General features: G+C 54.9%; 171 protein-coding genes across 171 annotated transcripts in view; 88 read left to right on the top strand and 83 right to left on the bottom strand.

Moving 5' to 3' along the window:
• E0L32_001640 (uncharacterized protein) overlaps positions 1-956 on the bottom strand; it is a gene marked incomplete at both ends in the record, with an annotated part of 2,040 nt that extends 1,084 nt beyond the window's left edge. The window contains 5 exons of the mRNA XM_031135741.1: positions 1-429; positions 485-586; positions 649-764; positions 823-855; positions 915-956. The exon at positions 1-429 is cut by the window's left edge and continues 1,084 nt beyond it. Coding sequence (XP_030990891.1) covers positions 1-429; positions 485-586; positions 649-764; positions 823-855; positions 915-956 — 722 coding nt within the window. The remainder of the gene's footprint in view (positions 430-484; positions 587-648; positions 765-822; positions 856-914) is intronic.
• A 1,115-nt stretch (positions 957-2,071) lies between these two features.
• On the top strand, positions 2,072-8,797 carry E0L32_001639 (uncharacterized protein; the record flags this gene model as incomplete). The annotated part of the gene is made up of 15 exons (XM_031135740.1): positions 2,072-2,341; positions 2,412-2,566; positions 2,623-2,816; positions 2,877-2,984; positions 3,042-3,348; positions 3,412-3,491; positions 3,550-3,749; positions 4,200-4,366; positions 4,731-5,008; positions 5,070-5,678; positions 5,755-5,905; positions 5,972-6,211; positions 6,302-6,595; positions 6,832-7,132; positions 7,193-8,797. The coding sequence occupies 15 exons, from the start codon at positions 2,072-2,074 to the stop codon at positions 8,795-8,797; spliced, it is 4,959 nt and encodes a 1,652-aa protein (XP_030990890.1).
• Positions 8,798-10,272: 1,475 nt separating this feature from the next.
• Positions 10,273-11,793, top strand: E0L32_001638 (uncharacterized protein; the record flags this gene model as incomplete). The annotated part of the gene is made up of 1 exon (XM_031135739.1): positions 10,273-11,793. One exon carries the CDS (start codon positions 10,273-10,275, stop codon positions 11,791-11,793), a length of 1,521 nt encoding a protein of 506 aa, XP_030990889.1.
• Positions 11,794-13,684: 1,891 nt separating this feature from the next.
• E0L32_001637 (uncharacterized protein) lies at positions 13,685-15,637 on the top strand (the record flags this gene model as incomplete). The annotated part of the gene is made up of 1 exon (XM_031135738.1): positions 13,685-15,637. The coding sequence occupies one exon, from the start codon at positions 13,685-13,687 to the stop codon at positions 15,635-15,637; it is 1,953 nt and encodes a 650-aa protein (XP_030990888.1).
• A 1,103-nt stretch (positions 15,638-16,740) lies between these two features.
• On the bottom strand, positions 16,741-17,116 carry E0L32_001636 (uncharacterized protein; the record flags this gene model as incomplete). The annotated part of the gene is made up of 2 exons (XM_031135737.1): positions 16,741-16,947; positions 17,030-17,116. The coding sequence occupies 2 exons, from the start codon at positions 17,114-17,116 to the stop codon at positions 16,741-16,743; spliced, it is 294 nt and encodes a 97-aa protein (XP_030990887.1).
• Positions 17,117-17,961: 845 nt separating this feature from the next.
• E0L32_001635 (uncharacterized protein) lies at positions 17,962-18,700 on the top strand (the record flags this gene model as incomplete). Its single annotated transcript, XM_031135736.1, has 2 exons — positions 17,962-18,129; positions 18,182-18,700. The coding sequence occupies 2 exons, from the start codon at positions 17,962-17,964 to the stop codon at positions 18,698-18,700; spliced, it is 687 nt and encodes a 228-aa protein (XP_030990886.1).
• A 1,213-nt stretch (positions 18,701-19,913) lies between these two features.
• Positions 19,914-21,603, top strand: E0L32_001634 (uncharacterized protein; the record flags this gene model as incomplete). The annotated part of the gene is made up of 2 exons (XM_031135735.1): positions 19,914-21,404; positions 21,466-21,603. 2 exons carry the CDS (start codon positions 19,914-19,916, stop codon positions 21,601-21,603), a joined length of 1,629 nt encoding a protein of 542 aa, XP_030990885.1.
• Positions 21,604-22,723: 1,120 nt separating this feature from the next.
• E0L32_001633 (uncharacterized protein) lies at positions 22,724-24,798 on the top strand (the record flags this gene model as incomplete). The annotated part of the gene is made up of 5 exons (XM_031135734.1): positions 22,724-22,951; positions 23,042-23,328; positions 23,397-23,926; positions 23,988-24,170; positions 24,233-24,798. The coding sequence occupies 5 exons, from the start codon at positions 22,724-22,726 to the stop codon at positions 24,796-24,798; spliced, it is 1,794 nt and encodes a 597-aa protein (XP_030990884.1).
• A 1,740-nt stretch (positions 24,799-26,538) lies between these two features.
• E0L32_001632 (uncharacterized protein) lies at positions 26,539-28,769 on the top strand (the record flags this gene model as incomplete). Its single annotated transcript, XM_031135732.1, has 5 exons — positions 26,539-26,591; positions 26,875-27,414; positions 27,469-27,657; positions 27,721-27,995; positions 28,057-28,769. 5 exons carry the CDS (start codon positions 26,539-26,541, stop codon positions 28,767-28,769), a joined length of 1,770 nt encoding a protein of 589 aa, XP_030990883.1.
• A 533-nt stretch (positions 28,770-29,302) lies between these two features.
• Positions 29,303-30,982, bottom strand: E0L32_001631 (uncharacterized protein; the record flags this gene model as incomplete). Its single annotated transcript, XM_031135731.1, has 2 exons — positions 29,303-29,436; positions 29,548-30,982. 2 exons carry the CDS (start codon positions 30,980-30,982, stop codon positions 29,303-29,305), a joined length of 1,569 nt encoding a protein of 522 aa, XP_030990882.1.
• Positions 30,983-32,053: 1,071 nt separating this feature from the next.
• On the top strand, positions 32,054-32,872 carry E0L32_001630 (uncharacterized protein; the record flags this gene model as incomplete). Its single annotated transcript, XM_031135730.1, has 2 exons — positions 32,054-32,647; positions 32,858-32,872. 2 exons carry the CDS (start codon positions 32,054-32,056, stop codon positions 32,870-32,872), a joined length of 609 nt encoding a protein of 202 aa, XP_030990881.1.
• Positions 32,873-33,410: 538 nt separating this feature from the next.
• Positions 33,411-34,757, bottom strand: E0L32_001629 (uncharacterized protein; the record flags this gene model as incomplete). Its single annotated transcript, XM_031135729.1, has 2 exons — positions 33,411-34,413; positions 34,465-34,757. The coding sequence occupies 2 exons, from the start codon at positions 34,755-34,757 to the stop codon at positions 33,411-33,413; spliced, it is 1,296 nt and encodes a 431-aa protein (XP_030990880.1).
• A 782-nt stretch (positions 34,758-35,539) lies between these two features.
• E0L32_001628 (uncharacterized protein) lies at positions 35,540-36,265 on the top strand (the record flags this gene model as incomplete). Its single annotated transcript, XM_031135728.1, has 1 exon — positions 35,540-36,265. One exon carries the CDS (start codon positions 35,540-35,542, stop codon positions 36,263-36,265), a length of 726 nt encoding a protein of 241 aa, XP_030990879.1.
• A 338-nt stretch (positions 36,266-36,603) lies between these two features.
• Positions 36,604-37,992, bottom strand: E0L32_001627 (uncharacterized protein; the record flags this gene model as incomplete). Its single annotated transcript, XM_031135727.1, has 3 exons — positions 36,604-37,099; positions 37,156-37,564; positions 37,632-37,992. The coding sequence occupies 3 exons, from the start codon at positions 37,990-37,992 to the stop codon at positions 36,604-36,606; spliced, it is 1,266 nt and encodes a 421-aa protein (XP_030990878.1).
• A 679-nt stretch (positions 37,993-38,671) lies between these two features.
• On the bottom strand, positions 38,672-40,286 carry E0L32_001626 (uncharacterized protein; the record flags this gene model as incomplete). Its single annotated transcript, XM_031135726.1, has 3 exons — positions 38,672-38,911; positions 38,969-40,047; positions 40,094-40,286. The coding sequence occupies 3 exons, from the start codon at positions 40,284-40,286 to the stop codon at positions 38,672-38,674; spliced, it is 1,512 nt and encodes a 503-aa protein (XP_030990877.1).
• Positions 40,287-41,400: 1,114 nt separating this feature from the next.
• E0L32_001625 (uncharacterized protein) lies at positions 41,401-43,399 on the top strand (the record flags this gene model as incomplete). The annotated part of the gene is made up of 9 exons (XM_031135725.1): positions 41,401-41,477; positions 41,545-41,749; positions 41,810-41,879; positions 41,940-42,095; positions 42,162-42,423; positions 42,475-43,012; positions 43,072-43,117; positions 43,173-43,255; positions 43,313-43,399. 9 exons carry the CDS (start codon positions 41,401-41,403, stop codon positions 43,397-43,399), a joined length of 1,524 nt encoding a protein of 507 aa, XP_030990876.1.
• Positions 43,400-44,020: 621 nt separating this feature from the next.
• E0L32_001624 (uncharacterized protein) lies at positions 44,021-45,705 on the bottom strand (the record flags this gene model as incomplete). Its single annotated transcript, XM_031135724.1, has 3 exons — positions 44,021-44,827; positions 44,891-45,356; positions 45,404-45,705. The coding sequence occupies 3 exons, from the start codon at positions 45,703-45,705 to the stop codon at positions 44,021-44,023; spliced, it is 1,575 nt and encodes a 524-aa protein (XP_030990875.1).
• A 963-nt stretch (positions 45,706-46,668) lies between these two features.
• Positions 46,669-51,059, top strand: E0L32_001623 (uncharacterized protein; the record flags this gene model as incomplete). Its single annotated transcript, XM_031135723.1, has 5 exons — positions 46,669-47,245; positions 47,311-47,342; positions 47,426-48,719; positions 48,814-48,916; positions 49,655-51,059. The coding sequence occupies 5 exons, from the start codon at positions 46,669-46,671 to the stop codon at positions 51,057-51,059; spliced, it is 3,411 nt and encodes a 1,136-aa protein (XP_030990874.1).
• A 454-nt stretch (positions 51,060-51,513) lies between these two features.
• E0L32_001622 (uncharacterized protein) lies at positions 51,514-53,216 on the top strand (the record flags this gene model as incomplete). The annotated part of the gene is made up of 2 exons (XM_031135721.1): positions 51,514-52,614; positions 52,734-53,216. The coding sequence occupies 2 exons, from the start codon at positions 51,514-51,516 to the stop codon at positions 53,214-53,216; spliced, it is 1,584 nt and encodes a 527-aa protein (XP_030990873.1).
• A 135-nt stretch (positions 53,217-53,351) lies between these two features.
• On the bottom strand, positions 53,352-67,622 carry E0L32_001621 (uncharacterized protein; the record flags this gene model as incomplete). Its single annotated transcript, XM_031135720.1, has 2 exons — positions 53,352-67,232; positions 67,293-67,622. 2 exons carry the CDS (start codon positions 67,620-67,622, stop codon positions 53,352-53,354), a joined length of 14,211 nt encoding a protein of 4,736 aa, XP_030990872.1.
• A 1,188-nt stretch (positions 67,623-68,810) lies between these two features.
• On the bottom strand, positions 68,811-70,091 carry E0L32_001620 (uncharacterized protein; the record flags this gene model as incomplete). Its single annotated transcript, XM_031135719.1, has 1 exon — positions 68,811-70,091. One exon carries the CDS (start codon positions 70,089-70,091, stop codon positions 68,811-68,813), a length of 1,281 nt encoding a protein of 426 aa, XP_030990871.1.
• Positions 70,092-71,567: 1,476 nt separating this feature from the next.
• E0L32_001619 (uncharacterized protein) lies at positions 71,568-75,855 on the top strand (the record flags this gene model as incomplete). Its single annotated transcript, XM_031135718.1, has 2 exons — positions 71,568-75,132; positions 75,197-75,855. The coding sequence occupies 2 exons, from the start codon at positions 71,568-71,570 to the stop codon at positions 75,853-75,855; spliced, it is 4,224 nt and encodes a 1,407-aa protein (XP_030990870.1).
• A 1,580-nt stretch (positions 75,856-77,435) lies between these two features.
• E0L32_001618 (uncharacterized protein) lies at positions 77,436-79,412 on the top strand (the record flags this gene model as incomplete). The annotated part of the gene is made up of 1 exon (XM_031135717.1): positions 77,436-79,412. The coding sequence occupies one exon, from the start codon at positions 77,436-77,438 to the stop codon at positions 79,410-79,412; it is 1,977 nt and encodes a 658-aa protein (XP_030990869.1).
• A 559-nt stretch (positions 79,413-79,971) lies between these two features.
• On the top strand, positions 79,972-82,449 carry E0L32_001617 (uncharacterized protein; the record flags this gene model as incomplete). The annotated part of the gene is made up of 4 exons (XM_031135716.1): positions 79,972-80,393; positions 80,946-81,130; positions 81,183-81,417; positions 81,471-82,449. 4 exons carry the CDS (start codon positions 79,972-79,974, stop codon positions 82,447-82,449), a joined length of 1,821 nt encoding a protein of 606 aa, XP_030990868.1.
• Positions 82,450-82,908: 459 nt separating this feature from the next.
• Positions 82,909-83,711, bottom strand: E0L32_001616 (uncharacterized protein; the record flags this gene model as incomplete). The annotated part of the gene is made up of 4 exons (XM_031135715.1): positions 82,909-83,120; positions 83,171-83,262; positions 83,312-83,453; positions 83,525-83,711. The coding sequence occupies 4 exons, from the start codon at positions 83,709-83,711 to the stop codon at positions 82,909-82,911; spliced, it is 633 nt and encodes a 210-aa protein (XP_030990867.1).
• A 1,004-nt stretch (positions 83,712-84,715) lies between these two features.
• Positions 84,716-88,501, top strand: E0L32_001615 (uncharacterized protein; the record flags this gene model as incomplete). The annotated part of the gene is made up of 4 exons (XM_031135714.1): positions 84,716-85,309; positions 85,367-85,663; positions 85,717-85,903; positions 85,953-88,501. The coding sequence occupies 4 exons, from the start codon at positions 84,716-84,718 to the stop codon at positions 88,499-88,501; spliced, it is 3,627 nt and encodes a 1,208-aa protein (XP_030990866.1).
• A 596-nt stretch (positions 88,502-89,097) lies between these two features.
• Positions 89,098-90,819, bottom strand: E0L32_001614 (uncharacterized protein; the record flags this gene model as incomplete). The annotated part of the gene is made up of 2 exons (XM_031135713.1): positions 89,098-90,363; positions 90,421-90,819. 2 exons carry the CDS (start codon positions 90,817-90,819, stop codon positions 89,098-89,100), a joined length of 1,665 nt encoding a protein of 554 aa, XP_030990865.1.
• Positions 90,820-92,090: 1,271 nt separating this feature from the next.
• Positions 92,091-93,453, top strand: E0L32_001613 (uncharacterized protein; the record flags this gene model as incomplete). The annotated part of the gene is made up of 5 exons (XM_031135712.1): positions 92,091-92,237; positions 92,301-92,670; positions 92,720-92,837; positions 92,892-93,032; positions 93,084-93,453. The coding sequence occupies 5 exons, from the start codon at positions 92,091-92,093 to the stop codon at positions 93,451-93,453; spliced, it is 1,146 nt and encodes a 381-aa protein (XP_030990864.1).
• Positions 93,454-94,924: 1,471 nt separating this feature from the next.
• On the bottom strand, positions 94,925-98,696 carry E0L32_001612 (uncharacterized protein; the record flags this gene model as incomplete). The annotated part of the gene is made up of 2 exons (XM_031135710.1): positions 94,925-97,937; positions 98,521-98,696. The coding sequence occupies 2 exons, from the start codon at positions 98,694-98,696 to the stop codon at positions 94,925-94,927; spliced, it is 3,189 nt and encodes a 1,062-aa protein (XP_030990863.1).
• Positions 98,697-101,967: 3,271 nt separating this feature from the next.
• On the bottom strand, positions 101,968-102,741 carry E0L32_001611 (uncharacterized protein; the record flags this gene model as incomplete). Its single annotated transcript, XM_031135709.1, has 1 exon — positions 101,968-102,741. One exon carries the CDS (start codon positions 102,739-102,741, stop codon positions 101,968-101,970), a length of 774 nt encoding a protein of 257 aa, XP_030990862.1.
• Positions 102,742-105,384: 2,643 nt separating this feature from the next.
• Positions 105,385-106,320, top strand: E0L32_001610 (uncharacterized protein; the record flags this gene model as incomplete). Its single annotated transcript, XM_031135708.1, has 2 exons — positions 105,385-106,023; positions 106,111-106,320. The coding sequence occupies 2 exons, from the start codon at positions 105,385-105,387 to the stop codon at positions 106,318-106,320; spliced, it is 849 nt and encodes a 282-aa protein (XP_030990861.1).
• A 352-nt stretch (positions 106,321-106,672) lies between these two features.
• E0L32_001609 (uncharacterized protein) lies at positions 106,673-109,307 on the bottom strand (the record flags this gene model as incomplete). The annotated part of the gene is made up of 3 exons (XM_031135707.1): positions 106,673-108,732; positions 108,802-109,218; positions 109,274-109,307. 3 exons carry the CDS (start codon positions 109,305-109,307, stop codon positions 106,673-106,675), a joined length of 2,511 nt encoding a protein of 836 aa, XP_030990860.1.
• A 3,076-nt stretch (positions 109,308-112,383) lies between these two features.
• Positions 112,384-113,160, top strand: E0L32_001608 (uncharacterized protein; the record flags this gene model as incomplete). Its single annotated transcript, XM_031135706.1, has 3 exons — positions 112,384-112,615; positions 112,671-112,792; positions 113,035-113,160. The coding sequence occupies 3 exons, from the start codon at positions 112,384-112,386 to the stop codon at positions 113,158-113,160; spliced, it is 480 nt and encodes a 159-aa protein (XP_030990859.1).
• Positions 113,161-113,682: 522 nt separating this feature from the next.
• E0L32_001607 (uncharacterized protein) lies at positions 113,683-114,619 on the bottom strand (the record flags this gene model as incomplete). Its single annotated transcript, XM_031135705.1, has 2 exons — positions 113,683-113,872; positions 113,961-114,619. The coding sequence occupies 2 exons, from the start codon at positions 114,617-114,619 to the stop codon at positions 113,683-113,685; spliced, it is 849 nt and encodes a 282-aa protein (XP_030990858.1).
• A 630-nt stretch (positions 114,620-115,249) lies between these two features.
• E0L32_001606 (uncharacterized protein) lies at positions 115,250-115,687 on the bottom strand (the record flags this gene model as incomplete). Its single annotated transcript, XM_031135704.1, has 1 exon — positions 115,250-115,687. The coding sequence occupies one exon, from the start codon at positions 115,685-115,687 to the stop codon at positions 115,250-115,252; it is 438 nt and encodes a 145-aa protein (XP_030990857.1).
• Positions 115,688-117,430: 1,743 nt separating this feature from the next.
• On the top strand, positions 117,431-119,160 carry E0L32_001605 (uncharacterized protein; the record flags this gene model as incomplete). The annotated part of the gene is made up of 5 exons (XM_031135703.1): positions 117,431-117,517; positions 117,595-117,669; positions 117,720-117,781; positions 117,932-118,772; positions 118,852-119,160. The coding sequence occupies 5 exons, from the start codon at positions 117,431-117,433 to the stop codon at positions 119,158-119,160; spliced, it is 1,374 nt and encodes a 457-aa protein (XP_030990856.1).
• A 970-nt stretch (positions 119,161-120,130) lies between these two features.
• E0L32_001604 (uncharacterized protein) lies at positions 120,131-120,685 on the bottom strand (the record flags this gene model as incomplete). Its single annotated transcript, XM_031135702.1, has 1 exon — positions 120,131-120,685. The coding sequence occupies one exon, from the start codon at positions 120,683-120,685 to the stop codon at positions 120,131-120,133; it is 555 nt and encodes a 184-aa protein (XP_030990855.1).
• A 776-nt stretch (positions 120,686-121,461) lies between these two features.
• Positions 121,462-121,905, top strand: E0L32_001603 (uncharacterized protein; the record flags this gene model as incomplete). The annotated part of the gene is made up of 1 exon (XM_031135701.1): positions 121,462-121,905. One exon carries the CDS (start codon positions 121,462-121,464, stop codon positions 121,903-121,905), a length of 444 nt encoding a protein of 147 aa, XP_030990854.1.
• Positions 121,906-123,448: 1,543 nt separating this feature from the next.
• On the bottom strand, positions 123,449-130,022 carry E0L32_001602 (uncharacterized protein; the record flags this gene model as incomplete). Its single annotated transcript, XM_031135699.1, has 9 exons — positions 123,449-125,587; positions 125,656-127,015; positions 127,350-127,487; positions 127,557-128,424; positions 128,462-128,634; positions 128,685-128,865; positions 128,930-129,100; positions 129,150-129,351; positions 129,408-130,022. 9 exons carry the CDS (start codon positions 130,020-130,022, stop codon positions 123,449-123,451), a joined length of 5,847 nt encoding a protein of 1,948 aa, XP_030990853.1.
• Positions 130,023-130,757: 735 nt separating this feature from the next.
• On the top strand, positions 130,758-134,660 carry E0L32_001601 (uncharacterized protein; the record flags this gene model as incomplete). Its single annotated transcript, XM_031135698.1, has 6 exons — positions 130,758-132,864; positions 132,936-133,178; positions 133,238-133,297; positions 133,356-133,403; positions 133,465-133,620; positions 133,675-134,660. The coding sequence occupies 6 exons, from the start codon at positions 130,758-130,760 to the stop codon at positions 134,658-134,660; spliced, it is 3,600 nt and encodes a 1,199-aa protein (XP_030990852.1).
• Positions 134,661-135,012: 352 nt separating this feature from the next.
• E0L32_001600 (uncharacterized protein) lies at positions 135,013-136,792 on the bottom strand (the record flags this gene model as incomplete). Its single annotated transcript, XM_031135697.1, has 5 exons — positions 135,013-135,270; positions 135,321-135,409; positions 135,519-136,145; positions 136,202-136,512; positions 136,578-136,792. The coding sequence occupies 5 exons, from the start codon at positions 136,790-136,792 to the stop codon at positions 135,013-135,015; spliced, it is 1,500 nt and encodes a 499-aa protein (XP_030990851.1).
• Positions 136,793-137,611: 819 nt separating this feature from the next.
• Positions 137,612-139,612, top strand: E0L32_001599 (uncharacterized protein; the record flags this gene model as incomplete). The annotated part of the gene is made up of 1 exon (XM_031135696.1): positions 137,612-139,612. One exon carries the CDS (start codon positions 137,612-137,614, stop codon positions 139,610-139,612), a length of 2,001 nt encoding a protein of 666 aa, XP_030990850.1.
• Positions 139,613-144,490: 4,878 nt separating this feature from the next.
• Positions 144,491-146,491, bottom strand: E0L32_001598 (uncharacterized protein; the record flags this gene model as incomplete). The annotated part of the gene is made up of 1 exon (XM_031135695.1): positions 144,491-146,491. One exon carries the CDS (start codon positions 146,489-146,491, stop codon positions 144,491-144,493), a length of 2,001 nt encoding a protein of 666 aa, XP_030990849.1.
• Positions 146,492-147,310: 819 nt separating this feature from the next.
• Positions 147,311-149,090, top strand: E0L32_001597 (uncharacterized protein; the record flags this gene model as incomplete). Its single annotated transcript, XM_031135694.1, has 5 exons — positions 147,311-147,525; positions 147,591-147,901; positions 147,958-148,584; positions 148,694-148,782; positions 148,833-149,090. 5 exons carry the CDS (start codon positions 147,311-147,313, stop codon positions 149,088-149,090), a joined length of 1,500 nt encoding a protein of 499 aa, XP_030990848.1.
• Positions 149,091-149,442: 352 nt separating this feature from the next.
• E0L32_001596 (uncharacterized protein) lies at positions 149,443-153,345 on the bottom strand (the record flags this gene model as incomplete). The annotated part of the gene is made up of 6 exons (XM_031135693.1): positions 149,443-150,428; positions 150,483-150,638; positions 150,700-150,747; positions 150,806-150,865; positions 150,925-151,167; positions 151,239-153,345. 6 exons carry the CDS (start codon positions 153,343-153,345, stop codon positions 149,443-149,445), a joined length of 3,600 nt encoding a protein of 1,199 aa, XP_030990847.1.
• A 735-nt stretch (positions 153,346-154,080) lies between these two features.
• On the top strand, positions 154,081-160,654 carry E0L32_001595 (uncharacterized protein; the record flags this gene model as incomplete). Its single annotated transcript, XM_031135692.1, has 9 exons — positions 154,081-154,695; positions 154,752-154,953; positions 155,003-155,173; positions 155,238-155,418; positions 155,469-155,641; positions 155,679-156,546; positions 156,616-156,753; positions 157,088-158,447; positions 158,516-160,654. 9 exons carry the CDS (start codon positions 154,081-154,083, stop codon positions 160,652-160,654), a joined length of 5,847 nt encoding a protein of 1,948 aa, XP_030990846.1.
• A 1,615-nt stretch (positions 160,655-162,269) lies between these two features.
• On the top strand, positions 162,270-162,881 carry E0L32_001594 (uncharacterized protein; the record flags this gene model as incomplete). The annotated part of the gene is made up of 2 exons (XM_031135691.1): positions 162,270-162,290; positions 162,417-162,881. 2 exons carry the CDS (start codon positions 162,270-162,272, stop codon positions 162,879-162,881), a joined length of 486 nt encoding a protein of 161 aa, XP_030990845.1.
• Positions 162,882-163,417: 536 nt separating this feature from the next.
• On the top strand, positions 163,418-163,972 carry E0L32_001593 (uncharacterized protein; the record flags this gene model as incomplete). Its single annotated transcript, XM_031135690.1, has 1 exon — positions 163,418-163,972. One exon carries the CDS (start codon positions 163,418-163,420, stop codon positions 163,970-163,972), a length of 555 nt encoding a protein of 184 aa, XP_030990844.1.
• Positions 163,973-164,942: 970 nt separating this feature from the next.
• E0L32_001592 (uncharacterized protein) lies at positions 164,943-166,672 on the bottom strand (the record flags this gene model as incomplete). Its single annotated transcript, XM_031135687.1, has 5 exons — positions 164,943-165,251; positions 165,331-166,171; positions 166,322-166,383; positions 166,434-166,508; positions 166,586-166,672. 5 exons carry the CDS (start codon positions 166,670-166,672, stop codon positions 164,943-164,945), a joined length of 1,374 nt encoding a protein of 457 aa, XP_030990843.1.
• A 1,743-nt stretch (positions 166,673-168,415) lies between these two features.
• E0L32_001591 (uncharacterized protein) lies at positions 168,416-168,853 on the top strand (the record flags this gene model as incomplete). The annotated part of the gene is made up of 1 exon (XM_031135686.1): positions 168,416-168,853. The coding sequence occupies one exon, from the start codon at positions 168,416-168,418 to the stop codon at positions 168,851-168,853; it is 438 nt and encodes a 145-aa protein (XP_030990842.1).
• Positions 168,854-169,483: 630 nt separating this feature from the next.
• On the top strand, positions 169,484-170,420 carry E0L32_001590 (uncharacterized protein; the record flags this gene model as incomplete). The annotated part of the gene is made up of 2 exons (XM_031135685.1): positions 169,484-170,142; positions 170,231-170,420. The coding sequence occupies 2 exons, from the start codon at positions 169,484-169,486 to the stop codon at positions 170,418-170,420; spliced, it is 849 nt and encodes a 282-aa protein (XP_030990841.1).
• Positions 170,421-170,942: 522 nt separating this feature from the next.
• On the bottom strand, positions 170,943-171,719 carry E0L32_001589 (uncharacterized protein; the record flags this gene model as incomplete). Its single annotated transcript, XM_031135684.1, has 3 exons — positions 170,943-171,068; positions 171,311-171,432; positions 171,488-171,719. 3 exons carry the CDS (start codon positions 171,717-171,719, stop codon positions 170,943-170,945), a joined length of 480 nt encoding a protein of 159 aa, XP_030990840.1.
• Positions 171,720-174,937: 3,218 nt separating this feature from the next.
• E0L32_001588 (uncharacterized protein) lies at positions 174,938-177,430 on the top strand (the record flags this gene model as incomplete). The annotated part of the gene is made up of 2 exons (XM_031135683.1): positions 174,938-175,301; positions 175,371-177,430. The coding sequence occupies 2 exons, from the start codon at positions 174,938-174,940 to the stop codon at positions 177,428-177,430; spliced, it is 2,424 nt and encodes an 807-aa protein (XP_030990839.1).
• A 352-nt stretch (positions 177,431-177,782) lies between these two features.
• Positions 177,783-178,718, bottom strand: E0L32_001587 (uncharacterized protein; the record flags this gene model as incomplete). The annotated part of the gene is made up of 2 exons (XM_031135682.1): positions 177,783-177,992; positions 178,080-178,718. The coding sequence occupies 2 exons, from the start codon at positions 178,716-178,718 to the stop codon at positions 177,783-177,785; spliced, it is 849 nt and encodes a 282-aa protein (XP_030990838.1).
• Positions 178,719-181,361: 2,643 nt separating this feature from the next.
• Positions 181,362-182,135, top strand: E0L32_001586 (uncharacterized protein; the record flags this gene model as incomplete). The annotated part of the gene is made up of 1 exon (XM_031135681.1): positions 181,362-182,135. The coding sequence occupies one exon, from the start codon at positions 181,362-181,364 to the stop codon at positions 182,133-182,135; it is 774 nt and encodes a 257-aa protein (XP_030990837.1).
• A 3,271-nt stretch (positions 182,136-185,406) lies between these two features.
• E0L32_001585 (uncharacterized protein) lies at positions 185,407-189,178 on the top strand (the record flags this gene model as incomplete). The annotated part of the gene is made up of 2 exons (XM_031135680.1): positions 185,407-185,582; positions 186,166-189,178. The coding sequence occupies 2 exons, from the start codon at positions 185,407-185,409 to the stop codon at positions 189,176-189,178; spliced, it is 3,189 nt and encodes a 1,062-aa protein (XP_030990836.1).
• A 1,471-nt stretch (positions 189,179-190,649) lies between these two features.
• On the bottom strand, positions 190,650-192,012 carry E0L32_001584 (uncharacterized protein; the record flags this gene model as incomplete). Its single annotated transcript, XM_031135679.1, has 5 exons — positions 190,650-191,019; positions 191,071-191,211; positions 191,266-191,383; positions 191,433-191,802; positions 191,866-192,012. The coding sequence occupies 5 exons, from the start codon at positions 192,010-192,012 to the stop codon at positions 190,650-190,652; spliced, it is 1,146 nt and encodes a 381-aa protein (XP_030990835.1).
• Positions 192,013-193,283: 1,271 nt separating this feature from the next.
• E0L32_001583 (uncharacterized protein) lies at positions 193,284-195,005 on the top strand (the record flags this gene model as incomplete). The annotated part of the gene is made up of 2 exons (XM_031135678.1): positions 193,284-193,682; positions 193,740-195,005. 2 exons carry the CDS (start codon positions 193,284-193,286, stop codon positions 195,003-195,005), a joined length of 1,665 nt encoding a protein of 554 aa, XP_030990834.1.
• Positions 195,006-195,601: 596 nt separating this feature from the next.
• E0L32_001582 (uncharacterized protein) lies at positions 195,602-199,387 on the bottom strand (the record flags this gene model as incomplete). Its single annotated transcript, XM_031135676.1, has 4 exons — positions 195,602-198,150; positions 198,200-198,386; positions 198,440-198,736; positions 198,794-199,387. The coding sequence occupies 4 exons, from the start codon at positions 199,385-199,387 to the stop codon at positions 195,602-195,604; spliced, it is 3,627 nt and encodes a 1,208-aa protein (XP_030990833.1).
• A 1,004-nt stretch (positions 199,388-200,391) lies between these two features.
• E0L32_001581 (uncharacterized protein) lies at positions 200,392-201,194 on the top strand (the record flags this gene model as incomplete). Its single annotated transcript, XM_031135675.1, has 4 exons — positions 200,392-200,578; positions 200,650-200,791; positions 200,841-200,932; positions 200,983-201,194. 4 exons carry the CDS (start codon positions 200,392-200,394, stop codon positions 201,192-201,194), a joined length of 633 nt encoding a protein of 210 aa, XP_030990832.1.
• A 459-nt stretch (positions 201,195-201,653) lies between these two features.
• E0L32_001580 (uncharacterized protein) lies at positions 201,654-204,131 on the bottom strand (the record flags this gene model as incomplete). The annotated part of the gene is made up of 4 exons (XM_031135674.1): positions 201,654-202,632; positions 202,686-202,920; positions 202,973-203,157; positions 203,710-204,131. The coding sequence occupies 4 exons, from the start codon at positions 204,129-204,131 to the stop codon at positions 201,654-201,656; spliced, it is 1,821 nt and encodes a 606-aa protein (XP_030990831.1).
• Positions 204,132-204,690: 559 nt separating this feature from the next.
• On the bottom strand, positions 204,691-206,667 carry E0L32_001579 (uncharacterized protein; the record flags this gene model as incomplete). The annotated part of the gene is made up of 1 exon (XM_031135673.1): positions 204,691-206,667. The coding sequence occupies one exon, from the start codon at positions 206,665-206,667 to the stop codon at positions 204,691-204,693; it is 1,977 nt and encodes a 658-aa protein (XP_030990830.1).
• Positions 206,668-208,247: 1,580 nt separating this feature from the next.
• On the bottom strand, positions 208,248-212,535 carry E0L32_001578 (uncharacterized protein; the record flags this gene model as incomplete). The annotated part of the gene is made up of 2 exons (XM_031135672.1): positions 208,248-208,906; positions 208,971-212,535. The coding sequence occupies 2 exons, from the start codon at positions 212,533-212,535 to the stop codon at positions 208,248-208,250; spliced, it is 4,224 nt and encodes a 1,407-aa protein (XP_030990829.1).
• Positions 212,536-214,011: 1,476 nt separating this feature from the next.
• Positions 214,012-215,292, top strand: E0L32_001577 (uncharacterized protein; the record flags this gene model as incomplete). Its single annotated transcript, XM_031135671.1, has 1 exon — positions 214,012-215,292. One exon carries the CDS (start codon positions 214,012-214,014, stop codon positions 215,290-215,292), a length of 1,281 nt encoding a protein of 426 aa, XP_030990828.1.
• A 1,188-nt stretch (positions 215,293-216,480) lies between these two features.
• On the top strand, positions 216,481-230,751 carry E0L32_001576 (uncharacterized protein; the record flags this gene model as incomplete). The annotated part of the gene is made up of 2 exons (XM_031135670.1): positions 216,481-216,810; positions 216,871-230,751. 2 exons carry the CDS (start codon positions 216,481-216,483, stop codon positions 230,749-230,751), a joined length of 14,211 nt encoding a protein of 4,736 aa, XP_030990827.1.
• Positions 230,752-230,886: 135 nt separating this feature from the next.
• On the bottom strand, positions 230,887-232,589 carry E0L32_001575 (uncharacterized protein; the record flags this gene model as incomplete). The annotated part of the gene is made up of 2 exons (XM_031135669.1): positions 230,887-231,369; positions 231,489-232,589. 2 exons carry the CDS (start codon positions 232,587-232,589, stop codon positions 230,887-230,889), a joined length of 1,584 nt encoding a protein of 527 aa, XP_030990826.1.
• A 454-nt stretch (positions 232,590-233,043) lies between these two features.
• E0L32_001574 (uncharacterized protein) lies at positions 233,044-237,434 on the bottom strand (the record flags this gene model as incomplete). The annotated part of the gene is made up of 5 exons (XM_031135668.1): positions 233,044-234,448; positions 235,187-235,289; positions 235,384-236,677; positions 236,761-236,792; positions 236,858-237,434. The coding sequence occupies 5 exons, from the start codon at positions 237,432-237,434 to the stop codon at positions 233,044-233,046; spliced, it is 3,411 nt and encodes a 1,136-aa protein (XP_030990825.1).
• Positions 237,435-238,397: 963 nt separating this feature from the next.
• E0L32_001573 (uncharacterized protein) lies at positions 238,398-240,082 on the top strand (the record flags this gene model as incomplete). Its single annotated transcript, XM_031135667.1, has 3 exons — positions 238,398-238,699; positions 238,747-239,212; positions 239,276-240,082. 3 exons carry the CDS (start codon positions 238,398-238,400, stop codon positions 240,080-240,082), a joined length of 1,575 nt encoding a protein of 524 aa, XP_030990824.1.
• A 621-nt stretch (positions 240,083-240,703) lies between these two features.
• E0L32_001572 (uncharacterized protein) lies at positions 240,704-242,702 on the bottom strand (the record flags this gene model as incomplete). The annotated part of the gene is made up of 9 exons (XM_031135665.1): positions 240,704-240,790; positions 240,848-240,930; positions 240,986-241,031; positions 241,091-241,628; positions 241,680-241,941; positions 242,008-242,163; positions 242,224-242,293; positions 242,354-242,558; positions 242,626-242,702. 9 exons carry the CDS (start codon positions 242,700-242,702, stop codon positions 240,704-240,706), a joined length of 1,524 nt encoding a protein of 507 aa, XP_030990823.1.
• Positions 242,703-243,816: 1,114 nt separating this feature from the next.
• E0L32_001571 (uncharacterized protein) lies at positions 243,817-245,431 on the top strand (the record flags this gene model as incomplete). Its single annotated transcript, XM_031135664.1, has 3 exons — positions 243,817-244,009; positions 244,056-245,134; positions 245,192-245,431. 3 exons carry the CDS (start codon positions 243,817-243,819, stop codon positions 245,429-245,431), a joined length of 1,512 nt encoding a protein of 503 aa, XP_030990822.1.
• A 679-nt stretch (positions 245,432-246,110) lies between these two features.
• E0L32_001570 (uncharacterized protein) lies at positions 246,111-247,499 on the top strand (the record flags this gene model as incomplete). The annotated part of the gene is made up of 3 exons (XM_031135663.1): positions 246,111-246,471; positions 246,539-246,947; positions 247,004-247,499. The coding sequence occupies 3 exons, from the start codon at positions 246,111-246,113 to the stop codon at positions 247,497-247,499; spliced, it is 1,266 nt and encodes a 421-aa protein (XP_030990821.1).
• A 338-nt stretch (positions 247,500-247,837) lies between these two features.
• E0L32_001569 (uncharacterized protein) lies at positions 247,838-248,563 on the bottom strand (the record flags this gene model as incomplete). Its single annotated transcript, XM_031135662.1, has 1 exon — positions 247,838-248,563. The coding sequence occupies one exon, from the start codon at positions 248,561-248,563 to the stop codon at positions 247,838-247,840; it is 726 nt and encodes a 241-aa protein (XP_030990820.1).
• A 782-nt stretch (positions 248,564-249,345) lies between these two features.
• On the top strand, positions 249,346-250,692 carry E0L32_001568 (uncharacterized protein; the record flags this gene model as incomplete). The annotated part of the gene is made up of 2 exons (XM_031135661.1): positions 249,346-249,638; positions 249,690-250,692. The coding sequence occupies 2 exons, from the start codon at positions 249,346-249,348 to the stop codon at positions 250,690-250,692; spliced, it is 1,296 nt and encodes a 431-aa protein (XP_030990819.1).
• A 155-nt stretch (positions 250,693-250,847) lies between these two features.
• On the bottom strand, positions 250,848-252,049 carry E0L32_001567 (uncharacterized protein; the record flags this gene model as incomplete). Its single annotated transcript, XM_031135660.1, has 2 exons — positions 250,848-250,889; positions 251,456-252,049. The coding sequence occupies 2 exons, from the start codon at positions 252,047-252,049 to the stop codon at positions 250,848-250,850; spliced, it is 636 nt and encodes a 211-aa protein (XP_030990818.1).
• Positions 252,050-253,120: 1,071 nt separating this feature from the next.
• Positions 253,121-254,800, top strand: E0L32_001566 (uncharacterized protein; the record flags this gene model as incomplete). The annotated part of the gene is made up of 2 exons (XM_031135659.1): positions 253,121-254,555; positions 254,667-254,800. The coding sequence occupies 2 exons, from the start codon at positions 253,121-253,123 to the stop codon at positions 254,798-254,800; spliced, it is 1,569 nt and encodes a 522-aa protein (XP_030990817.1).
• A 533-nt stretch (positions 254,801-255,333) lies between these two features.
• E0L32_001565 (uncharacterized protein) lies at positions 255,334-257,564 on the bottom strand (the record flags this gene model as incomplete). The annotated part of the gene is made up of 5 exons (XM_031135658.1): positions 255,334-256,046; positions 256,108-256,382; positions 256,446-256,634; positions 256,689-257,228; positions 257,512-257,564. 5 exons carry the CDS (start codon positions 257,562-257,564, stop codon positions 255,334-255,336), a joined length of 1,770 nt encoding a protein of 589 aa, XP_030990816.1.
• A 1,740-nt stretch (positions 257,565-259,304) lies between these two features.
• Positions 259,305-261,379, bottom strand: E0L32_001564 (uncharacterized protein; the record flags this gene model as incomplete). Its single annotated transcript, XM_031135657.1, has 5 exons — positions 259,305-259,870; positions 259,933-260,115; positions 260,177-260,706; positions 260,775-261,061; positions 261,152-261,379. The coding sequence occupies 5 exons, from the start codon at positions 261,377-261,379 to the stop codon at positions 259,305-259,307; spliced, it is 1,794 nt and encodes a 597-aa protein (XP_030990815.1).
• Positions 261,380-262,499: 1,120 nt separating this feature from the next.
• On the bottom strand, positions 262,500-264,189 carry E0L32_001563 (uncharacterized protein; the record flags this gene model as incomplete). Its single annotated transcript, XM_031135656.1, has 2 exons — positions 262,500-262,637; positions 262,699-264,189. The coding sequence occupies 2 exons, from the start codon at positions 264,187-264,189 to the stop codon at positions 262,500-262,502; spliced, it is 1,629 nt and encodes a 542-aa protein (XP_030990814.1).
• A 1,213-nt stretch (positions 264,190-265,402) lies between these two features.
• Positions 265,403-266,141, bottom strand: E0L32_001562 (uncharacterized protein; the record flags this gene model as incomplete). Its single annotated transcript, XM_031135654.1, has 2 exons — positions 265,403-265,921; positions 265,974-266,141. 2 exons carry the CDS (start codon positions 266,139-266,141, stop codon positions 265,403-265,405), a joined length of 687 nt encoding a protein of 228 aa, XP_030990813.1.
• An 845-nt stretch (positions 266,142-266,986) lies between these two features.
• On the top strand, positions 266,987-267,362 carry E0L32_001561 (uncharacterized protein; the record flags this gene model as incomplete). Its single annotated transcript, XM_031135653.1, has 2 exons — positions 266,987-267,073; positions 267,156-267,362. 2 exons carry the CDS (start codon positions 266,987-266,989, stop codon positions 267,360-267,362), a joined length of 294 nt encoding a protein of 97 aa, XP_030990812.1.
• A 1,103-nt stretch (positions 267,363-268,465) lies between these two features.
• On the bottom strand, positions 268,466-270,418 carry E0L32_001560 (uncharacterized protein; the record flags this gene model as incomplete). Its single annotated transcript, XM_031135652.1, has 1 exon — positions 268,466-270,418. The coding sequence occupies one exon, from the start codon at positions 270,416-270,418 to the stop codon at positions 268,466-268,468; it is 1,953 nt and encodes a 650-aa protein (XP_030990811.1).
• A 1,891-nt stretch (positions 270,419-272,309) lies between these two features.
• On the bottom strand, positions 272,310-273,830 carry E0L32_001559 (uncharacterized protein; the record flags this gene model as incomplete). Its single annotated transcript, XM_031135651.1, has 1 exon — positions 272,310-273,830. One exon carries the CDS (start codon positions 273,828-273,830, stop codon positions 272,310-272,312), a length of 1,521 nt encoding a protein of 506 aa, XP_030990810.1.
• A 1,475-nt stretch (positions 273,831-275,305) lies between these two features.
• Positions 275,306-282,031, bottom strand: E0L32_001558 (uncharacterized protein; the record flags this gene model as incomplete). Its single annotated transcript, XM_031135650.1, has 15 exons — positions 275,306-276,910; positions 276,971-277,271; positions 277,508-277,801; positions 277,892-278,131; positions 278,198-278,348; positions 278,425-279,033; positions 279,095-279,372; positions 279,737-279,903; positions 280,354-280,553; positions 280,612-280,691; positions 280,755-281,061; positions 281,119-281,226; positions 281,287-281,480; positions 281,537-281,691; positions 281,762-282,031. The coding sequence occupies 15 exons, from the start codon at positions 282,029-282,031 to the stop codon at positions 275,306-275,308; spliced, it is 4,959 nt and encodes a 1,652-aa protein (XP_030990809.1).
• Positions 282,032-283,146: 1,115 nt separating this feature from the next.
• Positions 283,147-285,186, top strand: E0L32_001557 (uncharacterized protein; the record flags this gene model as incomplete). Its single annotated transcript, XM_031135649.1, has 5 exons — positions 283,147-283,188; positions 283,248-283,280; positions 283,339-283,454; positions 283,517-283,618; positions 283,674-285,186. The coding sequence occupies 5 exons, from the start codon at positions 283,147-283,149 to the stop codon at positions 285,184-285,186; spliced, it is 1,806 nt and encodes a 601-aa protein (XP_030990808.1).
• Positions 285,187-285,410: 224 nt separating this feature from the next.
• Positions 285,411-286,422, top strand: E0L32_001556 (uncharacterized protein; the record flags this gene model as incomplete). The annotated part of the gene is made up of 2 exons (XM_031135648.1): positions 285,411-285,497; positions 285,847-286,422. 2 exons carry the CDS (start codon positions 285,411-285,413, stop codon positions 286,420-286,422), a joined length of 663 nt encoding a protein of 220 aa, XP_030990807.1.
• A 578-nt stretch (positions 286,423-287,000) lies between these two features.
• Positions 287,001-288,057, bottom strand: E0L32_001555 (uncharacterized protein; the record flags this gene model as incomplete). Its single annotated transcript, XM_031135647.1, has 2 exons — positions 287,001-287,369; positions 287,437-288,057. 2 exons carry the CDS (start codon positions 288,055-288,057, stop codon positions 287,001-287,003), a joined length of 990 nt encoding a protein of 329 aa, XP_030990806.1.
• Positions 288,058-290,080: 2,023 nt separating this feature from the next.
• E0L32_001554 (uncharacterized protein) lies at positions 290,081-291,504 on the top strand (the record flags this gene model as incomplete). The annotated part of the gene is made up of 4 exons (XM_031135646.1): positions 290,081-290,658; positions 290,735-290,812; positions 290,887-291,019; positions 291,136-291,504. 4 exons carry the CDS (start codon positions 290,081-290,083, stop codon positions 291,502-291,504), a joined length of 1,158 nt encoding a protein of 385 aa, XP_030990805.1.
• A 1,268-nt stretch (positions 291,505-292,772) lies between these two features.
• E0L32_001553 (uncharacterized protein) lies at positions 292,773-297,557 on the top strand (the record flags this gene model as incomplete). Its single annotated transcript, XM_031135645.1, has 12 exons — positions 292,773-292,878; positions 292,935-293,205; positions 293,287-293,714; positions 294,190-294,323; positions 294,485-294,562; positions 294,698-294,790; positions 294,854-295,147; positions 295,201-295,231; positions 296,713-296,828; positions 296,873-296,983; positions 297,042-297,137; positions 297,198-297,557. 12 exons carry the CDS (start codon positions 292,773-292,775, stop codon positions 297,555-297,557), a joined length of 2,118 nt encoding a protein of 705 aa, XP_030990804.1.
• Positions 297,558-297,793: 236 nt separating this feature from the next.
• Positions 297,794-301,113, bottom strand: E0L32_001552 (uncharacterized protein; the record flags this gene model as incomplete). The annotated part of the gene is made up of 6 exons (XM_031135643.1): positions 297,794-298,750; positions 298,839-299,220; positions 300,264-300,554; positions 300,633-300,751; positions 300,853-300,911; positions 300,969-301,113. 6 exons carry the CDS (start codon positions 301,111-301,113, stop codon positions 297,794-297,796), a joined length of 1,953 nt encoding a protein of 650 aa, XP_030990803.1.
• Positions 301,114-302,750: 1,637 nt separating this feature from the next.
• On the top strand, positions 302,751-305,615 carry E0L32_001551 (uncharacterized protein; the record flags this gene model as incomplete). The annotated part of the gene is made up of 4 exons (XM_031135642.1): positions 302,751-302,884; positions 302,946-302,973; positions 303,091-305,332; positions 305,401-305,615. 4 exons carry the CDS (start codon positions 302,751-302,753, stop codon positions 305,613-305,615), a joined length of 2,619 nt encoding a protein of 872 aa, XP_030990802.1.
• Positions 305,616-306,402: 787 nt separating this feature from the next.
• On the bottom strand, positions 306,403-307,881 carry E0L32_001550 (uncharacterized protein; the record flags this gene model as incomplete). Its single annotated transcript, XM_031135641.1, has 1 exon — positions 306,403-307,881. The coding sequence occupies one exon, from the start codon at positions 307,879-307,881 to the stop codon at positions 306,403-306,405; it is 1,479 nt and encodes a 492-aa protein (XP_030990801.1).
• Positions 307,882-311,704: 3,823 nt separating this feature from the next.
• On the bottom strand, positions 311,705-312,766 carry E0L32_001549 (uncharacterized protein; the record flags this gene model as incomplete). Its single annotated transcript, XM_031135640.1, has 2 exons — positions 311,705-312,538; positions 312,605-312,766. The coding sequence occupies 2 exons, from the start codon at positions 312,764-312,766 to the stop codon at positions 311,705-311,707; spliced, it is 996 nt and encodes a 331-aa protein (XP_030990800.1).
• A 1,233-nt stretch (positions 312,767-313,999) lies between these two features.
• Positions 314,000-315,234, top strand: E0L32_001548 (uncharacterized protein; the record flags this gene model as incomplete). The annotated part of the gene is made up of 2 exons (XM_031135639.1): positions 314,000-314,301; positions 314,358-315,234. The coding sequence occupies 2 exons, from the start codon at positions 314,000-314,002 to the stop codon at positions 315,232-315,234; spliced, it is 1,179 nt and encodes a 392-aa protein (XP_030990799.1).
• A 246-nt stretch (positions 315,235-315,480) lies between these two features.
• E0L32_001547 (uncharacterized protein) lies at positions 315,481-315,885 on the bottom strand (the record flags this gene model as incomplete). Its single annotated transcript, XM_031135638.1, has 1 exon — positions 315,481-315,885. One exon carries the CDS (start codon positions 315,883-315,885, stop codon positions 315,481-315,483), a length of 405 nt encoding a protein of 134 aa, XP_030990798.1.
• A 1,216-nt stretch (positions 315,886-317,101) lies between these two features.
• E0L32_001546 (uncharacterized protein) lies at positions 317,102-317,839 on the bottom strand (the record flags this gene model as incomplete). Its single annotated transcript, XM_031135637.1, has 1 exon — positions 317,102-317,839. The coding sequence occupies one exon, from the start codon at positions 317,837-317,839 to the stop codon at positions 317,102-317,104; it is 738 nt and encodes a 245-aa protein (XP_030990797.1).
• Positions 317,840-318,548: 709 nt separating this feature from the next.
• E0L32_001545 (uncharacterized protein) lies at positions 318,549-319,457 on the top strand (the record flags this gene model as incomplete). Its single annotated transcript, XM_031135636.1, has 3 exons — positions 318,549-318,843; positions 318,901-319,151; positions 319,221-319,457. The coding sequence occupies 3 exons, from the start codon at positions 318,549-318,551 to the stop codon at positions 319,455-319,457; spliced, it is 783 nt and encodes a 260-aa protein (XP_030990796.1).
• A 115-nt stretch (positions 319,458-319,572) lies between these two features.
• E0L32_001544 (uncharacterized protein) lies at positions 319,573-320,253 on the bottom strand (the record flags this gene model as incomplete). The annotated part of the gene is made up of 1 exon (XM_031135635.1): positions 319,573-320,253. The coding sequence occupies one exon, from the start codon at positions 320,251-320,253 to the stop codon at positions 319,573-319,575; it is 681 nt and encodes a 226-aa protein (XP_030990795.1).
• A 1,143-nt stretch (positions 320,254-321,396) lies between these two features.
• Positions 321,397-324,466, bottom strand: E0L32_001543 (uncharacterized protein; the record flags this gene model as incomplete). Its single annotated transcript, XM_031135634.1, has 2 exons — positions 321,397-322,891; positions 324,036-324,466. 2 exons carry the CDS (start codon positions 324,464-324,466, stop codon positions 321,397-321,399), a joined length of 1,926 nt encoding a protein of 641 aa, XP_030990794.1.
• A 907-nt stretch (positions 324,467-325,373) lies between these two features.
• E0L32_001542 (uncharacterized protein) lies at positions 325,374-326,936 on the top strand (the record flags this gene model as incomplete). Its single annotated transcript, XM_031135632.1, has 3 exons — positions 325,374-325,955; positions 326,017-326,141; positions 326,195-326,936. The coding sequence occupies 3 exons, from the start codon at positions 325,374-325,376 to the stop codon at positions 326,934-326,936; spliced, it is 1,449 nt and encodes a 482-aa protein (XP_030990793.1).
• Positions 326,937-327,197: 261 nt separating this feature from the next.
• On the bottom strand, positions 327,198-330,307 carry E0L32_001541 (uncharacterized protein; the record flags this gene model as incomplete). Its single annotated transcript, XM_031135631.1, has 2 exons — positions 327,198-329,463; positions 329,697-330,307. The coding sequence occupies 2 exons, from the start codon at positions 330,305-330,307 to the stop codon at positions 327,198-327,200; spliced, it is 2,877 nt and encodes a 958-aa protein (XP_030990792.1).
• Positions 330,308-330,865: 558 nt separating this feature from the next.
• On the top strand, positions 330,866-334,676 carry E0L32_001540 (uncharacterized protein; the record flags this gene model as incomplete). Its single annotated transcript, XM_031135630.1, has 5 exons — positions 330,866-330,921; positions 330,988-331,291; positions 331,353-332,498; positions 332,970-332,980; positions 333,149-334,676. 5 exons carry the CDS (start codon positions 330,866-330,868, stop codon positions 334,674-334,676), a joined length of 3,045 nt encoding a protein of 1,014 aa, XP_030990791.1.
• Positions 334,677-334,918: 242 nt separating this feature from the next.
• E0L32_001539 (uncharacterized protein) lies at positions 334,919-336,067 on the bottom strand (the record flags this gene model as incomplete). The annotated part of the gene is made up of 1 exon (XM_031135629.1): positions 334,919-336,067. The coding sequence occupies one exon, from the start codon at positions 336,065-336,067 to the stop codon at positions 334,919-334,921; it is 1,149 nt and encodes a 382-aa protein (XP_030990790.1).
• A 404-nt stretch (positions 336,068-336,471) lies between these two features.
• Positions 336,472-338,073, top strand: E0L32_001538 (uncharacterized protein; the record flags this gene model as incomplete). The annotated part of the gene is made up of 3 exons (XM_031135628.1): positions 336,472-336,876; positions 336,946-337,830; positions 337,960-338,073. The coding sequence occupies 3 exons, from the start codon at positions 336,472-336,474 to the stop codon at positions 338,071-338,073; spliced, it is 1,404 nt and encodes a 467-aa protein (XP_030990789.1).
• A 2,235-nt stretch (positions 338,074-340,308) lies between these two features.
• On the top strand, positions 340,309-341,059 carry E0L32_001537 (uncharacterized protein; the record flags this gene model as incomplete). Its single annotated transcript, XM_031135627.1, has 3 exons — positions 340,309-340,395; positions 340,444-340,538; positions 340,606-341,059. The coding sequence occupies 3 exons, from the start codon at positions 340,309-340,311 to the stop codon at positions 341,057-341,059; spliced, it is 636 nt and encodes a 211-aa protein (XP_030990788.1).
• Positions 341,060-341,764: 705 nt separating this feature from the next.
• Positions 341,765-343,316, bottom strand: E0L32_001536 (uncharacterized protein; the record flags this gene model as incomplete). Its single annotated transcript, XM_031135626.1, has 2 exons — positions 341,765-342,896; positions 343,048-343,316. 2 exons carry the CDS (start codon positions 343,314-343,316, stop codon positions 341,765-341,767), a joined length of 1,401 nt encoding a protein of 466 aa, XP_030990787.1.
• Positions 343,317-346,781: 3,465 nt separating this feature from the next.
• Positions 346,782-349,237, top strand: E0L32_001535 (uncharacterized protein; the record flags this gene model as incomplete). Its single annotated transcript, XM_031135625.1, has 4 exons — positions 346,782-346,928; positions 346,983-348,161; positions 348,218-348,269; positions 348,327-349,237. The coding sequence occupies 4 exons, from the start codon at positions 346,782-346,784 to the stop codon at positions 349,235-349,237; spliced, it is 2,289 nt and encodes a 762-aa protein (XP_030990786.1).
• A 786-nt stretch (positions 349,238-350,023) lies between these two features.
• Positions 350,024-351,142, bottom strand: E0L32_001534 (uncharacterized protein; the record flags this gene model as incomplete). Its single annotated transcript, XM_031135624.1, has 3 exons — positions 350,024-350,537; positions 350,600-350,623; positions 350,682-351,142. The coding sequence occupies 3 exons, from the start codon at positions 351,140-351,142 to the stop codon at positions 350,024-350,026; spliced, it is 999 nt and encodes a 332-aa protein (XP_030990785.1).
• A 1,061-nt stretch (positions 351,143-352,203) lies between these two features.
• E0L32_001533 (uncharacterized protein) lies at positions 352,204-353,187 on the top strand (the record flags this gene model as incomplete). The annotated part of the gene is made up of 1 exon (XM_031135623.1): positions 352,204-353,187. The coding sequence occupies one exon, from the start codon at positions 352,204-352,206 to the stop codon at positions 353,185-353,187; it is 984 nt and encodes a 327-aa protein (XP_030990784.1).
• Positions 353,188-356,845: 3,658 nt separating this feature from the next.
• Positions 356,846-360,430, top strand: E0L32_001532 (uncharacterized protein; the record flags this gene model as incomplete). The annotated part of the gene is made up of 1 exon (XM_031135621.1): positions 356,846-360,430. One exon carries the CDS (start codon positions 356,846-356,848, stop codon positions 360,428-360,430), a length of 3,585 nt encoding a protein of 1,194 aa, XP_030990783.1.
• Positions 360,431-361,437: 1,007 nt separating this feature from the next.
• E0L32_001531 (uncharacterized protein) lies at positions 361,438-364,023 on the bottom strand (the record flags this gene model as incomplete). Its single annotated transcript, XM_031135620.1, has 1 exon — positions 361,438-364,023. The coding sequence occupies one exon, from the start codon at positions 364,021-364,023 to the stop codon at positions 361,438-361,440; it is 2,586 nt and encodes an 861-aa protein (XP_030990782.1).
• Positions 364,024-364,963: 940 nt separating this feature from the next.
• E0L32_001530 (uncharacterized protein) lies at positions 364,964-366,517 on the top strand (the record flags this gene model as incomplete). The annotated part of the gene is made up of 2 exons (XM_031135619.1): positions 364,964-364,997; positions 365,049-366,517. The coding sequence occupies 2 exons, from the start codon at positions 364,964-364,966 to the stop codon at positions 366,515-366,517; spliced, it is 1,503 nt and encodes a 500-aa protein (XP_030990781.1).
• A 2,243-nt stretch (positions 366,518-368,760) lies between these two features.
• Positions 368,761-369,249, bottom strand: E0L32_001529 (uncharacterized protein; the record flags this gene model as incomplete). The annotated part of the gene is made up of 1 exon (XM_031135618.1): positions 368,761-369,249. One exon carries the CDS (start codon positions 369,247-369,249, stop codon positions 368,761-368,763), a length of 489 nt encoding a protein of 162 aa, XP_030990780.1.
• A 1,139-nt stretch (positions 369,250-370,388) lies between these two features.
• On the top strand, positions 370,389-372,109 carry E0L32_001528 (uncharacterized protein; the record flags this gene model as incomplete). Its single annotated transcript, XM_031135617.1, has 2 exons — positions 370,389-371,978; positions 372,077-372,109. 2 exons carry the CDS (start codon positions 370,389-370,391, stop codon positions 372,107-372,109), a joined length of 1,623 nt encoding a protein of 540 aa, XP_030990779.1.
• Positions 372,110-374,157: 2,048 nt separating this feature from the next.
• Positions 374,158-375,263, top strand: E0L32_001527 (uncharacterized protein; the record flags this gene model as incomplete). The annotated part of the gene is made up of 2 exons (XM_031135616.1): positions 374,158-374,534; positions 374,606-375,263. 2 exons carry the CDS (start codon positions 374,158-374,160, stop codon positions 375,261-375,263), a joined length of 1,035 nt encoding a protein of 344 aa, XP_030990778.1.
• Positions 375,264-375,542: 279 nt separating this feature from the next.
• Positions 375,543-377,669, bottom strand: E0L32_001526 (uncharacterized protein; the record flags this gene model as incomplete). The annotated part of the gene is made up of 1 exon (XM_031135615.1): positions 375,543-377,669. The coding sequence occupies one exon, from the start codon at positions 377,667-377,669 to the stop codon at positions 375,543-375,545; it is 2,127 nt and encodes a 708-aa protein (XP_030990777.1).
• A 942-nt stretch (positions 377,670-378,611) lies between these two features.
• On the top strand, positions 378,612-380,264 carry E0L32_001525 (uncharacterized protein; the record flags this gene model as incomplete). Its single annotated transcript, XM_031135614.1, has 2 exons — positions 378,612-378,772; positions 378,827-380,264. The coding sequence occupies 2 exons, from the start codon at positions 378,612-378,614 to the stop codon at positions 380,262-380,264; spliced, it is 1,599 nt and encodes a 532-aa protein (XP_030990776.1).
• A 982-nt stretch (positions 380,265-381,246) lies between these two features.
• E0L32_001524 (uncharacterized protein) lies at positions 381,247-381,506 on the top strand (the record flags this gene model as incomplete). The annotated part of the gene is made up of 2 exons (XM_031135613.1): positions 381,247-381,321; positions 381,390-381,506. 2 exons carry the CDS (start codon positions 381,247-381,249, stop codon positions 381,504-381,506), a joined length of 192 nt encoding a protein of 63 aa, XP_030990775.1.
• A 75-nt stretch (positions 381,507-381,581) lies between these two features.
• E0L32_001523 (uncharacterized protein) lies at positions 381,582-383,114 on the top strand (the record flags this gene model as incomplete). The annotated part of the gene is made up of 3 exons (XM_031135612.1): positions 381,582-381,935; positions 382,003-382,148; positions 382,202-383,114. 3 exons carry the CDS (start codon positions 381,582-381,584, stop codon positions 383,112-383,114), a joined length of 1,413 nt encoding a protein of 470 aa, XP_030990774.1.
• A 672-nt stretch (positions 383,115-383,786) lies between these two features.
• Positions 383,787-384,962, top strand: E0L32_001522 (uncharacterized protein; the record flags this gene model as incomplete). Its single annotated transcript, XM_031135610.1, has 2 exons — positions 383,787-383,813; positions 383,877-384,962. 2 exons carry the CDS (start codon positions 383,787-383,789, stop codon positions 384,960-384,962), a joined length of 1,113 nt encoding a protein of 370 aa, XP_030990773.1.
• Positions 384,963-386,943: 1,981 nt separating this feature from the next.
• E0L32_001521 (uncharacterized protein) lies at positions 386,944-388,704 on the bottom strand (the record flags this gene model as incomplete). The annotated part of the gene is made up of 5 exons (XM_031135609.1): positions 386,944-387,698; positions 387,760-388,060; positions 388,114-388,481; positions 388,544-388,548; positions 388,610-388,704. 5 exons carry the CDS (start codon positions 388,702-388,704, stop codon positions 386,944-386,946), a joined length of 1,524 nt encoding a protein of 507 aa, XP_030990772.1.
• Positions 388,705-389,755: 1,051 nt separating this feature from the next.
• Positions 389,756-391,646, top strand: E0L32_001520 (uncharacterized protein; the record flags this gene model as incomplete). Its single annotated transcript, XM_031135608.1, has 2 exons — positions 389,756-390,770; positions 390,841-391,646. The coding sequence occupies 2 exons, from the start codon at positions 389,756-389,758 to the stop codon at positions 391,644-391,646; spliced, it is 1,821 nt and encodes a 606-aa protein (XP_030990771.1).
• A 320-nt stretch (positions 391,647-391,966) lies between these two features.
• E0L32_001519 (uncharacterized protein) lies at positions 391,967-392,947 on the bottom strand (the record flags this gene model as incomplete). The annotated part of the gene is made up of 1 exon (XM_031135607.1): positions 391,967-392,947. The coding sequence occupies one exon, from the start codon at positions 392,945-392,947 to the stop codon at positions 391,967-391,969; it is 981 nt and encodes a 326-aa protein (XP_030990770.1).
• An 860-nt stretch (positions 392,948-393,807) lies between these two features.
• Positions 393,808-395,043, top strand: E0L32_001518 (uncharacterized protein; the record flags this gene model as incomplete). The annotated part of the gene is made up of 1 exon (XM_031135606.1): positions 393,808-395,043. One exon carries the CDS (start codon positions 393,808-393,810, stop codon positions 395,041-395,043), a length of 1,236 nt encoding a protein of 411 aa, XP_030990769.1.
• A 138-nt stretch (positions 395,044-395,181) lies between these two features.
• Positions 395,182-397,913, bottom strand: E0L32_001517 (uncharacterized protein; the record flags this gene model as incomplete). The annotated part of the gene is made up of 4 exons (XM_031135605.1): positions 395,182-395,424; positions 395,466-395,747; positions 395,830-397,684; positions 397,747-397,913. The coding sequence occupies 4 exons, from the start codon at positions 397,911-397,913 to the stop codon at positions 395,182-395,184; spliced, it is 2,547 nt and encodes an 848-aa protein (XP_030990768.1).
• A 526-nt stretch (positions 397,914-398,439) lies between these two features.
• Positions 398,440-399,141, top strand: E0L32_001516 (uncharacterized protein; the record flags this gene model as incomplete). Its single annotated transcript, XM_031135604.1, has 1 exon — positions 398,440-399,141. One exon carries the CDS (start codon positions 398,440-398,442, stop codon positions 399,139-399,141), a length of 702 nt encoding a protein of 233 aa, XP_030990767.1.
• A 526-nt stretch (positions 399,142-399,667) lies between these two features.
• Positions 399,668-401,966, bottom strand: E0L32_001515 (uncharacterized protein; the record flags this gene model as incomplete). The annotated part of the gene is made up of 3 exons (XM_031135603.1): positions 399,668-400,868; positions 400,938-401,212; positions 401,964-401,966. The coding sequence occupies 3 exons, from the start codon at positions 401,964-401,966 to the stop codon at positions 399,668-399,670; spliced, it is 1,479 nt and encodes a 492-aa protein (XP_030990766.1).
• A 3,734-nt stretch (positions 401,967-405,700) lies between these two features.
• On the top strand, positions 405,701-408,597 carry E0L32_001514 (uncharacterized protein; the record flags this gene model as incomplete). Its single annotated transcript, XM_031135602.1, has 3 exons — positions 405,701-406,241; positions 406,325-407,741; positions 407,817-408,597. 3 exons carry the CDS (start codon positions 405,701-405,703, stop codon positions 408,595-408,597), a joined length of 2,739 nt encoding a protein of 912 aa, XP_030990765.1.
• Positions 408,598-409,122: 525 nt separating this feature from the next.
• Positions 409,123-410,052, bottom strand: E0L32_001513 (uncharacterized protein; the record flags this gene model as incomplete). Its single annotated transcript, XM_031135601.1, has 1 exon — positions 409,123-410,052. One exon carries the CDS (start codon positions 410,050-410,052, stop codon positions 409,123-409,125), a length of 930 nt encoding a protein of 309 aa, XP_030990764.1.
• Positions 410,053-410,582: 530 nt separating this feature from the next.
• E0L32_001512 (uncharacterized protein) lies at positions 410,583-411,598 on the top strand (the record flags this gene model as incomplete). Its single annotated transcript, XM_031135599.1, has 3 exons — positions 410,583-410,687; positions 410,772-411,401; positions 411,494-411,598. 3 exons carry the CDS (start codon positions 410,583-410,585, stop codon positions 411,596-411,598), a joined length of 840 nt encoding a protein of 279 aa, XP_030990763.1.
• Positions 411,599-411,719: 121 nt separating this feature from the next.
• Positions 411,720-414,132, bottom strand: E0L32_001511 (uncharacterized protein; the record flags this gene model as incomplete). Its single annotated transcript, XM_031135598.1, has 5 exons — positions 411,720-412,277; positions 412,334-412,578; positions 412,639-413,121; positions 413,187-413,244; positions 413,299-414,132. The coding sequence occupies 5 exons, from the start codon at positions 414,130-414,132 to the stop codon at positions 411,720-411,722; spliced, it is 2,178 nt and encodes a 725-aa protein (XP_030990762.1).
• Positions 414,133-415,011: 879 nt separating this feature from the next.
• E0L32_001510 (uncharacterized protein) lies at positions 415,012-416,918 on the top strand (the record flags this gene model as incomplete). The annotated part of the gene is made up of 6 exons (XM_031135597.1): positions 415,012-415,313; positions 415,422-415,888; positions 415,944-416,472; positions 416,531-416,567; positions 416,625-416,694; positions 416,758-416,918. The coding sequence occupies 6 exons, from the start codon at positions 415,012-415,014 to the stop codon at positions 416,916-416,918; spliced, it is 1,566 nt and encodes a 521-aa protein (XP_030990761.1).
• A 513-nt stretch (positions 416,919-417,431) lies between these two features.
• E0L32_001509 (uncharacterized protein) lies at positions 417,432-418,344 on the top strand (the record flags this gene model as incomplete). Its single annotated transcript, XM_031135596.1, has 2 exons — positions 417,432-417,826; positions 418,071-418,344. The coding sequence occupies 2 exons, from the start codon at positions 417,432-417,434 to the stop codon at positions 418,342-418,344; spliced, it is 669 nt and encodes a 222-aa protein (XP_030990760.1).
• Positions 418,345-418,540: 196 nt separating this feature from the next.
• On the bottom strand, positions 418,541-419,098 carry E0L32_001508 (uncharacterized protein; the record flags this gene model as incomplete). Its single annotated transcript, XM_031135595.1, has 1 exon — positions 418,541-419,098. One exon carries the CDS (start codon positions 419,096-419,098, stop codon positions 418,541-418,543), a length of 558 nt encoding a protein of 185 aa, XP_030990759.1.
• A 401-nt stretch (positions 419,099-419,499) lies between these two features.
• On the top strand, positions 419,500-421,246 carry E0L32_001507 (uncharacterized protein; the record flags this gene model as incomplete). The annotated part of the gene is made up of 2 exons (XM_031135594.1): positions 419,500-420,251; positions 420,577-421,246. The coding sequence occupies 2 exons, from the start codon at positions 419,500-419,502 to the stop codon at positions 421,244-421,246; spliced, it is 1,422 nt and encodes a 473-aa protein (XP_030990758.1).
• Positions 421,247-421,927: 681 nt separating this feature from the next.
• Positions 421,928-423,196, bottom strand: E0L32_001506 (uncharacterized protein; the record flags this gene model as incomplete). The annotated part of the gene is made up of 1 exon (XM_031135593.1): positions 421,928-423,196. The coding sequence occupies one exon, from the start codon at positions 423,194-423,196 to the stop codon at positions 421,928-421,930; it is 1,269 nt and encodes a 422-aa protein (XP_030990757.1).
• Positions 423,197-424,356: 1,160 nt separating this feature from the next.
• Positions 424,357-425,218, bottom strand: E0L32_001505 (uncharacterized protein; the record flags this gene model as incomplete). Its single annotated transcript, XM_031135592.1, has 2 exons — positions 424,357-425,008; positions 425,088-425,218. 2 exons carry the CDS (start codon positions 425,216-425,218, stop codon positions 424,357-424,359), a joined length of 783 nt encoding a protein of 260 aa, XP_030990756.1.
• Positions 425,219-429,105: 3,887 nt separating this feature from the next.
• Positions 429,106-429,983, top strand: E0L32_001504 (uncharacterized protein; the record flags this gene model as incomplete). Its single annotated transcript, XM_031135591.1, has 2 exons — positions 429,106-429,751; positions 429,832-429,983. The coding sequence occupies 2 exons, from the start codon at positions 429,106-429,108 to the stop codon at positions 429,981-429,983; spliced, it is 798 nt and encodes a 265-aa protein (XP_030990755.1).
• Positions 429,984-431,042: 1,059 nt separating this feature from the next.
• Positions 431,043-431,630, bottom strand: E0L32_001503 (uncharacterized protein; the record flags this gene model as incomplete). The annotated part of the gene is made up of 2 exons (XM_031135590.1): positions 431,043-431,504; positions 431,628-431,630. 2 exons carry the CDS (start codon positions 431,628-431,630, stop codon positions 431,043-431,045), a joined length of 465 nt encoding a protein of 154 aa, XP_030990754.1.
• A 575-nt stretch (positions 431,631-432,205) lies between these two features.
• On the top strand, positions 432,206-434,362 carry E0L32_001502 (uncharacterized protein; the record flags this gene model as incomplete). Its single annotated transcript, XM_031135588.1, has 1 exon — positions 432,206-434,362. The coding sequence occupies one exon, from the start codon at positions 432,206-432,208 to the stop codon at positions 434,360-434,362; it is 2,157 nt and encodes a 718-aa protein (XP_030990753.1).
• Positions 434,363-434,985: 623 nt separating this feature from the next.
• On the bottom strand, positions 434,986-438,508 carry E0L32_001501 (uncharacterized protein; the record flags this gene model as incomplete). The annotated part of the gene is made up of 2 exons (XM_031135587.1): positions 434,986-436,160; positions 436,219-438,508. The coding sequence occupies 2 exons, from the start codon at positions 438,506-438,508 to the stop codon at positions 434,986-434,988; spliced, it is 3,465 nt and encodes a 1,154-aa protein (XP_030990752.1).
• Positions 438,509-440,968: 2,460 nt separating this feature from the next.
• E0L32_001500 (uncharacterized protein) lies at positions 440,969-442,156 on the top strand (the record flags this gene model as incomplete). The annotated part of the gene is made up of 3 exons (XM_031135586.1): positions 440,969-441,062; positions 441,128-441,617; positions 441,673-442,156. 3 exons carry the CDS (start codon positions 440,969-440,971, stop codon positions 442,154-442,156), a joined length of 1,068 nt encoding a protein of 355 aa, XP_030990751.1.
• Positions 442,157-443,367: 1,211 nt separating this feature from the next.
• On the bottom strand, positions 443,368-444,802 carry E0L32_001499 (uncharacterized protein; the record flags this gene model as incomplete). The annotated part of the gene is made up of 2 exons (XM_031135585.1): positions 443,368-444,643; positions 444,705-444,802. The coding sequence occupies 2 exons, from the start codon at positions 444,800-444,802 to the stop codon at positions 443,368-443,370; spliced, it is 1,374 nt and encodes a 457-aa protein (XP_030990750.1).
• A 914-nt stretch (positions 444,803-445,716) lies between these two features.
• Positions 445,717-447,796, bottom strand: E0L32_001498 (uncharacterized protein; the record flags this gene model as incomplete). The annotated part of the gene is made up of 2 exons (XM_031135584.1): positions 445,717-446,248; positions 446,325-447,796. The coding sequence occupies 2 exons, from the start codon at positions 447,794-447,796 to the stop codon at positions 445,717-445,719; spliced, it is 2,004 nt and encodes a 667-aa protein (XP_030990749.1).
• A 4,003-nt stretch (positions 447,797-451,799) lies between these two features.
• On the bottom strand, positions 451,800-452,904 carry E0L32_001497 (uncharacterized protein; the record flags this gene model as incomplete). Its single annotated transcript, XM_031135583.1, has 3 exons — positions 451,800-452,471; positions 452,532-452,587; positions 452,667-452,904. The coding sequence occupies 3 exons, from the start codon at positions 452,902-452,904 to the stop codon at positions 451,800-451,802; spliced, it is 966 nt and encodes a 321-aa protein (XP_030990748.1).
• Positions 452,905-455,195: 2,291 nt separating this feature from the next.
• On the top strand, positions 455,196-457,712 carry E0L32_001496 (uncharacterized protein; the record flags this gene model as incomplete). The annotated part of the gene is made up of 3 exons (XM_031135582.1): positions 455,196-455,603; positions 455,696-456,400; positions 456,459-457,712. 3 exons carry the CDS (start codon positions 455,196-455,198, stop codon positions 457,710-457,712), a joined length of 2,367 nt encoding a protein of 788 aa, XP_030990747.1.
• Positions 457,713-458,613: 901 nt separating this feature from the next.
• E0L32_001495 (uncharacterized protein) lies at positions 458,614-460,220 on the bottom strand (the record flags this gene model as incomplete). The annotated part of the gene is made up of 3 exons (XM_031135581.1): positions 458,614-458,736; positions 458,806-459,493; positions 459,553-460,220. The coding sequence occupies 3 exons, from the start codon at positions 460,218-460,220 to the stop codon at positions 458,614-458,616; spliced, it is 1,479 nt and encodes a 492-aa protein (XP_030990746.1).
• A 624-nt stretch (positions 460,221-460,844) lies between these two features.
• On the top strand, positions 460,845-461,454 carry E0L32_001494 (uncharacterized protein; the record flags this gene model as incomplete). The annotated part of the gene is made up of 2 exons (XM_031135580.1): positions 460,845-460,883; positions 460,936-461,454. The coding sequence occupies 2 exons, from the start codon at positions 460,845-460,847 to the stop codon at positions 461,452-461,454; spliced, it is 558 nt and encodes a 185-aa protein (XP_030990745.1).
• Positions 461,455-462,989: 1,535 nt separating this feature from the next.
• On the top strand, positions 462,990-464,584 carry E0L32_001493 (uncharacterized protein; the record flags this gene model as incomplete). Its single annotated transcript, XM_031135579.1, has 2 exons — positions 462,990-463,199; positions 463,343-464,584. The coding sequence occupies 2 exons, from the start codon at positions 462,990-462,992 to the stop codon at positions 464,582-464,584; spliced, it is 1,452 nt and encodes a 483-aa protein (XP_030990744.1).
• Positions 464,585-465,529: 945 nt separating this feature from the next.
• E0L32_001492 (uncharacterized protein) lies at positions 465,530-466,135 on the bottom strand (the record flags this gene model as incomplete). The annotated part of the gene is made up of 1 exon (XM_031135576.1): positions 465,530-466,135. The coding sequence occupies one exon, from the start codon at positions 466,133-466,135 to the stop codon at positions 465,530-465,532; it is 606 nt and encodes a 201-aa protein (XP_030990743.1).
• A 1,207-nt stretch (positions 466,136-467,342) lies between these two features.
• Positions 467,343-469,109, top strand: E0L32_001491 (uncharacterized protein; the record flags this gene model as incomplete). The annotated part of the gene is made up of 1 exon (XM_031135575.1): positions 467,343-469,109. One exon carries the CDS (start codon positions 467,343-467,345, stop codon positions 469,107-469,109), a length of 1,767 nt encoding a protein of 588 aa, XP_030990742.1.
• A 161-nt stretch (positions 469,110-469,270) lies between these two features.
• E0L32_001490 (uncharacterized protein) lies at positions 469,271-470,944 on the bottom strand (the record flags this gene model as incomplete). Its single annotated transcript, XM_031135574.1, has 1 exon — positions 469,271-470,944. One exon carries the CDS (start codon positions 470,942-470,944, stop codon positions 469,271-469,273), a length of 1,674 nt encoding a protein of 557 aa, XP_030990741.1.
• A 501-nt stretch (positions 470,945-471,445) lies between these two features.
• On the top strand, positions 471,446-473,268 carry E0L32_001489 (uncharacterized protein; the record flags this gene model as incomplete). Its single annotated transcript, XM_031135573.1, has 4 exons — positions 471,446-471,576; positions 472,065-472,206; positions 472,264-472,967; positions 473,028-473,268. The coding sequence occupies 4 exons, from the start codon at positions 471,446-471,448 to the stop codon at positions 473,266-473,268; spliced, it is 1,218 nt and encodes a 405-aa protein (XP_030990740.1).
• A 1,451-nt stretch (positions 473,269-474,719) lies between these two features.
• Positions 474,720-476,269, top strand: E0L32_001488 (uncharacterized protein; the record flags this gene model as incomplete). The annotated part of the gene is made up of 3 exons (XM_031135572.1): positions 474,720-474,980; positions 475,042-475,101; positions 475,199-476,269. 3 exons carry the CDS (start codon positions 474,720-474,722, stop codon positions 476,267-476,269), a joined length of 1,392 nt encoding a protein of 463 aa, XP_030990739.1.
• Positions 476,270-476,547: 278 nt separating this feature from the next.
• Positions 476,548-480,611, bottom strand: E0L32_001487 (uncharacterized protein; the record flags this gene model as incomplete). The annotated part of the gene is made up of 7 exons (XM_031135571.1): positions 476,548-476,967; positions 477,337-479,395; positions 479,495-479,518; positions 479,727-480,071; positions 480,125-480,149; positions 480,200-480,379; positions 480,443-480,611. The coding sequence occupies 7 exons, from the start codon at positions 480,609-480,611 to the stop codon at positions 476,548-476,550; spliced, it is 3,222 nt and encodes a 1,073-aa protein (XP_030990738.1).
• A 541-nt stretch (positions 480,612-481,152) lies between these two features.
• E0L32_001486 (uncharacterized protein) lies at positions 481,153-482,729 on the top strand (the record flags this gene model as incomplete). Its single annotated transcript, XM_031135570.1, has 2 exons — positions 481,153-481,277; positions 481,334-482,729. The coding sequence occupies 2 exons, from the start codon at positions 481,153-481,155 to the stop codon at positions 482,727-482,729; spliced, it is 1,521 nt and encodes a 506-aa protein (XP_030990737.1).
• A 2,068-nt stretch (positions 482,730-484,797) lies between these two features.
• E0L32_001485 (uncharacterized protein) lies at positions 484,798-485,584 on the top strand (the record flags this gene model as incomplete). The annotated part of the gene is made up of 3 exons (XM_031135569.1): positions 484,798-484,880; positions 484,940-485,275; positions 485,329-485,584. 3 exons carry the CDS (start codon positions 484,798-484,800, stop codon positions 485,582-485,584), a joined length of 675 nt encoding a protein of 224 aa, XP_030990736.1.
• Positions 485,585-485,957: 373 nt separating this feature from the next.
• On the bottom strand, positions 485,958-487,058 carry E0L32_001484 (uncharacterized protein; the record flags this gene model as incomplete). The annotated part of the gene is made up of 2 exons (XM_031135568.1): positions 485,958-486,561; positions 486,616-487,058. The coding sequence occupies 2 exons, from the start codon at positions 487,056-487,058 to the stop codon at positions 485,958-485,960; spliced, it is 1,047 nt and encodes a 348-aa protein (XP_030990735.1).
• A 1,154-nt stretch (positions 487,059-488,212) lies between these two features.
• On the top strand, positions 488,213-489,247 carry E0L32_001483 (uncharacterized protein; the record flags this gene model as incomplete). Its single annotated transcript, XM_031135567.1, has 1 exon — positions 488,213-489,247. One exon carries the CDS (start codon positions 488,213-488,215, stop codon positions 489,245-489,247), a length of 1,035 nt encoding a protein of 344 aa, XP_030990734.1.
• A 543-nt stretch (positions 489,248-489,790) lies between these two features.
• Positions 489,791-492,862, bottom strand: E0L32_001482 (uncharacterized protein; the record flags this gene model as incomplete). Its single annotated transcript, XM_031135565.1, has 5 exons — positions 489,791-490,736; positions 490,783-490,890; positions 491,145-491,947; positions 492,002-492,677; positions 492,843-492,862. The coding sequence occupies 5 exons, from the start codon at positions 492,860-492,862 to the stop codon at positions 489,791-489,793; spliced, it is 2,553 nt and encodes an 850-aa protein (XP_030990733.1).
• Positions 492,863-493,305: 443 nt separating this feature from the next.
• E0L32_001481 (uncharacterized protein) lies at positions 493,306-495,347 on the top strand (the record flags this gene model as incomplete). Its single annotated transcript, XM_031135564.1, has 9 exons — positions 493,306-493,401; positions 493,463-493,488; positions 493,550-493,831; positions 493,914-493,952; positions 494,008-494,396; positions 494,450-494,529; positions 494,587-494,728; positions 494,791-494,971; positions 495,035-495,347. The coding sequence occupies 9 exons, from the start codon at positions 493,306-493,308 to the stop codon at positions 495,345-495,347; spliced, it is 1,548 nt and encodes a 515-aa protein (XP_030990732.1).
• A 1,430-nt stretch (positions 495,348-496,777) lies between these two features.
• E0L32_001480 (uncharacterized protein) lies at positions 496,778-498,144 on the top strand (the record flags this gene model as incomplete). The annotated part of the gene is made up of 2 exons (XM_031135563.1): positions 496,778-496,998; positions 497,127-498,144. The coding sequence occupies 2 exons, from the start codon at positions 496,778-496,780 to the stop codon at positions 498,142-498,144; spliced, it is 1,239 nt and encodes a 412-aa protein (XP_030990731.1).
• A 6,844-nt stretch (positions 498,145-504,988) lies between these two features.
• Positions 504,989-508,501, bottom strand: E0L32_001479 (uncharacterized protein; the record flags this gene model as incomplete). The annotated part of the gene is made up of 8 exons (XM_031135562.1): positions 504,989-506,318; positions 506,382-506,645; positions 506,706-506,817; positions 506,867-507,454; positions 507,512-507,895; positions 507,951-508,143; positions 508,195-508,218; positions 508,271-508,501. The coding sequence occupies 8 exons, from the start codon at positions 508,499-508,501 to the stop codon at positions 504,989-504,991; spliced, it is 3,126 nt and encodes a 1,041-aa protein (XP_030990730.1).
• An 836-nt stretch (positions 508,502-509,337) lies between these two features.
• Positions 509,338-512,164, top strand: E0L32_001478 (uncharacterized protein; the record flags this gene model as incomplete). Its single annotated transcript, XM_031135561.1, has 10 exons — positions 509,338-509,675; positions 509,936-510,004; positions 510,072-510,298; positions 510,347-510,377; positions 510,432-510,613; positions 510,667-511,210; positions 511,572-511,752; positions 511,816-511,920; positions 511,972-512,070; positions 512,123-512,164. The coding sequence occupies 10 exons, from the start codon at positions 509,338-509,340 to the stop codon at positions 512,162-512,164; spliced, it is 1,818 nt and encodes a 605-aa protein (XP_030990729.1).
• A 15-nt stretch (positions 512,165-512,179) lies between these two features.
• Positions 512,180-514,088, bottom strand: E0L32_001477 (uncharacterized protein; the record flags this gene model as incomplete). The annotated part of the gene is made up of 2 exons (XM_031135560.1): positions 512,180-513,123; positions 513,182-514,088. The coding sequence occupies 2 exons, from the start codon at positions 514,086-514,088 to the stop codon at positions 512,180-512,182; spliced, it is 1,851 nt and encodes a 616-aa protein (XP_030990728.1).
• A 1,428-nt stretch (positions 514,089-515,516) lies between these two features.
• Positions 515,517-516,980, bottom strand: E0L32_001476 (uncharacterized protein; the record flags this gene model as incomplete). Its single annotated transcript, XM_031135559.1, has 3 exons — positions 515,517-515,787; positions 516,001-516,856; positions 516,959-516,980. 3 exons carry the CDS (start codon positions 516,978-516,980, stop codon positions 515,517-515,519), a joined length of 1,149 nt encoding a protein of 382 aa, XP_030990727.1.
• Positions 516,981-517,424: 444 nt separating this feature from the next.
• E0L32_001475 (uncharacterized protein) lies at positions 517,425-519,332 on the bottom strand (the record flags this gene model as incomplete). The annotated part of the gene is made up of 1 exon (XM_031135558.1): positions 517,425-519,332. One exon carries the CDS (start codon positions 519,330-519,332, stop codon positions 517,425-517,427), a length of 1,908 nt encoding a protein of 635 aa, XP_030990726.1.
• Positions 519,333-520,284: 952 nt separating this feature from the next.
• On the top strand, positions 520,285-521,397 carry E0L32_001474 (uncharacterized protein; the record flags this gene model as incomplete). Its single annotated transcript, XM_031135557.1, has 2 exons — positions 520,285-521,198; positions 521,277-521,397. The coding sequence occupies 2 exons, from the start codon at positions 520,285-520,287 to the stop codon at positions 521,395-521,397; spliced, it is 1,035 nt and encodes a 344-aa protein (XP_030990725.1).
• A 386-nt stretch (positions 521,398-521,783) lies between these two features.
• On the bottom strand, positions 521,784-525,242 carry E0L32_001473 (uncharacterized protein; the record flags this gene model as incomplete). Its single annotated transcript, XM_031135556.1, has 4 exons — positions 521,784-522,094; positions 522,222-523,125; positions 523,195-524,858; positions 525,008-525,242. The coding sequence occupies 4 exons, from the start codon at positions 525,240-525,242 to the stop codon at positions 521,784-521,786; spliced, it is 3,114 nt and encodes a 1,037-aa protein (XP_030990724.1).
• Positions 525,243-528,063: 2,821 nt separating this feature from the next.
• On the bottom strand, positions 528,064-530,404 carry E0L32_001472 (uncharacterized protein; the record flags this gene model as incomplete). Its single annotated transcript, XM_031135554.1, has 5 exons — positions 528,064-528,614; positions 528,683-529,132; positions 529,188-529,296; positions 529,345-530,234; positions 530,311-530,404. The coding sequence occupies 5 exons, from the start codon at positions 530,402-530,404 to the stop codon at positions 528,064-528,066; spliced, it is 2,094 nt and encodes a 697-aa protein (XP_030990723.1).
• A 1,219-nt stretch (positions 530,405-531,623) lies between these two features.
• Positions 531,624-532,846, top strand: E0L32_001471 (uncharacterized protein; the record flags this gene model as incomplete). The annotated part of the gene is made up of 3 exons (XM_031135553.1): positions 531,624-532,153; positions 532,202-532,312; positions 532,411-532,846. 3 exons carry the CDS (start codon positions 531,624-531,626, stop codon positions 532,844-532,846), a joined length of 1,077 nt encoding a protein of 358 aa, XP_030990722.1.
• Positions 532,847-533,147: 301 nt separating this feature from the next.
• E0L32_001470 (uncharacterized protein) lies at positions 533,148-534,217 on the bottom strand (the record flags this gene model as incomplete). Its single annotated transcript, XM_031135552.1, has 1 exon — positions 533,148-534,217. A coding segment is annotated over one exon (1,070 nt), but the record flags the coding sequence as incomplete, so codon positions are not given.

Below are 534,217 nucleotides of genomic sequence, written 5' to 3'. Positions count from 1 at the left end.
TTGAGATTGCGCACGGAGCGCATTCCTTCCATAATCTTCTTCCGGTGGATGTAGGCAGCCACGCCCCCGGCTGCGATGGCACCGACGGTGCCTGTCTTGACAGCAATCAGTTGCCAAGCCTTCCAAGCTGGAGCGCCGGCCGCGCCAGCAGATGCGGCACTGGCAGCCATCTTCTTGCTCCCTCGACCAAAAGCTAGTTTCCCCAGTGCTGCCGGGCCGGCGGACAAGGCCGTCATGACGTTGAAGACACTGCTGACCTTCTGGTAGTTGGAAAAGGCGCCGTAGACGAACATGGATCGAGATAGGCCGTTGTACGGGGTGTCAAACGCAAGAACGCCCTGGATCAAAGGGAAGAGTGGCGCGGTAGGATTCTCACTGTTGTGACGTTCGTTGAGGGTGAGAAACAAGCTGTCGGCTGCCACAAAGCCTCTGGGTGAATGTCAGCATGAAAAGCTGGTGGCAAGAAGAGACGAAGTGATCTCACCCCATTGAATGTGCAACCAGGATAACTCCGACCTCTCGGTCATTGGGAGGCCAGGGGTTCTGGAGATGAGCTTTCCTCGAATCCATCACGCGCTCCTTGAGCCTTGACGCTGGATCAGCAATGCTGGCTCGACTCGCGGTGGAACAGAAGGCCGAAGGACATACCATTCTAGAAACTGGGCAGTGGCCTCTGCCAACTCTCCTTTCGTCTCATACTTGGGATAGACCACAGACTCGACCCGATGGTCTGGCAGCTCTTTTGCTACTGACCGTTTGAGGTCCTGTATCGTCGGCTAGTTAGCCGACGAGCGTCTCCGCTCGGAGGAATTGAGATCTTACCTCGGGAAACTCATGAAAAGTGTCATCGTCGCCCTAATCTCATGGGTCAGCAGATAGCACATGTCTCTTTCCTATGTTTGCCTGTAGCACACCTTGAAACCGTGGATGAAGCATAGGATGAGAGTACGCGCCATCGCGCCGTAAATTCAGGGGTCAAGATCTCTGCGTCCACAGCGTAGCGCCCACAGCAAAAGAGCCGTGATGATGGCCTTTTCAATTACACACAACTCATTCGGCACAGGTCAAAACCGTACAAGAATGCTTTCCAACCCTTGCGAACGGAGACATCAAGGACATATCTTGCTGGGAGCAACAGCTAAATGAATGTCGTCAGCCACACGTGCTTTCCTCGTCGGGAAGGCGAGTGTGGCGGCGAGTGGCCAGCATTGATTTGGGAAGGAGGCCAGTGCGTCACGGATAACGTCATGGCAGGCACGAGAACCAGCTGAGCAGATATCCGCCAGGGAAATGAATGGACGGCTGCAGTAGTTCAAATTTCTAGTGCGCATTTCCAAGTCTGTCTGGTGCATCCTGAAGAGTTCTTAGATGTCGTTTCCCGATCACTTGTCGGCGCGAAATGCTTGAACATCAGACTCTCATGTGAGGTCGGGGTGCTGACTCCACCCTGCCCGAAGACAATGATTTTGCCGCAGGTGAACTCGGCCGAGCTTGCCCCGACAGAAACCCAAGTCAGTGGCCACCAGAACGAGAGTGCCGATCCGCAAATCGCTTGTCGCTTATCCAGCGCCCAGCTCTTCAATGTTGCATCGACAGCAGTGAGGTGGACTGCTTCTTCAGCAGAAGCCTCATGTCATATTAAGGCTCCCGATCTCGCTGGTCCCTTGCATACTCCCTCCATCTGACATGCAGGCCCTGTTCACGATCGAATTGATGCTACATTGAGCACCTTGCTCGGTGACCTAATCCTGCACTCATCCCCAGCGCTACTCCGCATCTTAGTGCGTCCAACTCCGCCCAACCAATAAACACACAGTTAGTTCCGAGCCCAAAAGCAGATCCCACCAAAAAACACTCACAGGATCGCCAAGGGAACGGCAATCTACCCCCAGAAGCTCGGCACTTGAAAGCCAAAATCCTGCGGGAACTGTTCGCATGCAAAGTTTGGGACCATGCTTGCATTGGATACTGCTACCGTTGCATCAAGCTCTGTGATTGGATCCTTGGCCGCCTCGCTGCACGTCGAGTTTGCTTTCGCAGCCAGTCTCGCGTCCCGCGCATCGCCCTCATAATGGGCGTTCCCCCGCACGAGACCGACAAGTCCAAGGGGACGAGCTTTAGGCCCGAGAAGTACGAGGAACCCAGCTTGTTCAGACATCTCGCCGTGCCAGTCTTCATCTATACATCAGCCATGTCGGTGATCTTTCTTGCTATCTTTTGGGCCTTTGGCCTCGGGGAGTCCAAGGCCATCGCGACTCCGTCCCAGGCGCAGGTCATCAACCAGACCTCGTTTAACGTGCTCTCCTCCGTGCCGCCACCGACCGTAGCCAACGGCACTACTGTAAGACGTGACATATGCTAGTGCAGCTCAAGAGAAGCGCCCCGATCTAATTTGAGACATGACCTTGCAGCCGTTTATCCCTCCGGGTACTTCCAAGCAGTCGCTGATGGAAAAGCCTTTCCACATCTACGATGACGAGTTCAGGGCTGTCCTCGGAGACAATCCAACTCTCTCGTTGATTGCGCGCACCGACAAGGATCCCATCTTCCACGAAGCCGTTGTCTGGTAAGCCAACGGTGCGACGGGTTTTGGCCCAGGTTTGAACTAACCACAGCCTGCAGGTCCAAGTCGACAGACGAAGCTTTCTTCGTACAAAATGCTGGCGCCCCTGCCGCGGGTACTGGCCTCAACAAGTCCAGCATCATCCTCAAGATCAACATCTCCGAGGCAGCCGCAGTCTCGAGCCAGCGTAATGCATCAGGTCAAGTCAAGGTTACAACCGTCCCTTCGAACCCAATGGTTGTCAACCCCAATGGTGAGAGATGCTACGTAAGATTGAAACAACGTGATCAAAATCGCTGACCCAATATCAAAGGTGCGACGAACTACAGAGGTCAGATCGTCTTCGCGGCCGAGGGCCAGGGCGCTGACATTCCGTCGGCTCTGACTTTGATGAACCCTCGCGCGCCCTACAACACTACGGGTGAGCACGAATCTCGGAGGTGCAAAAGTGGCCTTATAAGTTCTGACTCTTGTACAGTCATCCTGAACAACTTCTTCGGTCGCCAGTTCAGCTCGCTCAACGACGCCGTGGTCCATCCTGTCAATAAGGATCTGTACTTCACTGACACACTATATGGCTACCTCCAGGACTTCCGGCCAACGCCAGGGATCCGAAACCAGGTTTACAGGTTCAACCAAGGCACTGGCGCGGTAACAGCCGTGGCAGACGGCTTCACCTTGCCTAATGGTGTTACCTTCTCGCCTGACGGCAAGCGTGCCTATGTCAGCGACACTGGCATCAACCATGGCTTTTTCGGGTTCAACTACTCCGACCCGGCGTCTATGTATGTGGAGTTATGATATCGCGTGTAGTTATTGTGTGGCGTTGACTAATGAATTCCGTGTAGCTACCAATTCGATGTATTGAAAGACGGTACATGGGATAACCGCAAGACTTTTGCATTTGTCGACGCAGGTGTTCCTGACGGTAAGTCGCATCATATGAACACTGGAAAAGAGTTGTTGGGCTGATTGATGACGTGGAGGTGTTCACTGCGATGCGGCCGGCAACGTGTATGCTGGCTGTGGCGACGGGGTTCAGGTTTGGAACCCCTCTGGAAAACTCATTGGCAAGATCTTCCTCGGCACGACGGCGGCCAACTTTCAGTTTGTCGGGGATGGGCGTATGGTCATTTGTGCTGAGACAGAGCTGTACTTTGCGACGGTAGCGGCAAAGGGTGACTTCGTGAGGAGCGAGCTCTGACTTCTCCGGGTCTCAGGACAAACCATTGGGAACAAATTCTGCTGATTGTTATCATCTAAAAGTTGAAATGATTCATTTGAGTAAAGGAATTATCCCTCCCCTACCTCGTAAGGAAGAGCAGCCGTTGTATGTTCGAGACGTATGTATACGCGCAATACCAACGACAGTCCAATAACCCTACTAGTGAAAAATTGTCCTAGCCATCATGCACAAGTTCGGGGAGGTCGTGACGCCTGACCGACTGCCGCGACCGGGCCATGAGCCAGCGATTTCAAGATCAAGCTCCCAAGCAGGTGTCAGAATGTTTGGAGCAAGGCTATCAAGTGATACTTCAATGCTAACAATGGATATCTTGATTCTTAAAAGCCATGCAGATTATCCCACTGCCTCGAATTGATGAGTACGCTGGACGGGAAGTACTTTTGTTCCCAGGCCGTCAACTCAGCTGAGCACGAGGAGAGCAAGCTCCCCATCCCATCATGGACTCCCACAGGCAAGGGCAAGGATGTTCCCCTCAAATTCCCCAACATCACTGGAACCCCCTCCACAAATTGTCCTCTAGCACTGTCTCGATCTTGGACGAGCTCTGTGTTGGCTTCGTAAGTGGATACGCTGAACCGAATGAGGTACCGAACCGACTACCGAGAGTCGGGGACTTCACCGCTCATGTCTTTGGATGCGACAAAACAAGCTCTGCGGCTTGCTTCACGCACGCGGCGCGAGATGCTTAGCACCCTCCCCGACACCCGCTAGCTCCCCATGCCCATGGGGTATTGAGTAGGCTGGGGGAGCGCGAGAAATTCGGCAATAGGATATTGCGAGAGGGGGGCCTGTCTGACTCGCAAACGAACATAAAGGGTCTCTCAAGAGCTAACTATCACGATTAACTTAATGCCTGTTGTCTCTCCCTCGCTCATACAAGGACCTCGGTCATTAGATTGAGTCCATTCGCCTGTAGTCGAGCCAGCACCTTGTCAAGGCCAGCAGAGCTGTCGTCAAGATGGGTTTCGATCCGTTTCCCCAGCGAAAGTTTTTCAACAGGCAGTTGGCCTTTGCGACAACGCTCATCGCGCTGTCGTCCTTCAACTATGGCTTCGACAACCAAGGCTATGCAACGACACAAGCCATGGATCCCTTCCAGAGGCAGTTTGGGTGGTACAATGCCAAGACTCACAGCTACTACCTCGAGCCATCGTGGCTGTCGCTCTTCAACAGCCTGCAGTACATTGGCTTCGCTGCCGGTAAGGGGCTGTCTATGTCCTCCATGACCAAAAGACAAGCATTGACGACTGAATTCTGTAGGCGTCTTCATCGGCTCCCTCATCAGCGCTCGCATCGGGCGCCGGTGGTGCATCACCATCATGAGCCTCTGGGCCCTCTGCACGGCGACCATCGCCATCACCTCGCAACACCGCGAGCAGATCATGGCCTCCCGCATCCTCAACTACGTCTACATCGGCATCGAGCTCTCCGTCGTCCCGGTCTACCAGTCCGAGATCGTCCCCACCGAGATCCGTGGATTCGTCGTATCCACCTACCAGCTTGCCTTGCTCAGCGGCGGCCTCGTCATCAATCTTGTCTGCAGGGGTACCAGCACCATCGACGGACAGGCCGCGTTCCGCATTCCGTACGGTCTTTTCTACTTGATCCCTCTGATCTCGCTGTCCGGTATCTGGTTCATCCCCGAGAGCCCCGTTTGGCTGCAGACCAAGGGCCGGTCGGAAGAGGCTCGTGAGAACCTCGGCAAGTTTCGCCAGGGTGTCTTCTCTGAGCAGGACATCGAGGAGCAGTACCAGCAGATGCGCATTGGTATCGAGATCTCGCAGGAGAAGGCGCGCTTCCTCGAGATCTTCCAGGGCAGCAACCTGAAGCGTACGCTGCTCGTCGCCTTTGCCAACTTCTTCCAGCAAGGTACGTTAAAATTGACTGAACTTCTATACCATTTGCCATTTGTCTTGGGCATGCGCGCTAATGACTGTGCCCGCAGCTACCGGTCAAGTGTTTGCCAGTCAATATGGCACCATCTGGGTCAAGTCGCTCAACACAGTCAGCCCCTACAATATGTCTGTGATTCTCGTCTGCGTGGATATGTTCACGACGGTCATTGCCATCTTCTCAGCTGATCGAATCGGTCGAAAGTAAGTTTCCGTTTATTCCACGTGTCGGAACACTGAAGCTTACCATCTCCCTCCTCTCGCTTGCAGGCCCTTGTTGTACACAGGCACGGCCATCCAGACCGTCGCCTACTTGGTCATGGGTGTCCTTGGCTGCTTTGCACCTACCAAGGAGCTCAAGCTAGGAATTGTATCCTTGCTCGCGATAGCATCCGCCGCCTTCGCCCTCGGCTTAGCCACTCTTATCTACGTTATGTCCACCGAGATTCCCACACCGAGGCTCCGCGACCATACCGTCCGGGTAGGCTTCATCACCAAGGTCGCAACCAAGTAAGTCCTGATAAACAGACTCTTCTTTTCTCTGTAGGAGTATTTTATTTCTTCTTTCTGTCATGCTGACAAAACACGCGCTCATGACAGCTTCGTCGTCGGCTTCTCGGTCCCCTACATCATCGACCCCAAGTACGGCGGCCTCGACGCCAAGATCGGCTTCATCTTTGGCGGCATGTGCTTCGTCAGCCTCTTCTTTATCTTCTTCTGCGTGCCCGAGTGCAAGGGCCGGACCCTCGAGGAGATCGAGCTCATGTTCCGCCACGGCGTGCCGCTGCGCAAGTTCAAGACTTTCGACACCAGCACCCTCGTGGCGGCGGCCAAGGCGGACGACGAGGAGGGGGCGCTCAAGAAGGGTGGTCAGCCTGTGCATGTCGAGACCAAGTAAGGGTCTGTGCTGGGGTAGTAGCAGATAGGACGAAGGGTCCCAATGGGCTGCTTAAGTCTGCAGGCGGATCGTGTATTTGGACCAAACGGGACAAGAAAACTACACAGGTGGGGCCCGTAAGCAAAGGTGCCTCGAATAACCCGAAGGCTTCGGATATAGGCAGGATCACGTAAAAAGTGACGTAGGTCAATGAAAAGCGTCGCACACCTCAGTCTTGGTTTTATTGTGTTAGTTTCACCGTCCTATTCGGAGTATCAGGTCACATTGTTGCCAGGAACGCCTCCATCATGGCCTCGGAGAACAAGACGGACAATCTGCCACATGATGGCCAGACGTTTGACTACATCATCGTCGGGGGCGGGACCTCCGGCTTAGTCGTTGCATCGCGTTTGAGTGAGGACCAGGACGTCAGTGTCTTGGTCATCGAGTCTGGGACAGATCAAAGTGCCAACCCTCAGGTCTTGACCCCGGGCATGGAAGTTGAGCTGCTCGACAATGCCGATCTCAGGTGGACCTTTGTCTCGCCTCCTCAGGTACGTATCGCCATGTTCGAGATAATCCAAGGAACTTACAGAGGATAACACTCCTCTTAGGCGACGCTCAACAATCGACCCATCATCCAGGCCGCGGGCCGCATGCTGGGTGGAAGCTCGGGCATCAACGGCTTGGTGACCATGTACCCGAGTCGGGCTATTGTCGATGCTTGGGGCGCACTCGGCAACAATGGCTGGTCTTGGGATACCCTTGCGCCCTACTATCATAAGTTTGCAGTGACGTCTGCACCTCCAGAAGCTCTGCAGTCTAAGGCTCGTGCACGACAATACTACGATGAATCTGTAGCGAAGAAGGACGACGCGCCTGTGAAGGTATCATACAGCAAGGGATGTACTGATGATAACTCGGCCTGGATCGATACCTTTGCTGGGATGGGCATGCAGATGAAGGGTGACCTCAGAAATGGAGCGACAATCGGTGCTTTTCAGGAGGGCAGGACTGTTGACCCTGCAACTGGCATGAGGTCGTATGCCGCGCTGGCCTACCTCGGCGAAGAGGTCAGAAAGAGGCCGAACCTCATAGTGCTGACTGAGAGCGATGTGACTCGAGTCGTGATCAATAAGGGCGAAGCCAGCCAAAACGTCACTGCAAATGGTGTCGTGGTTCGCACCTCGACTGGAACTGAGGTCACATTCCGCGCCACTCGAGAGGTCATACTGGCCGCAGGCGCCTTTCACACGCCGCAGATTCTCGAGCTTTCTGGTGTAGGAGACAGAGCCTTGCTTGAGAAGCATGGCATTCATGTCTACGTTGACAATCCCAATGTCGGCGAACATATCCGTGACCATCCGATGATCTTGCTCTCCTTCGAAGCCTCAGACAAGGCGACATCTCTGGACATCCTCCGCGATCCAGCCGTACTGCAAGCAGCTGTTGCCGAGCTCACGAGCGCCGGGGACGGCTTGCTCGCACGCACGGTAGCCAGCCAAGCCTTCACCCCTCTCGTGCACGCATCCGGAGCCATGGATGCCCACGCAACCCAAAACCTCTTTGAGCAGCACCTCTCGGCTCCTTCAAAGGAGCAGGAGATCCTTCGCAGTGTCTTTGAAGACCCGGAAAACCCAGTCCTTCACTTCATTTTCGGCCCCGGGCAGGTCAGCGTGCCTCGCACCTCGTTCCGCGAATTCTACAACCAGAGTGCCCCCGAGAACTATCTGACTATCATGCTGCTGCCTGCCCACCCGTTCTCGCGCGGCGGCGTCCACATCACGTCCGACAGGCTTGAGGACCAGCCCGCCTGGGACCCGCGGTACAACTCGGAGGCGATCGACATGGAGATTGCGGCGCGGGGCGTCATGTTCGTCGAGAAGCTTATCACCACCAAGCCGTTTTCCGACCTGATCCGGGACGGCGGCAAGAGGATGCCCGACATCATCGCGAACGATCTAGAGAAGGCGAGGGAGGTTGTGAGGCAGCGCGAGACGCCCGCGATGCATGCGACTGGAAGCTGTGGGATGCGGCCGAGGCAGCAGGGCGGCGTGGTGGATGAGAGGCTCCGCGTGTATGGGGTCAAGGGTTTGAGAATCGTCGATGCCAGCGTGGTTCCATTAGAGCCGCTGGGCAACATTCAGTCGACGGTTTACGCTGTTGCAGAACGTGCTGCAGACTTGATCAAGGAAGACCGTGTGAACGGCCTGCCTTGAAACATTCTTGACTCCTCATAAATTCATACCTTTTGAGCGACAGCATCCCTGTCCTTTCTTCGAAGGTGATCCAGATTGTCGGCCCCCGATCCTCTTCCATCCAAGCATATTGATTTCATAGTTAAAATAGCGTGGAAAACGTGAGAGATTCACTGGGTTGTCTTCACAGCCCCAGACTGAGATGCCACGAACTTCTCACAGTCACAAATCCATCTTGCCACCACCGAAGCCTCAAGGGAGCTACGAGTTAAGATTCGCAGCACAGAATGACTTGTGTATACGGTAAACAATTGAATGAACTCGTGTGGTGTTCAAACTGAAGTCTATGGTCTTCCAGAGATAGCCACAGACTTAATATCAGGTGCAAGCGTGCTCGAGCTTCTTCCTTTAGCATGTCACGATTATTTCCTGCATGTGATTTCCCAGTCAATTCTTGCATAGACAAGACCTAGCCAGGAGAGAACACTGGCAACAATTACTGCAATGAATGATCTGGTACTGGGATTGAGACTATCCGAGTTCCTGGTCGTCATCACCTTCGGAGAATTGGCTCGGACCTTGAAGGCAGCTATTTTAAGGCGCCCATCAGGTGGAGTCTTCTCCAACAAAGCTAGCCCCAGAGGTTACCTATTTACCACGTTCTCCACGGTGCCGTGGACGTTGCTGGGTGGATATGGTGTCAGCCCTAGCCGATCCGCCCCAAAACATCATCCATGGATGCAGGCCGATTTGCCTTGACAGTTCCCATTTGCGTGGCTCGGCAGGCGCATCGCCAGTCTAGAAGGATTTACGCTGCGAGCAGCTCAGACTGCCGCTCGCTCTTGGTAAAGAGGAAAGAGAATAAGAGGAGATGCTTACCAGAACACGGAAGCTTTTGAAAGCGAGTCTGCAGCACGGTGGCACAGTCTTCTTCAGGACGCAAAATGCCTCCCAGATCGGGTAATTATACGCACTTGGAGTCAAAGCACCCATGTTTAGGCACCAGGCAATATAGCAAATGGGCCCAATCAAGGGAAAGATAGTGGGACACAGCTTACAGTATCACAGGCTGTGTCCGCCCATAGCTCTGTGCCGCAATGCCCGGGCTGTCCGGCTTTGTGTGCGCGCGCAGTCATCGAGGCTCAGCTCCTTGAAGTGCCTTCCCTGAGGGGCGGGACGGCCAGGCAGCGCAAAAACCTCATGGGAGCCACAATGTCTTGGTCACCACCCGCGCAGATCACCAGCTAAATCGTCATCATGCGGGCGCGCCGCAGCCCTACACCGGCTGTGATCGCCCAGGCTCACGGAGCGGGGACGGATCACACCCTAAAGTGGGGGAATCTTATTCAGGTCTTGGAATGTGAAAGGTGCAGTCAAGATCAACCAGAGATATAAGAACTCGCACCTCGCCGCCTCGAGTCAGTTGTCACCTTTTCGGCGACCTCCCCCTCCACCATCAACAACCAGTCCTGGTACAGTCCATTGCTCCCCTCATGATGATCAGACAGAAGCTTCAAGCCATCCTCGGCCTCGCCACCGTGGCGGCAGGTCTACCGACTGCTACAGATTCCAAGAGCAATTCGTCCGCGATTGAATGGATCCCGTGCCCTTCTGACGTCCCGAAGCCTGTTGAATGCGGCCAGATCGCTGTGCCGATGGACTACAGGTTGCGGAGCGGGCCTACCATCAACCTGGCTGTGTACCGTCTCAAGGCGAACGGCACCGACCGTCTGGGCAGTCTGTTTCTCAACCCCGGAGGACCCGGCGGCTCCGGCACGAGGCCAATTGCGCTGCAGGCGCAGCGTGAACAGAAAGGGATCAGGGACGCGGTGGTGAGCTACGAGGTGCGCCAGCGGTACGACCTCATCGGGCCTGACCCGCGTGGCATCGGTCTCAGCACGCCCATCCAGTGCGATCCAGCCACGCAGCAGAACCGCACGAATTACTATGTCAGCGACGAGGCCGGCTTCCAGGAGCTCGTGAGGCGCAACAAGGAGTTCGGCGAGAGTTGCGCCAACCTGAGCGGGCCGGCCCTCGGCTTCGTCGACACCATCTCGGTCGTGCAAGACCTGGACCTGATCAGGAGAGCGCTGGGCGAGAAGAAGTTTGACTACCTCGGCTTCTCCTACGGTACCCAGATCGGCGCCCAGTACGCCGAGCGCTTCCCCGAGCACACGGGCCGCATGGTGCTGGACGGCGCCCTTGACCACTCGGGCGACAGCCACACCATGTTCCTGACCGAGGCCGTGACCTACGAGAGCACCCTTAACCAGTTCTTCGACTGGTGCAACACAACGTCTGAGTGCGCCTTCCACGGCCGAGACCTGCCGACCATCTTCGACGACCTCGTCGACCGGGCCGAGCGCGAGCCCCTGCCGGCGCCCGAGTGCAAGGCCGACCCGACGAAGGGCTGTCGCGCGGACGTCACGAGCTACGACATCCTGCGCAACGTGCAGCCGCTGCTCACGCGTGTCAACGCCACGGCCTCGAGCGCGCAGAGCTGGGCGATGCTGTCCCAGATCCTCAAGCTAGCCGTCGACGACAACAACGGCACGGCCCTCGCCGCCTCGGTGCCGACGGCCAAGACCGACTTCTTCTTCTCGGAGCGCGCCGTCGAGTGCCAGGACTGGCCGCGCGCCGACTCGGCGGGCTTCCTGGCGCGGCGCATCATCGCGGCCCGGGCTCTCGCGCCGCACACGCGCGGTGTGTCGCAGTCGTTTGAGATCGAGGCTGGCTGCGCGGGCTGGCCGGCCAAGATGACGAACCCGCCCGCGCGGCTTGATGTCAAGAAGACCAAGAAGGCATCGCCGATGCTCGTGGTGAACGCCTTCCACGACCCCGAGACTAGCATCGCGTGGGCGCTCGGCCTACGGGAGCAGCTGCCGACATCGGTGAGCCTGTTCCGCGACGGGTCGGGCCACACGAGCTACGGGCTGTTTGGCGAGACGAGCAAGGCCATCGACAAGTTCTTGCTGGAGGGGAAGACGCCCAAGGACGGCGTCGTGTATGATTCTTGAAGGCGGTAGGCCGCTTGGTGCAGGTTATACTTCTTGTACATATTTTGGCTTCATAGGGCGTGGACATTCTTTCATGATGAATAATACCTCAATATTGCAATGATGCAAATCTTTGCCGCTTTACTTCTTAAGCCCGTCAACGTGGACAGCAAAGGCAACATGAGGGCATGGGGGGTAATGACAGACAGCCAAGACAAGGAGGTGGCCTGAGTGTGTAATTGCAGATTCTAAGCTACGGCAGAATAACTTCCTGTTGCTGAATCCTGGCGGATGCTACGGAATCCTGCGAGTGAGACTCCTCACACCAAACGCTGGATCAATTTCGGCATCCATACTGCGGTTCAATCCTGATGTTGACGTGCGATATCGTTCGGGGACTACTTGACAATGCGAACGCAGCTGTGTATATTCACGTCTTGGCAAATCGTGTCATTAACAGTGCATTCGCGCCGTTATCGGATGCCCGGGCTGTCACTGTTTCAATCCAAGCATCGCAGACCTGTCAGGAAATCGTCTGTACGGCTCGTCGCATCGAGTTCCAAAAACTCTGCATTTTGAGATGTCCTGATATCCCAATCCCTTGCTGCGAAGGAGCCAGAGCAGGAGCATAATTTCCGTCTTTTCAAAGAAACGCATGCATGCTGACAGTCAGCCATCGTGACGACGCTCGGTCCCTTCGGGTTTGAGTTTTACGCGTAAAGATCTGCATCGCAAACTGCCTCTCTCGCACCTTCTCACCGACTTGGGAAAGCAAGGAGAAGGAGTTCGTGTGTGTTTTTCCTTCTTCCAGCCTCCCTCACCTCCCTTCACGAATAGCGTGATGTGGACAGCGAGACCAGGGACCCCGGTAAGCCCACAATTGCTTTCGGTATCTGATCGGCGGCTTACTTCAGACAAGCAAACTGGCGACGGGAACGGGTCTGTGGCGTGGTGGATAGCGTGTGGCTTCATCACCTGGCTGAGCGGCTCTTTCTTGCAAATTGTCCTCTTTCTTCGAAATTGGAAGCTATCGTATCGCTCGAGGACAATTTCAACCAGCATGAGTGCCTGCTCCATTCTGATCTCGTCTGCGGGCGGCCGGCACCTCTCACGAGATCACTGAGGACAGGGTTGCAGGCTGTGCTGGTCTTTTATGGGGAAGGCTAAACCGTCTTGGTCCAGCACATGGGGATCTCAATCCGACGGATCCTTGTCAGGGGGCATTTGGCCATTCGTGGCGCCTTTGTTCCTGCGTCCAACAGCATCCACCAGACCACTGACAGCGTGCGGCGCCCGTTTGAGGATGGGGCTCTCACAACTCCCGCAGCAGCCCTATTCGCGGCCTCCTAAAATTAAGCTTGGCATGAGGGAAACCTAATCCCTTTCATGTGGCTCGAAGGCGATGGGAGATCGAGATTGGTCCGACTGACGGTGGAGACGAGCGTCCACCTCGGCATCCAAAGAGCCAAAGGGAGGACCGGTCCACATCCAGCAGTTAGCCGGCATTGGCTGCGGACGAGACCGCAACCTTCTCCAACCGTACGGAACCCCTGCTGACCACGCAGGGCCCGCAGGGCTGGAGATAGAGATCAACACCGCAGGATGAAAATCCCACGAAGACCGTTCCACCTCTACCAGGACTGGCAGATGCGTGGACCAGGCAGGAGTCGCAGGAGTGGCAAACCTCCTGAACGGTGCCAAGATGAGCAGACTCACATGGGTTGCAGAGGTGCTCAAAAGGCGAGTTCTGTCGCCAGAGCAAGAGTCTCTTTCTTTTCCTTCCCTCCATCACCTTCTAACCACCAGTCGCTCTTTCGTCCTGGTTCGTGTTGTTGTTTGTGCTTCAGTCGTTCTTTTCCGGAGTATTATTTAGCTCCAGCCATTCTTTTCGAGTCTACAAACAACCACAACAATGCTTATGCAATACCTCCCCCTCGTCGGGGCTGCCCTGGCGGGTGTCTGCCAGGCCGCCCCGTCGAAGATCCTCTCCCCCGAGGTGCCCGTCGATATTGCCATCCCCATCGAGGCCGAGGTTGCCGGCCGCAGCCTGGCTCCCATCAGCTTCCCCGTCAACAAGCACTGGGACCACGAGACGCTGTTCTCCGGTCTGATCGACGTTGACGCCAATGTCAACCTCGGCCTCAGCCTGCCCAAGGCTGCCATCGCCGGTGACATTGCTATCGAGCTTGGTGCCGACTTCCTCCTGGCCCCCACCATCAAGGTTCTGCTCGGTGGCGTCAAGGCCTACGTCGAGGTCGATGTTGCCGCTACCGCTGGCGTCTTCCAGTCCATTGAGCTCGTCAGCTCCGAGAAGCTCAAGATCGCCGTCCCCGGCCTGCTCGAGGTCGACATCGGTGCTGCTTTCGCTCTCGACTTGGTTCTCGGTGTCTCTGCTGCCGTCGACCTCGAGGCCGGTTTCTACGTCTCCTTCCCCGAGGGCTCGTTCATCGAGATCAACCTGCTGACCCACAAGATCGGCCGCCACATGCTCGACGGCCTGGTCGCTAACCCGCTGCCCATCGCCGTCGGTGCTGAGGTCGATCTGTCTGCTGCTGTCGAGCTCGACATCGGTCTCCGCCTGCGTGCCGAGCTCGGCATCGGCGCAGGCCTCGACCTGCTCGGCCTTGACATTGGTGCTGGTGCTGACCTTGCCATCTGGGTCTCCCTGTTCGACTACACCACCACCCTCATCAACACCCCCGAGTGCGCTCTCTCCGTCGTCGAGGCTTTCGACCTCAACGTCGGTATTGCCCTTGACATCAACGTCGATGTTGACATCCTGGCTCTCACCCTGGCTCCCACTGCCTCCGTCACCCTGGCTGCTGCCCCCGTTGCCACCATCTGCCTGCCTCCTGGTGGCGGCCACATTCCTCTGCCTCCCCCTATTGGCTCTGGCCCCGGCAACAACGGCCCCGGCAACAACGGCCCTGGTAACAACGGCCCTGGCAACGGCCACGGCAACCACGGCGGCAGCAAGGGCACTGCGAGCGCTACGGCCACTGGCGGTGATAAGGGTACTGCTACGGCCACTGGCGGTAACAAGGCTACTGCTACTGCTACGGCGACTGGTGGTTCCGGCTACCCGACCATCACCCGCGCCCCGACCAACGCCAACCAGACAGGCCTGTACCCCACCTCCACCGGCGGTGCTGGCGACATGATCACGTCGACCATCCACACCACCAAGACCTACACCATCACCTCCTGCGCCGCCTCTGTCGTCAACTGCCCGGCCGAGCACACTCAGAAGATCATCACCAGCACCACCATCTCGACCATCTTCACCTGCCCCGCCAGCACCACCTCGGCCGACCAGGGCGTGCCCACCCCGGTCACCGCTCACACCACTGTGACGCTGACCACCTGCCCCGTCCCCACGACCGGCACCTTCGTCCCGCCCACGGGCAAGCCCACCCCAGTCCCCACCGTCACCATCTGCGAGACCACCCCGGCCGGCAAGCCTTCCACTGGCTACCCCACCCAGCCCGCCCCCGTCACCAGCCCGGCCCAGTCCCAGCCCACCAAGGAGGTGACCAAGCCCGGCAACGGCGGTGAGACCAGCTACCCCGTCCAGAAGCCCAGCCAGAGCTACCCCGTCCAGCAGCCCAGCCAGAGCTACCCTGCCGAGCAGCCCAGCAAGAGCTACCCTGTTCAGCAGCCGCCTGCCAGCTACCCTGTCGGCCAGCCCACTCAGGGCTACCCCGTCACCACCGTCCCCAGCGCTCCCCACCCCTCGGGCACTGGCGCCGGCTACCCTGAGAAGCCTTGCCCCACCTGCGTCCCTGTCGCCGCTGGTGCCGTTCGCGTTGTCAGCCAGGCCCTGGTCGGTGTTGTCGCCGCCGGTGCCGCCTTTGCCCTGCTGTAAAGCGGGTAAAGTATAAGGCGAATGGGTGTTGAAATTTTTTTTTTTTTTTTGGAAGCGCTGTCCCCTTTGTTTGATATAATGATGGTGTGGAAAGGCAAAGTTCATATTCGGTTCTTGTGAATACATATATACCTCCGCTGGGCTGTTATACCATATATAGTGTATATCTGTAATGATACTATGTACATGTCAATGAGAACTCCGGAGCCCCTCGACGTGGGACAGTGTTGCATATGCTTTCGCGGACTTGGCGACGTGTTGCTTCAATCCCCGTTTATTGTGGTGTGTGGCTGTACGCGCAAAGTTCTTGATTGTACGTGCATTCTCGACTGGGACTAATTCCAAGTCTATTACCATGTATCCCAGCCTAGTCTTATTTCGTCAATCCTCGAGTGTGTGAATATGGAGAAGATTAACCTGTCTATTTAATTCTTGCCATTCTCCGGCATGTCTTGAACCCACTGCAGCCTGATTGCTTGAAGTCCGCACCTCCAGATTACATTGTGTTCCATGAGGTCGACTGGCACCTGAAGGTATCTCTACATTGCGACATGGTAAGTCGTCCAAGACGTATCATCGGTGACCCAATTAACCCAACTTATGACTCAGGATTGCAAATGCCTCAACTTGAGAACCATTGTTGGCGTGCGAGGAAGAGCAGGAAGACCAGACACAAAGAAAGGCTATCATACTATCATACCAAGTATTCCTTGAGAAATTGACAACCCCGCAGGTCTCAAAAATAGCCTGCAGAGAAATCATCGGACCTCTGTTCCTGCGCATGCATGGGAAAGGTCACACCCTTGATCAGAAAAGCTTTGAATGTCTATACAGAGATCTTAATGGCTCTCCTATACCCAGACACCCATGTGTCTTTGCTCTGAGTAGTATCACCCATATATCATAATGGCAGCATCAGATCGACTGTTATCAAGGGGACATTTGACATAGCGGCTTAGTAGAAGAAAGAGATAAGTCGCAACAAGGCCGTGGGCACGAGTGTTCATCCTGGTATTCATTCTTAGAGGACTTTGCTGCACAGTACATAGACTCAACGTCTGGGTTCTTTAACCCTCACGTCTCTAGACTCGCGGACTCGAGAACTAATCCTTCTTGGCACTTCTGGCGCCCTCATTCTGCATGCCCTCGCACCCAACGGCTCGGCCCATCAGCTCCTCCGTCTTGCCATACCCTTGCGTAGCGGGGTCTCTCTTCTCGCCGGCGGCCTTCATCGCGGCAACCGCCTGGGCCTTGTCCTGCTCACCGGAGCCCTTCCACGCATGGGAGGAGATTGCCGATCCAATCGTGCTCTGGAATAATGCAGTGTCAGCCATCACGTAGGGTGTGATGAGACGGTACAGTCTTATCTTGCATCTTGATTGAACTACATACCTCGACGGCGCCCTTGACATACTGCGCGTGGCCGGCGACGAGGCCTGGCTGCTCCTGAGGCTGGTTGCTGTTGCTGTTGGAAGACATAGCGTGTAGAGATGCGTTTGCAAAACTGGTGTCTGTCGAAAGTCATCTATGAGAGACTACTGAATTGTTCGCGTAGGTAGAGCAACGAAGGCAGGATGAATGCTATTTCGAATGATGACGAAGGTAAGTGAATGAGCGTGCATGTGGTCGAGGAGCCTAGATGACGGACGAATTGGGTCCATGACGTAATTGGGCTGGGCGAGGAATGGGGGACCTCGAGCTACCTTGATGCTTATCCTCAAACCCCCAACAGTCATTGATTCATGCGGCATCTGGTACTCCAAGGTTAGCCGTTGTTCGTCTGCTCGGATGACAGTCCCCTGATCATGTTATCCAGGCAGTTTGACGCTCCTTCGAGAGTCCCTCCCTTGTCCTGACCTTTGAATAGCGTACACTGCTTCCTCCCTCTGGTGCCCAGATCACCATCTCGCAGGAGGTCTTTCTTTATCCTTTTATAGCATTCTCAGTACCACATGACGAATAACTACTCCCTCCATTAAATGGGACCAACTATTATATGCTGTCATAAGTTCAGGCGACTGCATCCAATTTATACGTAGCCATGAAGTCAAGACTCGCCTGTTGTGCATCACGTTTGTCTAGGTTACGCAGGTGGTCCAAACATCCGTACTCATGTATTTCACTTAGTATGGCGATTTGTTCGCACATACGAAGGTATAAGTGCCATAGTTCAGTGACAAGCAGCTTCCCTTATTGGTCACTGGCTGCAGGGCTGAGCATAAAAGACGGACAAGATCCAGCCATGGAGGTATACAGGACGGCCACACCCGGGATTTCGATTCTATTACTCTCTACCATTGTCAAAGACGCAATAGACTGGCGAAATGGATCCAAATTTCCTGGTAAGGCTTCTATATGGGGATGGCCCTACTGCAAGCCAGTGGTCAGCAGCGATGCAACGAGAAACCCTCGACCAGATTGCCCTTGACTACACAGATCGTGGTTCGACCGCCGAGGAGATCGCCGATTTTGTTCTCAGTCAATACACCAAGGTAATTCCTCCTAAGCCATTGAGAGGTCCTCATCTGACTAATGTGTCCTGAGGCCTCTTACCTCTACAAATGGGTCAAAGACGAGCCCATGGGGGCCCCTGAAAAAGTCAGGTCCGAAATGTACGGTCACATGCTGCTATTCAAGCTCTTGAACGAAGAGGACCTTACCCACTGCGGCAAAGCTGCCATACTCACGAAGTTGAGCGGGTTTTTCTATCAGCCCGGTCGGCTTGCTTGTCCCCATACACCAGGCTGCTCAGCCACCGCGTTGAACCCTTGCGAGCATGTGAGAGAGATGCTTGAACTCGCGGATAATCAACTCAAGAGCGCGTTGGAGTTGTTTGATTTCCAGGTCGATCCCGAAAACCCGGACCCCGAGCAACCCGTGAAAAAAGCTGGCAAGGAACTCGCTCTCCAGCTGCGCCGATACATTACATACCAGCTCCACCCGGAAGAAAGGGGCGACGAAGATGACGACTATGATATCTCTATGAGGAGTGGTCTGGAGAGTGAAGGTGATGGGTCCGATGACTGCAAGAAGCCCAACCTTATTGAACTAACAGTGATCTAGAATATCTCTACAACCTCCAGGACGATCTTGTCCAACAGTTTGAGAACAACCTCAGGCCAAGCCACCTTGTTCGGGATGTCTCCGACGATTTTCAAAAGTTAGGGCTGTGAAAAGCTGTGGGTGGGCAAGAAAGTCGAGTGCGATGATCTTAGGAGAGGGCCCGAGGGGTCAGTAGGTACGCGGAAGCCACGTTTTCACTTGGAGTAGAGCTTCAAGCAAGCCGGCCCCAGAACAACCGGTGTCTATGGAGCGTTAATATAACGCTCGAATAAAGTCTTTTCTTGGAAGCAATGTCATACTTTCACGAATCTTCAAACTTCATCTGCGATCGTGATACCTGCTCAAGCATCTGAGGCTTGGAACCATATTCTCCTGGCCGTGGTTAGGTTGATTATTTGGTGACAAATGAAACCATGCCTTAATTGCTTGCCCAGTACACATATGAGCTCTCTCGCGATACGTAATTTTATGGATATTTAGCTGAAAGGGCGAGGAGACGGAAATCCGATTGACCTGACCCTACGTAGTGGTCATTTATGTGCTTACTTTGAGCCATGGATCAGCATAAGCTCTAGCTATGACGAAGATCTAAGAATTAGATATCGATCTTCTGGACTTCACATTGAGTTAGTTGCAGTTGTCAACATTGGGATATAGTGCATCTATACGACCAAGATCATGCTCTAACGTCCATGGACAAGGTCAAGCGCCACAACATCCCGCACTAGGTCACGCAATAAGCCATTCATTGAAGTAGCTTCCGACCCTGGAGATTGTGTTCCAATGGACTGCTCCCGGCGTGGTACATGTAACACTTTCTCCTCTCTTGGCTGCGCCTTTTGTTAGCCCCTAAATCAGCCTTTGGGTTACGCAAGGCCTCATCCTGAGTCAAATGCAGTCATCGTAGACAAACTCCCTCAGCCTGTAATGTGACCCGCATCGGAGAACCCGTTCGCCAGGGATCCCTACACAGCTTGTGCTGCCGAAGGGATCAACGAGGGCGTTCTACGGCATTTTGCATTGACATCACATGTCCCTGGGGTTTCACCACATAATGTAGCTCATCGTCCAACCCCAAAGTCGTATGAACCCTTAGAGTGAGACCGAATGCACATATAATTCGCGTTCGCCGCGTGAGTAGCGTTCCACATCCCTAGCTCTATGTGTCCCTTGGACTGTGCTCCTCCCCTCATCCACCTTCCAGCCCTTCATCATGAGCTCACCAGCTTCCCCGCCAAATACTGTCGAACTTGACGCGCTCATTGTGGGAGCCGGCTTCGGTGGCGTCTATCAACTCAAGCATCTTCGAGATGAAGGCTATAATGTCAAACTTGTCGACTTCGGGGGAGACTTCGGTGGCGTGTGGTACTGGAACCGCTACCCCGGCGCCAGAGTGGACAGTGACATCCCCCAATACGAGTTTTCTGACGAGTCTCTCTGGAAGGGCTGGCAGTGGTCCCAGCGCTTCCCCGGCAGTGCAGAGATTCGGGAGTACTTTGCCTATGTGGCGGATAAGTGGGATCTGCGCAAGGATGCCGAGTTCGGAGTCTTTATTGCTGGAGCCACCTGGGACGAAGAGACGTGTAAGTGGACAATTGTCAGCAAATGTGGCAAGCAGTATCGCGCCCAGTTCTTCTTGCTCAACACGGGTTTCGCGGCGAAGAGATACACCCCTGACTGGGAGGACATCGGCAAGTTCTCTAACTGGTTGCACCCGTCGTACTGGCCACATGAGGAGCCAGACTTGCGAGGAAAGAAGATAGCCGTCATTGGCACAGGGGCGACGGGAATCCAACTGGCGCAGGAATTGAGCAAGATTGCTAGCGACCTCGTACTATTTCAGCGCACGCCTAACCTGTGTCTCCCCATGGCTCAAGTCGAGTACCAGGGAGGGGAGCAGGCGCGACCCAAGGAGCAATACTCGGGGTTGTTTGACAGACGACAGGTAACATATGGTGGATTCTTCTTTGACTTCCTCGACCGTGCGACTTTCGACGACACCCCGGAGCAACGACGGAAGACATATCAAGAGCTCTGGGATAAGGGAGACTTCCACTTCTGGCTGGCCACGTACAATGACATGCTCTTCAATGCGGACGCTAACAAAGAGGCTTATGATTTTTGGAAGGCCAAGGTCCGCGCGCGCATCCGAGACCTCAAGCTCCAGGAGATCCTCGCCCCCGATATCCAGCCCCATAGCTTTGGTTGCAAGCGCGTTTCGCTAGAGAATGGCTTCTACGAGATTTTCAACCAGCCTAACGTGTCTTTAGTGGACGTCAAGACCACGCCTATCGTCAACGTCGACGAGACTGGCATCAACACCACCGAGAAACACTGGGACCTGGACTACGTGGTGTGTGCCACGGGGTTCGACTCCATGACGGGTGGCCTGACGCAGATTGATATTCGTGGGGTGTCAGGCCAAAGCCTGAAGGATAAGTGGAAGTCTGGCGTAAAGACGTACCTGGGCATGACGGTCGTGGGTTTCCCCAACATGTTTATCACGTACGGGCCCCAGGCCCCGACGGCGTTCTGTAACGGTCCGACGTGCGCCGAGTATCAAGGCAACTTCACAATCCGAACGTTGAATGCCATGAAGTCCAATAATTTCCGACGTATCGAGCCCAAAGCTGATGCTGAGGAGAAATGGGTTGAGAAGATCCATGATCTTGCTGATGCATCCCTCTTCCCCACAGCCAAGTCGGTAAGTCAAAACATCTTGAACATAAGCACCCAGTTCGATATGACTAATGACTTGCCTCTAGTGGTACATGGGAGATAACATTCCGGGCAAGACGCGTGAGTGTCTGGTGTATCTCGGAGGCGTCCGGACATTTCTTGAAGCCTTGAATGAGGAGGCAGATGCAGGCTATCCAAACTTTGAGAAAGGACAGTCGCTGTGAATACGCTTGTCGCCAGTGTGCGCACTCTTTCTTTTCATGGGATATGTCGAATGCTCTGGTGTTACAGTAATTAGGCTTATAAATGTCAAAGTCCCTTGGTAAGAGTTTTATCAATTCGCGTTAAAAGACTAGCCAGTATCATGGTCATGTTATCGCCTTTAGGGCCATGCTGATGTCGGTATTGCTTTCGACATCATGCATGCTGGATTTCCTTCTGAGGTGGCGAAGTGCTAGAACGATCTGGCTAACCACAGATGATCTTCTGGACCTACCAGCCTGGCCGGGAGCGGTACTGTATATGGACCTGTACTCCAGTCTCGTAGTGAAATTGGAGAGCCCAACTCGCCCCGGCGGTGATCGGGACCAACTAACGTTGTAGACAGTCCATTACTTCCTGGAAAATGCCCCCATCATTCTCGTCATCCTCAATGAACTCATAGTCTACTGAGTCTTGGCGAAGTCCAAAACAGCGGGTATTATCAACTGCCGCCTCACGAAACCCGGGATCCGGAAAACACCACCCGTTCAACTAAACCGGAAATGTCCCCGCACTCTCCATTTTACACCAACCCCAGCTTTTGCCCCAGCTTTGCCCAGAACCGAGTCTAGACTAAGCGAGACCAACAGAAATGATAACATATGTTTGGTGCGGAGTGTGGCTTTATGCCCAGGATTTGGTCACTATGGACTGGGAAGGCAACCCTTACTGGCCGAGTCATTGGTGTCTTGCCAACAGACACATATGAATCAGTGAGTAAACTTGGCGAAATCTGCCTTCTGCAGGGGGGTTTTCAGACATATGGAGTCAAGAACGTGGCACAGATCGCCAAGGGACTGCCACGCATCCATCTGCCCGGCATCAGATCTTCAGCTGATCCCCGCCTCACCCACACGGGCCATGCCAGGCTGTCTCTTCCGGCTCTTCCTAAGTGCAAGGGTCTGGACCGTTTTCAGGGACCCGGCTCTCGTTGTCCATCGGGCTGCATATATGTAATTGCCATCCCGCTGTCCTTGCTGAAGGCTCTCAGATTCCCGAAGATCAGCACATGCTGCATTGCTTGTAACCGATACAACCCTTGTAGCCGGCCTCCATATCCTACACACACTCTCTCGAGTCATCATGGCGGAGCCCAAGCATTCGGTTGCACACCAGGAGGCTCCCGCCGTCTCGGACGTGGAGAGCAAGAATAACCATCTTGAACACGTACAGACCAGCGAGACCGCGGGTGGTATCACCGGGTTCGAGGCTGACGCCGATGACCTGCCACCGGGTTACTTCAAGAGCCGTTTCTTCCTGGGCTCCATGTTTGCCATTGGCATGGGTCTCTGGGCCACTGTTGCCGCCTTTGTAAGCATTTCTCACTTCCCTTTCCAATATGTATCTTGTCAGCCGGTTGTTTCTTCCTCTCTAACACCCTGCTCTTTGCGTGTGATATAGGGCTATGCTGCTCCCATCCTCGGCCAAATCAACGCGGACCTGGGCCCGGATCCGCGCTACGTGTGGATTGCCAACGTGTACAACTGCACGCTTGCCGTGTGTATCGCACCCGTCGGCCGCTTGTCTGACATCTTCGGCCGCCGGTACTGGTGGATCGGCAGCGCGTGTCTCAGTGTCGTCGGCTGCATCGTCTGCGCTACGGCCAAGTCTGTGACCACGCTCATTGGGGGCTCCGCGCTTCTGGGCATATCCAGTGCAACGCAGCTCTCGTTCCACTATGTCATGGGGTAAGTCGACACTCTAATTCGTCTTAGAGGAAAATGGACCTTTTGCGCTGACTCTTAATTGATACAAGTGAAATCGTCCCTATCCGCTACCGCTACCTCGGCTCCGCCGCCGTCTACATCTTCTGCATACCCGGCTCGGGCGTTGCTCCTTCCATCGCCTATGCCTTCGTCAACTCGTCTGTCGGCTGGCGCGGCATTTACTACCTCCTCACGGCTGTCAACGTCGTCGCCCTCATCTGCTGGGTCCTGTTCTACTTTCCCCCTTCCTTCGATAAGAAGCACCGAGGTGACTCGCGCACCAAGACGTACTGGATCATGCATTTTGACTATGTCGGAACGTTCTTGTACGCGGGCGGCTTGATAATGTTCCTCATGGGCCTGAGCTGGGGCGGTGCCGTGTACCCCTGGAAGAGTGCGGCGACCATCTCTGCCATCGTCGTGGGAGGGGTTGTGTTGGCTATCTTCGTGCTGTGGGAGATTTACGCACCACTCAAGGAGCCACTGGTGCCGATGCACCTGTTTCGCAACAGGGAGTGGGTTGTTGCTGTCGTGCTTATGGGTTTGGGCGCCGGTGTCTACTATGCCTTTGCTATCGTCTGTGAGTGGATAGCCAGAGCCTTTTGGTATTTGACATATATACTAATGATGAGATGGCACAGGGCCGATGCAAGCGGCAGTCCTTTATGACAACGGCAACTCGGCTCGCCTAGGGGGGATCGCCGACGTCATCGGGCTCGCCGTCATCGCCGGCCAGGTCACTGGCGGCACCCTGGCCGCACGACTGAAGCACAACAGGTTCCAGGTCATGGGCGTCATGCTACTTGGTGGCATCTTCTTGGCTTGTAAGTCTCTCTTTCGCCCTGCTCCCGGATGGAGAGCCGAGCCTAATGTGCTGCCCTAAAAGGTACTGCCGTCTCCACTCCTTACAACTTCAATACTGCCCTGGCCATGATCACCGTCGGTGTCTTCTTCGTCGGCTGGAACGAGACCATCTGCATCGCAAACTCGACCATCTGCGTCCGAGACCAAAAAGAGATCGGCATCGCCGGGGGGCTCGCAGGATCGATTCGTTCCGGAATCTGCTCTGTAATGGTTGCAATTTATACTACCACCCTCACAAACCGCCTCACCACCACCGTCGCCGAGGAAGTTCCCGCCGCGCTGGTCTCGGCTGGTCTCCCCGCGTCCAGCGTGCCCGATTTCCTTGCCGCGCTGACGGGTGGCGTGGCAGGCGCCATGAGCAAGGTCCCCGGTATCACCGATGGAATCGTGGCTGCGGGTGTGGCGGCATACAAGGTGGCGAATGCGGACGCGTACAGGACGGTGTATCTGAGTACTCTGGCGTTTAGCGGGCTGGCGATCTGCCTGAGCTGGTGGGCGCCGGACACGGACAAGTATCTGTCGAGCAAGGTTGCTGCTACGCTGCATCGGGAGGACGTGTCCGATGAGGAGAGGATGCAACGGGCTTGAGTGAGCATGTGGTTAGGTACCATGGCACTGGCAGGAGAATTCGTGGCGATGGGTGATGTCGGTGCCAAGATCCAAACAGCTTGATGATTAATTACAGGTACCCCTAAAGGGCTGAAGCCTGGAGTAAATCAAAATATCATCCTCAATCCCTGAATCGTATGTGTCTATAGATTCACATGGAGTCGGGGGCTACAGTTCTGCTGCCCACAGCCTCATTCATGGCGTTGCGTGATATCCATAAGGGTAAGCAGGAAGGAACCCTTTGGTTCATTAGGTAGCCTAAGTGCAACAATAATGGCCAGTCCTTCAACTGAAGTCCTCCATGTCGAGCGTGTCCGCGAAGACAGCGCATCACGGAGCCACGGAGGATCTGAGCCCTCGCACTCATGTTGTGGCCCGACTCTACTGATATCTTAAAACAGCCTTCCTCAAGCCGAATATCAGCCCCTTTCTCATCCTTCGGAAACCCTTCATCCGCATCTGTGAAAAGCGTGCGATATCCTAATCCCTCGTGTAATCAAGTCACATCGCCACTATCCAGCTTCTTCGATCATGGCGCTGCCGAACAGACGCAGCCATAGTCTCATCATGGCAGGCTTCGTCGTGCTGGCCGCCTTTGCGGGCGATAGCATAATGGGCTTAGCTTATCGGAACGGGTACCTGCTCCTCAACGGGCGTCGGGCCGCCTCTACGGGTATGCCGAGGCCCCGATCCCCCGAACATACACCGGCCTGCGCGCGCTCGGCGAGTGGCTTTGGGGCCTGCTATCCATGTTCTGACCCCTCGCGACCATGACCTGTGAGAGACCCACGCTGCAGGTGTTTATCGTGTACATGGCTGGCCAATGCTTGGCTCTGCACACTCTGGTGATGGTTGAGGGGATTAGGAAGGGTAATCGCCGGAGGGTCGTGTCGTTGGGAGTGGAAGCTTCTGTGGACTATCGAGTGAGTGGTCTTTTGGCGCTGACCATCTTTGCAGTTTTTCTATCTGGGGCTTGGTTTACCAGTCCATACCCTGGGGCGTCATCAAGCCGCTCTACTGGGCGCTGTCTTTGGGCACACCGCCCATGTCTCAGGTCGATGCCTCAAGCTTGATGTCGGCCGCTCAAATAGTAGAGATTCTGACCTAAGACGCTTGCCAGCTCTTGACCCTGCCATTCGCCATGCTGGTCGGCTATGTCTTCCCAACCGTCATGGCCAGTCTGCCATGGGCGCAACTGTCCACACCTGAGAGGCAACAGCTCTGAATCGTCATCTAGCAAGCGTTCCCCATTTGGGTTGGCCTCGCACATTCATCCTCAGCTTTATCGTGGCCCAAAGCGCAAGCAACAAAAGATGGCATTGAGGGACAAAGTCGATGGCATGTTCGAGTGTCGCATCCCGCAACTGACTCGGGCCTCGCCCCCGAAATCTACATCCGTGTGGGTCCCGGATATCAAGGCCAAGCCCCGCCCGAGGATGGGGTCTCAGTTGCACCGGAATTCGTAAGCAACAATAATGACCAATCCAAGCGACGTCAGACCGCAAATATTCCGCCCATCTTCCGGCGACCGAACCTATCTGTCTTTTTTCCCCCTCTCTAACCGCAACCGATTGACACCTGCGTTTGAGACCCGTGTCAAGGTCGCGTCTTCCTACATACGTACCTACGGTCTTGTCCTCCTCTCTGATCAGACCGCGAGCCCTTAGCAACCGACAAGTGGCTTGTTGGCACGCCCACCCGCCCAGCCGCCCACCGACCATGAATGTCAAGGCAAAGGGACTAGACCGTGAAGCCAAGCGAAACCCCACCGCGTGCGAGCATTGCAGGGCAGCCAGGACCAAGTGCCAACCCAGTGAGCAGCCGGGGGTGTGCAAAAAGTAAATTGCATCAAAAACCAACATTTGCTGTGGCACTTCTCTACACGTCATACTTACCGTCTCGTTCTCTCTCTCAGATGTCTTGCTCTGAAGAGGGAGTGTATCGCTCGAACCAGACCCCGACCGCGACGATGGGAACGGAAATGGGGGTAAGATCATCATCGTCTTATTACACAAAGGACACAGTCATCTCTGACAGCTGAAACTGTTGATGCAGGGTGGAGGAAAGCAACCCTTCGCCGCAGTCATTCGGCCAGTTGAGCGACTTTAGTATCGACTACTCCGTGCCAGTCCAGTCTGATCTCGACGACAACTTTGAGACACTGCGTGAGATGCATGAGCAGACGTTTGACTCTGTGCTTGTCGACGAGGACCTCTTTGACGGATCGCAAACGCCGAGTCAAACAATCAGCTTGTCAAGTCCTTCCACCACGTCAAACCAAGCACATTCCATCACCGACATATGGCGCCAGCCCTTGTTCAATAGGGCCTCTGCCGAAGCTCTTCTCGTCACCTTTAACTCTTTAGCCGATTACTTGCCGTTTGTAACCTTACCGGAAGATGTTTCCGTCTCGCAACTCGCTGCTACCAAGCCCTTCATTTTGCTCTCCATCTTGACAGTGACGTCGGGCTCGAGGGCTGTCCAAAAACACGCGCTGTACGACGATGAGTTTCGAAAAGCTTTGGGCCTCAAATATGTCTCTGGTGGAGAGAGGAGTCTCGAGCTGCTGCAGGGCATCCTGATATACTGCGCATGGTAGGTCGGTTGTGAAGTGGATGCCACAGGGAATCAGCTGACAGCCGGGCCAAGGTATCCATTTCACCTACGACCAAAATCTGGGCGGCTCGTGCATTTCTTGCGGATTGCGGCGGATGTAGTGCAGGACCTCCGCCTCGACGAAGACTTCCGTACGCTTTCCGGCTCTTGGGATCAGGAGGCGACAGACGATGAGCTCGACAAGATCCGGGCCTATCTGGCATTTGTCTACCTTGTATCCACGTGAGTAGCAACCTCCACACGGTCGAACAATGCAGTTGATGCTTACCTCTTGACTCCCCTTAGCTACATTGTGGTGTGGAAAGGAGGCAAGAGTCTGAGTACACGTGTGCCCGAGTGGGCAAACACAGCAATCGACACACTCCAACACAACGCTCGTGTTGACGGGGATAACATCCTCGCGGCTCTGACGCGTCTGTCTCTGCTTTTCGCCAATGCTGCCCAGGCCATCAATGACAGAGGCTTGCAGACTGTACAGAACAGCCGTCTGATACTGGTCGGCCTCGAGCAACAATACCAACAGGTGATGGGCAGCATCCCCACCGCTGTTGCAGATAATGGTATGTTAGCTGAAGCAGCGCATCATACATCCTCAGAAGAGACACTCACGCAGTTCATCAGAAGCTATACGTCTGCAGGCGATGTTCGTCGATATCTTCCTCGACTGCGGAAGTATCATCGCCCTCCCCGTGGCGCAGACTTCCCTATCTGCCAAGGTCACTCCCTTTCCCCCTCCAGTCGCCAAAATCTGCAGCGCCACGACGAAGCTGCGGGCTCTGCTTGACTACGTTATCGGCATGGACGACTCGGCGTTCCTCAACTTCACTATCAACGACTGGACCCGATTCATCGTCGTTATGACTCTGTCGTTCCGCTTCTCCTTCCCGCTCTCGCAGTGTCCCGAATTTGACTCGGCATGGGCCCGCTCCCAGCTCCAGCTGGACCAGTTCCTAGACAAGGTCTCACAGGGTGGCAACATAGACCTTTCCAGCGTGGCTCGCTCGAATGACATTCTGTCAGCGGACCGCGCTGTGCTCGGCGTCATGAAGACCAAGTATGAACGCCGGTTGGCTTCGCTAGGGGCGCCGCCGCCGGCTGCGGGCCTGAGCGGAATATTTGGGTGTCCTATCATGATGAGCGGTAATTTGAGAACATCTCTGGAACAGCTTGATCCTGAGCTGATTAGCATGCATCATCAATATTTGTCGGAGTCATCGAACGGTATTGAAGAGCCGAATAGCCTTCCTCTCTTTCATGATGTATGGGCTACTATGACCATGGGGTGGGGAGAAGCTGGGAATATGTCTTGGAACGCAACCGACGAGAGCTTTTGATTGGTTTGTTGTCTAATGAGTCCTGGGAGCGGCCGTGGTTGGATAAATCGTAACGGTTCTAATTTGAAGGCCTACTTGTTTCGTGGCCTCATGAAGAACCTTGGACCCAGGGGCTAATCAATAGAAGGTTAATAATAGATAGAGTGTACGAGAATTCTGAAAATAGAAACCAACCTCACTTCCATGCTATTCAAGCGAATATATGATAAAGTGACAAGTCATATGAGGGGGACCTGTACGCTTTCCAAGATTGTCCAAGCCTGGTATATCCGGAACCAAGCCGGAGGCTCCATGCTTCTGTCAATTTGACACACTGCGTACCCGGTACATGATCTCAACGCTATCAAGGAAGCCGTACCCTAAAGAGCACAAGGATGCATTCCAGATAGAAGTCATCTCACAACTTTGTCGCCACTGACGAGATACATACATAAAACAAGAACATTTACATTGCAGTCCAACCCCATCCAGAAATATAATGTTTTACACCAAAGAAAGACTGACGCAAGTCGACAACCAACGACCGAACCTTATCACACTCTTGTCGCATTGGCGGCGGAGACGGAAGGCTTCTTGTCATACGGCTGCCTGCCAATGTACCAGGTAATACAGTCACGATAGAACCCGCCACCTTGCTTCCACAAGTTAGCTCGCTTCTCCAGGTCGCCTGCAACAGAATAGTCAGCGCCTCTTCAGTGAATGTATGTAGCCATAAAGGAGGTGGCATGGCCAATTCATTGACAGCTGGGGTTGGCAAGAATGGATAAATAAAACTCACATGCATCAATAGGGCGGAGCAATCTTGAGTTGCACATATCGACAAACCCATTAGAGGTTACGTCGAGCGTTGGGCAGTCCTTCGCCGCATCGTTCCAAGAAGCGGACACGATCATCTTGTTGTACACGCCCTCAATGAGTCCGGGTTTCACACCGCTCGAGTGCATCGAGTCGCAAAACATCTCCGAAGCCTTAATAATGTCCTCCCGGGTGGCGAAGAACTCCGGGTCATCCTGCTTCCGGCCGGGCGGTTGGCACTGCAGGTTCCCGAGGTCGTGCGAGACCTCACGCGGCCACGCCAGGCGCTGGATGGCCTCCTTGTGCTTGTTCTTGATGGACGTGAACGCCGCTGTCTTGGGGTGAAACGCTTTGGTGACTGACTCAGGCGCGTAGGTACGGAAGTTTCCTTTGTCGCTATCGGACAGGGAGGCGACGTACCGGGCCGTGTCACAGTACCAGCCGTACGCGAAGTCAGTCTGGTATTTGGCGTCCTGGGTGCACTTCCCGGGGTCGTACTTGCTAAGCACATCCTGAGCCGTCATCGTCTGGGGGGAGTCATTGCCTCCAATGGTGAAGAACCAGATGTCTGGGTCGTCCAAGGTCTCTCGACCCTTTTCGCAAAAGCGGTGCGTCTCGTATGTGTCAAGATCGAAGTCATCCATGTAGAAAATTCGGGGCTGGTCCCAACGTAGGCCACCGTTGTACCTTTCAAGGAACTGCTTGATCTCGTCCCTGACATATTCAGCCAGCCGGTTAAGCGTGTGGCGGAGCTCGTTGGTCAGAAGAGGCTTGTACCCGGGTATGATTCCCATACTCTGGGAATTGCACCACTCTGTGCCTGGGCCTTCACCGAAGAAACCGGGGTAAAGCTGAACGAAAATGGTACGCTTGTTCCCCCGGTCAAGTCTCTCGATAATGGCATCGTATCCCTTCTTCAAGACATCCCGGAGCTTGTTGTCGTCGAGCCATTTGCGCACGCTGTTGATCGTCTCATCACAGTCGTCTGAGAAGGGACCGCCGGGCTTGAATACGCAGGCCTTGAGAATCTTTCCAAAGCCTACGTCGTTGCCGCCAATGGAGACGGTGATGACTTGTTGATCTTTGTCCATGTTGGGTATCTGTGTCGCGATCATGTCGGAGGTTACGGCACCGGTACACGAAAGGAACTGCATTCCGTTGTTCGGATAGGGGAAGTCTTTGTTTAACTGGGCAGGGTACGAGCCATCATTGCGAAAACAGTCTCCGCTAATCTCGTCTCCAAACGGTTTACCCGCCCCAGGCCCCGCGGAAAAGGAATCTCCAATGGCAACCCACGGATACACAGGATCTTCCCTGATCGCGAGACGAGCCGCTGTGGAGCTTGACGAGTCCGCGGGCATGGACAAGGCCAAAGAGGCGACCGAAAGCAATAGACCGATTCTCTTGAACTCTGCCATATTGTATGACGCCACAATCAAGAGCATGAATTTAATATACAATGTGCGTGTGGCAGAGTAAGAGTAGATACCAGTTGAAAGCACAAGACGATCCAGAACATTCTCAAGCTGTTGGTTCCGATGGTCATATATATACCGAGTGCAAGTCATGGCAAGGGAGACTGTTCCGTTCCCTTCTGCCCTTCTCGTTCACCATCCTCCTTTAACTTCCCGACATATCTTGAGCCACAATTTGTGAGACTCCGGAAGGGTGGTGTTGGGTATTTCCAGTTCAGTTGCTGTGCCGCAGGATTTGCACTGCCATAGCCTTGACCACAGCTGCATTTACGTCAGGGCCTCTCATCTCGGCCGGGCACCTTCGTCCTACAGCCACCAAAGGGTACACTTACGGACCAAGTGTTTCAAATCGCGACCTGCACATAATTCTCTGTCGTCTCGACTGTGACCACGCCGCAAGAACATCCCGGATGGCCAATAATGATCGAGATATCACGGTGTGAGGTCATCCCACCTCTGGCCCGCTTACTTTCGGTGCTGTTGGCCGGGACTGTCATTGCGCGCGTATCACGGTTCCCCCCTATGGAGTCGTAAGCAGTTGTCTATAATTGGGTGTAAAGCTTTCTCGATGGGGGCGCACAAGCTACCTAGGTAGAGTGTGACGACGGTTCTTTCGATGACTACCTATGGAGGATCTCTTGGCAGAGAGGCATTGCTCCAGTCAGCTTGCCGCCCCCTGTAATTTGAGTGAGAATGAAGGACTTGGTGTGAGGTCTGGTGTTGGGCTGCATATACGCACCCAACGCCTTGCGCCCCCGTGGCACGCCTCCAAAATCCCCGAATCCCCGAGGGGGCGAGACATGGGTACCGAGACGTGTGGCCACCAGAATAAAAATAAGCAACAAGCGCCTGAAACATCATCTTAACCCAACGCCCTGAACCTTTGCCTTCCACCGAGCTTTCAGAAAGCATTCAACACTCCGCAATTGCAACATCGGACAATCCTCTAAATCTCCGAGTATCATCAGCATAGCTCACTATCAGTCTCAAAGAGCCTCTTCTCAGGTTTTCGCCATGCATCGCACCGATACCAGGGACTGGGCGTCATTCAGCCTCCCCTTCCCGGACGCGGTCGTGTTCACCTTCGCCTCGTCAGAGCCAACGCCTCACAATGAGACCATTCGCATCACCATACATCCCTCTGGAAACTGGAAGATGCCCCTACACTGGCACCCTTCCGAAAGTCCGGATTCGAGGCCAGACACTCGGGCGGGCCCGGGCTGTGAGCGACTCAGCTGTGTTGACGGTTCCCTCCACGTCTTCGTCGCCGAGGGCATCTCCAGCAACTACGACAAATTCGGGTCCAAGGGCATGATTGTCAACTTTTCCCCAGGCCAGCGGGTCCAGTGGGACCGGTCCCGACACGCCAAAGAGACGCCGCTCACCGTCGATCTTGTCGCCAATCCAGTCCTGTGGCGCAACATCTGCAGCGCCGTCCTGGATGCTGATAAATTCCCCCGGCTAGAGTCTACACCATGGTGGTTGAAGGCACTCTTTGCCATCTTGAGACCGGCGTGGCACGCCTGGCTTTTGCCTCTCACGCTTCGGATCCAGCTGCTGGCCATCTTTGCCTCGCACGACCTCTTTGTCTACCACGGCTACATCCCGGTAACTTGGCCGTGGATGTACCAGCCTTGGGGCGGGAGACCGCCGGTCTGGGCAAAATGGCTGCAGTTGCGGAGCATGTTCTTGATTTCGAGTGTGGTTATGAGGAGTGCATGCCTGGTCGGGACTTGGTGTATGGGGATGAAAGGGCAGTATCCTGAGTATACGCCAAGATGAGAGAGTCGAACATAGGACTTCTATGAGTACTGCTAGTACTATTACGCCTGAGTAATATGTTTCGCGAGTTGCCTGATGGTGCATCAACAGTGTAGCTCAAGAGTATTGAGAGGGACTTGCGAGGCTATAGCGGCCCTATCATAGCCACATCGATACGGGGGAACGTGTGCCTACTTATGCCCAGCCACGACTATAGGAGGTATGTCACTCATGGGGTCTTCCTAGCCCTATACTTCTATCCCACCGACGCATCAAGTCAGTCCTCTGGTTCGTAGAGAGCTCCCGTACGAATGATAACTCGTCAAAATTTGAAAAAGATCTTGCGGTACACAGCAGCTTTAATTCCCCAATCAAAAGAGCATTATGTGATGTGCTAAATTAAAGCTCACAAGAAGGAGAAAGAGGGTGACAAGAACAGGTTCAATGTTGCTTAGAAACAACCCTGTGCAAGCCTAGACACGGCTCCCAGGCCAAAAGATGCCGTAGAAGAGAATATTGGAGCTGAAACTTGCGTAAAACATAGCTTCGAGCGGAGGGGACATAATACTAATGTCCTTCTGTAACCTGTTGCGGTTGAGCTTTTGAGATGTTAGATCCCAAAGGCCTTGACCCCGGAGGCTTCCTTATCCCCAAACCACGACCAAATATCATTCAGCAGACGACCGGGCACCTCGTAGGCAGCAAAGTGGCCGCCGTGGTCATTAACAACCCTCTTTTTGACATTTCCTCCCCGCTGTGCCCACTCCAGAGGCATCCGGTACGTAATGTCGTAGGGAAACTGGCTGATTGCGACGGGCACCTCAACGAGCGGCAGCGTGCCGAAGTCGAACGTGGCGAAGCCACCATCCCGAGATACCTCCTTGTAGAACCGCATGCCTCCATAAGGGCCTTGGATGTAGTACATGAGTGACCAGGTAATGATCTCTTTGGGTGTCCAACTCATGATGGCCGGGTCGATGATCTTGTTCATCAGGGAGTACATCCATAGGGCGTTGCCGAGCGGCGAGTCGGTCATACCGTAGGCCAGCGTCAGAGGCTCTGTGGACTGTATCACACGGTAACCAGAGGCTTGATTGATGTAAGTCTCGAGAATCTTGATGTAGGCGACCTCGTCCGGCGTCGACTGGCCCTCGGCGAGTAGGCGCAGGTCATTTTCGCTGGGCTGGATGATCCAGAAGTTGCTGAGCGCAGAGACGACACTGTCCGGGAACAAGTGGGACTGGTAACGCAGGATGACGCCACCGAAGTCGCCACCCTGGATAACGTACTTCGGATACCCGAGCTGTGCCATGAGCGCGTTGAACGAGTGGCCAGCTTCGACCGGACCGAAGCCGTCTTTTTGTGGCGCGGGGGAGAAGCCGAAGCCGGGGATGGAAGGGGCGACGACATGAAACGCCGGCACAGATGCGTTGGGCGGATGTGTCAGGTTGGCAATGATGTGGCTGACTTCGAGGAAAGAACCTGGCCAGCCGTGGATAAAGAGTAGTGGGATGGCATCGGCACGGTCCGACCGGTGATGGACAAAATGCAGCGGGACTTGATAAGTTGCGTTATCGATGACCGGCTGGACAATGGTCGTGTACTGCTCCAGCCTGGCAGGACTATCAGTATCTCGGTTATCTAGGCTGCAACTAAGCACTTACTTTGAATTGATAGCTGCCTCGGTGTCGTTCCAGCTATACTCATTGGCCCAGAAGTCCCGAATGGTGGTAAAGTTCTCGGCACTTGGTCCGTCACCTATCGCGTTCAGGAAGACTGGTGACCTGGTATTTTCCACACGCAACCGAGTCTCCTCAATGAATTGCCGATCAACGTGGATCTCAAATGGCTTCGGTGATGTCTCAAAGATGGCTTCCACGTTTGGCACCGAAAACTGCTCCACAGCAACAGCCAGGATTGGCCCAAGACCAAGCGTTAAAAGAGAACTCTGAAGCATCTTGTGTTTTGCTTAGCCAACGATATTCGTATCGACTGTTCTCTAGCATCATCCGTCATTCATTCAGAGATTCAATCTGCTCTTTATGTCGAGGCATTCCCGGCCTTTGCTCTTCCCGACAGTCATTCTTCCCGGCGCTGGCCGGACAATGCAGCGGTGCCCAGCACGGTATATCCCGTTTCCGGTCGTATGATAGATGCTTAAAAGGTTTGATATATACTTGCTTGCAAAAATCGCCGCATTCTACAAGCATTTGAAGATTAACATTCGGGGCGGATCCGGGTGGGGCACTGCCCGGGACTGCGTCGAGAGCCCACTTCTAGATCCGGCGCCAAGCCGGACGAGCGCCAGGCTGATGGAAGCCGATTACTTGCTTACCGATGCCTGCATCAAACTTCGACTGAAAACTTGCTCATCCACCTACAGACAGATTCTCCAATACCTGGGCGGCCGATCACGCCGTGATTACTATGCCGATTTAGCTGTGCATCTCTCTGGCTGCTGACAAAGGCAGAGCAACTGGAGCTCACCCACCAAAAGAAGACCGGAAAAACTCCTACCCCCCCTGTCAGGGTTTCTTCATGAGAAGCATAAAAGTATGCATTGTAATTAAGGACGAGCATCCTTGAACCAAAATATCTAACAGAATCACACGCAGTCCACTGCGGATCAAGCTTTGTGTGCCGAAAACGACCGCAAGCATTATCGCAGGAGTGCAACTCACGCAAGTATCATCTTCCAACTTCGACTCTTGCACAGCCTGCAGCCACACAGTATCCAGAATGGCGCCTATTCAGTTCGGCATCCTCGCCTTCAACTACCAAGTCGTCGATGCGGCCGGACCGACCGACCTCCTTGCCGCCGCCAACAAGATCGCGCTCAGCACCGTCCGCGAGTACACGCCCTTGATCGATGACGCCCTCGTCGCACAGGCCCCGGAGTTCGTCTTCCATCACATAGGCGTGACCAAGGATCCCGTCCGGCTCGGAACCAGCAATCTCACCATCCTGCCCACCACCACCGCCGATGACTGCCCGGAGCTCGACATCCTGCTCGTCGCGGGGCCCTACCTCGGCAACTTTGAGCTCCACCCAAAGTACGCGGACCTCATCCGCGCGCACGCCGCCAAGGGCAAGCTGCTCTTCACGACGTGCACGGGCGCGAGCCTCGTCGCCTCGACGGGCGTGCTCGACGGCCGGCGTGCGACCGTCAACAACATCGAGTACGAGTGGGTGCGCCGGCGCTGGCCGAAAGTCAACTGGACGCGGGAGAAGAAGTGGGTCGTCGATGGCAACTTCTGGACCGGGTCCGGCGCGACGGCGGGCACGGACATGATGGCGCACTGGCTGAAGGAGAACTACGGCATGGAAGTGATGCGGGTGGCCGCGTCAACGCTCGACTTTGAGCCACGGGACATTGACGGTTTGTACACCGTGCTTCCCCAGAGGTTCGATGAGAGTGGAAAGAAGATCTCGACCCATGTCTTTCGGTATCATGGCGTGGATTGAGAACTAAAAGCATGGCTTAAAGTGCCCGAGAGCATTTGGGAACTTTTGGGTATTTCGTCATTCCAGAAGGTGCTGTCTGTTTGAATAGGCGGGCTCTCTTCGTTCAGTTATGCAACACGAAACTTGTTTCTCTCAGTTAGAAGAAAGGGCACTGAGCGTATTCAAGATTCAGAGATGCAGAACAGATATGGACAACCCCGGCCCGAGGGTAGGTAACCTGGTCTTCAGCTCAGTAATATCTGTTCCATATAGTTGATGATAGTACATTCTTTGGCTGCTACGACCGTACCGTTGGGGTGATCTGGAAATACTTCCTTCCATCGGAAGATGCCGCAAGACTACATGACTAGGATAGGTGCGTCGTCCATGATGATCTCAATCCACTTCCGCGCCTTCCTCCTGTTCCATATCGTCTGAAGAGCCTGGAGGGCGGCGGGAATGCTGCCAAATCTGGTATACTGGTAGAGCGATCCCAGACGTTCGGTGAAGAATTCTCGGTGCTCAGGGGATACGCTCTCCGCGGCGGCTATATAGTAAGTCCATACAAGTGCGTGAGCACCTTTGCTGAAGGAGTCGAGCCCAATAACTTTGTGGCGGAGTCTTTCTATCACATCAACGGACACAGCAGGGGAGAACGAAGACGGGTCGGCGCAGTTTCTGTAAATTTCACAAGCGTCGCAAATGGCCGATCGCATGAGCTGCAGGTTCATGAATTGCTCGGATGTCGGCGCGATTTCCGGGTAATCCATGAATTCGAGGTAGTGTTCAGGAGCAGTCGACATGATTTGCAGGCCCTTATCCACATCTGACAACGGGAGACCAAATAATTGAAACCTGAATACCTCACAGTTAGTATTCTTACCAAGTTCAAGGGAGTATGTTTCACGCACATCTTCACCTGCTGCATGAAGAAAGCCCTCACGCTCCCGGGAAGCATGTACACGGACTCGGGCAGCCGCATTAGGCAGGCGAGCATCTCCAGAAGATAACGATAGTTGCTTGCGCCCGTAATGGTGTCCCCAACAAGCAGAACAAGGATTGTTGCGAGGGTATAAGGGTTAAAGAGCTGATTCGGCTCCAGCTCCAGCGAGTCACGTCTGAGCTTCTCTACAACCGCGCGGTGTCCAGCCTCGGCGATGGGAGCCAGATCTGGGGCTTGTTGCGCGAGGTGGAATGCAGCAACGACAGACACAGCACGCCCGAGGACCTGGTCCTGACAGGCAAGCGGGAGAATGATGTGCCTATAGCCGTTGCTAACAGAATCGAGGACGACCATGACAGGAGCGACTCGTTCCGAGACTACCAAGGTGGAGGCATTAGAGCGAGCGGTAGTCACAGGGTGCGTCGACAAGTGAACGGGACTCACAATGTTGAAATAGAACCCTCTCTTGTGCTGAAAGGAGCTCAGTGGGCGCTGTTATGAGTGAAAATTCTCCAAAACACTCCAGCGCGCTGGGTGTATAGTCGGGTTCAGTGTCGATTGATGTCGGTTCTTCAGATACATCAGCAACGTTGGCGGAGGAGACCTCTGACGAAGCGATTGAGAGGTTGCTTTCTGAGTCCCTTCGCTCTCTTGCACAACGAGACTTCTTGGCTCCCCTTTTGTCGTTTACCCAGCGCAATGTCTTGGTGTGCGGGGGAGCTGTTTTCTTCTCCCAAGAGGTAGACGATGATGATCTGGTAGTTGGAGAAGGCGCAGTAGCGAGACCATTCTCAAAGGAGCTCATGTGTCCACTCAGGCGATAGCGAGGACCTTGCCCCGAGCATTTTATACCCTTCTTTTGGCACTTGAGGCATGAAGGCTCCGTCTTATCGCAGATGAGTCTTCTCTTGCAACACTCATGACACCCTTGCAAGACATGATTGTTAGTTCGCTCAAGCAGAACAGTCTGGCACTAGAGGGAGGTCCAATACCATTATTTCTCCTAGCAAGAGACATATTTAGCAGAGTTCTGGAAGCCGACTGGTGAGAAGTGATGGGGACTGATGATCACCATTTGAGGTTTGATGTTTGATGCAGGTGACTAGGAGAGTTCCCAATGGGGGTCCAGTCTAAATAAGTAGCTAATGGATTGGGGCGTCAAGACGACCTGTAAAGATGGGGGGTTAACTAGAGGTCTGGCGTGACAAGAACTACGCCAACAGGATCGACAAGTCAGTCCAGAGCGGAGCCACCGTGGCTTGCGTTACCAGCCCACCACTACAGAGTACTTGTAGCTTCCATGTCACGGATTCTGTCCGGCATGCTATGGATTGATCAATGGTAGGTGTGTGATTGGACGGGGCGTAAATGCAATGGATTGATAGCAGACAATTGAACTAAGCTATGGGCGGCCATCTTGTCTACCTCATTCGACAAGGCATTAATGGACATTCTTAACTACATATGTATGACCCATTTTCAAACTACAACTTCCCCTTCAGTTGTGAGGGAGCCAGGTCAGTCCGAGCCGTGAGGGCTGCGCGAGTACCCTCCTCAATCGCACCATCGATAAAGCTACGCCAACCGAGGGCCCAGTCCGAGCTCCCGAATATGACCTTACCATGCCGGGCTCTCATGTCGCCAAGGTGGTTGGAGAGCAGCCCTGGCTGCGAGAAGAACCAAGCTCCTTTTGCAAATTCATCCTTGGACCAGTTGTGAAAGACCTTTGGTTCTATGATTAGTCGCCGGCTTGTGGCAGACAGAGTTGGCAATAGACTTACGAGTCTTTCAATGTCCATCGGCACAAGCCCTTGCAGCTTTCTAGCTGTAGTTCCAATGTTGTCCTCAGGGTCGAAATGCCCGTTCTGTCCGCCAAAAGCGACAATGTGCGTGTTGCCGGCTGGAGTAGTCCCGTCTCCAAAGGCGTAGAAAAGTCCGTTTTCGGGACGGGCGATGCCAGTATACGAACGCAAGTCCTTGTTTCGTACCTCGGCGTGCACCTTGACACACTGGTTCACGTGGCCGATGCTAGCAGCTGTCCTCTTCCCACTAGGCAATGGAGGGTTGAAGACGACATTATTCATGACCTGCAAGGGTATCGCGCTGATAACTCTCTTCGCCCTGTATTGTTTCCCATCCCTGGTGCTGACGGTCACAAAATCCTTCGTATCGTCGATTTCGGCGACGGGTGAATTGAACGCGTAGCTCAGGTTCCCGCTAGCCAACGCCTCACGGAAGAAGCGGATGGCAAAGCTCGACTGGCCGCCGCGAAACTTGTATTTGACCAGGTAGTCTATGCACCCCTGATAGCTGTAGTCGCTCAGGGCCCACCAGTGAAGAAACTCGAAGAAGCTGGTCGTCTCGAGCGTGCCGCCGCTGCACAGGAGCACAAAGGCCTCAACCCCTGAAAGTTCATTGGGTGTAAGGGAGTCCTTTATCTCTGAGAGTCGGTCGGCCACAGACATCTTGTCGTATCGGAGTGCCTCTGCCGTGAAGGCAGCCGTGTGTGGAAACGGGATCACCCGCTTACCGTACTCGCCGTCGACGTTGACCAGCTTCCGAAGGCCCGACTCCATCATCTCGTCCTCTTCTTCATGTGTGAAGTGCTGAGCTCGCTCGGTGTTGACTAGGATGTATTTGTTGAGACCTTTCGAGAAGTCGTACGAGGATACCAGCTCGTCCTGCATCTGGTACCGGAGGATCTCGCGCCAGACATTGGCTTGTCCCCAAAAGATCCAAGTCCCGCCAAGCTCAAAACTGTAGCCATCGATGTCAGAAGACCAGGAGCGGCCGCCGATTCGATCGCGGGCCTCAATAAGGAGTGTTCGGAGGCCTAAGCGAGAACCCGGGTTGTCAGCCACTGATTTAGGTGGGAACAGTGTTATCAAAAGACGCGAGAAAGGAACCTAGAATACCACTTGTTGTGAGATCTCGAGCCGCTGTTAGGCCGCAATATCCAGCTCCAACTACGATCACGTCAAAGACCTCTGTGGAAGCGCGATCAAGGTTTGTGGGAGGCTGGATGGTGCCGATGCAGGGCACGCCAGACTTCAGGCCTTGCTTCTCGGTCCAAGAGTATCCGTCTCGTGAAGAAGCCATGGTATATGTGCCTTTGGATCCGTGCTTGAGCTATCTCGTGCAGTCTAATGGAACAGAGATCGATAGTACTCGGGTATAAGTACAAAAGGGCTTGAGGGGAAATGTGCAGGGCTTGAACATCTCGGAAACAATTTCTTTCCACATCAGACAATTATTGGAGATTACTTCTTTGGGTAATTTCCAGAGTCGACTCCACCTTGAAGCTGATTTCGTAACGTTTTCTCGTGGCAGGTCGCCAAGCGGCAAAGGGGTCAGCGGGGGTCGATGGTCGATAGCATCATCCGTTACCTCCTTGGCCCCGCACCTTCTCTAGGGCAAGACCATGACTCGCCGAATATTCGATACTGACGAGGTAGAGATGTTATCAGATACTGACACTTTATCACTTGATAAACACTACTTTGTGGGACCTGGAAACCCACACAAGCATGGACCCAGAATCATCGGCTGTGCCCTGGACCTGAGTGCCGGGAGTGTGCGGGGAAGATGGTTTCTCGAAAAATTTCCCAAAGGGGAAATTCTCCTCTTTTTAGCTCAGAGATGATAACACGAGGTTGGCCGGATGCTCCACCAAACTAGCCTGGCGGATATCAAGGATAGGTGCGTGACTTGACCAGTTCGCGATACGCATGTGGGCTCGTCGTCCTTGACAAGAGTTGCGGAGATGACACCAGCTGTCGGCTTATCTGTCCTAGGGCTATGCTGTCTCTCGATCTGGATCCTGAGTGCCAGCGCCGAGTGATGCTATCTCCTGCACCCACCCCCGCACTTCTTGAAAGGCTTGGTATGCTAGTTCCTGGGGGTGTCTCTCGCAAAATTTCCCCTTTGGGCGATTCCCTTTGTCTCTGGTGTGGTTGGGAATGGCGATAGACTGCTCGCAAACACGGTGTACATCGCCATCTTCAGTGTCAAAGCTCACGCGAGACGGACACGGCCACGGCAATAGACACGGCGAAGCATATCTCGTGCGTCTACCCAGAGCGATGCGTTTGTGGACATAAGTTTCGTGCTCCTCGCTCCTGTCGTTCGATCCGTCCGCTCACATGGTCTGATCTCGTCAACTCGCTCTCTTCTCTCTTACGCAAGTGCCTACTTCCCAAATATCGATATCGACATGGGTGCCAATCACACGCCACCCCAAGGGGAGGGCCACCTCCAGCAGAGGCTTTCTCTCGTGACAATGATGGCCATGTCATTTGCCATCCTCAAGTCTGCCTACCCTCCTCGGCTATCTCTGGTTAACGCTGACAAGTTGTAGTACCTGGATTGCATTAGCAGGTACCATCGGCTTCGTCTTGCCCTCCGGCGGCTCTATCTCACTCGTCTATGGCTTCCTCTTTTGTGTTCTCTGCAACCTTGCCCTCACCGCTAGCCTTGGCGAGTTGGCTGCCTTGTGGCCAACAGCCGGAGGCCAGTATCACTTCGTATTTGCCCTGTGCACAGAGAGGTGGAAGCGTGTCATGGTACGTCCAGCTGGTGCGGCCCGCGAGAACTTTCAAACACTGAGACAAACTGCACTGTAGAGCTTCTGGGTCGGCTGGACGAACATTGGGGGCTGGCTGACCATTGTTACGGCTCAAGGGTTCTTTGGAGGTACGTAAGGCCGGGCCATAGTCTTGCCCCCTTGGCTTCATGCTGACCACCATCTGCTAGCCCAATTCGTCTCCGCCGCTGCTGTCGTGGCTTCAAATGGCACTTTCGAGCTGCGGCAGTGGACGACTTACCTCATATTTCTAGCGATACTCACCTTTGCAACCGCCGTGAACATCTGGGGCAACAGAATGCTTGGCCGATGGAATGATGCCGCATGTGAGCCACCACACAACAGTCTTTCTCGTGCGACTTCAACAGCGCTGTATTCTAACCTTTACACAGTGTACTGGTCCCTTCTAGGTGTTGTCATCATTAGCATCGTTCTTCTATCAATGTCCGACAAGACTGAACCCAGCTTTGTCTTCGCCAACTTTCAAAACGCAACAGGATGGCCAGATGGCGTGTCTTGGCTGTTGGGCCTGACACAATCTGCTCTCTCCTTGATCGGCTTCGATGTAGTTATGCACATGGCTGAAGAGATGCCAAACCCTTCAACCGATGTCCCTCGTGCTATGATCTACTCCATCATCATTGGTGGAACCTCGTCAGTTTGCCGCCTTATGGTCATCATCCTTGAGTGACTAACCCGATCTAGGGGAATTGCCTTCATCCTGGTTATGCTGTTTTGTTTCGTCGACCCGGCTACCGTGTTGGGGACTTCCACCGGAATGCCCATAGTCGAGCTCATCCTCCAAGCGACCAACTCCCGGGCAGCAGCCACTATCCTGGCGCTCATGCTCACTATATGCTTCATCAATGGTACAATTGGAAGCGTGGCCAGTGCTAGTAGGCTCGTGTACGCGATGGCTAGAGACGAAGGCCTCCCTAGGCATAGTTTCTTTTCGCACATCGACCCGAAGCTGAATGTACCCATTCGGACCATTGTTCTCTGCTACTTGTTCAACGTAGCATTCGGTCTCTTATACCTCGGACCCAGTGTCGCTTTTAATGCGTATACTGCTGCTTGCACCATCTTTCTCAACATCTCTTACTCATTTCCCATTATTGTCTTGCTCGTCAGAGGCAGGGATGTCCTGAAGCAGCACCAGAGCGTCGGAGTGCCGTTCAAGCTTGGCAAATGGGGCTATTTCTTGAATTGGACAGCAGCCCTCTACGTGGTTATCATCTCCATTGTGAGTTAGCAATTTTCACTTCACGCAATGATCCAGGTCTTAATTTGAATCGTCGATAGTTCTACTGCTTCCCCCCTGGCTTCCCGGTCTCTCCAAATACCATGAGTGAGTCTCCTGTCAGTGCCGCTGTTGGCAACTTTGCGAATCTGACATATGGCAGATTATGTTTCAGCCGTGCTTGGGATCTTCTTCACCTTTGTTGCCATATATTGGTTCATGTATGGAAACACGTTCAAAGGTCCGGTAAGTATTATATTTCAATAAACATTGTGATAATCGTTCTCCTCTAACTCCATGCAGACATTTGATATCATTATCGCAGAACATCTGCATGTTGGTACCTCCACGGGAACTTGTTCCGCCGACCAACGCAAACAGGAAGTGTAGTCCTGTGAGAGTTGAAGGTGCTGACTGGCAACGACAAAAATGGAAACTATCCTGGGAAGTAAGAGCTGCTGGCTAGGCACTAAAAATGCAGTGTTGACTCCTGTTTAGCCTAGGAACAAGCAAGGTCTCTGCACATGGATGGCATTGTAAAAGATACAAACCTGGTTGGTTCCTAAGGTTCCATAGCTTTAAATAAAGGCGAGATTCCGTGTAAGGTAGCTGTATGGACATCATCAAGGTATTCTACGCTCCGTCATTTGCAACCATGCAGCCGCAATCGCTATTATCTATCAATGCTCTAAGATTATTGACCGGCTTGGCCAAGTTGGCTTAGCCTAATGATTTCAAAGATCGATCAATGCCTCTGTATTACAGAATCAAGACTTTAGAGATTTGAATCGCTCATCTTGATCACAGTCAAGAGCCTGTAGAACCGACAGACCGCTGGGTTCCAACCTCTGAAGCTAGATTGGAAACTCTTAACGTACGCAAACTTTGCCACAGCTCTGATTCTAGTGAACAAACAGAGTTTAACACACATATTCCCTGGCACCATTCGATTCAGACCATCTAGAAAATCGACATACTTGGAGGCGGAAAAGCCTACTAGTAAACAGCCTGTTAGATATCTACAGCAAACCTTTCTCGCAGCCACAACCCACACTTGTAAAACACAACCGGTACAGGCAAGAAAGCTGCCAGGATGAAACCCAAAACACTATTTCCCCAGCCCAAGCCGATGGTTTTGTAAAGCGGGTCCGCAGCCAGGGCCAGGAAAGCTCCGGAGCCGTTCCGGATCAGTGTGGTGGCAGCCAGGGCCGATGCCGCTGCCTGCGGACCAAACATATCCATCATATATAGCTGAGAAGCAGCAGTGATAACGACGACACCCAGCCCCACGAACGCGGTGCCAATCATGGGGACAATCCAGTGCACACCATAGTCGGCCGTCCATCCATAGATGAAGGTCCCAGCAGGTATGGCGGGACCAACCCAAATCATCAATATCAGACGGCGCTCTGGCCCGCCGTTGCCGCCCAGTAGCCGGTCGCTCAGCTTAGCAGAGAGCAGCAGGCCGACGGTGCAGCCGAAACCCAGGCCTAAGTAGGCAAGGCCAGAGACACCGACACTCCAGCCATACGTGGTGCGGAATACGCTGGGGAACGTCGCGAAGAGGAGGTACGTCATGCCAAAGGTGAGGGCCATGTACAAGCCTGTAAGGAAGACGATGGGCGAGAAAAAAAGCATTCGCAGGGGGCGTAGTAGCGCGCGCTCCACGAGATGCTTCCGCATGACCTTGTTATCGTTCGCAGACCGCAGATCTTGGTTCCCGGTCTCCTTTCGTAGACGAGCTGCCTTTCGTCTGAGAATTATAGCGGCGTTTGTTTCCCGCATAGTGATAAGAGCAGTAACTGTCACAGTGCCGGCCTGTATAAATATTGAGTGATTAGATGGTGGGTGCACTCTTAGGTCTGACAATTGTAGACTTACTAGAATAAGCACTAGATAGAATGTCCACCGCCAACCGAGAGCCTGCGCCACAAACCCGCCGACGATAGGACCGACGACGGGTCCTAACAACGGGCCGGCGCTGAATACCGCTGTCGCAGCGCCGCGCTCCTCCTTGGGCAGCAGGTCAGCAATGGTGCCGCCGCCACAAGTCATGAACGAGGCCCCGCACGCGCCGCAGAGGAGGCGAAACACCAAGAACATGGCGGCGTCGGTGCTGCGCGCACAGCCGACTGTACAACATATGTACAAGACACTGCTGGCCCAGTATATTGGCAGGCGGCCGGCGAGCTCAGATAGTGGCGCGAGTAGGGTCGGGCCGAGGGAGGCGCCCAGGGAGGGTATGGTGACGGTCAAAGTCGCGATGACGCTGCTCTTGATGCCGAACTCCTCGGCCAGTTCCTGTGCACCGGGCGCGAACATGGTGGTGGCAATATTGCTGGAGAAGCTAAGAGTTAAATGAGGATCAGATTTCCGACTTGATTTCAAACATACGTGTAGAGCACAGAGAGGCTGATCAGAGTAACGTTCAAGATCTTGACAGATTTGGACCAATTTCGCGGGTTGGCAGGATCATTTGGACCGTCCCAGTCGACGATGTTCGGATCAGTGAGTGCATCCTGGGCCGCAAGTCTGTCGTCAACGCCATGGATATTATCCGGCGAACCATGGCTGTCTTCGCCAGGAACAGGCTTTGGTTCGGCATTCTTTGTTACTGCCAAGAGGTCGTAGGCAGGTGCAAGCGTGGTGCCGGTGGCACTGATGTTGGCACGAAATGGCTGGTCTTCTGACTTCATGGTAACTAATTTTCAAGCTTCCGTACCACAGGACAGTCTTTCCCGAGCGCTCACAAACACTGTTGGGGTTTGGCTTGTATGTGCTTCTCTGGTTTTAATTATATACTAGCAAATCGCAAGAAGATGAGATTGAAGGAAGTTACCCTCCCATTCACTTCAAAGTGGCAATTCTTCTATCCATCTTTCTTTATAGCTACAGAGACTCTGCGGCAAAAGGCCGGGGCTGGAACTGGCATTGAAACCTGACCCACGCATGAAAGCTTTGAGTCTCCCCCCGGCAGTTGTGTTTTGCTCCGTCGTTTGCTCCGTCCGATTTAGTGGGGCAGGCTCCACTTGGCGGAGGTTCGTCAGGAAATACCTCGATGCTAACAACGAAGGTGTTCATTCTAGCAGTCTCATGGGCTATCCCACTGATGGGTTCGATGGAGGGTAAGTACCTTTGTTGTCAGGCAGTCAACCAAAACTGCCCATCATTTGACCTGCTGCCGTCATCCCCTCCGTCTGCTTTTCTCCCTCAGTCTTCATCTCCGATACCACCTCTACCTAGTGGACATACGATGAGTGTTGTCCGCAGGATGTCTCAAGCTGCCATTCTCTACGCTACGTGGCGCATCTGAGCCTAGCCCGCGTCTGAGCCAGGGCAAGGAATTCATTGCAGGTTCATGAACTGCGCCGAAAACAAGGGCCCTTGTAATCAGGCTTGAAGTCTGTGGCTGAAGGTGTACTGCACTCTTTGGCCATGGAGCAGTCCTCTGGCATCGGGGCCAGAACCCCAAGCGACCTCCCGATCCATCCGAGTGCCACAGCCAAGGCTGCAACGCCGCAGCGGGACCGTCGCCGTGAAAAGCCACAGCTGTCATGTACTTTTTGCAGGCGGCGCAAGTACGCTCTCTCCCCGTCCTCAACGGGACATCGCCGGATCCAGAATAGACATGGATGCTAATCCCCGAAAATATTCTTAGAATGCGATGTGATCGCCAGCTCCCATGCCAGTCCTGCATAAGCAAAGGAATCGAGCTCACCTGTAGCTATCCCCCAGCCCCGCAGAGTCAAGGCGTAAATAGTGTCGGAGACAGAATCCGACAGCTCGAAGCCTTAATTCAATCCCTCGCCCCGCGACAGCAGACATCCTTGCCGATCGTCGGAGCTGTTGGCGAAGATAATGAAAGCTCTTTGCCAGGCTCTATCAACGGGGGCCTGGTACAACTCACTTCCACGTCTGTTACCTCCGTGTCCACATCTGAGTCCCAGGATGGTGGGAGCGCTCAGGTCCACTGGCATGGCGAGAAGTACGTCAGCAGTGTGCACTGGGCCGCCGTTCTTGACAGCATCTCCGAGCTTAAAGATCAGTATGAGAAGGAAGAGGAAGCACGGATGCAGCCCGCTACGAATGATTTCATTCCATATTATACACCCGGTCCTCGATTGCTGTACGAACCGGTTCAGGCGAGTAGGCAGGAGATACTCGCTTCGATCCCGGAGAGACCCGTGGTCGATAGGCTAGTTGCACGGTACTTTAACGCGCAAGGTCTTGCGCCAGGTACGTATGACCAATATCTTTTCCATGATGGACGTTGTTGCTCATCTCCTGAACACATCCAACAGCAATACTCCACAGTGGCCAATTTCTTCGAGAGGTGAGACGCCGTTTACCATGTGTCTGGACGTCCTCCGGCCCCTCCTTTAAGCCATCAAGCAACTACTTACTAACATGCTCTAGTATGAGATGTTCTGGCAGAATCAAAATGACACTCCCTTTACGTGGATCGGTTTGCTTTTCAGCATCTTGTGCTTATCAACCCAGTACCAACAATTGGCGGAGGGCTCCGCCGACCACCAACTACTGACGAGCCTGTATCTATTCCGCGAGCGCACGATCAACTGCTTGGCCTTGGGTCAGTTCACACGAGGTGGCCCGCATGTCCTCGAGACGCTGATATTGTCCTGCGCTACAGAGGCCCTCCTGTCCAAGGATGCGGAGATGGGTCCTTGGCTGCTGCTGGGCACGCTGGTACAGCTCGCCCTGAGCTCAGGATACCATCGGGAGCCCCGCAACTCAAATATCTCCGTGTTCTCTTGTGAGATGCGGCGGCGCGTGTGGGCTGTCATTGTGCAGATGGACTTGAAGTTGTCTAGCCAAATCGGCTTGCCGCGCCTTCTCAACACATACCAATGTGACACGGCGGAGCCACGTAACCTACTTGATTCAGACTTTGATGAAACAACAGAGGAATTGCCTCCGTCACGGCCCGAGACAGAAATCACGCCAGTTCTGTACGGCCTGGCGAAGAACCGAATCGACCGAGTGGGTGGGCTCATCAGCGATTTGATTTCCGACATCAGGGACCACCCCTACTCGGAGATCATGGACCTCGATCGCAAGCTCCACGACGCCGAGGACTCTCTTCCAGCTATCTTCCGATGGCAGCCACTGAGTCAGTCGTTCATGGTGGCCCCGCATGTTATTATGCACAGGGTCTGGCTGCGTCTTGCCGTGCAACGACTCCTCATCTCGTTGCACCGCAAATATCTCGCTCCTACCTCCGTAGATGAAGTGGAGCTCTTCGAGTACTCGCGCCGCGTCTGTGTTGAAGCCGCCATCCAAATTCTTGAAACCCAGAAGCTCGTCGATGAGGAGACGCAGATTGGTGGGCAGCTGGAATCTGTTCGCTGGATACAAACCTCATTGGCCCAGTCCTGCTACCTCCTCGGTATGAGCGTGCTCTGCTACTACCTGCAGCTAGTCAAGAGAGCGAGTCCACCCCTACCGGAAGACTGTGAGGGCACGAAGGCCCGTATTCACGATTTACTTCATGTTACGTACCCGATGTGGCTGCGATCAAGTACTGTTTCGAGAGAGGCAAGGCGCGCTGTAGAACATCTGAGTCTGCTCTTCGGCCTGAGGAGCGGCACTTCCACGTGTTCTTTGCAGGAGGATGAGATGACATCTTGTCTGTCTGCAGAACAGAACATCGCTATGTCGATTGACCCGGTTACATGGGATGCTTATCAAGGTATATTCTCATTTTCCCTACTTTTCCGTTTGAGACCCATTATCCGGCCTGCGTCAACGTATACAAAGCTAATGGCCAATGCTGTGCTTTCCAGAGTGCATCGCCAATCTTCCCGAGGTATTATATGAACAAATTCTTACTCCTGATGTCACTGGGCCCATTTCCCTTGAAACTCCGCGCGTGCACAATGCGTTGTCGTGAGTCAATACTGCTGCTTGATATCTGTAATTAGGACGTCGGTGTGAATATGGGAATTTCCCATTCATTATCACGAAATGAGCAATACCAGAAACCCAACTGTATAAATACATTGTACCTTCAAGTCCTGAAATGTGCACACAGTTGAGTGTATGTAGCATAGACACACTCTTCGCCAAAACGAGCACCTGAGTAACTTTGTACCACGAAGGAATCGGTGTATCACCCTTGAACTTGCCAAGGTTGTAATGTCAAGATAGAACCATGACCTATTACACAACCACAGACGATAGCAAGCTCAAGCCTACTAGGGTTACGGGCCGCTCCGGCTTCGCTCTACTTTCGACCTGTCTAGCACCGCGAAACTCGCAACGCCGATCAATTGCCCCAACCTGTCACTTCCGGTGGAACAGTATGGAGCGGGACTTCGGGTGGATACATTGGCATCATCAATATGGGGTAATGATGCGGGGTGCTGATGGCAATGAAATCTTGGGGCCTTGGGGGCACAGTAAGACCATTACTCCTCGAGACTTCGCTTAAAATTGCTTGGCCAAGGGCATCGCATCCGGTGGAAAGCATGTCTCGTAAATGGGCATACAAAGATGTATTAAAAGAGTATTCAATCCCGGACACGCATGCCATGTCGTCCGCCCGGATATCCAGTCTCGTAAGTCAAGTGACCCGCTTGCAATCATGGTATCGCAGTCTCTGTCGGCTCTGTTGAGCCTTTGCAGTCTGGCTTTCTGCGCTCTTCCGCAATTGGATGGCTCTTTCTATCTTCATGAGCTGGATTATCTCGCTTCACTGGGTAGTCGGCTTACCGGCTCCGCGAACCAAGCGCTGCTCATCAACCACATCAGGCGGGAACTCCAGAACCTCGGCTTCCATGTCTATTCAGACAATTACAACTTTCAGTATCAACGCCCACCTTCGGACCCCATCAACCTAACCATCAACGGAGAGTCCGTGCCAGCGTCAGGCTTTGTCCCTTACGCTGGAGTCACAGATGCAGAGGGGGTGGAAGGTCGCTTGGTAGAGATAGAGGTCCCTGAATCTTACACTGAGTCACCAGATTGGTCCCTGGCGGCTGGAAACATTGCCCTGGTGAACCTTTACAACACACCCCTGGATGGAGCCAATAGATTTCCAGTTTGGCACGGATCTTCGAAATGGTCCGGAACTATACCGGGCATACCCGCGACGAACCCCGGCGTTCGGAACATCAGTCTGGCTACAGAGGCAGGGGTCAAGGGAATCATTTATAATTGGAAGAACATCACATCTTTCAATGCCTATGCCCAGTACGGGCCATTCAAGCAGAACGACCAAGGCACCCCGGCGATTTATGTGACTGACCAGGCTCTCCGTCAAGTTGAGGCACGAAATGGATCACGCGCCTCTTTCACATCTAATGGAGCGATGATTAATGACACCCACACCGAAACTATATGGGTCGTTATTGAGGGAACAAATTTGAAGAACGAGACCGTTCTCGTCAACACCCATACCGACGGCTGCAACGTGGTCCAAGAGAACGGGTACATTCCTATGCTGGCGAGAGCCAGAGAATTGGCCCATTCGCCGCCCTGCCGGACAACGATTCTGCTTTTCCTGTCCGGTCACCTGCACACCTCAGGATTCACCGACAAGGGAAGAATCACCGAACGATGGCTGGAGGATCATCCGGACCTTTGGGCTGAGAGCTCTGGGTCGGGCAAGAAGGCGGTATTTGGATCTTGTGTCGAGCATCTTGGGGCAGCCCACTGGAAGGAAGACCTTCCCAATGAGCTGTACTACCCGACGGGTGCGGTGGAGGATGAACTGCTGTATGCGTCAAGTCAAAAGCTAGCTGACATGATCGGTGGCTTTTGGAAAGGCGCCGACCCGGCCGTCTTGAGAATTGTGAACCCGCATGCCATGAGCTCTGAGCAGTCCGGAGAGGGCCTGGCCTATCTGTGGCATGATATTCCGGAGGTTTCTATCTGCACAGCTCCGGATTGGCTGCTCAAGGTTTTCCCACCGACCTTTGACCAGATGTCACTTGTCGACGTGCAGGCCGTTAGGCGACAGAGCGAAAGCCTGCTCAAGCTATGGGGAGCTGTTGATCACCTCAGCTCTGAGGATATCAGGCATCTCTAGTTACCCCACCGTACGTGGTGTCATTCATATACCGCCATACTCAAAACAGGGTGTGGCTGCCAGGTGGTTTTGTTTACTTAGCTTTGTGCCTACCTTGGCTTAAATCCGAGACCAATGCTCAAGTCATATATGCCCTAGAGTACTAAGTACAAATACAGTACAATACACTTGACTGGGAGAGCAGCAGGCCCAAAACTGGCTCCTATACCTAAGTGCGCCGAAGCCCAACCTGGCGATTCCGTGCACGAGTCTAGCCTCGAGGGCTCTTCGAAGGAGGTAGTTGACTTATTGCTTCCAAGTGTACGATGTACGGCCGGGATCACCTGTGGATCAATCTTCCTCTTTTTAGGGCCAAAAGCGACCGCACCGGGTGCACGGAATGTCCCCTGACACAAGCTACTTACTAAGGTAGTAATTAAGCGAGAGTGCTAGGCAAAAGTCTAAGTTTGCTGGCATGCTCTCGATCCAGACAGCATCTGAGAGCTCCAACCTGGAAGCTTCCCCATCACCGCACTGTCTAGGAGGCTGGAGCCAAGCAGAGGTCGCAAAGAACCTCCCCTCGAGGGATCTATTGGCTACTTACGCGATCATTGCTGTTCATCGACGAAGCCATGACTTGGCATCTCCCGCCCGCATCCAGTACGCCATGACTTTAGCCAGTCGAACCTCCAAGCTGCCCTTCCGGACGGTGCTGCGCTTCTTCGTCCTACCCCTTTTCCTCGCCGCCCTCCTCTCCGTCATCGCCTACACTTACTCAACGGCCGGCCTCCCCTCCAGAGTTGGTTCCCTGCTCCCTCCGCTCCCGCACATCGACATCCCCAATCCCCTCGCCGCCAAGCCCTCCGAGACGCCGAGGAATACCCACGCGCCCCCGAAGCACAAGCCCACGCCGACATGGTTGCCACCAGCCGCGACGGACCCTTTCCCCCTCCTAGCCTCCTCGACGGCCTCGCCGCCCCCGATCCCGAAACATAATGCGCCCCGGGCCAACATGCACGCAGAGTACGGTCTCAGCCACATGCCGCCCCTCTTCATCGGCTTCACGCGCCAGTGGCCCATCCTCCTGCAGGCCGTTGTCGCGTACATCACCGCCGGCTGGCCGCCCGAGTCCATCGTTGTGGTTGAGAACACGGGCGTCCAGGGCGCCAACGCGGCCGGCCGGCTCTCGCTGCAGAACCCCTTCTTCCTCAACCACACCACGCTGGCTCGCCTGGGCGTCAGCGTCGTCCGCACGCCGGCGCTCCTGACCTTTGCCCAGATGCAGAACTTCTTCCTGCACACGGCGCACGAGCGGTCCTGGCCGTACTACTTCTACAGCCACCAGGATGTGCTTGTCTTCTCCTTTGAGGACGGCGCGGACACGGCGCACCGGCCCGGGGATCGGCCCTGGGAATTTTACGACGCGTCGGACGAGGCCGATACGATGCGGCCACCAGCGGCGGGGCAGCCTGGGTACAGGACTATATACGAGAATTGCCTTCGGGAGCTCAACAGGACCGTTGCTAGTGATACGCGCTGGGCGTTTCGGTGGTTTCAGTACGATCACTTGGCGCTGGTGAATCGTGCGGCGCTGGACGCGATCGGCGGCTGGGATTCTATGATACCGTATTACATGTCGGACTGCGACTTGAACGCGAGGCTGGTCCTGGATGGCTGGAGCATGAAGCATCGCAGGGTGGGCATCATCAACGACATTGCGAGCACGCTGGGGGATCTATCGGCGCTCTACGTGACCCTGCGGTCACCCCAAAGTTTGTGGACCCGAATCCATTCGAGGTCGAGGAGAAGGCCGAGGGAAAACGTGCAGGGCCTCGAGCGCCTACAGAGCCGTTACAGCAAGCCGGTACTGGTGGCGCGAGCATCAACTTGACAGACCGGGCCGAATACTTCCGCGCTCTCGTCAAGGTAGGCGACGCGATGGGGGAGCACAAGTATGGCAACCGCGGACGCAACACATGGCAGGCCAGCCAGCATGGTGGATTTGGAGATCCGTACTTCTACTACCCGGAGGGCTTCGCCAGTGCCTTTGACGTGTTGACCGAGGCTGGAAAGGAAGTTTATCGCCGAAAATGGGGCCACCGTGACTGTGACATTGTCGAGGGTACGGCATTGAAGCTCTGGGATCAGTGGCAGGTTGAGAGAGATTGGGAAGAATAATCCGGGCAAAGATTTGGCCAAGATCTTTTCATCATGGCATGGCGTTATTTTGGGATACTTCAGGAATAAACATAGGTTCAAAATTCGTACATGTAACTCCAGGCTATCAATGACAAAAGGAAATCTATCTAGAGCTTAGAATACAACATACTGATGTTTAATCAACTCGACCAGCTCCGCCCCGAACTCTTCCACGAGCCTAGTGACCAGACTCTGATCACCACGCAAAAGGTCCTTGTCACCGCTCACATTAATGGTGACGTTCCCGTTCTGGCGGACCAAGATGTTGAAATAGAGCTGCTGATCATGCATAGAAGATGTGTCCAGGCCATCGATGGTCGATTCAATGAATGACGGCGTAGTTTTGGTGAAGTAATCGGAAGCAAGCGGTTCTCCCATTTTGTGTCGTTGTAGGATATCGGCCTGTTCGGTGTGTCTCGATTGCAGATCGACGCTCTCCTCCGAGTAAAGAATGTTGATGTAGGAGTTGTATCTGGGCGACAATCTGTGCAGGCCGTCTGCCTGGGCGAAGCGAGCGAGCTGGGCCAGGTGGTCTTGGACCGCGTCGAGCAGTTGTTGCCCCGGCAGGGCCGGTAGGTTGAGACTGAGTGGTACCACGGTCATGGTCGGGATGCTCACGCCCGTGAGATCAAGGGTGTGTTCACCATCGGCGGAAGATAACGAGCGTGAAGAATAATTCACTCCGAAGGTGGGCTGGGAACGACCTGTGAGCTTTCCGAGCGTCCGACCATAGGCCGCAATGAGCGCGGCAGAGGTGCGAGCCTTGTTGCTGATGGCGCCGTTGAGTATATCGGCAATGCTTTGTGGCAAGAGGTCTGCGTAGGTTGCCTTGAAGTGTGGTCCCATGGGAGCCTTTCTGGCATCAGATACCGCGACTTCGGACTGGATGATTGTATCTTGTGCTGAGGCCAAATGCTGCTTCCAGTATGTTTGTTCGGCGCCAGGCTGTCTGAATGAATTGATGTTCTGCATGGCAGACTCGACAGAGGGATAGACAGGCAGCATTTCAGAATTGAACAATGCAACAAGGTCTTTCTGAATCATCTTGATGCTCCACGCATCATATAGCGCATGGTGCACGCGAAGGACGACTGCCTTCCCGTTAGAAGCGTGGATGAAGGAGAGACGAGCTGGAGGTTCCTTGAGATCGGAAGGTGTTGAGTTGCCCTCGCGGACGTGCTGGCTAATCAAGTCCTGAATGGAGATTTTGTTGTCGTGGACCCCCAAGAAGCGGGTAGCTGCAGAAACCCTCTCATCGAGCGTGACCTGGATTAAGTCCGAAGGCCCCTCCGTGTATACAAAGGTTGTTCGTAGCACCTCATGTGCGTTGCAAAGTGCTTCCCAAAAGGTTTTTACCTTGTCTACATCAATCGATTCCTCGTCGACTCGGTACACCCAAGGAGCTTCAAAGAACCTTTTCCCGCTTTGGATCCATTGCTGTAGGGTGTGTCGCTGGCCTGGCAGAACAGGTACGACGGACTTGATTTGTGCTTCTGCCAAGTCGAGCTTCTCGGCTACCGACTTCTTGAGCTGCCTGCCTTGTAGTGCCAATTGCCCCTTCGGCTTCTGAGCAGTGCTCTTCTCGACTGGTCCGGACTTCTTCGCGATGTCCCGGACGCTAGCACCTCTGATGATCTCGAAAACACTGACGTGAATGCCTAGTTGTTTGTTCAAGATCTTGGAGAACCGAATAGCCGAAATAGAGTCCAAGCCAACGTTCACAAGCTTGGTGTTGTGATCGATCTTCTTCCCTCGAATCTTGTCTCCTACAATCCTCTTGACAAGTGCCAGAACAGCATCTCTCTTCTCTGTCGATCCACCTACTTCCACGCTATTCCCACCCTCGTTGAGACCGGTCTCTCCGTGTCTATGTGGCTCGTGTTTGGGAGTCGCAGTTGGATATGTATGAGAAGCCTCGAGAGCCGGATTGTGCAGTTCCTCCAGTACGATGTATCGCAAGGCCGCTTCAAGCTGCTTGCCCAAGTAGAACGCTTCCTCGCTGCTGACCTTGGCCCTCAGTGCACCGTGCAAGGCGCCATCCTTAATGCGAAAACTGACGATAAGGGGATAGTCGTCGTACGCAGGACTCCCCCCTCCAGTCTTCGAATCATCTTGTGTCTGAGCTTGAGCAGGGATAAGAAGTTCTGGCGAAGTCCTGTTACCGTCAGACTCGATCATGCCATCATATACAAACAAGCTCTGAAAGAGACCGGCGGACGTGTTGGCAGCGCCAGCTCTCGTCGACCGCCAGGCTGTCTGCACAGCTCGCAAGGATGCCATCCCATTAGAGCCTCTTGCGTTATCGCTCAGTGCCTGCAGGTCAGATAGGGCCTTTTCAATGGCCATGGTGCTCTGCTGGCGAGCCAATTTGACGCGGACGGGGACGGTGTTGATCGTCGGGCCCATCACAAGATTGTCATCGTCATCACTGCTCGCGGTGATGACCTCACCGAAGACTATATCTGCTTGCTTGTACAGAGACTCGCAGAGGACTTTAGCCCACGCAAGTTGCATGGCCGCTTTAGGTGTTACATTGGCCGTTCTGCACTTAGTCTGCAAGCTGGACATATCTGCGGCGTCCAAGCAAAAGTAAAATGAAGACGAAGCATGCAGGGATTCTTCAGAGAGCACGACGGGCGTATACGTGTAGTCTTGCACGGTCTTCGTCCAGAAAGTGACGGCACTTTTCTGCACCATTGCAAATGCCTTAGCAAGTGGCCGGAAAAGATACCGTGCGGGTGGCTGCTCATCTCGGCCCTCGCCATGACCTGCGAGGCGCTTGGCGTAGTTTTCGTGAAGAAGCTGCCAGATTGCTCGGATGGACTGTGCATCGTACAGAGCGTGGTGGATCTTGAGCTGCACAGCACCTCTCTTGGAGACGGACCAGTTGACAAGGTCGCTCTGTTCCGTGGGCGAAATGACACCGACCCATGGGGCATCATCACGATTGGTGAAAATGAAGCGGGTCCGAAGGATCTCGCAGGCTTGCACGGTGTCGTTGACGGCGATGAAAAACAATTCGAAAGTAGGAGTATCCTGTTTCATAGCAGCCTGAGATAACTGCATTGCGTGAGTGTACATGTAGGCCTGGTCGGCGAAGGCCATTGATGCGCTCAGCATGCCCTCCTGGAGGGGCGTGGCTATGAAAAGGAGATCGCCAGCTACCTGCTGCAAGGTCTGTTCATAAGGCAGCAAGTGACTGTTGGAGTTGCCGACCTGAGCATTGCTTTCAGCCTTAATGGTGCCGGGGACGTCGCTCCTGCTCCTTGCCTTGTCAACAAGGGAAGCCACACCTTGTAAGGTACGAGCCCGTATCACAGCGTTGGGAGTGATCTTAACCCCCTGAGACTTGTTGATGAGCTTTATGAAGGGAAGAACGTTAATGGAATCAAGACCAAGCTGGTAAAGGGACGTTGACTCGGGACTCTTGGCGTTGAGCTCACGCTCGTCTAAGTGTAGGAGGCGGCAGGCAGTGGACTTCACGCAAGCCAGAGCAGCTTCGAAGTCCTTGCCAGTGGGTTTGGGTTCCGCTGATATGTACGCGTCATCGGGCGTGGGGCCGTAGTTTGTGTCATAGTTGACAGATACAAACTGCTCAACCGTAGCAGACTTGTTCGCAGCCTCCGCAACGACCTTCTCAAACAAGATACCAAGGTCCTGAAGCTGTGCCGCGTTGAGAAAACCAGCGGACGAGAGCATCAAGTCAATCTTACCGTCAGAGTGTAGATCGATATCGATAGTCAAAGCCATGTCAATCCTGGACTTGCCCGGCAGAGGAATCATGGCACCCGGCGTGATCTCTCGGTTGACCGACTCGCCATCTGTAGGGACAACATTGATAGTGAGAAGGCTGTCAAACAACTTCTCCTTGAGGCCAGCCCAGCGCTGGATCATGTCGGCAGTTACGAGGGGCATTTTGCCCTGGCAAGCATCTGCGTGGCTCTGGTGAACCCGCTCAGCCAAGCGAGGCAGCGTTTCGCTTCCGCTTCCAAGAGCAACTGCGTGAACAACTGTGTTGAGGCAGGGCCCGACAAACCCATCGACGCCTTCAGCAACGTGACTCAGAAGAGGTCTGAGGGACTTGGTAAATCCGTAGACGATGGATGGCTTCTTGGTCAAATATGCCAGACAGAGAGTGGTAGCAAGCTGGAAGGCCGTAGAAGCGGAAATATTCCCTCCCTTCAGCTTCAGCCTAGTCTGGAGTTCTGCAGATGTGTAGGCAAGACAACGAGTTGCACGAGCCATGGCATAATTCCCGTCTTGGTCGGCATCTTTCCCGATGCGGCACGGCTGCATACCGTGCAGTCTGGCTTGCCATGCGCTTCTGAGGACTTGGATCTCTTGGTCGGCAAGATCACAATGGTTCGCAAGACTTTGCAGAGTGAAGAGACTCCGGGCTCCAGACGCAGCGGTTGGATGACCATCCGCGTAAGCTTGTTCCATCTTATTCCTTAGCGTAGCCATAGCCACCCCATCATACAGAGCGTGGTGCAGCTTTATTGAGGCGATAATCTTGCCAGATGGTCGGTCTTTGTGGATTTGAAGCCGTACGGGAGGTCGGGAGCTCATATGGGCAACAATTGCGGCAGCGGAGTCCTCTCCCCTATCAAATGGCGAGGGAGGCGACTCCAGCACAACCTGGAATATCTGGCCATCCTGCTCGCGTTGAATAAAGCAAGTCCGCAACATTGCTTCCGAGGAGACTACTCGTGCAGCGGCCTCCTTCCATTGAACCATGTTCGTTCCGGGCGCAAGTTCGAAATTGAAATGCGTCACGTAGGGAACCTCCAAGGTCTCTCCCTCTGACCCAAGCCAATTGAGAGACAAAGCAACCAATGGTGCTTGAAGGGGCAAACAACGGAGAACAGCAGCGACATTGGCACCTTTGAGGTGGTTGGCACTGGGTCCGAGGTCATCTAAGCTCGGTTCCTCCGGCGGGGTTCCAGGGGGAGTTAATAGCTTGTCGAAAGTCACATCAGATCCGGCTGCTCGGGCGAGGGATCCTATGGAGCAAAAAGGAGAGAGCAAGTCCGCAAGTGTAATTTTTGCGAAGCCCCGCCGTTTGAGGACCGCTACTAGATGCATTCCCGAGAGGCTGTCGATGCCTAGACTGTGAATGGCGCTGGCTGGAGTAGCGACAACCTTGTTGCCCATGACCTCTTCAAGCGCCGCAATGACCTCTGCCTCTGCTCCGCTCAATGGAGTAGTCCTTGAGGTAGCTTGGCTACTAGGAGCCAGGGGACTTTCCTGGAGGGCTGTAAAGTCCCTGGCCAGTTTGATGAGGAGCTTGGTGTCGACCTTACCGGATGCTGCAAGATAGGGGATCTTAGAAACCCACACCATTTCGGGAACCATGAAAGCTGGGAGCCTTTGCTGACATTCCTTCTCCACGGATATGGCTACAGCCTGCAAAGCTTGGCTCTGTTGAGACAGCACTTCAGGCTCGGCCTCAAATTCGGCCTTTAACATTGTGTGTGTTTTGCGCGCCAAGAATCCGAAGAGTCGTTGTTCAACAACAGCCGCAGCCACGTCGAGAGCTCCTTGCTCTGCAACAGTCTTCTTGATGAATGCCTCAACCTCGCCGAGTTCGAAACGCTGACCGCGGATCTTGGTCTGTTGATCTCTTCTGCCGAGGAACTCAACTGTACCATCGTGCATCATCCTCATGATATCTCCGGTCCTGTAGATGCGTTTCTTACCAACCCCCAGCAATGTAGTATACTGGAAGCCCTTTGCGTTCTCCTCAGGTCTATTGAGATAACCCACAGCTACCTGTGGGCCAGCAATGCAGAACTCTCCGGGCTGACCCTTGCGGGCAAGAACTTGCTCATCACCCTCTCCCTGAACTAGGAGAAGAGCTTCCAAGCCGGGCAGCGGCAGTCCCAAGTTACGAGCGTTGGAGTGGTGCCCGACTATGTGACTCAAGCACCCCACGGTAGCCTCAGTCGGCCCATAGAAATTCATCAGCGCTGCCTTGGGGCTACCAGTGTTCAATTGTTCAAACAGCTCATGGGACGCCTTCTCGCCGCCAAAAGTCAGCACTCGCATCGAGGGGACGTCCTTGAGGCGGAGGCCCAGCTGGAATAGCACGGAGGGAACGGAGCCCATGTGCGTGATCTGGACTTCGTTGATGACCTGCTGCAAGCTTGCAAAGATGCCGTTGCGGTCCTTGCCGATGGCAGAGCGGAAGCCGAGGTGCCAGGGCGCAAGCATGGAGGTGAGGTGGGTATCGAATGCGCGGGATGCGACGTTCAGGTATTTACCCACGCCGCCTAGCTTGGCTGTGTCTGCGTTGGCCTCGATGAGACGCTGCGTCATGGCGGAAATGAAGTGCAGGAGGTTCTCGTTGGTCACCCGTACTCCCTTGGGCTGGCCAGTCGAGCCTGATGTGTAGAGGAGGTAACCCCCATCCCCGGTTTTGACAGAATCATTGGTGATGGTACAAGGCCAGGAAAGAATTATATTGAGCTCATCGCCGCCTTCAGGTAGGAGGACTGCCGGAGTGCTGCTTATATCGAGATCCAGATCGCCGACTAGGCTTTCTGTCGAAATGACGAGCTTGGCATTGGCATCACGGATAAGGAGCTGCTTGCGAGCTGCAGGGAGATCCCCGTCGATAGGCAGATAGATGTATCCAGGCTTGAAAATGGCCAATATAGCTGCCATGGATTTGGTATCTCGGTCAAGATACAACGCGACAACATCGTCAGGCTTAAGCCTCGCTTCGTGACTGATCAGCTTGGAGGCAATAGCGTTGACAAGCACCTGAAATTCGCGATACGTAATGGTGCTGGTGGTAATTTTGTCTTCGCCATCTTCCCCATTGTCCAAAAAGATCTCCTCGACTGCAATCCAGTCAGGGTGCTCAGCCGCTTGTTTGGACACCAGATCCGCTGGATTTCTCACAATTGCCGTGCCCACGAGGTCAGCATGCTCACCAACCGTAGACACAAGCTGGCGATCCATGTAATTGCTCAGTCGAAGAAGCGGCACCTCAGGATGCTCCAACATGGCGCAAGCCTGGGCGAGAATCTGATCCAGCATGAGCTCTAGCATAGGCTGCGAGATACGCTGAGAGTTGCCTGTCAGCTCGATAATGTTTTCACCTTCAAAAATGTTCAAGGCCATTGGATGTTCAACGTTTAGTGGTAGCGCCTGCCCAACTTCACGGAACATTTCCACTCCGGCATCAACGTGATCATCGTCACCAGCGGGATGGTAAACAAAGAGCGCTGGGAATGGAGTATTACTATCGCCACTGCCCTCATTGATCATCTTCTTGATGTCCACCGGGTGTAGACTATGAGCACTCTGGCCCAAAGACAGAGCATCGCGGCTCATCTCAGCCCAGAGCTCTTGAGCGCTCGTGGCATGTGCACGAATGACGACCGGCAGAGTAGCCATTGCCGGGCCGACAACCCGGGCAAGGTCTGGGTGCAAAATTCTCTGTGTCACAGTTTGGCCGAGAACGACAGTCTTCAGCTCAAGCACTGCCGCCAGAACACAACCAAAGGCAGACTGCACAAGTCGGGGTAGATCAGGAGCATCAGCTGCATTCTTGAGCAGCTCTCTTGGGATTGTTGCCTTGATAGAGCGAATGGTCCGTTCCTGCTTTTGCCGGGACCCCGTCAGGTCAGGGAACGGCGCGTTCAAGGCCCCATCAGATTCGACTAGGTTGTGCAGACGCCTAGACCACGCAGAGAAGGCCTTGTCTCGCTGAGCGATAGGAGGCAATAACCCTAACTCCATACCCCTGCTCATCGAGAGAGAGCTACTTATAGCCTGGATTGGATTGCGGTATAAGCTGGCAACGATTTTGAGAATCATGCGCGATGACTCGGCGTCGTGGAGGGAATGGTGCATGCTCAGCATCACCTTGCTCTCAATCTCGCAGAATGTAACAGCCCACGGAGGTCTAGGCGTATCGCCTCCCAAGGGAGAGAGTTTCACTTGTGCCTTTTGAGCGAGAGAAGCGAGGCTTTCAGCATCCGCGTGCTGAACAGTGGTCCAGTAAATGTTGGGCTGGTCCAGAACGAGCTGGAGCACAACGGCATGCACACCGTGACGGCGAGCCCACTGGCCAATGCTCATATTCTGTCCATCACGTACAGACAACTGCGAGAGCGGGACAAACACCGTCCGAAGGATATCAAGTTGGGCGGCCGCAGCAGTCCATGAATCTTTCAGACGAGAGACATCAATCTGACCAAGGTGGCCGAGATCAAAAAGGCGGTGGGACCAGTATGCCTCTGCCCCAATCATCGTCTCAACGAGCAGCGACTCCTGAACTGGTGTAGCAGGAAGGATGTAGGAAGTGTTCTTTGGCCTCGCGTCTCCATGAAGACTCTTTGTCAGCGTCTCTCTGACAGTAGTCACCCATGAGGTTTCCGGGGTCTGTTCAGTCGTCGGCTCTCTTAGACTCTTCGCCTTCTTCATAGAATTCAGAACCACCTCGACCAGCTCACCAAGAGTCTGGCATCGCATCAGCTCGAGTACACCGACGGTGCACTTCATCTCACGTCGCAATGCCCAGGCTAACTTTGTGACCTGCAGTGAGCTGAAGCCGAGCCCAGCTAAGCTGTCATTCGGATTGAGGCTGTCAAGTTGCATTCTGTTGTTCTCTGCGATGGTCTTGAGCACCGATAGCTGCTCTTTAGGCCACATAGTCTTGATATCCGAGCCGTCTCCAGCAGCAGCGTCGCGGCCAGCCAGAACATTGAGGTCTGCGAGATTGTAGATGGCTTGCAAGACCTTGCGATCGACCTTGTTGGAAGCTGTACGCGGCATAGTGGTGTCTAGCACAACAACATGGCCAGGAACCATGTACGCCGGGAGCATCTCCCTCGCTTTCTGGAGGACCTGCATTCGAATCTTTGCTGTATCAACTGCCTGCTTTTTGACAGAAACAAAAGTGACAACAACTTTGTGGTCAGCGTCGCCGCCACTGACCCCCGGGCGTGGCAAGTACAGTGTCTCAACATGCTCGACAGCCGGCTCCTCGCTTTTGATGCTAGCACAGGCCGCACTGATCTCACTCAGCTCGATACGTATGCCAGTAATCTTGACCAAGTCGTCATTGCGGCCCAGGAACTCAAAGCCATGGTCGTTCAGACGCACCATATCCCCAGTGAGATAGATCCGCTCGTCGATGCCCGGCCCGCCCTGGATGAAAGCCTTGGTCGTCTTGGCCTCGTTGTTCAGGTACCCCTTCGCAACTTGCGCGCCGCCGAGCGCCAGCTCGCCGACGCCGTAGCGCGGTACAAGCTCCCACCGCTTCTTCGTCACATCGGTCGGGTCCGCGACCTCACGCACGACGTATGCTGTGCAAGAGGTTAGAGGAAAGCCCACATTGGCGGCTTTGGCCTCATCACGGCTTTTGCCGAAGAACTGCCTCATGGTGGAGACAACGGCGTTCTCAGCCGGGCCGTACGTATTGTACGCTTTGGTGGTGACTCCCGGGGCGGCCCATGCCTCGGCGACGTCCTCGGTCAGCTTCTCACCGATAAAGGTGACGAATTGAAGAGTAGAACCCCTGATCTCCTCCACATTGATGCTGGCGCCGAAGGAGGGGGTGAGATGAGCGTGCGTCGGACGGGACTTGTTGACAAAGTCGGCAAAAGTGCCTAGAATAAGCTCGCGTGTGCCGCTGATTACGCTGCCGGCTAGGCCCCATGTGTAAAACAGGTCTTGGACGAAGACGTCGAAGCTGTAGGCCGACAGCTGCAACGTGCGCACTTGCCCAGTCCTGTCGTCATGCTCCACCCGGGTTTGGAGGTCGCGCATGGCGTTTGAAGCGGCATAGTGCTGGATCATGACACCCTTTGGCTCGCCCGTCGTGCCTGAGGTCCAGAGAAGGTAGGCAAGGTCTTGGCCACTGATGGCAGGGCGTGAGGCGAGAATGCTTTGGCGCGGCTTGGCCCTCACGGACGTCTTCTTGTCAGCGTAGTGGTCGACGAGGATAACGCGCACACCAGCTAGACTTTCGTGAGCTAGACAGGGTTCCACCAGAGGATAAGAGTCGGTGTTAGTCAACAGAAGCTTGCCCTGCGTTCTGGCGATTAGGGAAGTTCGCCGTTGGATGGGAGAGGTTTCATCGATGGGTGACCAGGCAGAGCCAGCTTTGAGAATGGCCAAGATGGACACATAAAGCTCCACACTACGGTGCATGCAGATAGGGATAACACCCACGTCTTCTTCTCGCAGAATGTTGGCCAGGCCGTTGGCTCGGGCGTCGAGCTCGGCATAGGTCAACTCGATAGGATTCGCGTCTAGAGCAGCATAGAAGCTCAAGGCCAGGAGATCTGGTGTGGCCTCTGCTTGTTTCTCGAGTTGAGCGTGGAGGACATCGGCACGTCCTTTTTTCTGGCATTCCTCCTCCGCGGAATCTTCTATGGGCACAGGGAGGGAGCCTTCTGCAGACAGTAAACTCCTGGGTAGGCGTGCGGGCAGGGAGTGCACTAGGTCATCGGCCTTGCAGGTCAGCAGTGCCGCAGTCATGGCCGCAAACTGTTTAACGATAATCCGAGCCGAAATTTCCGAGAGAGCATCGTCGCGGTATGTGATCTTGAATACCATGGAGTCGATTCGCTTTCCGCCAACAAGAGGACCACTCGGAAACACCTCGGCAAAGACGTCAAAATCGTAGCGGATGGCTGGGTTGAGCACGTCGGTCCAAGGAGCCATTGCCCCATCTGAGCCATCCTCAGGCGGGGTATATGTCTGAAGAGCCAAGGCCGTGTTGTATGGCAAAGCCTCAAAGACACCAAAGGACATGTGACGACGACAAAGAGCAAGTCTAGAACTGCTGTTGAGATTACTGAGCAGCTCGTGCACAGTCTGGCGATCAGGCAGAGCGACTCGACAGGGGACCACCGAGAAAGTAGGTGCATGAGCAGCCTCGTGCTGACCAGAAAGAACACTTCCAAACACAACGTCTCCTGTATTTGCTTCAGAGAAGATCTGGAGAAGCAGGGACCAAGCTGCCTGCAGAGCCGCGAGGGGAGAAGCGCCAAGTATCCTGCTATGCGCCTCCAGCTTCTGCCAATGAAGGTCACTGGCAATCTGAACTACTGCGTGGCCGTAATAGGCGGGCACGCCCGGTGCGGGCGATTTAAGATTGTTGCCACTCAAAGCGTGGAAGCTCTCGGTCTCCCAGCCGATAAGTGAGTCTTTCCAATGCCTGTCCGTTTCGGGGTGGACATTCGACGCCCAGTCGAGGATCACGTCTTTGATGGACAGCCGTGGCAGGGGACTCAAGCCTGCATACTGTCTAGAAATATCCCTCAGGAGAACGTCGAGGGATGCACCATCGCAGAGGCAATGCGCCACACTAATCACAAGTAGTCCTCCAGACTCAGTGTCCGGCTCGACAATCTGAACTTGGTACAGCTTCTGTGACTCGAAGTCCAGATACCGCTCAGCAAGCCCAGTCCAGTATTGCGCACTGCTTGCACGAGCGTCTCCACGGTGGCGCACAATCCTCGGACTGTCTCGTGTCCACCTCCGGTACGCATCAGGCTTCAGCACAACCTGGGCAAACGGCGAGAGATCGTCGTTGCATGGCACAAAAGCACATCTATAGATGGCCTGTCCCTCCAGGGTGTAGGTGACTGCTTTCTCGAGCGCGTCGAGGGAAGCGTCGGCCTGAAGTGGCAGGACCGTGTAGCTGATATAATTGCGTCGGTCTATACCAAAGCTCACTGCCAACTGGCTTTGTGTACTTGTCGCAGGCAGCACCATCTCAATGTCATCGTTGCCAATCCCACCCAGTTTCTCAAGAGCTTCTGCTGTGTGGCGGGAGGCGAATTCGGCAACTCTCCTTTGTGCTGTGACTCTACCGACGGTTAGGCTGCTGCAGGTTGTTCCAGTCGAGGTCGATGGGAAGAATACAGATCGTATGCTGGTTCCAGGGTCGAGAAGCAAGGCTAATGAAGGCTGCAGATGCTTGCAGTCTGGCCAGCGCCTTCTGATCTCGCGTAGCAGCCTCATCGCGTGGAGACTATCTACGCCAGTCTCGGCGAGGAGTGTTGTTGCTGTCAGTGAGATCTTGGAAGTTGAGTCGCTACTGATGATGGTGGAGAGAATCTTGACAAGCTCCGCCTCAAGGTGTGCATCCTCAGCACTGTCCAAGACCTCCGCTTCGGAATCCCGAGTCACGCGAGTTTCTAACCCTTGCCATGATGTGCGCACGTACTCTGACGCCGCCTTGCGGTCCACTTTGCCAGAGGCTGATCGCGGCAGTGCATCGACTTGAAAGATCCGAACTGGCCTCATGTAGTCCGGCAGGTGCCGCCGCGCTGCCTCCATGCATTGCTCTCGGACCACATCAAAGCTCAGCGCACTCTTTGGATTGACAACGACCAAACTCACCACTCTCTCCGAGCCAGATGTACCACTCTGAGCTTTCCACACACACGCCAGTGTCTGCTGTACACCTTGGGCCTTGCTCGCCAGAACGTTCTCGATCTCACCGAGCTCAACACGCCGACCACTCAGTTTCACCTGCGCATCCGATATGCGACCCAAGAACTCAACTACGGGTTCTCCGGCTTCATTCCATACAACACGCGCACGGTCGCCGGTCCTGTATATGCGGCCCCACTGGTCGTGGTCGAGGAAGGCCTTCGCCGTCTCCTCAGGGCGGTTGAGGTAGCCGATCTTACTGACCTGGGGGCCCGTAAGGACCAGCTCTCCCGCAGCGCCCATAGGGACGGGTTGAAGCTCAGAGCTCTGCTCGCCAACGATGAGGACGCCGCAGGTGGCGAGTGGCGAGCCGATGATAGAGCCGCGCTGGTTCCCGGGGACATGCTCCTGGGCGAGGGAGTAGATGGTGACTTCAGTGGGGCCGTAACCGTTGTAGATGCCCTGTGGCACTGAGCGAGTATCACTTGTCGAGGGGTTGTAGCGCGAAAAGTCTTGAAGGAGCCGGGTATTGGGTGCCTCGCCGCCGACCATAAGACCGCGTAGTGAGGATGGGTCTATCAGGCTCGCAAAACTGGGGGTGACGTTGGTGATGTCGGCCTTGAGAGTGGTGATGACTTGGTCAATATTCTGCATGGTAAGGTGTCTGGGTGCACAGCATAGTGTTGATCCCGTGCTCAAGGTCCAGAATATCTCGAAGAGAGAGATATCGAATGTTGGAGATGCGCCCTGAAACCATCTAACAGGACGGTCAGGGTTTGGTGTGCCTGACGAGCAGAATCCGTAGAGATTGCTGAGAGAAGTGAGGGTACAGGCGGCTGAGAGATGGCTCACTACCACACCTTTGGGGGTTCCTGTAGTCCCGGAGGTATATAATACATATGCGGCGTCGTTCTCTGTGGTAGGAATCGGAGGAAGCGGCTTGGGTTCGACATTGCGCGCCTCGAGGAATTCTGTGACGCTGGTCGTCTCTGTCTCGGTCTCGAGGCCACCAGGCTCGCCCACCAGGACTACTACAGGCTTCAGGTCGGCAAGCAGCGTATCGATTCTCTCCTGGGGGGCATCCACGGGTATTGGGCAGAAAGAGAAGCCGGCCTTGAGAGCAGCGAGATAGCTGATGTAGAGCTCAGGAGACGGGCCAATCCTCACTGCTACTGTCTTTATGGTTGCGTTTGACTTGGGACTCGTGTGATAGAGCTTAGTGGCTAGTGCGGTAGCAGCATTTGATAGTTGTTGATAGGTATATTGTGTCCTCGTGCCACTTTCAGAGTTGGTCAAGAAATCCAAGGCCACTCTCTGTGGACAGTCCTTGACTCTATTTTCGAACCAATGATGTAGCAGTGCCTGATGTCTCGCCTGGCTCTCGGCCGGCCATAATGATATTGGTCGTTCTTGTGGAGGATAATTCAGGATGGAAGGCTGTGTCCATGGAGCAAAGCCTTTGCTGTGGCGGTGATCATGGTCGAAAATGAGGTCCAGCAGCATCTGACCCAAGGAATCTAGCCCTGGCTGAGATACTACTCTAGCCAATGCGATCAGCCGCACATGATCGTCTGCGGCATGAAGTTGAAGGGCCTGGAGCGGTTGTCAATTATGTGAGCTTCAACGTTTGCAGCAATGCGTAACTTGACAAACCTTTCCTGGCCCGATTGAGAAGTCGGTAGGAACATCAACATGATTCTCCCCGCAATGTACAAAGGTAGAGCTACCGTCCTGGGTGCTGTCGCCTGCGTGAGCCAGGATATAACCGCCACGTGTAGTGTCCTCAATGCAGAACGCCTCGCCGGGTTCGACGATGGCGATCAGGTTGACAAGCCTCACGAAAGCTTGCCGCACCGTCGTCTGGCTTGTTGTTGAAGCTAATGAGCTTTTCCAGCCCAATTGAGTCGTCGGAGAAGTTTCATCGTCCTCAATGCGGGTATGCAGAGGTCGGAGCTTGGTGACCGGCCCCCGGTTGGGCGACATTGGGTCTTTCAAGAGAAGGATAACTTTTTGCGATCACAGCTGCGCGAGATGACGTCTGCGAGTGCAGTGATGTCAGGACAGGGCGTTGTCAATAGGGTATATACAATTCATGGACAACGAAAGGATTCAATGAAGAGCGGGAGTTTGTGTCTGAAGACGCGATGCTTGTCTTCCACAGTGAGATCGGATCTCGACCAGGTATCGGATCCTCTTGGTGATGATCCTTCTGTAACTGCAGATGGATGGTGAGCATCGCCGCTGTCGGCACATGTTCACATGGGCGGGTGAACCGTCAACCGGGGTCAGGGCATGGCATGGCGGCATGCATGTGGACTTCAAGGGTCAATGGTTCCAAAGACCCCCAGCCGTGTATCGAGCGAGGCCATACCCCTGGCAGTTTGTTCCATCTACCCCCCACCCCCCTGAGCGCGCAACAAGTGGCCCCGCGTGTGGAATTCTGGGAATTCTGCTGCTTTCATCACGGCCGCCGGAGACCCACCTGCGAAATCGAAAGAGGAAAGGATCACAACAGTGTGTGGTGACATTTTGGTTTTGCGGACGGATCAGCACGAATGGCGACATATCTGCTGATTGATAAGATTGGATGTGGGCAAAGTCTCCGCTCTGTGCCCGACACGGTGTTGCATCCTGCACTCATCCATCAGGGCGCGCCTCGAACCCGCCGGGACTTCGCGGACTGAGCATTGAGCTTACCTGCCCGGCGCCAGCCAAGAAATTCGTCACATCCGATCCGGACCAATCCCATCCACAATGACGTCCAGCATGACGTCCAGGTTTGCTTTCCTACGCACCCCCCAATCGCATGACCCCCACACCTTGACCGAGGCCACAGGGCCGGCTGTTACAAATTATCTCATCTAATCAGATTGATTAGATCCAACCAGGGATTTCAGGAGTTGCTACTTGTAAGTGCAGCCGACAGGACTCGCGAGCCCCGAGCCCCGAGGTACGCGGTTCAGTAGTGCCGCAGAGGCACGCATGGCGCCTGATGAAATGTGATGCCATCCAGGGGCCTGCTCGCGAGAAATGAGGATGGCGGCGGGCATGGCTGGATTACACATTCATGCAAAGGCTCAGTTCAGCGTTGGGTACGGCCGCAGTGCACGCGAGAGAATCATCCATTCATTGCATTGTTGAAGACACCGCTAACGATTCTGCCCACTCGCATTACACAAAGTGTCCTTCTTGGAAGAAGCGGTCCCGCTGCAGCGCAATCAGCATCGACGTCTTGTGCGGTAGGTGAAAACGCTTCTTCTTCTCCATCGGGATGAACCTCTCCTGGATCTGGAGGTTGGTCTTGCCGTACTCGGGCTCGCCGATGATCTGCTTGGTGCGCGGGTCCCGCAGAAAGGCCAGGTGCTTCATTGAGGAGTTGGCGGCCTGGTACCGCTTGCCGCCGCGGAACTTCTCCTCGCCAACGAGGAAGTGCGTGTTTTGGTCGTGCTCACCCACGATGATGTTGCAGTTGGACCCGATAAAGCAAGCCACATTGTCCTCCTTGACGAAGCCGATCTCCATGTAGCCCGCCAGCTCGCCGTCCCACGAGAAGACGCATGACATCGTGTGCGGGTCGGCCAGCTGCTGCGCGAGGTACTCGCGGTGATGCTCTGGGGGACCGCGCTCCCTCCATCCAGCGTTGACGCGGTCCGAGTTTTGCCACTGCATGTACTTCTCAAAGTGTAGCGGGTTGCTGGCGTCGATATGGTGGATTTGTAGCTGTTGGCCAACTTCGACGATGTAGCGAGAGTAGAGCAGCGTGCCAGGGATAGGCTTCGGCGGCCGTACAGGATGAACAGTGCAAACGTTGCCTTTCCTCGTAAAACCTAGCTGGCTAGGGAAGTCGCCCGTCACGTTGAACCCAGGGAACTGGGTGGTTTCGGGCCGGCAGCGCACCCAGCTCTGTGAGACTGGTTGTCCGGCGCCCTGCCAGAAGGCCTCGCGGTGGAGCCAGAATGTGGTGTCTCTGGGGATTGAAGTCGTCGTGGACCCCTTCTTGGAGAATGGTGAGACAACCCCTAAGCCAGTGCATCGCAGGAACTCTCCAAGCCTCTCATTGTTCACGACAACAGCAAACAGGTCCCTGTCCCGAACCTGTGGATGCACCCAGAGAGCGTACACAGATGCCCACAGCAAGGCCACATCTTCTTGTCCAATCGTGCTACCACCCCAGGAGACCGTCGATTTGCCGCTTTGGCTCATATCGTATTCGAAAACATTGTCATACTCAGCCACGTTGTCATTCACCATCGCTGGCGAGACCCTGACTTCATCGGCCCTGGACCAGCGGCACAGGGTTGTCCTTTGCTGGCCCACCTCGAAAGCGACGCCCTTGCCCGAGGCCACGGCTTCGATCCATAATTCAGTCTTGCCATCGGGCAGTCTGAATGAAACCAGGCTTTGCTCGTGTCGTTGGGACGCAGGGTCCGAGTCGTTCCCAAGGCTTCCCATAGTCGTTTGTGCGTTTTTGCTCGATTGAAGCTTGACAGAACTAGCATTTGGCCCTATCTCCTATGCTTAGAATGACATGAGATACAATTGGAGCTAGGAACTGCCGGGTTCGGCTTTGTATTAAGGTGTGGCGCCAGCTAATGGAGAAGAAGGAAAGGAGAACCCCCACAACGGCAGTGTTGGTGGCTAGAAACCTTACCGTCGCGCAGGTCCTTCCGGGGCGCAGGCAGTCCCGAAGAAGTAGCTCGGATATCATTTGAGGCCTCGTACTGGCTGACCACAAGCTATCCGTCCTCTTCCGTCATTCCACAGAAGCGTTGCGAGACTCGACCGAGCTTGTCGTCCAAACTTTTCTCCCTCTTGGCCAAGGATGACGCCAGGCGGGGTTCCGAGCCTTCCATCCTGGCTATTGACTTGACCTGCAGGGCAAAACCTACCATCAACAGGCATGATCTGCAAGCTCGGGGCGGCGAGCTTCGTGAGAAAAAGCCGCACCGGATCCTAGGCGAATGCTACGGTATTTGCGAGCTGCGGCTGTTCATTTGCGATGTCCGGGAGGCGTGAATGTAAAATATGCAAGAAAATTCACAGTACAAGGTAGGAAAGGAGGATGATCGGTGGAGGGACGGAGATGGACACCGAAAAGAAGCCAGAGGTAATGTACGAACGTACGAGACCGGCGGGTTTCCACCCTGATGCTGCATGTGGGTGTGGTGTCCCTGGGTGTCCAAGGTGTCCTTGTCCCCATGCAGTTAAGATTGATAAGAGGGAAGCAGAATCAGATAACTGCCTACTCGCACGGTGGCCCCATCGACGGAGCCTTGGCGCGCCCCTCCTGCTGCGGCACATGGGATCGTCGTTGAGGCACTTTGTGTCAGGTCAGCGAATCCCGTTTCGAGGGCGCGCGCCTAGCGCCAGCACCGCACGCATGGTTCTCAACAGTTCACTAACCCGAGGAGCAAAGGAACAGAGCGAGCGTCCTGAATTGCCAAGTGAAGGAAAGGAGGAACAATCCAAAAACCAGGCACACCCACCCGCAACGACAGGGATCCTCCCTCTCTCCATTACGTACATGGCGTTGCAATGCCGCTTACACACTCCCTCCCAGCCTCTCCAATATCCCCCATCGGTCCCTCACTTGCTGCAAGTGCGGACCATCCACCCTTTCGGGGCGTGGATGTATGCGGCGCGGATACCTACGTTCGTCGTCTACCTACTTGTACCTAGGTAGCTTTGATGAACAATAGCAATCTCAAAGCTCGCCCATCCGTGGCCAAGCTGCCAAGGCTCCGCTATCGGTTCGGCGCCGATTACTTCCGTCTTGATTCAAGGCCTCTTTGCTCGTCCATTCATGGAGGTGTGTGTGTGTGCGCGCGAGGAAATGGAACCCAATGTCCTGGTGAAGCGCCTTCTCACGAAGCAATCTGGCCGACTTGACTCGCCGGGCATCTCCAAGCTGATCCGGACGACACTGTCATGGAGACCAGCGATGGGAAGGCCTTTCCTCGCCGGAAATGGTATAGGAGAGTACCTTTCCTATCGCAGAGACCGATCGAGACTAAGCTCACGGAGCGGCATGTGAAACCGAAGTCTACCTCCACGTCCAACGCCGAAAGTGGCCAGGGCACCGACACTCAAACATACGAGACGGAAACGCCAGAGACGACGGCGAACTTGCTGTCCATCATCACGTTCAACTGGCTGGGCACACTACTCCGGACAGGCTACAGTCGACCTCTCCAGGCCGACGACCTCTATGATCTTCCAAACACCAGCCTAACCATTGACCATGCCGATCGGCTCGAGAAGTCATGGGCTGCAAGGCTCAAAGCCAACCGAGAACGACCTCCTCCGCCTAAAGGGTGGCTTTCTTGGAGACCCTTCTGGGAGCGACGCACGACCGACGCAACCGTCCTCACGCTCTCCCTCAACGATGTCTGCTTCCGCCGCTTCTGGACAGGAGGCTTCCTCAAGATGCTCGGCGACCTGACGCAGATTGTGTCGCCGCTTCTCATCCGCTTCGTCATCAACTCGCTGAGCGACCCATCCGAGCAGGCATACCGGTCGGGCTTTGGCCTCGCAGTGGGGCTATTCCTGGTGCTGGCCTTCTCCATCATCACCAATGTCCACGGCTTCTACCGGTCCGCGTCGACCGGCATTCTCCTCCGCGCCGCCCTCATGCACGTCCTCTACCGTCGAGCGACGACGCAGCTCACCGAGCAGGCCAAGCTCAAGGGCAGCTACGCGACGGGTAAGCTCATGAGTTTGATGAGCGCTGACATCACTCGCATCGACTTTTGTTGCGGCTTCTTCCACTCTGCATGGACGAGCCTGCTCCAGATCATCCTGTGCCTCGGTCTCACTATTTGGACCCTCGGATACAGTGCGCTGCCAGGCTTTGGGCTGTTGGCACTTCTCTACCCACTACAGTCATTCATGATGAAAACCCTCTTCCGCCTCCGCCGAAACAGCATGCCCTTTACAGACGCGCGCATCAAAGCCGTCACTGAAGCAGTGTCCACCATACGTCTAGCCAAAACAAACGCTTACGAGCAGAGCATGCTGTCCAAGATTGGCAAGCTGCGCAACGATGAGGTCATTTACATCCGCAAGAGGATGCTCCTGCGCGCCCTGAACATCGCCGTCTCGTTCACGGCGCCGACCCTCGCGTCGGTGGTGAGCATTCTTTGCTACGGCGCTACGAGCGGCAACATGGACCCCGGCAAGATCTTCTCGTCCCTGGCTTTCTTCCTCCTCATGAGAACGCCGATGGGCTCCCTGCCCATTGCCATCTCAGCGATTGCCGATGCTAGAGCCGCACTGGAACGACTGGCTGGGTTCATGGTTGTCTCTGATGAGGCCGTTGCGCGCGACGCCGCCCGTCGCGAAGAGCTTGGTCGAAGGGGACGAGAGGCAGGCGGCGATGCTGTTGTCGAGGTTAAAGATGCGATGTTTACCTATCACGACGACCCGCAGTCATCAGACAGTGACGATTTCACCAACGAGAAGGCAAATGCTGCCCCATCAGCGAACCTGTATATCAATTCGCTCAAGGCGAAAAAAGGTCAGGTTGTGTGCATCGTCGGCCCCGTTGCATCTGGCAAGTCCTCGGTATTCAGGGCGCTGCTGGGCGATATGCACCTCGCCAGCGCCACGTTGTGCTCCATCAACCTCGACCTATCCGTACCCTCGCAGCTGGCGTTTGCGCCCCAGGCAGCTTGGCTTCTTAGTGAGACAGTCCGGGAGAACATCGTCTTTGGACGCCCTTTTGAACCCGACTGGTATGACGAGGTCCTCCACCGATGCTGCTTGCACCCGGACCTTGCGATGCTGTCTGATGGCGACATGACTGTCGTCGGTGAGAAAGGCGTTTCACTGTCGGGGGGCCAGAAGCAGCGAATTGCGCTGGCCAGAGCGGTGTATGGTCGCAGCCAACTGATGCTCCTGGACGATTCTTTCTCTGCGCTTGATGCCCAAGTCGGCGCGCACGTGTTTGAGAACGTTGTCAACCAGGCGCGTCGGAAGTCTGAGGGCACCATTATCCTGGTCACGCACTCGATGGTCTTCGCTCGTCAGGCTGACCATGTTGTGTATATGGAAAAGGGCCGAATTGTTGAGCAGGGCACGTTTGATCAGCTTGAAAGGGGCGGCGGCAGGTTCTCTGAATACATCATGTCCTCCAAGTCAGAGGAATCGAGCTCGGCCACATCCATCGCCACTACGCCAACCGCTGAAGCCGATGACAAGTCTGAATTGCGGCTCCCAGATGAAAGGGTAGCTAAGACAAATGTGGAAGAAAATAAGCAAGACAAAGATGAGCCCTCGGCTCTAGCAGGAAAACAGCCGACAGCACAGAAAGAAAGAGGCAAAGAGATCATGCAGCGTGAGGAGCGCCTCATCGGCACCGTCAGCGGAAAGACATACCTCCGCTACCTCAAGTTTGGCAACGCCTGGATCACGGTGCCCCTCTTCTTCGCAGCCATCGCCGTGTTCCAGGGCAGCAGTGTCGTCTCGCCCCTCTGGCTGAGCTGGTGGCAGACCGGCAAGTACGCCATGACGGAGGGCGTCTACATGGGCGGCTTCGCGGCATGGGGCATCGGCCAGTCACTCGGTCTCTTTATGACCAGCGTTGTATTTGCCCTTTTCTGCTTCTGGTGCTCCAACCACCTCCATGCTGCCGCCCTCTCGGGCATCCTATTTGCTCCGATTGCGTTCTTCGACACGACGCCGCAGGGTCGGATCACGCATCGCTTTAGCAAGGATATGGATGCCGTTGACAATGTCGTCGGCGAACAGTTGCGCATCTTCATCTCTACGACAGTGCAAGTCATCGGCACGATCATTGTCGTCAGCATCGTCCTGCCAGTCTTCTTGGCTATTGCGGCGGGTGTCTTGCTCCTGTATATCTGGACGGGCATGTACTACCGTCCGGCCGCGCGAGAGCTGCGGCGCCTGAACAACCTCCTCCGGAGCCGGATCTACGAGCACTTCAACGAGTCGTTGTCTGGACTGCCGACGCTGAAAGCCTTTGGTGTTGTGGGGCAGTTTGTCGATGATAACGCGCGCAAAATTGATACTGAGAATAAGGCGTACTGGCTCTCTATCGCCTGCGTGCGCTGGCTCAATTTCCGGCTAGATCTCTATGGGGCTGTGCTTGTCCTCGGCACGGGCCTGCTTGTAGTCGGGCTGCGTGATACTATCGATCCCGCTTCAGGAGGTGTGGTACTGTCCTACATGGTCACTGCCCAAGCAGCGTTTGGCAACATGATTCGCTTCAGCGCCGAGATTGAGAACAACATGAACTCGGTCGAGCGGTTGCTGTACTACGCTTATAACATCCCCCAAGAGCCCCCACATGATGTCAGGAACAACAAGCCTCTTAAGGAGAAGAACTGGCCCAGTAAAGGCCACATTAAATTCGAGAACCTCACGCTCAGCTACCGCCCCGAGCTGGACCCGGCACTCAAGGACGTGACGCTCGACATTCGTCCTGGTGAAAGGATCGGTGTCATCGGCCGGACGGGTGCGGGCAAGAGTACTCGTAAGTTAAAATACGCAGCAAAACATGCGTAGTGGCATCAACAGCTAACCTTTGGATCCCACAGTAATCACTGCTCTCCTCCGACTTACCGAGCCATCCAAAGGCCGGATCGTCATCGACGATGTCGACATCCACACCGTCGGCCTGCACCTACTACGATCAAACATGTCCGTCATCAGCCAGGACGCCGTGCTCCTAGCCGGTACTATACGTTATAATCTTGATCCTTTCCAGCAGTATGATGACGAATGGCTCGTACACTGCCTGCGCATGGTCGGGCTCGGCGGGGATGACAACAAGGCTAGCACGGAAGAAGCAGACAGCGACCCTGAGAAAGATACCGGACATCGCGGATCTGTCCTGCACCTCGACTCCGAGGTCAAGGAGAATGGATCCAACATATCACACGGCCAGCGGTCGCTGATCTCCATTGCCCGGGCCCTTGTCAAGCGGTCCAAGATTGTCATCTTGGACGAGGCTACGGCTTCTATCGATGGCCGGGCCGACAAGGAAATCCACGCCATGCTACAGGAGGTCACGGGTGATGCTACTGTCCTGACAGTGGCTCATAGGCTCGACACTGTTGTCGACTCGTGTGACCGGGTCTTGGTCATGGAGAAGGGGACCGTTGCCGAGTTCGATACTGTCTCTTCTCTATACGCCAAGCCGAATGGTCTGTTCAGGGCTTTATGTGATGCTGCTAAAATCACACTTTCAAGCTAGAGTAATAATCTGACTCAGGGGGTTGTACTCCGTCGGCACACATTATCTTGCGGGACTAGACAGCTAGACTAATGTATTTCGATACCCATGAATTTCAATGATCGGTTCAAAGTGAAGTTGGGTCTGTAAACTCAACATTCAACTGTGACGAAGCTTTCAGGTAAATTGATTTGTCACTATATTCTTTCAAAATGAGCGGACAGGGTCCAGAACATTTGGTCATGCCATATATTGCCAGGATGAGCTACTGACAGTGACAACCCGGCGGCATGGTCCGCTTATCGCCAAGACTCATGTCACTCTCGTCTCGCGAGTACTCCGTAATCATAGGACACTCACTTGATTACCGGAAGACACGTGCCGACTGCGGCAGAGTCAAGTCGAATCCAAGGAGGAGGACAGGCATACGGTTACGTTCGGAATCGAGACCGAGTGCGTGGTGAGGTGCTGTTCGGGAAGCAGGGGCATGCATAAAGTTATCTCGTGTCGAGGGATCGACGATCAACAGGTAGCGTTGGGATGGCGCGGACAACTCACAGTGTTTCTTGGCCTTCGATTGACATACATGATGAGAAAACGCAGGCTCTGAACTGAACAATGACCAACAAGCGCCCCATGCGCAGTGATCTTTGAAGGTTTGGGGTCACTTTGCCAAATTTGTATCGGGTGACTGGTTGGTGGTGATCTCACTTCCTGGCGCTCCTGTTCAAGAATTAGCAACAATCTTGAAAAGGCATTAAACCCTGGTAGGAAGTCAACACCGGAGCTGCGGTTTATGTCACACCAATAGGGGCTTTCAGTTCAAAGACAATACCCTCTTTTGCAACATCCCGCAGGGTGGCATCCGACGTCGGGCTCCAGATGTCGCCAGCCTCCGAATTGCAATCCTTTTGCAAACCCTCTGCGACCCCCAAATTCGCGCATTGCACCAGAGACAAGGGGCAAATTTTTTATCAGATCCTTTTTTCTTCTCCACTCACCGGTGCCAAGACAATGAACGAGGTCTGGTCTCGAATGAGATGGCAGCAAGGTGTAGGGATCGTCGGTATTGCGCGACGCGAGACTTGCCGATTCTTGCCTGATGGGACTCAAGCACAGTGCACCATTTACTGTGAGCGGCGCCTCGATTGGTTTATCAGATCCAACCCATGCCTCAAATGTCATGTTAGGCCCACCCGTGCCGCAAATGGAGCGTGCTAGATCAAAGTAGCTTCCCAGGCTCCATGCTTGACAGAGGGAGAATCGATTTCCAACTCGACACGACGTGACGCTAACGCACGTGGGACCCTGTACGAAAGGAGTACAATACTGTCTGTTGGTGGTTTTCCTCGTTCGATCCGGACTCTTTACGACGGGAGACCACGGATGGCTGCGGGCTACCAACAACTCATCCGGGATGCCCACTGCAAACCCAAAGCGTAAAACAGTGACGAGCCGACATTACACCTTCCCTGGTCCTCGTTTCTCTCTCTTCTTCTTCTTTCTTTTCCTCTAATCTTTCTCGTTGTCTTTCAAAGGTCTTCAGGGTCCAATTTGAAGCTCTCCTGGGAGCTCAGTACAGCAGACCACAGAACCAAACCATGTCGGCACCCGCTGACAACGAAAAGTCTGCGGGCTTTGAGCCCAAGACAACGGCCGCTGCTCCCACCGAGTCGGCCGTGCTGCAGCAGGTGACCGAGTCCAACAACAAGGCCGACGCCTCCTCCCTCTCCAATGGCTCGCGGCGGGACTCGGCCCAGGGGTCCCCGTCCGACTCGGACAGCGGCCCCAAGGAGATCGGCGTCAGCAGGGTCGAGGCCTTCAACAAGGTACTCTACAAGTCGGGCAAGAAGGGCAAGATCTTGCTCTGGCTGCTCGCCGCCTCGATCGGCCTGACCATGTTTGCCTACGCTCTCGACATGGGCATCACTACCACCATCTTTGGCGCCCTGGCCGCCTCGACCTTCAAGGTGCACAGCGAGCTGGCCACCGTCAACACGGCTGCCCAGATCATCCGCGCCATCAGCAAGCCCTTTATCGGCAAGATGGCCGACATCACCTCCCGCCCGACCACGTACGTTGTGATCCTGGCCTTTTATGCCGTAGGGTTTGCCGTCGCGGCCAGTGCCAGCACCTTCGCGTCGTACACCGTCGGCATCTGCTTCACCTCGGTCGGCAAGTCGGGCCTCGACCTGCTCAGCGACATCATTGTCGCCGATCTGACTCCGCTGGAATGGCGTGGCTTCTTCAGCGCCTGTCTTTCCTTGCCCTTTATTGTCACGGTGCCCATCAATGGTTTCATCGCCGATGGTTTCTACGACGACTGGCGATGGGGCCTGGGTATGTTTGCCATCCTCGTGCCCGCCCTCCTCATCCCGGCCATCATGACCCTCTACGCCATGCAGCGGCGCGGCGAGAAGGCGGGCATGGTCACCATTGCTGACTCCAAGGACGTCCGCACTGGCGTCTCCGAGGCTACTGGCAAGGGCCTCGGATACTGGGCCAAGCTGGCATATAAGGGCCTCATTGATATCGACATCATCGGCCTCATTATTCTCGGGTTCGCCTTCTCTCTGATCCTTTTGCCTATCACCCTGGCCAAGAGCGCCAATGGCGGGTGGAACAATCCCAGCATGGTCGCCATGATCGTCGTCGGCTTCGTTGCTCTCATCATCTTCGTGCTCTTCGAGATCTACGTCGCGCCTAAGCCCATGATGACGCGGCGCATCCTCAACAACCGCGCCTTTATTGCCGGCGTCATCATCCACACCTTCAACCAGATGGCCTCGTCGGTGCGCAACACCTACTTCTCATCCTACGTCCTTATTATCAAGCAGTGGACGACCTACCAGTGGACCATCTTCCTTGGCATCACCACCATGGGCCTCTGTATCGTGGGCCCCATCGTGGGGCTGGTTCACCGCGCCACCCATCGCTACAAGAGCGTCATGATCTTTGGTGCCGGAGCCAAGGTCCTCGGGTACGGCATCCTCATCCAGCCTAGTGGTGACATGACGCAGGACACGGCCCGCCTCGTCGCCGCGCAGCTCATCTTCTGCCTCTCATCGCTCAACGTCGTTGGCGCGCGCGTAGGCGTGCAGGCCTCGGTTTCGCACGATGACATCGCCTCGCTCATCTCCATCATCACTCTGTGGTCGACACTTGGCTCGAGTGTCGGCAGCGCCGTTGCGTCTGCCATCTGGACCAACCAGATGCTTGACGAGATGCGCCGGCAGATGCCGACTGTGCCCGAGGCCACCCTCAAAAAGATCTACGGCAGCATCAAAGTGCTGCGCAACTACAAATGGGAGGACCCCATCCGCCAGGGGTCCATCCGCGCTTATGCTATTGTCAACGGGCACATCACCACCGCCTCGATCTGCCTTGCCTGTGTGACTCTGTTCGCCTCGCTGTTCATGCCGGACTACTACCTGGGCAAGCAGCAGAACGCGGTCAACAACAAGGGCCTGGACGGCGAGCTCGTCGAGGTCCCGGATCAGCGCAAAGATGGTGCGGTGGTTGCTGAGTCTGAGAACAGAACAGTGTGGCAGAAGCTGGTTGCTCTGTACCGCAAGTAGATCAGTTCCAGATCTCGAAGCCATATTCGGTGGATTTCTCACGGTCTGAACTTGTATATAATGTCGCCAATGTGAGATCACTTCTGGCAAGCCTTTCCTCAGGAACCTTGCTGGCAGAAATACCATAGTTGATAGCACACATAAGAAGAATGTAAAACAAACGTTTCAACCACATTTAACCTAGCTTTAGAGGCGTCGTGGTCAGCTGCCCACGCACGCCAGGAAAGTGAATCCTGCTCTATGCCCTCGTAACAGAATAGGCAATGCAATAGTGGACTCGATAAGTCTCTTCTAGAACCCAAGCAAATCAAGGCAGGCTCTGGACCGTAAAATGAGAGGAACATTTAACAACCGGCCGGTCACCCAGTTTCCACGTGATTCATGCATGCTGACCCACTGCAGTTACTTATCTGATCATCTGATAAATACCCGCTCGCACGCCGCTCCCGATCCTTCATTACCCAATGCACGATAGTTACAACATTCAAACGCACACTACCAACCGGACATCGTCAAGCGAGAGACCAGCAGACACATGCTCACATGAGGTCGAGCGACAATGCAGATTCGGCGCCTGGGTCTCGCAGCATGCTTCAACGCTTGCTTCGCACCTGGGCTGGCCCAGGCGGCAGCCCCTGTGGTGGACGGCAAACTCTGCGGCAAGGCATGTCGCCAGACCTTTCGGACGGTACGTTTCTCAGACGCTCCTGACGGAGCCTACTTTCAATTGCAAGAGTGTAGCAGCCTTCTGCACCAGCAAGCGCTTTATCTCTGCTGGGATCTTCACTGCCTCGAGGAGGTCCGACTTGCCGAGGCAACGATCCTGAATGAGACATGTATTGAGATCTGGGGCGCGTATATCCCACCGCACGATGTTGTGGACGGATTTGATGATGGCGACATAGCCCAGTTTGCAAGGTTCGACGAGAGCCTGGACCGTATGCACAGTGTGGATGAGGTGGTGCTGCCAACACAGGTGTGGTATGAGCTTTGGATGCGCACTCTGGTTGGTTTTCTCCTCTCCTTTTTTTTCTCTTTTGGACTTTCAGAGCCCCATTGTGATTGAAGAGACTTGCTGAAAATGTCGGTAGGATTCATATAACTTCACGCATCGTTACCATTCCTGCTACGGTTGGGCAATGGGCATTTTCTGGGCGTTTGTTGTTGCTTTGGGCATCGCTAATAGAGCATTTACACGTCTGGCAACTTGGTCCTCGCGATCGGCCTCCTGTCAGAGCCGGAGTTCGTTATGGTTGAAGCGCCATATTTTCATGCCGGCGACATTTGGTCGACGCTGCGTACAAGACTTCGCGGGCTGGGGCACATTACCTCCTCGAGTGCAGTCATTAACTGTTGTTTTGTTTGTTCTCGTCAATGTTGCATGCACCATACATGGATATAGGATATTCCCGGGATACGTTTAGTGAGTTCTGCTCAGCGCTTTTGTTTCTGTCTCTGCATCACTTGCTAAGATGGCGGTCGCCAAAGCTACCCTACCGTGAGTCAGCAAGTGTTCCGACACGTCTCTGATAGGACGGGTATTATGTCGTTTGCCAACTTCCCCATCATTTGGCTCTTTGGTATGAGGAATAATGTTGTCATATGGCTCACTGGATGGCACTTTGGGACATACAACAATTTTCACCGCTGGGTAGCGCGGGTCGCTACTTTTCAAGCTGTCGTCCACTCGATAGGATATACTATTCTAATCTTACGGAGTCAGTCACAAACCGAAACCCTTTGTTTTTCTGCTACTGACGTTCCTCTTAGAGGGTGGAACCGATTACTTTTGGCAGATGTGCAAAATGTTGTACTGGTGGACTGGGGAGCTGGTCAGTTATCAGACCATCGACTCCTCTACCTTGATGCTGATCTTGACACAGGCCACCATCTTCATGAGCTTGCTAATTGGCTTCTCAATGCTTTGGATAAGACGCAGACAATACGAGATCTTCCTTATTGTTCATATTGTGTTCTCTGCCCTGGTTCTCCTCACAATGCTAGGGTAGGTTGACCCGTCTCTCATAGAGGGACATTGCACGCTAATCTTGACGCAAGGCACGTCTCAATATTCAAAGGCGCTTACGATCCTCTCTGGTATATTCCAGCTTGTATCTGGCTTTTTGACCGGATAGTTCGTGGCCTTCGAGTTGTGGCCTTCAGCCCGCGTTTCTGGAGCGCAACTGCCCAGATAACATACAACGGGGACGCCCACATGGTCCGTCTCGTCGTTCCAGTATCCCTAAGTTTTTATCGCATTGAGCCCGGAACCTTCTATTACCTTATGGTGCTCAACAAGTGGAATTTCTGGGAGAGTCACCCCTTCACGGTAGCATCGGTGTCTAGAGGCGCTCACTACGATGTGGAATCGGGAGACGAGACATCGCCCCTGCTACGCCATGGGCCTAATTGCTCGGACTCCATCGTGGAAGATTCAGAGAAATGTACTCAAGAAATGACGTTCCTGATTCGACCTTATGAGAGCTTTACGTCACGGCTAAAGGGGTACGCAGAAGAAAGGCACCCTGAGCCAGCTAGGGTGAGGATTGCGGTCGACGGGCCGTACGGAGAGACTTTGCCTCTGAAACACTTCAGCAAGGTAGTCTTCTTGGTCGGTGGTAGCGGTATCGCGGTTCCGCTGTCGTACTTACAGCAACTTACCACATCCTCACCGCTGCCAAGGTTAATCCAGATTCACTGGACCATCCGGCAGCCGGCACTGGCCGTCGATGTGCTCAACCGCGAACTTAACGACGCTCTCAATTGCGATCGAGTGAAGATATTCGTGTATGTCACAGGGGCTGACGGCAGTGAAAGGAGTGACGATGCTATCTTCCGCCTCGCAGAGTGGAAGTCCACGCGGATGAAAGTCGAAGAAGTCCTTGACGCAGCACTAGATGTCGCTCAAGATGGCAGTCTAGCGGTCGTTGCGAGTGGTCCAGGCAAGATGGCGGATGATACTAGAAGAGCGGTGGCGGCGAGGATAGTGCATACTTTGCCGCGTATAGAGTACTTTGAAGAGAGCTTTCAGTGGTGATAGGGCCTAACATGATAGAATCTGGGTGTGTTGAGTTGCAACAGCGAGTTAAACAATCTAATAGATAGATCGCTGAGGTCACCGGGGGCTTGATAGTGTTATTATTTGTTGTGCGTGCTGCATCCACCTCTGAATTGACTCTTTTGTTCGGATCATCCCTTCTTTGCCTATCCTTCGTGCTCCTATCATCGTCTCCTAGGGCATCGCCATGCCAGAAATGCAACTATGAGCGCTGGTATCCCAATACCGAGCGAACACGCTATCCCGACCTTAGAATCTCGCGATAGCCCTGAGCTACTATCGGAGACCTTATGGTCCTTGTTTATGTCTGAGCCGTCCCGCGAAGTCGTCTGAGATAGCTTCACGCTTGGAGTAGTGTCTGGATAGTTCGCTCTCGACGTTGTATGAGATTTGTTCTCCGTCGAAGCTATCCCAGGTTGGCTCGTGCCAGAGGCCAAATCAGGTTGCATCCCACTCTGTTCTGTACTCGGCTGGTTCGTGCTCAAAGACGTGCGAGAGAGCAACGTACTCGTTGTGGTTGGGACCAATTTTAGGGTGGAGGGAGACGATACAGACGTCACGAACCCCGAAGGAGATCCTTGCGCCGTTAAGGCCACTATATTTGTCATCAGCTTTCTGAATGAAACCCTCGGAACTCTTGAGCTCTTTCTCTTCATGCTTAGACACATACACTTGTTGTAACGCGTGCCAAAGAAGGTACTTTCTCTAGGAGCACAAATGTATTCAGAGAGGGTGCTCTGGCCACCATCGACTTCAACTTCGCGAAGGCCACAATTCTTGGCCGTAGAGGGACTGTGCGTCTTAGCTTTATCTGAGGCATAATAGCTGAGAATATACTTACCAGATCCATGTCGATGTACCGTCAAATCCCCTCATGGAACCACTTGAGCATGCGGTGTAGTAATACCACCCTATATCCACGTCATAGCAGCCCGCCCATTGATCTCTCGAGGTAAAGATTCGGCCAGGCTCGCAGTACAGGACTGTTACCAGGTTATGTTATGGTCTGAGGACCCATGTATGCTTCTCACGAGAGCTGGAATTCTTTACTTACCACTGGGACCTGAAGAGCCACTGAAGCATGCATAGAAATTCGGGGGAGCCGCAGGAGGTATAGACTGTGTCACCGGAGCACGGGGCGGGTTTCGGCTGCTATCAAATGTCGTTGGAGGAGGAGCTGTAGTTGTACAGCAACTTAGACTCGCATATAAATGTAGGAATATCACGAGAACGAGTCGCATGATAACAGTCATGATGATTATGAAACTGTGCAACAACAAAGTATGGACAGGGAAAGAGATAGCAGGGTAGGAACGGTATTTGAGTGGGACCAAGTTTCTATTTTATATTTCAGGCTCTCTGGGCAATCATGCTGCCCAGCCTCACAGCTCAGCAACGGGCTCAGATGCCCAAAATAGTGTCCATACCTTCCTATTGAATCGGATTATTATCTATTGGCTGAGAAGGAACAATTCTTCTCAGTTGGAAGCGCCTCACATATAGATGGGAGCGCGAATCTGGACAATGGGCGGCGCTGTAAACGTGTCTGGGCAGGCAAACGACCAATGAATAGAGGTCTAGGTCAACACAAGCCACCTTCCAACATAACCTAGTGCTTGGTCAGCATGTGGGCAGTATGATAGGTTCGAAATAAGCGCGTGTGAGTACAGATGTCGGCCGAGCACGAGACCAGATTATTATGACCAGGCTGAGGTTTTGGGCCCACGCGTTAGCTCTGCGTCTTCGCACGGTACCGTCAGTTGACAAGTCGGCATATCTCTTCAGATATCGAAACGCCCATATGGCGCTTATCAGTACTCGGCCAAAATGACTGTCGACGAGGCTCCAAGTGGTATTCTCGGCTGTTGAGAACTCCACCCGGTCAGGTTATGGATCAGGGGACGACCTGGTAGTATAAGTACTTCCCCTCCATCAAACTCATCAGTTTCAGGTACAGGGATAACCCGTGATGTTGTCAAAGTAAAGAAAATGTGTTGTTACAATGGATCGAGTGATGGAGACGTTTGAACCGGTCCAACACTTTCTAGTACTTCCTCAGAGAGCATTGCGGCAAGTATACCAGTTCTTTGATTATCCCTATGGCGTATTTTCATAGGATTCCAATGAGAGACGCCGATATTTTCAGCTGGCCTTGACTGGCTTGATGAGAACGCTGTGATTGGTGGTTGAACTTCGAGGCTGAAAGAGGGGCAGATCATGAGGCACAGAAGCGCGCGTCAGGGCAATGCCACCCAAAAGCACTTTACTCATCGAGCAAGGCACACATGTGGCTGCCGATCGACGGCAATTCAAACTCAAAAGCCAGACCCCTCTCTTGCAGCGTCACCGGCCGAGTATGAGGCGCTTCGTTCGCAGAAAACTTCATGTTGGCAAGGAAGCTTCATCGATGCAAATTGATGATGCATCCAAGGACCCAGCTTCGTCCACAAGCTCGTTCACACCCGACGCAGCCGTACAGGGTGACTGCAGCTATGGAATGCATGTCCTGGTCGCAAAGCCACATGACGAGGCGGGCTTGATTGACATTGTTGCTCTGCACGGCCTCAACGGACACTACTACCATACCTGGACACTTCCAGCAACAAGATCCAGCCCAGCATGCAACTGGCTGGAGAGAAGCCTACCCCGCGAGGTACCTAAAGCCCGCGTCATGTCATACAGCTACGACTCTGCTGTATTTGCCAAGTCGCAGGCGAGCATTGGGGATTTCGCCGATCTGCTGCTCCAAGACCTTATGGCGGAACGATCATCAGTGGCGGAGAAAGAACGTCCCCTGCTGTTTATTTGTCATAGCCTGGGCGGCATCGTCTTCAAGAAGGTAGGCTGGTTCGGGTCTAAGACTTCTACAGCAAAGAATCGTTGATGAACGTCTCAGGCTCTTATTCGCGCACGCGAACGAGATCGATACGAACAGACATTGCAGAAGGTCCGCGGTGTGGCATTCTTCGGCACCCCGCATCGGGGTTCTTCCATAGCGGATTGGACAAGTATACTTGGCAGAATCTTAAAAGCTGCCTCTCCGGGGGTCAATGCGAACACACAATTGCTGGATAGCCTTCGAACGCAGTCAGAGGTCCTATACGACATATCAACGTCCTTCGTAGACCGAGGGAAAGGTTTGAGTATACTCAGTTTCCTAGAGACACAAGCGTTACCGCCTTTAAACACGATGGTAGGCTAGACCCTTAAGACGCCATCCTGGCTGCAGAGTCTGATACCCGTTAGGTTGTCGATAAATCTTCCGCCACCCTGTTCGTTCCAAACGAGACAGTCGTTCCCCTTCCTGGTGACCATCGGTCGATATGCCGATTCTCAAACACCAAAGAATATGAGCTGCAACGAGAAACCGTCCTACGTTACATAGGCCAGGTGTGTGAAGACATGTTGTGGACTGAGGCCACTTTCGTATCCAGTGAGTTCAACAGAGAGCTTCCGAGACGACGCAACTAATGCTATTCTAGCCCTGTCACATGCGGAACAGAGGCTCTGCCTGAAGCAACTTTACCCGGGGAATTATGAATCTTTCAAGGACTTCAACGTCGAAAGTGTTCCAGGGACTTGCGAGTGGGTCCTGAGACATCCACAATACCGAAGCTGGAGCGAAGGCGACACTTCATGTTTGTTATGGGTATCAGCAGACGCGGGCTGTGGCAAGTCCACTCTCGCAAAGTTCCTCGTCGATCGCCTGCGTACTATTAGCTTTCCGGAGAAACCACCATTCTCCGTGTGTCATTTCTTCTTCAAGGAAGGGATCAGCGAACAAGAAAGCACCGTTCTCGCCCTCCGTGCGATCTTACATCAGATCTTTACAAGGGATCGTGCTCTCATGCGGCATTTTCTCCCTTCATTTGAGGCGAAAGGTGAAGCAGTGATGAGCGAGCTCAACACGCTTGTCCAAGTTCTGACCTCAATCACGCGTGACCCTGAGTCTCCCAGCTTCATAATTGTCTTCGACGGGCTAGATGAGTGTTCAGAGGCTCATTTACGTGGGCTGCTCCAGGCTATAAACAGTCTCTATCAGGCGGACAACGAACCTACACGAGCCTCGCAGTTCCTCAAGATCTTGATGCTCAGCCGTCCAGAGAACCTGATCAAGAACACTCTGAAGCGCCAGCCGATGACTATCCGCCTTCGAGGAGAGAATGAGATAGAATCAATCGGAAAGGATGTCTCGTTAGTCATACGCCACTTACTAGGTGGATTGGAAGAGGATGGCATACCACACGACCTGCTCAACGAGTTTGGAGAAAGTCTGGAGCATGGGGCGGATAACACCTTTCTTTGGGTCACCCTGATGATACAAATCCTCAAAGACCGCAATCAAACACAAGGGGGCACATCTCGAAAAGAGATACGGCAGCTTCTCAGCGATCACAGCATATATTCAGTATACAACCACCTGCTCAAGAAAATTGGCAATCACTCTGACACGCGGAAGATGGTCGAGATAATACTCGCTGGATCTCGGCCTCTGTCGATCCTCGAAATGGGCACTGCTCTCGCGTCGTCTCCTGCACATTGCACTTTGGAGGACGTTGCTAACGACATCAAGTATCCATGTGAGGATTACGTGAAGTCATTAGGCGGTCACTTCATCAGGATTATTCATTCTGAAATTTTTCTCGTTCACCAGACCGCTCGTTCATTCCTTCTCAATTTCCACGAGGTTGCAAGTCAAGTCTCAAGACCTCCGCGGGGGTTGGGATGGCAACACTCCTTCACAATAGATGCTGCCCACTGCACCTTGGCAATGGCCTGCATATCATATATGGTGTGCGTGGAACGCTCCCTTCAGAATTGCAGGGCTCCCTTGATTCCAGCTTTCGCGTATACTGGACCATCTGCTTTGAGGAATGAGGTTCCGCATGTTCATTCCCAGGATGATACAGTTGATAAGATCCAGTGGGTTTTGCCTTCATGGAGCCCTGGAGCATGTACGACAGTCGGCCATGATTTTGACAGCTCGTGCGGCCCATTCTGGTGGTATGCTCTGGAGAGTTGGAGAACCCATCTCAGCTCCTCGGCGAAAGCTGGAGGAAGGCAAACCTTGATTGACAAGGTCTGGGAGCTCTGCCAAATAGTGCCAAACGAGCCGGGATACCCCTTTTGGACCCGGCAGCATTGGTACCTTTCTCGGACCCAACATAAATTCCTCGATACGCAGTTTCGAGGCAGGTGCTGGGACCGCGGGAGCAACCTGTCTCCAGCAGCTAAGATAGCAAGAGTCGTTGCAGGGATCCATATCACAGATGTCATGACCCGTTTCCTCGAACTCCACACGGGCGCGCATGTTGTGGACGGCGATCCACTGCTACACATAGCCGCCGCCCTTGGGATGATCTCGGACATTTTATTGATACTTGAGAATGGGGCTGATATCCACGCGCTGGACTCTGAGGCCCAGACCATTGCACATCTAGCTCTGGAGAATAATACGCTACAAGACGGTGGACTGGATGACGGTGATGATGCACAGGACAACAGTGAACGGCTCGGCCCCAGTCTGCTACGTCTTCTGAGCTTCCTCATTAGCCGCGGCGCTGATATAAACTCTCGAGGGTGCGAAGGAAACACGGCGCTGCACTGGGCCGTGAGAGCCTGCACCGCTGCGGCAGTGAGAATGCTGCTACAGCTTGGGGCAGACACATCAGTTAGGAACTACGCTGGAGATACTCCGCTATGGGTAGAAACACCAGAGGATTGTCGCGAGCTGGTAGAGTTGGTACTCGACCAGGCACCGCACAGCGTCGAGCCGAGGGGGGACACTATCGTCCATATCGTCCACCAACACGGGAGCGCGTCGATGAAGAGCAAGATTCTTCCGCACGCGGCTGACCTTGTCATCTTGGACGATGATGGACACAATCCCAGTCGATTCATTCTACGGCGGTCGACTGTCAATCCAGATGATATCACAGAACTACACAGAAGGTATGGCAGAGTTGCTGAGGATGAGGATGTGGAGATGGACCCCTGGCATCTGAAACGAAAGTTTTCAGAGCTGTTCTAGCAATAACATCTCTATACCTTTTCCTAGAAGAAACCTAGCTGAATTCGTTGAACAAAATGCGATCCGCCTTCGGCTCAACCAGTTGGGGGGTGGGGGGGACAAAGAGACTTCTAGAGCTCCGTTCGAGTTGTTTGAACACTTCCAAGTTGTTTAGGTGGGTCCCGCTGCTGCTTTAAGTCGCACGATATTCTAGGAAGTAGTAGTGCAGGTGGAAGAATGCGCTCGATTCAGACAGTGACGTCCTTTGGCACTTTGATGATGATCGATCCAAACCAGGCGGGGCAGCCAGCGATGGGTCGACACGCGAGACGAGCCCGGTATCCGCAAGTTACGGTCGGTCCTCCACGTAGATCGTGCCAAATTTCAGGGGCTGCCACCAGCGCCGCTGACCCAGACAGGGCCTCTTTGATGAGGGAACAGACAAATACCCAGCTGGAATTATTGCCGCCGTCGATACCTGGTGTCTGAAAGATTTGACTACTCCATCCGTGATACTAGTTTTTCACTGTGGTAATCTTATTGAATTGACGCTAATTATCTTGCATTTGCACAGTGACAACCTCCAGAATCTTATACCTAATACGGCCTAAGCTGATTTATACAAACACACTGTCAAGCAGATATCTGATCTGTGCCTTTCTGTAATCGTCCGTGGCGGTGTAGCGTAGATTTGTCTTGTTCGTATCAAACACCAAGTTCTCGGGGTTGGAGCTCGTGTACTGCGGCCACTCGGTGCCGTCGATGTTGGGGTTGGCATCGCTCATGAACCTAACCCACATCCTGCTCATAAGATCCGCAAGCTGGATGTAAGTCTCAGGCTTACCCTCGAAGGGATTGGCAGAATAGCCGCGACCGTTCACGTTGTTGAAGACGAATGCGACCTCCTGGAAGTGAGTTGCGCCGTAAATGGGGTTGGGAAGGCCATTAACGATGACATTCCAGAGGTAAGAGTAGACGGGAAGACCAGCAGCCGCATATGTCTCAACCAGGCTCCTCCTGCCGCTGTGCTGCTGGTAGTCTCCAGCAAGTGCGGCGACGCGCTTGAACTGGAGGCCGTACGGAGAAGCCGGAGGTCGGCCTTCATATGATGCGGGGATGCCAACGGCGGGGTCATCAGGGTAGAGCGTCGAGAGTTGGTGGATCTGGGTGGCAGAGAGCCCAAGACCGCTGAGCCATGCTGTCCACTGGGCGTCGGTGCTGATGCCCTGCTTGGCGTACGCCGTACCCTCGTCAAAGTTGTTGCCGGTCAAGAGGGGAACGTGGGCGAACTTGCCCTGCTTCAGAAGGGCTGAGGCCTGAGCAGTTATAAAGTCACCGTCAATGACGGCGCCGAGGGTAGGTGCTGTGACGCTCAGGGGGTTGGAGCCATTGAAAATGGCGTTCAGGGTTTGCCAGGGCAGATCTCTCAGGCAGTTCAGCCGGTCGCCCGCGTCGGAGCAGCCGGTCTTCGCGACAAGAGCATCAAAGTACGGCTGCCAGCCGGTGGCATTGTTGAAAATGGCTATCGGGCTACCACTCTCAAGAATAGCGCTTTGAAACAGGTTGCCATGCTGACCGTCGTGGGCCACAAGCTGCATGCCCAGGGACCGGGCGCCAGCGGACTCTCCCCAGATGGTGACCTTGGAGGGGTTGCCGCCAAAAGAGGCGATGTTGTCTTGAAGCCATTGAAGAACCATGCGTTGATCTTTGAATGCGATGTTGCCAGCTCGGGCATTCTGCATCTCTTTGCTGAAGAGGAAGCCCCAGTTTTGCAGACGGTAGTTGATGGACACGGCGACGATCGGCTTCTGCTCCTTGACAGACTGCTCGACGATGGCACCGAGATCGTATCTGGGGTCACGGGAACCGCCCATAACATAGCTCTATCAGAGGAATGTCAGTATCAACGGGGCGTCGATGCTTTTGGGGATTAAACCTACGCCGCCATGTACCCAGACACCCACAGGGAGGTTGTCACCAGCCTTGACGCCCCGAGGACGAACAACGTTGAGTGTCAAACAATCCTCGTTAACCGGATTGCCCAGATTGGCCGTGTCTGATCCATAGCCGATGCACATCCAGCCGAAATTGGTGGCATTGCGCTGTCCAAACGACTCCGTCAGAGGCTCTGGTGAGGCAAACCGGAGACGGCCGACTGGAGGTTGAGCGTATGGGATGCCGAGGAACTTGTCTTGAGCATACTCGGTGCTCTGGACGCCATAATAGGTGCCGGTGCTCAGCTTGGCGGTAGGAGGGCAAGCAGCTGCAGAAGTGGTCCCTGCAATGCAAGCCACAGCCCCCAGAAAGGCGGCGATGGTTGCCACGCGCGAAGAAAGCATCTCAGCGAAGGCAGACAATTCACCTTTGACTTGTTTGTCTCAGCTGAAGCGTTGGTGTCCAAGCCACAGGCAATGAGGAAAAGATACGAAGTAAGGTAACTTGAACTGGATTTGGCTACTCTGTGTCCTGCCGATCCCATAGTCTTGTAGGTAAGTCCGTGTCAATCATAGCGTCAAAGCGCCCATCCAAATACCCCTTGCCTGTCTCCATAGCATGACGATCCCCAGCTATGGATCCGCGGATTTGCCGAAACTGGGTTTTCCTCCAGATCAGCGATGTTATGCTCGACGCTCGATCCGAACCCTTGCAGTCCGACAAATAAGCTTTTAACAACGCACATACCATCGCACCCAGATTTTATCTTGACAATACTATGGGTTCATTGACTCGCAGTGGAATAACTATCTTTTCAGGCTACATCGCCTGCCTACGGAGTAGTCAAGAACAAAGTCTGAAGGGGGACTTGCGGATCCTAGCAAACCTGCCATGGCACCATCTCGGTGCCCCGTGTCGAGGACGCCCAGAGATCGCGTGGCTTACAACTTGGAAGCAGACCATGTCGGATGGGTCCCTCTTCTCAGCTCACCTCGTATGTCATAAATCAAATGTCAAAGCGCAGAAAGCCAGAAAACGGGCTACTTCTATTGGACTCCGATGTTGCTTGATGATGTTTGTGAACTTGTCCAAGTACAAGTATTGTAGATGGCAAGGCTCCCGATTCTTCAGCACCATGCAGATTCCAGAACAATGTTGTCCTCCCTAGCGCGCAATCGGTGGTTGCCGATGGTAGTGCGAGCAACGTTCCAAAGATTGTACTAATTACACACAACCCGGCAATAGAAAAGACCTAACTTGCTCTGGCTTGGGGACGAGTAATGCAAGCAGTCCTGTTTAAGGAGAGGGGCGTTTGCAATGCACGTACTTGTAGTCTACCTACCTTGGAGTAGATCCACTCCTGCATGAAAAAGTCCAAGAGAACCGGTTCCTGATCGGGCGCCGTAAGTGTTCCACCATTCCACTGGTGTCTCCGAATCAGGCTAAGAGAACCTAACCGTACGCCTGGAGCGCCACCATTCCACCACCCAACAGCTAGAACCCAGGAACGAACAAGTGGGGAGAAAGAAGCTTACTTGTAGTGATGACCCCCTCCCCTTTCCCCTGGCCTCGTTCACTAATAAACCCAGCGTGGATGGAGCCTCCCCCTTGCCTTGGAACCACCTCCCGACTTATTCGTCGTCTCCTGTGCTTACGTGCACTAGGTATCGTCGCCATGGCCGATGAGAGAGGGACTCGCCTTGTGGCCGCATGTTGGTCGCTCACAGCTGCAGCCGCGATCTTGCTCTTCTTGCGCATCTACTGCAAGATGTGGAGAGGCAGAGGTCTGTGGTGGGACGACCACCTGCTGATCGTCTCATGGGTAAGTCTTACAAGTCCCTGATTATGCATGCTGGGCCTGCAAGCTCATGGGACTACGAACCAGGGGACATTGGCGATCGCCGTCTCGATCAATACCTACATCGTCTCGCTGGGCTTCGGTCGCCATATCGACACCATCAGCGATGAGAACTTGAGGACCATCAACCTCAACACGATTCTCGTCGCCACCTTCGGGATCATAGCAACCACGACCAGCAAATCGTCTTTCGCCCTCACGCTGTATAGGATTTCCACGAGTACTTGGATGAGGTACTTCCTCATCTTTGTCATCGTAACAGTCAATATATCGATGAACCTGGTTTGGATCTTTGGCCTTGCCAAATGCACGCCATTTGAGAAGGTTTTGAACTCCAAGTTCCCTGGGACGTGCTGGGATAGATCGAAACTCCTCAAGTTCCAACTATTTGCCGCTTGTAAGAGATGACGAACACGTGCCCGGGTGCGACGGCTAAACATTCACAGACTACTCAGCCATTCTAGACTTTGTCTTGGCTCTCCTGCCATGGCAGATCCTCGTGGGCATGAAAATGAGGCGCCGCGAGAGATTCGGCGTCGCTGCGGCAATGAGCTTAGGCGCTATGTGAGTAACTCCCAAGGCTCCTAGATACCTGCACTAAAGCTGACCTGAACTCAGAGCTGGTATCACGGGCATTGTCAAGTCAGTCCTAGTCGTCAAGATGAGCAGTCCCGACTTCACATATGAACGGGTCGACCTTACTATTTGGACCTTGACCGAGCCCGCTGCGTCGATAATGGCAGTCTCCATTCCGATCCTGTAAGTAAAAACCCTTTCACAAGTCAAGATCTCTCAGCTAATTGGATAAAGGCGTATGCTCTACCGAGAGATCAAGTCAAGTCGCTCCGGATACAAATCAGGCAGCACGAAGCCCAACCACGCAGGCACGGCAGATATGAACCAAGGATCTGATGCCAGACGGTCCAAGCGATTCGCCCCTCATTCAAGATATGGCCGGAACTCCGTCCTCATCATGTCAAATTCCGGTTGGGAAGAGTCTCAAGAAGCTCTGCAGGAGGCGGGGACTAGTCGAACCAGGATACCTCCCAACCACGGCGGAGTTCTCAAGACGGAGGAGGTGAGGGTGCAACACGAACGTTTAAGTGATGAAGATTCTATAGAACTGAAGATAATGGGGCGGGCGGGCAGGCAGGATGATAAAGGCTTTTCATCTGCCTAGAATATCAGACTCGGGCTTGAATGCTGCATCCAAATTGGCTAGGTAAGTGGATGAGAAAGGACACAAGACGACTCAGTATGTAAACAAGATCTAGAAATTGGCGTCACCACCCCCTTAGCTATCTCTATTCGATTGGCGGTCTTGTGATGGCTTGCTCTCGTGCTACTTGCGTTCTCACCTACGTCATCCGTATTGGAGGCTTTCGTGGCGGAGGTCTCCGTGCCTGATGGCTTTAATGTTGGTCGTTTGTCGGACACTTTTGCGTCTGGAACCAGACCTCTGGTGGTAACTTCTATGATGTGTCTGTAGCTTCCTTTCAAGGATCTGAGCAATCAAGAAAGTATCCTTGACGCAAGTGGCAGATGATATTGAAACTGAAGAACCTATTCAGACTTGAAAGCCCATAGGGTCATATCTTAGATGAGAATTGATACTCCAACTGTAAAATCTCATAGACCTAAACTTCAAGCGGTCGCTAAGATTCTTCAACGTATACAGGATTGAAAACACCAAGGCCATCTTCTGAGACGTGGCCACGGTTCTGAGATTGTTGAGTTCGTCCGGAATGGAATGTCCTTGACTTGCAAAGAGGACGCGCTGCTTTCGCGCGTGGTAAACTGTCGCTTGCTTTTTTTTTTTTTTTTTTTTGTGAAGAGCAATGTTGCGAACACATCGATGATACGCCCTCACTGTTAACAGGATCATCATGACGATGGGTTGATGAGGTTATTGTTCCTGGAATTAGCCATGTGAGTGAGTATATTCCCACTATTGACTCAAAGACCACGACTTGCTCCCATTGATAATTCAAAGACAGAATTGATCAACTTTGAGGATCGTTCGAGAAATTGCCGGTCAAGTTGTACCGTTTATCCCTTTTGTCACAACTTGATCCTCATTTCTCCTTCTAATGCCCTGCTGCAGTAGAAGGTTCCTCAGTAACTTGATCACTTGCGATGAAACGATAATAAAACCCGTCCAGGGTTCGCGAGTAATGACCGCCAGCGTCGCGAAATCTTCATCTTAGCACGAGCAGGAGAAGAGAAAAAAAGCTTGTTGTGAATCTTGATCAATTTTATTCTATTCTAGGCAATAGAACAGGTTATCCCTCTCCAGTGTTGCCGTAACGAACCAAGTCTCCCCTGCTTCCCAACCCAACCCGAGGGTCTCCAGTCCTCGAAAAGGGGAGAAAGATGACAGAGAGAAGGAATCTAGGTCTATCTAACAGGCGACTAAGAGTCGAACATGCTCTGATCATAGTCATGAAAAAAGCGACAAGCAGAAATTAGGACAGAAACAAAAGAAAAGAAAAAGAACCCAGGATGCAGAAAATGCCCAGAACCGTAACACCAGACCGCAACTTTTCATGACCGGGCCCAATTATTCATTGAACGTGAAGAAGGACAAAGAAAAAGAGGATAATGCACGCCAAAAAGGCAAGGTGGGGTGAGCACACCAAAGCGGCCATCGCTTAGATGTCGTCCTCATCAGAGAAAACCTCCTCACCACGCTTGCGACGGGCCATGCGCTCCTTCTTCTTCTTGCGGGCCTCGGACGAGGTCAGCTTGGCCTTCTTCTTTGTGTTGACAATCTTGTTGCCCATAGCATCGAACTTCTCCTCCTCATCGTCGTCACCGGCCTTGAGGCGGGGACCAGAGCCCTGGCCCTGGACCCAGTTGTGACCGGAAGGGGTCATCTTACCGTCAAGGACGGCCCAGACCTCCTCAGTCAGATCCTTGGTGAACTCGGCAGAGTGAGAGATGATGATCACACCACCCTCGAACTTCTTCAGGGCCTTGGACAGGGCACCGAGGGAGTCACGGTCGAGATAGTTGGTAGGCTCGTCAAGAACGATCAAGTGAGGTCGCTGCCACGAGCAGGCGGCGAGAACGACCTTGACACGCTGACCACCGGACAGACCGCGCATGCGCGAGTGGGAAACCAGCTCGGCATCGAGACCGAAGTTGGCGCAGTGGGCCTCGATCTCCTTGCGGACCAGAGGGCGGAACTGGCCAGAGGCGAGGGCCTCCTTCATATCGACCTCGGCAACCATCTTCTGGTGAGAAGCCAGAAGCTCGGAACGGGGTAGCCAGGCGTTGTCGGCAGTCATCATGGGGACCCAGCGCTCGTTCTTCATGCCAATGTTCTCGCCCAGAGCGAACGAGCACTCGTACTCGTAGCTGTTCTTGAACTTCCTGCGGGAGTGGATGCCAATGACGCGGCGCAGGCTACCCTCGACCTTGAAAGCCTTGTCCATAGCCTTCTCATCATCCTCAGTGATGATCTTGTTGGCACGGTCCATGGTCTCACGATCCTCACCAGACTGGAAACGCCACTGAATGTACTCAGAGGGGGTCTTGTCGAGGTGGTTATCGATGTGAGCAAAGGCGTGCTGCTTGATGTAGGCGATACGGATGTTCTCGTGCTGGTAGATCTCACCACCGGTGGGGATGAGCTCACCAGTGAGGACGTTGACGAGGGTGGACTTGCCGGCACCGTTGGGGCCGATGACGGCAATACGCGAGCTGAGGGAGCACTGGAAGGTGATGTCGGTGATCTGGGGCTTGGGGGTGTTGGGGTACTGGAACTGCATGTTGGTAGCACGCAGAATGGCCTTGGCCTTGGTCTTGACACCCTCAAGGAAACCGGGCTCGGGGAAAGAGAACTCGATCTCGGAGGCACCGAGCTCGTAGTAGGACTTGGCCGAGGGAACACGGCGGACAAACTCCTTCAGGTTACCACGGTAGCGCTTGAGCTTGAAGCGCTCGTAGTGGATGATGTGCTGGCAGACGTTGTCGAGGAAGCCCGAGTCGTGGGAGACGATGATGGAGGTGCAAGGGGAGCTGATGAGGTAGTCCTCGAGCCACTTGACGTTCTTCACGTCCAAATGGTTGGTAGGCTCGTCGAGCAGCAGAATATCGGGAGCCTCGAAGACGGCACGGCACAGAGCCAGCTTCATCTTCCAACCACCGGAAAGGGCAGTGATGAGACCCGAAATCATGCTGTCGCTGAAGCCGAACTCGTTGAGCTGCTTCTCGACAGCCTCGCGAGTGACGTCGACCTTGGCCTCGGCAAGCTTCTTCATGGTCCAGTCAATGGTGGTCATCTCAGTATCGGCAGAGTCGAGGTCGTGCTCCACGAAGACGGTCTTGACCTCGGACTGCTTGGGGAAACCCTCGACCTGCTCGTTGTTGATGGCACGCATGAGGGTGGACTTGCCGGAACCGTTGGGGCCGCACAGACCGTAACGCTGGCCGCGCTTGAGGCGGAGGGTGGTGTTGTTGAGCAGGATCTTGGCACCGTAGGCAAGGTTGAAGGTGCAGTTGCACAGGTCCTCACCCTCCTCCTCATCAGGCTCAAGCTCCTCCTCCTCGGCAAGGCCGGGGGAAGCCTTCTTGCGGAGGGCCTCGACGATGGGCTCGGCAGCCTCGGCGCCAACAAGAACGGTGACGAAGGGCTTCAGGTTGGTGACCCAGCTGAGGGGCTCAGTCTCCTTCTCGTCAATGAGTTGACCAGCGATGGCAGCAATGTACTCGACGACAGGGGTGAACTTGGCGGCAGGGGCATTCTTGGCAGTCAGAATGTCCGAGAAGTGCTTGGCGACGACGGCAATGTCGCCGTCGTTGCGAGCCTCGGGGATGACGCCGTCCTTGACGTTACCGACGCGGGCGAGGGTGTCGAGAGCCTGCTTGGTCTTCTCACGAGCCTCGGGGTCGGCCAGGTTGTCGTAGTTCTTCTGGAGACCGGGCATCATCTTGGGCAAGAAAGGAGCGACAATGTTGGGGTCGTCGACGAGCTTGCACATGTTGTCGACAATGACAGCGGCCTTACGCTTGATGGCAGTCTCGCGCTCAGCAAGACCACGGTCAAGCAGGGGAACCATGAGAGCGAGGGTAGGCTCGTGGACATCGGTAACGAAAGTGGTGGCACCGAGCAAGTGAACAGTCTCCGGGACGTTCTCGGGCTTGGCGATACACTTGATGACCTCGGGAATGAACTTCTCGATATCCTTGTTGACGATCAGGGAGCACAGGGTCTCCATGGTCTTGTAGGCACGGTCCTTGACCTCCTTCTTGGTGTCCCACATGGCCTCGGAGACGACGGGGATCAAGTCAGGGACACGGAAGGCAACCTGAGCAGGGGCAGTGCGGACGATGGTGTCGATGAAGTCAAGGACAGTCATCTTCTCGGGCCACTTCTGGGCATTGCGCAGAGAGTCGACCAGGGCGGGGAGAGTGGCCTTGACAGCGTTGGGGTTGATGGCCTCGGCAATGGCCAGGGCAGCAGCGATGGCGGCATTCTTGACAGCAGTGATCTTGTCGCCAGCACCGGCCAGAACGCTAGGCAGCAGAACGACGAGGAAGGGCTCGACGTGAGAGGAGACCTCGGAGTGCTGGGCAATGGCCTGGATGGCGCTCAGGGCCTTCTCGCGGGCAGCAGCATCCTTCTTGTTGCCGAGCTGCTTCTTGAGAGCCTCAATGGTCCTGGGAAGGTCGCATGTGTTAGCTTGTGAAACTGGGCGATTCTGGGGCGGGAATCCCCTCAATTGGAAATGAATAAAAGCTCGGTGGTGATGTGTATTGATTGAGATACGTCCGCCAAATAATCATACGCAAGGGAAAAAAAAGAAAAGAAAAGAAAAAAAACAAGGCCCGGATTGCCGGTACGAATGCTGCGGCCAAGACCGTTTGCTTCTGCTTTTTTTTTTTTTTTTGGGCTGCCAATGGAAATAGGCAAAGTGTGAAACCGCCATGCTGATTTTTTGACGGCGGGATGCGCGATCTGCGAGGGGTCGAGAAAGAATCTCGGTCCCTGCAGTTATGCAACCGTCGACACCGCCAGAAAAAAAATTCTGTGCGGGCGGCAGAAATGCGGTGTATTGGAAATAGCGAGGGGCAGTGCGGGACACCCTGGCTGGCGGGTTCATCCAGTGTGGGGGCAGTGTAAAACAGGCGGTAGCAAGCAGTTGCGGGAATGGTAGGGAAGGATTTGGAGGGGCGAAACGTGAAGCGATAGGCGGGCGAATTTTTTTTTGTTTGGGTGCTTGGGGTGTGGCATGGAACTTACTTGGTGGGAACATCGAGGTCCTCGATGTCGCCGTTGATGAAGCCAGCAAGGGCTGAGGAAGCCTCCTTGACGGCGTCGGCCTCCTTGGAGATGGTGAGACGCTGCATGAGGTCGTCCAGGACCTTGACGGACTTGGCGTTCTCAGAGGCAGTCTTTGCGTCCATGGCGGCAGGCATTATTGTAATTTTTGTTTTTGGTGGTGGGGGTATCTGAAAAAGATCGAGGGAGGATAGTCGGAAACTTGTCGGGATCTATGCAAGATGATAGAGATCTAAAAACCGGTCGAAGAGACGTGTCAAAGTCTATCGAGTGTCGGTGGTGATTTTGCCTTGTCTATTGAGGGAGGGTATCGAAAAACCGTATCGCGACAAAAAGACGGCAGGCCCGCAGAACAAAGAGGTCGATGGAGGGTCGAACTCGGAGATTCTGCTCTAGGTGGCTCTGTCAGAGAGGGTTTCAACTCAGCTGGAGAGAGACTGAGAAGAAGTGATGTTCTGTATCCTTGCGAAGAAGGAACAAGAAGAGAGAATGGGAAATGGAGAGAGAGAGAAGAGATGAGAGGTGTAGGAGGGAGGAAGACGAGAAGGCAGAGTAAATGGAGCAGGGCGATATTTAAGAAAGCGCAGGCAGGCAGGCAGGGAGGGGAGATAGTAAAGTTGGGTAGGTACCAGCAAGCGGCCAGTAGTTGGTGCTGAGGCGAGCGGCGGCGGCGAAGAGTGTTGGGGTGGGAGGACTACTTTTTTTTTTCTCTCTTCGAAGCATCTCAAAAAACTTTTTAGTGGGGCCTGGGATGGGTTTTGGAGGGGAACCTGGGCGGCTTCGAGAATAACCCCTCGGTTGATTGGCCCACTCACCCTCCCCTTCCGACTCATGGCGCTGAGATTCCCTGCTTATCTCCTTTATCGCGGCATTGCGCTAGTCTTTTTTCGGCTCGCCAGGAGGGCGGTGAGCCGGAATTTCATGCAAAAATTTTCAGACAAAGCTGTCCTGGACGTTGCCCCTCGGTTTCCACTAGGTGGGGGGTCCTCTGCGTTCAATGTTCAAGGGTTTACTCCGTTTGCCCACACTCGGCCACTCTGGTGCCAGTTATCTCGCGGCCGTACAAGTATGAAAAGAAGAGGATGTCTGGCATTCGGTTCAGCCTCTACTGACTAGGTATCTTTCTTGGGTGGAGCAGCTGTGTCTGGTGCAAAGGCATCAAGTCAAGACTTCGAGGAGAACCAAGTTTCTGTCTACGGCACGCCTGACCCTTCAGCGCTCCTACCCCTGGCCTGAATCCTTGGTTGCAAGGTGACAGCGGAGTTTGCGCAATTATCCATGGATGGCTCTTCGACGGGTCGAAATATTCGAATGCTTGGTTCGACGATTGGATCTAACTATCGGTTAGGTACATTACATGGCCATGTCCATGTTCGGTTTCCTCATGGTTCCGTCAGGACATCACTAGAGCATGTTATCATGATAAGTACCTACATCTAGGTAACCATGAATAATCGATATCGGGAGGCCACCTCCTCAGTTTCTGGGGAACCTAGGCGGATCGCAGCCCTGGAGGGCTTGAGCCAGGGGACGTTAGCGGGGGGGGGGGGAGGGGGGGGGGGAGGGTGGGGGACAAGCGCTACCGCCCCTGGAACAGGCCCTGCAAAATTCGCTAATCAACGGGAATACTAGGTAGGGGGAGAAGGACATGTGAACGGACAGATAAGACTTCCAAGGTTGGTCCTCCTTGCGTACTGGTCAGCACGGGGTGTGAGACAGGCAGTGTCAATCTGCGACTCTGTCCTGTCAGCAGCGTTTGCGAGCCAATCTGTGTGATACACCCCTTTATCTCGGTCCAGGCTGCATCCAGAGCGACAAGCCCTGAGCATTGCCACGTTGTATCACAGCCTACAGGCCGAGACTCATTCTCCGTCAGGTTACCAGTCTGGTCGATACTCTTCTCTTCTCCAGGTTCATTACAGCCCATTACCCGCTCCAAGCGACTTTATCACCTCGGTGATCGTCTGGTCTGTCGATGTTCCGGACCACTAGGAGCGGCCCTAGTCGCCACGGGCACCCCGATCTTGACACCGGCTGATAGATAGGCCAGGCACGCAGTACATGACACCTACCTTTTGTAACTAACACGGGTAGCAGTGAGTGCTCCGAGAAAACTCAGCCTAGGCTCCGTATGGAACTCAGTTAGTGGTGGACCTTTCTGGTTTCCCCAACAATCGGAAATGGAAAAAAGTTCCATATGTGCCAAATCCAAATCCGGCAGAATGAGCGGCGGCTTGGTCCCTGACCTCGGGGCGCCTGAGGATCCTGCTATTTTCAGGGTCCCATCTCTCTCAGACCTTGCCATCATCTCACATGCTTGCTGCGGGCGGCTGCCCACCATCCGCTTCTATTCGTATTGCCTTGCATGCAGCAAGTGCATATGTAATTCGACAAACATAATCTCAGTCAGCCTCCTGGCTTATCGTACCCTCCCCTCTCACCCCTGTCCATGTCTGAACACCCCTACAACCTTTTCACCACCTTCGTTGTGATCGGGGCTAGGAAGAAGGGCAAGAAAAGGGAATCTGGGGTGAATCGTTATCCCCCACGGAAACAGGATAACGAAATCGTGGGGATCTAACTACGCCGGCATGCGCGCTGCGCTCAAACATGCCCAAGCCCGTGGCTGACCGCCTCCTCGAATGTACCGCTCTGCTTGGTGGCAGAATCCTTTTTTTTTTTCTGCGCCTTTGGGGTAGGTACCTTTTTTTGATCGACCCACCCCACCTGGGCCTTGCCACCACCAATGCTTCTTCCACCGCCAGGAATGGCGAAGCTTAACCTTTGTTCCCCCCTCAAAATTCCCATCCTAATCATGTGACGTCACACGTGCGCGGAACATATGGTTCTGGGATGCTTCTAGAAGCTCAAACTTGACCAGGTCGCGAATTGAGAGGGACGATCAAGGCAGTCCGGAGGTGAGTGGACCTGGTTTCCGTGCCGGTTCACTTGTCTGGCCTTGTCTGGCCGCATTTACTACCTAGGTACCGAGGGCTTGAGGAGCCCACTCGGATCATACGAAGAAGCGCGAGCTGTCTGCGAAATGTTCTGCCAGATTTCTGATTTCAATGTTGATTGAGGCTATCAAATACATATCACTTGAACGAGAGTCATCGAGTGTACCTAGGTACACGTCCAGCCAGCCAGCCAGCCAGCCAGATCACATCAAGCACACGCCGAAAAGCACAAGCGCCACGAGAGATGACATGAGCTCCACACCCCAAGGCATGAGACCTGCTCCCGAGTTCGTGGTGGACGAGGAGGTCGGAGAGGACGTGGAAGCACCCGACGAAGAAGTTGTTGCAGATGAGGATGATGATGAGCCACCCGACGACCCAGTGCTCCCCGAACTCGCTGTGGAAATAAATCTGTCAGCTTTCGGCATTTGCATCAAGGGAAACCCCTCTGTTACTCACGATGGGAGTTGCAGTAATTCACAAGCGTGGTATTGCTCTTCAGCGCATCGAGCCTGGCGGCAGCACTGCTGGCCTCCGCCTGTCCCTTGTGCGTCTTGTCCGCGCCGGCCCCGCCACGAGTCGACGTGGCGTTCTGAGCCTTATCAACCTCCTTCTGCAGCTTCTCCAGCTCCAAACACCGCGCGTGGTCCCGCCTCGCCGCGCAGAACTGGGTCAGCGTCGCATTACTCGACAGCCTGGACAGCTTGCTCGCGTCGGCGGTAGCCTCGGCCTTGACCGCCGAGATCCTGGCCGCGTCTCCGTGGAACTTGTGGTCCAGGAGAGTCGCGTTGGCCGCCAGCTTCTCAAGCCGCTCGTAGTAGTGCATGCGCACGCACCGCTCGACCATGTCCTCGTGGGCGAAGAACTGCTGGCATGACGCCACGAGGGTCGAGTTGCCCTTGAGGTCGTTGAGCGTCGGGGCCGCTTTGGATGCCTCGGCCTTGATGGCGGCCGCTTTGGTGGCGTCGCCGTGGGTCGTGCGGTTGAGGCGGGTCGCATTGTTGGCTATGTTGATGAGCCGGGTGAGTTCCCTGATCTCTATGCACTTGAGGATGGTCGGTTCGCTGCTGGCATTGGGATGGGGGCCGGTTCTCGTCTTATTGTGACGATCAGAGCCCCTGGTTACGTCGAAGGAGTCGTCCGAGTCTACTTGGCGGTCGTCAAAGGTGTCCTGGGCGAGGACCGTGCCGACTACGGCGAGGGCAAGGAGGCGGAAGAGTCTCATGCTGGCAGGTGTTTAAAGTGCAGAGAGACTTCTCGACCCTGGTGATGCTGGAACAATGTCAGGAAATGGCCTTGTCGTGCTTTTCCACAGACTTTCCTCTTTGCTCTCTTGTAAGTCGGGAGCCCGGGAGGTTGCGAACATTCTTGTCATCCTTCCGCGAAGGCGGCCTCGTTAAGTAAGTACTGGGCTGGCCCGGCATTACGCCTCCGGCTCCCTTGACTTGCTCGTCACCCCGGCCGCGTCAGCTACCGACCTCTTAGCGCGGCGAGGTTGAATCGGGAGGACGGGTTGACTCGTCGCCACCAATCAGAGCCGTGTCGACCCCAAGTGGGGGCTGCCTATGTTAACGTCGGTGGCTCAGAGGCAGACGTAACAAAGATTGTGAATTGATACTAGCATTAAGAGAGCAGATCTGGCGTAGGGCTGGTGTGGCAATGTGATCACGAGTTGCGTGCGCGTCCAGGTCCGCAGACTAATTCCCCTATTTGTTGGCGGACAGCAGGTGGCTTGGTGTCGCTTGGTCTAGCTTTGTCCTAGAAACAAGCTAGTCGCCATGAGCACTATTCTAAGAGGATATATCTCTTCCAATAGCCACGTACTTGCAGGGCCTGGACCTTGCTTAGTTGGATTCGTGGTCCTGCCGGCTACGGCGATGAGGCAGAATTGAATTGTGTAATGATGGGCAATGTGGCTAGATGTGATTCCCATTTTCATGTTCTATAGCCTCAACTCGTAAGGTTGGAATGACTCTGTGGCGAATGGACTTTTACAGAGCACTGTTAGTCTCTGTCCTGGTAAAGATGTTTGATAAACTGCGCTTCCCGGAAAACTTCCTGTCGCTCGTCGGCTGAATTTTGGAGCCACTCTAGGAAAAACAGCCATATACCAACAGGGCTCAGGAGTGGTGTAAATACTCATAAATACCCCCTCTATGTACTCAACACAACCTACAGTGACAAGCCCGAGACGCAAGGATCTCTCATGCTTGTCGAAATACCAGGGTTCTGTAGCCCTCATTCTACTGCAATGTTGAAACTAGGTGTTGATCTCTCTCGGTACCAGACGTGACCGAATGTTATATGGACGCCATACGGACGGACCTGTCTGGTATTGATTTCAAAAGGGCTTGTGAGTGGGTTGAAACACCTAGTCAAAAGCCCGTGGACTCGCGGGCAGATGTCTTCTTAATAGAATTGTTTTGAATCGCGTCAGGTGTGATCTATACCAGGTATGGTGATGCCCCCAGATCCAGATGGATGAAGTGAATTCCCAAGGTATCGATGACACAGGACATAATTATTACTCAGTGCTAAAATATCTCCAGGGATTCAAAAGCTATTGCAGTCGTTCTAGAATCGCAGTGGGACATGCAGGCTCCACTCAGTTCGACCAAGAGCTTCAGCCTTTGAAGGCTGCACCGAATAGTTAATGGGTCGTGAAGCATACTTGATAGCTCGACCCCTTCGTCGCGGTATTACCAAACAAGGTGACAGTGAGGTTTATCAGTTAAGAGATGGTCAACTGGAGAGATAACTGGTTCTCAGTAGTCTTCGTCTCAAGCAGTGCCGAGCAAAGGGTTAGTGACAGTCAGGGGAGGGCTGTGGTCTGGTGAGTGGAGGGGGAGCCTCAAGTTTGGGCATTCCAAGGGCTCTCACACGATAAAGGACCTTGTGATGAGACCCTTTTGCAATTCCCTTTTATTTTACTTTTGATTTCTTCAGTATCATTATTGATTACTATGCAAAATGCTGGGCAAGTTTTCATCCGTCTTAAAGCACAATCTGGCACTAGACAGATGCATCCATGGATGTGCAAAGCGTCGACCTTATTATGTATGAGTAGGTAGGAAGGATTCAAGCCTGGGGGCTTCGATCAACGATTTTTTTCTTCTTTCCTTCCCAGCTAGAACATTGAACTCGTCTATTGCATCGGCAATGGAGCCTCCCCGGATCCGGAGCCGCGTCATCGGCAGTGGTAGCACTACTTGTAATGCCGAGACCGTGGTGGTGCCGGATGCCAAAAATAGCCCAGAGGGCCCGGAACTCTCCATCAATGTCTGGAGACTCAGCCACCGCCACGCCACACCAGGAAGAAACAAGAAACAGCGGAGGGTGTGCCCGTTTCCCGCCAAGCCCGCCTTTCAGGTACGTGGCCGGCAATCCATTCTTGCTGATCTCCACTGGTTGGGCCGCCCAAAAACCCCAGCCCAGGGATCCGACCACGCCCACAAATGCCCACCAGCCCGCCCACTACGGGCTCGTGCGACAGGGGTGGTTGGCCTGCAAGTTACGCAACCTCAGCATTCCTGGGGTGATGTTCAGGGGACCAGCCCACCTCTTTGTTCCTTGTTTTATGCCTCTCTCCTCAGCCCTCCACGGCCTTCGTAATGCCTTTCATGCTTTGAGCGCCTGATCTTTCTTTGCTCTCGACAGAAATCCATCTTGAAACCTGCCCTTGTGACTTCTAGCTTGAATCGCTTCCTGACAATTGCTCCTCGCTGAAGCAACAAGAGGCACACGACCGTACGAGTGAGTTCACGACACGAACACAAGGCGGCAAATCCATTCTCCCCCTTCGCCTTGAGCGCGACGGCGCACACGAGTTACCTTCAATACAGACACATCGCGACAAAACAAAACAGTAATGGCGCCTGTCGCTCGCCCGCCCTCGCACCCGCGAGCCCTCATCCGCTCAACCCTCCTCCACTCGGCCCGCTCCGCAGCCCTCGCGGCGGCGGCGCCCGTCCTCGCCCGCCGGGGCTTGACCGTCACGCACACCCAGACCGTCACCCTGGGCGTCATCGTCGCCTACGTCGCCGCCATCGCCATCCTCTGGAACATCCCCTACGTGCGCAACGTGCTCTGGCCCTTCAAGATGCTCGTCATCGCCTTCCACGAGTTCTCGCACGCCTTTGCCGCCGTGCTGACGGGCGGCAAGGTCGTCTCCATCACGCTCGACCCCAACGAGGGCGGCGCCACGCAGATGAAGGGCGGCAAGTCCGCCATCACCCTGCCCGCGGGGTACCTCGGCAGCTCGCTCATCGGCGCGCTGCTGACCTTCTGCGGGTTCGACATCGTCGCCTCCAAGGTCGCTAGCATCGCCCTCGGCGTCGCCTTCCTGCTGACGCTGTGGTGGGGCAAGAAGGACTGGCTGACCATCCTGACGGTGCTGCTGGCCGTCGGCCTGCTCGTGGGGTGCTGGTTCATCGCCCACGCCGAGCCGCTGCGCTTCGTGGTCCTGTTCATCGGCGTCATGTCTTCGCTGTACAGCGTGTGGGATATAGTAAGTTGCCCCAAAATCCCAATCCTCCCGGTACCAAGCCTGGTTGAGCGAAGGAGTGCATGCTGATTCATGTTCGCGACAATGCAGTGCGACGATCTCATCTTCCGCAAGGTCAACTCGTCTGACGCCAGCGTCTTCGCCAAACGCTACGGCGGCTCCTCCCAGTGCTGGGGCGTCATCTGGTCCATCATCTCGCTCATCTTCATGATTGGCGGCATCCTGGCCGGCATCGCGGCCTTCCCGCGGTCTTTTGAGGAGCAGGAGAAGGACTCGCAGGGCTTCATCCCGACAAGGTGAACAAACACCACACCACGTTGAGCAGCGGAAGGAGACATGTTACCACTGGTATTGCTTGCTTTCGGCGTTTGGATGCACATCCTGCTTGTGCAGGGGGCTTTATCAAAGGACACAGGGGGGGCACATCTTTTCTCCGCCGGTCAAGGATGATGAACTGGACACCAAGACCTCTAGACGAGGGTCGAAAGAGTGCGCCTAATGATTTCATATGATACCATAGAGATAGTGGTCCCGTAATGATCATAACTTATGAAGTGTTTTTAATATATACCCAGAATGGTAGCAGTGCTACTTGTTGTACCCTCCCCCCCTCCCCACCTCAGTGCCCTTCGACGAAGCAGTGAACGCCCGTTCAAGGAATAGCAACTTGCTCGTGCCTAGCCAAGAAGTTCTGCGCCTCCTCCACAGTAACCTCGCGCTTCCTCAGCAGAGTGCTCTTGTCCTCCCGCTTGACCTCCCGGACAGGCACCGGCACGAACCTCCTGGCCACTTCGGCCGCTCTCTGCTCCGACCTCTTTGCGTCGCGCTTGATCCCGCCGTGCGCGCACTTGGCCCCCTTGAACGCCGCGTTGGCCGCCGCCTTCCACACCTCGCGCACGTCGCCCACCATCGCCTCGGTCCAGTAGAGCCGGCAGTCGGCCTCCTCGTAGACATACTGCGCGGGCAGGCCGTCCTGGACGTTGCCCCGCAGGATCTGATCGCGCACGTTGACCGCCGCCGCCGTGGACCGGTTCACGGGCAGGTCCGAGTAGCGCGACAAGGCGGCGCGCTGGGCGTCGGTCGTGGCACGCTTGTGCGCGTCGTCGACGTAGCGTTTGATGTCGGCCCACTGCAGCACCTGCGAGCCCTTGATGCCGCCGACGCCCTGGATGCCGCCCGCCTTGGGCCGCCCGCCCATGGCGATCGAGGGGACGCCGCCCTGCAGGCGGAGCATCTCGGCGGCCAGGGTGCAGGTCGAGGCGCAGAAGCCGTCGAGCAGCATGACGATGTTCTCGGGAGCAAAGGGGGCGGTGGCGTTGGCCAAGGAGCGGTAACCCGTAATGTCGATGCCGATGCCAAAGGTCGCATTCTTGGTGGTCAGCGGGTCCCAGAGATTCCAGCGCATGAGATCGGTGTAGGGCGTGTTCTTGAAAACGTGCGGATCGAACTTGTCCTCAAAGGAGGTAAAGGGCTGGTCGTTGATGTCGAGGTCGTACCGCCAATTGAACCACGATAGGTAGTCGTTGATGAGCTGCGAGTCGGAGCTCGTGTTGGGGTTGATGGAGGCGACTGCATCGGATACAACGCGAGAGATGGTCATGAAGCCGTCGTTCTCCTTCCAGCGCGAGTAGCCGTCCTGCACTACATCGGGGAACAGCTGCCGGAAGAAGTCGTATCCTTGCAGGATATAGCCGCCACCATTGGCGGAGAAGTCGATAACGAGCTTCTTCTTGCCATCCTTGACAGCCTGAGCAAAGAACTTTTGCAGCACGGACTGGAACTCGACCGGTGAGTCGTTCTCGAATGCGAGCAGGGCAACAACAGCAACATCGTCGAGCCCATCGCCCTCCAGGTAGTAGCCAGAGACAATGCCGTCCTCGGTGCTGATGACTGCGGGCGGGTAGCCCACGACGTCGGCGGCCGCAGCGGCGCCAACTGGCGCGCCGATCCTGCCCGCGACGGTCGCTGATGCGGAAGGGCTGCAGAACTTTTGATACATGGACGCGCCGTCCGTGATGCCTGCAAGGGACGTCTTGACACGGGCGTAGTTTTCAAAGGTGGCCTCGGTGCCGTTGGCAAAGGTGAAGGTAGTGTTGGCACCCTGGTAGATGAATCGGATACGGCCACCGCCGCTGAAGTAGCCTTTGCCAGCACCGGCGGGCGGGAAAGCCTTCTCGAAAAACATGGTATTGTACGCAGCATCGGCGTCCTGGTTGAACGAGGCCGTGAATATGACGTCCTCGACATACTTGGCGGCGTCAATGCCGTTGATCTTAGTCACGGCAGAGGCCGTAGACGGAGAAGACAAGACATCCTCGTAGATCTTGATCACGGGCAGGGACGTGCCATCCTCGCTGACCGAGACGAGCGATCGCTGGCGGTTGAAGTCGAAGACCTTGGTCAGTAGGTCCGGATAGAAGACGTAATGGCCGTCGTGACCGGGTCCGAAGACAGTGGCGTATAGGTCGGCCTGGAAGGCGTACTCGCTGTCGTACTTGTCCCCCTCAAGCTTGGCCTTGACATCAGCTAGGGCCTTGAACAGGTCGTACGCCGGATAGAAGTAGTCGGAGGGAGGAGCAGCCTTGTAGGCGGCATCGCTCTGCCACTCGAGGTAGGGCTCCATGGCCTCAACCAGCTCGATGGCAGCCTGCTTGCCCAGAGGCACTGACTTGAGGCAGTCATTGGCGAGGGAAGCCGCAACAGTGGGGGTGGCTGAAGAGGAGGAGAGATGTCAGAGATGCTGGGTAATAGTGCACGAAAATGTTCTTGCTTTTCGCCTACCGCTGGGATTGGCCGCGACTTGGGCAGCCCACGAGCTGCTCACACTGGCGCAAGCTCCAGTAGGTTGACCAGTCGGCGGGGCCGAGGTCACCGAGGTCGTCGTCGTCGCGATGCACGAGCAGGCGCTCGAGATACGGGCCGACATCAGCGCATTCTGGTTGTCCTTGCAGCCGTTGAGGGCGAAAGTGGGAATAGCCGTCTGGGCAACGGCCGACACGGTAAAGGTAGCGCAGAACGCCCGAGCAGTCTCGAGACGGCCGGGGGTCTGTGTCGCCCGCAGAGCGCGGAGGCAATTATCCGCAGCACACTCGGCATAAGCCGAGGCGGCGAGCAGCGCCGGCACAGCGAGGACTTGTGCCTTCATGCTTTGGCTGTTTATCGTATCTTCTTGACCTTGTGGTGCGTCAAACGCGAGCTCTTTTCACGCAGGGACCGCCAGCAAACGAATGACAGGCAGGCGACAGCAGCGCACGACTCTTGAAGGGGTTGGCTCGCTTGGGAGGCATCGCGGCGAGAGCTCTGTTGGACACCCGTGGGGAGTAGCCAAGCATATATACGCAGCTGGTCCCTCCGCGGCGAGCTGCACGTCCCTTGGGCCATATGGCCGGGGGGTCCAACGGTGAAGGAGCCCGGGCGGGCCGAGAAGCAATGCATCCCTCGCTTTCTGGGCAGGGCTGTTGTGATGCCTCGCGGTGCAGGTACGGTGGGCGCTACTGACGCCAGGACCTGAGGACCCATATGTAGGAACAAGGTGAGCTGCCATATGAGGAGTAGCTTCGGAGGGCTACATGGCTAGCGTGCGTGGGTGGATGTGCGGCAATCCTCTCCCTGCATATCGCCGATGGCCTCAACCATGGGCTGGCTTTTGTGTCGCGCAGACTCAGCTGCAGCAGGACGCATCCGAGGACTCCATGCACCGGGCAGAGCAGAGCAGAGCAGCGCAGAGCAGAGCAGCGCAACCAGGACCAGAGGACGGAGGTCCACATCGCAAACTAACAGAAGGCCGGCCGGAGGGCAAGGATCTCGCAGCCTGGGAGGCGATGGTGGTTGGCCAGCCTTATCCAACACGCCCGAGCGTAATTTAGATCAGCTCAATGACCTTCTGAAACCGGCAGGTGAGTGGACATCAATGTGGTGACGGGTCGATGTTGGCGAACCGGGCCCTCGCTGGACGTGCTGCGGCGGCGGGAGCTCGAGATGCTGGGGGAAGGTCTGGTGTGTCCCTGGAACCTGGTTGCCAGCGAGATCAATGGATAACTAATTAACTACTCGGGACAAAGCACAGTGGTGTTATTGCTTGTTAATGCAACCTCACGGCTCGTGCGGCCCAGTGCCATCGCGGGCGCCACAGGAGCAGCAGCACAGGCGGCGCGCGCTGCGTCTCCTGGCTGCAAGGCTGTGCATGCCTCATTTCCCATGCTCCTGCCGTTGCCGTGTCGTCGCTCACACCGCTGGCTTCCGTGGGCATGGCCGATGCCGAGACGGGGTCAAGCCGTGAGAATCGACCTACCCGATCCTACTTGGCGTGTGTGTGTGTGTGTGTGTGTGTGTGTGTCTGGGATGATTGACTTTCGTGGTGGACCCGACCGTTTATTACGAGTACTTAGGTACCTACCCTCCTACCTACCTACCTAGTAGGTACCTCCGTACTTGTGTTTATCAGTTTGGGCTAGCGCCTGACGGCCCGTTAGCGAGCGGCTTTACAGGGGCCGTCCCTCCAGGATTCCCGCTGAGGGTGCCATTTCCCGTGGCCACGAGCACATTGATTTCCTTTTGGGTCCTGGCCGGCGGATCACCTGGGCAGTGCTTGTAGTTGCAGTGAGTGTGCCCTTTGCCCTGAGAGGCAGGTCTGATGGAGATAGTTAAAGTACTTTACCTTACCTACCTGACTCCATCCATACTTTTCCACCCAACTAAGGTAGGTAATCTACAGAGTGATACGATCTGGTGAACTATGTGGATATCTGGTTGGGGGCGGAGACGGAGACAGAGACAGAGACAGACCGAGACAGGCAAGCTATGGTGACAAGACATGTGCTACCGTCCTTTCATTCGCGATGCCCCGGCCCTCTGGCTTGGCCATGGAGCCCTGCATCTCGACACGCCTCCACCTGCGCCAAAAGCAAGCAGTGAAGCATCAAATTCACCAAACTGCCCGTTCTTATCCGCCAAGCCTTGCATTCTTTTTCTATTCCTTTTCTTTCTGTTTGCCCTGCATCCGGAGAAAAGAAATATTCATCCCTTCCTTTCGTTCTCGCATTTCACTCCCGCTTGGTACATAACTGCAGGTCTGGGTGACCTGGGCCGTTGGGTGTGGCCAGGTCTTGGGTTTGGATCTGCTGACCCAACACGCAACAGCACCAGCCGTTCGGAAGAGACGTTGAGTTGATGGTCCAGCACGACTTCTGCATGCGCCGTCCTAGGCCTATACCGAGAGTCATCTTCATCGCATGTATTCCCCGCCGGCTCGTTGAAAAGGACGGTGCAGCCAGACGCATTCCTCCGACACCGGTCTGAAGACCTTGATGCTTCGGCCGTCCAGCACCAGGACAGCAGCGTGATCGACCTCCCTTTCGGCCCTCACCGTCCGCACTCGCACAAGCCACTGCATCTGTCCAACAGAGGGCACGGCTTGAACGAACTGACCACTGTCCACTCGCATTGGCGTCCATCGCGAAGTGTCACAGGCGAGCTGGATCTGGTTCATGTGCAGCAACGCACACCAACCGGCAAACACGGCTTCGACTGTTCCAGTAAGCCGAGTCGATCAGAGCATTTGCACGTCCTCCTTTTTCTTGGGTCGACGAGAGTCTTACAAGCCACGCTAACATGACCTCATGTGCCTACGGAACCTTCCTTCAACCTTGCTTCTTCATCCACACGGCACAGGTCGAATGAAGGATCTCCAGCCATGCCTCCGGACTGATTAATGATCAACGCACGTAGACAGCGTCTCCATCCTGGGCTTACCGTCCCACCAGTGATGCTCTCCGACACCGACGGACACCCGGTCGGGGAACACACTACGTCAGTCTGGCGATTCCAAAGGAACAGCCCCGTCCACTTCGACGGCGGCGCACGTCTTCGTATCCAAAATTGGTGACTTGACAGGCTCCAGACCCTTCCTATTCCTGTAAGATGCAGTCGGTGAGAAGCGAGAGAATGTAATTAATGCATGCAAAGGCCCGATGACAAGCTGCCCCAGTGTGCACCACGTTTCGCTGCTGCTCGTGTGTGTGCCGACCTGAGTTCAAACTTCTTGCCATGTCGCACTACTGCACCGGTACGGAGCATCATCACGGGTCGTCTTCTTTTTTTGGGTCTTGGAGGCTTGAAGCTAGGCATGACGATACGAAACAGAGAAAGACGCGCATCACAGGGTCTACCAGAGGCAGAGAGTCGAAAGTGTATAATAAGATGGCCTAGGCCTTGATCGAGGGCTTGTTCTCGGAGCGGAAGACAGCACCGCAGTTTCCAGCCTCTCCCATTCGAGCAACATAAAGTTTCAAAAGAACATACTCTCCCTCGTTGTCATTGTTCCTAGAGAAGCATCACTTCGGCGCCCCTTGGAGAGTTCGCAAAATGCACTTCCCTCCCACCAGCGTCTCCGTCGCCCTCCTCTTCGCATCCTCGGCCCTCGCGGCAGCGGTCACCCGCAACGACCCTCATCAGGCCGACTTCCGCACCTTTGGCGTCGCGGGCTGCTCCGAGGACAACCAGGGCGTGTACACGCTGACCCAATCCAACGTGGGTACCTGCAAGCCCTTCACCGCGCCCATCGGGAGCATGTCTGTCACCAACAACCTCTGCAAACGTAAGAGCCTTCTCTCATATGACTGCCAACACCATGCCATCGAACCGCTCCACAGAATACAGGTCTAACCCGCGTGCCCGCTCAGTATACGTGTACGACGACGAAGCTTGCTCGGCGGGGGAGACGGAGCTCCCCGTCGGATCATGCCAGGACGGGGCTTGGCTGTCGTATAAGCTTGTGTGCTAGGTTCCATGTAGGATTATCATTTGGAGGAATTTAACTGAGGAGATCATAGCCCATATCAACGCACAGCTCGGAGGCAACAAGCGTGTCGTTTACAATAGAATGATGCATTAATTCTACCATCGAATCTGGTCATCTGTTTGGTCCTTGAGCTAGAAAGCATCCAGTCCATGCACACCCCCGTCCCGTCCAGTGACATCACCATTAGCCTATAGGTAATACTACACTACATCCAGTACATCCACAGCCGAAAGCCTCTCGACAAGTACATCCCACAAGCCATCGAATGGAGACGCCGTAGCAAGGTCCTACACACCCGTCATCTCGCCAAACCCTTCCACCCCAAGCGGACGCTCTTGTAGCTGGCTTCAACACCTTGCACATCATCGGCGGCTGCTTCCGGCTCCCAAGGAAAGGAAACTCCAGTTGTCCCGATCTGCAAGTGTCCTTTAACGCCCTCAAGCATGCACTCTGGTTCTCTCCATTCAACATCCTGACCCTGACTACAATTGCAGCCCAGATCCGTCGTGGAAATCAGAGATATACGAGATTAAAGCTGAGGATGAGGACCGACTCACATGCCGTGTGGGCCGGGGGGTCATGCGGCACGGCATCCCGGGTGCAGGAGGCTATTTCGACAACCGTGAGCGCTTGGCCTAAAATGGGATATAGACCAATGAAAAAGTCATTATTCATTGATAGATAAATCTGATGCCAACAACCAGAACCTGAATGTGCTATGCTTCTACCCCGGTGGGAGGCAGGTCTCGATAACCCGAATCCCAGAACGCCGTGGCTCCTTTTCTTTCTTTGATAAACCCTGCTCAAAGTGACCATTCGATGCATCCGTCGTTCAGAAAACGGGGACGGCAGTGTGTATCTATCTACTCCTGCCGCTGCTTCTTCTCCACCCGGCCCTCTCCATCTGGGTCCGACTTGGGAACGTCGGGCAACTCGCTCGCCACAGTCTTGGCCTCGGCCGCCTCCTCATCAGCATCCGTGGGGTCGGCACTGTCGGGGTTTTGGAGGGGGCCGGTCTTTGCACCGCCTTCAGGGACGGGAGGAAGATAGACTCTGCACATTGAGGCAGGTCAGTTCAGTATTCAATACTGCTAGGCATATGAACAAAAAGGAGGGGGGACAGGAGGTGGAAGATACATACGGGAGGTACTTGTGGTAGGCATCCAGGTCCTTCTTCTCAAAGACCACAAACACCACCAGGTCCAGGTTTGTGCCCATATCGCTCTCGAGGAAGCGCTTCACGGCCGTGATGGCCACCGGCGCAGCCTCCCTGCTGGGGTACCCGTAGACACCGGTGCTGATGGCGCTGAAGGCGATGCTGCGGCACGAGTTGTCAATCGCCAGCTCGAGGGCGGTGGCGTAGCAGCTCGTCAGGTCCTCCTCGCTCACGCCCGGGTCGATCACGTTGTAGACGGGCCCCACGGCGTGGATCACCTTCTTGCAAGGCAGGCGGTAGGCGTCGGTAATCTTGGCGCCGCCCGTGGCACAGCCGCCAAGAGTCTTGCACTCCTGGTAGAGCTGGGGCCCGGCGGCGCGGTGGATGGCGCCGTCGACGCCGCCGCCGCCGAGGAGAGAGGTGTTGGCGGCATTGACGATGGCGTCGACGGCGAGGGTGGTGATGTCGCCGCGGTAGAGCGAGATCTTGTCGTTGAGGGCCTTGGAGGGCTTGATCGGCTGCAAGGAGGGATAGGAGACGGTCGTCGGGGGTGGGCGGGCGGTCGAGGGAGGGGTCAGGTCGATCTGGTTCGCCTTGTAGAGGAGGGAGAGGGTGGGGAGGTCGGCGACGGTCTTGACGGTCATCCTGGCGACTTGGCGAAGGGACATGCGGCTTTTCTTGCCTTGCTTTGCGGTTTGAGGAAAGCTCCCGAGCGAGGGACCAGATCAGTCAGGCTGCCTGATGTGCTCGGGCGCCTTTGGTGGGGGTCGCGAGCGTCGGATTTGGTGTGTTTCAGAAATGCCTGTCGATGCTGAGAATCGAGTTCTCTAGTCTGCAGGAGCGACAAGAAAAGAAGGGAGCGAGTGTTGCAAGAATCTCATCTCACGATCACGGGATGATGTATGCAGCCAAAGGCATGCGTGCGTGCGTGCGGGAGAGGGAGAGAGAGAGAGCTTGGAGCTTCTGGAGGCTATGACGGAAGCGGGGGAGGAGCTGGAGCTCGAGCTCGAGCTGGAGCTGGCATTGAAGCCAACCAAGCCAAGAAATGGCTCCACCCACCCATTCATTGTGGAAGTACCTTATTGCAGTAAGTAATTACATGGTCTACTAGTACAAGTAAACGCAGCTGGTCCTCCTTTCCTCCAAGTTCTGATGATAATAATCACTGCCAGTGACTGTCCTGCACCAAATTCCATTCCTCCCATGGTTAATCCCCGTGTGACATATTTCCTCCTGTGATTCCCTCCCTCCCTCAAGACCACCTCAGCAAGCCTTCAGTCCTGTCCTGTTCCTGTCAAGAAATAGCCCTCCGGGATCTCCGTCTTTCCCACCAGGCCAAAAAGCTTCTCCAGCATTGACCTGAGCTTCTTCCGAATTCCCTCATTGCTGAAGTTCTTCAATGCCTCCTTTGAGACCGCAGCGAACTCGGACCGGATCGCCTCATGGATGGATGGCTCCAAGAACTCAAGGCAGTAGTCAAACTGTACGTTGTCCTTCCAGTACTCCTTCTCGGCCTTTCTCACAAGACTTTTCTTGCACCTCGGGCAGTAGTCCTCGACCATCCAGGTGTATTTCAGCTTGTACTTGGTCTCGCAGTCTTCTCCCATGATGGCCCTGCAGCAGAGTCGGCTCTTGGTTGGGATGGCGTGATTCTTGAATTGGTCGGTATGAGAGCACTTGTGGTACTTGACGTGCCGATAGTAGTAGCACATGGTGGCTGTTCCGTAAGTCTGTGAAGTTGATGGTGGGAAATTTAGCGATGACTGGCTGGGCTTGACTCTTTGCGGCGGGCGCAATCGTGGGTGTTTGGAGGAGGTAAAGAGAAGGTGAAGAGAAGGTGAAGAGAAGGTAAATGGTGACCGATGCTTCACTTTTTGATGACCGAGCGCTCTGATTGCACCCTCAGGTTAGGGGAAACCAGTGGGGGAAAACAAAACCAGCTTCACTATCTATCGCAAGTTAATCACCGCCTGAACTATCGAAATTCAGGCGCCCACTCTGTCACTTGCATCAGTGGCCCGGGCCTCCCAACTTTGGTGTGAATGGCTAGTAGCGTTACTCAATCCAGCCCTGTCCTTCAGTGGGCAGTGATTGTTGACGACTTGGTGATTTGAATTTCTGCTTGGCGAGACCATTTGATACTGAGGTTATTGTTGGCACTCCGGCACTCGGTGTGATCGCAGTCCGGCTGTTACTGGCAACGGATCGGGTTGAGGCAACGTGCGGCTGTGCAGCAGCCACACTGTGACTGGCCAGTATTAGTCTTACGACACCTGGATACGTAGTTACGTACCCAAAACACAGCCGAACCGACAGTTATGTATATATCACTTTCGTATCAGTTTCATTTTTGCAACAAGATAAGGACAATGAGTGCACTCTACAATCCCCACAGCTCCGAAATTCACAGTCAAAATAGCAGAGAGGCTTTGTTTGTTTGGTTTGTCTGTATCAAGTGTTGGTAGTGTATCGACTGGAAACTTTGGAACTAGAGATAGATACCTGCAGTTCAGCACATCAATCAGCATAGGTTCCATAAACACTATAAAGATAATAGTGCCCCCCATCACTACAAGTCACTCTGGTGTACCAAGCATGTATAGTTAGATGATAATGGTTGGAAGGCTGGAAATGAGCGTGATAGTGAAATTCACTGAAGGGCCTGGCCAAGGGAAGCACATCACCAAAGCCATCACTTCATTCGCACTTTGGAATCATCCATCTCCCAAACACTTGACCATCTTCCGACCCTCAGGCGACCACACTATTCAGCGCACAACATCATATTATCCTGCAGACTTCTGCACTGTGTGGTCAACCGTTACCTCCTGGTTGTCACTGCCGTGACTTTGTGCCTGCTCCAAGTAGTAGGAGGTATAGGGGACTTTGCTTATGGAGTTCCAAAGAACCTCAAATGCGTGCGTGGTCGGTCCTTTGTCTATAAAGGCACGAGATTCTAGGACTCGTGGCAGATATGTTGGGTTGATGAGCGCGGTCCTGGGGGCCCTTGGGAGACACATCAAGCCGCTGTGATACTTCTGTTTCGGACTGTTGTGAAATTACCCTTGCGGGAGGTGGTGAGGCTTGGTCAAGTGGGAATCACACTCTGCCTTAGCGCCATTTGCTAAGTTGACAACGGTGATCAACCTGGTCAACTAGGCATTGACTGGCTGTGGCTGGCTGATTATGTGGCGTGCATCCTGATGCAACCCTGATTGGTATTTTCTCACCTTAGAAGCTGGAAACAGCCAATCGGCTGCTCCGCTGAATATGCATGCACATTCTATGCAGGCGACCTAAGTAATCATTTGATCATTCTGGCAGGCAAGCAGACAAGGAGAGAAGGCTGAAATATAGACCTTGCATTGTTGGCCACCTGCCCAGTTATCTGCCCCCCAAAATTGTTCTCCGACTTGGGCTGGCTCTTCCCTCCTAATCGCTCATGGCTGTGGGAGATGGACGAGATCTTCTACCGCCGGCACCTCGACGAGTGCGATGTCATTTGCGAAGAAACAGGTTATCTGCAAGTCCTGCAATACTCGGTAAGGCATGAATGACAGCAACCTACGCACATCAAGCCAATCGCTAACGTGCCAATGAATTCATCAATTGATTCCAGGATGGCCAGTACAATACCTCCGACCAGCACAGTTTGAAACTGGGCGATGACTTTGACAATTTCATTGTTCGCAAAGTAAGCTCCAAAGACTGAAACGGTCTTTTTTATTGTACTGACCAGCACAGGGGACGTTCAAAGCCCCGGCATTGCCTAAAGGAACGACATTCGCCAGTGGGATCCGCCTCCTGTGAGTAGAGTCGTGATCAGGCATTCGTGTACCGATACACCTAGATACCAAGGTGTACTAGTCAGTCCTTTAGTCTAGTGATATTCCTCAAGTGATGCAAAATTCCCCCTGGTCGTTTCACCCATCTGATACCGCGTATTCGTGTCACAGTCTCCAGCTCAATGCTCGCGACCCAAAAACATTCGAACCGGGAGTGATCTCATTGCCGAAGGAAGCCTTTGATGGCCTGGTCCGCCAGTTCAAGCTCCCATTTCGCAACCTCGAGACATCAAGTGCCGTCGGCCCGTTGTTTTGGTGGACTGGCAAACGGGAATTGTCGAAAGATTGTCTGCGTAAGTCCAAATACCAGGGCTTCCTTCTTGCCAAACATATTCTCACAAAAGCAACAGAGCTCGTATTTCGCAAGTCGGATGTCGAGTGGCTGGGGCACTCAAGAGGATGGATGATGATGCTCTCCTATTCTTTTCCAACAAAAATGACAAATGGATACATCAAAGCTACAGAGTCCGCCAAGTTCAACGAGACCCTAGACTTGTTCCAGGACTTCAAGGAGCCTGGGAGCCATCCACTGCTCTTGCCAGTGCTGGCACTGAACAAAGAGCTGGCAACTAAGAACGACAAAATGCAACGGGACGTTCGAGCCAAGCTCCGCGCGCTCGAAGAAGCATTGTCTCAACGCTATCAGTTGGATCCAAGCAAGAGTCAACCCTCCGCCAATGACCACCTGCTCGATGCGATTAATCGTGGCCTAGCCGACTGTCAGTGCAAAGCCATGTGGAAGCGTCCGCAGGCCTGGAGAAACGTCATTGACCAGATGGCCGATGCCACAGAGTTCTTTTGGCAGACCTGCTCGGAAGATGAAAAGTCTCAAGAGCTGACAGAGATGCATCACGAGATAAGAGACCGTTTGCAGTATCTGACAATAAAGCTCAACGCCCTTGAAGCATACTCTCAAGTCACACTCGAGCGGCTAAATGTGCAAAGACAGGTTGTATGTACAGAAATTACACAATGTCTTGCATGGGGCTTGGCAACCAGCACATCTCAAGCTTGCTAATAGTGGTCTTCAGATGGATAGCCTCATAAACCAGCGAGAATCAAGACTGAACCTGAGGATCGCAGACCAGCAGAGCCGCCTGGCTTTGATAAGCAGGCAAGACAGCATGTCAATGAAGACCCTGACTATGCTAGGCGCTTTCTTCCTCCCTGGCACATTCCTATCGTCCTTGTTCAGCATGTCTTTCTTCAAGTTTGACAATGGTGAGGAAACGACAGAGTCCTCCTCTAGCGTGGCAGGACTTTGCGCTGATACACCCAAAACTGCGCAGATATCCACGGCTCGGTCTCTCCTCGCATCTGGATATACTTTGCGTCGATGATCCCCCTGACAATCCTGGTCCTGGGGACGTGGTGGGTAGTCGATCGTCGATCTGGCCGGGTGCAGCCGGAGGATGAACAAGCAGCGAATGAACGTATGGACAAAATCGAAGACGGTATTATGAGAAACATTCGTAGAAGAACAGGCGCAAGGCTTGCTACTGGGTTGGAAGACAGCGAGAATCAACGCTTGGCTTGAGATGCTGGAAGATGTCTACTGTAGGCACGCCGGGTTTCTGCACGAAAACTTTTGAACGTGGTAGCTAGGCCGAGCTTCAGGTTGCTGCGGATGAACTGGCAAAGACATGATCCACCTAAAGTACAATATCTGGCAGGAAGCACGTTTATTGTTTATGTGCCAGTCGACACGCATATGGCTACTGCTATCTTGCACAACTGGCAGTGACTGAGAGCATGTGCTGGGGCATGGGCATGCTCCCTTGGCTGCGTGGCTGTGGTAGAACGCCTCGTTTCCAGGCAGAGGCTCCATTATGCGTAACGATTAAATCTTATCCCAATACTGTACTACGAAACCGCCATTCGTTACTGTTGGTGACTCGGCCCATGCTCACTCCGTCCACGACAAGATCCTCCACCTCCAGCCACTTAACATCTCCAGGTCTCGCTCTTGAATATCTCCCTCGCCACTCTCAACCTTGGCCGTGAGGCGCTTCAGCCTTTTAGACAGAGTCTTAGCCACGCGCAAAGAGACCTCGTTCGAAAACACATAAAGGACAGCGAACACGAAGAAGGCCACCGATGCGAGCCCGCTCTTCCCATGCACCGAATTGAGAATCCGTGATATCAAAGTCTTGCTCTTCTGGAAAGCATACTCCGTTCCACTGACACCCTCAAGCCCCTTCTCCTCGCGGGGCCGCCGAAAAAGCCTCTTGACCAATGGGATGAACGATGCACTGTAACTCACTGTCAGCGAGATCATGACAAACCCAGCCATTCAAGACAGGGGGGAAGTCACAGAATGCCACCAAGCATCCACTTCCTCCACCGGTGCGCCTCGGCCTCCCTCGCCAGACCTACGACCCTCTCCCGCACAGCCCGCAGGCTTGCCCCCGCCATTCCCGCTTGCCGCCGTATGCGGTCCTCGAGCGCCGGGTCGCTCCCGCCAACGCTGGCCGTGCTCGCGCCGTACCGCCGCCGCTGCAGCGTTATGTACTCGCGTACCGCGAACTCGGCTGTCGACCGCGCGGCCTTGAGGTCTCGGTCCCGCGGCACCATCTGGGTCGGCGATTGGGTCAGCACAGGCCCCGTGACGTGGATCTCCTCGAGCCTATGCTGCTGATGCTGCTGGAGCGAGCCAGGAGGAGGAGGCGAGCTGGCATAGGCGCTGCCGCCAGCGCCGGACATCATGGGCGGCTGGGGCGGCTGGGGTGGCTGCTGCGAGTGTGAGAGGACGGGTCCGCTGGGCTGGATTGGCTGCTGTTGGTGATGGGATGGCATCATGGGCGGCGGGAAGCTGGACGGGGACGGCTGGCAGGCCTGGATCCTGGCTGGCGAGGGGCGGTCCATCATGGCTGGGGAGGCAGACTGCTGTGCTCAGAGATTGAGCGATTGCCTTGGAAGGATAGTTAACAAAAGGATTTCGATACCAGCAGTTGTGGTTGGGTGTCGTCCGTGGCCGGCGATGCGGATCGAGCCGGCGTCAGTCCGGCGAGCTAGGTAGAATTGTGGGTGCTCGAGAAGGTGGTGTGGTCTGGTGGCTTGGAGGTGTGTGTTGGCAAATCCCGGTGGCTGGGAGGTGCTCCAGTGACGATGCTTGACTGGTCGACGAATGAGCGCCCACCAGCCAGCCGGGGAGTCTTCACTACGCAGACATCGACACGACATCGAATCGACCAGTAAGACCAAGGGGGGTCTCCCACACTGTCTAAATCCAAATGCTATTTATTGTCTGTCGCTGAGCTGAACCGATAAGTGTCCCGGGCGAGGAAAATAAACAGAAAGGCCCCCTAGCTCACGGTTCGCTCGGTGCCGCCAAGTGCGCACACAACATAGTCAAGACGCTACTGTTGATCAGTCAATCACCACCACCCTCAATGGCGCCCTTAACGTCGGCCCCGATCCTCCTCTCCAGTAGGGGTGTCGTCTCTGGTCCTCTCGTCTCCGGTCTCCTCCTCGACGTACGCACCGGCACACAGGTTGGCATAAATGTTGGGTAAATCGGCATTGCCATGTTTCCTCCACTCCCACACGGGCCCCGTTGTCTTCCAACCCAGGTGTTGGTGCAATGCCTGGCGGTAGCACCTCTCAAACATGTCTTTCTGACCCTTCTCCAGCTCGTCAAAATGGTTCCAGAAATCCGGGAAGTAAAACGTCGCCTCGTTTCTTCTCTCCGTCAATGCCTGGATCTCAGCTTTGGAGAACCTGCCTTTCCCCAGCAACTTTTCGGATACCAGCTCGTCCGTGAACATCTTCCAGAGCCTGTCCACTCTTCGCACCCACGCGTGGCACACCGGGCACGGGAGCGTCTCATCTTCGAATACATCAGCCTCGATGTGCTCCGTGTTGACCTGGTATATGTACGTGTTGCATTGCCTTTTTCCTTCATCGGCCTGTCTGCACTACCCCAGAACTTTTCGATGTTGGGGTTCAAGATCATTGGAGGACACGGCATGGTTGCATTTTGCCCAACGCACTTTGCCGTAGTAGTGACACATCTTGTTGGACTGGCTGGATACTCAACCGAATACGAGGAGGATACGGCTTGTCCTGGGCTGCGGGCTGGCTAGTGGCGATCGAGTAGCAGGGAAGGTGGAGCCGTGCAGCAAGTGTGAGAAGAATAACTGTAGTAGCCCTACAGGTGGTGTATGAGATTAGCGCGTGGAGCCAGAGCGGCACGTTGGAAACTCCCTTGACTTGCCTTGCCCAATGGATGAGACGAGAACGAGCGATAGTTGATGGCATGTGGCTTCTGACAAAAGGTGGATCGTATGTTTACCACGAGCGGTGAAACGACGATATCTGAGCGATGGTTGACATGAACGAAAGGATGATGATGTTTGCAGCCAGAAATGGACACTGGCTGGGTCTGAACGGGATGCAAAGAAAAGCTTCACAAGGATGACGTGGTCCTGGATGATAGGATCGAGCCTGAGCACGGGTTCAAGGAAGCGGGTGCACTGCAGCTCTACCTGCCTTCCGTACGGGCTTGTACGCTAAGGAAAGTACGTCTATTACACTGCAAGTCTGCTGGATGAACATCCATGGCAAGGAAGCTCCGAGGCTGCATTACCTATGTACGCTGCTTATGGCTGAAGTTAGCATCTCCCCACACTGGAAGCAGGTGCTCACCAATGCATACATTCCAGAAAAGCGCCGCACGTCGCAATGAGAGTCATCGGATCTCAAGCATCCCGCATGTGAGACTGTGGCGCTGTCATTATTCACACTCGTTGATCAACAGGTAACTACCTAGTAATAGCTTGCCGATCGGGTGCTGCGTGAACATGTAAGATGTTCTCAACTCCGTCAAAATCTGAAGAACCCCTTTGTAGCCAAGGTATATGGGGTGGATGATCCATCCTCCCCTGTCGGTGCAACGAAGGCCCCGGAGAGAACCTTTACGACATGAAGCAGTTCATAGTGCACTGCATGGCAAACATCTTCCAGGCGAGCCACGGCTGCCACCTCGAGAGTGATATACAGCCCGCCAATTCCTTTCCACCCGCTGCACAATCTCTTGTTGCCACTAAAATTCTGGATGAATCTCTTATTACCACTGAAATTCTGGATGCAGCGTCTTCTTCATGCGGAGCGGTACATCCTACTACCTATACGCTTACATTCATCCCTAGTCATCCATCTACAGCGCCTATGACGTGTACACAGTCCGCAGTTACTGGGTTAGCGGCCCAGAAGACACAGAGCCCTGTAGCCCTCCGCAGCCTCCGGTGCCCTCCCAGTGCTCAAACAGTGCTACTTGGGAAGATTGCACTAGCTGTCTGCTCTCTTATTGTCCTGTAATCCTCTCTTCTGTGACCTCCAGGGCTGGCAATTAAGGTTTCTCTTACATATCTAGTGCCGAAATCGGAGATACTGCAGTCTGACACCTATGGTACGAAGTACCGGTACTTGAGGCTATTCACACTATTGTATATAGAAGGGGTGGCTCCCACCTACTCAGACAGGCAGTAGTACTAAGGAATCAAGCGGTATTGCAGTACATTTCCACATCTAGCTTGCTTGCACATGTAAACCTCGAAACATTCAGCGTTTAATATTAAGTAAACTAATATATGCTCTTCCCCTTGTAATGTATCTGGACTGCTGTTTTCAGGCTCGAGTATCAGAAGTAAAGTCAATAAACAAGACCTGCCCGCTTCGACAACCGATACAAATCGTCTGGCGTGAAATAGCTGAACAAAGAGGCCTGCAGTATGGTGGCAGCAAAATGATATTCTCACCATCCCTTGTAATCCAATTTCTATCTATGCTCAAGCCGTATTCGGGAAGCTTTGTAACAGCTTGATTGGTAGTTGGTTCCTCTGTAATGCGGGACTCGATAACCTCATTACAGGAATCGACCATGGCGTCTGGCGCTGTCGGTGAATCGCTCGGTCTCCAGTCTAATTTGAAACGTCCGATCTCAGTGATTGCATGATAACCGATGTCGTCGAAGGAGAGAGCAGACAAGGAAGTGCCCACTTCAACCACCTGTAGGCAAGCCTCTTCTTCAACGTCCCAAAGTCTCAGAGTGCGATCGCTGGACGCAGAAATAATACGGCCATCATCGGGCGAGAAAGCCACTGCCCACACCGACCCATCGTGGCCTCTGTACCGATGCAAACATCCTCCGTCAACAGCAGATATCGAGATCGTACGATCCTCAGAGGCCGCAGCAAGCATGGAGCAGCTGTTTGAGAAGCACGTCGAGTAGACGGCGTCGGTATGGGGATCAAAGACGTACCAGGGGTCACCCTTGGCTTGGTCCCAGATCCTCACGGGCCCGTCTCTCGAGCAGGTAGCCAGCCAACGGTCGTCGCGCGAGAAGGACACAGACCAGACAGAACCGCCATAGACGACATCCCATACCGCGACCTCTCCATCATCAGCTGACGTGGCAAGCTGCTGGCCATTATGGGAAAATGACGCAAAGTTGAGGCTGTCCATTTGGCGGTGAGCTTTCAATGTGTAGATGCATGCGCCTGTTGCGATCTTCCAGATTTTAACCATTCCAGTGTCGGAGGATGTCATAATCTGCTGATCTGAACACCCGGGCCCTCGCATGAATGACATGGCCCAGATAGGTCCGCCTCTTTGGTCCAGTACGTGGAGACAGGTTCCTGTGACAATGTTCCATATCCTGGCCTCACCTTTGTCAGAGCCCGAGGCGACGAGCTCATTGTGCCGACGAGGGAAGGCTACGGAATAGACGCTGGTGATGTGACCCTTGCACTTTTGAATGTACTGACCCGTGGCAAAGTTCCAGATGCTGACAGTCGAACTGTCGGTGACCGTGGCTATCAGCCTGTCGTCGTGAGAGAATGCAGTCGCATTCGTCGATGTGCCGCCCTTGGCAAAAGTACGAACTGTGGTGCCTTTGGCAGTGTCATAGACCCTCACATCTTCCCCTGCCGCAGCGACGTATCGGCCAGAATGTGAGTATGCGACGGTATAAATCGTCGACTCATTCTTGATGTTGTGCAGACACTCGCCGGTTTTGATGTCCCAGATTCTGAGGCACTCGTCAGGCGATCCCGTGGCAAGTTGCCTGTTTTCATGCATTGCGATGGAAAAGACGGAGAACTTATGACCCTTGAATGTTTGCACACATTTCCCGGTCGCTGCATCCCAGATCTTGGCCGTGTTGTCACTTGCACAAGTGGCGATCTGCTCACCGTTGTGGGAGAAGATAACCGTCCAAACATTTCTCGAATGGCCTGTGAGATTGAAAGCCTTTGAGTATGCACCAGCACCCCGGCCATCGAGCGTTTTGATGCACTTGCCAGTAGCAACTTTCCAAATTCGAACTGACTCATCATCAGAAGCTGATGCAATTCTGTTGCCGTCGGCCGAGAAGTTGATGGACCAGATCAAATCAGTATGGCCTTTCAGTGTCTGTAGGCACTGCCGAGTTGCAGTATCCCAGATCTTGACAGTCTTGTCATCGGAAGCTGAGGCCACAATATGGCTGTCTATGGGTGAGAACGCTACACTCCAGACTGAACCAACGTGACTTCTTTGTCCTGCAGCAGGTTTGTTTTCCGTGACAATGTTTCCGGCGTTGATGGTGACCTTGACTTGCAACTCCGTTTTGTAGAGTTGCTTGATCAAACTTGAGTCTGGCCAAAAGACTAGAGCTGATGCGTATACTTGAAGCGGTGCTTTCTCGATTACCATTGCATTGGAAGTCAAAAAATGACAGGCATCACAAACTAGTGCCTTCAGAAATGAGGATGAACCAGGTTGTTCCTAATCAATGTCAGCACTGGTGAAATAGGATGCATCAAACGGGACGATTCCCGAAAAAAGGGACTTACCACAAAGTCCTTCAACTTCGCCATTGCTCTCACCCCATCCGGTACACGCCTGAGAAGGCTTAGAGCCTCAAGCCAGTTGAGGTATTTCTCCTTCAAGAACTTCTCGAGGAGCCCTCCTTCTGACAATACCATCCCGTCATCTGAAAAGCTCGGCGTAGGACCATGGGACCACTCCAGTAAGTGATGAACCCAGAAGATGATTGCGTAGCGCATCTCTGCCAAGGGATCCGATTTGGGTTGGAGCACCTGGTCAATAATGGTGCCCGGATGCTGTAAGCTATACATATCACGCCGTAATGATTTCATCATGGTGTCTAAGGACCGTAGCAAGGCTGTCTTTTTTGTAGCTTCCAGAAGGTCGCTATCCGATGTCTTCAATTTGAGGAGGAGAAACGTCTTGGCCGCCGAGTGGGTGAGATAGAGTGTATCTCGGTCAATAACCAAAAATGCTGCGCAGAGTTGCAAAATACTGTCCAGAAAACTATGACCACCTGAGGTAACGGAAGTCCCCAGTAGGCACCAGAGTTCCTGCGTGTTGATAGGCCTGTGAGCGATGGCCATAGTGGCCAAGAGGCGTTTGCACACGTCCCTCCGGTCCGACTCTTCGATACGCCGCAAGAATTCTGAGTATAGAGAGCTTGGGCGAGAGTCCGAAACTAGAACAACGGTTGCTTTTTCGCCTAGTTTGTTGACACGACCCTCAATCTCGGCTGACTGCCCACTGGAGACCACCCATTTGACGTGAGGGCATTTTGAAGCAGTGCGGTCTATCAAGTCCAGCAGATTGTGCGAACCAATGACACACTCATCAAGTGCATCGATGGAAAAGAAAACGCCTTGAGCTTTCAGCGTGGGACTGTTTAAAATGTCGAAGAATGCACTCGCAAGTGGAAGCCATGCATCGCCGCTTGCGTTTATCTCTCGTGGCATTCGTCTGCGTCGCTTGCGTATGTTGTCCAGGAGAGACGGTTGTTGCTGGTAGAGAAGGTAGATCAAGCCGCGCAACACCGCTTCGCCGCTTCTGGTGTCACAGTCAGTCCCTTGACAGAAGTAAAAGGACTTGAAACTGCGACTTTCGGGCGCATTTTGCAGCTCGTCGACGACGCGACACATTGTCGTGGTCTTGCTGGGGCCAGGCTCGCCCCGAACCCATAGGAGGCGTTTACTCCTGTCGCAGCGCCACATTTGAAAATCTGCGATGTCCAAGACTTCCCCGTGAGCATTTTCCAACAAATTGCTACTGAGTTCGAGGAGTCGAGACTTTTCGTAGCGGGGATCTATAACCCCCAACCTGGCTGGGTGGAAGACATCCTCTCCGTAAATATCATCTTCAATAATGTATTCACCAGGTCGGACACGCCTGGACCCTGACATAATACCAGTCATCGAAAGGCAACTGCCTATTCACAGCTTGACCAGGCCGAAGTTGATGTGTGGTGTCGAAACCCGGGACCTTCACTCTCCAATACTGGATATTTTGATTTGGGAGCCAGGCAGCCACCAGCACCGTGGTTCGATTATGATTACATTGGTCCGTGAGACGGGAAAGTACACTGCGTTAGGGATAAAGAGATGCAGGAAGAGTCGCTTTGCGCTTGTGGATTAAACATGGGTCGAATGCACCATCACATTCAGCCAGCCACACCAGTGTGGGGGCGAAAACCTGGCCGTCCATTCAATGTTTCTCTAAGTACCTACGATGTTTCCGTTCGATTACAGGGGCCGAGGGTTGCTTGCTCAAATTTCGAGCATGGCCTCCCAGGAGTGACATGCTATCACCGGATTGAGTATCAAGCTCAGCGTGGCGATGTCTAGCCATTATTGACGCAGTTCTGCAACATCACCACATTATTATGTCCGATCAGCTATGGAAGCCACTTCAGTCAGTTTCATCGTCTGACATCCGAGCACCGTCTTCGAGATCAGTCGTTCTCCAGCGCAGCATACTCGACTCCTGGTTGATCCGAGGCAGCTCCTCCATGGAGAGAAAGCAACAGTCATCATCCGTAAAGGCATCCTGCACCGCTTCTGTCGACGAAGAGCTTGTGACAAGGACCTTCAGAGATGGCAATAGGTGTTGATCCCTCGCAAGATCCAAGATATATCTGAGTACAATCAACAAGTCTTCCTCGTACTCGTCGTTCTCGTATTGCTCTATGCCATCGATCAGGCATATGAGCGTCACATCCCGAGCTAATCTTCTTACTAGCCACCCGAATAATGCACAGACCTCGTTGAGATCATTATCACGGATGCGGTCCAGGTTAACGTCATCCCGCAGAAACGTCATGTCGAACGACTGATATCGCAACAGCTGCGCAATCAGACTCCGGATCAAGGAATTCGCGCCAGCAAAGCCATCATCATCTTCTGCATGTCGGTCGCAGAAGAAGACAAGCCCAATGTGCCTTGCTCGTCTCCTGAGGGCGCGTGTCAGGGTGGCGCAAACCAGTGACAGGGCCAGAGCGTATCCAGAGTCGAGCCTGTGCTCTCCGTGAACCAATAACTCTCGAGATTTTGGGGAAACAATCCAGTCTCGGAACTGAGATGTTCCGGCTACTTGTTCAGCTCGGTATCGATATCTGACTGGGACAAGATCTCTGCTTTCCAAGATGTCATCGATATCAGACTCATCTATATCTGCAATGTTGAGCAGCATCCGAAGATCATCGCTGCTCATAGACGGGCTTGCATTTGCGAGGTTATTTGGCTGCATATACTGCGGCGGCCAGAAAGGGTGTGGTTGCGGCTGTTCAGCGAAAACGGGGGCTTGGGTGACTGGCATATGTATGAGCCAGGGACACACTGGCTGTGGCTGAGGAAGGCCTTGTATCGATGCTATCGGTCGCGACTGAGGAAGTAGCAGAGGCAATGGCGAGGACCAAGGCAATGATGGGAAGTTCGGCTGTGGACTTGGCGTCAACTGGCGGATCAATCGACTTTGTTCTTCGCTTTGATGTTTGAGCTGCTCTATTTGCACTATTGTCTGTTAGCAGGACAAAGGTTCAATAGATGCAGGAGTGTCGAACCTACTTTGTTGCTTCTCAAGGATGTCGAGATATAGTTGGCGGTTTCTTTCGCCATCATCTAGTAGACCTTGCATTCGGTTTAGAAGGTGAGCACCGCCATCCTTTATGATAGCTACGTCGTCCAAGATGGTTGCTACCCCTTCACTGGTCTGCTTCTGTAATAGCTCGATCCGGCTCGTCCCTAAGACGAAGTTGTCAGTGATAACCAAGTAATTTGGACATTCAGCCCGAGATTCAGATCTCACGTTGCAAGATTGCAGTCATTGCTTCTCGAGTAGCCGCGATATGGGAGTTGAGACCATGATGTACCAAGTCCTTACTACAGGTGTCCACATTCTCAATGCTGTTCAGGATAGACTCTTGGTAGTTCTCGCCACTGATGACCGCTGAGAAGCCTCGTTTGACTAGTGAAGTGTCTGAATGTCAGCCTTGCATTAGCAACCTCAAGCGAAGGGACGATTTTACCTGAGTTCTGAATAAAGAAGCCAATAGTGTCCTCGATTGCCTTTAATGTCGCAACTACCAGATTTACGGAGGCCTTCTTGATATTCTCATCCTCGGGGAAAGTTGCAAGAAACAGCTCAATGTCACTGAAAGTCCGGTCCAGGCTGTCGCTGTCGAAACTGCCGGTGAGTTTCTTTCGCACCTCAGATGCGACTTTCACTGCCTATATGGGGTCAGCATCTCTAAGCATCTGCATCTAATGGTTATGGACCAACTGACATCAACAACAACATCTACTGCCGCCCGAATCGGACTTGTATAGGTCTCTTCCGGGATGAATTTCGCTAGTCGCCCTACAGGAGCAGCATGGTCGGCAATCTTGCGAGTGACCTTTTTCATGCGACCTCGAAAGTCCTTCTTTGTGCCATCGTACGCCTCGCGGGCCAGCTGTAGTCGCGAGTAGATCACTTCCCAGTTTTCCGCCGTTCTGATGTCGTAAGGGGTCTCTGAACGTTTCTTGGGTGCCTGGTGCCGTGATATGAGACCTTCCAATGAGTCGGTGTATATCTGCGCCCAGAACTTCATTGCTGCCGTCGCAGGTGGTAGGGATCTCTGCGTCGGATACTGTTCAGCCTCAGCATCATGGCTGAGGGCGGACTCGCGACGCCGGAGCGCTTGTGAAGTGGGACTGATGTCTTCCACATTTGCCATTGCAGTTGAAGTTGATACTGTGGATACATAGTGACCGACGGCTGGGTCATATCGCGCTCTGGGGTTTCTAAACGCTTCATGGTGGTCGGCCATATGGTTGTCGATGAAGTCCACGGAGGGGCGTTGCATACGAAGGTTGGGGATGCCTCCCGGAGGGACTGTGCTTTCCATCCTTCCCTCCATGCATAGATAGTGGCCCTGAGAGGGTGGTTTTCAGTATGTGTGGTTGGCTCGGGATGGGGTAGTGTCCATGATGAGAGTGCCATATCGTCATGAATCAGGAGTTGTCGAAGATAAAATCCCGTGGGTCCATGCAGTCACTGGCACATGACCCCGGAGTACTTGTGGTAACTTTAAGGTACTTACGAGACAACTAATAGCATTGCACACACGAGGAGATAACACAGGTCTCTCTGCAGGTGACCGGACTTTCACGTCGCGGACCCATGCTAATATCTGCGCTACGACTGGGGTCTTCATGCAGTCATCAACTAGCCGGTCCAACCACTGCGCAACACGACAATTACCTGGCGCTGAGACCTGCTGGGCCAAAGGAATAAAAGCTCAGCCTCGGTCTTGGATTGCGCTGCTGACTGAGCTTGAAACTTCAGCTGCAGGGGACCCCGCAGGGGACAGGCTCACAATCTTGGCCCCCAAACGCCCCCTTCAAGCCATTTCACTTGGACAAAGCTCAACAGGCGATGGCAGTAACCCGGGTCAACTAGGGTAGCGCCAGGTCCTGGAAGAAGCACCGCCGCCTTGTTCCCAAGACCGGCCTTTGCAAGCAATTCGCTCTTGAAAGGAATAAAGCCCTTCAGATCCCTTTCACGATTCGCCTGACCTCCGCCAGACGCTGTTGAGGGCACGAGGCAAACTTTTACAACATCAGGGGTCTGAGAGCGATAGGCCGCTGCCACAATGTTGACAGACGTGCAGGCGAGCAATGGCCCTCCTGGCCAAGGCCTTCAGTCATCGGACAACCGCAGCAGCGAAAGCGTGCAAGCGGTCAATCATGGCTCTTCGCGGGGCTCAATCTCACCGTCCAGGGGGGGTACAAAGCATTCGCAGCTGGAGTCTGACGTTCGTGAACTGAAAGAGGCGCTCTCCGCAATGATGGCGAAACAAGCAGAACGCGATGCTGAGCATGGAGAGCCATTCGGTATGTCTGACGAGCACAGGTTTGCGCTACAACATCGTCGCTACCACGCCGACTCGTCAGGGTCTGAGGATGATGACTACACGCAATTCGACCAACAGCGGAGGAGGATGGAGCGAGTGTTTGTCAGAGAGCTCAAAATGCTCAACAGAGAGAGAGAAATGATCAAGGATATTCGGTCATTGAAAAGGGATCGCGACGGCCTGCTTGAGAAAGAGAAAGAATGGGAAAGGGAGCGCCTTGAACTCCAGCGAGCGCAGAAAAGACTGGAGCAGAGCAAGACAGAAGTGCAAGAAGATGAAAACGACGGGACCAATAGTGGCGATCGTGATGCACCGGACGGCGAAATGTCAATTGTGATCGAAGGGAGTGGAGATCCCATTGCGACGAGCCCTCAGTTATCGGCGATACCCAAGCTTCATTACGTGGAGTGGTCTCTTTTCAAAGCGCTCCGATCGGATGCGGAGGAAAACTCGTATGCCATCGACGTGCTCAAGGGCGAACCGGTCGTCACTTTTGACTGGACGAGTTATTGGGGCGGACGACGTGCGAAACGGGGAGGAGGGAAAAGTGACGAGGCGGCCAAAGGGAAAGCTGCTGCCAATTTGAAGAAGAAACAGCTAGGTCAGGCAGCCCTCCCCGAACGCATCCGCATCCATTCCAAAGAGATTCTCAAGGTCTTCGAGAAGGTCTCTGGCGACACTTTTTCGTCTCGTGACGATCCAGTCATCATGATTCGACCCTTTAAATTCCTTGTCTATTACGACGATCCGATTCGACAAGAACTGCAAAGACTGAGGGCCAAATTCGGCGTCCAGACAGTCGCCATTGATGAAAAAGCCACTGCGTCCGCTCCGCCAGAGGAGAGTCAGGAAGAGGCTGCCAAAGGAATGGCAGCAGAGAGCACTACCAAGGAAGAGCCAGGCGTTGTACCTGCTCCTACTGCGGAAGCAGATCAGGAAGCCGAGGCCAATAACAGACTCTCGGCCATCGCACTTCCTCCATTGGAATGCCTAGTGGAGTTCATCGACACGGAGATCCAGCAGAAGCTGAAATATCTTGCAAGCGATAGCTGCGAGCGGATCTTGTTCACTGATGTGTGGTATCTCTTCAAGCCTGGAGACGAGGTGGTTGATCAGACCCGCAAGCAGGCCTACAGAGTAATCGAGGTTGCGAGCGTCGCTCACAAGGCGATCCCGCCTTGGCGCAATTGGAACGACAAATCGTCGGCGAAGGCCGACGAGACGCCCGTGAAACTCCATTGCGTCTATGTGGACTTCGACGGAAAGAACATCGGACCAGTCAGCCGGACATTTCAGATCCCCAGATTTGACGGAGAGAAGGCGGTGACATCCCTTGAGGTCTATCCTTTACGCTTCGTCAAGTCCAATCTCGAAAAGAAGAAGACATTTCGCCAAGAGCTTATTGACCGCGGGAAAATGTTCCTTGATGTTGCAGGAGTCAAGCATATGCATTACAACGGTCTTACGTTGGATGCGAGGGATGAAATCGATAGTCAGGTGGTCGTTGACTTTGAAGAAGCGTTCGCGTCAAGGGGCAAGGGTGATCAGAAACCGAGCCTGGAAGAGCTCATCGGAGAGTCCCAGCTCGACAAGGAAGACGATCAGATGTGTGTCGCCGAGTGCTGCAGGGACGAGAATGTGCACAAGGACAGCGAGACAGAAACGAAGCGCAGCCGGGACTACATGACCACCCTGATTCCAGAGGACCGGAATAGGGAGCCTTCCGTGACCATTTACCCTCGCGCTCTCAAGGACGCCCGGTCTCCTGAGAACCCACTGACGGAGGATGAGTTACTAATCATGTCATTCCGTGTGTTTGGATTTGTACTGCGCAGCCGGAAGTGGGGTGAGTAACAATATTTTGACTTTTGATGCGCTGCACTTACAAGATGCTGACGAGGGACTTGTGTGGTCTAGCCTCGTTGGACCTTACGTATCTAAGCCCAATCACGTCTCTTAGCAGGGCTGAGAGCCACGAGGAAGCTGCAGATGCGGAAAATAAGACAGAAAAGCAAGTCGACAAATCAGAAACAGCATTCGAGCAGCTCGTCTTGCCCCCGGGACACAAGGAAATGGTCCTGTCTCTGATTGCGCAACATTTTCGAGACAAGGAATCCGTGACTGCCGACACAGAGCAGGTAGACATTGTTCGTGGCAAAGGTATGCATCGTACCTGCACCTGGAATCCGCCTTTAGGTTGCGGTGCTAATCAACACTAGGCAAGGGCTTGATTATCCTGCTCCATGGTGCGCCTGGCGTCGGCAAGACGACAACAGCAGGTTTGTATCTCTTACTGGCTTGTCTCTTATCACGTGGACTGACTTGGAATTACAACAGAGGGTGTGGCTGAGCTGTTCAAGAAGCCCCTATTCCAGATCACTTGCGGTAGGCTAGCCGTGACTTTTCTTGGCCATCGTGGAAGTTCCCTAGACTGACCCGTGCTCAGGTGATCTGGGGTCTACAGCAAGCGAAGTTGAGCTTGCCCTCGAGACCAACTTCGCGTTGGCAAACAGATGGGGGTGTATTCTGCTTCTAGACGAGGCCGATGTGTTTCTGACAGCGCGATCACCACAAGACTTCGTGCGCAATGGACTGGTTGCAGGTACGTGACCAATTTCTATATGTATACCTGTTATCAACATCTGACACAATGCAGTCTTCCTTCGAGTGCTGGAGTACTATGCCGGTATTCTCTTCCTGACCACAAATCGTATCGGCGACTTTGACGAGGCATTTGCTTCCCGAGTGCACATCAGTCTGCACTACCCTCAGCTAGACCTCAATTCAACACGTGAGATTTTCAGACTCAACCTGAAGTTGATCCGCAACCGGTTCGAGAAGAAAGGCCGTGACATCAAGATCGACGAGGATGAAATTCTCAGATTTGCCGAGGACTACTGGACCGATAATGAGAGGATGCGATGGAACGGGCGGCAGATTCGAAACGGGTGCCAGACTGCCCTGGCACTTGCTGAGTTCGACGCTCAGGGCGGTAGCCACGAGCGGATTAAGGACGCCCATGCGGAAGTCAAGCTGCAAACGGAGCACCTTCGGACAGTGTCCCGGGCCTATTTAGAGTTTATTTCCTACCTCACCAAGCTCTATGGCAAGGACGCAGACCGGAGAGCCAAGGCAATTGGTATTCGTGCCAGAGAGGCTGATAGCAAGAAGGAGGATGTTGTGGATCCTAAAGAGGCGACTCCTTTGAAGCGAGCTCATACCCATGCCCCCGTCAGCTCACCTGTGGGCATGGCAGTTTCCGCGCCACCAGATCCAAGTGCATCCACCAAGCCAGCATATGCTCCTCCCGCTCCGGCACCGAGTGTCGCACCAACGCACTACCCGTACCCGGTCTACTACCCGCAGCAGTACGCTCAGATGCCCCAGCCAGCCCAGCCAGACGCGGCTGCATACGCGGCACAGGCTCAAGACAGGCAAGTCAACATGTCACCACCAAACCCAGCTCAGTGGCAATCTCTTAACGCTGGCCCATGGCCGGTGGCACAACATCCGCCTGGGCAGATGCAGTTTGCTGGGTATCCACCAGGGATGCAGCCTCCTGGATTCGCTCAGCCTCCTCCTGGCGCAGATCAGCAGCAGCAGATGGGAGGAGCTCAAATGCCGCCCACGACCAGGAGCTAAAAACAGCAAGGTATACCTAGAATAATGGAACCATAATTTCATGAATATCTCCGTACCAACAGTCCTCGGTCCCTCCCTAAGCCTTCTATATTCTGAGCGCAAAGTCTAGACTATGCCATGGTTGATCAGCTAATTTTCGCATCAAGTTATAGTCGGATTAGTTGAGAGCCTGGCAACAGAAGTAATCCTCCTCGTCTATTACGGTTACTCCTAGTGTCCTCTGATCTACTATCCTGAACCTTGCTTGGCCATGTCAACATTCCACACCAATGGACAATCTGAGTGAATCCTCCAGCTTGACTCAAAGTTGCATTTTTGTGTGCAGGGGGGAACCAAATCCACACCCAGACGCCTAGGAGGTCTGCTCAAGCTTTTGCTTGAGAGTTGCAGCAGGATCCTGAGTCTCCCTGTCACCCCAGCTGGCATCCCAGCCGTTCTGGACCAGGTACTCCTTCCAGATGCGATCTTCGTCCTCGAGATGTTTCTCGCCATTCTGGACGACGAACCAGGCATTGAGAGCCCCAAGAACGGCGAATGCTGAGCCGACGAGGAATGCCACCTGGTTACCCTTCTCAGGATCGACGTAGGCGCCCATGATAGCCGTGAAGACCTGGTCCGACTTAGCGATGATGTTCCAATTGGGGAAACTATTTGCCTTACCTCGGTACCAATGGCAGCGCCTGCTTTGGAGAAAGCTGAGATGAATCCCATCGTGTGACCACGTACAGATGTAGGAAAAGGCTCAGTCGCTGTGATGATTACAGTACTACGAGGATTGTGTTAGTGTGATTGAGTCGTGACTGATAAAACTGCCCACTTGCCTTCCAGGACCAACTTCTCCCAAAGTCAGGAAAATACCGTAGAGGACGACGAATAGAGGGAAAATACTCTGGATCTGGCTGCTGGCGCCGCCTAGGATGAAGCCGAGGACAGCCTGGAGGGTGTAGCCAAGGGCCATTGTCTTTCTCCTGCCAATCCTATCCGACAGGTATCCTCCGATGAACGGGCCGGGCAGGTAGAAAGAGTTGATTAGGCAGCCCCAGCCCAGGTTCTGCACGAGCGAGTTGGACGGATTACCACGAGCAATGATTGTCGAGCTGAAAATGCCAAACGGAATGGAAATCCAATTGTACAGGAACCAACTGATGATGGCACCGAGCAAACGGCGCCAGTACTTCTTGACAATAAGCACGTAGGGGGTCTTTTGCTTTCGCAGCGCGGACTTGCGGTATGCCGTGGACACCCTCATCCTCAGGCGGAACCAGAAGATGGACATGGGGGGGATAGCACCCAGAGCGAGAGAAAGGCGCCAGACGAGCTGGTAGTGTTCGGTCTTCTGGTGCACGCACAAGAGCAGAAGCATAGGCACGAGGGCGCCGAAGCAATAGCCTAGTCCGGCGGAGAGATCTCCAATGAGGGCGAACAAAAAGCCTCTGCGCTTGCGAAACGAGCCCGACTCATCGGAAGCCTCTAATGCACCGGCTCCTGCATCTATGTCAGTACAAGGCCCTATGCGCAGGACGTAATGGAGATCTGCGTACCAGAGACAGGATATTCTCCGCCAGCTCCGACTCCGGCCACACCACGTGCGACGACGAGCATCCACATGACACCAAGCTGTGTTGTGCCGTTTGCTGCCGCGCTCATCGCAATGCCGAGGAGAAGCACGAGTGTTGTGACGACAGCGCCCGTCTTTCTGCCAAGTTGATCGACGACCACGCCGAAGCCGATCATGCCCACGATCATACCGATAAGAAAGGCGTTGGAGAGTCGAGATCGCATCGAGGTGGTCAAGGCTTCCGGGTAGAGGGTCTTAAGTAGTAGTGTAAGACTACCAATCACAGCCGCATTACTGAGGAAGTTGTTAGGATTAAACAAAGGGTTCATCATACTGAAAGGGACACAATGTTGACATACTACCCATCGGAACCTAGGGCAAGGCCGGAGAATATCATCATGAGGTAGGTGGACATTTTGCTGTACAGGGCAGGCTTTTCGCCCGGCTCAATGTCCGTTATCACCCCCGCTTGGACTTCCTGGTTCTGGGCGACATCTCTGTCCTCAACCTTTTCTTTCTGGACCTCGCGGGGCTGGTCCACGGCCGGCGTGGCGGTAATCTCGAGATTCGACATTGTTTCAGTAGGTCATGCCAGAAGACTGCTCTGCCTGCTCGGGCTTGATGAAGGCTGAAGCGTGAAGCGTGAAGCGCGAATTAATGTTACGGTTCAAGAACTCTGTATTTGCACCACCGGGAGCGATCTACATTTGTATTTCTCCTTTCTATCATCCCACTCGCACACTCATCTTCACGTCGGAAAGGGAAAGGCACGGAAAAGTCAAGCGCGCCGAGGGGAGAGGACCACGCTTCTCTTCCTTGTCCACTTCTTGGTTAGTGTCTCGTGTCCAAGGTCGCCATCCCCGTACGTGCCGCCGGTCACTCGTCGGCCTCCTGGCCGATAGGACCGTTGGCTTAGCCGATGGCATCTCCATTCACGCTATCCCCGCCTCTCGCACCTTGGTGGGCCGCGAACAAGACGCTCTGTGGGGGGCCAGCACCTTGGCCAACGGTGATCGTCACCAGAGGATGGTGCAGCATGTCCGGAGACGGTTAGCGGGTTCAAAGTGAAAAGGGACCGCGCCAGCTATTTGTGACCGCCGGGGATTTGATGCAGTGGAGCTCGGTTTATTCGATTGCGAAGATTACCCGACCAGAAGAAGCAGCTCGATGACACTTTCCCGATCGACTGACCCGTCGTATAGTTATTCTCCTAGCTTTATAATCCCCCGATGTTAGCGTAGAGGTCGGGTCCATCCCCGACACCGGCAGTCAACAAAGCACACTTCTTAAAGAGGAACGAGACTGCTGGGCTAACGTCATCGGTAGTATCTCGACCGATTTTCAAGCTTGCTTCCAGAGAAACGAGCGACTGGCTCCAGACAGTCTGATCAATATGCAACTCTCGCCAATTCAAACGCTCTATCACGAGCCTATCACCTTGAGTGATGGAACCGTCCTCTCGGCCATGATCTGGCTGCCCAAGGACGCCAAGGTCAACCCCGTTCCGGCCATCCTGGAATATCTCCCCTACCGCAAACGAGACATGACGGCTGTCCGTGATGCCACCAACCACCCATACGTAGCAGGCCATGGTTATGCGTGCGTCCGCGTGGATATGCGTGGGACGGGCGACTCCGAAGGCATCATCCTGGGGGAGTACCTCAAACAGGAGCAGGACGACGCGCTGGAGGTCTTGAAGTGGATCGCTGCGCAAGAGTGGTGCACGGGATCGGTCGGAATGATCGGTATCTCCTGGGGCGGCTTCAACGGTCTGCAGGTCGCGGCTCGCCGGCCGCCAGAGCTGAAGGCCGTCATCTCGATGTGCTCGACGGACGACCGCTACGCCGATGACATCCACTTCATGGGAGGCTGCATATTGACCGAGAACTTCACATGGGCCGCCTCCATGCTGGCCATCAACTCTTGCCCACCAGATCCAGCGGTTGTTGGTGACCAATGGCGAGACCTCTGGCTCAGGCGCCTGGAGTCGGGCGGATTCTTCGCGAAGGAGTGGCACGAGCATCAGCGACGAGATGAGTTCTGGAAGCATGCGTCCATCAGTGAGGACTACAGCTCGGTTCAGTGTCCCGTCTACCTGGTCGGCGGCTGGATGGACCCGTACACCAACACCATCTTCAGGATGCTCGACAACATGCAGTGCCCTAAGAAAGGCCTCGTCGGTCCATGGGGCCACAAGTACCCCAATTTTGCAAAGCCCGGACCACAGATTGGATTTCTGCAAGAGACTATCCGCTGGTGGGACAAGTGGCTCAAGGGCAAGGATACGGGTATCATGGAAGAGCCCATGCTCCGAGCCTATCTTCAAGACACAGACGGACCGGCTGCTTTCGTGAAGGAGCGCCCTGGCAATTGGGTGGCGGAGGCTGCCTGGTCCGACGCAAACCGCCCATCGCGCCGGATGGGTCTTGCACCAGGCCGATTGACGGAGGGACCATCCAAAGGCGCTGAAAAACTTGATATCTGCTCTCCGCAGACCCTCGGTTTCGCCGGAGGTAGATGGTTGGTCTTCGGTGTGGAGGGAGAGGGCCCGGTGGATCAGCGCCAGGAGGTCGGAGGCAGTCTCATCTTTGATACAGCGCCATTGGCCGAGTCTCTGGATCTTCTCGGTGCTCCAGTACTCAACCTCCGCATTGTGAGTGATAAACCCGATGCCTTGGTAGCAGCCACCATCTCAGAGGTGCTGCCTAGCGGCGCTGTCACCAGAGTGTCTTACGGTTTGCTTAATCTGACGCACCGTGATGGCCACGAAGACCTCAAACCTCTTGAGCCTGGACATTTCTACGACATCAGTCTCAAACTGAATCATCTCGGACAGCGGGTTGGTGCAGGGAGCCGCCTCCGCCTTGCAATCTCATCGACCTACTTCCCAATTGCCTGGCCCTCGCCTGAAGCCACGACTCTCACAATCGACTGTGCTCGCAGCAGCATCGACATGCCAGTGCGACATGACAGCCCACTTGACTCTCAGCTTAAGCACTTCCGACCAGCTGTCAACGGCATCCTGGACCAGACCGAGTTGCGTCCTGCGAGACATAGCAACCTCGTCAAGCAGGACTGGGACTCGGGTGAGACGACGCTCCACCTGGACTGGGACGATGGCATGTGGAAGGTCACCGAAACCGGCTGGATATACGGCTGGACGACCGAGACGATTATTGGGATACGCCCGGATGATCCTCTGTCAGCCCGCGTGGAACAGTCTTTCGACCGGGACTTTAAGCGCGACAGTATCACAATGAAGATCAAGGGCTGGACTAAGATGACGATGACAGCGACTGATATAGTCATCACTGCTCGAGTTGATGCCTGGGAAGGAGGAGAGTCTGTTATCGTGCGTGACTATTCCTTTACCATACCTCGTGATCATGTCTAGCTAGGGTCGATAGTATTAGTCTAAACCTGTAACAGTTCAGCTTGACTACCGCCGAGTTGCTGGTATATGATATCAAAAAGAGATTAAGAGAGAAGAAGAAAAGTCTATTGAACAGGCCCTAGAGAACACCACTTTTCTAGGTGTCCGTCTTATCTTATTAGAGGCCTAGATGTCAGCCTAACTAAAGCTGCTAAGCCTAGAACTAACTAAAGGTCTAGACTTTCTTAAGGCTCTTAAAGATATAATAGATATAATATATTTAGCTAGCTATTTAGTTTTTTCTTAGTCTATCTATTAGATATAAGCTAAGTTATATTATTAATATAATATAATTAAAAGAGATATAATAAATATAATATCTATCTATCTATTTATTTTTAATATATCTATTAAATATAAGCTAAGTTATACTATTAATATAATATAATTAAAAGAGATATAATCTATCTATTTTATTTATTTTTAATATATCTATTAAATATAAGTTAAGTTATATTATTAATATAATATCTATTTATTTTATTTATTTTTTAATATATCTATTAAATATAAGATAAGTTATACTATTAATATAATAATATAGTTAAAAGAGATATAATAAATATAATACCTATATTCTAAAGATGTTATAATAGTTCTTAATAATAAGAATATAATTATTATTATAGATTAATTAAGTATAGTTACTTAATTATAAAGGCTCTTAAGCCTAATAGCTACTGTCTTTAATATAGATTTAAGGCTTAGAATTAGTCTTAGACTTTTTAACCTCTTAATTATAATTTAACCTATAGTTACCTAATAAGTTAATTTATCTAGATATCTATATATATAAGTTTATAAGATTAGATATATAAGTTATTTAATAATAGATAAAACTAAATTATTATAATAAATAGTTTCTTAATAATAAGTAATCTACTTTATAAGCTCTAATATAATACTAATATACTTTAAAACTATTATTAAGAGGTTATTTTAAATATATATAAAATAGTTTATTTTTCTATTCTCTTAAGTCTATCTTTTATACTTATCTATATTAAGACTCTTAAGTATATTCTTTATTAAGACTTCTAAGTCTCTTCTCTATTAAAGAATCTAATCTATATATCTAAGACTATTAATAAGATATTAATCTTTCTTATTTATATAATATTTAATCTCTCTTAGAGGGTTTATAACTATAGTATAAATCTATAGTATTAGATTAATTAATTAATTAAGATCTTATATATAAGTTATTTAAGTAGCTTCTATTAATTCTATTTAATTTATAATTCTATTAAAATAATTATTAATATAATAAAACTATATATATACCAGTTCTATTTCTTCTTTCTTTCTTAAAGATACTTAATTATCTTCTTTAGATATTCTAATTATAATTAGTATTTCTTAATATTAAAGAGTTAGTTAAGATTTAGATTATTAGATTCTATATCTATAAAGATAGTTATACTTTTAAGTAGCTCTATAATATTAATAGTTTTTAATAGACTATATCTAAATCCTAAAAGGCTATAATTATTAATATAATTAATTATCTTAATATTCTTATATAGTTTATTTAAATTAAACTTAAAGAAGATAAACTTCTTAACTTTATTAAAGAGTTATTTATTATTCTTATTAGATATAATAGAAATAAGAAAGAATAATATCTTTTTAATAATCTTAAATATATATATTAATATTATATAATTATATATAGATATAGATTAGATTATTTAATAGAGAATATACTTAAGAGTCTTAATATAGATAAGTATAATAGATAAACTTAAGAGCGTTAGTAATAAAAGGATAGATTATTTTATATATATTTAAGATAATCTCTTAATAATAGTCTTAAAGTATATTATTATTATATTAGAGCTTATAGAATAGATTACTTATTATTAAGAGATTATTTATTATAATAATTTAATTATATCTATTATTAAGTAGATAGCTTATATATTTAAACTTATAAACTTATATATATAGATATCTAGATAAGTTAACTTATTAGCTAGCTATAGAAGTCTAGCTAAACTATAGTTAAGAGATTAAAAAGTCTAGAACTAATTCTAGATCTTAATTATAGTTAAGAGGTCTAAAAGTCTAGGATTAATTCTAAATCTTAAATCTATATTAAAGATAATTAATAATTATTAGACTTAAGAGTCTTTATAATTAGAGAACTATACTTAATTAATCTATAATAATAATTATATTCTTATTATTAGATATTATTATAGTATCTCTAGAATATAGATATTATATTTATTATATCTCTTTTAACTATATTATATTAATAGTATAACTTAGCTTATATCTAATAGATATATTAAAAGAAAATAAAATAGATAGATAGATATAATATTTAATAAGAAGAATAGATATCTCTTTAATAAGATTAAAGAGTTTACTTTCTTTAAGCTTTATTTAAATAAGCTTTATAATATTATTAATAAAATTAATATTATTAAGATTTATAATCTTTTAATCTTTAGATATAAGTTTCTATAAACTATTAATCTATCTATTTTATTTATTTTTAATATATCTATTAGATATAAGTTAAGTTATACTATTAATATAATATAATTAAAAGAGATATAATAAATATAATATCTATATTCTAGAGATACTATAATAATATCTAATAATAAGAATATAATTATTATTATAGATTAATTAAGTATAGTTCTCTAATTATAAAGACTCTTAAGTCTAATAATTATTAATTATCTTTAATATAGATTTAAGATTTAGAATTAATCCTAGACTTTTAGACCTCTTAACTATAATTAAGATCTAGAATTAGTTCTAGACTTTTTAATCTCTTAACTATAGTTTAGCTAGACTTCTATAGCTAGCTAATAAGTTAACTTATCTAGATATCTATATATATAAGTTTATAAGTTTAAATATATAAGCTATCTACTTAATAATAGATATAATTAAATTATTATAATAAATAATCTCTTAATAATAAGTAATCTATTCTATAAGCTCTAATATAATAATAATATACTTTAAGACTATTATTAAGAGATTATCTTAAATATATATAAAATAATCTATCCTTTTATTACTAACTCTCTTAAGTTTATCTCTTATACTTATCTATATTAAGACTCTTAAGTATATTCTCTATTAAATAATCTAATCTATATCTATATATAATTATATAATATTAATATATATATTTAAGATTATTAAAAAGATATTATTCTTTCTTATTTCTATTATATCTAATAAGAATAATAAATAACTCTTTAATAAAGTTAAGAAGTTTATCTTCTTTAAGTTTAATTTAAATAAACTATATAAGAATATTAAGATAATTAATTATATTAATAATTATAGCCTTTTAGGATTTAGATATAGTCTATTAAAAACTATTAATATTATAGAGCTACTTAAAAGTATAACTATCTTTATAGATATAGAATCTAATAATCTAAATCTTAACTAACTCTTTAATATTAAGAAATACTAATTATAATTAGAATATCTAAAGAAGATAATTAAGTATCTTTAAGAAAGAAAGAAGAAATAGAACTGGTATATATATAGTTTTATTATATTAATAATTATTTTAATAGAATTATAAATTAAATAGAATTAATAGAAGCTACTTAAATAACTTATATATAAGATCTTAATTAATTAATTAATCTAATACTATAGATTTATACTATAGTTATAAACCCTCTAAGAGAGATTAAATATTATATAAATAAGAAAGATTAATATCTTATTAATAGTCTTAGATATATAGATTAGATTCTTTAATAGAGAAGAGACTTAGAAGTCTTAATAAAGAATATACTTAAGAGTCTTAATATAGATAAGTATAAAAGATAGACTTAAGAGAATAGAAAAATAAACTATTTTATATATATTTAAAATAACCTCTTAATAATAGTTTTAAAGTATATTAGTATTATATTAGAGCTTATAAAGTAGATTACTTATTATTAAGAAACTATTTATTATAATAATTTAGTTTTATCTATTATTAAATAACTTATATATCTAATCTTATAAACTTATATATATAGATATCTAGATAAATTAACTTATTAGGTAACTATAGGTTAAATTATAATTAAGAGGTTAAAAAGTCTAAGACTAATTCTAAGCCTTAAATCTATATTAAAGACAGTAGCTATTAGGCTTAAGAGCCTTTATAATTAAGTAACTATACTTAATTAATCTATAATAATAATTATATTCTTATTATTAAGAACTATTATAACATCTTTAGAATATAGGTATTATATTTATTATATCTCTTTTAACTATATTATTATATTAATAGTATAACTTATCTTATATTTAATAGATATATTAAAAAATAAATAAAATAAATAGATATTATATTAATAATATAACTTAACTTATATTTAATAGATATATTAAAAATAAATAAAATAGATAGATTATATCTCTTTTAATTATATTATATTAATAGTATAACTTAGCTTATATTTAATAGATATATTAAAAATAAATAGATAGATAGATATTATATTTATTATATCTCTTTTAATTATATTATATTAATAATATAACTTAGCTTATATCTAATAGATAGACTAAGAAAAAACTAAATAGCTAGCTAAATATATTATATCTATTATATCTTTAAGAGCCTTAAGAAAGTCTAGACCTTTAGTTAGTTCTAGGCTTAGCAGCTTTAGTTAGGCTGACATCTAGGCCTCTAATAAGATAAGACGGACACCTAGAAAAGTGGTGTTCTCTAGGGCCTGTTCAATAGACTTTTCTTCTTCTCTCTTAATCTCTTTTTGATATCATATACCAGCAACTCGGCGGTAGTCAAGCTGAACTGTTACAGGTTTAGACTAATACTATCGACCCTAGCTAGACATGATCACGAGGTATGGTAAAGGAATAGTCACGCACGATAACAGACTCTCCTCCTTCCCAGGCATCAACTCGAGCAGTGATGACTATATCAGTCGCTGTCATCGTCATCTTAGTCCAGCCCTTGATCTTCATTGTGATACTGTCGCGCTTAAAGTCCCGGTCGAAAGACTGTTCCACGCGGGCTGACAGAGGATCATCCGGGCGTATCCCAATAATCGTCTCGGTCGTCCAGCCGTATATCCAGCCGGTTTCGGTGACCTTCCACATGCCATCGTCCCAGTCCAGGTGGAGCGTCGTCTCACCCGAGTCCCAGTCCTGCTTGACGAGGTTGCTATGTCTCGCAGGACGCAACTCGGTCTGGTCCAGGATGCCGTTGACAGCTGGTCGGAAGTGCTTAAGCTGAGAGTCAAGTGGGCTGTCATGTCGCACTGGCATGTCGATGCTGCTGCGAGCACAGTCGATTGTGAGAGTCGTGGCTTCAGGCGAGGGCCAGGCAATTGGGAAGTAGGTCGATGAGATTGCAAGGCGGAGGCGGCTCCCTGCACCAACCCGCTGTCCGAGATGATTCAGTTTGAGACTGATGTCGTAGAAATGTCCAGGCTCAAGAGGTTTGAGGTCTTCGTGGCCATCACGGTGCGTCAGATTAAGCAAACCGTAAGACACTCTGGTGACAGCGCCGCTAGGCAGCACCTCTGAGATGGTGGCTGCTACCAAGGCATCGGGTTTATCACTCACAATGCGGAGGTTGAGTACTGGAGCACCGAGAAGATCCAGAGACTCGGCCAATGGCGCTGTATCAAAGATGAGACTGCCTCCGACCTCCTGGCGCTGATCCACCGGGCCCTCTCCCTCCACACCGAAGACCAACCATCTACCTCCGGCGAAACCGAGGGTCTGCGGAGAGCAGATATCAAGTTTTTCAGCGCCTTTGGATGGTCCCTCCGTCAATCGGCCTGGTGCAAGACCCATCCGGCGCGATGGGCGGTTTGCGTCGGACCAGGCAGCCTCCGCCACCCAATTGCCAGGGCGCTCCTTCACGAAAGCAGCCGGTCCGTCTGTGTCTTGAAGATAGGCTCGGAGCATGGGCTCTTCCATGATACCCGTATCCTTGCCCTTGAGCCACTTGTCCCACCAGCGGATAGTCTCTTGCAGAAATCCAATCTGTGGTCCGGGCTTTGCAAAATTGGGGTACTTGTGGCCCCATGGACCGACGAGGCCTTTCTTAGGGCACTGCATGTTGTCGAGCATCCTGAAGATGGTGTTGGTGTACGGGTCCATCCAGCCGCCGACCAGGTAGACGGGACACTGAACCGAGCTGTAGTCCTCACTGATGGACGCATGCTTCCAGAACTCATCTCGTCGCTGATGCTCGTGCCACTCCTTCGCGAAGAATCCGCCCGACTCCAGGCGCCTGAGCCAGAGGTCTCGCCATTGGTCACCAACAACCGCTGGATCTGGTGGGCAAGAGTTGATGGCCAGCATGGAGGCGGCCCATGTGAAGTTCTCGGTCAATATGCAGCCTCCCATGAAGTGGATGTCATCGGCGTAGCGGTCGTCCGTCGAGCACATCGAGATGACGGCCTTCAGCTCTGGCGGCCGGCGAGCCGCGACCTGCAGACCGTTGAAGCCGCCCCAGGAGATACCGATCATTCCGACCGATCCCGTGCACCACTCTTGCGCAGCGATCCACTTCAAGACCTCCAGCGCGTCGTCCTGCTCCTGTTTGAGGTACTCCCCCAGGATGATGCCTTCGGAGTCGCCCGTCCCACGCATATCCACGCGGACGCACGCATAACCATGGCCTGCTACGTATGGGTGGTTGGTGGCATCACGGACAGCCGTCATGTCTCGTTTGCGGTAGGGGAGATATTCCAGGATGGCCGGAACGGGGTTGACCTTGGCGTCCTTGGGCAGCCAGATCATGGCCGAGAGGACGGTTCCATCACTCAAGGTGATAGGCTCGTGATAGAGCGTTTGAATTGGCGAGAGTTGCATATTGATCAGACTGTCTGGAGCCAGTCGCTCGTTTCTCTGGAAGCAAGCTTGAAAATCGGTCGAGATACTACCGATGACGTTAGCCCAGCAGTCTCGTTCCTCTTTAAGAAGTGTGCTTTGTTGACTGCCGGTGTCGGGGATGGACCCGACCTCTACGCTAACATCGGGGGATTATAAAGCTAGGAGAATAACTATACGACGGGTCAGTCGATCGGGAAAGTGTCATCGAGCTGCTTCTTCTGGTCGGGTAATCTTCGCAATCGAATAAACCGAGCTCCACTGCATCAAATCCCCGGCGGTCACAAATAGCTGGCGCGGTCCCTTTTCACTTTGAACCCGCTAACCGTCTCCGGACATGCTGCACCATCCTCTGGTGACGATCACCGTTGGCCAAGGTGCTGGCCCCCCACAGAGCGTCTTGTTCGCGGCCCACCAAGGTGCGAGAGGCGGGGATAGCGTGAATGGAGATGCCATCGGCTAAGCCAACGGTCCTATCGGCCAGGAGGCCGACGAGTGACCGGCGGCACGTACGGGGATGGCGACCTTGGACACGAGACACTAACCAAGAAGTGGACAAGGAAGAGAAGCGTGGTCCTCTCCCCTCGGCGCGCTTGACTTTTCCGTGCCTTTCCCTTTCCGACGTGAAGATGAGTGTGCGAGTGGGATGATAGAAAGGAGAAATACAAATGTAGATCGCTCCCGGTGGTGCAAATACAGAGTTCTTGAACCGTAACATTAATTCGCGCTTCACGCTTCACGCTTCAGCCTTCATCAAGCCCGAGCAGGCAGAGCAGTCTTCTGGCATGACCTACTGAAACAATGTCGAATCTCGAGATTACCGCCACGCCGGCCGTGGACCAGCCCCGCGAGGTCCAGAAAGAAAAGGTTGAGGACAGAGATGTCGCCCAGAACCAGGAAGTCCAAGCGGGGGTGATAACGGACATTGAGCCGGGCGAAAAGCCTGCCCTGTACAGCAAAATGTCCACCTACCTCATGATGATATTCTCCGGCCTTGCCCTAGGTTCCGATGGGTAGTATGTCAACATTGTGTCCCTTTCAGTATGATGAACCCTTTGTTTAATCCTAACAACTTCCTCAGTAATGCGGCTGTGATTGGTAGTCTTACACTACTACTTAAGACCCTCTACCCGGAAGCCTTGACCACCTCGATGCGATCTCGACTCTCCAACGCCTTTCTTATCGGTATGATCGTGGGCATGATCGGCTTCGGCGTGGTCGTCGATCAACTTGGCAGAAAGACGGGCGCTGTCGTCACAACACTCGTGCTTCTCCTCGGCATTGCGATGAGCGCGGCAGCAAACGGCACAACACAGCTTGGTGTCATGTGGATGCTCGTCGTCGCACGTGGTGTGGCCGGAGTCGGAGCTGGCGGAGAATATCCTGTCTCTGGTACGCAGATCTCCATTACGTCCTGCGCATAGGGCCTTGTACTGACATAGATGCAGGAGCCGGTGCATTAGAGGCTTCCGATGAGTCGGGCTCGTTTCGCAAGCGCAGAGGCTTTTTGTTCGCCCTCATTGGAGATCTCTCCGCCGGACTAGGCTATTGCTTCGGCGCCCTCGTGCCTATGCTTCTGCTCTTGTGCGTGCACCAGAAGACCGAACACTACCAGCTCGTCTGGCGCCTTTCTCTCGCTCTGGGTGCTATCCCCCCCATGTCCATCTTCTGGTTCCGCCTGAGGATGAGGGTGTCCACGGCATACCGCAAGTCCGCGCTGCGAAAGCAAAAGACCCCCTACGTGCTTATTGTCAAGAAGTACTGGCGCCGTTTGCTCGGTGCCATCATCAGTTGGTTCCTGTACAATTGGATTTCCATTCCGTTTGGCATTTTCAGCTCGACAATCATTGCTCGTGGTAATCCGTCCAACTCGCTCGTGCAGAACCTGGGCTGGGGCTGCCTAATCAACTCTTTCTACCTGCCCGGCCCGTTCATCGGAGGATACCTGTCGGATAGGATTGGCAGGAGAAAGACAATGGCCCTTGGCTACACCCTCCAGGCTGTCCTCGGCTTCATCCTAGGCGGCGCCAGCAGCCAGATCCAGAGTATTTTCCCTCTATTCGTCGTCCTCTACGGTATTTTCCTGACTTTGGGAGAAGTTGGTCCTGGAAGGCAAGTGGGCAGTTTTATCAGTCACGACTCAATCACACTAACACAATCCTCGTAGTACTGTAATCATCACAGCGACTGAGCCTTTTCCTACATCTGTACGTGGTCACACGATGGGATTCATCTCAGCTTTCTCCAAAGCAGGCGCTGCCATTGGTACCGAGGTAAGGCAAATAGTTTCCCCAATTGGAACATCATCGCTAAGTCGGACCAGGTCTTCACGGCTATCATGGGCGCCTACGTCGATCCTGAGAAGGGTAACCAGGTGGCATTCCTCGTCGGCTCAGCATTCGCCGTTCTTGGGGCTCTCAATGCCTGGTTCGTCGTCCAGAATGGCGAGAAACATCTCGAGGACGAAGATCGCATCTGGAAGGAGTACCTGGTCCAGAACGGCTGGGATGCCAGCTGGGGTGACAGGGAGACTCAGGATCCTGCTGCAACTCTCAAGCAAAAGCTTGAGCAGACCTCCTAGGCGTCTGGGTGTGGATTTGGTTCCCCCCTGCACACAAAAATGCAACTTTGAGTCAAGCTGGAGGATTCACTCAGATTGTCCATTGGTGTGGAATGTTGACATGGCCAAGCAAGGTTCAGGATAGTAGATCAGAGGACACTAGGAGTAACCGTAATAGACGAGGAGGATTACTTCTGTTGCCAGGCTCTCAACTAATCCGACTATAACTTGATGCGAAAATTAGCTGATCAACCATGGCATAGTCTAGACTTTGCGCTCAGAATATAGAAGGCTTAGGGAGGGACCGAGGACTGTTGGTACGGAGATATTCATGAAATTATGGTTCCATTATTCTAGGTATACCTTGCTGTTTTTAGCTCCTGGTCGTGGGCGGCATTTGAGCTCCTCCCATCTGCTGCTGCTGATCTGCGCCAGGAGGAGGCTGAGCGAATCCAGGAGGCTGCATCCCTGGTGGATACCCAGCAAACTGCATCTGCCCAGGCGGATGTTGTGCCACCGGCCATGGGCCAGCGTTAAGAGATTGCCACTGAGCTGGGTTTGGTGGTGACATGTTGACTTGCCTGTCTTGAGCCTGTGCCGCGTATGCAGCCGCGTCTGGCTGGGCTGGCTGGGGCATCTGAGCGTACTGCTGCGGGTAGTAGACCGGGTACGGGTAGTGCGTTGGTGCGACACTCGGTGCCGGAGCGGGAGGAGCATATGCTGGCTTGGTGGATGCACTTGGATCTGGTGGCGCGGAAACTGCCATGCCCACAGGTGAGCTGACGGGGGCATGGGTATGAGCTCGCTTCAAAGGAGTCGCCTCTTTAGGATCCACAACATCCTCCTTCTTGCTATCAGCCTCTCTGGCACGAATACCAATTGCCTTGGCTCTCCGGTCTGCGTCCTTGCCATAGAGCTTGGTGAGGTAGGAAATAAACTCTAAATAGGCCCGGGACACTGTCCGAAGGTGCTCCGTTTGCAGCTTGACTTCCGCATGGGCGTCCTTAATCCGCTCGTGGCTACCGCCCTGAGCGTCGAACTCAGCAAGTGCCAGGGCAGTCTGGCACCCGTTTCGAATCTGCCGCCCGTTCCATCGCATCCTCTCATTATCGGTCCAGTAGTCCTCGGCAAATCTGAGAATTTCATCCTCGTCGATCTTGATGTCACGGCCTTTCTTCTCGAACCGGTTGCGGATCAACTTCAGGTTGAGTCTGAAAATCTCACGTGTTGAATTGAGGTCTAGCTGAGGGTAGTGCAGACTGATGTGCACTCGGGAAGCAAATGCCTCGTCAAAGTCGCCGATACGATTTGTGGTCAGGAAGAGAATACCGGCATAGTACTCCAGCACTCGAAGGAAGACTGCATTGTGTCAGATGTTGATAACAGGTATACATATAGAAATTGGTCACGTACCTGCAACCAGTCCATTGCGCACGAAGTCTTGTGGTGATCGCGCTGTCAGAAACACATCGGCCTCGTCTAGAAGCAGAATACACCCCCATCTGTTTGCCAACGCGAAGTTGGTCTCGAGGGCAAGCTCAACTTCGCTTGCTGTAGACCCCAGATCACCTGAGCACGGGTCAGTCTAGGGAACTTCCACGATGGCCAAGAAAAGTCACGGCTAGCCTACCGCAAGTGATCTGGAATAGGGGCTTCTTGAACAGCTCAGCCACACCCTCTGTTGTAATTCCAAGTCAGTCCACGTGATAAGAGACAAGCCAGTAAGAGATACAAACCTGCTGTTGTCGTCTTGCCGACGCCAGGCGCACCATGGAGCAGGATAATCAAGCCCTTGCCTAGTGTTGATTAGCACCGCAACCTAAAGGCGGATTCCAGGTGCAGGTACGATGCATACCTTTGCCACGAACAATGTCTACCTGCTCTGTGTCGGCAGTCACGGATTCCTTGTCTCGAAAATGTTGCGCAATCAGAGACAGGACCATTTCCTTGTGTCCCGGGGGCAAGACGAGCTGCTCGAATGCTGTTTCTGATTTGTCGACTTGCTTTTCTGTCTTATTTTCCGCATCTGCAGCTTCCTCGTGGCTCTCAGCCCTGCTAAGAGACGTGATTGGGCTTAGATACGTAAGGTCCAACGAGGCTAGACCACACAAGTCCCTCGTCAGCATCTTGTAAGTGCAGCGCATCAAAAGTCAAAATATTGTTACTCACCCCACTTCCGGCTGCGCAGTACAAATCCAAACACACGGAATGACATGATTAGTAACTCATCCTCCGTCAGTGGGTTCTCAGGAGACCGGGCGTCCTTGAGAGCGCGAGGGTAAATGGTCACGGAAGGCTCCCTATTCCGGTCCTCTGGAATCAGGGTGGTCATGTAGTCCCGGCTGCGCTTCGTTTCTGTCTCGCTGTCCTTGTGCACATTCTCGTCCCTGCAGCACTCGGCGACACACATCTGATCGTCTTCCTTGTCGAGCTGGGACTCTCCGATGAGCTCTTCCAGGCTCGGTTTCTGATCACCCTTGCCCCTTGACGCGAACGCTTCTTCAAAGTCAACGACCACCTGACTATCGATTTCATCCCTCGCATCCAACGTAAGACCGTTGTAATGCATATGCTTGACTCCTGCAACATCAAGGAACATTTTCCCGCGGTCAATAAGCTCTTGGCGAAATGTCTTCTTCTTTTCGAGATTGGACTTGACGAAGCGTAAAGGATAGACCTCAAGGGATGTCACCGCCTTCTCTCCGTCAAATCTGGGGATCTGAAATGTCCGGCTGACTGGTCCGATGTTCTTTCCGTCGAAGTCCACATAGACGCAATGGAGTTTCACGGGCGTCTCGTCGGCCTTCGCCGACGATTTGTCGTTCCAATTGCGCCAAGGCGGGATCGCCTTGTGAGCGACGCTCGCAACCTCGATTACTCTGTAGGCCTGCTTGCGGGTCTGATCAACCACCTCGTCTCCAGGCTTGAAGAGATACCACACATCAGTGAACAAGATCCGCTCGCAGCTATCGCTTGCAAGATATTTCAGCTTCTGCTGGATCTCCGTGTCGATGAACTCCACTAGGCATTCCAATGGAGGAAGTGCGATGGCCGAGAGTCTGTTATTGGCCTCGGCTTCCTGATCTGCTTCCGCAGTAGGAGCAGGTACAACGCCTGGCTCTTCCTTGGTAGTGCTCTCTGCTGCCATTCCTTTGGCAGCCTCTTCCTGACTCTCCTCTGGCGGAGCGGACGCAGTGGCTTTTTCATCAATGGCGACTGTCTGGACGCCGAATTTGGCCCTCAGTCTTTGCAGTTCTTGTCGAATCGGATCGTCGTAATAGACAAGGAATTTAAAGGGTCGAATCATGATGACTGGATCGTCACGAGACGAAAAAGTGTCGCCAGAGACCTTCTCGAAGACCTTGAGAATCTCTTTGGAATGGATGCGGATGCGTTCGGGGAGGGCTGCCTGACCTAGCTGTTTCTTCTTCAAATTGGCAGCAGCTTTCCCTTTGGCCGCCTCGTCACTTTTCCCTCCTCCCCGTTTCGCACGTCGTCCGCCCCAATAACTCGTCCAGTCAAAAGTGACGACCGGTTCGCCCTTGAGCACGTCGATGGCATACGAGTTTTCCTCCGCATCCGATCGGAGCGCTTTGAAAAGAGACCACTCCACGTAATGAAGCTTGGGTATCGCCGATAACTGAGGGCTCGTCGCAATGGGATCTCCACTCCCTTCGATCACAATTGACATTTCGCCGTCCGGTGCATCACGATCGCCACTATTGGTCCCGTCGTTTTCATCTTCTTGCACTTCTGTCTTGCTCTGCTCCAGTCTTTTCTGCGCTCGCTGGAGTTCAAGGCGCTCCCTTTCCCATTCTTTCTCTTTCTCAAGCAGGCCGTCGCGATCCCTTTTCAATGACCGAATATCCTTGATCATTTCTCTCTCTCTGTTGAGCATTTTGAGCTCTCTGACAAACACTCGCTCCATCCTCCTCCGCTGTTGGTCGAATTGCGTGTAGTCATCATCCTCAGACCCTGACGAGTCGGCGTGGTAGCGACGATGTTGTAGCGCAAACCTGTGCTCGTCAGACATACCGAATGGCTCTCCATGCTCAGCATCGCGTTCTGCTTGTTTCGCCATCATTGCGGAGAGCGCCTCTTTCAGTTCACGAACGTCAGACTCCAGCTGCGAATGCTTTGTACCCCCCCTGGACGGTGAGATTGAGCCCCGCGAAGAGCCATGATTGACCGCTTGCACGCTTTCGCTGCTGCGGTTGTCCGATGACTGAAGGCCTTGGCCAGGAGGGCCATTGCTCGCCTGCACGTCTGTCAACATTGTGGCAGCGGCCTATCGCTCTCAGACCCCTGATGTTGTAAAAGTTTGCCTCGTGCCCTCAACAGCGTCTGGCGGAGGTCAGGCGAATCGTGAAAGGGATCTGAAGGGCTTTATTCCTTTCAAGAGCGAATTGCTTGCAAAGGCCGGTCTTGGGAACAAGGCGGCGGTGCTTCTTCCAGGACCTGGCGCTACCCTAGTTGACCCGGGTTACTGCCATCGCCTGTTGAGCTTTGTCCAAGTGAAATGGCTTGAAGGGGGCGTTTGGGGGCCAAGATTGTGAGCCTGTCCCCTGCGGGGTCCCCTGCAGCTGAAGTTTCAAGCTCAGTCAGCAGCGCAATCCAAGACCGAGGCTGAGCTTTTATTCCTTTGGCCCAGCAGGTCTCAGCGCCAGGTAATTGTCGTGTTGCGCAGTGGTTGGACCGGCTAGTTGATGACTGCATGAAGACCCCAGTCGTAGCGCAGATATTAGCATGGGTCCGCGACGTGAAAGTCCGGTCACCTGCAGAGAGACCTGTGTTATCTCCTCGTGTGTGCAATGCTATTAGTTGTCTCGTAAGTACCTTAAAGTTACCACAAGTACTCCGGGGTCATGTGCCAGTGACTGCATGGACCCACGGGATTTTATCTTCGACAACTCCTGATTCATGACGATATGGCACTCTCATCATGGACACTACCCCATCCCGAGCCAACCACACATACTGAAAACCACCCTCTCAGGGCCACTATCTATGCATGGAGGGAAGGATGGAAAGCACAGTCCCTCCGGGAGGCATCCCCAACCTTCGTATGCAACGCCCCTCCGTGGACTTCATCGACAACCATATGGCCGACCACCATGAAGCGTTTAGAAACCCCAGAGCGCGATATGACCCAGCCGTCGGTCACTATGTATCCACAGTATCAACTTCAACTGCAATGGCAAATGTGGAAGACATCAGTCCCACTTCACAAGCGCTCCGGCGTCGCGAGTCCGCCCTCAGCCATGATGCTGAGGCTGAACAGTATCCGACGCAGAGATCCCTACCACCTGCGACGGCAGCAATGAAGTTCTGGGCGCAGATATACACCGACTCATTGGAAGGTCTCATATCACGGCACCAGGCACCCAAGAAACGTTCAGAGACCCCTTACGACATCAGAACGGCGGAAAACTGGGAAGTGATCTACTCGCGACTACAGCTGGCCCGCGAGGCGTACGATGGCACAAAGAAGGACTTTCGAGGTCGCATGAAAAAGGTCACTCGCAAGATTGCCGACCATGCTGCTCCTGTAGGGCGACTAGCGAAATTCATCCCGGAAGAGACCTATACAAGTCCGATTCGGGCGGCAGTAGATGTTGTTGTTGATGTCAGTTGGTCCATAACCATTAGATGCAGATGCTTAGAGATGCTGACCCCATATAGGCAGTGAAAGTCGCATCTGAGGTGCGAAAGAAACTCACCGGCAGTTTCGACAGCGACAGCCTGGACCGGACTTTCAGTGACATTGAGCTGTTTCTTGCAACTTTCCCCGAGGATGAGAATATCAAGAAGGCCTCCGTAAATCTGGTAGTTGCGACATTAAAGGCAATCGAGGACACTATTGGCTTCTTTATTCAGAACTCAGGTAAAATCGTCCCTTCGCTTGAGGTTGCTAATGCAAGGCTGACATTCAGACACTTCACTAGTCAAACGAGGCTTCTCAGCGGTCATCAGTGGCGAGAACTACCAAGAGTCTATCCTGAACAGCATTGAGAATGTGGACACCTGTAGTAAGGACTTGGTACATCATGGTCTCAACTCCCATATCGCGGCTACTCGAGAAGCAATGACTGCAATCTTGCAACGTGAGATCTGAATCTCGGGCTGAATGTCCAAATTACTTGGTTATCACTGACAACTTCGTCTTAGGGACGAGCCGGATCGAGCTATTACAGAAGCAGACCAGTGAAGGGGTAGCAACCATCTTGGACGACGTAGCTATCATAAAGGATGGCGGTGCTCACCTTCTAAACCGAATGCAAGGTCTACTAGATGATGGCGAAAGAAACCGCCAACTATATCTCGACATCCTTGAGAAGCAACAAAGTAGGTTCGACACTCCTGCATCTATTGAACCTTTGTCCTGCTAACAGACAATAGTGCAAATAGAGCAGCTCAAACATCAAAGCGAAGAACAAAGTCGATTGATCCGCCAGTTGACGCCAAGTCCACAGCCGAACTTCCCATCATTGCCTTGGTCCTCGCCATTGCCTCTGCTACTTCCTCAGTCGCGACCGATAGCATCGATACAAGGCCTTCCTCAGCCACAGCCAGTGTGTCCCTGGCTCATACATATGCCAGTCACCCAAGCCCCCGTTTTCGCTGAACAGCCGCAACCACACCCTTTCTGGCCGCCGCAGTATATGCAGCCAAATAACCTCGCAAATGCAAGCCCGTCTATGAGCAGCGATGATCTTCGGATGCTGCTCAACATTGCAGATATAGATGAGTCTGATATCGATGACATCTTGGAAAGCAGAGATCTTGTCCCAGTCAGATATCGATACCGAGCTGAACAAGTAGCCGGAACATCTCAGTTCCGAGACTGGATTGTTTCCCCAAAATCTCGAGAGTTATTGGTTCACGGAGAGCACAGGCTCGACTCTGGATACGCTCTGGCCCTGTCACTGGTTTGCGCCACCCTGACACGCGCCCTCAGGAGACGAGCAAGGCACATTGGGCTTGTCTTCTTCTGCGACCGACATGCAGAAGATGATGATGGCTTTGCTGGCGCGAATTCCTTGATCCGGAGTCTGATTGCGCAGCTGTTGCGATATCAGTCGTTCGACATGACGTTTCTGCGGGATGACGTTAACCTGGACCGCATCCGTGATAATGATCTCAACGAGGTCTGTGCATTATTCGGGTGGCTAGTAAGAAGATTAGCTCGGGATGTGACGCTCATATGCCTGATCGATGGCATAGAGCAATACGAGAACGACGAGTACGAGGAAGACTTGTTGATTGTACTCAGATATATCTTGGATCTTGCGAGGGATCAACACCTATTGCCATCTCTGAAGGTCCTTGTCACAAGCTCTTCGTCGACAGAAGCGGTGCAGGATGCCTTTACGGATGATGACTGTTGCTTTCTCTCCATGGAGGAGCTGCCTCGGATCAACCAGGAGTCGAGTATGCTGCGCTGGAGAACGACTGATCTCGAAGACGGTGCTCGGATGTCAGACGATGAAACTGACTGAAGTGGCTTCCATAGCTGATCGGACATAATAATGTGGTGATGTTGCAGAACTGCGTCAATAATGGCTAGACATCGCCACGCTGAGCTTGATACTCAATCCGGTGATAGCATGTCACTCCTGGGAGGCCATGCTCGAAATTTGAGCAAGCAACCCTCGGCCCCTGTAATCGAACGGAAACATCGTAGGTACTTAGAGAAACATTGAATGGACGGCCAGGTTTTCGCCCCCACACTGGTGTGGCTGGCTGAATGTGATGGTGCATTCGACCCATGTTTAATCCACAAGCGCAAAGCGACTCTTCCTGCATCTCTTTATCCCTAACGCAGTGTACTTTCCCGTCTCACGGACCAATGTAATCATAATCGAACCACGGTGCTGGTGGCTGCCTGGCTCCCAAATCAAAATATCCAGTATTGGAGAGTGAAGGTCCCGGGTTTCGACACCACACATCAACTTCGGCCTGGTCAAGCTGTGAATAGGCAGTTGCCTTTCGATGACTGGTATTATGTCAGGGTCCAGGCGTGTCCGACCTGGTGAATACATTATTGAAGATGATATTTACGGAGAGGATGTCTTCCACCCAGCCAGGTTGGGGGTTATAGATCCCCGCTACGAAAAGTCTCGACTCCTCGAACTCAGTAGCAATTTGTTGGAAAATGCTCACGGGGAAGTCTTGGACATCGCAGATTTTCAAATGTGGCGCTGCGACAGGAGTAAACGCCTCCTATGGGTTCGGGGCGAGCCTGGCCCCAGCAAGACCACGACAATGTGTCGCGTCGTCGACGAGCTGCAAAATGCGCCCGAAAGTCGCAGTTTCAAGTCCTTTTACTTCTGTCAAGGGACTGACTGTGACACCAGAAGCGGCGAAGCGGTGTTGCGCGGCTTGATCTACCTTCTCTACCAGCAACAACCGTCTCTCCTGGACAACATACGCAAGCGACGCAGACGAATGCCACGAGAGATAAACGCAAGCGGCGATGCATGGCTTCCACTTGCGAGTGCATTCTTCGACATTTTAAACAGTCCCACGCTGAAAGCTCAAGGCGTTTTCTTTTCCATCGATGCACTTGATGAGTGTGTCATTGGTTCGCACAATCTGCTGGACTTGATAGACCGCACTGCTTCAAAATGCCCTCACGTCAAATGGGTGGTCTCCAGTGGGCAGTCAGCCGAGATTGAGGGTCGTGTCAACAAACTAGGCGAAAAAGCAACCGTTGTTCTAGTTTCGGACTCTCGCCCAAGCTCTCTATACTCAGAATTCTTGCGGCGTATCGAAGAGTCGGACCGGAGGGACGTGTGCAAACGCCTCTTGGCCACTATGGCCATCGCTCACAGGCCTATCAACACGCAGGAACTCTGGTGCCTACTGGGGACTTCCGTTACCTCAGGTGGTCATAGTTTTCTGGACAGTATTTTGCAACTCTGCGCAGCATTTTTGGTTATTGACCGAGATACACTCTATCTCACCCACTCGGCGGCCAAGACGTTTCTCCTCCTCAAATTGAAGACATCGGATAGCGACCTTCTGGAAGCTACAAAAAAGACAGCCTTGCTACGGTCCTTAGACACCATGATGAAATCATTACGGCGTGATATGTATAGCTTACAGCATCCGGGCACCATTATTGACCAGGTGCTCCAACCCAAATCGGATCCCTTGGCAGAGATGCGCTACGCAATCATCTTCTGGGTTCATCACTTACTGGAGTGGTCCCATGGTCCTACGCCGAGCTTTTCAGATGACGGGATGGTATTGTCAGAAGGAGGGCTCCTCGAGAAGTTCTTGAAGGAGAAATACCTCAACTGGCTTGAGGCTCTAAGCCTTCTCAGGCGTGTACCGGATGGGGTGAGAGCAATGGCGAAGTTGAAGGACTTTGTGGTAAGTCCCTTTTTTCGGGAATCGTCCCGTTTGATGCATCCTATTTCACCAGTGCTGACATTGATTAGGAACAACCTGGTTCATCCTCATTTCTGAAGGCACTAGTTTGTGATGCCTGTCATTTTTTGACTTCCAATGCAATGGTAATCGAGAAAGCACCGCTTCAAGTATACGCATCAGCTCTAGTCTTTTGGCCAGACTCAAGTTTGATCAAGCAACTCTACAAAACGGAGTTGCAAGTCAAGGTCACCATCAACGCCGGAAACATTGTCACGGAAAACAAACCTGCTGCAGGACAAAGAAGTCACGTTGGTTCAGTCTGGAGTGTAGCGTTCTCACCCATAGACAGCCATATTGTGGCCTCAGCTTCCGATGACAAGACTGTCAAGATCTGGGATACTGCAACTCGGCAGTGCCTACAGACACTGAAAGGCCATACTGATTTGATCTGGTCCATCAACTTCTCGGCCGACGGCAACAGAATTGCATCAGCTTCTGATGATGAGTCAGTTCGAATTTGGAAAGTTGCTACTGGCAAGTGCATCAAAACGCTCGATGGCCGGGGTGCTGGTGCATACTCAAAGGCTTTCAATCTCACAGGCCATTCGAGAAATGTTTGGACGGTTATCTTCTCCCACAACGGTGAGCAGATCGCCACTTGTGCAAGTGACAACACGGCCAAGATCTGGGATGCAGCGACCGGGAAATGTGTGCAAACATTCAAGGGTCATAAGTTCTCCGTCTTTTCCATCGCAATGCATGAAAACAGGCAACTTGCCACGGGATCGCCTGACGAGTGCCTCAGAATCTGGGACATCAAAACCGGCGAGTGTCTGCACAACATCAAGAATGAGTCGACGATTTATACCGTCGCATACTCACATTCTGGCCGATACGTCGCTGCGGCAGGGGAAGATGTGAGGGTCTATGACACTGCCAAAGGCACCACAGTTCGTACTTTTGCCAAGGGCGGCACATCGACGAATGCGACTGCATTCTCTCACGACGACAGGCTGATAGCCACGGTCACCGACAGTTCGACTGTCAGCATCTGGAACTTTGCCACGGGTCAGTACATTCAAAAGTGCAAGGGTCACATCACCAGCGTCTATTCCGTAGCCTTCCCTCGTCGGCACAATGAGCTCGTCGCCTCGGGCTCTGACAAAGGTGAGGCCAGGATATGGAACATTGTCACAGGAACCTGTCTCCACGTACTGGACCAAAGAGGCGGACCTATCTGGGCCATGTCATTCATGCGAGGGCCCGGGTGTTCAGATCAGCAGATTATGACATCCTCCGACACTGGAATGGTTAAAATCTGGAAGATCGCAACAGGCGCATGCATCTACACATTGAAAGCTCACCGCCAAATGGACAGCCTCAACTTTGCGTCATTTTCCCATAATGGCCAGCAGCTTGCCACGTCAGCTGATGATGGAGAGGTCGCGGTATGGGATGTCGTCTATGGCGGTTCTGTCTGGTCTGTGTCCTTCTCGCGCGACGACCGTTGGCTGGCTACCTGCTCGAGAGACGGGCCCGTGAGGATCTGGGACCAAGCCAAGGGTGACCCCTGGTACGTCTTTGATCCCCATACCGACGCCGTCTACTCGACGTGCTTCTCAAACAGCTGCTCCATGCTTGCTGCGGCCTCTGAGGATCGTACGATCTCGATATCTGCTGTTGACGGAGGATGTTTGCATCGGTACAGAGGCCACGATGGGTCGGTGTGGGCAGTGGCTTTCTCGCCCGATGATGGCCGTATTATTTCTGCGTCCAGCGATCGCACTCTGAGACTTTGGGACGTTGAAGAAGAGGCTTGCCTACAGGTGGTTGAAGTGGGCACTTCCTTGTCTGCTCTCTCCTTCGACGACATCGGTTATCATGCAATCACTGAGATCGGACGTTTCAAATTAGACTGGAGACCGAGCGATTCACCGACAGCGCCAGACGCCATGGTCGATTCCTGTAATGAGGTTATCGAGTCCCGCATTACAGAGGAACCAACTACCAATCAAGCTGTTACAAAGCTTCCCGAATACGGCTTGAGCATAGATAGAAATTGGATTACAAGGGATGGTGAGAATATCATTTTGCTGCCACCATACTGCAGGCCTCTTTGTTCAGCTATTTCACGCCAGACGATTTGTATCGGTTGTCGAAGCGGGCAGGTCTTGTTTATTGACTTTACTTCTGATACTCGAGCCTGAAAACAGCAGTCCAGATACATTACAAGGGGAAGAGCATATATTAGTTTACTTAATATTAAACGCTGAATGTTTCGAGGTTTACATGTGCAAGCAAGCTAGATGTGGAAATGTACTGCAATACCGCTTGATTCCTTAGTACTACTGCCTGTCTGAGTAGGTGGGAGCCACCCCTTCTATATACAATAGTGTGAATAGCCTCAAGTACCGGTACTTCGTACCATAGGTGTCAGACTGCAGTATCTCCGATTTCGGCACTAGATATGTAAGAGAAACCTTAATTGCCAGCCCTGGAGGTCACAGAAGAGAGGATTACAGGACAATAAGAGAGCAGACAGCTAGTGCAATCTTCCCAAGTAGCACTGTTTGAGCACTGGGAGGGCACCGGAGGCTGCGGAGGGCTACAGGGCTCTGTGTCTTCTGGGCCGCTAACCCAGTAACTGCGGACTGTGTACACGTCATAGGCGCTGTAGATGGATGACTAGGGATGAATGTAAGCGTATAGGTAGTAGGATGTACCGCTCCGCATGAAGAAGACGCTGCATCCAGAATTTCAGTGGTAATAAGAGATTCATCCAGAATTTTAGTGGCAACAAGAGATTGTGCAGCGGGTGGAAAGGAATTGGCGGGCTGTATATCACTCTCGAGGTGGCAGCCGTGGCTCGCCTGGAAGATGTTTGCCATGCAGTGCACTATGAACTGCTTCATGTCGTAAAGGTTCTCTCCGGGGCCTTCGTTGCACCGACAGGGGAGGATGGATCATCCACCCCATATACCTTGGCTACAAAGGGGTTCTTCAGATTTTGACGGAGTTGAGAACATCTTACATGTTCACGCAGCACCCGATCGGCAAGCTATTACTAGGTAGTTACCTGTTGATCAACGAGTGTGAATAATGACAGCGCCACAGTCTCACATGCGGGATGCTTGAGATCCGATGACTCTCATTGCGACGTGCGGCGCTTTTCTGGAATGTATGCATTGGTGAGCACCTGCTTCCAGTGTGGGGAGATGCTAACTTCAGCCATAAGCAGCGTACATAGGTAATGCAGCCTCGGAGCTTCCTTGCCATGGATGTTCATCCAGCAGACTTGCAGTGTAATAGACGTACTTTCCTTAGCGTACAAGCCCGTACGGAAGGCAGGTAGAGCTGCAGTGCACCCGCTTCCTTGAACCCGTGCTCAGGCTCGATCCTATCATCCAGGACCACGTCATCCTTGTGAAGCTTTTCTTTGCATCCCGTTCAGACCCAGCCAGTGTCCATTTCTGGCTGCAAACATCATCATCCTTTCGTTCATGTCAACCATCGCTCAGATATCGTCGTTTCACCGCTCGTGGTAAACATACGATCCACCTTTTGTCAGAAGCCACATGCCATCAACTATCGCTCGTTCTCGTCTCATCCATTGGGCAAGGCAAGTCAAGGGAGTTTCCAACGTGCCGCTCTGGCTCCACGCGCTAATCTCATACACCACCTGTAGGGCTACTACAGTTATTCTTCTCACACTTGCTGCACGGCTCCACCTTCCCTGCTACTCGATCGCCACTAGCCAGCCCGCAGCCCAGGACAAGCCGTATCCTCCTCGTATTCGGTTGAGTATCCAGCCAGTCCAACAAGATGTGTCACTACTACGGCAAAGTGCGTTGGGCAAAATGCAACCATGCCGTGTCCTCCAATGATCTTGAACCCCAACATCGAAAAGTTCTGGGGTAGTGCAGACAGGCCGATGAAGGAAAAAGGCAATGCAACACGTACATATACCAGGTCAACACGGAGCACATCGAGGCTGATGTATTCGAAGATGAGACGCTCCCGTGCCCGGTGTGCCACGCGTGGGTGCGAAGAGTGGACAGGCTCTGGAAGATGTTCACGGACGAGCTGGTATCCGAAAAGTTGCTGGGGAAAGGCAGGTTCTCCAAAGCTGAGATCCAGGCATTGACGGAGAGAAGAAACGAGGCGACGTTTTACTTCCCGGATTTCTGGAACCATTTTGACGAGCTGGAGAAGGGTCAGAAAGACATGTTTGAGAGGTGCTACCGCCAGGCATTGCACCAACACCTGGGTTGGAAGACAACGGGGCCCGTGTGGGAGTGGAGGAAACATGGCAATGCCGATTTACCCAACATTTATGCCAACCTGTGTGCCGGTGCGTACGTCGAGGAGGAGACCGGAGACGAGAGGACCAGAGACGACACCCCTACTGGAGAGGAGGATCGGGGCCGACGTTAAGGGCGCCATTGAGGGTGGTGGTGATTGACTGATCAACAGTAGCGTCTTGACTATGTTGTGTGCGCACTTGGCGGCACCGAGCGAACCGTGAGCTAGGGGGCCTTTCTGTTTATTTTCCTCGCCCGGGACACTTATCGGTTCAGCTCAGCGACAGACAATAAATAGCATTTGGATTTAGACAGTGTGGGAGACCCCCCTTGGTCTTACTGGTCGATTCGATGTCGTGTCGATGTCTGCGTAGTGAAGACTCCCCGGCTGGCTGGTGGGCGCTCATTCGTCGACCAGTCAAGCATCGTCACTGGAGCACCTCCCAGCCACCGGGATTTGCCAACACACACCTCCAAGCCACCAGACCACACCACCTTCTCGAGCACCCACAATTCTACCTAGCTCGCCGGACTGACGCCGGCTCGATCCGCATCGCCGGCCACGGACGACACCCAACCACAACTGCTGGTATCGAAATCCTTTTGTTAACTATCCTTCCAAGGCAATCGCTCAATCTCTGAGCACAGCAGTCTGCCTCCCCAGCCATGATGGACCGCCCCTCGCCAGCCAGGATCCAGGCCTGCCAGCCGTCCCCGTCCAGCTTCCCGCCGCCCATGATGCCATCCCATCACCAACAGCAGCCAATCCAGCCCAGCGGACCCGTCCTCTCACACTCGCAGCAGCCACCCCAGCCGCCCCAGCCGCCCATGATGTCCGGCGCTGGCGGCAGCGCCTATGCCAGCTCGCCTCCTCCTCCTGGCTCGCTCCAGCAGCATCAGCAGCATAGGCTCGAGGAGATCCACGTCACGGGGCCTGTGCTGACCCAATCGCCGACCCAGATGGTGCCGCGGGACCGAGACCTCAAGGCCGCGCGGTCGACAGCCGAGTTCGCGGTACGCGAGTACATAACGCTGCAGCGGCGGCGGTACGGCGCGAGCACGGCCAGCGTTGGCGGGAGCGACCCGGCGCTCGAGGACCGCATACGGCGGCAAGCGGGAATGGCGGGGGCAAGCCTGCGGGCTGTGCGGGAGAGGGTCGTAGGTCTGGCGAGGGAGGCCGAGGCGCACCGGTGGAGGAAGTGGATGCTTGGTGGCATTCTGTGACTTCCCCCCTGTCTTGAATGGCTGGGTTTGTCATGATCTCGCTGACAGTGAGTTACAGTGCATCGTTCATCCCATTGGTCAAGAGGCTTTTTCGGCGGCCCCGCGAGGAGAAGGGGCTTGAGGGTGTCAGTGGAACGGAGTATGCTTTCCAGAAGAGCAAGACTTTGATATCACGGATTCTCAATTCGGTGCATGGGAAGAGCGGGCTCGCATCGGTGGCCTTCTTCGTGTTCGCTGTCCTTTATGTGTTTTCGAACGAGGTCTCTTTGCGCGTGGCTAAGACTCTGTCTAAAAGGCTGAAGCGCCTCACGGCCAAGGTTGAGAGTGGCGAGGGAGATATTCAAGAGCGAGACCTGGAGATGTTAAGTGGCTGGAGGTGGAGGATCTTGTCGTGGACGGAGTGAGCATGGGCCGAGTCACCAACAGTAACGAATGGCGGTTTCGTAGTACAGTATTGGGATAAGATTTAATCGTTACGCATAATGGAGCCTCTGCCTGGAAACGAGGCGTTCTACCACAGCCACGCAGCCAAGGGAGCATGCCCATGCCCCAGCACATGCTCTCAGTCACTGCCAGTTGTGCAAGATAGCAGTAGCCATATGCGTGTCGACTGGCACATAAACAATAAACGTGCTTCCTGCCAGATATTGTACTTTAGGTGGATCATGTCTTTGCCAGTTCATCCGCAGCAACCTGAAGCTCGGCCTAGCTACCACGTTCAAAAGTTTTCGTGCAGAAACCCGGCGTGCCTACAGTAGACATCTTCCAGCATCTCAAGCCAAGCGTTGATTCTCGCTGTCTTCCAACCCAGTAGCAAGCCTTGCGCCTGTTCTTCTACGAATGTTTCTCATAATACCGTCTTCGATTTTGTCCATACGTTCATTCGCTGCTTGTTCATCCTCCGGCTGCACCCGGCCAGATCGACGATCGACTACCCACCACGTCCCCAGGACCAGGATTGTCAGGGGGATCATCGACGCAAAGTATATCCAGATGCGAGGAGAGACCGAGCCGTGGATATCTGCGCAGTTTTGGGTGTATCAGCGCAAAGTCCTGCCACGCTAGAGGAGGACTCTGTCGTTTCCTCACCATTGTCAAACTTGAAGAAAGACATGCTGAACAAGGACGATAGGAATGTGCCAGGGAGGAAGAAAGCGCCTAGCATAGTCAGGGTCTTCATTGACATGCTGTCTTGCCTGCTTATCAAAGCCAGGCGGCTCTGCTGGTCTGCGATCCTCAGGTTCAGTCTTGATTCTCGCTGGTTTATGAGGCTATCCATCTGAAGACCACTATTAGCAAGCTTGAGATGTGCTGGTTGCCAAGCCCCATGCAAGACATTGTGTAATTTCTGTACATACAACCTGTCTTTGCACATTTAGCCGCTCGAGTGTGACTTGAGAGTATGCTTCAAGGGCGTTGAGCTTTATTGTCAGATACTGCAAACGGTCTCTTATCTCGTGATGCATCTCTGTCAGCTCTTGAGACTTTTCATCTTCCGAGCAGGTCTGCCAAAAGAACTCTGTGGCATCGGCCATCTGGTCAATGACGTTTCTCCAGGCCTGCGGACGCTTCCACATGGCTTTGCACTGACAGTCGGCTAGGCCACGATTAATCGCATCGAGCAGGTGGTCATTGGCGGAGGGTTGACTCTTGCTTGGATCCAACTGATAGCGTTGAGACAATGCTTCTTCGAGCGCGCGGAGCTTGGCTCGAACGTCCCGTTGCATTTTGTCGTTCTTAGTTGCCAGCTCTTTGTTCAGTGCCAGCACTGGCAAGAGCAGTGGATGGCTCCCAGGCTCCTTGAAGTCCTGGAACAAGTCTAGGGTCTCGTTGAACTTGGCGGACTCTGTAGCTTTGATGTATCCATTTGTCATTTTTGTTGGAAAAGAATAGGAGAGCATCATCATCCATCCTCTTGAGTGCCCCAGCCACTCGACATCCGACTTGCGAAATACGAGCTCTGTTGCTTTTGTGAGAATATGTTTGGCAAGAAGGAAGCCCTGGTATTTGGACTTACGCAGACAATCTTTCGACAATTCCCGTTTGCCAGTCCACCAAAACAACGGGCCGACGGCACTTGATGTCTCGAGGTTGCGAAATGGGAGCTTGAACTGGCGGACCAGGCCATCAAAGGCTTCCTTCGGCAATGAGATCACTCCCGGTTCGAATGTTTTTGGGTCGCGAGCATTGAGCTGGAGACTGTGACACGAATACGCGGTATCAGATGGGTGAAACGACCAGGGGGAATTTTGCATCACTTGAGGAATATCACTAGACTAAAGGACTGACTAGTACACCTTGGTATCTAGGTGTATCGGTACACGAATGCCTGATCACGACTCTACTCACAGGAGGCGGATCCCACTGGCGAATGTCGTTCCTTTAGGCAATGCCGGGGCTTTGAACGTCCCCTGTGCTGGTCAGTACAATAAAAAAGACCGTTTCAGTCTTTGGAGCTTACTTTGCGAACAATGAAATTGTCAAAGTCATCGCCCAGTTTCAAACTGTGCTGGTCGGAGGTATTGTACTGGCCATCCTGGAATCAATTGATGAATTCATTGGCACGTTAGCGATTGGCTTGATGTGCGTAGGTTGCTGTCATTCATGCCTTACCGAGTATTGCAGGACTTGCAGATAACCTGTTTCTTCGCAAATGACATCGCACTCGTCGAGGTGCCGGCGGTAGAAGATCTCGTCCATCTCCCACAGCCATGAGCGATTAGGAGGGAAGAGCCAGCCCAAGTCGGAGAACAATTTTGGGGGGCAGATAACTGGGCAGGTGGCCAACAATGCAAGGTCTATATTTCAGCCTTCTCTCCTTGTCTGCTTGCCTGCCAGAATGATCAAATGATTACTTAGGTCGCCTGCATAGAATGTGCATGCATATTCAGCGGAGCAGCCGATTGGCTGTTTCCAGCTTCTAAGGTGAGAAAATACCAATCAGGGTTGCATCAGGATGCACGCCACATAATCAGCCAGCCACAGCCAGTCAATGCCTAGTTGACCAGGTTGATCACCGTTGTCAACTTAGCAAATGGCGCTAAGGCAGAGTGTGATTCCCACTTGACCAAGCCTCACCACCTCCCGCAAGGGTAATTTCACAACAGTCCGAAACAGAAGTATCACAGCGGCTTGATGTGTCTCCCAAGGGCCCCCAGGACCGCGCTCATCAACCCAACATATCTGCCACGAGTCCTAGAATCTCGTGCCTTTATAGACAAAGGACCGACCACGCACGCATTTGAGGTTCTTTGGAACTCCATAAGCAAAGTCCCCTATACCTCCTACTACTTGGAGCAGGCACAAAGTCACGGCAGTGACAACCAGGAGGTAACGGTTGACCACACAGTGCAGAAGTCTGCAGGATAATATGATGTTGTGCGCTGAATAGTGTGGTCGCCTGAGGGTCGGAAGATGGTCAAGTGTTTGGGAGATGGATGATTCCAAAGTGCGAATGAAGTGATGGCTTTGGTGATGTGCTTCCCTTGGCCAGGCCCTTCAGTGAATTTCACTATCACGCTCATTTCCAGCCTTCCAACCATTATCATCTAACTATACATGCTTGGTACACCAGAGTGACTTGTAGTGATGGGGGGCACTATTATCTTTATAGTGTTTATGGAACCTATGCTGATTGATGTGCTGAACTGCAGGTATCTATCTCTAGTTCCAAAGTTTCCAGTCGATACACTACCAACACTTGATACAGACAAACCAAACAAACAAAGCCTCTCTGCTATTTTGACTGTGAATTTCGGAGCTGTGGGGATTGTAGAGTGCACTCATTGTCCTTATCTTGTTGCAAAAATGAAACTGATACGAAAGTGATATATACATAACTGTCGGTTCGGCTGTGTTTTGGGTACGTAACTACGTATCCAGGTGTCGTAAGACTAATACTGGCCAGTCACAGTGTGGCTGCTGCACAGCCGCACGTTGCCTCAACCCGATCCGTTGCCAGTAACAGCCGGACTGCGATCACACCGAGTGCCGGAGTGCCAACAATAACCTCAGTATCAAATGGTCTCGCCAAGCAGAAATTCAAATCACCAAGTCGTCAACAATCACTGCCCACTGAAGGACAGGGCTGGATTGAGTAACGCTACTAGCCATTCACACCAAAGTTGGGAGGCCCGGGCCACTGATGCAAGTGACAGAGTGGGCGCCTGAATTTCGATAGTTCAGGCGGTGATTAACTTGCGATAGATAGTGAAGCTGGTTTTGTTTTCCCCCACTGGTTTCCCCTAACCTGAGGGTGCAATCAGAGCGCTCGGTCATCAAAAAGTGAAGCATCGGTCACCATTTACCTTCTCTTCACCTTCTCTTCACCTTCTCTTTACCTCCTCCAAACACCCACGATTGCGCCCGCCGCAAAGAGTCAAGCCCAGCCAGTCATCGCTAAATTTCCCACCATCAACTTCACAGACTTACGGAACAGCCACCATGTGCTACTACTATCGGCACGTCAAGTACCACAAGTGCTCTCATACCGACCAATTCAAGAATCACGCCATCCCAACCAAGAGCCGACTCTGCTGCAGGGCCATCATGGGAGAAGACTGCGAGACCAAGTACAAGCTGAAATACACCTGGATGGTCGAGGACTACTGCCCGAGGTGCAAGAAAAGTCTTGTGAGAAAGGCCGAGAAGGAGTACTGGAAGGACAACGTACAGTTTGACTACTGCCTTGAGTTCTTGGAGCCATCCATCCATGAGGCGATCCGGTCCGAGTTCGCTGCGGTCTCAAAGGAGGCATTGAAGAACTTCAGCAATGAGGGAATTCGGAAGAAGCTCAGGTCAATGCTGGAGAAGCTTTTTGGCCTGGTGGGAAAGACGGAGATCCCGGAGGGCTATTTCTTGACAGGAACAGGACAGGACTGAAGGCTTGCTGAGGTGGTCTTGAGGGAGGGAGGGAATCACAGGAGGAAATATGTCACACGGGGATTAACCATGGGAGGAATGGAATTTGGTGCAGGACAGTCACTGGCAGTGATTATTATCATCAGAACTTGGAGGAAAGGAGGACCAGCTGCGTTTACTTGTACTAGTAGACCATGTAATTACTTACTGCAATAAGGTACTTCCACAATGAATGGGTGGGTGGAGCCATTTCTTGGCTTGGTTGGCTTCAATGCCAGCTCCAGCTCGAGCTCGAGCTCCAGCTCCTCCCCCGCTTCCGTCATAGCCTCCAGAAGCTCCAAGCTCTCTCTCTCTCCCTCTCCCGCACGCACGCACGCATGCCTTTGGCTGCATACATCATCCCGTGATCGTGAGATGAGATTCTTGCAACACTCGCTCCCTTCTTTTCTTGTCGCTCCTGCAGACTAGAGAACTCGATTCTCAGCATCGACAGGCATTTCTGAAACACACCAAATCCGACGCTCGCGACCCCCACCAAAGGCGCCCGAGCACATCAGGCAGCCTGACTGATCTGGTCCCTCGCTCGGGAGCTTTCCTCAAACCGCAAAGCAAGGCAAGAAAAGCCGCATGTCCCTTCGCCAAGTCGCCAGGATGACCGTCAAGACCGTCGCCGACCTCCCCACCCTCTCCCTCCTCTACAAGGCGAACCAGATCGACCTGACCCCTCCCTCGACCGCCCGCCCACCCCCGACGACCGTCTCCTATCCCTCCTTGCAGCCGATCAAGCCCTCCAAGGCCCTCAACGACAAGATCTCGCTCTACCGCGGCGACATCACCACCCTCGCCGTCGACGCCATCGTCAATGCCGCCAACACCTCTCTCCTCGGCGGCGGCGGCGTCGACGGCGCCATCCACCGCGCCGCCGGGCCCCAGCTCTACCAGGAGTGCAAGACTCTTGGCGGCTGTGCCACGGGCGGCGCCAAGATTACCGACGCCTACCGCCTGCCTTGCAAGAAGGTGATCCACGCCGTGGGGCCCGTCTACAACGTGATCGACCCGGGCGTGAGCGAGGAGGACCTGACGAGCTGCTACGCCACCGCCCTCGAGCTGGCGATTGACAACTCGTGCCGCAGCATCGCCTTCAGCGCCATCAGCACCGGTGTCTACGGGTACCCCAGCAGGGAGGCTGCGCCGGTGGCCATCACGGCCGTGAAGCGCTTCCTCGAGAGCGATATGGGCACAAACCTGGACCTGGTGGTGTTTGTGGTCTTTGAGAAGAAGGACCTGGATGCCTACCACAAGTACCTCCCGTATGTATCTTCCACCTCCTGTCCCCCCTCCTTTTTGTTCATATGCCTAGCAGTATTGAATACTGAACTGACCTGCCTCAATGTGCAGAGTCTATCTTCCTCCCGTCCCTGAAGGCGGTGCAAAGACCGGCCCCCTCCAAAACCCCGACAGTGCCGACCCCACGGATGCTGATGAGGAGGCGGCCGAGGCCAAGACTGTGGCGAGCGAGTTGCCCGACGTTCCCAAGTCGGACCCAGATGGAGAGGGCCGGGTGGAGAAGAAGCAGCGGCAGGAGTAGATAGATACACACTGCCGTCCCCGTTTTCTGAACGACGGATGCATCGAATGGTCACTTTGAGCAGGGTTTATCAAAGAAAGAAAAGGAGCCACGGCGTTCTGGGATTCGGGTTATCGAGACCTGCCTCCCACCGGGGTAGAAGCATAGCACATTCAGGTTCTGGTTGTTGGCATCAGATTTATCTATCAATGAATAATGACTTTTTCATTGGTCTATATCCCATTTTAGGCCAAGCGCTCACGGTTGTCGAAATAGCCTCCTGCACCCGGGATGCCGTGCCGCATGACCCCCCGGCCCACACGGCATGTGAGTCGGTCCTCATCCTCAGCTTTAATCTCGTATATCTCTGATTTCCACGACGGATCTGGGCTGCAATTGTAGTCAGGGTCAGGATGTTGAATGGAGAGAACCAGAGTGCATGCTTGAGGGCGTTAAAGGACACTTGCAGATCGGGACAACTGGAGTTTCCTTTCCTTGGGAGCCGGAAGCAGCCGCCGATGATGTGCAAGGTGTTGAAGCCAGCTACAAGAGCGTCCGCTTGGGGTGGAAGGGTTTGGCGAGATGACGGGTGTGTAGGACCTTGCTACGGCGTCTCCATTCGATGGCTTGTGGGATGTACTTGTCGAGAGGCTTTCGGCTGTGGATGTACTGGATGTAGTGTAGTATTACCTATAGGCTAATGGTGATGTCACTGGACGGGACGGGGGTGTGCATGGACTGGATGCTTTCTAGCTCAAGGACCAAACAGATGACCAGATTCGATGGTAGAATTAATGCATCATTCTATTGTAAACGACACGCTTGTTGCCTCCGAGCTGTGCGTTGATATGGGCTATGATCTCCTCAGTTAAATTCCTCCAAATGATAATCCTACATGGAACCTAGCACACAAGCTTATACGACAGCCAAGCCCCGTCCTGGCATGATCCGACGGGGAGCTCCGTCTCCCCCGCCGAGCAAGCTTCGTCGTCGTACACGTATACTGAGCGGGCACGCGGGTTAGACCTGTATTCTGTGGAGCGGTTCGATGGCATGGTGTTGGCAGTCATATGAGAGAAGGCTCTTACGTTTGCAGAGGTTGTTGGTGACAGACATGCTCCCGATGGGCGCGGTGAAGGGCTTGCAGGTACCCACGTTGGATTGGGTCAGCGTGTACACGCCCTGGTTGTCCTCGGAGCAGCCCGCGACGCCAAAGGTGCGGAAGTCGGCCTGATGAGGGTCGTTGCGGGTGACCGCTGCCGCGAGGGCCGAGGATGCGAAGAGGAGGGCGACGGAGACGCTGGTGGGAGGGAAGTGCATTTTGCGAACTCTCCAAGGGGCGCCGAAGTGATGCTTCTCTAGGAACAATGACAACGAGGGAGAGTATGTTCTTTTGAAACTTTATGTTGCTCGAATGGGAGAGGCTGGAAACTGCGGTGCTGTCTTCCGCTCCGAGAACAAGCCCTCGATCAAGGCCTAGGCCATCTTATTATACACTTTCGACTCTCTGCCTCTGGTAGACCCTGTGATGCGCGTCTTTCTCTGTTTCGTATCGTCATGCCTAGCTTCAAGCCTCCAAGACCCAAAAAAAGAAGACGACCCGTGATGATGCTCCGTACCGGTGCAGTAGTGCGACATGGCAAGAAGTTTGAACTCAGGTCGGCACACACACGAGCAGCAGCGAAACGTGGTGCACACTGGGGCAGCTTGTCATCGGGCCTTTGCATGCATTAATTACATTCTCTCGCTTCTCACCGACTGCATCTTACAGGAATAGGAAGGGTCTGGAGCCTGTCAAGTCACCAATTTTGGATACGAAGACGTGCGCCGCCGTCGAAGTGGACGGGGCTGTTCCTTTGGAATCGCCAGACTGACGTAGTGTGTTCCCCGACCGGGTGTCCGTCGGTGTCGGAGAGCATCACTGGTGGGACGGTAAGCCCAGGATGGAGACGCTGTCTACGTGCGTTGATCATTAATCAGTCCGGAGGCATGGCTGGAGATCCTTCATTCGACCTGTGCCGTGTGGATGAAGAAGCAAGGTTGAAGGAAGGTTCCGTAGGCACATGAGGTCATGTTAGCGTGGCTTGTAAGACTCTCGTCGACCCAAGAAAAAGGAGGACGTGCAAATGCTCTGATCGACTCGGCTTACTGGAACAGTCGAAGCCGTGTTTGCCGGTTGGTGTGCGTTGCTGCACATGAACCAGATCCAGCTCGCCTGTGACACTTCGCGATGGACGCCAATGCGAGTGGACAGTGGTCAGTTCGTTCAAGCCGTGCCCTCTGTTGGACAGATGCAGTGGCTTGTGCGAGTGCGGACGGTGAGGGCCGAAAGGGAGGTCGATCACGCTGCTGTCCTGGTGCTGGACGGCCGAAGCATCAAGGTCTTCAGACCGGTGTCGGAGGAATGCGTCTGGCTGCACCGTCCTTTTCAACGAGCCGGCGGGGAATACATGCGATGAAGATGACTCTCGGTATAGGCCTAGGACGGCGCATGCAGAAGTCGTGCTGGACCATCAACTCAACGTCTCTTCCGAACGGCTGGTGCTGTTGCGTGTTGGGTCAGCAGATCCAAACCCAAGACCTGGCCACACCCAACGGCCCAGGTCACCCAGACCTGCAGTTATGTACCAAGCGGGAGTGAAATGCGAGAACGAAAGGAAGGGATGAATATTTCTTTTCTCCGGATGCAGGGCAAACAGAAAGAAAAGGAATAGAAAAAGAATGCAAGGCTTGGCGGATAAGAACGGGCAGTTTGGTGAATTTGATGCTTCACTGCTTGCTTTTGGCGCAGGTGGAGGCGTGTCGAGATGCAGGGCTCCATGGCCAAGCCAGAGGGCCGGGGCATCGCGAATGAAAGGACGGTAGCACATGTCTTGTCACCATAGCTTGCCTGTCTCGGTCTGTCTCTGTCTCTGTCTCCGTCTCCGCCCCCAACCAGATATCCACATAGTTCACCAGATCGTATCACTCTGTAGATTACCTACCTTAGTTGGGTGGAAAAGTATGGATGGAGTCAGGTAGGTAAGGTAAAGTACTTTAACTATCTCCATCAGACCTGCCTCTCAGGGCAAAGGGCACACTCACTGCAACTACAAGCACTGCCCAGGTGATCCGCCGGCCAGGACCCAAAAGGAAATCAATGTGCTCGTGGCCACGGGAAATGGCACCCTCAGCGGGAATCCTGGAGGGACGGCCCCTGTAAAGCCGCTCGCTAACGGGCCGTCAGGCGCTAGCCCAAACTGATAAACACAAGTACGGAGGTACCTACTAGGTAGGTAGGTAGGAGGGTAGGTACCTAAGTACTCGTAATAAACGGTCGGGTCCACCACGAAAGTCAATCATCCCAGACACACACACACACACACACACACACACACGCCAAGTAGGATCGGGTAGGTCGATTCTCACGGCTTGACCCCGTCTCGGCATCGGCCATGCCCACGGAAGCCAGCGGTGTGAGCGACGACACGGCAACGGCAGGAGCATGGGAAATGAGGCATGCACAGCCTTGCAGCCAGGAGACGCAGCGCGCGCCGCCTGTGCTGCTGCTCCTGTGGCGCCCGCGATGGCACTGGGCCGCACGAGCCGTGAGGTTGCATTAACAAGCAATAACACCACTGTGCTTTGTCCCGAGTAGTTAATTAGTTATCCATTGATCTCGCTGGCAACCAGGTTCCAGGGACACACCAGACCTTCCCCCAGCATCTCGAGCTCCCGCCGCCGCAGCACGTCCAGCGAGGGCCCGGTTCGCCAACATCGACCCGTCACCACATTGATGTCCACTCACCTGCCGGTTTCAGAAGGTCATTGAGCTGATCTAAATTACGCTCGGGCGTGTTGGATAAGGCTGGCCAACCACCATCGCCTCCCAGGCTGCGAGATCCTTGCCCTCCGGCCGGCCTTCTGTTAGTTTGCGATGTGGACCTCCGTCCTCTGGTCCTGGTTGCGCTGCTCTGCTCTGCGCTGCTCTGCTCTGCTCTGCCCGGTGCATGGAGTCCTCGGATGCGTCCTGCTGCAGCTGAGTCTGCGCGACACAAAAGCCAGCCCATGGTTGAGGCCATCGGCGATATGCAGGGAGAGGATTGCCGCACATCCACCCACGCACGCTAGCCATGTAGCCCTCCGAAGCTACTCCTCATATGGCAGCTCACCTTGTTCCTACATATGGGTCCTCAGGTCCTGGCGTCAGTAGCGCCCACCGTACCTGCACCGCGAGGCATCACAACAGCCCTGCCCAGAAAGCGAGGGATGCATTGCTTCTCGGCCCGCCCGGGCTCCTTCACCGTTGGACCCCCCGGCCATATGGCCCAAGGGACGTGCAGCTCGCCGCGGAGGGACCAGCTGCGTATATATGCTTGGCTACTCCCCACGGGTGTCCAACAGAGCTCTCGCCGCGATGCCTCCCAAGCGAGCCAACCCCTTCAAGAGTCGTGCGCTGCTGTCGCCTGCCTGTCATTCGTTTGCTGGCGGTCCCTGCGTGAAAAGAGCTCGCGTTTGACGCACCACAAGGTCAAGAAGATACGATAAACAGCCAAAGCATGAAGGCACAAGTCCTCGCTGTGCCGGCGCTGCTCGCCGCCTCGGCTTATGCCGAGTGTGCTGCGGATAATTGCCTCCGCGCTCTGCGGGCGACACAGACCCCCGGCCGTCTCGAGACTGCTCGGGCGTTCTGCGCTACCTTTACCGTGTCGGCCGTTGCCCAGACGGCTATTCCCACTTTCGCCCTCAACGGCTGCAAGGACAACCAGAATGCGCTGATGTCGGCCCGTATCTCGAGCGCCTGCTCGTGCATCGCGACGACGACGACCTCGGTGACCTCGGCCCCGCCGACTGGTCAACCTACTGGAGCTTGCGCCAGTGTGAGCAGCTCGTGGGCTGCCCAAGTCGCGGCCAATCCCAGCGGTAGGCGAAAAGCAAGAACATTTTCGTGCACTATTACCCAGCATCTCTGACATCTCTCCTCCTCTTCAGCCACCCCCACTGTTGCGGCTTCCCTCGCCAATGACTGCCTCAAGTCAGTGCCTCTGGGCAAGCAGGCTGCCATCGAGCTGGTTGAGGCCATGGAGCCCTACCTCGAGTGGCAGAGCGATGCCGCCTACAAGGCTGCTCCTCCCTCCGACTACTTCTATCCGGCGTACGACCTGTTCAAGGCCCTAGCTGATGTCAAGGCCAAGCTTGAGGGGGACAAGTACGACAGCGAGTACGCCTTCCAGGCCGACCTATACGCCACTGTCTTCGGACCCGGTCACGACGGCCATTACGTCTTCTATCCGGACCTACTGACCAAGGTCTTCGACTTCAACCGCCAGCGATCGCTCGTCTCGGTCAGCGAGGATGGCACGTCCCTGCCCGTGATCAAGATCTACGAGGATGTCTTGTCTTCTCCGTCTACGGCCTCTGCCGTGACTAAGATCAACGGCATTGACGCCGCCAAGTATGTCGAGGACGTCATATTCACGGCCTCGTTCAACCAGGACGCCGATGCTGCGTACAATACCATGTTTTTCGAGAAGGCTTTCCCGCCCGCCGGTGCTGGCAAAGGCTACTTCAGCGGCGGTGGCCGTATCCGATTCATCTACCAGGGTGCCAACACTACCTTCACCTTTGCCAACGGCACCGAGGCCACCTTTGAAAACTACGCCCGTGTCAAGACGTCCCTTGCAGGCATCACGGACGGCGCGTCCATGTATCAAAAGTTCTGCAGCCCTTCCGCATCAGCGACCGTCGCGGGCAGGATCGGCGCGCCAGTTGGCGCCGCTGCGGCCGCCGACGTCGTGGGCTACCCGCCCGCAGTCATCAGCACCGAGGACGGCATTGTCTCTGGCTACTACCTGGAGGGCGATGGGCTCGACGATGTTGCTGTTGTTGCCCTGCTCGCATTCGAGAACGACTCACCGGTCGAGTTCCAGTCCGTGCTGCAAAAGTTCTTTGCTCAGGCTGTCAAGGATGGCAAGAAGAAGCTCGTTATCGACTTCTCCGCCAATGGTGGCGGCTATATCCTGCAAGGATACGACTTCTTCCGGCAGCTGTTCCCCGATGTAGTGCAGGACGGCTACTCGCGCTGGAAGGAGAACGACGGCTTCATGACCATCTCTCGCGTTGTATCCGATGCAGTCGCCTCCATCAACCCCAACACGAGCTCCGACTCGCAGCTCATCAACGACTACCTATCGTGGTTCAATTGGCGGTACGACCTCGACATCAACGACCAGCCCTTTACCTCCTTTGAGGACAAGTTCGATCCGCACGTTTTCAAGAACACGCCCTACACCGATCTCATGCGCTGGAATCTCTGGGACCCGCTGACCACCAAGAATGCGACCTTTGGCATCGGCATCGACATTACGGGTTACCGCTCCTTGGCCAACGCCACCGCCCCCTTTGCTCCCGAGAACATCGTCATGCTGCTCGACGGCTTCTGCGCCTCGACCTGCACCCTGGCCGCCGAGATGCTCCGCCTGCAGGGCGGCGTCCCCTCGATCGCCATGGGCGGGCGGCCCAAGGCGGGCGGCATCCAGGGCGTCGGCGGCATCAAGGGCTCGCAGGTGCTGCAGTGGGCCGACATCAAACGCTACGTCGACGACGCGCACAAGCGTGCCACGACCGACGCCCAGCGCGCCGCCTTGTCGCGCTACTCGGACCTGCCCGTGAACCGGTCCACGGCGGCGGCGGTCAACGTGCGCGATCAGATCCTGCGGGGCAACGTCCAGGACGGCCTGCCCGCGCAGTATGTCTACGAGGAGGCCGACTGCCGGCTCTACTGGACCGAGGCGATGGTGGGCGACGTGCGCGAGGTGTGGAAGGCGGCGGCCAACGCGGCGTTCAAGGGGGCCAAGTGCGCGCACGGCGGGATCAAGCGCGACGCAAAGAGGTCGGAGCAGAGAGCGGCCGAAGTGGCCAGGAGGTTCGTGCCGGTGCCTGTCCGGGAGGTCAAGCGGGAGGACAAGAGCACTCTGCTGAGGAAGCGCGAGGTTACTGTGGAGGAGGCGCAGAACTTCTTGGCTAGGCACGAGCAAGTTGCTATTCCTTGAACGGGCGTTCACTGCTTCGTCGAAGGGCACTGAGGTGGGGAGGGGGGGAGGGTACAACAAGTAGCACTGCTACCATTCTGGGTATATATTAAAAACACTTCATAAGTTATGATCATTACGGGACCACTATCTCTATGGTATCATATGAAATCATTAGGCGCACTCTTTCGACCCTCGTCTAGAGGTCTTGGTGTCCAGTTCATCATCCTTGACCGGCGGAGAAAAGATGTGCCCCCCCTGTGTCCTTTGATAAAGCCCCCTGCACAAGCAGGATGTGCATCCAAACGCCGAAAGCAAGCAATACCAGTGGTAACATGTCTCCTTCCGCTGCTCAACGTGGTGTGGTGTTTGTTCACCTTGTCGGGATGAAGCCCTGCGAGTCCTTCTCCTGCTCCTCAAAAGACCGCGGGAAGGCCGCGATGCCGGCCAGGATGCCGCCAATCATGAAGATGAGCGAGATGATGGACCAGATGACGCCCCAGCACTGGGAGGAGCCGCCGTAGCGTTTGGCGAAGACGCTGGCGTCAGACGAGTTGACCTTGCGGAAGATGAGATCGTCGCACTGCATTGTCGCGAACATGAATCAGCATGCACTCCTTCGCTCAACCAGGCTTGGTACCGGGAGGATTGGGATTTTGGGGCAACTTACTATATCCCACACGCTGTACAGCGAAGACATGACGCCGATGAACAGGACCACGAAGCGCAGCGGCTCGGCGTGGGCGATGAACCAGCACCCCACGAGCAGGCCGACGGCCAGCAGCACCGTCAGGATGGTCAGCCAGTCCTTCTTGCCCCACCACAGCGTCAGCAGGAAGGCGACGCCGAGGGCGATGCTAGCGACCTTGGAGGCGACGATGTCGAACCCGCAGAAGGTCAGCAGCGCGCCGATGAGCGAGCTGCCGAGGTACCCCGCGGGCAGGGTGATGGCGGACTTGCCGCCCTTCATCTGCGTGGCGCCGCCCTCGTTGGGGTCGAGCGTGATGGAGACGACCTTGCCGCCCGTCAGCACGGCGGCAAAGGCGTGCGAGAACTCGTGGAAGGCGATGACGAGCATCTTGAAGGGCCAGAGCACGTTGCGCACGTAGGGGATGTTCCAGAGGATGGCGATGGCGGCGACGTAGGCGACGATGACGCCCAGGGTGACGGTCTGGGTGTGCGTGACGGTCAAGCCCCGGCGGGCGAGGACGGGCGCCGCCGCCGCGAGGGCTGCGGAGCGGGCCGAGTGGAGGAGGGTTGAGCGGATGAGGGCTCGCGGGTGCGAGGGCGGGCGAGCGACAGGCGCCATTACTGTTTTGTTTTGTCGCGATGTGTCTGTATTGAAGGTAACTCGTGTGCGCCGTCGCGCTCAAGGCGAAGGGGGAGAATGGATTTGCCGCCTTGTGTTCGTGTCGTGAACTCACTCGTACGGTCGTGTGCCTCTTGTTGCTTCAGCGAGGAGCAATTGTCAGGAAGCGATTCAAGCTAGAAGTCACAAGGGCAGGTTTCAAGATGGATTTCTGTCGAGAGCAAAGAAAGATCAGGCGCTCAAAGCATGAAAGGCATTACGAAGGCCGTGGAGGGCTGAGGAGAGAGGCATAAAACAAGGAACAAAGAGGTGGGCTGGTCCCCTGAACATCACCCCAGGAATGCTGAGGTTGCGTAACTTGCAGGCCAACCACCCCTGTCGCACGAGCCCGTAGTGGGCGGGCTGGTGGGCATTTGTGGGCGTGGTCGGATCCCTGGGCTGGGGTTTTTGGGCGGCCCAACCAGTGGAGATCAGCAAGAATGGATTGCCGGCCACGTACCTGAAAGGCGGGCTTGGCGGGAAACGGGCACACCCTCCGCTGTTTCTTGTTTCTTCCTGGTGTGGCGTGGCGGTGGCTGAGTCTCCAGACATTGATGGAGAGTTCCGGGCCCTCTGGGCTATTTTTGGCATCCGGCACCACCACGGTCTCGGCATTACAAGTAGTGCTACCACTGCCGATGACGCGGCTCCGGATCCGGGGAGGCTCCATTGCCGATGCAATAGACGAGTTCAATGTTCTAGCTGGGAAGGAAAGAAGAAAAAAATCGTTGATCGAAGCCCCCAGGCTTGAATCCTTCCTACCTACTCATACATAATAAGGTCGACGCTTTGCACATCCATGGATGCATCTGTCTAGTGCCAGATTGTGCTTTAAGACGGATGAAAACTTGCCCAGCATTTTGCATAGTAATCAATAATGATACTGAAGAAATCAAAAGTAAAATAAAAGGGAATTGCAAAAGGGTCTCATCACAAGGTCCTTTATCGTGTGAGAGCCCTTGGAATGCCCAAACTTGAGGCTCCCCCTCCACTCACCAGACCACAGCCCTCCCCTGACTGTCACTAACCCTTTGCTCGGCACTGCTTGAGACGAAGACTACTGAGAACCAGTTATCTCTCCAGTTGACCATCTCTTAACTGATAAACCTCACTGTCACCTTGTTTGGTAATACCGCGACGAAGGGGTCGAGCTATCAAGTATGCTTCACGACCCATTAACTATTCGGTGCAGCCTTCAAAGGCTGAAGCTCTTGGTCGAACTGAGTGGAGCCTGCATGTCCCACTGCGATTCTAGAACGACTGCAATAGCTTTTGAATCCCTGGAGATATTTTAGCACTGAGTAATAATTATGTCCTGTGTCATCGATACCTTGGGAATTCACTTCATCCATCTGGATCTGGGGGCATCACCATACCTGGTATAGATCACACCTGACGCGATTCAAAACAATTCTATTAAGAAGACATCTGCCCGCGAGTCCACGGGCTTTTGACTAGGTGTTTCAACCCACTCACAAGCCCTTTTGAAATCAATACCAGACAGGTCCGTCCGTATGGCGTCCATATAACATTCGGTCACGTCTGGTACCGAGAGAGATCAACACCTAGTTTCAACATTGCAGTAGAATGAGGGCTACAGAACCCTGGTATTTCGACAAGCATGAGAGATCCTTGCGTCTCGGGCTTGTCACTGTAGGTTGTGTTGAGTACATAGAGGGGGTATTTATGAGTATTTACACCACTCCTGAGCCCTGTTGGTATATGGCTGTTTTTCCTAGAGTGGCTCCAAAATTCAGCCGACGAGCGACAGGAAGTTTTCCGGGAAGCGCAGTTTATCAAACATCTTTACCAGGACAGAGACTAACAGTGCTCTGTAAAAGTCCATTCGCCACAGAGTCATTCCAACCTTACGAGTTGAGGCTATAGAACATGAAAATGGGAATCACATCTAGCCACATTGCCCATCATTACACAATTCAATTCTGCCTCATCGCCGTAGCCGGCAGGACCACGAATCCAACTAAGCAAGGTCCAGGCCCTGCAAGTACGTGGCTATTGGAAGAGATATATCCTCTTAGAATAGTGCTCATGGCGACTAGCTTGTTTCTAGGACAAAGCTAGACCAAGCGACACCAAGCCACCTGCTGTCCGCCAACAAATAGGGGAATTAGTCTGCGGACCTGGACGCGCACGCAACTCGTGATCACATTGCCACACCAGCCCTACGCCAGATCTGCTCTCTTAATGCTAGTATCAATTCACAATCTTTGTTACGTCTGCCTCTGAGCCACCGACGTTAACATAGGCAGCCCCCACTTGGGGTCGACACGGCTCTGATTGGTGGCGACGAGTCAACCCGTCCTCCCGATTCAACCTCGCCGCGCTAAGAGGTCGGTAGCTGACGCGGCCGGGGTGACGAGCAAGTCAAGGGAGCCGGAGGCGTAATGCCGGGCCAGCCCAGTACTTACTTAACGAGGCCGCCTTCGCGGAAGGATGACAAGAATGTTCGCAACCTCCCGGGCTCCCGACTTACAAGAGAGCAAAGAGGAAAGTCTGTGGAAAAGCACGACAAGGCCATTTCCTGACATTGTTCCAGCATCACCAGGGTCGAGAAGTCTCTCTGCACTTTAAACACCTGCCAGCATGAGACTCTTCCGCCTCCTTGCCCTCGCCGTAGTCGGCACGGTCCTCGCCCAGGACACCTTTGACGACCGCCAAGTAGACTCGGACGACTCCTTCGACGTAACCAGGGGCTCTGATCGTCACAATAAGACGAGAACCGGCCCCCATCCCAATGCCAGCAGCGAACCGACCATCCTCAAGTGCATAGAGATCAGGGAACTCACCCGGCTCATCAACATAGCCAACAATGCGACCCGCCTCAACCGCACGACCCACGGCGACGCCACCAAAGCGGCCGCCATCAAGGCCGAGGCATCCAAAGCGGCCCCGACGCTCAACGACCTCAAGGGCAACTCGACCCTCGTGGCGTCATGCCAGCAGTTCTTCGCCCACGAGGACATGGTCGAGCGGTGCGTGCGCATGCACTACTACGAGCGGCTTGAGAAGCTGGCGGCCAACGCGACTCTCCTGGACCACAAGTTCCACGGAGACGCGGCCAGGATCTCGGCGGTCAAGGCCGAGGCTACCGCCGACGCGAGCAAGCTGTCCAGGCTGTCGAGTAATGCGACGCTGACCCAGTTCTGCGCGGCGAGGCGGGACCACGCGCGGTGTTTGGAGCTGGAGAAGCTGCAGAAGGAGGTTGATAAGGCTCAGAACGCCACGTCGACTCGTGGCGGGGCCGGCGCGGACAAGACGCACAAGGGACAGGCGGAGGCCAGCAGTGCTGCCGCCAGGCTCGATGCGCTGAAGAGCAATACCACGCTTGTGAATTACTGCAACTCCCATCGTGAGTAACAGAGGGGTTTCCCTTGATGCAAATGCCGAAAGCTGACAGATTTATTTCCACAGCGAGTTCGGGGAGCACTGGGTCGTCGGGTGGCTCATCATCATCCTCATCTGCAACAACTTCTTCGTCGGGTGCTTCCACGTCCTCTCCGACCTCCTCGTCCACCACGAACTCGGGAGCAGGTCTCATGCCTTGGGGTGTGGAGCTCATGTCATCTCTCGTGGCGCTTGTGCTTTTCGGCGTGTGCTTGATGTGATCTGGCTGGCTGGCTGGCTGGCTGGACGTGTACCTAGGTACACTCGATGACTCTCGTTCAAGTGATATGTATTTGATAGCCTCAATCAACATTGAAATCAGAAATCTGGCAGAACATTTCGCAGACAGCTCGCGCTTCTTCGTATGATCCGAGTGGGCTCCTCAAGCCCTCGGTACCTAGGTAGTAAATGCGGCCAGACAAGGCCAGACAAGTGAACCGGCACGGAAACCAGGTCCACTCACCTCCGGACTGCCTTGATCGTCCCTCTCAATTCGCGACCTGGTCAAGTTTGAGCTTCTAGAAGCATCCCAGAACCATATGTTCCGCGCACGTGTGACGTCACATGATTAGGATGGGAATTTTGAGGGGGGAACAAAGGTTAAGCTTCGCCATTCCTGGCGGTGGAAGAAGCATTGGTGGTGGCAAGGCCCAGGTGGGGTGGGTCGATCAAAAAAAGGTACCTACCCCAAAGGCGCAGAAAAAAAAAAAGGATTCTGCCACCAAGCAGAGCGGTACATTCGAGGAGGCGGTCAGCCACGGGCTTGGGCATGTTTGAGCGCAGCGCGCATGCCGGCGTAGTTAGATCCCCACGATTTCGTTATCCTGTTTCCGTGGGGGATAACGATTCACCCCAGATTCCCTTTTCTTGCCCTTCTTCCTAGCCCCGATCACAACGAAGGTGGTGAAAAGGTTGTAGGGGTGTTCAGACATGGACAGGGGTGAGAGGGGAGGGTACGATAAGCCAGGAGGCTGACTGAGATTATGTTTGTCGAATTACATATGCACTTGCTGCATGCAAGGCAATACGAATAGAAGCGGATGGTGGGCAGCCGCCCGCAGCAAGCATGTGAGATGATGGCAAGGTCTGAGAGAGATGGGACCCTGAAAATAGCAGGATCCTCAGGCGCCCCGAGGTCAGGGACCAAGCCGCCGCTCATTCTGCCGGATTTGGATTTGGCACATATGGAACTTTTTTCCATTTCCGATTGTTGGGGAAACCAGAAAGGTCCACCACTAACTGAGTTCCATACGGAGCCTAGGCTGAGTTTTCTCGGAGCACTCACTGCTACCCGTGTTAGTTACAAAAGGTAGGTGTCATGTACTGCGTGCCTGGCCTATCTATCAGCCGGTGTCAAGATCGGGGTGCCCGTGGCGACTAGGGCCGCTCCTAGTGGTCCGGAACATCGACAGACCAGACGATCACCGAGGTGATAAAGTCGCTTGGAGCGGGTAATGGGCTGTAATGAACCTGGAGAAGAGAAGAGTATCGACCAGACTGGTAACCTGACGGAGAATGAGTCTCGGCCTGTAGGCTGTGATACAACGTGGCAATGCTCAGGGCTTGTCGCTCTGGATGCAGCCTGGACCGAGATAAAGGGGTGTATCACACAGATTGGCTCGCAAACGCTGCTGACAGGACAGAGTCGCAGATTGACACTGCCTGTCTCACACCCCGTGCTGACCAGTACGCAAGGAGGACCAACCTTGGAAGTCTTATCTGTCCGTTCACATGTCCTTCTCCCCCTACCTAGTATTCCCGTTGATTAGCGAATTTTGCAGGGCCTGTTCCAGGGGCGGTAGCGCTTGTCCCCCACCCTCCCCCCCCCCCTCCCCCCCCCCCCGCTAACGTCCCCTGGCTCAAGCCCTCCAGGGCTGCGATCCGCCTAGGTTCCCCAGAAACTGAGGAGGTGGCCTCCCGATATCGATTATTCATGGTTACCTAGATGTAGGTACTTATCATGATAACATGCTCTAGTGATGTCCTGACGGAACCATGAGGAAACCGAACATGGACATGGCCATGTAATGTACCTAACCGATAGTTAGATCCAATCGTCGAACCAAGCATTCGAATATTTCGACCCGTCGAAGAGCCATCCATGGATAATTGCGCAAACTCCGCTGTCACCTTGCAACCAAGGATTCAGGCCAGGGGTAGGAGCGCTGAAGGGTCAGGCGTGCCGTAGACAGAAACTTGGTTCTCCTCGAAGTCTTGACTTGATGCCTTTGCACCAGACACAGCTGCTCCACCCAAGAAAGATACCTAGTCAGTAGAGGCTGAACCGAATGCCAGACATCCTCTTCTTTTCATACTTGTACGGCCGCGAGATAACTGGCACCAGAGTGGCCGAGTGTGGGCAAACGGAGTAAACCCTTGAACATTGAACGCAGAGGACCCCCCACCTAGTGGAAACCGAGGGGCAACGTCCAGGACAGCTTTGTCTGAAAATTTTTGCATGAAATTCCGGCTCACCGCCCTCCTGGCGAGCCGAAAAAAGACTAGCGCAATGCCGCGATAAAGGAGATAAGCAGGGAATCTCAGCGCCATGAGTCGGAAGGGGAGGGTGAGTGGGCCAATCAACCGAGGGGTTATTCTCGAAGCCGCCCAGGTTCCCCTCCAAAACCCATCCCAGGCCCCACTAAAAAGTTTTTTGAGATGCTTCGAAGAGAGAAAAAAAAAAGTAGTCCTCCCACCCCAACACTCTTCGCCGCCGCCGCTCGCCTCAGCACCAACTACTGGCCGCTTGCTGGTACCTACCCAACTTTACTATCTCCCCTCCCTGCCTGCCTGCCTGCGCTTTCTTAAATATCGCCCTGCTCCATTTACTCTGCCTTCTCGTCTTCCTCCCTCCTACACCTCTCATCTCTTCTCTCTCTCTCCATTTCCCATTCTCTCTTCTTGTTCCTTCTTCGCAAGGATACAGAACATCACTTCTTCTCAGTCTCTCTCCAGCTGAGTTGAAACCCTCTCTGACAGAGCCACCTAGAGCAGAATCTCCGAGTTCGACCCTCCATCGACCTCTTTGTTCTGCGGGCCTGCCGTCTTTTTGTCGCGATACGGTTTTTCGATACCCTCCCTCAATAGACAAGGCAAAATCACCACCGACACTCGATAGACTTTGACACGTCTCTTCGACCGGTTTTTAGATCTCTATCATCTTGCATAGATCCCGACAAGTTTCCGACTATCCTCCCTCGATCTTTTTCAGATACCCCCACCACCAAAAACAAAAATTACAATAATGCCTGCCGCCATGGACGCAAAGACTGCCTCTGAGAACGCCAAGTCCGTCAAGGTCCTGGACGACCTCATGCAGCGTCTCACCATCTCCAAGGAGGCCGACGCCGTCAAGGAGGCTTCCTCAGCCCTTGCTGGCTTCATCAACGGCGACATCGAGGACCTCGATGTTCCCACCAAGTAAGTTCCATGCCACACCCCAAGCACCCAAACAAAAAAAAATTCGCCCGCCTATCGCTTCACGTTTCGCCCCTCCAAATCCTTCCCTACCATTCCCGCAACTGCTTGCTACCGCCTGTTTTACACTGCCCCCACACTGGATGAACCCGCCAGCCAGGGTGTCCCGCACTGCCCCTCGCTATTTCCAATACACCGCATTTCTGCCGCCCGCACAGAATTTTTTTTCTGGCGGTGTCGACGGTTGCATAACTGCAGGGACCGAGATTCTTTCTCGACCCCTCGCAGATCGCGCATCCCGCCGTCAAAAAATCAGCATGGCGGTTTCACACTTTGCCTATTTCCATTGGCAGCCCAAAAAAAAAAAAAAAAGCAGAAGCAAACGGTCTTGGCCGCAGCATTCGTACCGGCAATCCGGGCCTTGTTTTTTTTCTTTTCTTTTCTTTTTTTTCCCTTGCGTATGATTATTTGGCGGACGTATCTCAATCAATACACATCACCACCGAGCTTTTATTCATTTCCAATTGAGGGGATTCCCGCCCCAGAATCGCCCAGTTTCACAAGCTAACACATGCGACCTTCCCAGGACCATTGAGGCTCTCAAGAAGCAGCTCGGCAACAAGAAGGATGCTGCTGCCCGCGAGAAGGCCCTGAGCGCCATCCAGGCCATTGCCCAGCACTCCGAGGTCTCCTCTCACGTCGAGCCCTTCCTCGTCGTTCTGCTGCCTAGCGTTCTGGCCGGTGCTGGCGACAAGATCACTGCTGTCAAGAATGCCGCCATCGCTGCTGCCCTGGCCATTGCCGAGGCCATCAACCCCAACGCTGTCAAGGCCACTCTCCCCGCCCTGGTCGACTCTCTGCGCAATGCCCAGAAGTGGCCCGAGAAGATGACTGTCCTTGACTTCATCGACACCATCGTCCGCACTGCCCCTGCTCAGGTTGCCTTCCGTGTCCCTGACTTGATCCCCGTCGTCTCCGAGGCCATGTGGGACACCAAGAAGGAGGTCAAGGACCGTGCCTACAAGACCATGGAGACCCTGTGCTCCCTGATCGTCAACAAGGATATCGAGAAGTTCATTCCCGAGGTCATCAAGTGTATCGCCAAGCCCGAGAACGTCCCGGAGACTGTTCACTTGCTCGGTGCCACCACTTTCGTTACCGATGTCCACGAGCCTACCCTCGCTCTCATGGTTCCCCTGCTTGACCGTGGTCTTGCTGAGCGCGAGACTGCCATCAAGCGTAAGGCCGCTGTCATTGTCGACAACATGTGCAAGCTCGTCGACGACCCCAACATTGTCGCTCCTTTCTTGCCCAAGATGATGCCCGGTCTCCAGAAGAACTACGACAACCTGGCCGACCCCGAGGCTCGTGAGAAGACCAAGCAGGCTCTCGACACCCTCGCCCGCGTCGGTAACGTCAAGGACGGCGTCATCCCCGAGGCTCGCAACGACGGCGACATTGCCGTCGTCGCCAAGCACTTCTCGGACATTCTGACTGCCAAGAATGCCCCTGCCGCCAAGTTCACCCCTGTCGTCGAGTACATTGCTGCCATCGCTGGTCAACTCATTGACGAGAAGGAGACTGAGCCCCTCAGCTGGGTCACCAACCTGAAGCCCTTCGTCACCGTTCTTGTTGGCGCCGAGGCTGCCGAGCCCATCGTCGAGGCCCTCCGCAAGAAGGCTTCCCCCGGCCTTGCCGAGGAGGAGGAGCTTGAGCCTGATGAGGAGGAGGGTGAGGACCTGTGCAACTGCACCTTCAACCTTGCCTACGGTGCCAAGATCCTGCTCAACAACACCACCCTCCGCCTCAAGCGCGGCCAGCGTTACGGTCTGTGCGGCCCCAACGGTTCCGGCAAGTCCACCCTCATGCGTGCCATCAACAACGAGCAGGTCGAGGGTTTCCCCAAGCAGTCCGAGGTCAAGACCGTCTTCGTGGAGCACGACCTCGACTCTGCCGATACTGAGATGACCACCATTGACTGGACCATGAAGAAGCTTGCCGAGGCCAAGGTCGACGTCACTCGCGAGGCTGTCGAGAAGCAGCTCAACGAGTTCGGCTTCAGCGACAGCATGATTTCGGGTCTCATCACTGCCCTTTCCGGTGGTTGGAAGATGAAGCTGGCTCTGTGCCGTGCCGTCTTCGAGGCTCCCGATATTCTGCTGCTCGACGAGCCTACCAACCATTTGGACGTGAAGAACGTCAAGTGGCTCGAGGACTACCTCATCAGCTCCCCTTGCACCTCCATCATCGTCTCCCACGACTCGGGCTTCCTCGACAACGTCTGCCAGCACATCATCCACTACGAGCGCTTCAAGCTCAAGCGCTACCGTGGTAACCTGAAGGAGTTTGTCCGCCGTGTTCCCTCGGCCAAGTCCTACTACGAGCTCGGTGCCTCCGAGATCGAGTTCTCTTTCCCCGAGCCCGGTTTCCTTGAGGGTGTCAAGACCAAGGCCAAGGCCATTCTGCGTGCTACCAACATGCAGTTCCAGTACCCCAACACCCCCAAGCCCCAGATCACCGACATCACCTTCCAGTGCTCCCTCAGCTCGCGTATTGCCGTCATCGGCCCCAACGGTGCCGGCAAGTCCACCCTCGTCAACGTCCTCACTGGTGAGCTCATCCCCACCGGTGGTGAGATCTACCAGCACGAGAACATCCGTATCGCCTACATCAAGCAGCACGCCTTTGCTCACATCGATAACCACCTCGACAAGACCCCCTCTGAGTACATTCAGTGGCGTTTCCAGTCTGGTGAGGATCGTGAGACCATGGACCGTGCCAACAAGATCATCACTGAGGATGATGAGAAGGCTATGGACAAGGCTTTCAAGGTCGAGGGTAGCCTGCGCCGCGTCATTGGCATCCACTCCCGCAGGAAGTTCAAGAACAGCTACGAGTACGAGTGCTCGTTCGCTCTGGGCGAGAACATTGGCATGAAGAACGAGCGCTGGGTCCCCATGATGACTGCCGACAACGCCTGGCTACCCCGTTCCGAGCTTCTGGCTTCTCACCAGAAGATGGTTGCCGAGGTCGATATGAAGGAGGCCCTCGCCTCTGGCCAGTTCCGCCCTCTGGTCCGCAAGGAGATCGAGGCCCACTGCGCCAACTTCGGTCTCGATGCCGAGCTGGTTTCCCACTCGCGCATGCGCGGTCTGTCCGGTGGTCAGCGTGTCAAGGTCGTTCTCGCCGCCTGCTCGTGGCAGCGACCTCACTTGATCGTTCTTGACGAGCCTACCAACTATCTCGACCGTGACTCCCTCGGTGCCCTGTCCAAGGCCCTGAAGAAGTTCGAGGGTGGTGTGATCATCATCTCTCACTCTGCCGAGTTCACCAAGGATCTGACTGAGGAGGTCTGGGCCGTCCTTGACGGTAAGATGACCCCTTCCGGTCACAACTGGGTCCAGGGCCAGGGCTCTGGTCCCCGCCTCAAGGCCGGTGACGACGATGAGGAGGAGAAGTTCGATGCTATGGGCAACAAGATTGTCAACACAAAGAAGAAGGCCAAGCTGACCTCGTCCGAGGCCCGCAAGAAGAAGAAGGAGCGCATGGCCCGTCGCAAGCGTGGTGAGGAGGTTTTCTCTGATGAGGACGACATCTAAGCGATGGCCGCTTTGGTGTGCTCACCCCACCTTGCCTTTTTGGCGTGCATTATCCTCTTTTTCTTTGTCCTTCTTCACGTTCAATGAATAATTGGGCCCGGTCATGAAAAGTTGCGGTCTGGTGTTACGGTTCTGGGCATTTTCTGCATCCTGGGTTCTTTTTCTTTTCTTTTGTTTCTGTCCTAATTTCTGCTTGTCGCTTTTTTCATGACTATGATCAGAGCATGTTCGACTCTTAGTCGCCTGTTAGATAGACCTAGATTCCTTCTCTCTGTCATCTTTCTCCCCTTTTCGAGGACTGGAGACCCTCGGGTTGGGTTGGGAAGCAGGGGAGACTTGGTTCGTTACGGCAACACTGGAGAGGGATAACCTGTTCTATTGCCTAGAATAGAATAAAATTGATCAAGATTCACAACAAGCTTTTTTTCTCTTCTCCTGCTCGTGCTAAGATGAAGATTTCGCGACGCTGGCGGTCATTACTCGCGAACCCTGGACGGGTTTTATTATCGTTTCATCGCAAGTGATCAAGTTACTGAGGAACCTTCTACTGCAGCAGGGCATTAGAAGGAGAAATGAGGATCAAGTTGTGACAAAAGGGATAAACGGTACAACTTGACCGGCAATTTCTCGAACGATCCTCAAAGTTGATCAATTCTGTCTTTGAATTATCAATGGGAGCAAGTCGTGGTCTTTGAGTCAATAGTGGGAATATACTCACTCACATGGCTAATTCCAGGAACAATAACCTCATCAACCCATCGTCATGATGATCCTGTTAACAGTGAGGGCGTATCATCGATGTGTTCGCAACATTGCTCTTCACAAAAAAAAAAAAAAAAAAAAGCAAGCGACAGTTTACCACGCGCGAAAGCAGCGCGTCCTCTTTGCAAGTCAAGGACATTCCATTCCGGACGAACTCAACAATCTCAGAACCGTGGCCACGTCTCAGAAGATGGCCTTGGTGTTTTCAATCCTGTATACGTTGAAGAATCTTAGCGACCGCTTGAAGTTTAGGTCTATGAGATTTTACAGTTGGAGTATCAATTCTCATCTAAGATATGACCCTATGGGCTTTCAAGTCTGAATAGGTTCTTCAGTTTCAATATCATCTGCCACTTGCGTCAAGGATACTTTCTTGATTGCTCAGATCCTTGAAAGGAAGCTACAGACACATCATAGAAGTTACCACCAGAGGTCTGGTTCCAGACGCAAAAGTGTCCGACAAACGACCAACATTAAAGCCATCAGGCACGGAGACCTCCGCCACGAAAGCCTCCAATACGGATGACGTAGGTGAGAACGCAAGTAGCACGAGAGCAAGCCATCACAAGACCGCCAATCGAATAGAGATAGCTAAGGGGGTGGTGACGCCAATTTCTAGATCTTGTTTACATACTGAGTCGTCTTGTGTCCTTTCTCATCCACTTACCTAGCCAATTTGGATGCAGCATTCAAGCCCGAGTCTGATATTCTAGGCAGATGAAAAGCCTTTATCATCCTGCCTGCCCGCCCGCCCCATTATCTTCAGTTCTATAGAATCTTCATCACTTAAACGTTCGTGTTGCACCCTCACCTCCTCCGTCTTGAGAACTCCGCCGTGGTTGGGAGGTATCCTGGTTCGACTAGTCCCCGCCTCCTGCAGAGCTTCTTGAGACTCTTCCCAACCGGAATTTGACATGATGAGGACGGAGTTCCGGCCATATCTTGAATGAGGGGCGAATCGCTTGGACCGTCTGGCATCAGATCCTTGGTTCATATCTGCCGTGCCTGCGTGGTTGGGCTTCGTGCTGCCTGATTTGTATCCGGAGCGACTTGACTTGATCTCTCGGTAGAGCATACGCCTTTATCCAATTAGCTGAGAGATCTTGACTTGTGAAAGGGTTTTTACTTACAGGATCGGAATGGAGACTGCCATTATCGACGCAGCGGGCTCGGTCAAGGTCCAAATAGTAAGGTCGACCCGTTCATATGTGAAGTCGGGACTGCTCATCTTGACGACTAGGACTGACTTGACAATGCCCGTGATACCAGCTCTGAGTTCAGGTCAGCTTTAGTGCAGGTATCTAGGAGCCTTGGGAGTTACTCACATAGCGCCTAAGCTCATTGCCGCAGCGACGCCGAATCTCTCGCGGCGCCTCATTTTCATGCCCACGAGGATCTGCCATGGCAGGAGAGCCAAGACAAAGTCTAGAATGGCTGAGTAGTCTGTGAATGTTTAGCCGTCGCACCCGGGCACGTGTTCGTCATCTCTTACAAGCGGCAAATAGTTGGAACTTGAGGAGTTTCGATCTATCCCAGCACGTCCCAGGGAACTTGGAGTTCAAAACCTTCTCAAATGGCGTGCATTTGGCAAGGCCAAAGATCCAAACCAGGTTCATCGATATATTGACTGTTACGATGACAAAGATGAGGAAGTACCTCATCCAAGTACTCGTGGAAATCCTATACAGCGTGAGGGCGAAAGACGATTTGCTGGTCGTGGTTGCTATGATCCCGAAGGTGGCGACGAGAATCGTGTTGAGGTTGATGGTCCTCAAGTTCTCATCGCTGATGGTGTCGATATGGCGACCGAAGCCCAGCGAGACGATGTAGGTATTGATCGAGACGGCGATCGCCAATGTCCCCTGGTTCGTAGTCCCATGAGCTTGCAGGCCCAGCATGCATAATCAGGGACTTGTAAGACTTACCCATGAGACGATCAGCAGGTGGTCGTCCCACCACAGACCTCTGCCTCTCCACATCTTGCAGTAGATGCGCAAGAAGAGCAAGATCGCGGCTGCAGCTGTGAGCGACCAACATGCGGCCACAAGGCGAGTCCCTCTCTCATCGGCCATGGCGACGATACCTAGTGCACGTAAGCACAGGAGACGACGAATAAGTCGGGAGGTGGTTCCAAGGCAAGGGGGAGGCTCCATCCACGCTGGGTTTATTAGTGAACGAGGCCAGGGGAAAGGGGAGGGGGTCATCACTACAAGTAAGCTTCTTTCTCCCCACTTGTTCGTTCCTGGGTTCTAGCTGTTGGGTGGTGGAATGGTGGCGCTCCAGGCGTACGGTTAGGTTCTCTTAGCCTGATTCGGAGACACCAGTGGAATGGTGGAACACTTACGGCGCCCGATCAGGAACCGGTTCTCTTGGACTTTTTCATGCAGGAGTGGATCTACTCCAAGGTAGGTAGACTACAAGTACGTGCATTGCAAACGCCCCTCTCCTTAAACAGGACTGCTTGCATTACTCGTCCCCAAGCCAGAGCAAGTTAGGTCTTTTCTATTGCCGGGTTGTGTGTAATTAGTACAATCTTTGGAACGTTGCTCGCACTACCATCGGCAACCACCGATTGCGCGCTAGGGAGGACAACATTGTTCTGGAATCTGCATGGTGCTGAAGAATCGGGAGCCTTGCCATCTACAATACTTGTACTTGGACAAGTTCACAAACATCATCAAGCAACATCGGAGTCCAATAGAAGTAGCCCGTTTTCTGGCTTTCTGCGCTTTGACATTTGATTTATGACATACGAGGTGAGCTGAGAAGAGGGACCCATCCGACATGGTCTGCTTCCAAGTTGTAAGCCACGCGATCTCTGGGCGTCCTCGACACGGGGCACCGAGATGGTGCCATGGCAGGTTTGCTAGGATCCGCAAGTCCCCCTTCAGACTTTGTTCTTGACTACTCCGTAGGCAGGCGATGTAGCCTGAAAAGATAGTTATTCCACTGCGAGTCAATGAACCCATAGTATTGTCAAGATAAAATCTGGGTGCGATGGTATGTGCGTTGTTAAAAGCTTATTTGTCGGACTGCAAGGGTTCGGATCGAGCGTCGAGCATAACATCGCTGATCTGGAGGAAAACCCAGTTTCGGCAAATCCGCGGATCCATAGCTGGGGATCGTCATGCTATGGAGACAGGCAAGGGGTATTTGGATGGGCGCTTTGACGCTATGATTGACACGGACTTACCTACAAGACTATGGGATCGGCAGGACACAGAGTAGCCAAATCCAGTTCAAGTTACCTTACTTCGTATCTTTTCCTCATTGCCTGTGGCTTGGACACCAACGCTTCAGCTGAGACAAACAAGTCAAAGGTGAATTGTCTGCCTTCGCTGAGATGCTTTCTTCGCGCGTGGCAACCATCGCCGCCTTTCTGGGGGCTGTGGCTTGCATTGCAGGGACCACTTCTGCAGCTGCTTGCCCTCCTACCGCCAAGCTGAGCACCGGCACCTATTATGGCGTCCAGAGCACCGAGTATGCTCAAGACAAGTTCCTCGGCATCCCATACGCTCAACCTCCAGTCGGCCGTCTCCGGTTTGCCTCACCAGAGCCTCTGACGGAGTCGTTTGGACAGCGCAATGCCACCAATTTCGGCTGGATGTGCATCGGCTATGGATCAGACACGGCCAATCTGGGCAATCCGGTTAACGAGGATTGTTTGACACTCAACGTTGTTCGTCCTCGGGGCGTCAAGGCTGGTGACAACCTCCCTGTGGGTGTCTGGGTACATGGCGGCGTAGGTTTAATCCCCAAAAGCATCGACGCCCCGTTGATACTGACATTCCTCTGATAGAGCTATGTTATGGGCGGTTCCCGTGACCCCAGATACGATCTCGGTGCCATCGTCGAGCAGTCTGTCAAGGAGCAGAAGCCGATCGTCGCCGTGTCCATCAACTACCGTCTGCAAAACTGGGGCTTCCTCTTCAGCAAAGAGATGCAGAATGCCCGAGCTGGCAACATCGCATTCAAAGATCAACGCATGGTTCTTCAATGGCTTCAAGACAACATCGCCTCTTTTGGCGGCAACCCCTCCAAGGTCACCATCTGGGGAGAGTCCGCTGGCGCCCGGTCCCTGGGCATGCAGCTTGTGGCCCACGACGGTCAGCATGGCAACCTGTTTCAAAGCGCTATTCTTGAGAGTGGTAGCCCGATAGCCATTTTCAACAATGCCACCGGCTGGCAGCCGTACTTTGATGCTCTTGTCGCGAAGACCGGCTGCTCCGACGCGGGCGACCGGCTGAACTGCCTGAGAGATCTGCCCTGGCAAACCCTGAACGCCATTTTCAATGGCTCCAACCCCCTGAGCGTCACAGCACCTACCCTCGGCGCCGTCATTGACGGTGACTTTATAACTGCTCAGGCCTCAGCCCTTCTGAAGCAGGGCAAGTTCGCCCACGTTCCCCTCTTGACCGGCAACAACTTTGACGAGGGTACGGCGTACGCCAAGCAGGGCATCAGCACCGACGCCCAGTGGACAGCATGGCTCAGCGGTCTTGGGCTCTCTGCCACCCAGATCCACCAACTCTCGACGCTCTACCCTGATGACCCCGCCGTTGGCATCCCCGCATCATATGAAGGCCGACCTCCGGCTTCTCCGTACGGCCTCCAGTTCAAGCGCGTCGCCGCACTTGCTGGAGACTACCAGCAGCACAGCGGCAGGAGGAGCCTGGTTGAGACATATGCGGCTGCTGGTCTTCCCGTCTACTCTTACCTCTGGAATGTCATCGTTAATGGCCTTCCCAACCCCATTTACGGCGCAACTCACTTCCAGGAGGTCGCATTCGTCTTCAACAACGTGAACGGTCGCGGCTATTCTGCCAATCCCTTCGAGGGTAAGCCTGAGACTTACATCCAGCTTGCGGATCTTATGAGCAGGATGTGGGTTAGGTTCATGAGCGATGCCAACCCCAACATCGACGGCACCGAGTGGCCGCAGTACACGAGCTCCAACCCCGAGAACTTGGTGTTTGATACGAACAAGACAAATCTACGCTACACCGCCACGGACGATTACAGAAAGGCACAGATCAGATATCTGCTTGACAGTGTGTTTGTATAAATCAGCTTAGGCCGTATTAGGTATAAGATTCTGGAGGTTGTCACTGTGCAAATGCAAGATAATTAGCGTCAATTCAATAAGATTACCACAGTGAAAAACTAGTATCACGGATGGAGTAGTCAAATCTTTCAGACACCAGGTATCGACGGCGGCAATAATTCCAGCTGGGTATTTGTCTGTTCCCTCATCAAAGAGGCCCTGTCTGGGTCAGCGGCGCTGGTGGCAGCCCCTGAAATTTGGCACGATCTACGTGGAGGACCGACCGTAACTTGCGGATACCGGGCTCGTCTCGCGTGTCGACCCATCGCTGGCTGCCCCGCCTGGTTTGGATCGATCATCATCAAAGTGCCAAAGGACGTCACTGTCTGAATCGAGCGCATTCTTCCACCTGCACTACTACTTCCTAGAATATCGTGCGACTTAAAGCAGCAGCGGGACCCACCTAAACAACTTGGAAGTGTTCAAACAACTCGAACGGAGCTCTAGAAGTCTCTTTGTCCCCCCCACCCCCCAACTGGTTGAGCCGAAGGCGGATCGCATTTTGTTCAACGAATTCAGCTAGGTTTCTTCTAGGAAAAGGTATAGAGATGTTATTGCTAGAACAGCTCTGAAAACTTTCGTTTCAGATGCCAGGGGTCCATCTCCACATCCTCATCCTCAGCAACTCTGCCATACCTTCTGTGTAGTTCTGTGATATCATCTGGATTGACAGTCGACCGCCGTAGAATGAATCGACTGGGATTGTGTCCATCATCGTCCAAGATGACAAGGTCAGCCGCGTGCGGAAGAATCTTGCTCTTCATCGACGCGCTCCCGTGTTGGTGGACGATATGGACGATAGTGTCCCCCCTCGGCTCGACGCTGTGCGGTGCCTGGTCGAGTACCAACTCTACCAGCTCGCGACAATCCTCTGGTGTTTCTACCCATAGCGGAGTATCTCCAGCGTAGTTCCTAACTGATGTGTCTGCCCCAAGCTGTAGCAGCATTCTCACTGCCGCAGCGGTGCAGGCTCTCACGGCCCAGTGCAGCGCCGTGTTTCCTTCGCACCCTCGAGAGTTTATATCAGCGCCGCGGCTAATGAGGAAGCTCAGAAGACGTAGCAGACTGGGGCCGAGCCGTTCACTGTTGTCCTGTGCATCATCACCGTCATCCAGTCCACCGTCTTGTAGCGTATTATTCTCCAGAGCTAGATGTGCAATGGTCTGGGCCTCAGAGTCCAGCGCGTGGATATCAGCCCCATTCTCAAGTATCAATAAAATGTCCGAGATCATCCCAAGGGCGGCGGCTATGTGTAGCAGTGGATCGCCGTCCACAACATGCGCGCCCGTGTGGAGTTCGAGGAAACGGGTCATGACATCTGTGATATGGATCCCTGCAACGACTCTTGCTATCTTAGCTGCTGGAGACAGGTTGCTCCCGCGGTCCCAGCACCTGCCTCGAAACTGCGTATCGAGGAATTTATGTTGGGTCCGAGAAAGGTACCAATGCTGCCGGGTCCAAAAGGGGTATCCCGGCTCGTTTGGCACTATTTGGCAGAGCTCCCAGACCTTGTCAATCAAGGTTTGCCTTCCTCCAGCTTTCGCCGAGGAGCTGAGATGGGTTCTCCAACTCTCCAGAGCATACCACCAGAATGGGCCGCACGAGCTGTCAAAATCATGGCCGACTGTCGTACATGCTCCAGGGCTCCATGAAGGCAAAACCCACTGGATCTTATCAACTGTATCATCCTGGGAATGAACATGCGGAACCTCATTCCTCAAAGCAGATGGTCCAGTATACGCGAAAGCTGGAATCAAGGGAGCCCTGCAATTCTGAAGGGAGCGTTCCACGCACACCATATATGATATGCAGGCCATTGCCAAGGTGCAGTGGGCAGCATCTATTGTGAAGGAGTGTTGCCATCCCAACCCCCGCGGAGGTCTTGAGACTTGACTTGCAACCTCGTGGAAATTGAGAAGGAATGAACGAGCGGTCTGGTGAACGAGAAAAATTTCAGAATGAATAATCCTGATGAAGTGACCGCCTAATGACTTCACGTAATCCTCACATGGATACTTGATGTCGTTAGCAACGTCCTCCAAAGTGCAATGTGCAGGAGACGACGCGAGAGCAGTGCCCATTTCGAGGATCGACAGAGGCCGAGATCCAGCGAGTATTATCTCGACCATCTTCCGCGTGTCAGAGTGATTGCCAATTTTCTTGAGCAGGTGGTTGTATACTGAATATATGCTGTGATCGCTGAGAAGCTGCCGTATCTCTTTTCGAGATGTGCCCCCTTGTGTTTGATTGCGGTCTTTGAGGATTTGTATCATCAGGGTGACCCAAAGAAAGGTGTTATCCGCCCCATGCTCCAGACTTTCTCCAAACTCGTTGAGCAGGTCGTGTGGTATGCCATCCTCTTCCAATCCACCTAGTAAGTGGCGTATGACTAACGAGACATCCTTTCCGATTGATTCTATCTCATTCTCTCCTCGAAGGCGGATAGTCATCGGCTGGCGCTTCAGAGTGTTCTTGATCAGGTTCTCTGGACGGCTGAGCATCAAGATCTTGAGGAACTGCGAGGCTCGTGTAGGTTCGTTGTCCGCCTGATAGAGACTGTTTATAGCCTGGAGCAGCCCACGTAAATGAGCCTCTGAACACTCATCTAGCCCGTCGAAGACAATTATGAAGCTGGGAGACTCAGGGTCACGCGTGATTGAGGTCAGAACTTGGACAAGCGTGTTGAGCTCGCTCATCACTGCTTCACCTTTCGCCTCAAATGAAGGGAGAAAATGCCGCATGAGAGCACGATCCCTTGTAAAGATCTGATGTAAGATCGCACGGAGGGCGAGAACGGTGCTTTCTTGTTCGCTGATCCCTTCCTTGAAGAAGAAATGACACACGGAGAATGGTGGTTTCTCCGGAAAGCTAATAGTACGCAGGCGATCGACGAGGAACTTTGCGAGAGTGGACTTGCCACAGCCCGCGTCTGCTGATACCCATAACAAACATGAAGTGTCGCCTTCGCTCCAGCTTCGGTATTGTGGATGTCTCAGGACCCACTCGCAAGTCCCTGGAACACTTTCGACGTTGAAGTCCTTGAAAGATTCATAATTCCCCGGGTAAAGTTGCTTCAGGCAGAGCCTCTGTTCCGCATGTGACAGGGCTAGAATAGCATTAGTTGCGTCGTCTCGGAAGCTCTCTGTTGAACTCACTGGATACGAAAGTGGCCTCAGTCCACAACATGTCTTCACACACCTGGCCTATGTAACGTAGGACGGTTTCTCGTTGCAGCTCATATTCTTTGGTGTTTGAGAATCGGCATATCGACCGATGGTCACCAGGAAGGGGAACGACTGTCTCGTTTGGAACGAACAGGGTGGCGGAAGATTTATCGACAACCTAACGGGTATCAGACTCTGCAGCCAGGATGGCGTCTTAAGGGTCTAGCCTACCATCGTGTTTAAAGGCGGTAACGCTTGTGTCTCTAGGAAACTGAGTATACTCAAACCTTTCCCTCGGTCTACGAAGGACGTTGATATGTCGTATAGGACCTCTGACTGCGTTCGAAGGCTATCCAGCAATTGTGTGTTCGCATTGACCCCCGGAGAGGCAGCTTTTAAGATTCTGCCAAGTATACTTGTCCAATCCGCTATGGAAGAACCCCGATGCGGGGTGCCGAAGAATGCCACACCGCGGACCTTCTGCAATGTCTGTTCGTATCGATCTCGTTCGCGTGCGCGAATAAGAGCCTGAGACGTTCATCAACGATTCTTTGCTGTAGAAGTCTTAGACCCGAACCAGCCTACCTTCTTGAAGACGATGCCGCCCAGGCTATGACAAATAAACAGCAGGGGACGTTCTTTCTCCGCCACTGATGATCGTTCCGCCATAAGGTCTTGGAGCAGCAGATCGGCGAAATCCCCAATGCTCGCCTGCGACTTGGCAAATACAGCAGAGTCGTAGCTGTATGACATGACGCGGGCTTTAGGTACCTCGCGGGGTAGGCTTCTCTCCAGCCAGTTGCATGCTGGGCTGGATCTTGTTGCTGGAAGTGTCCAGGTATGGTAGTAGTGTCCGTTGAGGCCGTGCAGAGCAACAATGTCAATCAAGCCCGCCTCGTCATGTGGCTTTGCGACCAGGACATGCATTCCATAGCTGCAGTCACCCTGTACGGCTGCGTCGGGTGTGAACGAGCTTGTGGACGAAGCTGGGTCCTTGGATGCATCATCAATTTGCATCGATGAAGCTTCCTTGCCAACATGAAGTTTTCTGCGAACGAAGCGCCTCATACTCGGCCGGTGACGCTGCAAGAGAGGGGTCTGGCTTTTGAGTTTGAATTGCCGTCGATCGGCAGCCACATGTGTGCCTTGCTCGATGAGTAAAGTGCTTTTGGGTGGCATTGCCCTGACGCGCGCTTCTGTGCCTCATGATCTGCCCCTCTTTCAGCCTCGAAGTTCAACCACCAATCACAGCGTTCTCATCAAGCCAGTCAAGGCCAGCTGAAAATATCGGCGTCTCTCATTGGAATCCTATGAAAATACGCCATAGGGATAATCAAAGAACTGGTATACTTGCCGCAATGCTCTCTGAGGAAGTACTAGAAAGTGTTGGACCGGTTCAAACGTCTCCATCACTCGATCCATTGTAACAACACATTTTCTTTACTTTGACAACATCACGGGTTATCCCTGTACCTGAAACTGATGAGTTTGATGGAGGGGAAGTACTTATACTACCAGGTCGTCCCCTGATCCATAACCTGACCGGGTGGAGTTCTCAACAGCCGAGAATACCACTTGGAGCCTCGTCGACAGTCATTTTGGCCGAGTACTGATAAGCGCCATATGGGCGTTTCGATATCTGAAGAGATATGCCGACTTGTCAACTGACGGTACCGTGCGAAGACGCAGAGCTAACGCGTGGGCCCAAAACCTCAGCCTGGTCATAATAATCTGGTCTCGTGCTCGGCCGACATCTGTACTCACACGCGCTTATTTCGAACCTATCATACTGCCCACATGCTGACCAAGCACTAGGTTATGTTGGAAGGTGGCTTGTGTTGACCTAGACCTCTATTCATTGGTCGTTTGCCTGCCCAGACACGTTTACAGCGCCGCCCATTGTCCAGATTCGCGCTCCCATCTATATGTGAGGCGCTTCCAACTGAGAAGAATTGTTCCTTCTCAGCCAATAGATAATAATCCGATTCAATAGGAAGGTATGGACACTATTTTGGGCATCTGAGCCCGTTGCTGAGCTGTGAGGCTGGGCAGCATGATTGCCCAGAGAGCCTGAAATATAAAATAGAAACTTGGTCCCACTCAAATACCGTTCCTACCCTGCTATCTCTTTCCCTGTCCATACTTTGTTGTTGCACAGTTTCATAATCATCATGACTGTTATCATGCGACTCGTTCTCGTGATATTCCTACATTTATATGCGAGTCTAAGTTGCTGTACAACTACAGCTCCTCCTCCAACGACATTTGATAGCAGCCGAAACCCGCCCCGTGCTCCGGTGACACAGTCTATACCTCCTGCGGCTCCCCCGAATTTCTATGCATGCTTCAGTGGCTCTTCAGGTCCCAGTGGTAAGTAAAGAATTCCAGCTCTCGTGAGAAGCATACATGGGTCCTCAGACCATAACATAACCTGGTAACAGTCCTGTACTGCGAGCCTGGCCGAATCTTTACCTCGAGAGATCAATGGGCGGGCTGCTATGACGTGGATATAGGGTGGTATTACTACACCGCATGCTCAAGTGGTTCCATGAGGGGATTTGACGGTACATCGACATGGATCTGGTAAGTATATTCTCAGCTATTATGCCTCAGATAAAGCTAAGACGCACAGTCCCTCTACGGCCAAGAATTGTGGCCTTCGCGAAGTTGAAGTCGATGGTGGCCAGAGCACCCTCTCTGAATACATTTGTGCTCCTAGAGAAAGTACCTTCTTTGGCACGCGTTACAACAAGTGTATGTGTCTAAGCATGAAGAGAAAGAGCTCAAGAGTTCCGAGGGTTTCATTCAGAAAGCTGATGACAAATATAGTGGCCTTAACGGCGCAAGGATCTCCTTCGGGGTTCGTGACGTCTGTATCGTCTCCCTCCACCCTAAAATTGGTCCCAACCACAACGAGTACGTTGCTCTCTCGCACGTCTTTGAGCACGAACCAGCCGAGTACAGAACAGAGTGGGATGCAACCTGATTTGGCCTCTGGCACGAGCCAACCTGGGATAGCTTCGACGGAGAACAAATCTCATACAACGTCGAGAGCGAACTATCCAGACACTACTCCAAGCGTGAAGCTATCTCAGACGACTTCGCGGGACGGCTCAGACATAAACAAGGACCATAAGGTCTCCGATAGTAGCTCAGGGCTATCGCGAGATTCTAAGGTCGGGATAGCGTGTTCGCTCGGTATTGGGATACCAGCGCTCATAGTTGCATTTCTGGCATGGCGATGCCCTAGGAGACGATGATAGGAGCACGAAGGATAGGCAAAGAAGGGATGATCCGAACAAAAGAGTCAATTCAGAGGTGGATGCAGCACGCACAACAAATAATAACACTATCAAGCCCCCGGTGACCTCAGCGATCTATCTATTAGATTGTTTAACTCGCTGTTGCAACTCAACACACCCAGATTCTATCATGTTAGGCCCTATCACCACTGAAAGCTCTCTTCAAAGTACTCTATACGCGGCAAAGTATGCACTATCCTCGCCGCCACCGCTCTTCTAGTATCATCCGCCATCTTGCCTGGACCACTCGCAACGACCGCTAGACTGCCATCTTGAGCGACATCTAGTGCTGCGTCAAGGACTTCTTCGACTTTCATCCGCGTGGACTTCCACTCTGCGAGGCGGAAGATAGCATCGTCACTCCTTTCACTGCCGTCAGCCCCTGTGACATACACGAATATCTTCACTCGATCGCAATTGAGAGCGTCGTTAAGTTCGCGGTTGAGCACATCGACGGCCAGTGCCGGCTGCCGGATGGTCCAGTGAATCTGGATTAACCTTGGCAGCGGTGAGGATGTGGTAAGTTGCTGTAAGTACGACAGCGGAACCGCGATACCGCTACCACCGACCAAGAAGACTACCTTGCTGAAGTGTTTCAGAGGCAAAGTCTCTCCGTACGGCCCGTCGACCGCAATCCTCACCCTAGCTGGCTCAGGGTGCCTTTCTTCTGCGTACCCCTTTAGCCGTGACGTAAAGCTCTCATAAGGTCGAATCAGGAACGTCATTTCTTGAGTACATTTCTCTGAATCTTCCACGATGGAGTCCGAGCAATTAGGCCCATGGCGTAGCAGGGGCGATGTCTCGTCTCCCGATTCCACATCGTAGTGAGCGCCTCTAGACACCGATGCTACCGTGAAGGGGTGACTCTCCCAGAAATTCCACTTGTTGAGCACCATAAGGTAATAGAAGGTTCCGGGCTCAATGCGATAAAAACTTAGGGATACTGGAACGACGAGACGGACCATGTGGGCGTCCCCGTTGTATGTTATCTGGGCAGTTGCGCTCCAGAAACGCGGGCTGAAGGCCACAACTCGAAGGCCACGAACTATCCGGTCAAAAAGCCAGATACAAGCTGGAATATACCAGAGAGGATCGTAAGCGCCTTTGAATATTGAGACGTGCCTTGCGTCAAGATTAGCGTGCAATGTCCCTCTATGAGAGACGGGTCAACCTACCCTAGCATTGTGAGGAGAACCAGGGCAGAGAACACAATATGAACAATAAGGAAGATCTCGTATTGTCTGCGTCTTATCCAAAGCATTGAGAAGCCAATTAGCAAGCTCATGAAGATGGTGGCCTGTGTCAAGATCAGCATCAAGGTAGAGGAGTCGATGGTCTGATAACTGACCAGCTCCCCAGTCCACCAGTACAACATTTTGCACATCTGCCAAAAGTAATCGGTTCCACCCTCTAAGAGGAACGTCAGTAGCAGAAAAACAAAGGGTTTCGGTTTGTGACTGACTCCGTAAGATTAGAATAGTATATCCTATCGAGTGGACGACAGCTTGAAAAGTAGCGACCCGCGCTACCCAGCGGTGAAAATTGTTGTATGTCCCAAAGTGCCATCCAGTGAGCCATATGACAACATTATTCCTCATACCAAAGAGCCAAATGATGGGGAAGTTGGCAAACGACATAATACCCGTCCTATCAGAGACGTGTCGGAACACTTGCTGACTCACGGTAGGGTAGCTTTGGCGACCGCCATCTTAGCAAGTGATGCAGAGACAGAAACAAAAGCGCTGAGCAGAACTCACTAAACGTATCCCGGGAATATCCTATATCCATGTATGGTGCATGCAACATTGACGAGAACAAACAAAACAACAGTTAATGACTGCACTCGAGGAGGTAATGTGCCCCAGCCCGCGAAGTCTTGTACGCAGCGTCGACCAAATGTCGCCGGCATGAAAATATGGCGCTTCAACCATAACGAACTCCGGCTCTGACAGGAGGCCGATCGCGAGGACCAAGTTGCCAGACGTGTAAATGCTCTATTAGCGATGCCCAAAGCAACAACAAACGCCCAGAAAATGCCCATTGCCCAACCGTAGCAGGAATGGTAACGATGCGTGAAGTTATATGAATCCTACCGACATTTTCAGCAAGTCTCTTCAATCACAATGGGGCTCTGAAAGTCCAAAAGAGAAAAAAAAGGAGAGGAGAAAACCAACCAGAGTGCGCATCCAAAGCTCATACCACACCTGTGTTGGCAGCACCACCTCATCCACACTGTGCATACGGTCCAGGCTCTCGTCGAACCTTGCAAACTGGGCTATGTCGCCATCATCAAATCCGTCCACAACATCGTGCGGTGGGATATACGCGCCCCAGATCTCAATACATGTCTCATTCAGGATCGTTGCCTCGGCAAGTCGGACCTCCTCGAGGCAGTGAAGATCCCAGCAGAGATAAAGCGCTTGCTGGTGCAGAAGGCTGCTACACTCTTGCAATTGAAAGTAGGCTCCGTCAGGAGCGTCTGAGAAACGTACCGTCCGAAAGGTCTGGCGACATGCCTTGCCGCAGAGTTTGCCGTCCACCACAGGGGCTGCCGCCTGGGCCAGCCCAGGTGCGAAGCAAGCGTTGAAGCATGCTGCGAGACCCAGGCGCCGAATCTGCATTGTCGCTCGACCTCATGTGAGCATGTGTCTGCTGGTCTCTCGCTTGACGATGTCCGGTTGGTAGTGTGCGTTTGAATGTTGTAACTATCGTGCATTGGGTAATGAAGGATCGGGAGCGGCGTGCGAGCGGGTATTTATCAGATGATCAGATAAGTAACTGCAGTGGGTCAGCATGCATGAATCACGTGGAAACTGGGTGACCGGCCGGTTGTTAAATGTTCCTCTCATTTTACGGTCCAGAGCCTGCCTTGATTTGCTTGGGTTCTAGAAGAGACTTATCGAGTCCACTATTGCATTGCCTATTCTGTTACGAGGGCATAGAGCAGGATTCACTTTCCTGGCGTGCGTGGGCAGCTGACCACGACGCCTCTAAAGCTAGGTTAAATGTGGTTGAAACGTTTGTTTTACATTCTTCTTATGTGTGCTATCAACTATGGTATTTCTGCCAGCAAGGTTCCTGAGGAAAGGCTTGCCAGAAGTGATCTCACATTGGCGACATTATATACAAGTTCAGACCGTGAGAAATCCACCGAATATGGCTTCGAGATCTGGAACTGATCTACTTGCGGTACAGAGCAACCAGCTTCTGCCACACTGTTCTGTTCTCAGACTCAGCAACCACCGCACCATCTTTGCGCTGATCCGGGACCTCGACGAGCTCGCCGTCCAGGCCCTTGTTGTTGACCGCGTTCTGCTGCTTGCCCAGGTAGTAGTCCGGCATGAACAGCGAGGCGAACAGAGTCACACAGGCAAGGCAGATCGAGGCGGTGGTGATGTGCCCGTTGACAATAGCATAAGCGCGGATGGACCCCTGGCGGATGGGGTCCTCCCATTTGTAGTTGCGCAGCACTTTGATGCTGCCGTAGATCTTTTTGAGGGTGGCCTCGGGCACAGTCGGCATCTGCCGGCGCATCTCGTCAAGCATCTGGTTGGTCCAGATGGCAGACGCAACGGCGCTGCCGACACTCGAGCCAAGTGTCGACCACAGAGTGATGATGGAGATGAGCGAGGCGATGTCATCGTGCGAAACCGAGGCCTGCACGCCTACGCGCGCGCCAACGACGTTGAGCGATGAGAGGCAGAAGATGAGCTGCGCGGCGACGAGGCGGGCCGTGTCCTGCGTCATGTCACCACTAGGCTGGATGAGGATGCCGTACCCGAGGACCTTGGCTCCGGCACCAAAGATCATGACGCTCTTGTAGCGATGGGTGGCGCGGTGAACCAGCCCCACGATGGGGCCCACGATACAGAGGCCCATGGTGGTGATGCCAAGGAAGATGGTCCACTGGTAGGTCGTCCACTGCTTGATAATAAGGACGTAGGATGAGAAGTAGGTGTTGCGCACCGACGAGGCCATCTGGTTGAAGGTGTGGATGATGACGCCGGCAATAAAGGCGCGGTTGTTGAGGATGCGCCGCGTCATCATGGGCTTAGGCGCGACGTAGATCTCGAAGAGCACGAAGATGATGAGAGCAACGAAGCCGACGACGATCATGGCGACCATGCTGGGATTGTTCCACCCGCCATTGGCGCTCTTGGCCAGGGTGATAGGCAAAAGGATCAGAGAGAAGGCGAACCCGAGAATAATGAGGCCGATGATGTCGATATCAATGAGGCCCTTATATGCCAGCTTGGCCCAGTATCCGAGGCCCTTGCCAGTAGCCTCGGAGACGCCAGTGCGGACGTCCTTGGAGTCAGCAATGGTGACCATGCCCGCCTTCTCGCCGCGCCGCTGCATGGCGTAGAGGGTCATGATGGCCGGGATGAGGAGGGCGGGCACGAGGATGGCAAACATACCCAGGCCCCATCGCCAGTCGTCGTAGAAACCATCGGCGATGAAACCATTGATGGGCACCGTGACAATAAAGGGCAAGGAAAGACAGGCGCTGAAGAAGCCACGCCATTCCAGCGGAGTCAGATCGGCGACAATGATGTCGCTGAGCAGGTCGAGGCCCGACTTGCCGACCGAGGTGAAGCAGATGCCGACGGTGTACGACGCGAAGGTGCTGGCACTGGCCGCGACGGCAAACCCTACGGCATAAAAGGCCAGGATCACAACGTACGTGGTCGGGCGGGAGGTGATGTCGGCCATCTTGCCGATAAAGGGCTTGCTGATGGCGCGGATGATCTGGGCAGCCGTGTTGACGGTGGCCAGCTCGCTGTGCACCTTGAAGGTCGAGGCGGCCAGGGCGCCAAAGATGGTGGTAGTGATGCCCATGTCGAGAGCGTAGGCAAACATGGTCAGGCCGATCGAGGCGGCGAGCAGCCAGAGCAAGATCTTGCCCTTCTTGCCCGACTTGTAGAGTACCTTGTTGAAGGCCTCGACCCTGCTGACGCCGATCTCCTTGGGGCCGCTGTCCGAGTCGGACGGGGACCCCTGGGCCGAGTCCCGCCGCGAGCCATTGGAGAGGGAGGAGGCGTCGGCCTTGTTGTTGGACTCGGTCACCTGCTGCAGCACGGCCGACTCGGTGGGAGCAGCGGCCGTTGTCTTGGGCTCAAAGCCCGCAGACTTTTCGTTGTCAGCGGGTGCCGACATGGTTTGGTTCTGTGGTCTGCTGTACTGAGCTCCCAGGAGAGCTTCAAATTGGACCCTGAAGACCTTTGAAAGACAACGAGAAAGATTAGAGGAAAAGAAAGAAGAAGAAGAGAGAGAAACGAGGACCAGGGAAGGTGTAATGTCGGCTCGTCACTGTTTTACGCTTTGGGTTTGCAGTGGGCATCCCGGATGAGTTGTTGGTAGCCCGCAGCCATCCGTGGTCTCCCGTCGTAAAGAGTCCGGATCGAACGAGGAAAACCACCAACAGACAGTATTGTACTCCTTTCGTACAGGGTCCCACGTGCGTTAGCGTCACGTCGTGTCGAGTTGGAAATCGATTCTCCCTCTGTCAAGCATGGAGCCTGGGAAGCTACTTTGATCTAGCACGCTCCATTTGCGGCACGGGTGGGCCTAACATGACATTTGAGGCATGGGTTGGATCTGATAAACCAATCGAGGCGCCGCTCACAGTAAATGGTGCACTGTGCTTGAGTCCCATCAGGCAAGAATCGGCAAGTCTCGCGTCGCGCAATACCGACGATCCCTACACCTTGCTGCCATCTCATTCGAGACCAGACCTCGTTCATTGTCTTGGCACCGGTGAGTGGAGAAGAAAAAAGGATCTGATAAAAAATTTGCCCCTTGTCTCTGGTGCAATGCGCGAATTTGGGGGTCGCAGAGGGTTTGCAAAAGGATTGCAATTCGGAGGCTGGCGACATCTGGAGCCCGACGTCGGATGCCACCCTGCGGGATGTTGCAAAAGAGGGTATTGTCTTTGAACTGAAAGCCCCTATTGGTGTGACATAAACCGCAGCTCCGGTGTTGACTTCCTACCAGGGTTTAATGCCTTTTCAAGATTGTTGCTAATTCTTGAACAGGAGCGCCAGGAAGTGAGATCACCACCAACCAGTCACCCGATACAAATTTGGCAAAGTGACCCCAAACCTTCAAAGATCACTGCGCATGGGGCGCTTGTTGGTCATTGTTCAGTTCAGAGCCTGCGTTTTCTCATCATGTATGTCAATCGAAGGCCAAGAAACACTGTGAGTTGTCCGCGCCATCCCAACGCTACCTGTTGATCGTCGATCCCTCGACACGAGATAACTTTATGCATGCCCCTGCTTCCCGAACAGCACCTCACCACGCACTCGGTCTCGATTCCGAACGTAACCGTATGCCTGTCCTCCTCCTTGGATTCGACTTGACTCTGCCGCAGTCGGCACGTGTCTTCCGGTAATCAAGTGAGTGTCCTATGATTACGGAGTACTCGCGAGACGAGAGTGACATGAGTCTTGGCGATAAGCGGACCATGCCGCCGGGTTGTCACTGTCAGTAGCTCATCCTGGCAATATATGGCATGACCAAATGTTCTGGACCCTGTCCGCTCATTTTGAAAGAATATAGTGACAAATCAATTTACCTGAAAGCTTCGTCACAGTTGAATGTTGAGTTTACAGACCCAACTTCACTTTGAACCGATCATTGAAATTCATGGGTATCGAAATACATTAGTCTAGCTGTCTAGTCCCGCAAGATAATGTGTGCCGACGGAGTACAACCCCCTGAGTCAGATTATTACTCTAGCTTGAAAGTGTGATTTTAGCAGCATCACATAAAGCCCTGAACAGACCATTCGGCTTGGCGTATAGAGAAGAGACAGTATCGAACTCGGCAACGGTCCCCTTCTCCATGACCAAGACCCGGTCACACGAGTCGACAACAGTGTCGAGCCTATGAGCCACTGTCAGGACAGTAGCATCACCCGTGACCTCCTGTAGCATGGCGTGGATTTCCTTGTCGGCCCGGCCATCGATAGAAGCCGTAGCCTCGTCCAAGATGACAATCTTGGACCGCTTGACAAGGGCCCGGGCAATGGAGATCAGCGACCGCTGGCCGTGTGATATGTTGGATCCATTCTCCTTGACCTCGGAGTCGAGGTGCAGGACAGATCCGCGATGTCCGGTATCTTTCTCAGGGTCGCTGTCTGCTTCTTCCGTGCTAGCCTTGTTGTCATCCCCGCCGAGCCCGACCATGCGCAGGCAGTGTACGAGCCATTCGTCATCATACTGCTGGAAAGGATCAAGATTATAACGTATAGTACCGGCTAGGAGCACGGCGTCCTGGCTGATGACGGACATGTTTGATCGTAGTAGGTGCAGGCCGACGGTGTGGATGTCGACATCGTCGATGACGATCCGGCCTTTGGATGGCTCGGTAAGTCGGAGGAGAGCAGTGATTACTGTGGGATCCAAAGGTTAGCTGTTGATGCCACTACGCATGTTTTGCTGCGTATTTTAACTTACGAGTACTCTTGCCCGCACCCGTCCGGCCGATGACACCGATCCTTTCACCAGGACGAATGTCGAGCGTCACGTCCTTGAGTGCCGGGTCCAGCTCGGGGCGGTAGCTGAGCGTGAGGTTCTCGAATTTAATGTGGCCTTTACTGGGCCAGTTCTTCTCCTTAAGAGGCTTGTTGTTCCTGACATCATGTGGGGGCTCTTGGGGGATGTTATAAGCGTAGTACAGCAACCGCTCGACCGAGTTCATGTTGTTCTCAATCTCGGCGCTGAAGCGAATCATGTTGCCAAACGCTGCTTGGGCAGTGACCATGTAGGACAGTACCACACCTCCTGAAGCGGGATCGATAGTATCACGCAGCCCGACTACAAGCAGGCCCGTGCCGAGGACAAGCACAGCCCCATAGAGATCTAGCCGGAAATTGAGCCAGCGCACGCAGGCGATAGAGAGCCAGTACGCCTTATTCTCAGTATCAATTTTGCGCGCGTTATCATCGACAAACTGCCCCACAACACCAAAGGCTTTCAGCGTCGGCAGTCCAGACAACGACTCGTTGAAGTGCTCGTAGATCCGGCTCCGGAGGAGGTTGTTCAGGCGCCGCAGCTCTCGCGCGGCCGGACGGTAGTACATGCCCGTCCAGATATACAGGAGCAAGACACCCGCCGCAATAGCCAAGAAGACTGGCAGGACGATGCTGACGACAATGATCGTGCCGATGACTTGCACTGTCGTAGAGATGAAGATGCGCAACTGTTCGCCGACGACATTGTCAACGGCATCCATATCCTTGCTAAAGCGATGCGTGATCCGACCCTGCGGCGTCGTGTCGAAGAACGCAATCGGAGCAAATAGGATGCCCGAGAGGGCGGCAGCATGGAGGTGGTTGGAGCACCAGAAGCAGAAAAGGGCAAATACAACGCTGGTCATAAAGAGACCGAGTGACTGGCCGATGCCCCATGCCGCGAAGCCGCCCATGTAGACGCCCTCCGTCATGGCGTACTTGCCGGTCTGCCACCAGCTCAGCCAGAGGGGCGAGACGACACTGCTGCCCTGGAACACGGCGATGGCTGCGAAGAAGAGGGGCACCGTGATCCAGGCGTTGCCAAACTTGAGGTAGCGGAGGTATGTCTTTCCGCTGACGGTGCCGATGAGGCGCTCCTCACGCTGCATGATCTCTTTGCCTCTTTCTTTCTGTGCTGTCGGCTGTTTTCCTGCTAGAGCCGAGGGCTCATCTTTGTCTTGCTTATTTTCTTCCACATTTGTCTTAGCTACCCTTTCATCTGGGAGCCGCAATTCAGACTTGTCATCGGCTTCAGCGGTTGGCGTAGTGGCGATGGATGTGGCCGAGCTCGATTCCTCTGACTTGGAGGACATGATGTATTCAGAGAACCTGCCGCCGCCCCTTTCAAGCTGATCAAACGTGCCCTGCTCAACAATTCGGCCCTTTTCCATATACACAACATGGTCAGCCTGACGAGCGAAGACCATCGAGTGCGTGACCAGGATAATGGTGCCCTCAGACTTCCGACGCGCCTGGTTGACAACGTTCTCAAACACGTGCGCGCCGACTTGGGCATCAAGCGCAGAGAAAGAATCGTCCAGGAGCATCAGTTGGCTGCGACCATACACCGCTCTGGCCAGCGCAATTCGCTGCTTCTGGCCCCCCGACAGTGAAACGCCTTTCTCACCGACGACAGTCATGTCGCCATCAGACAGCATCGCAAGGTCCGGGTGCAAGCAGCATCGGTGGAGGACCTCGTCATACCAGTCGGGTTCAAAAGGGCGTCCAAAGACGATGTTCTCCCGGACTGTCTCACTAAGAAGCCAAGCTGCCTGGGGCGCAAACGCCAGCTGCGAGGGTACGGATAGGTCGAGGTTGATGGAGCACAACGTGGCGCTGGCGAGGTGCATATCGCCCAGCAGCGCCCTGAATACCGAGGACTTGCCAGATGCAACGGGGCCGACGATGCACACAACCTGACCTTTTTTCGCCTTGAGCGAATTGATATACAGGTTCGCTGATGGGGCAGCATTTGCCTTCTCGTTGGTGAAATCGTCACTGTCTGATGACTGCGGGTCGTCGTGATAGGTAAACATCGCATCTTTAACCTCGACAACAGCATCGCCGCCTGCCTCTCGTCCCCTTCGACCAAGCTCTTCGCGACGGGCGGCGTCGCGCGCAACGGCCTCATCAGAGACAACCATGAACCCAGCCAGTCGTTCCAGTGCGGCTCTAGCATCGGCAATCGCTGAGATGGCAATGGGCAGGGAGCCCATCGGCGTTCTCATGAGGAGGAAGAAAGCCAGGGACGAGAAGATCTTGCCGGGGTCCATGTTGCCGCTCGTAGCGCCGTAGCAAAGAATGCTCACCACCGACGCGAGGGTCGGCGCCGTGAACGAGACGGCGATGTTCAGGGCGCGCAGGAGCATCCTCTTGCGGATGTAAATGACCTCATCGTTGCGCAGCTTGCCAATCTTGGACAGCATGCTCTGCTCGTAAGCGTTTGTTTTGGCTAGACGTATGGTGGACACTGCTTCAGTGACGGCTTTGATGCGCGCGTCTGTAAAGGGCATGCTGTTTCGGCGGAGGCGGAAGAGGGTTTTCATCATGAATGACTGTAGTGGGTAGAGAAGTGCCAACAGCCCAAAGCCTGGCAGCGCACTGTATCCGAGGGTCCAAATAGTGAGACCGAGGCACAGGATGATCTGGAGCAGGCTCGTCCATGCAGAGTGGAAGAAGCCGCAACAAAAGTCGATGCGAGTGATGTCAGCGCTCATCAAACTCATGAGCTTACCCGTCGCGTAGCTGCCCTTGAGCTTGGCCTGCTCGGTGAGCTGCGTCGTCGCTCGACGGTAGAGGACGTGCATGAGGGCGGCGCGGAGGAGAATGCCGGTCGACGCGGACCGGTAGAAGCCGTGGACATTGGTGATGATGGAGAAGGCCAGCACCAGGAATAGCCCCACTGCGAGGCCAAAGCCCGACCGGTATGCCTGCTCGGATGGGTCGCTCAGCGAGTTGATGACGAAGCGGATGAGAAGCGGCGACACAATCTGCGTCAGGTCGCCGAGCATCTTGAGGAAGCCTCCTGTCCAGAAGCGGCGGAAGCAGACATCGTTGAGGGAGAGCGTGAGGACGGTTGCGTCGGTCGTGCGTCGCTCCCAGAAGGGTCTCCAAGAAAGCCACCCTTTAGGCGGAGGAGGTCGTTCTCGGTTGGCTTTGAGCCTTGCAGCCCATGACTTCTCGAGCCGATCGGCATGGTCAATGGTTAGGCTGGTGTTTGGAAGATCATAGAGGTCGTCGGCCTGGAGAGGTCGACTGTAGCCTGTCCGGAGTAGTGTGCCCAGCCAGTTGAACGTGATGATGGACAGCAAGTTCGCCGTCGTCTCTGGCGTTTCCGTCTCGTATGTTTGAGTGTCGGTGCCCTGGCCACTTTCGGCGTTGGACGTGGAGGTAGACTTCGGTTTCACATGCCGCTCCGTGAGCTTAGTCTCGATCGGTCTCTGCGATAGGAAAGGTACTCTCCTATACCATTTCCGGCGAGGAAAGGCCTTCCCATCGCTGGTCTCCATGACAGTGTCGTCCGGATCAGCTTGGAGATGCCCGGCGAGTCAAGTCGGCCAGATTGCTTCGTGAGAAGGCGCTTCACCAGGACATTGGGTTCCATTTCCTCGCGCGCACACACACACACCTCCATGAATGGACGAGCAAAGAGGCCTTGAATCAAGACGGAAGTAATCGGCGCCGAACCGATAGCGGAGCCTTGGCAGCTTGGCCACGGATGGGCGAGCTTTGAGATTGCTATTGTTCATCAAAGCTACCTAGGTACAAGTAGGTAGACGACGAACGTAGGTATCCGCGCCGCATACATCCACGCCCCGAAAGGGTGGATGGTCCGCACTTGCAGCAAGTGAGGGACCGATGGGGGATATTGGAGAGGCTGGGAGGGAGTGTGTAAGCGGCATTGCAACGCCATGTACGTAATGGAGAGAGGGAGGATCCCTGTCGTTGCGGGTGGGTGTGCCTGGTTTTTGGATTGTTCCTCCTTTCCTTCACTTGGCAATTCAGGACGCTCGCTCTGTTCCTTTGCTCCTCGGGTTAGTGAACTGTTGAGAACCATGCGTGCGGTGCTGGCGCTAGGCGCGCGCCCTCGAAACGGGATTCGCTGACCTGACACAAAGTGCCTCAACGACGATCCCATGTGCCGCAGCAGGAGGGGCGCGCCAAGGCTCCGTCGATGGGGCCACCGTGCGAGTAGGCAGTTATCTGATTCTGCTTCCCTCTTATCAATCTTAACTGCATGGGGACAAGGACACCTTGGACACCCAGGGACACCACACCCACATGCAGCATCAGGGTGGAAACCCGCCGGTCTCGTACGTTCGTACATTACCTCTGGCTTCTTTTCGGTGTCCATCTCCGTCCCTCCACCGATCATCCTCCTTTCCTACCTTGTACTGTGAATTTTCTTGCATATTTTACATTCACGCCTCCCGGACATCGCAAATGAACAGCCGCAGCTCGCAAATACCGTAGCATTCGCCTAGGATCCGGTGCGGCTTTTTCTCACGAAGCTCGCCGCCCCGAGCTTGCAGATCATGCCTGTTGATGGTAGGTTTTGCCCTGCAGGTCAAGTCAATAGCCAGGATGGAAGGCTCGGAACCCCGCCTGGCGTCATCCTTGGCCAAGAGGGAGAAAAGTTTGGACGACAAGCTCGGTCGAGTCTCGCAACGCTTCTGTGGAATGACGGAAGAGGACGGATAGCTTGTGGTCAGCCAGTACGAGGCCTCAAATGATATCCGAGCTACTTCTTCGGGACTGCCTGCGCCCCGGAAGGACCTGCGCGACGGTAAGGTTTCTAGCCACCAACACTGCCGTTGTGGGGGTTCTCCTTTCCTTCTTCTCCATTAGCTGGCGCCACACCTTAATACAAAGCCGAACCCGGCAGTTCCTAGCTCCAATTGTATCTCATGTCATTCTAAGCATAGGAGATAGGGCCAAATGCTAGTTCTGTCAAGCTTCAATCGAGCAAAAACGCACAAACGACTATGGGAAGCCTTGGGAACGACTCGGACCCTGCGTCCCAACGACACGAGCAAAGCCTGGTTTCATTCAGACTGCCCGATGGCAAGACTGAATTATGGATCGAAGCCGTGGCCTCGGGCAAGGGCGTCGCTTTCGAGGTGGGCCAGCAAAGGACAACCCTGTGCCGCTGGTCCAGGGCCGATGAAGTCAGGGTCTCGCCAGCGATGGTGAATGACAACGTGGCTGAGTATGACAATGTTTTCGAATACGATATGAGCCAAAGCGGCAAATCGACGGTCTCCTGGGGTGGTAGCACGATTGGACAAGAAGATGTGGCCTTGCTGTGGGCATCTGTGTACGCTCTCTGGGTGCATCCACAGGTTCGGGACAGGGACCTGTTTGCTGTTGTCGTGAACAATGAGAGGCTTGGAGAGTTCCTGCGATGCACTGGCTTAGGGGTTGTCTCACCATTCTCCAAGAAGGGGTCCACGACGACTTCAATCCCCAGAGACACCACATTCTGGCTCCACCGCGAGGCCTTCTGGCAGGGCGCCGGACAACCAGTCTCACAGAGCTGGGTGCGCTGCCGGCCCGAAACCACCCAGTTCCCTGGGTTCAACGTGACGGGCGACTTCCCTAGCCAGCTAGGTTTTACGAGGAAAGGCAACGTTTGCACTGTTCATCCTGTACGGCCGCCGAAGCCTATCCCTGGCACGCTGCTCTACTCTCGCTACATCGTCGAAGTTGGCCAACAGCTACAAATCCACCATATCGACGCCAGCAACCCGCTACACTTTGAGAAGTACATGCAGTGGCAAAACTCGGACCGCGTCAACGCTGGATGGAGGGAGCGCGGTCCCCCAGAGCATCACCGCGAGTACCTCGCGCAGCAGCTGGCCGACCCGCACACGATGTCATGCGTCTTCTCGTGGGACGGCGAGCTGGCGGGCTACATGGAGATCGGCTTCGTCAAGGAGGACAATGTGGCTTGCTTTATCGGGTCCAACTGCAACATCATCGTGGGTGAGCACGACCAAAACACGCACTTCCTCGTTGGCGAGGAGAAGTTCCGCGGCGGCAAGCGGTACCAGGCCGCCAACTCCTCAATGAAGCACCTGGCCTTTCTGCGGGACCCGCGCACCAAGCAGATCATCGGCGAGCCCGAGTACGGCAAGACCAACCTCCAGATCCAGGAGAGGTTCATCCCGATGGAGAAGAAGAAGCGTTTTCACCTACCGCACAAGACGTCGATGCTGATTGCGCTGCAGCGGGACCGCTTCTTCCAAGAAGGACACTTTGTGTAATGCGAGTGGGCAGAATCGTTAGCGGTGTCTTCAACAATGCAATGAATGGATGATTCTCTCGCGTGCACTGCGGCCGTACCCAACGCTGAACTGAGCCTTTGCATGAATGTGTAATCCAGCCATGCCCGCCGCCATCCTCATTTCTCGCGAGCAGGCCCCTGGATGGCATCACATTTCATCAGGCGCCATGCGTGCCTCTGCGGCACTACTGAACCGCGTACCTCGGGGCTCGGGGCTCGCGAGTCCTGTCGGCTGCACTTACAAGTAGCAACTCCTGAAATCCCTGGTTGGATCTAATCAATCTGATTAGATGAGATAATTTGTAACAGCCGGCCCTGTGGCCTCGGTCAAGGTGTGGGGGTCATGCGATTGGGGGGTGCGTAGGAAAGCAAACCTGGACGTCATGCTGGACGTCATTGTGGATGGGATTGGTCCGGATCGGATGTGACGAATTTCTTGGCTGGCGCCGGGCAGGTAAGCTCAATGCTCAGTCCGCGAAGTCCCGGCGGGTTCGAGGCGCGCCCTGATGGATGAGTGCAGGATGCAACACCGTGTCGGGCACAGAGCGGAGACTTTGCCCACATCCAATCTTATCAATCAGCAGATATGTCGCCATTCGTGCTGATCCGTCCGCAAAACCAAAATGTCACCACACACTGTTGTGATCCTTTCCTCTTTCGATTTCGCAGGTGGGTCTCCGGCGGCCGTGATGAAAGCAGCAGAATTCCCAGAATTCCACACGCGGGGCCACTTGTTGCGCGCTCAGGGGGGTGGGGGGTAGATGGAACAAACTGCCAGGGGTATGGCCTCGCTCGATACACGGCTGGGGGTCTTTGGAACCATTGACCCTTGAAGTCCACATGCATGCCGCCATGCCATGCCCTGACCCCGGTTGACGGTTCACCCGCCCATGTGAACATGTGCCGACAGCGGCGATGCTCACCATCCATCTGCAGTTACAGAAGGATCATCACCAAGAGGATCCGATACCTGGTCGAGATCCGATCTCACTGTGGAAGACAAGCATCGCGTCTTCAGACACAAACTCCCGCTCTTCATTGAATCCTTTCGTTGTCCATGAATTGTATATACCCTATTGACAACGCCCTGTCCTGACATCACTGCACTCGCAGACGTCATCTCGCGCAGCTGTGATCGCAAAAAGTTATCCTTCTCTTGAAAGACCCAATGTCGCCCAACCGGGGGCCGGTCACCAAGCTCCGACCTCTGCATACCCGCATTGAGGACGATGAAACTTCTCCGACGACTCAATTGGGCTGGAAAAGCTCATTAGCTTCAACAACAAGCCAGACGACGGTGCGGCAAGCTTTCGTGAGGCTTGTCAACCTGATCGCCATCGTCGAACCCGGCGAGGCGTTCTGCATTGAGGACACTACACGTGGCGGTTATATCCTGGCTCACGCAGGCGACAGCACCCAGGACGGTAGCTCTACCTTTGTACATTGCGGGGAGAATCATGTTGATGTTCCTACCGACTTCTCAATCGGGCCAGGAAAGGTTTGTCAAGTTACGCATTGCTGCAAACGTTGAAGCTCACATAATTGACAACCGCTCCAGGCCCTTCAACTTCATGCCGCAGACGATCATGTGCGGCTGATCGCATTGGCTAGAGTAGTATCTCAGCCAGGGCTAGATTCCTTGGGTCAGATGCTGCTGGACCTCATTTTCGACCATGATCACCGCCACAGCAAAGGCTTTGCTCCATGGACACAGCCTTCCATCCTGAATTATCCTCCACAAGAACGACCAATATCATTATGGCCGGCCGAGAGCCAGGCGAGACATCAGGCACTGCTACATCATTGGTTCGAAAATAGAGTCAAGGACTGTCCACAGAGAGTGGCCTTGGATTTCTTGACCAACTCTGAAAGTGGCACGAGGACACAATATACCTATCAACAACTATCAAATGCTGCTACCGCACTAGCCACTAAGCTCTATCACACGAGTCCCAAGTCAAACGCAACCATAAAGACAGTAGCAGTGAGGATTGGCCCGTCTCCTGAGCTCTACATCAGCTATCTCGCTGCTCTCAAGGCCGGCTTCTCTTTCTGCCCAATACCCGTGGATGCCCCCCAGGAGAGAATCGATACGCTGCTTGCCGACCTGAAGCCTGTAGTAGTCCTGGTGGGCGAGCCTGGTGGCCTCGAGACCGAGACAGAGACGACCAGCGTCACAGAATTCCTCGAGGCGCGCAATGTCGAACCCAAGCCGCTTCCTCCGATTCCTACCACAGAGAACGACGCCGCATATGTATTATATACCTCCGGGACTACAGGAACCCCCAAAGGTGTGGTAGTGAGCCATCTCTCAGCCGCCTGTACCCTCACTTCTCTCAGCAATCTCTACGGATTCTGCTCGTCAGGCACACCAAACCCTGACCGTCCTGTTAGATGGTTTCAGGGCGCATCTCCAACATTCGATATCTCTCTCTTCGAGATATTCTGGACCTTGAGCACGGGATCAACACTATGCTGTGCACCCAGACACCTTACCATGCAGAATATTGACCAAGTCATCACCACTCTCAAGGCCGACATCACCAACGTCACCCCCAGTTTTGCGAGCCTGATAGACCCATCCTCACTACGCGGTCTTATGGTCGGCGGCGAGGCACCCAATACCCGGCTCCTTCAAGACTTTTCGCGCTACAACCCCTCGACAAGTGATACTCGCTCAGTGCCACAGGGCATCTACAACGGTTACGGCCCCACTGAAGTCACCATCTACTCCCTCGCCCAGGAGCATGTCCCCGGGAACCAGCGCGGCTCTATCATCGGCTCGCCACTCGCCACCTGCGGCGTCCTCATCGTTGGCGAGCAGAGCTCTGAGCTTCAACCCGTCCCTATGGGCGCTGCGGGAGAGCTGGTCCTTACGGGCCCCCAGGTCAGTAAGATCGGCTACCTCAACCGCCCTGAGGAGACGGCGAAGGCCTTCCTCGACCACGACCAGTGGGGCCGCATATACAGGACCGGCGACCGTGCGCGTGTTGTATGGAATGAAGCCGGAGAACCCGTAGTTGAGTTCTTGGGTCGCATATCGGATGCGCAGGTGAAACTGAGTGGTCGGCGTGTTGAGCTCGGTGAGATCGAGAACGTTCTGGCGAGCAAGGCCCAAGGTGTACAGCAGACACTGGCGTGTGTGTGGAAAGCTCAGAGTGGTACATCTGGCTCGGAGAGAGTGGTGAGTTTGGTCGTTGTCAATCCAAAGAGTGCGCTGAGCTTTGATGTGGTCCGAGAGCAATGCATGGAGGCAGCGCGGCGGCACCTGCCGGACTACATGAGGCCAGTTCGGATCTTTCAAGTCGATGCACTGCCGCGATCAGCCTCTGGCAAAGTGGACCGCAAGGCGGCGTCAGAGTACGTGCGCACATCATGGCAAGGGTTAGAAACTCGCGTGACTCGGGATTCCGAAGCGGAGGTCTTGGACAGTGCTGAGGATGCACACCTTGAGGCGGAGCTTGTCAAGATTCTCTCCACCATCATCAGTAGCGACTCAACTTCCAAGATCTCACTGACAGCAACAACACTCCTCGCCGAGACTGGCGTAGATAGTCTCCACGCGATGAGGCTGCTACGCGAGATCAGAAGGCGCTGGCCAGACTGCAAGCATCTGCAGCCTTCATTAGCCTTGCTTCTCGACCCTGGAACCAGCATACGATCTGTATTCTTCCCATCGACCTCGACTGGAACAACCTGCAGCAGCCTAACCGTCGGTAGAGTCACAGCACAAAGGAGAGTTGCCGAATTCGCCTCCCGCCACACAGCAGAAGCTCTTGAGAAACTGGGTGGGATTGGCAACGATGACATTGAGATGGTGCTGCCTGCGACAAGTACACAAAGCCAGTTGGCAGTGAGCTTTGGTATAGACCGACGCAATTATATCAGCTACACGGTCCTGCCACTTCAGGCCGACGCTTCCCTCGACGCGCTCGAGAAAGCAGTCACCTACACCCTGGAGGGACAGGCCATCTATAGATGTGCTTTTGTGCCATGCAACGACGATCTCTCGCCGTTTGCCCAGGTTGTGCTGAAGCCTGATGCGTACCGGAGGTGGACACGAGACAGTCCGAGGATTGTGCGCCACCGTGGAGACGCTCGTGCAAGCAGTGCGCAATACTGGACTGGGCTTGCTGAGCGGTATCTGGACTTCGAGTCACAGAAGCTGTACCAAGTTCAGATTGTCGAGCCGGACACTGAGTCTGGAGGACTACTTGTGATTAGTGTGGCGCATTGCCTCTGCGATGGTGCATCCCTCGACGTTCTCCTGAGGGATATTTCTAGACAGTATGCAGGCTTGAGTCCCCTGCCACGGCTGTCCATCAAAGACGTGATCCTCGACTGGGCGTCGAATGTCCACCCCGAAACGGACAGGCATTGGAAAGACTCACTTATCGGCTGGGAGACCGAGAGCTTCCACGCTTTGAGTGGCAACAATCTTAAATCGCCCGCACCGGGCGTGCCCGCCTATTACGGCCACGCAGTAGTTCAGATTGCCAGTGACCTTCATTGGCAGAAGCTGGAGGCGCATAGCAGGATACTTGGCGCTTCTCCCCTCGCGGCTCTGCAGGCAGCTTGGTCCCTGCTTCTCCAGATCTTCTCTGAAGCAAATACAGGAGACGTTGTGTTTGGAAGTGTTCTTTCTGGTCAGCACGAGGCTGCTCATGCACCTACTTTCTCGGTGGTCCCCTGTCGAGTCGCTCTGCCTGATCGCCAGACTGTGCACGAGCTGCTCAGTAATCTCAACAGCAGTTCTAGACTTGCTCTTTGTCGTCGTCACATGTCCTTTGGTGTCTTTGAGGCTTTGCCATACAACACGGCCTTGGCTCTTCAGACATATACCCCGCCTGAGGATGGCTCAGATGGGGCAATGGCTCCTTGGACCGACGTGCTCAACCCAGCCATCCGCTACGATTTTGACGTCTTTGCCGAGGTGTTTCCGAGTGGTCCTCTTGTTGGCGGAAAGCGAATCGACTCCATGGTATTCAAGATCACATACCGCGACGATGCTCTCTCGGAAATTTCGGCTCGGATTATCGTTAAACAGTTTGCGGCCATGACTGCGGCACTGCTGACCTGCAAGGCCGATGACCTAGTGCACTCCCTGCCCGCACGCCTACCCAGGAGTTTACTGTCTGCAGAAGGCTCCCTCCCTGTGCCCATAGAAGATTCCGCGGAGGAGGAATGCCAGAAAAAAGGACGTGCCGATGTCCTCCACGCTCAACTCGAGAAACAAGCAGAGGCCACACCAGATCTCCTGGCCTTGAGCTTCTATGCTGCTCTAGACGCGAATCCTATCGAGTTGACCTATGCCGAGCTCGACGCCCGAGCCAACGGCCTGGCCAACATTCTGCGAGAAGAAGACGTGGGTGTTATCCCTATCTGCATGCACCGTAGTGTGGAGCTTTATGTGTCCATCTTGGCCATTCTCAAAGCTGGCTCTGCCTGGTCACCCATCGATGAAACCTCTCCCATCCAACGGCGAACTTCCCTAATCGCCAGAACGCAGGGCAAGCTTCTGTTGACTAACACCGACTCTTATCCTCTGGTGGAACCCTGTCTAGCTCACGAAAGTCTAGCTGGTGTGCGCGTTATCCTCGTCGACCACTACGCTGACAAGAAGACGTCCGTGAGGGCCAAGCCGCGCCAAAGCATTCTCGCCTCACGCCCTGCCATCAGTGGCCAAGACCTTGCCTACCTTCTCTGGACCTCAGGCACGACGGGCGAGCCAAAGGGTGTCATGATCCAGCACTATGCCGCTTCAAACGCCATGCGCGACCTCCAAACCCGGGTGGAGCATGACGACAGGACTGGGCAAGTGCGCACGTTGCAGCTGTCGGCCTACAGCTTCGACGTCTTCGTCCAAGACCTGTTTTACACATGGGGCCTAGCCGGCAGCGTAATCAGCGGCACACGCGAGCTTATTCTAGGCACTTTTGCCGACTTTGTCAACAAGTCCCGTCCGACGCACGCTCATCTCACCCCCTCCTTCGGCGCCAGCATCAATGTGGAGGAGATCAGGGGTTCTACTCTTCAATTCGTCACCTTTATCGGTGAGAAGCTGACCGAGGACGTCGCCGAGGCATGGGCCGCCCCGGGAGTCACCACCAAAGCGTACAATACGTACGGCCCGGCTGAGAACGCCGTTGTCTCCACCATGAGGCAGTTCTTCGGCAAAAGCCGTGATGAGGCCAAAGCCGCCAATGTGGGCTTTCCTCTAACCTCTTGCACAGCATACGTCGTGCGTGAGGTCGCGGACCCGACCGATGTGACGAAGAAGCGGTGGGAGCTTGTACCGCGCTACGGCGTCGGCGAGCTGGCGCTCGGCGGCGCGCAAGTTGCGAAGGGGTACCTGAACAACGAGGCCAAGACGACCAAGGCTTTCATCCAGGGCGGGCCGGGCATCGACGAGCGGATCTATCTCACTGGGGATATGGTGCGTCTGAACGACCATGGCTTTGAGTTCCTGGGCCGCAATGACGACTTGGTCAAGATTACTGGCATACGTATCGAGCTGAGTGAGATCAGTGCGGCCTGTGCTAGCATCAAAAGCGAGGAGCCGGCTGTCGAGCATGTTGAGACACTGTACTTGCCACGCCCGGGGGTCAGTGGCGGCGACGCTGACCACAAAGTTGTTGTCACTTTTGTTTCTGTCAAAAAGCAGGCAGTTGATACAGCAAAGATTCGAATGCAGGTCCTCCAGAAAGCGAGGGAGATGCTCCCGGCGTACATGGTTCCTGGCCATGTTGTTGTGCTAGACACCACTATGCCGCGTACAGCTTCCAACAAGGTCGATCGCAAGGTCTTGCAAGCCATCTACAATCTCGCAGACCTCAATGTTCTGGCTGGCCGCGACGCTGCTGCTGGAGACGGCTCGGATATCAAGACTATGTGGCCTAAAGAGCAGCTATCGGTGCTCAAGACCATCGCAGAGAACAACAGAATGCAACTTGACAGCCTCAATCCGAATGACAGCTTAGCTGGGCTCGGCTTCAGCTCACTGCAGGTCACAAAGTTAGCCTGGGCATTGCGACGTGAGATGAAGTGCACCGTCGGTGTACTCGAGCTGATGCGATGCCAGACTCTTGGTGAGCTGGTCGAGGTGGTTCTGAATTCTATGAAGAAGGCGAAGAGTCTAAGAGAGCCGACGACTGAACAGACCCCGGAAACCTCATGGGTGACTACTGTCAGAGAGACGCTGACAAAGAGTCTTCATGGAGACGCGAGGCCAAAGAACACTTCCTACATCCTTCCTGCTACACCAGTTCAGGAGTCGCTGCTCGTTGAGACGATGATTGGGGCAGAGGCATACTGGTCCCACCGCCTTTTTGATCTCGGCCACCTTGGTCAGATTGATGTCTCTCGTCTGAAAGATTCATGGACTGCTGCGGCCGCCCAACTTGATATCCTTCGGACGGTGTTTGTCCCGCTCTCGCAGTTGTCTGTACGTGATGGACAGAATATGAGCATTGGCCAGTGGGCTCGCCGTCACGGTGTGCATGCCGTTGTGCTCCAGCTCGTTCTGGACCAGCCCAACATTTACTGGACCACTGTTCAGCACGCGGATGCTGAAAGCCTCGCTTCTCTCGCTCAAAAGGCACAAGTGAAACTCTCTCCCTTGGGAGGCGATACGCCTAGACCTCCGTGGGCTGTTACATTCTGCGAGATTGAGAGCAAGGTGATGCTGAGCATGCACCATTCCCTCCACGACGCCGAGTCATCGCGCATGATTCTCAAAATCGTTGCCAGCTTATACCGCAATCCAATCCAGGCTATAAGTAGCTCTCTCTCGATGAGCAGGGGTATGGAGTTAGGGTTATTGCCTCCTATCGCTCAGCGAGACAAGGCCTTCTCTGCGTGGTCTAGGCGTCTGCACAACCTAGTCGAATCTGATGGGGCCTTGAACGCGCCGTTCCCTGACCTGACGGGGTCCCGGCAAAAGCAGGAACGGACCATTCGCTCTATCAAGGCAACAATCCCAAGAGAGCTGCTCAAGAATGCAGCTGATGCTCCTGATCTACCCCGACTTGTGCAGTCTGCCTTTGGTTGTGTTCTGGCGGCAGTGCTTGAGCTGAAGACTGTCGTTCTCGGCCAAACTGTGACACAGAGAATTTTGCACCCAGACCTTGCCCGGGTTGTCGGCCCGGCAATGGCTACTCTGCCGGTCGTCATTCGTGCACATGCCACGAGCGCTCAAGAGCTCTGGGCTGAGATGAGCCGCGATGCTCTGTCTTTGGGCCAGAGTGCTCATAGTCTACACCCGGTGGACATCAAGAAGATGATCAATGAGGGCAGTGGCGATAGTAATACTCCATTCCCAGCGCTCTTTGTTTACCATCCCGCTGGTGACGATGATCACGTTGATGCCGGAGTGGAAATGTTCCGTGAAGTTGGGCAGGCGCTACCACTAAACGTTGAACATCCAATGGCCTTGAACATTTTTGAAGGTGAAAACATTATCGAGCTGACAGGCAACTCTCAGCGTATCTCGCAGCCTATGCTAGAGCTCATGCTGGATCAGATTCTCGCCCAGGCTTGCGCCATGTTGGAGCATCCTGAGGTGCCGCTTCTTCGACTGAGCAATTACATGGATCGCCAGCTTGTGTCTACGGTTGGTGAGCATGCTGACCTCGTGGGCACGGCAATTGTGAGAAATCCAGCGGATCTGGTGTCCAAACAAGCGGCTGAGCACCCTGACTGGATTGCAGTCGAGGAGATCTTTTTGGACAATGGGGAAGATGGCGAAGACAAAATTACCACCAGCACCATTACGTATCGCGAATTTCAGGTGCTTGTCAACGCTATTGCCTCCAAGCTGATCAGTCACGAAGCGAGGCTTAAGCCTGACGATGTTGTCGCGTTGTATCTTGACCGAGATACCAAATCCATGGCAGCTATATTGGCCATTTTCAAGCCTGGATACATCTATCTGCCTATCGACGGGGATCTCCCTGCAGCTCGCAAGCAGCTCCTTATCCGTGATGCCAATGCCAAGCTCGTCATTTCGACAGAAAGCCTAGTCGGCGATCTGGATCTCGATATAAGCAGCACTCCGGCAGTCCTCCTACCTGAAGGCGGCGATGAGCTCAATATAATTCTTTCCTGGCCTTGTACCATCACCAATGATTCTGTCAAAACCGGGGATGGGGGTTACCTCCTCTACACATCAGGCTCGACTGGCCAGCCCAAGGGAGTACGGGTGACCAACGAGAACCTCCTGCACTTCATTTCCGCCATGACGCAGCGTCTCATCGAGGCCAACGCAGACACAGCCAAGCTAGGCGGCGTGGGTAAATACCTGAACGTCGCATCCCGCGCATTCGATACCCACCTCACCTCCATGCTTGCGCCCTGGCACCTCGGCTTCCGCTCTGCCATCGGCAAGGACCGCAACGGCATCTTTGCAAGCTTGCAGCAGGTCATCAACGAAGTCCAGATCACGCACATGGGCTCCGTTCCCTCCGTGCTATTCCAGCTGGGCCTCCGCCTCAAGGACGTCCCCTCGATGCGAGTGCTGACTTTTGGCGGCGAGAAGGCGTCCCATGAGCTGTTTGAACAATTGAACACTGGTAGCCCCAAGGCAGCGCTGATGAATTTCTATGGGCCGACTGAGGCTACCGTGGGGTGCTTGAGTCACATAGTCGGGCACCACTCCAACGCTCGTAACTTGGGACTGCCGCTGCCCGGCTTGGAAGCTCTTCTCCTAGTTCAGGGAGAGGGTGATGAGCAAGTTCTTGCCCGCAAGGGTCAGCCCGGAGAGTTCTGCATTGCTGGCCCACAGGTAGCTGTGGGTTATCTCAATAGACCTGAGGAGAACGCAAAGGGCTTCCAGTATACTACATTGCTGGGGGTTGGTAAGAAACGCATCTACAGGACCGGAGATATCATGAGGATGATGCACGATGGTACAGTTGAGTTCCTCGGCAGAAGAGATCAACAGACCAAGATCCGCGGTCAGCGTTTCGAACTCGGCGAGGTTGAGGCATTCATCAAGAAGACTGTTGCAGAGCAAGGAGCTCTCGACGTGGCTGCGGCTGTTGTTGAACAACGACTCTTCGGATTCTTGGCGCGCAAAACACACACAATGTTAAAGGCCGAATTTGAGGCCGAGCCTGAAGTGCTGTCTCAACAGAGCCAAGCTTTGCAGGCTGTAGCCATATCCGTGGAGAAGGAATGTCAGCAAAGGCTCCCAGCTTTCATGGTTCCCGAAATGGTGTGGGTTTCTAAGATCCCCTATCTTGCAGCATCCGGTAAGGTCGACACCAAGCTCCTCATCAAACTGGCCAGGGACTTTACAGCCCTCCAGGAAAGTCCCCTGGCTCCTAGTAGCCAAGCTACCTCAAGGACTACTCCATTGAGCGGAGCAGAGGCAGAGGTCATTGCGGCGCTTGAAGAGGTCATGGGCAACAAGGTTGTCGCTACTCCAGCCAGCGCCATTCACAGTCTAGGCATCGACAGCCTCTCGGGAATGCATCTAGTAGCGGTCCTCAAACGGCGGGGCTTCGCAAAAATTACACTTGCGGACTTGCTCTCTCCTTTTTGCTCCATAGGATCCCTCGCCCGAGCAGCCGGATCTGATGTGACTTTCGACAAGCTATTAACTCCCCCTGGAACCCCGCCGGAGGAACCGAGCTTAGATGACCTCGGACCCAGTGCCAACCACCTCAAAGGTGCCAATGTCGCTGCTGTTCTCCGTTGTTTGCCCCTTCAAGCACCATTGGTTGCTTTGTCTCTCAATTGGCTTGGGTCAGAGGGAGAGACCTTGGAGGTTCCCTACGTGACGCATTTCAATTTCGAACTTGCGCCCGGAACGAACATGGTTCAATGGAAGGAGGCCGCTGCACGAGTAGTCTCCTCGGAAGCAATGTTGCGGACTTGCTTTATTCAACGCGAGCAGGATGGCCAGATATTCCAGGTTGTGCTGGAGTCGCCTCCCTCGCCATTTGATAGGGGAGAGGACTCCGCTGCCGCAATTGTTGCCCATATGAGCTCCCGACCTCCCGTACGGCTTCAAATCCACAAAGACCGACCATCTGGCAAGATTATCGCCTCAATAAAGCTGCACCACGCTCTGTATGATGGGGTGGCTATGGCTACGCTAAGGAATAAGATGGAACAAGCTTACGCGGATGGTCATCCAACCGCTGCGTCTGGAGCCCGGAGTCTCTTCACTCTGCAAAGTCTTGCGAACCATTGTGATCTTGCCGACCAAGAGATCCAAGTCCTCAGAAGCGCATGGCAAGCCAGACTGCACGGTATGCAGCCGTGCCGCATCGGGAAAGATGCCGACCAAGACGGGAATTATGCCATGGCTCGTGCAACTCGTTGTCTTGCCTACACATCTGCAGAACTCCAGACTAGGCTGAAGCTGAAGGGAGGGAATATTTCCGCTTCTACGGCCTTCCAGCTTGCTACCACTCTCTGTCTGGCATATTTGACCAAGAAGCCATCCATCGTCTACGGATTTACCAAGTCCCTCAGACCTCTTCTGAGTCACGTTGCTGAAGGCGTCGATGGGTTTGTCGGGCCCTGCCTCAACACAGTTGTTCACGCAGTTGCTCTTGGAAGCGGAAGCGAAACGCTGCCTCGCTTGGCTGAGCGGGTTCACCAGAGCCACGCAGATGCTTGCCAGGGCAAAATGCCCCTCGTAACTGCCGACATGATCCAGCGCTGGGCTGGCCTCAAGGAGAAGTTGTTTGACAGCCTTCTCACTATCAATGTTGTCCCTACAGATGGCGAGTCGGTCAACCGAGAGATCACGCCGGGTGCCATGATTCCTCTGCCGGGCAAGTCCAGGATTGACATGGCTTTGACTATCGATATCGATCTACACTCTGACGGTAAGATTGACTTGATGCTCTCGTCCGCTGGTTTTCTCAACGCGGCACAGCTTCAGGACCTTGGTATCTTGTTTGAGAAGGTCGTTGCGGAGGCTGCGAACAAGTCTGCTACGGTTGAGCAGTTTGTATCTGTCAACTATGACACAAACTACGGCCCCACGCCCGATGACGCGTACATATCAGCGGAACCCAAACCCACTGGCAAGGACTTCGAAGCTGCTCTGGCTTGCGTGAAGTCCACTGCCTGCCGCCTCCTACACTTAGACGAGCGTGAGCTCAACGCCAAGAGTCCCGAGTCAACGTCCCTTTACCAGCTTGGTCTTGATTCCATTAACGTTCTTCCCTTCATAAAGCTCATCAACAAGTCTCAGGGGGTTAAGATCACTCCCAACGCTGTGATACGGGCTCGTACCTTACAAGGTGTGGCTTCCCTTGTTGACAAGGCAAGGAGCAGGAGCGACGTCCCCGGCACCATTAAGGCTGAAAGCAATGCTCAGGTCGGCAACTCCAACAGTCACTTGCTGCCTTATGAACAGACCTTGCAGCAGGTAGCTGGCGATCTCCTTTTCATAGCCACGCCCCTCCAGGAGGGCATGCTGAGCGCATCAATGGCCTTCGCCGACCAGGCCTACATGTACACTCACGCAATGCAGTTATCTCAGGCTGCTATGAAACAGGATACTCCTACTTTCGAATTGTTTTTCATCGCCGTCAACGACACCGTGCAAGCCTGCGAGATCCTTCGGACCCGCTTCATTTTCACCAATCGTGATGATGCCCCATGGGTCGGTGTCATTTCGCCCACGGAACAGAGCGACCTTGTCAACTGGTCCGTCTCCAAGAGAGGTGCTGTGCAGCTCAAGATCCACCACGCTCTGTACGATGCACAGTCCATCCGAGCAATCTGGCAGCTTCTTCACGAAAACTACGCCAAGCGCCTCGCAGGTCATGGCGAGGGCCGAGATGAGCAGCCACCCGCACGGTATCTTTTCCGGCCACTTGCTAAGGCATTTGCAATGGTGCAGAAAAGTGCCGTCACTTTCTGGACGAAGACCGTGCAAGACTACACGTATACGCCCGTCGTGCTCTCTGAAGAATCCCTGCATGCTTCGTCTTCATTTTACTTTTGCTTGGACGCCGCAGATATGTCCAGCTTGCAGACTAAGTGCAGAACGGCCAATGTAACACCTAAAGCGGCCATGCAACTTGCGTGGGCTAAAGTCCTCTGCGAGTCTCTGTACAAGCAAGCAGATATAGTCTTCGGTGAGGTCATCACCGCGAGCAGTGATGACGATGACAATCTTGTGATGGGCCCGACGATCAACACCGTCCCCGTCCGCGTCAAATTGGCTCGCCAGCAGAGCACCATGGCCATTGAAAAGGCCCTATCTGACCTGCAGGCACTGAGCGATAACGCAAGAGGCTCTAATGGGATGGCATCCTTGCGAGCTGTGCAGACAGCCTGGCGGTCGACGAGAGCTGGCGCTGCCAACACGTCCGCCGGTCTCTTTCAGAGCTTGTTTGTATATGATGGCATGATCGAGTCTGACGGTAACAGGACTTCGCCAGAACTTCTTATCCCTGCTCAAGCTCAGACACAAGATGATTCGAAGACTGGAGGGGGGAGTCCTGCGTACGACGACTATCCCCTTATCGTCAGTTTTCGCATTAAGGATGGCGCCTTGCACGGTGCACTGAGGGCCAAGGTCAGCAGCGAGGAAGCGTTCTACTTGGGCAAGCAGCTTGAAGCGGCCTTGCGATACATCGTACTGGAGGAACTGCACAATCCGGCTCTCGAGGCTTCTCATACATATCCAACTGCGACTCCCAAACACGAGCCACATAGACACGGAGAGACCGGTCTCAACGAGGGTGGGAATAGCGTGGAAGTAGGTGGATCGACAGAGAAGAGAGATGCTGTTCTGGCACTTGTCAAGAGGATTGTAGGAGACAAGATTCGAGGGAAGAAGATCGATCACAACACCAAGCTTGTGAACGTTGGCTTGGACTCTATTTCGGCTATTCGGTTCTCCAAGATCTTGAACAAACAACTAGGCATTCACGTCAGTGTTTTCGAGATCATCAGAGGTGCTAGCGTCCGGGACATCGCGAAGAAGTCCGGACCAGTCGAGAAGAGCACTGCTCAGAAGCCGAAGGGGCAATTGGCACTACAAGGCAGGCAGCTCAAGAAGTCGGTAGCCGAGAAGCTCGACTTGGCAGAAGCACAAATCAAGTCCGTCGTACCTGTTCTGCCAGGCCAGCGACACACCCTACAGCAATGGATCCAAAGCGGGAAAAGGTTCTTTGAAGCTCCTTGGGTGTACCGAGTCGACGAGGAATCGATTGATGTAGACAAGGTAAAAACCTTTTGGGAAGCACTTTGCAACGCACATGAGGTGCTACGAACAACCTTTGTATACACGGAGGGGCCTTCGGACTTAATCCAGGTCACGCTCGATGAGAGGGTTTCTGCAGCTACCCGCTTCTTGGGGGTCCACGACAACAAAATCTCCATTCAGGACTTGATTAGCCAGCACGTCCGCGAGGGCAACTCAACACCTTCCGATCTCAAGGAACCTCCAGCTCGTCTCTCCTTCATCCACGCTTCTAACGGGAAGGCAGTCGTCCTTCGCGTGCACCATGCGCTATATGATGCGTGGAGCATCAAGATGATTCAGAAAGACCTTGTTGCATTGTTCAATTCTGAAATGCTGCCTGTCTATCCCTCTGTCGAGTCTGCCATGCAGAACATCAATTCATTCAGACAGCCTGGCGCCGAACAAACATACTGGAAGCAGCATTTGGCCTCAGCACAAGATACAATCATCCAGTCCGAAGTCGCGGTATCTGATGCCAGAAAGGCTCCCATGGGACCACACTTCAAGGCAACCTACGCAGACCTCTTGCCACAAAGCATTGCCGATATACTCAACGGCGCCATCAGCAACAAGGCTCGCACCTCTGCCGCGCTCATTGCGGCCTATGGTCGGACGCTCGGAAAGCTCACAGGTCGTTCCCAGCCCACCTTCGGAGTGAATTATTCTTCACGCTCGTTATCTTCCGCCGATGGTGAACACACCCTTGATCTCACGGGCGTGAGCATCCCGACCATGACCGTGGTACCACTCAGTCTCAACCTACCGGCCCTGCCGGGGCAACAACTGCTCGACGCGGTCCAAGACCACCTGGCCCAGCTCGCTCGCTTCGCCCAGGCAGACGGCCTGCACAGATTGTCGCCCAGATACAACTCCTACATCAACATTCTTTACTCGGAGGAGAGCGTCGATCTGCAATCGAGACACACCGAACAGGCCGATATCCTACAACGACACAAAATGGGAGAACCGCTTGCTTCCGATTACTTCACCAAAACTACGCCGTCATTCATTGAATCGACCATCGATGGCCTGGACACATCTTCTATGCATGATCAGCAGCTCTATTTCAACATCTTGGTCCGCCAGAACGGGAACGTCACCATTAATGTGAGCGGTGACAAGGACCTTTTGCGTGGTGATCAGAGTCTGGTCACTAGGCTCGTGGAAGAGTTCGGGGCGGAGCTGGTCGAGTTGATTAAACATCAGTATGTTGTATTCTAAGCTCTAGATAGATTTCCTTTTGTCATTGATAGCCTGGAGTTACATGTACGAATTTTGAACCTATGTTTATTCCTGAAGTATCCCAAAATAACGCCATGCCATGATGAAAAGATCTTGGCCAAATCTTTGCCCGGATTATTCTTCCCAATCTCTCTCAACCTGCCACTGATCCCAGAGCTTCAATGCCGTACCCTCGACAATGTCACAGTCACGGTGGCCCCATTTTCGGCGATAAACTTCCTTTCCAGCCTCGGTCAACACGTCAAAGGCACTGGCGAAGCCCTCCGGGTAGTAGAAGTACGGATCTCCAAATCCACCATGCTGGCTGGCCTGCCATGTGTTGCGTCCGCGGTTGCCATACTTGTGCTCCCCCATCGCGTCGCCTACCTTGACGAGAGCGCGGAAGTATTCGGCCCGGTCTGTCAAGTTGATGCTCGCGCCACCAGTACCGGCTTGCTGTAACGGCTCTGTAGGCGCTCGAGGCCCTGCACGTTTTCCCTCGGCCTTCTCCTCGACCTCGAATGGATTCGGGTCCACAAACTTTGGGGTGACCGCAGGGTCACGTAGAGCGCCGATAGATCCCCCAGCGTGCTCGCAATGTCGTTGATGATGCCCACCCTGCGATGCTTCATGCTCCAGCCATCCAGGACCAGCCTCGCGTTCAAGTCGCAGTCCGACATGTAATACGGTATCATAGAATCCCAGCCGCCGATCGCGTCCAGCGCCGCACGATTCACCAGCGCCAAGTGATCGTACTGAAACCACCGAAACGCCCAGCGCGTATCACTAGCAACGGTCCTGTTGAGCTCCCGAAGGCAATTCTCGTATATAGTCCTGTACCCAGGCTGCCCCGCCGCTGGTGGCCGCATCGTATCGGCCTCGTCCGACGCGTCGTAAAATTCCCAGGGCCGATCCCCGGGCCGGTGCGCCGTGTCCGCGCCGTCCTCAAAGGAGAAGACAAGCACATCCTGGTGGCTGTAGAAGTAGTACGGCCAGGACCGCTCGTGCGCCGTGTGCAGGAAGAAGTTCTGCATCTGGGCAAAGGTCAGGAGCGCCGGCGTGCGGACGACGCTGACGCCCAGGCGAGCCAGCGTGGTGTGGTTGAGGAAGAAGGGGTTCTGCAGCGAGAGCCGGCCGGCCGCGTTGGCGCCCTGGACGCCCGTGTTCTCAACCACAACGATGGACTCGGGCGGCCAGCCGGCGGTGATGTACGCGACAACGGCCTGCAGGAGGATGGGCCACTGGCGCGTGAAGCCGATGAAGAGGGGCGGCATGTGGCTGAGACCGTACTCTGCGTGCATGTTGGCCCGGGGCGCATTATGTTTCGGGATCGGGGGCGGCGAGGCCGTCGAGGAGGCTAGGAGGGGGAAAGGGTCCGTCGCGGCTGGTGGCAACCATGTCGGCGTGGGCTTGTGCTTCGGGGGCGCGTGGGTATTCCTCGGCGTCTCGGAGGGCTTGGCGGCGAGGGGATTGGGGATGTCGATGTGCGGGAGCGGAGGGAGCAGGGAACCAACTCTGGAGGGGAGGCCGGCCGTTGAGTAAGTGTAGGCGATGACGGAGAGGAGGGCGGCGAGGAAAAGGGGTAGGACGAAGAAGCGCAGCACCGTCCGGAAGGGCAGCTTGGAGGTTCGACTGGCTAAAGTCATGGCGTACTGGATGCGGGCGGGAGATGCCAAGTCATGGCTTCGTCGATGAACAGCAATGATCGCGTAAGTAGCCAATAGATCCCTCGAGGGGAGGTTCTTTGCGACCTCTGCTTGGCTCCAGCCTCCTAGACAGTGCGGTGATGGGGAAGCTTCCAGGTTGGAGCTCTCAGATGCTGTCTGGATCGAGAGCATGCCAGCAAACTTAGACTTTTGCCTAGCACTCTCGCTTAATTACTACCTTAGTAAGTAGCTTGTGTCAGGGGACATTCCGTGCACCCGGTGCGGTCGCTTTTGGCCCTAAAAAGAGGAAGATTGATCCACAGGTGATCCCGGCCGTACATCGTACACTTGGAAGCAATAAGTCAACTACCTCCTTCGAAGAGCCCTCGAGGCTAGACTCGTGCACGGAATCGCCAGGTTGGGCTTCGGCGCACTTAGGTATAGGAGCCAGTTTTGGGCCTGCTGCTCTCCCAGTCAAGTGTATTGTACTGTATTTGTACTTAGTACTCTAGGGCATATATGACTTGAGCATTGGTCTCGGATTTAAGCCAAGGTAGGCACAAAGCTAAGTAAACAAAACCACCTGGCAGCCACACCCTGTTTTGAGTATGGCGGTATATGAATGACACCACGTACGGTGGGGTAACTAGAGATGCCTGATATCCTCAGAGCTGAGGTGATCAACAGCTCCCCATAGCTTGAGCAGGCTTTCGCTCTGTCGCCTAACGGCCTGCACGTCGACAAGTGACATCTGGTCAAAGGTCGGTGGGAAAACCTTGAGCAGCCAATCCGGAGCTGTGCAGATAGAAACCTCCGGAATATCATGCCACAGATAGGCCAGGCCCTCTCCGGACTGCTCAGAGCTCATGGCATGCGGGTTCACAATTCTCAAGACGGCCGGGTCGGCGCCTTTCCAAAAGCCACCGATCATGTCAGCTAGCTTTTGACTTGACGCATACAGCAGTTCATCCTCCACCGCACCCGTCGGGTAGTACAGCTCATTGGGAAGGTCTTCCTTCCAGTGGGCTGCCCCAAGATGCTCGACACAAGATCCAAATACCGCCTTCTTGCCCGACCCAGAGCTCTCAGCCCAAAGGTCCGGATGATCCTCCAGCCATCGTTCGGTGATTCTTCCCTTGTCGGTGAATCCTGAGGTGTGCAGGTGACCGGACAGGAAAAGCAGAATCGTTGTCCGGCAGGGCGGCGAATGGGCCAATTCTCTGGCTCTCGCCAGCATAGGAATGTACCCGTTCTCTTGGACCACGTTGCAGCCGTCGGTATGGGTGTTGACGAGAACGGTCTCGTTCTTCAAATTTGTTCCCTCAATAACGACCCATATAGTTTCGGTGTGGGTGTCATTAATCATCGCTCCATTAGATGTGAAAGAGGCGCGTGATCCATTTCGTGCCTCAACTTGACGGAGAGCCTGGTCAGTCACATAAATCGCCGGGGTGCCTTGGTCGTTCTGCTTGAATGGCCCGTACTGGGCATAGGCATTGAAAGATGTGATGTTCTTCCAATTATAAATGATTCCCTTGACCCCTGCCTCTGTAGCCAGACTGATGTTCCGAACGCCGGGGTTCGTCGCGGGTATGCCCGGTATAGTTCCGGACCATTTCGAAGATCCGTGCCAAACTGGAAATCTATTGGCTCCATCCAGGGGTGTGTTGTAAAGGTTCACCAGGGCAATGTTTCCAGCCGCCAGGGACCAATCTGGTGACTCAGTGTAAGATTCAGGGACCTCTATCTCTACCAAGCGACCTTCCACCCCCTCTGCATCTGTGACTCCAGCGTAAGGGACAAAGCCTGACGCTGGCACGGACTCTCCGTTGATGGTTAGGTTGATGGGGTCCGAAGGTGGGCGTTGATACTGAAAGTTGTAATTGTCTGAATAGACATGGAAGCCGAGGTTCTGGAGTTCCCGCCTGATGTGGTTGATGAGCAGCGCTTGGTTCGCGGAGCCGGTAAGCCGACTACCCAGTGAAGCGAGATAATCCAGCTCATGAAGATAGAAAGAGCCATCCAATTGCGGAAGAGCGCAGAAAGCCAGACTGCAAAGGCTCAACAGAGCCGACAGAGACTGCGATACCATGATTGCAAGCGGGTCACTTGACTTACGAGACTGGATATCCGGGCGGACGACATGGCATGCGTGTCCGGGATTGAATACTCTTTTAATACATCTTTGTATGCCCATTTACGAGACATGCTTTCCACCGGATGCGATGCCCTTGGCCAAGCAATTTTAAGCGAAGTCTCGAGGAGTAATGGTCTTACTGTGCCCCCAAGGCCCCAAGATTTCATTGCCATCAGCACCCCGCATCATTACCCCATATTGATGATGCCAATGTATCCACCCGAAGTCCCGCTCCATACTGTTCCACCGGAAGTGACAGGTTGGGGCAATTGATCGGCGTTGCGAGTTTCGCGGTGCTAGACAGGTCGAAAGTAGAGCGAAGCCGGAGCGGCCCGTAACCCTAGTAGGCTTGAGCTTGCTATCGTCTGTGGTTGTGTAATAGGTCATGGTTCTATCTTGACATTACAACCTTGGCAAGTTCAAGGGTGATACACCGATTCCTTCGTGGTACAAAGTTACTCAGGTGCTCGTTTTGGCGAAGAGTGTGTCTATGCTACATACACTCAACTGTGTGCACATTTCAGGACTTGAAGGTACAATGTATTTATACAGTTGGGTTTCTGGTATTGCTCATTTCGTGATAATGAATGGGAAATTCCCATATTCACACCGACGTCCTAATTACAGATATCAAGCAGCAGTATTGACTCACGACAACGCATTGTGCACGCGCGGAGTTTCAAGGGAAATGGGCCCAGTGACATCAGGAGTAAGAATTTGTTCATATAATACCTCGGGAAGATTGGCGATGCACTCTGGAAAGCACAGCATTGGCCATTAGCTTTGTATACGTTGACGCAGGCCGGATAATGGGTCTCAAACGGAAAAGTAGGGAAAATGAGAATATACCTTGATAAGCATCCCATGTAACCGGGTCAATCGACATAGCGATGTTCTGTTCTGCAGACAGACAAGATGTCATCTCATCCTCCTGCAAAGAACACGTGGAAGTGCCGCTCCTCAGGCCGAAGAGCAGACTCAGATGTTCTACAGCGCGCCTTGCCTCTCTCGAAACAGTACTTGATCGCAGCCACATCGGGTACGTAACATGAAGTAAATCGTGAATACGGGCCTTCGTGCCCTCACAGTCTTCCGGTAGGGGTGGACTCGCTCTCTTGACTAGCTGCAGGTAGTAGCAGAGCACGCTCATACCGAGGAGGTAGCAGGACTGGGCCAATGAGGTTTGTATCCAGCGAACAGATTCCAGCTGCCCACCAATCTGCGTCTCCTCATCGACGAGCTTCTGGGTTTCAAGAATTTGGATGGCGGCTTCAACACAGACGCGGCGCGAGTACTCGAAGAGCTCCACTTCATCTACGGAGGTAGGAGCGAGATATTTGCGGTGCAACGAGATGAGGAGTCGTTGCACGGCAAGACGCAGCCAGACCCTGTGCATAATAACATGCGGGGCCACCATGAACGACTGACTCAGTGGCTGCCATCGGAAGATAGCTGGAAGAGAGTCCTCGGCGTCGTGGAGCTTGCGATCGAGGTCCATGATCTCCGAGTAGGGGTGGTCCCTGATGTCGGAAATCAAATCGCTGATGAGCCCACCCACTCGGTCGATTCGGTTCTTCGCCAGGCCGTACAGAACTGGCGTGATTTCTGTCTCGGGCCGTGACGGAGGCAATTCCTCTGTTGTTTCATCAAAGTCTGAATCAAGTAGGTTACGTGGCTCCGCCGTGTCACATTGGTATGTGTTGAGAAGGCGCGGCAAGCCGATTTGGCTAGACAACTTCAAGTCCATCTGCACAATGACAGCCCACACGCGCCGCCGCATCTCACAAGAGAACACGGAGATATTTGAGTTGCGGGGCTCCCGATGGTATCCTGAGCTCAGGGCGAGCTGTACCAGCGTGCCCAGCAGCAGCCAAGGACCCATCTCCGCATCCTTGGACAGGAGGGCCTCTGTAGCGCAGGACAATATCAGCGTCTCGAGGACATGCGGGCCACCTCGTGTGAACTGACCCAAGGCCAAGCAGTTGATCGTGCGCTCGCGGAATAGATACAGGCTCGTCAGTAGTTGGTGGTCGGCGGAGCCCTCCGCCAATTGTTGGTACTGGGTTGATAAGCACAAGATGCTGAAAAGCAAACCGATCCACGTAAAGGGAGTGTCATTTTGATTCTGCCAGAACATCTCATACTAGAGCATGTTAGTAAGTAGTTGCTTGATGGCTTAAAGGAGGGGCCGGAGGACGTCCAGACACATGGTAAACGGCGTCTCACCTCTCGAAGAAATTGGCCACTGTGGAGTATTGCTGTTGGATGTGTTCAGGAGATGAGCAACAACGTCCATCATGGAAAAGATATTGGTCATACGTACCTGGCGCAAGACCTTGCGCGTTAAAGTACCGTGCAACTAGCCTATCGACCACGGGTCTCTCCGGGATCGAAGCGAGTATCTCCTGCCTACTCGCCTGAACCGGTTCGTACAGCAATCGAGGACCGGGTGTATAATATGGAATGAAATCATTCGTAGCGGGCTGCATCCGTGCTTCCTCTTCCTTCTCATACTGATCTTTAAGCTCGGAGATGCTGTCAAGAACGGCGGCCCAGTGCACACTGCTGACGTACTTCTCGCCATGCCAGTGGACCTGAGCGCTCCCACCATCCTGGGACTCAGATGTGGACACGGAGGTAACAGACGTGGAAGTGAGTTGTACCAGGCCCCCGTTGATAGAGCCTGGCAAAGAGCTTTCATTATCTTCGCCAACAGCTCCGACGATCGGCAAGGATGTCTGCTGTCGCGGGGCGAGGGATTGAATTAAGGCTTCGAGCTGTCGGATTCTGTCTCCGACACTATTTACGCCTTGACTCTGCGGGGCTGGGGGATAGCTACAGGTGAGCTCGATTCCTTTGCTTATGCAGGACTGGCATGGGAGCTGGCGATCACATCGCATTCTAAGAATATTTTCGGGGATTAGCATCCATGTCTATTCTGGATCCGGCGATGTCCCGTTGAGGACGGGGAGAGAGCGTACTTGCGCCGCCTGCAAAAAGTACATGACAGCTGTGGCTTTTCACGGCGACGGTCCCGCTGCGGCGTTGCAGCCTTGGCTGTGGCACTCGGATGGATCGGGAGGTCGCTTGGGGTTCTGGCCCCGATGCCAGAGGACTGCTCCATGGCCAAAGAGTGCAGTACACCTTCAGCCACAGACTTCAAGCCTGATTACAAGGGCCCTTGTTTTCGGCGCAGTTCATGAACCTGCAATGAATTCCTTGCCCTGGCTCAGACGCGGGCTAGGCTCAGATGCGCCACGTAGCGTAGAGAATGGCAGCTTGAGACATCCTGCGGACAACACTCATCGTATGTCCACTAGGTAGAGGTGGTATCGGAGATGAAGACTGAGGGAGAAAAGCAGACGGAGGGGATGACGGCAGCAGGTCAAATGATGGGCAGTTTTGGTTGACTGCCTGACAACAAAGGTACTTACCCTCCATCGAACCCATCAGTGGGATAGCCCATGAGACTGCTAGAATGAACACCTTCGTTGTTAGCATCGAGGTATTTCCTGACGAACCTCCGCCAAGTGGAGCCTGCCCCACTAAATCGGACGGAGCAAACGACGGAGCAAAACACAACTGCCGGGGGGAGACTCAAAGCTTTCATGCGTGGGTCAGGTTTCAATGCCAGTTCCAGCCCCGGCCTTTTGCCGCAGAGTCTCTGTAGCTATAAAGAAAGATGGATAGAAGAATTGCCACTTTGAAGTGAATGGGAGGGTAACTTCCTTCAATCTCATCTTCTTGCGATTTGCTAGTATATAATTAAAACCAGAGAAGCACATACAAGCCAAACCCCAACAGTGTTTGTGAGCGCTCGGGAAAGACTGTCCTGTGGTACGGAAGCTTGAAAATTAGTTACCATGAAGTCAGAAGACCAGCCATTTCGTGCCAACATCAGTGCCACCGGCACCACGCTTGCACCTGCCTACGACCTCTTGGCAGTAACAAAGAATGCCGAACCAAAGCCTGTTCCTGGCGAAGACAGCCATGGTTCGCCGGATAATATCCATGGCGTTGACGACAGACTTGCGGCCCAGGATGCACTCACTGATCCGAACATCGTCGACTGGGACGGTCCAAATGATCCTGCCAACCCGCGAAATTGGTCCAAATCTGTCAAGATCTTGAACGTTACTCTGATCAGCCTCTCTGTGCTCTACACGTATGTTTGAAATCAAGTCGGAAATCTGATCCTCATTTAACTCTTAGCTTCTCCAGCAATATTGCCACCACCATGTTCGCGCCCGGTGCACAGGAACTGGCCGAGGAGTTCGGCATCAAGAGCAGCGTCATCGCGACTTTGACCGTCACCATACCCTCCCTGGGCGCCTCCCTCGGCCCGACCCTACTCGCGCCACTATCTGAGCTCGCCGGCCGCCTGCCAATATACTGGGCCAGCAGTGTCTTGTACATATGTTGTACAGTCGGCTGTGCGCGCAGCACCGACGCCGCCATGTTCTTGGTGTTTCGCCTCCTCTGCGGCGCGTGCGGGGCCTCGTTCATGACTTGTGGCGGCGGCACCATTGCTGACCTGCTGCCCAAGGAGGAGCGCGGCGCTGCGACAGCGGTATTCAGCGCCGGCCCGTTGTTAGGACCCGTCGTCGGTCCTATCGTCGGCGGGTTTGTGGCGCAGGCTCTCGGTTGGCGGTGGACATTCTATCTAGTGCTTATTCTAGTAAGTCTACAATTGTCAGACCTAAGAGTGCACCCACCATCTAATCACTCAATATTTATACAGGCCGGCACTGTGACAGTTACTGCTCTTATCACTATGCGGGAAACAAACGCCGCTATAATTCTCAGACGAAAGGCAGCTCGTCTACGAAAGGAGACCGGGAACCAAGATCTGCGGTCTGCGAACGATAACAAGGTCATGCGGAAGCATCTCGTGGAGCGCGCGCTACTACGCCCCCTGCGAATGCTTTTTTTCTCGCCCATCGTCTTCCTTACAGGCTTGTACATGGCCCTCACCTTTGGCATGACGTACCTCCTCTTCGCGACGTTCCCCAGCGTATTCCGCACCACGTATGGCTGGAGTGTCGGTGTCTCTGGCCTTGCCTACTTAGGCCTGGGTTTCGGCTGCACCGTCGGCCTGCTGCTCTCTGCTAAGCTGAGCGACCGGCTACTGGGCGGCAACGGCGGGCCAGAGCGCCGTCTGATATTGATGATTTGGGTTGGTCCCGCCATACCTGCTGGGACCTTCATCTATGGATGGACGGCCGACTATGGTGTGCACTGGATTGTCCCCATGATTGGCACCGCGTTCGTGGGGCTGGGTGTCGTCGTTATCACTGCTGCTTCTCAGCTATATATGATGGATATGTTTGGTCCGCAGGCAGCGGCATCGGCCCTGGCTGCCACCACACTGATCCGGAACGGCTCCGGAGCTTTCCTGGCCCTGGCTGCGGACCCGCTTTACAAAACCATCGGCTTGGGCTGGGGAAATAGTGTTTTGGGTTTCATCCTGGCAGCTTTCTTGCCTGTACCGGTTGTGTTTTACAAGTGTGGGTTGTGGCTGCGAGAAAGGTTTGCTGTAGATATCTAACAGGCTGTTTACTAGTAGGCTTTTCCGCCTCCAAGTATGTCGATTTTCTAGATGGTCTGAATCGAATGGTGCCAGGGAATATGTGTGTTAAACTCTGTTTGTTCACTAGAATCAGAGCTGTGGCAAAGTTTGCGTACGTTAAGAGTTTCCAATCTAGCTTCAGAGGTTGGAACCCAGCGGTCTGTCGGTTCTACAGGCTCTTGACTGTGATCAAGATGAGCGATTCAAATCTCTAAAGTCTTGATTCTGTAATACAGAGGCATTGATCGATCTTTGAAATCATTAGGCTAAGCCAACTTGGCCAAGCCGGTCAATAATCTTAGAGCATTGATAGATAATAGCGATTGCGGCTGCATGGTTGCAAATGACGGAGCGTAGAATACCTTGATGATGTCCATACAGCTACCTTACACGGAATCTCGCCTTTATTTAAAGCTATGGAACCTTAGGAACCAACCAGGTTTGTATCTTTTACAATGCCATCCATGTGCAGAGACCTTGCTTGTTCCTAGGCTAAACAGGAGTCAACACTGCATTTTTAGTGCCTAGCCAGCAGCTCTTACTTCCCAGGATAGTTTCCATTTTTGTCGTTGCCAGTCAGCACCTTCAACTCTCACAGGACTACACTTCCTGTTTGCGTTGGTCGGCGGAACAAGTTCCCGTGGAGGTACCAACATGCAGATGTTCTGCGATAATGATATCAAATGTCTGCATGGAGTTAGAGGAGAACGATTATCACAATGTTTATTGAAATATAATACTTACCGGACCTTTGAACGTGTTTCCATACATGAACCAATATATGGCAACAAAGGTGAAGAAGATCCCAAGCACGGCTGAAACATAATCTGCCATATGTCAGATTCGCAAAGTTGCCAACAGCGGCACTGACAGGAGACTCACTCATGGTATTTGGAGAGACCGGGAAGCCAGGGGGGAAGCAGTAGAACTATCGACGATTCAAATTAAGACCTGGATCATTGCGTGAAGTGAAAATTGCTAACTCACAATGGAGATGATAACCACGTAGAGGGCTGCTGTCCAATTCAAGAAATAGCCCCATTTGCCAAGCTTGAACGGCACTCCGACGCTCTGGTGCTGCTTCAGGACATCCCTGCCTCTGACGAGCAAGACAATAATGGGAAATGAGTAAGAGATGTTGAGAAAGATGGTGCAAGCAGCAGTATACGCATTAAAAGCGACACTGGGTCCGAGGTATAAGAGACCGAATGCTACGTTGAACAAGTAGCAGAGAACAATGGTCCGAATGGGTACATTCAGCTTCGGGTCGATGTGCGAAAAGAAACTATGCCTAGGGAGGCCTTCGTCTCTAGCCATCGCGTACACGAGCCTACTAGCACTGGCCACGCTTCCAATTGTACCATTGATGAAGCATATAGTGAGCATGAGCGCCAGGATAGTGGCTGCTGCCCGGGAGTTGGTCGCTTGGAGGATGAGCTCGACTATGGGCATTCCGGTGGAAGTCCCCAACACGGTAGCCGGGTCGACGAAACAAAACAGCATAACCAGGATGAAGGCAATTCCCCTAGATCGGGTTAGTCACTCAAGGATGATGACCATAAGGCGGCAAACTGACGAGGTTCCACCAATGATGATGGAGTAGATCATAGCACGAGGGACATCGGTTGAAGGGTTTGGCATCTCTTCAGCCATGTGCATAACTACATCGAAGCCGATCAAGGAGAGAGCAGATTGTGTCAGGCCCAACAGCCAAGACACGCCATCTGGCCATCCTGTTGCGTTTTGAAAGTTGGCGAAGACAAAGCTGGGTTCAGTCTTGTCGGACATTGATAGAAGAACGATGCTAATGATGACAACACCTAGAAGGGACCAGTACACTGTGTAAAGGTTAGAATACAGCGCTGTTGAAGTCGCACGAGAAAGACTGTTGTGTGGTGGCTCACATGCGGCATCATTCCATCGGCCAAGCATTCTGTTGCCCCAGATGTTCACGGCGGTTGCAAAGGTGAGTATCGCTAGAAATATGAGGTAAGTCGTCCACTGCCGCAGCTCGAAAGTGCCATTTGAAGCCACGACAGCAGCGGCGGAGACGAATTGGGCTAGCAGATGGTGGTCAGCATGAAGCCAAGGGGGCAAGACTATGGCCCGGCCTTACGTACCTCCAAAGAACCCTTGAGCCGTAACAATGGTCAGCCAGCCCCCAATGTTCGTCCAGCCGACCCAGAAGCTCTACAGTGCAGTTTGTCTCAGTGTTTGAAAGTTCTCGCGGGCCGCACCAGCTGGACGTACCATGACACGCTTCCACCTCTCTGTGCACAGGGCAAATACGAAGTGATACTGGCCTCCGGCTGTTGGCCACAAGGCAGCCAACTCGCCAAGGCTAGCGGTGAGGGCAAGGTTGCAGAGAACACAAAAGAGGAAGCCATAGACGAGTGAGATAGAGCCGCCGGAGGGCAAGACGAAGCCGATGGTACCTGCTAATGCAATCCAGGTACTACAACTTGTCAGCGTTAACCAGAGATAGCCGAGGAGGGTAGGCAGACTTGAGGATGGCAAATGACATGGCCATCATTGTCACGAGAGAAAGCCTCTGCTGGAGGTGGCCCTCCCCTTGGGGTGGCGTGTGATTGGCACCCATGTCGATATCGATATTTGGGAAGTAGGCACTTGCGTAAGAGAGAAGAGAGCGAGTTGACGAGATCAGACCATGTGAGCGGACGGATCGAACGACAGGAGCGAGGAGCACGAAACTTATGTCCACAAACGCATCGCTCTGGGTAGACGCACGAGATATGCTTCGCCGTGTCTATTGCCGTGGCCGTGTCCGTCTCGCGTGAGCTTTGACACTGAAGATGGCGATGTACACCGTGTTTGCGAGCAGTCTATCGCCATTCCCAACCACACCAGAGACAAAGGGAATCGCCCAAAGGGGAAATTTTGCGAGAGACACCCCCAGGAACTAGCATACCAAGCCTTTCAAGAAGTGCGGGGGTGGGTGCAGGAGATAGCATCACTCGGCGCTGGCACTCAGGATCCAGATCGAGAGACAGCATAGCCCTAGGACAGATAAGCCGACAGCTGGTGTCATCTCCGCAACTCTTGTCAAGGACGACGAGCCCACATGCGTATCGCGAACTGGTCAAGTCACGCACCTATCCTTGATATCCGCCAGGCTAGTTTGGTGGAGCATCCGGCCAACCTCGTGTTATCATCTCTGAGCTAAAAAGAGGAGAATTTCCCCTTTGGGAAATTTTTCGAGAAACCATCTTCCCCGCACACTCCCGGCACTCAGGTCCAGGGCACAGCCGATGATTCTGGGTCCATGCTTGTGTGGGTTTCCAGGTCCCACAAAGTAGTGTTTATCAAGTGATAAAGTGTCAGTATCTGATAACATCTCTACCTCGTCAGTATCGAATATTCGGCGAGTCATGGTCTTGCCCTAGAGAAGGTGCGGGGCCAAGGAGGTAACGGATGATGCTATCGACCATCGACCCCCGCTGACCCCTTTGCCGCTTGGCGACCTGCCACGAGAAAACGTTACGAAATCAGCTTCAAGGTGGAGTCGACTCTGGAAATTACCCAAAGAAGTAATCTCCAATAATTGTCTGATGTGGAAAGAAATTGTTTCCGAGATGTTCAAGCCCTGCACATTTCCCCTCAAGCCCTTTTGTACTTATACCCGAGTACTATCGATCTCTGTTCCATTAGACTGCACGAGATAGCTCAAGCACGGATCCAAAGGCACATATACCATGGCTTCTTCACGAGACGGATACTCTTGGACCGAGAAGCAAGGCCTGAAGTCTGGCGTGCCCTGCATCGGCACCATCCAGCCTCCCACAAACCTTGATCGCGCTTCCACAGAGGTCTTTGACGTGATCGTAGTTGGAGCTGGATATTGCGGCCTAACAGCGGCTCGAGATCTCACAACAAGTGGTATTCTAGGTTCCTTTCTCGCGTCTTTTGATAACACTGTTCCCACCTAAATCAGTGGCTGACAACCCGGGTTCTCGCTTAGGCCTCCGAACACTCCTTATTGAGGCCCGCGATCGAATCGGCGGCCGCTCCTGGTCTTCTGACATCGATGGCTACAGTTTTGAGCTTGGCGGGACTTGGATCTTTTGGGGACAAGCCAATGTCTGGCGCGAGATCCTCCGGTACCAGATGCAGGACGAGCTGGTATCCTCGTACGACTTCTCGAAAGGTCTCAACAAATACATCCTAGTCAACACCGAGCGAGCTCAGCACTTCACACATGAAGAAGAGGACGAGATGATGGAGTCGGGCCTTCGGAAGCTGGTCAACGTCGACGGCGAGTACGGTAAGCGGGTGATCCCGTTTCCACACACGGCTGCCTTCACGGCAGAGGCACTCCGATACGACAAGATGTCTGTGGCCGACCGACTCTCAGAGATAAAGGACTCCCTTACACCCAATGAACTTTCAGGGGTTGAGGCCTTTGTGCTCCTGTGCAGCGGCGGCACGCTCGAGACGACCAGCTTCTTCGAGTTTCTTCACTGGTGGGCCCTGAGCGACTACAGCTATCAGGGGTGCATAGACTACCTGGTCAAATACAAGTTTCGCGGCGGCCAGTCGAGCTTTGCCATCCGCTTCTTCCGTGAGGCGTTGGCTAGCGGGAACCTGAGCTACGCGTTCAATTCACCCGTCGCCGAAATCGACGATACGAAGGATTTTGTGACCGTCAGCACCAGGGATGGGAAACAATACAGGGCGAAGAGAGTTATCAGCGCGATACCCTTGCAGGTCATGAATAATGTCGTCTTCAACCCTCCATTGCCTAGTGGGAAGAGGACAGCTGCTAGCATCGGCCACGTGAACCAGTGTGTCAAGGTGCACGCCGAGGTACGAAACAAGGACTTGCGTTCGTATACTGGCATCGCCCGTCCCGAAAACGGACTTTTCTACGCCTTTGGAGACGGGACTACTCCAGCCGGCAACACGCACATTGTCGCTTTTGGCGGACAGAACGGGCATTTCGACCCTGAGGACAACATTGGAACTACAGCTAGAAAGCTGCAAGGGCTTGTGCCGATGGACATTGAAAGACTCGTAAGTCTATTGCCAACTCTGTCTGCCACAAGCCGGCGACTAATCATAGAACCAAAGGTCTTTCACAACTGGTCCAAGGATGAATTTGCAAAAGGAGCTTGGTTCTTCTCGCAGCCAGGGCTGCTCTCCAACCACCTTGGCGACATGAGAGCCCGGCATGGTAAGGTCATATTCGGGAGCTCGGACTGGGCCCTCGGTTGGCGTAGCTTTATCGATGGTGCGATTGAGGAGGGTACTCGCGCAGCCCTCACGGCTCGGACTGACCTGGCTCCCTCACAACTGAAGGGGAAGTTGTAGTTTGAAAATGGGTCATACATATGTAGTTAAGAATGTCCATTAATGCCTTGTCGAATGAGGTAGACAAGATGGCCGCCCATAGCTTAGTTCAATTGTCTGCTATCAATCCATTGCATTTACGCCCCGTCCAATCACACACCTACCATTGATCAATCCATAGCATGCCGGACAGAATCCGTGACATGGAAGCTACAAGTACTCTGTAGTGGTGGGCTGGTAACGCAAGCCACGGTGGCTCCGCTCTGGACTGACTTGTCGATCCTGTTGGCGTAGTTCTTGTCACGCCAGACCTCTAGTTAACCCCCCATCTTTACAGGTCGTCTTGACGCCCCAATCCATTAGCTACTTATTTAGACTGGACCCCCATTGGGAACTCTCCTAGTCACCTGCATCAAACATCAAACCTCAAATGGTGATCATCAGTCCCCATCACTTCTCACCAGTCGGCTTCCAGAACTCTGCTAAATATGTCTCTTGCTAGGAGAAATAATGGTATTGGACCTCCCTCTAGTGCCAGACTGTTCTGCTTGAGCGAACTAACAATCATGTCTTGCAAGGGTGTCATGAGTGTTGCAAGAGAAGACTCATCTGCGATAAGACGGAGCCTTCATGCCTCAAGTGCCAAAAGAAGGGTATAAAATGCTCGGGGCAAGGTCCTCGCTATCGCCTGAGTGGACACATGAGCTCCTTTGAGAATGGTCTCGCTACTGCGCCTTCTCCAACTACCAGATCATCATCGTCTACCTCTTGGGAGAAGAAAACAGCTCCCCCGCACACCAAGACATTGCGCTGGGTAAACGACAAAAGGGGAGCCAAGAAGTCTCGTTGTGCAAGAGAGCGAAGGGACTCAGAAAGCAACCTCTCAATCGCTTCGTCAGAGGTCTCCTCCGCCAACGTTGCTGATGTATCTGAAGAACCGACATCAATCGACACTGAACCCGACTATACACCCAGCGCGCTGGAGTGTTTTGGAGAATTTTCACTCATAACAGCGCCCACTGAGCTCCTTTCAGCACAAGAGAGGGTTCTATTTCAACATTGTGAGTCCCGTTCACTTGTCGACGCACCCTGTGACTACCGCTCGCTCTAATGCCTCCACCTTGGTAGTCTCGGAACGAGTCGCTCCTGTCATGGTCGTCCTCGATTCTGTTAGCAACGGCTATAGGCACATCATTCTCCCGCTTGCCTGTCAGGACCAGGTCCTCGGGCGTGCTGTGTCTGTCGTTGCTGCATTCCACCTCGCGCAACAAGCCCCAGATCTGGCTCCCATCGCCGAGGCTGGACACCGCGCGGTTGTAGAGAAGCTCAGACGTGACTCGCTGGAGCTGGAGCCGAATCAGCTCTTTAACCCTTATACCCTCGCAACAATCCTTGTTCTGCTTGTTGGGGACACCATTACGGGCGCAAGCAACTATCGTTATCTTCTGGAGATGCTCGCCTGCCTAATGCGGCTGCCCGAGTCCGTGTACATGCTTCCCGGGAGCGTGAGGGCTTTCTTCATGCAGCAGGTGAAGATGTGCGTGAAACATACTCCCTTGAACTTGGTAAGAATACTAACTGTGAGGTATTCAGGTTTCAATTATTTGGTCTCCCGTTGTCAGATGTGGATAAGGGCCTGCAAATCATGTCGACTGCTCCTGAACACTACCTCGAATTCATGGATTACCCGGAAATCGCGCCGACATCCGAGCAATTCATGAACCTGCAGCTCATGCGATCGGCCATTTGCGACGCTTGTGAAATTTACAGAAACTGCGCCGACCCGTCTTCGTTCTCCCCTGCTGTGTCCGTTGATGTGATAGAAAGACTCCGCCACAAAGTTATTGGGCTCGACTCCTTCAGCAAAGGTGCTCACGCACTTGTATGGACTTACTATATAGCCGCCGCGGAGAGCGTATCCCCTGAGCACCGAGAATTCTTCACCGAACGTCTGGGATCGCTCTACCAGTATACCAGATTTGGCAGCATTCCCGCCGCCCTCCAGGCTCTTCAGACGATATGGAACAGGAGGAAGGCGCGGAAGTGGATTGAGATCATCATGGACGACGCACCTATCCTAGTCATGTAGTCTTGCGGCATCTTCCGATGGAAGGAAGTATTTCCAGATCACCCCAACGGTACGGTCGTAGCAGCCAAAGAATGTACTATCATCAACTATATGGAACAGATATTACTGAGCTGAAGACCAGGTTACCTACCCTCGGGCCGGGGTTGTCCATATCTGTTCTGCATCTCTGAATCTTGAATACGCTCAGTGCCCTTTCTTCTAACTGAGAGAAACAAGTTTCGTGTTGCATAACTGAACGAAGAGAGCCCGCCTATTCAAACAGACAGCACCTTCTGGAATGACGAAATACCCAAAAGTTCCCAAATGCTCTCGGGCACTTTAAGCCATGCTTTTAGTTCTCAATCCACGCCATGATACCGAAAGACATGGGTCGAGATCTTCTTTCCACTCTCATCGAACCTCTGGGGAAGCACGGTGTACAAACCGTCAATGTCCCGTGGCTCAAAGTCGAGCGTTGACGCGGCCACCCGCATCACTTCCATGCCGTAGTTCTCCTTCAGCCAGTGCGCCATCATGTCCGTGCCCGCCGTCGCGCCGGACCCGGTCCAGAAGTTGCCATCGACGACCCACTTCTTCTCCCGCGTCCAGTTGACTTTCGGCCAGCGCCGGCGCACCCACTCGTACTCGATGTTGTTGACGGTCGCACGCCGGCCGTCGAGCACGCCCGTCGAGGCGACGAGGCTCGCGCCCGTGCACGTCGTGAAGAGCAGCTTGCCCTTGGCGGCGTGCGCGCGGATGAGGTCCGCGTACTTTGGGTGGAGCTCAAAGTTGCCGAGGTAGGGCCCCGCGACGAGCAGGATGTCGAGCTCCGGGCAGTCATCGGCGGTGGTGGTGGGCAGGATGGTGAGATTGCTGGTTCCGAGCCGGACGGGATCCTTGGTCACGCCTATGTGATGGAAGACGAACTCCGGGGCCTGTGCGACGAGGGCGTCATCGATCAAGGGCGTGTACTCGCGGACGGTGCTGAGCGCGATCTTGTTGGCGGCGGCAAGGAGGTCGGTCGGTCCGGCCGCATCGACGACTTGGTAGTTGAAGGCGAGGATGCCGAACTGAATAGGCGCCATTCTGGATACTGTGTGGCTGCAGGCTGTGCAAGAGTCGAAGTTGGAAGATGATACTTGCGTGAGTTGCACTCCTGCGATAATGCTTGCGGTCGTTTTCGGCACACAAAGCTTGATCCGCAGTGGACTGCGTGTGATTCTGTTAGATATTTTGGTTCAAGGATGCTCGTCCTTAATTACAATGCATACTTTTATGCTTCTCATGAAGAAACCCTGACAGGGGGGGTAGGAGTTTTTCCGGTCTTCTTTTGGTGGGTGAGCTCCAGTTGCTCTGCCTTTGTCAGCAGCCAGAGAGATGCACAGCTAAATCGGCATAGTAATCACGGCGTGATCGGCCGCCCAGGTATTGGAGAATCTGTCTGTAGGTGGATGAGCAAGTTTTCAGTCGAAGTTTGATGCAGGCATCGGTAAGCAAGTAATCGGCTTCCATCAGCCTGGCGCTCGTCCGGCTTGGCGCCGGATCTAGAAGTGGGCTCTCGACGCAGTCCCGGGCAGTGCCCCACCCGGATCCGCCCCGAATGTTAATCTTCAAATGCTTGTAGAATGCGGCGATTTTTGCAAGCAAGTATATATCAAACCTTTTAAGCATCTATCATACGACCGGAAACGGGATATACCGTGCTGGGCACCGCTGCATTGTCCGGCCAGCGCCGGGAAGAATGACTGTCGGGAAGAGCAAAGGCCGGGAATGCCTCGACATAAAGAGCAGATTGAATCTCTGAATGAATGACGGATGATGCTAGAGAACAGTCGATACGAATATCGTTGGCTAAGCAAAACACAAGATGCTTCAGAGTTCTCTTTTAACGCTTGGTCTTGGGCCAATCCTGGCTGTTGCTGTGGAGCAGTTTTCGGTGCCAAACGTGGAAGCCATCTTTGAGACATCACCGAAGCCATTTGAGATCCACGTTGATCGGCAATTCATTGAGGAGACTCGGTTGCGTGTGGAAAATACCAGGTCACCAGTCTTCCTGAACGCGATAGGTGACGGACCAAGTGCCGAGAACTTTACCACCATTCGGGACTTCTGGGCCAATGAGTATAGCTGGAACGACACCGAGGCAGCTATCAATTCAAAGTAAGTGCTTAGTTGCAGCCTAGATAACCGAGATACTGATAGTCCTGCCAGGCTGGAGCAGTACACGACCATTGTCCAGCCGGTCATCGATAACGCAACTTATCAAGTCCCGCTGCATTTTGTCCATCACCGGTCGGACCGTGCCGATGCCATCCCACTACTCTTTATCCACGGCTGGCCAGGTTCTTTCCTCGAAGTCAGCCACATCATTGCCAACCTGACACATCCGCCCAACGCATCTGTGCCGGCGTTTCATGTCGTCGCCCCTTCCATCCCCGGCTTCGGCTTCTCCCCCGCGCCACAAAAAGACGGCTTCGGTCCGGTCGAAGCTGGCCACTCGTTCAACGCGCTCATGGCACAGCTCGGGTATCCGAAGTACGTTATCCAGGGTGGCGACTTCGGTGGCGTCATCCTGCGTTACCAGTCCCACTTGTTCCCGGACAGTGTCGTCTCTGCGCTCAGCAACTTCTGGATCATCCAGCCCAGCGAAAATGACCTGCGCCTACTCGCCGAGGGCCAGTCGACGCCGGACGAGGTCGCCTACATCAAGATTCTCGAGACTTACATCAATCAAGCCTCTGGTTACCGTGTGATACAGTCCACAGAGCCTCTGACGCTGGCCTACGGTATGACCGACTCGCCGCTCGGCAACGCCCTATGGATGTACTCCCTGATGAACAAGATCATCGACCCGGCCATCATGAGTTGGACACCCAAAGAGATCATTACCTGGTCACTCATGTACTACATCCAAGGCCCTTATGGAGGCATGCGGTTCTACAAGGAGGTATCTCGGGATGGTGGCTTCGCCACGTTCGACTTCGGCACGCTGCCGCTCGTTGAGGTGCCCGTCGCAATCAGCCAGTTTCCCTACGACATTACGTACCGGATGCCTCTGGAGTGGGCACAGCGGGGAGGAAATGTCAAAAAGAGGGTTGTTAATGACCACGGCGGCCACTTTGCTGCCTACGAGGTGCCCGGTCGTCTGCTGAATGATATTTGGTCGTGGTTTGGGGATAAGGAAGCCTCCGGGGTCAAGGCCTTTGGGATCTAACATCTCAAAAGCTCAACCGCAACAGGTTACAGAAGGACATTAGTATTATGTCCCCTCCGCTCGAAGCTATGTTTTACGCAAGTTTCAGCTCCAATATTCTCTTCTACGGCATCTTTTGGCCTGGGAGCCGTGTCTAGGCTTGCACAGGGTTGTTTCTAAGCAACATTGAACCTGTTCTTGTCACCCTCTTTCTCCTTCTTGTGAGCTTTAATTTAGCACATCACATAATGCTCTTTTGATTGGGGAATTAAAGCTGCTGTGTACCGCAAGATCTTTTTCAAATTTTGACGAGTTATCATTCGTACGGGAGCTCTCTACGAACCAGAGGACTGACTTGATGCGTCGGTGGGATAGAAGTATAGGGCTAGGAAGACCCCATGAGTGACATACCTCCTATAGTCGTGGCTGGGCATAAGTAGGCACACGTTCCCCCGTATCGATGTGGCTATGATAGGGCCGCTATAGCCTCGCAAGTCCCTCTCAATACTCTTGAGCTACACTGTTGATGCACCATCAGGCAACTCGCGAAACATATTACTCAGGCGTAATAGTACTAGCAGTACTCATAGAAGTCCTATGTTCGACTCTCTCATCTTGGCGTATACTCAGGATACTGCCCTTTCATCCCCATACACCAAGTCCCGACCAGGCATGCACTCCTCATAACCACACTCGAAATCAAGAACATGCTCCGCAACTGCAGCCATTTTGCCCAGACCGGCGGTCTCCCGCCCCAAGGCTGGTACATCCACGGCCAAGTTACCGGGATGTAGCCGTGGTAGACAAAGAGGTCGTGCGAGGCAAAGATGGCCAGCAGCTGGATCCGAAGCGTGAGAGGCAAAAGCCAGGCGTGCCACGCCGGTCTCAAGATGGCAAAGAGTGCCTTCAACCACCATGGTGTAGACTCTAGCCGGGGGAATTTATCAGCATCCAGGACGGCGCTGCAGATGTTGCGCCACAGGACTGGATTGGCGACAAGATCGACGGTGAGCGGCGTCTCTTTGGCGTGTCGGGACCGGTCCCACTGGACCCGCTGGCCTGGGGAAAAGTTGACAATCATGCCCTTGGACCCGAATTTGTCGTAGTTGCTGGAGATGCCCTCGGCGACGAAGACGTGGAGGGAACCGTCAACACAGCTGAGTCGCTCACAGCCCGGGCCCGCCCGAGTGTCTGGCCTCGAATCCGGACTTTCGGAAGGGTGCCAGTGTAGGGGCATCTTCCAGTTTCCAGAGGGATGTATGGTGATGCGAATGGTCTCATTGTGAGGCGTTGGCTCTGACGAGGCGAAGGTGAACACGACCGCGTCCGGGAAGGGGAGGCTGAATGACGCCCAGTCCCTGGTATCGGTGCGATGCATGGCGAAAACCTGAGAAGAGGCTCTTTGAGACTGATAGTGAGCTATGCTGATGATACTCGGAGATTTAGAGGATTGTCCGATGTTGCAATTGCGGAGTGTTGAATGCTTTCTGAAAGCTCGGTGGAAGGCAAAGGTTCAGGGCGTTGGGTTAAGATGATGTTTCAGGCGCTTGTTGCTTATTTTTATTCTGGTGGCCACACGTCTCGGTACCCATGTCTCGCCCCCTCGGGGATTCGGGGATTTTGGAGGCGTGCCACGGGGGCGCAAGGCGTTGGGTGCGTATATGCAGCCCAACACCAGACCTCACACCAAGTCCTTCATTCTCACTCAAATTACAGGGGGCGGCAAGCTGACTGGAGCAATGCCTCTCTGCCAAGAGATCCTCCATAGGTAGTCATCGAAAGAACCGTCGTCACACTCTACCTAGGTAGCTTGTGCGCCCCCATCGAGAAAGCTTTACACCCAATTATAGACAACTGCTTACGACTCCATAGGGGGGAACCGTGATACGCGCGCAATGACAGTCCCGGCCAACAGCACCGAAAGTAAGCGGGCCAGAGGTGGGATGACCTCACACCGTGATATCTCGATCATTATTGGCCATCCGGGATGTTCTTGCGGCGTGGTCACAGTCGAGACGACAGAGAATTATGTGCAGGTCGCGATTTGAAACACTTGGTCCGTAAGTGTACCCTTTGGTGGCTGTAGGACGAAGGTGCCCGGCCGAGATGAGAGGCCCTGACGTAAATGCAGCTGTGGTCAAGGCTATGGCAGTGCAAATCCTGCGGCACAGCAACTGAACTGGAAATACCCAACACCACCCTTCCGGAGTCTCACAAATTGTGGCTCAAGATATGTCGGGAAGTTAAAGGAGGATGGTGAACGAGAAGGGCAGAAGGGAACGGAACAGTCTCCCTTGCCATGACTTGCACTCGGTATATATATGACCATCGGAACCAACAGCTTGAGAATGTTCTGGATCGTCTTGTGCTTTCAACTGGTATCTACTCTTACTCTGCCACACGCACATTGTATATTAAATTCATGCTCTTGATTGTGGCGTCATACAATATGGCAGAGTTCAAGAGAATCGGTCTATTGCTTTCGGTCGCCTCTTTGGCCTTGTCCATGCCCGCGGACTCGTCAAGCTCCACAGCGGCTCGTCTCGCGATCAGGGAAGATCCTGTGTATCCGTGGGTTGCCATTGGAGATTCCTTTTCCGCGGGGCCTGGGGCGGGTAAACCGTTTGGAGACGAGATTAGCGGAGACTGTTTTCGCAATGATGGCTCGTACCCTGCCCAGTTAAACAAAGACTTCCCCTATCCGAACAACGGAATGCAGTTCCTTTCGTGTACCGGTGCCGTAACCTCCGACATGATCGCGACACAGATACCCAACATGGACAAAGATCAACAAGTCATCACCGTCTCCATTGGCGGCAACGACGTAGGCTTTGGAAAGATTCTCAAGGCCTGCGTATTCAAGCCCGGCGGTCCCTTCTCAGACGACTGTGATGAGACGATCAACAGCGTGCGCAAATGGCTCGACGACAACAAGCTCCGGGATGTCTTGAAGAAGGGATACGATGCCATTATCGAGAGACTTGACCGGGGGAACAAGCGTACCATTTTCGTTCAGCTTTACCCCGGTTTCTTCGGTGAAGGCCCAGGCACAGAGTGGTGCAATTCCCAGAGTATGGGAATCATACCCGGGTACAAGCCTCTTCTGACCAACGAGCTCCGCCACACGCTTAACCGGCTGGCTGAATATGTCAGGGACGAGATCAAGCAGTTCCTTGAAAGGTACAACGGTGGCCTACGTTGGGACCAGCCCCGAATTTTCTACATGGATGACTTCGATCTTGACACATACGAGACGCACCGCTTTTGCGAAAAGGGTCGAGAGACCTTGGACGACCCAGACATCTGGTTCTTCACCATTGGAGGCAATGACTCCCCCCAGACGATGACGGCTCAGGATGTGCTTAGCAAGTACGACCCCGGGAAGTGCACCCAGGACGCCAAATACCAGACTGACTTCGCGTACGGCTGGTACTGTGACACGGCCCGGTACGTCGCCTCCCTGTCCGATAGCGACAAAGGAAACTTCCGTACCTACGCGCCTGAGTCAGTCACCAAAGCGTTTCACCCCAAGACAGCGGCGTTCACGTCCATCAAGAACAAGCACAAGGAGGCCATCCAGCGCCTGGCGTGGCCGCGTGAGGTCTCGCACGACCTCGGGAACCTGCAGTGCCAACCGCCCGGCCGGAAGCAGGATGACCCGGAGTTCTTCGCCACCCGGGAGGACATTATTAAGGCTTCGGAGATGTTTTGCGACTCGATGCACTCGAGCGGTGTGAAACCCGGACTCATTGAGGGCGTGTACAACAAGATGATCGTGTCCGCTTCTTGGAACGATGCGGCGAAGGACTGCCCAACGCTCGACGTAACCTCTAATGGGTTTGTCGATATGTGCAACTCAAGATTGCTCCGCCCTATTGATGCATGTGAGTTTTATTTATCCATTCTTGCCAACCCCAGCTGTCAATGAATTGGCCATGCCACCTCCTTTATGGCTACATACATTCACTGAAGAGGCGCTGACTATTCTGTTGCAGGCGACCTGGAGAAGCGAGCTAACTTGTGGAAGCAAGGTGGCGGGTTCTATCGTGACTGTATTACCTGGTACATTGGCAGGCAGCCGTATGACAAGAAGCCTTCCGTCTCCGCCGCCAATGCGACAAGAGTGTGATAAGGTTCGGTCGTTGGTTGTCGACTTGCGTCAGTCTTTCTTTGGTGTAAAACATTATATTTCTGGATGGGGTTGGACTGCAATGTAAATGTTCTTGTTTTATGTATGTATCTCGTCAGTGGCGACAAAGTTGTGAGATGACTTCTATCTGGAATGCATCCTTGTGCTCTTTAGGGTACGGCTTCCTTGATAGCGTTGAGATCATGTACCGGGTACGCAGTGTGTCAAATTGACAGAAGCATGGAGCCTCCGGCTTGGTTCCGGATATACCAGGCTTGGACAATCTTGGAAAGCGTACAGGTCCCCCTCATATGACTTGTCACTTTATCATATATTCGCTTGAATAGCATGGAAGTGAGGTTGGTTTCTATTTTCAGAATTCTCGTACACTCTATCTATTATTAACCTTCTATTGATTAGCCCCTGGGTCCAAGGTTCTTCATGAGGCCACGAAACAAGTAGGCCTTCAAATTAGAACCGTTACGATTTATCCAACCACGGCCGCTCCCAGGACTCATTAGACAACAAACCAATCAAAAGCTCTCGTCGGTTGCGTTCCAAGACATATTCCCAGCTTCTCCCCACCCCATGGTCATAGTAGCCCATACATCATGAAAGAGAGGAAGGCTATTCGGCTCTTCAATACCGTTCGATGACTCCGACAAATATTGATGATGCATGCTAATCAGCTCAGGATCAAGCTGTTCCAGAGATGTTCTCAAATTACCGCTCATCATGATAGGACACCCAAATATTCCGCTCAGGCCCGCAGCCGGCGGCGGCGCCCCTAGCGAAGCCAACCGGCGTTCATACTTGGTCTTCATGACGCCGAGCACAGCGCGGTCCGCTGACAGAATGTCATTCGAGCGAGCCACGCTGGAAAGGTCTATGTTGCCACCCTGTGAGACCTTGTCTAGGAACTGGTCCAGCTGGAGCTGGGAGCGGGCCCATGCCGAGTCAAATTCGGGACACTGCGAGAGCGGGAAGGAGAAGCGGAACGACAGAGTCATAACGACGATGAATCGGGTCCAGTCGTTGATAGTGAAGTTGAGGAACGCCGAGTCGTCCATGCCGATAACGTAGTCAAGCAGAGCCCGCAGCTTCGTCGTGGCGCTGCAGATTTTGGCGACTGGAGGGGGAAAGGGAGTGACCTTGGCAGATAGGGAAGTCTGCGCCACGGGGAGGGCGATGATACTTCCGCAGTCGAGGAAGATATCGACGAACATCGCCTGCAGACGTATAGCTTCTGATGAACTGCGTGAGTGTCTCTTCTGAGGATGTATGATGCGCTGCTTCAGCTAACATACCATTATCTGCAACAGCGGTGGGGATGCTGCCCATCACCTGTTGGTATTGTTGCTCGAGGCCGACCAGTATCAGACGGCTGTTCTGTACAGTCTGCAAGCCTCTGTCATTGATGGCCTGGGCAGCATTGGCGAAAAGCAGAGACAGACGCGTCAGAGCCGCGAGGATGTTATCCCCGTCAACACGAGCGTTGTGTTGGAGTGTGTCGATTGCTGTGTTTGCCCACTCGGGCACACGTGTACTCAGACTCTTGCCTCCTTTCCACACCACAATGTAGCTAAGGGGAGTCAAGAGGTAAGCATCAACTGCATTGTTCGACCGTGTGGAGGTTGCTACTCACGTGGATACAAGGTAGACAAATGCCAGATAGGCCCGGATCTTGTCGAGCTCATCGTCTGTCGCCTCCTGATCCCAAGAGCCGGAAAGCGTACGGAAGTCTTCGTCGAGGCGGAGGTCCTGCACTACATCCGCCGCAATCCGCAAGAAATGCACGAGCCGCCCAGATTTTGGTCGTAGGTGAAATGGATACCTTGGCCCGGCTGTCAGCTGATTCCCTGTGGCATCCACTTCACAACCGACCTACCATGCGCAGTATATCAGGATGCCCTGCAGCAGCTCGAGACTCCTCTCTCCACCAGAGACATATTTGAGGCCCAAAGCTTTTCGAAACTCATCGTCGTACAGCGCGTGTTTTTGGACAGCCCTCGAGCCCGACGTCACTGTCAAGATGGAGAGCAAAATGAAGGGCTTGGTAGCAGCGAGTTGCGAGACGGAAACATCTTCCGGTAAGGTTACAAACGGCAAGTAATCGGCTAAAGAGTTAAAGGTGACGAGAAGAGCTTCGGCAGAGGCCCTATTGAACAAGGGCTGGCGCCATATGTCGGTGATGGAATGTGCTTGGTTTGACGTGGTGGAAGGACTTGACAAGCTGATTGTTTGACTCGGCGTTTGCGATCCGTCAAAGAGGTCCTCGTCGACAAGCACAGAGTCAAACGTCTGCTCATGCATCTCACGCAGTGTCTCAAAGTTGTCGTCGAGATCAGACTGGACTGGCACGGAGTAGTCGATACTAAAGTCGCTCAACTGGCCGAATGACTGCGGCGAAGGGTTGCTTTCCTCCACCCTGCATCAACAGTTTCAGCTGTCAGAGATGACTGTGTCCTTTGTGTAATAAGACGATGATGATCTTACCCCCATTTCCGTTCCCATCGTCGCGGTCGGGGTCTGGTTCGAGCGATACACTCCCTCTTCAGAGCAAGACATCTGAGAGAGAGAACGAGACGGTAAGTATGACGTGTAGAGAAGTGCCACAGCAAATGTTGGTTTTTGATGCAATTTACTTTTTGCACACCCCCGGCTGCTCACTGGGTTGGCACTTGGTCCTGGCTGCCCTGCAATGCTCGCACGCGGTGGGGTTTCGCTTGGCTTCACGGTCTAGTCCCTTTGCCTTGACATTCATGGTCGGTGGGCGGCTGGGCGGGTGGGCGTGCCAACAAGCCACTTGTCGGTTGCTAAGGGCTCGCGGTCTGATCAGAGAGGAGGACAAGACCGTAGGTACGTATGTAGGAAGACGCGACCTTGACACGGGTCTCAAACGCAGGTGTCAATCGGTTGCGGTTAGAGAGGGGGAAAAAAGACAGATAGGTTCGGTCGCCGGAAGATGGGCGGAATATTTGCGGTCTGACGTCGCTTGGATTGGTCATTATTGTTGCTTACGAATTCCGGTGCAACTGAGACCCCATCCTCGGGCGGGGCTTGGCCTTGATATCCGGGACCCACACGGATGTAGATTTCGGGGGCGAGGCCCGAGTCAGTTGCGGGATGCGACACTCGAACATGCCATCGACTTTGTCCCTCAATGCCATCTTTTGTTGCTTGCGCTTTGGGCCACGATAAAGCTGAGGATGAATGTGCGAGGCCAACCCAAATGGGGAACGCTTGCTAGATGACGATTCAGAGCTGTTGCCTCTCAGGTGTGGACAGTTGCGCCCATGGCAGACTGGCCATGACGGTTGGGAAGACATAGCCGACCAGCATGGCGAATGGCAGGGTCAAGAGCTGGCAAGCGTCTTAGGTCAGAATCTCTACTATTTGAGCGGCCGACATCAAGCTTGAGGCATCGACCTGAGACATGGGCGGTGTGCCCAAAGACAGCGCCCAGTAGAGCGGCTTGATGACGCCCCAGGGTATGGACTGGTAAACCAAGCCCCAGATAGAAAAACTGCAAAGATGGTCAGCGCCAAAAGACCACTCACTCGATAGTCCACAGAAGCTTCCACTCCCAACGACACGACCCTCCGGCGATTACCCTTCCTAATCCCCTCAACCATCACCAGAGTGTGCAGAGCCAAGCATTGGCCAGCCATGTACACGATAAACACCTGCAGCGTGGGTCTCTCACAGGTCATGGTCGCGAGGGGTCAGAACATGGATAGCAGGCCCCAAAGCCACTCGCCGAGCGCGCGCAGGCCGGTGTATGTTCGGGGGATCGGGGCCTCGGCATACCCGTAGAGGCGGCCCGACGCCCGTTGAGGAGCAGGTACCCGTTCCGATAAGCTAAGCCCATTATGCTATCGCCCGCAAAGGCGGCCAGCACGACGAAGCCTGCCATGATGAGACTATGGCTGCGTCTGTTCGGCAGCGCCATGATCGAAGAAGCTGGATAGTGGCGATGTGACTTGATTACACGAGGGATTAGGATATCGCACGCTTTTCACAGATGCGGATGAAGGGTTTCCGAAGGATGAGAAAGGGGCTGATATTCGGCTTGAGGAAGGCTGTTTTAAGATATCAGTAGAGTCGGGCCACAACATGAGTGCGAGGGCTCAGATCCTCCGTGGCTCCGTGATGCGCTGTCTTCGCGGACACGCTCGACATGGAGGACTTCAGTTGAAGGACTGGCCATTATTGTTGCACTTAGGCTACCTAATGAACCAAAGGGTTCCTTCCTGCTTACCCTTATGGATATCACGCAACGCCATGAATGAGGCTGTGGGCAGCAGAACTGTAGCCCCCGACTCCATGTGAATCTATAGACACATACGATTCAGGGATTGAGGATGATATTTTGATTTACTCCAGGCTTCAGCCCTTTAGGGGTACCTGTAATTAATCATCAAGCTGTTTGGATCTTGGCACCGACATCACCCATCGCCACGAATTCTCCTGCCAGTGCCATGGTACCTAACCACATGCTCACTCAAGCCCGTTGCATCCTCTCCTCATCGGACACGTCCTCCCGATGCAGCGTAGCAGCAACCTTGCTCGACAGATACTTGTCCGTGTCCGGCGCCCACCAGCTCAGGCAGATCGCCAGCCCGCTAAACGCCAGAGTACTCAGATACACCGTCCTGTACGCGTCCGCATTCGCCACCTTGTATGCCGCCACACCCGCAGCCACGATTCCATCGGTGATACCGGGGACCTTGCTCATGGCGCCTGCCACGCCACCCGTCAGCGCGGCAAGGAAATCGGGCACGCTGGACGCGGGGAGACCAGCCGAGACCAGCGCGGCGGGAACTTCCTCGGCGACGGTGGTGGTGAGGCGGTTTGTGAGGGTGGTAGTATAAATTGCAACCATTACAGAGCAGATTCCGGAACGAATCGATCCTGCGAGCCCCCCGGCGATGCCGATCTCTTTTTGGTCTCGGACGCAGATGGTCGAGTTTGCGATGCAGATGGTCTCGTTCCAGCCGACGAAGAAGACACCGACGGTGATCATGGCCAGGGCAGTATTGAAGTTGTAAGGAGTGGAGACGGCAGTACCTTTTAGGGCAGCACATTAGGCTCGGCTCTCCATCCGGGAGCAGGGCGAAAGAGAGACTTACAAGCCAAGAAGATGCCACCAAGTAGCATGACGCCCATGACCTGGAACCTGTTGTGCTTCAGTCGTGCGGCCAGGGTGCCGCCAGTGACCTGGCCGGCGATGACGGCGAGCCCGATGACGTCGGCGATCCCCCCTAGGCGAGCCGAGTTGCCGTTGTCATAAAGGACTGCCGCTTGCATCGGCCCTGTGCCATCTCATCATTAGTATATATGTCAAATACCAAAAGGCTCTGGCTATCCACTCACAGACGATAGCAAAGGCATAGTAGACACCGGCGCCCAAACCCATAAGCACGACAGCAACAACCCACTCCCTGTTGCGAAACAGGTGCATCGGCACCAGTGGCTCCTTGAGTGGTGCGTAAATCTCCCACAGCACGAAGATAGCCAACACAACCCCTCCCACGACGATGGCAGAGATGGTCGCCGCACTCTTCCAGGGGTACACGGCACCGCCCCAGCTCAGGCCCATGAGGAACATTATCAAGCCGCCCGCGTACAAGAACGTTCCGACATAGTCAAAATGCATGATCCAGTACGTCTTGGTGCGCGAGTCACCTCGGTGCTTCTTATCGAAGGAAGGGGGAAAGTAGAACAGGACCCAGCAGATGAGGGCGACGACGTTGACAGCCGTGAGGAGGTAGTAAATGCCGCGCCAGCCGACAGACGAGTTGACGAAGGCATAGGCGATGGAAGGAGCAACGCCCGAGCCGGGTATGCAGAAGATGTAGACGGCGGCGGAGCCGAGGTAGCGGTAGCGGATAGGGACGATTTCACTTGTATCAATTAAGAGTCAGCGCAAAAGGTCCATTTTCCTCTAAGACGAATTAGAGTGTCGACTTACCCCATGACATAGTGGAACGAGAGCTGCGTTGCACTGGATATGCCCAGAAGCGCGGAGCCCCCAATGAGCGTGGTCACAGACTTGGCCGTAGCGCAGACGATGCAGCCGACGACACTGAGACACGCGCTGCCGATCCACCAGTACCGGCGGCCGAAGATGTCAGACAAGCGGCCGACGGGTGCGATACACACGGCAAGCGTGCAGTTGTACACGTTGGCAATCCACACGTAGCGCGGATCCGGGCCCAGGTCCGCGTTGATTTGGCCGAGGATGGGAGCAGCATAGCCCTATATCACACGCAAAGAGCAGGGTGTTAGAGAGGAAGAAACAACCGGCTGACAAGATACATATTGGAAAGGGAAGTGAGAAATGCTTACAAAGGCGGCAACAGTGGCCCAGAGACCCATGCCAATGGCAAACATGGAGCCCAGGAAGAAACGGCTCTTGAAGTAACCCGGTGGCAGGTCATCGGCGTCAGCCTCGAACCCGGTGATACCACCCGCGGTCTCGCTGGTCTGTACGTGTTCAAGATGGTTATTCTTGCTCTCCACGTCCGAGACGGCGGGAGCCTCCTGGTGTGCAACCGAATGCTTGGGCTCCGCCATGATGACTCGAGAGAGTGTGTGTAGGATATGGAGGCCGGCTACAAGGGTTGTATCGGTTACAAGCAATGCAGCATGTGCTGATCTTCGGGAATCTGAGAGCCTTCAGCAAGGACAGCGGGATGGCAATTACATATATGCAGCCCGATGGACAACGAGAGCCGGGTCCCTGAAAACGGTCCAGACCCTTGCACTTAGGAAGAGCCGGAAGAGACAGCCTGGCATGGCCCGTGTGGGTGAGGCGGGGATCAGCTGAAGATCTGATGCCGGGCAGATGGATGCGTGGCAGTCCCTTGGCGATCTGTGCCACGTTCTTGACTCCATATGTCTGAAAACCCCCCTGCAGAAGGCAGATTTCGCCAAGTTTACTCACTGATTCATATGTGTCTGTTGGCAAGACACCAATGACTCGGCCAGTAAGGGTTGCCTTCCCAGTCCATAGTGACCAAATCCTGGGCATAAAGCCACACTCCGCACCAAACATATGTTATCATTTCTGTTGGTCTCGCTTAGTCTAGACTCGGTTCTGGGCAAAGCTGGGGCAAAAGCTGGGGTTGGTGTAAAATGGAGAGTGCGGGGACATTTCCGGTTTAGTTGAACGGGTGGTGTTTTCCGGATCCCGGGTTTCGTGAGGCGGCAGTTGATAATACCCGCTGTTTTGGACTTCGCCAAGACTCAGTAGACTATGAGTTCATTGAGGATGACGAGAATGATGGGGGCATTTTCCAGGAAGTAATGGACTGTCTACAACGTTAGTTGGTCCCGATCACCGCCGGGGCGAGTTGGGCTCTCCAATTTCACTACGAGACTGGAGTACAGGTCCATATACAGTACCGCTCCCGGCCAGGCTGGTAGGTCCAGAAGATCATCTGTGGTTAGCCAGATCGTTCTAGCACTTCGCCACCTCAGAAGGAAATCCAGCATGCATGATGTCGAAAGCAATACCGACATCAGCATGGCCCTAAAGGCGATAACATGACCATGATACTGGCTAGTCTTTTAACGCGAATTGATAAAACTCTTACCAAGGGACTTTGACATTTATAAGCCTAATTACTGTAACACCAGAGCATTCGACATATCCCATGAAAAGAAAGAGTGCGCACACTGGCGACAAGCGTATTCACAGCGACTGTCCTTTCTCAAAGTTTGGATAGCCTGCATCTGCCTCCTCATTCAAGGCTTCAAGAAATGTCCGGACGCCTCCGAGATACACCAGACACTCACGCGTCTTGCCCGGAATGTTATCTCCCATGTACCACTAGAGGCAAGTCATTAGTCATATCGAACTGGGTGCTTATGTTCAAGATGTTTTGACTTACCGACTTGGCTGTGGGGAAGAGGGATGCATCAGCAAGATCATGGATCTTCTCAACCCATTTCTCCTCAGCATCAGCTTTGGGCTCGATACGTCGGAAATTATTGGACTTCATGGCATTCAACGTTCGGATTGTGAAGTTGCCTTGATACTCGGCGCACGTCGGACCGTTACAGAACGCCGTCGGGGCCTGGGGCCCGTACGTGATAAACATGTTGGGGAAACCCACGACCGTCATGCCCAGGTACGTCTTTACGCCAGACTTCCACTTATCCTTCAGGCTTTGGCCTGACACCCCACGAATATCAATCTGCGTCAGGCCACCCGTCATGGAGTCGAACCCCGTGGCACACACCACGTAGTCCAGGTCCCAGTGTTTCTCGGTGGTGTTGATGCCAGTCTCGTCGACGTTGACGATAGGCGTGGTCTTGACGTCCACTAAAGACACGTTAGGCTGGTTGAAAATCTCGTAGAAGCCATTCTCTAGCGAAACGCGCTTGCAACCAAAGCTATGGGGCTGGATATCGGGGGCGAGGATCTCCTGGAGCTTGAGGTCTCGGATGCGCGCGCGGACCTTGGCCTTCCAAAAATCATAAGCCTCTTTGTTAGCGTCCGCATTGAAGAGCATGTCATTGTACGTGGCCAGCCAGAAGTGGAAGTCTCCCTTATCCCAGAGCTCTTGATATGTCTTCCGTCGTTGCTCCGGGGTGTCGTCGAAAGTCGCACGGTCGAGGAAGTCAAAGAAGAATCCACCATATGTTACCTGTCGTCTGTCAAACAACCCCGAGTATTGCTCCTTGGGTCGCGCCTGCTCCCCTCCCTGGTACTCGACTTGAGCCATGGGGAGACACAGGTTAGGCGTGCGCTGAAATAGTACGAGGTCGCTAGCAATCTTGCTCAATTCCTGCGCCAGTTGGATTCCCGTCGCCCCTGTGCCAATGACGGCTATCTTCTTTCCTCGCAAGTCTGGCTCCTCATGTGGCCAGTACGACGGGTGCAACCAGTTAGAGAACTTGCCGATGTCCTCCCAGTCAGGGGTGTATCTCTTCGCCGCGAAACCCGTGTTGAGCAAGAAGAACTGGGCGCGATACTGCTTGCCACATTTGCTGACAATTGTCCACTTACACGTCTCTTCGTCCCAGGTGGCTCCAGCAATAAAGACTCCGAACTCGGCATCCTTGCGCAGATCCCACTTATCCGCCACATAGGCAAAGTACTCCCGAATCTCTGCACTGCCGGGGAAGCGCTGGGACCACTGCCAGCCCTTCCAGAGAGACTCGTCAGAAAACTCGTATTGGGGGATGTCACTGTCCACTCTGGCGCCGGGGTAGCGGTTCCAGTACCACACGCCACCGAAGTCTCCCCCGAAGTCGACAAGTTTGACATTATAGCCTTCATCTCGAAGATGCTTGAGTTGATAGACGCCACCGAAGCCGGCTCCCACAATGAGCGCGTCAAGTTCGACAGTATTTGGCGGGGAAGCTGGTGAGCTCATGATGAAGGGCTGGAAGGTGGATGAGGGGAGGAGCACAGTCCAAGGGACACATAGAGCTAGGGATGTGGAACGCTACTCACGCGGCGAACGCGAATTATATGTGCATTCGGTCTCACTCTAAGGGTTCATACGACTTTGGGGTTGGACGATGAGCTACATTATGTGGTGAAACCCCAGGGACATGTGATGTCAATGCAAAATGCCGTAGAACGCCCTCGTTGATCCCTTCGGCAGCACAAGCTGTGTAGGGATCCCTGGCGAACGGGTTCTCCGATGCGGGTCACATTACAGGCTGAGGGAGTTTGTCTACGATGACTGCATTTGACTCAGGATGAGGCCTTGCGTAACCCAAAGGCTGATTTAGGGGCTAACAAAAGGCGCAGCCAAGAGAGGAGAAAGTGTTACATGTACCACGCCGGGAGCAGTCCATTGGAACACAATCTCCAGGGTCGGAAGCTACTTCAATGAATGGCTTATTGCGTGACCTAGTGCGGGATGTTGTGGCGCTTGACCTTGTCCATGGACGTTAGAGCATGATCTTGGTCGTATAGATGCACTATATCCCAATGTTGACAACTGCAACTAACTCAATGTGAAGTCCAGAAGATCGATATCTAATTCTTAGATCTTCGTCATAGCTAGAGCTTATGCTGATCCATGGCTCAAAGTAAGCACATAAATGACCACTACGTAGGGTCAGGTCAATCGGATTTCCGTCTCCTCGCCCTTTCAGCTAAATATCCATAAAATTACGTATCGCGAGAGAGCTCATATGTGTACTGGGCAAGCAATTAAGGCATGGTTTCATTTGTCACCAAATAATCAACCTAACCACGGCCAGGAGAATATGGTTCCAAGCCTCAGATGCTTGAGCAGGTATCACGATCGCAGATGAAGTTTGAAGATTCGTGAAAGTATGACATTGCTTCCAAGAAAAGACTTTATTCGAGCGTTATATTAACGCTCCATAGACACCGGTTGTTCTGGGGCCGGCTTGCTTGAAGCTCTACTCCAAGTGAAAACGTGGCTTCCGCGTACCTACTGACCCCTCGGGCCCTCTCCTAAGATCATCGCACTCGACTTTCTTGCCCACCCACAGCTTTTCACAGCCCTAACTTTTGAAAATCGTCGGAGACATCCCGAACAAGGTGGCTTGGCCTGAGGTTGTTCTCAAACTGTTGGACAAGATCGTCCTGGAGGTTGTAGAGATATTCTAGATCACTGTTAGTTCAATAAGGTTGGGCTTCTTGCAGTCATCGGACCCATCACCTTCACTCTCCAGACCACTCCTCATAGAGATATCATAGTCGTCATCTTCGTCGCCCCTTTCTTCCGGGTGGAGCTGGTATGTAATGTATCGGCGCAGCTGGAGAGCGAGTTCCTTGCCAGCTTTTTTCACGGGTTGCTCGGGGTCCGGGTTTTCGGGATCGACCTGGAAATCAAACAACTCCAACGCGCTCTTGAGTTGATTATCCGCGAGTTCAAGCATCTCTCTCACATGCTCGCAAGGGTTCAACGCGGTGGCTGAGCAGCCTGGTGTATGGGGACAAGCAAGCCGACCGGGCTGATAGAAAAACCCGCTCAACTTCGTGAGTATGGCAGCTTTGCCGCAGTGGGTAAGGTCCTCTTCGTTCAAGAGCTTGAATAGCAGCATGTGACCGTACATTTCGGACCTGACTTTTTCAGGGGCCCCCATGGGCTCGTCTTTGACCCATTTGTAGAGGTAAGAGGCCTCAGGACACATTAGTCAGATGAGGACCTCTCAATGGCTTAGGAGGAATTACCTTGGTGTATTGACTGAGAACAAAATCGGCGATCTCCTCGGCGGTCGAACCACGATCTGTGTAGTCAAGGGCAATCTGGTCGAGGGTTTCTCGTTGCATCGCTGCTGACCACTGGCTTGCAGTAGGGCCATCCCCATATAGAAGCCTTACCAGGAAATTTGGATCCATTTCGCCAGTCTATTGCGTCTTTGACAATGGTAGAGAGTAATAGAATCGAAATCCCGGGTGTGGCCGTCCTGTATACCTCCATGGCTGGATCTTGTCCGTCTTTTATGCTCAGCCCTGCAGCCAGTGACCAATAAGGGAAGCTGCTTGTCACTGAACTATGGCACTTATACCTTCGTATGTGCGAACAAATCGCCATACTAAGTGAAATACATGAGTACGGATGTTTGGACCACCTGCGTAACCTAGACAAACGTGATGCACAACAGGCGAGTCTTGACTTCATGGCTACGTATAAATTGGATGCAGTCGCCTGAACTTATGACAGCATATAATAGTTGGTCCCATTTAATGGAGGGAGTAGTTATTCGTCATGTGGTACTGAGAATGCTATAAAAGGATAAAGAAAGACCTCCTGCGAGATGGTGATCTGGGCACCAGAGGGAGGAAGCAGTGTACGCTATTCAAAGGTCAGGACAAGGGAGGGACTCTCGAAGGAGCGTCAAACTGCCTGGATAACATGATCAGGGGACTGTCATCCGAGCAGACGAACAACGGCTAACCTTGGAGTACCAGATGCCGCATGAATCAATGACTGTTGGGGGTTTGAGGATAAGCATCAAGGTAGCTCGAGGTCCCCCATTCCTCGCCCAGCCCAATTACGTCATGGACCCAATTCGTCCGTCATCTAGGCTCCTCGACCACATGCACGCTCATTCACTTACCTTCGTCATCATTCGAAATAGCATTCATCCTGCCTTCGTTGCTCTACCTACGCGAACAATTCAGTAGTCTCTCATAGATGACTTTCGACAGACACCAGTTTTGCAAACGCATCTCTACACGCTATGTCTTCCAACAGCAACAGCAACCAGCCTCAGGAGCAGCCAGGCCTCGTCGCCGGCCACGCGCAGTATGTCAAGGGCGCCGTCGAGGTATGTAGTTCAATCAAGATGCAAGATAAGACTGTACCGTCTCATCACACCCTACGTGATGGCTGACACTGCATTATTCCAGAGCACGATTGGATCGGCAATCTCCTCCCATGCGTGGAAGGGCTCCGGTGAGCAGGACAAGGCCCAGGCGGTTGCCGCGATGAAGGCCGCCGGCGAGAAGAGAGACCCCGCTACGCAAGGGTATGGCAAGACGGAGGAGCTGATGGGCCGAGCCGTTGGGTGCGAGGGCATGCAGAATGAGGGCGCCAGAAGTGCCAAGAAGGATTAGTTCTCGAGTCCGCGAGTCTAGAGACGTGAGGGTTAAAGAACCCAGACGTTGAGTCTATGTACTGTGCAGCAAAGTCCTCTAAGAATGAATACCAGGATGAACACTCGTGCCCACGGCCTTGTTGCGACTTATCTCTTTCTTCTACTAAGCCGCTATGTCAAATGTCCCCTTGATAACAGTCGATCTGATGCTGCCATTATGATATATGGGTGATACTACTCAGAGCAAAGACACATGGGTGTCTGGGTATAGGAGAGCCATTAAGATCTCTGTATAGACATTCAAAGCTTTTCTGATCAAGGGTGTGACCTTTCCCATGCATGCGCAGGAACAGAGGTCCGATGATTTCTCTGCAGGCTATTTTTGAGACCTGCGGGGTTGTCAATTTCTCAAGGAATACTTGGTATGATAGTATGATAGCCTTTCTTTGTGTCTGGTCTTCCTGCTCTTCCTCGCACGCCAACAATGGTTCTCAAGTTGAGGCATTTGCAATCCTGAGTCATAAGTTGGGTTAATTGGGTCACCGATGATACGTCTTGGACGACTTACCATGTCGCAATGTAGAGATACCTTCAGGTGCCAGTCGACCTCATGGAACACAATGTAATCTGGAGGTGCGGACTTCAAGCAATCAGGCTGCAGTGGGTTCAAGACATGCCGGAGAATGGCAAGAATTAAATAGACAGGTTAATCTTCTCCATATTCACACACTCGAGGATTGACGAAATAAGACTAGGCTGGGATACATGGTAATAGACTTGGAATTAGTCCCAGTCGAGAATGCACGTACAATCAAGAACTTTGCGCGTACAGCCACACACCACAATAAACGGGGATTGAAGCAACACGTCGCCAAGTCCGCGAAAGCATATGCAACACTGTCCCACGTCGAGGGGCTCCGGAGTTCTCATTGACATGTACATAGTATCATTACAGATATACACTATATATGGTATAACAGCCCAGCGGAGGTATATATGTATTCACAAGAACCGAATATGAACTTTGCCTTTCCACACCATCATTATATCAAACAAAGGGGACAGCGCTTCCAAAAAAAAAAAAAAAATTTCAACACCCATTCGCCTTATACTTTACCCGCTTTACAGCAGGGCAAAGGCGGCACCGGCGGCGACAACACCGACCAGGGCCTGGCTGACAACGCGAACGGCACCAGCGGCGACAGGGACGCAGGTGGGGCAAGGCTTCTCAGGGTAGCCGGCGCCAGTGCCCGAGGGGTGGGGAGCGCTGGGGACGGTGGTGACGGGGTAGCCCTGAGTGGGCTGGCCGACAGGGTAGCTGGCAGGCGGCTGCTGAACAGGGTAGCTCTTGCTGGGCTGCTCGGCAGGGTAGCTCTGGCTGGGCTGCTGGACGGGGTAGCTCTGGCTGGGCTTCTGGACGGGGTAGCTGGTCTCACCGCCGTTGCCGGGCTTGGTCACCTCCTTGGTGGGCTGGGACTGGGCCGGGCTGGTGACGGGGGCGGGCTGGGTGGGGTAGCCAGTGGAAGGCTTGCCGGCCGGGGTGGTCTCGCAGATGGTGACGGTGGGGACTGGGGTGGGCTTGCCCGTGGGCGGGACGAAGGTGCCGGTCGTGGGGACGGGGCAGGTGGTCAGCGTCACAGTGGTGTGAGCGGTGACCGGGGTGGGCACGCCCTGGTCGGCCGAGGTGGTGCTGGCGGGGCAGGTGAAGATGGTCGAGATGGTGGTGCTGGTGATGATCTTCTGAGTGTGCTCGGCCGGGCAGTTGACGACAGAGGCGGCGCAGGAGGTGATGGTGTAGGTCTTGGTGGTGTGGATGGTCGACGTGATCATGTCGCCAGCACCGCCGGTGGAGGTGGGGTACAGGCCTGTCTGGTTGGCGTTGGTCGGGGCGCGGGTGATGGTCGGGTAGCCGGAACCACCAGTCGCCGTAGCAGTAGCAGTAGCCTTGTTACCGCCAGTGGCCGTAGCAGTACCCTTATCACCGCCAGTGGCCGTAGCGCTCGCAGTGCCCTTGCTGCCGCCGTGGTTGCCGTGGCCGTTGCCAGGGCCGTTGTTACCAGGGCCGTTGTTGCCGGGGCCGTTGTTGCCGGGGCCAGAGCCAATAGGGGGAGGCAGAGGAATGTGGCCGCCACCAGGAGGCAGGCAGATGGTGGCAACGGGGGCAGCAGCCAGGGTGACGGAGGCAGTGGGAGCCAGGGTGAGAGCCAGGATGTCAACATCGACGTTGATGTCAAGGGCAATACCGACGTTGAGGTCGAAAGCCTCGACGACGGAGAGAGCGCACTCGGGGGTGTTGATGAGGGTGGTGGTGTAGTCGAACAGGGAGACCCAGATGGCAAGGTCAGCACCAGCACCAATGTCAAGGCCGAGCAGGTCGAGGCCTGCGCCGATGCCGAGCTCGGCACGCAGGCGGAGACCGATGTCGAGCTCGACAGCAGCAGACAGATCGACCTCAGCACCGACGGCGATGGGCAGCGGGTTAGCGACCAGGCCGTCGAGCATGTGGCGGCCGATCTTGTGGGTCAGCAGGTTGATCTCGATGAACGAGCCCTCGGGGAAGGAGACGTAGAAACCGGCCTCGAGGTCGACGGCAGCAGAGACACCGAGAACCAAGTCGAGAGCGAAAGCAGCACCGATGTCGACCTCGAGCAGGCCGGGGACGGCGATCTTGAGCTTCTCGGAGCTGACGAGCTCAATGGACTGGAAGACGCCAGCGGTAGCGGCAACATCGACCTCGACGTAGGCCTTGACGCCACCGAGCAGAACCTTGATGGTGGGGGCCAGGAGGAAGTCGGCACCAAGCTCGATAGCAATGTCACCGGCGATGGCAGCCTTGGGCAGGCTGAGGCCGAGGTTGACATTGGCGTCAACGTCGATCAGACCGGAGAACAGCGTCTCGTGGTCCCAGTGCTTGTTGACGGGGAAGCTGATGGGAGCCAGGCTGCGGCCGGCAACCTCGGCCTCGATGGGGATGGCAATATCGACGGGCACCTCGGGGGAGAGGATCTTCGACGGGGCGGCCTGGCAGACACCCGCCAGGGCAGCCCCGACGAGGGGGAGGTATTGCATAAGCATTGTTGTGGTTGTTTGTAGACTCGAAAAGAATGGCTGGAGCTAAATAATACTCCGGAAAAGAACGACTGAAGCACAAACAACAACACGAACCAGGACGAAAGAGCGACTGGTGGTTAGAAGGTGATGGAGGGAAGGAAAAGAAAGAGACTCTTGCTCTGGCGACAGAACTCGCCTTTTGAGCACCTCTGCAACCCATGTGAGTCTGCTCATCTTGGCACCGTTCAGGAGGTTTGCCACTCCTGCGACTCCTGCCTGGTCCACGCATCTGCCAGTCCTGGTAGAGGTGGAACGGTCTTCGTGGGATTTTCATCCTGCGGTGTTGATCTCTATCTCCAGCCCTGCGGGCCCTGCGTGGTCAGCAGGGGTTCCGTACGGTTGGAGAAGGTTGCGGTCTCGTCCGCAGCCAATGCCGGCTAACTGCTGGATGTGGACCGGTCCTCCCTTTGGCTCTTTGGATGCCGAGGTGGACGCTCGTCTCCACCGTCAGTCGGACCAATCTCGATCTCCCATCGCCTTCGAGCCACATGAAAGGGATTAGGTTTCCCTCATGCCAAGCTTAATTTTAGGAGGCCGCGAATAGGGCTGCTGCGGGAGTTGTGAGAGCCCCATCCTCAAACGGGCGCCGCACGCTGTCAGTGGTCTGGTGGATGCTGTTGGACGCAGGAACAAAGGCGCCACGAATGGCCAAATGCCCCCTGACAAGGATCCGTCGGATTGAGATCCCCATGTGCTGGACCAAGACGGTTTAGCCTTCCCCATAAAAGACCAGCACAGCCTGCAACCCTGTCCTCAGTGATCTCGTGAGAGGTGCCGGCCGCCCGCAGACGAGATCAGAATGGAGCAGGCACTCATGCTGGTTGAAATTGTCCTCGAGCGATACGATAGCTTCCAATTTCGAAGAAAGAGGACAATTTGCAAGAAAGAGCCGCTCAGCCAGGTGATGAAGCCACACGCTATCCACCACGCCACAGACCCGTTCCCGTCGCCAGTTTGCTTGTCTGAAGTAAGCCGCCGATCAGATACCGAAAGCAATTGTGGGCTTACCGGGGTCCCTGGTCTCGCTGTCCACATCACGCTATTCGTGAAGGGAGGTGAGGGAGGCTGGAAGAAGGAAAAACACACACGAACTCCTTCTCCTTGCTTTCCCAAGTCGGTGAGAAGGTGCGAGAGAGGCAGTTTGCGATGCAGATCTTTACGCGTAAAACTCAAACCCGAAGGGACCGAGCGTCGTCACGATGGCTGACTGTCAGCATGCATGCGTTTCTTTGAAAAGACGGAAATTATGCTCCTGCTCTGGCTCCTTCGCAGCAAGGGATTGGGATATCAGGACATCTCAAAATGCAGAGTTTTTGGAACTCGATGCGACGAGCCGTACAGACGATTTCCTGACAGGTCTGCGATGCTTGGATTGAAACAGTGACAGCCCGGGCATCCGATAACGGCGCGAATGCACTGTTAATGACACGATTTGCCAAGACGTGAATATACACAGCTGCGTTCGCATTGTCAAGTAGTCCCCGAACGATATCGCACGTCAACATCAGGATTGAACCGCAGTATGGATGCCGAAATTGATCCAGCGTTTGGTGTGAGGAGTCTCACTCGCAGGATTCCGTAGCATCCGCCAGGATTCAGCAACAGGAAGTTATTCTGCCGTAGCTTAGAATCTGCAATTACACACTCAGGCCACCTCCTTGTCTTGGCTGTCTGTCATTACCCCCCATGCCCTCATGTTGCCTTTGCTGTCCACGTTGACGGGCTTAAGAAGTAAAGCGGCAAAGATTTGCATCATTGCAATATTGAGGTATTATTCATCATGAAAGAATGTCCACGCCCTATGAAGCCAAAATATGTACAAGAAGTATAACCTGCACCAAGCGGCCTACCGCCTTCAAGAATCATACACGACGCCGTCCTTGGGCGTCTTCCCCTCCAGCAAGAACTTGTCGATGGCCTTGCTCGTCTCGCCAAACAGCCCGTAGCTCGTGTGGCCCGACCCGTCGCGGAACAGGCTCACCGATGTCGGCAGCTGCTCCCGTAGGCCGAGCGCCCACGCGATGCTAGTCTCGGGGTCGTGGAAGGCGTTCACCACGAGCATCGGCGATGCCTTCTTGGTCTTCTTGACATCAAGCCGCGCGGGCGGGTTCGTCATCTTGGCCGGCCAGCCCGCGCAGCCAGCCTCGATCTCAAACGACTGCGACACACCGCGCGTGTGCGGCGCGAGAGCCCGGGCCGCGATGATGCGCCGCGCCAGGAAGCCCGCCGAGTCGGCGCGCGGCCAGTCCTGGCACTCGACGGCGCGCTCCGAGAAGAAGAAGTCGGTCTTGGCCGTCGGCACCGAGGCGGCGAGGGCCGTGCCGTTGTTGTCGTCGACGGCTAGCTTGAGGATCTGGGACAGCATCGCCCAGCTCTGCGCGCTCGAGGCCGTGGCGTTGACACGCGTGAGCAGCGGCTGCACGTTGCGCAGGATGTCGTAGCTCGTGACGTCCGCGCGACAGCCCTTCGTCGGGTCGGCCTTGCACTCGGGCGCCGGCAGGGGCTCGCGCTCGGCCCGGTCGACGAGGTCGTCGAAGATGGTCGGCAGGTCTCGGCCGTGGAAGGCGCACTCAGACGTTGTGTTGCACCAGTCGAAGAACTGGTTAAGGGTGCTCTCGTAGGTCACGGCCTCGGTCAGGAACATGGTGTGGCTGTCGCCCGAGTGGTCAAGGGCGCCGTCCAGCACCATGCGGCCCGTGTGCTCGGGGAAGCGCTCGGCGTACTGGGCGCCGATCTGGGTACCGTAGGAGAAGCCGAGGTAGTCAAACTTCTTCTCGCCCAGCGCTCTCCTGATCAGGTCCAGGTCTTGCACGACCGAGATGGTGTCGACGAAGCCGAGGGCCGGCCCGCTCAGGTTGGCGCAACTCTCGCCGAACTCCTTGTTGCGCCTCACGAGCTCCTGGAAGCCGGCCTCGTCGCTGACATAGTAATTCGTGCGGTTCTGCTGCGTGGCTGGATCGCACTGGATGGGCGTGCTGAGACCGATGCCACGCGGGTCAGGCCCGATGAGGTCGTACCGCTGGCGCACCTCGTAGCTCACCACCGCGTCCCTGATCCCTTTCTGTTCACGCTGCGCCTGCAGCGCAATTGGCCTCGTGCCGGAGCCGCCGGGTCCTCCGGGGTTGAGAAACAGACTGCCCAGACGGTCGGTGCCGTTCGCCTTGAGACGGTACACAGCCAGGTTGATGGTAGGCCCGCTCCGCAACCTGTAGTCCATCGGCACAGCGATCTGGCCGCATTCAACAGGCTTCGGGACGTCAGAAGGGCACGGGATCCATTCAATCGCGGACGAATTGCTCTTGGAATCTGTAGCAGTCGGTAGACCTGCCGCCACGGTGGCGAGGCCGAGGATGGCTTGAAGCTTCTGTCTGATCATCATGAGGGGAGCAATGGACTGTACCAGGACTGGTTGTTGATGGTGGAGGGGGAGGTCGCCGAAAAGGTGACAACTGACTCGAGGCGGCGAGGTGCGAGTTCTTATATCTCTGGTTGATCTTGACTGCACCTTTCACATTCCAAGACCTGAATAAGATTCCCCCACTTTAGGGTGTGATCCGTCCCCGCTCCGTGAGCCTGGGCGATCACAGCCGGTGTAGGGCTGCGGCGCGCCCGCATGATGACGATTTAGCTGGTGATCTGCGCGGGTGGTGACCAAGACATTGTGGCTCCCATGAGGTTTTTGCGCTGCCTGGCCGTCCCGCCCCTCAGGGAAGGCACTTCAAGGAGCTGAGCCTCGATGACTGCGCGCGCACACAAAGCCGGACAGCCCGGGCATTGCGGCACAGAGCTATGGGCGGACACAGCCTGTGATACTGTAAGCTGTGTCCCACTATCTTTCCCTTGATTGGGCCCATTTGCTATATTGCCTGGTGCCTAAACATGGGTGCTTTGACTCCAAGTGCGTATAATTACCCGATCTGGGAGGCATTTTGCGTCCTGAAGAAGACTGTGCCACCGTGCTGCAGACTCGCTTTCAAAAGCTTCCGTGTTCTGGTAAGCATCTCCTCTTATTCTCTTTCCTCTTTACCAAGAGCGAGCGGCAGTCTGAGCTGCTCGCAGCGTAAATCCTTCTAGACTGGCGATGCGCCTGCCGAGCCACGCAAATGGGAACTGTCAAGGCAAATCGGCCTGCATCCATGGATGATGTTTTGGGGCGGATCGGCTAGGGCTGACACCATATCCACCCAGCAACGTCCACGGCACCGTGGAGAACGTGGTAAATAGGTAACCTCTGGGGCTAGCTTTGTTGGAGAAGACTCCACCTGATGGGCGCCTTAAAATAGCTGCCTTCAAGGTCCGAGCCAATTCTCCGAAGGTGATGACGACCAGGAACTCGGATAGTCTCAATCCCAGTACCAGATCATTCATTGCAGTAATTGTTGCCAGTGTTCTCTCCTGGCTAGGTCTTGTCTATGCAAGAATTGACTGGGAAATCACATGCAGGAAATAATCGTGACATGCTAAAGGAAGAAGCTCGAGCACGCTTGCACCTGATATTAAGTCTGTGGCTATCTCTGGAAGACCATAGACTTCAGTTTGAACACCACACGAGTTCATTCAATTGTTTACCGTATACACAAGTCATTCTGTGCTGCGAATCTTAACTCGTAGCTCCCTTGAGGCTTCGGTGGTGGCAAGATGGATTTGTGACTGTGAGAAGTTCGTGGCATCTCAGTCTGGGGCTGTGAAGACAACCCAGTGAATCTCTCACGTTTTCCACGCTATTTTAACTATGAAATCAATATGCTTGGATGGAAGAGGATCGGGGGCCGACAATCTGGATCACCTTCGAAGAAAGGACAGGGATGCTGTCGCTCAAAAGGTATGAATTTATGAGGAGTCAAGAATGTTTCAAGGCAGGCCGTTCACACGGTCTTCCTTGATCAAGTCTGCAGCACGTTCTGCAACAGCGTAAACCGTCGACTGAATGTTGCCCAGCGGCTCTAATGGAACCACGCTGGCATCGACGATTCTCAAACCCTTGACCCCATACACGCGGAGCCTCTCATCCACCACGCCGCCCTGCTGCCTCGGCCGCATCCCACAGCTTCCAGTCGCATGCATCGCGGGCGTCTCGCGCTGCCTCACAACCTCCCTCGCCTTCTCTAGATCGTTCGCGATGATGTCGGGCATCCTCTTGCCGCCGTCCCGGATCAGGTCGGAAAACGGCTTGGTGGTGATAAGCTTCTCGACGAACATGACGCCCCGCGCCGCAATCTCCATGTCGATCGCCTCCGAGTTGTACCGCGGGTCCCAGGCGGGCTGGTCCTCAAGCCTGTCGGACGTGATGTGGACGCCGCCGCGCGAGAACGGGTGGGCAGGCAGCAGCATGATAGTCAGATAGTTCTCGGGGGCACTCTGGTTGTAGAATTCGCGGAACGAGGTGCGAGGCACGCTGACCTGCCCGGGGCCGAAAATGAAGTGAAGGACTGGGTTTTCCGGGTCTTCAAAGACACTGCGAAGGATCTCCTGCTCCTTTGAAGGAGCCGAGAGGTGCTGCTCAAAGAGGTTTTGGGTTGCGTGGGCATCCATGGCTCCGGATGCGTGCACGAGAGGGGTGAAGGCTTGGCTGGCTACCGTGCGTGCGAGCAAGCCGTCCCCGGCGCTCGTGAGCTCGGCAACAGCTGCTTGCAGTACGGCTGGATCGCGGAGGATGTCCAGAGATGTCGCCTTGTCTGAGGCTTCGAAGGAGAGCAAGATCATCGGATGGTCACGGATATGTTCGCCGACATTGGGATTGTCAACGTAGACATGAATGCCATGCTTCTCAAGCAAGGCTCTGTCTCCTACACCAGAAAGCTCGAGAATCTGCGGCGTGTGAAAGGCGCCTGCGGCCAGTATGACCTCTCGAGTGGCGCGGAATGTGACCTCAGTTCCAGTCGAGGTGCGAACCACGACACCATTTGCAGTGACGTTTTGGCTGGCTTCGCCCTTATTGATCACGACTCGAGTCACATCGCTCTCAGTCAGCACTATGAGGTTCGGCCTCTTTCTGACCTCTTCGCCGAGGTAGGCCAGCGCGGCATACGACCTCATGCCAGTTGCAGGGTCAACAGTCCTGCCCTCCTGAAAAGCACCGATTGTCGCTCCATTTCTGAGGTCACCCTTCATCTGCATGCCCATCCCAGCAAAGGTATCGATCCAGGCCGAGTTATCATCAGTACATCCCTTGCTGTATGATACCTTCACAGGCGCGTCGTCCTTCTTCGCTACAGATTCATCGTAGTATTGTCGTGCACGAGCCTTAGACTGCAGAGCTTCTGGAGGTGCAGACGTCACTGCAAACTTATGATAGTAGGGCGCAAGGGTATCCCAAGACCAGCCATTGTTGCCGAGTGCGCCCCAAGCATCGACAATAGCCCGACTCGGGTACATGGTCACCAAGCCGTTGATGCCCGAGCTTCCACCCAGCATGCGGCCCGCGGCCTGGATGATGGGTCGATTGTTGAGCGTCGCCTAAGAGGAGTGTTATCCTCTGTAAGTTCCTTGGATTATCTCGAACATGGCGATACGTACCTGAGGAGGCGAGACAAAGGTCCACCTGAGATCGGCATTGTCGAGCAGCTCAACTTCCATGCCCGGGGTCAAGACCTGAGGGTTGGCACTTTGATCTGTCCCAGACTCGATGACCAAGACACTGACGTCCTGGTCCTCACTCAAACGCGATGCAACGACTAAGCCGGAGGTCCCGCCCCCGACGATGATGTAGTCAAACGTCTGGCCATCATGTGGCAGATTGTCCGTCTTGTTCTCCGAGGCCATGATGGAGGCGTTCCTGGCAACAATGTGACCTGATACTCCGAATAGGACGGTGAAACTAACACAATAAAACCAAGACTGAGGTGTGCGACGCTTTTCATTGACCTACGTCACTTTTTACGTGATCCTGCCTATATCCGAAGCCTTCGGGTTATTCGAGGCACCTTTGCTTACGGGCCCCACCTGTGTAGTTTTCTTGTCCCGTTTGGTCCAAATACACGATCCGCCTGCAGACTTAAGCAGCCCATTGGGACCCTTCGTCCTATCTGCTACTACCCCAGCACAGACCCTTACTTGGTCTCGACATGCACAGGCTGACCACCCTTCTTGAGCGCCCCCTCCTCGTCGTCCGCCTTGGCCGCCGCCACGAGGGTGCTGGTGTCGAAAGTCTTGAACTTGCGCAGCGGCACGCCGTGGCGGAACATGAGCTCGATCTCCTCGAGGGTCCGGCCCTTGCACTCGGGCACGCAGAAGAAGATAAAGAAGAGGCTGACGAAGCACATGCCGCCAAAGATGAAGCCGATCTTGGCGTCGAGGCCGCCGTACTTGGGGTCGATGATGTAGGGGACCGAGAAGCCGACGACGAAGCTGTCATGAGCGCGTGTTTTGTCAGCATGACAGAAAGAAGAAATAAAATACTCCTACAGAGAAAAGAAGAGTCTGTTTATCAGGACTTACTTGGTTGCGACCTTGGTGATGAAGCCTACCCGGACGGTATGGTCGCGGAGCCTCGGTGTGGGAATCTCGGTGGACATAACGTAGATAAGAGTGGCTAAGCCGAGGGCGAAGGCGGCGGATGCTATCGCGAGCAAGGATACAATTCCTAGCTTGAGCTCCTTGGTAGGTGCAAAGCAGCCAAGGACACCCATGACCAAGTAGGCGACGGTCTGGATGGCCGTGCCTGTGTACAACAAGGGCCTGCAAGCGAGAGGAGGGAGATGGTAAGCTTCAGTGTTCCGACACGTGGAATAAACGGAAACTTACTTTCGACCGATTCGATCAGCTGAGAAGATGGCAATGACCGTCGTGAACATATCCACGCAGACGAGAATCACAGACATATTGTAGGGGCTGACTGTGTTGAGCGACTTGACCCAGATGGTGCCATATTGACTGGCAAACACTTGACCGGTAGCTGCGGGCACAGTCATTAGCGCGCATGCCCAAGACAAATGGCAAATGGTATAGAAGTTCAGTCAATTTTAACGTACCTTGCTGGAAGAAGTTGGCAAAGGCGACGAGCAGCGTACGCTTCAGGTTGCTGCCCTGGAAGATCTCGAGGAAGCGCGCCTTCTCCTGCGAGATCTCGATACCAATGCGCATCTGCTGGTACTGCTCCTCGATGTCCTGCTCAGAGAAGACACCCTGGCGAAACTTGCCGAGGTTCTCACGAGCCTCTTCCGACCGGCCCTTGGTCTGCAGCCAAACGGGGCTCTCGGGGATGAACCAGATACCGGACAGCGAGATCAGAGGGATCAAGTAGAAAAGACCGTACGGAATGCGGAACGCGGCCTGTCCGTCGATGGTGCTGGTACCCCTGCAGACAAGATTGATGACGAGGCCGCCGCTGAGCAAGGCAAGCTGGTAGGTGGATACGACGAATCCACGGATCTCGGTGGGGACGATCTCGGACTGGTAGACCGGGACGACGGAGAGCTCGATGCCGATGTAGACGTAGTTGAGGATGCGGGAGGCCATGATCTGCTCGCGGTGTTGCGAGGTGATGGCGATGGTCGCCGTGCAGAGGGCCCAGAGGCTCATGATGGTGATGCACCACCGGCGCCCGATGCGAGCGCTGATGAGGGAGCCGATGAAGACGCCTACAGAATTCAGTCGTCAATGCTTGTCTTTTGGTCATGGAGGACATAGACAGCCCCTTACCGGCAGCGAAGCCAATGTACTGCAGGCTGTTGAAGAGCGACAGCCACGATGGCTCGAGGTAGTAGCTGTGAGTCTTGGCATTGTACCACCCAAACTGCCTCTGGAAGGGATCCATGGCTTGTGTCGTTGCATAGCCTTGGTTGTCGAAGCCATAGTTGAAGGACGACAGCGCGATGAGCGTTGTCGCAAAGGCCAACTGCCTGTTGAAAAACTTTCGCTGGGGAAACGGATCGAAACCCATCTTGACGACAGCTCTGCTGGCCTTGACAAGGTGCTGGCTCGACTACAGGCGAATGGACTCAATCTAATGACCGAGGTCCTTGTATGAGCGAGGGAGAGACAACAGGCATTAAGTTAATCGTGATAGTTAGCTCTTGAGAGACCCTTTATGTTCGTTTGCGAGTCAGACAGGCCCCCCTCTCGCAATATCCTATTGCCGAATTTCTCGCGCTCCCCCAGCCTACTCAATACCCCATGGGCATGGGGAGCTAGCGGGTGTCGGGGAGGGTGCTAAGCATCTCGCGCCGCGTGCGTGAAGCAAGCCGCAGAGCTTGTTTTGTCGCATCCAAAGACATGAGCGGTGAAGTCCCCGACTCTCGGTAGTCGGTTCGGTACCTCATTCGGTTCAGCGTATCCACTTACGAAGCCAACACAGAGCTCGTCCAAGATCGAGACAGTGCTAGAGGACAATTTGTGGAGGGGGTTCCAGTGATGTTGGGGAATTTGAGGGGAACATCCTTGCCCTTGCCTGTGGGAGTCCATGATGGGATGGGGAGCTTGCTCTCCTCGTGCTCAGCTGAGTTGACGGCCTGGGAACAAAAGTACTTCCCGTCCAGCGTACTCATCAATTCGAGGCAGTGGGATAATCTGCATGGCTTTTAAGAATCAAGATATCCATTGTTAGCATTGAAGTATCACTTGATAGCCTTGCTCCAAACATTCTGACACCTGCTTGGGAGCTTGATCTTGAAATCGCTGGCTCATGGCCCGGTCGCGGCAGTCGGTCAGGCGTCACGACCTCCCCGAACTTGTGCATGATGGCTAGGACAATTTTTCACTAGTAGGGTTATTGGACTGTCGTTGGTATTGCGCGTATACATACGTCTCGAACATACAACGGCTGCTCTTCCTTACGAGGTAGGGGAGGGATAATTCCTTTACTCAAATGAATCATTTCAACTTTTAGATGATAACAATCAGCAGAATTTGTTCCCAATGGTTTGTCCTGAGACCCGGAGAAGTCAGAGCTCGCTCCTCACGAAGTCACCCTTTGCCGCTACCGTCGCAAAGTACAGCTCTGTCTCAGCACAAATGACCATACGCCCATCCCCGACAAACTGAAAGTTGGCCGCCGTCGTGCCGAGGAAGATCTTGCCAATGAGTTTTCCAGAGGGGTTCCAAACCTGAACCCCGTCGCCACAGCCAGCATACACGTTGCCGGCCGCATCGCAGTGAACACCTCCACGTCATCAATCAGCCCAACAACTCTTTTCCAGTGTTCATATGATGCGACTTACCGTCAGGAACACCTGCGTCGACAAATGCAAAAGTCTTGCGGTTATCCCATGTACCGTCTTTCAATACATCGAATTGGTAGCTACACGGAATTCATTAGTCAACGCCACACAATAACTACACGCGATATCATAACTCCACATACATAGACGCCGGGTCGGAGTAGTTGAACCCGAAAAAGCCATGGTTGATGCCAGTGTCGCTGACATAGGCACGCTTGCCGTCAGGCGAGAAGGTAACACCATTAGGCAAGGTGAAGCCGTCTGCCACGGCTGTTACCGCGCCAGTGCCTTGGTTGAACCTGTAAACCTGGTTTCGGATCCCTGGCGTTGGCCGGAAGTCCTGGAGGTAGCCATATAGTGTGTCAGTGAAGTACAGATCCTTATTGACAGGATGGACCACGGCGTCGTTGAGCGAGCTGAACTGGCGACCGAAGAAGTTGTTCAGGATGACTGTACAAGAGTCAGAACTTATAAGGCCACTTTTGCACCTCCGAGATTCGTGCTCACCCGTAGTGTTGTAGGGCGCGCGAGGGTTCATCAAAGTCAGAGCCGACGGAATGTCAGCGCCCTGGCCCTCGGCCGCGAAGACGATCTGACCTCTGTAGTTCGTCGCACCTTTGATATTGGGTCAGCGATTTTGATCACGTTGTTTCAATCTTACGTAGCATCTCTCACCATTGGGGTTGACAACCATTGGGTTCGAAGGGACGGTTGTAACCTTGACTTGACCTGATGCATTACGCTGGCTCGAGACTGCGGCTGCCTCGGAGATGTTGATCTTGAGGATGATGCTGGACTTGTTGAGGCCAGTACCCGCGGCAGGGGCGCCAGCATTTTGTACGAAGAAAGCTTCGTCTGTCGACTTGGACCTGCAGGCTGTGGTTAGTTCAAACCTGGGCCAAAACCCGTCGCACCGTTGGCTTACCAGACAACGGCTTCGTGGAAGATGGGATCCTTGTCGGTGCGCGCAATCAACGAGAGAGTTGGATTGTCTCCGAGGACAGCCCTGAACTCGTCATCGTAGATGTGGAAAGGCTTTTCCATCAGCGACTGCTTGGAAGTACCCGGAGGGATAAACGGCTGCAAGGTCATGTCTCAAATTAGATCGGGGCGCTTCTCTTGAGCTGCACTAGCATATGTCACGTCTTACAGTAGTGCCGTTGGCTACGGTCGGTGGCGGCACGGAGGAGAGCACGTTAAACGAGGTCTGGTTGATGACCTGCGCCTGGGACGGAGTCGCGATGGCCTTGGACTCCCCGAGGCCAAAGGCCCAAAAGATAGCAAGAAAGATCACCGACATGGCTGATGTATAGATGAAGACTGGCACGGCGAGATGTCTGAACAAGCTGGGTTCCTCGTACTTCTCGGGCCTAAAGCTCGTCCCCTTGGACTTGTCGGTCTCGTGCGGGGGAACGCCCATTATGAGGGCGATGCGCGGGACGCGAGACTGGCTGCGAAAGCAAACTCGACGTGCAGCGAGGCGGCCAAGGATCCAATCACAGAGCTTGATGCAACGGTAGCAGTATCCAATGCAAGCATGGTCCCAAACTTTGCATGCGAACAGTTCCCGCAGGATTTTGGCTTTCAAGTGCCGAGCTTCTGGGGGTAGATTGCCGTTCCCTTGGCGATCCTGTGAGTGTTTTTTGGTGGGATCTGCTTTTGGGCTCGGAACTAACTGTGTGTTTATTGGTTGGGCGGAGTTGGACGCACTAAGATGCGGAGTAGCGCTGGGGATGAGTGCAGGATTAGGTCACCGAGCAAGGTGCTCAATGTAGCATCAATTCGATCGTGAACAGGGCCTGCATGTCAGATGGAGGGAGTATGCAAGGGACCAGCGAGATCGGGAGCCTTAATATGACATGAGGCTTCTGCTGAAGAAGCAGTCCACCTCACTGCTGTCGATGCAACATTGAAGAGCTGGGCGCTGGATAAGCGACAAGCGATTTGCGGATCGGCACTCTCGTTCTGGTGGCCACTGACTTGGGTTTCTGTCGGGGCAAGCTCGGCCGAGTTCACCTGCGGCAAAATCATTGTCTTCGGGCAGGGTGGAGTCAGCACCCCGACCTCACATGAGAGTCTGATGTTCAAGCATTTCGCGCCGACAAGTGATCGGGAAACGACATCTAAGAACTCTTCAGGATGCACCAGACAGACTTGGAAATGCGCACTAGAAATTTGAACTACTGCAGCCGTCCATTCATTTCCCTGGCGGATATCTGCTCAGCTGGTTCTCGTGCCTGCCATGACGTTATCCGTGACGCACTGGCCTCCTTCCCAAATCAATGCTGGCCACTCGCCGCCACACTCGCCTTCCCGACGAGGAAAGCACGTGTGGCTGACGACATTCATTTAGCTGTTGCTCCCAGCAAGATATGTCCTTGATGTCTCCGTTCGCAAGGGTTGGAAAGCATTCTTGTACGGTTTTGACCTGTGCCGAATGAGTTGTGTGTAATTGAAAAGGCCATCATCACGGCTCTTTTGCTGTGGGCGCTACGCTGTGGACGCAGAGATCTTGACCCCTGAATTTACGGCGCGATGGCGCGTACTCTCATCCTATGCTTCATCCACGGTTTCAAGGTGTGCTACAGGCAAACATAGGAAAGAGACATGTGCTATCTGCTGACCCATGAGATTAGGGCGACGATGACACTTTTCATGAGTTTCCCGAGGTAAGATCTCAATTCCTCCGAGCGGAGACGCTCGTCGGCTAACTAGCCGACGATACAGGACCTCAAACGGTCAGTAGCAAAAGAGCTGCCAGACCATCGGGTCGAGTCTGTGGTCTATCCCAAGTATGAGACGAAAGGAGAGTTGGCAGAGGCCACTGCCCAGTTTCTAGAATGGTATGTCCTTCGGCCTTCTGTTCCACCGCGAGTCGAGCCAGCATTGCTGATCCAGCGTCAAGGCTCAAGGAGCGCGTGATGGATTCGAGGAAAGCTCATCTCCAGAACCCCTGGCCTCCCAATGACCGAGAGGTCGGAGTTATCCTGGTTGCACATTCAATGGGGTGAGATCACTTCGTCTCTTCTTGCCACCAGCTTTTCATGCTGACATTCACCCAGAGGCTTTGTGGCAGCCGACAGCTTGTTTCTCACCCTCAACGAACGTCACAACAGTGAGAATCCTACCGCGCCACTCTTCCCTTTGATCCAGGGCGTTCTTGCGTTTGACACCCCGTACAACGGCCTATCTCGATCCATGTTCGTCTACGGCGCCTTTTCCAACTACCAGAAGGTCAGCAGTGTCTTCAACGTCATGACGGCCTTGTCCGCCGGCCCGGCAGCACTGGGGAAACTAGCTTTTGGTCGAGGGAGCAAGAAGATGGCTGCCAGTGCCGCATCTGCTGGCGCGGCCGGCGCTCCAGCTTGGAAGGCTTGGCAACTGATTGCTGTCAAGACAGGCACCGTCGGTGCCATCGCAGCCGGGGGCGTGGCTGCCTACATCCACCGGAAGAAGATTATGGAAGGAATGCGCTCCGTGCGCAATCTCAACAAGCAGAGTGTCATTGAAGGTTATCAGTCGAGCGTCGACGCGCTCGGACAGGGTCTAGCTTACATCAACCGCGACAATGTCGGGCAGTCTTTTGCTTGGCTGTCTGCGCACTTCACCTTTGTCGGTTCATTGCTGAAACAGACCGAGCTGAATCGCCGCTTGGAGCGGATGACTTCCCTGCAGGGTATTGGCCTGCACGATTTCTATGCATCGTTGGGCGAGAACGGCTACTGGAGCGGCGGCTACTTCGTTCCGGAGCGCACATTCTGTGCTGTTCCCCAGGAGGACCAGCCGGCGTCCAAGCTCTTCGAGAGGCGGGTGTTGAAGAGCGTTCAGGACGAGATCCAGGCCCACATGAGCATGTTTGTGCCTGACAAGAATTTGGACTATGAAGAGATGACGGATGAGGCGGCCAAGTTGGCAGTCAAGTGGTTCACTGCCGACGATGAAGTGGTCGACGACCCAAAGTTTGCAAAAGAGGCAGTGGAACTCACGCCCGAGGAAGAGGCCATCAAGACGACCGAGGACGGCGTGGAGGTCGACACCGATAAGCTTCCAGAAGCGGAAGAGGCCGCCCAGGGTGCGGCAGATTCCCTGCCCGACGAATCGCCCATTGACATCGCGGCGGCCGCGTCGCTCGTGCCGCTGCCCGACGATGACGTGCCCATCGAGGAGTTGCCGGCCGACGAGCAGCAGAAGGCGACTTACATGCGCCACCTGTTCGGTGTCGCTCAGCAGGCCGGCACGGGCCTCAAGAGGATGTCTGAGTGGTCGTCGCAGCTGCCGGCCAAGATGCCCAAGCTCGATGGCATCTCGAAGCCTAGCATGCCGACGATGCCCACCCTACCCAGCATGCCTAAACCGTCCATGCCCGCGATGCCGGGAATGCCTAATATGCCTAGTTTCTTCTCACGAAAGCAACAGACATCTTCGTTGACAGATGAGTCGAATGAAGCGGGAGGCAAGGAGGATGGGCCGGCTGTGGACGAGATGAAGGAGGGTGCGGCTGAGGACTCTACACCAGCTACGTTGGGAGGGACGGGCACGCAGGATAAGGCCGAGGAGGCCACTAGGAAAGAATGATGGGCGTTGTGCGTCGTATTGAAGGTCTCGAGAATCATTAATAAATAAGTAGTGTTATGATTTATGTAGTTTTATGATTATTTCATTAGCCACCTTCCTGGTCGGAGACAATGATGTGGCGGGTAGCAACAATGGCGGCGGGACGTGACCACTCTGTCGCATGGGTCTGTCTTCCGTTGTCACAGTCCCTTGTAACTCAAAGCTATCTATTTATCCAGTTAAACATGATTATGGCCCCAGCTCTAGCCTGGGCCGCCTTGTGGCACGCTTCCACAGCGTTACCTGTCAACGCGTTTGGCACCTCTGATAGTGTAACTCAACAAGTTGTGACTCCTGCTCTTCTGTGATCCCACTCCTCTGGATGATGACGCGGATGTGCAGGCTCACCAAGTTGCTCTATTCTCACAGAACTGGTGAATCACGGCTCGTATGGTCTATAAAATATGCCGCTCTGCAAACTCTTGACCTCAAAGAACATCATCATCAACCGTTTCAAAATCACCATTACTCATTCTTAACCTCTCCCAAAGATCCAAGACTCTCGAAACCAGCCCAGCACTTCAACAACCATGTCTCAGAGAGAAACTGTATTCGGCCACCCTATATCAACCCCCAACCTCCTTGAGTAAGACTGACTAACGCGACTTTGTATTTCCACAGACCTTCTTCTCGGTCGAGCCAGCCCCCCTGCTCCTCGTGGCCTGGGCCAGCACCCTCCCCGCCGACGACTCTCCCCTCGTAGCCGCGCGGTACTGCTGCGAGTGCGACAAGATCTACAACTGCTGGGACGGCCCCTTCGTGCCGCACGGGGGCATGCCGAACGACGAGGCCCCTCACTGGCCCAATTTCGACTGCCCCAGCTACGTCAGCGACCAGGACCACTACTGCAAGCACAGGCCCCGCCGGGGCTGCGCGTGCAGCCTGCTCAATAGCGAGCAGGTCGACGTGGTCAAGATCGCGCCGCCCGGGGGTCCCCTCGGTGCGGCCGTGACGGCCACGGAGCGGGTCGACGAGGAGATCCGGAAGGCTCTGGCCCGGGAGGCTGCGGAGGCCGAGGGTGTTGCCGAGGAAGCCGCTGAGGAAGCCAAGGATGATGGCAAGGCTAGTGGCGAGGGTGCTGCCGAGGGTGAGGAGACCAAGAGCGAGCCCAAGAAGAGCGAGGTCCAGAGGACTGCCGAGGAGTGGATGGAGCTCAAGGGGGAGTTGCTTGAGTATCTCAGGCTCTGGGGAGCTTGAGTCTGGGGCTATAGCTGAGGAGACCGAAGTCTCGTGGTATCGAGTCCATTCTTTGCTCACAAAAGTAGCGTAGGTTTGACGGCTTGACATAGGCTTGGCCGATCCGTTTCTTGGGTGTTGCTGCCGTTTATTTTTTTCAGTCACTCGTTTCATCGATTTGAGTCGTTCAAATAGCAAACACAATTCCCGGTCTACAAGAAATGTAACAGTGATATCTGAACACTTGTGTACACTGCTCCTCTTGGGAGAGGCCATTGACTGCTCGGAGCTCGAGGCCTTGGGAGTTATAGTATCGGATCTGACGAAGAATCATGCCTTTAGGTTAACTATTAAGGTCATTCTCTTTGGAGGATGAATGAATGTCTATTACTCTTTCAAAATTTTGAAAGGAGGCTTGTCCGATTCGCTTGTGGTGGCCGACAAGTGTGGATATCATTACCTCATCTCCGGGACAATCTACCTACTCCGCAACCCTCACAACGACCTTCCCCTTAGATCGTTTGCTCCCTACTCGGTCCATCGCCTGTAGAAACGACATCGTCAGTTCTTCGTCCTTTTGTCTTTGACATCGGGTTCGCTCAGAGACTCACCTTGACAGCATCGTCCATACTGTACTCAGAATCAATCAAAATCTCCTTCAGCAGCCCGTCCTGCACCCACTTGGCCACCTCCCTCGCGTTGTCGCCCGAGGGACTGAGGGCGAGCATCTTGTACCGGCGCGGCACACCGCCGAGGAATCGCGGGAGGAACAGGCCGGCCATGATGCCGATGGCGTTGGCGGGATCGCCGGCGATGTTGATAAAGGCGCCTTCGGGCTTTAGATACGCTGGCGACCCGACGTAGATGTGATGGCTGCCGACGCAGTCGAAGATGAAGTCGAATTGGCGACTGCCGTACTCCTGCGCGAGGTGCTTTGGCAGTGGGTTGTGCGCCGTGTAGTCGACCATCTGTTCTGCTCATCAGTCCTTCCGATTCCACGTTTCCATCCTCGTAGGGAAGATCAAGAGTTCTCACCTCGGCAGCACCCAGCTTCTGCACCATCTCGTGGTTGCCCGCGGAGCACACGCCCACGACCTCGGCCCCCAGGTTGCTGGCGACCTGCACCAGCACCGAGCCCACGCCGCCGCTGGCCCCGATGACCATGACCCTCGCCCCGGGGCCCAGCCTGCCCCGACCGCCGGCCGCCTTGACCATGATGTGCGCCGTCTGCGACGCGACGCCGAACCCGCCGGCGGACCGCGCGCCGCCCCACCCCTCGGGCTGCGGGACGACCAGGGCGGCGGGGACGGTGACGTACTCGGCCAGCGACCCGGCGCCCCAGAACACGAGCGGCACGCTCAGCGCGCCGCAGACCTTGGCGCCCTTGCCCACGGGCGACCCGGCGGGCACGTCGGGCCCGGCGGCGACGACCTCGCCGGCGAAGTCGAGGCCCGTGGCGGCGCCCCACCGGTTCGGCAGCCAGGACGGGATGACCTTGAGGTAGGCGTGGTCGGCCGGGTTGAGGGCGGCGTGGGTGACGCGCACGAGGACCTCGGCGCGGCGGGGCGGGCGCGGCGCGGAGACGGTGCGCAGGGAGAGGGCCTTGGCGGGAGCGCCGTTGTGGGCGATGACCCAGGCCTTCATGGGGAGGTCCATGATCTCTGGGAGCGGAAGAGGTGGCACGTCTTGTTTTTGGGTCGCGTGGGTGTGGTGATGATGATCTCCGAAGGCCCTTTGGTTTCTGTGGGTGAACTGTGGTTTGATGCTTTGAGGCGAATGCGATGTCGTTGATGGCTATCTTGAAGCCCCCTTTGCGGCTTGTGTTTCAGATAAATGTATTATCGTGGGTGGTTTTATACGCTCGTGAATGCTTAGTCAGGGGCTGCGTAACGGTAATGGCAATAACGCGCAAACGTGTTCGTGATGGTGACCATTGGGCGCGCTAATCATTACGAGAGTGGAACCGGCCAACTGCTTTCTGGCGAGGGTGCTGTGTTCTCGCCATCACATTGGCCCAAGAGCAGCATATTCAAGTTGTTATTGAAAAGGGTTTCAATCCATATATACACATGTCTTTCCAGATGCCTGTTCCATCAGCCTCATGTTCAGTTTGATTGACGAGACCAGATGTCTGACGGGTATTTCTACAGCATCTCTAGGCTCAATCAAGTCTATTGAGATTGTACTCAGGTAGTGCTGGCGGTTCTGTATGCTGGCAGCGAAATAACCAAAAGATGGGATTCCCGAGTCGTTTGAGTTAGGTCATTGATCGAAATCTCGTTCGTGTCTACGTATCATGGTAGCTCTGATCTGTTTGATTTTAAAGCTATAAATGGTTGACTAGAAGGCAGTGGGTCGGGTTAAAGTAGTTGAAGCAGGGCCAGAATAATCCAATCCCAAGTCCAAAGGAAAGCCTGCTGTCACATGTTGTGTCCATTCAATACAGTATCGGTCAAGTCAACGTTGCATGACGGAGTAACTAGAGTTGTCATGGCCGGGACTGCTCCGTAAGAAGTCGATCCGATGCACGACATCACACAGGTGGCAAAACCACTTGTGCTTCTCCTTATCACACTATCTTAGCGGCTGAAGCAACTGCCGAGGCAGCTCAGGCAGGCCTGGAGCGCTAGGCAGGGGCTCACTGAAGGGCACCGCCAGCTACGTACGGAGTACCTTACAAGTAGGTAGGCAGCCCCAGTACCCGGGTGAGCCATCAAACCTCGTCCGGCCAGTGGAAACGCGACGGGTCGAGCAGCCGACAATCTGAAAGACTTGGAAAACACCAAGGACCAATGATCACGGATATTACCCGGGCCTCCCTCGAGTTTGGCATTTGATCGTAAGACTAGAGGCCCACAGGTGGCGGCCCCGCGGGTGAGATTCTCGGCCCTCCTGCCTTCTGAGTGGGCTCGGTAGGCAGCAGAGTGCCTAGATTAGCGCTAAACACGCTAGAAACCCATCTGAACTTTTTTTTCGTCCACCGGGATCCGTCGGCTGACGCTGGCGCATGCGCGGAAGCCAGATCCCATCCAGGCCAACCACGTCCCAAACAGGCCGACGCGCTGAAACCGATCAGGCAGGCCGGCAAAAGCTCGCTACGACTCCAAGAAGCCAAAGCATCCAGATCCAGCAATTTGGCCGAGTGAGACAGCCCGACACACGCAAACACACACACACACACACACACACAAGTGACTGAGGATTGATTGATCAGGGCGGGTGAGGAGAAACAGACAAGGAATAAAAAGAACTTCATCACATGGGACATATTTCTACCTACTGAACAGCACTCACTCACCCGGCGACGACGACACACCCTTTTGTCCATCTCGGCATTCGTCCGGTCTGTGTGTGGAGAGCGCGATCAAGTGATCAACATACAACACCCACGAGCACCAGTCACTCACTCACTCACTCGCTCGCTCGCACACACACCCGTGCGCGCACGCAAAAACCAAGGTTGAAGGTTCACACTCTCTGAACCTCCCTTACCTATCTTACGGGGTGGTATACGCTGTTCTCTGCCGCCGCCCACTCACACCCGCCTTCAACCAACCCGCTCATCCTTCCCATCTGCATCGCCAAACCTCCTGCACTGCACCCCAAAATCGCAGGACGCCAAAGGCCCAAATCTACCACAAACACAGAGACACACGCGCGCACACACTCACAACCAAACATGGCTCCCGCGTCATTATCCCCCTCCCCAGAGCCCGACGTGCCCATGGGCCTGCCCGTCATCGACCTGGACCTCTTCCTCAAGGCCCGCGACGGCCAGAGCGACGCGGACGCCCACGCCGCCGCGCAGGCAGAGTGCGCCCGCGCCGCCAACGCCCTCGTCACCTACGGCGCCCTCGTCCTGCACGACAGCCGCGTCTCCGAGGCCGACAACTCGTCCTTCCTCGACCTCATGGAGGAGTACTTTGCCCAGCCCGACGACGCCCTGCGCCAGGACGAGCGGCCCGAGCTGTCCTACCAGGTCGGCATCACGCTCGACAACACCGAGAAGCCCAAGTGCGCCGTCGACGAGCCCTGCCTGCGCGTCATCGAGCGCCTCGCCCCCTCGGAGCGGCCCCAGGACGTCTCCGCCCACCAGCCCGACCCCAAGTGCCGCTTCTTCTGGCGCGTCGTCGAGGACCCGCCCTACGAGAGCGAGTTCCCCGGTCTCAACGCCGCCAACGTGACCCCCGCCGCCCCGGGCATCAAGGAGAAGTGGAAGCCGACTATGGACCAGTGGGGCGCCTCGATGAAGACTGCGTGAGTACATCTGCTCGTCTCTTATCCGACGTCTGGACGATGAACTGACAATGGGGCGGCGGGTTGCGTGTAATAGTGTAACGGATCTAGCAGAGATGGCTGCCCTGGGCATGGGGTTACCGGGCGGCACGTTCAAAGATGCAGGGGCTTACGGGTATGTGTTGCGACGTGTCTCTGTCCCGGGACGCTCTCTCTCTCTCTCCCACAATGCTGACCGAGCGAGTATAGACCGCACCTCCTCGCCCCCACGGCCTCGGACCTGAGGAAATACGGCGAAAAGGACACCATCCTCGCCGGCTTCCACACCGACCTCAACTTCCTCACCATCCACGGCCGCTCGCGGTATCCAGGCCTGCACATCGTACGTGAGCCCCCCTTCGCATGGCATCCATCCATCCATCCCCCCTTTCATCCACTCACTCACCACCACTCACCCACCACACCATCCTTGCTAACCGACTTTTACCGCCAACAAAGTGGGCCCGCAACACGGGCAAGCGCATCGCCGTCGTCATCCCCGAGGGCAACTACCTCCTCGTCCAGGCCGGCAAGCAGATGGAGCACCTGACGGGCGGCCTCGTCAAGGCCGGCTACCACGAGGTCGTGGTCACGCAGCGCACCCTCGACGTCATGGCCCGCCGCGCCGCCCGCCAGCCCGACCGCCCGCAGATCCGCATCTCGAGCACCTTCTTCTGGCACCTGTCGTCCGACTACGACCTCAGGCCCATCCCCCAGCTCGCCGACCGCGCCCGCGCCGTGCGCCTCGAGCAGATGAACCTCGGTAAAGACGAGGGGGACGAGGTCGAGTACCCGCCCATGAAGGTGGGGCATCAGGTTGAGGCGTGAGTATCTGTCCTGTCTTGTTTTCGATTTGAGAACCTTTTATTTTTTTTTAAGTAAAGATTGCTGACTTTCTGTTGGGTTTCATTAGTGAGTTGAAGCATATCGAGTTGATGACTTGAAGAGGGGTGGTTATGTGAGTGAGTGAGCCGGAGGAAGCTATGAGAATCTTGCTCTCATTATAGAATCAGAAGTTGGATAAGAGACCAAGTGATAGCTGGAGAAGAGACATCAGGACGTACCATACATAGCATTGCATACGATTGCGACGGGGGGGGGGGGGGGGGGGGGGGGGGGTGGGGAGGGGGCCTATCAAGCAATGGAAGACTTTAAGGTTTGTCTGCACAGCATTTCACATCGGTAGACGTATAGCTAGTTACAGAAGCATGTTCATTTTTCTCTTCAGGTAGCGCGATAGAACATGGATTATATGAGCTAGTGAACACATTCCCTTTGAGTACTAGGATCAGGTCGGTCAGCTTGGTGACATTCGGGGTATCTTGTGCCACTGACACATCAGCCAGATCAGTGGGCCGACCTTTGGGTAGCTCACGTCTGGTCTGGCCGCCTGAAGATATACTTGTATGTGCAAAACTGCAAATGAAAGTACATATGCAAGCATCCTTTTGAAACAATAGTCTTCTAGAAGCTCGCGCGCGCCGTTAGCCGGGGGGGCCTAGCTCTTCCCGCGATGTCCCGAAAATCCGGGGTAACCCATGATGCGCAGTCAACGCAGAACGAGAATGAAACGGCAGCAAGCGCGAATAAAAACAAGGTGCATCAATACCTATTCACACAAGCAAGCAAGAGCCAGGACCCCGGTCCATGCTGCTGACCCCTCGCCCATTACAAAATCGCAATTAGACGAGACGAACATGCGATTTCGGGAGGGCCTGTGGGGAATCTTGGGCGAACGAGGTGGACTGATGGCGAGAATGGGCTGATCGGTGCGGGCCGGGGTGCGACTAAATCAGCTGTGAGGCTGAGGCGGCGCCGCGCAAAGACAGCGTGGGCGCCCGAGACCGAGTCTCAGACCACTGCTCCTGAAGCTGGCAAGCCACAGAGCGTGCATCTTTTGGTCATCCTGTTTAAATAGGCGCGTGTGCCCGCGTCTTCTTCATCGGCCTTGGGTGTGTTTTGGAGCATTTATTCGGACGTCGCGACACTTGTATCTTGAAGCTTTCACTGCGATTACTTGTCATCAGTAACGACATTACAAGCAGGGGTATCAAAAAGGAAATCCGCGCTCCGACTTACACACCACCACAGCAATCATGTCGCTATTCAGACGGCCGATGCAGCACATCGACAGGAAGGAGCTGTACACAAACCTCGAGGCCAGGATACACTATCTCCACTCTTTCCTCGACTTTAGTACCAGTAGGTGAACAGTCCGTGGAGAATAGCCAAGATCATGATCACTGACCCTGTGGCAGATGACATCGAAGCGCTAGTATCAGGCGCCAAGTACATCAAGGCCTTGATTCCGGCCGTCGTCAACATCGTCTACAAGAAGCTGTTGCAGTACGACATCACAGCACGCGCGTTCACGACCCGCAGCACGAGCTTCGAGGGCCCCATGGACGAGCAGCCCGACGAGAACAGCCCGCAGGTCATGCACCGCAAGATGTTTCTGCGCGCCTACCTGACCAAGATCTGCTCCGACCCGAGCGAAATGGAGTTTTGGGAGTATCTCGACAAAGTCGGGTAAGTTTTTTCTTGCCAGGAACTCAACTGGCCATGAATGGATGGGGGAGAGAAACAGACGACTGACATAGAAACCCACAGCATGATGCATGTTGGCCTCGGCCGCGCACATCCGCTGCACGTCGAGTACATCCACATCGGCGCTGCTCTGTCCATCATCCAGGACATCCTGACCGAGGCCATCCTGTCGCATCCGCGCCTGCACATCACGCGCAAGATCGCCATCGTCAAGGCCCTGGGCAAGGTCATCTGGATCCAGAACGACCTCTTCGCCAAGTGGTACGTGCGCGACGGCGAGGAGTTCGCGGGCGAAAAGGAGGAGGAGATCGTCGTCGAGCGTGAAGGCTACCTGCATGGCAAGAAGATCCTAACGGACGAGGAGATGGAGTCGGACAGCGGCGGCGACGGGCCCGAGTCGTCGTCGGGGACCTCGGCGGCCAGCACGGTGACGACGCCCACGACGCCGAGCAAGATCCCCACGCCAAAATCCCCGACGCGGGCGTCACCTGGTGGGAGCGGGAGCGGGGGCGGGAGCAGTGCGGCTGCAGGGGCGGCGGGCGTGTGCCCGTTCACGGGGATGACGAGGTCGATGGAAGGACTGAGTGTTGGGGAGACACGATGATGCTGGATTGCTGGGATCTGCAAGAGTGGAAGAGTTCAATCAAGAAGTACATTAGACAGGTCGATTCGGTATTCTTGGTGGTTAGGCGTTATGGGTTTGTTTGGGGGAGAAACTTTGGACAGTTGCATATCGATCTGGCACATCTCTTGCACCTTCTTTTCCTTAATTCAGACAAAGCGTAATAGTATGATGAACAAGCAGTGACACGGCAGCAAGGTGTAACCGCGATGTTAATAACAACACTCGATATAGTTGAGAAAGAACGTACCTTGAGAGAAGTTGAGGCAGGCATCCCCCTTTAGTATCCAGAGGTTCTGTTGTGGTTTCGGGAAGTGAGAATCCTAGGTTTCGTGACAGGATAGGCAGCCGGGAAGCACCATTTTCCCTTGTTCCAACCTTCATCGCACGTTTCAACAACCACGACTTCGTTCCCCCAACCCTCGAGACTGTCAAAATCGAGCTTCACGTCCATCAACCCCAGCACATCGTCCAAAAGGTGAGATTTGGTGACACCCGCGAGATCCATCATCTACTGCTCACTGTTTCTCTCTCGTTCCTGCACCCAACCAAGCGACGTGTCTGTCGACCATCATATTATCGTCTCAACCGATCTCGTTCACCATTGTCGCATCCTCACTAATCTTGTACAAATTTCAGATGTCTTCCAACACCACCAAGGCCGACCCTCAGGCTACCACTGACAAGGAGATGCCTGATGCTTTGGGTGAAGCTCCTGTAAGTGCAGAATTCTTTTGCTCCTCCAGTATCAGTATTTGGTAATACTGCATACGAGTCTGATGGCAACTGCGAGCTGATAGCACCGTGTTTGCATCTGTTACTGACTGTATCCTCTTCACTCTCGACTACTAGGGTCCTTCTACTCCCCTCCGCCCCAAAGCCAACAACCAGCATGCGGGCAACGACAAGCCCATGTCAGCCATGGAGCAGATTGCGTCAATGGTCGTGAGTCATGCTCTTGGATGTTCGATACTCTCTGGTATATGCAGATTGTTGACTGTTTCTCAGCCCTTCGGTGTTTCTCAGGCTGATAAGGAGCGTTCCGATGCCGACAATCTCTTAGAGACCATCCAACAGGCATTCCTGGCCTCTAGAGATCCTACCAACCCCATCGACATCCGAAATGCGGCCAGTGAGGCCATTATTCCGTACCTCGAAGAGTTTCGCCACAGCTTCTTGGAGGCCCACGAGAAGGACCAGAAGAAGCTCGTCGTTAATGTCAAGGAGATGGAGCACCGCATTCATAAGCTTGAGCTCTGCGTCCAGGCCCTTATGCTTGTTCTCAAGGTAGATGCCATGGAGGTAGACATCCATGACCTCTTCTCTTTCGGGGGCTTACAGCTGACATGATGAAGGTCTCTGCTACTGCTGAGGACCTCGAGAAGCGTGGGTTTTAGAGCTACAAAGCTGTTACCGGTTATCAGTTTGAAATCAAGGTTTGGGTGTTTGCAAAAGTGTTTGTAGGCACTGGTCATGGCAATTTCTCGAGTTTCTCTAGGTCTGGTAAACTGAACTACCTACCAGTAGTCAATACAAGTTTCACCTAGACCGTGTTTCCATTGAGGCATTGGAGTGCATGTTATGACAAGTTTCACCTGGACCGTGTTTCCCTTGAGGCATTGAAGTGCATGTTATGATGCCGGTCAGGCATATACCGATGGTCCATATCCTTGTGGGTCCTACGTTGCAAGTTTTGTGCGTGAGCAAAGTCATGCGGCGGTGGCGAGGTGTACCTTCAAGATGACATTCACACATTTCACTTATTGTTTCTGCAAGAGACAAGAAGAACACTTCAAGTAGGACCGAAATGCAATGCATTAAAGTGTTTTGATGATTGAAAATGCATCTCTACCTAGGTATCCTATGGTACATAAAGGTACATGTGTGACATCTCGATCAACCAACCTTGCCCCGCCAACTCCGCGACATGATAACCTCAGATTCTTGCAGAGTGATGAAGCAGACTCTTGCCGGTGATGAGAGATGCCCTAGAGAAGAAAAAAAGTACCAGTCAGCGTCGGTTGGAAACGCTGAGTAAGTCCTCGACCAGGCCTTCAGGAAACGCGCGCCGTATTTCTCCGTTGGTAGATGAGTACCTTCACCCAGCGTTGATGAGCAGCCGGGATTAGCTCATCTCTCAACCCTTCGCAAGCGAGGAGGAAATGGAGAAACCGCTCGCGGATCGACAACTTCACGGGGCGGGGGGCTTTCCTCAGAGTTGTCTCTGAGTGGACTTCAGATCCCAATGCCAACCTCATCAAAGATTGAGTCATAGGCGAAGCAAAGGGAGACATCAGTCTAGAAAAGGTGCCCCAATAAAGATGATCCTGAAGCCGTTCTTCCCACCTGATCTGTAGAGTAGAACAAGGGTATGAAGCCCATCCACGGCTGAGGGGATTTTGCGTTTCATCGCGAGTGTTTGTGGCGGCGGAAGCGTGACCCGAAGGCTTGGGGCCTGGAAGGAGCAGAGAGTGCTGGACTTACCTGAAAGAATCGACACACTGTCTTGATCTGATTATGGATGCTGGATAAGTGAATGGATTTTGAAGAGGTGGGGCTTGTGTGTTGTGAGAGAAAGGAGCTTGGAAAAGAAGTTGGAGGAGTGAGGAAATTCTTTTGAAAGAGGGGAGGCAGCGAGGGGTTTTATAGTAAGTTCTGCCCAAGGCGGTGAGGTCGGGAGTTTGCAGGTAGATGAGGGTATTTGAGTTGTTTCATTAAATATTTCGTGGTGGTAAAGTTGAGGGTGAGAACAAAGTCAAGTTGGGGTCACGTTTGGACTGAAGCTCATTTGCGACCCTGGCAAGTCACCACACTCAACAGCCCCTTTTAGCGCGGACCCAGGGTCTCCAATTACTGCCTAACGCTAGCTGATGTCTGCTGTTTGCCAACTCTGCTTGTCACATCTGGAACGGCGACATTGTCCAACATAATATCAGACTTTGGCGGCTCCAAGAGTCTCTACGATGGCAAGCCATCTTCTACTGTACAGTTTCCGTTTTCTAGTTCTAATGTCTGCTGTTGATATAGGCTGGCAAGAACAGGAAGTCACAGAGACAGCGATTCCGGGAGAAGAAGGCGAGAGAGATGAAGGCGCTTCGTGAAGCGGCCAAGGTCAGCGGGGACGCTCCAGAGACCCAGGTTCGTAACGATCTGATATCCATTTCTTGCCTGGTGATCTAGTTAACACAGTCAAAAGAAGACAGACACCAAATCGCCCTATCGCAAGAGCAATCGCCTTGCCCGCGCGGCCGAGAAGGCCAAAGAGGAGTTGCAGAATCACCAAGATGCCGCTGTAAGTGTGCCAACCTCTGGGCCACCCCTCTTGTCATTTTGCTCATAAAGGGACGAGCAGGACCTCAGCCAGGAGCGCTCCAGCATCATGGCGACTAAGTTCAAGGATCAGGACGAAAAGATTGACGCGTTGACGGCACGATTGGAAGCGTTTGAGGCAGACATGCGGCGCTCAGTGGACAAGGTCAACAAGCTCTTTGCCGACTACGACGAGAAGCTGGGCGTCACCGACCAGGCCATCGTCCAGCTGGCCTTTAACAAGGAAGTCGTCATAGATGAGGCTGAAAACATGCGCGAGAAGATCAGGAAGATGGACCACCGCATCGCCACGACCATGAGGCACTTCCGCGAGACCCTATCCGAGGAGCGCGCATACCAGCTCTGGATGGACTACTACGAAGTCTGCAGAAGCGAGGAGTAGTCTAGATCGCTGTTACTTAGAGGAATCACAAGGCATGCTCTGAGCTTCTCTCGACGAAGTTTGGTACATGGATCGCAAGGGCCCCCGTGGAAGCATAGGAACATTGCTGGTTCAGTGTTCTGTGCAGAGGGCCATAATACCCTTTGTTTCCATAGCATCGTAGAAGCACAATAGCACATCTCGTTTCTGATACCGTGATAAATGTATCATTTCATGAATTATTGACTCAACACTCCTTACGAAATCGGCACAAGCGGTATCGCATGAGGCACATTGGCACACACGAGCCCGAAGTGCGGGCTCGTCTCGGCCGACACCCCCTGGCATATCTGCGTCGGCGCCTCCCCGCTGTCCGGAAACAGACGCACGTTCTCCACCTTGAAGTTCTTGCACGACGTCTCGGTCGCGCACTGGATGATGGCCGCCTCGGTGTGGTTGAGGTTGCTGGGTAAGCCAATGTCATACCAGCAGGGTTTGCTCGCGCACGACCCGTCGCCGGAATTAAAGCTGTTGACGCTGCCCGTGAAGTTGACCCACGAAAAGTTCTCCATGTTGACCGCCTGCGTCGTGCCGTTGCCCCCCGGCCCACCAGGCGTCTTGGCCTGGTCGTAGTAGACCTGCGTGACGAAGATGGGGAACGAGACGTTGTACACCCTTATGTTCTGCCAGGTGACATCCTTGGCGAGGCCCTGACCGCCGGACCACGACTTGAAGCGCGCGGCGTACAGCCCGCCCGCGACGGTGACGTCGTCAAAGAGTATGTTGGACACGGAGGCAGGCTTGCTCGGGTCCTTGCCCAGTGAGCCAATGCTCATGCCGTGCGTCTGGTAGCCGATGGTGGCGCGGCGCACGACAACGTTGCGCGCGCCCGAGCCGACAGCAAAGGCGTCGTCGCCGTTGTAGATAACGGCGTCCTCGATGGTCAGGTCCTCGGCGCCACAGCCGAAGCCGTCCGTGTTGAAAGGGAAGGATGACGAGCTCGACACGGCGTCGATGATGGGCTTGCGGATGGTGATGTTCTTGCCGGCCAGCTGGAAGTTGGCGCCGGGTGGCTTGGACGACTTCCAGTACTCGCCGTAGCCGTTGTTGACGCCAAAGTACATTAGGTGCGGGCGGTTGGGCAGGCCGGTGCCGCCAGGCGGGTTGGCGTCGTACCAGTTCTGGCCGTAACCCCTGAACCAGCCGGTGGTGATCTGGTGGGCCCTTGGTCAGCTTCCGTTCCACTCTCAAGATTAGAAGTATAAATGTGTTCCATACGTTGGACGTGCCAATCCAGCTCACACTATCACCCCTGATATCGAACCACTTGAGCGAGCCGCCGTTCTTGGCCGTGACCTCCTGCATGTAGGTCACGTTCTGCGGCAGGTTAAGGTTGCCAAGGTGATGCACGATGACGTTGGACAGGCCGCTGACCTTGAGCGGCGAGAAGACGTTGTACTCGACGCCCTCGGAGAAGACGATCTCGGCATCCTTGGCGCACTTCTTGAAGGCCTCCTCGATGGCAGGCGAGTCCGAGGACTTGCCGCCGCTGCACTTGTACTGAGACTTGACAACACACTGTGTGCGCTGGGCGTCGGCACCGGTGACCGAGAGGGCCAGCGCGGCGGCGATGGTTCTATCAAGACGCATGGCTTGTCTGTACTGCTCTCCGTGTATCAGGTCACTTGGGGGTAGCAGTAGACTGGATGATGTTAAGGGGGCGTGAATCGCCCAGCTGACCTGGGGGGGCAGCTCTTTATATTCCTCTGTCTATCATGCCGTCCAGCCGAGAATTCTGGAGATGGCAGCCCACTAGTATCCTCGTGGATCGGAAGCTCGATCTAGTAGACTTGTCAATTGCTTCATCCTGGTTGTGGAGGCCCATCCTGTCACCTTGAAGATGACAAGCGGCGCCGTTGGTGCGTGGTGTTTGCCAGAATGGGGAATAGTTCCACAGAGGCTCTCTGGTTACCCCAGCTGGTCTGGATGCATGCAGGCCTTCTGTATGGGTGGAAAGATATTTTTCCATGATGGACCGACATGAGTAGTTGTAGTTGGGGAAGACCCCGGTCAGACCCCGCGTGGACCTCCACATCTCCACATGGTGCTCGTGCGGGTTGATGAAGCTGGATGGGAGTCGATCCAGAGCTTCTCATGATAAAAGATCAGAAGGATTATGAGGGTGGAAGTTAGAAAGAAGCTCTGTGACGTCGAGTGTATCCCCCTAAGTTGGTGACTGTGCTTCCTCCGCACCACAGCACGGACATTAATTCAACACGGTCGCTATCATGGTAAAAGCTAAAGCTAAAGTGTTCAGTCGTAAGAAAATCATGTTTTCCTTACCCATCCATCAAAGGCAATGTTCCAACTCGCTATAGCCCTAGGCCTAAGCCTAAGGTCACTTGTAAGCTGTGGATGGTTGTCCGAGAACAGCGGCAACATCAGCATTTGATTGCGCAGAGACCACTAATCTGTGACAGGCGAACACATGGAAATAACGAGATGACAATGAGAAGTGAGAGCTCATAAAGCATGGTACGTCGTATGGGTTCAAGTCTGCATACATCGTTTGGCTTCGTTTTCATGGCCATTCTATCTTTTTTTTTCGTCCTCCGTCAATGTACGTTCCCTCGTTACCGCCCTTGTGTGTGCGTGTATGCGTCTCCGAATGTAGGCCCAGAACAATATTGCGGCTGCCGCGGCGCGCAAATCTTCCTGCAGGTTTACCACTTGGCCTCCTTGCGCTCCAGGAAGCCCTTCAGAATGGCAACGATCTTGTCGAGGGCGGCGGTGTAGGTCCTCAGCTCAGCAGCGACCTTCTCCTGGTCGGAACCGAGCTTCGAGTAGAAGTCCTTGCGGTACGGGCAGGCGCTCATGGCAGCGCTGAAGACGGGCTTGATCAGGAAGCCGTGGTGGGGCTTGAGGGTGACGCCGTAGGCACTGCGGAAGGAGTCGGAGAGCTCCTCGGTAGGCTTGGAGACGTTCTGGCTGAGGGCGAGGCAAGTGAACTCGAGACCGCTGTGGCAGGGCAAAGAGGTTAGTCTTTTGAGAGCTTATGGGTGGAAGTGTAGATATTGTTGTAGAGGCAAGACATACCGGGTCAGCCACAGGAGACCCTCGGTGGCGGTGTGCTTCTTGGTCTTGAGCTCGTTGAGGCAGAGGCTCTGGATGGTCTCAGACTCCAGGGGGGCAGCCAGGAAGCGGTCACGGAGCTTCTGTTATGAGGGAAGCATCATTAGTATGTGGTTTGAACCAGCCGGCCCTGTCTCGCTGGGGCGGTGTCGGGTGTTGGGAGTAGCTGGCCACGTAAACGCACCTTGACGTTGCCGAGCATGTCGGACTTGACGGGGGAAAAGGCGACGGAACCAAGGACATCTGTGTAACAGGTCAATCAACCGCTTGCAGCCATGTCTGGAACCAAGTATGCCCTACCGAACATGGTGGTCAGAGACTCGGCAGCCTCTAGGAACTCGGCGGTGGAGATGGCATTGTCCTTTTCAGCATCGATAGGGACATCGACGAAGGACTTCTTGAAGGTGTCGAGGAGGGTGCCTCCGGGAGGGATTGCAGCAGCCATTATGAAGGAAGAAAGATATTGCAGCGCAAGCTTCTATATGCTTCAATTGATACTCTGTGGGAGGTGGACGAAGGGAGGTGCGAGATCCCAGATGCTTGCAAAGGGAGAGCGGTCAAGCTGTGGGGTTGAGGTCGCGAGCTTGCCCCTCCCGAAGTCGCATAACGCGGTGGTGTCCACGTTGCTCTGGCGCCACGTCCCCTAGTTAGTTCCAGGGCTCTGCTCCAGCGCAGTCATGTGATGATAGTGGCTTTCATCTCCCTGTGGCGTCATTTGCAGCTGCCAATTTTGGAACCATTTCTGCTGCCACTGCCAGCCCGATCTCAGATGCGGCGAATGCCCCAAATATCGCCCGCCTCGACAATTGCAAAGGGCAAATGAATGTCCAATTCAATCCTAGGTGCAATGCTACGAAGTATATGCATGTGCTGTTTCAGCGAGCATATCCGCTTTCTGATTCGAATGCCGGCAGCGCTGGACGGAACCCCATCGACGGCCCGCCGCTCATTCGTTTTCGTGCTCTGCGACTTGGCTTGAATCCATTCTCTCTCCGGCTCATGCACCCGGCGCTCACGACATCATCCTGGATGTATTACACGACCCAGTGTACAAGGACACGGGACCGAAGCTGAACATCATTGATACCCGTAAGGCAGACAGCCTAAAAGCTTGTTCTGACCCAGCGTCTCGGCACAGCAGAGCCGGCTTGGGTTGTTGGAATGACATGCGCCAAGGCCGGAACAGGTGGGAGGGAGAACAACAGGTTTGCAGACTGGATGAGCATGGACTAGCACACGACCCATTGCCGCATTGAAGATGCAGGCAGCCTTCTCGAATGATGCTGTGGAATCAAGGTCTCCCAGAGTGGACGGAGTACCGCGGCGCGCCTTCGAGCTCCCTGAAACACTAGGGACATACCCCGCTGACGTCATGTAAGATCGTCCCTTGGCGGCGGTGTTTGGTCCATGTGTGTGCGGAGTGCCTGAAGAATCCTTGGATCGGGATGTCAGTAATAGCATCGAGACGGCGGCAGGATCTAACAAAGTATTGATCCACTGAGTCCTAGACCCTTGGGACGTGGAGATGAATGGAGGAGAGACGCTCGTAGGGGTTTGATTCGCTCGGCCGATCGCGTTGCATCTCCAGCTGAACAGGGGAGATTGGCAACGGAGTCCAAAGATGCGAAGATTGGGGCTCCAGCTTGCATGTTTGCAACCTTGCCCCACGTTCGCCGTACCTCGCCCGCGTGGATCGGGGCTCGACCTTGCATGCTTGCGGGCGGGCGGGCGATGACATCGCCTGATTCGCACCACCCATCAGCCCTGTGCCCTGTGCCAGTGTGCCAGTTCCTGCCATGTTTTGTCCGTTCTTGGAGTCTGGTCCGACCAGTCGGTGAAGCCGCCGTTCCTTTTCGTTCTCGCAGGCTTGGCATGGCTTGAGCTTGGCATGGGTCGAGGTTGCGAAGGCGGCTGCTTGTCGTACCCGCGATACCTGGTGTACTTTATGCTCTCTAGCTCCACGTAGTGTGTCTTGTATTTGTCCACACCTGCTCCAGCTTCTTCTTTCACGCGGAACCCAAGGTAATTCCTGACACCGGCACCTTTCACTCCCTCCATGCTTGTGACAGATCGCATGCAACGATGGCAACCCACGAGCCTCACGAGTCCAAGGGGAGCAGCTTGTCTGAGAGGCTCAAGCATCCCTTCCACGAGCTGAAGGAGAAGCTCGAGCACACCTCGCTGCACGACACCAAGGTCGGCCTGATTCATAAGAAGTACGCACACATTCCTGAGCATCAATTGCGATTATGAAGCACTTCAATTGACACGAGACAGACATCAGATCGGCAAGTTTGCAAACCTGGTAGGCGCAGAACCAGCACCAACATGACACCACCCACTGCACTCTAAACTTACCCCGCTGTTTGCGCCCGTCGCGCGCGCACACCATAGCAAGCTGACATGAGAGCTGCGCAAACAGTTCAATCCCCAGCACAGGCACGATGAGGAGCACGAGAAGGCCTGCGATGACAAGCGGACAAAGATCTGCGAGTCGCATCGCTTCCAGTCCTTCTTTCCCGAGCGCGATGGCAACATGATCAAGTGGTACGTCGACGGCCGCGACTACTTCTGGGCCGTGTCCGTCGCAATGGAGAAGGCGAAAGAGACCATCTACATCGCCGATTGGTGGCTGTCACCCGAGCTCTTCCTGCGTCGGCCGCCCTACTACAACCAGGAATGGCGGCTGGACCAGGTGATCAAGCGCGCGGCCGAGAGAGGCGTCAAGGTCTACGTCTGCGTCTACCGCGAGGTCGAGGCGGCCCTGACATGTAATTCCGAGCACACGAAGCACGCCCTGCAGGCGCTGTGTCCCGAAGGGTCCAAGGGCTACGGCAACATCAGGATCATGCGCCACCCGGACCACAACGTGCTCGAGAACGCCGCCGACATGACCTTCTACTGGGCCCACCACGAGAAGTTCGTCGTCATCGACTATGAGATGGCCTTCATCGGCGGCCTCGACATGTGCTTCGGCCGCTGGGACGCCCACCAGCACCTGCTCTCCGACGTCCACCCGGAGGGCGTCGCCAACGAGGTCTGGCCGGGCCAGGACTTCAACAACAACCGCGTCATGGACTTCAAGAACGTGCAGGACTGGAAGCAGAACGAGCTGAGCAAGGCCGAGTACGGCCGCATGCCCTGGCACGACGTGGCCATGGGCATCGTCGGCCCTTGTGTGTACGACATCGCCGAGCACTTCGTCCTGCGCTGGAACTTTGTCAAGCGCGACAAGTACAAGCGCGACGAGCGCTTCGACTGGCTCGAGCTGCGCGGCCGTCAGGGCGATGACGAGGACCTGGTCGGCGTCCAGCGGCCCAAGCACCCCGTCGGCGACTACGTCGTCCACCCGCTCTCCCCACTCGAGACCAAGAACCTCGACGACCGCGGCACCGTCCACGCGCAGCTGGTGCGCTCGAGCGCTGACTGGTCGAGCGGCATCCTGACGGACAAGTCGATCCAGAACGCCTACTCGGACATCATCCGCAACGCGCAGCACTACGTCTACATCGAGAACCAGTTCTTCATCACCGCCACCGGCGACCAGCAATCGCCCATCCACAACACCATCGGCCGCGCCATCGTCGACGCCGTCGTCCGCGCTGGCAAGGAGAAGCGCAAGTTCCGCGTCATCATCCTCATCCCTGCCATCCCGGGCTTCGCCGGCGACCTGCGCGACGACGCCGCCACCGGCACCCGCGCCATCATGGACTACCAGTACAAGAGTATCTGCCGCGGGCCCCACTCCATCTTCGAGCAGATCAAGGCCGAGGGCGTCGACCCGACGGACCACATCTTCTTCTTCAACCTGCGCAGCTACGACCGCCTCAACAAGACGCCGGCCATTAAGAAGCAGGAGGAAGAGTCGGGTGTCAAGTACCAGGAGGTGCAGCGCGCCGAGGCCGAGGAGATCATGGGCGAGGGCATCCACGGCACCGTCGACCCCTCCGACGGCCGCGACGAGCACATGGGCGAGAAGAAGGAGCAGGCCAACGCGCAGGAGAAGAAGGATTTTAAGAAGGAGGAGCAGAAGTCCGACGCAGACGAGGAGGCCATCGACGCCAAGCGGCGCTTCGAGGCCGCGGGCCAGGGCAAGAACGAGGGCGAGGGAGAGGACGGACCCTCGACGGCATTCAGCGTCGCGCACCACGCCATGGCCGACACGGGCCCCCTGTCCGAGGAGCACTGGGAGGGCGACCCCAAGGACGAGGTGGCCAACTGGATCCAGGAAGAGCTGTACATCCACGCCAAGCTGCTCATCGTCGACGACCGCATCGTCGTCTGCGGAAGCAGCAACCTCAACGACCGGAGCCAGGAGGGCGGGCACGACTCGGAGCTCAGCATCGTCATGGAGGACATCAGGCTCATCAAGTCGACCATGGACGGGCAGCCGTTCGAAGCCGGGTACCACGCCGCCACGCTGCGGCGGTACCTATGGCGCGAGCACCTGGGCCTGCTGCCCCCGCAGGACCTGGACGCCTCCGAGGACCCCAACGCGCAGCCGCCGGGCGACGACTCGCCCAACAATGTGCTGGATCAGGAGGACAGCTACAAGTTTGTCGAGGACCCCATGTCGGACGAGGTGTGGAAGAGGTGGACGGAGCAGGCGACAACCAACACGGAGCTGTTTAGGCGGCTGTTTAGGGCGGATCCAGATGACCATGGTGAGTTTCAGCCTTGCCCGCTCCTAATTGCGAGAGAGATGTCGTGCTGACGAGTGATTGCTCAAAAGTGAAAACCTTCGATGACTACAACATGTTCCTGCCCCCCAAGGGCGTCAAGTCGGGCCACATCTACGACAAGTTCATGCCGGCCGACGAGGTCCGGAGGTATCTCGACCAGATCAAGGGCCACCTCGTGTGGATGCCGCTGGACTTTTTGAAGGATGCCGAGATGGCGGAGAAGGGTCTGCAGGTCAACGCCTGGACGGAGAGCGTGTACACGTGAACTTGATGTTGGCTTGGGCTTCCAAAGATACCGCAGTTGCTACGTTCTCTGTTTGTAATTACTTGCTGGCGGGTACTTGCTCTGGGCATCAGGCGTTTTTAGTGCTGGGTTGATGATTATTTCGCAAAGTTAAGGAGTATTCGATCACGTTTAATGAATATTTATGGATCTTCTGCCAAACTTAGGGGGGCCTTACTGTGATTGCTTCCACCCCTGAGCCGTTTTGTGAACGACGCGAAGAATGCAAAAGCCAACCAAGGTCAGAGATCTGCCTGATGAAATCACCACCCTGAGTATCTTCTACAACCGTGTGCTTCTGACACTGAATTTATAACTAGGTTGACTAGATCGAGAGGCACAAAGCCTTTCTTTTCTTTTCTTTTCCTTCTGCTCTTTTATCTTTTCTTTTCTTCTATTTCTTGTCCCCTTTCCTTCCTGTTTCTTCGCCCTCTCTCTTTCCTCCAAAGGGCTGGAAGTCGATATCATGAATCCCAGCATCTCAATACTACTGTTGGGGGAAGCCAATCTCGTATAACTTGGTATTTGAAACATCCGTCCTGGACTAGGTCTAACTAGGCAGCTACATAAGTACATATTAGGTCTCGCAGTACTTGATGAGTGATATTTTTAGTAATCCATTGAACTCTCTCTTCACCAGCTGCGTACTGCATGGCCGCCTCAGAAGAATGTTTTTCTCACGAAGTTCTACCTGCGTAAATCGAAATGAAACACTCAGGAGAAGAGCAGAGACCTTTTCAAATTTCAAGTGGTATCATTGCGCTTAACACTACGAGGCCGAAGCTCCAGAACCTCCCGCACTCTCGCCATTATTCCGATCCCTACCCGCCATAGCGTCCTCCTTCCGGACCTGCGCAAAGCTCGGCGGCGCTTCCTGTTCAGCTGGCGGTTGGATCCACGATTCCGACCTCGCCTGAAAGGGTGGCGGCGGCGCCTCCTCGCCATCGCTCACGGCGGCACTCGCAGCTTGCGCAGAGCCACCCACCTGCTCAGCCGCCTGGGCAGCTGTACTCCTCAGCTCACCACCCGGCGGGAGAATCGTTAATACCAAGCTTTTCTTCATCCGAAACTCCCCCGCCTCACCCACCCGCGCCCGAAACTCGAAATCGGCCCGGTGCCACCGCTTGATGTTGAAGGTCGTAGAGGTCGGCGACATGTTGTCCCGGAAGGCCTTGACTCTCGACACCTTAAAGTCGGCCCTCGCTCCGACGTCGACCGGGGCCTGCTCGGGCGTGCAGGGGATGAGAATAGCGCCGCCGCCGCCACGGATCGGCGGCCAGATGGGCACGCGCGTCTTGAACCCTGCCTCCCCGTCGTGCGGGCCGAACGTGCCCTCGCACCGCAGCCCGATCTCCGTTTCGACCTGCATGTGCATCGAGACGAGGGTGATCTCGATGGGGGTCCCGGCCAGCTCGCTGCTCGTCATCTTGGGGTCGGGCACGAACCTCAGCAGGATGGGTATCGTGCTGGGGTTGTCGAGCTGGATGGTGCCCGGGAGGGCCATCTCCATGAAGCCTTGGAAGCGAGGCACTTTGGACGAGTGGAGCGCCTGCCGGAACTTATGTTTGAATGTCAATTGGGAGTCGTCGACGCCCGGCAGGAGCTTGAACGAAGACACGCAGCCAATCTGGCGGTAGCGCCGAAGCTGAAAGTCGACGATGGGCGGGTCGCCGGTCACGGTCTTAAGTGCGATTGGCAGGGTGGCCTCTGCGGATTTCCGCTCACCCCCGTGCGTGTAGGTGAGAGTCGCTGTGATAAAGTACTCGACGAATCCCTCGCGTTGCCGGTGGGAGAAGCCGGGGCCGCCGTCCATGTAGAAGGAGTTGGGGAGCGGGGTCGCGGCCACAGATGCGGCGTCTGTCGGCAGGTAGCTCTCGGCCTGTGACACGGGGCCTAGCGCCTTGGGAGCGCAGTGCGTCGGGACGCGGATCGTAAAGGGCCACTGCCGTGCGGGCTCGCCGTTGACGATGTGAAGCGGGCCCCGGAAGAGGGTCTGCATGTGCGCGCGCTGGTCGACGAGGCCGAAGCGACCGCGGTACGTGCGGGTCGAGTTGTTGCCGGATCGGACGATGAGTTTGGTCTTGGCCCTGCCGCAGAGGGTCACCGTGACGACGGCGTCCGGGCTCACCAGGGGCATTTTGCGGATGGCGCAGCCGACGATGGTGTCGCCGGGCGAACAAGCCAAACTACTTGGGTCGTCGACCGCGATCCCGAACGCCATCCCGCCTTGGGCGACCGTGATGCCCATGATGCATGCAAATTTGTGATGTCAAAGTTTGTTCTTCTGGCTATCGTACAGCTGCTGCTCGGTGAAGTAATTCGACGAAATGTCGACGAGCTTGCCTGGCCGCCGGCCACGATGGGTGCTGGTGGTGGTAAGTACATTTTATTCTTCGTCAACCAGGCAGTATGCGGACAGTGGCACAGCATGGCACAGCATGGCGCAGTCTGGTTAGCGCCCAATCTCCGTCAGCGGCGGTGCCGACCGGGGACTCACACGGGCCAAGCCGCAGTTGTGGACCCACGGCGGCGATTTTGAGCCGAACTACTACACTTTGAGTTGCTCCGTGGGGAGAGAACTTGCATTTATATACCTAGGTAGATAATGGAAGACATCATGAAGCTCATTCTGTCCAATGAGATTTGGGCCCTTGATTTCTTGTGGTAGAGACATTCCTTGTCTTCTACCCTTTGTCCAGCCCCGCCGCGAGGTCGAGAGAAGTTTGCTAGATAGCGACAGACAAGCTTTCCTCGTCTCCAGGGGAGTATCGAGGTTGGTGCCCTGGGCCAGAGAGCCCTAGTCCGGACCTCCGGAATCTCGATATCTCTGCGGTCTCAACCATGGTCCTGCTTGAGTGGGATTGATTATCATGGCAATTGGGATACAATATGAGGACCAGCCTTGGGGAAATTCAGGCCTGGCCAAGGTGAGTCAATAACAAATATGCACTGCCGCAATGGCTCCTGCGCACAAACTGGGGACTGAACAGGAAGATGGTGGTGACCGTTATCATGGAGGAGCCACGGATGTAATTTTTCCTTAGTCCTGAACCTGTCATTGCTGCATCTCCAGCATTCCACCCTGTGCGAAGTCTTCAAACCAACAAGAAGGAACTTCTCACAATGATACGCAGATGCTGTCACCCGTATTGGGTCATATATACATATATATATCTCGTCAACGATGCTCATATTTGCAAGACTGTTCAAGTCTTTGTGACAGTTTTACATGACGCCAAACCTACCATATCCCGCGATGGGAGTCAACTCAACACAATGAAAGCCACGAGCTGCAAGTATATAGGAACAACGATTCCATTGAATTGAATTGTTTTCTTTCCTGTGCCATTATTTCTTGCAAGGGGCTTCTAATCTGGTCTCATTGTCGACTCGAAGAGTTCCCGGCATACAACTCTGAAGACAGAGTTCAAGCAGATCCATGCCATACGTGCCGGGGCGAAGAGGAATTTGGTGGGAGCGATCATTCTTTAGTCGGATCCTCATATGGGGATATCTGAAATGATCTGATCATGTCTGTGTGTTCGGTGAGTGACGCGGAAATTGGCTAAATAACCGAACTATACGGACAATCGGGCTATAATATCGCGGACCTGGACACAGAAAGTCAGTTAGATTAGACTTCATACCGAATAGAAGGCGACAATCATGGAAAAAAGGAATCATTAACCTACCAGTGCAGTGTTCTCCTGCAAGCGTGAAAATTCGGCCTGGTAAACTTGATGCTCCTTTTGGACAAAAGTCCACAGCGAGATCATGCGTCGATGGAGCTCGTGCAGCATTACCGCTCTGGCCGCCTCGCATGGCTCCGTAGCCAGGACTTGATCAATATCCGACAGTACTTGTTTTAACTCGTCCACTCGAGTCAACATAATGCTCTTGCGAGCAGTAAGAGCGTTTCCGCGATCTTCAAGGCGATCGATGTACGACTCGGTCAGATCTACGAGAGCCTGACGGTCGTACATTGGCGGTGAGCAACTCGGGTTCCCTGCTGAGCAGGGGGATCTGCCGGCGAGAATCGCGCCGTGGAGATGCCTCAAGGCTCGGGTGAGTCTCTCGGTCTCGGGAAGAACCTAAAAAGACAAAAACAATCCAGTCAGCGTCGGGTTGGAAACGCTAAGCAATTAAGTCCTATCGCCAGGCCCCTCAAAGAATGTGCGCCTCAGTCACTCCTTGGTTAGATGGGTACCGTCACCTGGTGTTGATGAGCCGATGCTGGATTAGCTCATGCGCCCCTCCGCCACTGCCGAGCACAAGCGGCGGAGAGAGAGGGAATCACCCGTGTGGTGAGCAACTCCCTAAGCGGGGAAAAGGAGGGGGTTCTGCCTTATCGAGAGGCTTGATATCTCGATACCAGGGAGTTGGACCCTGGAATGGCACCAGAGTTGACTCTGGGTGGACCATCAGTCATCGCTATAGCCACTGAAAAGACAAGATCTATGGAAGAAGAAACAGAGTTTCTGGATCCTTGGATCAAGGGCACGAAACTGGAGCTCTGACATGAGGGGGTCCTGAGATCTGTTCCCTAGGAGAAACCCACGAAGCCAAACTTCCTGCCCTGAGCCACAGCACCGCAATGCGGAAAGGGCAGAGCAGTCTAGTTTCATCCCTGGCTGTCGGGGTTTTGCGTTCGGAACACTGAGGCTTATGGCGGCGGATGCGCAGAATTCGAGACCTAGGGCTAGAGTAGGCAACAAGTTGCTGGACTTACCATGATGGTTGGCGATAGTCGAGAAGATTGGGTTTGAGGCTGGAAGAAGGAACGTGCGATCAAGAGATGAGGGAAGGTTGACGAGTGTTCTGAAATGCTGAGGAGTTGGTGTAGTGTGCGGTAAAGCTTTGCCAGAAAAGGAAACACGGGACTTTTGTGGTGTTAAAGTTGAGTTGGGCTTGAGGGACCAGAGAGGTTGTGAGAAGCGAGGCTGACAGAGGAAAGAAGTTGTGGGAGAATTTGAGAGAAGGGAGATATTTATATTGCAGGCAACAGGACGAGACCAATGAGGTCGACTTTGAATTTCTTCCGAAATCGAATCAGCGGTCTAATTCTCTGTTTGCTAGGGTAGTGACGAAAGTGAAGTGGTGGCCACTCAGTCGAGGTCAAGGTTAGGTGAGGTGAATAGTGAATGACGAGAAGCTGAGGTGACTAAGAAAGAATTTGCTGCGACGCAAAAGCACAACCAAATTTAATTGAATGATTCGGCAAGTTGATCTAGGAATTACCAGTGTTGTTGATATCTCTAAATTGAATGGACGATTGCGTGCTGGCTGAGTTCGGTCAGAAGCTTGAGCCAAATAGCAGTCGAGACAATGTCCCTGCTACACTATACTTGGAACCAAAAAGAAGTTAGCCGACAACGAAAGCAGAAGATGGCCTCCTTCTTCGCTGTGAGGAAAATGAGATTGAATAGCAAGCTGGAATGAACAGAACCTTGAGAGTGGAAGGCAATGACAGGAACAGAGTAAGGGGAGTCAAGTGAAGATCAGGCCAACCCAAGAAAAATAAAAGCCCAAAAAGGGCAAAAAAGCTCGACAGCACTCAGTTTCAAACTGCTGCCTACGAAGAAACCCATTTCAAGATTTTTCTGGTGGTGAAGGAGGTCAGCCACATTATTTCTGTGGTGTCCTCCTCCGCAAGGGGGTAGGATGACAGGTTAGTTTTGTGGAATCCCCGTTAATTTGTCGTGGTTGACCACTACGCCATCTACCATCCTACCCCCATGTATACTAGACGTCCTAAGCAGAATAATAAGGGCTTTGCTTTGAGAAAGTCGGGGTGTGTTAGGGTATCAAGAAAAGCCCGGGCCTTTCGGATAAGGTTTTTGATCGGGGTACATCGACACCATACGCGTTCACCGAGGCTCCCCTCCGTCGAGAATCTCCCTGCCTGTGAGAAGTGAGGACGATATCCCCGTGAAAGGATGTGAGAGTTCATGCCATGTCAGTGTAGCATAGGCTCAGGCCCGTCTTGGAACTTGCTTGCAGGCGCGAGCCAGAAGTGCAACAAACAGTAACATGCAAACATCGCAACCATGCTAATTTACGTACAACCGCAGTCACGATTCAGCCGGCGCGTCAGACCACGAATACACTCCCTCCTGCAGCTTTGCATTGAGGAAGGCAAGCTTGTGCAGTCTCTTCTCCACAATCTCCCTTTTATGCAACTCCATCTCCTCCACATCCCAGTTCGCATGCAGATACCCTCCCTTCAGAAATTCCGCCCTCGGTGTAGCCAGATACAGAGTCAGTCCAGCCGTCAACGCCGGCGTGTCCTTAGCGACATCCAACATATTCCTCAGCACGGCGCCGCGGCCGTCCTCGAGCGCCACGATGCCCGGGTGTACCACAAAGACGCGGATTCCCGGCAGCTCAAAGTCCATATTTTCGCAGAGCTTGATCAGCCCGAGCTGCGCGACCGAGGATCCCGACATGGCCGGCAGGGTGAGCCCGGCGCCCATGCTGCCGATGTTGACGATGGTGCCCTTGCCATCAGTGGCTTTGATAAAGGCTTGATTGATGTTGAAGGCGCCGCGGAGGTTGAGCTCCTGTGCGAAGTACGTAAGTAACTTGTCAACTTGCCGGATCACGACCCAGGTCGGGGGAGGCTGTTTGCTAACCAGGTTCTGCCACCACTTCGCAGGCTCGATCTCTCTAATCATCCCCTGAATTGCACCGCCAGCAGAGTTGACCAGTACGTCCACCGACCCGAACTCGGTAAGCGCCCTCTCCATCACGTCGGCACAAGCCGCGGCATCGATGATGTTGGCGCTGACGGTGATGATCTTTGCCGGCCCCATGAGAGCGGCCGCTGTAGAATCGAGTGCTTCTTGTCGACGGCCGACCAGGACTATCCCTCGCGCACCCGCCCTGTTCCACTCCCGTGCCGTTGCCTAACAATAGTCTAGTCAGCTCCTACCAAACCTGGCTTGGGTGCCCTCTCAACTCTCGCAACATACAAAGCCGATGCCTCCGGTGGCGCCAATGACGACAACAACCTTGCCTGCCGCACTCAGCTCCGGGTTTGTAGGGTCGATGGCCGGGTACACATCCCTGTGTATCTTGGCAGTGAGCATGTACGGCCTGGTGTAGGCGTCGACATCGATCCTGTCTTTCGCCATGTTTTCTGCTGTTCAGGGGTATGCAACTATTGTCGACTTAATAAGATAATTGGGCCAAAGCATCCCATTTATAAGTTCAAGGTTAGGTACTCCAACGGGGACGGAGCCGTGACAATCCTCCGCACCTGATACCCGGAGGCCCCGCTGAAGTCGGATTCGCGGCGCCTGGTTGGTCAAGCCGCATATGATTATCAAGCAGCGGTGCAAGGCTGCCCAACATTGTCATATGCCGATTTACTCGCCAGATGTTTGTCCTGGAGCTGATGATAACTTACAAAGCAAATGGGGCGACCACAAAGACCGAGGAGAAAAGTCTCCGAGTCCGAGGTGGTGGAATCAGACTGGTGGCCCGCCTATGTACCTAAGGAAAGAAAGCGCGCCGTGAGCGACAGTGAATCGGTGAAGACGCCTATTTTCGCTGCAAGTACATGATCCTCTGATTCATACAAGGAAATGAATGGAAAGGGAGAACAAGAGACGCCCAAGGTGAATATGGCTTAACCAGCTGTGCTCACAGAGGAAAAGTTACTAGAAAGACGCCCACTTTCAAACGTAGAGCTCCCAAGTCTAATCATTGCCATTTATGAGGGACAGCACCGACGAGATTCCACCGTCTCTGGGTTTTTAAGAGATGCATCTCGGAAGTTCTAAACGTCCAGAGGGCTGAAGAGGAGTGGTTCCAGTTCAACTTTGACTAGAAAAGGCCCGGCACAACTCAGGGTGATGCGACTGCATAAGAGACACAAAATTATGGAATGCAGGATCAAGGCATCTGTTGTGCATTGAGTCGTAACGAACTGTTTCTTTCAGTTTTCTTTTCCAAATCAATTTCCTGTGTTAAGTCTTGTCGGACTGGAAGGAGTACAGTGCAGGTAGTTTCGGCACAGTCCTATGTGATTAGTCATCATCAGCCGATTCACTCACTGGCGCGTCTTCCCCTCCTAATTTCATTCACGCGATTGAAGACTGATCCCCAATTGCTTTTGTTTCCTATGAAGCTACATCAAACAATGAATATCGCATCATGTTCAGTGACTTGAAAGCCCTGAGGGGAGATACCGCAGCTACCATACACCGCGTGCGATTTGCTGTTGAGATAGGTTGAGTCCTCATTGCTGGCGAGATCACAGACCTGGCTCAATTCCCAACGGTCACGACTTCCCTCACATGCCCAGACCCCGAAGCATCAGATATCAAACTGCCTCTCAATTCTCGGTCTCTCTATATGTAGTGATGACTCGCACACTGCCGTGGAAGCGCCGTGGCGCATCGAATCCCGTGGCCGTCAAACGCGAATCGAACGCCAGCCCTTCATCATCACGAGGTCGCAGCCCGATCAAGCGGGATCCCGGCCGACCAAGTCCCACTCCCAAGAGGGAGCGCGATCTATCTCGTGACGACAAGAAACCGCGATCCAACCTTTCTCTCAAGCGAAGTGCGCATAGCAGCAGCTCTGAGCCTCCTGACTGGCTTACTAACAGCTCACCAGACCGCACACCGTCTACATCGCCCCCGCCCGCTCCTCCCACCGAGAGGTAAGTCAAACGCGCCCTCACTCACTTGTGTCAGAGACTCACAAATATCTCTCTAGCCTCATGATAGAGGGCGCTGACAACGACGACAAGTACCGCATGGTCGAGGACGAGCTCCTCGCCACGGCAAAGATGTTCACAGCACACCTGCACAACGCCGAGTACCAGCGGCTCAAGAAGCTCGCCAAGTCGCAGAACGCAGAGACGATTAAGAACATCTCGCGGCCCGTGACGGGCAACATGACGGACCTTGTGCGCCGCCGGCAGACCACGCTCAGCCGGACGGCACGGCAGCGAGCCGGGATCAAGAGGGCGCGTGCTCGGGTGAACGATGGCGATGGGGATAGCGATGACGACGAGGGAGATGCGGCGTTTGCGGGCACGGCGCTGCAGGGCCTCATGGCCAGTCCGAGGAAGACTGCGGTGCCGCTGACAGCGCTCACGTCTGTGGCTGGCGGGACGAGGGCTGCTGCTGGGCTTGCCGGAAATTCGCCTTCCAGGCGATCGCGATTTGGGCCTGGTGCTTGGGATAAGACAGGAACGGCTGGTGCCACAGAATCTGCGACAGCATCTTCTGGTGATGACGGCGATGACCTTGATGGGGTTACTACGTTCGACCCATACAAGCAGTCGCATCAAAGCCGGCCCCCCATTCGGCCAGCACGGCCAGCGGGGCGAAGCACTGAGAACCACCGAGGGCCATCGAATACACCGACCACATTTCAGGATCGACGGACGGTGATACAGACGCACCCACCCGAGCCGCAAGCCGATGAGGAGGAAGATTTCGGAGGCTTCGGCGCCGAGGACATTATGCGGCGAGCGAGGGAGCGGCGCGAACGGGACCGAGCACGCCGTGCCGGGCGGGGTGCCAGAGAGAAGAAGGCCAAAGACGAGAAGGATTCATTTAAGGATGTGGTTCCTTCCTGGATATGAGAAGGCACAACTTACATGTATAACCCGGCACAGAAAGACTTCAACAGGCGAATGTGCGAGAGCGGCACTTTTGGAGGCATGGTTCAGCGGCTATGAGAGAGAAGCCCATACAACAAGAGACACTGTCATTCATATCCGGCGCGTTGTCCGATACTACATTCAAGAAGCTCAGTGCTGAACCTCCGCTTCCTTGCAATATGATCGACGGGTACATCCCACGCCGATACACACAACAACAGCCATCCTTTAACAACCATTGGAACCATCATACGACAGCAGGAACCCAATCCCATTGCCCGCGTCACTGCTGTCCCAGTCGATAGGCGCATCGATATACTTGCCCTCCTTGTCCGAGTCGGGCGTCGTGATGCGGATGAAGTCGGACCCCTCGTGCAGGGTCGCGAACCAGCCATTGGGCGGGCAGTCAAACGTGAAGAACTCGACGTTGCCGTGGTTCATGTACTCGTCCCGCCCGAGCTGGAGTGTGCAGTACGTCTCGGAGATGTCGCCGTTGGTGATGGCCATGTCGACGTACACGCCGGGCCGCTCCGGGTTCTCGAGGCCGTAGATGCGGCAGGAGTACCTGAAGCAGGTGGCGTAGGCCGCAGGGGCGAGGGCGAGTGCGCTCAAGAGGGCAGATGAGAAATGCATGTTGGGCTTTTCTTGGTGCGTTGATAGCTTTCGGGAGGATGGATGCCAGAAATGCCAGAAATGCCAGATTGAAGGAGCTGCTGTTGACTTTCCAGTTTGCTTGTATGGCAATGGCGCAGCATTTTATATCACTATTCAAGCTCCTTAGGTTGAATGGAAGGATTCTTCAGCCCCCTAGATTTGAGCTCATTATGATATCATCAACTCGGCAAGGCTTTCAACGGATCAACATTGAAGTTGTTGAAGCTTTTCAGGGCAGTTCACGTACGCTTCTAGGTAGTATTTTCACGTAATCTAGGCAGCTGCTCATCTTCATTCTCAAGACTGCTGTCCAATGAGTGATCTGCTTTCATGCCGACCCTTCCGCGGTCTGCTCGAGTTCGTGGGGGTAGGGGAAGCTTAATTGTCTGAGTGACTGACGCTGACATGCCTACACGAGTGCAGATCATTCAGGATTGTGATCGCCCGGGAGCAATCCGCGCCCAGCCGCAACGCGTAGCGCTGCTTATGGCGGCTATGGTCGGCCGCGTAACCTGCTGTACTCGTCGGTTTGTTGAGCCATTTATCCCTTTAAAAGCCGGAACAACACCTCGTAAGCCCATTTCCATCCTTCTAAGGTAGGCAACTCCAGCAGGATCCCCTGCATCATGGATCTCGTTGGTTGTCATGGCGCTCTTCCAGCCTTTAAGGGGATATGTAGTTACGCGCACCCAGACTCTCATGATGCAACCAGTGTCGTCTTCGTTCATTCTTTGAACGGACACAGGGAAATTCTGCTTAGTGCCTGGGGCACCCACTTGGCCAACCCGCGGAGTTGATGTCAGGCTGGCGTCAGAAACTATGCTATGGTCGTACAGACAAGGATCCCGTCGCGCCCAAGCCTGTTCTATATGTTGGGGGCCAAGTTGCTGACAGGGAGTGGAGTTTGGTGGGCGACATCGGGTCTCTGAGGGTCGAAGAGTCTCGTCATCGAAGATATTCATGGTGTGCATTTCGTTACCTAATCGTTGTTTGCAGAGACTAGCACAAATAGAAAGGTTGGTGAACTTGCTCAGCAAAATCACCCCGTTGCTCATCGGACACTCGAGCTGTACCTCGAAACTGACAAAAGAGTCTGGCATTTCGAATTACCATTTCTCTTGCCCGGTCTATGCTATCGCTATTGGTCTATGGGTGACATCTATCGTTCTCTGTAACCAAGCATCGCTACGCCCTTCTACTCATCTCCCTTCCCATCAACCCTCGGATCCCACTTCATATTCACCAGGACAAACTCCTTCAACCCGCCAGGTACCTCGCCAAGGCCCTCCAAGCTTACCCTCCTCACATCACCCACAGGTACGAACCCAAACTTCTCGTACACGGGCATGCCCTGCACCCCGGCCTCGAGGTACGCCGGCGCCCCGGTCTCGCGCGCCCGGTCCATGCCCCACCGGACCAGCATCCCCGCGGCGCCCCGGCGGCGCTGGCTCGGCCGGGTGACGAGGTGCATCAGGATCCAGCACGGCTCGCCCAGAGGGATCCAGCTCTCGCGGAACGAGTCGCGCTCGGTGAGGATGTGGTTGTGCAGGCGGACGTTGAAGTTGGGCGGCGGGTACGCCTCATCGTCGTCGTCGTCATCGTTTGTGCTCATCAGCGGTGCCATCTCCCACGCCGCCTCGCTGGCGTAGGCGTAGCCGTCGGGGTAGTAGTGCCACCGGGCTACGGCGACGGTGGCTCCGGTGTCGTCGTCGACGACCTTCATAAACCGCGTCGTCGGATCCTCGAGGACGCGCCGCCTCTGCAGGGCGAAGCACCTGCGGGCGCGCTGCTCGGCCTCGGCGGAAGTGGTGACGGGCCAGGCGAGCGGGTTGGGCGGTGCAACGAGGTCGTCACCGGGGGTGGGTGCGGTGGCTGCCTCGGAGATGAAGGTGTCGAGGTCCGCCAGCTTGACCGGGGCGATGCGGAGAGCCATGTTCCTGAGAGAGGGTGTTGTGGCAGGACAGATAACAGGCCAATCACAATCGTCTGGACGGCTTAGAAGCTTCATGCGCAGACTCTCGAAGCTGGGAATGTGGAAGTCTTCAGCATACAGATTGGAGGATTTGTCATCTGGGTGGAGATTACCATTTCAGAGCATCGTAGTCAATCTGAGTCACCCGCACCTGGGACTCTGGAAATGCAAAGCTTCCCGCAGAGGGCACAACACTCAGGACACAGTCCTCGAGGTGGGATGTGAGACTTCTCAGGCAGTCACAATCTTTTCTCTCCGTGATTCGGCCTTCCCCAACAACTTTCATCCCGCTGCAGCGAACAGACATGAATTGCACCAGACCCATAATTTCTTCCGAGACCCCATTTTCCTAATCGGGTAATTTTGCCAGTCGTGATCTTGCATCGCGTCGCAGCGCCCAATCAGACGAGGACAACGGTCAAAGCACACTGGGCATGTCGGCATTATCTTGGACATCTTCTTAGAAGATATACCCGTCACTTCAACAACTTCCTTTTCGTTGAGTTCAATGCTCTACTCCACTCTCGGGGTTCAATACTATGCCACGGACAGATATAAATTGGCCGACGATCAACGGCCCTGACCTCAGAGACTTCCTCTTCTAGCTTTCTATCTCAAACCTAAATATTTCATAGAGCAACATCTTTCTCATTTCTTTGTGCACCAAAGAATGACGGCTGACACTCTCAGCCTTCATGGCAAGGTTGCCATTGTCACGGGCTCAGGCCGCGAGAACGGCATTGGCGCAGGCATCGCCGTCGCCCTTGCACGTAACGGGGCTTCAGTTGTTGTGAACTACGTGTCAGAAACTTCCAAGAAGAGAGCTGCCAACGTGGCCGAGTCGCTGCGCAAAGCCGGCGGTCAGGCCATCGTCGTGCAGGCTGCTGTGGACACGCTCGACGGAGCCCGTGAGCTGGTCAGACAAACTCTTGACGGATTTAAGACTGATCACATTGATATTCTCGGTAAGTGATTAGTGCCACGTCCTCTCCAGGATGTGGCTTGTAACTCATCCCGTATAGTGAACAACGCTGCCACCGCATTCTTCTGTCCCATCGCAGAGGAGCCCAACGTCGACCAGCTAGCCAAAGTCTTGAACACCAACATACTTGGTCCATTCTACATGGTCCATGCTGTCGTGCCTCATATGCCTCGCGGCGGCCGCATCATCAACATCAGCTCCACAAACTCCAAGAGAGGCAATGCCAAGATCTCGAGTTATGCGGCGTCCAAGGCAGCGCTTGATAGTCTGACTTGGAGTTGGGCCGAGGAGGTAAGCTCCCAATCGATCAGGACATTTGAATGGCAGGAATGAAAGGGCTAACCATGTCGCCTCTCGCAGCTTGGTAGGAGCCGAGGCATCACGGTCAACTCGGTGGCGCCGGGTCCGGTCAAGACCGACATCTACCCCGAAGGCCACGAGGCGGAGATGATGGAGTCCGAGGTCTCCATCACACGTGCCGCTCGCCGGCCCGGTACAATAGAAGATATCGGAGATGCAGTGCTGTTGCTGGTCAACGAGAAGTCGAGATGGATTACCGGACAGTACATCAGTGTGAGCGGAGGAGTGGCCTACTGAGGTATGGATGGACGAGCAACGGCTGTCTATAAGACGCGAGAAAACAACCTGTTCAGTCTCATGTGTGCAATATGCCTGCGCAAATTGTAACATATTAAGCTGGTTCTTGTCTGACTTATAGCTTTCGTCTACCGCTAAATACCACCCAACGTGCTTGCGCCTTGGCGTATTCTCTGCCCTTTCCATCCTTGATAACACCATGGACAAGAAAAGAATTCCCATCGTGCTCAATATCCTTAAGATTCACAGTGACCTGTATCACCGTCGGAGCACGCAGAGGCCGCAGGAAGTCCACTTGGATTCCCTGTGTTGCTATCGATTTCTTGGCCAGATTGAGCATCCTTGGATTATTCCTTGGAAAGAATTTACCAGGCGGTCTCGAGGGGATCATGCCATCTTGCAGTCGAGCGTTGATTATGCCAAATACACCCATAACATCGTCGAGGAGTGTGGACTGGATTCCCCCATGACATATGTCGCCAAAGCCGCAGACACCATCTCCCAGCGTATAAAAGACCGTGCAGGTAGTAACGGGTAACCAAATACTATCCGAATCAGGATGCGATGTAGGCTCGATGGATGGGTCGTGGAATATGACAATGCGGTTGGAGATGGTCGCTGGCGTGTTGAGGGTCTCGCTGAAGAGCTTTCCGGTACTGCCGCGGCCATCCGTTTCCTTGTCCAACCGTGGAACGATGACTACCTCTTCTTTCATCAATTGATCGCGGCACCACTGGAAGCGCAGGTAATGCTTTAACTCGCTCTCGGCGCCAGGCAACACGGTCGGGCCGGCCATCTCGTGTAGTGAGTCTTGTATACCGCGTCATTGCACGTTAGTAACAGTGAGGGGCTTGATGGTGAATCAACTAACCGTTTGAGCGATAGAACGGACGAAGAGGCAAGGAAACGCTGAAGCACCAGTAGAGTGGCAATATTGTGCAACGAAGCTTGATAAGGAGGCGTAAGAACAAGGCGCGGCCTTTGATGTCAAGTCCTTCAAGTTGAGCTACAGGCGGTCTAATGGAATGACAACAGAGGAGACATCACACTTATTACCACGAATTGTCGCCTGTCGTCATCTGAGACGCTAGCTAGCCGCTCGGCCTCGCGGCATTTCTTACTTATCACCAGACAGGCCTGTGTCATTGAATTTCCGTAAAGGGAAAAGCAGAGGGACCCAGCGTGGTGGCTCCAACGGGGTCTTTAGGCCGATCCTCGATACGAGACACGAGGGTTGTGACCGACAAAGAGACGATCATCTCATAATCGAAACAAGAATAAAGCGATCTTTGCGTTTTATAAGAACCAAGATTTTATGAACCCTTTCCCATTATTCCCAGTATGTGTCGATCACATTAACGTATCGAAGGACCACCCCTGTTGGCACGTTTTCAATACGAGTCGATATCCAACATGAAGCACGAACTTGAGCCAGGTCTGATACGGCAGATCAGCGGCGCCCAAGAAACTGCAGACTCGACACCATATTTTCGCCATGGCCTTACCGTCTGCAACTTTCAAGGAACTGTGTATGGTTTCTGGCGAGCCTTGCGACATTGCCTCGTCTGGAAAGTGTTGACCGGAACCTACCCTCGTTTGCCGGGACCCGTACCGGTCTTCTCCAAACAGGGCAAAGTGCCGTACGCTAACCAGCTGTCGCCACACCGCAACATCCTCCTCTACGCTTTCTTGCCCATCATCTTCCATCAGGGGATCTTGAGCGTGGCTAAGTTGCATGAGATGCGCGTTGCGCCGGTAGTAGAAGACCACGCAGTTAACTGACCTAAAACCATACAGATTTATCTGTGTCAACCTATTCGTATTAGTTCGGCACAATCTGGAAAGCAGCTGGTTGTTCTGATTTTGATCGCTTGGGGGTTCCCTAACTTGATCTATCTGGATATTGGTGGCAAGATGTTGGGAGCCCAAAAGGCACAGCTTATCTACCTTTGACTGCTTTTAGTTTCTCACGGTATTCATGTAGGTGTCGGCGTCCCTCCTCAGCCTCTCTGACAACATCACCCAATCCGTGCCACTCCATGCGCTGACAGACCCGACAGTTAGCCGTGAGCCACTTGTAGTGATTCCACTCGTCTAAGGGCGGTAGATATTCCCAAGCATCAAAGTATCGTTCGCCATCCTCATCCTCGAACCAGATGTCGCCGTCGTTGTCCATTTCCGCGCGGTATCCCGCATACTGCAGTGCATCGCACAGAGCCCTAACCATCGGAAAACTTGAGAGTTGTGCGCGGCCTTCTTCCGTAGAGGTGTGCTGGAAGAACCGGGTTGCGTTGAAGAAATACTTTCCTTCCTCATCGCCTTGCTCCTCTCTCTCGTCAACGTAATCGTCATCATCATCTTCCTCTTCTTCTTCGTCATAATCGTCCTCGCCATGGCCATCGTCATCCTCAGCAAGACTTTCGCTATGTAATGATCGAGCTAGGTCAGATTGCGTCAGTGTCAAAGCACTCATATAGAAAATGCTGGTGATGGCTATAGTGATGAGGTTGGGAAATGATCGATTCAGATCGATTAGCATACCGTAGAAGTCGCCTGAATTAGACCAAGTGAAAGTAAATCTTCGCAAGAGTTTTGGGTCGTCTGAGAGACCGGTCGCCTGATAGTCTCCTGGGCTTATCATATTACTTCCAATTGGTATCCCGGTACTCAACCTTTGTGCCACATCGGCGGCTCGGATTTGTTCATCCCAGTGTAGATACGTCGTATCAACTGTGAGGTGATAATCACTGGCATGCTCCATGAATAACTCGAAGGGGTCCGAATCATGCATAAGCAGATGGGCCAATCCACCCTCAACCCAAGGATACGACCATGGCCCAATTTGACTACCATAACGGCCAGTCAAATGATCAATATACCTGCAACGCATAAACTTGGCCCATGCACTCAGGCCATTAGAGTCCGTTAGCTGCGGATCAGCACCTTGCTGTAGAAACCAATGACTAATTTGAGTCCTGGGGTTGAGACTTCGCACAAGCAGTGTACCGAAATAGCTCCCAACGCCGCCATTGATTTCTGCACCGCACTGAACCAACAAAGATGCGCCTTCGACCCATCCTATCACCCCTGCATTTCCAAGCGCAGTGCGCCTGAAAGACCCCTCAATGTTAGGGTCGACTCCGGCCACTTCCAAGGCAAACAATGTTTCCTCCAGGTTCTTGCACTCGCAGGCGCTGTATAGCAAGTTAACTGGGTAAGGGTTGGCTCGAGAATCGCTGGCATTCCAGTCAGAAAAGCCCAGTGATCGAAGAAATTTGACTTTCCATCGGAGCAGTTGTCCAGGATTACGGCCGCCTCGGTTATGCAAGAGACCAGCAAGGGCCGGGCCGGCTGAGAGAAGATCGCCACCGTGTGCAGACAACGTAGAAACGGCATCGGACAGACCACGTTTGAATGCTTGTACTATTGCAGGCCTGCATATAAGGGAGAAACGTGAACCATTAGTAATAGTCTCAAATGAAAGTGGCTAGAGGGTATTTTCACGAACATCCGTTTGTGTTCAACTATTCCATAAAACGCGCTCGGGTCGCATCCCTGGCCCAGAAGGTACTCCAAAACAATCTGGCCCTTGTATTTGTTGAAGGGTTCTTGATAATTAAAGACGTCCTGGAAAACATGCTATATGCATTGTGAGTACTGCAGGCTAGAACTAACAGATCAGTCTCCATGACAGTGACTTGAAATAGCGCACCTCTAGCAAGCCACCAACGTGCTCGTCTGCATCATGAACACTCGCTTCTCCGTTCTCCAACAAATATCGGACCCGGTCAAAGTCCAATTTGTGACAGGCATCAAATATGGGTGCGTCACTTGGCCGAACACTGAAAATCCTGAGGGAACAACCCAAACGAGGCGCTTGTACCCAGGATCCGATCAGTTGCTGGGTATGAACTTCGAAAAGCAGGATCCGTTGGCAAAGGAAATAGAATCCCACTTTCAACAGGAATCGGCCTTTTCGGCGGTTTCGTCTGGTTTCAATCGCCACAGATCCCCCCACCTTCGGGGCAGTGATAAAAGACGTTGGTAAGCTGGTCATGTCCGTATCGCCAAAGTGTGCAAAGGACCGATTCAAAGTTTTCCTCATATTATGCTGGATTAATATGGCGACCGGATTGCTATCGAGTGGTTTGGTTTGATGGGCGGTTTCAGAATGACCTTGTTCCAAAGCTCGGACAGGCAATTTTACTCCTTGATGTTGGATTTCTTCTGCGGATGGCCTAGAAGTATTCTGTTCGGACTCCACGGATCGCTTAGCCACATTAGGTATTCAAGTTATCATCTTCATGAGGGTGGTGTACCTGTACTAGCAGAGCGTCAATCCCGCTGTGAATCATGCTCCGAATGCTTTGAAGGTCTCGTTTCAAATCCTCGTGGGCGGCACTCTGGACGGCGCTCAGATTCAGTAAAGAGACATAATTGAAGTTAGCTAAGCGCCTAATCAATGCAGTTAAACAATTAGTACAGCGTTTTTTTTGGCTTTGGGAATGGCGGTCAGATCCAGGCGAGATGCCACCTCCTCAGTCGGATAGCTGATGAGAGAAACATTCAATTACTTACAACCCTAGAATGTTGAGCATGTTATCGACGCCGGCTACCGCTTCCTTGATCTCCCTGATCACGCGATCGGCTTTTGTCTTGTTGAGAGTTGCCCATAGCAATCGATCTTTAACTTTCGGGGTGTCTTGCAATTGTGCCTCATTTGCGGCCTTGAGGCTTTGAAGCCGTAGTAGTTGGGATTGGAGCTGGCCAAGAAAGATAGTGTGATGTTCGTCCAGGAGGAGGGCACTCGAATCAGCAGCCGAGAGTTCTGAATACAGATTTTCGTACTGATGTAGACGCGAGAATAATAAATCAATCTTTGACGATAGTTCGAGCAATTCGTTCGGTGAGTTGCGGAAGGACTGCGTCAGGTTTTTCGCCGCCCGGCTCAGCCTGATGGACAAGCTTAGAAGCTCAGTGACTGCGGCAACGCCTCCGACGACTTCCATTGCCAACAATGCACCCGATACGGTTTAAATGCCGAGGAATGTCAATATTGCGTTAACCGCAGCGGAATGTGTGTGTTTCGGATCGTCATGCGGAAGCGTAGACGACGGTTTGGGATGTCGGGAAATAAAGAGGAGAGTATTCGGGGTCAAGAGGAAACGTACCTATTCTGCCTTGCAAGAAGCCCGTAAAACTGCATAGGTTGCAGACGCCACATCTGCACCTTGTGCCAGGCTCAACTGTTACGTGGTGGGTGCGAGGACGCTAAGATGTCGTTGGTGGGTGGATACAACCCTCAGCAAACTCCATCAACAGGGTTTCGTCTGCAGGGATTTTGAGTGTATGTCTCTCCTTCTTTTCTTTCAATGTGGCTATGATGATAGTGATCTGTCTTTCCAAGGTGTTGGTGGTGACTGGCTTGCAATCCCACGACGAGCCAGAACGAGAACACTAAACTCTTTCTTCGCAAAGCCCGTAACTGCTGCTTACTGCAAGAATACCTGCTCAGTCCTTATGAAACGAGGGTCTTTCCGGCTCCAACCGTACTGAGCGGAAATACGACCCGACCCGAGTTCAACTCTTGTTTGCACGCAATCAATGTTCGGGGAGCGCCTGTCAGCTCTAGGTGTTTCTCCGTAGATGCTGGTTCTCGCGAGCTCTCTGCCTCCTGCATTTGCTCTTCCTTGTTTGTATTGTTTAAACTGTAAAGCAATGGAGATACTTGTCTGTCGCATCTCCACTTTGGATACACTAATCACACCAGCTGTGTTTGGTGAGGGCCAATTTAGCATCTGTTGAGAGCTTGGGCATGACTAAGCACACCAGTCATCCTGGGTTTTGAAGCCTCGTGCTGACATGGCCTCGGAAACGCTTTGTCTTCCTCTTCAGAGTGTAGCTCAGTATAGCGCCATGCCAGTCGGCCACAAAGTGATATTCGAGCGCAAGTACAGGCTGAAGACGGCAGGCCCGCCAGCCGCACAAGCTCCGGGCCATCCCGGCAACCCCCGAACGCTTGCATTTGTCAACGTCGCCCATCCCGAGCAGGTCAAGGATCCGCTCACGCAGCGCAAGATCCGGCGCCATGTCGTGCTGACGTCCAAGCAGCCTCGGAGGCGAGCCTTCGACTCTGTCGACGTTGGCCCTTGCCGAGACGTCGCCCGGCCCCAGCTACAGCTTCCCACCCCGTCCTACTGGGGTGAGGTCAGGATATGCACCCACTTCAACCGCTTGTTCCAAGCCATGGACATGGTATCCAAGGGACTGGTATCCATAGCCGTGAACAACTTAGCCCATAATTCCGGGCCGAGGTTGTACGAGGGCTTGCACGACCTGCAGCGCCAGAACGAGCTGGGGAAGAGAGCACCCCTAGCCGAACTGAAGCAGTATACCGACTCCGTTAGCCTTGTACGAAGCTCCATCCTTTCAACGAGGGAGTACCAGGCTGGTCGCTATGCCATTGTCGGGACTGTTGTCTGTCTGGCATATTTCGAAGTGAGAAGACCATCGTGCCACCCCCTGAGCCGAGTTTCGAGACTAATCACCTTTGTACCAGGTGCGAGCCCGACGTAATTATGCGGGATGGGCGATGCATATGCAAGGGCTGGAGACTATCGTCAAACTCTACGGCGGTGTTGACACACTCGATTCTCATCAAGCAACCCGCCAGGCTTTGTTCCTGTAGGCATTCTTTACACCACGATCTCTTGTTGAGTGGTATCTAATCGCTCCAGCAGCACTGATGTCCTTGGATCACTGGCTTACGACGCCCGTCCACGCTTTGCACAAATACGTGACAGCTCCATGCCATGGAACGGTTCAGCAGGATCATCCTTACATGCTCCCCTCACATCAATAACGAGTGCTGCTTCACGGTCGGCTGACTTCTCATCAGTAGTCATCGACAGCGCTTTGCGATCGATTTCTCAATTAGCCGCCTTGGTCAACAACATACCTGGCAAATACGAGCACGAGATGGCCTTTGATCTTCTCATCCCGGTCTGCAGGATTTCGCATGATCTGCTATCGCTTCCTCGGCGAAATGAAGATATGCTATTGCCTTCGACACCCAAAGTACCGCTCTCTGCCATCGCCGAACTGGTCCGCGTCTCAGCCCTAGCTCTCGTGGCCACGGTGATAAGCACAACCAGCGGAGACGATCTCTATTGCACCGCGTACCGCAGCGGCGCCTGGCAGGACGTTCTACGTCGTACCGAGAGAGAGGACTGGGCCGGGCGGGAGGAGCTAAGGCTATGGGTGCTAGTCGTCCAGTCGACGATGGACTTGGGGCCGGTAAGGGCATGGCTCGTGGACGAGATCATTGACGCGATGGGCTCGTTGTCGCTGAGGACCTGGGACGAACTGGTGTCGTGCCTGCACCAGGTCGGCTGGGTGCGGCATCTGGCCATGCGAGAGATGGAACGCCTCAGGTTGAACATCGAAGCGTGTCTGGTACGCGAGTGGAATAGAATGTAGAGAATTGGCAGATCGGATGTTGAGAGTTGGGTAAATATTTAGCGTTTGGAGTTCATAGGCCAATGTACTCGGTGGAGTCTGGTCGGATACGTTGAATCTTGCTTAAGGATGCTCAATATTGGACTCTGCAACGACGGCTTAAATCTTGTTACAACCAATTCAATTCTGACTAGGAAAAAGGAAACCAGACTTAAAAACAAAGAATGAACCAGATTTCGAGGGCGTTTCTGAATCTCACTGAGAATGACTCCCAAGCAGTGATCATAACCTCTGCAACCTCAACCCATCCTCCTCCGCTAGTTCGTCTTGCGTGTGGTTGCCATGCAATTTCTTGATGTAAGCGTTGAAACGACCCGTGGTCTGAATTATATCCTCCAGGATCTCGAAGTCCAGCCGCTCCTTTTCCCACATGGCGTACTTTCGAGCCGTTGTGATTACGTTGCGTATCTCCCTCCCATTCATTTCGTGGTTCGCAAGTTGCGGGACATGGCTGATCAAGTCGCTAAAGTCAATGTTCTCCTTCAAACTCTGTAGTCGGCGTATAAAGTTCTCCCAGATCTTTATGCGGTGGTGTGTCTCCAGGTTGGGATAGTGAAGAGCCAGTTGAATACGCGACTTGAACGCCTCGTCGAATGTGTCGACGCGGTTGCTCGTAAGGATGAGGATGCCATCGTAGTACTCCAAGGTACGGAGGAAGACCGAGACTAGAGCATTGCGCTGCAGGTCCTCGAGACTCCGCTGTTCCAAGAACACATCGGCTTCGTCTAATAGAACGACACAGCCCCATGTCTTCCCCAAGTGGAGGACGGATTCCAGGTACGTCTCGACCATCTCTGACTCTGTTCCAATATCGCCGCAGGTGACCGGGTAGAGAGGCTTCTCGGCAATTTCGGCGACACTTTCTGCAGTGAGTGTTTTACCCGTTCCTTGACCTCCGTGAAGGAGAAGGATGAGGCCATTCCCCTTGCCATAGATCAAATCAGTCCCTCTCTCAGCCTCGAGATGGTTACTAACCAAAGCTTGGAGAAGTCGTTTTGTCTTTCTCTCTAGCACGAGATTCTCAAAGGCATCCTTGTTCCAGGCGACCTCGGAGATTTTATCAACCTCCAGATCGAGCCACTTTTTCCTCTTGAGGCTGTACCCCTTGATCGTCCGGGGTAGTAGGTAGAGGAATTCCTCGTCGGGAGGTGACTCACTCTTCATACGTTGAGGCCCTAGGTCATCTGAGACCTCCTTTTCCCCCAGTGACTTATCATGAGACTCTCTCTTGTGCAGCTCACGGTACATGCCAAGATCTATCATGAAGCGTTCTTCACCCGAGGAGTCTCGGGTCGGATCCTCGAGGTACGAGACAAAATGTCTGAAACGACACTTCCAGAACATCTCACCTCTACGGCGCAGAGTTTCAGTAGCCTGGTCGCCGGACCTCAAAGGCTTCACATCTAACTCATCGATTTTGAGCTCGGAGGATTGGTCGGAATCGAGTGAAAATTGCAAAATCGTTTTGCGATGAGAGAAGACTCCGTCAAAGTCCCAATGCTCGCAAACGATGGACCAGCAGCTCTTTCTCTTCATCTCCGCCGTTTCTTTCAAGGGACGAGTTGAGTGATCAAGCCAAGACGTGGCGAGATAACCGCAAATATCGTTGCCTTTCCCCTTCAAGAGTAGATCACCAGGCTTGAAAAGATACTCAATGGAAGAACTTGTGATGGTTCCCTTCCCAAGCAGCTTATCAACAGACTCGTACTCATTATTGAGCTCGCACAGGATGTACTCAAGCAGCAGTTGAAGCGAGGCCCTCTCGTTGCTAGGCAGTGTTGCCAAGAATTCAGCTAGAATTTCCCGGCTGTGGAAAATAGCAAGATATGGGGAGCTCAGGCTGATCGAATCCGCAATTACAGTACCATGCTCAACCTTGAAGTTGTTTGAACCGAACTTGCTGAGCTTCTTGAAAGCGGCCACTAGATTGGGCGTTCTTGTTTCGATATGCTCGGACGTGTGCCCGATTGGCGATAGAGAACCCTCTTCATCGTCTGTGACCTCAGGCGCCTTCATAGTCGATGGGTTGTAATGTCGAAACACGACAAACCCAATTTCCGGGCGTCTTTCTAGGTATGCATCAATGCTACGCACGGGCATGTTGCTCTTCAACGCTTTCGACTCGCCATCCCCAAAGACCCACTGAGGGTGATCAAAGTAGTAGGGGCCTTTGCCACCGTCTCCTATGTGATGAATGATTTTCTTCCGGGACGCTGGCTCGAAGGTCAGTTGACTACACCGGACCAAATTAGCCAGATAAGCTTGAAATGCCCCGGGACTCGTTGTTGCGTCCTCGGGAAGCCCTAGAATGTTAGCATCGATCATTCGAGGAACTGCGGCCTCGCTGCTGCCTGGAAGGGAGGAAATTGGGCTTCCCTCATTGGTGATACTTCGAGGACTATGACGGCGTCTTTTTGGATATGAACTAGTTGTTTCTTCTGGGCTCCTTGTTAGCATCATGAGGCGACGTGATACGCCCTCTGCAGAGCTGGATGTGTAGCATTGGTATGACCAACCAGCGAAGAAAACTTGTTCAGTATCGCCAGAATCCCTCGCTTCTAACCTTTCCATTATTTTTCTCTTTCTGAGTTCCTGTTGCATAAGCATTAAGCAACTAGGTGGACTAGGAAAGTCAGGTGGACTAGACCGAAAGACAGAACGCAGCCCGCATCAGTTTTCGCCGTGGGACTTCCAATGAAAACAGACACACAAAGAACCTACAAATTTATATGGGTGTCATTAGTGGTCACGCCTATGGCATTACCGTGCGGCGGTGCCGGCTCTGGGTTGGTGTCGCTTGGTGCCTGAAGCAAGCCAGTATTCTTCCTAAGCTCACGCCGCTCTAATGCAACGAGGTCGCGCCGCTCTGTCTCGAAAGCGCTACCTTTGCTTCGATCATCAGAGATTGTTAGGTGCACAGACTTGGCTTTGGAGCTGGGGAGCGTTTTTGGGACTATATGGTCTGGTGCGTGTCTCGACGTGCGGTCTTGTAGGCGTTGATTCTTGTGGGGTTGGGTAGGCAGAGTCGGAGTATCGCTGTGTTCATCGTCTGTTGTTGCTTGTTCTCCGTCGCTGTCTTCCTCTCCTCCTTCTCCTTCTTCCCCTCCTTCTTCATCAGCTTCTTCTTCCCTATCTTCTCCTATTTCTCCTTCTTTATCATCGCCTAACTTAACTTCAAAGGTGCTGACATCGCCACCAGCACCATGGTCCAAAGTGTCACCGGAACTGAGGGCGGAATTTCGTTGTGCGGAAAGTCTCCCTGGAAAACGTGGCCCGGATTGTTGCCTTGGTCTCTCCTTGGCCGAGAGTCGTGCCTGAGAGGATCCGTTCATTGCGAAAGACCCCATAGAATCTCGTTTGGGTGGTTCCAAGTCTAATAATTGATATTTGTCGGAAATGATATTGGCGGTAGTACATGTAAAATGTAGGTTGTTGTGTCAAAGAGGCCAAGGTAGTGTCTGACCAGAAACGGATTCGAGAAGCATCTGCAAGCAGCATGCAGGGCTGAGCTCGCCTCTCAAAAGGTTCGTTTGTGCGGTCCGAAATTGTGTGTGGCGAGGGGTTGGGCGAGTAACACCGTAGAAGGGGCGGTGTCGAATCTGCCTTACCACCTCCCACGAATAGGACAGTGCCACGAGATCGAGCGACCAACAGAAATCAGTCGTTCCATGACGCAGCCGATGCGTCAGCTAATTACAATTCAACATATTCAGGCCACACACTCAGCGACTACCCCTCAACGGGTGCCGCCGACAACAATCCGAGCAGCCTCTTCCATCAGACGTAGCACCAAGATGTAGAAACACCTCCTATGAACAGGCGATTTGAGCACCAATCCTGTTCCACTGTAGACCTTTTGAGCACATTGTATACGCTCAGGCTGTCACATCATGGAGAAGATTGATGCTTTTCGATCCTTTTACTCCGGACCGGAGAACGTGCACGAGTAAGGATATGTCCAAGTCCCTTCCCACTATCAAGGGAACCGAAATAACAGACTCGATGTGGACAGTAAAGAACTTTTCACCGAAGTTTTCCGGGAGGCAATGCAGGCATTCCAAAGCGAGCTCTCGAAGGACAGCACAAAGGTACAATGGCTGTACAATTCGCGGCTCGATAGCCTCGAAGAGGTGCTCTCAGCCACCGTCAATGCTCAGGCTCAGTATGAATCGCAAAAAGACAAGTCGACCATGCGACGGACGCTCGTGGACTTGTCAAAGAAAATCCATTATTACGGAAAGGTCCTGGATGTCATGGTACAGCATCATCCAGAGTATGTATCTCTGGTGTGGGGTGCCATGAAAGTTTTGTTTGTGGTAAGTTTGTCCCTTTCGTTGCGACTCTCAGCAGGCAGGTTGCCTAATACGACGTACAAAGGGGGTTGTGAATCATCAGAATCTGCTTTCAACCCTTGCGGGTGCTCTCTGCCAGATTGCCGACATTTTGCCACGAGTCGAGTTGAGCATACAGCTCTATTCAACATCTTACATGAAGCAAATCGTGGTGCCCCTCTACACAAGCATCTTGAAGTTCCTCGTGCGTGCCCTCCGCTGGTACCAGGAAAGCAGGACCATGCGAGCCATACACGCCATAACCCGACCAGCCGAGCTCTGCTACAATGATATCATTGCAGAAATATCATCACTGTCGCAAAGACTATCAGAGCTAGCTCTTGTCAGCGGCCTTGCTGAGCAACGAGACCTGCATACTAGATTGCGCCTTATGCATTTGGACATGACGCGACTGAGAGATGTCGTGCTACAGATGAAGGACTCGATGGCCGCCGAGCAGGTTATCAACGCCTCGGCGAGGATTGAGTTTCGCCAACAGTTGACATCAATCCAGGTAACTCAATTTGTCGATATCCTCTCCAAGGCACCACTTCTTGACCCGCTCAAGTCACTCGAGTCATCCGTATTCCTGCGTAAACGGCGTCGACATATATCAGTACCTTATAGCCTCCGTTTCTGGTTCACGACGGAAATGCAGAATTGGAATCAGGGACATGGTTCAGGTTTTGTTATGATTGACGGGACGTGGAAGCTGCGGCATATCGTTCGCGATTTCTGTACTGACTCGATCATGTCGCTGCAAGAAGCGAAAACTCCTGTCATCTGGGCCCTAAAGCCCGCAGACTTCCCGCAACAGGCGGATAGTCAGGTTTGGTCCATCGACATCCTCAAAATCCTCATAGCTCAAGCTATCCGACTCAATTTGACCATCCAAACAGACTCCGAGCTATCCCCACGACTACGAGCTTGCAACACTGCGATGACCTACGAAGAATGGCTACAGATCCTCGCCTCAGTGCTCCAGAACATCCCATACCTTTACATGTTCATAGATTTGGAACTTGTCTCCCATCCAATGGACGACAGTAAGCGTTCGTGGCCTCGGGCAATCCAGAGAGTGCTCGCCGAGCTTTCGCAGCGGGGCTGTGGTTGTGTCATCAAGGTTGCTCTGATAAGCTACGGATCCCACGTATTTACAACTTCAGCTATCGGCGGAGACGCACCTCCTGTGGTACGCGTTACGGATAATTGTTCTCGGCAGGGCTCGGCGAGATACTCTAAACTAAGAGTTGGAACGCTCGCACGGAGAGCAAGAAAGCAAGAAACCAGACGGGGTGCGAGGAGGACGGAGCTCTAGGGGAGAGATGAGGTCACGAGCTTATTGGGTCAAGGCCAAGGAGCATACTACTGGTTTTATTGATCTCGTGGCGTGGATGCATGCAAGCAGGAGGATCGGAGTTGGTGGTGGTTGAACGGACGGTGGATTAAGTTAGGTACATTATGTATGTAGTTGAGGTTCAGTAGCGCAGCTGGCACCAGCTGCCTCCGCCAAGATCACCCCTCCGGTAAGCCAAGCGGCCAAGCTTATCAATCACTGATAGCGGGGGCTCTGACTCTAATCGGCCTCAAAATTTCCAAAATTTCAACCCCGCCACTCTCTGGCTTTGAAATCGTTATTCAACCCCCTAACAAAACATCCCAGAGGCGCATTTTGTGAGTTTTGCCCAAAATGTCGTCGATGGATGTAGATATGGACGCTCCCGTGTCCATCGCCTCGGGTGGAACCGCTCAGACTGGCGCAACGTGAGTTCTATCCCTCCCTTTCCCATACTTATTGCCGATAAGAAAAGAGATCCTGGACTGACTTGACTTCGTTTCCAGTATTCTCTGTTGCAACTGCTCTGCCCCGATCGATGGCACCACCTCCGCCAACGCCCTCTGCTACGACTGTATCAAGCTCACTGTCGACATCTCCCAAGGCATCCCCCGCGAAGCGAATATCCAGTTCTGCAAAGACTGCGACAGATGGCTCCTGCCGCCCAACAGCTGGGTCGTGGCAGCGCCTGAATCGCGCGAGATGCTTGCCCTGTGCCTGAAGAAGCTGAGGGGCTTGAATAAGGTCCGCGTCATCGACGCCAGCTTCATCTGGACAGAGCCCAACTCAAGACGAGTGCGCGTCAAGCTCACGATCCAGGACTCGGTCGCGGAGGGTGTTGTGCTGCAGCAAAGCTTCGAGGTGGTCTACGTCGTCGGCACCCACCAGTGCCCCGAATGCCAAAAGTCATACACGGCGAACGTGTGGAGGGCGTGTGTCCAGGTCAGACAAAAGGTGCTGCACAAGCGTACCTTTTTGTTCCTGGAGCAGCTGATCATGAAGCACGGTGCGCATCGGGATACCCTCAACATCAAGGAAGCCAAAGACGGCATCGACTTCTACTTCTCGCAAAGGAATCAGGCTGTCAAGTTTGTCGACTTTCTCAAGTCTGTCGTTCCCGTGTTTGTCAAGAACTCCCCAGAACTCATTTCCGAAGACATTCACACGTCGACCAAGTCCATGAAATTTGCCTTCTCGGTGGACATCGTCCCCATCTGCAAAGACGACCTTGTCGCCCTCCCGCTGGAGCTGGCCAAGAGGATAGGAAACATCTCGCCCATCTGCCTGTGCTGGAGAATTGGAACTTCGGTCAACCTGCTGGACCCACAGACTCTCACCAGTGCCGAGATTGCCGCTCCGATATACTGGAGAGAAAAGCATCAGTTCGGTGCTCTGGCAGACATGAAAGAGCTGGTCGAGTTTGTTGTGCTGGATATTGAGCCCACCGGCTACCGAAAGGGCAAGTGGGTGCTCGCCGAAGCCACTGTCGCCAGGGCCTCGGACATGGGCGCCAACGACACCACCTATTTCACCCGCACGCACCTTGGACACATGCTGCAGGTCGGCGACTCGGCCATGGGCTACCTGCTCACTGGGACCAACTTCAACAGCGCCGAGCTCGACGCCATTGAGGAGTCGCACGCCTACGGCTCCACCATCCCCGACGTCGTCCTGGTCAAGAAGCACTGGCCCCGCAAGCAGAAGAACCGCAAGCGCCACTGGCGGCTCAAGCGTATGGCCAAGGACGAGGGCGAGCTGCTTCCCAAGAAGTCTGACCAGGCCCGCATGGATGCCGAGTACGAAACCTTCCTGCGCGACGTCGAGGAGGACGACGAGCTGCGCGCTGCTCTGGCGCTGTACAAGAACACCAACAAGAAGAAGCTGCAACAGCAACAGGGCGGTATGGACGTGGACAGCATGAGCGTGGCGGGCACGGAGATGACGGAGGATGTCGACGGTGATGACGCGCCGCGGGTAGACATGGAAGAGCTGCTGGATGATTTTGACGAGCTTGCGATTGAGGACCAGCAATGAGCCTGTTGCAAAATAGCCTTGCGCTACCAAGGTTCATAATATCTGCTTTTTCAGGCGTTATGGGAATTATATGAGGGTTGATAGACCGGAGCATCATCATTAGGGCGAATAGCATCATCTGAAATCGGAAAAGTTTTGACAGTTATTTGTATTTGACCATCTCTCGTACCATGGCCAGTGCCTTGACCCATTTTCAATAACCAGTTACCCATGTAACTAACTCCAGACAATGAAGGAACACATTAGAAAATCTTACTCAACACCCTCTGCACCTGCTCGGGCTGCTCTATCCTCTCCTTCTTCTTCTTGTCGACCAGGGGTATCTGCTTAAACGTCGTCGTGCGCTCCTCCGCGGCGCCGCCGTCCTTCTCGCTCTTCTTACTCTTCTTGCTCCTCTTCCCAGCAGCCGCGGCGTCGTCCTCGTCGCGGTCCGCGGCCTTGCGCTTCGCCTCGCGCTTGGCGCGCATGCCGTCGAGCACTTTGGCCTGCTCGACGTTGCGCACAAACTCCTTGTTCTCGCGCGTCGTCTTTGCGATCTCGGCGCGCATGCGGCTCGTGCGCTCGGCGTTCTCGGCCGAGATCTGCTCCGTCAGGTGGTGCCACTTGAAGCCCTTGAGGTAGCGCAGCGTCCAGATGTCGTCGCGGTAGTAGCTGCCCTTCTTGCCGCCGATGGTCTGCGCGTTGAGCAGCTCGCAGGCGCGCTTGGCGTCCTTCTTGCGCACGAACTCGACCCAGCCCTCCGTGTATGACTTCTTCTTGTTGCCCCCCGCGCGCACGCGCCGGGCGTGGGCCGCCGGGTCCTCGGGCGAGCAGAAGATGCGGTTGATGGCGCCGTGGGCCTCGAGCAGGGAGCGTAGCTTCTGGGGCTTCATGAAGGGCGGCAGGCGGGAGATGTAGACCACGCCCGACTTGCGGACGGCGGCCTCGCTGGCCACGAGGTTCTTTTTGGAGAGGGGCTTGGAGAGGCCTGGGAGCTCGTGTTGGGACTGGGGCTTGGTCTTTTGTTTTGTGTCTTGTTCTTCTTCTTCTTCCTCCTCCTCCTCTGCCGCGAAGGGTTCTTCGCCGTCCTCTGATTCGTGCGGTTGGCTGGTGCTGATGTCGAGAGACTCTTGGCGGAGCTGGGCGGCTGCGGCGTCGTCGTGGTCTTCTTCATCTTGATCGCTTGCCCTGTCTTCCTCGTCGCTACCGGAGCCGGCATCGCTCAGGGCGTCCTCGTCGTCGCTGGCATCGCTCAGGGCGCCCTCGTCGTCGCTGGCATCGTCGACTTTTCTGCGCTTGGCGGTGCGGCCGCCGCCTTTCCTCAGCTCCTCGGCCTCGGAGTCGTAGCCCTGGCTGCCGTCGTCGTCGCTCTCCTCGGCGTCGAGGAACTGGTTGCGCTTCTCGAGAGGCATCTCTTTTGGGACTGGCGAAATTGACGCTGTCGGTTATGTACAATAGCAAGATGTTGAGGCGCAACCGAATTGTCCCACCAGAAGCCTGTCCCTCTCAGTGCGGTTCTAGCTTGGCGATCCTCAGAAAATTTATTTGGAGGCGGCGCTTATCGATAACACGGCACTTGGGGTCCTTATCTTATCGGTGACGATATCTCTTGGTGGGGCATCACCGGGTCTACACACGATATGGTGGGGGTGCAATTGAAGGTGTGAGTAGATCGTCGTACAAGTTTGCCACAGCTGCTCCTCTCTCAATTGATGCCTATTGTTCTTGATATACCGTGATCCCAACTTGTTCCTGTCCGGCACTCCCACATATCAATCAACACATCCAATAAAGCAATAGAAGACAACAGTCCGAGATGTCGGTCGAGGTCCTCACCACCATCTCCCCCACCACCAACGAGCCCATCCTCACGCGCAATGGCATCTCCGAGGCCGACCTCCAGCTGCTGCCGAAGACCTCGCTAGAGGCCTTCAAGGCGTGGAGGACGACCAAGCTCGCGGACCGGCAGATCATCGTACGCAAGGCCATCGAGAACCTGGAGAAGAACGTCGACGAGCTTGCGCTCGAGCTCACGGTGCAGATGGGCCGGCCGATCGCCTACACCGCCAAGGAGGTCACGACGGCAGTCAAGAGGGCCGAGTACCTGCTCAAGATCAGTGACGAGGTGCTCAAGGACACGGACGGCGAGGCGGAGAAGGGCTTCAAGAGGTTCATCCGCAAGGTTCCCGTCGGGCCGGTCCTTATCATCTTTGCGTGGAACGTACGTTTTGGCCAACCTTGATCAAGCTCAAGAAAATATCACGAAACTTACTGACTGAACGTTTGACAGTACCCCTACCTTATCCTCGTCAACGCGCTGATTCCAGCACTCCTCGCCGGCAACACCGTCATCCTCAAGCCGTCGCCTCAGACCCCGACGGTTGTGGAGCAGGTCGCCAAGGCCTTTGAAGAGGCGGGCCTGCCGAAGGGCGTTCTACAGTACTTCCACTCCGGCTCTCCCACGACAATTGAGTCCATCGTCAGGAACCCCGATATTGCATTGGTATGCTTCACCGGATCCGTTGCTGGTGGATTGGCGGTGCAGAGCGCAGCCTCGGACCGCATCGTCAATGTCGGTCTCGAGCTCGGAGGCAAGGACCCCGCATACATCCGAGACGATGTGGACATCGCATGGGCTGCCGAGGAGATTGTAGACGGTGCTGTCTTCAACTCGGGCCAGAGCTGCTGCTCGATCGAGCGGGTCTACGTCGACGAGAAGATCCACGACAAGTTTGTCGAGGCGGTCCAGAACGTGCTCAAGGCTTACAGGCTGGGCGACCCGTTCGACAAGGCGACGCACGTGGGTCCCGTCATCTCCAAGAGGTCCAAGGAGACGATCGAGGGCCACATCAAGGATGCGCTGAGCAAGGGCGCCAAGGACGCGACGCCGGACAACGAGACGTTCAACACGCCCCCGACTAAGGGCAACTTTGTCAAGCCTACGCTGTTGACGGGCGTCAGCCACGAGATGGCCGTCATGAAGGACGAGACCTTTGGACCGGTCATTCCTGTGATGAAGGTCAAGAACGACGAGGAGGCGGTGCGACTCATGAACGACAGCGAGTTTGGCTTGACGGCGAGCATCTGGACCAAGGACGTGGAGAAGGCCGCGGAGCTAGCGGACGATGTCGAGGCCGGCACCGTCTTTGTCAACAGATGCGACTACCCGAGTCCGGTAAGGCTTCCCTTTCTTGTCGTTTCCTTTCCCATATGGGAAATGTCCCTTTTCTTATCGAATTGTGCTGTAATTTCTGGGAGATGACGATACGCCAGAGTCTTTGCTAACGCGCATTCCAACGGGCAGGATCTCGCGTGGACGGGGTGGAAGAACTCGGGCAAGGGGCAGACCCTGAGCAGGTTTGGCTTTGACCAGTTCGTCAAGCTCAAGAGCTACCACCTGAAGGACTACCCCAAATAGAGCGGAAAGAGAAAGTCCACTCGAGGAGTGGTGCCGTGGCGTTGTTCTGGATCTGCGCCCTGTGGTTTGGGCTGGGGACGCGACGCCTTTTTTTTGGTAGTGGGGGGTTCTTGGGGCGATCTGGTTCGCGGCGGATGAAGCAAGGGAGTCCAGTCCTTTATGGTGGTGCCACGCAATTAGACTCCGGTAGACACGACAGCCCGAATTCACACTTTTGCACGCGAGATACTTTCCTGAATTGCCCTGTCCACCTGAATGGCATACCTGGAGATCTCATGTGGCTTAATCCCTCCGAAACGCGGGTAAAGGCTGACTGTCACGTAGCAGCGCTGGGAGGAGGAGTAGCAGAAAACCCTCATCACGGTCAACCGTTGGTGCTAACCTCTCCGCCCTTGACAGACGTGCAGCGTGTGAGATTACTTGCCGTATTTGTAGATGTTTTCACGCTCTTGTTTCCTCTCCTTTTCCTCTTTGGGAACCACAGGGAATGGCGGCCAACCCGTCTTGGACGTAACGGTTTTATTTCCTGCCCATCCCGGGCGCGTCATGCGGCCGTCCAAGTGAACTCTGTACAGCTTACGGGCGCGGCTATTGAGCAGGGTAATGCCTCGGAGATTCCTCTGCAAATTATGGTCCCTTGGCCAGCAAGCCATCCAGCCAGCCAGAGCAGTGCGCTGCGTGCAAAGGGGTGAAGAGGGGGCGGGAATAGGTATGAGTATGGCCCGGCATTCCAGCTCTGCCTCACCAACGCACCGCCCATTCCAGTCGCTGCTCTGACCGCGCTCTCGCTCCCGGGATCCACCCGGCGACGACCCGCCGCCCCCTGTGTCCGCTGCCCGGCCTCTTTGGGCACCAGAGCTCGACCTCTCTGCCCGACCACTCACCACTGTTCACCACTGGTTCGCCGCCGCACTCTTCCATTCTGGCCACATTCCAGAGCACCTCCGTGGAAACGGACCGGTGCGTCTCACCTGCCTGGGGCCCTTGCCAAAAGGGAAGGCCGCTCGTTAGGTAGTGGCAGCCTCGCACATGGCTTTCTGTGCTTTTCCATCCCTGCGGGATTGATTGACTGTGCCCTCTGCACTTTTTTGTACGGGATGCTTTGTCGTTTCGTATTGGATATCGGCCTCAGCATGCCAGCTTACGTCTTGCGTATGACACCCGGGCAGCGGAACGAGAGAGGTCTCATACATATTGTGCCGGTTCCTCTTCCCATCTTCCCTCGTAGCTAGGTTTGTGACGTGCACGACCGAGCAACCGACTTGCCAGGACTTGACTTGGCTTGACAGGACAGCCCATTCTTTACTCCACCCGACTGAGGAAGCGTGGGTGATACCCTTGATCGTCCCTCGTTTTCCGTTTCCCCATCTAGGATTGAAGCCCATTCCAGTCGTCGCCCTACCACCCCGAACCCTCCTTCGGTGAGCCGGTAGATGGAATAAAGGGAAGCCCGCTGCCCCGTCTTTATTCCTTCCGTTCTCCTTCTTGCCCGGCATACATACCTATCCACACGTACACCGCGCTGTGTGTTAGTTAGCTGCCGCCGCTGCCGCTTGCTGCTTTTGTTGCTGCTGTTCTGTATGTGCATCAAAGGGAGCTGAGGGGACTCGGAGGAACAAAGAGCGTAGGACCACACCTGCGCTGCTCTTTCTTCGACCACCTGCCCTCGTCGCATTCTTTTCTTTCTTTAAACCGCCCCAATCCTCTTTCTTTCGTTATCTACTTCTTTTTTTTTTCTTCTTCTTCCTACCCGTACAACCCCGCTGTTGTCGCGCTGGGTCTTTGTTTTTTTCAGAGTTGGGCCAATTTGCAACACGTCGGGCACGAGATTCAGTCCCAGCACTGGCACCAGGGCAACCCACGACCAACTTGTCGTCTGAAGTCTGAACAATAGACCTGGCAGAGCATTGACGCGTCTTCGCCCTCCGTCTATTGACATTCTTTTGAATTTATTGCTCGCCGCCGACGAAGAGCATTTCGCCCAGCATAAATCCCGCCAACCTCGACACAACAGGTCTGGGATCTGACAACACCAAGACCAACTCCAACACCAAAACCCAACTTACACGCGCTTCGCTCGCTCACCCACAGCCAGCATCACCACTTCGATACCCCAAAGCACCATCAGAGCTCGATATTTCTCGCTCTGATCAACTCGCTTTTTTCGCCTTTTCAGCAATTTCGTGATACCCCCCTTTTTATTTCGATTTTCTCCTCCCTTCAGACTCGCCCAACATGCACTGCCTCAACGTCATGGCCTACGCCCACCGCCTGCAGGACTTCTGCCGCATCCGCCGCAAGAAGAAGCAGGGCCTCAAGATTGTAAGCATTTTTTTTTTCTCATTCACATTCATACATGCATAAATTCAGACAGCCAAGCTAACCAAAGACCTACTACCAACACAGTCCGCGCCCTTCAACTTCAAGAAGGAAGAGTCCATCCTGCCCGGCATCTCGGATGATGAGTACGTTCATGACCCTTGACTTCTACCACTTATACCCCCAAGACTAACTTGTAAAAAAAAAAAATAGAATCTCCATCCTCCGCGAGAAGGCCGCCGCGTCCCGCATCGGCATCGCCGACTTCCGCGTCGGAGGCGGAGGCGCCCTGCACCACTCGCACACCTACTCGCACTACCATCACACTACCACGGGCCCGCACAGCTACAACCACCACCAGCGCCGGCCCATGCCCTCGGCCCTGTCCGCCCGCCGCGGCGGCTCCCTGTGCCTCAACCCCGTCGACCCCTCCGCCCTGCCCATGGGCCGCACGAGCCCCAACGTCGGCCTCGGCCTCGGCATGGACCTGGGCCTGTCGCACCACCACCAGCAGCAGCAGCAGCAGCAGCTGGACGGCGGCAGCGACTACTCTTCGCCCGTGTCGTCGACGACCAAGATCTGCCGCTGCGGCGGTGTGGCCGCCTCGGAGCGCAGCGTCAGCCCGCAGGGTAGCTTCCTCGGTCTGGAGAAGGAGATGAGTCTCTGAGCGAGGGTCGCATGTGAGAACACGTGTGTCTGTTGTTCGTTTCTTATCGGCTCTGGGGACGGGACTCTTCAGAGGGGTCTGAAGCTTTTACTTGTACACACTTTTTGGGATTGGTTGTGTGCCGGTGAGGATGGTTCTTTTTGTCTTTTGTGTCTGTGTGGGAAAGGGAGGGAAAATACCCCATGGGATATCATTGTGGCTTTCTGCGAAAAGGAAGCTGGTTGACGAGTGATTTGGCAGGAAGGGGTGGCTTACACTCTCTGCTCTACGGCGATCAACTCACGGTATCCTCTCGGGCAACGGCGTTACAGGAGGAGCGGCTACTTGTCTTTGTGCAGGCATAAGGACGAAACGGATGGATGGACAAGGGGAAATGGGAAGGATTCAGGGTGCCATCCGGTCTAATACACGACACACTTTTACTCGACCAGGCAGGGCACTTGAAAGAGCGGGAAGACTGATACCACTACGGAAATAAACACAAACATCACAAGGCATTAGATTGACCAGAAGAAGGGGAAAACTTAATCCAGAAAAAAGAGAGCGTAGGACTTTTGTGTTTTGCCTTTCGATACTTCTCATAGCATTAGATCAAACGGAAAAAATGCCCAGTAGAACAAGATTTCTTCATCAAAGAAACAGACCCAGATGGTGCCACGCGTGATCACCAAAGACAAAAAAGGGGGAAACAGCATGCCCAAATAATCACCGCAGCCACCCCTCGTATATCCCCAACTCCTCCCTCCTCGCCCCCTCCAGCTGGCCACGCACCTCGAGCAACTTGACCCTGGCCCCTTTCTCCTTGCTCCACCCCTCGAGGAACGCCTTGAGCCTCGCAGCCGTCTCCTCGTCGTCCCGGACCAGCAGCGCCAAAGCATCAAACCCGCCCGCTCCGGGGACGACGCCGCCGTACACGCCCTCAACCCGGTCGGCCAGCGCGTCGAGCAACTCCGTCTGCGAGGGCGGCTCGATGGGCACGCCGCTGGCCTCGCCCATGCGGCGGGTCAGCGCGCGCACCGCGTCCAGCGCCCCGCGGATGTCTCCGGTCCCGTTGCCCCCGTCGCCGCGCAGCACGGCCGCGAGCTCCTCGTTGCGCGCCTGCAGCTCGTCCCACAGCGCCGTGGCGGCGGCGCCCTCGCGCGCCCGCCACGCGAGCACCTGCTTCACCATGCCCGGCGTCTCGGAGCCGCACGTCACGTCGCACATGCGTAGCGCCACGCCGGCCGGCAGGCCCACGCCCGCGGTCGCCGTCTCGGTGTCCCAGGTCACCGACTTGCCGTCGACGACGCCGACCAGCGCCGAGGCGAACCCCGGCGCTCCGGGCTCGGGCAGGCCCGACAGGATGGAAGGGGAGAAGCGGCGGTACTTGAAGGAGCCGTAGACGGCGGCCGCGACGTCGAAGCCCGACCCCACCTTGCCCTGGGCGGCGCAGTGCGCGGCCTGCGCGAGGTTGTGCAGCGTGGCTTTGCCTGCCGGCGTGGAGAGGTCGAACTGGCTCGGCGCGAGGTAGTGCGCCAGCAGAGCGGCCGTGAGGGAGGTGACCAGCGCGGCCGAGGAGCCGAGGCCGGTCTTGTTGGCCTTGCGGAGGGTGGTGGGGAAGCGGGCGAAGCGGCCGCTGCCGGTGGTGCTGCCAGCGCCGCCACCGGTGACGGTGGAGGACGAGGAAGAGGTGGAGGACGAGCCGGAGGACTGGGAGTAGTAGTCGTTGTCGGCGAGGATGGCGAGGCGGGCCGACTTGATGCTGTGGGCCGGGTGCTGGTGGGAGGTGCGGGAGATGTAGGTCAGGGCGTAGGCGAGGGCCGTCTCGACGAAGGGGTTGGGCGAGAAGGTCGAGCCGCTGGTGTGAGTGAGGGCGGTCAGTCTTGGGAGGGGCTGTGGGAAACGGGATTGGGGCATTCGGGTCTTGGGGAGTGGGAAGCAAGCAAGAGACATGAGATGGATGGATGGTGTGAGATCTCGCAGGAGAACACAACAAAAAACACACTTACATCTGGAGCTGTGTGACCGAGATGCCCCCGTCCTCGTCAGCAAGGTGGTACCCGTACCGCCACTGGGCCTCGAGGAACTGGGGGCTCTCGACGACGATCTCGGTGAGCTGGACGCCGGGGCTGGTGGTGATCTCCTGGGCGATGACGTTGATGCGGGCGCTCAGGCCGTAGACGAGGCCGGTGTAGGCGCGGTCGAGGACGAGGTAGCCGCCGGTGAAGAGGACCTTGCCCGGCGCCGAGATGGCGGTGGTGGGGTTGGGGCCGGCCATTGCTTGCTCGCTGTCTCCTGATCCTGTCGATCCGTCGATCCAGCCGTGCGGGGTGGGTAAGGCTTGTATCTGCCGGGTTCCGCGCGGGAGCAAGGAGGAGGTGGGTGGTGTGCCGGAGAAGCAGCTGATTGTTCTTCTTCCCAAATGAGGGCAATGGCACAGCAAAGGAGGGGAGGGTTGGAACGCGGGTGAGGAGACGACAGGACGGGCGTCTGTATCCCGCACAGCCCGAGCGACAGCAGCAAACAGAAAAGCTTGGCTGTGAACCCGGCGTCCAAAATGAAGGGCGAGACACGGTTTGATGCTTCAATGACGTGCAAAACCGCGAAGCTATGCCCCTCGAAGCTACCCCTCCACTCCACTCACAGAGGCCTGGAGGCCTGGAGCTCAATCCGTGACGAAAACCTCCAGGCCGTTTTGGGGATGTTAGGTCCACCCTAAGGTACTTCTAATATTAGATTTGCACACCCCGACCAGCTAAGCTCAAATAAGAATAGCATTCTTCCAGCATCTAAGCCGCTGTTGCCCTTGCATCTCGGCCCTCTGTCTGGCTCTTTTTCAGAACCAAAGGGCTCACCAGTTTCGGCTTCTCAATCGAATCATCGCCATTCAATTCCGCCTCTCCTGGCTCAGGAAACACGTCGAGCACCTCGGTGAGTTGCCAAGGTGAGCCTCGCGGCCCAGTTCAGCCTGCTTGTCACGATGGACACTTTGCCATCTTCGGCTCGCGTGCCTCAGCAGCAAGGTGTTGGTGTTCGAGGCACTTGGAAGGTGTTGTCAGTGTATGTGTGTCTTACCCAGGGTCAATCCTTTTGGCATCATCCGCTCGCTGTTTTAAGTTGCAGGGCGTGATGATGTGATGATACTTTTGAGAGATTCATTGACGGGAGGCTCTGAGGTGTCGGAGAAAACAACAGCGGTTTTCAGCAATGTACATACCTGAGTGAGTGAGGTACATGTGCGATTCGGCATAGCTACAGAAGACTAACACCAAGATTCCCAACGAGCATGGCCAATACCAGGCTTGAGAGGAAGTGCCGACTGGCAGCAGGGGTCCTGTGCATCCCTGCTAGAAAGAAATCTGTGGGGAAGCACATGGATGGATGCCTACCGCCTCTTCAACGATACTCCTTCAATAGTACTGGTCCGAACAAACCTGACCCCACGGCATATATCCCTCATAGGCCCTGGCTTTTGTGACGTGTCTAGCAAGCGGCAGTCCTCTCTCACTGCTACTTCTTGATGACCATATGCCCCTCCGCGGGCCCATGTTCCGAGCTTGCCCTCCAAGTCTCGCCGAGTCTTCCACGCGTGGCGCGCGCACATCACCATAGTAACTCGTTGGTGATGATCATTCCGGCCGTGCTACATCAAAGGGCGAGTCACGAGCAAGCCTCCAACGCCGAGTTTGGGCCCTCGTCTACAGCAGTCGGCCTGGCCACCGTCGCTGTGGTCCTTGTATTCGTCTCGCCCTTCATCCTCTCCAAGACACCACTCAGGCGATGCTTTGTACGTCGACAACAGGGAGAGGCCCCTAGGCAGAGGGTCTGCCTGACACCCAACGCCGTGGGCTTGATTCCTGTCGTCAAGTACAGAGCGTCAAGGGTTAAGAAAGGAACTCCGTCGTACGGCTCTCCTCTGCCGCTAGGCGAGTCTCATACCTGTGCCATCTGCACCGAGAACTTCCTAGACGAGGCCAGCATCCGCCCGCTGCCGTGCGGCCACGATTTTCACACGAGCTGCATCGACCCGTGGCTGCTCCAGCAGTCTGTCACCTGTCCTCTCTGGTAAGCGCTCCGCTGCGGCTAATCTCTGCGCTGCTGTTGTCACACTCACTCTGTTTTGCGTCGACAACTTACACTGCGACAGCCGCCTCGACGTTGCCTCCGGCATCACTTCCGCCCCGGCTGCACCGCCTTCACGCCCCCGCCAAGCCGTCTTCCTCGAGTCACGCGCGCATGCATCCCAGCGCCGCAGCCCCAGAGTTAAGTGTCCACTCGTAACCGTACAAATATCCATCCTAACGCAGACCACAGTCGACTCGAGAGCTGCCCTTGCTAGCGAACTACCCCAGCGTTCAGTCGCGAGGCCCCGGGACAGCCCTGGTGCTGCGTCCCGTTCCAGCCTGCTATCTTCCGTCCGCCGCTGGCGATCCGGCGCGGGTCAGACCGGGATCAGGGTTAGAACCCGTAGCGGAGTGACTCCAACTATGCCATGGGGTAGATTGAGGATACAGGAGGAGGCTGGTCAAGGGCACAGGTGTCTACATGGAGATTTCATTATGAAGGACCAGTTGGGGGGAATGAAAAGTAATGTCATGGTCGCGTGTGTCACTGTCCTTTTCACATATTCGATGTTCTTGCACCGACATAGCCTTACAATGAATGCTATTGGATCTTCGCGCCACATAAGCAGGGATGCCCCTAACCTTGAGAAGTCAGGTTCACCATCAATAAGACTAAGGCCCGCCATTGCGGCTCTGTGATACAAGCCCCAGATCAAGGGAGATGAGATGGTCGAGAACATTGCAAGATCCGGTCGTAAGGGCCCAAAGCCAACCCGAGAATTAAGAGCCTCAACGCTAGTCAGGGCCCAGAAGTCCTCTGTAAGTGGCACCGCGGCTAGAAAAGGTATTCCGGCTCACAGGCTAGCAATGAATGCCTGCTCTGTAGAGTTCTATTAGGTGGTATCTGACCTGCTGCACCTGAAAGAGAAGAAACAGAGCTAATTTGGGCTTCAGGCCCATACCGAATTCGAGCACATAGCCGATCGTCTCACCGTCTCACCGTCTCGAGGTGGTGTTGTTTCCCAACCTGGAAGCTATTTCTAGGTTGCTTGAGGCATTTTTCTCTTTGGTGGAGAGCCTCTCACCCGCAATCTTAAGCGGGAGGCTATGCGCATAGAGCTATACCATCTTCTGACACCCCCAGAATTCTCCTCAAATCTGGTCTCGACTTCTTATCAAACTCCATCCCCCAGACCGCGTGTGATGATCCAATGAGGGATTTATCACATGTCGGGGCACGTTGCCGGACGAGTTGAGCCTATCCGTCTGAGTGCTGCAATATCCCTCACGGAGAACATCGCCAGCAAAGGCAGGCAGACAGGAAAGATTAGCTAAATCTTGAAAGTAATTGGATATGCTCATGGAAATTCCCTGTCGTGACTCTTATCGACTTGGTTTGTGGCGTCCACGTGTGTTGATGGACTGTCACCCCTATGTAGCATGAGCTCGCGATGCAGCTTAAGATGGAGCGTTCCCCCTTGCCTTGCCAGGTAGTTTATGCACTCAGCTCTATCGACGCGTTTCTTGCCCTGAAGTCTGCCGGTCCCTTGCTGATACTACCTCGATCTGCACGGCAAATTGAGTGATCTCCGCCTACCGTCACCGCCTCCCCCGTCGTAGAACCGCAACCCAATCCAGTTGGACCTTTCTCTTACGTACAGCAGGTTGCAACAGTCACGATGTCCGGAACTAGTGCAGAGGGCCAAAGTGCCGCCCAGTCTGAGGGCGGTGGCGACGCAAGCACAGATGCGGCTATGGCGGATATGACTGACCAAGAAAAGGCCATGGCCATTGCCGAGCAGGATCTGCATCAGTCACGCAAGCAGGTTAGTTCTCCAACCTGTCGGGACACGACAGATAAAAACTAACGCGTGTCACAGTCCTACAGCGGTACTGTGCTCGTGTGGCTGGCCTTCCAGGCGACGGGCGTCATCTACGGCGACATTGGCACCTCGCCCCTGTATGTCTTCTCGTCTACCTTCTCGTCTCAGCCTTCCTGGGAGGACCTCGTCGGCGCCCTGTCCATCATCATCTGGGCGCTCACCCTGATCGTCACCGTCAAATATTGCCTCATCGTCTTGCGCGCCGACGACGACGGCCAGGGAGGCACCTTTGCTCTATATAGCCTGCTGTCGAGGTACACCAACATCACGCGCCGTGATCCCAAGATCGCGGCAGCTGTACATCTCCAGAGATACCGCACCAATGACCTCAAAGCTGGTGGCAGAGGCCTTCGTGCCTTCCTCGAGAGGTCCAAGTTCTCGCAGTTCATGCTCCAGTTCATCGGTGTCTTGGGCGTGTCCATGGTGATGGCCGACGGTGTGCTTACACCAGCCCAGTCCGTGTTGGGTGCTATCCAAGGCATCCGTGTCGCCAACCCGGACCTTGGGACGTCTGCCATCGTCGGTATCACATGCGCCATCTTGGTGGCTCTATTTCTAATCCAACCCTTTGGGACCTCGAAGCTCGGGACTACTTTCGCCCCCATCGTCACCGTCTGGCTTCTTTTCAACCTCTGCTCTGGTATTTACAACCTGGCTGTCCACGACTACACGGTCCTCAAGGCCTTCAGCCCGCACTACGCCTTTGCCTACCTAATCCGCAACGGTCACGATGGCTGGAAGTCACTCGGCGGCCTGCTCCTGGCGTTCACCGGCGTCGAGGCCCTGTTCGCAGACCTCGGTGCCTTCAGCAAGGGCGCGGTGAACATCTCTTGGATCTGCCTGGCCTATCCGTGCCTGCTATTCGCGTACATTGGCCAGTCCGCGTACATCTCTGGAGACGCGGCCGGGATCGCCATCACCAATCCCTTTTTCTACACCGTCCCTCCGGGGACTTTCTACTTCAGCATCGTCATTGCCGTACTCGCGGCTGTTGTCGCGTCCCAGGCCATGATCACGTCGACCTTCCAGCTGTTGACTCAGATTATGAGGCTCTCCTACTTCCCTCACATCAAGGTCGTCCATACCAGCAAGACGTTCCACGAGCAAGTATACATGCCCATGGCCAACTGGCTCCTGATGATTGGCACGGTCATTGTCACAGCCGTTTACAACAACGTGAGTGTGCCTATCCTTCCTCCCGACTAGCAACCTGGGGCTAATACCTCTTGCAGACCACCTCTCTTGGCAACGCTTACGGCGTGTGCGTCATCACTGTCACTTTCAGTCAGTTCCTGCGACTTCTTGTCGTGTAGCCTCAAAAACTGACTTGGCCTCCTCTAGTCACCACCTGCATGGTCGCCCTGGTAGCCATCCTTGTCTGGCGTCTTCCTGCATACATCGTGGTTCCAATTTGGGCCGTATTTGCCGCCCTCGACGGGGCCTTCCTCTCGGCCGTCTACGAGAAAGTTCCCGACGGCGCCTGGTTCACCCTCCTGCTGGCCTTCATCCTGTCCCTTATCTTCACCCTCTGGCGCTTCGGCAAGGAATGCCAGTGGAAGGCCGAGTCGAAGGACCAGCTGTCCGTGCCGGCCTTGCGGGACGCCTTCACCACCGTCCCGTCAAGCGACAAGTCGCCCGCGGTTCTCAGCTCCACGACCGGCGGCGGCCTGCCCCTCTCGACAGTGCCCGGCGTGGGCATCTTCTTCGACAAGTCCGGCAACCCGGCCAGGCTGCCGCCGTCCTTCACGCAGTTCGTGCTCAAGTTCGCCGCCCGCCCCGCCGTCATCGTCCTCTTCAACATGCGGCCCATGTCGGTGCCCTCCATCCCCGCCGCCGAGCGCTACGTCGTCACCCGCGTGACCGGCCTGGACGGGTGCTACAGCGTCACCCTGCGCCACGGCTACACCGACAATGTGCTGTACCCGGGCCTGGCGCGCGACATCCTCTCCCAGATAGAGCTCGCGGTGTCCAAGGGCGCCTCCCGCCGCCCGCTGGCCGCCGCCGCCGCCGACGCCGACGCCGAGCTGGAGGCCCTCCGGTCCGCGTACGGGTCGCAGATGGTATACGTCCTGGGCAAGGGCGCGCTGAAGATCCGGGGCCCGGCTGCCGGTTCGCGGTCGCCCTGGGCCTACGTCAGGCCTGCGCTGTTGGGCATGTTCCTCTGGATCCGGGAGAACTCGCGCACCAAGCTTGCTGATCTTGACATCGACGCTGACAAGGTAGTCGAAGTTGGCTTCATCAAGGAGATCTGAGACTGGAGGGAGGGTCCGGGGCAGAAGGTGCAGATAGCTGAGAACTTGGACTCCTTGAAAGCTCACGCTTATGGCGTCTCATTCGTAATACTACTTCATCTAATGCCTAATGCCAGAGCAGGACTATCTTGAGAAGATCCTGTATGCCATGAGCGAGAATTACTTGTGCGCACAAGCCTTACAAACACACATATCATGATGCATTGTGCCCGATCACCCCGACTGGACCGGCGGGACTAGGATGCGGACGGCGGGTGAGTCCGAGTTGATGATTGTTCCGCGTCAGGGAGTTGCAAGACATGCGTGTTTCTCCGCCTCTTCTTCCACCCTTCTCCAGCGAGGCATGGAATGCCGTCGCCCGGGCCGTGGATAGGGGGAATTCCCATGGATGGCGTGCGTCTGCCGGACTCCCGTCCAACGTCCCCGTGGGGCTACGGGAGCGGGGTCCCTGGCATGCCAGAAGATATATGCACCCCAACCCAGTGGCATGACGATCATCTCACCCCAGGCTACGAGAGGTCTGTCTTGGCACAAGTGGGTCAGATCTTCGTGGAGAAGGCTTGGAGGTGCGCCATTCCGTCATTAAATCCGTTCAATTAACTGATGCCGTGGCACTGGACAAGAGAAATGCAGTCAAGAAGGCGGGTGCCAAAGCCCTGCAACAGCAGCAGCAATACCTAATAAACGTGAACTATACGAGATGGCGAACAGATTTAGACAAGATCGATACCAAGTAGATGAACACCGGTCCAAAGCCTCTTCCCTGTATCATCGTAATACTGATGACTATTTCTTCTTCGGAACCGTCTTCTTGACCTTGGGCGCCTCCTCGGCCTCCTCAGCAGTCTTCTTGAGCTTCTTGGCCACTTTAGGTTTGGCCGACTCGTCTTTGTTGTCCTGTGTGCCAGCGGCAGTGATCTTCTTCTTGGGCTTGACGGTCTTGTCTGAATTGCCTGCTGGCTTCCCTGCGCCCGTCTTTTTCTTTGGTGCCTTGGCGGGTTCGGCAGCCTCGTCTCCAGACTCTGCGGTGGCCTTCTTGACTGGCTTCTTTGTCGTCGGCTTCTTCGGCTTCTTGGTGGCCTCATGTTTCGGGGCATTGCCGATGGTATCGACGTCGCTGGCATCCTCCTCAGAATCATCACTGTGGATGACTGGCTCCCAGGGCGGCAGGACTCCGGTCCTCCCAGAGGCCGGTGGCTTGATCTTGCCAGAAGCAGAACCCTTTGCCTTTGTATCCTTCTTCAAGCTTGAGGTACTGCCACTGAGAGCGGCACTCTTGGACCGGACGTCGAGCTTAGTGCTATAGTTGTGCATTGTTAGCTTTCTGTCGCACAGTTATCTTGAGGATCAGAAATGACTTACCCGGATTTCGGCTTCGTACTTTTGCTGATCGTTGATGTCAATTGACGTGCAGGCTTTTGGTCATAGTTAGGACGTGTCTTACCCCTTGCTCGGCTTGCTTTCTTCTTGCTCTTCCTCGTCTGCTTCGCTCTCACCACTCTCTTCCTCCTGCTCCTCAGCGCCATCCTCCTCTGCATTATCGTCTTCTTCTTCGTCCTCTCCATCCTCGTATTCATCTTCATTTTCATCACCTTCTACTTCCTCTTCCTCGTCCTCGGTCTCCTCGTATTCCTCGTCCTCGTCACTCTCATCAAATTCTTCTTCCTCATCTTCCTCTTCTGTTAACTCCTCTTCGTCTAACTCCTCAACCTCGCCGTCTTCCTCATCTCCATCCTCGTCCTCATCCTCGTCCTCTTCTTCAACCTCCTCATCATCTTCGGCATCTTCCTCCTCGATATCCTCTACCTGAGCCTTCTTTGTAGCGGACTTGGCTGGAGTCTCATCGTGCTGCGGCTTCCTGGAGGACGTAGCCTGGGCAGCTGGTCTTTTCGATGTGGCACCCATTGTGGAATGTCTGAGATTACGACGCCCTGGTGAATGCTGCTGTCAGGTGTGAAGCATGCGAAAATTGAACGACTTGCTAGAAGTAAATTCTAAGGGCACAACTTTTGTACAGTTGAAATACCTAAGTTGTCAAGCTGATAAGGTATTATATGACTGAGTTCTGAAATATACGAGTCCACGACAGGAATAAAAAACATAAAAGACACCATTCTCAGAGAAGGACAAAATCCTACCAGTTTCTAACTATAGCTCAGACACGCCCATCTGCAGTCAGGGGCTGAATGTGTAATCAACATTCTAGTCGTTAAGTCAGTAGCTGAGTTGGTGGAGGATAGGATCTGACACACTGGACGCAAGGCACTAGGCTAAGCGCGCATCCAACAAGTCAGATAGCCGTCTTGCCATGAGCGTATCAGAGAGCCGGGAGCACCCTGCGTCAGCAGCCGTGGCTTATTAAGGGACGAGGCAGTGTTCTACTCTCTTGCAGCCTCGCCACATAGACGAGTCATAGCCTATCTAACGCGTATGAAACGGGTGCCTTTCTTGTGACAAGTCACTTAGTCAAAAGGTTGAAGGTCATCGCTCTAAATAGTGATAGGGAAGCACTGCGGTCAAGTTCGTTGAAGAAGGCCCGAAATTGAGGTCAGCGTCTCATCCTCTGACAGCCAATCCTAGAACTCAGCCCATCAATTCATCTTTAGGCACCTAGCCGCCTGCCGCTGGAATAGAAACCCTGGCCTGGGTTGCACCCCTGTATGTACAGCACATGATAGCAAGAATAGTATCAATACATCCGATGAATTATGCTGGCGCTGATTAATGAGTCAATCTCAGCTGAAGGCCAAGTATCTGGGCATTGGTGTTTGATGGAAGAAGATAATATGACTCTGATGAAATCTAATGCGTATATAACTTCTGATTCGGTATATGCACTACATTCCCATTTCACATCGGCGGTTCCTGGAAGGTCTATATAACAACAAAAATCAAGTCATCCCCCAATTTGCTACTATACACTCACCGCATCAAGTCCGACCAGCCGAAAAAGGAGAAAAGAAGCCATGTCTACGCCGAAGAAGAAAGTCCCCGCCAAGCCCTTCGACCGCAACGACCCAGAGGACGTCCGGTTCATCAAGGACAACCCGCCGAGGCTCACCGTCAAGCGCTGCGAGGCCGTCCGGGCTTGCTTCGCCAAGAAGGTCAGCGGCCGGCCCCTCGCGTCGGCGGGCGGCCGCGCGACGGGAGAGAGGGAGAAGCTGGTCAAGTTCGGCCCGCGGTCGGGCGCGCACGACGCGCAGTGGATGGCGCTCAAGGTGCGCGTCGACGTCACGCGCCGGCGGCACCTCAAGGACCGGATCGGCCTCGTGCAGAACGTGCTCGCGTCGAGGCGCGTGGCCACGTACGCCGGCGCCCCGGGTACGGGCGTCACGGAGGTGCCGCTCCCCGTGCTGGACGGGGCCGAGAACGAGGCGCCCTTCTACGGCATGGGGGCGCGGTTCGACACGGGCGCCGCGGCGCGGGGCGCGGCCAGGGCGGCCGACGACGTGTACATCCAGGACGGGCCGACGCACACCGTGCCCGTGCTGGGGTACGTCAGGCAGGGGGCGGGCAAGTACGCGACGGTGGACCTCGAGAGGGTCGAGGTCCGGGAGGAGTTTGGCATATGGCTGTACAACGCGACCAAGAAGATCACGTACCGGCACTGGACGTGGGGCTACTCTTACGTCTGGGAGGCCGCGAGGGACGAGCAGGGCGACTGGAGCTTCACGAGGAAGGAGTTCTCGGCTACGCCTCCGACGCTGCAGGACGAGAACCCTACTCGGGGGCCGGTCAGGAAGAAGCTGCCAGTCGCTGTGGAGGCGAACAGGGACAGGTGGACCGGAAAGCTGGTTCCCAATCCGTACATTGACAAGCGGGACGAGGGCGAGGCGCCGCCGGACGAGCCGCAGTCGGACGACGAGACGGAGCCCTTCTCGCCGGTGGACGTTGCGGAGGACCCGGAGCAGGTGGACGGGGAGGATGGCGATTCTGAGGATGAGTGGTAGGAGGATGAAGCAATGTGATACATTTCGGTGATACAGCGTCTTTTTGTCTATACATCTTCAAGGGATGAAGTGCAAGTGGTCTTCCAAGCGCCGTATAAGCTACATAGCACACTTGTTTTGCCGTGGCCGGCAAGATCAAGTCCGGGATCGGAACGAGCGTCCAGAATCCAACCTGGTAAGAGAGTGCAGCATTGCGCTACCTGTCCGATTTCCACAAGCTACCTCCGAGGAGGCCTCGGTGTTTTGGTCGTGGCTCCCGGGAACCGCGTGCAACCAGCCGGCCAATGCCGTGCCCGGGACGGAGATAGCAGTGGTCTGTGGGGCTGCCAGTCCATTTGATTCGCCGTGTGCTCGGTGTGTAGACGAATTTGCCGCACCGGAGAAAGGGGCTAAGAAGAAAACGCTCCCTAGAACAATTCCATGGCTCCCTTTTTGCGGGGACGATGGACGTAATCGATTTGTCGTTCGTGGATCAGTCTCAACCTACCTAGCTTGTAGTTGGCTAGCCGGACGAACGCGTGTGCAGGATGCTCGGGGCCGGAGGCATTCATGTTATCATCATCACCACTTGGTGCGTCCAAGTTCTCCCTCGTATCGCATCGCATCTCATCTCATCTCATCTCGAATCCCCCAGACTCTCACCCTGTGACCAACATTGTGGCCGTGCCAGTGAATCATTTCTGGGGCCTTGCGGCAGAAACAGGGAAATCGAGGTCCGTAAATACCCTGAAGAGGCCGCGAAGAAGCGAAGAAGAAGAAACGGGTCAGCCGGAGGGTTGGCTCAGGCCGGCGGTCCAATGGAGCCAAATACGGGGTTGGACCTGTACGGAGTACCTAGGTAGGTACGCACATGCATGCACGCGCAGCGGACTGTAGCACAGTCCAGTCCACAGCGCGCTGGAGCGCCTGCTGAGGCTGACAGGCCCTAAAACATAGCCCAAAACCTTGGTGAACGGGGGGGACCCGCGACGCCAAAATGGATGCGTGAATAACGGTAGCGGTGCATTTTCGTCGCAATGGCTCATGTGACACTCCAAAAAGCAACAGGGGACCCAGTGGCTGGTGGCCGGGCGGGTCCCCGCAAAGGCGAACACGGAAAACCCACCCGGGAACAGGGGGACGAGCAAGGGTTGATTGATTACTTTGTAGACAGATTGCCTCTTTGGTGAAATCTGTTAGGGGTCGACATTCTGGAACACGCCTTTGGTGGCTTCGGTGTTTGCAAAGCCATTGAAACGGGAGGCCCCCTACTGGCTGTTTTTGGGAACCGAGTACCCCATACTGGGACCACTGGAGCCATTGGGACGGCTGGGACCTCAACCCCCCTGCACTGCTGCAAAGATTTTTAGTATCAGGAAATTGGCGACGCGGATTCTCGCATTTGCCCTACTTGTATTTCCTGATTCTTGACGCGCATGAAATGAGAGACCCATGACAGAGGAAAAAGGGGTCCTTGGATCATGGAAACTGCAATCTCTTTGTCAAGCCCTAGCCAAGAAAAAATAAAAAGAAGAAACGAGGGCCCGAAGCCACAAGATCTGAGGCATTTCGCGAAAGCTGAAAGTACCAAAAAAAAACTGGTATCGCAGTAAGACACGCGACCTGAGGCGTCGATGGATGATGACTCAACTGTTTTTGCCTGAGGGACCCGGCTTCCGGCTTTACCCTGCCAACCCCATATTTTAGAAAATGCCACCACGCCCATTGGTGTGTATTACTGCGCAAGAAAAACGTGGGTGAGACGGGTTCAGACGCCATTTCATTCTCACTGCGCTGCGATACAACATGGGAGCTCCCGTGGCAGCTGGCTGATCATCGGGCTTTGCTGATCCCCGTTTCTGTTCGTTTGAGCCCGAACTACTGGTGACGGGCATGCAGGATGGATGATCGCCTTGATTAGTGTTCTTTTTCTGGAAATGACTTCAGACGCATACGGAGTAACCAGAAGAACAAGGGGCATAATTTGAGGTACAAACGCACATCCCGCTGACACACACCTCCCACTGCCATGGATGGCATCCCGGCTTGTCTTCTTCGCCTAATGTTGGCCCCTGGTCTGGTCCAGCTACCGTACCTTGAACGGGGCCGTCCCGCAGTTCTGTCGCGCCCGAGGCATCCGCGAGGCCACCAAAATGTCACTGACATCAGTAAGGACTAACTAGCGATCGCCTTCTTCCACGATGATTCACATGTGCTCTGTTTTACAGTGGTGGTTGCTCGGACGGAGGATTTACGCACCGACGCCGCGTCCACTGAAAGTGGTTGACGCAATCCAGTGATGCAAGCACACACCTGCCACTCTTGCGCATCTGCGCGTCGTCAGGACTGAGAGACCATTCGCCATTAGCTGTCCTCTTCGTCCCACTGATGCATGGATTGCGCCTCACTTGCTATCAACCACCCCGGTCCGTATCAGATCGTACATGGATCCTGCGAGCCAGATACAAGTAGATACTGTAGGTACTGTATTGTCGGTAGGCCTTGAAACATGTCTATTGCTTTCCAGTGGCGTCCAAATGCCCCGCTACTCACTCTGCTCTTGACCAGGCTGGCTGAGAGAAAAAGGGTCCTCTTCGTACCAATCTTGGGGGTTATTTCGCTGGGCGGGACCCGATCCATCGTGTACATACATACCTTAGCTAGCAGTGGTAATATACGGAGGAGGGGGCCCTTTGTGGCGGCCAATGGGTACCTGGATGTGCTCTGTGAGCAACCTTTTAGCACAATCCGGACCTCCTTCAACTCTCCCCTAGTGCTGAGCGTAGAGGCGCTGTGGTTGGCCACAGGCAGCAGGAATGGCCGAGTGAATGGCGTAGCCTCGCGTCTGCCTGAGTCACTCACTGCCACCCCAGAAAAGACTAAGGCAGGAGCATCCCTGTCTAGCCCGCCCTCGCAGTTCCGAAGCCACCCTTGGCCGCCCATGCCTTGGCTCCGGCTTTTTTCATGCCCACCACCCAGAAAAGCCAAAAACTGCATCCTCGATTGAATCATCACCACTGCTCGGGCCCGCGTCGAGCATCCATCCTGGAGCTAAGCTGGAGGTACCAGGCCCAATCGCCGAGCGCTCAATTCACTGCTCCTCTCACTCTCTCTTCCACGACCCTCTCCCACGGTCCACCGTTCTCTTTTCCTCTCCACTATCAGATCCAGCAACACCATCCACATTCACCAATTTGCGGGACATACATATCATTCACACTCCCTGCCACGCTCTCTCTCTCACACACACACTCCCTTCTGCCTCTTCTTCTCCCCCTCATTCAAACCTCTTTCTCTTCTTCCCTAGAGAAACACCCCCATACAACTTTTAATAATCCCCTCGAGGATCGCGCGTTTGTTTGGCGGCTTTCATTGCTGTCAAATGAACCTGCAACTGCGCATAATTTTATTTCTCCATGTAAGTCGCCGCTCGGCTTCGGTACTTTGCCGGCTAGCTTTTTTTTCTCTCTTCGCCGTAACTCCGATGCGCCTCTAACCGCACCTCGCGATACATGCTCTACTACCAACACCAAAAGCTATCTGAGCTCCCAAATATCTCTGCAATAGCTTCATGATACCTCCGTCTTTCAATTCCGGGCCTTTTGACGATCAGGAAGCAGATTGCTAACCACAAACCTGTCTCGCGCTCTAGTACTCCTCTCCTCCCGGTGTCTCCTAAATGCCCACCATCTACTCCTCCTTGTACCAGAGTTTCATCCGTCAAGGATTCGCCAAATCTTTCACCCACGGCTACGCACAATCGGTCGTAGCTGCCACCCACCCCCATGTTCTAAACTCGCAGAACCGGCCGTCCTTTGCCAGGCGGCACAGCAACCGCCTCGGCCGGTTACAGACCCTCCAGCTCCAGAATGCCTTCCACACGACCGCCTCTGCCGCTGGCGGCGTCGCTGTCGAGCACCGCCATGGCCACGACAAGTCGCTCAGCCACGGCGGCCTAGATGCCTACTTTGAGCATCTGCAGGCCCGCCAGGCCGAGGAGGCCGAGGAGGAGGAAGCCGACAAGGAATGGGTCCAGTTCCAGTTCCAGCGTCGCATCGAGTGGAAGCCCAGCCCGGCCTCCATCCTGCTCGGCCCGGACCACAAGCCCATCAACACCGACACCCTCGAGAGTGGCGAGCCGGGCGATGGACAGGTCCCCGACGAGGCCCGCGTGGCACTGGCCCACATCGATGCCGCCATCGAGAAGGAGATTGAGGTTAGACGCCAGCTTGATGTGTTGGAGGAGGAGGCACGCTCGACCCGGTCGCCCGCCCCCTCGGCTGTCGATGAGGCCCTCTCGCGATCTCTGACCCCGGTGTCGCGGATGAGAACCCCCGAGAGCATCGCCCGCACCGCGACGCCTCCCGTCGACCCCCAATCGCTGACCTACGCCAACCACCTGACCAAGCTCTCCGAGGCTGGCCGATATGCCGAGATCCCTGCGGTCTTCGAGGCCATGCTGGTCGCCGGCGTGAGCCCCATCGCCACCGCCTACAACGCTCTCCTGGTCGCCGCCATTCACCTGCCGTCCGCCAAGAACGAGATCGTGACCAAGGCCCTGGATGTCTACGCTGACATGCGCCACCGGAAGGTGACGCCCGACAGCGACACCTACAACATCCTGGTTGGCTTGCTCGCGGCTCGTTCCCTCGAGGTGTCTGCTCTGAAAAAGTCCCTCGAGGACAAGCGCGTTCGCTTCGGCGGCATGGAGGAGCCTGGCAAGTTCATGTTTGGCTCCCACGAGCTCGAGTACGCCATCCTGTCCGAGGATGACCGCCTGGACCTCGCTGTCCAGCTCTTCGCCTCTTCGGTCACCGCAGACAAGGCCGCCTACTCATCCGAGACCTACCACCAGCTGATCTCAGCCTGCGCTCAGGCGGGTCGCGTCTCCGACATGCTGCACCTCTTCGAGCACATGGAGGTCACCAAGACGACTCCCTTCGCCGCCACCTTCCCGGCCATGATCACGGCCTTTGCCAGCTCTGGCGACCTGGTCAGCGCCGTCGAGTGTTACAGCGAGTACCGCAACCTGGCCATGGCCAACGACAATGGCGAGGCCACTCTGCTCGACCGCCTCGACGCTCAGGTGTATGCGGCGGTCATCAACGCCTACGTCATCTCGGACAAGCTCGAGGGTGCCATGAAGTTCTACAAGAAGATCATCACCGAGTACGGCGCCCGCGCCGCCGACATCAAGGGTGCCATCGTCAGCGGCGGCTTCGTTCAGGGCCTCATTGAGCGAGGCATCTTCGAGGAGGCGCTTGCCTGGGCTCAGCACATCGAGGCTGAGGCTCGCGCCTCGGCCATGGGCAAAGTTGCCACCCTGGCTGCCGACAACAACAACAAGCATGCTGCTGTCGCCGCTTTTGCTAACCTGCCCGCTGGCTTCGCTGATGTTGCCAAGCCCGCCATGGCCCTGATGGCGCTCAGCGTCCGCGAGGGTGACATTGTCGCTGCTTCTAACTACTGGCAAATTCTAAGCAGCCCCGAGGTCCAGGTTACCCCGTCCTTCATCGAGCCGACGGCCATGTATGCTGTTGCCATGATTGGCTCCGGCCAGGTCCTCGAGGGCCTAACGCAGTCCGAGGTCATGTTCCAGCGCATCCGTGAGTCTGCTCAGGATCGTGCTCAGCTCGCAGACGAGATCGAGGAGGGTGTCGATTTCATTGCGCAGTACATGGCCGCGAGGAACATTGTCGATCCTCGCTCAGTGTCTCCTGCTGTATCTCTGGTGCCCGAGACTTTCACTCCCTCGCAGTACTCATCTACGCCCACGGTCTCCAGCTACGAGGACACCTTCGACCCCTATGCGCACAGCACCGACTTCCGGGGCTCGTCCCTGATTGCCGACGACCTGGAGGGCCCCCACGCTCGCAAGGGACCCAAGCTGAGCGATGCCATGGGCCGCTTCCGCAACATGCGCCGTGCTGGCCGCCACCCTCGGTACATCACCTACGCCAAGCTCATCTCGGCCGCCGCCCGCGACGGCAAGATGGACATGTGCCACGACATCCTGGCCATGGCCCGCACCGATGTGCCCCTGATGCCTCAGTACGCGGTTGTTCGCTATGGCTGGTCCTCGATCCTCGACGCCATGGTCGGCGCTTGCCTGACCCTCGGCGACCGCGGCCTGGCTGAGCAGTACCACCAGGAGCTGCTGGCCATGGGTGCCACGCCCTCGGCCAATACCTTCGGCCTGTACATCACCACGCTCAAGGAGTCTACCAAGACGTTCGACGAGGCCACCGAGGCCGTCAAGATCTTCCACCGCGCCAAGGCTGAGGGCGTCGAGCCCAGCTCTTTCCTCTACAACGCCCTGATCGGCAAGCTCGGCAAGGCCCGCCGCATCGATGACTGCCTCTTCTACTTTGCCGAGATGCGCGCCCTGGGCATCAAGCCCACCTCGGTGACCTACGGCACCATTGTCAACGCCCTGTGCCGCGTCTCGGATGACAAGTTCGCCGAGGAGCTCTTCGACGAGATGGAAGCCATGCCCAACTACAAGGCCCGTCCGGCGCCCTACAACAGCATGATGCAATTCTTCCTGACGACAAAGCGCGACAAGGCCAAGGTGCTGTCGTACTACGAGCGCATGCTGGCGCGCGGCATCTCGCCCACGTCGCACACATACAAGCTGCTCGTCGACACGCACGCCACACTCGAGCCCGTCAACATGGTGGCCGCCGAGGCTGTGCTCGACCGCATCCGCGCCTCGGGCCAGCAGCCCGAGCCCGTGCACTACGCCTCGCTGATCCACGCCCGCGGCTGCAACATGCACGACATGGCCGGCGCGCGCCGCGTGTTCGACAGCGTCGTCGCGGACCCGAGCATCCCGCCCAGCGCGTGCCTGTACCAGGCGCTCTTCGAGGGCATGGTGGCCAACCACGTCGTGTCCGAGTCGGAGGAGGTGCTGGCGCAGATGCGCCGCCGCGGCGTCGAGATGACGCCCTACATCGCCAACACGCTGATCCACGGCTGGGCGGCCGAGAGGGAGATCGGCAAGGCGCGCGAGGTGTACTCGCGCGTCGGGCGGTCGCGGCGCGAGCCGAGCACGTACGAGGCCATGACGCGGGCGTACCTGGCCGTCGAGGAGCGCGAGGCGGCCAAGGGCGTCGCGTCGGAGATGCTGGGGCGGGGGTACCCCAGCGCCGTGGTGAACAAGGTGCTTGAGCTGTTGGGCGGTGGTCAGGCGCAGGGCGGTGAGGAGGGTGCTTCTGCTGCCGCCCCTGCTCCCGCTGCTGCTTCCGTCGCTGCTTCTGCTTGAAGGAGTGTGCTTGTGAGGTTGCTGGAGGAGTGATTCATCGAGCTCCCGCATCATTATTTTCCTTTGTCATGCCAAAAAAAAGGAGGCCTTCCGTCTCGCGTGTGATGATACCCAGAGAGTTTTTTGTTTTCGTTTTCCGAGAAAGAGTGGAGGGCGAGACGGGAGTGGGGATGGTGAGGGAGAGTGAGAGACTGGCTGGTCGGTCGATCCCTTTTGTGTTCATTTTCTTCTATGTTTAGGGAATGTTGCTCTTTACGGACGCTCTGGGACCCCTCTTGGTGCCCACCATGGCATCGAGGGCAGCATCATGTTTCCAGCGTTCTGGCGTTTGGCTGCAAAGGGAGGGGCAAAGGTGGGAAGCATTGGCAAATCAACCCATTCGGTTTCACATGCCCGGGTGGGCTTTCTTTTTCAATGGGGAAAAGGGAAGAAGAGATAATATGGCTCAGAAAGAGAGAGAACAACCATATGTATGGGGTGGACGGCTGGGGCATCGGCATCATCTGAACAATTTAGACAAATCTCCACTCAGGGAGGTGTGGTGTTTTGCACGACGCGGCTATCGGGCTGCGTGTGTAAAGCGAAAACCGCCCTCCTTTAATTCCATCAGGGCTCTGGTCATGGGGGTTGCTACTCCCTAGGGGCTCTGTGTAATTATATGAATAAACAAGTTAAAGACAAAAACCTCTTGCCTAATCTGCTTGCCTTTCCGTGGTTTCCATCGTCTCTGGGATCGGATTGAGACTTGCTGTGGGCATGGACTGTTTTACACTGTAGAGTGTTTGTGCGCCTCCTTGTCGAGCGAATCAAAACCACTTGGCAGAGGTTGGAGAGATGGGGAACAACACCGTGTGAAGGGACACTTTTTGATAACTCCCGATCTATCTATGAAATAAGAGAACGCCATGTATATGCAATTTTTCAACTTATCGCCCAACAGCACATGCACACTCTCCCCTCGACCCCCCCTTGCGCAGTCTCACCCCCAAGACTAAGTCGGCCGAGTACTACCCGATGTTAAACTCCCCAGCCCCGTCCATAACAGCCCTCATCTTCTCCCTCATCCTCCTCGCAGCGCCCTCGTCGACCTGTCCCGCGCCGCCGCCGCCCTCGTCGTCGGACCCAGCGCCGCCAGCACCACCACCACTCCTGCCCCCGCCAGCACCCGAGGCACCGCCCTTCTTACCACCAGCAGCAGAAGAACCGCCCCGCCTCTGCACCCCGCCGCCGATGCCGCCGGGCGCCTCGCGCAGGCCGTAGCTCTTGGCCAGGTGTCCCAGGTGCAGCTGCGTCAAGTCAAAGTAGACGCGCTCCTCGCGCGTGTGCGTCGCGTAGGCCCGCACGTGCGAGCGGAAGGCCTGGCGCGCCGAGTCGAGCAGCTTATTGCTGCTGCTTGCGGCGGAGTCCTTGCCGCCTTTTCTCTGCGGCTTCTTGGTGCCCTTGGCGCCACCGGCCTTGCTGGGCGAGGCCTGCTGGTGCTCGGCATCAGCACCGTCGGCGGTGGCGGCGGGGTTGGCCAGCAGGCGCTGCTCGAGGTGCAGCTGCAGCGCCTCGGCGCGCGACGTCCACGTCAGCCTCTTGCCCCTCGCCGACTCGGCCTCGTCGGTCGACCTGGCCCCCGCGCCCGCGCCAGTCGCGACGGGGAACTCAACGGGGGTCGCGAGCGCCTTCTGCAGCACCGCGTCGTAGAGCTGCGGCGCCGCCTGCGCGCCCAGGAGCGAGACGTACCCTTCCTCGCAGCCGGGCATGAGGAACAGCACCGCCTTGCCCGGGCGACCGGCGCGGGCGGTGCGGCCTATGCGGTGGACGTGGTCGGCCACGGCGAAGGCCGGGTCGTACTCGACGACGAGGTCGACGGCGGGCACATCGAGGCCGCGCGAGGCGATGTCGGTCGTGATGAGCACGGTGGGCTGCTTGTCGTTGGCGAAGGACGCGAGGGTCGCGGTGCGGACGGGCTGGGGCAGGGAGCCGTGCAGCTTGTGGATGGTGATGGACGGGTTGGCCGGGGAGGTGATGTATGCTGCCGGCGCGACGGTTCCGACGGTGTGGGACGACGGGCTGGGTTTGGGTTTGCTCTTTGCTGGGGAGGCTTGCTCGTCTCTATCCTTGTCCTCGTCCTCGTCCACGGCCGGGCTGGTGCTGGTTGCACTTTCCACGGGTTCGTCGGGTTTGGGGGTGGCGGCGGTGGGTGTGTCTTTCAGGAGATCGAAGTGGAAGTCGACCGAATCGGCGCACGAGATGAAGATGATGGCCTTCATGACCGAGCCCTTGCGGGCAAAGGTCGACTTGAGGAGGGCGATGAGGGTGACGAGGCGTAGCTTGGCCGGAGCGATGAGGTAGGTCTGCTTGAGCTGCGAGGGCGCCGAGAAGATGGCGTCGTTGACTTCTGCGGTGTCGATCGTGCCGTCCTGGTTTGCGGCGGTAATGTGGGTGGCGTCTTCGAGACTGATCTCTCCTAGCTTTTGGACGTTCATCTTCATCGTAGCCGAGCAAAGGACGGTGACCCGTCTCGAAGGCAGGATGCCGTCCAGGACAACCCCGTCTTTGTTCTTGTTCCTGAGGTCCTCCTTCCGGATCTTGCCCACGATCGTGCGGATGTCGTCCTCAAAGCCCATCTCCATCAGCCTATCTCCCTCGTCGAGCACCAGCCACCTGACCGTGCCGACATCCAGAACCTTGGTGTGGTCGAGGTGGTCCGTCAGGCGGCCGGGCGTCGCAATGAGGATGTTGACGCCCTTTCGTATCCTCGCCTTCTCCGACTTCTTGCTCTCGCCTCCAATGACCGTGGTGCTAACAAGCCATGGGCAGGCGCGCAGCAGCTTCTCCAACACCGTCGCGATTTGCTTGCACAACTCTCGCGTGGGCGCTAGGATGATTGCGAACAGCCCGGAATCTCTGTGTATCTTGACGTTCTTGCTCGAGCCGTCTTCGTTGTGGCTCAGCGCCATAATGCGCTGGACGATGGGCAGCAGGTAGGCCAGCGTCTTGCCGGAACCGGTCTCGGCTTGGAGGAAGGCGTCGCTGTCCTCCTTGACCAATTGGGGTATCGTGTTCTTCTGAATAGCCGTTGGCGCCTTCATCTCGAGCTTCGACGACAGGTGCTGTGCCATCCTGCGAGAGAGGCCCAGGGCGTGGAAGTTCTCGGCCTCGTCCGACAGCGGCGCGTTCGAGGGTTTCGCGGGCTCGGTCTCTTCGGCAGGCTTCTCGTCAAACGTCGTCACGGGCGTCGGGTTTGCGGTGAACAATCGCGAGGTAACGCCGTGCGCACCACCACTTTTCGGCTTGCCTCCTCCGTCTGCGCGATCGCCATATCCACCAAATGACGGTCGCGGGCCCCTGGTATCCGCACCCCCAAACGTCCTCGGCCGCTTCGCCGGCCTGTCCGAGTCGTCGAATCCGTCTCTCCTGTCGGGCCTGCTGCCCACGTCGCCGGCGTTGGCTCCGGATCGAGGCTGCGGGGCATCGGTGCCGTGCCGTTTGAGGTTCTTCTCTGCGCGCATGCGGTCGCGCCAGCGCCCGCCCTTGAACTTGATCTTGGGCTGGAGCGGGCCGTCCCCGATCTCGAAGTTGAGGAGCATGCCGTCGTCCGCCATTGTGCCGGTTGTTGCGATCGGGTTGCCAGCTTTGGGTGTTGGCTGGATTACTGCGCTCTGGGACTTCTGGAGACGGTGAAGGGCAGAAAAATTATTGGCAAAGATTCTTATCGATAAGATAAGCCCAGAGTCTGGTCCGCACGATCGCAGAGCAGATGGCGGTTGGCATTTAAAGTGGGGCACACCTACAGCTCTCTCCATGTAAGTACTCGATGTTACTTACTTACTTACTTACTTACTTACAAGCATATTCTCATCAGTCTGACTTCGGACGGGGCCCTTGGGAAGATTTGCATGTCCTGCTGGCATTCCTAATGCTGAAAGCCCTCATTGATTGCTGAGAGAAGTTGTCGAAAGAAGTGACTATGGCAAACCTAAGTGTCGTCTCACCCGTCATCTTGGGCAGAAGGGAACCATATGTAGTTGAAGTACTGCAATCTGTGCCATGATTGATGTCAGTGACAAAAGGGTGCAGAAAGTCTAAATGCATCTGATTTTGGTAAGAGAGATCGAATGAACCAAGATGGCTGGTGCACACACATTTCGTTGCCATCTCCACCGCTCTGGCTTTCTTTCTGTTCTCTCTTTCCTTCTCTAGAGGCAAACATTCTCAAGTGAGAAGGAATAGAGCATTTGCGTCGGCCTTTTCCTCCGCAAGAAAACTCCGAGATGCGCCAATTGCTTACTGAAGGCGGAGTTTAGGAGATGAGTGGGTGGAGCAGAATCCCACGACGACCACAGGGGTGACCCGAATGGGGATTGTGTAATCACGAACGCGACCAATCACGAATCACGAGAAAGGAAGCCCTGCTCGTGGAAAGATCCTGCAAATACTGGTCTGGGTGGTATAGCAATGTTCTGGTAATATATGGTAGAAACCCATCTCATCATCGTTATCTTCTTCTCAACCTTACCAACGACATAGATATCAGGGGCAATCATGAATGCGCCGTATACAGTAGTTCGCGAGTCGGGTATGTGACAAACATTGTAACCTCTCATGGAACTTGCTAACTTGATCATAGACTCGTACGACCGCTTCTTTTGGCTCTACTATCGTTTGGGAATCCAGTCAAGCATCACAGTCGGCGCTACCTATACGAGCTCTGCTAGGGGTGCCCTTGCGAAAACAGCGGTAGTTGCTGCCGTACGGGCTGTGGTTGAAGCACAGCCACGTCTGCGATATGTCTGCATTCCTCAGCGCCAGGGAGAGGTAACCAAGTTGCAGATAGCAGTCCTGAACGAGATCAATGTGGAGGACTGCATTGTCTTTGTCGACGACGATGACGGAGCTGGTATGGACGAGAAACTGTTGGAAAGGCTTCACAACACATGGTTCGACGAATGGCGTGCGGATGAGCCGACAGCGCCGCAATGGAAAGTGTTTGTCAAGGGGGGCGTCCACGTGCTCTTCGCATGCACGCATGCGGTGGCTGACGGGATTTCGGGCTATGTCTTTCACCGAGAGTTTCTGACGGCTCTGAACGATTTGCCCCCTTCCATGATAGAGCAGCCGGTGCCGCCCACCATTGCCCGGTCCAATGGCCAGGTGGCCGAGGCGGGCGCCGTGAAGCTCTCTCCGACAAATGTCCTGCCCAAGCCGGAGCTCTTGGCCATCCTATGGCACACTTTCGTGTCTTGGATTCTGCGCGTTGTCTATAGCAAAAGCCGCCTCAACAACGACTTCCCCCCTTCAAAGCCCTATTTCAAGGACATTAGCAAGATACCGGCGGCGGAGGATTGCACCCAGTCGGGAGTGACCGTCCGCAGGATCCCGGCGGCCGATCTTGCCAAGATCCTAGCAGCTTGCCGGGAAAACGGCGCCCAGCTGACGCCGCTCCTCTTGATCCTGTTCATCGCCACCCTGGCACTCGACCACGAACCCGACGCGTCCATGACGACGGCGTGCCTGCCATATAACATGCGGCCCTTCCTGCCAATGGACCAGTTCGAGAAGGGGAGCAGTCCCTCGGGCGCGGGAGTGATGATGAATGCCGCCGGGGGTGCGCAGCGGCCCTTGTTCCTGGCGCCCATCAGGAAGCTGTTTCCGGACGGGAAGGTGGACGGTACCGCGCTGTGGAAGTACGTCCGGGACTTTAAGGCGGACCTGGCGCAGAGGGGCATCAAGCAGGCGCAGAAGGTCTATGTTGCACCGAAGCTGTTCGACGACAGCCTGGAGACGGTAGTGAAGAAGGCGCTCCCTTCGGTAAACATGGCGCACACCATTTTGGTGTCGAACCTGGGAGTTTTCAAGCCAGTGCAAGAGGGAGGAGAGTGGTCTGTCACTGACGTTGTCTTCTCGGCCTCGGCAGCCAACGGGGGAATCGGGTGCCACGGGATCGTTCTCAACGTGGCCACAGTAGCTGGCGGGGACCTGGTCATGACTGGAGCGTACGAAAGGGACGTCGTGAGCAAAGACGTTGCTGAGAAGGTGCTGGACGGACTGGTTGGGAGATTAGAGGATGTGTGCTCGGAATCACGAACAGTGGGCTAGATGACTCATTTTTGGACGAGTTGAAAGAGCTCTCCGCGTAGAATACAAGATCAAGCATGTTCACTTCAAAGAGCATCATTGTGCTTTCGTGAAGCCATGAAAGTTCAATTCTGAGTGTTTCTAATAAGGTTACCTTTCTTGCCATTGTGATCCGAACACTGGGCCTTAACTTTGACCTACGGTAATGTGTAAGAACAGAGAAAACTTAATGCTAGTCCATTTGGCCTCTTTTTGGGATTCTCAGCTTGAAGATGCTGGTTATGTTACCATGTTGGGTACCCTGCTGGTAGTTGATATGAGGTTGGGCTATTGGAATATTTGTTCTCCTGATCTTGACCTTCAAGAGCAGTAGTGGTAGTGATGACAAAAGACGCCTCTTACGATACTAGGGTGCTAAGACAAACCTAATCTTCGTGATCTAATTGAATCAAATGAACCCGACTCTTCTGTTCGAGGCCTTGAAAGGGGTAGTTACATGGCTCTGCCCACAGGCCTTAGCATGGTTTGACCAGACAGCACTGGCATATGTTACTCTACCAGGCATAACCCTAGAGCTTATCGACGTGCTCGCCGAGCACCGTAAACATGAAGTCATAGCGTTTGACCGCAAGGTAAGATCATTGACGAATCTCACCTCTCAATGACTGAGTAGGATCCTTGCCGGGCTCTGCGGGCTGGGTACACAACGCTTACCAGAACAAAGACACACTCGTCAGTGTTTCTCAGGCGCTGAAGCTGTTCTCAGCTTTCTTGTCGCTGCCAATAATCCAGATAGCCTTGCCTTAAAGTTGGTGATTGATGTTACCGTTCAGGCGGGAGTCAAGCGCTTTGCGCTGGACGACTGGCATATGCAAGCATGGACATTTTGCCCTCCCAGCTGGCTGATCCTTTTGGGTCTATGACCTGATTCCAGCCAAGGAGCTAGATGCTATATGTAGGACACTGCCTGTGTGAGATAGACAAAGAGCAAATAACAAATCAAAAGGTTTAAGCCGTCTTTTTCTGTAGCTATATTTACCTCTTTCATCCTGATATAGGCCATGAGGTTACTGAGTAGTACTTCTTTTCAAAAAGACATTTACATGAATTGTCATAAGTGGCAAAAAGCTCGCATACCAGCCCGGTGGGTGGTATGCTACGAAAATCTCGGGGATTTTGCTCCGTGGTTGTCGAAAATTCGGTTGTCGTCCTCCTCGCCGCGATTCGAACCCGTGTCCTCCCCCTTTCCATATCCCCTTTTGGCCCCTTTCCCATCCCCTTCCCGAAATGGAATCATTAGTCCACCGCAGGACGACACGATTGACCTGAACTTAACCAGCCGGCCAAGCCGCCACATGCCGCCCCCCTGAGAAGTAGGCACCAATTTTTGAATTATAAGGGCCCCTTCCTCACGACCAGGGGGTGTGGCACTTGCGCAAGTCGCGGATGTTCATGGAGTACGCAGGAACCCCCTACCAACTTGCGAAGCACGCCCCCCTATTCCCACCACCTGGCCGGTGGCTGACGTGCGCATCTTGGCAGTCAAGGGCCGCGAAGCCATGATTTCGGAAGATCAGTTAGAGGCACGGAACGCCCCAGGTGTATGAACATTCTGACCGCATTAGCCAAAATTGCTTGGCTTGTTAAGGAGGAATGAAACTGGATCCTGCCTAACTGCAAGATCACCAACATAGAGGCCATTCTGCAGTAGACACGGGGCAAAGAACGAAGTCAACTGACCTGAAGATAACTCTGCGGCGGATACGATTTCACTGCTTGAGCGGACAATTGTCACAGGGGGTGTTCGGATATGAGTTCGGACATGATTGTTTCCATAATTCGACAGCTCAGTACTCAGCAGTCTGTGATATTAAGCTCCTTAGCATGTTGGACAGCTCTCTAAGGAAATAGTTCAACCTCGTCCTACAGTTGCCGCCCCTTTTGGAAGCACTGATTCCGGCCTGGCCCAGGCAATCGCGGCACTGACGTTGCCAGGACAAACTCCAACCCGACGGCGATTCCAAATCTGCATGTGGTATTGGCGGTACCATCACCGGTGAATTCTCGTCGTTGTCATCGACTCGTCCTTCGCATCTAGATCTCAAGGCAGCTCGGTATTGTGTGACGGCGAAGGTCCTATGCCTGGCAAGGCTCGTCAGGAGTACTGGCAACATATAAGTATCGACAAATGTTGGTGAAGAAGCTCGTGTTTTGACTTTGGTGGTGCGCACTGGGCTCATTTCGTGGGCAGTCTTTCTCCCCTATTATGGTCTCCTTGCCTTGTTGTCCTGAAGCCTAGACAATTCGGCAAACACCCTCTCTCGCTTGTCCAGAGCGGTTTCTCTTGCGACCATAACTACCTCCTGCTGGGCCAAAATCTTCTCTCGCTCGCTCAGAAGATTCAGCCAGTCCTCCAAACTGGCGTGGAGTGCCGTCAAGGCAGTCTCCTGTGCTTTCAAAGCATTGCCCCAGACCACGAGAGCATTATGCTGTGTAGTCAAAGCATCGTTCCCGGGCTTCCCAGCGCCAGCCAGCGTATTCAGAGACTCGCCCAAGACGTTCCAAGCCATGTCCAAACCCTTGAGGTCATCTTGTCTGCTTCTCGGAGAATCTTTGTCGCCTTCAGTATTTCTTTCAGTACCCCTTTCCTCATCACTCAGCATCCGCGAGTCTCGGGTGTCTTCGTTGGGATTTGGCTTGCGACGGAAGATGAACGCAAGAAGGTTCTGGGCTCCAGCCAGCAGGGTATTCATGTTGATGGTGGAGGGCGTACCTCGAATTGGATGCTCAACGATGGCTGATACCAGCAAAGTCCTCTTCAGTAGATACACAAAGAAAATATTGATGTTGATAGGACGGTGGCCTGGGAGACTGAGTTTCTGTAATTCCAGGGAAACACCCCTCCCAGCAATCCACCTACAGTCCAGGCGTGCCTACCGCCCCCCGGTCCTGCCATCCTATGGATGCCATCACAGAGCCTCCTTCCCAAACAGGTACCTGATTATGCATGCCGAGGAGATTCTGTGCAGCAGGAACGACCAGTCTTTCATCTGCAGGTGGGAGCACGAGGGGCGCCTAGGTGGCAAGTCCTGGCAAGCCCGTGACCCCGACCAACAAAGCGTGGGAAGTCTGCGCATGGCGAGGAGAATCCCATATCAACCGCGTGCTGTTAGTTCTCCAACTACAGACTCGCTCAAACTTGCTACCGCTTTTCCACGACACACCTCCGAATCAAATGCTCTAAAGAACCAGTCTGATCCACTCTCGGGCCTTCCCGCCAATCGGAGGTCCTGTCATATTATCACTCGTCTTCGCGGAGAAGCCCGAACCTCAGTTCAGATTCCACGCATGGGCCCGAACTTCCAGGTTGGACCCTAAAGAAACATGGCTGTCGGCCAGCGAGCAGCCACAGTACGCATATCGAGTTCTGATTGAGACCGTAGTGGATTCCAGAATGGATGTAGGAGGCTGTACCCATCTTCCTTTTCGGAGGGCTTCAGGGCTTGGCGCGGTAGAAAAAATGTCCGCATGTTGGGGGCGAATGAGAGCTAGCGTGAATTATGGGCCTCCCCCGGAAAAAAAGTTACGGAACTTTCGCCGCTCGAATGAGCTGACTGTCATCGACAGCTTCGCATTGCTTCGACGGGGACGCGTTGTGACTGTAGACCCGTATAAGCTATTGGCGGGAAGAAGGCGATTCCAGAAAGTGCTTGTTGTACCATTCCGACCAGCATCAGCTGGCCTTGCACAGTTCTCACGGGTGTCATACCGTTACTCGTGACTGCGTCACGGCGACTCCGGCATCGAGGTCAAGCCTACGCGATTGAGCCTGCGCTCTCGTCTGTACTCCATCTACAAGGGAGCCTTGTGCATCCCAATCACAACCGCCACGATGCGCGGCGCAAGGATCGCCCGGATGGCGCTGCGGCAGACCGCCATGTGCAGCGCCCGGGCGGCAGCCCGTCATCACGCCGTGCCGATCGCGGCGCGCGCCTTCTCGGCCTCTGCCATCCGCGCCGACTCGACGGCGCCCAGCAAGCTCACGGCCAACAACTACCCGGACCTCAAGCGGAATCCAAACTTTGCGCAGGTCACGCCGGAGGACGTCAAGTTCTTCCAGGACCTGCTGGGCTCCGCCTCGGCCGTCATCGACGGCGTCACCGCCGACGCCTCGGATGACCTCAGCCCGTTCAACGGCGACTGGATGAACAAGTACCGCGGCCAGTCCAGGCTGCTGCTCAAGCCCGCGACCACGGAGGAGGTCAGCAAGATCCTCAAGTACTGCAACGACAGGAAGCTCGCCGTCGTGCCCCAGGGTGGTAATACCGGCCTGGTGGGCGGCTCCGTGCCTGTCTTTGACGAGATCATCCTCAACCTGTCGCGCATGAACAGGATCGAGTCCTTTGACGAGCGGTCGGGCGTGCTCGTCGCCGACGCCGGCGTCATACTCGAGGTCGCCGACCAGTACCTGGCCGAGCGCAACCACCTGTTTCCGCTCGACCTCGGCGCCAAGGGCTCGTGCCACATCGGCGGCAACATCGCCACTAACGCTGGCGGTCTGCGCCTCCTCCGCTACGGGTCCCTGCACGGCAGCGTTCTGGGCCTCGAGGCGGTCCTGCCCGACGGCACCGTCGTCGACACCCTCTCGACCCTGCGCAAGAACAACACGGGCTACGACCTGAAGCAGCTCTTCATCGGCGCCGAGGGCACCCTCGGCGTCATCACCAAGGCCGCCGTCCAGTGCCCCGCCCGCCCCAAGGCCGTCAACGTCGCCTACTTTGGCTTCGAGAGCTACGAAAAGATGTGCGAGGCCTTCAAGGAGGCCAAGGGCCGCCTGTCTGAGATCCTGTCCGCCTTCGAGCTCATGGACGGCCGCAGCCAGCGCCTCGTCGGCCAGGCCACGGGCAACCCCTTGCCCATCGAGGGCGAGTACCCCTTCTACGGCCTCGTCGAGACGCACGGCTCCAACGGCGAGCACGACATGGCCAAGCTTGAGGAGTTCTTCGAGCACATCATGGGCGAGGGCATCGTTGCCGACGGCGTGCTCGCCCAGGACGAGACGCAGTTCCGCGCCCTCTGGGCCTGGCGCGAGGGCATCACCGAGACGCTGAGCCACCTCGGCGGCACCTACAAGTTCGACGTGTCCATCCCGCTGTCGGACCTGTACCGGCTCGTCGACGACACGCTCGAGCGCATGACGCGCCTCGGCCTCGTCGGCGACGACGACTCGTTCCCCGTGCGCACCGTCGTCGGCTACGGCCACATGGGCGACGCGAACCTGCACCTCAACATCGCCGTGCGGCGCTACAGCAAGGAGGTCGAGGAGGCGCTCGAGCCCTGGGTCTACGAGTGGATCAAGGAGTGCAGGGGTAGCATCAGCGCCGAGCACGGCCTGGGCCTGGCCAAGAAGCAGTTCATCGGCTACAGCCAGAACGACGTGGTCCTGGGCATGATGAAGCAGCTCAAGGCGCTGTACGACCCGGTAAGTCTTCCCAGAAAGGGATCTTCCCGATCCGACACCAGAATCCCCTCTCTTTTCTGGAGAACGTCATCCGCTAATCCGGTATTGAACTGAAACAGAACGGCATCATGAACCCCTACAAGTACATTTAGATTGTGAGCATTATACCATAGAAAAGTAAATCTTGGATATTATTTTCTGTTCGCCCTGGAGCGAGCTTTCGTTGTAGTGATCTTTGCATCCTTCGCACCGCCAGACTAAATACGTGTTTTGGCAATAAGGGTCAAGTTTTGCAATATGCCCTCACGCTCGGTGATCAGAACAACAGCTCCGAGTTGGAGCACAGCCGCCTAGGTCTCGCCTGCAGGCTTTCGAGATAGCGCTGCCCCACTGAGCGAACCCTTCTGGCCCGGGCCGCCTGTACCTGCATTTTCAGTGGCCCGTTCCCCAGGCGTGATCTCACTCCGCATTTCTTTCCAACCCAGACCCTGCTTGAACGACTAATGATATCAAATAATTGCCTGGTTATGTCAGGATTATTCTTGTGCATCTACAGAATTTGTCTAGGATCTTTGAGCATACATGTTCATGATATTAAAGATGTCGGTCTGAAAGTCGAATCTACAAACAAGAAGCAAACCATCTCGCAACCCGCTGCCTCAATGGCGAGGAGAGAATAGGCGAAAGATGGCAAACCTTTCCACCTGGATGAGCCCTCCTCGAGAAAATCTCTCTTGCCCTCACCAGTCTGCTTTCTCGACGCCCATCGACGCTGCCGGAGGAACAGGCTATAGTTATGGCCAACAACAACCGAGATTGGCATTGGGGGCGAAAGGTGAAAGTGTCTAGGCCGTCTATGGACATCTTGTACTCATGGAAATAATGAACGCGGCCATGCTGACCATATCCATATGCCAAATGCGAGAGACGGGATGCGAGCTTGGGTCTCTGACCAGGCTGTATGCATTTGCCATTGCCACTATCTCGGACTCTCTCATCCTGAACATGTCTATCACTCGAAGGATCTCCCCTAGTATGGAGGATGGCGGCCAGGCCGAAAGAGTTCGGAACGTCGATCCAGGAGATTTCCATCCGATCATAACCTTAACAAAATGAGCGAATCGGATATAAGCAACACAAACATGCTCACCTGCGTCTGCACGCCTTGTTCGAGACCATGCTTCCGCTGGGATAGATGCAAGGGCCGCATGCTACCTGGGTCCTCTGTCAGCACTACAATTCGATATGACTGGCTGCCTCGCACTTGTCAACTGTCAGTAAACGTCTGACCGGTTCTACCAGCGCTTGTGGGGTTGTATTTTTCACTTGTTATTACAGATTCTCGCGAACTGTCTTTAGGATCGGCATCACAATTTGGGCCTCTCTGGTACTTCCGCGTGGTTCCCCGACCGCTGTCACCCATCATTGGATTGGCATTAGATGGGCATGTTGCAGTCACCTCCGCAAGTTGCTGCATGAGTGCCACACCCTCTCTTCTGCAGCCGTTAACGGAGGTGATGAGGAGGTGGCGGAGACATGCAAGTCTAACCTGAGTGACGGCCACCGCAAATGGTTTCAATCCGATTAGACCAGGGTTTGTGAAGGTGGGAGGGGTGCCTTGCTTTTTCGATTCCCGATTGGGGACTGCCACGCCAATCTGAATCAGCGCTCCATTGCATTATGCAGTTGAACGGGCTTTGAGAGTCTAGAAACCTCTAGCGAACCACACGATCCAGCATTATTACGTATCAAGTCTCGTTGATGGAAGATGCACATATGCCTGACCCTGCCGTACAGCTGCAGATTATCACAGAAAGAAGCACGCATGCCTCATGCTACCGCCGGGGTGCCTTACCAAGAGCCCAGCTTCAAAGTCACCATAGTCCAGATGGGCATCTTGATATCTCGGCAAGCAGTCTAATAGGCGAGTCTCTTCCATTCTCTTCCTCGTCCAGCTAAAGTGTCCCCGGCAAGGCTCTCCCGTAAGGTAGATACTCTGTCCCACACACCATGCCGCCCTTGCCTTGCTCCCTTCACTCACCCTCCTTCTCGCTCTCCCCTTGTCAAATATATCTCCGATCTCGCCAATGCCCACTAGTTGTCACGTTAGTTGCTTTGCAAGCTGTAGCAATAAAGGCTATCATCGACTGCTTACCCGTCCTCACAAATCTAGGGTTTTTCAAACCCTCAAATCTCAATCATGGCCACTACGACTATCCTAAAGCCGGCCCGCACGCTGCGTGCACCGCCAGTCAACGCTCCAGGCAACCTCAAGCCCTACCGTCCGTCAAAGCAGCTGCCAGACTGGCTGATCGAGGAGGCTCGGGGCACGCCCAAGGTCGACTTTGACCCTGCCATTCATCTCAAGATCCAGGACCCTGCTCAAGTCTACACCATGGAGCAAATCGGTCTGGCTGGAGAGGGCATCTCCAACACCGCAGCCTCGGACCCTTTCTCGCTCTTCACCCCGGACGCCATCCTGCAGTTCCGCCGCGAGCTGTTCTCCGAGGCTGTGCTCGCGAACTCGCAGTACGCTAGTGCGTTCGCCACAAACATGATCAGGGGATATGGACCCGAGTAAGCCGTTCTTGCCATCATCAAATATACTGTTACCTTAGTGGGCTACACTATTAACCTCCGGCAATCAGACTGGCACCTTTCATCTTCGCGGCGTGGCACCACCCCACCGTGCTGGCGCACATCTCCAAGATTGCCGGCATCGAGCTCGTCCCCGTCTTGTCCTGGGACGTGGGCCACGTCAACGCGTCCGTCAACGACCCGGGCGCCGCGCGGAGCCGGGACGAGAAGCTAGAGACCGACCCCGACATGTGCGCCTACGCCTGGCACCGCGACAGCTACCCCTTCGTCTGCGTGACCATGCTCTCGGACTGCGCCAACATGCGGGGCGGCGAGACGGTCATGCGCACCGGCGACGGCGGCACCGTGAAGGTCCGCGGCCCCACCCAGGGGACGGCCGTCATCATGCAGGGCCGGTACATCGAGCACCTCGCGCTCAAGGCCGTGGGCGGCCGCGAGCGGATCAGCATGGTCACTTCGTTCCGCCCTAAGGACGCCATGGCCAAGGACGAGTGCGTCCTGACCAGCATCCGGCCCATCAGCGAGCCCAACACGCTGTACAGCCAGTTCACCTCGTATCGGTTCAAGACCCTCGAGGAGCGCTTCCGCATCATGATGGAGCGGGTGCAGGAGAACAGAGGCAAGTTCGACCTCCAGGGTGTGAAGGATTTCCTAGAGGAGCAGAAGGAGTACATCGACGCTACTATGGGGGAACTCGTGGAGTACTAGTTGAGGAGCAATAACCAGGAAAATTGATGGTATGGTTATAGGATATTGTTTTGGGGGTTATTACTTTGCGAGCGTTTTCTTATATCTGAGCACAAATCGGGTACTTTGGCCTTGGGCTCTTATTTCTTTTTTTATCTTGAGAAGACTACGGTTGTAGCACATTTGTGTGAAAATTCCACTGATATGAGGAGCTATGATGACGTCTCTTTGCTTTCCACCACGAGTGATTAGTGAGGAGCATCTAGCAACAGACAACAGTACCAACCAGTGTAGAGTTAATCATATCTCGATTGGTGAGACTTCTAAACTGTCGGCGCTGAGGGATCCGGTCTGCACAACCAGTCCCATTCCGCCGCTCAAGTATGGTCCATCCTTATCACTCGCCTCAATCGACGCACTCCCAACCTCAGCCCTGATCTTGTTCCCTTGCACAGCCACTGCCATCTCGTATTCCGCATCAATGCCCCAGTCGAAAGGTATGGATGCTAGCACACGGCGGTGCTCGTCTCGAGCCTTGACGACCGAAAGACAACTGTTGCCCTTCGCATCCTTGCTCAAGATTACGCCATAGTATCGATGTAAGCCTCGCGTCCTCACGATGGCGCCTGCCCAGTTCCCAAAGGTGACCTTGAGCTTGTGGACCGTGAACTTGTAGTCGGCCCACTCTCTTGTGCCAATGCTGATCTGCCCTTCGCCGCTGTTCTTGACGATGTGAAAGGATGGGATCATGCGCATGTGGAAGTCGTCAACGCTGGTCACCCATGCATCATGCCAGTATTTGCATTCCTTGGCGGCCGGCCGGCGGAACACAGTCCGAGGTATGCCGCTCCATCCTAAACTCTCCAGCCAGACAGTGCCTTCGAAGGGATCGCCGGTTGTCGAGACTGCAAGTCCGAGCTGCTGTATAGGTTGGCTGTCCAACGTGTCAGGGATAGTCCATTCCATTCTCTGGGCGGTACCTGGTACAAGCTCCACGCTAGTTCCATCGTGGGACATCAGCTCATCGTTCTCGCTATAGTGTTTCAGGCGAAGCTGGACTTTCACAGGACCGCCCTTTCCCTCGGTCTTGACATTGGCAAACACCTTCTGCCCTGGATATACTAGCGGCGAGCACATCAAAGGGTATGTCGGTCCCATCCGTTCTACTTCTCTCGGTGAAAATGTCTGAGTCAAGGCTTCAACTGGGTTCGATGATCCCGTCAACCCCTGGATGCGAATAGCCAATCCCGATGTTCCCTGGTCATCCGAGCCCTGTTCAACCTTGGCACTGCTTCCAGTGGACTGGAAACCCTGGACACTCCCTGGCAAAGAGAAGTGGAATTGTGCACCGTCCTTGGGGGCTTTTAGGGGCGGTTCGCCAGCAAGCTGGTATCCCAAGTTGGCAACGTCGATGGCGATGCGTGCTGCATCATTGATCGAGTATCCCCCGTCGGCACTAGAGATGAGTGCACGATCCGCAAGGGGCCCTCGCCAGTCAGGACCACCCTCAAACGTGGACAAGCCGTGCATGATCGCAACAAGGCAACCTATATTGCCAGAGTTGCAGTCGGTATCCCACCCGCAGGTATTGATAATGTGCATCGCCTCGTGGAAGCTGTGGCCGCCGTAGATAAGAGCCATGACCATGATGGCGTGGTTGGGCATGACATGGCAAACGCCATGATACTTGTCGTAACCATGCGTATCCTCGATTCGCTGTCTTGTCTTTGCCCACTCGCCGTCTTCCTTGCACCAGGCCCGGACCTGTCCGATCATACGAGCGATGTCAGACTCGGCAGGGATGTACTGCAACCCAGTATCGAGCAAGTGGTCCACGTTCTTTGACACAAACGCCTCGGCCTCCATGGCGGCCCACAGCACGGCCGCATAAACCGACTCGCCGTCGTGGCTGACGGACCCAGCCGCCTTGGCGAGCTTGGCGGCGAGCTCCGGCCGGCCGGGCGCCACGAGCGCCCAGCCGTCGATGAATATCTGCGCGCCGATCTGCTCGGCCACCGTCCGGCCGTTCTGCGCGATCGAGCCGCTCCGCGGCGCCCAGACCCCCTCGCTCAGGTTCAGCCACGCCGTGTGCTCGGTCGACACGCCGCGGCCGCCCCACCAGAAGACCGAGCGGCGCTCGACGACGTTGTTGAGCCACGTGCGCCCGACGTCCTCGGCCGTCAGGTCCGGCGACACGCCGTGCTCCTCGAGGGCGCGCACAAAGGCGAAGGTGCCCGAGAGGTCGTCGTCGGTGACGACGAGGGGCAGCCCCAGGCGCTCGTGGACGTAATGCTTGACGGGGCCGAGCTCCGCCAGGATCCTCTGGTGAGTCCAGCCCTCGAAGGGCCGGCCCACGTACACGCCGATGAGCTTCCCCAGGACGCCCGCGTAGACGCGCTCGAGGTAATCGGCTTGGAGGGGTGCCATCTTCAGCGGAATTTCTCAGGTGACGCTTGGGATATCAGGGTCTGGATGCTACGCAACAAGCAGTCCTGGGCGGCTTGGATGGCTAGGCAGAAAGTAAATGGGGCGCGGGAGTTCGCTCGTTTGTCAGGTCCGTTGTGCCACTTCTACCGATGATCGGCGTTGTCGCGAAACGGGGCCCCGAGAAGATTGGCTCAGCTCGCTCGATGAGTAGACAACGGATCAGGGATGAGTGCGGTTACACTATTGCTCTATTGCTAGTCTCAGGCTATACCCGGTTGGCTGCTGGAAAGGTTAACCGGGTACACAAAGTGAAATATCTTGACTAATTCTCAGACACGTTTCTGCTAGGTTGGCGGACAGCTTTTGACCACTTAGTCCTCCCGTGCTGTCGTCGGACTAGCTCCGGCCGAGAATGGACATCCCCACCCGGTCATCGGCGCCCAATGCCGAAGGCTGCCACTTTAAAGCTTCTTTAACCCCCGCAATCTCAGTCTCGAACCTCCGCAATACATCCCCCCCGATCATCGTATCTTGCGGGGTATGCAGATCTTGACTGGATAGAGAAGCGGCACAGGAACTGGTGGGAAATTGGTCTCAGGAGGCCGGGCACCGGACCCAGGTGCGTGAGGGAGGAGTGAATAAGCGTATTATCTCCAAGTTGGCGAGATGTGGGAGTTCCTAGAGACGTCCCCAGGGGCGGTTAATTGCACCTCACCAAAGTCCCGGGATTCTCGCCGATCGACACCATAGAGAACCCTGTCCGTCGGCATGTTATCGGCCTGGACTGATCCCATGCAGTGATGCTTAAGTAGTTGACCCTGTAACTTTTGCTCTCCCCTCACTTGTCTCGCCCAGTGTATTTGACATCTTCGTACGCGACGACTCCGTCAGCATCGAGAACGACACCTTAATCACCTTTCGATCTTATCTTGGCTGTAGATTATGCAGGACAGTAGAGCAGAAGCGGTGCATCGAGAGCGGCGAGCTGAGATTGACAATGCCGCTGCCGTAGCCACTGACGATGAGCACTCGCTCACGGTAAGAGAGGCCTTCAGACGATATCCGAAAGCCGTGTTCTGGGCTATTGCCATGTCTTTCACGATGTAAGGCCATCCTTCCAGCACGTCTCAGTTTGACACACCTTAACAAGTATCCAGTGTCATGGAGGGTTACGATACCATCCTCCTCAGCAGCTTCTTCGCCTTTCCGCCCTTTGCAAAGAAGTATGGAACGTATCACCCGGAGATCGACCGGTACGTGATTTCGGGATCATGGCAAGTAGGGCTCGGCATCGCCTCCCAGTGCGGTGCTGTCATTGGCCTGGCCATCAACGGGTACGTGACGGAGTGGTACGGCCACCGCATGGTCACCATCTGGGGCTTGATCATCATGTCCGGCCTTATTTTCATATCCTTCTTCGCACCTTCGGTAGAGGTTCTATGCGTCGGGCAGCTCCTGGTCGGCATCCCCTGGGGAGTGTTCAGTATCCAGGGCAGTGCCTACAGTTCCGAGATATGTCCCTTGGCCGTCCGTGGGTATCTGACGTCTTTCGTTAACATCTGCTGGGTTCTCGGGCAGCTCATTTGCGCGGGCGTTCTTCAGGGGCTGGTGAACAACTCCACGGAGTGGGCATACAGGATCCCCTTTGCCATACAGTGGGCGTGGCCAGTGCCCCTGATCATCGTGGCTTTCTTTGCACCAGACTCGCCATGGTGGTTGATCCGCCGTGGGAGAGCAGATGATGCGCTCAAGTCTCTCAAGAGACTCTCAACAGGGCTTTCCGAAGAGGAAGTTCAGCAGAAGGTTGCGATGATGGTCCATACCAACGACTTTGAAGTCGCTGTGCAAACCGAGTCATCTTACGTGGACTGCTTCAAAGGCACAAACCTGAGGCGAACGGAGATAGCATGCATGACGCTGTCGGCTCAGAGCCTCCCCGGTCAAGCCCTCTGTTACTCAGCCAGCTTCTTCTTCACGCAGGCTGGCCTGTCGGCGGGCGATGCTTACAAGCTCAACTTCGGGAGTATGGGCGTAGCGTTTGTGGCAACCATGATCTCTTGGGGTCTGATGACGTTCTTTGGTCGTCGCACGCTCATCATCACGGGACTTGGTCTCCTGACCATCGACCTGCTCGTCATCGGCCTCCTAGACTTTGCAAAGAACCAAGAGACGGCAAAATGGGCGCAGGCCGCCCTGGCCATCGTCTGGCTCGGGATCTACTCTGCCACTCTCGGGCCGCAGTCCTTCGCACTCGCGGCTGAGGTCAGTGCCACGCGCCTGCGGATCCAGACGATCTGCGTAGCGCGCAATGCGTACAACGTGGTCAACATCATCAACAACACCATCGAGCCCTACCTGATCAACCCGACAGAGGCGAACCTGCGAGGCAAGACGGCGCTGTTCTGGTTCGGCCTGGCCTTCCTCACGACCGTGTGGAGTGTGTTTCGCTTGCCCGAGACGCGCGGGAGGACGTACGAGGAGCTCGATGTGTTGTTCGAGAAGCGGATCCCGGCCTGGAAGTTCTCGTCGACGTCGTTGGATGTCATTGCCGAGACGGAGATGATTCAGTCTTCAGATAAGAAATTGGCTGGTTGAGTCGAGAGGGTCCTTTGCAAACAAGTCGAGACAAGCCAGCAATCTGTGATTTCGTGCTTAGGCTCCGAGAAGCAATGGTGCACTTCAAGTTTTCGCTCCCTGTTGGCTCCTGACCATTGCCAAACAAGGCTATACTTTGGTCGACTTGTCTCTCCTCGAATTGTTAATCTCGTTCCCGCATGGCTGGTTGAGAGAGCAGGGAGGCAGGGAGATAGATTCGCCCAACACACCACATACCGGACAAACTCTGACAGACAAACCAGACACCGAACCGCCAAGAGCATGAACGCCAAGAACGCAAGACTGCCCTTAACAGAGATTTTCAGATGCAATAGTAACAGTCCCTCAGTTGGTCTAATCAAGCCTTGAACAAGAGGGCGGAGAACTTTTCTTCATTCTGAACTACCTTCTAGGCTCTGGAATCCAGCTCCTAACATGGTCATTTCCCCGTAATAAGGGCCGGGACGTCTTGGCAAAGTTGCATCCGCCTCCACAAGTTCCCACCTTTTGGCTTCCTAGTTGGGGCAACTCCCGAGTCGAGGTCAGGTCGGCTAATCGCCGGCGTTTCTCGTGCATCAGAACTGGGGAAAAGATGGTCAAAAGCAACCCTCCACACGAGTTTATTGGGATTTCTCGTGCATAGCACGCGGCGTTGCCAGCCTTGGCAAACCCCAGACCTGGAGGAACGAAGTCCTTTCACCAGACTTTGGGATACGAAGTGGGGAGTTCTCTAAGCGCCGCTATATTAACAAGGCGATTGAAATTGCCGAGCTGGAGTGCCGCCTCGTTCAATGGCGTCGAGAGTAAGCGAGGAGAACGTCCCCCGGATCGTGGATGCGGGATCTCGCGTCAGATCTAGACTTCAATTTAAGATTTAAAAGGCTCCGTAATTCCCATGCAGCTTTGACAATGTCGATCCCCGCCAGTCCAGCAATCTCAGCAGAGCCTCGCAGTTTGATTCTACACCCTCCACAAGAGAACAATGGGTTTCTTCAAACGCAATGGCGGCCAAGGAGTCACAGAGGCCACAAGAGCTGCTGGCTCTGGTCTCGCAGCGGTATGCCACTCTTAGCTGCGTCAACTTTGACTCTATTCCAGCTCTAATCTAACCATGAAGCCCTTTAGGTCCTCCCCGAGAACCCTAAGCCGTGGTACCGGACCGCCCATCTCATTCAGCTCAACTTGATCCTTCTGGTGCCACTCATGTCTTCCGCATCCGTTGGCTACGATGGCAAGTCTTGACAGCTCTCGGCATACACACTACCTATCGTTGACACCTTGCTAATGCCATCCTCCTTCCTTCCTCTAGGCTCGATGATGAACGGTCTTCAAACACTCAAGCAGTGGCGCACATTCTTCAACAACCCGGAGGGCGCCATCCTCGGTCTGATCAATGCCGTCTACCCCCTGGGCAAGGTCGTCGCCCTCTTTCTCGTCGCATGGGTTTCGGATCGCTACGGGCGACGACTCCCCCTCCTCATTGGCTTGGTCACCTGCATCGGCTTTGCCATCATGCAGGGTCTTGCTCAGACGCTGCCCGCGTTTGTCACGGCCAGGGCCCTGCTCGGTTTCTTCACCTCGTTCATCAGCCAGCCGAGCCCGATCCTCATCAGTGAGCTGGCTTACCCGACGCAGCGTGGTAAGCTGACTGCGCTGTACAACACCTTCTTCGTAAGTGACGACTGCGTCCGCGGGGAGTAGCAACGGGTGAAACATGCTGACAGATCGCGTCTCCCAGTATGTCGGCTCGATCTACGCTGCTTGGTGCACGTACGGCACGTTCAAGATCGGGTCCACCTGGAGCTGGAGAATCCCTTCGCTGCTGCAGGGCTCGCTGCCTATCTTCCAGCTGCTCGGATTGTGGTTCCTACCCGAATCCCCTAGGTAAGACCGAGCGATCAGAAGCGAAGAGGTCGAGAGCTGACAGTGTGCATCAGATGGCTTATCTCCAAGGGCCGGAAGGAAGAGGCTCGTGCCATTCTTACCAAGTATCATGGCGGAGGCGATCCCAACTCTACGCTGGTCGAGTTCGAACTGCAGGAAATGGAGCTTGTGATCACGGAGGAGGCAGATACGGTCTCGCAGTCCTCGTGGCTCGAGCTGTTCCGCACCCCGGCCAACCGGAGACGGACCCTCATTGCCGCCGTCGTAGGCTGGTTCAGTCAGTGGGCCGGCAACGGAGTCGTCAGCTACTACCTGGTCCTGGTGCTCAACACCATCGGGATCACCGAGACCAAGGACCAGGCCCTCATCAACGGCCTGCTCAACATCTTCAACTGGATTGCCGCCATCTTCGCCGGCGCCATGATGGTCGACCGCCTCGGCCGCCGCACGCTGTTCCTGGCTTCGACGGCGGGCATGGCGGCCAGCTACGCCGTCTGGACCGCCCTCACGTCTCACTTCGTCGACAGCAAGAACGAGGCGACCGGCCGCGCCGTCGTCGGCTTCATCTTCATCTTCTACTTCTTCTACGACATCGCCTGGACGCCGCTGCTGCAGGCCTACCCCGTCGAGATCTACCCCTACACGCTGCGCAGCCGCGGCCTGTCCTTCACCTACATCGTCTCCTTCGTCGGCCTCATCGTCGGCAACCAGGTCAACCCGATCGCGATGAAGGCCATCGGCTGGAAGTACTACCTCGTGTTCTGCTGCCTGCTGTGCGTGCTGTTTGTCATCATCTGGTTCCTCTTCCCCGAGACAAAGGGCCACACGCTCGAGGAGATCCGCGAGGTCTTCGAGGGGCCCCGCGCCGCCGTGCTGGACAAGGTGGCCGCTGCCGAGGCCGGCCATTACGAGGCGGCTGGCGAGACCAAGAAGGAGGAGAATGCGGAGGAGATCAAGCGTGTCTAAGGGCACTGCGGTGTTGAAAGCGCTCAATCGTGGATATCTAGTACCAGTGCGTTACCAAGATGAGAGTTTGGTGGCTCAGCTTGTCAAACCTACATGTCAAACTCTTAAGTAGACACAATCTGTGACCAAATCAGTGCATCATTCACTCCCCTTCCATGGATCCAAGCCCCAATTTCATGTTTCGTTTGAACTTAGGGAATCCGAATGTTAGACAATTAGCCAAGTAAATGCTCTACTTATTTAGCGATTTTCAAGTCAGGTTGGTTTCATGAAGATGACTTCCGTCTGCCAGATGTACTCTAGCTGCACCATTCTTATGCGTATCCCAGAGAAGGCGGAGTAATGACTTGATGGTTGATGGGGGTGCGGGAAGACAATATCACGGAGCTACTTGCTGGCCATTAGCTACTCATCACTAATGGATAGCATGAGATTTCCGGAAGCCCATGCGTCTAAAAGGGGTGGACATAGCTCGAGTCTTGTATTTGTCGGTATGTAGTCGAGGCTGACAACGCTAGGTCCCCAAATAGGCAAGAATCACGTAACCGCCCTGCTCACGTAAGACATCACGTAACGACGCATCTCCAAATCCCGTTCAAGAAAAGGCATTACCAACAATTATCAACCTAGTAGCGCAGACCATTTGGGCAATTGCGACTAAGACGGAAAGAAATGAGCGACGACCAAGCAAGGATCGAGGTAGGCAGCTCGTTGTGGACCTAGAAGCCTGTCTTGATGATTGCTATTAACATCTCCTTGAAGCGACGCCGCAATCGCGGCCGCGCCGCACAGAGCGCCTTCCGCAAGCGCCAGTCGCAGGCCCGTCAGGACATGCTGGAAGAGAATTCCAGGCTCAAGCAGGCCCTCGAGAGCATAATGGGCGAGATCAGCGAGAACGACCGCCCCGCACTGCGGTCCCTGGTCCGGGATGCGGCCGAGCTTGCCGGCGTTAGACCGGGTCCCGGCACACCAGCGTCGGGCGGCACCCGGAGCAGGTTCAGGATATCAAATATACCCTTTTTGGACCCTCATAGTTCTGCAACATCGAATCTGCATTCGGCATCAGCTTTGAGAGAAGATGGCTGGCTCGCTGCCGATAGCGAAGAAGCCCGAGCCGACCAAGTCAGCGCACTCATCAGACAAAGGCTACCTCACACGAGCGTCAGTCGAGACCCATTCCAGTACTACCGCTGCGAGCACGGAGCTGCTACAGTCCTCCCATTCCTCGGGATGGGCGCCCTGACGATTTCAGGGCGGATCTTCTGGCATCTGACCGAAAAGTTCGAAGCAGCTCTGTACGGCGACCTAATCAGTCCGCGGAACAGTCTCGAGCACTCCACCACGGCGGCAGAGCCCCCACCCAGGCTAGTCGACCTGCTGCGGAGGTCCAAGTCTATGCAACACACGGAGCCGTACCAGTGGATCGCGATGGTGGATGAGCGCGTGGACCTCGCCCGACGGGAGGCAGCCCGCGATGGGATCGAGCATCCTTCTCGCCTGGAGACGCTGCAATTCCCCATTATCGATCACGACACGCCCTCTTCCACAGGGTCCGGCATTGACTGGCTGTCGCCCATCACCGCCGAGAAGCGGATCAGAGAGATTGTCGGCGATGACGTCTTTGCCGTGCTGGCGACGCCCGCACTTGACCGATGGGAGGCGAGGCATAACCATAGACACGAGTCGCAACAGAGCGAGGGAGCGGACCTCATCGAGAGTTTCTTAGACATCCTCTCTAATTCCTTTGTTTGCTTTGGAGACGGCCCGCGGTGGGCGAGGGCCAAGTTTGATGATTTGTTGAGGGCATGGTGTCTTTCACTCATTGACAAGCAAGCGGTACAGGGATGAGCCGTCACACAAGAAGGCCAGGATGAACAGGATAAACAGGATGAACATGATCATTCTTGGCGACTGTGCTCTTCTAGGAAGTGTCAAGACCGCCTTGCTAATTATATAAGTACGGGTGCTTTCGTTCTCTGCACTTTCGCTGAAGATATCTCCATGATCCTATCGTTGATAACAAAAGCATGTGTTGCGGTGCACATGCAAACGTTTCTTGCTTCCTAGATGCCGAGTAGTAATTAAAAGAACCGAGAGTCAATATATCAAGAGCCGTCATCTTACTACTGAGACGAGTAACTGCAACCTTGAGGAGCGAAAGTAACGATGAGGAGACCCTGTAAGCTTCAAGTTGCCCATGATTTGGCACAACCCAGAAGATCTGCTCCTCGTCGACGCCTTTTCCACACCACTTGCCCCGTTTTCTGTTCCCTCTGGATGCTGCCCGCTGAGATCGCTGCCGCTGACCGTACCCTCCCTGGCGGAGGTGATCCTTCGTCAACAGAGAACCGGGCGGTGGGGGGCAGCTTGGAGCCCCCGACGTGTCGCTCACAGAATTTCCAGAATCTTGTTCGATATAAAAAGCACATGGTGAGATGGAGTTTGAAAGTGGTTCCATGGATGCGGTAGGTGGATCTGTACTCGAGGTTGGAGCAGGCGGATGGGTGCCTAACCCAGTCGGAAATGAAGGACAAGCACTCTCAAAGGGCTGGGAAGGAGGAAGTGCCAGTGGACTGACTTGCGAGTCCGAGGGCGGTGTCGCCGATGGAGGTAAGTGTCGCCGGTCCAGGTAGTGGCTGCGGGGAGTTAGCGAGGGCCATCCCTTCTACTATACAGTCTAGCAAGCCACCCACCCTCATTCTGGCCGCCCGGACCCAAGGAGTCTTCCAGAAAGACATTGTAGAATCAGCGTCAGCCGCACGGTCGAACTCGATGTAACACCGGTGAGATCCCCCTGGCGATACGTCCATCCACCCCGTCTGGCCAGTGCGTAGTATAGCTGTAGTCTTTCAGCACATCCTGGATTGTCTCAATACACTCGCCTTGGCTGATGGTACCAAAGAAGACCACGGAAACAAGGCGATTTTGAGACCTGGCCCACTCAAAGTGCTGTGAGACCGTGACTGTAATGCTTGCTCGGGGAGAGAAAGGCAAGAGGAAGGACAAATAGATTCTGCGGGTCTTGTCTTTTTGTCGTGGGTAGTCCTGAAGATACACTTGGAGGCAAATGGAAATGCAGGATAAAGGCAAACTCCAAGGAACAGCGAGTTGGTGGTCAAAAGGATGGTGTTGGTATTGGCTGAACCAGGCGAGTGTAAAACAGTCTCGAGAAAGACTGCCTACACTGGTGAGCCACTCCCCTCCGAGGGGGAAGTAATGTTCCGAATTCCCAAACGAGGTTAAATGAAGCAAGCTGGAAGGCACCAGGGGCACAGGACTGATGCTCCCTGCTTTCCCATGACCAACAGAAAATCACAAGCAGCTCCGAGGCTGACTCGTCGCCCGTGCCTGCACCGTTCATCACAAATCCTCCCCAAACAAGGAACACTAGCCAATCTGGCTCACGTCCGCAATCATGGCCAGATATTCCGGGGGAGCTTCTGCAATTCAAAAGGAGACTGAGGACTACTTACTCTCTGCACTGGCTGTCGTCAGGGGCATATATATGAATATTCATCCCACGTCTTGCGTAGGGTTTGGACTGTTCCCAGGCCTTGAATACGTACGTGTTGAGCTTGTCCAGGCGACTAAACCATCTTCAATCTCGCCAACCCGTAGAAATATAGAAGACTGAACACGGGGTGACCAAAGGCATACATTGTTCCCCTAATTATCAACACTGTTTCTGGACAAGGACTTCATCCCACTACACAAGAACCCCTGTCCAGTTTACATTACCGCCTCGACTATTCTCTGTCGGCGCCGGATGAAATCGGACGTCCACATAATTTACAAATGAGAGTACACATCAGAGGTCCCTTTCCAGTACTCAGCCACGGCTCTCACTGTGCTCGACGTCATCAGTGGCCTTCGTCTGCTCAATGTCCTCAGCTGCCTTCCTCTGCTCGTACACAATGGCGGCGTTCTCTCCCTTCTTGAACTCCTGGTGGGCGATGGTCTCGAGCGACAAGCCGCGCGTCTCCTTGAGGAAGAAGAAGGCGACGACGCCGATGGCCGCGTCGAAGAGGCCCCAGAGCAGGAATGTGCCCCAGCCCATGCTCGCCATCATGTACGGGGTCGTCAGCGAGAAGACAAAGTTGAAGAGCCACTGCGCGGCCACGCCGGTCGCGATGCCGGGCTCGCGGATCCGCGTCGGGAAGATCTCGGAGACGTAGGGCCAGGGCATGGGGCCCCAGGAGAAGTTGTAGAAGATGACGAAGATGTAGATGAGGGCGATGGTGGCGATGCCCGACGACGTGACGTCGCCGCCCGGCGGCGGGGGCTTGGTCTTGACGACGACGGCCGTGACGATCTGGCAGCAGGCCATGGCGAAGGCGCCGCCGATGAGGATGACGCGGCGGCCGACGCGCTCGGAGACCAGGATGACGAAGAGGCCGCAGGCGACGACCTTGACGGCGCCGAAGATGGCCGTCAAGAGCAGGTTCTGGTCCGGGTTGTTTCCAACGAGGAGCTTGAAGTATTGGGGGCCGAAGTAGGCAAAGGCAGTCGCCCCGGTCGCTTGCTGCGCAACGAAGATCGCGAAGGCGGTAAAGATACGCTTGAAGTTGTCGCGCTGGAGGAGTTCTGGAGTTCCACATATTAGCATGTGAGGACACAGAAGTCGTCATAGCCACGGGAGCCTCACCTTTGAACTGGAAGCCCTCTGTCTCCCTGGCTTCGGTCTCCACACCCTGACGGATCTCGTCCATCTCGGCCTGAGCGACTTCAGAGTCGTCGGCCCGGATCCACTTCAGACTCTCCCAAGCCTCGTCGTGTCTGCCCTTCTTGGTAAGCCAACGCGTGCTCTCCTTGAGCGTCAGCATTCCGAGACCGAGCATGGCCGCGGGCAGGATCTGGAGGCCAATGGGGATTTGCCACTGCTTGGCCTCGTCCGGTGATACGTGCTTGGCAACACCATAGTCGATCCAGTAGGAAGTGAAGATGCCCTAGAAGAGTCAGCAATGTTCCAGACTTGATGAAGAGTTGCAGGGCGTCATACAAAAGTGAAGAACCATTGGAAGAAACTACCGCAGGTGGCCCTCATCTCCTTGGGAACCATCTCGCTGCTGAACATGGGAACGACGACCGTTGCAGCCCCGAGGCCCAGGCCAGCGATAACACGGGCGACGTAGAAGGCGGGCAGAGAGTGGGTATTGATGGTCTGGATGGCTGCGCCAATGCAGAAGACAAAGGATGAAATCATGAGCGAATACTTGCGGCCGAGCTTGTTGGTCATCGGCCAGGCCAGGAAGCAGGCCACAAAGGCTCCGAGCTGTTGCAGACCGACAGCAAGGGAGTTGGTCCGAGTGGTATCACCTGTCCCATATCTATAGTCCCTCTCAAAGGACTTCATAGTCAAAACACCACCTGTGATGTTATCATTAGTGGACGCTCTCCACCACCTCGCGCGACGGCGATGGCTGACTTACCAACGCTACCCCATCAGTCAGCACGGAAACGAACACAAGGCTGTCGCCTGCGAGAGGAACACTTACATTCCGCTGTCATAGCCAAACAGAAAGCCTCCCATGCAGACTACAGCGCCGAGCCAGTAGGCTCGCACCCTGCCGAGCGTCGTACCCTTGACCATGGTGAAGACTGAGTGCTGAAAGGGCTTTGATACTGGCTTGTTTTGATACCAGACGGAAACTGGATAACCCCAGACGCGATCTTCGGCGGTTTATGTAGGTCTCTAAGATCCGAGGAAAGGGATTCGCCCAGACTAGCCCGGCTTTAAACCAAAGGTCGGTGGTATTGTCGAGGTTTCCTCGCGCGCCTCGCCAGCCCAGGGGCAGGGATTGGTCACGCAGGAAACGGCCCACGAGCCAGTGAGATGACGACAGAGGGCTCCAAGTGGAGTAGAACTCGTCTCAGACCTGGCTCACACATGTTGGTCGCTCGCAGAGTTGCGCGGGGAACGTCTGGAGATTGGTTCTGGGGATCACTTGTGGAGAGGCAACCCCGAGAGGCCAGCGTCCGGCCAATCGCCAGCCGCCGTCGCTCCTCGGGCTTCGCTCGTCGTAGTGCTCACCACCTTCTCCACCAGGCTCTTCCACTAGTTCCCTGGAACGGATGGGATATTGCTGATCGCGTGTAGCACGACTGATCACAAGCCGAGCAGAACAGACAAGCCTATCCGTCGGATGGCGGCACTGCGCATGATGCAGGCGAGTGATGGCCAGAATGGTTGGCGGAAGTTCATCAGGAGCTACCTCAATGTTAACAATGCATGTCCTTGCTCTGGTACTTATCCCACTACCTAAAACCGATGGGTTGATGGAGAGTCAAGTACTTCCGTTAGCAGCAGGTCAACTAACCTGACCATCACTCTGCAGGACGGAATCACAGCGAGGGGGCCGAGAGCGGCGCATGGTGGAGACGGGACTCGGGGCTCTGGATCGGCAGACGCCCGAGAGTTGGAGATGGAGGGGTAGCATATTAGAAACAGCATTTCCTTACATCCAAGCAGAGGTTGTTTGTTCTTCACCTCTCGCATTCCATCGTACAGCTTCCGGTGTTGGTCAGCTTGCTTGTTACCTCTCTGTTTGTTTGGAGAAAGTAACATCTGCCTCTCGCCTTCCACACACTCTCTCGTCCCCTCTCTAAACGCTCCCCTACTCCTACCATCCCCGTCCCCCAAGATGGCTGGCCAGAAGCGCCCCAACTTCCTGGTCATCGTCGCCGACGACCTGGGCTTCTCCGACCTCTCCTGCTTCGGCGGCGAGATCCGGACGCCCAACCTCGACAAGCTGGCCAAGAACGGGCTGCGCTTCACCGACTTCCACGCCGCGGCGGCCTGCTCGCCGTCGCGCGCCATGATCATGACGGGCACCGACCACCACATCGCCGGGCTCGGCAACCTGATCGAGTGGACCAACGTCTCGGGCCAGAACGACCCCAACGGCAAGATGTCGACGGCCCCGCAGCGCGGCATGCCCGGCTACGAGGGCTACCTCAACGAGCGCGTCGTCGCCCTGCCCGAGATCCTGCGCGACAACGGCTATCACACCGTCATGTCGGGCAAGTGGCACCTGGGCCTGACGCCCGAGCGCAGCCCCAAGGTGCGCGGCTTCGAGCGCAGCTTCGCCCACCTGCCCGCCTGCAGCAACCACTTCGCCTACGAGCCGCAGCTCGAGTCCCCCGACCCCATCCCCGAGTTCATGTCCATGAGCTTCATCGCGCTGCACAGCGAGGACGGCGAGTACGTCCGCAAGCTGCCCGAGGGCTGGTACTCGTCCGACGGCTACGGCGACAAGATGCTGAGCTACCTCCGGGACTGGAAGGAGAAGGACGACGGCCGGCCCTTCTTCGGCTACTACCCCTTCACCGCGCCGCACTGGCCGCTGCAGGCGCCCCAGGAGTACATCAAGCACTATCGCGGCGTCTACGACGACGGGCCGGACGCGCTGCGCGAGAAGCGCCTGCAGCGCCTCAAGGAGCTCGGCCTGGTGCCCGACGAGGTGGAGGCGCACCCCGTCGTCGCCGACGAGGTCAAGGAGTGGAAGGACATGTCCGAGGCCGAGCGCCAGAACTCGGCGCGCGCCATGGAGTGCTTCGCCGGCATGGTCGAGTGCATCGACGTCAACGTCGGCAAGGTCGTCGACTACCTCGAGTCGGTCGGCGAGCTCGACAACACCTTTGTCTGCTTCCTGAGCGGTATGTCATTTCCCTGATCACCACTCTGTGCTTCAAGTGTCCCCATGAACCGAACTAATCGCAAAATTAGACAACGGAGCTGAGGGTGCGGCGTATGAGACCTACCCCATCGTGCAGGGCTCCATGATGCAGCACCTCAAGAAGTACTACAACAACCACATCGACAACCTGGGCAACGGCGACTCGTTCATCTGGTACGGCCCGCGCTGGGCGCAGGCGGCGACGGCGCCGAGCCGGCTGTTCAAGGCCTACACGACCGAGGGCGGCGTGCGCGTGCCCTTCCTGATGAAGCCGCCCGCCGTCTTCGCCCAGAAGATGGAGAAGAACGGCATCTCGCACCAGTTCTCGACCGTCATGGACCTGGCGCCCACGATCCTCGATATGGCCGGCGCCAAGCACCCGGCGCCCACGTACCAGGGCCGCGAGGTCGTCGGCATGCGCGGCAAGTCGATGGTGCCGTACCTGACCGACGCGGCGCCCTCGATCCACGAGAAGGACTTCATCAACGGCTGGGAGACGTGCGGGCGCGCCGCCGTGCGCAAGGGCGACTGGAAGATCGTCTTCATCCCCAAGCCCCGCGGCCCGGAGAAGTGGCAACTGTACAACCTGGCCCGTGACCCGGGCGAGGTCCACGACCTGGCCGAGCAGGAGCCCGAGCGGCTCAAGGAGCTGATCAAGCTGTGGGATGAGTACGTGCTGGAGACGGGCGTCATCCCCCTGGCGCCGGAGCTGGGCAAGTGGATGGCGGCGATGGAGGAGCAGATGCCCGAGAACGCCTGGATCGAGTACGACTACTGGAAGGACGGCGCGAGGGACGACCCGGCCAAGTTCACGAGGCAGGTGCCCCGGTTCAAGAGGGAGGTCAAGGCCATATGATATGCTCGGTAGCGGGATTGGGCGATGTTACATTGCGATCTAGTTCTCTGCATGCAATAGAAAAAGTTAAAGAGTATACTCGGCTCCTCGTATCGTTGTTTTCTTATCTAGTAAACCTCTCCTCCTGACTGGGTCGATAACTAATCACTCCTCCTGCCATGCCTCTCCCCAAGTCAGAACAATGTCCTGAGCCAGACTGTAGTACGTGCGAGCCGTGTCCAAGGAAGACCTCTTGATATGGTTTTGAGAAGAGGCAGCGCCTCAGAGATGAAGGGCACCTCTGGGCATCCACAGTCTCATCCACTCCCCTTCCCTTCCCTTCACTCCGCCTCAACGCCATCGCCGTCCTCCTCTGCCTCGGCCAGGTGAGCATACGCGTCGTACTTGTCCGACCGCTCGAAGCGCAACTCAAAGTCATGCTGACTCAGGATGTGCTGCATCGCCTCGCCGACACAGCCCTCCTCGTTGCGCCACCACTTCTCCCGGCCCCACTGCTCGTCGGTCTGGCCCTCCCGGCGCCGAACGCACATGGCCAGGTCGATCATGTAGGTCTTGAAGAACCCGCCCTCGAGGTGGGGCACGACGATAAAGTTGTCCGGACGGGTGTCCATGTTGAGCATGTCGGCCGCGTCGACCTCACGGGTGACCGCGACGGCGGCGTCAACGATCTCCTGCCAGAGCCCCCGCGGAGCGTAGTGGGGCAGATCTTCGAGGGAGAACCCGGGGAGGAACTGGGTGACGATGCCCTCGATCTGGAAGTACTCGTGGCTGTCGTAGCCCGGAGGGGTGGCGTCGAGTACGCATGTGCCCATGAACCGGGGGATGGAGACGCCCTGGGAGGCTTGCAGGCCGTCGTAGGCGCCAACCTCGCTCAGATATAGCCCGTCGAGATTCTTGGTTACGAAGATCTCGTCCTGCTCCGGGGTGAACTCTGAGCCTTCCACACCAGGCAGGTGAACCTGTCCCGTAAGGTGGAGCCCAAAGGCATCGGCGCCGCCGGTCTGGACAAAGTTGTTGAATGCAGTGGCGATCTCGGGGGTGTATGGGCCGATTTCAAATTGTGCGCGCATGCCGTGGGAAAAGCGATGGTCATAGAGCTTCAGAAAGAAGACTTCAGGGTTGTTGTTTAGAATCATGCCGACAACCAAAGCGACAGAGCAAGTGAAAGGCTCCTTGACGCGGAGGATGGTGGCTGCGATCTGACGAGTCGGTTGTCCGGGAGCCGTGAACTGGAGTTGCAGCTCCTGTCCCTGTTGATAGCCTGGGAAGGGTGTGCGGACTTCAGACTGTTGGTCGCTCATGATGGAGATTGTCTGAAGGTGTTTCTGGGTGGTTGAGAGAACTAGAGATGCGTGGGTGCGAAGGGTAGGTTCTGAGTTCTTGACAGAGATAGACAAAAGTGCTGCCTTTTGTGTCGGTTGGGTTTTTCAAGGCCGGGTGCTGAGGGGAGGATCTTTCCAGGTTTTATTTATACCTTTGGAGAGATTAATTTGAGAGCGCAGGTCGGTTGAATCAACGGTGAAGTGTTGGATGTCTTGCAACAACTCCCATTCATCATCTGAAGTGGGTTATTCACTTCAGTTGACGTTCACAATGGTCTGACATTTGGTGAATGGTTCCGATATATAAAATGCTCAAAGAGCTACAGGCAACTTAATTCATTATATGTACCGTAACCTGACATTTTGAGTACCTATATGTAGTTGTAGTGGTGACATGCTTTGTGAAGGTGTTGCAGGTGTGTGCAAGTATTCAACTTCTCTGGTTTCTTTGGGTTGTGGTTTCTCAGTGCTCATGTACTATTGAAGACAAGTTAAAAAAAGAAACTTAATTCACACCAATTTTTGAGTCGTTACAAAAGGGCCAAACACCTTGTTTCAACTGTGACTGGGCCATTGTTGTGTAAAAACGTGTTTCCGAACGATCAGGGACAATGTTAGTCTTATCAGATCTCGGATCTTATCGCCAACTCGGACTCTCTGGCCCAAAAACGTCACGGATGGCCTGTGCGCTCCGGGGCCTGTCCGGCTTCAAAAATACGCAGCAGTCTTCATCACAGCACTGTGCTTACCCCAAGCCATTGAGCCCCGGAAATGGCTCAATCGCTTCTCCTCTGTACCATTATTTGAAAAGCCATCGTTCCGCTTCCATTTGCTCCATCATGTTCGCTCGGCCGCTAGCCCGTCGGGCAGCAGCCGCCACGGGCGCATCGAGCCTGCGAAGCCGTGGCACACGCGACATCCTCACGCCGGCACTCCGCAGCAGCAGCAGCAGCAGCAGCGCTCCGATACAGGTGACTCGACGATCCTACGCCTGCAAGACCCCGTCCTCTTCCTCGTCCTCCTCCCGCCCCGGCCCCGGCGGCCTCGAGAAGATCCCCTCGACCCCGATCCGCGTCCTCCGCACCGTCGAGTCCCTCCGCCGCTGGCGCAGGCCGCACACGCTCGACCACCGCTCCGTCGCCCTCGTGCCCACCATGGGCGCCCTGCACGACGGCCACCTCTCGCTCATCCGCGCCGCCGCGCGCGACAACCACCACGTCGTCGTCAGCCTCTACGTCAACCCGGCGCAGTTCGGCGTCCGCGAGGACCTCGCCTCCTACCCGGTCACCTGGGACGCCGACTGCGCGGCCCTGGCCCGGCTCGACCGCGAGCTCGCCGACGACGGCGCCAACCTCGGCCGCGTGAGCGCCGTCTTCGCGCCCTCGACGGCCGAGATGTACCCCTCGGGCTTCCCGGGCCAGGAGGTCGACTCCAAGGGCAGCTTCGTCGTCATCACGCCCATGTCCGAGCTCCTCGAGGGCGGCACGCGGCCGACCTTCTTCCGCGGCGTGGCGACGGTCTGCATGAAGCTCTTCAACGCCGTGCAGCCGGAGCGCGCCTACTTTGGCCAGAAGGACGTGCAGCAGTCGGTCATCATACGCAAGATGGTGCGCGACTTTCTGCTGCCGGTCGAGATCGTCGTCGGCGACACGATGCGCGAGGCCGACGGGCTGGCCATGTCTTCGAGAAACGTGTACCTGGGCACGAGGAGGAGAGCGGTCGGGATCGTATTGCGGAGGGCGCTCGAGGCTACGGAAAAGGCGTACGCTGCGGGCGAGCTGGAGGCGAGCAAGATCCTGGGCGCGGCGAGGGCAGTCACGGAGAAGATGCTGGCGGAGCAGATGGCGCTGGAGCTAAAGGACAGGGCGCAGTTTGAGGTGGACTACGTCTCCCTGTCGGATCCCGACACATTGGAGCACCTTGAGAGGATTGACCCAGCGAGGGGGGCGATCGTCAGCGGTGCGGTCAAGATGCTGCCGGTAGAAGATCCCCAACCAGGCGAGGATCTGGGTCACAGCGGAGGACCGCCGGTACGGCTCATTGACAATGTCATACTCAAGCCGTCAACAGATTAAGCAGGCAAAAACGTAAATAAAATTACAAGATATAACGGAGAGTCTCCGCATTGAAAGAGCACGCGTTTCACAAAACCGTGGGAATCAAGATTCAAGTTCAAGGACAAGCCATCCGCTCTAACATTCACTGTAGTGAAATCAATACTCGCTAAGTGTACAAACAGCCACACAGGGCTCGCGCCCGAGTTTCCAAACACCACCGGTGCAAATGGAAATAGCAAGCAAAGACCTCTTCACAGCCTCGGCCTGTTCTCCAACCTGCGCCTCCTCTTCGACTCCCCGACCACCTTCCTCAGGCTCGCCGCCTCCTCGGGCGTCAGCGTCGCCGTCGCCGCCGCGCCCTTGCCCGCCGCCGCGCCCATGGCCTCGGCGTACAGCTGCCTACCCACGCGGTCCGTCAGCGCCACGACGCGCGTGCTCACCGTCGCGCCGTCGCGCCTGTTCTTGCCCTCGCGGCGGCTCGACGCGATCTTGCCCGTGAAGTCCCAGAGGCGGCCCGCGGCCGCGATGTCGCCCGTCGCCGGGTCGCGCGAGGGGGCCCACTCGGGCGCGAGGCGCAGGCGGGCCGGCACCTTGGCGTCCCGGGACCGGACGACCTGGATGATGCCTTCTTCCTGGAAGCGCTGGTAGGAGTTCTTGAGCGTCTCCTTGTTGACGGCCTCGAAGTAGCTGAGGTCGCCTTGGTGGTAGAGGGTTTTGCCGAGCTACAGTGAAAAGGGGAGAGTGTTAGTTTCTTTTTAGAACGACATCGGGGGGCGTAGAAGGGATAGGATGGGTTTAACATACTAGTTGTGCAAAGTTCTGCGTCTTGGGTACCTCGAGCCAGATCTCGTCCGTGACGCCGGGAGGCGGTACTAACCCCATGAGCGACACGGCTGCGAGCCAACTGGCCTCGATAAACGGCCAGATGAGGAAACAGTAAAAGTCGTAGTTCTCGCGCCCCGTCCTGCGCTCCTTGTCCGACAGGCCGATCTTGGTGACGTTACCGTGCTCGTCGCGCTGCAGACGGATAACTTCGTCATGCTCTAGACCCTTGAGCGTCTTGTCGAGGCTGATAGTGAGACCCTCAGCGGAGAAGATGAACTCGCCGCGGAAGAGCGTCGAGAGGAAGAGGACCTGGTCGTGCAGGTCGCTGTACGTAATGTCCTGAACATCGGGCCCGCCGCCCTGCTTGATGCGCGTGTACATGGCCGCGCTGACGAGGGCCTCCGAGATGAAGAGATGGATGGTCATGTTCCTGTAGAACGAAAGCTGGAACCTGTCGACGGCGTAGTAGACGGGCTCGGCGAGGCCAGTCACCACGCCGACGAGGTCCTTGCCAAGGACATCCAGCCCGCGGTCGATGATGTCGCTGATGGGGGCGTCGCCGAAATGGGCTACCCTCCCACCCTTGGCCCGGACGCGGCGCGTCAGCCACTCCACACGCCTAATGAGTTCGGTCTTACCAACACCGCGGCCGCGGAGGGTGAGAAGAACAGTTCCGATCAGGGCGGTGGGCATAACCACTGACACGTCGTTGATGTCCGACAGCACTTTGTAACCCATAGTTCGTAGTAGCTTTTGCCGGACAACTGGGCCAATCTTTTCTTTCATGTCTACCCCAGGGGTGGAAGGACCTTTCCAGAGCTTGGTGAGCTGTTCGTCGATGTAGCCTCGCAAGCTCCACGCCTCGTGAAACCGCACGTCGACCCTGCCGAGCTGGAGCGAGAGGACCGAGGTGCCACCGGTAAGGAAGTCCGCCAGATTCTCCTTCTTCTTCGGTATACCTAGCAGTTCATTCACGTAGCCCTCCGTCTCGATGACCTTGTCGTACTGCGTGCTGACCGGAATGATGACAACGTCTTTCGTCCTGCCCGACAGCAGACTGTCGAGAATGAAACTCAGAATGCCGAACTTGGGCGGTAGAAGCTTGCCCGTCCTTGATCGGCCGCCCTCGATGAAGCACTCCAGATTGTACCCTTCTTGAAGCATGGTGTCGATATATGTCTGAACTAACGTAGTGTAAAGCATGTCGTCTCCGAACTGGCGGCGAATGTACATGGCGCCCGCATGCTGGAGGAAGCTCCCGACGACTGGGAAGTTGAGGTTGTCTCCTGCGACCACGACCGGGAGCGCGATACCGAGTCGATAGCAAATCAGTTGTAGCGAGACGTAGTCAACATGCGATCGATGACACGGCAGGAACACGATGCTCTGTTTCGCCTTCTCCGCCTTCTCGGCAACCTTTCGTAGGCGCAGAACATCCTCGCTGGACACGTGGATGCCTTGGTGGTATGCCCTAGTCAGGAGCTGCGTGCAGAGGTAGTACGCGCCGCGGATGAAGGTCTTGCTCTCGAACTTGCAGATCATCCTGTCCGTGAACTTCTCGGCGACCTGGAACAGACTGGCCTCGAGCACCGATCGGCGTTGCTGGCGCTTCATGTCGGAGTCCTTGTCCCCCTTCCTGAACCACCCTTCCTTCTCCTCGGCGGCCAGCCTCATGTCTGCCATCTCGGAGATCTTCTGCCGCAGCAGCGGCGCCGAGAGCACCATGTTGGTCATGTGTTCTGTGAACCCGGAGTAGAAGATCGGCTGCCCGATCACATTGTCGTATGCGCGCCATCCTGTGCCGGAGACGTAGAGGGATACTTCGCGGAGGAATCTGGGAAGGATATATCATTAGCCACGGCCTCCTGGTCATCTTGGGTATTCCATGGGACATACTGTAGTGGCTCGGAGCGGAAGCGCGACATCTGCTTCATAAGCGCTTCCTCCTTGTCGCCATCCTGCGCTGCGCCTGGCTCGACACCGCTGGGCTGGAAGGTTACCTGGTCGCCCAGGATCTTGAGGTCCGGCGCCGAATTGCGCGTTGAGTCCTCGTCATTGGGCATTGTTGCTGTTGTTGTTGTTGTCAGCCACTTCCAGTAAGACGATCGTGTGGCGTGGTTTGCGACTGGTTTCAAGAGATGATGCCATCCACCGGCCGAGATGATGCTGGGAGTGATTCACGATAGCTTTTTGATGTTGATACGTAGAATCGAATCTCGAAAGGAGGATGTGTATGCCCCACTCATCATCTGGGGAAAGCTTCAAACAGCTCAGCTTCCCAGACGTGGGGAAGAAGGCCAATGTTAGAGCCGTCGGTTGCAACCGGGCGCGCACCTCATTTGGTGATGTTATGCCGAGGGAAAGCTGGCATGTGATATCCTGACAGTGGGGAACCCCTGTAAGATGCACGAAAGCGCGGGTATGGTGGGGCGCATCTACACTAAATTTGTTCACCATCCAGCCATGCGTCTCGCTGTCGACGCTGCATTTCAAGACAATCTGATCAAGGCCGCAATTGTGGCGTAGTCTCTTGCCGCTCGATCTCAGACTGCGGTTCCTAGGACTTGCAAGCCTTACCACCCATTCGCGATGGCTTCCACCACGCATCCCGTCACCCAAGAGCTCCTCGCCCGAGCGCACTCTCCCGACTCAGCGAACCGCATCTTCACCGAGAAGATCCAGCACCGACCCATCCTCATCCGTCCTTCCTCCCCGCAACCGCACGCCAACGCCCGCGAAGCCCGACGCATCGCCCGCCGGCAGAAGGAGAAGCAGCGCACCAGGGCGCTGAAGCCGAAGCCGCTCTCCGCGCGCCAGCGCAAGCGGCTCGCCCTCTACGAGCTCCCGCGCGACCAGCAGCGGTACGCCCTGTTCGAGCCGCTGCACCGGCTGTGGCTGGGCTACGTCCGCGAGCTGCTGGGCCGCGACATGTTCGGCGCGGCGACGAGCCCCGGGGCCGACGCCTCGGCGGCGGCGAAGCTGAGCAGCGCGGACCTGCACGGCGCCGAGGTCGAGGTCGTGCGCAGCGGGTGCGTGAGCCGGGTCGGGATCAGGGGCATCGTCGTCAAGGACGCCAAGTTTGTGTTTGAGATCGTCACGAGGCGGGACCAGCTCAATGTCGTGCCCAAGGAAGGGACGATATTCCGGGTCGAGGTGCCGCCCGAGCATGCGGAGGGCGAGAAGGACCAGGTGGAGAACCTGGTGGTTGAGATCCTGGGTGATCAGTTCTTGACGAGGTCGGCCGACCGGGCGAACAAGAAGTTCAAGAGGCATTTCTTGAAGGATATCTGAACGACATGGACCGAATCTGTCCGGCACGAAGATTTTGACACACCTTGGCCGTGGTCCTTCCGAACGGGACTATCTTGCTCCAATGGTCTCAGTCACCGCTCTGCGGATGGCTACCAAGAACAGGGCCGATACATGCGGCCTTGCCCGAGAGACGTCGTCACGCGCTGTGCCGATACGGTAGGCCCAAGAGCTCTGCACTCTGGCCCGAACAGTAGAAATAGCTACAGTTAGTCCTTCGCAGGTGAGCTTACACCTCCCATCATTCCATGATGAGCCGAACTAACGCAATTCCTGTTCGAGTAGGACCGGGTTTGTGTTGACGACAAGAGCCGAGCAGGTACTAGATTGACAGTCTAGTCTCAACTGGCTCGGCGGGATCAAGACCAAGCCGAGGAGAAGGGCTTGTTCGCTCAGATAGCACGAATAATGGCAATGTCATAGAAGACTCACACACTCTAAGCATCGTAACGGGGTATCAATTCATCACAACGCCTCTTCCAGCTCTAACGTCGTGGCTTCTGCCACTTTAATAAATATCCCACAGACTGACCTTTCCATCCTTGGCACCCGCCGCGATCCAGTGCGCAGTCGTAGCCTGCAATATCCTCTTGTCCTTGACACTCATATCAACTAACCGCGGCACCAGACCGCGGCCGCCACGACCTGTCGTACTCCTAGCCACCTCGCTGCCCACCGGCTTGTCTGTCCCTTGAGCCTCCCCATCCGCTTCCGCCCCTCCCTGTTCTGTCCGCGGCGTCTCCCTCTGCTGTTCGTCCTGCTGGGCGCCGCTGTCCGCAGGAGCGACCGCCGCGAAAGCCGTAGCGTAGCAGCCGACCTGGTGCCACTTGAGCACCGCCAGCTCCTTCAGCGTCTTGGCCGAGTAGACGCGCACGCGGGCGTCCCACCCGGCCGTCGCGAAGATGCGCCCGTCCGACCTGATGCGCAGGTCCTGCTGGCCCGAGTGCTTCGTGTTGACCACCTTGACGGGCTGGGTCTCGACGCTCGGTTTCGGCCGGTGTGGGGGCGGCGGAGGCTGGCTGGGTGCGTTGGCCAGGGTGGCGGAGAGTGCGGAGACCGGAGCGCCTTGTGGTGTGGTGGCGGTTGGAGGTTTTGAAGGTTCGGCTTCAGGGCTGGCTTGCGAGGCTGGTGGCGCCGCGCTCTGTTGTGGTTGTGGTTGGACAACGGCTGTGGGTAGAGGGTGCTTGACCACCAATGCATCTGCACCGGAGGTAATGAAGTAGTCCTTGTCAGGGCCGACGTCTAAAGACAAGATAGGCTGGCTGTGCGACTGTGCCTTGTATCTGACATCCCATGAGTTCTCCTCGTTCAACTGGGCGACCACAGCCAGCCCATTCTCGTAGCCAGCGACGACAGTGAGTGCGGCCCCGCTCTGGTAGAAGAGGCGGACGGACATGACCATGCCGTTCTTCTCTCCCAGTTTGACTGTGTGGATCCGCCGTTGCGATGGGAGATGGAAGATGTCAACGGCCTCGGACGCCAACGTGTTCGGCACAGCGATGAGAAGCTCCGAGGACGATGCCACGCCCGATTCAAACACAGCGCAGTGCCCGAAAGAACAGAAATTCATCGTGTTGACCTCGAGCATGTGCAGCATCCACGGCCGCGGCCTGTCCTCGGCAGACGGGTCCAGAGGCACAGTCGTGCTCAGCGCAGCCTCGTCCGCCAGCCGCAGCTTCCACACAATCAACTTGTTGTCTCTGCCATGTCTATCAAAAGCCATGCTCAGTCACTGTTCACACAGAAGTGCTTGGAGAAAGGAGTCTGCAATAACCCACGTAATCACCCGCTCGCTCCCCCACCCGGCGACGCCGAGGATGGCGTTCTCGTGCGCTCGCCAGACGGCGCGGGGCCGCATGATGGTGAGGTCCCACGCGACCACGAAGCCGTCCGCATCGCCGGTGAGCAGGCGCTGGTTATCGCGCACGAAGGCCGCGGCGTGGACCTGCGCCTTGTGGCCGCGTAGGACGGCCTTGGGCTGCGGCGGTCCGGCCTCGCTCGCCATTGGAGGCCCCGTATTCTTGGGCTGCGGCCTCTGGAAAACGCAAACGCACTGCCGGTTGGGTTATGCCTCCGACATTGCACCCTAGCAACTTTGCTTATACTGCGAGTCGTCGAGGAAGCCGTGATGGAATTATGTTGCAAAGATCACCGGCCCAGGTTACCTGACAATGCACCATTGATAGCGCTTGCTGATCCGGAGTCGTCCGATTTAGCTACTGTGGTGGAGCTGGGTGCCGGCATCTTTTTCGATTGGTGCCCCATTTCAGAGAGCCGCAACACTCCATCTCGGATCACTACAACAACTCTCGTGATGGATTCCATTCAATCCGGAGTCTTCGACTAGAATGCGGAATTTTCCGCTCTCAACTACGGAGTGCACCGTTGTTATTCGTCCTCTCTCATCGTAGCGCTCCGGAATTTTGACAAATCGATAATAAAAAAGCAATGTACACACCCAACCCATCGATCGAGCTGCAGGCAACCACCCAGAGACAAGGCGTGCATGGGCTAATCTCTTTGATTGCTGGCAGTGTCTCGGACACATGCAGGACTCAACGTTGCGGTGAAGAAAACAATGGCGAATTTCAAGATCAGGGAGCGGATTCCCAGCAACGTGCTCGTGTCCCACAACTCACACCCTCCTTTTGGCCTGAAGCACACGACACCTGCGAGGTTCCGAAGCCAGAGATCAGCACATGCTGCCATGAACTCTACCGTCCCCCGTCGAATCTGTGCTCTTGAACTTGGTTGCCCATCAAAAAGCAGTGCTACCCTTCATTCCCTGGTACGTCAGCGCTTACCATGATGCGGACATGCGAACCGAAGGTGTTGCGGCTAGTGGGCGCCTCATAAATCTCTCGATACTAAAATGTGCGCCACCCGAGAGTCCAGCGCGCGCGGGGATCATCCGCGATCAATAGGGCCATCCCATTCGAGATTCATAGTGCAGCTAACAAGCCATAGAACAAGGACCGGCTGCCAGAGCAAAATTTGTCACTTTTGAGAGACAGGGGGCTCCCAAATCGCGAAATCCGTGTTACCTGCCACAGGACGTGGCAGGCTGGGACTCATTGGAACGCATTGGTCCAGCCAGCCCATCAGATAGCGTTGCATGTTTTACATATCTCGAGTGAATCAATCACCCGGGTGACACACGGTCGAGAGCAGCGCTTTGGTGCATAATCTCGTCCTCTTTTTCTCTGCGTCCTCGGCGCACATCCCCGTTCCTTGACAGTCGGACAAATGAATCACTCACCATGGAGAAGAACTGACGCAACTCTTCCAGACGTGGTCTGGCGTGTGGCTCAGCGAACACTTCCAAGGTTGGCGGGAGCGTCTCTTTCTCGGGATGTTCAGCCTCCGGAGCAGGGGACAGAGAAGCTGATCTGCAGGGCTCGCCCTGACGAAACGCCAAGAAATTGTTTCCCTTGCTCGAGGATCCGCAAACGTTGGATCTTCTCTCACCTGTCCGGCAGTGCAGCGAAAGGGATTTCGTTGCGCTCATCGTGCAAGTGATTTGCGCGAGCATCGTACTATCAGTCCTTTTGTTCTGAGCAAACGCGGATGCCCGTGGTCTTGATGCGCCAAGTTTTCGCGGACAGTACAGGGTCACAGCACACTGCCGAGTCACTACTTGTAGATGCTATATTTATCAAGGTTTTCTGTCGCCCTCGGTCAGATTTAAGGTCGAGGGTAAGGTTGCAGACAAGGTCGTGTTCGGCTGCTGATCGGAGCCCAGAGAAGGACCGAGAACCACGAGCCAGGACGATCAAACCGTTCCGGAAGACGGCTCGCGCAGACGGCAACGCCGGTAGGATGTTTCGATCACGGCTCTGGAAGCTCGGCGATCGCTCAAGAGAAGGCGGCGAGAAGCATCTCAAACGCGATGAGCCGCAATTGGGCCAAGACTTATCGAATGACCGGAGGCGAGAGAGCAGCAGCACCTGGTGCTTTGATAGATCCGCCCGGTTATTTCTGGCTCGAGCCTGGCGTCTCCCTTGCGCGATTGGCGTCGCAGCTGAGTTGGAGCTGTCATCGAGACCGTTGGACACCCGAAATGAGCTGCGTCCAAAGGGCCGGTTTGTACGTAACTGCAGATGTACGGAGTATGTATGATGCATACTTGTCTGTTGAGATGGTCTGTGGGCGCTGAACCCACTGTGGGTTTAAGCCGACTTTGGGGCAAAGCGCACCTTCCCAATTCCACTAGGTAAGGTACCTAGCCCCCATGATGGAGTTCTCCTCTCGGATAATGGGGAAAGTGAAAGGAGCGTACTTGTAAAGGAGGGAAGAGAGTGTACAGCCAAGACAAGTGTCGAGCCGAAGCATATCTCTGACAGTGACGCTGGCAAAAACAGCTCGAGACGGGGCGGAAGTGCGCACTTCCACCTCGCCTGTGCAGTTTCTCAGGGGCCGCCCACCCCCACTGATAGGATCCCCGCTAACCCGCTAGCCCTCCCCGTTGGCAACCGCTCGCCAAACCGTCCAAAGGCTAGCAAGATTAGCATTTCAAGGTGCCAACTTAAGCTACCTTAGCTAAGGGCTTTGAGTAGAGTAGGTAGAGTGGGAAACAAACCACAGTGCTGCTTCCTATGGCCTCTCGAAGGGCATTGTTTTCAAATCATCTTGTCGCACACAGGTAGCTCCAGATGATACTTTGAGTTTTCCCGAGAGGTTTGCTTCCGGGGACTAATTCCGTGTTTTGGGCCGAGACCAACCATTCCCGTTGACCAAGTCAGAGACAAGTGCCATCCTGGGAAGCCAATTTGTAAAAGCAAGCTCGCTCGCTCGCTTTGAGCAAGCTGTCTTGGCGTCCCTCGACGCCCAGACAATGCCAGCATGCTGGGTAGCGAGGATACATGATTGATGTCTCAGCCTTTGTTTGTGCCAGCAGTTGATATTATCGAGGGCTCGGTAGTTCCAAATCAAGTCGAGTTGCTCCTGAATGCTTCCCCACGACAATGTTGTTCTCGTGCACGAAGCCATTCGAACTCCTCTCGTCTGTTCATGATCGCCGTCGTCATCGTCTCCTCATCAGCTGCAGGCAAGAGCAAGCTAGAGAGAGAAAGTGGTCAAGTGTGCCTCCAATTGGATGTAGTGCTGTCGTCTTTTTACAGCTCGAGCATGCCAGGGTGGTGTGGTTGAAGGTAGTCTGGTCCCCGGGTTAGAGGGGTGGGGCCGCTGGAGTTTAGTGCAGCACACCTACGTAGTCAGTGGAGCAACCCCCAATCACGGGTGCTGTAGGTACAACAATTCGCATTCGCAGGCGACATGGGTCCACGATGTGTTTGGCTCGGCGCCCAGGGCCGTCTGGAGCTTGGGATACCCGAGCGACACACTGCCACTTGACGCACTGATGCTGCCGGTGTGCTTGCTTCAAACCTTCACGGTTCCCTCCACCTCCACACCAACCCACCCACATCCAATGTGCAACCCTTGTCACTTGTCATCTCTCCAAAATCAAATCGATTTTCTGATCTTGCAGCAGAGCTCGGCTCGTCCTGTGCCATTCCGAGCTCTGCTCGACACCCACTCCGTCCGTTTTTAGGCCCCTTGCCTCTCAATTTGCAAGAAAAGGCGACATCACCCCTGCTTGCGCTGTGCCTCGGAGCTTTGGAGAAAACCAACATGTCTTGTGTCGTCTTCTTTTGATTGCAACAACGCACAAGCTGTTAACTATTCGCGAGATTAATTCGGTCCCTGCATGTGAGACCGCGTCTCTGGTCACGGCCATATACACCGACATCTCCTCGTTGACAAGGAACCAGTCGCATTCGAGCTTGCAGACCTGGCTGCGGGCTCTATTCAGCTGCTCGGTACTATTACAAGTATTTCACGGACGAATAGTCCCGTGGGCAGCGCCACGCGACGAGGTTCGACCAAGTCCCGACGCAGCACAAGATATTCCAATTCCCATCTGCCTCGGTGGCGTACCCAGATCGACCAGTAGCTCCTGGACAGCACGGTTCCAGGACGGCAAGCTGCAGCTTTCGAGTGCCGCCCCCCTGCTGCCTCCCAAACAAATTCTTCGAGGCTAGTCTCGAGGCATTGTTACCCCAGCTGCATGCAAGAACCGGCGATCGATCTCTCTTGAACAGAGTCCACACCACGCTGGTTCTCCACCTTCGCACTCACAGGCACACCTTGTTCGACTTATTCTGTTTTCCCACTCATCACTACGCTCTCTGCGCGACCCATGCTCACCCCGCGATAGTTTTTGACACATGCTGTCTGCTTCACTTTGCTTCTCATCCGACTGGTGTCTTTTTCCACTCGCCCTATGATACATATTTCCGTTTCCTAGGAGGGAGAGATCAAGGACGCGCAGGCCGTAGCCGTACCACATTTCGGCCTTAGCTCTCAAGCAGGCGGCCGCTTGCCGTATCTCGGCACCACGCATATATCTTTTTTGGTTTACATCATCGGCTAGCCGCAGCGCAGGAACCACAACGGCGTCTCGACGGCGGCCAACATCGTCGCCCTGGCGACATACGGGCACTCTGCCGGCGTCGTCGTGCCGGGCTACGGTCCTGGTGCGATGCCAGCCGGCCCGCAGCACCCGCATCAACCTCACTCCGCCGGTGCACCCCAGCCCCATGCCTACCAGAGCTACTCAGTGGAGCCCTCGACGGCGTACGCGGCCGTCGGAGCGGGAGGAGGGTATCGGCCGGCGCAGGAAGCGTTCGAGGTCCCGTCGGCCAAGCGGAGGAAGCTCTCGGTGGCTGGCACTGTCGCCAGTAGTCGGACGGACAACCAGCAACTGCAGCTCAACGCGCCTCCGGCTCCAGAGCCTGTTCTCCCAATGGAGACTGGGATGGAACCTCCGGCCCAGGCGCCAGAGAAGTTGAGGGGAGGAACTGGAAGCTCAGCAGTGGGAACGGCACCTGGGACGAAATCGAAACGAGTGCGGACGGGGTGTCTGACTTGCCGCGAGCGGCACCTCAAGTGCGACGAGGGTGTGCCGGACTGCATGAACTGTCGCAAGAGCAGTCGCGAATGCAAGAGGGGTGTACGGCTGAACTTTATCGACGTGCAGGTCAAATCACCACCGTATATGCCGCCGGCGGTCGAGTGGGCAGGTGCGTGGTTCCCTGGCACCACGGCGCTCACCAGCGCTTGGGCCAGCGGACTTCAGTCCCGTTTGCTAACATTTGACTTATAGTGAGGTTTGAGGATGAGTCAAGGTCGATTGCATCCGAATATCAAGGCGGACTCAGTCGATATGCGCCGTTTGACCAGAAACCTGTGGCTACTCAGAACGCTGACAGGCAGGCTGCCCAACAACGGCGCCCGAGCGTAGCGGAAGCAGGCGCGTCGATGACAAGCGAAAACAACACACAGCCACCTCAGGTGCCATATTTTCCGGCAATTAGGACCCTCCAGGTCGACCCGGGTTTCGATGACCAGATGCAGCTGCATTCGCGAAGGAGTAGCGAAATGTCTTTTATGGGCATCTCTCCGGGCCAGGGGCAGACGAATCTCGGAGGACCAGGCGCGGGTAATAGTGGAAACTTCACGTTGGCAGCGCTGGATGACCAGTACAGCCTGAAGGGCGACAATGCTCCGCGGACGCACAACTACAAGGGCAGTGATGTCTCCAGCGTCGCATCGTCCATGGTACCGCAGAGCCTCGGACCGGCATCGAACGCATCTTTCCGAACGGGCACGGGTCCGACGCAATCGAACCCGCCAGATGGGGCTATGACGCCGCAATCTGACCACGCGCCCGGGGATAAGGAGTATCTGAGCACTCCCGAGGAGATTCTGTACATGCAGGTATTTGTCGAGGAGGTCGGGGTGTGGATGGACTCTCTGGACAAGGACAAGCATTTCAGCAGAGTGATACCCTATCTCGCGCTCAAGTCGCCCATGCTCCTCAACGCATTCCTCGCTTGCGGCGTCAAGCATCTGACATTGGTGAACCAGCAGTACAAGGACGACAAGGCGCTCTTTTACTATGACACTGCGACCACACAACTGTTGCGAAGCTTGCAGAATCCCGACAGGAATATGGCCGAGTGTGCCACGACGGCGGTTGTGCTCAACGTCTACGAGATCATGAGTGAGAAGCCGAGCGCGAGGATGAGCCATATCGCAGGCGCGCGAGCACTGATTCGGGAATGCGGATGGAATGCCAAGAGTACGGGGATCGGGGCGGCGTGTTTCTGGCTAAACATTGGCATGGAGGTGCTGAGCTGTCTCTCCTTTAACTGGCAGACAGCTTGGGATCCCGACCAGTGGGACTTGGATCTCGATTTCATCCAGCAATTGGAGAGCGGCGTGGGTACAAAGAGCGAGTCCGACACCAGCGGCAACAGCATCGGCAACGGCGAGGAGGAGATCTGGGTCCACCGCATCTTCTACATCGTGGCCAGGATCGCCAACTTCCGGGCCGGTGTGCCCAAGTTCCAAGAGCCTTCGCCGCACGACGAGGAGGTGAGAAAACAAAATCGCTTTGCGGAATGGAGCTACTTGAAGCGTCTCTGCGACCTGTGGAATAACCACTGCCCCCGACCGATGAGGCCGTTTGGGTACATGAAAGCCCAGCCAGGTGCCAAGTCTGCCTTTCCGAACATCTGGTACGTCCAAGCACCTCACCCTCTCTATACCCTGTGTCACCTCCAAGAGGGCTAGCCGCTGACTGAATGATGTAGGCTTATCAAACGCGCCGCCATCATCGGCCGCCTCTACTACCACTCGGCCATGTGCCTCCTCGCGCAGATCAACCCCATCCAGCCGGCCGACCACCCGGAGAACATGATGCAGCAGCTCCACCACGCGCACCAGGTCTGCGGCATCGTGGCGCACACCAAGGACCGCGGCGTGGCCAGCGTGGCCATCCGCAGCCTGACCATCTCCGGGTGCGTGCTGCGCGAGCGGCGCGAGCAGGACGAGGTCCTGGCCATACTCGACAAGATCAACGCCGAGACGGGGTGGCGCCTGGGCAAGGTCCACGAGGAGCTGTACCGCGCCTGGCGGAGGGAGAAGCCGGCGACGGCCGGCGGTGCTCTAGGCGTGTCTGCGCCGGCGACGGTGCCGGGCCCGGGGCCGATGCAGATCGGGCCCAGGCCGCAGATGAACGGTGGCGTCATGCCGGCGCTGCCGCCGCATTTGAGTCTGGGGACGCCTCAGGGGCAGCAGCAGCAGCAGCAGCAGCAGCAGCAGCAACAGCAGGCTCCTCCGCCCTTGAAGCAGCCTCCGCCTCCGCTGCAGCAGCAACAGATGCCACCTCTACCGCCGCAGCACCAGCCGCCGCCGGTGGTTACGTCGGCCGCCTCGGTGCCTGTCGCGACGCCCGCTCCGCAGAGGAGGCCTGTGCACCCTCTGCTCGTGCAGGCCGACTTCAGTCTGCCCAATCACCCGTACCAGAACTGGTATGAGCCGCCGAACCGGACGAGTCAGTACAATTCGCAGGGGTTTTGGTCTGCTGGGTGAGGTGTGGACGAAAGAAGAAAGACAAGACAGAGGAGAGTGGGAGAAACAGGGTTCTAGGGATATTGACCAATGGCGTCTTGGACAATGGGATTTCGAAAGAGTTCATCATCATCATCAGTACGAGCTGATACGCATTGGGAGGAGAAGCAAAAATTTGACGATTCTGCGTCATGACCATTAACGGCCGGAGCATACGGAGGGAAATCTCATAAAGCGACTTTTTTTCTTGGGATAGACGGGAGACATGGGGGCATTGCATATTCCCCCACTGCAGCGAGTAGAATTTCAATTGGAAGGTGATTGAATAGACTGGATTTCCATCTGCTCCTTTGCCGTACACTTACACCAGTCTTTAATGCTTCCTGCACTAATCCAGATCATCTAGATATGCAACCTTGAATGCAGCTAGCTCTACCTCAATGTCCAGCCTTTTCTGAACTACCCAGCCTCTATGATGCAACAGCCGTAAAATCATGAGCTCCCCAGCCTCTCTCTTTCTTCTTGTATTTCACCAAGCCATTGACCTCATGCCTGGACACCATCCGCAATCTCAACCTCGGTGTCAGTAGCAGCCTCCTTCATACAAGGCTCGTCCTCCACCGACGGCGGGGGCACCGCGATGCCGTACTTCTCGTAGGGGAAGTCCTCCAGGCTGGCCCGCTGCTCGGCCCACCCGTCGCCGACCTCGCCCAGCTGGTGCAGGTCGACCTGGCCCGCCTCGCCCGTCCGGCCCGCCAGCACCTCGCCCTCGCGGCCGCTGTACTCCTTCCCCAACATCGGGTGCGGCACCCAGACGACGCGCATGCCCGCGCGCCGCCCGGACTCGACGCCGGGGACGCTGTCCTCGAAGACGAGGCACTCGTCCGGCCGGATGGGGTCCTCGCCGGGCGCCAGGGACGCGTTGATGGTCGAGAGGGCGAGGTGCCAGATGTCGGGCAGGGGCTTGCCCCTGCCGGGCGGGATGCGCGCGTCGTCGCCTAGCACGCGCCGCGGGCTCGGGAACACGGAGAAGAGGTCGGCCAGGTGGGCCGTCTTGAGGCGGAAGGTCGTCTCGTGCGAGCTCGTGGCCAGGGCGATGTGCACCCTCCTACTCCTCCTCCTCTGCTGCGCCTTGTCCCCCTCTCCGCTCTCGCCCTCGCCCTCGCCCTCGCCCTCGCCCTCCCGCAGGTCCCAGTAGCGCGTGCGGCCCAGGTCGGCCAGCAGCCGCTCGACGCCGGCGAGCGGCTTGGCGCTGGGGAAGTGCTGCCGCTGCAGGGCGGCGACCTCTTCCGCGTACTGCTCCGGTGTCAGGGGCAGCTGGGCCCAGGCCTGGAAGAGCTCGGCGGACTGCTTGAAGGGCCGGCCCTGGAGGCGGGCCTTGAGGGACCAGGGCAGGGAGGGGCGGCCGTGCTGCTCGAGGATGATGTTGACGCACAGCGTGTAGAGGTCCTCCGTGTCGAGCAGGAGGCCGTCCATGTCGAAGAGGCAGGCCCGGACCGGGGGGAAGCTGTTTGCCGGGCGGGAGGAGTCATTGCGGTTAGTGATTGTTGGTGCTTTTGGAAGGTGCTGGCGGAAGGTGGAGGAGGGTGGGAGGGAGACCCGGTTGCTTACTCTGTTCGCGGTGCCATGTTGGAGGGTGGGTGTGACGACGTGTTTGCGATATATGACAGGTCCTCTTGCGTCTGATTCATTAATTCGCAACAATAGCCCTGGAGGGATTTCCATATATTTCTATTCAGCGCATTCCAGAGAATGCGGTGGTGGATGGCGGGGTACAGTGGCTGGATTGATAGCGATTGCGATAAGCCTGTTTGGTGGGCCCCCGCCTGTAAATCTAACTAACCTTAAAAGCGCGTTCCGCGTCTCAAACTTTTAGACGCAACCACTTCTGACGACGTCATCCGGGATCGACAGGGGCCAGCCGAAATCACGAACCAACCCGGCTTAAGATCCCAAACAGCAACAAGACACTCTCTAGCCAGTCTAGCCAGCATCTAATCAGCAAGATGAGCTCCCAAGAAGCTCCCACGCCTGTCAAGGGAGTCCCTAAGAAGCCCGAACAGGCAGAGGAAGCGCCCGAGGTGGTCAAGTTTTCTCCCGAGGAAGAAGCTGTGAGCAGAAGCCCTGCATGCAATATGCAGCTTGCGATCGAGAATGAAAAAGAGCGGGGCTAACCCAAGACACACACATGCCAGGAACTACTGAGCGAGTCCAACGCCCACAAGTCCGAGGCCAACAACCTCTTCACCTCGGCCAGGTACGACGCCGCCCTGACCAAGTACGACGAGGCCGTCGCCATGTGCCCCAACCACCTCGACTACGAGATCGCCGTCCTCAAGTCCAACATCGCCGCGTGCAACCTCAAGCTCGAGGAGTGGAAGGGCGCCATCAAGTCGGCCACCGACGCGCTCGACCGCCTGACCAAAGTCGAGGAGGCCCTCGTCGCGGAGGAGGAGGAGGCCGCCGAGAAGAAGAGGGAAGAGGAGGAAGTAGAGGAGGAGATCATCAGCGAGGGCGCCGCCAACGCCGCCCCCGCCCCGCCGCCCGAGGAGGACCGCCGCGCCGAGGAGGCGCGCAGGAGGCGCGGGGACGACGTCCTGCGCATCCGCGCCAAGGCGCTGATGCGCCGGGCCCGCGCGCGCAGCGAGCAGGGCGGCTGGGCGAACCTGACGGGCGCCGAGGAGGACTACAAGGCGCTGTCCAAGATGAGCAACCTGAGCCCCGCGGACGCCAAGGTCGTGCGGGCGCAGCTCAAGGTGCTGCCGGCGCGGGCCAAGGCCGCCCAGGATAAGGAGATGGGCGAGATGCTGGGCAAGCTTAAGGATGTGAGTTTTTCGTCTTCCGTGAAGAGCCCGCCCCAGAAAAGGAGTCAACTGGCGTGAGCCGGCCTACTGACGCATCTTGTCCGGCAACGCAGCTTGGCAACGGTATCCTGAAGCCGTTCGGCCTTAGCACGGATAACTTCGAGATGACCAAGGACGAGAAGACGGGAGGATACAGCATGAACTTTAAGCCGGGTTAGGACCACGGATCACGAGATCCATCACGATTGCATTACGACTAGCGCATGATTAGACATACAGCGTCCATGAATAGAGTAATAGATTGAGATTCTGGTGGAATGAACCAAATGATCATGCTCGCTAGGGATGCTCCAAGTCCAAGAAATCCCCGTTTGTAGAGTACCCCAGGAAGCTAGCCCACAGATCTTGACCGTAAGGAAAGACAGCTTCATGAGCCTCGTTGGTGGCACTCATCTCTACAAAGGTGCCGTCTGTAGCGGCGACGCCGCGCACGACCTCCCCGATGTCCGCCTCGATATCCTCGGAGCCCTCTGAGCGCCCCTCGAGGTCCATCAACGCGTCCAGGAGCCGCACACCCCGGCGAGCGATGGAACTTGTGTGTTCCTCCTCCCCGATAAATTCTCGCGAGAACCCGACGAGGCTACGCATCCTGCCCAGGTCAAAGGTGAGGAGGTTCTCGGACTTGAACAGCAGCACGAAAATCAGGGCGACGGCGCAGCTGACGACAAAGGTGTGGGTTGTCCACATCCTCCTGATTATACGCATATCTGGCGTGTCCGGCCACCCCTGTATTGCCGCGATGGCTTGTTGGGCGAGGGTGATGCAGGAAAGCTGTGTGAACGCGAAGCGTCTGTCTCGGAAGCACGAGAGGTGGAAGTGGCGGTGTACCATTAGGATCTGACGGTATTCATTAGACGTGGCTTGTGGATACGGAAGGGTGATATCGGACAGACCTTGTGTGCGGTGGAGAGCAGGACCAGGCCCGGCATGAGCCTGACTGGAAACGCTTCGCTCGCTGCACCTTCGCACGTGGCTTCGTCTAGCACGCGCATGTACTTTGGCCAGGAAGCGTAGAGGCTCTTGATCTCCCGATCCGCAGATATCACAAGGTCGTATATCTTCAAGATGTTGTCATTGTCATCCGATGGAAAGCCGACGTTTTGCATCCGTTCCTGGAGTTTGCAGATGGGCACCGAGACTGCATGCGGTAGCTCAGCACGCTGTGGAGATCTGAAGAGACAATACACGGCTTACGTACTCTGATTCAGACAATTTACCCATCGGCTCGGGGTGACCACTGTTGGGCCCTGAAGAGCCAGCGCGCCGGCCTTGACCATGCGATCCGGTTCCTCAAATGTATCGCCTGGCATGGGTGTGTTGAACTGGGCTGGGTGGACCTGGCTTGTGTTCTGGAACGGTATCTGGAACCAGTCATACCTTACCAAGAACCACCAGACGCGCTTCTCCGCCTCGCGATCGATGATGTGCTGGTCGTTCGTCCGGCCGGCTGTCGCGATCCGCTCTTTGTCAGCGCCGAGCCGATGCAGATTCAGGCACTGCGACATGCGTATCGCCGTGGAGATGAGAATGCAGATCAGGTCGGACTTGTCCAAGTTGTGCGCGACTTGCAACAGCAGGCAGATCGCTTGGACAGAAGTCAACTTGTGATCTGACATAAAGTTGGCGCGGAACAACGTCTCGATGCTCTTGTCAAACAGAACTCGGGCTGCGTCTATGTTGACTGTGAAGGATGTTAGTCTGTGTGCAAGTATATGAAGTCACAGTTCCAGTTCCCAGCAGACATACCGATATTTATTTGTATGAGAGAGGTAAGTTGAGCCCCATCGATGTGATATAGTGTGTGCTAGAATCTCTGTAAGCACACCTCCCCAGAAGCAATTAGACACTTGAGACTTACAGACAGCATGGCATAGTACAGAGCCATCCAGGATAAGTCACAGTCCTGTCGCTGGATGTTGTCTTCAAACTCTCGTCGGAAGGTAGGTAGATGGACAGCCAAGTGCATCCAAGAGAGATGAGCCTGGTGAAATTCCAACAGCATACGCGTCGTTTCGACCGAGAAGAAGATGTCCCATGGAGCCTCCGACACGGAGGTGTTGAGCGAGAAGCTCGGCGGTGTCCTAGCAGCTGAGTCGCGACCAGAGAGTTGGTCTAGCACATTGCGGCGCCCGTGGGCTAGGAATTGGAGAGCTGCAGCGGCTTCATCGGTCATCCGTCTGTCTGATGTTTGGTTTGGTGTTGTCAAAGTTTGAGCCTCTTGGTTACTGTCACCTTCTGGCCTAGGCTCAGCCCGGGAAAGCAACTGAGATGGCCGCCCATATCCGATATCTTGTGGAATTGCTGTCTCCGGTATGTCAAGAACGGAATCGGTGATCCCGGAGTCACCAAGCCCGGGCGAGGCAGCCGGTTCTTCGAGCAAGAGGCTGGAATCATCCTGCACGGTCAATCGTGAGCTCCGCCGAGCAGTCGATCTCCTGCTGACCACCGCAACCTGTTCGCGCCGGCATGCGGCCGATTTGTTGTGCCGGATGCAGCTCGCGCAAGGGATGGTCTTGGAGCACCGGATCTTGCGCCGCACACATTCCGTGCAGGCGAGGACGTTTCGCTGGCTGCTTCTCACCGGTGACTTGCTTGACATTGGGTCCGGCATGGCATCGAGCTGGTGCTGGATTGCAGCATTGGCTGTGTTTTCAGCACGGCCGAGGTGAAGGATCGTGGAGATGGGCCTCATGTGTGCGAACACGGCCGAGATGGGAGTAAGAGCCCCACCGAAGAGGAGATGCGGCAAACTCGGCCGAGATTTGTTTCAGGTACTGGAGTGGATCCATACTGTGATTGATGAGCTACACAGGACTCATCCAACAGCCTCATGGTCTTGTTGAAAATCGGCAACTAGATAGCTCCCTCACGACCAAGACAAGAAAAGATCGATCTGTGGGCCAAATCACAGAAGCCCACGATGGCCACTAGTCGCGCGGCAGCCTCTTCTTCTTCCGTGGCGGCCGACCAATTAGAAGCTGATCTCCAAAGCTGGAAACAGATCTGCTCCGATACGGATATTATGTCTGATTTGCAGAGCATCTCGCCAGCATGCAGCCTCATCTGTTCGGACCCATCCACAGCTTATGCAAACTTATGCGAGTCCATCGACTAGCACTACTCATGCATCGGATCTGGTCTCAAGCCAACCAGGTGGTCCAGATAACGCTCTACGCTCTCAACAACAGCACTTGTGCGAATCGGATCGTCGCCGTACTAGTTCACGACCCGGCCGGTGAGAACCCAGGCCGATCCCTTCCGACAAAAGTGCAACTTCTGCCAGACCATGCGTTGCGATCTCGGCAAGAGGCCATGCCCCACTCCCCATATATCAACTCGGCCGAGATGGGCTTTGGAACCCATGCAAGTTTCCCCACCGACTGTTGACTCACGGTCTCGAGGAAGCAATCTCTACTTGGCAGTTCGTGCGAGTATCCGCTGATGTGATATTTAGACCTTGGATATGATTTGGTTCCTTGGAAAGTAGCCCAACCAGACGAGGCGCATTACCCCTTCCCCGATCCGTGACCATACTGCTGCCGGCAAAAAGAAGGGGGGAGAGTTCGTCATGATGTTGGAAATTGAAAGATCGACACCAGAGCCAAAGGACTTGGAACAGGAAGAAAAGACGTATGTGAAGAACACATCTACTCCAGACAACTCAACTCTTGCTGAAGACCCCAGCTTGTCTTTGCGAGATATCGAGAACAATGCTCAGGATGCATCCGACTCGGCTTCTTCCACCGGATCAGTGCCAGAGACCTACATAGTCGGGTGGGATGATGGCGACAATGATCCGCTGTGCCCCCGCAGCTTCGGCACGGCTCGAAAATGGGCGATGGTCTTTATTGTATGCCTGACGACTCTCTGCGTGTGAGTGCACCCCCGAACCGATGCAGAGAGGTACTTGTTGAAATCGTCTTACTAAAAGATTGAGACTCGTAGAACCGCATCCAGTTCCATATATACGTCGACATACAGCCATATGGAAGCCGAGTTTGGAAACTCCAGGATCGTCTCAGTGCTGGGCCTGACACTGTTCGTTTTCGGCATGGCTTGTGGCCCGATGCTCTTCAGCCCATTGAGCGAGTTCTACGGTCGACGTCCCATCTACTTGGTGTCGTGGACGATGTATGTGATCTGGCTCGTGCCGCAGGCGGTAGCTCGCAACATCGAAACCATGCTCGTTGCCCGGTTTCTGAACGGATTCTCCGGGGGTACTTTCCTGGCCGTCTCGGGCGGGACTGTTGGAGATTTGTTCTCAAAACGGGAACTATCGTTCCCAATGGCTGTTTTCTCGGTCTCGCCATTCCTTGGTCCTTGCATCGGACCTCTGATTGGCGGTTTCATCAACTACAATGTACATTGGAGGTGGACGTACTATGTGCTCTTGATCTGGGCGGGTAGTATGCTGTTGGCTATCACTCTCCTGGTCCCGGAGACATACCGTGAGTTATCTTGGCCTTTTTGTCAAGTCCGCATGTGGCTGGCTAACCTCATCAGACCCTATCTTACTCCGAAATAAAGCCCGACAAGTGCGCAATACCACCGGCGACGACCGCTGGAGGGCGCCGATGGAGCTTTCGACAAAATCCATCCACCGGACAGTTGCATTGTCTCTGTTGCGGCCATTTCAACTTCTCATCTTCGAGCCCATGTGCTTGAGTCTTTGCATGTACTCGGCTATCCTCCTCGGCATCCTCTACCTCTTTTTCGGTGCTTTCCCGTTGATCTTCAGCACGAACCACGGTTTCAATCTCTGGCAGATAGGCCTGTCGTTCCTGGGAATTGGTTGCGGACTGATCCTCGGAGTTTCCACCGATCCCGTGTGGCACCGCGTCCGGACCCGTCTCATCAGCAAGATGGATGGCGAGTCGTCCAAGTCAGGGCACGGAGAACCAGAGTTCAGACTACCCCCTGCAATCCTCGGTGCCTTCATTGCTCCCATCGGCCTGTTTCTGTTCGCGTGGACCTCGTATCCGAGCATACACTGGATCGTCCCCATCATCGGCTCGCTGCTATTTGGCACTGGGTGAGTCAGATTCATCCAATGTTTCGCGAGTGTAAACTGACTTACATGGACCTTTCAGTAACATTTTGATATTTATTGGGATCTTCACCTTCCTTGTATGTCGCATATTTGATGTCCCAGTTACTCGATATAGGGGTACTAACGGTTCATAGGTCGATGCCTACCCCGAGTACGCAGCGAGTGCACTGGCCGCCAACGCTTTTGTGCGTTGCTTGTTCGCAGGTAAGTCCAGCCGTTGCAAATGAACATCGAAGAACCTATTCTAATTGGCTAAATTCCTTGCAGGAATCTTCCCGCTCTTTGGGAATCAAATGTATGAGGGCCTAGGCTTCCAATGGGCATCCTCGTTGGTGGCCTTCCTGACTGTGGCGATGATGCCATTCCCCTATCTCTTTTTCAAGTATGGAAAATCCATTCGGGGGAAGAGTCGATATGCAAAGGTGTGAGAGAGTTTGGATGAAGCCCAAGAGAACATGAATGGATGGATTCAGACGATAGTCCATGTGGCACAACAGCCTCGGCTTTGCTGTCGTGGATCTCGACCCGAGTGACCCGTGGGTTGCGGCTCATGGATGAAACGGTATTCCAGTGATACTCGGAGCAGGCGCTGCAGATTCGTGCTGCTCGGCGTTAATCACCCTTCTAGTAGTACAGCTTCCGGGACCAACGGGAGAATGTGCTTCGTTGATGATTCGAAAAGCACACGATGTAACTTTAATCTCCGGCTACCTGGGTCGAGGTCTCATACAGAAAAACAATAACTGAACGTAAAGTACGTGTCTTCTCACTACTATTGGTCACTTGGGACTCTCATGAGTGCGCTTCCTGGTCCGCGGTGCAAACGCTGACCGGCGATACGGGTTACCCAAAGCGTCTCTGGCTTGGATATATCAACTACATCACGCCCAACAAATTCACCAATATTTGCAGTAAGCTCCAACTCGCTCAACACATCCACAATGATCGTCACATACCTCCTCCTCGCCGCCATCCCGGCCAGTCTGTTCAGCGCCGCGACAGCCCATCCTCCCGCCGCGCTCCCCGCGTCTCTAGACACCCGAGCGCCGCAGAAGCAGGTCTCCCCCGACGGGACCTGCGGCGCGCAACCGGGAGGCGAGTACTTCTGCCCCTTCGACCAGCGGTGCTGCTCCGGCCACGGCTACTGCGGCTCGGGCGACGACTACTGCCTGACGTCGCTCGGCTGCCAGCCCGACTACGCCGCGCCGGGGAGCAACGCCTGCTACGCGCCCAGGGACGGCGTGACCGTCTCGCCGGACAACACGTGCGGCAAGACGGGAGACGGGGTCTACGGCTACCGGTGCCCGGCTGACTCGTTGATCTGCTGCTCGCAGTAGTAAGTTGACAACTTCACGGGGGATGAATTAGGGGGAGCATATGCTGATCAAAGGACGCCATAGCGGACACTGTGGGAATACGACTGAGCATTGCTGGCGGATGAATGGGTGTCAGAAGGACTATGGCAAATGCAGCGATATATAATACAGTCCATCGGTAGCTTCAAGCATACATGAAGTGTTAATAGAGACCTCCTGAGAATGGATGGGGATGATGAGGTAGATCATCATCGGAAGTCCTAGTTTGCAGTCATCCCAAATCCGTGAAGGATGTGCTTTCGTTAGCACATATGTTCACAAGTCAGCCAAGGTCGGCGCCGCGATCGTCGGCCCCACGGAGCCCAGCGCGAATCCCGTCACACCCCCGAATCTCCATCGAGAACTGGCGTCACCCGGCTGGCCCGCCCGTGGAGGATATTGCCGTTTCGCTGGCACCCAAGTGTCCATGTCTTTTGATATTAGCCTTGGAGAATTGGTAGGCGCATACACCGACGGAATCATTATACACGATGTCTAGCTTGAGTCGCCCTAAGTGGGTGGCATGTCGCCAGCGGACACCGCCGGGCGCTTGGAAGCTTCGAAAAAACATTCCTAATTGGTTTCGAAAAAACATTCCTAATTGGGATAAGCCAGGTCTAGGATCAGCTCATCTATTTGCACCACGCTGTAGCAAACCCGTCGATACATGTAATTCCATATGGTCGAACCGGCTTTCAATTGTACCCGGTTCCTTCTTTGTTGAATGTCGGATGCCCTCTGCCCTTCCTCTCCATGATCGCCAAGCCCTCTCCCTTCCGCGTCTCGACCAACTTAGCTCTCAGAAGCTTGTCGTAGAATGGGACCGAGCGCTGCCAGTCGCCGGTGAAGAGCAGGCAACGTCGGAGATGCGGCATGGTCTCCAGCACCTCGTCGATGCACCGGACCATCCAGCTGCCCAGGCCGTTCCCTTGACACGACGGTTCCACCCACACGTCCGTCAGGTACGCGAACGTGATGTAGTCTGTCACCAGGCGGGCGATGCCGAGAAACTTGAGCTCCGGGGTGGCATTGCTTGGGCCAATGGGTTCGGCCTGTTCGTACAAGCCAAAGCACAGGGAATTGTCAAGCATTTCCTGCATTGCCGGGGCTGGTAAGGCCTTTGACCAGTAGAACCCTTCTGAATTGAAGATGTCGATGAGCTTTGCAATCGGGACGAGACTAGAGTCGGTGGAGATCAGGTACTGGTCTTTCCTCCACTCTCGCCCTTGGAGTTTTGTCTTTGCGGATTCCATTGCACGGGTACTAAGCAAGCTGAGTGACTGATGAGTTGGACAAACGATGTTCTGAGTTTTCAAGTGTCGATTCTGTCGACTATCTCGCCGCGCAGTTGCATACAGTACGGACCAGTGCTGGTTCTGTTGGTGGACTTACTGAGTCATCTCTGCCCGTGGAGATATCTAGATCGCGGCCCCACCAGCCAAGACGACGGCAGGCGCTAGATGCAGCTACGGCAGCGGATCGTGCTTTGATTCGACACCGTCCATATCCCGTTGTCGAGTCACTCAGCCCGCATTTGAAATCAACGGTTTTGCTCCGACGGGACTTCTGGCTCGGGCGTGTATAAGTTCTGGCAGTCCACCCAGGAATTTATCGAGCACTCCGGGCATCATCACCACGAGGATCCCAAGGCACGATGTATTTCGATCCCGCGCACCAGGAGAAGGACCTCCGGGTCCTTCGCAAACTCGTTCGCGACTATCCTCTCGGCGCGCTCATCACCGGGATACCCTCGGCGAACCACCCTCACTTGCAGATGAGCCACATCCCCTTTGTGCTCGACGTCGATGACGAGTCCAGCCAGACCGAGCTGGGCCGTCTGAGAGGCCACCTCGCCAAGCAGAACCCGCAGAGCAAAGCGATGATCGAGTCCGTCCAGGAGAGCCCAGACAACGTGCTGGAGCAGGACGTCCTCGTGGTCTTTACGTCGGCAGACCACTACGTCACGCCCAAGTTCTACGCCGAGACCAAGCCATCGACCGGCAAGGTAGTGCCGACCTGGGACTATGCCGCCGTGCAGGTCTACGGGCGGGCCAAGATCTTCCACGACTCCAAGTCGGAAGAGAAGTCAGACTTCCTCCAAGAGCAGACCTCCGCTCTCAGTTACCAGAGCGAGACGAAGATCATGGGCTACACCGGCGTCGGCGGTGCGCAGGCGGACTGGAAGCTTTCGGACGCGCCCGACAAGTACCTCGAATTCATGAAGAAGAACATCATCGGGATCGAGATCACCATCGACAGGATGGAAGGCAAGTTCAAGATGAGCCAGGAGAAGAGGGGCGGTGACAGGCAGGGCGTGATCCAGGGCTTTGCCTCACTCGAGACTCGGGGTGCTCCAGAGGTGTACCAGATGCTCAAGGAAAGGAATGCCCTGAAGGACCAGTCAGTGTGAGTGTGGTGAAAGTGAATGAACCATTTCTAATAGGCAAGACTAAAGTAAATAAATTTGGAACCTTCAACAAGTGATCAGAGTTGGCAGTGAGTTCAAACATCCCCAGCAGTCAAAAGTTGTGGTGGAATCCGGGGGGGGGAAAGATAAAAAAAAAAGACAAAAAGAAGAAAGAAAGAAAGAGGCAAGTCCTTTCTGAAAAGGATCGAAAGTGAGAGCCTTCCGAATGCCCTTCTGAGTCTCACCTAACCACACTCTTACCTCGTCTGGACCAGCATCAAATCCCAAACCTTGCCGACTACCTTACTTATGTAGTTAAGGCAGCGCTTCTTCTCCAGCCTGTTTGCCTCCGACAACTCTCTTCCCGCCCCCCTCTTGTCGTTTTCTCGGATATTTCCCCAAGATCCCATTCCCTCACCTCATCACCACCTCGATCAGAATCAAGATCACAAACTTCAAGATGCCCGAACTCGTCATCCCAGGAATGGGCCATCCTTCCCACGACCGCCATCGCTGGCAGAATGTTTTCCGCGAGGTTGGCGGCAAGCTATACTGCATTCCCCCCAAATTCGCGGACCTCACTGACGCCGACCGCCGGCTTCTGACTGGCGACGAGATCGCCGAGATGAGGGCTCTGGCCCGCGAATTCGTCCCTCGAGACCTCCCGGCTCAGGACAGGGACTTGATCACGAAATGGATCGAGGAGCACACCTTTAAGCCCGAGGGGGGCAAGACTTGGTGGGCCTACGACAATGCTCTCCAGGCCATCACAGCGGACCGCGACCTTGAGGAACTGGAAGCACTTCTCCTGCAGTGCTGTCTCTTTGGCAGGATCCCGAACAACGTTCTCGCGCACGCTCTGAAGAGAGATCAGCTCTTCTTGTTCGAGCGCAACTACACGGTCACCAACAGGTTGGTCAACGCTCGACGCCCTTCGAGGATCCGCAAGATCCTGGCGCCGGCTCGCGCTGTTATCCGCCGCCATGGGAGCTAGGGCCATTGCCAGACTCGTTGCTCTCCTTGCTCGTTTCATGTTTGCCCCTATCATCTGACTTCGCACGTCGGGTCTTTTTCTCCGATGGAGGAATAAGGGGATGTTTTTCGAGCTCCACCGCGCCGGACATGCCGGTAGAAGGGCCTGTCTCGTTTGACGATGCCGAACCTTCCAGGTGGGAAAAACATTGGTCAGCAAGCTCTGCCCTTACCCCTTGTTCAACAAGGCTCTAGCTAATTCTCATAATCTAGACCACCAAACGCGGCCGATACGAAAGAGCTCAGACGGTGTGATAGGCTCGAGCGCGGCATGGAGTCATGATTGGACTTTGGGCTGGCGAATTGTCTGTCTTTTGAGTTCATAACGAGGACGGGATACGGCGATTGGATCAGAACACTAGCTTTGGGGGTATCGAAAAGTTCTACTCTACTGTTCAACAAAGAATACATCATCATGGTGGTTTATTATGCATCTCTCGCCCCCGTTTATGGAAACAGGTCTTCTGAGGGATTGATGAACAGGTTTCGTTTCTAATAGTCATTTCTATCTCAGCATACACTATTGGATTCAATAACTAGGCAATAATTCAAGGTGACATTGCCCTTCCCTTCTAATCAATCGTCCAACATAATTAGCACCAAATCCACGGTTGTCATAGGCCCATCCATCTCCAAGAAACTCTCACTCCTTCGTCTGCCTCGCATCCGTTCGCCCGGCGAACACACTCATCACAGCGCAGACGGCGCGGACGAGCCAGAAAACGACCCCCCGGGCATGTATACCGCGGATCACCCACCACGAGAAATCGATCGCCTTCTGCGACCGGGGCGCGCTCTCGGCGTCGAAGGCGTCGATCGCGGCCCGGAGGTCCGCGCAGCGCGCCAGCTGCCCCGCCAGCGCCACGGCGTCCATGAGCGCCATGTTGGCCCCGCTGCCGGAGAAGGGGCTCATGGCGTGGTTCGCGTCGCCGATGAGGATGGCGTTGGCGCCGCCGGCGAGCTGGCGCGCGTGCCGGACGGGCGGCCTGTGCATGGCATCGAAGACGGACAGCGTGACGGGGTCCGTCGCCTCGACGACTTGGGCGAAGGGCTCGTCGAACATGCCGCCCAGCCGCCGGACGTCGCCCATGATCTCGTCGTAGCGCCGGGCGGCCTCGTCCCCGCGGATCCGCCCCTTCGGCTCGGCGCTGCGGTGCGTCAGGGCCCACGCGCCGGTCGTGCTGTCGATGGGGAAGGTCAGGAACCCGTAGCCCTCGCCGCTGACGTTGAACCCCCAAGACGTCTTCAAGGCGTCGGGTTTGCCCAGAGGAAATTTAGAGGTGCCTGAGTAGAGCCTGGCACCGGCGAACTGCAGCGTCTCGTCGGGGAGCAGGCATTCTCGCACTTTGCTGTTCGCACCGTCCGCCGCGATGAGGAGATCGCACTCGTCCGTCGAGCCGTCGCTCAGCCCGATCTCGACCTTGCCGTCCTCTCTAGTCTTGACCCATTCGCAGGCATTCTCCCAGTGGACAACAGTCTCCTCTGGGAGGCCGTCCAACAAGATCTGGCGCAGCGCATGCCGCACGAGGCGGACACCCCTGGGAGGCATGTCGCCCTTGGTGGGAGCTGCTGGAGGCATCTTGTACAGCTCCGTCCAGTCTTTTGTCCAGATGGTCACAGGCTCCTGGGATCCATCTGATCCAGTAGTGCGCGACTCCAGCGCGGCATCGAGCAGTCCAATCTCTCGCAACGCTAGCAGCCCCGAGCCTCTCTGAATGCCCATGGTATAACCCTCGTGGGCGCGGTCGAGGACCTCAGCCGACCGCTCGTACAAGACGACATCTGGCCTGGGGTGCTCTCGAGGCCAGTTCAGGTGTAGAGCGCGGGCGAAAGCCAGGCCGGCGATGCCAGCTCCCGTGACGATGATGCGCTTCTGGGCGAGCGGGTGTTTCTGGACAAATTGGGACGACATGATGATACTTGATAAGATCGCCAAGAACGGGAGGCTTCATCCAAGGGTCTAATAGACACGTCAAGCTTTTAATACTTGCTTGCAGGACTGGCTTGTCCGGAGGGCAAGCCCGGGGGGCGCGCCATCTCGGACACTTGTAAGGTCCGGCCGGGCCAACCCATTTCGGCCTCCTCCCAGCCCGACGACGCCTGGGCGCTAATTCGATGACGTCCACCATTGCCGGTAGCGCGTCCCTTCCCGCATCTCGGGACACAAAGCCGGACAAAGAATTCCAGCCATTGGGCATACTGATGACTTGGAAGGTATGAAGGCATGTGGCACAAGTTGCGAGTGGCGGTCATTCACCTCGTACAAGTGTCAAAACTGACGTAGGCAAATCGTGCTCAGCCAACGATAGCTTGCTTCTTTATTACATGCTTCATGGCCCCCAGGGATCTCGCGAGTCACCACAGCAGAAGATTGTCACATGTATCGGTGCATATGAAGCTGCAGGAAATTCGCCCACTCCCAGCCGGTGTAATTGTTCTGTTCATGAGCAGCGCTTTGCTTTGTCAGGTGGCATGCATCGAGGGCGCATTCAAGGCCAGTCGAGACACATACCTTGTCCGTAGAAGCTTTGCAGCAAATGTGTATCTTGTTCCCAATGATAATGATTGAAAGAGTATCACTTTTTTCTGACGTATGCAACTGCCGTGAATACTATCCATCAGAGTCGGCGCCCTGCAATGCCCGTTGCGTTGTATGGTGTGCTAGATCAAGGGAAGGGGAAGAGTTCGTTGCCGCGCAGAGATCTCTCTCCGCCTGATAGGCACGGTTCTGTTCAACTGCAAGTGCGAGGAGATGGTTGAGAGAGAACCTCGGTACTGGCAAGATGACATCGATCCAAAATCGGTATGATAGGCAAACATCGGTCACCAAGTCACAGCATCACACACGAGCAAGACGGAATGCTATCTAATTCATCAATTCCCTATTCGCAAACCCTTCCGTAACCCCTTATGGTCAAAAGCCATATTTTTTTGTGTAATCCCGATCTCAGTAGAATAAAGTACAAAGAAGTAGAGACTCCTGGTCTGCACGAATGACCCATCAATCCCAAGCAACAGAAGAATGAAGCTCAGAAGACAGCGCCACCCACACTCCCAACCATCTCAGGCAATCTAGATCGCCACGGCGAGGGCCAGAGCTCCAGCGCCAACGAGGCCGAGCACAGAGGCGCCAGCCTTGTCAGCACCGCTGGCGGGCGGGGCAGACGGGGTCTGCGAGCCGGTGCTGGTCTCGGTACCCGTGCCGGCGGACGGCTCGGTACCCGTGCCGACGGGGCTCGAAGTCGGGACGCCCTCCGAGGACGACGACGACGACGACGACGACGACGGGTGGGTGCCCGAGGCGACGAAGCTCACGGTCGTGGAGCCGTTGCCGACGTTGGTGGTCTCGGTGCGCGTGGTCTGCTGGGTGGCGGTGGTGGACTCGGTGGTTGTCGGCAGGGAGGTCACCTGGAAGCTGGTGTGGGGCGGCAGCAGAGCGGCGGGCGTGGTCGTGGACGGGCTCGAGCCCGGCGGGGGCAGCACGACCGGCTCCGGGGACGGCGTGGCGACGGGCGCGTCGACGGAGCCGGGGATGGTGCAGTCGTAGACGCCGTCCTGGTAGTCGCGGTCGGCGCGGCCGGCGACGCCCTTGGGCCAGAAGGTGCGGGTCTCGACCTCGGTGACGGTGACGGGGACCGTCGAGTAGACGGTCAGGGTGTCGGGCAGGCCGGTGAAGATGAAGGAGACCTCGGTGTAGGTGGTGGAGTAGGTGGTGGTGAAGGGCCTGTGATGATGAACATGGGGAGGTTAGCGGACGCTGTGAAAACGGACTATGTAGAGTAGAGAGGAATATGAAGACTTACTTGACCTGGTTATCCTCGTAGACGGGGACACCCGGATGGCCGAGGCCGGTGGGGAGGTCGAGGGCCTCGTCGGCGAGGACGAGGCCGCAGAGGAGCGCCATCATGGCGAGGAGGAAGAGCTTGAGAGACATTGCTGCGACAAGCTGAGCGGTGATGTTTGATGTGGTAGAGGAAAGCTGAGCTGGTTGTCAGTGACGGCTGCTTTTTGAGATGCGATGTGATGCGAGCTTGATGATGAGGTGGAATGAGAAGGGAGATGTGGATGTCCAATGTCAAGATTTGGGCAGATGTAGAAGTTGGGAATGAAAGTCGCAAGACCTCCTGAAAGCCAAGTCCAAGCTGTGTTGCTATGGGCTGCCTTGGGCGGACTGGACGTGTCGCGACGCGTTGGTCTCGCAACACAGGTGATTTCTGATGAAGTAGGCGAGGTGGTGATCTGAGCAAAAGCTGCAGGGTGTAGATGACACTTACCAGAGTATTTGAAGATGTCCGATGTGGTTGTGGAGAGAAGATGCTGCTCTGGCAAAGTTGAAGAAGTTGTTGATGTTTTGGGATGAGGAGGGCGAGGATGGAAGAAGTGCCAGCAGACAGGCCTCTTAAATACGATCAGTGGGACTTTGATCTGTCGAGACGCGCATCAAAAGACGAAGGTCAACAATGATCGTGGCGCGGGGTCACTACGGCAGGGTACTCGCAGAGAGTGAAGGAGAAGTGAGCTGCAAAGTGAGTCGTAGGCAAACAGGCTAGTGAATGCGGCCCTGCGAGTAGCCGAAGAGAAGTTGCTAGATGACAGCCGCGCTTTAGATCCAATCGAGGATGATGATAGACGGTGAGTGTGGTGAAGTTGGGCATCTACACGCTGGGTAAAGATGTGATGTCGATCCTGCAGAGCCTTGGCATTGGAGATTTCTGTTCGGCTGCGAATACGAGGCGCTGTCTAGACAAGGATCTTGTTCACTTTCTTTCGAACAAAGCGCAGCCCTTCACTGTCACAATCTACAATCTCGAAAGAGCACTTTTACACGGTTATTCGCTTTATGCCGTGAGACTTGACGAGACCAGATTCACTGCTTGATGGACCTGCCGGTGGTTTGAAAGGCCATCGTCCCACGAATCCACTGGCATATGCCACTCGGGTAGACGCATGGGCGCGGCAGATAGATTAATCACTTTCTCCAAGCCAACAAATTCACAGCGATCCCGTCACAGAATATCGAAGGATGATTTCTTTGTTCTGGCTACTTGGAGTCTTGGAGTTTCCATCTTTCATGGGTTTCAACGTTGTTGATTCCTTTACGGTACCGGATAATATGCGAGGCTGTCACAACATCACGAGTTGCCGGATCGACAAATGCGTGTGGTGGGACATTGTGTTACGTGAGTTTCTCACGGCACCTTGCAATGCAAACCGCATGAATCCAATACAGCGGCCACGAAGCTCATCGGGGACGCCGAGTACTTTTTAACGTCACGGCGGGATTTTGTTGTTACAAGCGGGGACAATACCAGGGAGAAAGCCACTTCTGATCAGGATGATAGTTGACAATCTCCCAAGTACATGTAGTTGCCCGAGTTTGCCCCGATCCAGACCGAGAGAGATTGGACGGAGCAGGTGGAACAGGATGAACAGGATGAACAGGATGAACAGGATGAACAGGATGAACAGGATGAACAGGATGAACAGGAGTGGTCCATATGATGACTAAGCCGGCGGGAGGAAGAGCCGGGTATGGTGGCATTCAAACCGGCCTCCTGGCCTGGCGAAGTGCGATTATTCAGCCCAGGGCTGCCATTCGCCAATTGCATGATGTCTTGAAGCTTCAATGTTCCGCCCGAGAGCGATAAAAGGCCGGGATCGGGAAGGCTATCGAATGATGATGTGAACGTGGATCTCCGGGATGGACCTGGATGGGTTGATCCCAGGCAGGCTGCACCTGCATGCAGCCTGTCGTCAATTCGCTATTTGTGATACCTCGTGAGTGCTCAGAGTGCCCGCAATCATGACGTGCAATTGACACTGTCCGCAAAGCACATGCATGTGCCTGTCTCGACTTCAGGGCATGGCGAGTCAGTCGAGAACCATGCTGATCCGAGGCACCGGCGGACGCTCGCTTCAGAGGGGAAAACGGCCGTCCCTAAAAAGACAAGCTCTTAATCCGCCATGCTTTTGCTCCCCCAGATCAGATCGATCCGTCAACGCTTCTGAGGTCCACATGGTTTACTTTGGCCAGCGCAGAGCTAAAAATATACATCTGCAGCACTTTGGAGGGGTAGATAGAGAAAGATACAGTCAGCACTGGTGCTCCTTACTAGCGAGCTTGAAGTATCGGATGTCTCTCCGACAGTTTCATCTGTGTGAAGCCAGCTTGGCTGTCGTGTCGTGTGCTCGCCTGCTTTCAGTTGTCGCCTATCCGATCCGGCGTCGCACTGCGTGGTCAAGCCCCGGCCTCGTCTCAGGACGTGCAAGGGCTGGCCAAGCAGTGGCACACGAGGAGGAAATCAACATGGATATCGGCAAGGGACAAGCAAGCAGAGCTGGAGACTGCTGCTCAGGCTGACTTCAGGCAATCCTTGATATTAACTACTTACTTCCAGGTTGTAGTTAGATGGGCGGTCGGATGACTGCTGTAGGGCAGGCGAACCAAGACGCTTATCCGGGACGACAAGACCGCTAAGAGCCAGACAGGAGGCGCTAGTGGGGGGTCCATTGGTGCCCTCTTTCCCCTCCAGGTCCCCGTTAGTTCAGCCCAAAACCTCACCCGGAAAGCATGCTTTGGGGCACCCAGATCACTAACGAGCCGTTTGTTCCCTTCCATTCCCTCTCGTCCCCCTTGCCTTGTGGTGTGCTGTGTCATAGACTTGTGGGTTTCTTGGCTTGCTCGCCACTGAACTTGTCCCATGTGGCTGCCCTACTAAACCCCTAAACCCCCTATTGAAATGGCTTTTGCCAAGTCGCTATCGATTGATCTGGGCAAGCCTTGCATGTGCATGTCTTGAAGGTATCTCTCGATAGGCAAACGGATACCGTTGCCGTTCAGTGCCTGCGACGCATCGGCCTTGCCCGAACACCGTTGCTTTCCAGAACAAACAAACGCAGTCGAGAGTGGGCATATTGTTTGGGCGTATTTGGGTGCTGACCTTTGATCCACCGCCACCCAGACCCAGGCCCGGCACAGGCGGGGGGAGGAAATCCCAGGAACCGGAGCGAGCACAGCGACTGGACGGCGATGGTTTGAGGAAGAACAGGAACAGGAACAGGAAGACGCACTCCCGGTGGCACTAAAACGCCGTGGTGTGCCCAGCAAAAGCTACGCTTGTTCGCTGACTCTCTCTCCACTCTTTCTGGCCTTTCTGGCTTGGGTTTCGCCGTGAATGACCTCTCCACCACCCAATTCCTGCTTGGAGTGATCTCAAATCGGTGGAACAATTTGGTTGGTGCCCTGCTTCTTCTGCTTCTGGTTACTTTGGGAATTGGCACTTGTCGCCCCGTGTCGCTGTTCAGTGCTCGCTGCCAAGCATCCACACCTGAGCCTGCTGAGAGTGCTGAGGAGCGGCTTCTTCACCACTCCTCTCCTCTCACCACCACCACCGCCCCCGACTCCGCATTCTTTCCACCTCACACCCTTGCTATCCCCGGATTCCATTTTCAACTCGTGGCCGCCTTCCGACCTTCCTCCCCCCTTCTCTCTCTTCCCTCCTCATCCCACTCCCCAGATATCCTTGGCATCGCCGCATCCAGGGTTTTCTCTTTTTGTGTTGTCTTTTTGTGTGTGCGACGGAAGTGATTGATTGCAGCGGCGCCGCACCTTTTCGCTCTCGTGCTGGTTGCAAGATTGGATCCAGCACTCTCTCTCTCTCTCTCTCTCTCTGTCTCGCACGCCCAATCTCAGACAAAAAAGTCTCGGCATCATCGGAAACCGATTGGCGTCGTCCGAGAGGCAGCAACCCTCCCTCACCTGCCCGCCGCAGCCCACCCCCCCTTCCTCCCTCTCCCGCTCGTCCCCCTACAGGCCCGAAAATGGCGGAACCAGACAAGACCGCCTCGCCCGCAGGCGCCGCGGCCGCCACCGCCGTCCCGCCCGTGCCATCGGACGCACCGGAACAGAAGCAGCCAGAGTCGTCGCTGCAGCAGCCCAGCGACGCCGTCGAGATGACAACGGTCGAGGCCGGCAGCGCCCAGAACGGCGACCACCACCACCACCACCACCACAACGACGCCGCCGCAGCGACAGGCGGCGCAGACGAGCCCTCGTCGGCATCGGTAAAGGGCAAGGAGAAGGAGACGCCGGCGGAGGAGAAGACGGCGTCCGGGCTGGAGGCCGAGACGGAGCCCAAGAGGGACTCGCTGTCGATCACCAGGACGGACGAGCACGGCGGCGTGTCCTCCCCCTCGGACGGCCCCGTCTGCAACATCACGCTGCTGCTGCCCACGGGCGCGCGGCACCCGTACAAGATCGACGAGCGGTACCTGTCCAAGCGCAGCGTCGACATCCCCGAGACCAACGACGAGGGCCGCAAGGACCCCTTCAGCATCTCGGTCTACAAGCTCAAGGAGCTGATCCTGAGGGAGTGGAGGCCCGAGTGGGAGGCCAAGCCGGCCAGCCCCAGCAGCATCCGGCTGATACACTTTGGCAAGCTGCTGGACGACAAGGAGCAGCTGAAGAGTGAGCATCCATTTGTCTATGACCGGCTCCCCATCTCGCACAGTTCACTAATGATTGCATTTTTTTTGGTCCTTTCACAGAGTACCAGTTCTCCGCCGAGTCGCCCAACGTGGTCCACATGTCGGTACGGCCGGCCGAGATGATGGAGGAGGACGAAGCGGCCAAGGGTAAGAGCAGTGGCCGCGAGGGGAGGAACCGCGACGGCTCGAGCAACTGCTGTATTATATTATGATTGCGCCATCCTCGCCATCATGCCTTGATTGCTTCTTTCGATCGATCTCTGTCATCATCAGGAGGGCCATCGGAAAGCGGCACGAAAAAAACGGCGCACCAAGAGATTCCCAACCAAGGAAGCGATCTTTCCCTCCAAACCGCTTATTCAGCGACCACGTTTATTTGTTTTTATATCAAACTGCGCCCCTCCCCGAGAGACCGGCACAGGGCAAAACCGGCCAACTGTTGCCAAAGAACGGCGAGTTCGCTTTTGCCTGCAAGTCTGCTACGACTGAAATCCAAGCGAGGACTTCCACAGCGGAGTATTTTACTGCTGAGACCATGGCCATCTTCTGACCATACCCCTCCCTCAAAACAAAGCACACTTTTTTCCCACCTACACAAACCCGACCATCCATTCTGCATTTGTCTATATATATACATATTCTGTCCCACGAGATGGTTCTTTGGGAGCGGTCGTCATGCAGACCAGCACAGACAGGGTCGGGACCACCACGGCGTACTTCATCTTTTTGCTTGCTTGCTTTGCCAACATGTGTAATTCATTTTTCGGGGCAGAAAGGAGGAGGCACCTGTCCGTCCTCGCTCTTGATCTCTTCTCGCGGACATTGACCACACTGGAGTATGATCCATCCGTGCTCAGCGAAAGACATTGGGGGAGGAGTTGTGAAGAGACAAGAGGATGGAGGGTAGGTTGTTTGGTTCTGCCCCGTTCATAGCTGGATAGAAAGCATTCATTTTGGGCATCAGCATCCCTACGGTGATAGTGATCGATGTATTGTCTGGCCGCCTTGGGGGACATTCATGTCAAAAGAGAAGCCATTTGAGTGTAATAAATGTGTCTGCCCGTATTTGGTCCGGCTGATGATTGGATATCGTACAATTCCCGTCTATTGCAGGCTGCATGGCGAATCTCTGACGGCGCGTCTGTCATCCCTTTCCGTATCGCCCAATATTCCACATAGCAATCTTCTCCTCCCCCTTCGTTGGGCAAACCCCTCCTCATACCTCCTTTCTCCATCTCAATTCTCGATCCCATCATCCCCCTCAAACTCACTCACATCCGGACCTTCCTCTCGATCTCGTCGTGCACGCCCACAGCAGCCCTCTGCTCCTCGCCCGTGAAGACGTCCTCCCACTCGATGACGGCCTCGCGGCCCCGCAGGACGTCCTCGTGCACGCCGCCGCCCGAACCAGCGCCGCCTCCCAGGGCGGCGGGCTTCCACTCGCCCTCGCGCGCGATCTTGAGCTCCATGCCGCGGCGCACGGGCTCGGCGATGCCGAACGTGCGGCGCAGGGACTCCATGCGCAGGGCGTGCTGCGTGGCCTCCCAGGCGCGCAGGCGGGCCTCGAGCGGGTGCGCCGACTGCACTGCGGCGTCCGAGGGGGCGGAGGGGGAAGGGCCGACGCCGGCGCGCAGGGTGTCGTGCAGGCCGGGCGCCGAGGGGGCGGGTTTCTGGGAGGGGCGGATGTGGGAGTAGGTCGAGGACTGGGCGTCTTGGGGGACGATGCGGAGGGACTTTGTTTTTGGTTTCGTGAGGTGTTAGCGTGGGAGCTCGAAGACCGTGGGAGGAGGGCGTGTAGAGGCTGGTGAAGGGTGTGGATGGTGATGGGAACGGGGGTTGGAGGAGGGAGAGCTTACCATTTTGGATGGTGGTTGGGGGGGAGGATGGACGTCCTCTTTCTTGGTGGAGATGGTGTCGAAAGAGGGAAGAGAAGATCAAGAGATTGCTTGTCGCGGTGATCGCTGGTCTGGAGGGCGATTCGACGGCGATGGGTGTGGTGAGGCGGTGGTTGATGCGAGCTGTGATGTTTGATGATTCGAGCGTTGGAGCTTCGCAGCCGTTGCTGGTGATAATGGAGCCCTAGGCTGCAGGTTGGCCTCGCGTGCACCCAAGGCAGGGAGACCTGAACGTAGGTACCTAGCTGGAGACAAGACGCTAAGACGCTAGTCTGAATGCGGTCTATCCGGGGGCGCTAGCGGCCCTCCGGTCTTATCGCCGTATCGCCGACCCTATCGCCCCGTTGAGCTCACCTTCACTTCCTCCGTGCCTCGACTGCATTCACATAAACCAGACATGCTCGAGCTTCATGCCTGTAAATCGAAGCCATTTGACTCATGGATATATAAAAACGAGATGCGGGATTGGAAAGATCCCAATTGATTGCTCCTGAACCCCCTCCCGTGCCCCCGATTGGCCTTCCCTTGGAGCTCGCAAGATGCAGCGCACACACAGGCTGTGCTCCCGGGCGGCGCCGCCCATCGTCCGCATCGCCAACGGCACCTTTTACAGGCACCACCCCAGCAGCGCCGCCGCCCCGGGCCACGCCAACCCCCCGCTCTTCTCGGACCTGACCTTTGAGCTGGCGTCGGAAGCCTCGCCCGCGTCCCCTCCGCAGCACTGGTGCGTCGTCGGCCCCTCCCTCGCCGGCAAGACCACCTTCCTCCAGATCCTCCGCGGGCAGCACATCTGCCTGCCGCCCCTGGCCCGGTCCTACCCCTACCTCGCCACCGACGCCGTCCCGCACCGCCTCAGGAGCGCCAGCAGCGCCGTCCAGTACGTCGGCTTCGACGGCGAGCGCTACGGCGGCGCCGGCCTCGGCCCCACCACCTCGGCCTACCTCGCCGCGCGGTACGAGTCCCGCCGCGAGATCACCGACTTCTCCCTGCGCGACTTCCTGCTCGGCAACACGGAGCTCAACCCGCTGAAGGGGGAGGACGGGTCGGCCGGCGAGGACGGCGTCGACCGCGCCCTGCTGGACCGCGTCGTGCGCGACCTGCGCCTGGCGCCCCTGCTCGACCTGCCCGTGTCCTTCCTGTCCAACGGCCAGGGCCGCAGGGCGCGCATCGCGAGGGCCCTGCTCACACGGCCCGAGGTCCTGCTCCTCGACGAGCCCTTCATGGGCCTCGACCCGCCGACCGTGGCCTCGCTGAGCCCGCTGCTGCGGGGCATGGCGGACCGCGCGAGCCCGCGCCTCGTGCTGAGCGCGAGGCCGCAGGACCCCCTGCCCGAGTGGGTCACGCACCTCGCGTACCTGCGGACGGACTGCCAGGTCGGCGCCATGGGCCCCCGCGAGACGGTCATGGAGGGCCTGAGGGGCTACGTGCGCGGCGTCAAGGCCGGCGGCATCCGCGAGGACGAGACGATGCCCGTCCACGCGCTGGGCGAGATGGGCCGGGTGCTCACGCGGGCCGGCGTCGAGGGCGAGGGGTTCGCCGAGGCGGAGCACATCGCCGTGCCGGGGACGACATCCCCACCACCGACGACACAATCGCCACCGCCACCGTCAGAGCCCCGCGCCGCCACGCCGCCCGCGGGCGAGCCCATCATCGAGATGGAAGGCTGCCAGGTCCGCTACGGCGACAAGATCGCCCTGGGCAACTGGACCCAGCGGCAGGCCGACGGCACCGCGCGAGGGGGCCTCTTCTGGACCGTCCGGCGCGGCGAGCGCTGGGGCGTCTTCGGCCCCAACGGCTCCGGCAAGACCACCATCGTCTCCCTGCTGTGCAGCGACCACCCGCAGACCTACTCCCTGCCCATCCGCCTCTTCGGCCGCTCCCGCCTGCCCGAGCCCGGCTCGGCGGAGCTGCCCCTCACCTTCTGGGACATCCAGGCCCGCGTCGGCCACTCGAGCCCCGAGGTCCACCAGCACATGCCCCGCTCCCTGACCGTGCGCCAGGTCCTCGAGAGCGCCTGGGCCGACACCTTCCGCGCGCGGCCGCGGCTCGACGACGCCGCGCGGGGCAAAGTCGACGCCTGCCTCCGCTGGTTCGAGCACGAGCTCAACCCCTCCTCGGCGCTCCATGCCAGCTCACGCGGCTCTCCTTCGTCTTCTTCTTCCTCCTCGGGCAGAAGTAGTAGTAATAGCAATGACGACGACGACGACCTCGCCTGGGCCAGCGACAACCTCTTCGGCGAGCTCTCCTTCTCCGCCCAGCGCGTGCTGCTCTTCGCCCGCGCCGTCGCAAAGGGCTGCGACGTCGTCGTCCTCGACGAGGCCTTCAGCGGCATGGACGAGGCCGTGCGCGACAAGTGCATGCTCTTCCTGGCGCACGGCGAGGACAAGGCGTACGCCGCCGGCGGCAGCGCCGTGCTCTCGGCGGAGGGAGAGTCGGACGCAGGAGGCGTCGTGGGGGACGTCGTCGTGCAGAGCGCGGTGTCCAGGCGCGGCGAGGTCAGGGTCAGGGGCCTGTCCGAGGACCAGGCGCTGATCTGCATTAGCCACATCCGCGAGGAGGTTCCCGACTCGGTGCGCGAGTGGATGTGCCTGCCCGAGGCGAACTCTGGCGAGCCGGCGAGGTTCGGACGTCTGGACGGCCCGCTGAGGACGGACAGGCGGCGGTGGGGTGAGATCTGGGGCGGCATCACGGCGTGAGGTGTGCTGCACGGAGCAGAACAATGTAAATGAGATGACCATTAAGAACGAGACGCCATGATAGGAGTTTTGCATACCGTGTTTGAAGAGCATCAAGAATAACACCAGCATCGTTAGCAATATCTGACCACAAATAAGCTGAGCACATTCATTCACAGGGTAGAAGAGAGTTGCTCCCGTGCACGAGAAAGACGTTTCCATTCCATATCCGTACAGTAAACCCTTCGCAGACATTCGGTATCGTTTTGTATCTCCCCCAACATTTCGGAAGTCTCCCAGGGGAATATGTATCATCCATCCATCCAACCATCATCATCGTCTATGAGACAACCACAACATTCAACATCCCCAGATCTCTCTCTGCTCTCCCAATATTAGAAGAGAGAGAGAGAGTCCAAACAATCATACGAGATCCGATGCGATCCCTCCTTCATATCCATCAGACCACAGAAAATCATCGATCATTAATAATCTAATCCCCCTTCCTTCGTGGAGAAACAGAGCACAACAGAAAACTCCCATCCAGTACGCTCTTTTCTCTCAAAAGAGCTCAAAAAGCAGAAAAGCAAGTGGATATATCACCAACCTCGAAACCCCCCCCTTCTCCGTTCTCCCTCCACCCTTCAACTCCTCACACTGCTCCCGATACTGCTCAGCCTGTCGCTGACCTTGCCGCCGAACCCGCCCGCCCACTTGGGCATCTTGAGGCTCAGGCGCACCCGGCCCTCGACCACCATGTTGATCAGGTTGATGACCGCAAACGTCGTGCTGCCGATGGCGCGGAACAGCGCCAGCGACGCCACGGCCCACAGGATGAAGCGCAGGTAGAAGTTGTCGCCGATGTGGCTGCCGCCGTACGCCTCGCTCACGGCCATGGCCAGCGTCGCGTTGGAGATCATCCACAGCAGCACCATGTAGGTGCGCACGCTGCGGTAGTAGTCCTCCTGCATCTGCGCCTCCGACGTGCCCGGGGCCGGCACCTCGATGCGGTCGCGCAGGTTGCGCAGCGCCTCGTCGTAGCCGCTGTCGATGTCGAGCTGCTCCGAGGGCATCTCGAGCTCGACCGTCGAGCCCGAGCCCTTGCCCACGGCGCCGCCCAGGTCCGTCTTCATGACGTTGTCGCCCTTGGTGCCCCAGGTCACGTCGTGCGTGTTGCAAAACGCGTAGACCTGCAGCGTGCAGATGTACGACGGCAGCAGCATGAAGTACTGGGCCGACGAGGTGAACATGTGCCAGGGGTCCAGGTACATGAAGGACATGAGGAAATAGAGGCCGACGGTCGACACGGTCGACACGATGAGATTGGTGAAGACGTTGTTGCCCATGGTCGCCGAGTTGGGGTCGTCCTTGTTGAGCAGCTGCCGGACAATGATGTATATACAGGCAAAAGTCGTGTAGCCCATGATGACGCCGTAGATGATCATACTGCTGAGATACAGCTTCTTGGCACCTTGGGGCCGGTTACCGAGCGAGAGGATGAATTGGGTCGAGATGAGGAGGATGCAGACGTATCGAAGGATGTTGAAGATGTACTTGCCACCGCCGTGGAAGGGGTCGACGAGCGGGTCGGCGAGACCACCGGCGACGAAGTAGAATGCGAGGTAGAAGTTGGCCAGAGAGAAGAAGGTGAAGAGCAGCTGCAGCAACTGGTAGAGGAACTCGATGTGCAGCAGAACCTTGCGGGCGATGGTGTGGTCGGTGTTCCAGACCTGTCTGAAGTGAACCAGCGAGTAGACGGCGGCGAAGAAGGCTCCGTTCAGCCATCTTCGTCGCTGCGAGATGAACTCGGGGACAGTGTCTGCACACAAAGTTAGACGGGGCGCTGATCCTTGTGGTCCTAAACAAGGAGTACTTACCGGGAACATCGGTTTCGCCCTTGCAGCCCTTGACGTATTTCAACACCCATCGCTCATTCCTCTTGGCGACCAGCTCCCAGCAGAGAATACGGTCTTCTGCAAGGTACATGTTTGCCGTGAACACATCCGCGTGTTGGCCGTGCAGAGTCTCTCCCTTGAAATACTGACTGAGAGGACCATGGCCAGTCTCGTCGTTCTGCAGTGCATGGTATCGGTAGGCCGACAGGGCACCAGGAAGGACGGTGATATAGCCAAACACACTTTCCAAGGGCTTGTCGAGAATGTTGGAGATCTTGTACTCAAAGTTTTGAGACGCAACCAGGGGGTTGAGTAGATTAGCACCGAACTTGCCCTTCATCGCCTTGATCTCGCCGCAAGCACCGGCTACGTTAGAGTCGGTATCGAATGCCTTCCAGAGGTGGTACAGCGAGTTCGACGTAGGCCGCGTGCCGACATCGAGGAGGATGCAGACGTTGGGGTTCAGGGCCTTGCCAAAAGCGTTGAAGAACCACCGGTGAGAATTGAGTTTGCGCTGGTTGCGCTCCTTCAGGCAGAAGATCATCTGGCAGGGCACGATGCCCTTCTCGGCACCCTTGAACTTGAGATCGGAGTCGAGCGAGACCTGCGTCGTATACTCGTATACGTGGGATTGGACGGCTTTCTGATTGACGTAGTTCTTGGCAATGCCGTGCTGGTACACGCCCATAGCGGCCAGCGCGTCCAGGGTGCGTGGGTGGATCTTCTCGCGTCCGTCAGAGACGATGCACACGACAATCTTTTGCCAGCCGAACTCGCCCCAAGTACGCGACTTGTTGCGAGCACAAAAGTGCGAGATGTTCTTCATGACAGCGTGCATGGTGCGCGTAAAGCCGAACTCGTCCTCGTTGTACATGGTGATGCAGATGAAGAGTTCCGTCTCGCGTGCAGTGCGGCCGATGTTCTGTCGGAGCTTGTATCCGCGGTCGACAAAGTCATCCGGGTCGCACGTCACGGCCGTGTAGCGCATGTGGGTGAACTCGATCTCGTCGCGGCGGGGCAGGAAACTGTACAGGATGGTGGGGATCTTGCACTCGAGCACGAGCTCACCGTTGATAAGGGTGACCTCCTTTCGGCTCATCTGCGGAGGGCGGACTCCGCGCCGCTCTTGCATGCCCTCGGGAGCGGGACCATAGTGCTCGACCTTCTCGTGCCAGTCGGCGTCCGTCGCGTCTTGCTCTTCGAGGGTCGCCTCGGAGCCACTAGCATACGAGTGGCGACCAAGATCAGACTTGACGGGGCCAAAGACATCGTCGCCGTCTTCGAGAGGAATGGAGACGGTTGCATCGTCGGCGAACGTGGCTTGGGATGCCTGCGAAGCCCGCGCTGCCGGGTTAGAGAAGAGCGGTGCGGGCGGCAGAGGCCGTCGCGGACTGCCGCCGTATCTCGACGAAGGGGTACCCGGGCGCGGGCTGCCGTTCAGATCGGACGGCTCGTAGTTGGCGGAGGAGGGAGGCGGGCGACTAAAGTCGGATCGTGAGGGGGTCCAGGGACGAGTGGGAGAGATCGACTCGCCACGGGGGCGATAAGCCGAGTAAGAAGAATCCGGGGGAGGCATGCTCGGAGGATCCATGATGGACGACGTGCGAGAGTGGTCTGAAATGACAGACGGCTGGTATGAGCGTCCCCTCGGCCGGCTACTGTGGACGGCAGAATGTGAGTTTCTGATGTGTGGCTGAGCTGTATCTTTTGGTGCTTTGGAGACCGGGTCGCTGATAGACTTCTTCAACGACCTCTTCCTGGGCGAAGGGCCTTCTGGGATGACTGGAAGCGAGCTGAGAATCTCGGCCTGGGTGACATGGTCTGGCTTCTTTTTCTTTTGTAGCTTGACAGTGGAAGCTCTCGCTACAGGAATTGCTGATGGGGCCGGGACGGCCTTGCGCCGGTATGCTGGAGCGACTGGCTCTGGCACTGCTGGCGACTCTGCAACGAGATCTGCAAACTTGACGCGCGTCGGCGCCTGTCCCTGTGCCCTGGGTTTGCCCTCCTCGGCCTGCTTCAGCTTCGACAGGTGCTCGGGCGTCGCAGCAGGCGAGGAGTAGGCGGGTGACCTTGTGAGAGACAAAGGAGAAGGAACTAGAACTGGTGAAGGGAACTTGACATACGGGCGAGGCTCTGAGATAGGCTCATCCATCGAAGTCAGGAGGCGGATGGCTGCGGGATTGCTGGAGCTGCCAGTCGGGGTGTCGTGCTCATCGTCGTAGGATGGCAGAGAGTAGTCTGGAGGCCGTGACGGAGTGTCTGGGCGGTCCATTTTGTTTGTTCAGGAAGGTTCGAGGTGTTTGAGCTATCGTGGAATGCAGACGGGGCCAGACACCGGGGCACTGGCGACGCTGTGAAGATCAGTATGTCCTGCTGGACGGCTGGAATGCTGATGAGGTAGCTAGCTTGCCAGCCCGCTCAGGTACGATATGGCTGTGGATACTTGGTTCGGATGATCCAAATTCACGCCGGACAATGCGAAAAACAGATGCAATTGAAGCCTGGATGGAGATGTACAAGACACAAGTGCTCAGCACTATCGGACAATGGCAGGCCAAGAAGATGTTGTGGAGTTGCGACGCTGCCAGATGAATGTCGGGAGGGGCGGCGCGCAGTTGAGGCTTCGCTTTGTTGGTGTTGGCGGGCGCCTAGGGCGTTGCTCCAGCAACAGCAGCCATCATGGCCGCGATAAGATAAGAACTGGACCAGGGCAAGGACCACATTAATTTCTGTCAGCTATGAAGCTCGGACCTTAATTCTTACAGACATCACCAAATTTCACCAGTTGACCAAACACACTGTACTGAACGAAGTGCTGTGTTGCTGAAGACTTTTCATGGACTCAGTAGACAGACAGACAGACAGACAGACAGACATCTTTTATATGAAGTTGAATCTTTTCAAAGACAACCTTTGTGTGTCTCCAAGCATGTAGACCAGCCACTTCAGCATGTAGCAAATGCCTGGGAAATGCACACATGCACCTCTCGACAGTCCAGACAACAAGGCAGACTGTGTGTTTCCAGAAGAAGCAAGGAGCTCGTTGATCCGAGGCAAGAGGCTCAAGAAATCTATCCCCCCGCAAAGCCCAAAGCTAGTAACGGCCGACAGATAAAAGAGAAAAAGCAAATTTTCTCTTTTCTTTTTTCCCATCTGATTACGGATACATCTCCCGGATCCAAATTCGCGCCGCGTCACCAGCAGCATTGAACCTGCCGATCGCAAGTCGATGAGGCACACGTACTATTTCGGCGGGATGGAATTTTTCTCTTTAATATTTGCATCTAGACTCCCATCGCGTTGTCTTGGTAAGAGACTACAGCAAGATCGAGAAATGACGGCCGAGGTTGCGCTAGAAGAGACGTCCTTGGATCTTCCCTGTTCAACCAGACTGGACTGGACTGCATCCAGCCCGAGCTAACTAGGTAAGGTAATCGAGCAAACAACCCGGAGGGAATAGGAATCCTCACTGACTGACTGACACAGCATGCCATGGCATACTTCGTAGCATCGAGCTGGGCTGATTTATCACCGCCATTTCATGCAAGGCACTCGCATACAGTTCGGGTACCTGGCCAATGCTACACCACCGTGGTAGAGCCCGAAGAATGGGAGACGAATAGGATGCAGTGCATTGACAAGGTGACGGTCAGGTCTTTCAGCTGTGGACGCCATCTCAATATGCCAAGCTTGCGCGAAAAAACATGGCCGCCCAGATCCAGAGCAGATCAGACCAGGGGATCACAGGCAGCTAGGGCCAGCAAGGAGCATCAGAGACAGCTGCCGTTCTGCCAAGAGGGCCTCTCCAGATGCCGATTGGCTGCTCGTCCGAGGTGAAGAGGACGCCTCGGAGGAGACAGTGGCTGGTTTGGTTTGCTTCTTGCAGCAATCAAGCACAGGCTGCAAGCGCTCAGACGCCACGGACTCCGGGCCACAATATGAATATGCTAGGTATAATATGAGATGCTATTTCTTCTGGCCTTGGCAAGTCATCTTTTTCTTTCTTCTCCTGTCTGTTGTCAGCCGCTTGCGTGGCAGAGGCTGCTTTGTAAAACGATAGTTTGACAGGCTATTGACGGCGCTAGGGCCAGTTCCGGACGGCGCTTGGTCCCGAGCTGAAGGTCCAGCGCATCGCCGGAAAGCACCGCTAGCCTGAAAACGGGCCCTAAAATACGCCTAAATTGCCCCAAGCACGCCCAAATCCCATGCTTGCCCCTGTTTGCCCACGCTTGCCCCCTGTCGCCCCTTGCGTGCCAGCTCTTAGCCCCAACGTTCTAGACTTCCACCCCGCCGACTTACACCACGCTTTGGCAGCCTCCCGGCGTCCCGGGCCTTATGCTTGCTCGTCTTTGATTTCCCGATCCATCCAAGTAGTCTCGCGCGCTCTGCCTCATTTGATATTGTGTGGCTTCATTTAGCTCAGCTCTGAGGGCTGACCAGGCCCTGGCCGCAGGGACAACGCACGACGCGGCGCCCGACCTAGATGGCGCCTCGCCGGCCACAGACAGCTCGCTCGCGTGGATGATGGGAGGCTCTTGTCTGTCCATGGGCCATCGGGAGGAATATAAGTATCCCCTCACGATGGCCTCGGGACTGAAAGAAGGGCCCTCTCGCTTCTCCACGCTCTCCATCAGCTCAAGCCTCCAGTTGCCAAGCCAGCTCTCCCAAGACAAGTAGTCCAGCCTTCTCAAGACCGTTATCCAGTCTCAGTCTACCCGCAACTCTTGACACAATGAAGTCTACTCTTCTCTTCCTCGCCCCCTCGCTGGCTGCGGCCACCGTGCCCGCCATCTTTGCCCGTGGCTGCGGTGACAACTGCGCCCGAGGTAAGCCCCCCCGTGCCGCCCCCGTCCGTGATCTGCAACGAGGACTGACCGCGTCCCGCCTCTAGCTGTCATCGCCAAGGCCTACACCACCCGCGACGGTGCCGGTGACTGCGCCGCCTTCCTGAGGACCACCGTGACCCCCTCCGCCGTCACCGTGACGGCCACGGTCACCGACTTCTTCTCCGTCACCTCCACGGAGCTGGCCACCGAGACCACCCTGACGACCACCACCTACGCCTCGACCGACGTCGCCGTCGTCAAGGAGACCGCCCAGGAGACCGTCACCGTGACCAGCATCGCCGCCGCTCTCAAGAAGCGTGATGACCCGGCGCCCACCATCCCGGCTTACGCGTCGGCCTGCTCCGGCGAGGCCAGGTACTCGACTGCTTGCGCTTGCGTCGGCGTCACCATGGTCACGATCACCGCCGCCATCCCCACGTCGACTGTCACCGTCTCCGAGAGCACCACTGCCTCCTTCAGCGAGACGACCACTGTTGCCACCGAGGTCATCGTCTCGACCAGCACCAGCATCGAGTCCACCACCACCACCACTACGTAAGAGCTCCTTGTCCCCCTTTTTGCTGGTATCCTGCAAATTCAGTCCTAACAGCATCCCTCCACACAGCGACGCCACGGCCACGGCCACCCAGACCGCCGTCGTTGCCCCTGCCAAGTTCAAGCTCCGCTCCACCAGCAACGGCAAGTTCCTGAACCCCCAGCTCCCCGAGGTCTTCGGCGTCTACCGCAGCACCCTCGGCTTCACCGGCGACGCCTCCAAGGCCGCCGTCTTCTCCTTCAGCACCCCCACCGGCGGCCAGCTGTCCCAGGTCAGCGGCTCCAAGAGCTACCCCCTCCTGGCCGGCACCAACTCCAACAACCCCGTCGTGGTTGCCAACCCCGCCGGCGCCGGCATCGACACCTCCTTCAAGCCCGCCGTCTGCTCCTTCACCGGCGCCAAGGTCTCCTGCGCCTGGGCCGCCAGCGCCAGCACTCCCCGCAGCTGGAGCATCCTGCCCGGCTTCAACACCCTGCTCCTGGGCAACCCCAGCAACTTCATTGGCGCGACCATCGAGCTCGAGATTGTCGCTGCCTAAGTGGCTGCCGCCGACTAAAAGGAGATCACGGGTCTTTTCTTGTTCTTTTTTTTTTTTTTTTTTTCCAGCCTTTCGATTCTCCCAAGCTATGATCTGCAGGCCTTTATAGAACCTAGAAACTAGCAAACTAGAAAGGAGTAGACTAGATCTCTTTAATTTACGACCCGTTCTCCTCGATTGCCATATGCCTGATGGTAGCTCTTCGAAAGTAACTCGACTATTCAACAGTACTTTGGGGCTCTTCTACTTGTCACCATTGATGATCTGTAAATATTCTAACAAAGGTAAGAGGTTAGTAGACCATCTTCAACTTTGCCTTGTTAAGGCCAACGCGTGCTAAAATCTCTAGATCCCAAACAACGTGAAATTAGACTAGTGGCAAGCTCCGTTGCTCTTCCGACATCTTCGCTATGCACCACTTCGTTTCGATACATCATTGATGCACCGCCTTTGCTTGACACAGTACACTCAACTCTCCAATCATTCTCAAACTAGCCCTCGCTTTTCTTAATCAAGTAGGCAGCGCTGCCTTTGATTTGGGCAACTTTCATGAAACCTAGATCCCATCGCCAATTTCCTGCACTAGAACTCAGGCCTCTCGCCTTTGATCCGTCATAATTTGCATTGATCGAGACAAGAAGTGCTACAAAGAAGGGACAGAAAAGTAGGAAAATAAGGTCTAATTACCGCTCGCTATTGCTTGAGTAGTTTTGATGTGTTTCATGAACGGTTTAAGAGTGGTATTTCTTTTGGAACCCTTTTAAATAGCAATTGACTTGATGGCTCCAGTGAATCAGCTCTGGCTACATCTTGTAACATCTATCTTACTCATACAAGATATTGGATACAAACCTTAATAAACATTTTTAGGCTGATCTACGATACGAGTTAGTACCAGTCCGTGGCTTCGAGGAACAGCTCAGATGCCGTGCTCAATAAATTTGCTAAGACAACTGATAATCTGGATGCGGGAAGAAATGGACACCATGGCCGTGGCTCTCTCCCAGATACATAAGATCGTTTCCAAAAACGATACAACAGTTTGGTGAAGGTCGCCAGTTAATGAACACACAACCTGTCACAAGTCCCATCATCTTCAACGTGTTGATCTCACAATTTCGAATATGCCTTTCGGCACCATAATCAAAGACATCTATCTAATCTACCCTTTTGCTAGCCCGATAAAGAAAACCCTCCCTCTCCTCCCCACATCACCTCTGCACCTCGGTCGGCAGGCAGTCAAAGCAAGGGAACAGCTTGGCCGTGTCCTTGCCGACGGTCCAGTTGCGCAGGTCCCGCACGTGCCGCTCGAACTCGGGGCTCAGGCTGAGCTCCGTCTTGTCCTCGCTCGCGCGCAGGACCTCGGACGGCTCGCGGCCCCAGTTGGCCGAGATGGGGCACTCGGCTTTGAAGCGCTCAAACTGCGACCAGTCCATCTCGCGGATGGCGCGCTCGCGCGCCCGCGGCCACACGAGCAGGTCGATCCAGACCGGGTGCGGCGTGGCCAGCTGCGCGCCCACGGGCCGCAGCGACTCGGGCAGCGACTCGTAGTTGGCGCGCGTCGGCGAGACGAGCCACCGGATCAGCCGGCACATGTTGTACATGAAGGCGATGCGCTCCGGCAGGCCCCGCGCCGTGACGAGGATCCGGCAGTCGTGGCCCACGGCCGCGGCGATGGCGTTCTTCTGGTTGCCCGGCGCGCCCGGGTTCAGCAGCGAGGCGACGCTGGGGAAGGACGCGGCCCCCGGCGCGTCCTCGGTCAGCTCGGGCATCTGCCCCACGGTCGCGAGCTGCCGCCGGCCGGCCTCGATGATGCGCAGGAGGCTCGCGTCGAGCTTGGTCGTCGGCTCCACGTGCAGGGGCAGGCGCTCCCAGACCGGCAGCTGCGGCGGCTGGTCCAGGAGCATCGGCAGCGAGGACGCGTCCTGGATGTGGTCCAGCATCGTGGGCGTCGGGAAGGCGAAGCTGAGGGCGTTGGAGGCGAGGGCACCGCCGGCTGAGGGGAAGGGGTCAGTATTAGGGAACCGCAGGATCTGCCAGGCATCGCGAAACCACTCACAGTGAAACGAGACATCGTCCCAGAACTGAAACGACGCGTCCAGTTCCTCCAGTTGCGACAGATCAAAGCTGATGCCCGTCGATGGGTCCACCACGGCCGTGTTCTTGTCCGTCAGCTCCTGTACCGACACCGAGTACGGCGGCGTCGGCTCCTGCTGGGCCCGGAGGTTGTAGGCCGCACCCTGACCTTGCTGCACTTGCGGCGGCGACTGCTGCTCCAAGCTCGCCACGTCCACGCCGCCCGGAGACCCGGTCACATTGGCGCCCGGGCCGAAGCTGCCCAGAACGGCCTGCGCGGAGCGAATCGTCTCGAGCAGCTCGGCATTGGTGGTCTTGAGCCGCTCGATCTGCTCGTTGGCGATGGCCAGCAGCTCCTTGAGGTCATTCCGCTCGCCTTCCAGCTCGTCGATGCGGCGTTTCTGCCGTGATCTGTGGCCCACGTAAGCTCAACTACACACTTCGTTAGCGACGGCATGGCTACTATAATTACCTGAATGCTCTCTGGTTCTCCCGGTCGATGGCCCGTTTCCTGTACACCTCCTCGAGGCTCATCGACGCGACGGACCGCGCGCCATTAGGCTTCGTCATGTTTGGACGGGAAGCTCGCTCCACCTCCAAACTTGACGTGCCTGTCTGTGGATCTCACTCGGGCTCTAGCGACTTTCTTTGAGGCTATTCCCGGTCCCTGCAGAAGTGGATCTTCTTCGGTCAGTCTATTCAATCAGATGAGTCCAGCAACGTCCTCTATTCACCGCGAGGTCGAAAATCACACAAGATCTACTGTAGGCTGGTCCAAGATTAGATCCAAGGAAACAACAAAAAAGAGAGAACTTAAACTGACCCGGCATATGATCAATTGTAGAACCAAGCTCGGCAGTGGGCATGGCACTATTCGCTTGGCCGCCATCCTATTCCCCCCAATTGTGTGTATATACTGCGGCGCGGTAACCATTATCCAGCGCCTAGAACTTCCCCGAATTTTGCCCCGCAAAGGGGTCCGGAGTCATACAGCGACTAAAGTTAGACCGTAGATCCGGAATCGTTGAGGCTTTCGCGGGATCCACACCGCGGTAGCCTTTTCCGGATAAGAGACACCAGCGATACGTTCGTCCGCGTTGGCGGGTGTCTAGGTAGGTTTGATGTGTGCGACAACATTTGCACTGGTGAGGCTGTCAAGAAGTCTGGGTCCTTGTAATAAACAGCATCCTTTTCCACGGTCGACGGTGTCTCCAGCCGTCGATATCCCATCTTGCACAACGGTTCTATTACGTCTCCAACAACATCAGCGATCCTGCCTCCTCGGCAAAACCACTAGGAACCAGAAAGATCAAAGCCCGAATATGAGGGTATACGAAATCTCTTCTCAGTATTGTAGTCCCAGGATAGAATGAAATACTACGCCGATACAATGCCGTCGCCACAAGAACTTTTGACTGGGGTATGGATGCCTCAAAGGAACCAAAACCGGAATCCCACCAGACACAGCAACACCTCCAGCCTCTTCATTTCTTCCCCTTGCTCTTCTTGGAGCTACCCTCACCACTACCGGCACCCTTCTTCTTCTTCCCCGCCTCCTTCTCCTTGCCGTTCGGCCGGTCGAGCGCGTGAGGATCCAGACCCCTCCTGCGCATGGCGTTCCTCCGCGCCCGCTCCATGTACTCCTTGTCCTCGCCGTCGTCAAACCCGCCAAAGTCGTCGCCGCTCGTGGCGGCCGCCCCGTCCTCGCCGTCGGTCGAGATGGGCGTCTTGTCAATGACCTCCTCGTCGACGGCGCGCTTCCCGGTGCCGTCCTTGGAGGAGGAGGACGACGACGCCATGACGGCGTTGGCCGGCGTCGGGCCGACCTTTTTGAACTTGGCGACGAAGAAGCCGTCGATGTTGTGCGCGTGCGGGTAGAACCGCCGCGTGAGCTTGATGCTGGGGTCGAACTTCTTGCCCATGTAGCTCGTGAACCCTTCCTTGCCGAAGGGCAGGCCCGTCTCGACGAGCTTGACGTTGGGCCGGCGCGACAGCGCGTAGGCGACGACACCCTCGCTGTTGATTAGACCGTTAGCGTCATGCTTTTGGCTGAAGAGTGTATGATGATGGGGGAGGGGGGGTGACAACTTACTTCTCCTCGACAGTGACACTGCAAGTAGAGTAGACGAGATAACCACCAGTCTTGCTGGCGTGGTTGACCGAGTCGATAGCAGCGAGCAGCAGCTGCTTCTGCAGGTGGGGCAGCATCATAAAGTCCTTCTCGTCCTTGTTGGTCTTGACGCTGGGGTCCTTGGCGATGACGCCCGTGCCCGAGCAGGGCGCGTCGAGCAGCACCCGGTCGAAGCCGCCGATGACCTTGGGGAACTCGCGGCCGTCGTAGTTGCACACGACGACGTTGCGGGCGCCCAGGCGGTGGATGTTGCCGATGAGACCCTTGGCACGGGCCTTGTTGGAGTCGTTGGCGAAGATGACGCCCGTGTTCTTCATGAGCGCCGCGCAGTGCGTCGTCTTTCCGCCGGGAGCGGACGCCATATCCAGCACGCGCTCCTCTGGCTGCGGCGACAGGGCCATGACGGGCAGGAAGGAGGCGGCGGCCTGGATCATGTAGTGGCCGGCGAGGTACTCGGGCGTGGCGCCGAGGGGCACCGTGGACTCGAAGATCTGCAGGCCGACCTTGCTCCACTTGCCGACGGGCTCGAGGGTGACGCCGCGGTTGATGAGCGCCTGGGCGAGGTCTCTCCTGTGCGTCCGGAGCGAGTTGGTGCGGATGACGACGGGGCGGGGCGTCTCGTTGGCCTCGAAGAAGGCAAACGCCTCGCGCGGGCTGAAGAGATTGAACAGCTTCTCCGCGAGGAAGGCGCTGTAGCCGTAGTACGCGCAGATGTCCTTCAGCAGCTGGTTCGTATAGTCGACCCTTGACCGCCCGGGCTCTGCCAGTTTTGCAAAGTCGTCCAGCACCCGTATCGTGTCTGTTATCCGCTGGCGCAGCAGCTGCACGTCCGGGGCGAGCAGGGACTGGCCCTTGGCCGCCAGCTCGTCATCCTCGTCCTCCAGCACGTCCAGCGTGTCGCCGACAATGTTGGTCTGCAGCGCCGCCTCTTGCAGCTCGGCCTCGGCGGCGGCGGCTTCGTCCTCGAGCTGCTTGTCGAGCTTCCTCGACAGACCCTCAATGTTGGCGGCCGTCAGCTTCTCTTCCCGGTCCGAGTCGTCCTCATCGTCCGAGAAGACGAACTGGCCCTTCTTGCCCTCCACCTCCTGATCAGAGTCGAACACGGAATCGTCATCGGAGCCGAGGAAGTCGTCGCCCAGCTTCTCGTCGCTATCGAGGTCGGAGAACTCGTCGGCAGGCAGGTCCAGGTCCGAGTCGTCCTCCGTCTCCTCGTCAGAGCCCGGCTGCGGCTTCTTCGCCTTGGTCTTGTCCTTGCCATTGGTCTTTGGGACCGGCTCGGGTTTCTTGGAGGTCTTGCGCTTCTTCGCCTGGGGTGCCTTGGCGGGCACATCATCGACGGGCAGGCCTGCCTTCCTCTTGAGCTTGGCAAAGTGCTCCTCAGACAGGGTGTCAGGGAGACCCTGCTTCTTCTTCATGCGGCGTCCTTGACCCATGGCGACTGCGGTTTGCGTTTGAACTGCTGCAGAGCTTTCAAGTCGCAGGCGTCCAGACTGGCGAGAATGCCACTACGGCCCAGGCCTTTCGCAGCAGCCATTGAAACAAATTTTCTGTGACCTATCGATAAGATAACGCGATAAGGATGTGGAGGAAGCGACCCCCACTTGATATGTAATCCCATCCTGGAACTGTTCAGCAATATCGCCGTCTTCAACAGCTACACCTGATAAGTTAACTAATTTCATATCAATTCGGATTGGGGTAATGAATTGATTCTAGTGACATATCTCAGGATTCTCTCGCCAAAATACCATCTAGCAATCTTGGTGGCACTGTACGAAGAAAACGGTCTATCCGCTCTCCTGCTCACGGAGCCTAGAAAGTCAACTTCGAGAGTTACAGGTGGTACAGCGAGAGCAGGGTGCGGGTGTATCGAAAATGGCATGAATCTGCGTATTGAAACAAACATGCATGCAGTCTTAGTCAGGTGTGACCAGCCACCTCTTTGAACCGCCTATCACGACTCCCGCACGATAGCAGGTTGCGAGGAACTTGCTCGCCAAAAAGGCTTCACTGACGTACGCTCTCCAGTTGCAAAAGGACACATCGACGCCACCCAAAGCGTTCGATTCATGCATTTCCAAGCCTCTGTCGACCTTGACTATGTGTCCATCACAAGCCATACATCATCACAACTCGCTTGTTCTCACCGAAGCTCTCTCCCCGTGGGGTACCCAGGTGAGACATGTGTTTCAGCCCGGGAGAGAACTGACTCTGGCCGTAACGTTAAAGGGCGGCTTGCATCGATTGTCGTAAGGTCAAGCAAGACCTGCAGCAGATAAAGCAGGAAAGAATGGGAGAGACGAGACTAGTATTCCCGTTTCGGTCCGCATATGCATGCATCTGAAGCGAGCTCAACGAGGGCAGTCCCGGAGAACGGGCGAGGATGGTAGGTGGTCGGCATTGCCAGCTGCAGCCTCAAGCCTACCAGCCTCGTGGGCATCGTCCGGGCTGCGACGCCGCATTTCTGAGAGTGAACAATGGAACCCTTTTCAGAAGAAAGCCCGTGGCTTGAATGCACGAGAAGGTGTGGCTTTCACAAGTGCTCTAGGCTTGTTAGCCAATGACTCGACCTTCCAAAGGGGGTGAACTGCAGCCCGGTTATTCGGTGCCGTTTGCATAAGGTTTGAGGTTCATCCCGAAGATACTGTGGCCCAAGGAGTAGACTGTCGTCACTGGTTAACAGACTCGATATCATGCATGGTGCTGTGGAAGAGGAGCTTCGTTCGTGCAACATCGCGATTGTGTGACCACGAGTTCGCAAGCAAACTTGTCGGTTCTGTCATCGTGATTGGCTGCAAATCCAGGCACAAAATCAGAACATATTGCCCACGCGCGTGCGACCAGGGACAGGGACGGATGCCCCGAATATATGGCCCTCAGGGGTGACAAGCTGAAGGCATGACAGCTAATGCCATGCAGCGCCTCTTGTCGCCTATTACAAACACCTCCTTCGATATTTGTTCAGCTGGCGCCTCAATGCTGCTGACACTCGGCCGACTGTACTTTGCCTACGAGCCTACTCAGTGTCAAGGGAAGGGGAGAGAGTCGATAAGCTTTTGGCGTTGTCGCACAGCCAACAGATGTGCATCATCGGTACACACCCCCTCTCCAGAGGCTGTTTATGCATCTGTCCAATCTCATTGGCACAGAGCGGGAGACGCCATCGACTCAGAGTTTTTGGACAGTAAGTCGATGGCCGATCCATACTGGATACAAAGGTCAAAAGAGCGCTGGATGAACCCAGTTCGCCCTCCACTTGGGTATCTCAGGTCACCCTCTCGGCCACTGCGGATGGAGTGTTCCAATCTCCTCTCAGCTTGAATGTCCAGTGAGGTATGCCCACTGAAGCCTCTTAAGCAAGCCCTAAAACGATCGAGTCCAATCAGGCCGGCGTCGAGCGACGGCGGATGCACGACGCGACCCGCCGCCGGCTGGTCCGCCCCTGACTAGTGGCGACGTGCAGCTAGAATTTTCTTTTTCTTTTCCCACTTGCTCATTCTTTCTTCTGAGAGAGTCGAGCGGAGAGGAAAGACAAAGCTACTGTTTCAAGATTGGGGCCAGAATGAGCATGAATGGCCAATTTCGGCGAAATCGAAGGAAGAAAAACCTGCGTGTCGTTGGTCGCCCGCTTATCACTCCTTGCGCCCGGAGATAACATCTCACAGTGATGGGGTTTCCCTGTGAGTGTGGAGCATCTTTTCGTATTGAATCTGTGCTGCTACTCTAGAGCGCCCCCGCGCGCGGTAGGCAAGGGGCGCTGTTGTCTGTTCGGGGACTTTGCGCGCCCGGTGTTTGCTGAGGCCTGGTACGGGACTGGGTGGAAGTCAATACCGGTAAGGTTCGCGCGCTGCCCGGATTGTCAGGGTACATCGAATACGACGCTCTGGCGCATGAGACGTAGGTAGAATCCTGGTTCTCTCGTATCTGTGCAGCAAATCTGGGCTGGCCAAGGGTAGGGGGTGTGGTGAGCTAAGCACCGGCTTCCCATGGGTCACAGTTGCATCTGCGCTCTGGAGGGTGTGGTACGGTACTTGTCGGGGAGTGGTGCCCGGTAGGCACCACTGATCGCCCATCTCCGTACGACAACACCCTTGCGCCAGGGTCCCCTACCTACCCTGGTCAGCGAGCGGGCTTTCGTAAGCACTGTGAAGCTTGGCCGCGCGCTCAGTCAGAAGCTTGGGAAGCCTCGTGCCGCTGGGGGCAGGGGTCGCGATTGGCCCATGCAGAGGAGCTGACGGTGATCAGGGCACTATCAGTTGCTCTGCGAAAGCACCCATGTCAGTCGCGTGCTGGACAACCGCAGACCCCCAACACGAAGGAGACGACACGGCCAGGGGGATTCGAGCTCGTGAGAGCCGGCCAGGCTAGCTGTAAAAATATCTGGCGGGCTCAAGCTCTCGTCGGCTGTACCTACTCCGTACTGGAGTTCAATGTTGGTTCCAAAACGCTGGACTGGAATCGTCCGCGTCATCAATTCCACGGCCCCTCCAGCGCGGAGCAAAACTTCAGCGAGGGTCGAGGGCAGACCGTCTCGAGCAATGTGCAAGTGGGCTTTTGACGTCACCCAGGCGAAAGGGGGGAGATCACGGTCTCGGGTGATGAGAAAGAGCCCCATAAGAGCCATGCCTCTTCTCTGATCAGATCGAGATATCCGCAGATTGCCCGAATAAAGAGGGGCTGTGGCAGTGAAGAGAGACGGACGCTCAGGTCTCGCGCAGTCCGCTTTTCATCTCTGCCAAGTTGACTGGAAAGGCTGGACGAGATAAAAAGTCGAATGGCGGCCATAAAAAAAACTTCCAGGAATGGTAGCTCGTGTTGCTTGGCACTAGGTGGGGGGAAGTGGAGGGGAGGGGGTCAATTTAGCGACCAGGTGTCTCTGGTGGTGGGCTGATCCGTTCCTCGCTCAGGTACAAGTCTGTCATGGCGTGGTGGGGGGTGTGCACTCGCAGCCCTGGAGGCCTTTAGCACTGTTAATACGGGCTGTAGGGGAGGGGAGGTACTTTGCGCAGCATCCATGGATCCATGGAATCCTCCTCGGCTGCGCTGGAAGGCAGCTTGGAGGTACCTGCTTACTGCCGTGGGGTGTCTGTGTAGGCCAGTGTGCGAGGTCATGCATGTACCTCCTTCACTGATGGAGATGAGCTCCTAGGTAGTTGGTAGGCGTGTCACGCATCCCATCAAGCACATTGTGCTCCAGGAGGCGCGCGGCAGTAGTTATTTGTCCCGGAACATGAGCTACGTACGACCTCTAATTTCGCGGCCCTCTGATGATGCAATGGCTTGCTGTGGAAAATGTACCAGACTCCGTAATTGTACATGCTCTGTAATTACTCTGAATGTTCGATGTGTGTGTCGTATCTATCATGACCCTTTCTATGCGATATACCTGATTACCCAGAAGGAAAGAAGAATGCCTAAGAAAAGAAGACAAAGCCGCTATGAAGATCTGACATCGATGGATAGGCTGGGCACGGAGAACGTGACGGGCGCGTCGGCGTAGAAAGTCTCGGTTCCCAAACTCAGATATCCCAGATAATCACTGCTGCTGGGGAAGTTGGCCTTGCCCATGGTCAGCAAGTCCTCCAGCAGAGGCGAGATGTCGCCGTGGAACTTCTCGGTCACGGCGGAGGCGACCCAGGTCAAGACCCATTGCTTCTGCTCGTTCTGGTCGACGTAGAGATTGAACGTCGCCCCGTCGAGCACCCTCGTCGCGACAATTCCTTTTCCAAAACCAAGGGGTTTCGCCGACGTGCCAAACGTCGCGAACCAGACCATGACCTCGAAGTTAGCTTTGGCACTGTCCTCCGCGACCGTCTTGTCCTTGTCCAAGAACATATCGATGGCGACGTTGGAATTGAGCGAGATCTGCGTCAGTGACGCCTGATCGGTTGTTGTCACTGAGCCGTTGCCCACGCCGTAAGTCCACTCCATATCGACGTTGATCGCCTTGAGCGTGTTGAGGCTGGCGGGGAAGACGCCGCCATCGACCTTGATGTTGGGGAAGGCGTGCACAGGCTGGCTCGTTGTCCGCTGGGGGAATTGCCAGGACACGTAGAACGGGGGCGCCGTGGTGTTGGTAGCATACGTTCCATTGTTGTTGCTTGTAACCTGCGATGGCCGTCAGTATTCTGCCAGATGAAGCCATTCGCGACCAGGTGCCACACTAACATTCAAGCATAGAGTGCCTCCCTCGCCGTCTACGACACCCCACTGGTTGGGGTTTACTACAAACGATTAGCACCACTATCTCGACTGACGACCGCAACGCAGGCATATCGGCGCGCTGCCGAATGGCACACTCACATATGTACTTCTGGCCCTTGGCGGGCGGTTCGATACCGAAGGCCTTCATGCAGTTGTTCTCGACCGTGATGCCATTGTTGTCCAGCTTGGGGCGGCCTGAGGGCTCGGGCGTGAATATGGGTGGCTGTCCGGTCGCTTCTCTATGTGACTGAATGCCGAACAAGACTCCCAACGTGATGGCGATGGGCAGTGCCAGCAGCCCGACGTTGACAAGCCATCGGAAGTTGAGAGCTCCCATGGCGGATGGCTTGGGATTGGGGAACGAACGACACAAGCAAGCGAGAGGACGGGTGGTGAAAACACCTCTGGAATCAGAGCTTCGTGTGCGCGCGACACCAGAGCAGGCAGAGCGTGCTGATATGATCAAATCAATCGTGGCGAGCTCGAGATGTCTTTTCTGGCAGAGATGGCATCACAGTGCACAATCGGTAGTTGGCTCGATAGGGTCAAGAGCGAGCATGGGCTACAGCAGAAAAAAAGAGTGCAGATAACACACCCACCCCCCTCCTCCCAAATGATGGACACACCCTCAGGCTCGCTTTGGCGCAGGCCACTGTAATTTTTGACCTGCCAGCGCCTGGACGCTGGTACCAAGAATGATACCCACACAGGAAAGAGTACGTAACTACCTACCTGTCGGCTGCGCCCTGACAAGACCGTATCTGCAGGTGAGGTAGCCTACCTACGTGCACTGAGGTGACTGATTGAGTGCCTCGAGTAGGTAACCTACCTAGTCTTACCTCTTACTGCCTAGGTACTCCGTATGCAAAAAAAGAGGCGTCTTCCTACTACTCCGTAGGTCAGAGTCGGACCGCACCCCTGACTTACTTTAGTTTGGAGCCTCTGGGCGGAATGTGGCAACCTTGAACCGTTTCGCTAGGTATTCTCAGGCGACGGACTGCCCGCCACGATACGCGGCCGACAGGGGGAATTCCACCCTGGGCGAGGGTTCGCCCACCTCTGCACACACACCCACCAAGCAACCTTGAAGGCAAGGCCAGAGACACCGGCAGACCGGGTTCGTGATAGACTCGGCACTAGCGTTGCTTTTTATGGACACAGGGACCCGCCCAGTGCTGAAAAAAAGGCGAGACATCCGACGACGGCAGCTGAGAAAGGGCAGAGAGACGAGCCCAGCATGCCAACGGAAACCTGGGAGATCAGTTTGCGGTTTTTGTGCAGGACTGGTAGGCTCAGTGCTGCTCGCTTGTGCATGTGCTGATTCAGTGACGGGATTATCAGTTTTTGCGACTCAATCTGCGTCAACTGCATGTGGTGTGCTGCCAGCATGGAAGCCAGGTACCCTGCCTGCAGTTCGGCATGCGTTTGCATGTGCTCGCTCGTGTTGGCCACACACCCTTTTTGCTTCGCCTTTCAAGCTTTTCTGCCCTGCCCAATCACCAGAATGGCTGGCTGGCCCCCTTCTCCCTCTCCCTCTCCCAATGCGAGATTTGCTGGCGGGCCTGTCACCGGCCCCAATTCGATGCCCATTGAGCGAGCGTCCTTTGAGCTCCATGCGATGGCGCTAAGCAACTGGGGATCCAGCTGCAGGAAAACCTGGCCTGTCACTCTGGGTGCGAGCAGTGCGAGCCCAACCCTGCCTTGGCCCTTGAGTTTGCATTGGGCTGTTTTTTCTTCTTCTTTCGAGAAGGACTTGCTGCAGGAACAGAGAACAGAGCAAGACCAACATGAGGCTTCTCTAACGGCACACCCTCTGACTGCCGATAACGTTACTTCGCTTGTCATGACCTGCCCCCTCTTTGTCATTCTCCTCGGCCTGCGCTCTGTGCTCCCGTAGGTACCCAGCTCAGCAAGAATGGCACCGTCAGTCATGACTTTTGTGTGAGCTATCACGTCACACACTCCCCTGCCAGAATGCCCCGTCGGCTCGAACGGAGGAGGTCCATCTTGCTTTTGGGGGGCTCAGCCTGGGTGTGAAAATGTCGGGGACCCATCTCTGATCTCTGGCTTGTTCACACCCCCCTCCACCCCAAGTGCGTGCTCCAGTCGTCGTCCCCCATCGGCGGCTAGGATAGGCCGTCGCTCTGCTTTTATTAGTGTGATGCATCTGGAGACCTCGGTGGTCTGTTGGTCTGTTGGTACCTTGCTTTATTACGAAATCAGAGTACGGAGTACTTACTGTGTGCTCGAAGTGGCCCCCCCCGTAGTCCCGTAAGGCCCCAGCACGGAGTGGATGGATCTGGTTGGAGGCTCCTGCTTTTTCTCGATAGACAGACATCATCTAATTCCCTGCCTATCTTTCCTTCCCCATCGAACAAAACTCGGCCTGTTTGTTTTTCTGATCAACGTTGTTTCTTGTTAGTCACTCCGTGTCGCCTCTCGCTCGCTCACCATAGACATTCGTTTTCCTATCCAACCAGCAACAAACTTTTGGATCAGCACCACCTTTTTTTTATTCCATCCCACGGAATCTTATCACCGTCTGTAGACTCTTTCGCTCGCTCTTCTCGCTCACTGAAGGGACCGCACCCGGATCGTATCGTGGACCATTCCACCCACGCCGCCAAGATGAAGGGGCAGCAGGAGGAATATGGCGAGATGGTCGAGATCGACGTCCTTCCGCGCCCGCCGCAACATTACTACCAATATGACCAGCCCAACAGCCCTCATCATAACCCGTATCAGCATCCCGACAGCGATACCAGCTCCAGCTATAGGAGAAGAAGTCCCCAGGAGCTCATGTCGCCCTCCAGGCCTCACCGGGTGCCCTCAGACGACTACGGCTCCCCGGGATGGCCCTCGCCCGTGGCCTCACGGCCCAATTCGCAGCTGTACCTAGGCGAGTATGGCTACGACTCCCGCCCGAGCACGCCGCCCCAGCTGAGGAGCCCCCGGCCCGGGGCGCCGTTCATGCACACCAACTCGTCGTCGTTCGACTCGAGGCCAAACTTTGATTCGAGGCCGCAGACGCCAATGGTGAGAATTCACGGCTGCCAACGCTGGCCGAAGGAGCTCAGCTTGGGAATTCCCGGCGTGACAAGAGTGAAATTGGCTGACAGATGCAATAGAACCAGAGCCATCTCAGCTTGGCGGGGCTCCTTCCCAATGGGCCGGCGCCGATGCTGGACAAGGATTGGGTCAAGCCCGGCACCATTGCCAGGTTACACGACCGCGACGATGCCGACATCTGGAAGGGCTGGAGGCGGAACTTCTTCAAATTCACCCCCTTCCTGACCTTCTTCAACATGGCGCTGTACCTCCTGTACCTCGGGCTCCGTATCTTTTGCGTTATCTCGGCGCAAGCAACGTACGGCACCACGTATGCCGCCGCTTGGATCTTCATCGCCGTGGAGATCGCCGTGGCCATCCCCTCGATGATGCACAACTTCTGGACCATGTGGGCGCTCAAGAAGAGGAGGAGAGCCAAGCTTCGCCTGACCGGTTATGACGTGCCCACCGTCGACGTCTTCATCACCTGCTGCGGCGAGGACGACGACGTTATCCTCGACACCGTCCGCGCCGCCTGTGACATTGACTACCCGCGCGATCGGTTCCGCGTCCTGCTTCTCGACGATGCCAAGTCCAAGTCTCTGGAGGAGGCCGTCAACAACCTCTCGGTATCCATGTACCACAACCTGTACTACCTCGCACGCACCAAGATCCCCGGCCAGCCCCACCATTTCAAGGCCGGCAACCTCAACTATGGTCTGGAGCAGACGCATCTTCTCCCGGGTGGAGCCGGCCAGTACATGGCCGCTCTGGATGCTGACATGGTGAGTTCGGACTGTTCTCGTGATCTCGTAAACGTGTCGGTCCACTAACGGCAGGCAGATTCCCGAGAAGGACTGGCTCCGTGCCGTTCTCCCCCATCTCATGGCCGACCCCAAAATGGCGCTCGCCTGCCCTCCCCAGCTCTTCTACAACACCCCGCCGTCCGATCCCCTGGCCCAGAGTCTGGACTTCTTTGTCCACGTCATTGAGCCCATCAAGGATGCTCTCGGAGTCGCTTGGTGCACTGGTTCCGGATACGTCGTCCGCCGTGAGGCCCTCGACGAGATAGGCAACTTCCCACTCGGTTCTCTGGCTGAGGATGTCGCGACCTCGACCATGATGCTTGGCAAGGGCTGGAAGACGGCCTACATCCACGAGCCCCTCCAGTTCGGCACCGTTCCTGACGACTACGCCAGCCACTTGAAGCAGCGCACCCGCTGGGCCATCGGCACCGTCGACACGGCCTTCAAGCTCAACTTCTGCCTGTGGGGCGACAAGGTCCGCCAGATGACTTTCGCGCAGCGCTTCTCGGGTTTCCTGTACGCGTCGCTCAGTCTGTACACCCTGCTCCTGACCATCTCCCTGTTCGCCATCCCCATCATCCTGGTCATGGGCAAGCCCCTCGTCGCCTACGCCAACGACGACCAGCTCCGCTGGCTCATCTGGGCCTGCTTCGCCGCCACGATGGCCAACCGCCTGTGCGAGTTCGCCCTCTTCATCCCCGCTGGCTACCACACCGGCCAGCGCGGCTCCCGCTACCAGCTCTGGATGTCTCCCTACATCGCCCTCTGCATCGTGCGCGCCTTCATCCTGCCCAAGTGGCTCGGCGGCCAGGCCCAGGCCTTCAAGCCCACGGGCTCGCTCGACTCGAAGCTTAACGAGCGCGACGCCGTGCGCCGCAAGAACATGCTGCGTCGCCTCTGGGCCATCCTCGTCAACTGCATGGCCAGCTTCCACCTGGCCTTTGTCTACCTGACGCTCGTGGCCGTCGTCATCACGTCGTACCGCTGCTTCTTCACGCAGACGGGCGCCCGCAACATCATCACGTGCCTCCTCACGCACGCCTTCTGGCCGCCGCTGACCTTCCTGTTCATCGTCAGCTCGCTCTGGACGCCCATCTCGTACGCCATCGACCCGCCCGACGTGCCCGAGCGCGAGCAGCTGCTGGACCGCGACTCCAAGACGCACGTGGCGCACCCGACGCGCAAGAGCAAGAAGATTGCCTTTGCGGGCCAGGCGGCGTGGTTCGAGTTTGAGTACACGTTTGCGACGGCGTATACGATCCTGATCTTTGTCGTTTCCTTTATCTTTTAGGGATGAGGAGATGAAGGGCGAGGAAAATTGAGAAAGATGACGAAAGGAAAGGACAGGAAAGCAGGTTTTGATTTTTCGACACTTCTCCGTCGGAGAAATTCTTGACTCTCCGTCCTGGGAGGATCAACTGGTCAGATGAAGGATGAAGGATGAATGAGAGTGGGGTGGGTCACGGAGGCAGGTTCCGTGAGATTTCCTATTTGGGGAACAGCACTGGCCCGACCCTTGACACGATCGTCGCCCGACAATCAATTGGGGCCCAAACTACGAGTGGGGGACTTGGAAGAGGACTCTGGGCTCGCGAGGCCTAGAGTCCCGAGGAGATCATATAATGTGTATTTTTGTCGTTTATTTTTTTTTTCTTTGTCCGGCATGTATATAATCACGAACGACGGGAAGGACGGAGGTGTCTGGGGCCGTGGAGGAGGGCTGACAAAGTCAGGACGAGGACGACATCATCATCATCATCATGGGTTGTTTTTCCAAGCGCAAAACATTTGTATAAAGGGGAATCACTCTGTTTTTTTTCGGCGTCGGCGGCATAACACACATTTGTCATGTCAATAACCGTTTTTTCTGGTTATTGTTAATCCCTTTCTTGTTTTCTTACACAACACACATTACATCCTCTTCCCACAGGGAAGAGAGGCTATTAGAATTGCTTATCATAGAGTCAGGGAGACAAAGGCATTCGTTGTATGGAATGGGATGGCATTTATTAAAACATTGCATTGTGGTGACTTGACATGGAAGTGTTGAAGATGATTTCCGGGAGCACCGTCGAGATGCTGCTTTTTTTTCCCCGACAGCACAACGCTCTGTATATCATCCCTGGTGTTCTTCACGCACTCATAAATCTGAGAGATAGGGCAGCCATGCCAGTTTTGGGATTCCCTTCTCGTCAATCAGACTGCTGCATCCTCTCTCGAGCCTCGTCAATGGAGGCTTTTGCTACGGCCTGAATTGCATCTCCAGAACCGTCTCTTGGTCGTGCCCAACGCTCGTCTTGGAAACACGGTAGGTCCTATGATCACCGACGGGATATTAGTCACCTTTTGGCATATGGTCAAATTCTGAACAAGGGTGGACCTACGACCAACCACTCCGGCTTAATGGCCGTGACGACCTCGAGGTACTGGCGGCAGTGGGCCACAAGGTGAAACCGGTGATAGACAACCCACTGGTGGTTCTTGTCCAACAGGGCGCTGGTTCGACTAAGCAGGGCGTGATCGCCGCGGTGGACCGTGCGGTAGACATCACCAGCCTCGTGAAATGCCGTCTGGGTGCAGAAGCCCCGTGCGAGCGCCTTCCTGATGTTGGTGTCGTACTGCGGAGACCGGAAGGGCGTGGATATAGCCTTGATCAGGCGGTGCTCGCGCAGGAAGTCCCGGATTTTGCCCTCGATCTCCAGGGCGTCCTCCAGCGCTGCGTGGCTCAGGAAGTGATCCGTACACCACTCCTCAACGTCGACGTCGAGACCGGCCTCGACCTCCTTGAGCAGGCCGCAGTAGGCGTAGAAGGCGTTCAGCAGGCTCATGTGGTCGCTGAGCGCGTGCCCGAACTGCTGGCGCGCCAAGTCCGCGACATGCCTGTGCGCATATGGGCGGAGGAAAACGGTCCTGCGTGTGCTCAGGAGGGCGGCGATGGACACCATCTCCACTGAGCAGTCGCACTTTGCCGCCTCGAGGAGGACCCTGTACCAGACTGGATGCACCGGGAACTCTTGAGAAGCGGCGTCACGCCCCAATCTGGTAATATCACCTTGGTCATCGAGGTATCCCCTACGAGAGTCAGCTGAAGGCATTTTTTTAATCTTTCTCGACAACTCATGATGACGTACCAGTCATTGAGATCCCCGAGAGCACGAAGAACGTTCTCTGGACCGGCTCCGTATTCGGTTAGATCCACAGATCCCTCTTCGTTTTTAAGATACAGTATCTCATCCGTGATGTCAAGCCTGAGCATGTCTGGCAGTGCGTCCTCGGCGAGTTCTTTGTAGCATTTCTTGGTGTATAGTCGGTAGCACTCTCCGGGCCCAAACGCGCCAGCGCGCTTTGCTCGCTGCTGTGCTTGCTGTTTGGATACTGGTGTCAGCAGGAGCATGTCCATCCTTGTTCTCGGATTTTGGTAACTGAGCCTGCGAAGGCCCGAGTCAACCACATATTTGACATTGGAGATCCAGCGAGTCTCCTTGTCGACCGTGGTAAAGTTTTCGGCCATGGTCGTGGTCACGATACACCTCCGCTTCGATGACGGCTGGAAAACCCGCTTCTGCTCCTTTGAGGCCATCAGTGAGTACAGTGGCAAGACCTCTAGATCGAGCTTGGCCCGTCGCAGTTGAGAACAGAGCGTTTCTATCTCGTTCTCTCCGGGAAGGAAGACGAGAATGTCCGCTTTCCCTTTGAATTTGTGCACGTTCTGCACAACCGTGAGTGCCGCTTGGAGATAGTCCGGGGTTGCATGCTTGAGATGGTGTATTTCTACGGGGTGTGTCTGGTAGGGGCTCATCTTGACTGCGGCATGTGAAGACAATGATCGACGCTTGCGGAAGAGGATCCAGAGCTGTTGCCCCAGGCAAAGTATTGGGAAGTCCAAATGGAGGCGGTATTATCAACCGTGGCAAGACAAGACGTGAAAGTAGGATTCAATATGGATCAGAAGCTTAGTTGCTAGAACCACCGTGCATTTTCGTGTGAAGGTGAGGGAGAAGTGGAATTGGAAGACTGGGTGGAAGAAGGCAGGCCTGTGCTTCGAAAAAGGGGAAGTTGCCACTAGTCGAGAAGGCTGCCGATGTACCTGCCACATTCAGCTTCTAAGAGGTAGGTAGATCTGCCAGTCTTATTATGTACTAAGTACCTAAAATAAGGTACCTCCTCTCCTTTCCACCACTCTCGTCCAAATTCCTGCTGCTGCCTATTCGCAAGCTGCCAGCAAAGTTTCTTATCAGGAGAGTGTAGCCGTGTTAACTTCTATTCCACACCGTCAACAATCTCCTCCTATATCTATAGGGACATCAGATCTCTCTCAGATTCTTCTCAAAGCTTCATCGGCTCCGAAACTTTATTTCGCTCATTCAAAAGTGATCTAGCATCGTTCAAGCATCTACTTCATGTCCACAGACGGATCCGCATCATGGCAAATGAAGTACAAATACCAACTGGTGCCCTCTACGTATGTTTATTTAATTTTCGTGTTTGCAGTGGCAAGTCTAACCCGAACTTAGTTCTCGTCGGCGTTCGTGAAGGAGAGTGATTCTGAGATCCCGAGAGGGGATATTACTGTTCCCAGGATTCCCCCAGACGATATTGGTATCCAGTACACTATGGCATCAACATCGGCCTCCGCTACGCATGGCCGGACTGACCCAAGGAACAAATCGGGAAAGAGCAGCTTCCGCCCTGAGTGGATTTACACTCCCCGCGATCCTGCCATGTACAAACAGAGTTTTTTCGAGGCTTATGAACAGAAAGAGAAAATTTACGAGGAAAAGGGATGCGTTCACCACTTCCAAATCGCCGAAGATCGAGAAAGCTTCGTACCTCGTCAATATCCGATGCCAGGCGAGCCAAATGAAGAGGAGGATCAGCCTATTCTCATCGTTCAGAGAGCGTCAGACGCAACCACACTTCCGGACGAGATCAAAAGCTCAAGAATGTTGGGTGACGGTCAGATTCAAGGAATGGAAATGAGTCTTGCTTCTCTCGATACGGCTAAATCTGCAGATATGATGAGCCAAGGCTAGGAGCTTTGGCATCATCCTGAGAGGCCGCAGGATCCGAATCGTTATGACTGGGATCGTCGCATAACAAAGGAGGCCAGAGATGTTGATTCTACTGATCAACCGTGGAGGGACACTGCTTACATTTTTGAGAGGGAGGCGAAGCTTCTCATCCCTCAAGGAAGTTCATCAACGTGGACCCCGGGCGAGCTATTTGGAGGCAACGACCATGCCAACGAGACCCTTTCCTTCTCACCTCGTCTTATCTCGGGGACAACTTCAGGGGCGGATCTACGGACCGCAACCTCAGCTGCTCACATTCCTGAATGGTCACGGCCGGCCCAGGTCGGCTTGGGCTGGGGCGACTATGACCGCTTTCACAGATGGCAGTTATACGGCAGATGTATTGACAAAAGCTCGGTGAAAAAAAGATTTTGGAATCGAGGCGAGGGAGAAAGGCTCACCTTTCAAAACAGTGCTGGCAAGATGAGCCACAAATGGAAAGTCGCAGCGCGAAACAAGGATGCGCAGGAGCATCCGCGAAAAATGCCACTTCCGCTGTGCAACCAGCTCAGACGAAGAAACAAGCTACCCCTGTGATAGCCAGGATGGGAGATACTGTTTGTTGACAGAAGGATATGGGTGCAGTTGAGGGTCAGAGGAAGGGCTTACTCATGTGCATGCATGCGGGACTGTTTCAAGACTGATTTACTATTCTACAGATGTTGCTATATTGCGTTTGAGTTCATGCTTCTCGGTGGTATTAGAAGGTATCCTTCCTTGCTATTCTTTTGTTGCTTTCCTGGGCGAGGCAGCCGGTAGTGTTACCAGTACTGCTATTGCTTTTGTTGACGGCAATGCCGAGTTCATTATGAGTTTATAGGCAATACAAGTTCAACGGTTTCAAGAAGAGAGACCGCTCGTCTGCTATGCCGGGAGATCTGACCTAGAAGAATTGCATGGGCGAGGTTTGGTTCGTGGACATTGATGGTGAATGAACGAGTCCAAGGTATGTCAAGGCGGCACTATACATTCTAAATCATCCCGTTGAAATTATACTGAGCTGTTTCTTGGACATGCGTTAGCACCATGGCTCTCGAGCACAACACCAGCCGATGCAAATGCGAGGCTCGGCGAGTCAGATGGAGGAGAAAAGTGAGTCCTGCAAGAGTCGAGACGCTAGTGCGGATCGAGTAAACGGGCAAGCCCTGACCTCAGTGCTGCTGCACCAGCCAGATCCCTGACAACATCAGTCCATTTCTCCCCGCACACAGGGTCGGCCCGGGCGCGCACAGCAGCAAATTGCAACTTTTCTCCCCTCCTCGTATTCCTCTTCGGGAAGAGGGCTAAAAGGACAGTCGCCCAGAGACCTGCCCAACCCCAATACCGCCAGCACGGTTCGCCCATGGGTCGCGCCAGTCCGATTCGCGTCATTCCTCATTCGTGCTTCTCGTCTGGGGCTGAGCTGAGCTGAGCGAAAGTGCAGCTGCCGCCGAGAGCAAATGGGAGCCAGTGGCGCCCCGAGGGCCGGCGCCCGGTTCCCCGCTTCATCGAGCTTCATGGCCGCTGCACCGCCCTCCGCGTCCCGGCCGCTCGCTGCTGCTGCTCCTTCCTCTCCCTCTCCCGCCTCCCGGCCCCAGCCGTCGGAGCCCCGGTTTCAGGTCATCTCCCTGAACGACGCGAACCCGCAGATCCGGGAGTACAAGAGACGCAAGCCCCATAGAAAGACCAAGAACGGCTGCATCGCCTGCAAACAGAAGAGGGTCAAGGTGGGTTAACTGCCTCCCTCTATCGGCTCTCAGCTCTGCTTTTTACCTTTCCACTCTTGTCTTTCTTCCGTCTTAGTCGTTTCACCCTTGTTCGAGCGTCTGCACCCTGCGAAAGAGGCTAATTGAAGCTCGGCTCACCAAAGTGCGACGAGACGTTCCCAATCTGCCTCCGATGCCAGCGGAATCGCAGGACGTGCGTCTACCCTCACGATGGCACCTCACCGCCCACGCCCATAGTGACAAAGATCGAAGAGGAAGCCGCCGGTGACCCGAGGATGTCCCTGGGCACGGCTATCGTCCCGGTCACCGGCCCCGAAGTCGGCACCTCGTCTGATGAGCTCCTCCTCCACTACCGCAACAACTGGTTCGGCATCTTCGACATGCCGAGCCACACCGGGTCATTCGTCCCCCTGGCCCTGAGATACCCGCATCTCCGCAGCACCCTGCTGGCCATCTCCGCCAGCCACCTCCGCCACCAAGCCCCCGGCCACAAGGACTACCGCGTGGCAGAGCAGTACCAGGTGACGCTCGCAGTGCGCGACTACCAGGCCGCGCTCGACACGCCGTTCGACGTCCACGGGCAGATGGGCACAGACTCGCTGCTCCTCACGGCGATGCTGATGAACACCCTGTCCATGGTCCTGCCCTTCGACGAGGACCCGGACTTCAGCAAGGAGCCCGACATCGACAAGTCGTGGGTCTTCAGCAGCAGGCCCGACCGCCTCGGCTGGCTCGCGGTGCAGCAGGGCCTCTCCCCGCTCCTCGCCGCCACGGCAAAGTGGCGCGAGAGGAGCTTCCTGGCGCCCCTGTTCCGCAACTCGGACGACTCGAGGCGGACCCTGACGGGCGAGGGCCACGCGCTGGACCGGGTGCCCGAGCACTGGATCGCGGCGGCGCGGCTCAACACCGAGGTCAGCAGCCCGACGAGCGACCCCAACGCCAGCTTCGCCGACGTCAACTTCCGCGAGCCCATCCGCGTCATGGCCGAGCTGCGCCTGCTCGAGCCCTCGCGCATCAACATGCTGCGCTACTGGCAGTTCGTCGGCACCCTGACGCCCGCCTTCCGCCAGTGCCTCTTCGACCGCGACCCCGTCGCCCTGTGGGTGTTTGGCTACTGGCTCGGCCTCATGTGCCGCTTCAAGCGCGTCTGGTGGATGCAGCGCCGCACGCGCCGCGACTTCAGGGCCATCCGGTCCTGGCTCGTGCAGGCGCGCCTCGCGAACCGCCCCGGGGAGCAGGGCAGGCTGTGGCGGAGCCTGATGGCCGACCTGGACAGGACGTGGGGGTTCGAGTACGACAGGGCCATGGCCGACAGGTCGGGCTTCTCGCCTTCGCAGGCGGCGAGCAGGTCGGTGCTGGTGAAGCGGCAGCGCACGCCGTCGTGATGCGCGGTGACATGTTCTTTTTCGTTTTCTTCCTCTACACGGACGGTCATGAAAATGGGTGGGCGGCCAAGATTTGCAGGTGGCGTCAACGGTCTTTAGTGGAGTGGTGGCTTTTGGCACGACGGGTCTTTATGATTCAAGAAAAGACTTTGATTGTTTTGGGTTCGCGTGTTGGATGTTTGTTTTTTAAGATCTATATATACCGGACATACCAGTCACGACATAAATCAGATGCCTACATTGCACTATGTTACGTTGAAGTTCGTATCACTCTTCCGTGAATATACCGAACTGGACCATGGCAACTGGGAGATTTTTCATATTAATGGAGTAGGGTGGCCTGTCTTTCGTGAAAAGAAGAGGAAGGATAGAGGAACTGTTAATGTTCATGACTTGGCATCACTAGCCCTTGTGAGTACAAGACCATTTGGCCTATTGTTGCTGGAAATCTGAATCCTTCTCGTCATACATAAGTCTTGGGATAGTGCCGCAACGGGCATCCTTCTTTTTCTCCTTTGCCGCCTCTTAGCTATGTCTCGTATCTGCGGCTCGCGCCATACCTCGGCCGTCAGTACCATTCAACATAAGATGACATGGTATGAAACCCCAATCAAACGATTCGTAATCACCTAGCATGCTCAGACGGTTGCCATAGGGAAGTTTTAACTCTGCCTCGTCGTGTCGGACATGATGTTAATATGGCGAGAAGAGCTGATATTCCGGACGATTGATAAAGCTGTGAGTTGCTGGGTTAAACTGTTCCAACGTACATGATTAGGGTAGGCTATCTAGCATCCACATGTCAGAAGCTGTATGTAACAAGTGATTCCAACCGAGTTGAAGAGTACTAAACGCCGTGGAACAAGACAAACGCTATATGGGAATCCAAAAAGGCGCTGCATTTCCAAATCGCTAATGACATGCCTCAACCCAACCACATTCACCTCAGCCTTTCCTCCTCAACAGATAGCAGTGGTAAAATAGATCCGGTTCCGACTCCAAACGCTTCGGCATCGGGATCCGTCCCAACTCTTCTACCCGGAGCGGAAACTCGACGATGTCGAACCGCGAGCCGGAGTAGCTCAACGACACCCAGACGCCGCCCTCGGCCAGGTACCGCTTGACGCCGAGCGCCATGCGCACGACCATGCTCTCGCCGCCGCACGAGATGGCGTCGGCGGCGCTCTTGTCGATCACGAGGTCGAACCTGGCCGAGTCGTCCCGCAGGTCGAGCTGCGTCGCGTCGCCGGTCAGGTAGCTCATGCGCACGTCGCCGAACTGGCGCTGCTCGAGGGCGCGCCCGCGCTCGGCGGCCAGCGGTTCGTAGTCCACGTTGGTCACGTCCTCGAAGCCCCGGAGGCGGAGGTGGCAGTGCAGGTCGCTCGTCCCGCCGCCGAGGTGCAGGACGCGGATCTCGGAGGGTTCTGCAAACTGGGAGAGCAGGGGGTCGAGGAGGCTCAGGAACGTCGCGGAGGAGACGAGCCACTCAAAGGCCGTCTCCCGGGCGAAGCGCTTCTGCCAGTAGCTCTGCTTTTCAAAGTCGGCGGGCATGGTCTCGGTCGTTTTGTATCATGCGCGACAGGGGGGCGAGGCCGGTGCGGTGATGGGAGAGAGAAGGCATCGCGAGGGATCTCCGTATGCGATGAGAACACCTGGCGGCACGTACAATGATCCTGGCCTGGGAGAACCACAAAAGCAGCGGGTGATGTTCAGGGTTTTCATTATGATGCGGTGAGGTGGACCGGGTTGTCAATATTTTTGTCCACCAAGCATTTCGGCCAGCCCAATGACGAGTCAGTCCCCAATCATAACTGGGGAAAAGTGGTGATGTGGGCTCATCCACCAGCGATTGAGTAAACTCTGGCTTCGAATTATCTTGTCTGCTCTTGGCCTGGCCTGTAGTTGACACATGCCAAGGATGCCGATTTTGCATACACATATGGTCTGATGATATTCTCAATCTGCGCGGATATGGAGATTGTTGTTGCTAGATACACACTCGACTGTGAGTGAATTGCTTGTTGATTCTGTCGTAACAAGTAATGCTTTCTCTAGATTAGCCTTGACCTGCGCAACCCCTGCATTCTATGAGACAAGACAATAGGTAACAAGGGAAATGGAGGGAAAGAAGAAACCGTGAAAGAGGCACGGAAATATGGGTGTTTGCAAAATACAGGAAAGAGAAGAGAAATGAAGCAGAAAAAGATCAAGGGAGAGAAATAGAGGCATAAAGACAATAAGGGATAAGAAAGAAAAAGTTCCTGTCGATCTCCTTGATATGGTTCTTCATGTTTGTTATTCCGGAATCTCACGTAAGCTCTAGTTGTGATCAACCAAGCTTGACCTTGCAAATTACATCAGGACCATCGAGCTCATAGCTCGCTCTTGTAGCTTGTGGCAAAGGTCCGAGCTTCTGCTAGGTAACAAGCTGCTGGGGTCCTTGCGAAGGATTCTGGCTGATCAATGGCGCCTCTTCATTACCCCTACCCATCCCCACTGCTCAGCCTTTATGGTGAGGCTAATAAACGCGCCCGAGTCGATGGATGTCAGTGCCACCCCCGGGACGTTTCATACCTAGCGGCAGGCGGTGCTCAGGGGCACAGCAGAGACTAATTAAACTTAACTTAGCACAGATCGTCCGGGGTATCGGGACCGACCGCAAGATGAGTCCTGATAAAACCCAAGACCGCCCATCCTTGAGGCGTCCTGGTAGCCTTCTAATGGTCAACGACGAAGGAGGTCACTGCCGTCGATGACAATGCGTTCTCACAAGGCGACCATCGCGGCTGGCGCCGTTTTCGCGGTCCAGCACGCCCTCGGAGCAGGCCCCCTCCAGATCCCCTTTTCCACCGACAGACTGACGAACTCGGACTCGGTGCCCGCGACCTACGGGCCAGACGGGCCATGGCAGGCAGCCCTCGTCCAGATCGGCAGCAGCTCAGCCAGCGCAAACGGCGTGTTCGCGCCCTTCTGGCCGAGCGGTTCTTACCTGGTCCAGGTCCTGGACGGCGTGGCCCCGGGCAACTACACGACCAAGGACTCGAAATCAGCAGTGGGCACGAGGACCTCGCTGGGGCAGAGCGACTCGTGGTGGTCCGACGCGTTCATGAACAGCACCTTCGAGGCCAAGGGCTTCTTCGACCAGGTCACCCTCACCGGCAAGACGGGCGACTCCTCCAGCAAGGTCAACGCCAGCGTCGCCGCCGCGACCAAGTGGACGGTCCCGGCCGCCCAGGGCGCGACGTACACCCCGTCTGTCGGCATCCTCGGCCTCGGCCCGGACACCAGGGCCGGCCCCGGCGACAAGAGCGGCGCCCACGACTCGATCCTCAAGCAGCTCCAGTCGCGGGGCAGCATCCCCTCGCAGTCCTTCAGCATGCACCTCGGCAGCGTGGCGCACAGCCTGCCGGGCTCCCTGCTCCTGGGCGGCTACGAGGACAACCGCGTCATCGCGCCCGTCGCCACGCTGCGCATGCAGGCCGGCCTGCACACCGCCTTCCTCGTCGACGTCACCCTCGGCGTCGAGGTCGGCGGCTCGCCGTGGTCCGACAACGGCAGCGTCCCGGGCAGCGTGTACGCGGGCAACGACGGGGCCCCGCGCGCCGTCGAGCTCGTCAAGCAGCTCGGCGGCGCGGCGGGCGCGTCGCTCGTGACGCTCAACGCCGCGGACCCCTACATGTACCTGCCCGCCAGCACCTGCCGCGAGGCCGCCAAGCACCTGCCCGTGACGTGGGACGAGCGGCTGCAGCTGTACCTCTGGAACACGGGCGACCCGCAGTACGGGCGCATCGTCAAGTCGCCGGCGTACCTGGGCCTCGTCGTGTCGGACAAGGACGCGCAGAACGTCACGATCAAGGTGCCCTTCGCGCTGCTGAACCTGACGCTCGAGAGGCCCCTCGTCGACGCGCCGACGCCCTACTTCCCCTGCAAGCCGTACGACGGCGACACCCTGGGCTTCTGGCAGCTCGGCCGGGCCTTCCTGCAGTCGGCCTTTGTGGCCGTCGACTTCGACGCCAACGCGACGTACCTGGCCCAGGCGCCCGGGCCGAACCTGTTCCAGAGCGTGACGCGGCCGATCAACGCGGGCCACGGCGCGGCGTCGTTCCTGGCCAAGCCGCCGAGCGAGTTTGCGAGGTCGTGGAACGGCAAGTGGGAGGTCCTGATGCTGAACGGGAACTCGATGGGCACTGGGGGCAGCTCCGGACTGTCGCCCGGAGGAATCGCCGGCGTTGTGATCGCCGCCGTGGCTGTGGTGGCGCTGATCGGGTTCTGCATCTGGCGCCGGAAGAGGGGGAGCCGCAAGGTGGCGCCGGCACTGCCCCCGAGGGGATCGGCTCCGATGGTGTCGGCGGGAGGACCGATGCACGAGTATTACACCCCGAACGGGGGCGCTGGCGAGTTGGATGGGCGAAGCGCGCCGGTCCACGAGATGGATGGGTCGTCGTCCAACGGGACGCACGAAGCTCCCGCGAACCCTGTCTACGAGCTTCCTCACACTCACACCGACAATAGGCCCAATCACTAGAGGGCCTGAGATGTTATCACTTGAAGCAGAGCAGTCTTTAGATACCCCTTAAGAACAGTCTGTCCTTGGAATACCAATTCTTTTATTCGTGAAATCGCTCGCTCTGTTGGTGTGAAAACGCCTTTACCATGCCTCTCCACACGTCCGGGATATCTATGCAATCATGACTCCGGTGCCGCCTCGGGTCCAACAGCCGCCCTCTCCGCCTCCTCCCTCTTCTCCTGCTCCTTCAACAGGCGCAGGCGCCGCTCCTCCCTCCATCCCGGGCCCCACCTCGGCAGGATGAACAGGATCGGCGTGAAGGCCGCGCAGAGCAGCGCCCAGAACGTAAACGTCCACCCCCGGCCGATGTGCTCGATCATCTTCTCGATAAAGGCGACCGAGACGGCGCCGCACAGGCAGCGGATGAGGTTCAGCGCCGCCACGGCGGTGGCCGGCGCGTGCGGGTTCAGGTCGACGCACAGCGTCTGCAGGATCGAGTAGCTGCCCGTCACGGTGAGGCCGATGACGAAGGACATGACGAGCGGCACGGCGATGTGCACCTCGCGCTGCAGCGCCCAGCCGTAGCCCGTCGTGGCGACGAGCCCGACGCTCAGGATCGGCATGACGACCTGCGCGCGCGCCCTCTCGATCGGGAACTTGGACAGGTCGTCGCCGCGCTTGTAGTCGATGACGAAGCCGATCTTGCGCGCGACGCGCCGGTAGTTCCAGTCGAGCAGGTACCCCTGCCCCACGGAGGCGAAGCAGCAGCCGCAGCCGTAGGGCAGGTAGCACAGCCCGATCTGGAGGTCGTTGAGGCCGTAGATGGGCTTGAACTGCGTCGATAGCGTCGCCGACATGAGGATGAAGACCAGATAGATCAGGGCGCTGAGGAAGAGAATCTGCGACAGGTCTTTCTCGACCAGGATCCGCAGTGCTTTGAGGGGGTTCGGAAAGCCAAGCCTCTGCTTGGGCGCGGCCGTCTCTGTCTGCTTCGGCTGCTTCCGGAGCCGCCAGTGATCCAAGAGCGTCTTGTTCCAGCCGCGGGGCGGTACCGAGCCGTTGCCCACGACCTTCCGGCACGTCTCTGGGATGAAGAGCGTGTAGGGGATCGTGGCCACGCCCGAGAGGATGGCGCAGAACCAAAAGATGGCTCGCCAGCCGAGATACTCGGTCAGTATACCGCCAAGCACGGGGCTGATGGCCGGTCCGGCGTTCAGACCGGCGCTGACGAAGCCCATGTACTTGCCTCTCTCTGCAGAAACGCTGATGTCGGCGACGACTGCGAAGGCCAAGGCGATGGTGCCGCTGCTGCCGGAGCTCTGGACCATGCGCAGCACCAGCAGGGCAGCGTAGTTGGTCTGCAAGGCCAGGCCGATGTTGGCGAGGACGTAGATGGTCATGGCGATGATGAAGGCCGGCCTACGGCCCGACACATCGGCCAAGTCGCCAAAGAGCGTCGGGGCGATGCCCTGGCAGACCATGTACGTCGTGATGGTCAGGTTGATGAGGCTGAGAGACACGCCGAGGTCCGCAGCGATGGGGTTCAGCGCCGGGAAGTAGATCGTGGCGGTCATCGGGGAGACGAAGCTGATGCAGGAGACGATCACCATGATCCAGATCTTGGTCGTCCTTGAGAAGATGCTGTACGGCGGACCGGTGGAGACGCGCGAGAGGCCTTCTCCGCCGTCCGGCTGCTCGTCTATGCTGTCCGCGCCGTCATCGTCGGATCCGGCTCCGCCAGCGGTGAGAACGGCGCCAGTCCCGCCCGCTTCCTGGACGGACTGGCTGCCGGTCCGGTGGACAAGCTCGCCGGGGGTGGGAACGGTTTGAGTCGACTCGTTCTTCTCTTCCATAGTGAATGACGTCCAGCCATAGGTTGGGTCATGTCAGGCGGGCTGGCGAGGTTGCAAGTACTGCAGAGAAGAGATTTACAAGCCGGAAAATAAAACAGATCCAAGTGCTATTTACAACTTTCAGATCGACAAGATTGGGTAAAGGCCTCTTCTTCTGGAGTCATAGACTCGTGTGGGTACGGCATTCTCTAGCCAACCTAGCGTCCACCCATCGAGGGGATATGGTCCGGCAATAACAATACCATACCAAAGCTGCATATCGGCCTACCTGTTTGGGACAGAACCTCAGCTCCACCGCGGTCTTGCTGATCATGTTATAGGGCCCCGGAAACGCTAAAGATAAGCTCCGCGTCTTCACCGCAGGCGAAGCCGAGCATCGGGACCGCAATCCCCATTGCTCTTGTTCGGCTTGGACAATTGTGAATGCGAATAACCAGATTGGACAAGGTGGTGATGGCCGTTGGGCCGCCGCTTGATCCGTTTAGAGCAGATCAGGACGCCATGACACACATTAGCATTGCTGGTGTGTGGGCCCTTCTCCGTGTTCGGTCAACCTCCGACGCCGGGGATCAGATGGAGATCGAGGATTTGCTGCTCCGCTTCTTCTGTCCTGATATCAGAACTGACTTGGTGTATGTGATTTACACGCGGAGGTCAAGGCAGTTGCAGGCATGCTGAGAGCATCATCCCTTTCCAACTTGCGTGTGTAAGATGGGCTCAAGAGCTTGACAGGCTTGACAGGCAACAAATCCGTCTGGGCTCGCTGCAGGAGGAGCCGTTCCGAAGCCGGGGAAAAGCTTGGCTTGCTGGTGTGGTGGGGATGAATGGCACTGATGCAGGTCAAATTTTGGTGGAGCTCGCCCGAGCGCCGAGGCCGAGGAGATTCGAGGGGTGCCACAGCGTGGCTTAATCAGCCACGCACCCTGACTTCATCGTGGCGCACTGGGCAAGCCACGTGTGGCACGCTCGAAACACGTCAAGCTTAAGCTCCAGCAAGCTTGTAGGAGTGCTTGGTTGCCAGATCTTGGGCACGATCAGGAGCTGTGTCGCTTTGCTTTGCCACCCAGTCGACCGCGACATGATTTTACAACATCCTTCGATTGCCCATCCTATTTAAGAGCGAGGCGGACGGAGACCTGTCTCCAATGGCCGACCTAACATCCACATTCGATGGGCTCTTGAAGAGCCACGATGCTCCCCCAACCCGCCGGAGCTTCGACATCAAGCGCATCGACGAATTTCTCAAGGAAGCATACAGGATAGTAAGCAGATGTATCTTTCCGAAGCGGCCACTGTCCTTCAGATGCTCACACACCCAGAACACGCACATAGTCAACCTGCACACCCAGCTCCGCGATGTCCGCCGCGCCTACCTCTCGACCGCCCAGCCGCGCAAGACCCAGCCGCGCAGCGCCCGCGCGGAGCAGCGCCAGGAGGCCTTCCTGACCGACCAGCAGCGCGAGGAGATCGACGCCGACGCCAAGCGCCTGCTGCGCGACCTCAACGCCTCGATCCGCAGCCTGTCCGAGGCCGAGGAGCTGCACCAGAGCACGCAGCAGGCGCTGCTGCGCAAGCGCTTCGCGGCGAGCCTCTCGGCCCTGCTCAGCGGGCTGACGGCGAACCCGGAGCGCGAGGCGGCGGAGAAGGCGCTGCAGCAGGTGGCGGCGCACCGGGAGGGCGTGCTGTGGTACCTGCGGCAGCGGCTGCAGGAGTGCGGGCAGCTGCAGCAGAGCATGATGGAGATACGGCTCACGAGGGAGATGGAGAAGAACAGGAGCGTGCTGGCCAAGGCGCAGCTCGACGCGCAGTGGAGCGCGTCGGCGGAGGCGTCGGCGGCGGGGTTCACGTCGCCTACTTCAGCTGGTGCGGGCGGCAAGGGGCCGTCTGCGGCGCATCTGGACGAGGAGGATGAGAGGAGGAGGCGGAGGGCCAGAGACGAGCTGACGGACGAGCAGGTCCAGATGTTTGAGAAGGACAACCAGGATATGCTCAAACACTACGAGAGCACGCTGGACAAGGTCAAGTAAGTCGGTCCTTATATCCTCTTTGCGAGGGAAGCAAAAGTACTCATCATTCTCTACAGGACGGCGGAAAAGTCGCTGGTCGAGATCTCGGAGCTGCAGACGCTACTGGTGAACAACCTCGAGATACAGGCATCGCATATCGAGCAGCTGGTGGCAGACTCGCTGAGCACGGCAGAGAATGTCGACAGGGGCAACAAGGAGCTGAAGAAGGCGCTGGAGAGGCCGAGTACAGCCAAGTACACCTTTTTCGCAGCCAGCGGGCTGTGTCTGTTTGTCATTGTATGGGACCTGCTCATCTAAGCCAAGTTCATCCCCCCCGTAGATGTGGCAGTAAAGGGTACGTGTGCTGTGAATAGAGATGCCGCGCAACTTTTGAGCCGAGTGCATCTACAAGAAGTGCAAATGACAAAAAAAGAAAACAAAGCGCAAAAAAATAGGTGCCACAGCTGGAAGTGAACTGCGGCCCTGCGTTTTGATGAGGTTGACCTGGCTTGCAAAAAGCGAAGTCCCGGACGAATCCAGGCCAGGAAATAAATACCGAAGTATCGTTATGTCTTGTAAACCGCTGAGCTACTTCGCCAAAAGTCATTCGTAGCAATTGGATTTATAAAGCTTACGCACACACCTAGAAGCAGGCAGCACGAGGGCGTTGACGAATAAAGAGGCCATTGTGATCCCACCGTCCATCCTGCACCAAAAGGGGGCGCGAGAAGATTTTGGCATCAGAAGTCTGAATACGCTATCCCATTACCTCAAAGTCCACACACAGCCTTGGGGCAGAGACCAGGCGGTTATCTACAAGTAACTACCTCCAAAGCCCTCGTACGGGGTAGATATAATCCTGACGACCGCGTGAGTGATGTCACTCGGTCCGTCCTCGTGGCCAAAGTTGCCGTCGATATTACCTCGGCCGGCTTGTGTCAGCACCCGAGCAGCCCTGCAGAGACGATCTGCCCCGATTTTGGTGGCATCTTCACATGCATCCGGTGCGCTAAATACCAGGGGAGATCAGGGACCAGTGGGGACAACGGTAAACCATAGCTGGCTATTTAGCCTCGAGTATTTCCTTCTTCAGAGCGCAGCGCACACGGGCATACACAGATAAGTGTACGATGTTGAATCGTGCCTCCTGATTATTATTTTTGAGAAATTTTGTCTCCGTTTATTCTCTCCCTCTCTTCAAGAAAACCCTGTCCCGCTTCCCGTTTCCACTTTGCGCATTATTCTTTGTCATCGCGCAGTGGTCCCGACCGTGCCGACTGCCAAATCACCGAACCGCATCGTTCCATCGTCTCCTCGCATTATCGCATTAGGTGATTAGCAGATTGCAGAGCCTATCGCCCGACCGCTGCGGACCAGCTTTGACATTCAGTGCGATCCGATTCGCCCAGCGCAGGCCCCTCGCAGGCCCCTTCCGACCTACCCCGTCGCCCGCCGTATCTCGCGCCATCAGCCCGGTGCCTGCTCCGCCAACACCTGCATTGGACTCGCTAGCACCCATTTTCTGGGGAAAAGGCGAAATCTGGAAGAATTGGCGCAGCCCACAGTGGCACAGAAGCGCGCGAATCGCCCTGGACCAGCCCACAAGTCCACTGCAAAGAGGCCACCTGAGCACCTGAAACTTCGCACGCCCCCTGGCTGTTGCTTCCGTTTCCCCTCCCCCAAGAAATCCCATTCCCCCACCTTGCGTCTCTTGCCCCACTCCGATTTCCCCCAGGACTATTACCTCGCAGTCACAGACACGTAAAACCATGGCGCATCGTCGGACCACTCCCGCTCCAAGCTCCAAAACTGCCAGCTCCTCCTCCCCATCCTCCTCTTCCCCTTCTTCGTCCTCCTCCTCAGTACCAAATTCTGCTCTTTCCCGGTTACGCAAGATCGCAGACCAGATGGCGCCCTCAGCAGTAGCAACCAGCTTCCCGGCCGACGTCGTGCCGCAGGCTCCAGAAGACCCCCTCTTCGGCCTGATGCGAGCTTACAAGGCCGACCAGAGCAAGGACAAGATCGACTTGGTGCGAGATCTCCCGAGCATTCTCCGAGCCTCTCCTTACTGACAATTGATCCTTGACACAGGGTATTGGCGCCTACAGAGACAACAATGCGAAGCCGTGGGTTCTTCCCGTCGTAAGAAAGGTACGTGTCAATCTTGGGTGCAGTCTGCCCAGCTCTCCGGACACTCTCGCTCCGACGGGACGAAAATTGCTAACCGGCAGATTTCGCGACTCTCCAGGCCGACGACATCATCCACAACGACCCCAACCTAGACCACGAGTACCTGCCCATCGCCGGTCTGGCCTCCTTCACCAGCAAGGCCCGCGAGATCTTCCTCGGCGCCGCCTCGCCCGCCCTCAAGGACGAGCGAGTCACCTCCGTCCAGACCATCTCCGGCACCGGCGCCGTCCACCTTGGCGCCCTCTTCCTCGCCAAGTTCTACAAGGGCAACAGGACGATCTACTTCTCCAACCCCACCTGGGCCAACCACAAGCAGATCTTTGACAATGTCGCCCTGCCCACGGCCACCTACCCCTACTTCGACAAGAAGACCAAGGGCCTCGACTTTGAGGGCATGAAGAAGGCCCTCCAGGACGCTCCCGAGCGCTCCATCATCCTCCTCCACGCCTGCGCCCACAACCCGACCGGCGTCGACCCCACCGAGGCGCAATGGCGCGAGATCGCCAGCATCATGCGCCAGAAGAGCCACTTCCCCTTCTTCGACTCGGCCTACCAGGGCTTCGCCTCTGGCGACCTCGAGCGCGACGCCGGCGCCGTCCGCCACTTTGTCGAGCAGGGCTTCGAGCTGCTCGTCGCCCAGTCCTTCGCCAAGAACTTTGGCCTCTACGGCGAGCGCGCCGGCTGCCTCCACTTCGTCACGGCGCCGGGGCCCAGCGCCAAGGAGGACACGGCGCGCATCGCCTCGCAGCTCGCCATCCTGCAGCGCTCCGAGATCTCCAACCCGCCCATCTACGGCGCGCGCATCGTCAGCACCGTGCTCAACGACGACAAGCTCTTCGCCGAGTGGCGCGACAACCTGCGCGAGATGTCGGGCCGCATCAAGGACATGCGCCAGGCGCTGCGCTCCAAGCTCGAGGCGCTCGGCACCCCGGGCACCTGGAACCACATCACGGACCAGATCGGCATGTTCAGCTTCACGGGCCTGTCGGAGCAGCAGGTGCTCAAGCTGCGCGACGAGTTCCACGTCTACATGACCAAGAACGGCCGCATCAGCATGGCCGGGCTCAACACGAGCAACGTCGACTACTTTGCCAAGGCGGTCGACAAGGTCGTTCGCGAGACGTCATAGTTTTTGGTCTTTTTGTCGCCGAGTGGGTGTGGAATGGTGTCTGAAACGTGGTTTGGGATCGCCGTGCGATGTGTTCCCCGGTTCAGATGAAAGCATTGCGTTGATTGATGACGAAGTGCACCCAAAAGATAGATCTCCTCTTTCTGCGGAGGAAGCCAATTCAACTTGAACGACTGAAGCCCGGTTAGGGCAAGCACTTTTCTCTTATGGTCTGTCCCGCTGCCTACTTTACGTGTTCTACCGAGCAGCATGTCCCTCGCCTTGATGCTTCGTGCCCGTTATCTGGGAGCAGGTAGTGGGGATGGCGCTGATGCAGGTCCGAGGTTCACGGGTCCACGGAACTCCCCGTTCAACTGTGGCGCCATCCCGTTGTTGATATTCTGGTTCCCCTTCCCCACATGATTCGCCTGGAAGCCAGAGCTAGAGTTTGTAAAGACGTACCCCGACACCTTCTCCTCAGCAAGAGACGGCGGGAGCTTGGCCACCTCCTTGATCATCGCCTGCAGTTCATCCGCCTCGGACGGAGTAATGAGCTGCAACAGCGACTTGGCCAATTCCTGGAGACACTTGAGCATCCCTTTCATCAGCTTCTCGACCGTCTCGTCCGGAGTTGTGACGTCCTCGTAGCGTTCCATACGCGAGTTATCGTCCTCTGCCGGCACGACCGTGTTGAATATGTAGCCTGCCGGGCCCGATCTCTGGCACGATGCAGTCCCGATTGGCCGTAAGAAGCGTGTACGAACTCCCTGTGTGTCCCTCCTTGACTGTCGCCTTGGCAATCCTGGGTTCTGTCATCAACACCCATGCGAATCGGCTCAGTCCGATAATGTATGAACAACCTCCCTCAGGGCTCAGACCATGTCAGGCGCCGAGGTGATCAGCTTGATATGCGGTCCTATCACTTTTCCAAATACAGATCGAGATACATGGGCTCAGGAGCGCGCCATCCTATCATTCAAGAGCATCATGATGGGCTCGTGGCCCTGCTGCAGTGCCAGGTCAAAGGCCGTGGCTCCAGCGCTGTCGACCAGGTCCGGCCTGGCCCCCGAGTTCAGCAGCGTGCACACCTTGAGCTCTTGGCCCATCTCGGCGGCCTGCATCAGGGGGGTCCTCAGAAAACTGTTCTGCGCGTTGACGTCCGCTCCAGACTGTATGAGGAATATCATGCATTCGATCTGATCTGCATTCGTAGCCCCGACGGCGAGGTGCAAGGCCGTCCCTCCAAGATGGTCCTGGATGTCGCACGAGGCACCGTACTCGACCAGAGCCTCCATGATGCGCAGCTCCATCCGGCCCGCCGCGTTTATGAGTGCCGTGTTGCCGAACTCGTCCTGCTGGTCGATGACTTCTCTTGCCCCCCTGCCCATCAGCAGCCGTAATATCTCTATGTGGCTACCGTTGCGGCTATGTTTCGAAACCTGGTGCAGTGCGCTCGAGGCAATGTCGGGCGGGAGCGTTCCCAGGGCCTCGCAGAAGAGCCATACGATAGAGAAATCTTTCTTGCTCACCGCCCAGTCCAACGGGCTCATGCCCTCCGAGTCCCGAAGACTTGGGTTGCAACCTTCTGTCACAAGCAGCCAGGCGAGACGCGTGTCTCCGAGCTGAATGGCATGGTGTATGGGTGTCCGACCCTCGGGATCCTGGTCGTCGATGTTTGCTCCGGCCTCGATGAGGTACCAAGCGATGGTCCGCCGTCGCTCTCTCGTCGCCATAAGCAAAGGGGTGAGTCCGTTTTGAGGCCTATCGTTGACCCTCGCCCCGTTCTTGACGAGAATCCGGACAATCTCGGGACTAGTCGCCGACATCAGGGCAGTTTTGCCATCCCAGTCTGCCATGTTCACATCCGCCCCGTGTTTGAGGAGCACCCGGCACGCGTCTTCGAGCCTGCCCTTCGCGGCCTGCAGAAGAGGGAGCCTGTAGCCTTCCGAGAACGCGTTGGGGTCCGCACCTCCGTGCAGGAGCAGTTCCATGATTGTAGCCAGCTCTTCCTTGGCGGCACAATGCCTCATTACTTGACAAAGGGCCGATTCAATATCCGATGCTCCTCTCGGGACCACGGGCGGGTGATATCTTGCCAATAGTCTCGTCACCACCGGCTCTCCTCGCTTCAAGGCCCAAATAAAAGGAGTCTGCCCATGATTGTTTGGCTTGCTGATCACATTCGCGTCTGTGATCAGTAATTGATAAATCGTGCTCTCTGACGCATTCCAAAAGAGTGCGTCATGCAATGGAGTGTCGCCGCGGGAGTCTCCCGCCATTGGATCCGCCCCATTATCCAGCAGCATCGTGATCATGCCATTGTCTCCCATCCGGGCAGCCCAGTGAAGTACAGTCTTCCCGCCTGAAGTCGTTGCGCCAATGTCAAAAACGCCGTGGGCAAGGCCCTCCTGAGCTAAGGATTCCAACCCATAAATCACAGCCAAATGCAGCCCACTGACTCTCTGAGGAAAGTGATCGGATAACCCATAGTAGAATGACTCATTGCTTCTCTCGGGGCCGGCAAGAAAGTCGAGGGCTGCTTGTCTGATCGAGGCGGGAATCTCTCCGGCGATGCGGTAGAAGTGACTATCCCAATGCTGTGTTGCATATTTGCGGAGTGGGAAGATGCGCAAGCGTTCCGGTTCGTTCTCTCGTGTCAGGGGTAAAGAGAAGTCGTCCATGGCCAGGTATTGTAGACACTGTGATGCAATCTCAAGGTGTGGTTCCTTCGGCAGTAGAGGATGGTTGTGAAGGTATTTTGGGACCGTATCGTGAACAAACTGGCACACTTTGGTGTCCTGATCTATGACCACCAGCCCTCCGCAGACCATAGACACGAGCCTCTCGGGCGGTATGTAGTGGCTCCAAACGTCGCGGTTCTGCTCTGGAGCGAGTAGGTACTGGCGAATGGCAAAGCTATGTTGCAGCTCTCTCACAGTGAGATCGTCGCGTTCCGCATGCAACAGCCAGGTGAAGACATGCCCGGCCAAGGCTCTGTCGGCCTCTTCTTGCTCGTCTATCCGCTCGATGGCAGCTTTGAAGGCTATCACGGCGGCATCTTTGGGGAGCTCACAGAGCACGGACTTGAAGCCTGCGAGAGATCGTTGCTTGCTCAGTGCGTCCAGGTGCAGCTTGGCGAGGAGGAACCTTGATCAGAAGCGTCAGTCAGTCTTCCTCCTGTCTTACTTTGGTCTCCGTACCGGGCAGGGATAAAACAAAACCAACGCACGCTGGTGTGTTACGTACATGTCTCCAGCTCCGACCTCGATGCTATGAATCACAGTGTCCTCAAATGTTGAATCCCCCTCTTGCATTGTGAACTCGTGTAAATGTCTATCGCGGGATATTCGAGACTTTACGTAGGCTTTGATATCCGAAGCATGCGCCTTGACTTCGAGCTGGATACCCCCCCCCCCCGATGCTGAGCTCGTCTCCCATCAAAGAGCCCGACCTGGTGGTGAGCAGCACCTTGACTGACTGTGGGAGTTTTTTGATTATCTCCAGAACAAATGCTGATTGATTGCAATTTTCCAGGGCGTCTAGCACAAGGTACACCTGTCGAAAGGCATTCATCTCAGCGAGAAGCAACTCAAGGTACTGTTCAGCCGATGGTGGCACCTTGTTCTTTTCGTATTCTCCGTGTGTCACCAGGATGGCTTCGACCACAGGGTACATTCTCTTTTGTTTTACTAATTGCCTGAGCAAGGACGCGATTATCTTACTGGGAGCAATCTGCTGGTCTGGCTGCTGGAAGTGAAGGTAGATACAGGCCATCCGGTCTTGGTGAGCGATCTCCTTCTCCAAATGTTCAATTATAATTGAACTTGTTGTGATATCAGTTGAATGTGAGTTTCAGACGTTTCTAGCCACACTTACGCAAGTACGCTTTTCCCGGAACCCACTGCGAGATGTGAGTAGAGTTAGAGATAAGGATAATTGGGCTCTTCTTACTGATGCCATGCAGCCACAGGAGTGGAGATTTACAAGACTCTTGCTTCCACTCTAGGATTTGTCTGCTCTGAAGCGCCCAGAGGCCCGTTGTAGGAGTCCTCTGACTCAGAAGCAGGCGATGGTAGTCAAGGGGGTTAAGGGGAGCCGCCTCGCGACCCAGCCATTCGATTAGTCCCTCCGCTGTTCAGACAAAAGCCTCTTGTTAGTGTAAGCGCTCGACAGTGCAAAGATCACACTACGAACTCGTCTGCTCCTTTGGCACCGCCACGATATACTTGCTGATATAGTTCACATTGGCGCCGCTGGCGGCGTGATTTTGACTGCCGGTTGCCGAGAATACAGACTGCGTGCCGGTACTGGTGTTCCGGGCCATGACCGGCAATAAGGTTCCGTCCTGCTCAGGGCTGGCCATTGTGACGGTGAATGCGGGGCGGAGGTCTTGGAATCGAGAATCGACAGGCTACTTGTTGAGATGAGTCTCGATCGCCATCTAAGACTCTGGTTGTCCACCAGACACGATGGGACAAGGTCAGGTTCTCTCTCCATGTAAGAAGTCTTGCTGCCCGCGGCATTTCCTTTCTCCACCCTTCCTCGTGAAAGCTGAGGAGATTCAGCTCCTGCATGGCTGGATGCCTGCAGGTCCAATCACGGGCTGACAACGGGAGGTGATTTCCAAGCCAGTCAGCAGATGCAGGCTAACAGAAAAGTGCAGGACTTCGGCATTGGCCAAAAAAAGAGCCCATTCTGCTGTAAACTGGGGTGCACCGTTGAGGAGGGGCGCATTGCGACCCGACCAGAGAAAAGGTTTCGACTGCTAGCCATATAAAGCAGATCAGAATTTGAGCTTGACTAGGTCACGACGGGACGCCAGATCCTTATCGCGGCTCGAAAACCTGATTTACATGCCGGAGAATACCTGCAGAGAACTGATCTTAGCTCCCGGAGCCGCTCCCATGGACGACGAGCCAGAGTATCCGCGCGATCACGGTCGTCCGTTCGACAAGGCTAACGGGCCCTCAAGCCAACTATCCTCGTCCATTGAGGGTGGGAGGCAGAGGCGACGCAAGGGCCAAGCCGCGTACGGTATATCTCTGAGGACGAGACGTCATGAGCAAAGGCTGACTCCAACGACAGTCCTCCTGACCCGAGGAGCCCACAGGCTCAGATCACTGGGCCGCCCAGAGACGGCGATCGTCGGCGGAATGGCGGTCCAGCCAGAGACCACAACGACACCAGCGGTGGCGTCAATTCGCCTGTCGACGAGCATGGCAGGAATCCGCGGCGCAACACACCCGGCAACAGGTGCGGTGGCCGGTACTCGCGCCAGCCAACGTGGGGTCAACCGCAAGGCTTTATGTACGGATACCCCAACTCGTACGGGCTGATGCCGCCACACATGCCGCAAGGACTCAGCCCATACCCGCCGATGAATTACCACTCCTACATGGCCCCTCCGCCACCACCACCACCCCCGCCTGCTGCCACGGCTCCGGCCGCTACAGCGGCACCTGCAGCGGCACGAACAACAGAGGTTGGGACAAGCAAGGGGAAGAATCTGGATGATGAGGTTCAGCAGCTCAAGGAGGGGCACGCCAGGTTCATCCACGAGAAGCAAGCTGAGAAAGAGGCTACCATGCGGCGTGAGATCGAGGCCGGGGTCGCCCGAGAGTTCGAAGAGCAGGCACGCCGGCTTGTCGAGGAGCAGGCTTTGGTGCTCAAGGAGCTCGAAAACGAGATGCAGAAGGCGCGATTCGAGGCAGAGGCAGCGGCCCGCGAGCGTCTGGAAGCAAGCGAGAGACAGAAGCGAGATTGGGAGAAGCAGGTCGAGGAGTTTGCGGAACACACCAAGCACGAGATGGAGAAGATCCAGCGGGAGAGGGAGAAGTCCCAGAGAGATATGGAGAGGAGAGAGGCGGAGCGGCTGGCGAACGAGGAGAAGCGGACGGCGGAGGTCGTTGCTGCCGCCCAGTCCGTTGAAGAGGAGAGGTTACAACTAGCAAGGGAGACAACATCTGCGAAAGAGGAGCTTTTCGAGCTACAAACAAAGATCAGGGAGGAGATCAGAGCCGAAGAAGCAGAAAGAAGGGCAGTTTTTGAGGATCGCCTTCTGCGAGAGGTGAAGGAAGCCAACGCCAGCTCAGCAGTTACAGGGGAGAGCATCAAGCGGAAAGTCGAACAGCTTCAAAGGGCATTGAACGAGGGAAAGTCCGCCGTACCAGACGCTCTCAAGCTTGCTGACGAGGCAAAGCTCGCAGAGGACGCAACAAAGACTGCAGAGTGGGCGACGCAACGCAGCAAGTTTCCAGAAACACCGCCATCATTCGTTCAGTACCAAGAGGTGGACCCTGTCTTACAAGCTTCAGAAGTTCGCGAGCCTGCCGAGCAACCGCCATTGTTCAGCGAGGAGCATGTAGAGGACCGGGGAGGTGCAGGCAGCAATACCGAGGACAACGACGATGATGTCCCTGAGAGCAGCTCCTCGGGTAGCGAGCAACTGGTTGACTATGATCGCGAGGCCAAGGAAGCTTGAGTGCTTTTGAAACAGACACTTTACGATGCCATGTTCGATGCGTTGGTGGATACGAGAGCAATGCACAATATGCAGGCTCAGGTGCCCCCAATGTTTTGGCAAAAACCTCCAGCGCGTCGAAGGAGACGCCATTCCCTGACTTCATCAGAGGGGAGGTCGGAGGGAAGCGACCGGCAGCCAAGGATGCGGCAAAAGTCCCGGCATCAGAGGGCGTCTCGCTCAAATTTGCACAAGAAACAAACTGTCAAACTGTCAGATGACCAGGATCAGGGTCAAGAGACGGTGCAATGTGAGGCAGAGCTTGAAGATTCCAAGATAGACACTTATGAATCGGCGAGGCCGGAGGTATCGGATGCAACACTCGTCCACGAGAGTGATCCTTCTCAACAGCACTATGTTCTGCCCGAATCTTGCCTTCAGCTATTTCCTAATTCGTGGGTGGGCCGGTGTTGCTGCTGCTTTAGCCTGTGCGGGGGTGTGCGGTGGGTGTGCAGTGGGGTGATGATTGTGGCGAGGCTTCGGGAGCCTTAATCTGCCACCTCGGTTGGAGTTGACGCAAAATCCAAAATTGGAGGAAATCTTGCAAGGATTCTTTTGTAGCTCTCCTGTATAATATTACGGGCGTCCTTTTTGCGCCCTTGGCTATTTTTGAATTGATTTATTTCCATTGCCTATGTTCTGGGCTTGGCCGACACAGTTCACCAAGAGAGCACCATGTCTTTAGAAGTTGAAGAGTAGTATTCCTCTATTGTATGTAAAGAATGGGAATGGATGAAATAAAGGAAGTGAAACCATTAAGCAACCAACATGTTAGCATAATCTTATGGCATAAAACCCTGGAAGCCCAGTTGGTAGATGTTACGTGACATTGTGACAGTGGTAACGTCTTAGTGTGGTTCACACAGCTATAGCTAGAAATATATGATGGATCATATAATGGAACAAGGTTGGTGTCAGTTTGCATGAATAAACTCTAGCAAGCAAGGAGCATTCTAGAGAGGAAGAGTGGACAAAGGGAGGATATTACTAAGTATAATCGACAAACTGTCGAGGCTTGCAATGCTCTCTAGTTGAACCAATAGCTGCATTACTAGAATGACCTATAACATACTTGCATGAATAAAACGAAAGATTGAACCTGACATCGAATCCATCGGTCACAATTTAGAATCTGTCAGATAGATATGTCAGAAGATAATATAAAAAGTGGTATGAGTTCAGAGCCTTCATGTAAGTAATATAATGTTCTTTGACAACTTGTAAACAACATTCGTATAAGCTGTGAGAGCTGGCCAGTACAGTCTCATAATCTAGATTTTACTTCTGAATCTGTTGGTCCACTGGCCGAGGGAAGACGGCCTGGTGGAAGGGTTGGCTCAATTGGCCCCCGTGGCTGGAGGCCACAGGGGAGCTGGCAATGCGAAACGCAGGTCTAACTGCGCACGGCCTCACTGCAGGATAAGACCCTCACCAGGAGGGCTCTCCTGCAGTTAGTTTTTATCATAGGAATAGAAACCCAGCTCACCCTCACACAGTGCACTGGGCCGGCTTACCAACAGAATCATTCATTTCGCTCGAAAGAACTCCAACATCCATGCTTTGACATCTAAAGGTCTTAGGGAGTCGTGCGGTGGGTCTGTTGGTTCCTTGGTATTGCAGGCAGCAGGGGCTAAAACCAATGAACCAACAGGACAGGAAACTCCGGCCGGTTGGGGGTATTTTCGTCCACCCATTTCGCGCGCGCCAACTGATACATTACCGAAGTACTAGGTGGGTATGTTGGGCCGGCGGGCGTCGAACCAACACGACACCGCAGCAGAACCAACACGACACCGCAGCAGAAGCCTTGGGGCACACTGCCACGGTCACCCGAATCTGGGAGTTGGAGAAAGAGTGCCGTAGAGCTTCCGCTGCCGTCTAGGTAAAGATAAATAGCATCTTCTTGACCCGCTCCAGCTTGCCCTTCCCTTCTACCACGAACCACCTTCCGACCCGTTAAGCTAGCTGCCCCTGTCCGTATTCCATCCCGTCCGTATTCCATAACCACTCATCTCAACAAATACTCAACATGACAACTCTCGCTCCGACTCCCACTCTTCCGGCCCTTGACAGGGCTCTGGAGGTCCAAAGCTTTCGGAAGAGCCGTGAGCTGTGACTGTTTCTTGCCGTCAAGAGATATCTGCAAACCTGACTAACCATCTCCGACTCAGATATAACACCCTGCGCGATGACTGCGACCAGCCACCGGTCGATGGCAAGCACATCCAGAACCTCGCCGCCATCTTCGTCCGACACAACGCCCAGAATGTCCTAGGTGTCCATTTGATTCACGGTCACTTCAGCATCCCCGAGGACACGGTCCTTCTGGGCACCAACTTCGAGGGAATCAAGGGCCGCTGGGCCAGGGTCACGCAGGTCGGGAACATCGACCCTACCGCTGTCCACGGCCACATCTTTGTCTACGGCAGGGAGGGACTGTGTGCCTACGAGTATCAGAACGGGCCGCTCCCTGACCTCTCTACCGTCGGCCAAGGCTTTCTGGGCGAGTTCGTCAACTACCTCGTAGCCAACGGTCTTACTTACCTAATCGGCCTCCAAGATCCATGTATGAGCTCATCCTCGACGAGGGTACTGTCATGCTACAGGAGGGCGCCATCAAGAACTGCGAGCCCACCAGGGTGACTGGATGGAGGTTCGAGGCCGGTCCCGGCGGTCCTCGCGTCTGCCAAGCCAACGAGACGCACGCCAAGATGACTTCGGGCAACCACAAGATCTTCAACGCTGGCAAGCCACACCCAAAGCTCGACAATGTCGACGATCTCAAGGCGGCCCTAGTCGGAGCCGGAGTTCTCTGATTTGTATTTCGATCTGGTTGGACGGAATGGTTGAGCTCATCGGAGCCCGTATCTGCAGGAACGTTACTGCGTCAGTCGTTACCATTAGATAGCCATTTTGTAGCAGCTTTCTCTCTGGAAAGAGAAAGACAGCGTTGGTTCAGAGTAGCTCAGATAGATATTCCAAATTGACATCTCTATTCTGGCTGCTGGATCACCAGGTCTTTATAATAGACCTGCGAGCGTTAGCAGTGTTCTGTTTTCACGCCAGAGGTTGAATGAAGTGTATTTAGAGGCCTTGTGGTGCGGTAACTGCTGGTTACTCTATTTTGCTTTGTGGTCTCCAATGGCGTGGTACAAACCCTCTATTTACCAAGATAGGGGCCTAACGTAGTTACTCAATACCATCGAACTTTGTCTGCTGATTGACAAGAAACCCGTCTAATGACATCATGTTGTAGCGTCCGTGCTCGTCATCGCCAATAGGCACTGGTTCTCGCTCGTTTGCAAGACGGCTAGTAAAACCACTGGACAGCAACAGACCCAAAACCCTTGCAAGTTTGATCGTTCGGAGCTGATCATGAGACAGGCCATCCACTTCCCGTTTAAAAGTTTCCCAGAAGATATCCTGTAGAGTATCGTAGTCCTCATATCGCGTCCAGCCGTTCTGCAGATGAAGCTTTCCGGTCAAGGATTGGAGAGAATGCAGGTTAAGCCCGAATGGACACACCTCAGCTTCGGCCCAATCGATGACACCAACAAGATGACAGGTAGTTTCATCGACTATGATGTTGCAAGATCCAAAATCTCGATGAAGAAGAACCATAGGTAAAGATAGAATGTCGTCCATCGAGTTGATACAGGTTTGGATGATATGATGAAATCGAGAGGGAAGTGCAGCAAGCAAGAGTTGTAAGTCCTTAATATAGGTTTGTCCTAGACTGCTGCGGTATTCCGGGTTGACTTGCTGGGGAGCCTTCCAAGACAGAGCCATAAAACTGCAAATAGTCAATCAACACTATGACTAAACAAGCTTAACAGTGGAAACATACTGTGCAACATCAGTGATGAGGTTCTTGCGCCATGAAAGATAGTTGGGAGAATTTTCTGGGAAGTCATGCATCAAGATAAAATCCAGATATGTTACTCCACGTATACGGGTCATTAAGTAGATGTGGAGCGGCTCCTTTGCCCCGTCTCCTATCTTGCCCTTGAAGGATACTTTTGGTGCAAGTGATCCGTAAATCTCGGTCGCTAAGGAAGTGATTTCAGTCTTGAGTGCCAAGGACTCGAGTCGGAACTGAACGACGTATTCTAGCTCAGGGCCAGCGTAGACAGAGTAGCTACACATGCCTTGGACGTCGATATGGACGACATTATCGCCGGCGAGCTCCCTTGCTTTGACGTCGCATGCCGCACGGGTCGCCGATGTTTTCTCGAAGAAAGCTTCGATCTCTGTGTTGACAGAGTACTCCGAATACGTCGTCGTCGTCATGATTGATTGTGCTGGAACGTTGCAGAGAACATTCGGTATTGATCATTTTGGTTGGCGCGGGGAATATGTTGGGAATTTATCAGTGGGCCTGCGTCGTCGCCAGCAAACTTGGCGTCTGCTGCCAACTGGACATGCCCGAATCAATCTGCACCTGTACTCCCTCTTGCAAAACCCGCCAACCCAGCTCCGGCAGGATTCTGGAGTCACAATCTTGGACGGAAGTGATAACGCGAGCACCGTCACCCATGAGCAGAGCGATACGAAAGACGATGACCCAGACGACGATGCCTACCTCAGCGACGAGTCACACCAGAGTTTCAAGACTGCGTATTCCGATCACACGGAGAGGAAGCCACAGGAATCAGAAGCTAGGAAACCCGGCCTCGATACATCCGCCACGCACACCCCCGTATTTTCCAATGCCAGTCAATCCAACACATTTCCAACTCCCTTGTTCCAAAACGGAGGGCTGAGCTTCGCCACTACGGACTGCGCGGGAGCAAAGGCGTCGAAGAAACAGAAACCCCAGGACACACATACCCAGCTGCTGCCGTCGATGCCATTTCTGCAGCAGATTGCCATCGCACCATACTTTCATCTTCCGTTGCAGTCTTACTCTGACGGCCTCATTAAAAGACGGAAATACAGCGTATCAGACAGCGACGAGGACAGCGAGGCCGAGCCCGAGTCTACTTCCTCGTGTATAAGCTCAGACGACATCTATGATGACTGACTGAGGCCTGTCTCGGAAGATATGACCATCAAGTTTTAAAATGTAATTTGATACTTCTTGGTATTTTTCCACTCAAGGAGCAAGATAAACCTCGCCGTGTCCCCAAGATCCCTCCCCAGCGCAAGCTGATGAGCTAAGCACCTCCACTCGCTCCGCCACAAAATGCTGTGCCACTTGCTGCCTGGCTGCGATTCATCCGTCTTCATGTCAACCCCCTCAAACGATCATACGAGTGCCATAGAGATTGACAAGACGGCCTGTATGTTTAGATTGTCTGATAATCCCTAAACACATCGGGAAGCGCATCAGCCACGGCAGTTGAGTCGCCATTGACCTACAACCAACTTGACGGGCCAAGCACGATCGAAGATCCACACCCAGACAGGACCAAGAGATATTAGGCATCTACTCACCAGTCAATATGGAATCATCAGATGAGGCTCGGCGGCGATTGATCCAACAGCGGCAGATGGCGCTGCAGGCTGCCAGGAAGCTTCAGCTGGAGCAAACCGGCAGAGTAGCTCAGATGGGCATGGCTCATGACGACATCCCCATCACCGACGCTGGCGATCTCAGTCTCTTCAACGGCCATGCCGGGACCTCGCACCCAGACTTTGCAGCCTTCCAGTCTGCCTGCAGAAACGGGTCCTTCGCTGCCGTCGAGGCCATGGTGACGTCAAAGCCTCGCAGCAAGGCCTACCTGCACCAAGGTCTAGTCCAGGCCCTCGCAGTGGGCAACGTCGACGCTGCAGGCTGCCTGCTTGCCAACGGCGCGCCAATCACTCGCCAGACGCCGCCACACGTCCTCTCGGCCCCTGAGATCTACAAGATCCCTCTGTTCGAGCTGCTCTTCCAGCACGGCTGGACTCCGAACTTGCCCGGCTTCTACGGCGCCACACTCCTCCCGAGGCTCGTCACCTCCCCGGCCCTCCTCACGTGGTTCCTCGACCACGGCGCCGATCCAAACCTCGGCCAACAGCGCGACTACCGCGACCGATGGGGCGCGCCCGACGCGGACTCGTGTCTTGCGCTCGAGACCGCGGCGGCACGCGGGACCGTCGAGTCGGTGCGGCAGCTGCTCGACGCCGGCGCCAAGATCGCCAACGGTGGCCCGCTGTACGTCGCGGCTGGAGCGTGCCCCCCCGATGCGGACCCGCGCGCAGGACCGGTGACGCCGAGTCGGGAGTTTGACGAGGGCAGGATCCCGATCATGGCGCTTCTAGTCGAGCGCGGCGCCGACGTCAACGGGAAGCTCGAGACTCGGCACGTAACTGCGCAGTACCCGCTCGTGACTGCCGTCATGGCTCGGGCTGTGGAGAGGGTCAAGTGGCTGCTGAGTCGGGGAGCTGATCCCAGGCTGAGAGGTTATTTTGGCAGCGCTGTCGAATACGCCGAGAAGCTCGGGAGCGAGGAGATGAAGTCGGCCCTCGGGATCAGTACGGCAGAGCCGCAGTAGGACTGGCCTGGACGAGACATCAACTTGCGTATTTACAGAATCCATTGACCGCTGCGATGGTATGGTCGCTTTGGATTGAAGGGACTTTGGAGTATCATCAGACCGTCACTTAGCTCGAGAATGACGAGTTACCCGGGCCTGTACCCTGTGAGGGGTTTTCGAATTTGTTAGATACATGAATACACATACTTGAATGGAAGTTGTCGTCGTAAACAATCACCTCGCAATTCCGAATCAGGCTAGTTGGTCATCCGGGTGCACTCAGGCTGCTCTCAGAGCCTACTCGGAGTCTCCCTGAGCTCTCCTGAACTCTCCGATCTCGCAAGAAGCGCCGTGTACATCCATTACAGGCTTTCATGATTCTGCCCAGGATTCTACTCCTCCACACGCTAGAAATCAGGGGCAACGTATTTGTTTTGCTTTGGACCAGGGCTGAGATACTTCTCTCACTTATCAAAGCATTCACATTCATCAACTCCTATCGAAACCGGTAATCTTTAGATAAGGTAGGATTGATCTGAGCATACTGCACCTCCAGTGCTGCTAATATGGGTTGACTCCCGCGAGCTTCAAAAGCTTGTCTGTCATCACAGGCTTCTCCAGTGGCTCTTCACGGTCCCTCGGATCGCGCGTGCCGTCCTCTAGATACGTTGCATTACTCCTAGCCACAATATGCTGGTGCGGCCAGTGGGTCGTGCCACCGTAGCTCTCAAACACCCTTCTCTTGAGAGCTAACTGGTCAGCCGTCGCCAGTCGCGCCGGCGTGTACGTCGCATATATCGCCGTCCTAATCGCCTTGCCGTTCGTAGTCGGATCAGAACCATAATGGATGGTGCGGCTGTCCCATAGGATCAGGTCTCCGACGTCGGCACAGACTTTGTGAGGCTTGAGTCCCTGGCCTTCGAACCAGGCTAGCTCTTCAGGCTTGAAGAGGTAGATGTCTTTGATAGGTTCCTGATCAAACGTGCCCTGGCACACTTCGGCGAAGAACTTGTCGTTGAGGAGGTGTGATTTCGGGTAGACCACCAGCCCGCCATCGTCCGGCCCCGAGGACGACAAGCTGATGATGCCTTGGACGCAATGGACTCCGCGCTTGACCGGGCTCTGGTCTATGTGTTCCCACGGCTTCCTCGCCTGGAGGTCGGGGCGGTTGGGAAAGGTTATGTTGAGACTGTCGAAGCTGACGAGGAGTTCGTCGGTCCCCCACATGCGCTCGAAGGCTTCCAACACTCCGTCTTCGAGGCGTGCATCCCACATGAACTTTTCGTGGGCCACGCAGTAACCGCCATACGTGCGAATCTTGCTCGCCCTGGGAAGGTTCTCCTCAATCCATGTAGCCGGGTTGTTGAAGTCCAAATCGCTACTGAAAGATTTAAGCCACGCGTACGCGCTCTCTTGGTAGCTGACGGCCCGATCACGAGGGATGGCACCTTTCACGACCGCGAAGCCATTCTTGTTGAGTTCGTCCCTAAAGTCGCCATAGTCGTCTCTGAGATTGGTCAGTATTGAGCGGTCTATGACAGAGCATAGCGTACTGCATTACCTCGTAAGAATTGGAATTGGACATGACAATCTCGAGGACTTCGAGTTTGGCGTGCTTGGGGACGGTTCGGTCTCCGGAATCAGAGCACCAGGGGCCATGACTACTTCAGAAAGTTGACTGTCGAGGAGTCTCTAATGAGGTCGGGAGATTCTGACTTGAGCAAGCAAGTATGCCCATGGAGGTTTGATCATTATCTGCCAAGGCCATAGAAAGGTGCAGCGCTTGTGATATATAAGCAATAGGCCGTCGCTTGTGGCGAACCCCGTCGCGTAGAAAGTGGACTGTCCAGGATTGTTGACGCAGAATACCCCGTCGCTTATCTTTCCCCATCTTCCCCTCACTTTAGCAGCTCACAAGAGCACAAGACCAGGATACCGAGTCCGGGCTAACCATTCCCAGTCGATCTCGTCTCCTTGATTCGCCCCTCGCCATACCTCCTCCAAGAGCCTGTGGGCTGCTTTGATGTTGCCGAACCCGAGCGTGGCCTCCATTCTGCTCAATCTGTACTCAACCGCCAACCGGCCAGCCTTTGAGTTGCATACCACCCCAGCCATGAAGAGCGGAAAGAGCAGATGAGCTTCGGCTTGGGACCCGGGTCGGATGAGAGACATTGTAGACAGTATGCTGTCGGAAGCTGTTTTCGCATCAAAGTCATCTGGCCGCCCCGTCTTCTGGAATAGCCATAGCATCGTTGCCCATTGCAGGGCAACTGCCGCCGCTCGAGTCTCTGCCGTGGACTGCATGGGAGTGCCGCCCTCAATTCTGGGAGGCGTCCAGTTCTGCAAGCCCATCCGAATAGACTCAACCTCAGCATATGCCTCGCCCGAAGGCTGTTCCATGATGCTGTCGTCTTTCCCTTTTAAATCTAGCCTATTAACACGCTGCAGTAACTTGTATATATCTCCCGCAATGCCGTATAGTGGGTGTGTTGGATGTGTTGATACCTGGTCATGAGGCTGGAACAAACGAGGCTGTACTAGGTCGTCAAAAGCACCCGGTACTCCCACACAAGTGATCGAGCCCATGTGTGAGATCAGGTTGTACATGTCAACCAGTGTTGTCAAGGACTCCTGGGCAAAAGAAAGATCAGAGTTGACTATCAATGCCTGAGCCCCACGAAGGTGTATCAACCACCTCTTCGATAGTCCGTCGCATATCTAGAAGCGATCAGTGACTCGGCTTCGCCTCACAATACTCGACAGAGACCATACCTCGGTTATGCAGAGTAACATAGTCGTCATCAGCGCAGGCAGCACGTCCCGGCTGCTCTGAAGTTCCGCCTTGAGTCCCTGAAGCGCCCGGCTCCGGTGATCAACAAGGTCTTTGAGGAACGCCGGGTAAACTTTGCCAAGGTGTGCAGCGGAGAGCGCAAGCAGCGCATGGCTCACCGTGGGGTTCTCCAACGCCTTGGGAGTTACCACGCGCAACCATGGGTTCTCGCTATCATCGACCACCACAAGGGAGCGGGACACTGACTGCAGATAGTGGTTCAGTAGATAACGCTCCCCGATGCTCCAGTCTTTGAGCGTGTTGGAACCCAGCTCGATAAGGTTACTCAGAGCGAGTGGCGGATAAAAAGTGGACATTGCCGCTTCGTCTTGCCGACTGAACGTGATTGGAAAGTCGTGCAGGGCGGAACTGTGTCCAAGATGGGCCGGCCGCGGATGTTCCCCAAGATCGCCATCCTCGATCAGAGCGATCCATTCTGCCGGCGCCTCCTGAAGATAGCCAGCCTCAGGCAACGACCCGCGCTCGTCTGCTAGTGTACTCTGCGGCGAGAGATGCTGCTCTGTTGGAAGCCTGCTCTGCTGGAAGCCACACAGCAGTCCCAGGCGGCGACAATCCCCACAAACAGGTTGTCTCTCGTCGCATTTCTTTCGCCTCTGCCTGCAGGTGGAGCAGCCGCTCGTCGTTCTGGGGTATCGCCGCTTGACCCCAGAGCCGATATCGTGAGTACCCACCTGCAAGCTGCACGGAAGGGAGAGTCTGGTGCACCGGCTGCAGGGAGACTCTTTCGAGCAGATGGTCTTGATCGCCGCACAGGCGTGGCACGAGACCCGTCTGCGTCCCATGTTGAATACCAAGAATCAAAGTGTTGCAATCTAAGCGACGGGGAAAACTGGCCACTTATGTGTAGGGTATTTGACCATGCCGAGGGCAGGGATCTAGAGCCGAAAACGGCCGGAGCTCCTCCGCCCCGTGCCCCGCCGAGCCCGCCCCCGCAGATAACCCCAGGTTAGCCCTGGCCCTTGGCTATCTTTACCCCTCAAAGGCCTAACTCGATTTAACAAGATGATGTATTTAGGTCCTCGCGCTAGGCGATCTACTGAACCAACCTTGATAAGAGGAAATCTTCTGTGCCTACACAAGCGACGGGAAATGCTGTCGACCAGGAATCAAGTGGAGACCAGAACTTCACGACCGGATACAAATCTGGGACGATCGCCAGCTTCACAATGCGGCCTCAGATCTGGGGAGTAGAGTCACTCGGCGAGCAAGACAATTCACCGGCAACATGTTGCAAAACGTCAGGGCCAAGGGGCCTCTCCAGTTCAAGTCGAGCAAGGTGACGTCCATCCTTCTCGTCGCCTCTGCTTGCATCTTCGCTACGGTACGGATACGGCCCTTCAGGCCCCCCTATCTCAATGAATGGTCCGACTAACTTCATTCAGACCACAGGTTTCGATGCCGCTTTGATGTAGGAGACATACGAGAGCAACCCCTGGCAGGACAAGGAGGACGCTTACACCTACTTCTAGGAACGGGATCAACATCATGCCTTCGTATACTCAGACGCTGAAGTTGACGACAACTACAAAGTCGCTGAACACGGCAGCAGGCTTCATCGGATCGGGCTTTGTATCGCTCTGGATCGGACCTGTTGTGAACCACATTGGCCGGAAGCGAGGCATCATGCTATCCATCATATTTAAACTCATGGGAGTGGTGTTCATGTCGGCTGCCCAAAATGTGGGCATGTTCGTTCTCGGCCGCGTCCTGCTCGGTATGGGTACTGGTACCTCCGGCGTTGCGGCTTCTACGTAAGTACATCATCTGGTGCTTTCGTCATTCGATTCGCTGAGACAAAGAGGTCAGTTGGCTGGCGGAAACTCTGTCTCATAGGAGGCGCGGTATAGGCTTGAGTGCCGTCTACACGGTGTGGTATGTCGGTAAGTAGCTCGCGCTTTCTGATTGATCCCGTCCGTATCTCACAAAGGTATCGTGAATCAGGCGCTCTTATCTCCGCTGGCGTCACCTACAGAACAGCCAACATCGAAGGCGAGTGGTCCTGGCGCCTCCCGTGTCTCCTCCAGGGCCTGTTCAGTTTCGCCTGTGCTGCGGTGCTCGCCTTCGTTCCCGAGTCGCCTCGCTGGCTGGCCTACCAAGGCCGTTTCAACGACGCTCTGGAAGTTGTGGCGTCAATGCAGTCTGACGGCGATACCACCGAACCCCTAACACAGGCTCAATATCGAGAGATGATCGATACCATTGAATGGGAACGTGCCGAGGGCAAGCAACTCAACTACAAGGAAATGCTGGCATCTCGCGGTTCACGCAAGCGCGTGATGCTCGCCGTATCAGTCGCTGTGATTGCGATGATGAGCGGTAAGTAGTACCTAGGCAAAGGGCAGTTGACGGCTTGCTGACTTGTATTCCAGGCAACAATATCGTTTCTTACTATCTGGGCGATATGCTGACAGCAGCGGGGATCACGAGCACTCAGACCAAGCTTGAAATCGTACGTTTGTTCTTTACGTGGTCAACCTTGACCAGGGTGCTAATGAACAACTTCCAGAACGTAATCCTCAATGCCTGGTGCTTCGTCTGCGCCCTCACTGGCACCCTTCTTATGGATCGCATTGGCAGAAAGACAATGTGTTTGCTGTCATGCATGGCGATGGCCACTACATTGTTTATTGTAGGAGCATTGACCAAAGGTGAACGTCGAGTCATTCGTGCTCAATATCAGAGGGTTTGTGGCTAACCAAGTTCACTCCAGTTTATGGGCACGGACATGATACATCAGGTACCTACGGGACGATCGCGTCGATTTTCCTGTTCCAAGGCAGCTATGGTATTGGGATCACACCTCTCACGGTGTTGTATCCTCCTGAGGTCTTGAACTATTCCATTCGGTCGAATGGAATGGCTGCATGGACGATGGCCGTAAACATCTCAGGGTAAGGTCCACCCATCAAGTATCTACTCCCTGCTGGTCACAAAGCTAATCTCTGGTTTGGCAGTGTAATTGTCACCTTTATCTTTCCTTTCGGATTGGCGGCCATTTCTTGGAAGCTTTACATGATCAACGCCGCATGGGACGTGTTGCAGTTCGTCTTTGTGTTGGTCTTTTGGATCGAGACGAAAGGCTTTACCCTCGAGGAGATTGACCGTCTCATCGACGGGACAAAGCATAGCAATGTCCCTGATATCGTGGACCTGCAAAACGGCACTGCGGTCCTGGAAGGCAAAGGCGTCGACAGCACTGGTGCCGAGGTTGACAACGTCCAGGCAACTAAGGAGGTCAAGACTGTGGTCACACCCACGGTGAACTAGGCGCTACCTTGCCGAATCATGAGTTTGAGTTTGAGTATGGTCGTGGATCTGGAGTCTAGGGCAATCAAGTCAAGCCAGTCATCAAGATCTACTTGCGGGCGAGCAAGCTTGGTATCTCCCGGAAATGCGATGCACTTTTGACATTGGCAAGCCACTGTGCACAATTACCAACCTTGTTCTATGCCTTGGAGCTAGCTTTTGCTTGAATTGTAATCGAGTCTTCTCAGTCGCTATCTTACCGTGAGACTACACTACAATACATGTTCACGCACTATTGCTTTTTCGATGGGCAAGCAAAGTTCTCAAGGATCAAGCGGCTATGTAGTTGTCCAAAGCATGCCAGGCAGATGGTACGGATGCATCAAGGCCACCAAGCAGGCAAGCTCCGCCGCTAAGCAACGATAGCGGAACCGCCGCACCCACAGCGGAATCTCGACAGTCCTGCCGAGGTTCTGGATGTTTTGTTGGTCTCTGGCCCTCCAGGTCCACCGTCGCATCAAGAACCTTGTCAACACTCGAATCCCTGTCGATCCTTATCCTGGTCGGGCGAATCGGGGTGCAGATGGGCACTGAGGGGTAGATTGCTTGAAAATTGACCATCAGACTTTTGATGCCTGAGATCCAATGGCTGTCCAGAACTAAAGGCGCTCTCGGGTTGTCGACACAGAGCCAGGTTTCAGTTTAATATGACGCCCACAGGGAGCCAGGCGGATAGCTCCAGGCTCTCTCCACGGGGCGCTTTGCTCCCGGACAACACGATCTCCCGTAAAGGTGGGAAGAGCTGCTGTACAACAGATTCAGCCGCACAGCCGCACACGTGCATCGCTCTTCGAAGGGGAGAATTAAGGTTGGAAGGTTGGAAGGACAGGAGACGATAGCAGAACCATTGAAGAAGCTGCCCAGGCACACGTGGGTGAATGCCGGTTGACTGATCAAGCTCTTCGGGCTCTTGTCTCAAAGCGGCAGCTCTAACGCTAGGGACGGGTCGGCTTGGCACTAAATAGCTCCAGCACGTGTGCTCTGTTTCGGACCCCCGAGTACCGCTGTAATTGGTCGGTGATGCATCCGGATCAGCCGTCTCAATCAGGGAGGTGCCCGATCAGTGGGCGACAGATACACGGGGATGCTCTGCGTCTTGCTGAGTCGCCGCCTGTTCTGGAACTCCGGCCCCTTCTTTGGGGAACCAGCCATCCGTTGCGTCATAATGCAGATCAAGCTCCAATAGCGTACTCGAGCCGCCGTGAAGCTCGACCTCTCTGCCATCTGATTTCCCCCTCTTACATCTTGTATATAGTCTTGTGCTGGCCGCTGCATTGGCTATGTCTGTGTCTTGTCCCAGCACGACTGATCAAGTTCGCTGTGACCGTGAGCTTCCCCAGCGCAAGAATACGCTAAGCCGGCCAATTCACTACTCCCGTTCGGTCCTCACAATGCTGTCCCGTGTTATGCTCCTCGAGGCCGCTCTGGCCGTCGGTGGCGCCGTCGCCGCTTCCAAGTCGTGCCCCGCCAACCTCGAGCTCTCGTGCCACAACACCACCGCCGTCGACACCTGCTGCACAGTCTACCCGGGCGGACAGCTGCTCATGACCCAGTTCTGGGATACCGACCCCAGCACCGGCCCCGCTGACAGCTGGACCATCCACGGTCTGTGGTAGGTGACGCCAATCCGCGCTCTGACAATGTAGCACCCATTGCAGGGACATATAAACTTGCAGTCAATACCGCTTTAGGATATTGTTTGTGTTCTTGGAGAACATCAACTGACCGCTGGGCGTGCAGGCCCGACTACTGCGATGGCTCATATCCCCAGTTCTGCGACAAGTCCCGCGAGATCACCAACGCTACTCAGATCATGCAGGCCGCCGACAAGTGCACCCTGGCGTACATGGAGAAGTACTGGCTGGACTACCAGGGCGACAACGAGCAGTTCTGGGAGCACGAGTTCAACAAGCACGGCACCTGCATCTCGACCCTGGACCGCAAGTGCTACTCCGAATACCAGACCAGCCAGGAGGTCGTCGACTACTTCAAGACCACCGTCCAGCTGTTCAAGACTCTGCCCAGCTACAAGTGGTTGGCCGCCGCGGGCATCGTCCCCTCGGCCGACAAGACGTACACCCTCGCCGAGATCCAGGCCGCCATCAAGGCCAACTACGGCTTCGAGGCCATCGTCAACTGCAACAAGAACACCAAGGCCATGAACGAGATCTGGTACCACTTCAACACCAAGGGCTCCGTCCAGACCGGCAAGTTCGTCCCCGTCCAGCCCGTCGGCAGCTCGACCTGCCCCAAGACCGGCATCAAGTACCTGCCCAAGTACGGCGGCGGCTCGCCCTCCGCGACCACCACCACCGGCGGAGCCACCACAACCACTACCACCGCCACAGGTACCGCCACCACCTCCGGCCCCGCTCCCACCGGCGGCTCCGCCCTCTCCGGCAAGGCCTACCTCTACGTCAACACGCCCTCCGACAGCAACGGCGGCTTCCTGATCTCCGGCGGAGCCTGGTACCGCGCCGGCGGCACCCCCGCTACCTACACCGCCACCCCCAACGCCGACGGCACCACCTTTCAGCTCAATTCGAGCAAGGGCAAGTGCGGTGTCCAGGCCGACTCCTCCTTCTCCTGCGCCTCGGGCGTCACGGCCAGCAACTTTGGCTACGACGGCAGCTTCCTGACGTACAACGGCGCCAACACCTTCTACGCCGCCTCTCTGCCGACCGGCACCCAGCAAGGCGTTGTGTACACCTCGCAGAAGGCCGTCTCTCTGCAGGTCACCTGGTCCCCTCGCTCTTAATTGCAGTGAGTGGGGTATCTCTGTTCAGGGGGCATGTACCTGGCATGCTAGTATCTCGATGTATCTGGTTTGTGCGGCACCTTCAAAATAGAGCCGTCAGAAGAAGTCTCAGAAATCAGAACTTTGAATAGACACCTTGTCCACCATCCATTGTCGTCAGGATAGAGGTCCCAAGAAACAAGTTAAGCTCCATGCCACAAACGGGCGGCCCCACCCCGTCAATAAGATGGGTCCAGCCAAGAAGCACACCCAGGACCTTTATTTGCACTGCTCTTGATCTTAGATTACTTCTGAAGACTAAAATGATGTCAGCAAAGAAATGGTATAAATTACTCTGCTTTTCTCTCTCTCTCTCTCTTTTTCTTTTCTTTTTCTTTGTTCTTTGTAAAAAATCATTTTCGTCTGAAGAGCCGTTGATCTGAAGAATCTTGCGGCGGAATCGCGCCTTCCTGAGCTGTTGCATCCGAACTGGCCCATAGCAAGTTTACTTAGGTAATGATGTGGCGGCCCTGTGATTTAGAATGTTGGAAATTGTTCTTGGATGCATTGAAAGCGTGGGTACCCAAATATTGACACCGTTGCCACGGCCTTACGTTCCAGAGCCAGACAATTGCATGTGCGGAGCTTGAGAGATACATCCAGGGTTCAGAATGCGGCATGCTGTGTTCTACAGATACTTCGATGAAGGAGAGCAAGCAGGCTATGCTCTGTTTCTAGGAGCATGATGTGCTTGCAATCAAACCTATCAGGCATAGAGGCTGGGTACTCTTCCCGCATGCGGACATTACGGCTCAGCAGGAGGTGTCTTAGAAAGGGGTCGGAGAGGGGTGAAAAGTCAAAAGCGTCTGAGAGACAGGTTGACATGGCTCTCATTTGATGCCAGGGCCGTACCTGCATGCCACGATAACGATTACGGCCCGGCAATGCGGTGCGATGACGGTAGCGCATCGATGAGTGAAACGTCAAAAGTCTCTATAAGACGGACTCGAATAGTTCTCGTTCGCTACTGAGACAGTACCAGCACGGCTCCACCCGGACGATCATATGCCGAACTTCAAAGCTTAGGGTGTTGTATCGCAGGAATAAATGGATTGGACTAGCTTTAAATAACTATTCATACACCGTCATGCGTGAAGGCTAAACAGGATAACTGGAGTCATTCTGAGTCACGGTCCAGAAAAAGTGTGGAACCTGTACGATCTTGTATTGCAGACACCGCGAACTTCAGATTATTGACTACCCAGGGCCAGGACTTGCTCGCCTCACGGCCCGATCTTTGTGTCTCCTGATACGTTTTGGCAAGCCAGCATGTACGAATAACAAGAGTCTTCTCGCATGCACACTGCCTCTTCCATCAGATGTTCGATGAGAACCGACTCCCATTGGCCCTGAAATTACGGCTCAGGTGACGTCAGTGAAGTGCTGTAATAAGCAACCACTCCGTAAAAATTGCGGTGGACATATGTTGATTCCCATTGGTGACTGGAGGACTCAACCCCTTGTTTCTGGCCTTGCTAAGCCCAGATGCCCAATGGAAACCTTATGCTTCCTGGAGGAATACCACTGCGTAGCGGGTGAGAGCCTGTTGCTCGCAAATGCCTTTGGCTCAGATTGTTGAATATGGCGAAGGGGTGTACAGCTAAGGGGGCGAATTCTCACTGTTGCCTCCTGCAACTGAGCCTGCATAGGCCTCCAGGGCCTCGGTATGCCAATGCAACGTGGACCCACACAATCAGTGGGTATGCAGGGGAGACCTGAAATCACGGCTCAGCGAATTCAGAATGAGGCTCACTCGATGTTCTCAAATTTCTCAAATATCTGGGAAGAATATGGATGTCTAATCCAATTGGCCAAAAAAGGAATGTGTGCCATGCCAACTGGCTTCACATACGAAGTAATAGGTTGTCGATCAGCCATTCCTTGTGCATGAAAGTGGATCGCCACTCACAAACCGGGCGTCTGGTGGGACGGACAGTCTCAGATCACTTGATCCAATCAAAAAAATAGGACGAACTGCAAAGTGGAAGGACACGTCCAAACCTATTGGCTATCGGTTGCGCAGTCTGCCTTGTGGTGGTGTCAAGATTTGCACTTGCAGATACAAGGCATTGATTGCGCTTCAGGGCAGGCTCCTTGTGATCGTGGGATACGCTCATCTTTTGCTCCTCTGCTACCTCCAGAGTAAAAGGTTAACCACCAGTGTCAGCTCGTGTCAAAGAGACTAAAACTTTAGCAGGCGGACATGATGAATTAGAAAACTGGCCGTTTCTCACAAGTCGGCCAGGTGCTTTCGGGATACGGAAGTGTTGTATCTCTATTCAAGTGGGGGCTGTAGGCACTTGCCTCGATGCTTTTGTATCTCACTTGCATTGAATCTCAATTGCATTAGCACATGTAGGTCGTCGATAACTGCCTTGGGAATAACGACTAAACAGGGAGGGTCATAAGACCTCATAACGGCTTAGCCGCCACGGCCGTGATCATACATAAGCAGACGAAATCTCAAGAAACCACAGAGGCCACTACTGTCTGTAATGTGAGTGGTTGGAAATACTGCCAATGCAGTAGCCTGCTGATGATCAAGCGCCCGCTGAAGATACCAACGTGCTACAAGTCCACACGTGGGGGATTGGCGCCACAAAGCAGTCCATCTGGCTGATTCGATGAGTATCATCCGCCACCACGCTGTTGGACTCGTTATTTCCGACCCTATACCAAGACATAGTGATATACGTATAGACCTAGTCAGCTGTACGCTCGTGATGCATGCATAGAGAGTTTCTCTGCCACGCACGGATCATCCCATCCAACTTGGCCTCGAAGCTGCGGCTGAGCTCAGCCTGCGACGCTGCAGAGTAAATTACAAATTACGGCTTAGCAAGGAGGGCAGGGGTGCTTTTGAGGCTCTGAATATCAATCTCAAAAGGCACGGGGAGGCACGCTAACACCGACATCATTGGCAGGCTCGAGTCAAGTTGCAGATTGGGGGCAGGAGTTGGTTAGGCAGAACCTTGAGCCTCAATCTTAAGTGGAACCAATGATATCGATCCAATGATACTTCCGAATCTTTTTGTTTCCAAAAGGAGACCGGTGAGTACCCAGGAAAGTGGATGCTGAGCCGTAACTACAGCACGTGCAAGTGATGACAGTGCGCTCACTAGCTCCGTCACAAGCGTACAATCAGCTAGGAGCATGAACGCACCAATGCAACCACCATTACTGATAATTCCTCGGGTTCTTTCTGTACACCAAAAATACTGGGTCAACTTAAGAGACAAAGGGAGTTTTCCAATATATCATTTCTGCTTAGTAAGATTCATTCTCTGATATGAGCTGAGACTTGAGGCCAACTCTTCTTCTACTCGAGATGGAGCAGGGAGCAAAACTGAGGGCATCCCGAAGTCACAATCAGCTTGCCCTGAAGGGCAATGCCAAACGCCTACCGTACAAGTCAAAACTCCGACCACAACATTGAAGGGCAGACTGCGCAACTGGTAGCCAGTAAGCTGGATGTCCCCTTCCACTTCGCAATTCGCCCTGATTTTCGTGGTTTGTAAGGTGATGCACTGGCGACCCGCCTCAAAGTACGGCTCAGCAGGTGAGTCACATCCTTTCTCGTCTGTTCAGAAAACCAAAAAGTACGGGGGAGCTATCCTAGTATCAACATGATTGGCTCCAGTCACCTGGCACAAATACACACACACCGGGCACGCCCATCGGCCGCCTGCCTCAAGCAGGATTACAAGGCTTGACGCGAAGGCCCACTCACACCATTCAATGACTTAGATGACTACGATGACAAAAGTATGAGAGACAGCCTACCTGCAAACTCATCGATAGAGCATATGCAAGACCACATGCGACCAACGAAGATGTTGCACGTTTGTTATACGTGTCCACACTGAACACTTGGAAGGAAGGAGGGCTTTAATTTTAGGAGCTATACTGCCAGCTAGGCTGTTATTTCTCCATACCAGATGGCGATAGAAGATGTAGGAGTGACATTGGGGAAATGCCATTACCAGAGGTAAATAAGGGATGCACCATAAAATGGAGATGGACTGTATCTTCTGACCGAAATGCACAGATCATGGTTTTCTACGCTGTGTTATCGTGTTCTTCTTACCATGAAATTTGTTCAAGATCAGTCACTGACTTTTTGCTCAGCACAATACAGCTTTGCTCCACGTAAGCAGGCCTGATCAGAACGGCAAGCTGTTGGGAACACGTCGAAGATCCTCATTGATCGTGGAGGATACGTGGTTTGTCCTAATTTGTTATGGAAAAGATGTGCCCCTCAGAATCAGATTACGGCTCAGCATATGCCCCCATAGCTGCAACAGTGTAATGAAATATTGCGACGCATCAATTTGACTTCTTGCTTATTGGTTATTGGAAGCACCGCCCTGCAGTTGCAAACATTCATGCAGCTAGGCGTTTTTCAAGGCATGCAGGAGGCCACCCAACTCAAGATTGATCATGATTCGTTCTGAAATGACTACCTTGCAGACACAACCCAGAGCGATAGGTCGCCCAGTGCACTGCCTCGAAAATAACGGCTCAGCAGGCTGAAAAGCGTACAATCTAGATTTTGAAAATGATTGACAAGCTTCGAGATCTTCTATCCAAGTGGCCGAAAGAAACGATATTGTGGGCACCCCTAGCCCTCTCGCCACTGCATGTGCATCGCCACTGCAGCCCTCACTGATATTGGGCGTCGAGGCTCACAGCATCGAGCTGAGCCAACGAGCACTGCATGGTTAGCTGCACGGGGAGTGAGACCACTTCATTCATTGCTGCAGGGCGTCAGAGCGCGGGCGCCTGTCGCAATCAATCTGACCAGTCAAACACGGAGTTGTCGGTGGTGGTGGTGGGTACTTGTGGGCAATGCATTTGCCCGAGAGATCGAACGGCTCAGCAGGTCGATCTGACGATCGCAAAGAAAAATCACAATGAGGCGAGCAACCAAATTCCTTTCGATCCTATTGGCTCTAGAGCATTGATGACCACTTTGTCCTAATCTCACGAACCCAAACCTCAAAAACACTGACCGTCAGTGCTCGGGGCCAATAGGATCGAAAGGAATTTGGTTGCTCGGCTTTGCAAGCGAGAAGTCCCGAAGAAATGAAATGCACCCCTTTCCGCTCATCTAAAGAGCGGCGTGATCGACGTGCAAATCATTTCCATTGCTTCATCTTTTGTGACATATACCCACCAAGATTCAGACGGGCTGGACATGTCAATATTCTCTTCCGGGTCCGAGCCCAGGCTCGGCAGTCTGGGCATTCCCTCCTTACTTTCCTGCCCTCCTCTTCCAAACTTCCTTGCCGAATGGGCTGCCATACTCCCGCTCGTCTGCCATCTTGCGACCCAGCGAGCGGATTACATTACCACTGGAGACGTGGCGCTCATGGGTAGATTGTCTGTCGGTAACTTCCCGAGTCTCGGTACGTTATCTGGTTTGGCCCGACTGCTCAGCAAAGGAACTCAGTACCTGGACGAAGCAAGCACGAGAGGCGGCTCCAGCCGTACAGTCTGGGATGTAAAATGGGGAAGCGTCTTTCCGTGTGCGAACGGGGCAGCTTGTGCTGCGATCTCCAAGTACCTTCTGAGCAGTAACAAGGGCGGTCGTCAACGCATGCCCGAAAACCTACCTTCTCGATGTCAAGATCAAGAAGACGAGGACGAAGAATCAGCTGCTCAGAGCGACCTAAGAATAAAGCACGTGTCCAGCTCGTTCAGGAGCTGGCATCGCGATACGGGTGTTGATAAGGCAAACGGAGGAGGCATGCGGCGCTATCAAGTCCTCCACGTCTATAATTTGTATTGAAAGCCAGGTTACTACTCCCTGCGGCAGCGAAGTGCGTTGCTTAGTCTCTCGATCTTGAAGCAGCTGACACGCTTATTGTTTCTCGTTAGCCTCTCGATTGTACTGTGTCTTGTTGGATGCTATGGCTCAGCAGCGCTCATCATCCGCACGTCGGCGTCCGAGCCCGTGGTTTCAAGTATGAACATCCCCTGACCGGCAATTCATCCTCGTAACAACGGAAAACACAAGGCCTTTAAGCTTTATGTCACACATAAGAAGGCACTTGTGTATTGGCGACCGAGGCATGGGAGACGCTATGCTAAACAAACTATGTCTGCTGTCCTAGAGGGCATGTCAGTCAAGCTTGTGGCAGACTGGTTCTATTGCGAAAATATTCTTTAGCTTGCGTCAATGACTTTTATGGCTGAACAAAAGAGTTAGGGCGGCATCTGGATGGTCATCGTTCTCGCCAGTCGCCGGGTTCTTCATTGGTTTCCATGCAGCCGTACCCTTGCCTCAGACGGGCTAGAAAGAGAGGGTATTGACGCTGAGGTTGGAAGTTCTGAGTTTGGGGGAAGAGGTTTGGTTTGAATGTCTAAAAGAGGAGAACCCCAGAGAACAACTGAACTTTTATTATATGAAGTGCCTCAAGTACACTTCTGAGGCTTCATTTACCACAGCGAAAATTCTACAACATGCCTTCGATGTTGGCGGCAGGCTGACACATTCCTTTTGATAACAAAAGCAGACTTACAATCTAGTTTTCAATGTACATAATAAGCATAATGGGACACTCGGAGGCTGACTATTCCTGTCCAAGTATGCACAGGAATAACCTCTCATCCGGAATATTAAGCGAGCATTCATCCAGGACCATCTTTACTAGGTGAGAGTGAAGTTCCTTGCATCTCGACAAATTTTTCATAAGAACTATAATCCTGAAGCCAAACATTCAGTCCTTGAACGTCCCTAAGTCAAGCACGCTATGGATAGTGAAGTCATCGTTAACCTGAAGCCATCAGAGAACGACGTGAATTATCCAGCCAAATTATCCGGGTCGTCCCGTTGCTCTCCAGGAGTTTGAATGATTGGTTGGTTTGGTAGTTGGCAATTTGGTTCTTCCTCTTCTACAAATGCCTGCCTGCATTCTCGTCCTCTCCGCGACTCCCAGTGCTTCCTCAGGATATCCGCGCGCGAGAATGACTTCCCACAACCCCAAGTCCTCCCATCTCTTAAGGAACCGTGACAATCGAAGCTCTTCTCTCCTGTGTGTGTCTTCATGTGGCGCTTCCAATCCCCCGACCGTGCGAATTCTTTGTCGCAGTGCGCGCAGGGATAAGGACGCTCCACACCATGGGTCCTTAGATGCGACTGTAGGTTGTAGCGCTTTTTGTACACCTGTGAACAATTGTCACATTTGAACTCGGTTTGCCGCTGTCGTTTCTGTCGTTGCTGATAGGATGCGTTAACTTCCGGCTCCAACTGGTGCTGTTCTTGTTCTTGCTCAACTCCCACGACCTCCTGCGTATTACCCTGTTGATCGTGGAAACCATCCATCGTGGGAGCAGAATCTTCTGCGATCTGATGATCCAAGATGCTACGCTCAACATCTTGATCGGTCGGGAAGTCTTCATCATGAAATGGGCTGCTGAGATGGTTTTCTCTCATGTGCCTGTCCCGTTCAGCTTCAGAAGAAAAGCCGAGAGTGTGCATGACACAATTCTCCTCAGAACATTGAAATGGCCGATCATGCTTGCTGATGTGTTTGTCCCGTTCAGAAGCTGAAGCAAACCCCGTTGTAAAGAAGTGGCAGCTGAACCTTGGACATTTGAAGATGTTGGTTCCATACCTCTGCTCAATCTTTTCTCGCGTGCTTGGCTGCAACTCATTGGAGGCCATAGCCTCCATGCATTCCCGAACCCTAGCAACAACATGAGCAAGGTCGAGAGCAACCTCTCCATCCCTTAACTTGCCAAAGTACTTTAACTGCTTCTTCGTTGAGGCTACCGCTTGTTCAAGTTGACCATAGAATGGCCGAGCTTCGAAAGATTTGAGTTTATCGCTATGGCGCTTTGCCAGCGTAAACTCAACGGCAGGTGACTTCCAATGCTGGGCGATGAAGATATCCAATGACTCAGCGAGGGGATCCATCAATTCTGTCTCGTCTGCCTTTAGGGTGGCCCCTGCTTCCAGGTGACGAAGCCAGAATAGGACCGCATAGTCCATGAAGCCGTAATCGCCGTTCAAAACGCCCTCCTCCGAAGGGGGTTCCACGAATGCAGGCATGTTAAGATAGTCAATACACAAGTTGGCAAGTCCGATTTCATTGGCCAGCGGGTCGATGTGCTTCTCTTCAAGAAGAAAACTAAATGCCTGCATTTTAGCTGGGATTCTTGTCATGTGCGGACCACCATGTTTCAATACTCACTACGTGGCAGTTGAATGAACAAGTTCGAGGGCGCCATCTGGACGAAGTTCCACTAAGGAAGCCAGAAGCTCTTTGGGAGACTTGATGAACCTCTGATGTTCAAAATCAACCCGACGCTCATAGAGGTTGATTGAGTTCATGCATTGTATTTCGTGCCATTTGAGTGGTCTCTTTGCACAAACAAGCCAGCCCAGTAGTCTCAGAATATCCTTCATCGCTGTTCCTGGAGCCGACTCATTTATGCGAACCATGATTCGGCGGTAACTATCCAAATGTTGGCTCAAATGGCTTTAATTAGTCAAGAGAAGGGATTTGAAAACTCACACATCGTGAACCTCCCTAGGGAAGACGTTGGGATCCAGTTCCTCCTCCAATCTTGCAATGGATGTATGGCCAGAGAGGTTGATCCATCTCAACTTGGCCAGTAAGAATTGTCCTTGGCGACCTGTCAGTACGGACCTATCTGTGTTAACCATGATACCTACCTTTCGCAGAATTTGCCACAATACTTGCAATCCAGTTCAACTTCTCTTCAGAGAGATCTGGATGCTGTCGGTGGAGCTTGTCAGCCTCTATACGGCTGTACTGTTCAATATCACTTTGATTGTCCTCGGCATCTATCTTGATGCTAGCCAGCCCAGCGAAGTCTTTGCGAGCAGCTCCGTCGTCTTGGCTGACGAAAAGGCAACGCAGTCTATCAGGTGCGTCGCTGGGAAGGTTCTCAACCAGGTTGCGGAACCACTGCGCTATGAACTTTCGCTGATCTCGCGGGCACTCGTCCAAGCCGTCCAGAATGATGTATGCACTCTTGCAGTTATCAAACGCTAAATTCAACAGTTCTTCGATCAAGGTTGATGAGGTAAGCGTGGCCTCAACATCTCGGCAAGACTTTTCGTAGAGTGTTGGTAGTAGCTCGTTGTCGTGTCTCAGAAACTGTGCAAGTAGACTACGTCCGAGAGAAACAAAGTTATCTCGGTCGGGGTCTCCGTGTTTAAAATAGTAAAACAAGACGATAGGGGCCGGGTCAAGTTCCCGAGCTTTCTGCACGACAAGGGAGGCAAGGATGGTTTTTCCTGTATTCGTGTTAGAGAACATCCGACTCTATATTGAAAGGTCCAGCGAGTACAGACCTGCTCCCGGAATACCGTTCAGCCAAAGCAATGGAGGTATGGTAACATAGCGCGGATCAAACCAATCTTTGAAGGCCGAATCTTCTAGAAGCCAATGGCCAGTGTTGGGGTAATCCGCGCGCGCTTGGATGAATGTGTCTTGATCAATATCAACATTCGTTGGTTTCAGCCAGTTGAACACATCTCGAGTTCGCTTCAAATCATGTTGATGGACTTCACGATCTTCGTTCTCTCGATCCTGCTGAATACTATCACGAACTTCTTCGATCTGGGGTGGGCTCGCTTGGCTTTCAATCAGACTTCGACGTCGCGCAATTCTGATAACGATGCTGGAGCAGCGAGTCCTGCACGTGTTCCAGGACTCGTCAAACACACGCTGCCACTCTATGTTACTGTTAATGATGACAGGTCATTTGGCCAGAAGGAAGGTATGACGAACGAAGCTGTTTAAAATACCGCAAAAGTATCTGCTGGAACTCAAGCAAGTCCTCATACAGAGATACTAGAACTCCGATCATGTGTGTCATAGAGGATAACACATCTTTGTATTGTAGGAGCCGCGGGAGATTCTCTCCGAGGTTTTGATATGCGTTCAAGAGTTCACAGAAAGCTTTCTCAGTCATGCTCGTTTGCTGTTGGCCAGATTTTAGCCATTTTTCTGGGAGCTCACTAGCAACTCATACCTTCAAAAGGATTTTAAGAGGTCCCTGTAGTAAAGTAAGTACACAGCCTGTCTTGTCTGTAGGATCGATCACCCACCCAGACAAAAGCAAGGAGGTCGTCACCCTGATAGAATAGCCCAGTGATCACTGATCCATACTGCTCAATAGCCTCGAGGAAGGATTCAAGTCGACTGAAGTCCTGTAGGCGACGCTGGGAATGATGTCTAGCTTGGAGGCTGGCGATACTTTCTTTGAGATCATCATACGTGGTCTTTCGAATTTCTTCCATGTCTCTTCGGTCCAAACCTTTCTTGAAGGTCTCAATCATCCTTTCAAACCACGCTTGATAAATATTGGCGGCCATGAATCATGAACCTAGTCCAATTTCTCTTGGTTCATCTTTCGTTGTTCTGGGGAAAAGGATGAGGATTTCGTCTCACTAGGCAAGATCGAGGGGTGGTGGGTGGGTGGGGCAAGGTATTGTGGCTGTGATTCGGAAGCAGCTGCAGGTTGGTTGTTGGTAGACACGAAGTCAAGCCTCATTGGCTCACTAACATGATTTCTGCATAACAACACTGTTTCTGACCGGAATTGCTCGCCCCCATCAAGCTGGTTTCGCGAGATTGTGCATTCCCTTTCGAATCCGGTTTAGCGCAGCCTTGAGAGCCATTGAATACCTTATATAGATGACACCTTACGTCGCCCCATGCGTATCTAGGTCTCTAGTTTCACAGTCTCTTATTACTTGAGTACCCTACTAATCCAAAAAGTTGACTTTTCCCATCCCGGCATTATAGACGGCTTCGTTAGAGATGCTTTCACAGTAGCTGGACCGAGTGAAATGGCGAGTATGTCATCATCGAAAAGAACGTACCCATTCGCAACCCATGTGCGTAATGACGCGTGCGGTTCAATTCCTAGCATAGCGACTTCTGAATGCCAGGTCGGCGAAACCTGCAGCCTTAATACAACTACAAGGACGTGTTTTGGCAGTGTAGAAGTTCTGGTTCCTACAACTATCCTGACTGAGCTAATACCTCATAGATCATCAACATTAAGGTACAGCCACATTCTTTTGAAAATCTCAAACAATGGTGCAGCTGGACACAAAAGACTGTGGATTCGGTACAGTCCTTTTCCGTTGCACTGGAAGGCAAATTCCTAATGTTGGAGTATAACAAAATCAAATTCGGTCGCTTGAACAAGGGTCTCTGTGGTCAACTTTATGACTTGGTTGCCAAGGACCAGATCGATATCCACGCCTTCATGTTCACGAAAGATTGGCATGACGCCCTAAAGGGATGGGAAAATGACGCTTCGCACCATGTGCTTGCAGAGATCAACATCTACGGGGCAAAAGAGAGAGCACAAGAGATTGGGAGCGCCTTGTCAAAGTCCGGGATCTTTCTACAAATGCCTAAGCACGGGCTAGAAGATGACGACTACTATAACCCACAGCTTCTCAGAGTTGAAGGGTTCCCAGACATGCTATCGCCAGAGCCGTCCCAGGATTCCGATGATACAAGATAGGCCCCGGAGACCCGTACAGAAGCGGGATTAAAGGAGACCAGCACTACTGTGGTCGATTCGATTCTGGATTCTTTATCCCACCACGCTGATATCCGGGACATAGCCATCGTTCCGGGTATCAAAAGCAGCCTTTTGACGTAATTTGCACTCATCCTGAAGTTCAGAAGCTAGGGCTAACGGGTTTTATGCGATCAAGCCATCAAAAAGAAGCTATCGACTTCATTTCGCGCAGAGAGAATGGGCAGCTGGAGTCCGAACTCAGTCTCTGGAAATACAACGATGTTGACTCTGATGAACCATTGTAGGTAGAGTTCACCAGCTTCTATATCTATCAATGACGGGTCTGTTAATCCATGCTTCCACTACAGCTATCAGCATGTTCTCAGTGGCGCCAAGCGGCCACAGCGAGTGGAGGCCCGTGGTGGCATAATAGCGGACGAGATGGGCTTGGGAAAGTCGCTCGTTATTCTCTCTACGATTGCCGGCTCTCTTGATCGTGCGGAAGCCTTTGCCATGGCTGAAAGCCAGCAAGGGCCTTCTCAGCCACGAAGGAAACAAGCCTCGAAGGCGACACTGATCATATCGCCGTCTTCCCGTGAGTCTCTTCCGGCCTTGAAGCAACGTTTAATTGACAATTAAGTAGTGCTTATAGATAGTTGGGTGGATGAAATTCAGTATGATCTGTTTCCTTCAATTTGAAATATCCACAAATATTAATGGTCCGGCAGGCATACGTATTCTGGAATCTTTCCCTTCCACAAGCATATCGGCTCTACAAGACATCAAGAAACACATCTCCTATATGATCGGTCAATTGTATTCACCACTTACGCTACGGCAGCAGCCGAATTCCGTCGCGGCCAAAGTATTCTATCTGAGACTACATGGTTCAGGATCGTTCTGGACGAAGGTAGGTTCCAAGGCCACGAAAGACCAAAGCACTCTTGGCTAATCATAACACAGCCCATGATATTCGAAATCGGGCTACAAACCAATTTCAGGCCATGTCTGGGATTCCAGCTCTCCATCGCTGGTGCCTTACCGGCACTCCCATCCAAAACAGTCTCGGAGCACTAGTTTCCTTTCTCAAAGTACCCATATTAGAGAATGCACCGACATTTCGGAAGTTGATTGTGAATCCTATCAACTCCACGTCAGGGCCTCGCTTTCACAATCTTCAGATCCTACTGCGCGCTGTCTGTCTCAGGAGAACACGGCAGCTGCTGGACCTGCCAGAACCTATCTCGAAGACACGCATACGCTCTCTTACACCGTCGGAACGGGCTGACTACCAGAAACTTCTTTCCCAATGCAGAGAAGAAATTGACATGGCAGTGAGCCGCCCCGGACGGCATACCGTTAGTTCTGCTTGCCTCAAGTCGCTGCTCAAACTACGGCTGTTCTGCAACAATGGCCTCGCAAACACTACCATCCAGCCGGGACCCACCGGACTGCCCGATGATCCAGATGAAGCACTTATTTATCTGCAGCAGTTCGAGGAGAATCTGTGCGCTTATTGCTCGAGCACGATCTATTCCATCAACGAAGCAGCCGGGACTGACGGAGGTGTCTTCATGAAAGCCTGCTCTCACTTAGTCTGTCACAGATGTATATCTTATCATCACGAAGAGAAAAGAGGCTGCCCTATTTGTACAACTCATCACGAGCTTGCTTCTCAGGACGCGTTGCCGCCAAGCAATACGCATCCTGAAGCCTTGCAGAATGCTGACAACACGTGCAATCCACGGTCATACCCGTCGAAGCTAATCGAGCTAGTATTTGACATTCGTCAGAACTCTACACAAAAAAGGTTGGGTCGAGTATCATGTTTTTGAGTATAGACGCAGCTAACGAATCGAAATATGCAGTATTGTGTTCTCTTCGTGGAAGAAGCCCCTTACTCGTATTCACGAGCTTCTGGTTCACTATGGAATCCCGCACCGAACAATTGACGGTTCGCTGCGCCTAGCTGAACGTGTCAATGTACTGAAGGACTTTCGATCTCCAGTTGGCACCGATATTCTACTCATGACACTAGGTATCGGTGCGGTCGGGCAAGTCAATACATTTACTCTCTGTTCACAATAGCCAAACCAATTCAATTCCCTGCAGACTGAACCTGACTATTGCATCGCGCATATACCTTCTGGAGCCACAGTGGAATCCATTCATCGAGTTGTCATCATTCGCTATATCATGAAGGAAACCATTGAGGAAGTATGAAATGCATATCACCTATTCCTAGTCCAAGCAATTAACAAATTGCAGAATCTTATTCTCTTCCGCCAGAAAAGAAAGTTAGAATTGGCTGGCGATAGCTTCAATAGGGGCAAAGATATGCAGCCCGAAAGACTGCAGTTACTGCTGGTGAGGACTTTGGAACCCAGAAAAACTAGATAGATCTGCTAACAAATTATAGGACGTCTTTGGAATGGAAAAGGCCGGGTCTAGAGATAATTGACGATATACTCTCTTACTAATCTTGTCTTCTCCTCTTGCTGTGATGTTCCAAAATCTCTGCTTCATGATCGCTACCCTGATCGACCGTGATTTTGAGTAGGTATTCTCTGGCAGTTGCCGTTTTGGCTTTTCCAAGGGTTCGGTAGTGTGGTCTCTCTTGCCGAGGTTTTGGAAATAGACAAACTCCAAGAACAATGTCACCTCTGTTTTCCACCGCAACGACAGGATATGTCGGATTGTCCAACACTTTGAAATGAAGATACTCCGCCAGATGTTCGTAAGTGTCTTGCTCAAGAGGGTCTCCCAACCGTTCCCAAGGCGCTTCGCTTCTTGCGAGCACACCAATAGAAGGAAAATTTCTTTCAGTCGTGTTAATGACAACATCGTAGAAGTATCTGATCTCGTCGTTTTCGAGTTCAATGTTGATGAAAACCAGCTGGTTGGCCTCCATGATGATTTCATCTGTCGAATGGGATTCTCTCAAGCCAGGGACATCCAGAGGCTTCAGTTTTACCCCGTGATTAGACGTCCTGAAGTCCACAAGATACTTCTTGCCTATGTGTATCTTCTCGGGCCATTGTAATACAAAAGTTGAGGGCGATATCAAGACGCTTGTATGATTGCTGGCTCGGACAACAGTGAGTTGGCTCCCAGGTTCTTCTACCCAAGCTTCAAGATCAATCGTTGCCATGTCCCAGGTCTCACCAAGATGGATTCGTCTATAAGAATCGTCCACGTGTTCAAGAGGAATGCAAATCCGACGGGAAGGTCCAGAACCGCAACTCAGACGAATGAAGCACCTGGCGTATTCAACGCTGTGTCTCCAGCGCTTAGAAATGATTTCCAACCCCCTATTTGTCATCGAAAAACTGTTGTCGTAGAGACCAAAGGCTTCGATTTCTGACGCGTCCCAGTATTCTCGAATTGAAGGTGCCAGGATACCCCGTCCTGTATCGCGACCTTTGCAATAAGGTCAGTCGATCAGCAATATTTCATTTCCGTGTAAGTGATATCGTACCATTCTGCTGTAGGTTCAAGAACTGCACGTTTGTTTCTTGCCCGACCTTCCAAGCAAAAATCGAGTCATCGTTGTAGACCTTGATCAACTCACGCTGGAGTCTGTTGAAAGCGCGCCACCTTCCTTCGCCATAGATCAGGGGCAGGCTGATTCCAAAAAGGCCAAGCAGTGAATAGGTCTCATCCTCTTCGATTGTGGTTTCTCGATGGGAAGCCCAAGATAATCTCATGGCGATAGAGCACGATGTGAAGTCTGTTGGCTCGAAGCTCGATAAGTACCGTGGATCTATCCGGCTGACTTTCTTGATCTCCTCCGCCCAGCTCTCGCGTGTGCCGAGCCGACGCCATCTTTTGTCCACAAATACGAGGTAAGGTGGTGCAAGAAGCTCTTGCAGTGTCCAGCCACGGGTAAACCACTTGGCCTCAAGTAGAAAGGTCTGGAGAGCCATGTGCGCAGAGCTGGTAGGATCAGCCACGTTGTTTTTGCCCGCGACTGTGTCAAGATCTGCTTGACCGCTTCCCAAACAGTCTTGGCTGTCAAGAACCTTGCTCACATCCACATCGCCGAGGTGCGCGTAGCATATACCAGAATTTTGATACCAACGAAACATGGCATTGATGGCCTCTTGCGTATCTGCAGGGTTGGTTTTGTCGATACAGCAGGTGTCCATCCAAGCCCACTCCCAGCCATCCCGGGTCGCTCGATCACAGTAACTTCGAAGCTTAGCCCAGCCATTTTGCTTGAAGATGCCATTTTCTATATCGCCCTTTCTTTGTTTGAAATCCTGATAGGTGATCTCATCTTTTGGAGATATCCACGTGTGGGATAGAATGGCGTACTGAGGAAAAGGATTGGGGATGTCATTCTCCTCAAAGAGCTGGTAAGTCTCTGCTTTGAGGAGCCGCATGTTCGCCGTGCAGCCTCGGTGAAGGGATCTTAAAAAAGTAAGAACAGCCGAATCTTTCGACACAATTGGCTACGAGCCTTGTCAAGAAATTGATCTCTCTCAAAAGCCCCCAAGCGTGAAGTATGGTCGGAAAACACTGGCATCAGGCAGCAATGCGGAGCGAGATCTCGATGATGCCTGATTGGCTTACACTATTCTCAAATTAGGGCTCGGTAGGCAAATGCACTTTTCAATGTTGGGCAGCAATTCAAGAGCACAAATCCAGAAAGGTGTTTGATTGGTCGCTTCTTTGGGGCTGAAGTACAAAAGTTGTTCAGCGGCAGAACTCGGAGAGATAATGAAACCTATTCACAAACCCGACCAGTATCTAGCTAGGTCTTCACTCAAAATCCAAACTGCAAGGTGAGAGGTCTCCTCTTGCGCCCACTGTCGAAACTCGCCTACTGATTTGATTATCCCTTCCTGCAGCCGAGTACGACGTCGCGCACCTCTCAGAAGCCGAGGCGCTCGACCGGTTGTTACAGCGCCTTCAGCAGCGCACCGATGACGGCGTTAACTACTTCAGGTTTCATGGTGTCTCTCCGTCAGTCTTTGAGAATTTGTACACCAAACTCAGCGGCCCCGACCGCAAGGCCACATTTTTCGGTGCTCATGCGGGCAAGCACCCCCGGAAGAGCCCCGCCAAGATCGTCAAGCCGGCCCCGAAGGGATCGGGCAAGGGCCGGCGCCACAACCCCCTCCAAGAGATCAAGCGGATGCAGAAACCCCCGCGTTTGTTCGCGATTGGGGCGAGCGTCATCCCCCTGAGGTGGAGCAAGAGGTGTTCAAGGTAGGTTCGCCGAGCCCTTGGCGTTGCTTTTGCTGACGCCGAATAGGGTCCCCTTCCTTGTTCCCTCTGTGTCTCTCTCTGCTACTCGGAGATCATGCACTTCCAGTGTTTGGCGGACAGCGACGCCATTACTATCCCTTCCTCACTCCGCAATGAATGTAGTGACGAGCTTGAGGGTGTTGCACAAGGACTAAAGAAAGGACATAAAGGGAAAAGACGTCCTAAGTCAGTTAAAGATAATAACAAGGGCCCTGATCGTCTACTTCTGCGTCAATCCACCTTGATCTTTTGCCTTTTCGCCTTCTTGTCAAACATCACCAACAGAACCAAACACTCTGGCCCCTGTAGTATCATGCACCAGGCCGATCCACAGCAGAGACTTCATGAACCCCCGTGCATCCTCCCACGACCGCATCTCACACCTTCCCAGCATATCTCGTAGTAGCGGCTTGAGCCACCCATCATCATCAGCAGTCACACCAAACACAGAGACTGCCCCTATGACCAGGAGCCAGACTGACAGCTCCGGCGACAGCTGGCTCATAACGGCCGGGTCCTGAAGGCAGCTCCGGAACTCGGTCGCCAAGTGCGCAAAGGACCTACCCAGGGTTCTCCAGTGCATAAAGACGCTGCAGGAAAAGGCCAGCAGGCCGAGGCGCAGCAGTTCGTCGGTCGACGCGGGCTCGCAGCGTAGGCCTGCTAGGTTGTACATGGTCGAGGCCATGACGTCGAGCAGCACGTCGGTGGTGATGTACTGCCTTGTTGCCACGGCGCGCTCGACGACGGCGCATAAGTCTGACAGCACGGTCCATACTCGGACTAGTTCGGGGTTCATCGCCGTCGGGAAGGCTGTTGTCGCGGTCATCGGAACTGCATGGCCTATAGAATTTGCCATGTTCTTTGGTAGGTCGAATATCGATCCAAAATCGGGATATGCAATTAGATGCCCTCGGAATAGGGTATTGTCAAGAAAAACAGGCCTCGAGCCGGTGTGCAGCGACAGACCGATATCAGACCTACACCATCGCGGTTTCGTCAGTCTGGCCACTCTTTTACCTCACCAAACTTACGTGACACACATACCTCAGCATCTCAAGCAGCAGCTTCGAATTCCTCCGCATGCTCGCGTACCCCTTGAGCGTAAACATCTTCGCCAGCCCTTGGACGTGGTGCCGCGCCAGCCGCAGGTCGCCCGTGAACAGCGCGACGTTGGCGAGCGTCATGACGGCCGCCAGCGTCGTGTCGCAGAGGCGCATCTCGTCGCCGCCGTTGGCGTCACCCTCGAGCCGCTCGCGCAGCAGGCGCACGGCGCGCCCGTAGTGCGGCGCCGACGACCGCATGCCGCGTGCCGCCGACTCTATTGTCGACCCTGCCGCCACTGTGGAGGGTGACGACGGCGGCATGCACGGCAGGAAGGCTTCAAAGTAGAAGTGCGCCGCGAAGATCATGGTGTGGAGGTACACCGGGTCGTAGGCCAGGGGTGCCACCCAGTTCTCGGCCCGGCGCTCGAAGAGGATGCAGGGCTCGAGGACAAACATCATTTGTTTGGAGATGGAGGATACTAATAGCGATGCACCCCAGATGGACGTGGGACGTTTGTTAGTGATGACTTGAGTGCTGGGAGCCGCTGAGAGTGGCGAACTAGGAAAGGAGGGAAGCGAACACTCACGTTTCAGGACAATATCCACAGTTCCAGGTTCAAGAAACTCTGCGAACTCTATGGTGGACGTCACGGAGCCAATCTTGGGAGGGATTGTCATCACGTCCGTGTCTGGGTGCGAAGAGCCCTTGGGGCTAGTATCCGACGTGGACTGGCTGCTCCCGGGCTTGCGCTTCTTCCTCCTGTCGGGACGCGGCCGGCCCAGGTTCTTGCCCAGCATGACATGGCTCCTGATGAACTTGCGGAGCTCTGGGTCCGGCTTCTCGCTGCCCGTTGAAACTACGAAATGCAGCCCTGCGGAGGCTAGGCACGGTATCTTGTCAGTTTCTGCCTTTGGAAAGGGGAACCATAGACCCGAATCCCCTCTGTGGATCTACTTACATGCCGGCTTGGCAGTTGCCATTTCGAGGGTTTACCGTGTCCAGTCTACAATATCTCTTGCTCTTCACGGGTGTCGCGACTAACTCCAAACGGAAAACAGTGTCAAAGAGTATGAGCAGTCCATAGCCCACGAAGGAGGAAGAGAGTAGAATGGTAAACAAAAAAGTAAATTAGGGCCGCCACCGGGGATACGCAAAGCCCGCGGTTCCGGCAGGGGAGGGTGAAGAGCGGAAGCGAGACGATGATGTCTGAGATGGTGGCTGACATGACACTATTTAGCCCACAGTAGCGCAAATTGATATTATATTCCTATTTGGGTTTAGTGTTAATAGCCCGCATTTCAATACCAAATCGGAGCAACAAAAGTCACGGTATGTTTCGTGCGAGTTCAACAAGTCACAACTATGATGCCAGAGCAACTCAGCACGCAAAATATTCGGATCCACGATTTGCCTTTAATGTCATCTTAGTAGATCCTGACGGTCTCCTCCTGTAACGTCCCTCGCTCCATGCCCTCATCCAGTATTTCCCAGTCCATCAGACCCGAAGCATACGCAAACCCGACCATGCGGTACCCATCTCGATGCGGACGGAGAATCCAAGCGTAGAACGTGCCGGCAACGAAGGCAACGACATCGCCGACTTCCATGTGCCCGGACCCCACCCCGAAGAAGCCAGCTTCAGTGAGGAACGCACGCCTTTCGTTGCAGCGCGAGCGAATGGCGTGCAGCAGCGGCGACAGCACCGCCGCCATCAGCTTTGGTGTGTCGCTCCTCAGCCCCTCTGGGCACGAAGCCAGCCAGTCGACTGGGATGTCCTGCCTTCCGAGCAGGATGTTCCACAGCGTCCCTCTTTCTCGCGGTATCTCCGGAAGCCACATGTCGTTCCGGCTCTGCCCGGAATAGGCCATGCCGCGCCCGTCCAGGTCCCGCCAGGAGCACATGGAGAGCCAGATAGGCTCTTTGTGCCTGGCCTGGCTCAGAGCACCGATCCGTTTATCGTGGGTGATCGCTCTTTGGGCGCCTTCGTCTGCCATTGCTTCTGCTGTCTTGAGCAGCTCTGTGTCAACCATTCCCGGCCCAGAGCCTGCGCGGAACTCTGTACCCCAACCGTGGTTGAAAGAAATGTCCAAAACCTTTTCGACGGTGTCCAGCCGAACCACGTTCAGCCGCAGAACATCGCCACTCACCGCTGTGGCCGCCTTTTGTGGGAACCGCCAGGCGTGCCGCGCATGCTTAAGGCCCTTCGTAGAAGTCCAATGCTCGTACTCCCGCAAGGCGAGGTCAGGCACCCAGGACGGGTACTCATCCACCGGCCGATGGAAGCTGAATGTCGTAAAGGAGTCTAGTGCATCGGGATCCGGACACGTGAGGACAACAGTCATCGCGTCCTGCGCGGTCCGCATGTAATGCTGCTTGTAGTTGACCTCGATACGGGACGCTTGGCTGGGCGGAAGCAGACCCAGGACTCCATAGACTCTGTCTCGGGCATCCGTGGCGGACAGCCCGGACGTCGCGTTGAGAGCCCAGCCCATGGGGATCTCGCCAAAGTCCCGGTACGTGGTTCGCGCAAAGTCGTGAAAAAAAGAGACTCCAACCCGGCCCTTGATGGCGTCTGAATGGCGCGGTACTTCGAGCTCTAGCCGTCTCCATTCCGAGATCATCCCCGGCACGGCAGTTGCGTCGAACGGCAGGTTGTTGCGGCTGTCCACGTATACAGACAACGGGACGCATTTCCCTCCGCAGTGGACAACTGGATCGTTCTGGGCCAGCGCCATCTCCTGCACCACCCAGGTCCGGGTCCAATATGATCGCATTTCAAGATCGCGGTCGATGATGATCTTGATTCTGATCTCCTCCAGCGTGGGCTGCCGAGACTCCGTCTTCAAAGTCACGAGGGAGGATCTCACGCTTGCGTCATTCAGACGATCCAGGGCCCAGTCAGAATGCTCCGTTCCTTCGCCCAGCCAGATCAGCACACGAGAAGCCTGCCGATAGATGCGGCCCATGAGCTTAACCTGCGATCCTCGCTCGGCGAGATCTGCTTGGTTGATGCAGATAGCGTCGATCCATATCAACGAGCCGTCAGCGGTGGCTGAAGAGCTCGCAGGGTGTCTTATTCTGCGAAGAGTGGCTGCGAGGCTGGGCGTGATTTGCGTTTCGTGACCATTGATACTGATGGTGATGTTTGGCGGAGCAGTACCCCAGACGTAGGACAGTGCTCGGTATATCGGTTGGTCCTGCAATGAAACGACCTGTAGGGAGCAGGAGATCGGGTCGTCGAAGTCCCCAGAGTTCAAAGAAAGAGCTCGGATTTCCGATCGGCCATCATCTAGGGCTCCGTAGATGCTACTGGCAGCCTGACAAGGATCCATGAAGGGGCGTTGGGGGCGATTCGTATTGCACGCTCACTTCTAGATTGTTTGTCTGAAAGACATGTGCTCTCTACGCTGGAAAAAAGTATCAAAACCGGACCAGTTGAGGATGGGGAAAGACAGGTTGCAACAAACACATCTACACTTTGGAGGCTCAGCCTCAAAGGCCACAAATGCCTGGGGTGCAACGTCAGCAGACACGTTAATCCTGAGTGATACCCATGCACAGCGTGACACCCCCCGATGCAAGACTGGGCAGTGTCAGCAAATGCAAACTGCCCAAATGCGCCTCCGACGCAGATCGGGCCTAGCGCTATGCATGTTGTTCCTTTGTGGACGAGGCCCTCACAGGACACCCCGAGCATCCCAAAATAATCTACTGGCCTGGTCAGAAAATGTGAGAGGTTCTATTCAACCTCGTCCCTTCTCACGGATACTTCACCAGTGGCACAATTGATATTATATTCCAGTTTGAGTTTAGTGTTGCGATGCCCAAGTCGGGTTAGCCAATCTACGCCCGGTCTTGGCCCGGCCGGACATGTGGGGCCTCCCGGACTTTGATATTGTGTCCCTATTCGGGCATAGTGTGCCGGTTATGTTGGAAGACATGACGAGGAACGGTAACGATATCGTGGCAAAGCATATTGTACAGGGAAGGAATGATATCAGTACCTGAAAAGGGTTAAAGAGTGTCAAACTGCGAGAGTGCTATTCCGTGGACTTTATGTCGCGCTGGCTCCTGATCTTCGATGTATGTCCGGTGCCATGCTCGGGATCGTTGAATTCCGGATCATGAATCTCTCAAACCCGAGACAATATTTATATAGCAAGATGCAGGAACCCCTTGTAGTCGTGTTCTTCAGATATCTCATTCTCACATCATTTCCGGACGCACACTCTTCACAGGAGTTACACGCAGCCAGTCACGGCACACACGCACCCACTCACCACGATGACCGGCTCCAAGGACCTCCCGCCCTCCACCGTCTCCTTCGCCAAGGTCTTCTGGAACAACCAGTTCCGCGAGAAGCCCGTCTGGCCCGACAAGCGCGCGGTCTCCCTCGCCGGCAAGACCGCCGTCGTGACGGGCGGCAACACGGGGCTCGGCTACGAAGCGGCCCTGCAGCTCCTGGGCCTCGGCCTGGCGCGCCTGATCCTCGCCTGCCGCTCCCCGGACCGCGGCGAGGCCGCGGCGCAGAAGATGCGCGCGCTCTCCCCCGAGGCCACCGTCGAGGTGTGGCCCCTGGACATGGCCTCGTACGACTCGATCCGCGCCTTCGCCGCCCGCTGCGAGGCGCACCCGGCGCGCATCGACATCGCGCTGCTGAACGCCGGCGTGTTCCGCATGGGGTACCACGCCGTCCCGGCGACGGGCCACGAGGAGTGCCTGCAGGTCAACTACCTCTCCCAGGCGCTGCTCGCCGTCCTGCTGCTGCCGATCATGAAGGCCAAGAGGCGAGCCCACGACGAGCCCGCGCGCGTCACCTTCGCCGGCGCGGCGCTGGCCCTGGCGGCCAAGTTTTCCAAGCGCGGCGCGGACCCGCTGCTCCGGGCCCTGGACGAGAAGGCGGGCCACGACGCGCAGGACGCGTACGACTCGAGCAAGCTGCTCATGCATATGTTCCTCTGGGAGCTCGTCGACCGCGTCGATGCCGACGACGTGGTGGTCGACATCGCGGACCCGGCGTGGTGCCGGGGCACGAGCCTGGCGCGCGACGGGAACGCCGCCGTCAGGGGAGCGGCGTGGCTGTTTGGGGCGCTGACGGGGCGGGAGCCGCGCGTGGGAGCGAGCTGCCTCGTGGACGGGATCGTGCACCACGGCAAGGCGGCGCACGGGTGCTTCCTGATGAGCTGGAAGATCCATCCGTGAGTGTTGCTGCGTACTGCATGCAGGTGAATTAGTGGAAGTGAGACCCAGGTGCTAACACAAGATGTCTCTGCTAGATTCGCGTCGTTCTTGTACACGCCCGAGGGCCGCAGGGTGACCGAGAGGCTGTGGAACGAGACGATGGACGAGCTCGAGTTTGTCGGTGCTCGCAGCATCCTGCGTTCTCTGAAGGCATGATATTCCCGTTTAGGGCTCAGATCAGAACTTTCTTCTTGGTATCTTCATGTCATGCTGGAGTTATCTCTTGTTCTCTCGAGATTCTAAAATCAAACCTCCCATGTCCTGCAAAGTCTATCTGATATAATACATACATCTCAATCCGTACGAAAGGGTATTTATCGCAGTCAAACGAGAGTCGTAGTCGTCATTGTCCCACAGTCAGAAATGCTCTGACCACCAGGAAATCCATCCCGAGCTCCTCCAATTCTGAGTCCCTTGCCCAGCCCTGATTAATCAGTCCAAACATCCAACGCCGGAGAATTACCGGCGGCATGCAAAAACCCAAATGCGTCCTTGACGTCCTCATCAGAATCTCAAAGAGATCCACAAGCTTCCGCCTTCGACTAGCTAAAAGTCGGCCTCGACGAAGGCGCCGGCGGGTGCGCCGTCTCCTGGCTGCTCGACGTGGCCGTGCGCCGCACCGACATGCGCGACAGCAGCTTGCCGCCCGCCCCGGACCCCTTGCGCTCCGAGCTCGACACGCTCCGCACGTCGTCGTCGCGGTGATCGACGGCGGAGGCCCCGGCCCGGCCGCCCTTCTTCTTCCCCCGGTCGCCGTCCATGAGGGAGTTGGGCTCGATGTGCGACTGCGGGAAGATGCCCCACCGGCCCTTGGAGTTTGTGCCCGCCCAGCACCAGTGTCCCGGGTAGGCCCCTATTTATTGATTAGTGTCATGTCAGGAAAAGCAAAAAAAAAACCGAAATTCCTGATGGCGTGCGTGCGTGCGTGCGTGCGTATATATGTGTGCAAGACAAGAAAAGAAACATTGAGAAAAGCTTACACTGTATGTTCGTAATGACGTCCCCCTTCTCCAGCTTGAGCCAGTCCGCCGTCCGGTCCTTGTGCGCAAACTTCCACCGCACGACCGCGGACAGCGAGCTGGCGCCCTGCAGCGCCTTGATGCTCCCCGCTGCGGTCGCGTTGCTGTCCCCCGCCGCCGCCCTCAGCGCCGGCGGCTCGTCGAGCTTGACCGCGTCGGCCGGGAACGGCGCCCGCACGTTGTCCGCCCACCCGACGGCCCACTCGCCGTGGTACTTGGCCGGGAACTCGACGCCGACGATCCGCGCGCCCACGGCGAACTGCAGCGGCGTGTGCCGGTCCGGCGGGATCTTGCTGCTGCTGCTGCTGCCGCCGCCGCCCGTCGTCGACCGGCGGACCGTCTCGACCGCCGTCGCCGTGGGCAGCATCGACAGCTCCCTGCCCAGGCCCTCCATGACCGAGCGCACGGGCTGCCGCTTCGTGAAGTGCAGGTCGTAGTCGTTGCGGTACTGATCCGGGATCTCGGCCTCCTCGATGACGGTCAGGTAGGGCACGGCCGGCAGCGGCCGCGGGTGCCGCGCGAAGTGGGCAAAGAGCTCCTTCTGCGAGAAGAAGACGGTCGGGTCGCTCTCCTCGTTGGTCCGGCCCTGCTGCAGGCAGAAGGGGCAGCCGTAGTTCTGGTCCTCCATGTTCTTGGAGCGCAGGTGGCACTTGGAGAGGATACGCAGCCGGAAGCCGATGTCCTGGGAGACGTAGTTTGCGGTCTCTGCGGGATGATGGGTTAGATGTCTGTCTGGCTTGCGCAGCCTTTTCAGGGGAATGAAGGCCTCACCATATCCCAGCTTATCCGCCTCAACCTGCTTCCACTCGAGCTCATACGAGCAGTGCTTACACTTGGCCGCTACCGCCGACCCTCCACCGAAGCCCTGCACACAATGTCAGCACAATACTACTCCACCCAACACACCCAAGTGAATCAAACACTCAAGACATACCAATTTCCTCGTCTGCTTCACCCCCATCCCACCCCTCTGACACTCCCGCGCGCCCACGCAGAACCCCCTCATCAGGAAGAACGAGCTCTCAAGCGTGATATTCGTATCCGCCTCCCGGATCGGCACATCCGACGGCGGCGGCGCATCGCCGCCCTCCGCCCCTCCGCCGCCCTCCCCTCCCGCCGGCTGCGGCGGCACAGGAATCAGCCCGGAGTCGACCTCGATCCCGTTCGTCGGCACGGGCTCCAAGTCCGCCCCGTTCCGCAGCGGCGACAGCGTCACGACCTCGACCCCGTCCCCGTCTCCTTCGGCTTCCTCCTCGTAGTGCGGCCGGAGGGCAGGGGACGGCATGCTGTACTCGGGGAACCGGCCAAAGGAGGCCGACATGCGCAGGCGCGGGCTCCCCGCCGCCTGCCCGCCGCCGTTGGCACCGCCGCCGGCGTAGCCGGGCAGGCTCGACGTCCGCGCCGCGGGCATGACGGGGCTCGCCGTCGCGGACGACATGGTGTGCCGCTGCTCCTGGTGGTCAAAGACGGAGCTGCCCCGCGACTCGGCGGCCGAGCTGCTAGCCTGCGAGTAGCGCGACGACGAGTCGGACGGCAGGACGTGCTCGCCGGAGCGGCGCTGGTGCTGGTGCTGCTTGCCGCTGGGCAGCATGCTGGCTACCGCGGCGCCGTTGTAATGTTGCTGCTGCTGTTGTTGGTGTTGGTGTGCAGGATGCTGGTGCTGGCCATGTCCGCCGTTGAGCGGCCACGAGGACTGGTGCACCAGGTCGTTGTAGCTCGGCGGCGCGGAATACCCGCTCGGCGAAGTGGGCGACCGGGCATCCTTGGCACGTAGAAGTGGCGAGACGACGTAAGTGCTGTTGATACCGTTAGTCCCCGAAGAAGTCGGCGGCCTGCCGTTAGTAGCTGCGCCCTCGCGGACGCTCCGGTTCGACGGCGCCGGAAGGGCAGGGAGCGGAGCATTGGGCTCGAAGCGCTTCTTGAAGTCATTGGCTGTGGGCGAGACGGCTACGGCGTAGGGTATCGTAGGCGAGTCCGGCCGTGACGTGACAGCCTCCCGGCGGGTCATGTCGCCGTCGTCACTGTCGGGACTCCCCACGGCCGGAGCCGGGCCGATCGACCAGGGGTCGACATCAGGCGCCTCGGGCAGGCCCTCGCGCGGTGCGGCCGTCTCGATAGCCTCGACGACGGCGACCTCTGCGCCCGGCGCGGCCTCGGCGTGCGGCGTCCTGGGGGTCACCGCCATGTTCTGCGCCTCGTTGGCGTCGCCGTTCAGACCTAGGTCGGGTCCGGATCTGGCGCCCATGACCAGCTTGATCTCGCGGCGGGGATCTGACTTCCCTGCTGGCTTCTTCGCATCGCTTTCGTCCTCGGTGCTGATGACAGGCGCCAGCGAGACCCCTTCGTCCTCCTTCTGCGGTAAGGAGCTGGGCGCCGCCACGATGACCGGCGCCTGCTGCTGCTGTGGCTGTTGCTGCTCCGGCTTCGGCGCGGGCTGCAGCTTCATGCACATGAGGATGTCGACAATCTTGGGCGCCGCCTTGCGCGACAGCGCCTGCAGCTCGGCAAACTTGTCGGCGTCAAAGTCGTCCGTCTCGACGTAGTCGTCAAACTCCCAGAGCAGGTCGTTGAGCTCGTTTCGAAAGTGTGCGATCTCGCCTGTCACGACAACACACACAGAGAGTTAGTTTGTTTTATGATTTTCCCTGACGCTTGCTTGCCTTCCTTCTGCCCTACATAGTCGCAATCTCATACAGCTGCTCATAGGTTCACGGATGCCACAGTCGACATCACTCAAAAGAACGTACCGTTGGCCCTCAGCTCGTCGAGGAAGCTCGCCCCGTACTCGGCGAGGTGCTTGACGCACAGCGGCTCGATCTTCTTGAGCGCGCGCTCGCCCTCTCTCTGCAGGCTCTGCGCCGCCTTCCCCATCTGCGGCGGCGCGTCGTCTCCGGCCTCGGCGACGTTGCCCGCCGCGACCTTGGCCTTGGCCACGATCTCGCCAAAGGGCGTGACGACGAGGTCGCGCACGGCCTGATCCATGGCGCGAATGGGCAGTGTGGTATAGAGGGCCACCGGAGCTGTACAAGGTGTGTTTTGCGCCGGGACCCGGCGGGGGGGTGGTATTGAAAAGGACGGATCCTATATGGGGTACAGACACCGGTAGGCTCGATGGTTAAAGGCTCCGTATGAAATGGTTATTCGTCTTCTAGCGCGGAGCACCGCCAGAGCCGTTGAAGTTGTGATTGATCGCTCGTGGAGGTACAGTATGTTGTGGGAAAGAAAGACATGCGACAGCAGAGACAACAGATCTCGCCTGTCTTTCGCCTAGAATGGTGGGGGAGGATACAGACAAGGTCTCAGTGCGGAGAAAAGCAGGGACCACAGACAGCTCAAGCTCTGGATACAAGTATGGAAGAGAGAGAGAGAGAGAGTAGCTATGAGTCAAAGAGGCACCCACGGCAACACAGCTCCCGGCAATGACGAAAGGCAGCGAAGGGAACGGTCAGATGGTCAAAAGAAGAGAAGCAGAAGAAAAGACACGAAGGAGAAATGGCTGTGCCGGCGTGTGTGCGTCTGCAGAGCAAAAGCCAAGAGACGAGCACATGTGCGCGTGTGATTGAACAGGACCGTTGAACAGCCAGGCCAAGCAGCAGCACACCAGATGCAAGACCCTAGAGGCCTACGTAGTTGGGTCAAGCGCAGAGCCAGGTTCCTTGGGGGCTCCATATTCACTTTGCCTTAGACGCTGTCCGGACTGCATAGCTAAGCCAATGCGTGCGTGAGGCTGATGGACAGGGAACAAGAGAAGAAGGGTGTGGTGGGTAAGGAAGCCAGTTTGTGCAGAATACTGGAGCAAGTCGGCTCAGTCTCACCTCCACATACCTGAAGCTATCACCCGGGCCAATGGGTCTCGGGCGTGTCCAAGGCGGAAGCTACCCGGTTAGCTTCGCTAAGAACAGCCTCTAGATCTCTAGTAGACAGACGGAGAGCGAGGGAGGCTATGCTGGATTTGCAAGACCGATTCTTAAAAGGCCATGCTTCACTCGCCTCCTTAGCTCGCATCGACGAGGCAGAGCTGGAGTGGTGGTCTGTCTCGTGAGCCGAAAAGGCACACACCTCCACTTTGTGTGCGGGTGGATGTGTCCTTCCAAGACATTCCTGCACATATCAAATTCCGTGCATGATCCGAGTCCTGTTCCTGGGGGCCTGTCGACAGAACCCTCCAGCTGGCGAGGAGTAGGTACCATGTCCAGTCTGCAGGTCTCTCTCAACCCCCACCGAAGAGATGGACATACTTGTACATGCTCTGCAAGGTTAATAAATAGGACTCTCCCCCACTTAGGAGGGGTTGATATTACCTTGATGCTAGGTACCCACTGCCTGTGGTGGTGGTGGTGGTGGTGGACTTGAGACAGTTGCAACCCGCAGAACGCAAGACAATGTGGCTGTTTATCCAGACATCTTCATGATGTTGGCCGGCTCTGGTTCGGCAGCAATTGCCGGGTTCTCACGTCCACAGGCCAGTGCCAGACTCAAAACGAGGCACAGCAGCAGCCAATTGCCCAGGTATGAAGGCGGCAAAGCACCATGCGGACACCATTCGCCTCGGGCAGGCAGGCAGTAGGTAGGAACGGACGGGTGAGCTTCGAAGCTACTCCGTACGTACGAAACCAAGAATGGAATAGAAGAAAAGAAGACGCCACTCGGTCTTCCATTGACTAGCTTGAGGGCGATGCAACCCTTGGCCGGGATGTATCAAAAAGGTCCCTGGATTTCTTCGTGGCTGGATGGGAGGTTTTCTGTCGCGGCGTCCAGCCTGCCAGCGTTGGAGAACGAGGGCACGATGTCGAATCCAGAGATGTGATTGGCGACGAGCTTTGGCCCAATCTGCCTTTCCCCTAAGCCACGCCAAGCTTTTGTGGTTAGGAAGCCGTTGCGGGGCTCTCCCTGTCCCTAGCGTCTGAGCACAAGGGGCTTGTATCCCGTATCCACTCGCCGCACTTCCACCATCGACACCACCATCAATCAGAAAGGATGGACTGAGACAACGCGAGGGTTCATTGCCTTCACACATACTCCGTAACTAATACCACAGCACGTCACTGCCCTCGTGACAGCCCCATCCTCATCGAAGATCAGTCTGTCTGCCTCTTGCCCCTGCAGGGGCGCACTGCTGCGCTGGGGAAGGGTTCCGGCCAGGATGCAACACACCCCCCCTTTGTTCTACAGCTTCTAGAAGGAACTCGTGGCGCCTCGGGCTCGACTGACAGGACAGCCTACCCCGGCTCACCCGTCGAACCGGAGGGGAGGGGAGGGATCATGTTGGCCTGTGGGCATCTCATAGGTGCAGCGAGTCAGCTGCTGGGTTGAACAAAGTATCTCTCATTAAAAAACGGCTGTGCTGTATTCGCTTTCCTGAATTTGTCATAACTCATTCCGCGGGACGTGCAACAGTGTTTCCGGCTGCACCGCATCCTGTTGCCTTTCATTACAAGCAATCCGGGCATTCCCCCAACCCCCAATCACGAGACTTTTCGTGGCTGCTGCTGCTGATGCTGCTACTGCTGGATCGTATGGGGCACATTCCCTATCACCCTCCCGCTTACGCCTTTTTGGTGTGGTTGTCATGGGCCGCGAGCTGCACCGGCGTTAGCAGTTCGTCTCCCAACACTCTCTCGCACACGTAGCTATGAGAGACTTACCTCAGCAATATAGCTACGCCCGATCTGCACCGTCTCCGACGTGCCCCGCTGCCGGAGCCAGAACCTGTTTGCAGCTTCTTGTCAGCCATCCATCATCCCATGCCCCCCTCGCCCATCTTGGGCGTCTCAAGGTGAGTTGAGTAGACAGGCCACAAGACTTACAGCTCCTCGGGCGCCCCGTGGCCCTTGATCGACGCCTGCCGCGCCTCCTCCTCGAGCACCTCGCGCGTGATCTTCTCGGCCCCGCTCACCACCGACGGCCCGCTCGCCTTTTCCGACTCGGCCTCGCCCAGCGTCTCCGCCAGCAGCTGCTTGCGCAGCGCGAACCGCTGCGCCCGCTCCTTCTGCAGGCCGGGGCTGTCCATCTTGTCGATCGCGCTGCGCACCACGATCTGCACGACGAGGTACAGGTGCTCGGCGAACAGGATGCTGAGCAGCAGCGCCCACACCCTCACGTTCCAGGGGAAGCCGTCGGGCCCGTAGGGGTCCTTGCGGAAGAGGAAGACGAGGGCCGAGGTCGTGATGCTGCCGAGCCACGAGAGGAAGCCGAGCGAGTTGAGCCAGGGCCCGATCGAGTCCCCGCGCCACGGCACCGGGCGCTGGCTGGAGATGGCAATCTTCATGGCATCTCCCCGAGCCTCGACCCAGTTGTTGATCAGGAAGGAGCAGCCAGCGAGGGGCCAAATGACGGAGAAGAGAGACAGGTAGCCTGGCGATGCATATCAGTACACGGTATCCTGCTATATCCCGGAGGAGCAGCTGCAGCTCAAGACCTACCAAACTGCACAACCATCTCCCGGTAGTCAATAGTAACGTCGTAGACATCAAGCTCGGCCTCATTTCGAACCCTCTCCAGGAACGCCGCCTCTTCGGGGTGGTCTTTGGCGTGGGCGGCGTTGCCATTCGTGTCTTCTTGAACGTCCTTAACGGCCTTGAAGACTTTGCGCTTGACGTACGGCAAGACGAGCTCCAGCAAGAAGTTGACAATCTGCGCGGTGACCGTCAAGTAGATCATCTGCTGGGTAAGCCTGTGGGGGTCGATTTCGAAATCCTCGGTCTCGATCTTGGTACCCTTGACAAACCTCTGCGCCGTGACTCTGAAGATGTCCAGGTAGGGGACGAGGACTTTTCCGAATGGGACGTAGACAAAGGCAGTCAGGAAGATGGGCAGGTACGAGGTGATGAAGTTGAGAACAAAGATCTTTTGCACGAATGACGCCTGGTGGGCTGTGGTAGTGTCAGCCGACGTTTTGGGGTGCTCCTGTTTTCTCCAAGGACATACCATCTTGTGTTTCGTAGTTCTCGAGGTGTGTCAAGGTCTCTGCCAGACTGGTGAGAATGGTAGTGAGGACGGGCATGAAGACGGTCAGGAGGACGGTGGGAAGGAAGACCTAGAGTCGTAAGCCGTGGTCCAAACCAAGATCTGGGACAGGCCTTACCAGGTACTGCTTGAAGGGCCCATCGTAGACCTCGGCCAAGAAGATCTCGATGCTGAAGCAGCTAGCAATCAGGCTCCCAAGGAGGACGAGGCAGGCAATAGCGAAGGGGATCTGCAACAGCTGCTTCTGGAGTCGCTTGAACGGCGAGTACAGCCGGACGATCTCGCCGGTAACGGGATCCTGGGCCTCGCGCTCGAACTGGAACTCGGAGCGCGGCAGCTGGATCTTGGAGACGCCGCGCACGCCCCACTGCACGGCCAGGTCGACCTCCTTCCGCTTCCAGTACTCGAAGAAGACGACGGTCCACAGGCAGTTGGTGATGCCGTAGACCCAGGAGAACTGGCCGAGGAGGAGCCAGGCGCCCAGGCCGAAGGCGGCGGGGAAGACCAGGAACTGGAAGTAGGACTGGAGGAAGGCAAAGTAGAAGGCCACCTTCTCGCCGAAGCGGTCGCGGATGTCGTTGATGTCGCTCGCGTCGAGGAGGTACTTTGTGCTCCACTGCTTGAGCCAGGTGCGGTTGAACTTGTGGTCGTGCAGGGGGAAGACGGACTTGACGTATCGCCACTGGCCGTTCCTGGGCGTGATCCCGGCCCCGCCCTCGTTCTTGGGCTTGGTGATGAGCAGGTAGGCCAGCCGCAGCCTCTCGGCGTCGGAGATGGGCTCGTCGTGGAAGTACTGCGAGAGGTCCTTGTTGGGGGCCGAGTTCCGCACGCCGTACAACCAGTCCTGCAGGCGGTACCGGTAGACCTGCTGGTGGAGCAGCTTGTCGGACGCGATCTTGAGGAAGACGAGCAGGGACGTCTTGTCGCCGTGGCGCACTTCCGTGGCAAAGCCGGCGTTGGCCAGGTTCTCGATCAGCTGGACAAAGGCGGCCTCGGCCTCGGCTCTGTCTGCGAAGATTACCGCGTTAGGTGGGCAAGCGAAGCAAGCGCAACAAGCGCAAGCCAGGGATGATGGTTGGCTTACTGTTGGGCGGGATCTCATAATGCACCACGTAGTCGACGCTGTGAGTATACCGCGTCAGTCTTGCTTCCCTCACAGAGAGAGGTGTCGCTCGCATGCTCACTTGAAATTGGAGTTCAGGCCGGGGTGGTCCTTGTCCGAGCTGTACAAGGCTTTGATGTCCATGACGCAGCTCCCAAAGCTTGGCAGCCCAAGTGTCACTGGCGGCAACGATGCGAATGCTGCTCGGGGATTCAATCGCGCACCTGCAGCGTCTTCGCAGAAAAAGGTAGGAAAAGTAGGAGAGGGAGAAAGAATGCGGTGGTGATGACGCCTAGGTAGGTAGGCAGAGATATCAAGGTTTCGCAGAGCAAGCTTGCCCAGGAAAGTTGGGTCTTGGCAGGGCAGCTGAAAAGGCGGGATCCAACGTCACCACGCACGGCAGCTACGTATACGAGCACTGGAGCTTCCCACTGCTCCCCCTGTCTTTTCAGATCGGCCAGGCCGTAGACCCACCGGTCTGTGCGTCGAGCTTCCGGGAATGCGGCACAGCCAGCCCTGGAAGCTTCTTGATCGGTGCAACGCGGCGAGATCAATTGGAGATCCAGACAAGCACGACAGGATGCAAGATCCAAATATCGCATGACCCATCGTCCATCGCCTCGGCAAGTACGTAATGAGGTTCAGGGTCCCCTTTCGGCAGTCAGTCTGGATGGATCTCAGTTCTGGATCTACCGTTGAGTCCTGGGTGGATCGTCATTCCATCATTCCCAGGGTTGAAGGACCGGACACGTAGCTCTCAAACAAGTGTTTCAATATCCTGACTCCGAGCTAGTGAATCCTCCTGTATGACTGTAAGACCCTTGAGTTGCCTGCCTTCTGCCGTCTGCCTTGAGTGCTCTGCGTTGCGCGTTTCTTGAACTCACAAACCTTGATTTGTGCGCCGTTAACCAAGGCCTGTCTCCCGTTCCCAGTGCTGACATCATCGCCTAGAGGTGGTAATAGCGTACCCGGTTAGTGGGGTTGACCGCAGCACCCACACGCTGGAAACGGTGAACGGCAACCCCGGACTGGCTGGAAGTTTGGGTGGGGTGGGGGAGGAAGCCTGGTGGTTTCAACGCGGCCGCCTCCCGCACCACCACCGACCGCCGCACCTCACTCCGCATGCGGAGCAAGACATATCATCAAGAACGTAGACTCAACTCAACCGAGCAGAGCCGAGAAGACACCCAGACCCCCAAACCTAATGAAGGGAGGGCCATAAACCCCATCACAATCCGCAGTAGACTGCCCTCCCCCCCAAGGTGCCACTTAGGCCCCCCTCCCCTAGCACGACAATGGGCCTCCTCGAGACCCTCGGCCTCCGCCGCACAGGGCCCTTCGAGCCCCCGACCGTCCTGGACGCCCTCCTCTCCTCCCCGCTCCAGGCCCTCGTCACGCGCCTCTACCACCTGCTCCTCTTCCTGCGCGGCCGGCCCTTCGTCCCGCACCGCACCCTGCCCGTCCGCGTCGTCTGCGTGTCCGACACGCACGACCAGATCGTGCGCCCCCTGCCGGACGGCGACCTGCTCATCCACGCCGGCGACCTGACCAACGCCGGCACGGCCGCCGACATCCAGCGCCAGATCGACTGGCTGCACGCCCAGCCGCACGAGCACAAGGTCCTCGTGTGCGGCAACCACGACAGCTGGTTCGACCCCAAGTCCCGGTCGGAGCGGGACCGGGAGACCGGCGCGGCCCTGGACTTCAGGGGCGTCAGGTACCTGCAGCACGAGGCTGTGACGCTCGAGTTCAAGTCCGGGCGGACGCTGAACCTGTACGGCGCCGGCGACATCCCCAAGTGCAGCGGCGACGGGGATGCCTTTGCGTGAGTAGGGCGTTTTTTCTTTTCTCAGATTTTAACATGCCGTGACAGGATTGGAAACTTAGAAAAGAAAAAACCAGTTTCGAATACCAACGAGACTCGCACCCGTGGAAGAACACCATCCCGCGCAACACCGACATCCTCATCACCCACACCCCACCCGTAAGCATCTCTCTCTCTCTCTCTCGCTCTCTCTCTCTCTCTCTCTCTCTCCCCTTCTCTCTCTCCCTCCCTTCCACCCCCCCCACACACAACCCCAGAAGGGGAGCTGGCTCACACAAAAACCGTTACAAAACAAAGCGCTACCACCTCGACCTCTCCCTCGGCTGCGCCGGCCTCCTGGACGAGGTCTGGCGCGTCCGCCCCCGCCTGCACGTCTTCGGCCACGTGCACTGGGGCCGCGGCCGCGAGGCCGTCTACTTTGACGACTGCCAGCGCGCCTACGAGTCCCTCATGGCCCGCCGCCGTCGCGACCAGGTCGGCGGCCAGGTCCAGGTCGGGCCCCTGCGCGACCTCGTGCCCGGCCCCGCCTGGCTCGACGCCCTGCGCGTGCTGCTGCACGGGCTCGAGAGCGTGCTATTCAAGGTGCTCATGCAGGGGCCCGGGACGAACCAGGCCAGCCTCATGGTCAACGCGGGCCAGATGCTGGGCAACACGGGGAAGTTGGGCGGCAAGGTGGAGATTGTGGACATGTGAGGACAGGGTGAGAGGGTGTGTATATGTTGAATGTGGTGGAATGTGTGTATAATGCCACTATGGTCTCTGAAGTGTATCTTAGTTTGTTTATAATGCGGACGGCGCTCAATAGGAGGCAGCCCGTAATGGAGAACGGTACATATACATTCTAGGGTGCATACTCGCTTCCAACCCAATGCTCCCAACGCAACCCCAACGCCGGTTCCATGCAAGGGAAGCCAAAAAAAAGAAAAAAAGGACAAATTATCGTACAATGATCATCAATACCCTCCCTCCCTCCCTCCCTCCAGAACTACCTAACTTACACCATGATCCTCCGCAGGCCCTCCGTGCCGCCCAGCACCCTCCGCCCCGTCACCGCGCACCGGCCCTCCCCGCTCTCCCACCGGCCCGCCTTGTCGGCCATGAACTCCTCCTGCCGCGGGTGCTCCCCGGCCACCCACCGGTGGATGCAGCCGTAGCAGTACACGACGCCCGTCTGGCACGCCGTCGCCGTCGCGATCTCGCCCTCGCAGATGGGGCACAGCTCCGAGTCCGCGGGCGCGGGCACCGTCAGGATCGGCAGCAGCGAGGGCGTCGCGATCGGCGCGTTCTCGGCCATGGGTAGTACTTCTTCTTCTTCTTCTTCTTCTTCTTCTTCCTCCCCGTGCAGCTTCCCCTTTCCCCCCTTCTTCTTTCCGTCATCCTCCCCCTCCCCCTCCTCCTCGTCGCCGTCGTCGTTCGCAATCTTCTTCTTCTTCTTCTTGAGGATCCCCTTCAGCGACCCGTCCGGCAGGCCCGACACCACCGGCGGCGGCAGCTCCAGCGACTCGGCCGCCTTGCGCGACAGCTGCTTGGCAAAGTCGGACGCGTGCCACCACTCGAGGAACTTGAGCGCAAAGATGCTCGTCGGCAGCAGCACGGACAGGCCCGCCGCGGCCCGCCCGGCCAGCTCCCGCGGCGACGCGAGCAGCGCCCGCAGGCCGGGCGGCGAGCCGCCGCGGCCGCCCGCGCTCTTGCCCGCCGACGAGGCAGCAAGCTCCTCGATGGCCCTGTAGTCCGCGCCCGTCATGCGCCGCACGCGCGTCCCGACCAGCCACAGCAGCGGGCTGTGGTACCGGCTGTCGTCAAACAGGTACGCGAGGTTGAACGCCAGCGCGCACAGCGCGCACGCCGCGTGCACGCCCGGGTACACGCGGCGCAGGAACCAGCGCAGGGCGTGGCGCGCGCGGTCCCGCAGCGTCGGGTCTTCGGGCAGCCGGTTGTACGCGGCGCCGAGCAGCGCGCGCGGGGCGTCGACCTCGTGCGCCTCGTCGAGGCGGCGCTTGAGGTACGGCAGCGCCACGGCGACGGCGAGGTTGCGCCAGACGTCTCCGCCCCGCAGCCTCAGCG

The sequence above is a fragment of the Thyridium curvatum genome (assembly GCF_004353045.1).
Source record: "Thyridium curvatum strain D216 chromosome Unknown NODE_6_length_784332_cov_80.453264, whole genome shotgun sequence".
In the NCBI taxonomy this organism is placed as follows: Eukaryota; Fungi; Ascomycota; class Sordariomycetes; order Thyridiales; family Thyridiaceae; genus Thyridium; species Thyridium curvatum.
The sequence above is the reverse complement of the archived record's forward strand: the minus strand, read 5'-3'. Positions and strand labels throughout refer to the sequence as shown.